Raw genomic sequence first — 517,116 nt, forward strand, 5'->3', positions numbered from 1 at the left:
GAGCTGTCCTACTTTCTCTATCCAATTGCCAGGACTCTGGCATTCCATGATGCAAATTCACTGGAACTACTTAAGGTACTCTTATATAATATCCTTACCAACATCCATTCAGGCTGAATTGCAAAGAAAGAGCTAACCTGCTGCAGTTCCAGAATTATAAACAGGGATAATGACACCTATATTCTAGGGTCCTGGTGACCAGCTGTAATAAGACATGTGAAAGTGTTCTAATGCTTCATAAGTGCTCTTAAATATTTTCATGAAATGCTATAAATAAGGTAGGTGAAAAAGAAGAATGATTAGAATTTTATGATGTTCAATGGGAATTAAAAGGACTTTGGAAAACTGCAGAAGGTAGTCAAAAACGAGAATATAGCTCAAAAAATTAAACATAGGACACTTAAAAGCAACAAGCAACTTAAAAATACTCTATTTATTGGAAATGCAAATGAAACATTTTCATTTACCATACTGCTTATGGTATTTTTAAAGAAAACTGAAAAAGATGTACACAACAAGTCAGAAATAATGTTAAAAACTGAGTTTATTAAGATTAGGTTAATTTTAACCCAAAAGGCTGAGAACCGCTAAGCCAGAGGGTGGTAGGCATGGTAAGGGAGGCGGCTGCTTTCACAGGGTATGCCTGGTGAGTCCCTGCTGACCAGAACAATTCTGTCACCATTCCCTGCCAGATGTTACAGTATCTGAAGTGACATCAAGATAACTAGTCTTCAGGCTAAGGTGAATTATTGCTACAAGAGTTTACCTATTTTAACGGATTTCACATCCAGATTATTTCTTAAGATCACACTGGCACTGAAAGCGGAAAGAATGAGTTCAACAAAGGGAATGGAAGCTCACATTCTTTACATTTTTCCAAAAAGATTTTTCTAGGAATGTCACATATTCCAAGTACCGATTAACAGTGCAAATTGTTTAGGGGGCTTACCCTGTATTTGCAAAACTTACCATGTCTTTTGAGTTCCAAGAACAATAAAAACCATAAATTTATAAACTTTTTATTAAAATATACTTTTTCTTTTCATAAATTATTTACAAGAAAATTTTCTCAATCCTTTGAAACAATAGAGAATGTTACAAAAAAATTTTTAACAAAGAACAATAGCATTTCAAATATATTTCCTGAAATGAACAACTAAATCCTTAGAAAAGATATAGGATACTTAATTACCTCATATTTAACAAAAGATTCTTTATAGAAATGGGTTACAATCTTTACCACTGAGACACCAAATCTGTTCCTAATCAAGAGAGTCAATCAAATAAACTAGCTCCCATTGCCTTCCTCCATTGGAAATCCATCCATTTGACTTAGCATTTCTCTCTATATACAATAGCAGCCTCTGCTGGAGAAAGAAAAGTATGCTTCTGTTACAAAGTTTTAGCTCAAATCTATTCTGAACTATAAGAACTGATTCCTTTCATTTCCTGCATAACCAACAAACGAAATTAAAATGCTTTTCAAGGCCTCAAAGATGTACGGGCCTTATCAAGTATATCCTTCCTGATTTTTGGATAAGTTGGATGTGCTTCAAGAACCTGCAAAAACAAAAACAAAAAAAACAGAACAAAAGCATAAGAACTTCTAATTGATTACTGAGAACTGGAGAGCTATAACACTTACTGGAAATGAGCATTACAGCTGAGATTTCATTGTATTAATATTACAAATATAAACAACATTTCTTAAAGGTGACATCTGAAATGTGACATAACTCATAGTAAACAGTAATCAGATGACAACAATAGAATACAAATACATGTGAGAAATACAACAAATATAATTACTTCCTTAATAATCAGTTGCAAAAAACAAGTATGCATCAATGATTCTGAATATTTAGAAAATTAGCTAGTCATATGATACTTGAAAGAACCCTTACAGAGTTATTTTTCACCAGGAGCACACATCAGATTTACCTGGAGGGATTTTGGAAACATACAAATTTCCAGGTCTACTGAGTCTAATGGGGAGATAGACACTTTTAAAAGAATTCCACAAATGATTCTAATGTATAACATTACATTAATGCAAAACCTTAACCTTAATGTGAAATACTGCCCCACAGAGAGCTTCAGTAATCAATAGCAATCACTGAAGCCAAGTATTCACTATAATGATGCTGATACAGCAATCTGGGATAGGAGACATTACATAATTCTCTTCTTAGGAGCATTTCTTAGAGCTTCTAACAATATTCAATATAATGCCCTATCTGGAACAATGGGGCAATGCCTTATATATCAATGAGACAACGTATATATAAAGAAACTACAAATTCTAGAAGTGCAACTTAAATATTTGTCACTTTCGTAAGGGATCATGTAGTTAGGGATCTTACAGAACTGGAATCAAATGACTTCTAAATAACAGAAATACTTCTTATCTCTAATTTATAAATCTGAATTCTCTACCAACCAGATTTGGACATATTCACAAGAACTTCATTCAGAACAGTGGCCTGGAGAATCAGTAGTTTCATTTCACATGCTTCTCCTCTACCTTCTGTCTTTAACGTGACAGAAACATTTTATTACTGGAACCCCAATTATAAACATGTTTGATTTAAGTAGACTTTGTCATTTTCTAAACTGGAAAGGTGGTAATCTCTTCTAGATGTATTCGATGGAGTCATTTAACCAAAACACAACATCCTCTACCTCTGTTCATGTACATCTTCAGATGAACTAAAAGTAGGACATTCAGCAGCTGAAAATTTTAAAGAAATCTAATCTGCAGTGTTACCTGGTGACACACGTCAATGGCATCCACATATCTTTTTGCTTTTAAGTAATTAAATGCCAGTTTGTATCCTGTTAAGACAAAAAAAAAAACAAAACCCCACAATGATCAGTACTATGTACAGAGCGCACCGCTAGCGCTACTTTTTTGTTGCCTCCTTTGTTTGCTTACTCACTGGAGAAGCCTAAACGAAGGCTGGTGAACACACCAGGAGAGGGAAATGAGGGGCTGATGGAAGGTGGAGCCACATGAAGGTAGAACAGATACAAAGGAAAATGGAGCCAGAAAAAGGACTGCAGTGAATATCCTGGTGGGTGCCATCCTGTGAGAGTAGCTTTTGTAACTTACTAACACTGCCCCATTTATTTCCGATTATAGTACAGACTCATCGCCAGACAGTGAAGGATACACAGCTATCCATTTATACAGCATGGATTTATTTAGCTCTTAATATGTCAGGTACACTGTTCCTGCAGGCAGGGGGTTTACACTCTATTAGGAAATAAAGGAGGTTATTTAAATAATTACATGAGTAAATTACCACTTTCAAAAGTGAGATAAATGGTATGCAAGAAAGGCTGGGGCCAAGCACTTCCAAAAAGAAATGTGGATGGGGAGGGGCGGGTATCAGGCAATGCTTGTAATCTGAAGGATGAGGCTTGAACTGGGCCAAGGCAACGAATGCAGGGACACTTTTAGGCAGCGGGAACTACTCAGATAAAAGGCAGTGGTGGGAGCCACAGGAATCGGAAAGACCCAGAGTACAACATGAGAGGGCAGAGCAGTTAGGAGAGCCAGCCAGAAGAGGGGAGAGCAGTCGTCAGACATCCCATATCAACCATTCGTAACAATTATCACAAGTACTATATTGAAATGTCATGTCTCAAATACTGACATTTAAAATAAGGTTTTAAGAAATTCTTAAAGGATTACTGTTTTTCTGTAAGAACGCCATGAGAGTTAGCCAACAGTAGGAGATAAGAAATGAACAGTGGCATTGTACTCCACAAATGCGAAATGATATATCACTATGTAAAATATGTAATTCATAAATTCAGCACCTCACTCCACCTCTTACAAATATAAATTAGGAAATTTAAATGCTGCTCTTGGGCCCTAATAAAAGTACCAAAGGCCTAATAAAAGTACCAAAGCATTTTTTTTTTAATTTCAAACAAATATTTGAAAAGAATTACCGGCTAATGTAATCATAAGGTAGTAAAATGAAATAAAGAGGAATTATCTAAAATTCTTAATATTTGATATAAATACACATAAACATACATGCCTATAAAACTGTCAAAGATGAAAACAGTAAGTTTCAAAGAGTTAAACTTGGTATCATAATAAAGGAATTGTAAAACTGGCTAAAAATAAAGTTGGTGACATTTAAAAAGGAAAACAATTTAAGATGTTATGTCACTCCAATCATACTTTACACAGAAGCTAGAGCCAAAAAACCTGGATTTTGGTTTTGGTTTCTGGCTTCCTGACTAGCCTGGGGACCTCAGCAAGTCAGGTGAGCTGTCAATTTCAAGTTTCCTTATCGGATCCCCAATCCAAACTGTTACTGCGATTTTAAGATCTAATGAAATACTTGTGAAATGCTTTTAAAAGTTTTAGAGTGTCACACATATATTAGCAATTTAGTCAATACTAAATTGGAAGCACAAAGTTTTAATGTTGGAAGAAAACTGATAGATCATCTTGTCCAAAAAATCTGAGAGAGGAAATAAAGGGCCAGAAATGGTAAAGAAAATGTGTACTGCAGCTACATCACACCTGTCAAGTTTATAAAAATTCAACACTATGTAATCAGGAGACAAAGATAGCAGGGGGGAAAAAAAAAAAAAAAGATAGCAGGGGAGGGGAGAGGTGAGAGGAGCACAAACCCTGTGAACAATCTAATGGGTGTCGCGTGTCCCGAGAATGGACGCAGAGGGGCAAACGTGGAGGTGTTTTCTTCCTGGCTCTCCGTTCCTGGTGCCTCTCACAGGGACAGCAACTCAAGCCTGAATCTTACGGAAAGAACATGATCATGATTTGAAGGGTTTCCTGACAACTGAAAAAGTGAAATGCACTGTTAACTTGGCCAGGAAACTGCAGATGTTAGATGCAATGACCATCTTAAGGAAAAAGCTAAAGAAGACACTGACAGCCTCAGAGAAAACTTACCAATGAGAATTCGGGGAAATTGACACAACCATCTATAAAATACACAGATAGCACAATGGAAGAACTCATGAGCTAGAATCTCTGTATTTGTTGGGAAGTCTTCCAGGAATAGAATATTTAAGTAATTTAACTTCTAAATGTATGTATACCTTCTATGGAATGAAGTGTCAAAATTACATATATTTTAAAGGCATTTAAGGAATTTTCATTTTACAAGCTGACCTGATTCTATAGGATACATGATACTTGAGAAGGAAAACTACTATCAACAAATGGTCCTGTATTAGTTCCTGTGCCCTATACAAGTCTAGTAAAATCACAGACTCCAGAAAATACATGGCGGAAGGAAGTCCTGAGCTAACAGTAGTTAATGTAAACATGACCTAGTCGATTGCAAATTAAATCTGAGTCCACACCATGACGTGGCTGCTAAAAGATGAATGATACCTTAAGGCTGAGTTAACAACTACTGAAATGCCTAATAAAAAAAACAGCTTGATTATATGTATAATTAGATCTTAAATTATAGTTAAGAACTTGTTCATTTCTGGCACAAACAGGTCAGGAGGGGCAGAGACCAGTAGAACAGCCTTTTCCAAACTCATTTGGCCATGAAATCTAATCTCCTCATACTCAACTCTCTCTTTTTACTTTCTTTTTTATAAAGAAATAACTATTAATATCCCACCAAGTATTCCAAAGCACATATTGGGAAGCACTATTTTAGAGGTTCCAGCAACAAGGAGGGTGAAAGATTTGGAAGCAAGTCTCAGGAAGAATGGGCGAGTAACTGAGATAGTTTGAAGAAACGTGTTCAGAGAGACAGGACAGAAAGCTGAATTAGAGTGCCACACGTGTAGGAAGGGAAGGACTCTGTGGGTTGCTGCAGAGAGGAGACCTGGACAGTTTCAATGCAGCATATTTCAGCTCAGTACAAAGAAAGGGAAAATATAGGGATGGACCCCCTCACAATGTGGGGGGAGGCTAGTCACTCAGTATATTCCAGATGCTGTCTATCTGGTAGGGATGTTGGTGACCACATTCCTTGAGTCTATCACTGGAACAAATTGATGTTTCTAGGTGCTCAGGGAAAAAAAAAATGTCCATGGTCATACTATCGTGGGAATATGTCCCGTCTGTGATATCCATCACAATATACATGTGATATACACATATAATATGTGTATAAAGGCACAGAGAAGTCCTGCAGCAAAGAAACCTGTGGACCTTGACTTAATTAAATGTCTTCCTAACTGACCTGACATGGGAACACTTTTCCCCCTACAGCATTACCATTTGGAAATGGCAGAAGGTTAAGGGAGAGAAAGGGGCAGAATTAGATTAGATGCCCTTTAAGGTGACTGAGGACCAGTTTGAATCTCAGGAAATTACACTTAATAACTATTAAGTTAATAATCTATTATGAATAGAAAATTTACTTTTCAGAAGGGCTGATAAGGAAGTTGGCTCTTAATGTTTATTTTATTCTTAAAAAGGGAGTTGAGGGAAATTGGAGGGGGAGAAGAACCATGAGAGACTATGGACTCTGAAAAACAATCTGAGGGTTTTGAAGGGGTGGGGGGTGGGAAGGTAGGTGAGCCTGGTGATAGGTGTTATGGAGGGCACGCATTGCGTGGAGCACTGGGTGTGGTGCATAAACAATGAAATCGGGTACACTGAAAAGAAATTTAAAAAATTAAAAATTAAAAAAAAAAGAAATCAGATGCATTTAAATGAAGATTTACAAATAGAACCCAAGTTTCCAGTGAAAACCTCGTATCTAGTTTGTTAAACTCACCGACTGCTGGATTTGTCTGATTGCCATGTTTCCACGCCATCTCATAGTTTAAGGCTGCATCTGTATAGGCTTGCTCCTTTTCCATAATGTACCCCATGTATTCATAAGCTTTGCAGCAAGACTGAAGGAAAATGGAAGATGTATCAATAGATTAAAACTGATTTTATGGGGTGCTTAAGGACTGTAGAGGCCGATTACATTAATTCATTTAATTGGCACATAAAACAATGTTTTGTTTAAAATTAACATATAATTATTTGTTTCAGGGTACAGGTCTGTGATTCATGAGTCTTACACAATTCACAGCGCTCACCATAGTACATACCCTCCCCAGTGTCCATCACCTTGGTTATGCAATCAAACCATCTATGAGACTTAACACAAGATTCTGATCAAGCCCAACTCCCACTGCCCCGAGTCAGGATTTTTAAGGGAGAGCAAGGGAATGTGTATTTTACACATACTGTTTTTATTATAAATAATTTCAAGTTAAAATTAACAGTGTAATAAACACCAGGAACCTGTATCTTCAACAATTAAATCATGACTAATACTGTTTTAACCTCTATGCCCCCATACTTGTCCTTCTGTATTAGCGAATAAAAAATCCTCAGATATCATAGCATCTCATTCATCAATATTTTAGGATGCTTCTTTAAATATAAGGATTTCCTTTAAACAGAACCACAGTTTATCATACCTAAAATGTAACAACTCCATGATATTACTAAATATCCAGTCATTACTCAAATTTCAAATGGTCTCAATATAGTTTTGTTTTTAGTTTGTTAGGATGATGAACCCAACAAGGCCCACACGTTGTGACTGGCTGAAATGTCTTTCAACTTTATTTGATTTAGAGGTGTCCCTTCCATCTGTCTCTTTCTTTGCAGTTAAATGTGGCAAACAAGAATTTTTATCCTCGAATTTGTCATAGCCCAGGTTCGGTTGCGTGCATCCTCATGGTGCTTATGTGATGTATTCCTATGTCACCGATATCCAGAAGTTGTCATTAGATCTAGAGGTTTAAATTTGATTTCGATCTTTGGGGAGAGAGGTGAAAAGGATTGCACAGGTCAGCACCCTGCCGGGCCACACTGGAGCCTGAGGCAGAAGGAAAAATGCACAACTCTGTATACATGTTTCTGTGATTTCTTTTAATTGCTAATTTTTTCCCCAAACATTTTTACAAATCAAATTGAAAAATGGCAGTATTGACACATTTTGAGTATTTCTATATAACCAAACAAAATTTGTTATTTAATTTTCCTGGCTTTAATGGGAATAAATATGTCAATAATACTTTCATTAGAATCATAACCTGCTGAAAAATACATAAAAACATGGATATGGAGGCATACATTTTCCCTTTTGTTTCAGGCTTCAATACCGCTCAGCACAGCACTGTCAGATGCTATTTAGGTAACGTTTGATATTTTGGTTTAAAAAATATTGCATTATTGGGGCACCTGGGTGGCTCAGTGGGTTAAGCCGCTGCCTTCGGCTCAGGTCATGATCCCAGGGTCCTGGGATCGAGCCCCACATCGGGCTCTCTGCTCAGCGGGAAGCCTGTTTCCTCCTCCTCTCTCTCTCTCTCTGCCTGCTTGTGATCTCTATCTGTCAAATAAATAAATAAAATCTTAAAAAAAAAATATTGCATTATTTACCATAATCTTTTGTTGTAAGCTATAATAATCTACAATAATCTTGATAAAATGATTATTTATCTATAGTGGACTGAATGTTTAAAAAATTCATACATGAAACCTTCAGCTCCAGTGTGATGGTACTAGGAGACGGGATCTTTGTGAGAAAACTAGGTCACGAGGATGGAGCTCTCATGAGAGGGACCGTGTCCTTATAAAAGAGGCCCCATAAAATTAGCAAGACAGGAAACAACGTGTGTTGGAGAGGATGTGGAGAAAGGGGAACCCTCTTACACTGTTGGTGGGAATGCAAGTTGGTGTAGCCACTTTGAAGAACAGCGTGGAGATTCCTTAAGAAATTAAAAATAGAGCTTCCCTATGACCCTGCAATTGCACTACTGGGTATTTACCCCAAAGATACAGATGTAGTGAAAAGAAGGCCCATCTGTACCCCAATGTTCATAGCAGCAATGGCCACGGTCTTCAAACTGTAGAAAGAACTAAGATGCCCTTCAACGGAAGAATGGATAAGGAAGATGTGGTCCATATACACTATGGAGTATTATGCCTCCATCAGAAAGGATGAATACCCAACTTTTGTAGCAACATGGACGGGACTGGAAGAGATTATGCTGAGTGAAATAAGTCAAGCAGAGAGAGTCAATTATCACATGGTTTCACTTATTTGTGGAGCATAAAAAATAACATGGAGGACATAGGGAGATGGAGAGGAGAAGGGAGTTGAGGGAAATTGGAGGGGGAGATGAACCATGAGAGACTATGGACTCTGAAAAACAACCTGAGGGTTTTGAAGGGGTAGGGGGTGGGAGGTTGGGGGAACCAGGTGGTGGGTATTAGGGAGGGCACGTATTGCATGGAGCACTGGGTGTGGTGCATAAACAATGAATTCTGTTACACTGAAAAGAAATTTAAAACAACAACAACAACAACAACAAACATTTGATGAATGCTAACAGATAAAAAAAAAAAAAAGAGGCCCCAGCCAGTTCTCTCACCCTCTCCTTCCACCATGTGAGGATAGAACAAAAAGCTGGTGGTCTGCAACCCGGAAGAGAGCCCTCACCAGAACTGAACCAGGCTGCTCCCTGATCTCAGACCTCCAGCCTTAGAAGTGGGAGAAATCCATTTCTGCTGTTTATAAAGCACCCAGTTTAGAGGACGTTGTTTTAGTAGCACCAGCTGCCAAAGATCATTCCTGACACTTAAAGTGCCCTTTTAAATTCTGGACCCTAAGTGAGGGTTTGAGTTGCGTTCTTCCCCAAGGAGGCATATAATATTAGGATCTTTTTTTTTGGTGTTATAGCCGTACACTAATTTATCAAGGATGGAAAATAGTGATAGTCTATCACTCTCTCTTCATTTATTAGCTGGAAAACATGTCTCCTTTTATGCTGTATTGTTACCCAGTAGTATAGTTTACACAGAAAAGGCAGGGTAAGGGCTTAATGGCTTCCCTTTATTTGTTGGCTTTAGAAATAACAGTTCATCAGCACATTTCAGTGGTGAACAATTAGGTTTTTGATTTTTTTTCTTTTTTGGACCTTTGTAAACTCGTGGATTTAAAGTTATTCTGTGTGTTTCAATCCACCGCGGTTACTATTCTTACTGATAGTTAATGTGTTCCAACTTGGGCTAGTGTGAGTGTCTTCAAGTTGGCTCCTGAGTCCTTGACGTGACTCTAATCATCTCCGATAGCTTCCTTGCCATCTGGTATGACAAGATGGTCTGGTATCATCTTGTACATTTCTATCCCAGATCTGGATGATCTCCATCTTTTAATTATACAATTCAAGGTTTCTAAGCTCTAGTTCCTGAATCTCATGCTTCCAATATTGACATGTCTGATCAGCCAAACTGGCGCCTCTCAAGTAGCCATCGTGTTCAACCGTGCAATATACGCTGTCAGTGTTCTGGCAAACTGAAATTCTGTCTGCACGGAAACCTTAATTCCCACGTAATCTCGCTTAATCCTAGAGTAGGCACATAAGGGTCAGCCGTCTGGCAGCTTACATTTTCCTTTTTTTTAATGGAAGTATAGTTGACCCACAATGTTACATTAGTTTTAGGTGTACAACAGAGTGATTTAACAAGTCTATACCTTGTGTTATGCTCATCACAAATGCAGCTCCCATCTGTCACCATAAAATGCTCTTACAGTATCACATATTCCCAACGCTGTACCTTTCGTCCCCAAGACTTACTCACCCCGTAACTGGAAGTCTGTATCTCCCATTTCTCTTCACCCACTTGCTCATCCTCCTGCTCCTGAGCCCTCTGGCAACCATTAGTTTGTTCTTTGAATTTGTAAGTCTGGCTTTTTTTTTTTTTTTTTTTTTTCATTTGTTTAGATCCCACATGTAAGTGGAATCATATGGTGTCTTTCTCTGTCTGACTTATTTCACTTAGCTTAATAGCCTCTAGGTTCATCCATGTTGTCACAAATGGCAAGGGCTCGTTCTGTTTTATGGCTGAATAATATGTCATTGTATATATATGTGCCATATCTTCTTTACTCATTCATCTATCGATGTACACTTGGGTCACTTTTTTTTTTTTTTCTGAAGATTTATTTATTTGAGAGCATGAGAGACAGGGGTGGGGAGAGAACATGAGTAGGCGAGGGACAGAGGGTCTAGAGGGAGGGCGGAGGGGAGAGAGAGAGAGAGAAAAGCAGACTCCCTGCTAAACATGGAGCCTAACATGGGGCTTGATCTCATGACCCTAAGACCATGACCTGAGCCAAAATCAAGAGGTGCATGGTTAACTGACTCAGTCACCCAGGTGCCCTTCATTTGGGTTGCTTCTATATCTCAGCTATTGTAAATAATGCTGCAATAAACATGGGAATGCATATGTCTTTTTGAATTAGTACTTTCATTTTCTTTGGGTAAATACCCAGTAGTGGAATTATTGGATCACATGGTATTTCTACTTTTAATTTTGGGGGGAATGTCCATACTGTTTTCCATAGTTACTGCTTCAATACACATTCCCACAAACAGTGCATAAGAGTTTCCTTATCTCGGGGCGCCTGGGTGGCTCAGTGGGTTAAGCCTCTGCCTTCAGCTCAGGTCATGATCTCAGGGTCCTGGAATCGAGCCCCACATCGGGCTCTCTGCTCAGTGGGGTGCCTGCTTCCTCCTCTCTCTCTGCCTGCCTCTCTGCCTACCTATGATCTCTCTCTGTCAAATTAAAAAAAAAAATTAAAAAAAAAAGAGTTTCCTTATCTCTACATACTTGCCAACACTTGTTATTTTCGATTCTAGCCATTGTGACAAGTATAAAGTAATATTCATTGTGGTTTTGATTTGCACTTCCCTGATGGTTAGTAATGATGAGCATCATGTCTACTGACTACCTGTAGGTCTTCCTTAGAAAAATGTCTATTGAAGTCCTCTGCTCATTTTTGAATTGGATTATTTGTGGGGTTTTTTGGTGTTGAGTACAATTTCTCTACACCTTTGGTGAGTAACCTCTTATCAAATATATCACTGAAAATATCTTCTTCCACATATAAGTTGCCTTTTTGTTTTGTTGATGGTTTCCTTCTCTGTGCATGAGCTTTTTATTTTGGTGTAATCCCAACAGTTTATTTTCGTTTTGTTTTCCTTGCATGAAGTTTAGATTTTTTAAAACCTATTCATAAGAATCTGTTTTTCAAGGACAATTTAACTTAAAATTAGATGTATCGACTTTAAATTGATAAATGGCTTGATATTTTGTGGTTTTTAAAATCCCTAAGAAAGTAACTTAACAGGATTAGATGATCATAACTCTTTAAAAAACAAAAGATCCGCTTTGTAATTTAATTTCCTGAAAATAAAACAAGATTTACTATGATTAAAATTTTGAAGTAATTGCTATGAATCTGTAAAGATAAATATCCTCAAGTTTCTAAGTTGAGTACAAGTATTTCTCAACAATACTAACATTCTTAACTTAAAAAATGATGCCCTAGGGGCACCTGGGTGGCTCAGTGGGTTAAGCCTCTGCCTTCGGCTCAGGTCATGATCTCGGGGTCCTGGGATCGAGCCCCGCATTGGGCTCTCTGCTTAACAGGGAGCCTGCTTCCTCCTCTCTCTCTCTCTGCCTGCTTCTCTGCCTAGTTGTGATCTCTCTCTGTCAAATAAATAAATAAAATCTTTAAAGAAAAAAAAATGATGCCCTAAGACCTTTTTTTGTGACTAAACACCAAAAAGCACTGTTACTAAAAGGCCTTGGATTTCTACAGACTTGAAGATTTTCAGTTTCATACCTAAAGATAAGGACTTTTTAATAAACAAATTAAATGCCAAAAAGACTTTTACCCACAAAATGTATTATGCATAGTGGATTCTAATAATGTGAAAACAACATGCAGCTGCAGCAAATTCATCTAGAGTATTTCTTAATAGGAGGGACAGACGTCCGCAATTAACGTTCTTCTGCAATTTTCATTAGATCTGGGATGAGCTGGATAATCACAGGCAAATGCTTGACATTCCATAAACACTTTCTGTAAGTGGGGCATACCACAGCTGAAACTTGAAAAGGCATAAATCTCTCTCTATTTTCAAGAGCAAATGGCTCCTTTCTTCTTTTAATGTTTATTTCCTGATTGTGGTAAGAATAAACATTTAATTTCCAAAAAACACACAAGAACTCTTAGAAATGGACCATCATTTGGTCTCCCCTTTAATGACCTATTACATTAAAGGTCAACAGTTATTTTTCACTCTGCAGTCACCTACCCTGTTATGACGCAGGCACCGTTTGAGCAGCTCTTCTGCCATGTCGTATTTTGCTGATTGAATATAAATATCAGCAAGCAGCAGCCAACTCTTCTCAAAGTCCTCAGCATCAATAGGATTCCAGTTCATTTTCGCAATCCGCTTCAGCTGGTTTCTGGCTCGTGGAGTCTGTTTCAAGATCATATAAGCTATTGCCATTCCCAGAAGTGCTGGAATATGATCCTTCTGTAAGAACACAAAACTTCAGACCCCCGATCCACAAACAAAGATGTCCTATGTTTAAAAGGAAACACAGCAAGTAGCAAGGGCTCCGCAATATGAACATTGGCCTGTGGACTCCATATTTGGCTCCACATAGATAACTGTGATATGGTCATACGTTAATACACCACGTAACCTCAAGCTGACCACTGGCCAAGATAATCCAATAAGTACGTAGATGCCATAACCACATGATTCAGACAATTAGGGCGACTTGATCTTTAGTGGGACTGACTAGCTATTTAATGGTTTTATATAGAAACAAAAAACCCCAAAATTCTATTTCAATATAATCCTAACTGAACATTTGTGTTTCAGATTCAGCATTTTGGCTCCTTAGTTCTTTTACTTTAAAACAAGAATGACATTGATATACCTGCTAATGATATTCCTGACCTACATGAACTTCTGTTGACTTATCTATACTGACTTCTTATCAATACTGACTTCTATTGCTCCTTTTCCCTTTCTTCTCGTGTTATTCGAAAGCCTTTTCACCCAGTAAAGTCTGACCAATGAAATGTTATAAACAAGGCATACAATTAATTAATCACTTTGAAATTATATGAAATAAACTCATGCCTTAAAATACTCTTTTAGACTTAGAGTCTGCAGCTTCTTGATAGTGTCTGTAAAACACAATATTCTTTTAGAGAGAGTTCAATGTCAGAAAATGTCACTCTGTGAAACCAACAAACTAATAAGAATTGGTATAAAGTGGAAGCTACTGGTGATCTATCCAGGAAACCAACTTACCTGAGCAATATGTGTATATCCCTGACAAAGCGAGGGTGGCTTTTTACATTTCAGCAGAGGGATTATGATATTTTTATAAAGAGAAGGGTTTCAGGTTAAGATACAAATAAAGGATAAGCAACTATGATATAGAAATTATAATATCGAGACTATAATAAAGGTGCACTGTAAGATAGCAAGTTTGGGTAACCAGTAAGAAACATTGCAAAAGGAGAACAGAGTGATTTGTTCATTGTCCAACACTGACCGTGGCTGGAAGTGAGAAATAGTCCTAGAATTGAGGAGGACAATTCCTTAGAGCTTGAAGAAAATAATTTTTCAGAGCATAAGACTTCTTTGGTTGTAATTCTATGCCTACCAACAAACTTCCAATACGTAATCTGTCCTCCTAATTAAGGAATGGCAAAAAAGTTTGAGTGCCAAATCCAGCCAACTGGTAGTAGGTTTTGGAGACATGAGGGATAGATCATCAATTATTGAGTACTCCTGACCCTTGCCTTCTCTTGTAGAAAGGAAAGAAAGTAGAGACCTGCTCTGAATTTGTTGGCCAGGTCCTAGGACATTCCAAGCCAAGAGGGGTCCTGTAAAAATGTCCAGATCTAGTGACATGCTAAAAATATCCCACACTATACATTTTAAAATAAGCTCTCTGATTTTAAATCACACACATTTGAGCTTGATTAGAATTAATTAGTTCCTCACAGCTTGATCACTAGTGAATGAACTCAAGAATAGTTTCAAAAGTACAAACCTGAGTTCCAAGCCCTGCATTAGACCCACATGTCTTTTTGGTGCAGACATTCTAAGGTATTCAGCTGGCTTTTTTCTGTCTTTCTCAGTCACTCTGAGCTGCAACAACTTTAGACCACTGAGGACAATACAGCCATGTTATACAACGCACCCTTCTGGTTCAAGGTGATAGGATGAAACCAGGTGGAAACACTTTGCACGGATTTAACGAATCTTGTACTGCTTCCTCCCCTGACTTCCTGTCATGTAACTCTGTTCAGTCTGAACACCACATAGTGTCGCGAATATACAGGATGCTTCCCTGCCTCCTTGCCTTTGTTCATATTTCCCCCCTGCTTCCAGAATGTATCTTCTCTGCCTCTGCCTGTGAAAATGCAATTTATCGTGGTTCTTCTTAAATCAAAACTTCTTCACAAAAAGGCCTTCCCCACTCTCCTAATATTAGCACTTGATGAAAATAATTTTCATTATTTTATTTCCTACAGCACTTTTACTCGCAACTCTAGAATAGAATGTAATGATTTGGGTTTGGATGCAGTCCGTATGCTTTGCTTCATCTTCCCTGGACTGTGATAAACTTGATAGAAGAGACTATCTTGGTTTATCTTCACAATTCCCACTGTCCTTAGCATCCACTGGCTGCTTAATGAATATTCATTATATTTAATACATTCAGCTTATGAGTTAAAAGGGGAAAAAATGCAAGATAAAACTCACTATTTCTGAAACTTCATGTCATGCATCAGTCTTTGACTGGTGCGGTCAGTAGACTTGAGGACAGCATATTACTAATCACATATGTACGAATGGTAAAAAATAATGCAGTCTCACCAACACAAAAAAATGGTATTTCTAGGAAACAGCCACAATGTTACTCAGGGCTTTTGGTATTCTCTCAAACTTCGCATTTTAAACTCTCTCTTCTACTTCTGGTCTCAGTTTGTCAGCCACCTGTCATCCCTGTGGCCACCCCCTGAGAGGATTACTTCACGGCAACAGAAAGCCCCGCTCTGGGATGTCGCTGCTGCAGGAGCTACCCTACTGTTTAGTTCCAAGGTGGCTTAGAGTGGTCCTAAAACGCCATCCAGGATACGTGTTCCCAAACAGCAACAAGAGCTGCAGATTCCCCAAAGCTCTCCCGGGTCCTAGGCGGCAGCAGGAACGGGTCCTGCAGGAAGTTTTCGGTAGTTTAATGCTACCACTGTGACCACTGAACCACAAGGAAACACAGCAAAGTTCTGCATTCACTCTGAGAGACACACACTGAATTTTCGGTGGTGTACAACACTGCTGAGTGGAAGAACACGAAATCCAGAGAGTACACTTAGAACTAGCTACCACCCACTGCTGACGGAGTGGGCATCTAGAGTCCTTAATACCAAGCACTTGAAGAAATACAGCATCTTGTGAGGGAAGGAAACACAGAGTGCCCAGAGAGCGAGAAGGTGGATCTGAGTGAGCTGGAAAGAGAAGAAAGCCTTTCTTCTAATCGTTATTATTGTTTTTATTACTATTATTACTGCAGGGGGTTATTTCAGTGTTGCTAAAAAACACCACCATTATTCCCATGCCTGAATTATAAGCTGTCAGTACTGATCCCATGTAGCCTTAGAGCTGGAAACATTTCAAGTTTGCCTAAGTGAAAAGGTGAGCTATCAAGGCACCCAGGTGTTTATTTTCACTTAGTCACTTAAGTGAAACAACACAGAAATTCTCCAGACAATAAGGCCATTCCTTTGAGAATTAATTTATGCTCTTTTGAAGAATTGCCTTTCTCTAGAATTTACCATTCTAATAGAAAAAACATATCAACAACATATCAAAATAGCAACAACATAGTATCTTCTAGAAATGAAGGTACATTATGTGAATTATGCCAAGCTATAGAGGCAATTTTTACTTATAATTCAGTTATTCTTTAAAAAATACACAGCTAACCAAAATATATATTTCTATACTGTCAAGGAAAGAGAATATAAAGCTGAAAAATGAAATCTACTGACCTCAGATGTTGCTATTTCAGTGAAGGTATTCAAGGCTTGCTCAACGTTAGACTTCTGTTTGGTAGCGACCAGGCAATAGTTTTCCATAATGCGAAGCTGGACGTGACCCTGAATGGTCTGAGGTTTTAGTTCTTTTAGGAGTTTTTCTGCTGTTCTCACTGCTAACTGCACAGATTCTTGCTTCTCAGTTGAATTACTGTATACAATTAAAAATAAATCTCTTATGTCTGTTACTCATGAAATAAAATTCCCTGAGATTAGAATGAGCCCTAGGGTACACTAGTTTCTTTTCTGTCACTAATTTGAAGTAATCCTTTTGCAGAATGTCACTCATTCTCTTCTGATACAAAGTGAACCACAGTAACAATGCATTACATTTAAACAAAATGAGTATACCTTTAATAAAGCACTATTAAACATTTATCCACTTTAGACTGAAGGAAAAAACTGGACAGTATCTACACGGATAAGTGCGTTCATTTCTGCTAATACGAAATGAAATTTAGGATAAGTGGAATCATATAATTATCAAGTGGTAGATCTACTCAGAAAATGGAAGGAAAGAAAGGGAGTAAAAAGTGACTGAGCTTGCTGAAGCACCTACTATGGGCCAAGCGCTGTAGTATTTTTAGCTCACTATTCGACTCTCAGAAAAGAAGCTACATATCTGGGGTGCCTGGGTGGCTCAGGCGGTTAGGTTAGGCACCTGCCTTCAGCTCAGGTCTTGATCCCACTGAGGTCCTCCACTCCTCGCACAGCAGGGAGCCTGCTTCTCCCTCTGCCCTTTCCCCACCCTGCTTGTGCCTGTGTTCTCTCAAATAAATAGCATCTTAAAAAAAAAAAAAACTATATACCTATGAAAAGGTTGTAAATTTCAAGAACAACAAAAATTTGAATATGTAATATCAATTATCTTATTTTTTTAAACCAATTAATAAAAAGAAATTATATTCTCAAAGCCCAATCACTAAAGCTATTAGTCTTTTCCTCAGGCTTTAGCCTTTATCTTCTCTAGAACATTTCACATCGTTAGCTAGCTTCTTCAGAGTTCCCCTCCTTTGCCTTCTGTAACATTACACAGTGTTGGGTCTCTTCCTACTACAATGATTGCCCGTTTCTGGCCTCCCTTCCCCTTCCCATCCCCTTAAATGTCAGCATGCCCAAACTTCAGTTCTCAAACTTCTGTCCCTGCATTCTATTTGCAAAGAGGCCACTCACTGGGTTCCAACTACCTACTCTGAGCATCTGTCTCCCAGACCTGTATCTGCAGCTGTGACCTCCCTCTTGTTTTGTATTTTCAACTATTTGCTAGAGATTTCCAGGAAGACAGTCTGCAGTTGCAGAACAGTACATTACCTTAACCTTTCTAACACAAATGTAAACATGCCTTTCAATGGTCTCTATAATCCAAGGCTTCAAATCTGTCATTAAAACCTCTCAGCTGTCTGGTTCTAATTTTTTCTCAGTCCTCTGTTCACCATCCCTCGACTGCTTTGCACTGCTAGGATTTCTATGAATTCTTGTAACACTTAATATCCATTTCACCCATTTCTGTTTTGTCAGAGACTGGTTTCAGATATTGTCTTGCCTCCCAGGTAAATTAGATGCTCCTGAAGGCAGAAACTTCCTTATACACCTCATACATTTACATCTTTACACCCTCCCTAACATGTTTTGCCTGATTCCGGGAACACAACAAACACAGGATGACCGCAGTGACAGCAACTACCCACAGTGCACTACAGGGGCTCCAGGAGGGGCTTTGCGGTCACAGAGAACTCAGTCCACATGTTGCCCCCGCCCTGTACTACTATATTAGACAGGTTAACTCTGAGCTTAGTTCATAACGTTGTTGCAGGGAGAAAATAAGACAATGCATACCAAGTATGAAGCACAGGGTACGGCACAGAACTACCATTTGCTAAGGGGTTACTACTATTGTGAGGACAGCTTTGCTAACATAATCACATTCTATAATTCATCCTGTTCTCAACAGAATAACTAGGGGAGCATCTTTGTAACATGCTTATTCTGATTTCGGAAACCTCCTAAAAGCATGTCCTGCTTGTTTCAGAGAACAGCTGTTCTAGTTACGATTTTTTCATGACCTTTCATTAGCGCTGTCCTAGAATTGAGCCCTCTTTTACAAGGTATCCTTGCCTATCCCGAATAAATGTTTTCAGAAAAGGGATAATTTGTCAAACAATAACTCACCCCAGGTCTCCGTCCAGATTTTCAAATACTTCACCCCCAACAGTTTCATTATCTGGATTCAGACAGATTTCTATCATGTTGTAAAGGGCATTTTGGCCCCAGTCACTGTCTTTCCGAGCTTTATTAAAATGTCGAAGGGCATCATTTGGTTCTCCAGTATACCTTGTTAGGTGTTTAAAAAAAAAATCATTTATTTCAATCATTGAGTCATTTATAATCTCTTTGGGAAATAAATTAATATATTTTAAAATGTAGATCTATCTTAAGACAAAGGAAAGCTTATTCTACTTCATTCACAATGAGAAAAAAAAAAAACTATTACGTAGGATTTATTCACCAATAGATTTACCAAAGATAGAGTCCTTTACAGTACTGAAATCCTGGCTCCAATTTTGCTCTGGAGTTACGTTTTTCAGCCATTAAGAAAAATCTTGGAACATCCTCAAGTTTTCCACATCTTCTCAAGAAATCAATTAAACGAGATAATGTCATATAATTATCTAGAAACAAAGAATATTTCAGATATAGACAGTATTTTATATTTCTTGTTTTGACAGTTATAATCCTACTTCATTAAAGTATAGTTTACTTCAAATGAAGGAGAATTTAAATACAATCAAAAGGAATGCCTTAAGGGTTATAAATCCCTAAAGACACTATATGAGCAATTAGATAAGGGTTTGGTTGGTTTGGACAATGAGAGAAGCTTATCTATAAAATACAAGCCAATCTATAAACATGTACATTTGTTGTAGTTTAATTATCAACTGTTCCTGGGAACAAAACCTAGAAACAGTCTCTGCATTGGTCATCTAAACTCCACCTCTAAAATTCAGGAGGGTTGATGAGATTGCACAGGGTGAGTCTATCTGTGACTTCCTTATTCACTATAGCTAGGAAGAGGATGAGAACAGTACCTTTTCATTATAATGTCTGGGGTGGGCAACTGGAAATTTTACTTCATACTTTCCTTAATATGCATATGTGACTAATGTACTAGATGCTAGCTTACCATAATATAACTGTAATAAATCAGTCCAAGTACCTTAATCCTATTTTAGCTTCTTCTAAAAAAAATAATTAATTTAGTTCTTTGGTGTGTAATTTCCTGGCAGGTTCCTAGAAAGACTTCTCCCAATTCTGTTTAGTTCTTTTGCACAACTGAAATACTAAGTTTTGAGAAAAATGTAATAAATATTTTTAAGATTGTAAAAATAATGCAGACACTTTAGAAAACTTGGGAAAAAGAGAGAAAAAGAAAAGTATAAAGAAGGAAAAAAAAATCACTCACTCCTATTCCCACCAGCTAAAGATTACCATATTTTGGTATATTTCCTCTCATATATTTATGAGTGAAAACCATCCTATCGATATTTAAAAACTTATTTCTTTGTTTACATATGTACAAAGTTGTAGTCACACCTGGGGTTTTAATTTTGGCCTAACATTGGTACAGTAAACATTTCCCAAATGCCAATAAATGGTCTTCAAAAACATACTTAAATGGCTGGATAACAGTCTATTATATTGATGGCTCACATTTTATTTCTCTGTAGTTGTCCTTTGCAGGTAATTTGGGCTCTCAAGTTTCAGTTACCACAGGATTCATGGTAGTAGATTTGCAAAAATCCTCATTATATAAGCTATGCTGATCTTGTTTACAGGGTTAGAATTAAAACACAAAAACAAAAGCTTTTTAAGCAATTTATCTTTGATTTTATGTCCTAAGAGAAAATATCATTATGATCCAAGCAATCCACTTCTGGGTATATAGGCATAAGAACCAAAAGCGGGGAATCAAGCAAATATTTGTGCACCAGTGTTTGTGGCACCATCACTCACAATGGCCAGAAAATTGAAACAACTCCAATGTTCATCATCAGATGAATGGATAAATAAAAATGTGGTGTATATACGCACACAATTGGCCTTAAAAAGGAAGGGAATTCTGACACATGCTACAACATGGATGAACCTTGAAAACATTATAATAAGTGAAATAAGCCAGGCACAAAAGGACAAGTACCATATGGTTCTGTTCTATATAAAGTATGTACAGTAGTCAAATTCACAAAAAAGTAGAATGGTGGCTGCCAGGGGATGGGGAGAGGGGAGCATGGGGAGTTAGTGTTTAATGGGGACTGAATTTTAGTTTGGGTTGATGAAGTTCTGAAGATCAATAATGGTGAAGGTTACAAAATAATCTGAATGTATTTAATGTCCTTGAACTGAACACTTAAAAAATGGCAAAAATGTAAATTTTACATTAAGTATTTTATGTTATGTTATACAATAAAAAATATTAAAAAAAAGAACCTCTGTAGGCTTTATATCTATCTCCTGAATTGTAAGATGTCAAGATAATCCAGGTTATAATGACCCCATCATCATTTGCCTTCCTTGATCTATAATCTTGGATCTCAAGATTTGTTCTTCCTGCCTTTTGGCATCACTAAAAAGCAGAACACGGTAAGACTGTAGCTTCAGAAAAAGAGGATTCAAATATCGGTCCTGTGTTTTAGCTATGCAAATTCAAGCAAATTATTAAAATTCTCTGAGTCAAGAATTACTTATTTTCTTAAAACAGGATTATAATCTTGACCCTCAAAATGTCACTGAAACCAAATAAAATAAAGTCATGAAAGAGCTTTAAAAATACAATGATCATTAGGAATATTTACAACTCCTAAAGTTTTGATAGGAACCAGGGATATCTACCTATAATAAAGTCACAGAATCTAGAAGCTGTATTGGATTAGACAGATACGTTAAAATTTCTGGCTGAAGTTTTTTTTTGTATGCTGCTGTTAATATGTGCAATGCACGACATTGCTAATATTATTTAAAGTCAATCCCCTGGGAGGCCTTGGGGGGCTCTATCACCTTCTAATATTACTGAACTGTATTATAGTTTAAATTATAATTACTACTGATATATTAAATTACATTAACTTGTCTCTTGGTTAACCACAAAATTTGACAGAAGGCAAACTTCTGTACTTAAAGAATCCATTGAAAACTGAAATGTATTACATTCTAAAAAAACGTAGCCCATACTTATTGATGGATAGTGAGAAGATTTCAAAATAATTACAGTGTGATGTGCTGTGGCATGAGTAAGTGCTAAGGAATTACAAGGCATGGAATTCGTCACTTTGCCTAGAGGAGGCAGGAGGTTTCGCACAGAATCAGACTTGTGGGCAGCCTGAAGGCTAAGAGGAGGATCTTGCCAGACAAAGACATTCCAAGAGGCAGATGGTGTGCGCAGAGACAGAGCAGTGGAGCCTGGGGAGTGCTAAGTCCGAGGTTACTAGATATTAAACTGGAGGAAGAGGGCTGAGAAATACAAATGGACCAATAATTTAGGGCCATCTGATTATCAAAATAATGCCATGATTTTAGACTCAACCCTAGAGCACCATCCTAAATTTTTAAGCCAAGGAATAGCTTCTGATTTATAAAAGTGATAGGAGAGTCCTATGAACATGAAGGTATGGGAGCAGCCAGAGCTGAGAGGCTGGAAAGTGAGTGGGAAGAGGGGAGAACGGCCCCAGTGCAAGCCGGGGGCCAGGACGGGGCAGGCTGCGTGTGACGGCAGGCTCTTCAGCACACAGAACTGATGCAACTTGTTCAGCAGTTAGTGTCAGGGGAGGGAAAACCCCGGATGGAGATTTTGAGAGAAGCAGTGTCACCTGTCAAGAGAAGAGTCATTCTTTCTATAAGAAGGATTCTCTACTAGCTAGGTTAAGTCAAACTAGACAGCATATTTCTTTCTTTCTTTCTTTCTTTTTTTTTTTTTTTAAGATTTTATTTATTCATTTGACACAGAGAGACCACAAGTAGGCAGAGAGGCAGGCAGAGACAGGGGGAAGCAGGCTCCCCACTGAGCAGACAGCCCGATGTGGGGCTCGATCCCAGGACTCTGGGATCATGGCCTGAGACAAAGGCAGAGGCTTAACCCACTGAGCCACCCAGGCGCCCCAACAGTACATTTCTAAGGTAAGCTAAAATACAGCATTAACTTAAGGTATAACATGTGCTGCCAAGGATGTCCTATAATTCATGCAAAAAGTATAGATATTTAAGTCTGACAAAACAGACCTGTGAATGGAGTCCTACTGGGAATAAAGCATAGAATACATAAAATATGAGAGACAATAACAATTTTCTCAACATTTTGTGTTTTTAAATGACTAGGTATTTGAGTCATTTATTGATCCATTCAACCAGTAAACATTTCTTTCGCACCATCTACATGTCAGGCAGGGATGTAAGATGAACACAACATGATTCCTGCCAACGTGGGGAGTTTGCAGTCTCATGGAGAAGGCAACTAAATGCATGCATAAAGTTTCCAGAACTGGGGCGATTAACTCAACCCAGTTTGTTGAGTCTTTCTTTTAGTATTAAAAGTCCCACATTGGGGGCACCTGGGTGGCTCAGTGGGTTAAGCCTCTGCCTTTGGCTCAAGTCATGATCCCAGGGTCCTGGGATCGAGCCCTGCATTGGGCTCTCTGCTCGGCAGGGAGCCTGCTTTTCTTCCTCTCTCTGCCTGCCTCTCTGCCTACTTGTGCTCTCTGTCTGTCAAATAAATAAATAAAATCTTAAAAAAAAAAAAAGTCCCACATTGTCCAGGAGATCCTCCAGTCTCGGGCAGATGCCAGTGGATGGTCACCTTACTCAGCATCACGTGAGGCATCTTATGAGAAAGGTGGTGGCAGTAAGATACAGGTTTTTAGCAAAGGGTAAGTAGATTTTGAATTATGTGTTGGGAAAGACAGAGAAGGAGAAGAAGAAAGATGGCAAAGTGTACTATAGGCAAAAGGAAAAAGAAACACACAAAGATTTGGAGGTGTGGATGTATGTCATTTGATAATTGATATTTTTGGAGTACAAGATCCTTATACTAAATTTATAAATATTTATATTGTATTTGTTCATAAACAGTCCAAAGTTGGCAATTGACTAAGCCAATGTGACTATTATCTATTTTTTTTTAATTTTTTTTTCTTTTTTTTTCTTTACAGATTGAGAGAGAGAGAGAGAGATTACAAGTAGGCAGAGCAGCAGCCAGAGAGGGGAGGAAGCAGGCTCCCTGCCAAGCAGAGAGCCCGATACGGGGCTCGATCCCAGAGACCCTGAGATCATGACCTGAGCTGAAGGCAGAGGCTTAACCCACTGAGCCACCCAGGTGCCCCGACTATTATCTATTTTAAAAGAATGCTGATGCTAAGCTACCTGGCTGAAACAAAATTCACATGGCAGATGAGGACTTCTTCAAATCTCCTGTGTGAACACACAAGTGTCATCAATACCTTAAAAATATTTGCAAGGGCAGAGGTGTGTTTTTTAAAGAAATCAGGTTGAATTACTCTCAGAGGGGAGTGCTACAATATGTGAACAGCTTGAGACAGAGTGAAAATAGTACATATAGCTCCTTAAGAGGCGGTTCAGAGAAGCAGGAAAGGACACAACCGAGTCTGAAACCCAGGAGAGAAACGGCACAAGAAAAATAACTTAGGCTTAAGAAAAGCAAGAATCGGGGCGCCTGGGTGGCTCAGCGGGTTAAAGCCTCTGCCTTCGGCTCAGGTCATGATCCCAGGGTCCTGGGATCGAGCCCCGCATCGGGCTCTCTGCTTAGCGCAGAACCTGCTTCCTCCTCTCTCTCTCTCTGCCTGCCTCTCTGCCTACTTGTGATCTCTATCTGTCAAATAAATAAATCTTAAAAAAAAAAAAAGAAAAGCAAGAATCCACTTTGGGCAACCGAGCAGGTAGGATGGGCTTGTATTTTGGACTGCTACAGAGTAGAAGAGGTAATAAGGTGTTGATGTAATTAACACACAGCAGAAGCTGGGACCAACGAGGCCAAGAAACAACCGCATGGCCCAAGGCAATCCAGAGGTAGGAGAACACTTAAAAATATAATAAAAACAATACAAAGAAAAATGTTGTTATTACCACAAAGACAGATAGGACTTTTTTGCTTTCAACTTGACCCTAGCCAGGAGTACTTTATTTGTTAGCAGAAAGTGTTGTTCTCAAATTCAAACTTTTTTAAAAGCATTAGTAACTACAACAGGGAGAGGACATCTGGTTCTTTGAGTTGCCCTACTTGAGGGAGAGCTGCCCGGTTGTCCACGTCACCCAGACCGGGCAGCTCTGACTGCCTACATCACCCTGCCATGAAGGCATCAGGGTTTACAAGTACCGAATGACAGCTCTAGGCCTCCTCTGAGACTTCAAACTCTCCTTGGTAGAAACAGAAGTAACACAGATTACTGTTTCTACTCTCCTTTCCTGTTTCCCCTTTCCTTTGCTCCTTCCACTCTTCTTTCTAGTCAAAATTCACTGGGCCCTGAGCCAGCCAGATACTGTTCTAAAACATGGAAGCACAGCAACGAAGACAACTTCCTGCCACTTGACGTGTATGTTCTAGGATTTGTAATTTTTGTTTTGTTTTATTTTACAAGGGTGAGATACAAAAACAAAACGCAAGATAGAAAGATGGAGAGAGCAGTAAGAGGCATTGCTGATCCAGGATGGCCGTGGAAGGGCACTCTCAGGAAGCGGCATGGCTGGCACCACGTCCTAAAAGAAGGAATTTGTCGCCACCAGGCTGTCTGGGAGAAGCACATCCCAGGAAGGCGGAAGAGCAGGGCACTAACCTGCTTGGACTGTTGCCTACCTAATATCTACCATCCCTTTCCTCCTCACTATCGGAATTCTGATTTTAGCCAATATGGCACTGTGTTCAGCTAAAAGATGACATTTCCTACCATCTTTGGGAGCCATGGAGGTGTTTCTAGAAAGAAGTTTTTTAAAGGAAAAAGAAAAAAAAAAGATGGTTCACAAGGGGAGGTATGCCTTTCAGTCCACCTATGCCCCAGCCTTCCTTCCCATCCGGACCCTGGACACTGAGGCTAGAGGTGCAGTCATCCTGGACTGCGAGGTAATGGAAGTTAGGCTGGTGATGACTGAAGAAAAAGGCAGAGGACTCAGGTGTCCTGATGACACTGTGGACCCTCCATGCCACTCCCTGCATAACCTACTTTTACATTTCTTTTACATAAGCGAGAAATAAAAAGCCATAATTATTTAGGCCACTGGAATTTCGAGGCGGGGAGTTCCTGCTATCTTCAGCTAAAAGCATTTCTCAACTGTCTAGCGGAAAGGAGCAGAAAGCGGGCTGTGCTATGACAATGGAGCCGTCATAATCAACGTGACAGAGGATGATGATGGCTGAGCCCAGGGGCAGCAGCACAAGGGGTAAAAAGTGACGGGGTTCTAGAGAGACCTTGAATGTAGAGCAAACAGGGATGGCTGGCAAGTGGGATGTGGTACAGAGAAAGATGAGCCAGGGGTCACTGTAAGAATTAGGGCCTGACTGGGACGCCTGGGTGGCTCAGTCAGTTAAGCTGCTGCCTTTGGCTCAGGTCATGATCCCAGGGTCCTGGGATCGAGTCCTACATCGGGCTCCTTGCTCAGCAGGGAGCCTGCTTCTCTCTCTGACTGCCTGCCACAATGCCTGCTTGTTCTCTCTCTTTCTGATATAAATAAATAAATAAATAAATAAATAAATAAAATCTTAAAAAAAAAAAAAAAAGAAGAATTAGGGCCTGACTAAGTGGGTAAATGGTGGTGCTATTTACTGAGGTGAGGTATGGAGGAGCAGATTTGAAGGGAAAGATCAACCGTTCACCGACACGCTAAGCCAGAGATCCCCTGGAACAGTGAAGTGGGAAGGTAAATGGACAGTGGGGTGTGTGAGGCAGGATGGGAGATACACATCTGCGAGACACCAGCACACACATGGGCTGTAAAGCCACGGGCTGGATGAAGTCACCCAGCGGGCTGAATGTATAAAAAAAGAGAAAGTTCAAGAGCCAAGGTCTAGAATATTCTGAGATTTACAGGTCATAAAGAGGAAATGGATCAAACAAAGGGGTGGGCAGCGGAAAGAAGAAAACCCAGGGAAGCCTAGCACGCCAGCAGACAAGTGGAGAAAGTCCTTCATGAGGGAGGGGAGAAGCTGTGCTCAGCGTGATGACAGGGCGAGCAGGCGGAGAGCTGAGAAATGAAGGCAGGACCCGGTGGCTGGCCGCCCCTGTAGAAGCAGCTTCCCTGACTGCGGGAGCCGAGCAGAGGGGACATAGCCCAGCTGGAAACGGCTTCGAAACTGCTGCGAGGCAATTTGCTAGAAAGGGAAATGGAAGAATGGAGCAGTCAATGGAAGGAGAGTTAAGAATTAGTTTTTACTTATTAATATATTTAGCAAGGGGCTACCACAGCATGTTTGTGTGTGGACAGGGGAAACGACGGTGGAGCTGGAGAGAGAGAGAAGTCTGGAGGAAAGTGCTCTAGGCGGTGGCGGGTGGCATCCCGGCCCATGGGGAGACACTGGCTGCATGTGGGACAGCAGACGTAGGGAAGATGAAGGCTGGGAGCAGGCACACTTGGTGACAGGTGGATGGAGACATTCTCTTCCAGTTGCTCATATTTTCCTACTCAAACAGGAGGTAACATTTTTAGCTGAGGACAAGGAACGGGCAGAGTGGACTGGAGGTTTAAGGAGGGAAGAGAAAGTGTAAAAAGTAGGTGAGTGAGTGAATCATGACAGAAATACAGCAGGATGGCCAGGCCGCACCTGAGGGCCCATGGAGGCCTGTGGTCATCACTTAAAGCGAGGCCAGTCCACGGTGTAACATTTTCCTCATACCTATTCCAGCTGCTCAAGGGCAAGTGTGGACTAAGCAGACAGCCGGCCTCCACTGAGGCTTCCATAACAGCCAAAAAGAGGAGAAAGAAGTGACCGCATTAGAAAAAACATCATCAATGGATATTTACCTGGTTTGCGTTCTAAAAGCTGCTGTAAATGAAACACTGCTTGTTCATAGTCCTGTTTTCTGAACATGAGATCTGCCATCATCTATAAAGGTAAAAGTTGGTTCTAAAAATATTGCCATATGTTTTAGAAAGCACATCGTTCCTATCAAACAGAGTCAGGGCTATGCAAACACATATGAAACACATGAGGAGGGCGAAGATTAGAAAAAGGAGCCATTTAAAATTCAAGTATACCTTAAGCAAATTAGCACTGATATCAGCCTAACAGAAGATAATTAAGGATGTGAAACAGATCGCTCTGTTCGCAAAACTTTATTTTTAGCAGAAAATATGTTTCAAGTGGTTATTTTAAAAACAGAAATTTGAAGGGAATTGCACACTCTATGTGTTATCATCGAGAAGATGCCTCCTTGGACTAGGCTAAAATGACGGGAAGATTAAAAAAAAAAAACAAAAACCCCAAAACACTCTTAAACCCTCAATATTTCAAAGGAATTTAAAATGAGCAAGATCTACTGAGCTTTTATTGTGTGTTTTAAAAGGGATACTTTTTACCCTTCTTTTCAGTTCTAATTATAACTTTCAATGAACCTCTAGCACCGTCATCTATGCAGCTGTCTGAAAGCTAACGAACACCTCAACCCAGGAAAAACGGGAAAGCAAAGCGAAAACTCCAAAACACACCATCTTAGAATGATATACAGAGCTTTCTTCTGTAACTCCAAAAGTCCCACAGAAGCTTTAAAATGGGTTCAGCGTGTCTGGCAAGTACTTAAAACAGTCTTTAGCTTTATCATAGGAACTCCTTCTGACCAAGTGTCCTCTTTGGCATCGAGAAAAATTAATGAGGCCTGCAAGGACATGTAAAGGCCTGATCCAGGTTTCCATTCTTATTAAGACAAAAAAACTCTGGTCTTTACTGGTAAAATGTACCACTAATGTTAAAAATATCATTTCTTCCAAAAGCCAACACAAGCTGGGTCTCTCTAGTATTAGTTTTATGAGGAAAATTTGAAATCTCCCCATGGAATATAAAACACATCTGCCTTTACGGCACTGAAGTCTCAGGGACTAACCATGGTGGCGGCCTCATTGTCCTGGTCACTCTGGAGTAGGAGAGCACAGTGCCGCAGGCAGGCCTCGGGGTCATCCTGTATCAGGTATAATCGTGCCAGCTCCAACATGATCTACAGAGAAAGCACAACGTCAGTCAGAAACTGGAATAGAATGTGAGTGAGGAAAATGTCTGGACACAGATTACGCCTCAGTTGACCAAAAGTGATGGCAATAAAAATGCCAAGTCTGAGGAGGCAGGAAAACTATGGGCATATTCAGCTCTACTTTCTCATATATACCGGAAACAGGGGAAAACAAGTAGTAACCTACTCGAGTAGAGAGATATAAAGCATTATAAGAAAAACACTGGTCTTAAATCAGAGATTAGATTCTAGTCCAGGCTTCTCCATGGTGGGCCCAAGTCCCTGTTATCGCTCTAAACCTGTTTTCTCATTTGAAAAATAAAAAGCCTGGAGAAGATGCTTTCTTTCTTTTTTTTTTTTTTTAAAGATTTTATTTATTTATTTGACAGAGAGAGATCACAAGTAGGCAGAGAGGCAGGCAGAGAGAGTGAGAGGGAAGCAGGCTCCCTGCCGAGCAGAGAGCCCGATGCGGGACTCGATCCCAGGACCCTGAGATCATGACCTGAGCCGAAGGCAGTGGCCTAAACCACTGAGCCACCCAGGCGCCCGAGAAGATGATTTCTAAGGTATGCTTCAGATTTCACAACTTTCCCTCAGCCACCACTGAACAAGGTACCTGTTCGGTTATGCCTTAAAGGTTACTTTTGCCTTACATCTGAGTTGTATTCATTTAAAAATATTCAATTTAAAACCTTATATTCTAACATATGGCTATCTTTTGTTCCACATCATAAAATAATAAGTCAGTCAGAGAAAGACAAATACCATACGCTTTCACTCATATGTGTGATTTAAGAAACAAAACAAGCAAAGGGGAAAAAAAGAAGAGATAGAGGCAAACCAAGACAGACTCTTAACCACAGAGAACACACTGCTGGTTATCAGAGGGGAGGTTGGCGGGGGGGGGGGGGGGGGGGGCGGTGACACAGGTGATGGGGATGAAGGAGGACACTTGCTGTGATGAGCCCTAGGTGATGTATGGAAGTGTTGACTCACTATATTGTACACCTGTAACTAATATTACCCTGTATGTTAACTGGAATTTAAAGAAAAAGGGAAAAAAGAAGTATTTAGCCATATATAAGTTTTTTAAATTAATCATCTATCAAGATCTGAGAGAATAATAGGATTTTAATTTACACACCAGAGATGTAAAGAAGTTTTCTATATCAACATTATCCTTACATTTATTCTCAGGCTGAGCCACTTGAGGGAGGAGATTCACTCTAGTCACTTTTTTTGCACATCTAGCACCAAACAGCAATTGAAATACAGAGGTATACAACTGCAGTTTGGTAAACTGAACTGAATCACCTAGATTCAGATACTCAAGATTGAGATATTGTTTTAAAGTGATTATTCAAACAGAGCTTACAGATTTATTTTATTTTATTTTATAACAATTTTTCTATAATAATTTTAAAACTCTAACATTATTAATTTAAGGCATTATATAAGGATTTCAAAGAATTTCTACAAACAAATGTTTATTTAGCTTGTGTTTTTATTACATTTCTTTTTTTACAAATAAGCTGGTGAGAATTTTACATTTGGGGCAACAATGTGACAGATGACATCTGGAATAAAAGGTGGTGGCAATTTTATAAAGGTACTGACCTTATTATCTGTTTCACAGTGAACAAGAGCCTCTCTATAAAACTTAATTGCTTTTTCATAGTCTCGCTGAGCAACAGAATGTTTTGCAATCCCCGCACAAATTTCAGCCGCTAAGTGTTTCTGTGCGGGAGCTGCGTCTGGCTGTTCCATCTGAACACGTTTTAGTACCCTAGCTTGTAATTCTCGAGCCTAGAAAAAAATAAGGATAAAAAGGAATTTAAAAAAGAAAGAGAAAATAAATTAAACAATTCCCAATAACCCACATGCAGCATAATTGCACAGATCTATTTAAGCATTATTGGCCCTCACTCTAACAAAGCCTGATCCAAAGAAAATGTCTTAATTGAGGTCTTAAACATGCATTTGTTTGCAAATGAGCCAGCGTGCACATCTCTTTCCAAATGAAGTATAAGAAAATTACTGAATCTTTTCTCACTGTTTTAAGGATTATATACAGAAAGCTCATGAAGGAGGAAATGCAACCATGAAAAAAATATCTGAAAAAGAATCTAGATGTAATAAGTGGAAATGTAAAGTGTTTATTAAATTAATAAACTAGTATCTAAAAATTACTAAATCAAATATTGGCAGGTTTCAGAGAGTAAGTACATCCATATATTGTTGATGGCATATGAATGAGTCCAATCTTCACCCTAGCAAAACATGCTAACTTGATAAAACTAACCAGACTCCTGAACTTTGTTGTTCCACTCTTAGGAAGGTGTATTGGATATTACTTAGAAAAAAAAAAAGGAACCATGTTACCTGTTATAAGGAAAAAACAATCTGTTCTTTCTTGTAAAAAGAAAAAAAAAAACAAACAATAGCAACAAATCAGAAAATCAAAAACAACTCAAATGCCTAATGACAGGGAAATGACTAATCAGTCGGTGAGGTCCAATGCTATACACAGATACCCAGAAAGAAGGCAGGGGTCTCCTTCAAGGTAAGAATGTACTGTAGGCTGCTGAATGGGAAGAGTTATCAGCCTCATCACCTACAGGTGAAACACTGAGACCTTCCTTTTGTAAGTGACAGAGAAATCCTATGTTTTAGGCCTTCACAACAAAATTTAACTTTGAGCTATAGATAAGCATCCACTAATGCATTCATGCATTCATTTAACAAAGAGTAAATGCCCACCATCTGCCACACATTCTGCTACAACAGGGAGCCCTTCTGGGGACTCCTGTCAAAATGTTGGTTGACAACTGGTATTTGATGAAGACGGTCTAAAGCTGAGTATTCTTTAGAACCATGGGTCATAAAATTAATTTAAGGCGTAATAAGCATTCTTTTGGAAATGAAAGAGGAAAGATTAGAAAATAATGGTGTATATAGTAGTAAAGGTTAATACTATTTCCTGAAATTTTTATTTTTGTTATATTAATGTGTGTTTTTTTTAAGTACAGAAGATATGTGTACATTTGTGTATTTCATGGTTTTTTATATATGTAAATACTGGTGTGTATGGTTTTGCACACAGGTACACAAACACACACACACTCATAGACAAAAAACTCTGCAATAACTGGTCTAAATACAGTGATCGTTATCTGTCTTACAGTAACTTTTATACTTGTTGTGCCAGCTTGATTATTAATTCTGCCCTTTTCCCTTTCAAAAGTATTTTGACTTAAATGATAAACTCTATGATCACCCTAGGTCTAAAAGATATACAGTTCATTATCTGGATAGTCTAATTTTTATCTGCATCAACTAAATCTCTAAAAAGTCAGGTAAGATCTCATTAGCTTAATTTCCTAGAGAAACACTTTTATAAGTTAGATTTTGTGATGCTTTGCATTTTTTTCTTTCTTTCTTTTTTTTTTTTAAGGAGTTTATTTATTTGATAGGGAGAGAGAAAGAGAGAGAGCATGCATTGGGGGAGTAGCAGAGGGAGGCTTCCACTGAGCAGGGAGCCCAGACATGGGACTCAATCCCAGGACCCTGAGACCATGACCTGAGCTGAAGGGAGACACTTACCGACTGAGCCACTCAGGTGCCCCTATGCTTTGCATTTTCTTAAAGGTAAATAATTAGGGCAGATTTTTTGAGAAAAAATTGTTTGCATTTATAATTAAAGGCATTTCATAAAATATGCTCAATTATGCTAAGTATATACCATGATCGTTACAAAACATTTTCATACAGAATAAAATTTTCTCAAATAATTGATATCATTCCCTATTTTTTTCCTTAGATTCCAGAAAGAAAAGAACTAAGTTTAATTATCTGTTATGACAACTATGTTAACCTTGCTTGTCAATGCATTTACTTTTCCCTCCGCCTTATTTTGTGAATTCCCTAAAATCCCTGGGTGGAATGAAGTATAAACATCTTACTCCATAGACTTCTTAATTTTTCCTTTCTACCTCAATAGCTTTATTGTATACATTTATATATCTTACTGAAGATCACATTGAAATAAAATATACCAATTAAGTTGGAATATCGGGGCGCCTGGGTGGCTCAGTTGGTTAAGCTTCTGCCTTCAGCTCCGGTCATGATCCCAGGGTCCTGGGATTCCAGGATGCGGGGCTCAGGCTCTCCGGTCAGCAGGAAGCATGCTTCTCCCTCTGCCTACCTACTGTTCTGCCTACTTGTGCGCTCTCCCTCTGTGTAAAATAAATAAAATTTTTAAAAAGCATTTTTATTTTTGTGTGAGAGAGAGAGAGAGAGAGAAAATGAGCGGGGGTGGGGAGGGAGAAGCAGACTCCCCACTGAGCAGGAAGCCTGACACGGGACTCAATCGTAGGACCCCAGGATCATAACCTGAGCCAAAGGCAGACACTTAACCAACTAAGCCACCCCCAAACCTCATAAATAAATCTTAAAAAAAAAAAAAAATCAGAGTATCACATTACTGCTTATATGTTAAATTGTAAGTAACAGAGAAATCCTATGTTTCAGGCTTTCACAATAAAATTTAACTTTGAGCTAGAAATAAGCATCCACTAATGCATTTATACATTCACTTAACAAAGAGTAAATGGACTTATATAGACATAATGGAAAAATCCACACAAATGAATGTTAAGTGAAAGAAGCAAAAATAATCCGTTCATATTATTTAAAACTACATAAAGTTAGAAAGTCATAAAACTGTTAGTGTTTTATGGCACATGGGTTGTTTATATCTGATTTATTTAGATTTTACTTTAATTTAATATGCCAAAAAGTGATTTTTTTCCTGTAGTTAAAAAATTAAAATAATGTATGGTTTCCTTTGAGTCATTCAACTAAAATTTCAAACACCTATCATGACAGACAGATTTTAAGATGACTCCCATGACCCTCACCTCCTGGTCTTCACTCCCTTGTATAATCACCCTGCGTGTGAGGTGTGACCTAGAACTTGCTTGTAACCAACAGGATACGGCAAATATGATAGAACGTCACTCCCATGATTATATCATGTAAGACTGTCTTGTTAGCAGACTCATTCTACAGCTTTTCTCCCTTGCTGGCTTTGAAGAACTGTTAGGCATATCAGCTGGCCTACCAGGCAAGGAGCTGATGAACCTCTAGGGTGTGGAACCTCTAGGATCTGCAATAAGAAGCAAACAAGAAGCTGGAGCCCTAAGTCTTACAACCTCGAGCAAATGAATTCTGCTAATAACCTGTGTAAGCTTGGAAGTATATCCTCCCCTCGACAAGTCTCTAGATGAGAACCCAGCCCTGGTCACACATTGACTATCCTGACACGCTGTAGAGGACCCAGCTAAAACATGTCCAGAGTATGGACCCACAGACTGTGGAAAAAATAAATGTGTGTATTGTTTCCATTGACTAAAATTTGTGGTAATTTGTTACATGGCACAGAAAACTAATGAGGCAAGAACCTAGCATTTGCTAGGTTCACAAAACATGAGCTTATACCTACATTCACTGAAATTTTAATTTTAGCAGAAAGATAGATAATAAAATAATTACAGCCAATTATGAGGAGTTTTATGGCTGGGAAATACCAGTTCCTATGATAGTACACAATATGAGACCTAACCTAGTCTTGGAGGTGAAGTGAGATTTAAAGAATTACTGGTAGTTACACCCACGTGAGTTTGGGAGAAATCAAGGAGATGGAACTGGAGTACAGGCATTCGCAATTATCGGTGAAGGAAAGAACGTAAGGGATACTATTGCTTGACCAAAGAATTAGAGGGAAAAATGGTTAGAAAGACAGAGAAAATTTACATCAGGTAAGTCTGTTAAATAATTTTTTTTATTCTAGAGGGCAGTTTTTTTCTACAGAGCAGTTACTACTACATGTTTATAAGCAATGGAGTAACAAGATCAGGTCTGTCTTTCAGACCAATCACGCTAGTGTTGAGGAGAACTAACTGGAATGAAACAAGATTGGAAGAGGATAGGGATCTGTTAGGAGGCTAATGGAGGGGTGTGGGCAAGAGATAATGCGGGACAGGGCAAAAGGTGACAGAGATGAAAGACATGGAAAAATGTGGAGTTATTTTAGAAATCTGAAGTTTTTAGAAAGTAGAATTAATAAGACTTGGGGCTTCTCTAATGTAGCAGTTCTGCCACTGCCTAAAATGTTTAGTAACCATGCGAAATACTATGATGGAACTTCTAAAATCCTATAATGTGGGCATTGAGCTCAATAAATGGTTCCTGAATAAATAAATCTGTAAGTTGCTTTTGAACTGTAACTCAAGATTTATCTTTTTGGAGATCGGAATGCAGAGAATGTTAACAACTGAGAAGAATTTTATGGCTCTTTAAATTTATTTAAAGAGGATAACCTCCGTGCTGTACCATATAAGCTTAAAATTAATTAAATTTGGTTCATTGAGATAGTCTAACCATGAATACTGTTTATTCTCTTCTTAGTGTTGCTTGATATAGCCACTCATATAACATAAGGACTCACATAAACAGGGCAGCTGGGACTGGACAAGAAGGTAAAATAGGCCAAATTCACTTCTAAAATATTTTAAACATCTAAATTTACTGATATTACACTTTCTTTGTAGCTAATGATAGCTATCCTAGGGTTAGGTATCATTTTCTTACCATGTGATCAGAAAATAGGGATAAAACATACCAACAATTAAGGATAAGATATTAACACTTTAAAGATGACATGTTGCAATGAAATCATAAACTTGGATGGGTATCACAGAAATCTAATGACCCAACCTCAAATCATTCACAACTGGAATAAAAAAAATTGGACATATTGGACAAATTATTGAAATGTTTGTTTTACACACACATACACACATACCACTGTTAGCTAAAGCTCAAAGTCAGTTGTTAAGCATCTGCCTTTGGCTCAGGTCAGGATCCCAGAGTTCTGGGACTGAACCCCGAATAGGGACCCCTGCTCAGCAGGAAGCCTGCTTCTCCCTCTCCCACTCCCCCTGCTTGTGTTCCCTCTCTCACTTCGTATCTCTCTGTCAAATAAATGAATAAAATCCTTAAAAAAAATAAAGCTCAAAGTCAAAACATTTGATAAATTATCTGGAGAATGCAGAACTCTTCTGGGTACATGAAAATTAGGTCAAAAGGTGGTAAGTACTATGGATTTCTAGAAAGCATATAGGATTACTAGTGAAGTACTCTATGTTCTCCTTAAGTTCTGAGAAGATGCAGGATAAATCAATTAACAAACCTGACTTAACTGACACATATTGAAATAAGCACTCAGTAATGACAGAAACACATTATTTTAAATCCACAAGTTACCTATAACAAATCTGATTATAAAATATAGGATAGAGAGCAAGCTTTAACAAATATCAAAGAACTGAATTGTTCAAAGTAGGTCTTTGACCACAGTAGAATTAAATTAGAAATCAATATCCAAAAGATAACAAGGACTCAAATACAGAGAAACTGGTGGTTAGCCAGAAGGGAGGGGGTAGAGAGATGAACAAAATTGTGAAATGGATTAAGAGGTACCCCCCAAAAAAAGATAACAAGAAAATCAGAAGTGCCTGGAAATAACCCATTTGTTAAAGAAGGAATCAAAGTGAAAAGGAGGAATATTATGAACTGAGTAATAATAAATTTGTGGGAGGTAGTCAAAGCAATACTTACAGAAAAATTATCAACTTAATTGAGAAAGAACAGAACTAAGGCTAACTAATCTATTACCCAACATACTTTTTCAATAAGCTAGGCAAAGAGCAGCAAACCAAATCCAAAAAAAGTAGAAGAAACTAATTAATGAGATAAACAGAAAACATTTAATGAAGCCAGAAAAGCAAAAGATGGTTCTTCGAAAATATTAAGATATTAAACTCCTGGCATAATTGATCATTGATAGTAGAAGGAAAATAAAATAAATTCACCAATATCAGGCCATAAAAGATCACATTTTTACAGCACTTGCAGACATTCGAAAACAAGAAGATATAATGAACAAATTTAAAATACAGCCATTCAAACTAATGTAAGAAGCTTAAAAATGATCAGTCTGAATTCTAAAGATGTTGAATCCACTAATCAAAACCTTCCATCAATGAAGCCTCAAGGTCCAAATGGTTTTAACTCTGAACTGTCCCAAATATTAAAGAAACAACAATAATCCTAGAGATCCAAACACCCTCAGGAACATAGATATACAAATTTTGAACATTAAAATTCATAACAAAGTGACATTCAAGAAATACAAGGGTGGTTTAACATTTGAAAATCAATCAATTTAATACAGTACATTAACAGGGAACGAAAAATAGGAGAAGAGTCCATGATAACCTTGGTAGCTGCAGAGTGCTGTAGATAAAATTTAAGTCATTTATTAAAACAAATGTTAACAAGCTAGAAATTGAAAAATCATCAAAAACCATCAGGTGCTTAGGAATGCATCCAAGAAAACATGTATAAAACCTCTCCTTAGAAAATCTCAGAATATTAAGAGAAATTAAGGAAGATAAAAACAAACAAAAGAGAAAAAAATGAGTTCACATCCTGCCTATGACCCTAGTTGTGTGGCTTTACACAAATTATTAAACCAAACTTCCTCAGCTATAAAAGATTTTAAAATATCAACTCGCTCTAATCATTACACTGGTTAGCAAGAACACATTTAAGCAGTACAACCTACTGGCATTCAATCATTATTTCTATTTTGGCTTATTTTCTGTCGCAGTTGAGCCAAAATAAATGGTCTTCCTCTTACATGTGGTATATTGCCTTCTGTTCCCACCTCCCACTGCACAGCCACTCACGAGCAATGGCATTTACCTGTTGTAATGAAGTGATTGCATCACCAGGTCTTTCCATTTTACTATAAACTTTTGCTAGAAGAACATGAGAACGTCCATCTTCCATGAGAGCAGATAGTTCATTTACTATGAGAGAAGATAATGGGGAAAAATATTCATTTTAAATGAATGTTTACATTTTCCACAAGTTTTAAAACTGGTCTTTAGAAAGAATGGTTTTGAACAACTGAATAAAGTTGAAAAACTTTTTTAAGTCAGTTAACTGAAGGATGGCCAAATTAAAAAAAAAAAAAGATTGAAGATTTTCATCTAGCTGGAAGAAAAGTTAAAGAACTGGATAAGAAAAAGGTTTTTCTTAAACATATATTAAGAGATAACAATGTAACCATACACATAAAATTTTCTTTTTTTTTTTTTTTTCCATACACATAAAATTTTCAATGTTCCTTTTTTAAGTCTGTAAACATCTTTACTGAAGTTATTAAAAAATAATATAGACTAGTTGCTATGGGGTCATTGAGAAGATAACTGCTGTTTTAAAATAATAGATACTTGATAGGCAATGAAATGTGGTCTTTAAGAGCACCGACTTTGATGGCAGTCTGTCTGGTTTCAAACTGAGGCCTTCTCGCTTACTAGCTATATAACCTTGAACGAGGTACTTATCCAGTTTGTGGTTCTCTTTCATCTGTACAATACTGGAAGTAATAGTGCCTATCTCATAGGGTTGTAAAATTTAAAAAGTTTTTAAGTTATGAAATAAGTTCGCATATGCAATTAAAGTAGTCTAGTACCTGGTAAGTACTATTTAAATACTTGGTATTATTATTTTGTGATTTAAGAGCAATAAAAGAACCCTAGATAAATAACAAAACTATGTTTCTTCCACTATCAAGTGTATGGTCTGTGCCACATATGTATCAAAGTGGTTTATATATATAGTTTCTTTAAATTTCAGCCTGAGGGGCAGGTTTTGTTATTGGCACCTCACAGGTAAGAGAAACTATGAGATGGCTGTCACAGTGGGTCAGAGGAGCAATGCTGCACACATGAGAAGGGACCATACCCCACTGTGAAGACTTCGGCTTAAGGGAAATGGGAGAATAATGAATAAATGAATAAATAGAATCTTTAAAAAAAAAAAACACACAAAACAAAAAACTATGACGTTATAGAATATTATGATGATGACATTAAAATGAATGTACTAACATCAAACTATATCTGGCACATGCTGTCTGTGAAAAAAATTACAGGAGAGGAAAAACAACCCATTTGAAAAGAAAAATTATGCTTATTATACTTATATATTTACATATATACTAAAACACAAAAATGGCTACCTCTATGGAGGTAGTTTAAGAACAAGGCAAGTAGAATTCACAGGAGAATTTGGGACTTACACATCTTTTAGAATGCTGGATTTAAAAAAAAACCTTAAAAGAGTAAAGATTATAAAAGTGTTTACTTTATGAACAAAAACATCAGATGTAGTTGTAATTTAAAGGAAACTCCCTTTGTATCATTTGGAAAGTCCAGTATCTTTCTATAACACAATTGGTTGTTTGATAAAACTGTTATTATTCAAATATCTTATTTTGGTAGAGTGACATGCTCATAAATGAATAATCAATGTCACACATATAATATTGAGAATACAAATAAACATTTATGTAATATAAAAATAAAGCAGATCAGACATATCAGGTACGGTACACTTTTTTTTTTTTCAAATCAGAAAGACTTTCATACCAGGTTCATGAGCTAGAGCATGTTGAAGAACTTTTTCTGCTTTGTCATACCATTTCAATTTTAATAAAAGCTCAGCCAGGTCATAGCAAAGATAATTTTGTTGTCCACTTTTCAGAGCGGCTTCATAGTAAGTGATTGCCTAAACAAAATGCATTTCAGTTAGGAAAATAAGGCAATGAGAAAGGTATTAAGCATAGATATTTATATATTACAGACTTAAAGCATATAAAAATTAGAAATAACCCAGGAGAAGCTTAGGCATATACCTGCCTATCAGTTATATATGCTATTTTTCTTAGATAGTCAAACATTAGACAAGGCAACTAGCATTTCTTATGAAAAGCAGCTAACGAAAGATGCTTGGTGAAACTGTTTTTACCAGTTTCAGTCCAGAGGCCAGTGAACTTTAGTGAATGCAAATACTCTGCCAGTGGTTGTATGTACGTTCAGTAGTTACCAGGAATAAAACAAGAATATAACAACTAAAGGAAAATCCATTATCCCTACTGGGGTCGCAGGGGGGAAGCATACAGCTTACCAAAACTGGTTCAACAGAAAGGACATCCGTTAGGCTTTGTCATATATTGAAAAAGATGCAACCGCAGCAACTTCATCATAATTGGTGGGTTGCAGGGTTTAGGTGTAAGATGAAGCCAGAATTAACTTTAGGGCCCAAACAGCCTTTGCAAAATGCAGCGACGAAGAGACACTGAGCAAATCTTTAACATAAATTCCAGTTTGTGAATACAAATTTGGAGTTTACAGCCATCAAGATATAAACAGTGCCTGCTAAAGACTTCTCACAGAGCAGGGTTTGAAACAATCCAATACACATATTTCAAACATATAAAGTACCTACCTTCGAATAGTTGTGAGTTTTGACAAGTGCTTTCCCAATTTTGCTTGCCAGTGTTCCATCTTTGGGATTCTGATTTAACGCTTGCTCATAAGCAACGATGGCTTCTTCGGGCTAATGTTAGCAGATACAAAAAAAAAAAAAGCAATGAATAAACAGCTTAGGTGGATCCCCTTAAAGGGCAACATTTCTATAATTAAAGCTCTACACCTGCAGTATTCACTCAGTAAGACAACTAAAGCACATATTTAAGTCTAGAAATCTTAACAACTTCAGAGAGGTGACAGTCACTAATGTTAGGTGTAACTTATCAGTAAACACCATTTTGGCCAGTAGCTCTCTTCATTGTTCCACTAAAAAGGGACTCTTAATTTGCTTCTGGTACCATCTCTGTTGCAAATGACAGTGTTGAATTACTGGATCCCAATATGAAAACAACTTTATTATAATGTTATCTCCTTTTTGTTTTGATGACTGGATAGTCAAATATTAAATAACATTTAAAAATTTGTTTTAGGAGACTATGAAGCTAATCACAAAAGTTTTACCATTTTTTTAAAAATCTGAGTTCAGTAGTATCAGAAACTTTACCTCCTGTATATTCATGTAAGCATCACCAAGGAGAAGAAAAGAACGAGGGCTGGGCATTCTTTCAGCAATTTCTCTAGAAATTAGACCAATTCTATTTAGTATACTGAATACAAATATCTTCTTCTAAATGAACTAAATAAAAGATAAGCTCATTTATTTCAATTAACCAAGAGCTTTCAGAGGACCTTGGACATTTCCAACAGTGTAACGCTGTAAAAGAAAGAACAACCCACCCATACCCACACCCAGGTTGTTTATGCTAGATCAAGTTCCTTTTTTCATTCCTTCTTTCCCTTTTCTGAAGTGCAGGTAGCAGGAGTACTGGTAGACTATAAACATCTCAATTCTCACTATACAGAAATACGTTTTGTTATCTCTAATTCTGAAATGATGTGGGCGTGGAGGCACAAAAATATCATGGGATGCTATTGCAACATATGGTTTCTCATTCATTTGGTCCAAAAGCTATGGTTTTGGGAAGTGTAATTTTATAGATGCTGCTGAAGAATTGAAGTCTACAACTAACGTGTCAGAGCTGCCTGAAACAAAGCCCATGCCTTTGATTACACTATCCCAGAGCATCCAAAACAACATGACCCTGTTTTAAAATGTTTTCCTATCACGAGGTGACAGCGCTGATCTTTTGGAAACGCCATAGAAAATATAATTTAGAACCCCCAGTTCATCCATCTATACGTGGGATGCTGCTCAGTTTCTTTGAGTCACTCAGCGCCTACAAAGAACCTGAGCAGTGTTCCGAGTTTGGATATTTACACACTACAGATGAACCAATGACTGAATTCATCAACATGTTGCTATGTTCTCAACAGATAAACATGCTGATTCTCTCTTACATAAAGTGTGTGCTTGTATGTTTACCTTTCTGTTTGGGGAGAAAGGTAAGAGCAACCCGTGTGTGTGTGTGTATGTCCATGTGTATAGACGGGCATGTAGGTGAATGTGTGTATCCCAGTAACCCCTAAGGGCACCAGCATATAACATAACTTTTAAAGTCCCTGTCCCTTTACCAAGGAGAATTTGTAATCCGCACCTTAGTGTGGTACATACTAAGCCATTACTTTCTATTGCTAGAGCTATTATGCTGAGCATTAAAAATGGCCTGGAATTGTTACATTACACAGCTTTCTTCAGCTATTAGAATGCAAGTAACTGTTGCTTTTGCCCCTGCCAAACAGGAAGACTGAAGATCTAGAAATCACATAATGAAGGAGGACAGCTAAGAATCTAGAGTAAGCCACAGGTTGAAATAATCATAATCACTATGTTTTATGTCTTAGGGAGAATGAATTGCTTGGTTAGTGTGATTGTGGTTGGTAGCTGAACACGTTACGGAAAGGGTCTATACTGTAAAGTACTTAAAAGAAAGAAAAAAAGAAATCTGGGAATTAATTTTAAGAAGTAAGTGTGTCAAAATACAATGGGTTGAGATAATCATTTACCTGTAACAAGTAATATATAACATTTTCTCTTTTCTGTGCTTCAGATAAATATCTGCCATTTTCTCCTTGACCTCTATGAAATAAGGCTGCTCAGCTGTAACATTTCGAAGCATACTTAAAGCCCGCTCCACGTCTCCTTGGGCCAGGGCTAGGTCTGCGTTAGCAATGGTAACACGTAATTCTTCAGAAGTCCCAGAAAATTCATGGATGGCATCTTGTAAAACTTTTGCTGCCTCGTGCTGTAAAGATGAAGTTAAAATAACAGTCTTTCAGAATATTAAACAAATTACATTAGAAATGAAGATTTTCTCCTAATCCAGAATGAACAGTAAATGCTAGCACAGTTAGGATCTTCATGAAATACTGACAGATTTTTGAAAAGTACAAAAATTTAAAACTAAACTCAGAGACCAAATTCAGAATATCTGTTAGCTGAAAAGTGTTTTCTTTTAAAGATTTTTATTTATTCATGAGAGACAGAGAGAGGCAGAGGAAGAGGAAGAAGCAGGCTCCCCAAGGAGCAGAGAGCCCAACGTGGGACTCGATCCCAGGACCCAGGATCACAACCTGAGCCAAAGGCAGACGCTTAACCATCTGAGCCACCCAGGTGCCCTGAAAAGTGTTTTCAAGACTGGGACAATGGCAGTTGCTACATGAGAGCTGCTGCTACGGCTAAAATTTAATAAACATTTACTTTGCATTCAGCATTATATTCACGCATTTAATTCTCACAGAAATCCTCTGATGTAGCTACTATCATTATCCCCACCTTACAGTAAGGAAACTGCAATCTGGAGAGTTAAGAAGTTATCAAATGACAGACTCAGAACCCAAACTCAGGCAGCCTGACCCCAGAGCCTAAACTCTTAGCCATGCTCATTACAGCCTCCTTGATGGGATCCAGTCCACAATCCTCCCTCGGACCAAATGGCTCTTCATTAACTAACAGACTACTTTATTGCCTATGCCAGGACCTAAATTCTGCTATGCCTCAGCTGAATACATTACCCCAATTCCAAATCCGTACCTCAATGAATCTAAAATGTCACTTATTTCAGGATTCATCTCAACTTTAGAGATTATAAGACATTCTGATTTCAGAAATGTTAACAAGTGAAAAAAACAGTGCATTTTAGAATCAACTATCTATGGTAGAATTGGTTCTTCTTAAATATATATTAGGCTAATATATTAGGAAATAGAAATTATTTTGAGATTTGGCAAGTTATCTAGACACAGCCTTCTTAATTTTCACTAAAATATGAAAATAACCAATAAGCAACTGTTGTAATCTGAAAACCAGATATAAATGATGTTAAGTTCCTCATTTTCTACAAGGCTTTGACTCTTCTCTCAAAAGTGCAGACTTGCTTGCTTTCTGTTTATTATTATATGTATTATTTTAAGTATTTGATTTTATGATCATCCTATGAATTTACCAAAGCTGTATTCATAAAATAATTCTTCTGTTTTCTCAACTATTAGAATTTGAGGTTGGTACTTTTATTTGATTCTAGTAGTACCTGTGTGTGCATGGACATGTGTGTGTGCGTGTGTGTGACTCCTTTCAGGAGTCCAAAGAATGATAACCATGTTATGTTATTAACAGTAGCCAATGTCATCGAACATTATATTACTATATTCATTACATTACATTAATATGTTTCATGGTACATAGTAATTTATGTTATTACTCGTATAATTATACATATATTAATATTCTGCCTGGCAGCTAATGAAAGTACAGTGATACCTGAGGTCACCCAGGTGAAAATTATGTTTAACCTCAGGGGCTTGCAAAGGACATGATTTGGTTCAAAGTAATAAAAATATATTTTCCAAATTTGACCAGTTGAGCAAGGAAATAATTTCAGCTGTTTCATTTCCTACTAATATATATACTTGTGTAACCAAGTTTAGAGCTGAACCACTGAATTAAAACTTGACTTACCTGTTCTCCATTTAAACGGTGAACCTCTACCAACTCAAGAAAGATTGATAAACGATGGTTTGCATCGACTTCGGTTTTTTTGTATTTTGATTTTGAGGAAGCTCCAGTTCTCCTCATTCCTGGTAAACTCATTGCCATGTGTAGAGTTTTAATAGCTTCTGCTATTTCTCCCATTTTCTTTTGAGACTGAGCTTTTATCAAATGATATAAAGGGTATTCTCTCACCTGAAAAAAATAGTATTTAGAAATACTTCCTTGGAGTGCTTACACCACCAACACATAATTTACAATCCACCAAACAGTCTACCTGTGATTGTATACATGAGGTCTATTTCTGTCCTTTTATCAACTTTTTGATCATCTACTGTGTTAAATCAGGTTCAGGCAACCTGCTACTACTTAACATCCTCCTGGGTGACAAACAAGGGGATTATGGGCTTTTACCATGATAGAAGAAAAAATACAAAAAAAAAAAAAAAAGCTTGCAGGACTAGCAAATATATTCTAGGAAATTTAGTTTTCAGAAAAGGAATATACCTTATCCGGACTCTAGTATGGATATCAAGTCATTAGATTTCTAGAAACACAGTTTTTTCCCTTTTATTCTGTAATTTTAAGATTAAAAATCTCAGAACACGTCAGTCAAACTTGGTTTTAAACTTTGATACTACTCTGAAACACACAGTTATGAAGTTTCTATCTTTATTTTGGGTACCAAACGTGTATACATACAATATAAGAAAATGACAAGAAGATCAAAGGAGGAGTCAAAGGCAGGAGATGATCCAGAATGAGGTGATGGGGCAGCCACCTAATGTCTAGAAAGGTTCCAATCATCCTTAAGGCTATGCCTGTGAGCCTGAGCTAGGCATCCCATTTTCCGGTGGGCTCTGTGTGAATACTCATGCTTCTGCTCTTCTTTCAGAGATTTTGATTCATTGGGACCGGGTACTGGCACTAGGGTGGTAATGCACCACTAGGCTTGAGAACTACTGACCTAACATGATCCCAGGGTCCTGGGATCGAGCCCCACATGGGGCTCTCTGCTCCGCAGGGAGCCTGCTTCCTCCTCTCTCTCTGCCTGCCTCTCTGCCTAGTTATGATTTCTCTCTGTCAAATAAAGAAAATATTTAAAAAAAAAAAAAAAAAAAAAAGAACTACTGACCTAAGAAGTGAGCACTGTCTTCTGCAAATCCTGAATTCTCCAGTCCACTGAAGGCTCCTCACATAACAGGGTTAAAGACCCTGTGAACCAAAGTAAAAGTCTGAAGAGCTCCTCCATGACTCCAGGTAGTTCAGGAAGCACCTGAACCTATGATTTTCCCTACTGCTTAGGGATATGGGATATAACACAGAATATCTTGGGATAGAAGTCCAGTGTGTCTATATCCTCAAACCACATAAAAATTTTCAAAATGACTAGGTGTTCTTTGATGATGACTCTAAAAACGTATTTAAAACCCACAATCCAGGAAAGAAACAAGCAATAAAATAGAGTTCTTACACATAAAAACATCTGGCATAATGCTCTGTAGTTTACAATTATTTTTATATACATCCATTAATACACTTAATGTCCACTATAACTGTAGGCTGTTATTATATGAGTTTTACAGAGAAGAAAACAGGTTCAGAGAGAGAAAAGTGGGAAAACCAGACACTGACCCCCAGGTCTTCTGTCTCCAAGTCCATATAGGTTTTTAATTACACCACAGCTACCTCCACTTTTTCTCCCACTGCTTGTAAATCCAAACTTTTTTTCCATTAAAAATAAATTAGCAAAACATTACAGGCAAAAAAAATACAATATGTCACCACTTGCTAAAGGTTCAAGGAGGATGGTATGTTTTATCCACCTGAATTTGGAATACTTACCTTAAAATTATAGCTCAGACAAAGTTCAAGTGACTGAGAACACAATTTGAATTTTTCTTGAGACAAATAAACCTGAGCCATCAGGAGATGAGCATCTGCGTAAGAAGGGTTGTGTTCTAGGCAATGCTGCAGGTTATTATAAGCTGCTTCAATGTCACCTAATAAGAGAAACAAAGCATTATAATTCAAATGGTTAAGAGACAGAGATGTGAGAGAGAGGAGGGACACTAGTAGTTTATGGATCATTCCACGCCCACCTGCCCCAGGTAGCCCCTTTCTAGTCTTCATGAAATAATATTCCTGTACGTCAGGCCAGCCATAAGGAGCAAACCAGGGAAAGCTGTGAAAAGATCAGAGTCAAACACCACTGCTACTTCTGCGAGGACTATAAATGTACCTTTATCTATTTTCCTGATCAAAAAACTTTTTACTTAAAATTTCATTACAGTAAGTTTTGCAAAACCCAGACATTTAAATAGCTAGAACTCTGTACTGTCATTTACATTAACAAAGGATATATAGTCTTATAATCATCCTTGACCAGAAATTTTACCACTGTATATAAAATAACAGAAAAAGCATAGGAATATATTCCAGACATTCAGAAATAGGAGACAGTGATTTAATATGCCTTTAAATGCCAAGTGTTAACAGCCAATGTTTTGGACACACATCCTCTGTATATCTGGGAGTCTTAGATGGAAGAAATGATCAAAATTAAAATGACAGGAATGGTGGAATCTGTTAGGCTTGGGCTGGTAGATGGGGTAGAAAGAGGCTCCTCAGAGAAGTAAGAGTATAAACTCCAGGTCCTAGAAGAACCTTCTAGTGATGTAACCCACAGCAATCTGCCTAAACCCATTTCACTGACTGGTGTTAAGTAGGTAGAGGAGCCCAGCTTCCCATTCAACCTCACTAGGAGCACTGGGGAAGAACAGACCCTAAATTACTCTCTGTTCCATCTTATTCCTTAACCTCACCTGATACCTCAACAGACCAAACAAGGCTTACAGTTAGAGCTTCCAGTTTCCAAACGCCCAACCTACCAACGACACAATCTAACTAAATAGAAAAAAATTTTTTAGAGAAGAGGATTAATAAACAAGTAACAGGTTGAGGCTGCATAATAACATACTAAACACAGTAAGAAAATTTGTCAATCAACCATCAAACATAATAAATAATATTGGACTATTTATTGCTGTGATATACTCGGATACTTAAGAACTGAACAGGCAGGGAAGGAAATAGGAAATGGGAAGGTTAAGTATAATAAACTGGTGTGCGAATTACCACTTCCATGTTCTTTAAGTAGGAAAAGTATTAAAGAGATAACCTGGAGGTTACTGCTAAGAGGGGAAAGCACACAGGAAAAGAATCGGGATTTACAAATAAGAGATTGAAGAATATGAAGACTGTACGAATAATTGAGATCAGAATCTTTGTTTCTTTTAAGAGTGATGGGGGGAAAGATGCGTGGTCAGTACTTAGAAGGTCACTAAATATTTAAAAATGAGAAATGGGTAATCAGTGTTGCAGAAAATAGCCATATAAACAAAGAACCCAACAAACCACATTTTTATCTAAGAGCAGCCCAATTTCCCTTAAGTGAAGAATGAAAGACATTTCTGTCCTGCATGTATGTCTTTGTGAGAGTCCCATGTAAAATAGAATTTGGCTGGCCTTTGTCCCAGGTTCCTGGGAGAGAGTCTTAAAATCTTGGAATTTCCTGAGTGAGAGGAGTATCTTCGTTGTTTGAGGTTGGCTTTGATCATTTATGTAAATAAGAAGATGAACAGTAAGCCCTAGATAGCTTATGTTAAGAGTATGACTCAACGGTGATGAGCCATGCCAGAAAGACCACCCACGGAGAGGACTGGGGCTTTGAACTACATATTATCTACCTGAATGGGGGAGCAGGACCCTGGAGACTGAGTTCAATCACATGCCCAATGATTCAGTCCATGCCTATATAATGAAACTCTAATAAAAACTCTAAACTTGGGGTGAGCTGCCCTGGTTGTTAATGCTCTCTATGTACTGTCATATACACACGTGTTGGAATGTCGATGTGTACTGACTCAACAGACTGTGAACAATGGCAGCTTCACATCTGGAACCCTCCCAGGCCTTCACCCTGTGCATCTCTCCCTTCCCATGGTTTGGTTTTAGTATCCTTTTGCTATACTAAAACTCTAATCATGAGTATAGCAATATCCTGAATTCTAGGCGTCATTCTAGTGAATCTGAACCTGAGGAGTCATAGAAACCCCAAATTTGTAGCCAGCTAGTCAGAAGCTCAGGTGGCTTTGGCAAACCCAGAACTTGTGGCTTCTGTCTGTGCCCTTAACCTGGGAAGTCTGGTCCAACTCTGAGTAGCTCTGGGGTTAGAAGTCATTGTACTTGGCAATTTATGAGGACACTGCTATTTGGACATTTGGCAGCACTATTTCAAATGACTTAAGGCTGCTGTTTTTAAAAATGGGGTCATGGGGCGCCTGGGTGGCTCAGTGGTTTAAGCCTCTGCCTTCGGCTCAGGTCATGATCTCAGGGTCCTGGGATCGAGCCCCGCATCAGGCTCTCTGCTCAGTGGGGAGCCTGTTTCTCCCTCTCTCTGCCTGCCTCTCTGCCTACTTGTGACCTCTCTCTCTGTCAAATAAATAAATAAAATATTAAAAAAAATAAAATAAAAATGGGGTCATATGAGACTTTCATTTCTAGAGACTTTGGCAATTAAGAATTACTATTACTATGTTAAGGCTGATTTTTTATCAATTTTCAAAATAATAAATGTCTAAAAAATATAACAGAACTCAAAGTCACAGTTTAACTATTTTGTAGATAATACCATTTGAACTGAGAGCAAAGTAAAAATACCATGTCACTAAACAGAACTTAGCCAGAAGAAGGTATTACAGAGCCACTTTTTATACCTAGAATATTTTAGAGATACAAGCTTTTGAGATCATCTATTTTTTTTTAACAGTTAAAATTGAGGTCCAAAAAATTAGCAAAGTCAATCTTCTCTCTCCATTATATGTAAGAAATAATCGTTTAGGATAATACCTTTAGGTTGGTTTCTAAACCTTATGATTTTATAAATTTAATTTCCTTTGAATGGCACTCATCTAGAAAAGATACATAAATATAAGCCCCAAAGGTTGGTCTACTATGTCTATTATATATATATTAAGTATATATGTATATATTATGACTATATTATGTATATAGTCACATAGCCGTGTGTCCTAAAAAACTAATGTTATATATCTGGGGTTATTTTTTAGCTCTACATAATCACAGGTTATGTATAGCTATTTATCAATTAATCAATACACTTCATAAAGGCCCAAAACCTGGCAAACCTTGCATCTGGCAATACCAATGAGTCAATAACTATGGACCAAAGACTATAAATTTTTACTACTATCTAAGTATCTGACAGACTTTTTTGTTAAGTGGTACAACTGCACTTTCCCAACTATTCACTTGAACAACAAAAGTTTATTGTAATTTTTAAAGAATTAAATAGTGAATATTATGCAATTTTATTTTGGATTAAAATTACTTATTTGTGCACAAGTGAAATGTATCTATGTGACTATTATCCATATAAGTGGCATACTTAGTTTATTACCCCTTGATTTTGTCAACATCAGAATAAAAAAGTTATTTTACATTTTTAAGTATATTCTACCTGATAAATATTTCACTTTTGCTATTAGGAAGACAGCTTGCAGAAGGCCTGGTACAGTTCTTACTATAGTCTCCAGGATTGAGGTACAACGTCTGAGAAGTGGAGAAAGAGGTTGCCCAGGACTTGCAGGCTAAATAAAACAAATTAGCATTTTATAAGTTTACTTTAGTATTTAGTTAAAAGTGAACACACATATTAAACTTCAGTGTAACTAGCAAAACTAAATATTTTTCCAAAATTTCTGTTATTCTGCTTTTGCATATCTTTACCATAACATGACTAATACTAATTTATCTCCCTGGGATCTATGAACAGACCATACAAATAATGGCTTTTATTCAGCAAAATAGCTATGAAATTATTACACAATTAACATATTTGATAACATGAAAGGAGTGTATTTGTTCAAAACCTGTGAAGGAAACATATTCAAAGGAAAGATAACTAAAAGGCAGAATTTCTTGCAGGAATTGAGAGTCGAGGCAATGTGAATTCTAATTCTGGATCTGCCTGGTGATTTATTCAGTTTGGTAACTTGCATTGGCCCCTATAGTACTGTATGATCAGTTTCTGAAAATTCTCTTTTTTTTCCTAGTAGAAATCAGAAGGTAGAACACACTCATGTGTACTGCACCAAATGCCTCATACCTTCACATTTTCTGCTTTTCTGCTGGCATGCTGAAGGTCCTCAAAGGTTTTTTTTTTAGTTTCTTGATTTATTAATATGCAGTGAATATGATAAGAAAAACAGCACTAGAACATTTATTGTTTTAATGGCTGTCTACCCAACCAACTTTTTATCCAATGGTTACCCACTCACAAGCTACAAATGTGATATTAGAATTTAAATGTCAAATGTTCATTCTCTCTGTTTTCCCCTACTAATTCTGCTTCCTTTATTTGAAAAAAATCTTCCCCATGGTCCCCCTATACCCCACAAATATCTATTCTTAGCTAGAGTATGGTCTCTTACTGACAATCACTTCTACCCTGAGATGTTGTTACTGACAAGAAAGTGCCACATCTCCTTGCTACCTTGCAGCACAAAAAAAAAAAGGTGAAAAATTTCAAAAAGAATTTCAAAATATTTTCAAAATATGACCACGGGTGCCTAGAATTAGGCATATTATATTTAAATAAGTAGAAACTTATTTAAATTTCTACAGCACTTATAATCTGTATAATAAAATTTAGCATTCTGTATCATCTTATACAATCCCATAGTAGTTTTGTGTTTTGTTTTGCTTCTTTTACATGGCTAGGGTCTCACGTGTCTTGAAGACTGGAATTTCACACGTTTTCAAACAGTAATGAATACAGAGTAAATTCTTTAAAAATATTTTTTCACTTGAAAACAGTGAAAGTATAGGTGATATAATGAGGTTAAGGTTCTTTGCCATCTGCTAAGAATTATTTATTGAAAAAATTATTTCTTAGAGAACCATCAGCATTTTTACTGTAAACACTTTCAGAGTGAAGCACATATGGACAATCTCCAAGATAACATCCATTTGATTAAAAAAAAACAAAAACCTATATTAAACGGGGCAAAGAACAGAGCTGGAGGACAGACCCCGTGAAAGCAGCACTCTGTGCTAATGAGGAGCCATCACGTTGACAAAGGTTAGACTGCAGGAACACAGCATGTCGTGGTCCAGGGACACTACGAGGTCTGGTATCCTCTGCTGTTACCTCCTCCTCACTGCATCCAAGTCACATTAGTTTCCCGTGTCCCTTCAGGCCACGGCACAACTGTTCCTATGCCTGAGACAATCTATATCGTATTTCCACATGAACATCTGAAGTTTTAACTTTTACCGTCTTAATGAGGCCTAACCAGATCGTCTTATCCAAAATCACCACACCTACCCTAGTCTGTTATTTTCTATTACCTCACTGACTTGACTGTATTATCTGTCTCCTCCTGCTAGTTCTGTATGCTTCAAGAGGGCAAAGGCTGTGGTTTACTCCTTCACAACGACCTCGCCAGCTCCAAACAGAGCCCTGGGTACTGTACAAGCATTTGCTGAGTGAATTCTGAATACTGCTCAAGTACTGGAACTTCCGAATCTAAGCAACTGAAAACAGATCATGACGGGGGACACTGGGAACGATCCTGGGTTTTATTCCAGAAGGAGTAATTTATTTTTCTTTCTTTTCAAGCTTTTATTTAAATTCTAGTTAGTTTACACTCCAATGTGGTTTTAGGTGTAGAATTCAGTGATTCATCACTTACATACAACACCCAGGGCCCATCATAACCAGTGCCCTCCTTAATCCCCATCACCCATTTAGCCACCCTCCACCCGCCTCCCCTCCAGCAACCCTCAGTTTTGTTCTCCATAGTTAAGAAGGGTTAATTTGAAATAGATTAGGAAAGTCTAGAAAAGGATGTGGTGATCAAAACAGCAGCATGGCTTCCCTAAAGAAAGGCCATTATCCTCATTTCCTCAATACAAGGAAGCTATAAATCAGGGAGAATGCTAAGAACTATGCTTTTAGCAATGAAGTATTTGGTACTCTATCTTAAGATATTCCTATACTGAATCATGAGCTGAGTACAGTAATGTCAAGTCATCTACTCACTGTCTGTAATAACAAGAGTGCTGACTAATGGATCTACCTACATAAATTTGGAAAGAACTCTCTGAGAATACAATAAAAGGTTCCATCTTCAGTTCTACTAAAAGGTAGGTAAGGCAGATAATGGAGGACGGTAAAGATCCATATAAAATAGACAACAATCAGGATATAAAACAATATGATAATCTGGAATTATGAGATGAATCTGAGGAGATGAAATTTCCTAGGGATAGAGTCTACACCTAAGTCCTCAGTTACAGTGAATAATAGATCTAAGGATTTTAGGTAACCATTAATTCAACAGGATCAATAATATAATATGATTCACAAAAGAAAGCTCGAGGAACCCCCAGAATTAGGGAGGAAGAGGATCTGCCAAGGCCAAACCCATACGTGGAACAGTGATCTTACCAAGAGCCTACTAACAAAATAAGGCTGTCCTCATGGCCAGGGTTCTAACTACGTTATATAAAAAGCAACTAAAATGGCTAAAAACCTGGAATTGTTTAGGCAGAACATGAAAACTAATTTCTAAAATCCAAAGGTCTGTGTTATGATGAGGAATAATCTTTGCTTTGGCGAAGTAAGTGGACTTGCTCTGTGCCACTCCAGAGAGCAGGCAGACCAGGAAATGGGTGAAATTTTTTTAACACAAAGCTGAGTCTGACAACATAGGAAATACAGTTTAATAGTCCTAGTTCTACAGTAAGAACTGCATTTTTGAATGCACCCAGGAGTTGGATGGGCACTTAACGTGGTTGCTGTGGAGTAGATTCAAGTATCACATGCATGTCTGAATTAAATGACTTCTAATAATACCTCTAAACTGAAGATTTTACAATTTTATCAACTCTAAGTGAATATTTGTAAACCAATACATTTATTACTTGATAGCAGTCACTGGTATAAATATTCTGATTTAAAAACTATTTCGACTAATATAGATACAAATACTACCATTGTAAGATGCTGATTTAATCTAACACGTGAAGGACAATTTATTGGTACATTTTATAAAACATCATGTAAGTGATGTTGAAAATATTTTCATTAAAAATAAGGCTGAGAAAGAATTACTTACCTGCATTGGACAAAAATTCAGATATTCTGTAATAATTTCTAGCAAGAAATCAGGATTTAAGTTCTCAAAATACTGTATGCCAAGTGGTAAATCTTCTAACTGTGAAAAATGAGTGTCCAGAACATCATTTAACAAATTAATAACTTCTTCTTGTCGTTTATTTTTCTTCATAGCAAGGATTGCATGTAAATAGGTTAATTCCTAGAAATTAAGCAGTCGTCATTAAGTATCCTATTCAGTTGTAAAGTCATTTATTTCCACTTAGATTTCAAATGTTTATGAAGTGCTATTTATGTGTATTATTTGTTCAAATTTCAGTATTGGCTTGGACAAACTTTTAGAATCTTATACAAGAATATTTAAAGTCTAATCCTGTGTGGAGGTAAGTTAGTAAATGCAATTATATATTAAAATTAATATGTATTAACCCTAAAGCCACTACTATTACTAAAATTTTAAATCTCGTATTTTATAAACAGTATTTAGGATCTACCATCTAATAAAATAAAAGACTTTACCGCAGATTTTCCAATAGACTGCTGAATTTCCCTAAGGAATTCTAGCTGCTGGTCTGCATCCTGTAACTGCCCTTCAATTAACTGACATCGGATAAATCCTAAAACCAAACACAATAAAACAGTCCAAGTCCGCATCAATTCAGGCATGTACATGTCAAGCTAACACAAACATTAATAAAAGATTTTCCCTCCATAGCAAAGTATTAATAAATTATAAGAAAGTATAAGACATGAAAGCAATACTACTTCAGATTTAAAATAAAAGAAAATAAAATGGGCAGCTCTGTACCCAAATAAAATCAGTTACTGAGAAATTCAGGATTTACAGGAACTACCTCATAAAAATCTGTTCTCTCAAGATATTACTTAAGAAATAAAAACTTCATTTTAAAGATTCCTGTTTTTTTTTTTCTTTTGTGGATAATGGAGGACAGTTTAATTTTAGAAAACCACAACATACATTTTTTTCTTCTTTCACAGCAGGTATTAAAAGGAATTAATGACTTGCATCTATCTGAGGAACATTTAGAAAGAGCGGTCCTACCAATTAGTGCAGGGACGCTAGTTTCATCAAGTGTCATGGCGGTCTTATACCACTTCAGTGCCTCTTTAACTTTTCCTTGTAAAATCATCTGGTATCCAAGTTCTGTAGCAAATTCTGATTGCTGAGGGGTTAAACTAAAAGCTTTTTCTAGTAACGTCTGAATTTTTTGAAGAATGAGTTGACTTCGCCCACACTAAAAAGAAAAAAGAAATTTCAGACTAGAAAGTCAAACACTTCTACTCAGGTGAGAGAATTATTTTTTCCTAAAGATACAAATTATTTGTACTTCATAGAAGTAGAATTTTTTAAAAGTATTTAATAATCAAAGAAAAATAAAACTTCATAGAAATAGAATAAAAAGATACAAAGTATTTGTACTTCACAGAAATAGAATGACAAAAAGTAATAATCAAAGAAAAATATGACTTCTCTATTTACTATCAAGACAGAACAGCAAGAGTTTATATCCAAGCAGAACTTAAAATCCTAATGAGCTATTTTAAACAATGGCTTATTGAAAAGTATACTCTAATGATGTTGCTGTACAAGAATACCTTTTAGAACTTTTTCTACTTTTCGAAGTTTTTTTAACTGTCTCATGATTGTTTAAGGATTTGCTTTCCCCCTAAGTTGAGGTATGCCACCAGGGTGAATATTTTAAAAGATTACTCATTAGAATTTTTGTGAAAAAAGTTTCAAAAATATTTCAAGAAATGGCAACTCTGCTAAAATAAGTATGCAATGTTCTAACATAATAACTTTTAAGAGAAAAATACTAAACTGCTAAAATTTTTGTAAGCTTATTTAAAAACTAATGAGAATAAATTATTTGGCAATAAGGTAAATAAAGAAAGGTAAATATCTTCCTTAACTCAAACTTCTGTTAATAGCACAGATTTTTTCCCTTTAAATTTCACACAATCTGACAATGTTTTTTAAATAAAGAATTCAGTTTCCTCATGTCATTTAATAATTACAATCCTTGATTTTTTTCTTTCAATTTTATATCTAGTATTTCACCTGCTTGTATATATCATTTTCCTTATTTTTTCCCTAGTTTAATTAAGACCTTTTCAACTCTTTCAGTCCTTGTATTGATTTTGAGATTCTGCAGTACTTTTCTATTCCATTCCTGATTATCTTCTTTATACTGGATGTTGTAATGAAAATATTTCTTTACTCTTACATTAATATGGTAAGTGCTGTGAAGTGTGTAAGCCTGACGATTCACAGATCTGTACCCCCTGGGGCAAATAATACATTATATGTTAATAAAAATTAAAAAAAAAATCCCAGCCATTTCCCACAACAAAATTGTCTCTTACCCATGTTAGAACTGTTTTTCAAATATAAATGACCCTTGAATAATGCAGGGGTGAGGGTGCTGTCACCCATGCCCTCCCCTGCCTCTCCCACACCACACAGTTGAAAATCTGCATATAATTTTTGACTTCCCAAACACTTAACTATTAATAGCCTACTACTGACCACGCCTTCCTGATAACCTAAACACAGTCTATTAATGCACATTTTCTATGTTACATATTCTTACAATAAAGTTAGAGAAAAGAAAATAATAAGGAAAATACAATACTGTATTGATTGAATACATCTGCAGTCAGTGGACTCACACAGTTCAAACCTGCATTGTTCAAAGGTAAACTGCAGTTTCAAAAAAACAAAATAAAGAATAACCCTAGTTATAAATCCTATGCTCCGATTAATAAATGACTTCCCACTTCCTTTAGAATTTCCCACTTCCCTATCCTTTCCCACTTCCATGAAGCCTCCATAATATCTTCTTATGGTTAGAAATCATATCTCCTCTGAACTGCCTTTCTTACGAATATATCACATATTTACATATGTATGTTATTTTCATTCTAAGCCATATGCTCTTTGATGCCTCAACTTTTGTGACTTATTTAATATTCCTAGCCACGGATAACAAAGCTCTGCTGCACAGCAAGCTCTCTTACAGTTCTGCTGAAGGCTACTGTGATCTTATAAAAAAGTTGAGCATTCTGGGGTTCCATGGCATCCAATGCATTCTCTAAGTTTTCCAGCTTGGTGGCAGCCTGAAACAAAAGTACCAGGATAATTTTAAAATAAACTAAGAAAAAAAGAATACATGACATATACCCTAATAAAATCTATGTTGTGAAATGTATTAAAGGTTCTTTTAAAAAGCTCAAGAATTATGAAGAACTGAGATTTAAAATGTGTTTTTTAGGGGTCCCTGGCTGACTCAGGCAGCGTGTGACTCTTGATCTTCCGTCATGAGTTTGAGTCCCACATTGGGTATAGAAATTACTTAAATAAATAAATCTTTAAAAAAAATAAAATAAAATAAATCAAGTGTGTTTTTAAAATATCCGTTTTTGAATGGAAACCTCTTGATGGGTAAAGATAACCCATAATATTCAATTAACTATATATGCCCCTCTCCAACAATTAGTTCATGAGATATGGATAATAAAATTGTGAACATTAATATTATATGAGATCAGATTTTTGATTACCTATATAGTCTGGCTTATATTTAAAATACTCTCTGGAATAAGAAAAATTAACATGCTGTAAGTTATTTCAATGCTTGGAAAATTTACTGAAGAGCTGCCCCTAGTAAAATTCCCCTGGTATTTACTGAAGAACTTACTAGTTGCTGTCACATTTAACAATCTAACCAGACTAAACACAATTCAAATCTACTACTATATAATACTATTTTATAATACTATTTGCTTCAGACTGTATTTTGGCATTCCATAACCTAGTACCTAATCAATGTGTTCATTACTACAGAAACATGAATCATATTATAAGGTCCAATGGGATGGCATCCTAAGCCCATTTAAATTATACAAACTCAGTTAAACTCTAAAAAAACCTAAGGACTACATTTTGCATATATATTCTTCCTTACCTATCATCACCAGTTAATTAATCACGCATGGGAATTTTATGTACAAAACCACATATAATATAACTGACTCAAGGAATTTTCAAGGTATTTTAACTATTTGACATTTTTGCTTTATTAGTTGATTTAAGAAGCTTGTCACTGTGTTAAAGTATATTTCTAGAATTCAAGTAAAAATTACCATGGCATACATTCTGAAAGGGCTCTTCAGGCTCTAATGTATGGGCATATGTATATGTATTTTTTACTACAGGAAACTTAAATAGTACAATACAACTTACCTTCTCTGTGTCCCCCTCCCTACACAAATAGTAAAGAGCCAGGATTCTTAGTGCTTCCACATTTTGATTGTCTTGAAGCATTAACCTGCAAAAAAACATTTCACATAATGTTGAAATAGACTTAATGTGCTTTCTTTTATCTGAGGGTCTGAAAAGGCAGTTTGCTGGTCTGACTATTCCACTGTCTAAATAATAATTTTAATTAGTAAAATAATATACCCTTTATGAAAATTATCAACCTCATTATTTAAGCTAAAAAATAATCTCTGAATCTTAATCTATAATATGTTTTGAAAAGATACGAATAGATTGTATCAGTCTCTTTAAATCCTTTGACAATCCTAAATAAAGTATTAATCATATCCAACAGTGTATTAAAAGAATAATGGATGGCTCAGTCGGTTAAGTGTCCAACTCTTGATTTCAGCTTAGGTCATGATCTCAGGGCGGTGAGATGGAGCCCCTCATCGGGCTCTGTGTAGAGTGTGGAGCCTGTCTAAAATTCTCTCTCTCCCTCCCCCAACACCCTCACCCTCTCAAAAAAAAAAAAAAAAGAAAAAAGAAAAAGAAAAAGAAAAATAGAAGAAGAAAAAGAAGAAGAATTCACCCTGACCAGGAAGATTTATTATCACAAGACTTTCAGGAATGAAAGATGGGTTAAACATTTTAAAATCTATTAATGTAATTCACAACATTAAAAAACAGATTCCTATGTGAAGAAAACAAATCAGAAAAAATTATGGAAAAATACCCTATTAGTAAAAGGAACAACTCCCCTTTCCCAAAAAACTTAGTAAAAAACATGCAAAAGCTATATAAATTCCTAAACTTTACTCAAGGACATCTGAAAAAGAAACTGAACAAATGGGGTAACCAACGCACTAGGTTTCTTATCATGAATGGTATGGCATATTGAATTATTAGCCTCAATCTTCCCACCTTCCATTAATACAAGCTTTCTGCCATGAAAGTGAGCAGTTCCTCATATAAATGCTGACATGTACTTTACTGCTTCTTAGCTATGGATTTGGACATTTTCCTTATATTGGTCAATGGAATGTGAAGAGGAGTGGCAGTGTACCACCCCCAAAGTTTCGGAGTCATTAAATATTTCTGCCTGTTCTCACACATCTCTGCTATCTCCAAGAGAAGAGTTTCCTCTGGAAAGCTGCTGCTCTCTGGCTTGAGCCCAGAGAACACCCTTAGAGCTGACCAGAGACCAAACTGCAGTGAGGTGCCACACCCAGATAGCTGGATTTAAAATTGGAAGCAGAACACCAAGCAAGCTTGGTCAAGGTCAGAGGATCCCTACCAAAGCAAGAAATGAGTGCTTATAGTCATATGCCCTGAGATCTGTAGTTGTTTGCTATGGTCCTAACGTTCTAATGACACGTGATAATACACATTTTTGGTTAAAAAATTTTCTCCCAAATAATCTATAGATTTAATGTAATTTAAACCAAAGTCTTGGTAAGGTTTCTTTTTCTTTTTTTTTTTTAACTTGGTAAGTTAATTCTGGCAGTCAACTGCAGAAGAAGAGCCAAGAAAACTATCTAAAAAGAAACATGATGAAGAACTTGACCTAAAAAATATATTTAAAAAGGACCAGTCAGTATACAGGGGGAAAGTCAGCTTTTACTATTAAAAAGATACTCAATCTCACCATAACTGAAGAAATGAAAATAAAAATAAGGTTTTATTCTACCATATTCTACCATTTTTATTCTATCAGATTGTCAAAAACAAAAACAGAAAAATACAACACTGGTAACAGCCAGAATTGGTTAAGGGCGGAGGAGGGGGCATCCAGTAGACTACGGACTGGAGTATAAATTAGTGTAAATTCTTAGGAGAACAATTTGGTGGTGTCTTCCAGAATTTCAAACATGCATATGTGAGGACGAGACTGCAATCTGTCCCCTCAAATCCATTCTCTCTTCACTTGCTTGAGCACACAGCTAGCTTACATTTTCCTGCCACCTTTGCCACTAGAGGTGGCCCTCTGGACACAAGGCAACGTATGCCGCTTCTAGACCTGGGCTATTAAGAAAAGTGGAATGACTCCTCCACCCTCTTTGCCTTTGTACCAGCTGGATACCAATGTCATGAGGTTTTAGGACAAGGCAGAGTTGCAAGACAGAAAGGGATTAGGTCCCTTAATGATGGTGTGGGGGAAGGCGGCCTGATCAGGATTTATACACACTCAAAATAGTTACATATCAGAAGAAAAATTCTATTATGTGTTTAGATCTATTTTTTTTTAGGAGCTTAGCCTACCCTAACAAATATGGTTCCCTTTAACTCAGTAATCCCTCATTTGGGAAACCATCCTCCAGACATATACTTTACATGTATAAACAGGTGTGTGTGTGTGTGTGTGCGTGTGTGTGTGTGTGTGTGTGTGTGTGTGCATACGCCTAAATGTCTACCTATGGGAAAATATAAACTATCTGTATGTTTACTTTATAGATGTTTTCATTGTTAAAAAACAATTATGTGTATCTGTGTGAATGGATATAATAGAACATCCACAAAATACTAAGTTAAAGAAAAATCAAATGTATGGGTATCTGGGTGGCACAGTTGGTTAAGTGTCCAACTCTTGGTTTCAGCTCAGGTAGTGATCTCAGGACTGTAAGATCAAGCCCTGCATTGGGCTCCACGCTCAGCACTGAGTCTGCTTGAGTTTCTCTCTCCCTCTCCCTCTGCCCCTCCCCACCATGTGCGTGTACTCTCTCTCTAAAATAAATCTTTATATTTTTTTAAAAAGATTTTATTCATTTATTTGACAGACAGAGATCACAAGTAGGCAGAGAGGCAGGCAGAGAGAGGGGAAGGGAAGCAGGCTCCCTGCTGAGCAGAGAGCCCGACGTGGGGCTTGATCCCAGGACCCTGGGATCATGACCTGAGCTGAAGGCAGAGGCTTTAACCCACTGAGCCACCCAGACGCCCCTAAAATAGATCTTTAAAAAAAACAAAAATCAAGTTTAAAAACTATATAACAAGTCTATTTTTTACACACATCCTCCAAAATATATTTTTTATATATTATATTGATACTCCTTTTACCTCCTTACTCACACACAGTGCCTAGAAATCTAGAAAAATATAAACATCAAAGAGTTATTAATGTCCAAATTGTGGCCTTCAAATATCATTTCCCACTAAAAGGGTTAGATTGCATTCCACAATGGCTAATACCTGTTTGGGGCAGTAAATACACAAAATGGCCCTAGTATATCTTCCTCTATACCAAATAGCAAGGAAACAATCAAAGACTGCTAGGTTCATATGAAAAGGGACTGAGAACTAACTTGAAGGGGCTACTAAGAGCCAAAGATGAGACAATTTGAGCAAGTATAATAACCAAAATGGTTAGCAACATACAAATTTAATCAACGTCATATAAACAAATCCAAAGTACTAATCAGTCAACTCTGTAGGACGCCAGGGAATTTTTAACTTTTTTTTTTGGTTTTTTGAAACACAGAAATAAAAGGCTCAAGCATTTATCCAATTTTTCTTAAATGAATTATAACACCAGATAACTACCAGTAAGTTAGAATTTTTTTTTTTTTAATAGTACTCCAGCTAAGAAATGAAGAAAGAATGATATAACAACATTAATCCTACAGCACCCATGCACTGAGCACAAATTTCTGCTAAAAAGGTGCCTGGGTGGCTTAGTCAGTTAAGTGTCTAATTCTTGATTTTGGCTCAGGTCATAGTCTCAGGGCTATGAGATCGAGCTCCACACTGCGTGTTGGAGGCTGCTTAGGATTCTCTATCTCTGCCTTCCCTCTACTACTCTTAAAAAGTATATATTCTGCTAAGACCACAAAAAGACAAGTGAAGATTATGTCCCTTTGATGAAAGAACACATCACCACTTACTAGTTATTGCAAAAAAAATAGAAAATAAAAAATTGAACATGAATCTAACCAAGCCTCTATACCCAGTACCAATTTATAGGAAATTCAGAGGACAGCAACAAGTTATACAGTGTATGGCATGCAATAATAAAATTCTTATGGAAAACCTCCAGGATAAAAGACGGGTTCTTTAACTTACACATCAAAAGAGGTGGGAGTAGTGGGAAGCAGGTGGAGGGAGAAAAAAGGAAAATCAGGAGAGGCGGAAGAAGAAAAGGAATCCTCCAATGACTTCACACTTCAGAAGAAAAATCCAAATCCTTAAGATTACCAAGACCTCCCACAACCTGGCTCCCCTGGCTCCACCCTTCTACTCTGACTTCACTGTCCAGTCATTTTATCCCCTTCCACTCCTTAAAAACATCACACAAACTTTTGCCTCAAGGTTTTTGCATTTGTTTTTCCTTCTTTTTGCAAAGTCTTCTTCCATGGCATGGAAGCAAGCATGGCTTGCTCCCTTAGTTCAAATGCCAGCTGCTCACTGCCACCCCATAAAATGGAATCCCTCCCCACACTCCTTATTTCACTTCCCAGCTTTATCTTTTCTCCATAGCACTTATAACTCTCTGACATACTACATAACTTCTTATTTGTTCTGCCTATTACATGGTTCCTCTCATTAGAATATGAGTTTCACAAGGGCAGGGACATTTCCATTGAAGAGTGTCTTAGGACAGCTATTCAGACATTTATGTAAATCAGTAAGTTCAGTTTTTATTTTTTTATTTTATTTTATTTTTTTTAAAGATTTTATTTATTTATTTGACAGACAGAGATCACAAGTAGACAGAGAGGCAGGCAGAGAGAGAGGGGAGGAAGCAGGCTCCCCGCTGAGCAGAGAGCCCGATGCAGGGCTCGATCCCAGGACCCTGAGATCATGACCTGAGCTGAAGGCAGAGGCTTTAACCCACTGAGCCACCTAGGTGCCCCAAGTTCAGTTTTTAAAAACAATGCAAAGTTAAGTTCTTCAATTTTATATTGTTTGAAAAAATCAAATCTAAAATATGATTTAAAAAATACAGATTTTTTTTTTTCTGGAAATTATAACCAGATCCAAAGGTACTTGCATTATCTTTTTTTACTTAACCTCTGTGCTGTTTCAATAGTCTGGTCCCAATCCTGTAAGGCAAGTTGTAGTTTCATTTTCTTTACAAAAGCGGGAAGGAAACTTGGAAAGTTTACTATTATTTGGTTCACAGTGTCCAGAGCACCTGAATAATTCTGGCGCATCTCAAGGCATTGTGCCTAATGGGAGAAAAAAAGTGACATCAAAACTGTGATCATTAATACTGAGGTTCTCACAATAGCTATCCTGGAAGAGGCAGAATACTACTATTTAACACTTTTCTACATTTTTGTTTTCTGACTTTTCTATAAGGAACAGTTATTTAATAATGAGAAATACAAAACAAATTTTTAACAAAAATTTTAAAACATCACAGAACATTAAAACTATTTTATGTAAACGACTTCGTTATAAAACCCTAATTTAAATAACTAGAATAGAAAAATTACCTTTTAGAATAAAATATTTCCAGGACATTTGCAAATAGCATCTAAAATGAGATTTTGTATCTTAAAAAAAAATACTTTCAGGGTAAAGAAGGTAAGACTTTAAAAAATAAGCAAAATAAACTTCAAACAACTCCTTCTAGCTCAACATTTTCAATTCTAGGAAGTATCTTAAGGAAATAATTGAGTAAGGCCACAAAACAATGTAGATTATATTTATGGCAGATTTATAACAGACATAATGGAAAAAAATAAAAATAACCAAAATGTCCATACAGGATTAAATTATAGCTTATCCATTTAATCAAATTTTAGGTGGTTATGTGGATTTGTAGATCTATATTTACTGACATGAAGAAATGTCATTTATAATGTAATAGTTTAACTGGTTATCTCTAATGGTGATATTTATTCTTAATTCAGATATTTCTGAATTGTATTTTTTACAATGTCTATGTATTAATTTTATAGTCAGAAAAAATAAAGCTATAGAGTTAGTGGTTTAAGAAAAGATATGAGGCATATTTATCACATATCAGATTTTTTTAAAAATTTGCTCCGAGATCTATTCAGTCCTGGAATTTAGTCCTGGAATAAATTTAGTCCTGGAATATCTCAGTTCAAAATGAGCATCCAATATACAATATAATCCTAAAATTGGTTTGAGATTATATTTTCATGTATATTCCCATATAATTATACTCCCATATAATTAAAGGAAAGTCTGAGAACCATCCAAAAATGCCACTATGTCAAGATAAATTATTAAAATCTCTGAAAGCTGAGAAAGATTAATGCAGAGAATTTTTTCAAATTACATGTATCTTTAAAATCTGCCTAAATAGCTGGTAAGGTAAAAAAAGAAAAGCATGTTAAAAGACCACACATATATTACTCCCTTAGATCATCACCTCCCATATGATGTCACAAACATATTAAATGAAACTAAATTTGCTATGTATTTGGTTCACATCATTCCAAGTTGGAATCAGGATAATGTAAACATCCTCTGTTGAATTAATTGAAAAATAAATACAAAACTGGGATGGTTTGTATCAGAAAAAGATTTTAAACCAATCTTAAGTATTGGAGGAAAAAGGTAAATCCGTCCTAAACCATATTAACACCTGAAATAGCCCCACCTGAGGAAATTATCAACTAGTTTTCTTTAAGGAATAAGGAGGAGGAAAAATGATCAAGAAAATCTTTTTAAAAACTTGATAAATACTCAATTCCTCTAGCAGTGCCATTAGATAAAACTTGACTCCAACCAGCTGGAATACTAGTTATACCAGAGGCACATATCTGAACAACCTCAAAAGCCACAGAAATTGACAAGAGTGATGAGGGGATATTAACAGCCAAGACACTAATAATCCTCTTTTTTATCCCCCCTCATTACTACTTATCTAACAAGCTGTTTTCCTACCATAAAAATTTAATTTCCTGTTGTTAAATTTAAAAAATTTGAAAAATTTTAAGACATTCTAAAGGCATCAATGGAACTGAAGAAAGGGCCCAAATTATACATTTCTACCCACCAATGATTTCTAATGACTCTGCCAATTAACTGCTCATTCCTCACAATGTAAATCAGGTCATGTTGTTTTTCTTTTCCATTGGCTGCCTATCCATCTGGTTCAAATGAAAAGTCTGATAATTCACAGACCTGTACTCCTGGGGCAAATAATGCATTATATGTTAATAAAAATAATTTTTTTAAAAAAGCCAATGGCTTTATACAATCAGTCCTGCCTCTCCTCACTCACCCCACACCCACCTTCTTTTCCTCTAGCCTCCATTCCTAATGTCCACTTTGCTCATTCCACTTTCATCTCCTGGCCTCCCAGCAATGCCCTGAACATGCCTTAAGGTACTTCAACTTGTTCTCCCCTCTATTTGTGATGGTTTCGCACTGGAGCCCACAGAGCTTCAACTCTCACCTCCTGTGTGGCAGCTTAACTGTCACTTTCTCTGACCACATCATTTAAACCTACAAATTCATAACCCAGCTCTACACCTCCTCCTTTATCTGATTTATTTTTCCATTGCACTTATCACCTTCTAATACACTACACAATTTTCTTACTTATTTTATTGTTTGACTCCAACAATAGAGTATAAGCCCCATAAAAGCAAGTAGTTTTATTTTGCTTCAGGGTATCCCGAGTATCGACAGTGATGCCTTGCACATATTAGGCAAACTATAAAAGTTTAGTGGGTCAGTAATATAGGAACCACCACCAACAATTAAAACCAATCAAGATTCAGGAATTTGGTAAGGAATACATTTCTCTAGTTTGTTGTTCACTGTCCTATACAAATAAAATCCAAGTACCTCCTATATTTGAGAGCTGATAAAAGTAACATGATAATTAGTACATTTTTTGAGCTACTCGGTTTTGTTAGGTTTCAAACAGATTATGAATAAATTTTAAAACATGATGTATTTACCCCAACTCCAACTCACCTTACCCAGCAGAGCAAAAATATCATTTCCATCTTGTAATCCCTCTTCAAAATATCTCAGTGCTTTTTTAGTATAAGGTTCTTTTCCTCTTGTGATATCAAGCCATGCTTTCAAAACCTGTCCCTGTAGAATGAAAAATTCTAATCATACTTCCATTTTATTGGTAGCAAAATAAATGTTGATGAAAGAAGTAACCTAACGTCCTTTTTTTGTGATTAGTAACAAGAAATCACTCTGCCAAAAAATGTTATGAATAATTAAAACAGTGTTCAGCAAAATTGTTTTCAAACAGTTTCCAGCCTAGAGTCTTGGAACTGTTAGGTATTTCAGCCCTTAAGGTTACAACGTATTCAATATCAACATTAACTTGCCAAATATTCCATTAATCCTAAATAATCAATATTCTTACCCGGAATTTTACTACTAAGTTATTAATAATAATTGTTAAACATGTAATTCAATACACAAACAAGAATCTTTTTTTGGACAAACAGACCAAGTAAACCAAGATGGAAGAACAGAAGAGTCTTGCTTGATACATATTAAAAATTAAGATAATGTGGCAACTATCTTAATCCTTGTGACCAGTCCAGTGAGTTTTAAATGAAGGGATAAATGACCTCAGAAATCAGACTGAAGAAGTCATGGATGTTTACTTTCAGAAATACCAGTGGGTCAGGGCACCTGGGTGGATCAGTGGGTTAAGCTGCTGCCTTCAGTTCAGGTCATGATCTCAGGGTCCTGGGATCGAGTCCCACATCAGGCTCTCTGCTCAGCAGGAGCCTGCTTCTCTCTCTCTCTCTCTGCCTGCCTCTCTACTTGTGATCTCTCTGTCAAATAAATAAATAAAATCTAAAAAAAAAAAAAAATGCCAGGGAGTCAGTCGGTTATAAGGTTTATAGGTTTAGAAAGAAGACGGATATAGGTTACTTTACTTTTCAGTGTCCAAAAACATTGTGAAATCTGTTCTTCTATCAAAAAATTTCTAGGTTTACTCATAAATTTATAAATCTTTAAGATTATATTTACCTCCCTGCATTTCACTTGAAAAGACAGATATGAATATTAAAACAATGCTATTTCTCTCTTTTTTTTTTGAAGATTTTATTTATTTGAGAGAGAGAGCATGCGTGTGTGCGCAGAAGCGGGGGTGGGGGCAAAGGGAGACTGAGAGCAGGTTCTTTCCCAAGTAGGGAACCAGATGCAGGGCTGAATCCCAGGACCACAGGATCGTGAACTGACCCAAAGGGAGAGGTTTAACTGATTGAGTATCCGGGTGCCCCTAAAAAAAAGCTGTTTCTACTCACTAGATCAATGTCTCTATTTGAATCATTTCAACTATTATCTCTGTATGGATGATTCCCAGCCTTTTTCTAGTCCAATACCTCTTTTAAACTTTTCTTTTTCTAAAAGCTCATCTACTATCCCCATCTCACTGTTCCACCTGAGATGGAGATACAGCATGTCTGGAACCAAATATATTACCCCCCCCCAAGATTATCTTCTCATCCCAACATTCTCTGTTCATGTTAACTGGTCTCTGAACTATCCAGGTTTAAGACTTCAGAGAGACATCCTTCACATCTGACACCTCAAAATCCTGCCCTGCCATTAATACAGTTGACAGCTCTTGCGGATATTTAATAATTTTCAAAGTCATACCCATGGTACAAATTTTAGTGTAGGCCCTCAAAACCTTCTGCCAGAAAGCATGTACCACCATTTTGGGGGCTGCACTCTAGTACCTCCCCAGGCCAGTTCATCCTATAAACCAACAATAAATCAGTCTTAAGAATTTGCACTCTAATAATACCACTGCCACGATTAAAAATCTCAATGACCTCTCTGTGCCTATCAAATTAGATATAAATGTGTACCTAGCTGTCAAGGTCCTTCGCTTTGTCCCAATCCACCTCCCTAAGCTTTTCTCCCATCCTCTTTATCTATGCACCCAGTGTTTCTGTCAAATGGGAGCTTCTCACTATACCCAGAACCAACAAGTCTCCTTGGTTTTCTTTCTTTTTTTTTTTTTAAGATTTTATTTATTTTATTTGACAGATGGAGATCACAAGTAGGCAGAGAAGCAGGCAGAGAGACAGGAGGAAGCAGGCTCCCCGCTGAGCAGAGAGCCTGATGCGGGGCTCGATCCCAGGACCCTGGGAACATGACCTGAGCCGAAGGCAGAGGCTTTAACCCACTGAGCCACCCAGGCACCCCTCTTTGTTTTTCTTATTTCCACTTATTATTTCCCACCTTGGGAGTATCTGCTTCCCTTTTCTATCACCTTTGTATTTGGAAACTATATCCATCTTTCAGGTTTCAGCTCAAATGCTACAGCCTTCAAGAAATTGTTCCTTGTTCTCCTAACATTTATAGATGTGATCTCCCCTTAAATCCTTAGACTAGTGCCGAGCACAAAGTAAGTGAGCATTAACCGTTAATTATTATTTTATACTTTCATCACATGTCTCTCATACCACTTACAAACGTTCTCATAATATTAGCTGGGTATCTGCTCTATGACACCACTAGACTGAACCATCCATGTAAATAAAGTTTATTCCTGATCTTTGTATTCTTAGAGCATTGTATGTAGAGTTCAAGAGGGGAGTGAGAGGAAAGGACAGAGATAAGGAAAGAAGGGAGGAAAGGAACCAGGGAGAGATCTTCTCATGAATTAATAAACAGAATAAAAACAAACAACCTTAGACAACCAAAATTTTACAAAATAATAAAATATTGAAATAAAGCTGCTATTTATAAAATAAGAATAGAGTAACAAAGAATACTACTGAAAATATAAACTTCTTTTAGTAGTGCAATCATTTCAAAATAAGAAACCCAGCTACCTCTTTACTGCCATTTGACATTTTGATCATTCTGTCAATATATTCTCTCGCCTTGTCATGACGGCCAATGTGCCATAGAAATAAGCCTGCGTGGTACAAAGCTTTCGGCCCAGCTCCTTTACGTTGCTCCTTCACTCTGGCATCTGACTCCAGAATAGCTTCTCTATCTAGGAGGGGAAAAAGGCATTAAATGAAAATTAGATTCTAGATCAAGTATTCAAAATGGGTCAATTAACAGAGCACAGAATGTAGTACTTCTCTCTGTAGCACCACTGTCTAATAGAAATAAAATATAAGCCATATTTGTAATTTGAAATTTCCTAGTAGCCACATCAAAGAAGTTAAAAAGAAACAAATACAACTGATTTCAATAATACATTTAACCTAATAGATCTGAGTTTTCATTCCAACACAAAACTGACATGAAATGGAGACACTTTTGTTCTTATTAAATTTTTAAAATCTGATATATGTCATTAGAAAATATATCTCAATTACAATGCTAAATTTTCTTTAAAAATACTTGATTTGAGGTGTGTGGCTGGCTTAGTCTGTTAAGAATCTGCCTTCAGCTCAGGCTATGATCTCAGGGTCCTAGGATTCAGTTCTATGTCAGGTACTCTGCTCAGAAGGCTGCTTCTCCCTCTGCCTGCCCTCTGCTTCTTGCTCTCTCTCTCTGAAAGAAATTAAAAAAATCTTTAATTAAAAAAATACTTGGTTTGTATATAGATTTCATACAATTTATAGCTGAAAACAGCAGATTCATATATTCACTCTTCCAAACATAACTTTTTTTTTTAAAGATTTTATTTATTTATTTGACAGAGTGAGATCACAAGTAGACAGAGAGGCAGGAAGAGAGGGAGAGAGAGGGAAGCAGGCCCCCCGCTGAGCAGGAAGCCCAATGCAGGACTCCATCCCAGGACCCTGGGATCATGACCTGAGTCGAAGGCAGAGGCTTAACCCACTGAGCCATCCAGGCGCCCCCAAACATAGCTTTTCTAATAACTGAATCAAGCATCAGTTTTGAATTTATATTTAATTAGAATTCAATTTAAAATTCAGTTTCTCCAACTAGACACATTTCAAGTACTCAGCAGCCATGTGTGGTTAATGACCCCTGTGATGTACACTACAGTTCTATAATTTATGTCATTCTCAAGATCTAAAGGCTAAATATTCAAATTTTTAAAATAATAAGACAGAAAAATTAGCAATGATTCTAAAATTATTAGAGGTAAATCCAAGAATAGTACTCAAATTACCCAACTCCCTAATCTAATTCTAGAATATGTAAACATTCCTGGATGTTGTCATAGGCCAGTAAAAGGTAATATAATTACTATTATTTACATGTTTTAATACCGAATGCTTGGCTGCTCCCTTAAAAAGATGGTCTACCTCTAATATTTCTAACCATTAAATTTATCACGTGTGTGCTTAGGACACCAATGTCAATTAGCTCCAAACCCTGAACTGAATCAGAATATGGATCAGCTATTCAATAAGTTATAAGAAATGTCAAAATTGAAACTGTGATTCTATCCAACTACCTTTCTGGAAATGATCATCCAGAAAACATCCTTTTATCTCTGTACCACTGTAAACTTACATGTGGAACCACTTTCTGAGTTCACAAAACTGTTTATGGAAGGCTACAGATTGCTTGGCAACAAGACTCTCGAACATACATGAACCCCTTTGCAAGTTTTCATTAAGTAGTCATGATACAGAACAAGAATTCATCAGGGCAGGGGCAGGATTTGTACTTTCCTGCCAGATGTCCACCAAGTCCCAAGTGGGGCATTTGTTAGCTGTGACACCATCTGCACAAAGCTGACTCTTACCCGATATCAGCTCAAGTTCTTAATGCATAATCAGGGATTATGTCAGCATTTAGGAAGAATGGACATGAACAATCTAGGCCCTTCCTAGGCAATACTGATGGACATCTGGTCCCTCCTGAGTTTATGCCCACTCACAATCATCTACGGTATAAAGTAGAGTCAGTGCTCAGGTGTTTCTAAATAGTATTCCTTCCTCCATCTTTTTAGTGTCTTGGAAATATTTCCAATATTCCTGGGAATATTGGGAATTTCCCAAAAGAACCAACACCCTTGAGAATAACCAATTAAATGAAAACTTGATTCTAAGAGGAAAATATTTTGTGGTTTTTTTTTTTTTTTTTTAGATTTACTGACTTCATCTCTCTATGCCAATTCTCTGCTCCACCTAAACACACTCCTGTTGGATCACAGAGACGCATCCATACAAGAAACTAACCCTGAGCAACTTCCACATATTTGCCCATCGATTTAGCCTGTCTGACAAATATGCCTTATATTCAAATCCTACTTGTCCTTCAAAGACCAGATTATAGCCCTATCTTTCACAAAACCTTCACAGCCTTCTTCTATGGATTAATAGTATATACTGTTTTCAGTTAATTATGGAGTCATTTGTTTTCTCATAATTTTATTTAATAGTAACATTAGCATTTAACCTTTGTGGGTTTTACATTTTCTTTTCTTCACTAGACTATAAACTTGATGTCATGGATCACTTTTTACAATTCTTTGGTATTCTCCAACTACATCTGACATAGTCCCTTGCAGAAAGTAAGCACCTAGTCATTAGATTTGTTTACCTGTTAAACATATTAATGTTTTAAATAACTTTTTGTTAATCTGTGCAAGTGTATGTGAAGGAGGTATGTGATACTTTGCTCAGGAAAAAAAAAATTTTCTAGTATTAAAAAAAATTCTATGACAACTGATTATTGTCTATCTAAAACACGATCTATATTCATAATGCTATTGGCTGTTAGTGAATGTATATAAAAGAATTCAATACTATTTCCTCTTTATTATCTACAATTATGATATTCTGCTTCCACCATTAAGAGCCACAGTTCACACAATTTTAATTGCTGGTTTATGCATAAAGTTCTCTTTATTATATACTTATACTTCCTAACCTACTACTGGATAAGAAGTTACTGAATATCTTCTAAGAGCTAGCAACCCCCCTTGTGGGGCCGCATACAGGTCTCTAAGAAGCTAAAGATACAGTGGAAGAGAGAAATTGCATGTAGTTATAGATTTGCATGTAACAAGCTATAAAGCAGGCTGCTGCAGAGCAATTTCTGTATATACCTCTTTTGGGCTGTCCTTTGCTCAATAATTGCTAACATACATTCAATTTGATATGAATTCAAATGATCCCTATATATTAATGAAACTTCTGCTGTAAGATAAAGGAATATGAAAGGGATATAAGACACATATTTCTTGTGCTTGATAAATCTGTAACCTTGTCAGAAGATTAAAAAAAAAAACTGATAAAATAGTATCTACAGAAAATTATAATACAGTATTATCAGACTAAGTGCAAAGTTAACTGAGGAAAATCAAAATGAATTGAGTAGAAAAACTGTCCTAAGCATTATACTTAAATACTATACCTGGATTAGGACTCATTTTATGTGCATATATCAGTGCAATTAGAGAACAAAGTGATACATCTTGTTTATTTTTAATCGCCTCAAATTCACGAAGAGCTTCTTGAGTTTTACCTGAAAATCAAAATTATAACGTGAAAAATTGTTCATAGTACAAAACATGAATTTAAAATGTATGGAACAGGTTTAATAATTAGAACGTACCTTCCATTAATGTACCATAGGCATGATAAAACCTGAACACCGGGTCATTGCCATACCTCTTAACTCCTTCACTGGCAATAAGTAACACATGATGGAAATATTTCTCTTGACAATAGTAATTAATCAAGGTCTAAAAGGAAATAAGAACTAAATGTTAAAAGAGACTTTGCTGTTCTGAAATGCCATAAGAAACACATATTAATCTAAAATCTTGAATAATCTAAAATTAGATAATGCGATTTTTTTTTTCTTTCCCAAGTTCCTGAAAATACTGTTAAAGGCTAGCACTTAATAGTGAGGAATCCAAGACACAATGAACACAAAATTTTTGAAAAAACTCAACATTTCATAATAATTTCAGTCTTCTTTTTCTAAATTATTTGTTAACAATACTTAAATTAGGCTACTTGCACCTCTTGCCTTGTCCACATTTTCTTAAAGGTTTTAGAAAATGGGAACAGACAAAAAACAGGAATAATAAGAGCCTTCCATTGCCAAACCTTAGGATTCTTTTTTTAAAAATCTTGCTTCTATTTTGTTGTTATAGCATTACATAGTAAGGACAAAGTGAATTCAGAAATTCATTGTCAAATGTTGACTTGTTTTCTGAGTTCCACAACAAATAACTGTAAGAACAAAGAACAGATGATCCAAACTGTTTTTTAATGGAAAATAACTATCTTTAAGCTCTTTTCAAAATTGTATTATTTAGATTTACATGGCAGAAAACTAATACCAGGGGATACTAAGTTCTGATTAATTGCGTCTATACTTAACACCTTTTTCTCAGGATCATAACTCAGCCTTAGTTGCTAACCTAATCAGAGAGGGAAGCCAGATTCACCTCCATTAACCAATGTGGGCCATCCCATCCTCACCTCCTCTGACTCTGCAGCTGGTACAGCAATGGTGAGAAATAAGGATGAAGCACCAAGTGACAGGACTGAAATATGAGTGTCTACACTACTTTTTACGGTCTGTTGTTTCTGGAGTCCACATGCTTCTCTCCAGCAGTTACGCAAACATTCTCTGTAACTTTTACTCAGCCTCCCTCCTTGCAGTTACCACCCTCTGCTTCCTGTGCCCCGCACAGCACACTTCAGTGAAGCGCAGTTTTGCTCCACTGCCCTTCCTTAAGATCGCAGATGACCTCTTCGTTTGCCACAACTGAGGATTTCTGTTCCGCATTTAAGCACCTACAACTCTCCTGAAAGGTATCATAAACAGGACACGGATTTAAAGGGGAAAAGAGCTGTTTTTAAATTTCTGGTTCATCTTATGGCACCTTAGTTTGCTCATTTTTAATTATTTACAGATCATTGTGAGGATTAATTATGACATCATACTGTAAAGATGCAAAAAAAAGTAAGTTCCTCTGAACCCATATGCTGATTAAGTAAAAAACACAGTATTCAGTCAAGACCTCTCATGCAACCTCCAGATTCATCTTTCCATTTGCCCCGCTACCCAAGCCTGAAATCAAGTCATTTCATCCTTCCTTCCAATTTGTCCAATCCCCGTGATTCTAACCAGTCAGTAAGGCTCTTCTGTTTCTCTAGTCTTACTTCCTACTCTCCATACCTTACCACTCCTTGGTTTGTTCAGTCCAACAAACATTTACTGCCTACTAGTGCCAGGCACTGGTCTAGATGCTGTGAATGTGAAGATGAGTAAGATATGGTTCCTGACCCAGAAAAGTTTAAATTCTCCTGAAACTGAGACTAGAATCTAAAGACTAACAAATACAATGCAAGCAAGAAAAGAGTTTCTAAAGTGCTTTAGAGATGTTGAAGAATGAGGTTGGGGTGTGGGAGGATGGAAGAATAAAATTAAGGGAAAGAGCCTCCAGGAGGACTTCAGAAGTGCCTCTTGATTTGTGAACTCCTCACTCTCCCTCCACTCATACACATTCTCCCTATTTCCCTTTTGAGATCCTTGAGGAAGACAGAGGACTTAGCCAGGCAGGGGAACTGCAACAACAGACATAAGAAATCAGCAGTGATACACAAGGATGGGGGCATGGAGAGGACTGAACGTCATTCTATACTGTAGAGCAGGGATTGGCAAACTAGTCTACTACCTCTCCTCGTATGGTCAGCAAACCAAGAATGGTTTGTACATTCTCAAATGGTTGAGGGGGGAAAAAAAAAAGAAAAAATGTCCATGAAAAAAGTTTTATTGGAACAGGGCCGTGCTCATTTGTTTAAGTACGTCTATGGCTGCGTTCAAGCTACAATGGCAGATTAGATGACGGAGACACTATGGCCTGAAAAAACCAAGATATTTGGCTCTTTATAGGAAAAGTTTGCCATTCCCTGTTTTAGAGTCTTAAGACACCGATTAGAGGACGAGGAAGTTAGAGAGAAAGGTAGGGTCTAGCAGGTCCTCATATTAAGGACTTGGATTTGCTCCTCCAATCTAAGTGATGAGGAATCAACATAATTCTATTTAGCATGAAACTGCTTTTATTGAAGAGTTCATTTAGGTGGTAGGGGAAAGGATAAATTAAAGTGATGAAAACAAAATTAAGGAGATGGGGAAAGGGCTTAGAAAATAATGTAGCTCAGGCAAAAAAGCTTCCAGCACTCCCTATCACCGCCAAATTGTCCTTCATCCACTTATCACCACCTAACATTTTACTACCTGTCTGATTCCCCCTACTCAAATGTAAGCTCCAAGACTGGGAGAAGTTTTCTTAGTTTTGATATTGAAGGGCCTATATTATCTTCAGGGCTTAGAATAGTGCCAGCAATATAGCCTGCATTCAAAAAATATCTGTCGATAATTGTTGTTTATTTGTTCAGTTCTGCTCATCACTATCTCCAGCTTCCAGGGGACATACAGTGAGCCCTCCATCAACACGCTGAACGAGTCAATCAGTGAACAAACGGAGAAGTCTATCTTCCTACAAAGAAACTTCTAATTTTCAAGCCTCCTGTCCCTGTTTTTAGATCATCATTTCTTAAGGGGTCCCTCATAAAACATATGCTTCACAGATGAATCACTGACAGATAAAGAAGACCATCACCCCAAAACACTCTTCAATTTTCAAGCCTATGTCTTTGTTTTCATGTAATCTTTACGCGCTCCTTTCTGTCCAACCGGTTTACTGACACTAGCTTGCTTAATTAAGTCCTTAACTATCGCACCGGGAGGCACAGTAAGTGTGACTCGTTGACCAAGCTTTCTGAGCCCACGGGATACAAAGTAAAAGTAACCACACACGGGGTGGGATAAGCCCCCTAACGGCAATTCCTTAGCAGCTTGGCTAGACCTCAAGATTTCAAAGCAGGGCCCACGGAGGGGGCCCAGGGGATGCAGCTACAGGCCCACACGCCACGCTGGGGCAGCTGGCGAATGCGGGCAGCAAAAGCCCGGCAGGGTAACGACGCCCTCGTTAATTCTACCCCTCCCCAGGTCCCACGCCACCCGCAAAGGCGCCTCGAATCCAAGCCCGCGGCCCGCTCACCTTCAGCCCCTGCGAATCCATGGTTCCCACGGGGCTGGGTCGCAGGCCTCCAGGACTAACGCCCGCCGCAGGCCTGCGGAAGCGCCAGGGGCTCAGGGTCCCGCAGCCCAGGCCCAAACCCCGCTAGCGCTCCGGGACGCGGGGGAGGGGCGGGGTGGGGCGGGGCCGCGCTGCCATTGGCTGCCGGCGGCAGGGGGCGGGCTCTCAACGCAGGGATTTGCGGAGAGGAGGTGCTGCGGGGGAGTTGGTGCTGCGTGGACCCCCGGCACGGGCTGTGGGGAGCGGGGCGGGGAGAGGAGGAGCGATCAATGGTGCAGAAGGAGAAGGGGTTTCAGACGAGGGAACGGCCCTAGGAGGACAGCGGGTGGGCGGGTCCGAGGATTTAGAATGAAGGAATAAAGGAAATAGGGGAGGAAGTAGGAAAAAGAACAATGTTTCCCATCGCTGGCTAAAAAGAAAGACACCCTTTTCTTCCCGGTTGTGTAGAGGCCGGTTCCCGCAATGCGGCTGTTTGGAGGTCTGACCAGTGCAGAGAAAAACCTTTAACTTCTACATGTAGTAGTTGTATTATCGCCGCAAGGTGGCGCAGAGAAGGTGCAGTTCTTAACAGAAAGGTGATAAGCTTCTTGAGCTCTTGACAAGGCGTTGTTGCAATCCGGTGTTTTATTGTTTGAATGCGCATTAAGTTAGTCCTTGTTTTCTGCGAGCTCTGATAATGATAGAAGCATTTTTTCCCCCAGGATTTTAAGTTGTCAAATTTAAATGGCTCAGTCGTAGAGCATGTGACTCTTGGTCTCCTGGTCCTGAGTTCTAGACCCACCTTGGGTGTAGAACTTATTTAAGAAAAGAATTAATTCCTATGTGAACTTTTATGTTTGCACCCATTAGGCAACTCTGTCAGCTGCTCGTAGATTTCTTGAGGTCAGAAAATTAAACTGAAATATAATGAAGTTAGAGAATTCCTATTTCTGCTTCATGGTACTTTAAAAATAGTTGTAAAGATTGGAGGTTTAAGTGTTCTTTGTAGATTCCAAATTTCCATCCCATTGTTAATTATTTTAGTTGATATATTTGGAAGTTATTATAATCAAATTTTAATTTTGTTGAGGAGGAGGGGTGCAGTTGGCTCTGTTGGTTGAGCTACCCACTCTTGAGCTTGGGCTCAGGTCATGATCTCAGGGTGGTGAGATGCAGGCCAGCGTCTAGCTGCTACTCAATGCAGAGTCTGCTTCAGATAATCTCTCCCTCTCCCCACCCCCCTTGTGCTCACTCCTGCTGTTTCTCACTTAAATAAATAAATCTAAAAAAAAAAATTTGTTGAGGAGGCAATGAACATTAGTGTTTTTTTCCATGCTAATAGGTTAGGTAATGACAACTTAGAAGGAAAAAGTGGTTACTTTCCCAGACTTCAAGGCTAGGTAATATTTTTCATTGGTTTCCTTTTAAAGAGTGATCCACCCAAAAAGGCACATATTGTTTCATGAGGATTATTTTTTTGTTTTCCATATACATAGTCAAGATAAGGAGTTGTGGTGATGGTCTGATTTTCAAAGCATGTGGCATAATCTGCGCTTGGTATGCAGCAGAAAATACCCAAGCCATGGTGCTCATCAAAGTATATAATCTTGAACTTTTTAGTTTTGGTTCGAAGTGAAAAGTTCATCTGAAAGAAAATACCAACGATGTGGTTAAAGGAACAGGTAGTCCAGCCACCTTTCTGAGAATTTTGAAGTCTAAACTTCGACTGTCAGACCATTGGAAGGCTACATGCTTGGAACACACTTGATCTTAGCCAAAAGGCAGAGAAGCGATTGTGTGCTAGGGTCATATTAATTTAACACATTTACAGAATTTTCTTTATTGAATTTTGTTCTAAGTTTAAATTATTTAACACAAAACACCGTGCCTGGCACTCCATGAGTGTCCATTGGATTAAATCTACTTTGGGAATTTGCTTTGACACCCCGGCAACTTGCTGTTCTCTGCATAAGGTAAGAAGTTTCTTTTGGATCCCAGGCCGGGAAAAAGTATCTTCTCTGAAAAACTAAGGAATGTATTCCTCAGCTCAAACATTATTATTGGCTCACTTTTGTCTACCAACATTTCAGTGTGGCATCTAAGACCCTTCACCTATTGTCTTTTTAAACCTGTTTTACCTCTCCCAGAGTCTTTCTTCCAGGCAAATGGAACAACCATTCTTTCTTCTGGGAATGCCTTCCCCTACTCTTTCTCCACTTGAGAAAATCTACTCTTTCTTCAGAGTTCATCTTAAATCTCATTCTGTAAGAAGGCTTTAGAATCACCATAACTGGATGGATTGCATGGGATGGTAGCGAGAATATGGTCTCTCAGACGTAAGGTGGCGCTCTTATCTGTTCACTTTTGTGATTTAGGAAGAAGTAATTTCCCGAGTCTTAATTTCCTTATTTACCAAAGAAACCTAACACTTGACATACATGGAAAGTTCCTGACATACCCTAGGGATTCTACAACCAGTAATTTCCATTAAACGTATGGTCCCCTGCAAGACCTACAGCCTTGTATATTCTTTGTATTATGGTCTTGGTGTACTGTTTGTTAATTTAATCTTGTCTATTATATGATGAGCACCTTAAGGCCATGCATGCAGTGTAGTGGGTAGGAGCTTAGTTTCTAGAGATGAATCATCTGGGATCATATCCTAATACTATTATTCACTAGTTATACATTTGGAAAAATTACTTAACCTCTCTGTGTTTCAGCTGTAAACTGAGACTAATACCTCAGAAAGCTGTTAAGAAGATTAAATGAATCAATATTTTTTTAAGATTTTATTTATTTATTTGACAGACAGAGATCACAGGTAGGCAGAGAAGCAGCCAAAGAGAGAGGAAGGGAAGCAGGCTCCCTGCTGAGCAGAGAGCCTGATGCGGGGCTGGATCCCAGGACCCTGGGATCATGACCTGAGCCGAAGGCAGAGGCTTTAACCCACTGAGCCACCCAGGCACCCAAATGAGTCAATATTTAATGGACACAGGAGTATTAGGTGTATGGTAAACTTTGAAAAACTTTAACATGTAACTATTTGTACTCCCAACTTCTCCAAATATTGAATATAGTATTGCTTCTGTAAGCATTTGGTAAATCTTATAGGACTGTTGAGGTCCTTCAGTTTGTTTCTGTTTGGCTTTCTTTTCTCCTATTCTTAAACTAAGCTACTTTTATCTATATTATTTCATTATATATTCTAGAAGTTAAAGGAAAACATTTATGGAAAAGAAGTGATTCTGGTGAAGATAAAAGTAAAAGTGGGAGAAAAATAAGACAGAGATATGGAATTTGGAATCTGGTAAGAACTTTAGAGACGACTGTCCAACTCTTTATTTTACAAAGGAGTAAAATGAAATCCAAAGATATGAAATAATCCACCCAAGGTCTCACAGTTTTCTACTTCCAAAGCAGTTATGAATAATGGATAAGATGAAGTGTTTATATTTTCTTCTTAAGGCTATTACTCTAAAGTTTAAACAGGAGATAAAGAGGTTAAAAATGTGTGAAATCCAAATAAACTAGAACACAGTTCATTCTCAGCGGTGACATCATGGAAAAGTTAGAGGTTAACTGAAGTCATGAATTTGAGTTATGGCTCTGACCCTTAATAACTCTGCAACTCTGGGCAAGTTGTTAACCTTTCTTTGCTTTAGTTGATAAATATTTATAATAGATAATTGGAAATAGGATTATAATATCTGATTTGTCACTGTATAGACTAAATGAGGTTATAGTAAGGTCTTTAAAAAATTGAAACTGTATAAAAGTTCATAGCATATTAATGGGAAAACTTCATAGGACAATTACAGGAAAGCTCCTTAACTCGTGAGCTGTTTGACTAAGGGGCAACCACCTTACCTCTCTGAGATTAAGATCTAATATTTCATATGCTGTCTAGTGCTCTTTTCCAAATAACACAGTACAAAAGTACCCTATTTTTGAATCATGTATGAAGCATGGTATCTGCTAACGTAAAAAATGTGATTGCTGGGGCGCCTGGGTGGCTCAGTGGGTTAAAGCCTCTGCCTTTGGCTCAGGTCATGATCCCAGGGTCCTGGGATCAAGCCCCACATCGGACTCTCTGCTCAGCAGGGAGCCTGCTTCCTCCTCTCTCTCCTGCCTGCCTCTCTGACTAGTTGCAATCTCTGTCTATTAAATAAATAAATAAAATCTTTTTAAAAATGTGACTGCCATAACTCATCTATTTAAAATTCTACAATTTCATTCATTTAAGTTAAGGAGAAGGCAGTAATGGTCAGGCACCTGCTTTTCTTTTTTTTTTTTTTTTTTTTTTTCAAAATTTTTAATTGTGGTAAAATTTACATAGCATAAAATTACCATATTACCCATTTTTAAGTGGATAACGTTAAGTACATTCACACCGTTGTGTAACCAATTCCAGAACTTTTTTCATCTTGCAAAACTGAAACTCGCAGGCACCTGCTTTTCACATTGCTTTTGCTTAATAAAGCTATAGAGGAAGTTGAAGAAGTAATCTAACTTCTAGCACTGTACTGTTTAATCATTCATTTCATTAACCAAATATTTAACGAGTGCCTATGACAGAGGACAAAATTCTCATTCCTGCCATCTTTTACTTTAAAGTCTAGTAAAGGTAGACAGATAGTGAATAGGTAGTCACAAAAGGAAATGAATAAATTACAAGTAATGACAGCTTTAAGAGCTGTTGTTTAAGAAGTGCCATTAAATGAGAGACTAAATTGGGTGGTTTCTTCACAACCTTAGGGATTAATGTATTAAGAAGCAAGTGAAATTAACATCACTTGTTACAGTCCACAGACTCCTTCTACTCAATTCTTAAAACTGACTTAATTTTCAACCACTGATATTTTGTTTTTCTTTAAAAATACCCAAGCAGCTCAGATATCTGATGGCTAAGAACTTCCTGATAACAGAAAAATTTGCTTCTTGCTCACCTATGGTAAGTAATGACTATTTCTACTTAAATGCCATGATGGAGACTTACCAGGAGAGTTATTTTTTTCTTGGTTTTCTTGATTATATGTTGACATTTCATTTATGCAAAAGCAGGAGAAAGAAGATATAGAAAAATACTTTTCAGAAGAGCCTGGTATTTTGAAATAGAAATAATGAATTATTTAAATGCTGACAGCCATGATACACAAAACACCTTCACAAGATACCTTTTGTCTTTCTACTCCTTTCAAGAATCTTTATCTGGTTGATAAAATAAGAATGAAGAATAGTGATAATTCCCCCTTCAGCCTAGAATTTACTCACTTTGGTCCAAGTTCACATTGAAAAATCTCACCCAATCAGATTCACACTGTTGTCTCCCTAGATGCTCTATTATTTCTGGAGGTAAGATAACCCGAGGTCTGTTCTACTTTTTATCTTAGGGTTGAGAAAAATCAGGCTTTTGCTTTGTAGATGTCTCTTTTAACTTTGTTTATAGCAGTGGTTCTAACTAGTCACCAACATTCCTTAGAGACAACACATGCTAATGTAAAATGTAGAGTTTGCCAAAATAAGTGAGGGAAGCGTGGCTTCATGCCCAGTACACGTGAGGTCATGACAGATGCTATGCTCTAGTGCGACTGTCTTTGAGAACGTCGGATATAAGTTTTCTCACCGACCTTCCTTTCTCTGCCTTTCCCATAGGTCTCTCTCTTCCCTGTATCCATTTCAGCATTTGTGTTAACAGCTACTGTATGATAACCTCTGCTCCACTGAATTGCCTCTCCCCACTTGCCATTTCAATGTGCTTGCCCTAAATACCTCTTATTCCTCCAACTTTGACTTCTTTATCTACCAGAAATTAGGCCAGAAGCTCATTAGCTTGTCAGCTTACCCTGAGGCACATGGCGTTCCCTCTACCATGAAGGCACTGGAGTCCAGCTCCGCTAGGAAGAGCACCTCTCCCATTCAGAGTGATGCCTGGAAGCAGAGCTCATCTTTCCCTCTGACAGCTGAGGAGATTTTTTTCCCCCCTCACCTCAAAGTTGCCAGGTTTTCTCTTTTCACATCCAACTCCTGGCTTCTCCTTCACAGCCTCCTTGTTGACCCTACCACTTATCTGAATTAGCTGAATTAAAACAACTGGAGCTCACTCCACAGGATCCCTGCTCATAAATCCATTTATAACTGGGCTTTAATTTGTGGCAGTGTGTTTCTCCTCAGCTCTTTACTTTGGGAATTTAAAACATGTGAAAAGTTGAACAATACAATGAACACTCCTACACTCATCCCCAGAGAATTTTTCTGAGATGCTCTTTTGTACTGGTCTCTGGATTTTCCATTCTCTTTGATTTATGTAGATGACTAGGCCATTCATATTTTCTATCAGGGTGGAAGCAAAAGTCTTTATAAATGTGCTGCCCAATGAAGTAGCCACTAGCCACATGAGGCTGTTTAAATTTACATAGTTAACATTGAACACTACATCAAAAACTAATGATGTGCAATACATTGACTAACTGAACATAATAAGAAAAATAAAAATAAAAAATAAAATAAATATATGTGTGGAAGAAAAAGAAACTGATAATGGATGAGCTAAAATCTGTAAGTGAATTATAATATATATTTGAACAGCCTATACAGAAAAGTAGAACCCATTAACAGGGTATTTCTTGGGAGTTGGGGATAGGGATTGAGAGGACAATTGCATTTTCTGCATTATACACATCTAAATGAAATGTATTTTTTTTAAGATTTTATTCATTTATTTATTTGACAGAAAGAGAGATCACCAGTAGGCAGAGAGGCAGACAGAGAGAGGGGGAAGCAGGCTCCCTGCTGAGCAGAGAGCCAGATGCGAGGCTCGATCCCAGGACCCTGAGATCATGACCTGAGCCGAAGGCAGAGGCTTTAACCCACTGAGCCACCCAGGTGCCCCATGAAATGTATTTAAATAAAGTCTTTAAATGTCAGAGAAAAAAATTTAAAAACTAAATTTGCATAGTTAAAATAATTAAATTTTATTATTTTATTCTTTATTAAATCAAATTCTTCAGTTGCTCAGGACACATTTCATATGCTCAGGAGCCAAGTGTGTAGAGGACAGCAGAGAGAGAGGATAATTTCGTCATCTCAGGAAATTCAGTTTTACAGCACGTTAGAAGACTTTGGGATCTTTCATAAAGTAAAAGATCTTTTATAAAGGATCTGGGCTTCTTGGTGGGTAGAAGGGGTCAGAGAAGTGCCACTCAGGGAAGAAAATGAGGATCCCTTTCCAGAAACAGAGACAGAGACAAAAGTGAATAGGATCCTATAATTTCAGGCATCCACCCTCTAATCTGTGGCAGTGCACCCAGAGGGAGAGGAATTTCAGATACATGGTGGCATGGTGTACCCAGGAGAGTTGATTCTATAATACTGACCTCTATAATACTGACCACTTGGGTTTGGACAATAAGGATGCCATCAGAATCTCTCTTGGACTGGAGGGTCAAGAAATCTCTCCCATTTTTCTGAACACCATATGAGCCTCTTGGGTTCTGGTTGAGTCCTGGCTGAGGAGATTGTTAATAATGAGTGGAATTCATTTCCTGGCAATCCAATGGACTCATGCTGAGCTTTGGATTTTATTAGATGTAAAGGAAGAAAAAGAAATAGGAATTTTCTGCATACCCATGAATTTGGGGACTGAATTTCAAGCCTGCTAAAAATAGTGAACATTGTCTTTGGTAATTATTTGAAACATGTACATGTATTTGAATAGCTTGTGGTTTTTGGCCACTGGGGGACATTGTTGCCTCATGCATAAGACAAACAGTGGTTCTCAAGCTTGTGCATACATCATAATTACCTGGAGGACTTGTTCAAACCCAGATTGCCACCTGCGAAGGTTCTAGTTTAATTTGGGGATGGGGGACTCAAAAATATTAATTTCTAACACATTCTCACATGTTTGCTGAGGCTGCTGCTCTGAGGACCATGCTTTGAAACCTACTGTTTTAGTAAAAGTTGTAAAATATGACATTGAAACTACTTATTGAGCAAACTTGTTTCACCATTAGGGTATTATAAAGGACACAGAGAACAATCTAAATGCTATACTAATAACTGGCCTTAGTCTAGCATAGGGATGTTGTGTGGTATTTCAATAGTTAGAGCACTTTAGGAAGTCGTAGTTTCTATACAGTTGAAGGTCATAGTTCAATGGATGGAATGAAGTCTAAAACCAAAAAAACTTCATGGCTTCTGAAACCTAAGTAGCTTAGATCTAGACAAAACTTGATCTCCAAATAATTGATTTAGAAGATGCCTCAAGATGTGTAGCCAAATATAACAGACCCTAAAACCTGATAATTTATTTCCCCACAATAATTCAGACAGTGTTAAGGAGACTAGATTTAGGAGGATAATCTAGGGTGAGGTTCTGTTTCAGAGTTGTGTTGGAGACTGAGACATAAGCTCTCTCATGAAATACAGCCTTCCAAAGCAGAAAGAAAATCATTTTTCATGGGTTCCTAAGAACTGGTGGCCTTTCTATAATGTTGTATCTTTTTCTCCTCCAGATAGTTATTCTAGCAAATTCAATGTGTAGATAGCAGCTATCCCTTCTCTCCAAAAATCCTTTGTATGCTGTCTTAAAAGCCTAGAAAATTAATTTAAAGTTTACTTGATTTACCATGTTAATTATGGTAGTTTATTGTTTTATGCTGCCAGAATTGGTTTTATTCTCAGAAAAATAATGTTTTGAAACTGGAATGCACCTTAAAAATTCATGTCTTTTCAAACTCTACATTTTGTAAATGAGAGTCTAATGTTCAGGAAAGTTAAATGATGAGTTCAAGCTGTTAAAGATTTTTATTAGAAGAACAGTATTTCTGGTATTCTAGAAGAGTGATTGACAAACAATAGCTTAGGAAGTTTGAAAGGTTAAGTAAAGGTTTAGATCTAATGTTACATATAGTAATAAGTTATGAAAAAATGTAAACCAAGTTTTAACAATATTTGTCTTTGGGCTTCCCATTTTCTACTGTGTAAATTTTATAGGCTTAATTTTGTTCTAATAATCATGTTTTGTTATTGTAATGAAAAATGGAGATAATTCCTGTTTCAGAAATAAATGTGGCACTACTTTGCAATATCTTAAAAGAAAAACTATGTTGCTCAATGAGATAGATTATTTTAAGTATAATTGTTCAAAAATAATTAAATTAAATTACATTATTTATTTATCATTCATAGCTTCAGTCCCTATTCAATAGGAACTGAATGGCATCATCTTGGGCTAGTAGCATTTGCCATAACTCCTCATTTTCATTCTCAAGTAGGCATTTTCTTTGAATAATAATGTGATGCTATGTGGCTCCTGTCATCTGAAATATGGCATTGTTAAGCATGCTGCTTTGTGTTGAGTTTACTACAAAAAAAATATTATTTTTATATTTTTGATCCTAAATTCCAAGATATTGTGAGAAAAGTTTTCAGTTGGTAGGTCGTTAATTTATTCAACTTTTTAAAAAGTACAGTGCTGGCACTATTCTATACCATGTGAGATGACGGTGGTTCCTGTCCTTAGAGGTCTTTTGGTTGTAGAACTGTTTGTCCTGGAAGAGATGCTGGGAGATGAAAAATTAAAGAGCATCCTTTGAAGGCCCCTGCTTCAAGGAGAAGCACCTACACCTAACCCAACTGTCTAATGTAAACATGGAAAATGTGAATATCTTTGACCTATTTCAGAAATCTATCCAACAGAAATACTAACGGATGTCACAAAAATACTGGAACAAAGATGTTCATTAGTCTTGTTAGCTACAAAGAAAAATTGAAAAAAATCTAAATGTGCATCAAGAAGTGACCCATTAATTAAATCTATAGAGTGGAAGGCTATGCACCATTTATTTATTTTTTTTCAAGTCTATAGCTTATTTTATTTTTTTGCTTTTTAAAAAATTTATTTTCAGTGTTCCAGAATTCATTGTTTATGCACCGCACCCAGTGCTCCATGCAATACGTGCCCTCCATAATACCCACCACCAGGCTCACCCAACCCCTGACCACCTTCCCCTCCAAAACCTTCAGTTTGTTTCTCAGAGTCCATAGTCTCTCACAGTCCATCTCCCCCTCTGATTTCCCCCAACTCACATCTCCTCTCCATCTCCCCATGCCCTCCGTGTTATTCCTTGTGATCCATAAATAAACGAAACCATATGATAATTTACTCTCTCTGCTTGACTTATTTCACTCAGCATAATCTCCTCCAGTCCCGTCCATGTTGCTACAAAAGTTGGATATTCATCCTTTCTGATGGAGGCATAATACTCCTTAGTATATATGGACCATATCTTCTTTATCCATTCGTCCACTGAAGGGCATCTTGGTTCTTTCCAGAGTTTGGCACTGTGACCATTGCTGCTATGAACATTGGGGTACAGATGGCCCTTCTTTTCACTACATCTGTATCTTTGGGGTAAATACCCAATAGTGCAAATTCAGGGTCATAGGGAAGCCCTATTTTTAATCTCTTAAGGAATCTCCACACTGTTTTCCAAAGTGGCTGCACCAACTTGCATTCCCACCAACAGCGTAAGAGGGATCTCCTTTCTCCACATCCTCTCTAACACATATTGTTTCCTATCTTGTTTATTTTGGCCATTCTAACTGGTGTAAGGTGGTATCTCAGTGTGGTTTTGATTTGAATCTCCCTGATGGCTAATGATGATGAACATCAAGATCAAAATCTTCTGCACAACAAAGGAAACGGTCAACAAAGGGGCAACTCACAGAATGGGAGAAGATATTCACAAATGACAGTACAGACAAAGGGCTGTTATCCAAGATTTTTCTTACTTTTTTATCGTGCATTCTGACACATTGAAGTTGCAGCTTTAATATGGTAAACTTGTCAATCTTTGTTGGTTGCGCTATGCACCATTTAAAAAGAATGATGTAGATTTAATTTTTTTTTTTTTTTTTTTTTTTTTTAGGGCGCCTGGGTGGCTCAGTTGTTAAGCATCTGCCTTCAGCTCAGGTCATGATCCCAGTGCCCTGGGATGGAGTTGCACATCAGGCTTCCCACTCTGCAGGAAGCTTGCTTTTCCCTCTCCCACTCCCCCTGCTTGTGTTCCCTCTCTTGCTGTGTCTCTCTCTGTCAAATAAATAAATAAAATCTTAAAAATTTTTAAAAAGATTTATTTATTTGAGAGAGAGAGTGCATATGTGAGTTGGGGGGAAGGGCAGAGGGAGAGGGAGAAGGAGTCCCAAGTAGACTCCCCACTGAGCTCAAAGCCTGATGTTGGGGTTCCATATCTCACTGCCCTGAGATGAAGATCTGAGCCGAAATCAAGAGTAGGATGTTAAACCGACTAAGCCACCCAGGTACCCCAAGAATGAGGTAGATTGATATGTACCAATCGAAAATATGCCCAGAATATATTAATTAAAAGGACAAATTGCAGAACAATGTGATATGTATACAACATGATATGTGTACAATAATTTGCATACAAAGATGCTCAGAATGTTACTCAAGAAACTGTCCAAAAAAGAGAGTGAAAAAATAAGCTTATATACCTTTCTGTCCTGTTTTAATTCTTTTTCTGAAATAAAGGCATTTGTTTTGTTTTCACAGCCCAATCAAAAACAAACAAAACCACATCACACTTCAATAAAGGTTGCAAAGACCAGTAGGTGCTAGTCCCGATCCCTATCATAATTTTTAATTCTCATGTTTATCATAGGAGGCTATTTGAATAGAAAAAAAGTGTTCCATAGCCCTAAAATATTAGAATGCTCATTGGCCAAAAGTTAGTCTTCCCTGTGTGATCTCTCTTGGTATTGGTAGTCTGTATCAGTAAATGACCACTTGTGGTTTAGATTATCCTGCACCAAAAAACCATGACCCAATTGCCAAATTCTTTACCCCAGTGCTCAGCCATTTTCCCCAGGGGAGAAAGGGGCATCTTTCCTAATTTTCGCAAAGGTCTGTGTGAGCTAATTTTGTGTCCCTGATTTAGAATTTATCATATGTGCTGAAGATTAACTATTATATTCTATTTATTCATCCCAGATTGCTGGGAAGTCTTTGGGCACCACAAAGTATCATGCTGAATCAAACTCTAACTTGAGGGTGATCTGTGGTGACACCAGCAGCTCCTGACCATTAAATATTTTATTGGCTAAGTACTATCACCAACTAATGATGAGTTCCTGAAGTCCCTGAACCATACCAGGCTGCCTACCCCTAAGTGAGTGTTTCACATCCTTGTTGTTAATCATAAGACTCTCCTGGGGAGCTTACTATAGCTTTCTCTGGCCTCATTCTAACAGCATAACTCGACAGATATTTTTGAATCCTTTTCTAGAGATTCTGACATACTTTGAGTTGACGTTTAAAACTGTATTTTAGCTATTGCCCTGATAGGTTTTTAGAATTAGATAAGTTAAAGAAGAAGAAGAAGAAGAAAGGGGGGGGGGGGAGGAGGAGGAGGAGGAGGAAGAAAAAAGAAAACTGCCCTAAGATTGTGGAAAGGTAAGAGAGGTTGTATGCTGGGCTCAGAGACTTGGAGCCACCATACTGAAGTTATCCTTGGATTGTTTTAAACACTTAAGGTGTAATCCAGGGAGAATGCCATGGAAATACCTAGGTTTTGGTATGAGAAAAGAGAGTGTGTTAAAGTTGTAAGACATACCTGGATGGTATACTAGATTTGTGCAATTAACTGCATACTGAATTTTATTTTAGCAAATCATACAACCTCTGCTGTATTTGAATGAAGTCCTTCCTCACTCTCCTTGTTTCTGAAGAAACCTATTTCCAGGTACTTTCACCATTCTCCACAAATCCTATTATCCATTTTCTTATGTGTTTATATGATCACAATCTTGTAGTTACTATCTATAGTTTGCTCTGGCATTGCACCTATTTTAGGTTATCAGTCAGTATAACTCAACAGACTTTGCCCTCAGTTTAGGCAAATGGCTGTACTTACAATTGAGGTTGATCAAAGGCACAATCTGTTTGCCTTTAGAAATTTGTGTTTTCTATGACTGCAGAAGATACTGCTGAACAAGACATTTCTTCACCATCTTTGATGAAAGATGAGCATTAATAATGCAGGTAAGAATCAAGCCAAGTGATGTTGAAGAGGAAACAAGGTCCAGAAGCCCTAATTCCTTTTAGAGGAATAAATTTAAAATGGCAAGCTCAATAGTCCCACCATAGCAAAGAATGGGGTGAGTGTTATATAATCCTAAGTTCTAAGGAGTTAAAAATCAATTTATGAACTTGGAAATATTTATGTATATACATATCTATACCTATGTCTATCTCTTTATCTAAATAAAGATCATTGAATTTGGCTAATTGTAGCCTGGCAGGAATAGGACCCAGATTTGAGAGCATTAAAGCGAGAAAGAAGGTGTTTTGGAAGAATAAGTAGGCACTGGGTGGTATTTGAATCTGTTAGAGCCACAATTTATAATGATATTATAATATGTAAGAGGAAAATATCTTAGAAGTATAAATAACTCTTGAAAATAGAACTATTTTGAGCAAAGCTAAAAATTAATTTGTTCATTTGCTATATACCTACGGAAAACATTCTGTGTGCAAAGCACTACAGAGGATAAAAGGCATTTAAAGCCAGTCTCTGCCTATCAGACATTATCCACTGTGTGTGTTCCTGTGGTAGAAGTGGAGAGGGAGGGTGGTCGGAGGAAGCAACCACATTCCAAACCACTGCATCCTTGCAGTTTAAGTGCCATATGAATGGCATATATGAGGTGATCTTATGTCTCGCTTTGACTGGAAGAGTCAGTGTTTATGCCTGTTGCTTCTGCATAATTGTTAATGGTCTCCTCCTCCTCCTAATAGAACTCTCAAAACTGTTTGGGTTTGGACACATACATCAAAATCCCATGGAAGCTCATAGGAGAGGAAATTCTCTCGCAGTGATAAGCTACAAGGGAGCTATCACTGAAACTCAAAGTGGGGGGTTAGTTTCAGTAGGGAGGAAGTGAGATGAGGAAGGTCTGTAAGGCTAATGGTGTCTCATCAGTGCTTGCCTGTATTCTTCCAGTAGTGTCTTAAATTATGTCTGCTTTGTTTCCTTTTCCTTAAAGTCAAATCTTCTCTAGAATCTTCACTTCTACCTTCACTTACTGCACAAATGTCTTAATGATTCTTCATCACTATGCGTTGGAGCCAAAGCCCTGACATGCACTTAGGGCCCTTTATTATCAGACCCCTGCTTGCCTCTCAGTTGCTGTTAATACTCACTTTTCGGGGCACTGGGTTGTTCAGTCCATTAAGCATCTGCCTTTGGCTCGGGTCATGATCCCATGGTCCTGGAAACCAGCTCTGTCTCGGGGTTCCCTGCTCAGCAGAGGAGTCTGCTTCTCCCTCTCCCTCTGCCCCCTCCCCCCACCCTGGTTGTGCTCTCTCTCACTCACTCTCTCTGCCTCTCAAATAAATAAATAAAACCTTAAAAAAAACTCACTTTTCACTTTATTGTGAATGCTCTGAACGTGCCATGCCGTTTCCCATTTCTATATGTGTCTTAGTGATCACCAGCTGGGCAAACGTGTGAACAGTAATTGCTGTGTGCTTTGAACTATTGATCTAAAAACTTCATTTGTATTAACTCATTTGATCCTCATAAAAATGTTTACCGCTTTACAGATGACAAAATTGAGAGGACAAAGGGTTAAGAAACTGTTCAAGGTTATTCAGCTAGTAAGCAGTAGAGCTGATAATTGAAGCCAGGCAATCTGGCTCCAGAATCTATCCTTTGACCACTACTCTATAATATTTCTGCCCCTCAGGCTGCCCTGCCCCTCTTATTCTTCAAACCCAGGCCAGGATTCACTGTCGTAATTTTTCCTGTATCCTCCCATAGAGTTACTCATCGATCCCTGTGTATACTCCATAATGCATACTTACTTACTTTGCTGAACTAGAAGGATAACCCACATGATAACAGATACTGGGAAAGCAGGTCGACTTCCAGGTAGTTTTGTTGGTGGCTGAGAGGAATAGAATGTGTTCAAATCACTTTGGCCTTATTAAGTAGAAAGTGATAGTTGAACATGCAAGTATAAAAGACCAAAAGAAAGTTGAAATTGCAGCATCAGCTCAGCAAAAAAGCTGAGGGTGTTGTATAAATACAAAAGGAGAGAAAAAGTTAATTAAATGGTAAAGGCAAAGATTCTAAAATATAGGAAGAGACCGAAAATAGTTAATTTTATGGAAGGCAAAGGAAGATGCAGTTCAATAAAGGAAGTGATGATGATTAACATCAAATTCTAATAATCTGTCAAATATGATAACGACCAAATAAAGATCATTGAATTTGGCTAATTGTAGCCTGGCAGGACTAGGACCCAGATTTGAGAGCATTAAAGAGGGAAAGAAGGTGTTTTGGAAGAGTAAGTATCAGCACTGGGTGGTATTTGAATCTGTTAGAGCCACAATTTATATCAAACAGCTTGATGAAGAAAGATAAAACATATATCTTAATGCTTGCCCAAAACATCCACCCCCCCACACACATACATTTTGGCAACTTTAGCACAGGTTAGTGAATTCATTAATATCTTAATGAGCAAATTAAACTTTCTATAATAATATATTTTTTCATGAAAAATTTACACTTAAAATACAAATTCCTGTAAGTAATAAGAAGATACTTATAAATGACATATCTGATAAAGGGTTGGTATCCAAAATATGTAAAGAATTATAAAACTCAACACCCCCAAAATACATAATCCAGTTAAAAATGGACAGAAAACAGGGCACCTGGGTTGCTCAGCTGATTAAGTGACTGCCTTTGGCTCAGGTCATGATCACGGACGGAGCCCTGGGATCAAGCCCCACATCAGGCTCCCTGTGCTCTGTGGGAGCCTGCTTCTCCCTTTCCCTCTGCCTGCTACTCCCTTTGCTAGTGTGTGCTCTCCTCTCTCTCTCTCTCTCTCTCTCTCTCTCTGTCTCTGTCAAATAAATAAATTTTTTTTAAATGGGCAGAAAACATGAGTAGACATTTTCCCAAAGATATCCAGATGGCCAACAGACATGTGAAAAGATGCTCAACATCACTCATCATCAGAGAAAAACAAATGAAAACTACAATGAGGCATCCCCACACACCTGTCAGAATGGCTCAAATTAATTCAACAGGTTTTGACAAGGATGTGGAGAAAGGGGAACCCTCTTATGCTATTGGTAGGAATGAAAACTGGTACAGGCACTCTGGAAGACATGGAAGTTCCTCAAAAAATTAAAGATAAAATTATCCCAGGAATTGCACTACTAGGTATTTACTCAAAGGATACAAAAATATTAATTCAAAGATATACATGCACTTCAATGTTTATAGCAGCATTATTAACAATAGCCAAATTATGGAAAGAGCCCAAATGTCCCTCAACTGATGAATGGATAAAGAAGGTGAGATATATTTGTATAATGGATTATTACTCAGCCATAAAAAAAGAATGAAATCTTGCCATTTGCAACAACATGAATGGAGCTAGAGAGGTTATGCTAAATGAACTAAGTCAGAGAAAGACAAATACCATAAAATTTCACTCTCACATAGACTTTAAGAAACTAAACAAATGGACATGGGGAAAAGGGGATGCAAACCAAGAAACAAACTCTTAACTACGGAGAACAAACTGAGGATTACCAGAGGGGAGGTGGGTGGGTGGGGGATGGGTTAAATAGGTGATGGGAATTAAGGAGGGCACTTGAGATGAGGATCGGGTATTGTATGTTTGTGTTGAATCACTAAATTGTACACCTGAAACTACTATTACAGGTTAACTATCTGGAATTTAAATAAAAACTTGGAGAAAAAACAAAACAAAACTTTTCAGTCTCCATCCCTTATACATAAAGGCTACATTCCTAGAAAACAAGACAAAACAAAATAAACAAAATGCAACAGTTAACAGTTGAATATCTCTGTGGATGTCTTTCCCTTATAAGTAAGCATTAAATAGAGAAGATGTAATTCACGATAACCCGAAACAGAATATGTACATCTTTGCTCCATGTGGGTAATGTTCTTTGTTTCTGTAACTGCCTTTTGTAAGTATTTTCATCTTTTCCTCATAATTTATTGATAAAAGTCAACAAAACACATTGAAAACTCAATGTGCTTATGTCAACAAGATTTTTTTAAAGTAATCTCTACACCCAACCTAGGGTTCAAACTTAACAGCCCTGAGATCAAGAGTCACATGCTCTACCAACTGGGCCAGCCAGGTGCCCCCAACAAGATTTTTCACAGCCAAGTTTTCTCATCAACATGACCGGGACCTGTATTTCATTTAATTTTAGGTAAGAGTGAAGGTGGTGAGTACAGAACCCTGATTTCAGAAGGAACCAATTAAAGGAATGAGATAATGGGACAGTGCATAAAGATGCATCAGATTTGAGCAAAGCTAGTTTTCAAGATTGGAAGAACCAGTTTTGAAAGTGCAAAGCCTGACAGAAAGGATCAATCAAAAAGAGAGAATAAAGATATGAGAGAAGAAATTGCTTGTGGAGCAAAGCATCAGAGTGTGTAAAAATAAATGGGAAGAAATTACCTCCAGACAGGTGAAGGAGGAGAAGAGAGGCAGGGAGAGAGAAGGAAGGGGAAAGGAAGGAAAGCAAAGAAAAGGAGCAAAGAAGGGAATTTAAGGGAAGGAAAGGGAAGGGGAGGGAAGGAAGACCTTTTTCACTGGATAGGAAAGAATTTGAGGATGTTCATGACAGTGTCATCATGGTTCTTGGTGAGTAAGAGGCAGAGCTCTCCGCAAATATGAGGAGGGTTCTGAGGGGACGATAATGCACTCGAGCAACACTTAGGATAGCATTGGCCTGCAGATTATTCAGCTGTGATGGTAAGCATTTCTTGGTGATGCAACTCCTCCAGCAACACTGAATTGCCTGGTGTATTTTCCTCCTCCAGTGCCTTTGCCGCCATGCTGATTGAATCAATGTTCATTGATAACCTCAAAGAATATTCCCATGTGCCAGGAAGAACAGTACTATCTGCTGCACCTGTTTGAAGCAATAATATTTTTTGATTATAAATATTTTAATATATTCATGGTGATTGAGAAACCTTTCTTTTCTTATAATAATATGAAATTCCACGGCACACATGATAGAACGTGCAATTATAGGACATATTTGCTGTCTTTACTACAGTTTCTATAATTCTAAGGTGAACTTTTTGGTATACACATATGAACACAAATTTATGAGGTCAGGTAGTACTTGTCTACCCCAATGGTTCCTAGACTTTTGAATTCATGTAAAATACAAATGAGAGGACCAACACAAAGTCACCAATTTTTAATCTGGACAAGTAAAATATCAAATAACTCACTATTATTTATGCTCACTGTAATTTTCTTTTTTTAAATTTGTGTATTTGAGAGAGAGAGAGAGAGAGAGTGCTTGAGTGTGAGCAAGCAGGGGGAGGGGCGTAGGGAGAGGGAAAGAGAGAATCTCAAGCAGACTCCATGCTTAGTGTAGAGTCTAAGGCAGGGCTTGATCCCATGACCCTGAGATCATGACTTGAGTGGGAATCAAGAGTCAGGTGCTCAAATGACTGAGCCCCTCAGGTTCATAGTTAATTTCTTAAAAAAAAAAAATTAACATAAAAATGATTTTAGTCTTTGAAAATAATAAAAAGGAAATACTTTTACAATGATAATCTTTAAATTAAATATATTAAGCTTTATAAATATTTATGACATTATTCTTAATTTTCTGGCTTAACTCTAGACATATGAAAACCTCGTCATGGGGGTGTTGGTCTGTGGAACTGTGTTTGGGCTATTAATTTATACATATAATGCCTTAGTCCCAGCTCAGATAGCCATTAAGCCACTTTCTTTTATGATACGGATAAAATCACCAGAGTTTAGATCATAAAGCTCCAGTTTAGGTATGTCTAGTTTCAAATACAGATGTCTTAACCACTAGGTAATATATTTCTTCTAAAGTCTTCTTTTTTTGAAAATATAAGGATTATCATAAAGGGCAAGAAATGTATTCAATTAAGTGACTTCAGAAAGACGACTTCCAGGAAAAAAAATTGCAGTTAAAATACAGTGTTCATTGAAATAATTAGAGATAGGATTTCTAATTTTGAGGGTTGAAATCAATTCTAGGACACAAAAAACAAATGATAGAGTGAACATACGTACATACACACTTTAATAACTCAACAGGAACAAAAAACTCCTCCTTTCCCCAAAGATATACCACAGCTATTTCTATATCTATCTATATATTAAATATACACGTACACATATAATTCATTTTCCTTTGAACACATTTTCTTTTGAGAGTGAGCTGCAGACATCATCTTATTCACCATTAAATATTTTAGTGTGCATTTTCCAAGAAGAAGGACATTACTTATAGTTGTGTAATAACTGCATTAGACTTAACAAAATGAGAAAAATCAATTTTCATAATACTAATAATTAAACAACAGTCCATATTCAAACTTAGTTTCCCCAACAATATCTATAATCAATGTTATTCTCCCAGTCTAGTATCCAATACAGAATCACAGATTGTGTTTAGTTCTCATAGCTCTTCAACTTCAGGCAGTTCCTGACTTTTCTTTGTTTTTCATGACCTTAACATTTTGAAGAATTCAATTCAATTATTTTTCAGAATGTCCTCAATTTGATTTTCCTTATTGCTAAACTATTTCTGGATACTACGAAGGGATGTATCTTTTTCAGTGTAGTTGGCCCTGTAATTGATGATATACTTGAAAGCAGGATCTTCTGGGTTTCTCCACTGTAACCTCTTTGTAAAATTTTTGATTAATGAAAAAGAGATACTTTGAGACAATGTAATTTTCTAATTCCCCATCAAACTTTCATTCATGAGTTTTAGTGTTCATTATTCTTGCATGAATCAGTTGTCATTATCACAGTTGCCAAATGGTGATTTTCTAACTCCAGTATTTCTCCTGTACTTGTTAGCTGACTTTCATCTGTAAGAAAGAGATTTTTCTTTTTTCCATTTATTTATATCAGTGTATACTTGTGGATTCTTATTTTATATTAAATAGGTTATAATCTACTGCTATCATTATTTATTTTTATTCTCAAATTTCCCCTGATTTGGACAGTGGGCACCCCCTTTAAGATAGGGTCTTTGTGCCACTGATGTGACACATTATTCCTTGAGCATTATATTACTTTCTGGCATGACAAATATTGTGCAAAATAATACCAAAAGGAATATGGTAATTTATGATTAGGTTTCACCAGTTCCTTTTATATTTGGAAAAATACCAATAAGTGTGGTGTGGATGTGGACTGTAAAAAAAAAAAAAATTTATAGAGATTCCCCTATAATCCTTATTTGTATTGGTTGGAAACAGGAAGTTATTTTCAGCCACTAATAAATCAGAATTAATTGTCATGCTATTATGAAGAGACAAATCAGAAAGTGTAGAAGAATAGGAGAAGCACTGTGCATAAGTGCTCCCCTCCCCATCAAGGCCGTGTCCCCCCTTCTAGCTTCATAATAGAGATTGTACTACCTGATGACAAGTGAAGGCTTCCCTTTCCTTATACATTTAGATAAATTTTTTAGACTGTCAGTCTTACTATTGGGACCACTACGGCAACTTTTCTATGATCTCCAAGAATGGAATTCTTTGCTTGACTTTGTTGTAGTTCCCCCCAATTCCTGTTCCTTTATCTACAGAGCCAGTTAGATTGAGTGTCTAAGCTGACCTAAAGCAAATGGTTGTCGTTGGTCCCATTTTGTAAGTTATGTAATTACCGTGTCATCTGGACAGGAGACAGATGAAACGGTATGTTTTCACGAAGGGGCCATTTGAAAGGATGTTGGCAAGATGGGTGAAAAGCTACAAGGAATAGGGAAGTTCAGCCCAGGTCCAAGGGAACGAGTAGGGGAGTGATGACCAGACTTCCGAGTAGCTTTGGTTGTAGAATGGGATTGTCTGACCCAAAGTATAACTTAATGTTGATGAATGTACCCCTGCCAACTGAGAGCAGCTCAAAAAAGAAGGATCTGAGGAATAAATACCCAAGTTCACTCTCTCCCACTGGTGCTTTCTTTCCTGGTGCTTCCCAGTTGGGAGCCAGAGAGTAATGGAGCCCAAAGAGGCAATACACAAAATCACCCTCCCACTGAGCAGGATGGAGAAGCATGGAGCATGGTTCTAGAGAAGCAAACAAAATACCCACAAGGCAACTTCTAATTTTTTAAGTACAGATTTAAGGGCTTCATTTTGAACCTCAAAGGGCCATCCACCATTGCTCTGGCCCCCATACTATTTTTCCACCTAAAGCCACCAGTTTATGCTCTGGTATCAGTTCCTTCTAGCAGAGCTCACACCCTACTTCCTGTAGCCCCTGGAAGGTCATTCCTCCTAGTCCCATTTCTATGCCAGGTTTTCTTACTATCAGCTCAGGTAGACCCATTTGTGTGTGTACTTCCCTTTCTGCCCCAACTTGTAGAATAAGATAGCTTCATCTTCTCATAAAATTCTTTTAACAAAAAGTAACTGGGCAAACAATAAAATAAAAAATGTAATCTTTATTAGTTTTGCACATTTTTAGTGTCGGTTAGCATCATTTAGGGTAATAGTAGCATTTTCCAGCATGCAGTTCACGAATACAGTTTATTTAAGTAATTTTAAGAAAAAGAGGAGCCTATGGTTTGCTTCTGTAAGAAACACAAAATGTCCTGACATAATTGTCTATTTAAGTTTACTATTCTCTGTTCTTGTGGGAAAAAAATTGCAGAACTCGCATTATATTTAGAGGAATCTAGAGCAGCATGACTCCAAAGAAATGAAAACATAAACAAAAGTTAGAAAGAAAAGGACAAAAATGAAAAATAAGCATTACCTTCAGTTAGCTTGCGCAGGCACTACGAAAAATGTAAATAAAATTTTATACCCTTTCCAATTGCAGAGCATAATTTGGATGTGACTCATGAACCTATTTTGCCCCTAAAAATTGTGAAATAAGCTAGAATTAGCAAATGTAATAAAAAAGCAGAAATCTACAACTACCCAGTCTTGTTTTCTTTTCTTATTTAGCAAATGTCTTCCATGAAAAAGTATTATGGACAGAAAGTAAGAAAAGTGACCGTGATATCAACCCGAAGATAATTTCCTCTTCATATTTATATACATAATGCTGAAAAATAAAATAAAATGACTTTGTACAGTATTTATATTTGCTTATAAAATTCTAAACACATTTTTTAACAGGTTAAGCAGTGTTTGTTGTTGTAGTTTTTTTAAACATGTCTGTACAGTCTGGCTATACACCATATGTTATTCACTTAAAATTTTAAAATAACCAAAAAGCTATTAAAGTGCTGCAAACTATTGCTTAATGACTTAAAGAAATGAGATCTGCTGAACAATTTCCTTGTCTTTACCACTGACATATGGTTTCTCATAAATAAGATTCTGAGCAGTGGGAGAAAGCAGATACAGCAGCATGGTAATAGAAACATGCACTGATAGCATCCTGTCTATCTATAATGGTACAGAATACATTATATTACCTGTGTAAAGCTTGCACTCTACATTTCTTGTGGTACATATTTGATGCAATAAATACTGTGCTTAGGTCATTATTTGTTTGCCCAAACGTGCACCACAGGGTAAAATGACTATTTACATAATAAATAGCATTTCATTAACATATACAGTTGTCAACCTCGCTGAGCTGAAGATGGCTAACCAAAGTGCAGGATTAAGCAGAAATTTATAAAGGGTTCTTTTGGTCATTTCAGTCTTCAAGGGAGAAGCAATGCTCATTTCTCAGTTGTTACTGGTTTTTTTTTTTTTTAAATACAATAAACAGAAACACAACATTTATGACTCCAGACAGTTGAAGGAAGTTTGCACCTGCTAAGATTTAATGGCCTACCCCCCGATAATGATCTACTTGGTCTGGGGGCTGGATTTGACAAAACAAGATCAGCAAAGCACCTCCAGTATCACCCAATTACCCCTCCCAGAAAACATGGGTGGAATTTAAGAACTCATTGTTTTCCTTGTGACTTTTTTTTTCATGCATGGTCTCTAAGTGCAGCATGCCCTCATGCAAACCACGCCTTTGTGCAGATGGGGGGCCGTGTGATTGCGCTAACCCCCAGTGGCATACCTGTTGAAGAGGCCCTTTGTCTATTTCACAACAGAAACCCCATTTACAAAAATAGTCACATATAATAAACAACGTATGGATTAAAAAAAAAGATGAATCCCCTAACAGATTTTGTAAAAATGTGACAAATGTGGCAGTTGAAATGCAAAGAGTGGAGACAATTACTACACTAAAGTGTTTCGTGTTAAACAACCCCCAAATTATAGGTGTGCACCCCTTTGAACTGGTCCCTACAGTCCGAGTCGCCATTTTGTCTCTGTCTTCAGCAGTGTCAGCTGGTAGTGAGAACAGTAACCTCCTGTCGAGGTCGTCTCCCCTTTATACAAAGTCGCAGTTTTCTGACAAGGGGTCACTGTCTTAGTGTAGGCACTGACCTTGAGTAGATTTGTGTAAAAACAGTCAGTTTGGCATTGACCTCCTCAAGGAGTCCTGTTGACAAAAATACATCACGTTCACAGGCTGTAAACAATTTGCCACCCAATTATTCTTATGTGTTTCATTTATTTCCCTTTGGCTTTTTCATCTTTGCCTTCTTGCTCGTGTTTTTCCACGATTGGCTTTGTTACCCGATCATAAGAAGGTGGACAAGCTGCTGTGGACATGGTCAGGTCAGTTTTCTCCGTAATTGAGATTTCATTTATTCTGTCAATTATCATGTCTTCTTTCACAAGAAGATTAGCCCCACCTTTGATTTTATTTTTATTATATGTAAATGAAGCTTGTTTTACAGTTCGCTTTAAAAGGTGGCGCCTGTAAGCACGCTGAATAATAACGGCAGACACCTCCTCTTGTTTTCGTTTTAAAGTCGTAGTTATTGGCTGATAAGAGACCTTTGAAGGGTTGGAAGCCATGAAGCGCTCTTCCATCTGTATTCGGAGAGCATCCATCTCTCCACTCTCTCCCAGAACCCGCTTTGTAAAAGCAAATAAGATGTCAAGACAATGGATTCGGTCACCACTGACCATGGGCAAATCCATGGCAATGAGCTGGAGTTTGTTCGGTTGTGGCAGATTGAGGGGAGGTTCGAGAGCGGCTGCAAACTGAGATAGTTTTTCAAATTCCATGAACTGGGTGGCATCAGGATCAAACTTCTCCCAGACCTCGTAGAACATCTCGAAGTCATCCTCACTCAGGGGCTCTGCACTTTCTTCAGTAGCAACACTGAAGTTCTCCAGGATGACAGCAATGTACATGTTCACAACAACCAGAAATGATATGATGATGTAACTCACAAAAAAGAAAATCCCCACTGAAGGGTTCCCACAGTCTCCTTTAACTGAGCTTCCAGGGTTTACTTTATTAGGATCGCAATCTGGTGGTTTACTGTTGAGAATAGGTGCCAGCAATCCGTCCCAGCCAGCAGAGGTGGTAATTTGGAACAGGCAGATCATGCTGTTGCCAAAGGTCTCAAAGTTGAACATGTCATCAATTCCAACTTCCCTCTTAACATAGGCAAAGTTGGACATTCCAAAGATGGCGTAGATGAACATGACCAGGAAGAGCAGGAGGCCGATGTTAAACAAGGCAGGAAGGGACATCATCAGAGCAAAGAGCAGTGTGCGGATCCCTTTGGCCCCTTTGATCAGACGCAAGATCCGACCAATCCTGGCGAGCCGAATCACTCGGAACAGGGTAGGGGACACAAAGTATTTTTCTATCAGTTCAGCCAGAAACATGCCTGTGGATAAAAAATGAGAATACCAGCCATTGAAGAAGTTATCCATTAAAATAATAATCAGAATTCTGTTAAGTCTCCAACATAAAGAGCTTGAAATTCAGTTACATAATCTTAAATTTGACATACATATAATATATATAAAACTGTCTATAATAATACTATAAATAAACCTTAATTTTGACATTCAGTATTAAACTCAACTTGATGTAGAGTAAATTGTGTCCTTTCTTCCTCACTGCCCCCCCCCCCAACCCCTTTCAAGTGTTAAAGCCCTAACTCTCCAATCCCTGGTATTTGGAGATAGGGTTTTGAGGAGATAATTAGGTTTAGATGAGATCATGAGGGTGGGGCTCTTACGGTAGGACTGGTTCCCTTATGAGAAGAAACACTGGAGAACTTTCTCTCTCTCTCCCTGCCATATGAGGACATAGCAAGAAGGTAGCTATCTACCAGCCAGGAAGAGCGGTCCCAACAGAAACCCACCATGCTGGCAGCTTGATCTTGGACTTCTAGTTCCTAGAACTGTGAGAAAATAACTTTCTGTTGTTTATGCCACACAGTCTGTAGTAATTTGTTATGGCACTCCAAGCTCAGACAATATTCAATAACAATTTTACAATACTTCTTGTCTTTGAGGGATGTCTAAAGACTAGCTTAGACAAAAATCCCAAGACTAAATCTAAAAAAATAAGTTAAAAATTATGAAGTCTGTCTGAACAGCAGTGCCCAAGGATATAAGTACACATTTATATGAATATAATTTACAATTTTTTTCCTGAAATTGCCTATGGAGTCCTTATCCATCTAAAGGTATCTATAATTTTTAGTGCTAATTTCATCTCTCCATGAACTTGGTACTTGCCTAAGATTCCACTATAATATTATGCCTACATATATATATTCTGGTATAAATTTTAGAAGGATCCAAACTGAAGTTCTTACTGGTCTCTGTCTAATGTTGGTCTCTGAGCCTGCTTCTTTTAAGTCTTTTTCTCCAATTGCCCTTTAAATAATGAAATAACGATTCTCATTCTATAAAGGGTAAGTTAGTCTAAGTATGTGTAGGCGTGTGAGAGAGGAAGAGAAAGAGGAAGATAGATTGAAAGAGAGAGAAGAGAGGTGAATACAACCTTAGTACATTTTCCACAACTGATTACACCATAGATTGTTGTGGAAATCAAAGGCTACCTGCAACATATGGGTTAGATATAAGACCAACTTCTTCAGAGGGGGTAATGGCATGAAAATCTACCCAACAGAGGTGCCCCATATTGAATGGTAAAATGTTGACCCAGTCATATTATCTGGTTTAGGGAAGAATGAATACTTCAGGCCCACAGATAGACTTCCTCACTTCCTTTTAATGAGATGAGCTATTGCTCATGTGATGTGCTGTACATTCCAGACTTTGAAGTAATAATAAAAGACATAATAAAATGATGTCCCATACAAACCCACCTCCCCTTGTGCATCATAACTATAGCCCCATTTCAAGGTTATCTAGAAAATCTCTACCTGATACCCTTAAAGAAACTACCGTCTGTATTTGCGAACATTTTGTTCTTATCTTTATTTTCTTTTCACTCTATACCTTTCTTTATCTTGCCACCAGCGTCCACTCCTATCTACATCCTGATGGCTCTATGTCTGTATATCTGAAGTAGTGTCTCTCCTGAGTACAGACTAAATTTCTAGTTCTCTTCTCAACAGAGGTATTTAGATGTTATACAAATTACTCAATGTCGACATGTCACACACATTTTTATCTTAGTTAATAGATCATTCCCTGTTCAAATAAGTGGGAATTTACAATTAGATTCACTATAGTCTAAAATAGTTAGGCTAGGATACAATTCTACATATACAGTAAGAGCCTCATTTTGTAAGAGAAATAAACACACCTGGATGAAACACATAAAAAATTTCAGAGGAGTTATTTCTGAGTGGTGGCATGACCTCTAATTTAAACTTGACTGTTCCAACTTTCTCTTTTCTTAAACTGAACTTAAGAGATTTTAAAATACTTCTTACCTACAATGGAGAGAATAACAACCACAAAATCAAAAATATTCCAGCCTATGGTAAAATAATAATGGCGGAGGGAGATGAGCTTCAGCACACACTCTCCAGTGAACAGCACAATGAACACCAGGTTGATGCGTGACAAAATGTTAGTCACATAATCACTCTGGTCATCTGTTTCTACCATCATGGTGACCATGTTGAGACAGATAAGAATCATGATGCTTATGTCAAAGACTTGTCTGGTTACAAAGTCAAAGACCATTCCTTGAAATTTGTTCTGTAGGGAAACAGAAATGCTTTTAGCAATAGAGGAGTTTACCTGTACAAATTAGCATCTGCATAAGCACTTTCTGCATTGATTAACTTTCTAATATTATACATAGTAACCACTGACCCTGAATTTCATAAAAGATGGCTTGCACATTAATTTTTAAAACTTAGCTATCGAAATTTCTATTTATCAATATGTATTCCATAGAATAACAATCCCTGTCAAAAGAGGATTTCTGATAAGAAATATTGCATACTACACACTTCATTCAGAGGCACAAAATGCAGATTAATATATTAAGACTACACAAAGTTAAGAAACCTGCTTAATTTTGTTTTACCAGAATATCCTATAATCAGTTGGTCCATGAAGCTACTTCAAAACACAGTATCTATTAACATTCCATTTGTCTTATTCTCAAATAATTATTAAGGGGAGCTTGGAATTTCAAGAACACATCTATAGCATATGCATTTAAAGCCTGTGTATGGCAATATTGGTGTTCTTTCACAAAACAGTCCTTGCTGCTTGACACAAAATGCTGAGCCTACACAGGAATAATCAGACCAGAATGACATTCCTTATGCTTTGATGTCAAAAATTAATGTCTCTGTCAATGATCTGTGATTCTGCTCCCCATTTCTGCCACTTTTAGTCCCTGCCGGCCATTGTCTGGCTCATTTTCCAAGGCCACTTGGGAACTCTGAGGATATCTTCTTCTTCTTCTTCTTCTTTTTTTTTTTTGGATTTTACTTATTTATTTGATAGACAGAGATCACAAATAGACAGAGAGGCAGGCAGAGAGAGAGGGGGAAGCAGGCTCTCTGCTGAGCAGAGAGCCCGATGCAGGGTTCGATCCCAGGACCCTGGGATCGTGACCTGAGCTGAAGGCAGAGGCTTTAACCCACTGGGCCACCCAGGCACCCTGCAGATATCTTCTATCTTACATTTTTCCTACACATAGTTGACCCATTTCTCTGCCAGTGTTAAGGCTTACCAGAGAACAATGTGTATTTCTCATCATTTTCAAGAAGACAACTATCGGCTAGCACGCTATGAATGTCACTAGCATTTTGTTCCCTAATATACCCCAGGAATTATTTTAACTCTTTAGATCATCATTACAAAAATCAATACAGTGTGGGATAAGCCTTCTCCATTTCATAGGAGTTGTTTGGTGGTTTTATCCTGGAAACATGAGAATTGTTATGTATCATCATGAATTGTATTTATTGACCCTGACTTCTGAAGACATTAGTAACTTCTAACTTTACAGCCATATATACAAACAATAGATACTAGAATTCTTTTGTTCTCCACTCTCCACTTATTCTTCACTAATAGAGGGAATACCTCCATTAGAGGTATTTCCAAACCTCTAATGGAAAATAAAATGGAAGTAAGATATTTTTTCACGCAACACTTTGTCTGTTTGTTAAGCTAGCAGAAAATTGCATGTATTTTAACCCCATCCAAGGTTTACTCTTCTCTTTAAGATTACTCGGCAAATAATCTTGAGTTATATGACCAACTTTTTTTGTGTATATCACCTACTTATGGGTCTTTGCCATTTAGTTTGGATTCTAGTTGTAAATCCCCTTGAAATAGGGTGCATTTTGTTTCTTCTTTTTTTTGGTGGTCTCTCTCTTATTAAAAATTTTTTTACCATTACCATAAAAGGCATGAATTAATGAAGCTCTAATCTTTTCTGCTGGAAATGTTAGTTGCTATCTCTTCTATGAGAAAACCCATGCAATTTTTTGTTTTTGTTTATTTTTTCCCATATCATTTGATATTTCTTACTCCTGGTCGAGGTATAGGCTTTTGTGGCTTTTTCGATCCTAATTTTTTCATTGCATTATAGTATTTCTTCTGTTCCTCTGTCATAAAGATGTCTTGACCTCCAAAGTATAGAAAAGAAAAATAAAAACTGGTTAAAACTGTGTCCCTTTGCACATAATTTTTCAATGTTAAAACAGGAAAGGGACAGTCAAAAAAGGAAATGGATACAATAATTATGCCTAGAATTTTGAATTTGAAAAGTAAGAAATGGATTTTTTAGGCACTGCGATACTATTTAATTCTCTAATTATCCAATATTGATGTTATTATTTTCATTATTATTTTATGGCAGAAAAAACCCCAGAAACTGAGAGGCCATATACTCAGTGAGTGGTAAAATCTGATTCACTGAAGCATGAAAAAATCAGTTCCTAATGCTATATATACTGCTTTTCATAAGTTAAAGATAGTGATTTTCTTATTTCAGTGTAGCAATGCATTATAGTATGTATATAGCAGGATGGGTTAATGTTACTCAGAAAATGCCATTTTCACTCTGCCAAGAATTGGAACAAATGGATAAAAAGGAAATGGGCTAAGTTGGTAGAAGAGTTGGGGATACATCAGAGATCATTAGCATGACAAGGATGTGATAGGCCAGGAGGCACAGAGGATTGCAATTTGGGCTAATAAGTGAAATAAAAACCTGACATTGACCATAGAATATTAATAAGAATAAAAGGGATGGGGACAGGAATGTTTCATAAGCATCTCATACAACGGAAGAACTCATAAGAAGAAAATATACTGAATAAATAAGATGAAGGAATAGTATGCAAAGGAAGAAATATAGGTGGCAAAAGCACTCAAAAACATGTTTAAACTGACTAGTAATAAAAGACATATTACTTCAAAACAATTTTCATTTATCAAGTATGAAGTATTGCTGCTGGATGCCAGGGAAGCAGCACTGACCTGGGCACATCTGTATGGATATCATTATGAGTATGATTATGAATATGATCAGGCACATTATATGGGAGAAACAAAATACTTTAGAAATTAGGCAAAAAAAAATTCCTCATTTTTTTGCACGAAGATTTTTGACAAGGCCCTATTTAAATCATTGAAGATTAGTATATGTGCTGCCGAAGCAAGCACAAATCATTGAAGATTAGAAACAACATAAATCACCAATTTGTTGGGAAATGGCTAAGTAAATTATGATAATGTATGTACAAAGACTTAACAGAATGGAAATATACTTACGTTAAGTCAAAAAGAGAATTTATGTATATATGCAACACCTTTTTTTTGTAAGTAGGTTCCACACCCAGCATCAGCCCAACACCAAGCCCCATGCTGGGCTTGAACGCATGACCCTGAGATCAAGAACTCAGCTGAAGTTCTTGATCAGATGAATTCAGATGAAGTTCAAGTGTCAGAGGTCTAACCAACAGAGCCACTCAGGTGCCCCAATAATTTATAATTATAGATAAAATAATTTTGGTACTAAGAACATAGATGGAAAAAGTATGAACAGAAAAGCATAAAATGTGAATAGTGATTACCCCCAAGTAATGATATTTCTTTATCTTTCATATTTTCTATAATGTACATATATAATTAAGATGATAAAATGGGCTTTATAAATGATAATGATAAAGAGCTATTCAGTTCAACCTGGAACTTATAGTTTATAATGAAATACCCAGGAGAAGGAGGTAGAAATTATACATGAAGGAAAAGGAACACTTGGAGAAGATTATGTCTTTATATTTATTGGTGAACATTCTAAGGGTTTTGACTAGAAAGTATATTTTTAGGAGGCGAATTACAGGGATGGAACAACAAGTTGACCTTGCAAAAGAGACATGTGCTTGGGTTCTTTTCTAGTTTTTTTTTCCCCTAATTATCCTTTCCCAAAGAGTTGGAAATGTGGCCCCTGGATTTAAAAAAAAAAAAAAAAGAGGAAAGAGGTTTTGTGAAGTTATTTAATACAGGAATATGGAGCACAGTTGTTCTTGACTTTCTATACCCTGAAAGAGGAGGGTAGTGAGTGGCCGAAGGAAAGGATGCAAAATAGCTCTTAACATATATGCTCACTTGGCTTCTGAATCAAAGTACTCATTTAATGGAGAAAACAAATACTTCTTCTACTATCTTAGTGGAAGAGAAAATATTAGAAATACTTATCTTCTTTTTTTGCTGGTTGAAATTATCTATGATGACACCAATAAACAGGTTCAAGGTGAAGAAGGACCCAAAGATGATGAAAATAACAAAGTAAAGATACATGTATAGACTTTCCTCATACTTAGGCTGGAGTTCCACCTACCAAAGGAGAAGAGTTTGTAAAATATCACAATACACTTTATTGGTAGAAGTCACTGGTGCTTTTTCATGAGAATAGAAAAGGAAATGCCTAGTAATACTTAGCAGTAATTTTCTTTTTCGCTCTGAATCAGCTATTCTACAATTAGCCTTTAGAGATGTTTTCATGTAAACAAATAGAGTTATTCTAACACTTTAGAATCTATTTTTATAACTATAACTACAACTAGTATCTTGCATTCGGAGAGTAGAGTGCTAAATTTGGTAAATGTATTAAAGTACTGAATTTCCATAATTTAAAAATCATTGGTGAAAAATTTGATTCCAGAAAATATGTGTAGACTACGCTTAGACACAAACATTTGTGTATGCGTGCGTTTATCTGGCAAACAAGAATTGAGTTACTCACTTAGATGTTCAGTGTCACACCTTTAACATTACAATAGACACTGAAGTTTTTAGATTGAGTAAACATAACTTGACATCCATCTTACAAATACTCAATTGATAATTTAGTCATTGGATTGTACTTACAGTAAGTTATCAGTGAGCTACCCTATATCACATAGTAAAGGGTAAATTAGTCACAATAGATAGTTTCCTAAAAATTCATGTCCTTCTAAAGATAACAGTTAAAACCAACCACACTCACAAAACAAAACTGTAGTAACAAAGAAATAACACAACTCAGGAGAATATCAGGAAAGTACTCAAAATAAAACTAAATCCACTTATGGGAAGTGTACATCAAAAAAGGTAAGTGAGCTCTATCGGGTCAGTTTAAAGATTACAGAGACAGAAGTTATTTTTCATGATAATAGACTAAACAGATTGGATTTCAGAACAGAATGATAAAGAACAATAAAACATACTAAATTTTAGCAGTGTTGAAGAGCAGAGTTGGAATAAGCAGGGATTTCTGTTCTTTCCTTGAAGCCTGCAAGAGGCTATTACAGGAGAAACCAAATAAAATGGGTCTTTCCTTTGGTGATAACAAACTTAAGGGAAATGTTGATCATGAAGTGATAACATCATTGGTAAAGGCTCTACTACATTTATGGATGTTAAAATCATGTAAAAGAATGAATTTGAAAGGGATTATTATAGAAATCTAAGGATGCCTGGACAACATCCCTAACTTCTCACACTGTCTATTTATGGAGAGTAACTACACATTTCAACTACTGATAGCAAACATATATTCTTTTCACATTTGCTCCTCCATACCAAAACTATTCTTGATTATTTAATTAGTAGATAAAAAGAAAGCAAAATAGAAAAATAATCTACAGAAGGATATTTATCAGTTATTAAATATATGAATGCGTTACTTTAACTTTCAAAATTTGTTTTGATTTATTTTAGTAAGATCATTCTGATAAACACCGTTATACTTGAATATTAATTTGAGTCATATTTTTCCCTTTTTAAAAATAGTTATCATAGAATCACCCCATTTGGCTGCTATACTCTGCCGAATTAATTTTAGTACCTAAACATATTATAAGAAGGTAGGATATAAGGAATACTTACATTTCTGGAATCAACTGCTGCATACATTATATCCATCCATCCCTTAAATGTGGCCTAATAAAAAGGACATGCATGCTTTACTTTGGAATAATTCAGACCTGATGTTTAATAAATATGCTTACTCATCTATTTTTTTTTAAAGGAACACTTTTGAAAGACATTTCAAAACAAATTTTGCATGGATTTTGGACCAATACCATATCTTAGTAAGACTTTTCATTTCTAAAACTCATAATAAACAAAATGATTATCTGATCTATCCTCCTGTTTGATAACTAAGTCACAAATACTTTTCAAGTCCTTAGAGTTAATGGAATAATGCAAATTTGAAGTGTTATCAAAATTTGGTGGAATACTTTTAGGAAGCTTCACAAATGCCAACACACTTGACAATATGTGTAGCAGGCAATCAATGACAACTTAGATCTCCAGTCATCCACTGAAGCCCATCTGTCTGGTGATGACAGTGGCTGAAGTTTTAACATTCTTGATCATAACAGTCTGAGGATCATATGGGATTATATAAAGTCATAATTGCAACTATTCTTTTAAGAATTTTGAAGCATAGCATCCAGAAATAGTCTTTTATTCTATTTTTTTTCTCTGTAGTTTCTGATGAAAGTGAGTTAATATGGACAAAAATGGAAAATAATACAGTAGACACTGGGTGTTCCAGATTCAAGAGAGTTCCCACGTCTATTAAAATATTGTAATTTGTTATTTGTCAGAGGACATACATTTTAAACCCTAGAAGTCTGAGAGGATTGTTCTTAGCTAGTGAGCAAGTCTAGCAAAGCTTTCAGCAACTGTATCCCAACACATCTTTGTTTTCATAACACTAACACTCGTGAAGTGCAGGATGTCACGGCAAGAAAGCCAAGGAAGGGTGGGTGTGATGGCAGGGAAGAGAAACTAATGATTCTTAGCTAGAAAATAGAAGCTGTTTGTGTGTCAGAGAGGGAAATGTTGAATGTCAATGACAGAGGTCAATGATAAAACAAGACCATTATACACTAGGTACAGGAACAGAAAAGTGATTCGAGGAACCATTTCAATGAGTTACTCATCAACAGAGGTGATTCTGCATAAAGGCAACTATAAAGTAGTACTTTAGAGTGGTGGAATTTATTTAATGGCTTCCTGCAAGAGCTTTACCCTACATTTTCAGAATTATTTAGCATTTTAAGGAATTGCCTGAAAATTTTTTTCCTTTCTCAATTTTACAGAGAAAGTGATACACTTTAGTGATTTTTACAAGTGTGGTTATTAATTAAGGGTTAGAATAAACTCTCAAGAAAATGTCATCGTGGGCCCACGATAATATTGAAAGAATTCATACTTGCCAGATTTTTTTAAATCCCAATTTTAATTGCATAAACATTCAGAGTAAGTGAGAAACATGGAGAAGAGAAATAGGAATTCCAAAAGAAGATGGGAAGAACTTGTAAAGGCATCATAGTACAGACACCTCTGAAAGAGATGCAAGAGGGTTTTGACCAATGCAGGTTTGTTTGCTTGGCTAGTCTCCTGGCTGAGCAATTGAAAACATAATCCTGGGGAGTAGAAATGGATTTCTGCCCTAAAGCTTTATGGAAACACAAGGAAAGAACTTTTATAGCCTTTTTTTTTTTTTCAAAGCTGAGTTTTCAGTGGCCAAAATAGAGCAAGATCTTTCTGCGTTTTTCAATCTGGATTCTGTTTTTAGCCACTGCTTTGTTGTGATGCATATCATGCCAAAAGCAGCATCAAATGCAAATCCTTAAAGGGCCACCACTTTTGCATTTTTATAAACTGTGAACTATTTTTCTCTTTCATAAATCAGGCTTAGAAGCCCAGTAGGAAAAATCATGAATATTTAGATACTTAGACTCAATAGTTGTACTGAAAGGTCATTTGAAGTGAGACCACAGCTGCTTGTATTTCACTTCTGGGTTCAGGCACTACCCTGTGTTATCTCTATTTCACTATGAGGATCTATCCCTAAAACCTACATATCATTCATTCCCCGATCTTCAATCCAAATCACACAGCTCAGTAGCAGGTAATTGGCACAAGTTAGTTATGATCCAATAGTTGTGTTAATGTGTATGTTTGGGGAGGGTGATCCATCAGCGAAAAAAGCTCTCCAGTTGCAATGGGGAAAATAATAGCATTCTTAACAAATAATCAGTTTGTTCATATGGGAAGAGAGAACAAAATGGGCAGGGAGAAAACAAAACCTTTGGCAAGAAGTCAAATAGCTGGGCACTGTCAACTATGCTGCACTGCACTCACACGGACCCAAGCTGCCACCCGTCTGGGCTCCTACGCTTGTACTCCTAAATCAGAATTAGAAATAACGTATGCTATACACCTCCTTCGTAATAACTACTCTCTGCTTAGTAACTTAGATGTATGTCATTACTTTGTTATTATTCCAAACAATAAACAAATTTCAGAGAAAAGAGTGTTCACTTACAACTTGAAGCAAAGAGAGATACCCAAATCCTACATTATCAAAGTTTACTTTCACATTTTTCCATCGGGCAGTCTCATTTCTTTCTATTAGTTTTAGGCAATCAGAATGATTATTCACTTCGTTGATGTCAAACATGTCACCAGTTGTGGTGTTAATACAGTGGTAGAATTTGCCAGCAAACAAATTTACGCCCATGATGCTGAAAATTAGCCAGAATATAAGACAAACCAGAAGCACATTCATGATGGATGGAATTGCTCCTAAAAGGGCATTCACAACCACCTAATACACAAATGGAAAAAAAGAAAAGTCAGAGTTCTTATTTGTTAAAAAGGAAAAGACATTCCCCTAGTAATCTTGGTATTTCTTTTTTTCTTTTTCTCTTTCTTTCCTTTTTTTTTTTTTTTTTTGGATCAAGACTATTCTAGGACTTAAAAACAAAGCAAAAAAATCTTAAAATGAAATCCATTTGTTCTTATGCAATACATTTAGGGAAACAAATATAGACAATATAACAAAGAAAGAAGAAAAAAAAGTTTAAAGAAAGAGAAGGGGAAGTACCAAAAGGTTAAAGGAAAGGCAAAATCAGAGGAATTTGCTGCCAGATGAAATTATAATATTTGTTGTTTATTAGAAAAAAGAGAAGTAGGAAATCCTAATACAGAAGATTAATTTTTTAAAAGGCAGTATATTAAATAATGAAACTAAAATATTTGGACACAATTTGGTTTGACCAATATACTTCAATAAATTTAAAATTCAGATGTATAAATATAAAAATAGTATTAAATGCCTACTATAGTTTTGTCCTTAATTATTCATGCATTGCTAAGACTAATAATATTTTTTGCATAAAAAGCAAGACAATTTAGCATTATGTATTTCATTAGATCATCACATCGTTTATTTCAAGCTCCAGTCATGTCAGTTGTTTCATTTACTGAGTTTAATTCAATAAACTTATTTTAAATGAAACATAATAGAAATCAGATTCCTAAGAAAGTAAGAAAAGGAGGGATGCCATATATAGATCCCAAATCTGATGTGATTAATATCAAATTCTGTGCTAAATAATTATCTCTTCTTTTTCTATAGGAACATTTTTCCCCCTCTTAATTTTTGGATCCCAGATTAAAGATCTGAGTTTCATATTTGGTAACACTGTAGGAATGGCTGTCCTCCCTCCTCTATGGTACCCATTGGAGCTGCATTTATGAGTAGCTAAGAGAGAAGATAAAAACAGGACCTAAGATGCTCATAAGCACAGAGGATGCCTCAGACTTGAATATAGATAAGTTACTTCTACCTGCGTACTTCTATTATTCTTATCAAACTGATCCAACATATACAATAAGCATCAAAATATGGTCTATCTGCCTTTTGATGCCAGTGTATTTTTAGAGCAAAGTTTTTTGATCGCCTGTCCAAAAAAACAAATACATGAGCCAACTCCTTACGCTTCTGACCTGTATTGCAAGTTTGCAAAAAACGCTAGGCCTTACGGGGTTTCAAAACATTGTGCTAAGTGGGCAAAAGGAAACTGTAAAACCACTGTTGGCAAAGATAAGGAAACGAGCATAAACATATAGGATGGTGGAGTCATCCAGAAAGATCCAGGTCATATAGCCTACGCAGCTTACTGAACTGAAGCATGACATCTTACTTTACCTCATCTGCCTGTGTGCAGTAATACAGTTGATCAAGTAAATCCTTATTTTATATATTTTAAATCTGTGGATACACTTAGATTTCTCTTGGATTCAAAATTTGATAGCTGGAATCAAGTTAGTTCTTTCCCTCACTTTCTGAATATTTAGTTTACCACTCAGATTAAAAAAAAAACAACACCTTATTTTTATTGTGTATACACAGAGTACCCTTTAGAATGCACATTTGTACCTACAACAGCCAGTTTAGAGACTGGGCGGCATACTGGTGTCCTATACTTATTTCCTGAAGTTCTTTACATGTCAACCTGTAGGTTCCACACTTCTTTCTTCAAGCCCTTTCTCAACTCTGGCACTTCTTTCCCATTTTTACCATTCATCCTAGCTCTGGACTCTGATATTTCATACTGGCACTGTTGTCAGAGTCCTCTAACTTTCTCCTTCCTTTCATCTATGTGATATGAATTCATCATCCCTAAGTCTCACTTTAAAATTATTTAGTGGATCCCCACTGATCATCAAATATTTTCCTTACATTGGTATTCAAATCACCCCACCAGTCTACATTTCTAGCTTAAATTTCCCTAGCCACCTACCCTCATGCCAACCCAACTGATACAATTACCAGACAACTGAGATGCCTTTGAAATCCCTTGCCCAGTGTCCCCCTTTCAGGAACATTCTTTCTTCTACAAGGTCTAGTTCACGTGGCACTTCTTTCATGGAGCCTCACTTCGCCCTCCACGTTAGCCTCCAAAATAAAGATGAGCGTTCCTCTTTTGAATTTAAGAATCAGAATTCCATTGCTGGCCAGGACCATAGAGATAATTTAGTATGGTGTTCTCTGTTGGCAATGAGAAAAATGAGGCTAAGATAGATTAAATTCAGAAAGTAGACTAGAAGTAGCATCTAGTGCTTGCTCTTTCCATTCTACCTCACTCATTCTCCTTAGAGTTGCTCCCATTTATCTGGTTCCCATATTGCGCTGCATTAGAGTTAACTGCATTCCTGTAATCTTGACAGACAAGAGGATTTTTCTTTTTTTAACTTAAGATGCAAAAATATATTTGTGAATTCTCCAAGGTCTTGAATGCTTCAAATACGGGAATGTAACAGAGTACTTTGAATTTAAGGGGAAAATGGTTGAATGAATGAGTGAAATAAAGATTAACTAAGCATCTGTTGACGAAAACATAATTTTTAATGTTACTTTGGATATGAGATGAGAATAAAAAGCCCGGCACAACAAAAAAATTGGGGGTTAGCCAATAAGTCTGAGCAGTTTGCTTTGGGGATTAGTTTTGTGTTAAAATGAACTCTCTGTAATTCATAATGCAAGTAAGTACTCTGAAGCAGTGTCTTTCAGGAAATGATTTGCAATGTTGGCATACATTTGGTCTAGAGAAAAGGTTTATTTTTATGAAGATAAAAGAACTAAATGTTGGAAAACATTTGGCATAGTATTGGGAAATTTACTATACAAAGGTCCAACATATTTAAAGTTTCTTAAATGGAGCAACAGAGTTCAGAGAAAGGAATTGTCTCTTCCCAAGAGTCCCAAGCCATTTCTTGGTTTAGCACGGAGGGAGGTGTATTAATTCTTTTCAGGTTCTAGGGAATGGCAGTAATTGGTTCCCATGAGATAAAGGCACTGGGAAGGAATGGCCTGAATAAATTGGAAAGAACAGACTGAGGTTTCAGGATGCAGAAAAGAAGATGTCTAAGGAAGGATCCGTCTTAATAAATGAATACTAGAGTTTGCTTCTTCTCACAAATGTTTTGCAAAACATCATCAGTTGAATTTCTCTATTCTACCACAATCCATTCTTATAAAAACTCTTCCCATATCTGATTCATTATCTGTATTTTATTAAATCAACACAAAATGAAGGATTGACAATTAAGTATGCAAATTAAGGTTAGGAATTTTGATACATATAGAAATGTCTTGTCTGAGCAAATTATCTTTAAACTTCAAATAATACTACTCATGGATTCTAATGCTTCTTTAACCTAAATATAAAAGCTAAATGAATAAAAATCAAAAGCAGGCAAAACAAAATGACACAATTTTAAGTATGAAGAATAATAGTGGAATCTTCTAAAAAATCTAATGATTACATTTGTGTTGTGGAGTTTAAGATAATTATCTTGGAAAGATATGATACAATTATCCAAACAAAATCTCCAATTTCATCTCTCTTAAGAATAAAAACTCTCCTTCTTTTATATTACTTTTAAACTTCAAGTATAAACAAAATATAGATTCATTTTTATTTATGTTTGCATTGTGATATCTTCTAAGATACTAAAAAGTTATTTGGGCTCTAAGAAATGAGCTTATACATTAAATTCTATATGGTAAAATGTTTCTGTTTTATTTCTAGGTAGGTATTCTAGTCTGTAAAATTCAAACATGTGGATCTCTTTATATTAACTTTTCCCCATTTAAAATACAAATCACATGTGCTGACTCAACTCAATATATTTTTGCCTCATTACATTTTGAAAACAACCCTTATAAATTTTCACTTAATAAAAATGAATATGGTCATGTAATCAATACCAGTCTTATGAAAGGTGGAATATTGAACACTAGCATCTGCTCACACGTATTAACAAGGCTGGGAATTGACTGCTGGTATCTGGATGGCCATTTTCAGGCCCTAGACCAGTGTAAAAAATGGCAAGGGGTTTTATGCCTCAAACAGTATCATCAATCATCAAGTTTAAGTTTTCACGCATTCATTCCTAGACCCCCACCCTCACCGATCAGAAAATCTCCCCATAAATGGATAGATTCCATATACATATCACTAAATCATATTCAGTGAAACTCAATAAAAATATCAACAGTTGGTGTTCAAATCCACAGAAGGTAAATTCACAAAGGTATTTTTCTCAAAAGAAAATTTAAGACAATTGAAAATAGGGGATTAGAGTAGAGTGTATTTTCTCTACTGTGGTGCAATAGTACCCTTCCCAATCCCTCCCTCATCCCACTACACAAAGTCACAGTGAAAGGATGAAAGGTAGCAAAAGGGGTAATACAGTACCCATAATAAAGGGCTGAGGGGAGGAACCAGCGCTCCACCCCATCCAAGTTGGAGCAAGATTATCCTATATAAAATAGAAATATATAGTTTGTTATTAGTTAGAAATCTGATATGACAGAACATTTGGTGTTACTTTATGTATATGATGGTCTCTGTCTGCTTCCCTATCAAGACTTGAGTTCTTTTGAAAAGGAAGGTATCTAAGATTTCTTAGATTAGGAAAATTAAAATACAAATTTAAGTACAAATTTTATTTTACTCTAGATATTCACAACATCAATTCACTCAGTTCAATTTTACAAGTTGAAAAATTTGGACTGGAAATTTGAAATACAATAAATGTTTAAAAGCTGTCAGCCAGAAATGTGCATAAAACATGCAAAACATAAAGTGCAACGTGATGATAATTTATTACTTTCTAACTTCTTATCAAGCACTATACAACATGCTTTATTTGGTAATGTTGCATAAAAGCACATGCTTGAAAAACTGACAAGTCAACAAAAATAAAATGAGTGCTTGATTTACACTCTGACACAGCTATTGTGATTTTATGCTTCTAGGGAAAAGAATAAAATGAGAGTTTCTGAATATATTCAAGTATCACTTCCCAATTATAGTCATCATTATTATGTTTATCCTCACCATCATCCATGTTTACATTTTTAGAAAGTAAAAAAAAAAAAAATCCAAACACTAGAAACACAGAAATAGAATCAAGAATCAGGTGATTTTGTCTCTACAATGCCAAACATGTGTTGTAACGATCAGCCATTTTAGGGTTGTGTATATGCTATAACAAGAGGTAAGTAACCATATTCATAAATCCTATAATTTAAAGAAGAGTTCATCTCCTATTAGCATCAATAAGAAGCTTATGTTTTTAACATTCTCAGTTGCAAAAGTTAACCTCTCCTTACATACATAAAAAGCATTATTGATCAATAATTATAGATAAGGTTATTTCATAAAAATCAAAGGTAGACCCACAAGACCAATGTTGTTATGGAAATAAAGTATTAAACATGGGAATATCTGGCCATTTGAATCATAGATTTAGTACATTTTCAAAAGGTTAAATTCAAAATGTTTATAACCGCTTCAAATACTTAGCATTGTTCAGATTTCAGAAGGCATTTAAAAGGTATCACTTTGATTCAGACAATATGTTTTCAAGTAAAATGTATAAAAATAATATTTTTCTCAAGAACTGAAACGGCCAGTCTGAAACAAAGGAAAGTGACATTTTAACTGGAAAATAAACTTAGTTTTTACATACCCTGGAGAGAATTTCCTTTAACATTTTAGAAAAATGTGAAGATCTCTGTGAGAAATAAAATAAGACTGCATTATATTGTGTTTAATTGTTTCTAATGAGGAAAAAACTTTCTATATATGTTAGGGAAAATAAAGACAAGTCTCATGTTCTTAAAAAGTGACATTTACAATAAATCTTATTTTAAAAGAACAGGTAAGGCTATCAACAACCTAGAAGATATAATTGGAAGCCTTCAATACAGCTCAGTTTCCATAAACAACTAAATTTTAGGCAGAAAAAAAGCAATGTTTTTCTATTAGAATCACACCTACTAAGCAGCTTTGTTTTGGCAAGAAAAAATTTGACCTTTTTTAAAAAAAAGAACTCCTTTTTTATGTTATACATCTTATATATCAATGCTTCATGAATTTTAATAAGGCATGGGAAATAATAATAGGTCAATAATGACAACATTTCTAATCTATAATGAATCATAGGGAATGGTAGAACATTTCCTTGAAAGGAATAGTATAACATTTTCTGTAACTCGAGTGAAATTTGAGTTATGCTTAATTTATTAATCATCTATAGTAATGAGTCAAAATCATATTTTCTGTTCATTCTATTATAAATGTTTTATTTATTGTCATGAAAAATTGGGTGGATTTACATATAATCTTCAAGTTAGTATTACTATCTATATAAATTAAAAAGATTAAGGCAGTTATAAATTGAGGCTATATAAACATAACTTTTTTAAAAAGTTCAAAATTCAGTCAATATTTAATAGTTACCTTGAATATTTAAAGAATGCAAACTTTGGCATTATACAGACAAAATTTTGATATTTAAAAACGGTTTTCCTTTACTTTTATACTTAGGCACATGTGTGATTCACATTATTTTTGGTAAAACTCATTAAGTACAATTTAGGTCATCACAAATGAGAAGCATATAACGTAGACTTAACTTCAGTGGATTATTATCATATCATTACACATAGTACTTTAATAGTGCATATGGTTTTTTTTGTTTTTTTGTTTTTTTTTGTAAGGAAACTCCCAAGATGGATTAGGAAATAAAGTCATTTTCATGAGCACAGCAGATAAATGATATTACATCATTTCAAGGGAGGCCCAAGTTCTCTTGCATATCACCCAGAAGTAAATATGCAACAGATAAAATGATAAAGTAGCAATTTTGCAAGGATTTGCCATTCCTTTTGCATGCATGGGTTTTCCTTTTATAGAATTTAATGTAATTAATTTAATTTTTACTATATGTAATACTTCAGGTTCTTTCATTTTCCTTACCCTCATCCCTTCAAATCGTGATAAGGCTCTTAGAGGTCTCAGAGCTCTCAGTGTCCTGAGAGATTTGATGGCACCAAGTTCTGAGTAACCCAAGGCATTTGCTGTTAAACTGACCAATGAAACCTGCATCAATAAATAAGGGAATAAATAAAATCATCAATTTACTATATAATATAATAAATATGAATTTTGCTTATAATTACTCAAAAGATAAATGGTTGCATATTTCCCATAAAGCTTTTAAAATTTTAAGCAAGTATTTTCAGCTTGATGCAAAAAAAGTAGCTTTCGGGATGTTAATTAGAGGTAGTTGAATAAAAAACCTTAAATTAAATGTCATATAATTTATTTACTGTTAAACTAATTAATTAGTAGAGCAATTAGTTAGAAAAACCAAATAAAAATTAATTTTAAAAAGGAAGAAATTCAGAAAAGAAAAGGTTATTGGTCATCCTTCTTTTATTTTATTAAATTGTGGTGAATTTAGGGCTTTGTATGGCTAGTGATAAAATACAAAAGCAAGAAATCTCAATCCTGCACTGTGTGTTCAACTAATTATAATTGATACTCTCAAAAATTAATAACTTGGCACATCGATTTCACAGTTTTTTTGAAGGTGAGTTTTTGTTTGTCTTGCTAACACCTGTGTTTTCTCTAAAGTTTATTCTTATGTAAACAATGTAATTTAATAAATAATTCCATCATGAAACTTCCTTAGATTTTTCTATACTAATTTACAGCTTCTGCTCTGATTACCTGGCTGAAAATGGATAATCAACAAATATTTGCCAAGTAAATAGATCAATGAATTTACTTATCTTGTATGAAATATGAGAGCACTAAGAAATGAAAATATTAGGTGTCTAATTCTCTAAATAAGGAATGTACCAAAACTTCATATCCAGAATTATAATTTCTTTGGTTTGAAAGTGGCTAGTCTTGGACAGTTTCACATACATTGGACACTATTTTGGCAAAATTTTCTATTTTTCAGTATATTGTTACCTTATATTTAAATATACTTTTTATATTACTTGCAATGTGCTATAATTTCTTCTGCATTTTTAGAGATACACTGATCCTTATGAAATACTTAAAATAGAGCAATGAAAAATAAAATATTATTATTGCAAAATGACAAAATCTCTATAGAAAGGAATTTAAGCAATACACCCTATTTCACCATTTTCCCTACAAGCTGCTGTATTGTTTTTCTCCTTCCCATCCTACTCAACCGCCATAGATCCCATCCCCTCAATGCCAAACCAGGACTAAGCTTATTTCTTATTATAACACTACCATTCAGTGAATTAGAATTGATTAAATAGCATTTCCTGCCACCATAGCATACTGTCCAGATTCTCTCTTCTAGAATTAGTATACGAGCCAGACAAACTACTGTGATAAAGACAAAGATACACAGGATACCTACATCCACAATTAAGAAGTCCAGCCAACACCAGGCATTGGTAAAATATGTTTGATAGCCATATGCCACCCATTTTAGAAGCATTTCCAGAATGAAAATGTAAGTGAAAACCTTGTCAGCATATTCCAGCATTGTCTTAATTGTCTTTCGCTGATCAATATATATGTCTTCAAATGCCTATAAAGAAAAGTTATATATTTTAGCTTTCTAAAACTATTATATCTTCTAAGTTATTTTTCTGATCATATATGTATATATATGATCATACATATATACACACACATATACACATATATATTCCCTGATTTTATTTTTTAAAAATTTCCCTGATTTTTATTATATATGTAATATTTATATATAATATATAAACATATTTCTCTCTGTATATATATATATGACATCCCATTGGGCTAGGAGGGGAGAGGAGTAGTAGGTATTGCTGTTTCTTAAATTTTTTAAACTTTTTTCCTCTCAAAGATCTTTTAATGAATCAGTGGAAAGTTATACTCTCCATTTATATTATAGCCAGAAGAAAGAGGTAAAAGCATAGTTTTTATGAATTAATTTGGACTTGTTTAGGAAACAGTTCTTGATGTCATATCCTGATGGTGTTACCCCAGCTTTTCCTTTTATGTCATCTCTTTTGCTTTCTCCTGTTGATTTTTTGCCATAAAAAAGAAATAAAAAATGGAGGTTTATATTTTTCATAAAGCAGAAGTTTTAATCAATCCTCTCATTGCTGAATTTTACTATATAGTTGGCCTCATTTTCCCCTTCTCTCCCCTTCATTTTACTGATAGTTTATATTTCTCAGCAGAGATATGGTATGATAATGATAAGATAGAAATATATTTCATTTAGATTATGATATGTATTCTACTAATACTATGTATGAACTTCTGTTTATACTTTACATCTAAGTCTCACATTCGTTTCAGGGACAAAAGACTATTTCTTGTATAAAGTAACATGCAGAGAAAGTTTATGTCATCAGAGAAATATGGGAAATATAGGCTTATGTTCTAATTATAAATGTACATTAAAGAAACTTAAGGGATTGTATTTCAATTAGATAAGCTCATTTTGTCTGTCACCTATCTGTCTTATAGCTTAAATATATTTGTGTCAGTGTTTCTCTAAAATGTTATCTATGTTATGCTTTATATATTTGTAAGTGATTTTCGTACAAATATAAATTAATTCGATGTAAAAACCATCTTCGTAAAAAGAGAAAGCAATCTTTAAATGAATCACTTAGGCATGCTGCCCAATATTTTTTGTTACCAATATTCATATTCCTTGTTTCCTGAGTAGCATAAGAATCGTAGACACAATTTAAAAGGGACAGAGAAGTGGTCCCTAAGGACTTATTGACTGCCCATAAGGAGTTAATACCATTCAGAAGGAATATTCATCAGAATTCAGAAGTTACATATTCTCCATCACAGGATTTCCATTAACTACACTGAGTTGGCATTCTTACCTTCTTTTTAAAATGTGGGTAATTGAATATTTGTATTCTCTAGTTATAATGAATAAGCTGGAGGGACAAATTTTCTTTCTTTTTTTTTTTTTAAAGATTATTTATTTATTTATTTGACAGAGAGAGATCACAAGTAGGCAGGGAGGCAGGCAGAGAGAGTGAGAGGGAAGCAGGCTTCCTGCCGAGCAGAGAGCCCGATGTGGGACTCGATCCCAGGACCCTGAGATCATGACCTGAGCCGAAGGCAGCGGCTTAAACCACTGAGCCACCCAGGCGCCCGAGGGAGGGACAAATTTTCTAGGTTACATAATAATAAGCAAAACTTAATAAATAATTTATTAGAAACTGTATGTATACATAGTAGAAATAAATACGCAAATGCATAGTTAAAACATTAAGTCTATAATCTGGAAGATAGGATGTGGAGGTAATGAAAAATGTGTTAGAGACAGAAGAGTGAGGGGGTGGATGGGTGGGTGGTAAGTGAATGAATGGATGGATGGATGGAAGGATGGATTTAGAGATGTATATATATTTAAGGATGGATTTATAGATGTGTATATATCTAAGTAGAGATAACGAAGTTTAGCAGAGTTAATAGTTGACAACATGAAAATGAAAATGGATGCCGGATGAGGGTTTTGGGGAAGAAGATGCATTGAATACTAAAACAATGTAATAGAAAGGATTAATAAGTCATCAGTATTAGATTATCGTAAACTTGATATTGTACCACTTTTGCTTAATAGTCACTTACCAGTGCACCACTACTAAGCAGAATCATGAAGACAATGAAGGTCTCAAACCAGTTATGTTCAACTATTCGGAAACACGTTCTTCTCAGGTTCCACCATTGTTTCCCCCTCCCTTCTTCCACACTGATTTGACAACATTTAAATCTTTGTACACAGCCTGCAAGTATAGTGTTCAAACAGGAGTAGATGAAGTAACTTCTGCTGCTTCAGTAATACTCTTTAGCATGTCCCTGATTCATCTCCTCACTATAATTACCATCTCCATCTTGCTAGGATAACTCTCTAAGCCTGGAGGAGTAAGACACGTTCATTAGCTGTATGAGGCTGTGGAAATTATTCAGCCTCCTTAAACAGTTCGCTAGCTAATACTACCTGCTTTTTCTGCCTTGACTCTTCTTGTCCAAAAAAGAACTCTGTAAAGTACAAACAAATGTAAGGTAGCTTTGCCCTTACATGTCATGCTACTGCTCTCTGTTGAAGTCACTCTAGAGGAGTTCAAAATGAGATTACTGATAAAGAGCGAACTTCCCTTTTAAAGAGGTTATGGAATAATGATGTAGATCTCCCCCAACAATGCTGGTTTGTTATTGTTTTGTTTTCTTGTGGTGTTTCTAGAAGAGCTCATATAATTTTCAAAATTAATTTCGTCCATTAAAATGTGATTGCTTGGCTCTGCTTTGATTTGTCATTACCTTCCTTATACTGACTGCTTTTACTCATTCAAACCATTCCGTGATTACCATTGTAAGCACCATGGAGGATACAAATAACATTTTTTTAAGGCAAAAAGAAAAAAGGTACAGCACATGGACCTTGCCACCAAGAACCTTACATTCTTGTTTTCAAAAAATATATATAAACTCAGGAAGCCCACCTCAGGGCAAAACAAAACAAAACAATCCAACCCTCCCCCGCAAAGACCCTCAAAAAACACAAAAGAAAAAAAAGAAAAAGTCAAGTACGCTGGAAGAAAAGGGAAAAGGGAAGGAAGGAAGGAAAGGACAGAGGAAAAAAGACAGTAAAATACATACAACAGTTCAAAACAGAAAGAGGAGAGCTCTCCTAAAATAATATACAAAAAGTTATCAGGTGAATTAAATGGGTATGATTACTAACAGCTGTTGAGAGGAATAATAAGAAATAATAGGCTCTCTTCCACCATGGTCAGATGAAGGTACTTTTGAGAAGGACCTTGAGTGATGTGTGGAATTTATACTGGGAAATAGAGGGGGACAATATTTATCAGACCTGTGAAGAAGAGATCACTAAATAGAGAATATGCAAATATATTCATATCTTCAAAACTCAAATTCCTGAGAAAATCAGACCATGTGAAATGCTAATCATGGGGAAAACAAAGCTCTTAAAACTATTGTCCATATTGTACCAGGCTCAAATGGGTTCTGTTCAGGTATTGGGTATGGGGCTGTGTTTATTTCCTGCTTTGTCCAATAAGCTTTGGAAAATGATGATTTTGCTAAAAAAAAAATACAGTTTATATTTGTCAGTCATTTAACTTTAGTAGTCAGAAAGGTTTTTTTTTAAGATTTTATTTATTTATTTATTTGTCAGAGAGAGAGAGAGAGAGCACAAGCAGGCAGAGTGGCAGGCAGAGGCAGAGAGAGAAGCAGGCTCCCAGCGGAGCAAGGAGCCGGAGGGGAGACTGGATTCCAGGACCCTGAGATCATGACCTGAGTCGAAGGCAGATGCTTAACTGACTGAGCCACACAGACATCCCAGAAAGTTATTTTTTTTTAAGATTTTATTTATTTATTTGACAGACAGAGATCACAAGTAGACAAAGAAGCAGGCAGAGAGAGAGAGGGGGAAGCAGGCTCCCCACTGAGCAGAGAGCCCGATGCGGGGCTTGATCCCAGGACTCTGGAATCATGACCTGAGCTGAAGGCAGAGGCTTTAACTCACTGAGCCACCCAGGCGCCCCGAAAAAGTTATTTTCAAGGCAAATTTTGTGTATGAGAATTGTGATTAATGTTTAAGATGCCACTCCTTGTGAAATCACAATTTTATTTTTAAAAATACAAATTACTAGTTTTGATTATGTTAAAAAGAGTTTTCTCCGTGTTTGTGATCTTTTATACATAATGGACAGAGTTAACCAAAAATAACCACAGATTTTAAAACTGTTAGCATATTGGAGGTCACTGACATATATCTACTAAATGTTCTATTCCATTCCAAGATTAACATAAAGGACATTTTCTTACCTTCAGTGAAACAGGCTTCAGGTTCAAGGGTTTCCTCGGGTTCCACCACAGGCTGTTCTTCTGCAGGCGCACCGATGTCTACAGTGCTGCCTTCCGAGGAGCTACTGCTTTCATTAAGTTTCTGCGCATGAGATAGACATAAAAAGGACATCCCTTTAATTTCAGTAACAAATAGTCTAGAAAAAAAAAGAATTGGTGCTATGAACTGAGAGTTTGGATTCTCCTTGAAGCGAAGAGATTTTAAGTTTGAGCAAAAGAGGGTTGAGTAAGAAAGGGAAATAAGGAAATTGTCTGTGTTCTCTCCTTTTCCATTACTCACAATTTTCGGGTGAAATCAAATTGTTACATTATGAAGTTACAAATGGTCATCCGGAACTGGTACTAAGCCAACCGCTGAATTAGAGAAGCCCCAAGAGGGAGGGGGAGGGGTAAGGAAAGTTAGTGTAATTGTTCTCATTTTGCAGATGAGGGAGCTAAGGGTCAGCCAGGTTAAGTAATTTGTCTAACATCAAATAACCAGTAAATGAGAAAGCCAATATTTGAGAGAATTACTCCTGAGCCCAAAGTCCATGCTCTGTCTTCTGGGCAATCACACTGTTTCTAAAACTATATACTGACTCTCTTACCATTTTTCCATCAATTTAAAACTGAAAATAATCCATTGGAAAAAATGGCAAGTTTAGTCTAACAGGTGAAGAGAATCTAGAATTCGATCTTAAGTGAAAAACAAAAAGCAAAGACACCTGTTCAGACCACAAATTAATTATGGAATTTTGTATAATATAAATATTCAGTATCTTCATGGAAATTGTTCCATCAGCTGTAATAAGCTAGCTCTTTGGTAGCTGTAGACATGAGTTCTATTTAATTTTTGTTTACAGTAATTCTGCCAAACTAATTACATATTTGTTATAAAGCAAATGCCACAATAGTAACTTCTGTGCAAGCAATAGTAAAACCCTTTTTTATATAGTTTTACTTCAAATCACAGGGAAATTTCGGTTGTTTCGTTTCAAGTTTTTATTGAAGTGTTAGTTAACACTAAATTGTAATATTGTTATTAAAGTGTAAAGTGTAATATTGGTTTCAGGAGTGTAAGTCAGTGATTCATCACTTATGTACAGCACCCAGCTCACAGGGAAATTTTTAAAGTAATACTTGGGAAGTCTTTTTTTTTTTTAAGATTTTATTCATTTATTTGACAGACAGAGATCACAAGTAGGCAGAGAGGCAGGCAGAGAGGGAGGAGGAAGCAGGCTCCCTGCTGAACAGAGAGCCCGATGCAGGGCTCGATCCCAGAACCCTGAGATCATGACCCGAGCTGAAGGCAGAGGCCTAACCCACTGAGCCACCCAGGCACCCAATACTTGGGAAGTCTTTAAAAATGTTCGACAAATCCACCTTCTGCTTGTCACAGTTCTTCACATATGGTATCAAATATCAGCCTCCATATCAAACTTAGTATCCATTCCTAAACACCGTTATTAGTCACCTAGATTTCAGATTTCCAATCAGCCACTGTGAGTATTAAGATAAGCCTTTGCCTTCAGCTCAGGTCATGATCCCAGGGTCCTGGGATGGACCCCCACCTCAGGCTCCTTGCCCAGCAGGAAGCCTGCTTCTCCCTCTCCTACTCCCCCTGTTTGTGTTTCCACTCTCGCGCTCTCTGTCAAATAAATAAATAAAATCTTTTAAAAAAAGGTAAAAAAATGTGAACCTAAAATACTATGCAATTAATTTTATCAAATGCCTCCTGATCGCCTCCATAAATATCCTCCTCTGATGTGTCTTGTGTGGATAATGATAAAATAAATTGCTACATTTTTTATATTCATAGAATTACTCCAGGTCTAACTAGTTCAAATTTTCTACAGATGAGAGTGCTATTGCCAATATATCAAACTTTATTCTTAGGAATATTCTTGAACATCAGCTATTCTTCTGTACAACCCAACTTTGTAATATGTTGCCAGTTACTAGGTATGGACAAGTGATCACACACACACCTACAAATTAATTTCCAAATACTTCTCAAGCAATGCAAGTATATTCTACAGTCTGCCTGAACTACTGTAAGGAAGTAAAGGTGTGCCTAATGTTACTCAGACTCAACATGCTCTCAGTCATGACTTTTTTTTTCCCTATCCTAACCTACTCCTTTAACCAAGTTTTCTTTTTTTTTTTTTAAACATTTTGGTGGCTTTTTTTTTTTAAGATTTTGTTTATTTATTTGACAGAGAGAGAGATCACAAGTAGGCAGAGAGGCAGGCAGAGACAGAGAGGGAAGCAGGCTTCCCACTGAGCAGAGAGCCCGATGTGGGACTCAATTCCAGGACCCTGAGACCATGACCTAAGCCAAAGGCAGAGGCCTAACCCACTGAGCCACCCAGGCATCCTTCCTTTAACTAAGTTTGATGCTGGTTGTTTGCAATATCATTCTTTGAGCAAACAGACTCAAACTCTCCTCTGTCCTTACTGTTTTCTAATATTGACAGTAATCTAAAGTCAAATTTGTTAAATTCTACCTTTGAAATAACCCGTCTCTCAGTCTTATCTTCCAAATTCCTATTTGATGAATGAATACCTCTGTTTCATATATTATTGCCTAATGAAGGGTTTTAGTTTTGTTTTGTTTTGTTTTGTTTTTGTCTGCACTTAGCACTCCAACTAAATTTCCCAAATCTATCCTTCCCAGAAGTTGTGTTTTAACCAAGGTGAACTTCTTAATGCTCTCAGGCTGTTGTTCACAGTGGTTATTTTTGCCCATCATTGTGGAAGAATAATAATCACTCTCCTCTAATCCCCCTTCCCCACTTTATCTGCCCCACCCTTTGGGCACATACTGCTTTTTATCTAACCTACCTCTATTCTAATTGACTTACTGCAGGAACAGCGGTTGGCACTTTCTCTGTAAGACACAATAACCCCCCCCCCCAAAAAAAGACACAATGACCCATGCTTTTGGTGTGCTCAAACCACTCAAATGATCAGCTACATTCTATCACACCTGTGCATTTCTGCTTTCACCAAGTGAGTTGTTTGCTTATCAAGAATATGTCATGTTTGGGGCACCTGGGTGACTCAGTGGGTTAAGCCTCTGCCTTCAGCTCAGGTCATGATCCCAGAGTCCTGGAATCGAGCCCCGCATCTGGCTCTCTGCTCAGCAGGGAGTCTGCTTCCCCCCTCCCCACCCCTTCTGCCTGCCTCTCTGCCTACTTGTGATTTCTGTCAAATAAATAAATAAAATCTTTAAAAAAAAAGAAGTCATGTTTTCAAATCAGTGTACCACTTTAAATTAATGTAATTATATAATTCACTTTTACATAAGTTGATAAAATGAATGAAAAGATGGTTTTGTTATATCCATAAAAACTAAATTGAAATCATTGTATAAATTTAATGAAGGCAAATTCCCCACACATATACACACACATGAAAAAAAATCTGTCATAAAATGGGTCATGAATAATTGCTAAAAAAGAGGGGGGGGGAGGAGGACTGGGTATATGCATTTCTGGAAGGATGCCTAATTCAGTTTGCTTTATAAGGTTCTTAAGATTTCTGACCTCTTTGGAGAAAACCTAAACTGGAAATTGTAGTTGATGAGTTACAGGTGTGGCTCATGCCAAAGTGATGGTGCAGAACTGCCAACAAGGAACGCATGCTAGGACAAGAGGCCTCAAATCACATTTTTATGTAAGTATCTATCATTTTTCAAAATGAAGCAGTTTAATGTCTGGCATCTAGAAGGAATTTGTATACCTTCTGGGAGTGGGACATGATTACAAATTAGATTCAAAAATACTATTCCTCTTTGGCTTACATAACTTCCTAAATCAACATTTTGCCGAGAAAGCCTGGTAAGCCATCTCATGGCAGGATAGACCCCGATTCTCATGCGAGTCGGGGAAACTTGCCCCTACATTCAAGCCATAATAATAGCAGATAAAGTGACAAGGGAAGGTTAGCAAGATCCAACTACAGATGGGTGGGTGCAGGCCAGTGAATCTACTCTAGTAAATGACCCTAACCGTGCCACAAGAATAGATGTTTTGTCCTGCTTCTGCCTTAGCAGAGAGGGCGAGCGCTCCCGCCCCATAAGCAGAACTTAGAAGCTAGCCTTCTGGAGCAGGTGCCATGTGACAGACTGTCTGGTCAAATCCCCTTATTTTACAGAGTTGATGCTGCTGTGCTTTTACTCAGAGATCCCAACTGACTTTTATGTGTGACTTTGACTTCTGTCACAGTGTGCCTATCTATAGATGAAGGGCAGTTCGTGTCCTGTCTGTACTGTGGTTTCTCCAATGAAGCACAGTATTGAACTGGGGTAGTCATCTAGTTGTGTTTTTGTTTTTTGTTTGTTTTTAAAGATTTTATTTGAGAGATAATAAGCATGAGAGAGAGAGCACAAAAGCAGGGGGATGGGGCAGAGGGAGAAGCAGACTCCCTGCTGAGCAGGGAGCCCCGTGGAGAACCCAATTCCTGAGCCGAAAGCAGACGCTTAACCAATTGAGCAACCCAGACACCCTTGTCTAGCTTTTTTATATCTAAATCCAGTTTTGCGTTTGTTATTCAGAAATGATTCAAAGGAACACAAAAGGGGGCAGGGGAGAGAGGAGGGGAGAGGACCTTGTTTCTTTACTTCAATTCTCTGCTCTGCTACAGGACACCTGGCCTGAGAAGACAGTACAAGCCCCAGAGACTATTTTATATGTTGCCTTTCCATCCTCCTGGGCAACTGTTCTCGGAAAGGTAAAATCAGAATCATCATGTAAATATAATGTATAGAAAAACCTAGCCAACATATTTGAATTTTAATATTTTAGCTTTCTTAATATTTAAGTATTATCTAAAGCAAAAACCTTAAATTTTGCTCATTCCTGCTTAAAAAAACAAAACAAAACAAAACAAAACATACCCTAACCAGAAAGAAATGTCAGTGCTTTTTCCAGACATTTACACATGAGTAAATACATGAGTATTAGTGTAAGAGAGAAAAGAAAAACAACTAAAATAAAACAGATGCAGAAATGACTGAGCTGAAGTGTGCCTAGGCCATCCATGGGAGGTAAGAAGGGTTTGGATTAATGAGCTAAATAAAGAACGTTAATAAGTTTAAAATTAATGAACTAAATAATAAATGTATTAGAAATCGATTAAAATACAAAAAAAGTTAATAAATAAGGGCACCAAGACCTTTCTAATAAAAACAAGAGAGGACGCAAGCATTTAATTCTTACAAGTTGTATGTGAAAACACTGCATGCTTAGTCATTGCTGTACTTTAAAATTTAAAGAAACTGTTTTTACAGATGAATTGTACTGTTAAATTCTCGATCAAGAATCATGTAAATGTTTAATATTCATCTTGCAATGAAAGGTGAGTATCTGTCATTATTACAGAAGAGAGATTTCCAACCTATGTTCTGTGGAGACTAGACTTCAACCCTGGGAGAAAGATGAAGGCCGACTAGGCAAGTTCTTGTTGTAATGTAATGTAATGTAATGTTCTACAACTCATAGTCTTTTAGGATTTGAAATGGTACAAGAGAGATGTGATATTGAAAATGGTAAGAAAAAAAGAAAAAGAGAAGAAAATGGTAAGGAGGCAGGGCATGGGTGGTTCAGTCCTTAGGTATCTGCCTTCGGTTCAGGTCATGATCCCAGGGTCATGGGATCGAGCCCTGCATCGGGCTCCCTGCTCAGTGGGAAGACTGCTTCTCCCTCTCCTACTCCCCCTGCTTATGTTCCTTCTCTTGCTCTTGCTCTGTCAAATAAATAAATAAAATCTTTAGGAAGAAAAAAAAGAAAATGATAAGAAACCCATGCAGGGACAAACCGGACTCAGGAAGAGATAAGGCAATAAAATCTCAGGGTGGGTATGGCTGGGGGGTGTGCACCGATGAGTCATAGGTGCTGGGTCTATGTCTAGAAAAATCCTTGATGATCTCTGGCCAAGGATGGGAGAAGCAAAAGTAATACCTACTCCCACCTTGGATACAGAGAAGCCACTCACATATAACCAGGCTTTTAACTTAATTTCCCTACTAGCTCTATGTCCAATATTCATTTACTCACTAAACATTTATTAGGAGATATTATATTCTGAGATTTGTGTTAAGTCTCTGTCTCACAGAAACCCTTCATCAGCATAATGCATTATTTATCTGGGCTTTTTTCTTTTCCTTTGCTGCTTTTTTTCCTTTTTTAGTTGGCCAAAGTGGAATGTACAAAGTACTTTATGGTTACTTTAACATAATTTATTAAAATTAAGGTTAATCATTTTAAGGTTCATCTCAATTATGTTTTTCTTCTGTCAATTGTCCCCATCTTTTGCCTATTTTTCTGGTGGAGTGTTTGTGTTCTTATCACATTTGAATTGCACTTTAGAAACAGAAAGTCATTTGAGTTTCCTTAACGTGTAATATTTGCCAAATAAATTAGTTCTCTCCTGCTGGGTATCAAATTGCCACAAACTTAGCAGCTTAAAACAAAACCAGTTTATTATCTCACCGTTTCTGTAGGTCAGAAATCTGGCACTACATAGATTCTGTACTCAGGGTCTCACTGGGATACAGCTAAGGTGCTGGCTGGGACCGCAGTTCTATCTGAGGCTTAGATCCACCAACCTGATGGTTGAGTTCATTTTCTTGCAGTTGTAAAACTGAAGACACTACTGTCCTGCTAGCTCATGGCCTTGAACCATTAGAGACCACCACAGTCGCTTGCCCCATAGGCCCTCGTATGCAGTCTTTCTTCTGAGCTGCCTGAGCATCTCTCTCTCTCTCTGTTACTCTTATGTGACCACTGGGAGAAAACTACTCTGAAATTTTTCCTCTGATTAGGTCAGGCTCACCCAGGATAATCTCCCTTTGGCCATAGACATAACATAATCACAGGATGACATCTCATCATTGCCACAGGCTTCAATTGTGCTCAGGGGTGGGGATTACACAAGAGCGATATCTTTGGTGTCATTTTAGGATCTTGCCAACCATACCAAAGTCTGTGTATTTTATTGGTTTTCTTTTCTAAGAATCACCTGCTATCCTAGTATCAACTGCTACATTGAAAATTCATCAATTTCTCTACTTATATTTCCTTCATTTTTTTTAAATTTCCAATTTCTCAAACTAAGTTTTTTTTGTCATGTTCTTTCATTCTTTTTTTTTTTTAAGGTTTAATTTATTTATTTGAGAGAAAGAGAGAGAGAGAGAGAGACAGCGTGCAATCAGCAGGGTGAGGGGTAGGGGGGAAGCAGATTCCCCTCTGAGGGCAGAGCCCCATGTTTGGTTCATACTAGGGGCTGGACTTGGGGTTCCATTGTAGGACCCTGAGAATATGACCTCAGTCAGAAGCTTAACTGACTGAGCCACCCAGGCACCCCTCATTCCTTCTTGATCATTCTTGTCAATATTAAGACATTCAATGTCTGGTGCTATTTCACAGATTCTGACAGAAAATGTTCTTATTTTCCAAATAACTACTTACATATTTTATTTGCTCCTTAACCCAATATTTGTTTAAGAAGGAGTTTCTTAATTTTCAAATGGTTAGAACTTTTTCTTTCATTTTACTATTGACTTCTAGCTTACTTGTATTGTGATTAGATAATAACCCTATATGATATCTTCTATTATGAATTTGTTGAAGTTTATTTTATTATCCAGTACATTGTTAATTTATATAAATATGTACACAGGCCCTTGAAAATAATAGTTTTCTGCATGTATAAATTTTAAGATAATATGTATATATTCATGACATTCACTTTTATTATTTACATATTCAAATTATCAGTGTCCCTACTTGATTTTTCTTTATTTTGTTTATCAGAGCTATGAGAATGGTATTAAAACATTCACAACCATTTTTATGTATGTTTATCAATATATTCTTATATTTTTCATTGTTGAAATCAAAGATGATGTTTCTGCATTCTTTATTTCATTGGAATAATAACACAATTACTCAAAAAGGAAAAACAAAGACTTTTAGATATGTGGCAAGAACCTATCTCTAATAAAATACTAAAAAAATTAGATAACAGAGAAACTAGAATATTCTTAAACAAGTAATTTAATTGATTTAAAAACTAATAAGGTGGGACACCTAGGTGGCTCAGTTGATTAAGTGTCTGCCTTCCATTCAGGTAATGATCCCAGGGTCCTTGGATCTAGCCCCATGTCTGCTTCTATCTCTCCCCTCCCTCTCCCTCTCCCCAACCTCTCCCCTGCCCCTTCCTTCTCCCCCGGCTCATATGCTCTTTCTTTCACTCACTCTGTCTCTCAAATAAATAAATAAAATCTTTTTAAAAAAAACCAATAAGGCCAATTAATTCTTGCTTTTTTGTTTTTAAATTCAAGTTTAATTTTACTTTGAAATTCGCCACCCAAATAATTTATCATTGGTTCTCACAGTTAGTTTTTGAGAGCAATAGACTATTTTAAAATTGATTTTCATATTTAAGTCATTAATCAAATTAATTTCCAGTGAGTTAGTTCATTTGAAACTATATGTTCACACATGACTCTCAAGCTAAATCCTACACTGACCTATACTATTCATGTATTTTTTGCAGGATGACTTAATAAGTGAGCTGAGATATGACCATATCATATCTAAAGCATTCACTTTGTCTTGTACAGCAGGGCATTCAATAACCACTTAATAACTACAACACTGGTGGTAAGAGTATTTTTCCTCCTCAGTGGATTTATGTAACATTTCTTGCTTTTAAAAAATGTTCTTTACTATAGCAAATGACTTTGACCTTGAGGGTGAAGCAAAACTAAGTACAGCAAATAAAATACTCCACAATATTTTTTAAGAGTAAATGATTAAATGGTTTTTTCTTATTCTCTGACTTGATGTCAAGATGTTTATGCTTTTATTTTAGACTTCATTTTGTAGAGGAAGCTTAATTATAGGGTTTAATAGTTCAAGTTATAATAACTTTATGATAACTTTATTAAAATGTAAATCTGGAATTTAAGGGTCAAAACGATACAGAATATGTGTATGTATGTACACACGCATATGTATCTTTTTATTTTTGAAAAATACTTATTTTTTTAAAATATTATTATTTATTTATTTATTTATTTATTTATTTATTTATTTGACAGAGATCACAAGTAGGCAGAGAGGCAGACAGAGAGAAAGAGAGAGAAGGGAAGCAGGCTCCCAACGGAGCAGAGAGCCCGATGCAGGGCTCCATCCCAGGACCCTGGGACCATGACCTGAGCTGAGGGCAGAGGCTTTAACCCACTGAGCCACCCAGGTGCCCGAAAAATACTTATTTTTAAAGATATATTTATTTGAGAGAGAGAGAGAGCATGGGGGGTAGGTAGAAGGAGAGGGAGAGAGAGAATCTTAAGCAGACTCTGAGCCCAATGCAGGGGTTTCATTTCACGGCCCTGAAATCATGACCTGAGTCAAATCAAGAGTTAGATGTTTATCCGACTAAGCCATCCAGGCACCAATACAGTTATTTTTAATGCTAGGCATGTATTATTTTAAAGGTGGGCATTTTATGTTGTTATATATATTTTAAATCATATATAAATGAGATGCTCTATATCAAAAATATTAGTATTAATATTTTATTGTGTACATTATGTATGAGTAAATATTTCTGGTGTACACCAGCATATTAAAAATTTAAATGACCCCTATTAAAGACTCGCAACAAAGCAACAATATAATATCAAAGAAAAATACACTGTACTGAGATTTAGCATTTTCACAGACTGGCTAGAAAAGTTAAATATTAACTCATTAATTCCCACAACATCCCTAAAACCCAGATCATTTCTTCATCAAGCTGTGGGTTGGAAGGGAAGTCTCCAGTGCATTATTCATATTTACTAAATATTAACTTGTTCTTATTAATTGTGAAATCTAGTGTTAGTCAAACACTTCACCAAGGTAGAAGGGAAAGTGAAGGAATACACCCTGAATTCTGCTTTAAAGTATGTCAGACATGAATTTTGTATTTATCATTAAATATAAAAGAAATAGAACCTCTCATCATGTATTGGACCAACAGAAAATTATCATAATGCAAATAAGTTAGAAACAAAAAAAAAAGTCTGCAAAATTGCATTTAAAATTCCCAAGCTAGGAATCAAAGTTGTAAATCCAATGAGTACTTTCCACTGTTTTTAATTCATTTTGCCAAAATGGGGATAGAGTCTTAGTGTTCTTTTGACATTAATTGTTCATCATAAATGATAACATTTTACAAATATTTAATAAGTATCTACTGACTGGAGGAACTATGTAACTATAATGAAAGGGTTAAAAGTTCTGTTTTGAGTCATACAAGATTGGGTTTGAATCACAATTAGTGGTTTTATGAACTTTTAGCAATTATCTTCACCTCCTTAAGCTTTAGTTTCTAATTTGTAAAATCATCCTTATGTCACACGATTGTTATAAGGATCAAACAAGATAGCATGTGCAAAATGCCACGTGCTTACCTGATAAATGGTAATAAGTTTCATAACAGTATTATATATAGCTTGTAATATGTGTAATTGTTAGTATTTAACCTTATCAACTACCAAAAGTATCAGTCCATGCACAACAACAGGATTAGGACTTGAAAAAGGAAATAGTGAATATAATAGACCTAGTACCTGCCCTCAAAGCATTCACAGTCAGATGGAAGATACAGATGAGTGAACAGTTGTCATGCACTGTCATTGAGTTAGCACAGGGTATCTTGAGAGCAGCACCTAACTCAGTCTAAGAAGGGAAGTTAGAAGAAAGTAACATTTGGCAAGAGAAGGATGAGTTGGTGGGGTATGGGCAGGGGAAGAGGATAGCATAAGAATATTCTACATGGAGAGAACAGGTGTAAGGATCAGAACCTGACAAAGCATGGGGAGTTTTAGGAAACAAAACTTGTACTTGGATGGGGAGAGATGGCGAATACTATGCGAGGCTGGAAAGGTTGATGATGGTCAATTTTTGCAAGGACTCGCAGGCCATGTTAAGTAATATAGACTGTAAGCATGGGGCAACTCCTGAAAGATTAGAAAGAGGGGTGAGCTACAACCAGATTTGCCTTTTAGAAAGACCACTTACTATGTAGGGAGTAGAGCAGTGAGAGGGAACATTTGTGAAGGTTGCAGCAGTTAAATCCAAGAGATAATGGAGGTGTGCCATTGTGTGGAGCTGGTGGAGATGCAGAGGAGACAAAGATGCATCAAGTTGGCAGCACCTGGCAATCAATCAGAGGTAAGGAAGAAGGAGTTTGGGTGACCACTGGTTAGATGGTGGCACTTCTCATCTAGCATCATTACCATCTCATAAAGATCATGGCCCTGACAAACTATAGCTCAGAATAAGGAAACAGTCAAGAGCTGGAAGGGACACACCCAACCAATGTCCAGATGGGACTCCACCATGTGCTCCATGAACATCTGTCAGGCAATTATATGAAAATTCTGAGTGTTTTCTTTTCTTTTCCTTCTTCTCTCCTCCCTGCCCCCTCCCCAGAGAGAAGCTGTATCTAAAAGCATACTGCTTACCTAACGTGACTTAGGAATAGTCTTGCTCAATTTATTCATCTGCATGCTTTCAGAAGGTAGGACTGGTAACATGAAACATGCCACTGTCTTACATGATGCCAATTAACACTGACCCAGCACCTCGTTTGTGCCAGGTACTGTGGAAGTTCCTTGAAGTACAAAGATATGTATCACCACAGTTCTTATTGTCGAGTTGCTCACAAGATTAGCAAGTAGGATAGACAGATAGATACACAACAGAGAAATAGAGTGCAATGCATACCTTTCATTGTATGCAGCCATTAATTCTAGTTGGGGAAAATCCAGAAGGCTTTCCAGAATTAAGAGTTGTTTGCTATAGTGAGCATCAGAGCAACAATACATTTTTGTGGAGTGAATACACGGACAAAGTCTTGAATATTGATTCAAAGGTCATTTTGTTTTTGTTAGATTTTGCAGAGAATGGCAAGGAGAAGAAAGTAATTTCAAACAAGAAATGTTGGAGTCCAAGGACAGAAACTTCACGGAGCAGTGTGACTACAACTGAGCTGAGTCATGGAGAATTAGACTGATGAAATGAGTCTGATCAAGGCTGTCCAATTGCTCATGATATATTTAAGACTGCCTTTTTTCCTCCCATGGAAATGTGTTTCAGAGGGTAATTCTAGTGATACAGATGAAATAATAGAACAGGAAGTGGGAGGTCAAGATTGGGGATGGATTTAGGAGATAAAACCCACAGGATTTGGCAGTAAATTTGACAAGGGCCTTCCTATTAGAGAAGTTGAGAATGAATCCAAGCTTCTCATAAGCTACTTGTGAACTTGTATGGTTGGGAGGAAAGTAGCCTGGATTTTTGGAAGCTGGAGAATGACAGCGCTTAAAGAATTAGGAAATATTGCAGACAATCAAGTGAGATAGGGTCACTGAACTTGGCAAATAAGAGAACATCAATATTTGAAAAAGAGAAAGGTAGGAGAAGAAACCAGAAAGGAGATATTTGAAGGTGACTGAGCAGTGGAAAATGGGAAGACAGTGAGTCTAATCTAATCTATCTTTTAGAGATTGGCAATGAATTCAAGGACAGAAACTCAAGGAAGAGATGAGATCAAAGGAACATTTAAAATATACATGATTTTATTTTATTTTAGGATGGGAGTCTTCTCCTTTTATGTGAGTTTGTGGGAAGGGCTTCTGAAGGAGAAAGTGTAACACAGGGTGGAGGCAATAATTGCTGCATCGGAGACCATGAGGATTTGTGAAGAGACCGTACAGAAAGAACAGTTCGGGGCATACACATCTATCTCCCAGAGGCTTTTAATATCCCTAGATACATTGTGCGAAGTTTTCAGTGGGAAAAATTATGTTATCATGGTGTTCATGAGTTGGGAATATTTGTAAAAATCTACATACATATCCATTTTGACTCTAGATTAACTAGAAACTCCCTATTCTTATTTCTTTATTTAATAGGTATTTACTGAGCACGTACTCTATGCTAGGTTCCATGATGAAGGCGGGCTATACTTTGGTAAATGAAATGGACTAATCCCTCTCAGCTACATTTAAAAACTGAGCATTGTTCACATAAGGCATTCTCCGTAGACCTTTCTGTGCTAGTATACATTTAGTCTACTGAGCAGTATATGATTTGGTTGGGAATTGTGATATGTTCTTTATCCCAAATACAGTAAAGGTAAAAGTATTAAATAAAAGAATATTCATAAAGCAGCAAATAAATATTATTTTCACATAGATGTTATAATTGAGAGGGAAAATGGGAGTCTAGAAGTAAATCTTCACTTATAAACATTTTGTACTCACTGTGGCCTTAAAATGAGTGAGACCTGGTTAGTGTTTCACCTGTTCCCAAAGACTTCATAAGCTAACGAGGCAACTACAGAAGTGCTTCCAAATGATTTGGAAGATTCTTCCAGGTAGCATTAAATTCAGAAGTGTGTCTTCCTAAAACACAGTTTGGAGCAATCGTAGTTCAAGAGGATGAATGCTCTATAATTAGAAGTAGACCTCCATAGGTCAGTGTGGGATGCAGAAGCAGATTGGTCTAACCTTCAGGCCAGCGCTGAAGGAAGAGGACCCTCCAGGACCGAGGGAGAGGACTCAGACACTCGTGGCTATGCCATTAACTTATGCCCAGTGGAAAGGTATTGATAGTTAAGACCAGCTCTATCATGGATACCTATTCTTAGTACTTCAATAAACAATATCATTAATTTTAAAGTAAAACCAAAGAAAACATTTTTTCAGACACTGTTAAGGAGATTTAGTGTAATAATCAAGAACATAGACTGTGTTGTCAACTGCCTGGATTCTTCTAGTCCAGGATCAGTCCTTACTATTTGTGCAAGTGGCAAGCTACTTAAATGCTGCATTAAATGACCTTATCCAAAAGATTGGAATAATCTCTCTGCTGGTATGAAGATTGAGTAAGAAAATGCATCTAAAACCCTACGAACAGTGTTTTCCTATGGTAAACACTCAACAAATGATATGTTATTAGCATGACCTGAATTACAAAGATCCAAATAACATTTTTACTCACTCTAGGGCTCACTCATTGCAAAAATAAGTATGCTTTTCCCCTAACTAGTTTAGTAATATATTATTTTATTCCAAACAGGTGTAAGTTTAATCACTCAATTTATTAAAAATATTGGTGCAGACAGAATTATAGCAGCAATTGTGCTGTTATCACCTTATGTTTTCGAGCACTTTGAACTTCCAAATAGCTTTTGAGTCCTTGTAATGTTCCTACAAGCGCCAGAGGACAGTTTACCTCCTTTTACAAATTAGGAAATGGAATCATATAGAGTTAGTGACTTGTCCGCTAGAGTTAAGGCCACCAGACTTTTAGGCTAGTTCTCCAAAGAAATCAACCAAAACTCAAAAAGTTATTGAGCACATATTTGTGCCCAACACTGCAGTTGTCCTCAGAAGACTAAAATTATATAAAATACAATCTATAACCAAAGAAACTTATTTTCTAATTGGGGAGATATGATTTTATATTGCTAGTTTTTCCCAGTTTTTAAAGCTCTTCAAAATCTGTCTAAGCCACCATTCCTTATTATTAATTTTTCAGTGGAAACCCTTCTTTCTTTCTTTTTTTTTAAAGATTTTATTTATTTATTTGACAGAGTGAGAGAGATCACAAGTAGGCAGAGAGGCAGGCAGAGAGAGGGGGAAGCAGGCTCCCTGCCAAGCAGAGAGCCTGACGTGAGGCTAGATCCCAGGACCCTGAGATCATGACCTGAGCCGAAGGCAGAGGCTTAACCCACTGAGCCACCAGGCGCCCCAGAAACCCTTATTTCTAACTGATCTATTGTTCTTACTACTGTATGAGTCAAGAAACTTTATGAGGTTTTAAAAACAATTCCTTAGGTTATTTGAATATACTTTGTGGGTTGAAGTCTGCGGAGACTTACATAAGTGTTGACTGTGACCCACGCAATGCCTTTCCTGAATTTGGGGACAGACATGGGACAAGTATAGAAAGATAGCCCGAGGATTTGTCCTGGAATGGGGGACAGTGGTGCATAAGTGTGCACCTCATGGGGGAGGCAAAACAATTACAGGTCTCCCTTTTATATGTCTCTTCATTTGCAATCTGTTCTTTGTTTTCTGGAAACTGAGGCAGTCTGCTCCTTGTATTCTCCTATAGCTTCATCTCCTGTGACTTTATATCCCAGAAACACATCCTATTTATAAACACCTCCTGTTGGGTCATGTCTCTAGGTTTCCGTATATTTATTCTTTCTGACTGGAATGCTCTTTAGAAAAAATTTCCTAACTTCTTCAAGGAGTTTACCATATCAAGAATTTAATGAGACAGTTTAAAAATGAAATAGAAAATACAAAATCTGTCACTTTTCCAGATAAACCTGTAAAGCAATTCATTACAAAGGGCAGAAGGCAGACAACACAAAAGGACTAACAGTGGAATATGTTACTAGTAATTCTTACAAGAAAACACTGGCCAACAGAGTGTTGGGAATGCTATTAGTAATAATAATAATAATGACGCTTTATTAAATATTTATAATTTTTCAGCTTCTATGATAACTCCTTCACATTTATTTATATATTTTATTTTATACTCCATTTTATACTCATTTTATACTCCACAGGAAGTATGAAGTAGGTGATTTTATCCTCATTTTTGAGATCAGACTTGAGGACTGGATAGTCAGGTAAGGCCACATGGTATGTGACTAAAATGGAATCATATAACACAGTGTCTGGCTCCAGAGAATAATCTATTATGAATAACATTATAATTATGGGTTTACATGTCTAAAAACAAATGCTAAGATAATGGACAAGAAACAATGACCATTTATAACTTTAACCCAAGGCACTGATATAATTTCAGTAATGATCCATTATAGATAAGGCTCATTATTGAAATCCAGGCATGGAAACATTAACAAATTCAAATGGAACAGGTTAGCAGAACCCATGGCAGGTAACACTGTGAGTCAATAAGGTATGTCCCAACATGGAAATTCATATTTAAAAGTTGAAAATTATCTTTCTAAAATCTGTATATATATACAGTTGGCCCTTGAACAATGTGGCGGGGTGGAAGGTACCGACCCCCTGTGCATATAACTGCATATAACTTTTGGCTCCCCCAACTCAACTACTAATAGCCTACTGTTGATGAGAAACTTTACTGATAACGAAAACAGTTGATTAATACATATATATTTTGTATATATATATATTTTTTTCCATTTTATTTATTTTTTCAGCGTAACAGTATTCATTCTTTTTGCACAACACCCAGTGCTCCATGCAAAACGTGCCCTCCCCATTACCCACCACCTATTCCCCCAACCTCCCACCCCTGACCCTTCAAAACCCTCAGGTTGTTTTTCAGAGTCCATAGTCTCTTATGGTTCACCTCCCCTTCCAAAATTTATTTTTTTATTTTTTTTATTTATTTTTTATTTTTTATTTTTTTTATTTATTTTTTTTAATAAACATATAATGTATTTTTATCCCCAGGGGTACAGGTCTGTGAATCGCCAGGTTTACACACTTCACAGCACTCACGATAGCACTTACCCTCCCCAATGTCCATAGCCCCCTCCCCCTCTCCCAATCCCACCTCCCCCCAGCAACCCCCAGTTTGTTTTGTGAGATTAAGAGTCATTTATGGTTTGTCTCCCTCCCAATCCCATCTTGTTTCATTTTATATTGTATTCTTACAATAAAGTTAGAGAAAAGGAAATGTTATTAAGAAAGTAATAAGGAGGAGAAAATACATTTATAGTACTGTATTGTATTTATAAAAAAAATCAGTGTATAAATGGTCCCATATAGTTCAAACCCACGTAGCTGGAGGGTCAATCATATATATGTGTGTGTGTATACATTGTATATATGTATTTGCATACACATATAATTACGATACATGTGATGATAATTACCATACATGTAATTACATGCCATCATGTATGTAAAACTATGGCTCATTTGCATCCTCCATTATTTAGTACAATCTCTGGCACATGGTAACTGCTGAATAAATGAAGGTAGGCAAAAGAATAAAGGCTAAAATGGGAAGAACCAAAATGATGAGATTCCTTTAATACCCTATAAGCTGCATTCCTAATTTAGAATTAAGAATCTTCATCTTTTGAGGCATCTGTCATCAGTTTAATTCCACTAAAAGAAGAGCATCATACAAAGTGTGCCTTGCTTTGAAGAGAATGCATATAAGACTAAAAAAGCAATGAGGAGAAATAACTTTATATGGGTTTATTTCTGACCAAGAAGGAAGAAATAAATGGTGAGCTAAAGTGCCAGAAAATTTGTGACAATATGGTGATTTATAAAAGAATATTTACAGAGAGTCAACTCAAAAAATGAATGAAAGAAACTGAAATGTAATGGGGATGAATAGAAGTTTCAGTATTGAATATAAAAATTCAACTGGTTGAGATACAACTGCATTTCAATAGCTATTCTTGTGGAAAAAGATGAAGGATAGTTACTTTCCTAGAAACCCAACATAGGAGCACTTGAATGGCTCAGTAGTTAAGCAACTGCCTTCAGCTCAGATCATGATCCCAGGGTCCTAGGATTGAGCCCCCTGTCTGGCTCCCTGCTCAGCGGAGAACCTGCTTTTCTGTCACCCTTTGCCTCTGCCTTTGCCTGTGCCTCTGCCTGCTACTCTGCCTATTTGTGCTCTCTCTCTGTCTCTCTGTCAGATAAAAAAATAAAATCTAGGAAAAAAAAAAAGAAAGAAAGAGACCCAACATAAATTGACAAGGTAAATGTCTAATAAAGAAAAAAAGAGAGAGAGTAACAGGCTGAGACGACATCAGGTAGCATGGGATCAGCTAGATAGTTCATCAAACCATTCCGAACACCTACAAATCCAACAGGAGATCGAAGAGAAGAAGAGCAGCAATTCTAGAAACAGAATATCAACCACTTTCTGAAAGGTAGGATCTGCGAAGAAGTGAACACAAAGCAACGGGGAAGATAGACCGCAGGGGGAGGGTCCAGCTTCCGGCAAGTGGCAGAACAACGGAGCACAAAATCAGAACTTTTAAAATTTTGCTTCACTGAGGGATATTGCTCCAGAGGCTAAGCCGGGATGAAGCCCACACGGGGTCACAGAAGGAGCGGGGGTATCTGAGTGTCGCAAAGATCATAGGTATTAGAGTAGAGAAGCCAGCTACAGAGACAGAGCCGAGGAGTGAGCTCTCAATTTGGGGTTACCTTATCATGATCTGGGGCACAGGCCACTGCTCTGTGAGCAGGGTCCCCACAAGATCTGGGGAGACCCCCCTGGAAGAGCTCAGGGATCTGTGGGGTTCAGAGACTCCAGGCGGAGCTGTGTGCCAGAGACAGAGAAGCTTGGTCACAGGCTGGCTGAGCTCAGAGTGTGGTGGGAGACCAGGGAGACCAGAGTGATTGAGTGCTCTTCTCCAGGGGCGCACTGAGGAGTGGGGCCCTGAGCTCTTTGCTCCTCTGGGCTGGAGATTGGGAGGCCGCCATTTTTATTCCTGTCCTCCGGAACTCTACGGAAAGCATTCAGGGGACAAAAGCTCCCAAAGCGAACACGAGCGGACTAATTAGCCTGGCTCCTGGTAAGGGCAGTGCAATTCTCTTGGGCAAAGACACTTGAGAATCACTGCAAAGACACTTGAGAATCACTACAACAAGCCCCTCCCCCAGATGATCAACAAGAAATCCAGCCAAGACCAAGTTCACCTGCCAAGGAGAACGGCAGAATTCCAGAGAAGGAGAAAGCAAAGCATGGCATTCATGGCTTTCTCCCCATGATACTTTAGTCTTGCAAAGTTAACTAATTTTTTAATTGTATTTTTTTCTTCTGCTAATATTTTTTAGCTTTTACTCTTTTAATGTTTTTTTAACTAGTTTATCTTAACAATACCTTTCATAAAAAATTTTTTTTGAATTTTCATTATTATAGTCATATTTTATCCTTCATTGTATCTAATTTTATTTTTTGTATACACATAGGGTTTTTTCTTCTAAAAAAATCTGGGGCACAAATTCTTCTAATAGATCAAAATACACCCTAAATCTAGCTCAGGGTTTTGTTCTAGTCTCCAGCCTGAGCAAATTCTCTCCACTTTCTTTTTCTTTATTCTCCCAACCAACTTAATTTATCAACTCTTTTTTTAGAAATTTAAATAAATAGATAAATAAAAATTTTTCATCTTTTTTTTTAAAGATTTTATTTATTTATTTGACAGAGAGAAATCACAAGCAGGCAGAGAGAGAGGAAGGGAAGCAGGCTCCCTGCTGAGCAGAGAACCTGATGTGGGGCTCGACCCCAGGACCCTGAGATCATGACCCTAGCCGAAGGCAGAGGCTTAAACTACTGAGCCACCCAGGCGCCCCCAAAATATTTCATCTTTATACTTATATTCCATCCCTTCATTGTATCTACCTTATATATGTTTTTCATTCTTTAAAATTTGGAGAGGCAGGATGTGAGGGCGATCTGGCTGCGACACCTGTCACCCCATTGATTGCCAGGGTTGATTCGGCTTATCTGGCTGGCCAGGCGGGTGTCCCCTTCCTCCCTCACCGCTCCATGTTCATCCCTCCCGAAGCTGCGTACTTGGTCGAAGAGGACGACCTTCCCTGATAGAGGAGAGGACCGTTCTTCGGTCAAGGGTATACGAGTAGCTGCGCTCCCCTGCTAGAACCTCCAAACAAGCTCTCAAGGTCCATTTGTAGGAGAACATAGGGTAGGCAAGCTTCCAAGACTCCAGACACATCCAAATGAGGCGCTGCACGTGGCAGTCTGCCTTTCTTTAAAAAAAAAAAAAAAATTGGGGGAGGTAGTTTCTTCTAAGAGACCAAAATACACCCAAAATTAAGTGGGTGACCCTGTTCTAATCACCAGTCTTATATATATATATATATATATATATATATATATATATATATGTGTGTGTATATATATATATATGTATATATATATATAAAATATTTCTTCTTTATTTGTTTTCTTTATTTTTTTTTTTCTGAACTTCTTTTTACCACCTTTCTTCCCCCACTATTTGGGGTCTTTTCTGATTTGGTTAAAGCACATTTTCCTGGGGTCTTTATCACCTTTTTAGTATTTTATTCACTCCTTCATATATTCTTATCTGGATAAAATGACAAGGCAGAAAAACTCACCACAAAAAAAAAAAAAAAAAGAACAAGAGGAAGTACTGAAGGCTAAAGACCTAATCAATACGGACATTGGTAATATGTCAGATCTAGAGTTCAGAATGACAATTCTCAAGATGCTAGCTGGGCTTGAAAAAGGCATGGAAGATATTAGAGGAACCCTGTCTGGAGAAATAAAAGCCCTTTCTGGAGAAATAAAAGAACTAGTTGAAGTATAAAACCAAGTTGAAATATAAAAAGCTATTAATGAGGTGCAATAAAAAATGGAGGCTCTTACTGTTAGGATAAATGAGGCAGAAAAGAGAATTAGTGATATAGAAGACCAAATGACAGAGAATAAAGAAGGGGAACAAAAGAGAGACAAACAACTACTGGACCACGAAGGGAGAATTCAAGAGATAAGTGATACCATAAGACGAAACAACATTAGAATAATTGGGATTCCAGAAGAAGAAGGAAGAGAGAGGAGGGCAGAAGTTATATTGGAGAGAATTATTGTAGAGAATTTCCCTAATATGGCAAAGGGAACAAGCATCAAAATCCAGGAGGTGCAGAGAATCCCCCTCAAAATCAGTAAGAATAGGTCCAAACCCCATCATCTAATAGTAAAATTTACAAGTCTTAGTGACAAAGAGAAAATCCTGAAAGCAGCCCGGGAAAAGAAGTCTGTAACATACAATGGTAAAAAATATTAGATTGGCAGCAGACTTATCCACAGAGACCTGGCAGGCCAGAAAGAACTGGCATGATATATTAAGAGCACTAAATGAGAAAAACATACAGCCAAGAATACTATATCCAGCTAGGCTATCATTGAAAATAGAAGGAGAGATAAAAAGCTTCCAGGACAAACAAAAACTAAAGGAATTTGTAAACACCAAACCAGCTCTACAGGAAATATTGAAAGGGGTCCTCCAAGCAAAGAGAGAGCCTAAAAGTAGTAGACCAGAAAGAAACACAGGCAATATACAGTAATAGTCACCTTACAGGCAATTCAATGGCATTAAATTCATATCTCTCAATAGTTACCCTGAATGTTAATGGGCTAAATGCCCCAATCAAAAGACACAGGGTATCAGACACAAAACCCATCAATATGCTATCTACAAGAAATTCATTTTAGACCCAAAGACACCTCCAGATTTAAAGTGAGGGGGTAGAAAACAATTTACCATGCTAATGGACATCAAAAGAAAGCTGGGGTGGCAATTCTTATATCAGATCAGTTAGAATTTAAGCCAAAGACTATAATAAGAGATGAGGAAGGACACTATATCATATTCAAAGGGTCTGTCCAACAAAAAGATCTAAAAATTTTAAATATCTATGCCCCCAACATCGGAGCAGCCAACTATATAAACCAATTAATAACAGAATCAAAGAAACACATCAACAATAATACAATAATAGTAGGGGACTTTAACACTCCCCTCACTATAATGGACAGATCATCCAAGCAAAAGATCAACAAGGAAATAAAGGCCTTAAATGACACACTGGACCAGATGGACATCACAGATATGTTCAGAACATTCCATCCCAAAGCAACAGAATACACATTCTTCTCTAGTGCACATGGAACATTCTCCAGAATAGATCACATCCTGGGCCATAATTCAGGTCTCAACCAGTATCAAAATATTAGGATCATTCCCTGCATATTTTCAGCCTACAATGCTCTGAAGCTAGAGCTCAATCACAAGAGGAAATTTGGAAAGAACCCAAATACATTGAGACTAAAGAGCATCCTTCTAAAGAATGAATGGGTCAACCAGGAAATTAAAGAAGAATTGAAAAATTCATGGAAACAAATGATAATGAAAACACAACAGTTCAAAATCTGTGGAACACAGCAAAGGCAGTCCTGAGAGGAAAATATATAGTGATACAAGCCTTTCTGAAGAAACCAGAAAGGTCTCAAATACACAACCTAACCCTACACCTAAAGGAGCTGGAGAAAGAACAACAAAGAAAACCTAAACCCAGCAGGAGAAGAGAAATAATAAAGATCAGAGCAGAAATCAATGAAATAGAAACAAACAAACAAAAAAACCCAATAGAACAAATCAACAAAACTAGGAGGTGGTTCTTTGAAAGAATTAGTAAGATTGATAAACCCCTGACCAGACTTATCAAAAAGAAAAGAGAAAGGACCCAAATAAATAAAATCATGAATGAGAGAGAAGAGATCACAACAAACACCAGAGAAATACAAACTATATAAGAAAATATTATGAGCAACACTACGTCAGCAAATTTGACAATCTGGAAGAAATGGATGCATTGCTAGAGACATAGAAACTACCACAACTGAACCAGGAAGAAATAGAAAACCTGAACAGGCCAATAACCAGTAAGGAAATTGAAACAGTCATCAAAAATCTCCAAACAAACAAAACCCCAGGGCCAGATGGCTTCCCAGGGAAATTCTACCAAACATTTAAAGAAGAACTAATTCCTATTCTACTGAAACTGTTCCAAAAAATAGAAATGGAAGGAAAACTTCCAAACTCATTTTATGAGGCCAGCATCACCTTGATCCCAAAGCCAGACAAGGATCCCGTCAACAAAGAGAATTACAGACCAATATCCTTGATGAACACAGATGCGAAATTCTCACCAAAATACTAGCCAATAGGATCCAACAGTACATTAAAAGGATTATTCACCATGACCAAGTGGGATTTACTCCAGGGTTGCAAGTTTGGTTCAACATCTGCAAATCAATCAATGTGATACAACACATTAATAAAAGAATGAACAAGAACCATATGATACTCTCAATAGATGCCAAAAAAGCATTTCACAAAGTACAGCATCCCTTCCTGATCAAAACTCTTCAGAGTGTAGGGATAGAGGGCACATACCTCAATATCATCAAAGCCATCTATGAAAAACCCACCACAAATATCATTCTCAATGGAGAAAAACTGAAAGCTTTTCCTCTAAGGGCAGGAACACGGCAAGGATGTCCATTATCACCACTGCTATTCAACATAGTACTAGAAGTCCTAGCCTCAGCAATAAGACAACAAAAAGAAAAAGGCATATAAATCAGCAAAGAAGTCAAACTATCACTCTTTGCAGATGATATGATACTATATATGAAGAACCCAAAAGACTCCACTCCAAAACTGCTAGAACTTGTACAGGAATTCAGTAAAGTGTCAGGATATAAAAACAATTCACAGAAATCAGTTGCATTTCTATACACCAATAACAAGACAGAAGAAAGAGAAATTAAGGAGTCAATCCCATTTACAATTGCACCCCAAACCATAAGATACCAAGGAATAAACCTAACCAAAGAGGCAAAGAATCTATACTCAGAAAACTACAAAGTACTCATGAAAGAAATTGAGGAAGACACAAAGAAATGGAAAAATGTTCCATGCTCATGGATTGGAAGAACAAATATTGTGAAAATGTCTATGCTACCTAAAGCAACCTACACATTTAATGCAATCCCTATCAAAATCCCATCCATTTTTCTCAAAGAAATGGAACAAATAATCCTAAAATTTATATGGAACGAGAAAAGACCTCGAATAGCCAGAGGAATATTAAAAAAGAAAGCCAAAGTTGGTGGCATCACAATTCCAGACTTCAAGCTCTATTACAAAGCTGTCATCATCAAGACAGCATGGTACTGACACAAAAACAGACACATAGATCAGTGGAACAGAATAGAGAGCCCAGAAATAGACCCTCAACTCTATGGTCAACTAATCTTCGACAAAGCAGGTAGAATGTCCAATGGAAAAAAGACAGCCTCTTCAACAAATGGTGTTGGGAAAATTGGACAGCCACATGCAGAAAAATGAAACTGGACCATTTCCTTATACCACACACGAAAATAGACTCAAAATGGATGAAGTACCTCAATGTGAGAAAGGAATCCATCAAAATCCTTGAGGAAAACACAGGCAGCAACCTCTTTGACCTCATCCACAGCAACTTCTTTCTAGGAACGTTGCCAAAGGCAAGGGAAGCAAGTGCAAAAATAAACTATTGGGACTTCATCAAGATCAAAAGCTTTTGCACAGCAAAGGAAACAGTTAATAAAACCAAAAGACAACTGACAGAATGGGAGAAGATATTTGCAAATGGCGTATCAGATAAAGGGCTAGTATCCAAAATCTATAAAGAGCTTAGCAAACTCAACACCCAAAGAACAAAGAATCCAATCAAGAAATGGGCAGAGAGGGGCGCCTGGGTGGCTCAGTGGGTTAAAGCCTCTGCCTTCCGCTCAGGTCATGATCCCAGGGTCCTGGGATCGAGCCCCGCATCGGGCTCTTTGCTTCACAGGGAGCCTGCCTGCTTCCTCCTCTCTCTCTGCCTGCCTCTGCCTAGCTGTGATTTCTCTCTGTCAAATAAATAAAACATTAAAAAAAAAAAAAAAGAAATGGGCAGAGGACATGAACAGACATCCAGATGGCCAACAGACACATGAAAAAGTGCTCCACATCACTTGCCATCAGGGAAATACAAGTCAAAACCACAGTGAGATACCACCTCACACCAGTCAGAATGGCTACAATTAACAAGTCAGGAAATGACAGATGCTGGCGAGGATGTGGAGAAAGCAGAACTCTCCTACACTGTTGGTGGGAATGCAAGCTAGTGCAACCACTCTGGAAAACAGCATGGAGGGTCCTCAAAAAGTTGAAAATAGAGCCACCCTATGACCCAGCAATTGCACTACTGGGTATTTACCCTAAGGATACAAACGTAGTGATCTGAAGGGGCATGTGCACCCAAATGTTCATAGCAGCAATGTCCACAATAGCCAAACTATGGAAAGAACCCAGATGTCCATCAACAGATGAATGGGATAAAGAAGATATGGTATATATACACAATGGAATACTATGCAGCCATCAAAAGAAACGAAATCTTACCATTTACAATGACATGGATGGAACTAGAGGGTATTATGCTTAGCGAAATAAGTCAGTCAGAGAAAGAAAACTATCATATGATCTCCCTGATATGAGGAAGTGGAGATGTAACGTGGGGGGGTTGGGGAGTAGGAAAGGAATAAAGGAAACAAGATGGGATCAGGAGGGAGACAAAACATAAGACTCTTAATCTCACAAAACAAACAGGGTTGCCGGGAGGAGGGGGGTATGGAGAGGGTGGTGGGGTTATGGACATTGGGGAGGGTATGTGCTATGGTGAGTGTTGTGAAGTGTAAACCTGGTGATTCACAGACCTGTACCCCTGGGGCTAATAATATATGTTTATAAAAAAAATAAAAAAGATTATTAAAAGAAAAAAGAAAAACAACAAGATCTAACACAGTATTAGGTTGAATTAGGAGAATAATGGAGTTTGGATCATGGGAAATAAAACTATATTTTCAAATGTGCTCTCATCAGAGCAAGTATGATAATGAGAATCCTTTAAAATGGTTCTATTAAACAGAGCTAAATGGGATGGAAAAGTCTAATCTGAGTGCCTACTTTGTAGCAAACATACTCAAGTGTGTCACAATGTAAAAGGAGAGACATGCATGCATTATCAGTAGTTAGAACAAAATGTCACCATACTTTGTGAGATGTATGAACCTAGAGCATGAGTTGTTTATTACCTATGCTCTGCCTTCTGTCTCTGGGAACCAAGAAAGAAGCCATCCATTCTGCCTGGGGTGCAGAAGTTTTCATGATCACTAGTTCCAAAGAGCTGAAACATTGTTTCTCACATTTAAGAACTCTGCACTTCAGGCAATTCCCTGCCCCCCAGGGACGCAGTGCTTGCACTCTAATTAGAAAAGCAGAAACTCTGAGTTTGGCACAGGCAGCCCCAGCTTCATTCATCAGTATTCCCTACATCACAACACGAGATCTGGTATTATCTATTCTGTTTAATTACAATGAAAGAAAATACTGGTATAATAAATGGGTTTATCAAATCCTACTAGGTCATGACTCATTATTTAAGAAATATTGCCTCACATTGTCTCTAAAGTTTCTACCGCCCCCAATATTTAAACTTTCCATTAATGCAATGATAGTCCAAGATATAAAATGACACAGAGTATGAAGAAATAGGACTCCCTCCAGTGGTTCAGTGGATAGTTACTTTTTAATAAAAGATCAGTTTTTTTTTCTGTTAGCCCTGAAAAACAGTATAAATCATGTAAAATTTTTATAGACAAAGTATTTTTTATAGATGGTCTTTGTCATAAAAGTTTCTTTTTTTTAAGGTTTCTTTTTTTAATTCAACAGAGCATGTGGTAGCTATTAGTCTTCATCAAATAGTAAATGTAAATCTGAAGATTCAAGACAAAAAAAAATTGGACTAGAAAAATACTGCCAAATTTATTTTAACAGTACTTTGAAACCAATTTTATAAAAATAAGAATCATTTTTAAAAAATCATCTGCCATTGGTTCTTTTGTAAAACCCAAATCTTAAACAACATTTGAACTAAGGTAATACTCAAATTAAAATCCTAAAAAAATTATAGAATGTTTTACAGAAATGATCTATAATTTTTTCCCCTGAATCCATTATCTGTGGCCATGTGAAATGAGATGAGGATCTGCCTACCATTATATCTCTGCACTCTTTCTCTCCCTGACTCATTACACAAATCTGATTTACCCAAAGGCAACAAGATACATATATATATTTATATGCAAGTAATAATACATGTATATACATATAAATTTCTTCCTACCCACATTATAAAATCTTACCTCTTTGCTTTCTTCCAGATCTGATTCACTACTGAAGTCTTCTGTGTTTAAATTTTCAAAGTCAGACTCTCCTACAGCAATTGGTACAGTCACAGTGAGACTGGGATTGTTTATGAATGACATGTAATCACTTTCATCAATAATGTATTTTTCAACACTGCTGCCAGTTCCTATTCCACTTGTGGTTCCATTCACGTCTTTAAGATAGTCAAGATCTTTTCCAATTTCTGTTGTATGATTGGACATACAACTGTCTTTCTTATTATTTAGATCATCAAGTGGTTTAATTTCATCTAAAATCTTCTGTTTTCTAACAAAGGATTGTTGAATAAATTCATATATTTTTCTCTTCACGTAAGCTACTCCCTTGTGCATCCTGTCCACAGCTATTTGGAGATTGTTCATTTCATTATCATCATCCGTGGCTGCAAGATTGTCTGCACTAAATGAGCTCAGAAGCAAGGCCAGAAAGAGGTTCAGGACCTTAAAAATAGGACAGACATGATTATAATCTTACCCCAATGTAAAGAAGAGCAGATTGAGATCACTCACTCCTTGAAGTGTAGAGGAAACTCTAAGTTCTAACAGCTAGGTAAGAAAGAAACACCAGAGCACAGTGATTAGAAGTCAGGCAATCTGAATTTGTGATCTGGCTCAGTAGCTACTACACTCTACAACCTTGGGAAAAGACATGATTTCTGTTGGTCTCAGATTCTCCCACTTATAGAATGAAGGAGTCGAATGAGTTCATCTAAGGTTTCGCTATGTTTAAAATTGTATGATTATAAGAAAACATATTGAAATATGTACCGTATAAAAGTTCTAACCTTAAAAATCATTGATGTTTGCAGTTATGCATTAAATATATTTATAGTTTCTCTTTTGATAAACGGAGATGTTGCGTGAGATAATAATTAAAACAAATCATTATGATCCAGAACAAGAATCAGTATCTTAACATAGGCATTAACACTTATTTTCTTAACCTATTATATTTCTTATACTCCACTATTGATTAATTAGGAGAACTGTTTATAAATAATCTCTAATATTTCCATAAGACTGACACTTAATATACGTATCTTTTGGAACGTATTAAATTTTTCTATACTGTAAATAGTACTTCATGTTTTAAACTTAAGGAAGAGAAGAATTGGACAGTTACTCCATTTGGGTAATCTCAGGCATCATTAGTCCACCCTTATTTGACTGAGAACCACTAGAGAATTGATTAACATAAGTTGGCTAACACACCTGCCATATGACCTAGAGTGATTGAATGCTATATGCCATGAAGAGGCAAGGAAATGGAAAAATCACTATGAACACTTAAAAGACACCACCCTTTAGTCCTATACTGGCAAGTAAGATTAAGCTTTCTTTAAAAATTTTTTCAGATTTCTCCCTCCCTTTTCTCTGAATTTGTAACATATTCCCAGCATATCCTTCTAGGCCTGTCTTTAATACTCTATTAAAATGCATTACTAAATGTGATGAAATGACTGACAAGGTTGATTTGAATATAAAAACAGTAGGGTCACTACTATATTGCTGTGTGAGACCCTATGCATATGTAAGGCTAGACACTTCACAAATTATTAATCATAGTTTTTGTTTTGGACAAAATGGCCACCATTCTGTTACACTCTTAATCTATTTCTGAAATACATATCTTAAATGGGTACACACCACCAAGTTTCCAATCACCATGACCATCATGAAGACAGTAAGACACATGGCTTGACCAGCGACTTCCATACAGTCCCACATGGTTTCTATCCACTCTCCACACAGCACACGGAACACAATCAGGAAGGAGTGGAAGAAGTCATTCATGTGCCAGCGTGGGAGCTCACAGCTGGTGGAGATCTTGCAGACACAATCTTTGTAGCTTTTACCGAAGAGCTGCATGCCGACCACCGCAAAAATGAAGACGATGATGGCCAACACCAAGGTGAGGTTACCCAGAGCCCCCACTGAATTGCCGATGATCTTTATTAGCATATTCAATGTTGGCCAAGATTTTGCCAACTTGAAAACTCGGAGCTGGAAAATAAAAAAAATTAATATATATTATTATGATCTTTTCATATATGATCATGATTAATATTGAATCTCTTACAACATCTGTCCTGCCCTTGAACCCACTCAGGCTCATGGCTAATTTTTGGACCCCCTAGGAAGAATCTCATTCTTCCATATTTTAACCAGGTAGATTGGTTTCCCTGAGAGTGAATTTTTTTGAGATTACTTGGGGTCCAACTGTCCTTCATTTGTTTTGTGAACAATAATCTCTGTTGATTGTGATTCAGATGCTAATGTTAGTGTCAGGCCTGGCATGCCTTCGAACCACATTCACAAAACAAATGAAGGACAGTTGGACCCCAAGTAATCTCAAAAAATTACTTGTTACTTGTTTGTAAATAGCATGCAAAGTGACATCATATAGAGCCCCTGCTATAGGAAGAGACAAGTGTTTATTATTCATTAATACTCCTTTGGACCACTGACATAGCTAGATGCCTTCATTTAAAAATTTGGAGATTTCTCATACCTATAGTTATTTCCCTGATTTGTGAAGACATGTATGTAAATCAGTGGGCATGGTAAATAACCCTACATATTTTTCTCCTCTGATTTAGGGAAGGAGAATATTTTCCAGAGGTCCAATAAGGAATTTTCTGCATGCCCACCTTGCCTCTGATCACCATTTACCATACAAAGGGCTGTTTATATTTTCAAATTACTATTAAAATGTGATATATTTTCATTAAAAATATTTTCTTCAATCCAGAAATATTAACTGTAGTCATCTCTAGAAACAATAGTTAGTAACAATGGCAACTGATTATATATTAAACTTCACCTATTTTTTTAAATAAAGTTTTTTTCTAAATAAGTGAAGATAATTTTTTTTTTTTCATTCAGGGATAGTTTTGATGATGCAAATGTTACACAAAAGTTTAAAATGTAATAGTTGTGTAGTAAAACCTATGAGAGTAGCATATAAGAGCCCTGCTTGTTGGACAGGTTTTGTTTCTGTTGCTGGGGTTTTGTTTTTTTGGGGTTTTTTTTTTTTTTTTTTTGGTTTTTTTACCAGTCGGAATGAACGGAGAACTGATAATCCTTCCACATTGGCGAGGCCCAGTTCTACCAGGCTAAGCGTCACAATAAAACCATCAAAGATATTCCAGCCTTCTTGGAAATAATAGTAAGGATCCATGGCAATAATTTTCAGAAACATTTCTGCTGTAAAGATCCCAGTGAAAACCTAAGATCAAAACAAAATTACTTTAATTCCATCAGATAGTGATAAAGTAGAATGACTTAGCATTTGATCACAGAACAAAATGTTCGTGCTAATTTCCCCACAATGATTCTGTTACTAGATACATTTCTGTAGTAAATTATAGTTTATAAAAGAGCTCCCATTTACTTTATTTCATTTTATTGCCACAGAAGTTTATAGAGTCACTAGTGCAGGTAATACAAACATTACTTTACCAGTGACTCGCCTGGTATCATACAACTAGAAAATGGCAAAACTAGGAGTTGAGCCCCAATCTGTTTTTTTTGTTTGTTTGTTTGTTTGTTTGTTTGTTTTTTGAGCCCCAATCTGTTTTTAACTTCCATCACATCAAACTGCCTGTCCCTCCAGACTTCATGCAGCACAGGTACTCACAACGTCTTGTCCCTGAACATTTTATTTATCTATAAGCGAATCCCATCTTCCTCAAATCTGATCATTATTATACACATGTATCTATTACTATAATATGTGTGTTACTATTATCAATTTGTTAAGCATGTGAAAAAGTCAATTTACTTCCATGGTATAAATATCGAAGCTTTAAAACCGTAAATACTACAATGCAGGATGCTTTACATGTCTTGCTTTTTACCATCAAAAATCTTAAACCTCAAAACAAATACTATGAAAAATCCATACATTCCTTTAAAGTCCTCTTTCTTTCAGCAAATAAAAGCTAGTATTCCTAAATTGAGTCAACTGACAAACACTTTAATAATTCATGTTGTTTAAGCACAGAAGAGGAGGATTTAGGTGACAGCCTTTACCAAAAATGGCCTCACTAATCAAATAAAACACAAAATGTACTGCAGGTTTTCAATATTTGATGGTTTTGATATAGAAGAGATGGATAAAACAACACATATCCAACTTAGATCTTGGAAGTGGAAAAGCTGAACACGTTTTTGAATTGTTATATTTTTGCTTATAATGATGATGATTAAGCAAAATAAAAAGATCTTACCCCCTCCCCTTTTTAAGCCTTCATCAGCTAGGGAAACTGCGCTAATATCATTTCAAAAAGCGTGTCCTTAAATTGCTTTTGCATCTTGAAAAAATTATAAATATCAATATTGACTTTTCCAGTAGTATTCTAGGACTATGCCTATTGCTGTCTTTCTCAGTTTTTGCTTTGACATTAAGGGCCATTGTGGTGGGCAAAAAAGTAGGGTGTAGCCAGCTAGATATAATTCTTGTCTTTTGGGAACCAGGTGGTAGAAAGAGTGCTTTAAGCTATTATTAAATGGAAACAGTTTCTCAAACAGAAAATTCAAAGATTGAACACATTTACCTTCCAATACGCTTACCAAGTTTCCTACTGTAAGCACATTATTGAAATGTTCTGTCATTGGATAGTGTTCCATGGCCATGAAAAGGGTATTTAAGACAATGCAGATGGTGATGGCCAGATCAACAAATGGGTCCATCACAACCAGGTTGACAATATGTTTCACTTTTAACCAATATGGTGAACAGTCCCAGATTAAGAATATGTTGGAAAATTTATACCAACAGGGTGGGCATTTCTGTCTGGATTCTTCAAGTTCTAAATTTAAAAAAAAAAAAAAACCACCAAAAGATATATTTTCATACACACATATATTTATTTCAGATGCACTAGACTAATTTTTCAGTAATCAACACATTTTTATTTGTTAAAGAGTCAATCTCTTTTGTACTTAAAAAAAAAACTATAGAATTTATTCTTTAGACACCTGAAGATATTTTGTCAACATACACATAGAGCAGAGATAGCACAGAATAGTATTTTTCTCATATGCATTGACAATATGGCTCAGCACGTGGCCTGAAGTGAATGGTCTTTTAAAGTTTTAAAGTTTCAATAGGAACACGGGATGCAGAAACGTAGATACTGTGTGTAATCTTATGTTAATATCTGTCTAAACTGTCAACCTAAAGCAACAAGAGATAGGGGAGGAATGAATATGAGTCAAGAATCATCTTTAAATTTGTTTTCTTGGGGCACCTGGGTGGCTTAGTCTATTAAGGATCTGCCTTCAGCTCAGGTCATGATCCCAGGGTCCCGGGATGGAGCCCCACATCAGACTCCCTGCTCAGCAGGAAGCCTGCTTCTCCCTCTCCCACTCCCCCTGCTTGTGTTCCCTCTCTTGCCATCTCTCACTCTCTCTGTCAAACAAATAAATAAAATCTTTAAAAATTTTTTGTTTTCTTCTGTGAAATGACCCACTTCTTCCCTCCAATCTTCAGAGTATTTAGAATGATGCTGAAGTCCTAAACTAAATGGAACAGAAGAGAGGGTCACTATGACTAATGAGATTAGCAGCCCTAACAGAAATGCTTTATTCTGCATTTCCAAGGAATTGTCACGCACAGGAAAACAATCTTTAGATTTCCAATATCATTGTGCATAAGTAATCTTTTTAAAGCTCCTAGACTATATGAGTAGGTATAACAAATACTAACTCTTAAATAAGATCTATTATATTCTCTTTAGAATGTCCTGTTTTCAATTTACAAACAGAGATATTTGTTTCAAGTGAGACAATATAAGCTTGATTGAAAATAATTGAATGGAAATGGAAGGTGTAACAAACCTTCTACTGTATTTGTTAAAATGCTGGCTATACTCATTGCTCGTTGCCTTTGGGAAGGATCTTCTAGAAAATCCATAGAAACATGGAAAGAACTTGACCTTCTCTTCCTCATCTCAGTCTCAGTGGTCGTTCCCTATAAAGAAAATGCTAATGTATTAAATGATTAACTTGTGCAATACGCTAAGCAAAGAACCAAATGTGACATAGCGAATTTCATGAAACACATGCATCGTGCACTTTCGTATTTAGTTGGTGATGGCAGAGATTGCTGACTTATTGTATCATTAACCTGGAATATCCAAACTGTCAACCATTTAGTTATATAGCAAAAACTGAGTTTTTTAACCTTCTAATTACATAATTTTACGAGACGTGATGTCATTTCAGTACAGTTAATAAGTCTCTTGAGAGACATATTGAACAGTTCGCCTCATTTCTGAACTGATCATATACAACGAACAACCTGAAAAGTCATATACGTGGTCAGGCATTTTATTTTGAGAAGGTAGGCATTTATTTTTCAAGAAATACAAATGATTACAACACAGGTAGCCACCATCTCATTTTCTGTACACAAGACATAGATGGTCATTGACAACACAAACTGTATGTGAGAAACACACATGCTGCATGGACAACAGTTTCATCCAGGGTACCAAAGCAATAAGTCATCTAATTCTGACTTCGTCATGCCTCATCATGCTGATATATTTCCAAGTGAGTTACCCGTCTAATAAGAGGCAGCCTGTGTTCAGAAACTCCTCATCCTCATATACATTCACAAACACGTAACACATGTTTGTACAGACAATTTTTTTCTGTCTGTGTTAATGATCTATTTATGTCTCATCACTTAGGTTCATTTTAAGAAGACTTATATCAGCATTTTTTTTTAGAAAGACATATGTGAATACTGGAAATTTTAAGATAACAATGAAGCTATCTATGGAGGCACAGTGTTCTTGAAAATCTTCTAAAATAAGGCAGAGCTATAGTGAAGAATCTGTTGGAAAGATTTATTATACACCCTTTATACTTGAACAGAGGAATCATTCATTTACTTTTATATCAAAGCTTTAGAGGATGTCTTGCTACCTAAGCTCAGCATGGGTATATAGCAAATCCTCCAAGCGGAGGCAGCAATTTATTATTATGTCTAATTTATTCTTAGCATGTTTAATAAGTAAATGCATTTGGTGTTATGCAAGGGAGTGCTGAGGCCTTAAGTTTTAGTTGGTTAGTCTATTAAAGGTATTACAAGATGCAGGTGCATTCACAGCTTGACCAACCAGGAATCATTCTCAAAGGGTTCCATTCTGTAGAAACACTGGCTGGTGCAGCAATAATGGGCCAGCCATGCCTGAACTATTTAAAACTTCCTTACATTGTCATCAGTAGCTGGCTTATCTATTATCACCTCTGGCAGAAGCTGTCCAACAGGCGATGTAGGAACTGAAGGTCCACCAACCAAGGAAACCACACCATTGCAATCCACAGTGCTGTGCATCTTCCCATTTGCTGGAAACATTGCCAGCATCCGGGAAGACCTACTGGTCTGACTCAGGTTACTGTTGCGCCTTTCTCCATGTCGTCGGGGCACAAACAAGGAGTCTCTCCGGCTCTCATTATCCTCAAAGGTGCTGTGCTCATCATCAGCAAAGTCATTCTCCGATCCCACATCTTTAGCTCGCCCTCTAAAGCTGAAAAGGCTTGTTCTGCTATTTCGCCTTGGAGAAAATAGGGAGCCACGGATGCTCAACAAAGACTAAAAGTTTGAAACCAAAAAAAGTATAATCATATTAATATAGCCATTTGAAATGTGCTTTTAATTTTGCAAGATTAAGTTGAAGGCGATTTCAGTATTCATAAGAGAATGTGATCCATTCCTTTTGATTAACATTCTTGTTTTATGTGCTCAGATTAAATTGGTTTTATAAGAGAAGAATTCTTGTCCTTGAGATTATGAATGGGAAGATAGATCACAACTTAAAGTTACCAAAAAAAAAAACAAAAAAACAAAAAAAACCCCAAAACCTGAAATCACCATTTTTCACATTCAAAAGGAAATATCCTTAGCACATACTAGGAACACCATCAACATTCAATAAACATTGGCAGCATGACCTTCACAAGGACACATTTGTTCTTACTGCTCTTTCTTTTCAAGGAATTTCAACACGTTTCACAAATGGTTTCAGGTCATCTTCCTAAAATCAGTTTACTTTCATTATTATCACTGTTTCATCTGTAAGGCACAGACTTCTAAAATTCAGAGTAATGTGTTTTTTGGTAATGTACATCACACCTGATATTTTCAGAAGCACACATGCTGGTTTATAAAGAAGTTAGGCAACAAAACAAAACAAAACAAAAAAACACCACATAAAATAACCAAAAGAAGTTATCAATCAGCCAGCCCCTTATGCACATTTTTTGTTTGGTTTGTTATTATTTTCATTAAGGAGGCTGAGGAGCAGCAAGTATAAATGTCATTAGTTTCAAAAGGTATCAGCAGGTAGTTTCAGGATGAGAATCCAGGTCTTCTGAATTTCAACCCAGTGTGACCCCAACTACAGAAAGCCACAGGCTTACATATATGTTGAGTAAAATTTTCTCATAGCTATGTGAAGAAAGTATAGGTTTAAATACAATAGACATAGCAGTCAATTCAGTTGATGACCATTCATAAATCTGATTTAATTCTCCCCCTCTCTTCAGTGTTCTGATTTCCATCCATGCATCCTTTAACTCTGCGGTGCCATACCTGGTGTGGGGAGGAGTACCTCTTTTCATACGTCAATCGGTTCCCTTCTATGGAGAAGCGAAACCCTTTTCTCCTGATGCTGTCTTCAGATTCAGATTTATGGAACTCATCCTCATCCTTCTCTTCCCCACCAGACTGCTCTTTCTGTTTTCTTTTCTTTCTCCGATTTCTTCTTTCCTTAGCACTCTTGGAGCTCAACTTGGAGGCTTCAGATGAGCTGTCAGAGAGCCCCCCAGTGGCACTAGGTTCTCTGGAATGTTCTGAGGCAGTGACAGCTGCTGCCTGCTACATTAAGGAGAACTGGTTTTAGTATGGCGTTGGAGACTTTATCTTTTTAAGCTCAAGTATTTTTAGCACATTAAAAAAAATACATTTAGCTGACTCAAGCTGATGGTCCATAGAAGAAGCTCTGCAAGTACAAATGGGATTTTCCCCTCTTTCTATCTAATGAAGACTTTCAGGGTTAATGCAGTTTTATCTGTACTAACGTTTATTGTGCTTATATTACACCCCAAAGACCACATATTCAAAAGGATCAATAAAGCATCAATAAGAACATAAACTTATATTATTTTGGGGGATTTGATTTACTCTAGAAATTGGTATTTAATTAACACTATCTTCTTTTCTCTGAAAAAGAAACTGTAGCATGGAAGAAAAGCTAAATGACTTAATTGAGGTCGTATCTCAAGGTAGGAGGAATGCGATAAAAAGGTGAGGTCCTCTTCCTAGGTATTGAAACTAGGCTGCCAAAATATTATCAGTCAGATTTATGGAAGATGATCAAATCCCTTCCTTGCCCCTTCATAATCCAGAAGACTGGAGAAAGGGCGGTCAACAGTTTCTACTAAGCAAGACAAGACATTCCTTTCTCTGAATACCATCCCCAGCTTCTTTAGCTCAGCACTGGTTCTTGCTGGACACATGGGCATGGAATGAGAACAGTTTTTTGATCATAGCTTGTACTGGTACTCAGTTGGCACTTTTGGATTATTAGCATTGTTCTCAGAGTACCCTCAATACAGGGACTCTTGCCAATAAATTAATACTCCCCAAACAACTTTATTCTAAAGTAAAGACTCTTGAGTTTGTATACTGAGCAGAAAGCATGAGGGAAGATGAAAGTGATAGGACAGGCATTTTATTGTACGATGAGTACCAACACCTCTCTGTAAGAACAAACAATCCATAGGTCACTTGTTCTCCATAAAATTGGTGACTTCTATATGCCTGTTGAATACTGCTTTGTTACAGAACATTATAATACTTCATCACTTCCTTATTTACTATATATGAAGGGCAAGTAAAAAATCATATTAAAGGCCAATACATTTTTGGTTAAAGAAAAGGATAGACTATCTTTTAAGAGCCAGATGAACAACTTTTTATATGATAACCAATACTTTTTTCCCAAGAAAAGATGGCTTCTTACAATTTTCTCCTAATGCCAGTATACCCATTCTGTAAGTTTTTCACTTGAGAAGATTTAAAATCACATTCCCCCTTTAGTTATAAAAATCTTAAAACATTAAAAAGACATGAGAGCATTCCACTGTGGTCAATATTGCAGACATGTTAGAAAAATTAAACTAAATGATCTACAGATGATCAATATATAGAAATAATTACTAATCTTTCATACTACCAGCTTCTCTTAAGTAGAGTCAAACAATTATCCGTCTCTCACTTTCTCTCAGGTATTTTTGTAACAACTGAAACAATAAAAAAGAATTGTACCATGAGACAGGACAAATTTGATTTGGTGAATTTACCTGAGCTGCCTCCTGTTGCTTTTTAAGCTGTTCGAGCATCTGCTGAAATTCAGCCTCTTTCTGTTCTGCCTCTTCTAAGGTGGCCTGATTCTGCTCCTCATAGGCCATGGCCACCACAGCCAGGATCAAATTTATCAGATAGAATGAGCCCAAGAAAATGACCAGCACAAAAAAAATCATGTATGTTTTTCCAGCAGCACGTAATGTCTGAAAATAAGATCATTAAAATTATTTTTTTAATATCATTTCATAAACTACTGGCTTCAGCTTTCAATTTACTTGTGGGTCATGTAGGACTCCAACATAAATAATAATTATGATGGTCACACCCCCTTCTACCTCTTTGTTTCTTTATCCTCTTCCTCTTCCTTTTTTCCTAACTCATGAGTTCACATTTTGATCTCTAGGAGGGAATTCTTGGACTCACCAAGAATAAAATGGAATCAAATAAAATACAATGAAGATTCCACCAAAGATCTGAGCCTGTGATAAAAGTTAAGGAGGACATCAAAGTTATCTTTCTATGTCTGCTTATTAATTTTCATCTCCTGCCACTTGAGGGCACAGATGGGGCAGAGGGGAAGATATAACTTGTAATTGAGAAGACCTGTGAATGGAGAGGGTGGAAAATAGGTTTTGGGCCAAAAGGAAATGAGAAAGAATTGCTAGCCTTGTCATCACCATGCTTACTGTGTGTTATAATCAATAGGATAAAGGAATTCAAATCTCCTAATTTCAATTTCTGTTCCTTTTACTATATAATACTGTGATTTGGATTTCACAACGAAGATGATTTTCTTATATGCTTCGACATAAATGCGGTATATCTCTTCAGATTCTCACCAGTTGGTACAGATTTTCCCAGAAGTCCTGAGTCATCAGTCGAAACAGAGACAAAAAAGCCCAACTGAAAGTATCGAAGCTTGTATAGCCATAATTAGGATTTCTACCAGCTTTCACACACACATATCCTTCTGGACATTGACTATAAAAGGGACAAAAGACAGTATTACAAGAAGTTCTGCTAACTTTTTATTTTCATACCATGCTATACGTATAACACTGTCTACCCAGGAAAATTGGCTACTTTAAGGGATAGAAGTTATCTCAAGGGATAGAAGCATGATAAGTAAGTAACATATTTCCCAGCTTTTGACATAACATAGTTTTACTAGCCTCTTGATGTCGTCATTAAAAAAATGCCTAGCATTTTTAATAATATTTTACAAAACTATTTTCTGTTGATAATTAGCATTTGAGCACACTCTAGTTCATTTTCCCTACTATGAAGCCTCTAGGGTTGCCTTTTAGCTCACATATAGTACTCTAAGGGACACAGCATTAAAGGTAAAAGTATTATTCCTTGTTTTATGAAACATAAAAGCTTGCTTAATCTTTGAATAATCCCTTACCTTAGAAGTAATATTAATTATAGCAAATAAGTATTAATAAAGTATACACATACACAAGCACATACAAATTATTGGCTTACCCTGCATCAGAGCTATTTCCACATAGTAGTGCATCCAAAACACCCTCCAGAAAATAATGATATCCTGGTCAGAAAAAAGAAAGTCAAATGATGAGCATTTGCATTACATTGCAAAATGAAAGCAAGAACAGGCTTAACTTTTAGGATTCATAGAGTAATTTAAAATACGTTATGTAATTCATTCAAAGACTCAGATTTTGCCACTTCTCCCTGTAAATACTAGATATTGTACTATAAGGATTGGATACTTAATAATAGAAAGCATTTGTTCTTTGTGAATGTAAAATTTGTGATAATCACAGGTGCTAGCAGAAAAATTTAAAAGGTATCGGTGTTTTTCCCACCACCCTTGTGAAAAAAGAAAAATTTCATTCTGTAAAAATAGATAAGCATGACAGATTCCTTTGTTTTTCAAAAAGTCCACACATTCGAAAATAAAGGGATTGTATCTTTTCTTTCTTCTGTATATTTAAACACTATTTATAAATATTTAACAGTCAATTTTAATTTACATTGTATCAATTTCCAGAATATATCAGAGACAGCTTATAGCAAAAGGTGCATAAATCTGCTAAAAAAATGTAACAAAAAGTGTTAAATAGTAAAGCTAAAATAATTATTAGGGTGACTATTATCTCAAAGCTTTCTTCCTCTGACAAATTCCTTAGATTGTTTTAACATCAGGTTGAAGTATCACTTCTTTTGTAAATTGTTCTTTGATATTCTCCACTTCCTACCCACTAAAGAATGGCAAAATTAAGAACTCTTCTCACCGTGTTACCGGTAATATGTAGCTACTTCCATTACTATTATACTTATTGTCCTATATTGTAATTATTTCTTTACAAATATTGTTACTCCTTGAAAGAAAATCTGATCATTAGTTATTTCCATATTACTATTGCTAGGGCCCAGCAGCCTTTCAATAAAGTTGATTGAATAAATAAGTGAAATGATGACAAAAAGAGAAATGTATCAAATTAAATCATCACTTTAAAAATTTGAGTAAAATTGACAATGTTGCTTTAGTTGCAGGTGTACAACATAGTGATTCCACAAGTTTCTACATTATGCTATGTTCACAAGTGTAGCTACTTTCTGTCCTGACACATTGCTATTACAGTATCATTGACAATTTTCCTAATGCTATGCCTTTTATTCCTGTGACTTATTCACTCTGTAACTGGAAGCCTGTGTCTCCCACTCCCCTTCACCCATTCTGGCCAACCTTTCACTCCTATCCCTCTAGCAACCGTCAGTTTATTCTCTGTATTTATAGGTCTGAGTCTGTTTTTGATTTTCTTATTCATTTGTTATCGTATTTTTTTAGATTTCACCTATGAGTGAAAGCAGATGGTATTTGTCTTCCTCTGTCTGTCTGACTTATTTCAGTGCCTAATGAAATAAAACCCTCTAATTCCACTACTGAGTATTTACTCAAAGAAAATGAAAACACTAATTTGAAAAAATATATGCACCCCTATGTTTATTGCAGCATTATTTGCAGTAGCCAAGATATGGAAGCAACCTAAATGTCCATCAACAGAAGAATGGATAAGGAAGATGTGGTGTACACACACACACACACACACACACACACACACACACACACACACACAATATTTTAAAGCTATAAAAAAGGATGAGATCATGACATTTAAATAATCAAGTGTTTTGTTTCGTTTTAAGATTTAATTTTTCTATTTGTCAGGTGAGGGAGAGAGACAGAAAGAGCACACAAACAGAGAGCAGCAGGCAGGAGAAGAGGAGAAGCAGGTTCCCTGCTGAGCAAGAAGCCCAATGCAGGACTCTATCCCAAGACTCTGGGATCATGATCTGAACCAAAGGCAGATGCTTAACAGACTGAGCCACCCAAGCATCCCTATAATCAAGTTTCAAGAAGAAAAATTTTGGATTTTATAAAAAGAAATATTTTCTAGATGTTAAATTTTCAGAGAAACTTATTCTATGCATAGTTCTATAGAGGATACAAAAACACGCAGTGGGAAATACTTCCATTGCTTATGTCTTTACTTCTTCTAACACAGACAAGTAAATTTGGAGAGTATTTCTTAACTTTCAATTAAAATGAAATGCAGTGAAAGGGATATGATACACTCTGGATGAGTTTTTGACATCAGGTATTTATAAATGAAGTTTTAGCCATTAATGTCAATGATCTAGAAGCTTTATCTGAAGAAAAGACAACTTTCAGTTATAAAGTTTATCTTTAATTTTAACAAATTTGATTTTCTATTACTTTAAAGGACAAGCCATTTTATTTATATTTGCATTCAACGTAAAATCATCTTTTCAACAGATGGAGCCTTGTTAGGCAAAAAGATAAGTATAAGTTTATAGAGCTGAAAACGCCTCAGATATTTAGGATTTCTTTTACTTTGACTATAAGAGAAAAGGAGTCCAGCACATTTTCACTAGAGAGAATAAACCCTAACTGACATCCTCATAGTTGGTTCCTTGATTTCAGATGAAGAGAAAAAAAAAAAAACAGATTTCAGGGAGCTGGTGACAGAAGTAGACTCATTGGCATATATGAAGTGAATCAGGGACAAGTATTTTTCTTACCCTAGAGATCTGTAACTATTTGCAAATTATTTGTTGGCATATCACTAATGTCATGAAAGAGTTAATCTGTATCCTCCAAGGTATTTTCCAGATCTCCGACTATAAAAAGACACTAAGTAGGTTTTTTATTATGCTATCATGACTTTAAGAATTATCCAACTACAAGTAATTTTTCATGACTAATCTTACTTGTTTTACGAAGCAGTCACTAAGGCTTTTTCTTTGTTTTTTTTTTCTAAGTATTACTCATCACCTTAAAATAATAAAGATATAAGCCCATCTAAAGACTAAGTTTTATATATTTAATACTTTTCTTTTAAAAAGACATTCCCTCTCCCCATGAATTATGTTCTGTGCCTGCTTTTGAAACATTGCCACTGGCAAATACAAAAAGTAAATAAAAGAGAAAATTGTACTTACTTTCTTTGCAGCTGAATTTTTCAGCCTCCCATATAATGATACCATAGAAAATGGCATTTAGGAGTCAAAATTAGAACAGTTATCAATAAAATAATTAAGTGTATATGCAAACCATTGGTGTGATGACTAAGAGATCACAATTTATTATGCAATCATTTTCAGAAAATTTTCTATGCCTTGGTGGAAGGCAAATCAACAGTGAAAAAATAAATTTACATAACAAAAATTCTTACTTGTATCTTGAATATATGACTTCCAGTCAAACTCAAAGCGAGTTTCATTGACAAGTGTGCCATTGTAATTCATAGTTACATTCCTCTCTACGCTGTGTTCCTCCAGGGAAGCATTGGTGGGAGGCCATTGTACACATTTGTTCCGCAGGTTACCCATGAACAGCTGCAGCCCAATCAGGGCAAACACGCTCAGACAGAACACAGTCAGGATCATGACATCGGAGAGCTTCTTCACCGACTGGATCAGAGCCCCCACAATGGTCTTCAGGCCTTAAAGAAAGAAGGCTATGACTATGAAGACTTAGAAGGTCGGAAAGAAACAAAACTTCACTTGATTTTCTTGAAAACATATATTTCATGCATCAGTTTGAAAATAATTATAATGCTAGTGGAAAAGCAACACTTCATGGTAGGCTAAAGTGCTAAGGAGATAAACTCTGGAAACATAATGATCCAAACATTGAAATGAAGGTCATATCCCATTATGTTGAGAGAAAATAATGGGAGATTCATGGTCTTCATGAAGCCTATATTAAGAAAAGGCTCTTGTATTTCTCCTTTTGCTAATGAAACTCACCCCATACATTCATTAGGGTCAGTTATCAGTTTTATAGCAAATTACCTGAACACATATTCTTAAATGCCTATTTATAAAGAGGAAAAGTTTTGCTATAATTCTGGAGGTGGTGTATGTGGTGAAAGTGTATGACTACACCTTCAGATAATAAATCCTTTATGCAGATTCATGTTACTCTTTATTATCTTATTTCCTTTATTTTAAAGCAATATTAGGATTTATATTGTATATACATCATCATCAATACCTACAATGAACAACAAATTACAAATTGGTACATTCAGTAGAGACCAAATCCTTGGTACAACTGACATGGAGAAAAAGAAAACAAAACATGACATCTCTAAGTACAAATCACACACAGACTATGTATTTCAGTATCTCATAAAAAACACTATTAAAATCCTAGGATAAAAAACACTATTAAAATCCTAGGCTGACCAAAAGTAGAAAAACATAAAAAACTTAAGTCCAAAAAAATAAGAATTATTTCCTGTAAAGCACTTGATTTTGATTATGATTTTGATTACTTTATTATGATTCTTTATTTTCTGTAATACTGCCAAGCAAAGAAACTCTCACTGAGAAAACTTGATGGGTCAGTCCCAATTTTTAACTTAGCTCTCACCTGGAATGACTGAAATTGTTTTCAGTGCTCGGAGAACTCTGAATGTTCTCAACGCTGAGACATTGCCCAGGTCCACAAACTCTGTCACGTATCTGTAATAGGGAGTTCACACACAACACAATAACAGGATACAAAGAAAGAGTTGTAGGCACAAGGAGCCTTGTGCTTCATACCAATCACTCCTTACCTGGAATTACAGAAATAGTTTTCAAAGCTCTCAAGACTCTGAGAGTCTGAAGAGCTAAAAAATTGCCTAGGCTTACAAATTCTGTTATATACCTGTAGAATTAAATCAGAGTTATTCAAGATTTAAGCAGGGTTTATATTATTTTCTTGGGCCTTTTATGAAGACCTTCTTGGTGACTCAAAATGATAATTTTGTTTTCTTAACCTATGTAATTTAAGGCTGTTGGTAGATGTAAACTTCATAAAGTATATAATCCTGTTGCTATTTTGGCAAGCAATATAACCAACATCATGTGTAACTAAGGAGAATTGAGTAAACAGAAATAATTCTTGGCTATAGTTTCAGGGTTTCAATTTAAAAAAAAAAAAAAAGGCATGAAAACATCCAAGAGAAATTTAGGCAGGAAATGGCAGATTGCCTTACTATCTGTACATGAAAAGGTTTTTCTAGTGCAACTCCTAAGTGAAAGTTAGGCAAGGTAAGAACAAGATTTTTTGAGGGCTTTATGGTGCCCCTGGAATTACTGCTACCTGAGTCTCAAAAAACCATTGTCTCAACATGCTTTCTTTGGAACTGTAGCCAGAAGGAATGGTGAAGAATGGGCTTATCCTAACTAGTTCTGGAAATAAGATGAGACAGGCAGCATTTGAAGCTCTGGGAATGTCAGCCCTGCTTCTCTTCCGATCTACCCCATTAGGCCTACAAGAAGTCAAGAAGAAGCCAAGCTCCTGAAGAAATGGTGAGGACAGGTGGACACTGATCACCTTCCTCCACCCTAATTTTACCTATTCCTCAATGGCCTTTGATTAGTCCTCGGAGTCTCTCCTTCCTTGGGCAAGTTTACCACTAGAAAAAAAAGGAGACGGATGGACAAAGTGTGCATATTACTGAGTGTATCTGGATGGGAGATGAAGATAAGGTTTAGGTTGAGGGTAAAGACAACATGAAAATCATAAAGGGAAAGAAAAGAAGAAGAAAGAAATGGGATCAGGTGAGGAATAGGAAGAGATGGAGAACGTGTCTGCTCATAAGTCTTGAAAACCAATTTGTTGGTGAAATAAAAATTTATTTGGATACATATATATATTGGATACATAATATATTAAATACCTTATTGGATACATAATACATTAAATATCTTATTTTTTCCTATTAGTTTTATCTGTCAAAATGTTTTGATGCTCATAGATGCTTATATTCCATTATTCTACCACACTAATAAAAGAAGGCAGAGAGAGGGGCATCTGGGTGGTTCCGTCGGCAAAGCATCCGACTCTTGATTTCAGCTCAGGTCACGATCCCAGGGTTGTGAGATGAAGCCCCACATTAGGCTCTGTGCTCAGCATGGAGTCTACTTGTTCCTCCCCCTCCCTCTGCTTGCAGGCGCGCTCTCTCTCTCTCTCTCAAATAAATAAATAAATAAATAAATAAGTAAATAAAATCTTTTTTAAAAAAAAGAAGACAGAGAGAATCCATAATATAAGTAAGGTCAATAAAGATTTGTGCAGCCAGGAGTTGTTTGTAGCTATAATTTTTAGAAGCACTTTCACAGATGTATTATGAATACACCTGTGCTTTCATGTTCTGTGCATGTGGAAGGGGTTTTGTGTGTGTTGAACAAGTGGCATGTATGAGGTTTGCTGACATGTCTGTTCCACGTGGAAACTGTAACTTCAACTCCCTGCAGAGGTTGAATGCCAAAGAGAAATGCCACTTTGACTTCTGTTGTGCTAAATAAGATCAGGAGCTTAAATGTATAAAATCACACCAAGGTATTTTTCAGTTAAAGCAAGCTTAGTCTTTAGAAACAGAAGCACTCATAGAAAGCCAAACCGCATTCTATCTTATAGTTTCAAAAAAGGCACTTACGCAAATGTAATGACAGTGAAATCGAGCCAGTTCCATGGGTCCCGAAGAAAAGTAAAGTCTTCTAAACAGAAGCCCCTTGCAATAATTTTTATAAGTGATTCAAAAGTATATATTCCTGTGAAGGTGTACCTGGGGGCAAGTATCCAAAAAGAATTGATAAAGCAATGATTTTCTCTTATAGTATATCAATTTCTTACCACTCTGTCATTGGAATAGAGGATTATTAAAAAAGGAATCTAAGCAAGTTGATGTCATTTTCATTGAAATAAAACATACCCCTAAATTTAAATTCACTCCCTAAGATATTAAGAGTTGGTTTTAAAGTGTCCAAAAGGTAGAGTAAGAAATACATGCTGTATAAAGTCTATGTAACTATTGTCTGAAATGTCTTAGCATTGACATAAATGATTAGAACCTCCTGAAAATTACCAGTACATTCACAGGATGGAGTGGTCAACAAATAATATTGCAGAAGCATAAAATGATTTTCCTTTAGAAAGTAAAAAGCTAATTTCAGTCATGTTTTATGAATGAGAGAGCAGTGACAAGTTAGCAAGTCTTGTGTTTTTCTCTTTCTACAAGATAAGACAACTAACTTGGAAAAAGGATTTTGTTAACATCAAAATAGGATAATTCTAGGATCATAAGTGTAAAAATTTAATTTAGAATAAAATGTTGGGGTAACTCAGAAATTTAGATGTTTCCAAAGTTTTGACCTTCTACTTGGTAGTTCGAGAATCAAGTCACAGAAACCAGGAGGCCTGAAGATTGATGAATCTCACATGTTAACTTCAATACTTCAGTATTCTTTGTATGTAAATTTTAGTATTTCCTGTAGGATCTCTGTTTCTTTCAGATTGGCTCCAACTTGGGAGTGTCCAGGAAGGGAAGGGGCTCTTGGGCATACCCTCGTGATGGTTGTTTTCAGGGTCAGCAGCTGCCAAGCAAGAGTGGTTAGAACAAGGGCAGGGCGCGGGCCCTGCAGGACGTAACACAAACCCAGCCTCTCTGCCCTCAGAGGAATCCCAGATCAGAGTTCTCAGTGCAGTTAGTAATGCTTCTAGTTTCCAAAAACACTGCCATTACTTTCACTTCAGTTAGTTTAGCCCTCAGTTTATAGAATTTTCAAGTTGTAAAATCCCAAATTGGGGGATTTTTTTTCAATGAATTTTTTTGATGACAATGCTCGAAACTGACAGAGGCCTGACATAAAGTAGATGTGCCTGATGGCAATGAAAACTTGAAGAGGCTCAACATTGTCTTCTTATGGCGTATGTAACAGCCCCTGTTGAATTCTGAACTCACTGACTTCATCTGGAATTTAATGGGAATCCAGATCTACCATATTGGTTCATTTCCACAATGGCTTTCAAAACATTTACTTTGGCTGCTGTAGATACTAAAGGAAAAATGGTGAGTGTCCCAGGATGATGGGATTCTGATAATCATCAAATATAGGTGAAGGATAGGTATTAGATTTAACACCAGCAGCCCTGAGGGCCAATGTCATTTGTCTTCCTGCTTTGTACTTGTGCTCAGAAATGGCTGTATAAGAGTTTTATATATATATATATATATGTATATATATATATATGTATAAGATATATATATAATACATATATATACTATATATACATATATATGTATAAAATACTTTCAGTTTTGTTTGGAGGGTACACAGTTTTGTTTGGAGGCATAGTTTCAAAATCTTAAATATACAGATACCATATACATATACAGAGACAGATATACATGTCCATATGTCTCTATATAGTTATAGCTACACACACACACACACATGCTCACATAGTAGGTGGTTTAAATATAAGTTGAACTTACTCTACATTCTTTGTCCAGTCAGGAGGGTTACTCATCGTCATAAACACACAGTTTGTCAAAATAGTGCACATAATGAGCATGCTGAATAATGTAGGTAATTGTTAAGGAACACACAAAAGAAAATCCAAATCCATGTATTGTATTATATAAAACATTGAAAGCTCAAACTGTAGTTTGGCTAAGATGCAGTGACTCATACATTGCGGGCAATTATCTAATTTCTTTAAATTTTGGTTTTGTCATCTGTAAAATGTGGGCAATAATATCACCCTCACAGAGCAGTTGTATAGATGAAGTGAGATAATGTATGAGAAAGCTTTATGTAAGTATCAAATGTTGCTTTTGATACTATTATTGAATCAGTATGTTAACCTCCCAGAGAACTTTGGTGGGGAAACTGTGCAATCTGGAGCGGCACAGATTCTGAGCAGAGAAAAATGATCTGAACTAATTTGAATCTGAACTAATTCAGGTGACTAAAATAGTAAATTGTGAAGGAAAGCACACACATGCAATATCTAATTTCTTAAATACATGTTATAGAATAAGTTCGATACACTAAAAAATAAGTAGTCTAAGGACAGCACAGTGCCGAGTGTGGGGGTGCTCTATTTTGATGGCGTTTGTTCAAGTGCAGCCATATTGAATATGAGTCAAAGTGAAAATTCCAGAAGGCCAGGACTTAAAGTGATATGAATGTAATTAAAATTCCACATAAAAGTGATCTTGGGCAAGTCACTCAGCCACTCTTGCCACAGAATCTTAAGTCTCCACTGACTTTCCTACAATGTAGCTAATCAAGTATAGACCTCATCAGTTTGAGGCAAAGATTACATGAGTTTAAAATGTGCAAGGTAGTTGGCCCAGGCCTAAATGTTCCTAGATACGATCCAAGTGTTAGCTCAAATAAATCACTAAACAAAACAGAATTACGGAGCTGAAAGGGACCTTGAAAAACACCTAGTTTAATCACTATATTTCAGAAATCAGAGAAATAAGACCTAAGCTCTAGAGAAATTAGATAACTTGGCTGAGCAGTAGAACACAAGTTTCCTGCCTTCATATCCAATATTCTTTCCACTACAGTTTACTGCCAAAACAAAAATTTTCCATTAAGTGAAAAAGGAAGTGTTCATCAAATGACCACATGATGGCACTAGGAGTACAAACTAGGATAAGGTAACCTCCACAAATGTAAAAACCTTGAACATGGAATTTTTATGTTTTGAAACTTTTACTATTAATAACATTATATTTATATCACTAAGGAATCTCTTGCTATCAGGTTAAAAATAGAATGGCCTTTTCAGATTTAGAAACTTAAAAAAAAAAAATCAGGTAGTATGTGTTTATGAAAATTACAACAGTAGTTTTATATTTACTATCACCAAAGCCATCAAATGGCTTTGGTGATAATAAATAAGTAAAATATTTATTTTATATAATAATAAAATAAAATTATTTATTTTATATAATAATAAAATAAAATAATAATAATAAATAAAAATATTTATTTTAGAAATAAAGTTTTTTTGCCAGTGAATATGAATAGATGAATTTAGTTGGAGTCTGTTTTTAACACCAAGGGAAATCGCAAAGTCAAATCCCTAAAGACCATTTGGAAATATAATCTCAGCTTCTTTCATTAACTTCCAGAGTCTCTACTAAGCAATCAGTTTTCCATGACAGTCATAATTCAATGATTTAAATTTGAAATTCAGCCAATATTCCAGTATTTCCTCATGGATTTCATTAGGAAAGTTCAAGAATTAACTAAGTATTGGTCAAAGTCCCCTGACATTCTACCATAGAAAATAAACTTAAAGGTTTATTCAAAGATACACTAAGGTGCTTTACATAATAGATGTGTCTAAATTTGGCTCTGGAAATAGATTTTTTTGTTATATCATTATTCACTGCAAATTCTAGATAATCACAAACTTTGTACAAAGGTGATAAGGATAAATATGGCCACCTTACACTAGATTTGTAAGACTCAATACGTGCAAGTATTTTTAAGAAGATATCTGTAGGAAATGTTACAGACTGATGTAGAATATATATTTGAAATGTATATATATGTGATATTAAAGACATTGTGCGTTTCAGTGTCACCCATATGACTAACAAACTGCAAGAATAAGGCTTATACGACAAAAGAAGATACAAAATGAGTGATAAAAGCCACAGAATATGTACATTTCCCAAGCCAATTTTATATTTAGCTACAAAGCACTTACAGATTTTACACACAAATAGTTAATATTGATCACTGGAAAAGGATATGAATGTACCAAAATCTTAATAGCTATTTTCCTAAGAGGATTGAAGGGAGTTAAAATGTACAGGGCAGAGGTGGCACTGAACCGGAAGATGGCCTTCCCTTTATTCAGTACTATAAAAGTCTGGAAGATAGGAACACAACATAGAAGTATAAAAGTGTAGACCATTTAAACTCTGTTGCCTGCTTCTGTTATTTGTCATCATGACTTATTCCAGTGCTGCGACTTCCAAAGCGCACCATGCAGACAAGCTACCCCTGGAGCTCTTAACTAGAGAGGAGAGCCAGTGGTCACTTACCTTTTACCTGATACTTACCCGCAATTGTATGATACATAAGGAATTTGGCCAAGAGAATTAATTAATTAATTAATTAATCTTAAATAGCTGAGTTAAATGAGAGTCTTAAATGGGTGCATATTTCATTTCATGTCATTCTAAGACCCTTAAGACATTCCTTTTTATAGTGGTTTCAGCTTTCCCAATTCAAACATCTTGGAAATGAATCCTGGAGAACGCAAAATCATTCACTAGAACTAATACTTTTTTTGAAATTATTTTTTAGCTTCTTATTCTTTAAAATAAATATCATCACTCCATGGGTAATAGGAAATAAAAACAGCCACCAACGGGCCTGCTCTGGCATTAGATGGACACAATCCAATAACTGATTTTTGGAAGCCAAGCTCCCCGGAGAGTATCTGTTGACCAGGAGTGCTAAATTCTGTATTGGGATTTCTGAGTTAGCTGACACATTGAATTCTAATCCCAAGTGACTGCTCATCTCATGTAGTGCTTTTTTAGCACAGAGGAAAAGCTAAAAGCCCCTAAAGAACCTAGGATCCATGAATGTGGATGGAATCACATTCCAAAAATCAGATATATTCAAGAGCAATTGGCAGTGTGCAGAGAAAAAAATTAAGTAGCAAGATACAACAATATATATAACATATAATGAAGGATTCTGACTGTGTTTCTTAAGGCATTTACTAATAATCATGTAACATAAAATTTACCATCTTAACCGATTCTGAATGAATAGTTTGGCATTGATTTTTTAAAAGAATGTACTGGATGGCTTCTTATAGTACCTTAGTATCTTTTAAATTTAATTAGTTCAATAAAAATTTCATTATCACAACTCCTCAGGATAATATTTACCGCACGAAGTCCCTTCAATACCAAAGGAAAAGTCCAAAATTGGTGGTAGAGGAGAAAGGCTGAGAAATAGCATCGAGCTTGAAATAGGGTTTTCTTTACAGCCCATGGCTGCAGAAAATTCATGAAATCATTCTAACGTGTGAATAATTATGTGCCTCAGAACAAATTTTGAAACATAGCATTTTGACTGAATCAGAAATGAGATTCTATGTATGAGCTATCACTTTAAGGATATATTTGTATGAGTATAACTCTCCATACATTAGATGGTGGTCAGGTTTGTCAGTGACCACTTCCTATACAGTTATCAAACTCAAGTAGCATTTATTGAGCTCCTATATGATGAGCTGTTACACGAGCACGACAAACACCTGGAAAGTATCATGGAAATAGTTTAGATCCGAATATTAATTTAACCAAACTTCAGTGCAAAAGATGGAAATGAACTGTTTAGCACAATATTTGCAAAGCTCTGTGCTACAGTTTACAAGGGAAACAAAGAGAGATAAGATCCCAAGAAATTTTTACACTAGTAAATGTTCAACTATGTCGGCCAATGGAAGAAAATAAGCAAAGGTTTACCTAGATCAGAGCCATCCAATAGAAATATGTGAATTACAAATCTGAGCCATTTGGGATTGTAAATTTTCCAAAAAAGGAAAGAAGCAAGTGAAATTAATTTTAGGAATGTTTTCTTTGACCTCCTATATCCATTATATTATCATTTCATGATATCAGTATTAAAAATTATTGAAGCATTTTACATCTTTTTTTCATACCAATTCTACATCTTTCAAGTCTGGATTCACCACATGGAAAGTACCGTAGCCACACTTGGCTAATGTCTATTGCATTTGGCAACACAAACCTAGACATATCCATGCATAGCACTGCTATTTCAGCAAGGTAAAAAGCATTTCTGATTTGAAAGGCAAACCAAGAAAAACTGGCAAACACCCCTGCTACCCAATAGTCTGACAATCTGGAGAGCAACGGGAGGAAAACAGAAGTAGGACTCAGTTGAACTTCTCTAGTTATTGAGAGTGCAGACTCTGGAGTCAGATGCCTGGCTCAAACGGGACGCCTCAGCCTTCCAGCACTGCAATCCTGGACAAGTTACTTCATTTTCCTGTAGGTCATTTGTCTCTTTGAAAAATGGGAATACATATTCTTAGCTTATAAATTTGCCATGATTGCAGTTCAGTAAAGATTCTGATGCCTAATGTGTATTTTTAGTAAATCACTCAGGTGATTCTTCACTAGCAGGGCTGTGAACCCATATCTGTTAATGGGCAATATTTAAAGTTGCCCAGATTGCCAATAATTGTGTTGTAATATGCATTAAAATCCTTCCCCTTGACCTAGCTGCATAGTTAATAAGGAAACAATTATGTTAGAATAGTTTGGTAGAAATTGCTATTTATGAATCTGGGCTTGTTACTCTTGAGTAATTTTGTCTCTGAGTTTTTATAAAATGATTTGTTTATAATTTTTTTCTAAGGTGGATGTTGAATTTAACAAGCCATAATTTTCCAGTCTCTTTTTCTAAAGGTGTCCACTATCGTAACTTTTCTTTTGATCTAGGGGCCACATTCCTTACAGTAAATAGTTTCAGTTTAAGGTTGATTTTGTATTTAGCTAAACATTATCAAAAAATTACCAAAATAACAGGACTGCCTCTAAATTTACTCCATTTTCCTCTTCTTAAAGTAAACGCCCTGGCAAAAGTAACAGAGAAAGGTTAGCGATGATCATGAACAACAGAAAATATAGAATATACTCTTGGTTGATTAAATTTGTGCTTTAGCCTCAAAATTTTAAACGATTTTCAACTTGTACATACACTAGGCCCCAAAAATATATATGGAAATCAGTTGTTTGAAACTTTGAATATATTTTCCGGCAGAAAGAATATATATATATACACATACATATACACATATATATACATATTTACATACCACTCAAAAGCCTCTGTTACTCTTAATGGAAAGGAACTCTGTATTAATGGTGCTATGAAACCTTATCACTGTATAAAAGAACACGGAACTCTGCAAATGGCAGAAGAATTCCAAGTTGGGCTGTCAGGTGTACGTTTCTTACCCCCACATGCCAATGAGGGAAATTCCCTGGCTTTATCTTCCGCCAGAAGAGAAATCAACCTTTTCCTGGTTCTCAGCTGCTGGTTTGAGAAGAGATTTAGAAGGGAGGGGTTGAATGAGAGCCACCACGTGGCAAGAGGATAGATGTTTTAGAAGTTTGGGATGTAAAGAACTTCACAGAAAGTCAAGAGATCCCATGAGTGTCTATCTCTGGGAACGTTCCTCATCTGGGCTAACTCCATGGCATCTAATATTTTTTCCTCCAACCGTGGGCATTCTAAAGGGTCTTACGTACATCCCTGCCTATTTTGTGATAACCTGTGGATTCCAGCCAAGATTTCCCTCCTTTTCTGGCTCAGTGGGGGGATGGAAACTGTCTCACAGGTTCACCACCTGATGACTGAAGGGAGCGTGCAACATTTAAACATTTTTTTCTCTCCTGGTCTTATTCTATTTTTCCCCGTTAGGCTGGGGATAAGCAGCTGAAAGAACAACCAGTGGCATGTGCCCGCCTGTGGAGTGCCCACACTTTAGTAGCTGGCCTTCACCCAATTCCACATGTATTCTTTAAGCCAGGGATCACAAACCAAAAGGCCCCAGAGACTAGGTTGTGGGAGGTCCCTATCAATTTTTGGTATGCAAACCAGTGATGCCAGATCTGATATTATAAGAGAAATCCTAAATATGCCAATCATATGTGCATGCATGTATGCGTGAGTGTGTGTATGTAATCTCTTGATTTATAGGTCTTGGAAACTAATTCAAAATAAATAATATTGCATGAGTCAAACCAAACATATCTGTCAGCCCGATACCTCACAAGTAGCTGTGTTTTGTTTTTTGTTTAGTTTTGTTTTGTCTTTTTAAATCTCTGTTTAAGCTCCTGCAAAAGAGAAGAATTTGAACCCAGGGAAGAGTCTGAAGTTGCTTGTCCCTGGGCTTTAGCGGTATGTAATGGTGGGGGTGGGGCCAGCGCAGGAGACAACCCCACAGGAGGTGCCCAGCTGGGCTCTTAACCTCTGCCTCCACCTGGGAGAAGAGAGACTGTAACCACAGGTGCAAATACAATCTAGGGGTCAAATATTTCCCAGCCTGTATCTTCAGCCTATACCGTGGGTATGGTTTATTATTATATGCTCAATTTTTCATTGACTAAAAGGACTCGTTTGAGGCCCAGTTCTACTGCAGACTTGCTGTGTCAGAACTTTGAGCTGATTGTTCCCTGTTGTTTCTACATCTGAATCGAAAAGATGGGAATGCCCTTGATGAATTCTAAAGTGCTATAAAAACACGAGAATTAAAAGGTGAAAAGTGTGTGTTCGTCTGTTCTCAAATACAGAATACTAACATACTAACACTTGCATATTTGAAAGCAGGACCAATTTTCACAGTGGAAATTTATTGCTCTATCTTTCCTCCCAAATTTCATATTGAGAAAATAATGCCATCTGATACTTGCACACCTCTAAAATAGATTCAGATCCCAGCCATTGTTCTGTCTTCGTTGTCAAAAAATCTAGACCAAGCTTCCATAAAGTCTTCCAACTTGATCATTAAACATATAAAGTGGACCATGTCACTACTCGAACCTAAGTCCTACTGAGAATTCATTTTGCCCTTAAAAAACTGCTTAATAATGCACTTCAAAGGACCTTCTTCTAGCCTTGACTCCAACCACATCTTATTCTCTTCCTACTTATTACAGCCCAGCGATATTGTGTGTCCATTTGTAGGTTCCCTTTCCCTAGAAGACTTCTCTCTCCTCTCCTTACTACCCTTCAGATCCCAAATTAAATGTATTTCTGTACAGAGGCACATCATTTAAATGACCCAAATCTGTCCTCTTTGAGAAAAAAAAAAAAGGGGGTTTATCACCCTATTAGAATCTGGTAGGAAATGTAATTATCTAATTATTTTAGAAGTTGATATCAACCTACAGAGTCTTAAAGATTTTAGTTTTCACAAAGACAAGCCATGCCCCTGACTGAGAGAAATAGGGAAGCAACAAGTCATGTCTGGGAAATAATACCAATCTAGGAGATGAAGGGTACAGCCTGCACAGTGGTGTGAGCAGGGGTGGGGGGCAGCAGTAGGCTTATATATATTCTATTACTGACTTTTCTTTTCCACCAGTAGTATCAGTGCAAAGACTGCACACCTGAAGTGGCATGGCAATGGGCCACAGAAGCTGACAGTTCTCTTTTAAACCTAGTGTCTGTGACTTCATTGTGACCTTGGGCAAATTACTTCAACTCAGTTTCATTATTTTAAAATAAAGACAAGAGTTATCTTGGAAGGACAGGAGGATTGAAGTAGAACTGTAAATACCCTGATAGGTAGTGTGTTGAGGACAGAGTTCTAATTTTTGCCTGCCTGGCACAGCTTCTTCAGCAGCCTCTGGCTCTTCGTTTTGGCGAACACCCCTCTCCACTGTCTGCCCACGCGGCTGGGGTGGCGCTGACCCACCCCCTGGCCACACAGGTCAGCATGTGGCATTGATCTGCTCAATGAGCCCATCGCATACTCCAGCCTACAGGAACTGGTTCAGAGGAGGTCATGGGAACTAACTAGAACCAGTTCCAGGACTTCTGCTAGAGCTTTTGAAGAAAAAGTGAGCTTTTTCTTGAGGTGGGTAGGCTGTAGGATGCTAGCCAGGTGCTACCGGTGGAGATTTCTGCCATCTTGTGGGAAGAACAAGCCTGTGAATGCAGCCAGGAGAAAATAGAGCCCCAAATGGGAAAGGACTGTGTCTTGCTGTTGTTCTTCTAGCTGCTAGATCCTTTGATATTACAATGAGATTTGCCCCACACATACATTCATTAATTAATTAGTGAGTTAGCTTGTTTGTTTTCACAACTAGTTTCTGTTGGATTTTTGTCACTCTCAATGGAAGGGTTGTCTCCTAATATAGCAGGTGCTTGATAAATTCGAACCATTATTTTACTCCCGTCATCCTCATCTGGGATTGTTTCTGAGGCAGAGGTGGGGAGGTGACAAAGAAGATAGAGGCATAAGGAAGAAATGATGGATGAAGAGGAGAAAGATTTGCAAGTCAACTATAGTGCCTTGGGTGGAAGGGAGAGCCTGGGGGGTTGCTAGTTCTAGAGGAGCTAATGATATGCCAAAAACAAAAAAGTTATAAATTGGGGACTGCTCATAAGACAATTTATGGAATCATAAGTTTTTACTTACCATCTACATTTCTGATTTTCTATTAAATTACTTTGGCAAGAAAAACTCCCTAATCCCAATTAAAAACAAAACAAACAACTCTCTCTACCCAATATAACAATTTAAAATTCCTGTAGTAATAACAGACCAGGTATGAATTTGAAATCATGAATTCATAAAAGACTCTTCATGTTGCTCCAATAAAGAGGCAATGCACATCCTTTTTAGAAGAGCAGATAAGAAGGGAGAATAAATTGTTCATAAATGCCCATGAGACAATCAAGGAAAGAAGACATTTTTAACTGGATAAATTTCTATATTCCATAATTAACAAACATCCATTTTCACTACATATCTAAAATACCTCATTCTATTTCCAGGACACTGTCACAAAGGATATTTTCTTCCATGGTACTAATGAGTCATCTGTAATTTTAAGAAGAACATGAGAAGAAAGAAGTTTTCTGTAATGAAGAGTAGGTGAAGAATTTGAATGTATAGCTAAATGGTACAAAATTAACCCAAGCTATGAAAAAAAAATGTGGGAAAAAAAATTAGGAAAGAAAAGGTGTGTTCACAAGCTATATGCGCCTTACCACATAGCTGAAGTAAATAAACAAATAAAAGGTACCGAACCTGGAATCCTGTTTTGAAGAGTATGGGACCACAGCTAACATGGTATGGAAAACTCTGGGACTGTGTTCTGAGAGCACTGTTATTTCATTTTTTCACTCTTAGGTGGACTGCTGAAGGCTTAAAACCTCTGAGGGTCTGGAAACGTTTCCATGCGTGAGGAATGTTCATGAGATGATTGCTATCTCTTCCGTTGTTACTACAACGGAATCAGTGACCATGGATTAACTTACTTTAACCATTTTAGTAAAACTCTTGAATATTATATAAGTTGCACATTTTAAACTAGGGCAAAGAAGATAAAAATATGTGGGCATATGCCATCTGAAAATACACCATCGGCAATGACACTTCCATAAGCTCAATGACATTGTCTTTTCAGAAGATCATAAAGGGCTTTAGTGTTTATGTTGTTTCTGTTTCTTACATACAAATTTCTTATATGAATACCACTGTACTTTAAAATATAACATAAAGAATTGATTCTGCAACCATTTTTGTAGTAGGCTTGCTTTGTTTATTCCAAATATTAGTAAGAAACAAACTAGAGACTTTGCATATAGGTATAAATGGCTCATTAATTATTGTACTTGAGTTAAAACTTGGGGAAGTAAATAAATGGCCTACTCATATTTTTATATTCCAACTCACTCAGGCAATAAAATCCACATCCCCATTATCAGGAATAGTGGGAAATTTCATCCCAAGAAGCATTTTCTCCAGTGACATTTTCATCCACTGTTTTAATGAAGATCACCCTGCTGATCTCAGATACACAAGTCAGAAAATAAAACTGGTTATCAAATATCAAAAGAAATATTCATTATTTTTAAGAGGCTATTAATTTTCTACGCATTACAACTTTAATCAGAGCAAACTAATTTAGAATTTAAGGCTACTCCTCAATACTGAAGTAGTCCAATTATGGAAAGAAAATTTAAGACTAGAAACCAGTGTAACAGCAACTAGAAAGTCTTAATGTGAAAATAAATGCAAAAGAAGGAGATTTTAAAGACATTGCTTAGTTGTGTGTCCTAAGGATGTAATGTTGGTTTCTAACGATTTCAGTGCTTTAGAGTTTCATTTATATTGTTGTTGAATGGCTTACATTTGAAGACTTGCTTGATGTCAGCCCAGTGGTAAGGCACTGGACATGTCTTACCTTGGGGAGAACTCCTTCCTGACAACAACATTTCTCTTATCAGGTCGTCCTGCTTGCACAATGTGATTTGTTCCAAAATGCCAAAATGTTTTTTCCTTCCTCACACAATGTGCATTTGAAGATAAGGACAGATGATGTTAGAGGCAACTTTGAACATGAACCTAACAAAGTTTATAAGGGTTTCTTCAGCAAAAGAATCTGGCTGACTAGTCATTCCTTCAAAACTGGTCTTTCATCCTGAGTTTGAAGACCTTTCTTTTAAATATTTGAAAGGGTTTGCATAATTTTCTTTTCCATCTGCCTTTGTATCCTTTGTTCTATATCATTTGTTACAAACCAATCAAGGGGTGTTTTATTTGGGGACACAACCTCAAGACAATAATTATTACCAGTCTGAAAACTCTTTAATTTGAAGGAAAGATTGACTGGATAATCTGGTTTCCTCATAAGGAATTGCTGTCCTTGTCAACATGTATTAGTTTGGTCTTTCTTGAAGTATTCATTTACTATTTTACAAATCAGGACATGGTGTATGAGTTGCGATGCTAGATTTCAGCCCTGTTGGAGGAAGGGGTAGATGCTGGGTAGCTTTAATAATTTTTAGTAATTACTATTAGAAAGTGGGGGCATAGATGTTGGGGGGTAGCCAAAGCCTGGCTGAGGACGGACACCCCTCACCCATGATAACAGCACCTCTAAATAGGCTAAAAAAATAAAGAAACAAACCGTATGGTGTGAATGAATGTCTAGAAACATATCAGAGTCATTCCTTCAAGAATGAAGCAATTTCAAATAAGTTAAAATGTTTGTATAATTGAATTATCTGCATTGTTGTTGCCTTATACAAATAAACCCCTCATTTGCTTAATTTGGGTTTTAGCTTTTGCCATTGCATTAAATTAATTTTCAAAGGACTGAAAATGATAAAGAGCAACTTAAAATTTAAGTAGTAGTTATGAAATGGATAAACTCTTACCTGCTAAGATTTAAGAATATTATGTTAAAAGTGAGGTTAAATAAAAGATAATGAAATCTATAGAAAACGATTCCTTATCTCTTTACTGTATAACAGGCAAACCAGTTTTTACAAAGGGAAAGTACGTCCTGAAATTGGTTATATCCTGAAAAATTTAAAAAAAAATTCTGAACATAGTGAGATTTTTACCTTGGAAACTACAGTACTCAGTAAGAAGCGATTTGTAAAACTGTCTCTAATCCACATATTAAAATTGCCAAACTTAAACATTTAATAAGGAATAACTTGATACAGAACTATGCCAGCAACCAAGAGAGTTCCTAAAGTTCTGGGGGTATTTTAAGGCTCATGTCCAACTAAAAAGTTTCGTTTGCTATGTTACAATCTTTTTTGCCTCCCCCTTTCTCCAAGAGTTCACAAAGGTGAAAAAGATAATAAAATGTTGCAAATTAACTAGTCATAAATTTAATCCAAAATCAACACGATAATTTTTTTCAATTCTATGTTTTTCTATGCTTTCCTTCTTGGTTTGGTGAAATCGTGGTTGTGATGAAAGACTGGGTGCTTAATACAAGCTATTCATTGCAAGCGTGTATACAGAAAATGCAAGGATTTAAATATCACAAGTTCTTTAGAATACTATATTTCCTTTAATTCTTGCCAGTATCAATATACTTTCACCAAAAAATTGAATAATTTTTGAAATGAAAATATTTCAAGCAATATTTATGTATTAAAAATATTGAGAAAAATGGCTGAATAGCTTTCATTATTTAAATTTTGATTTAACACTTTTTGATACAGCCATTCAGTTGTTTGTTTCATAGTTCAGTTGACTGATACACTGAGTTTTAAAGGCTCTTACTGCTAAACAGGATACTCCCCAAAGATACATGGATCCAAATGGGAAAAGTACATTATTATTTGCTCTGAATAATTTTTAAAACTGTAGTTTGTATAGGAATGTTCTTGCCGACTTAGGAAAAAGTTTCTGTAGGAAATTGACTTATTACACATAATGTGATATAGAAATTGAAACCCTTGTGGCACCAAATTTTGTTCCATGAGAAACCAATACTAATATTTTTGAAATATTTATCACTTTTGATAATTTCAGATTTTTAAGTGTGGAAAACACATACAATTATATAGCAAATACAATCTCTGGGGAGAACTTTTTAATTTGTTCAATTAGCTGCCTGCCTACATCATACATTTATTTTTAGGTATGTGTTGTGGTGCATTTGGGACAGCTCCATCTGTTATGATATAATCAATTTATTTCTCGTGGATGCATATGCATAGAGCACACACAAATGTGTTTTATTTCTGAAACAGAAGGACTTTCTGCTAACTTGGCACGTATTGGTGCTGTCATAGTCCAAGGTATGCAGTAGGCAATTAGCTGTAAAATATACCTGATTTAAAAAAAAAAACCACTCACTTTTTTATTGATATAGTACGGGTCCAGGTCCTCCAGCGGCTCTGACACCATCTCCGGAGGGATGTCTCCATAAATAAAAGGAAGGTTCTTTCCAGCTTCCAAGTCACTATTTGGCTTTGGGCCATTTTCATCATCATCTTTCTTGTCTGGTTTGGGATTCTTAGCCTTTTCTTCTGCAATGCGTCTTTCAATAGCAGCAAGAGATTCTCTGGTGAAGAAGTTGAAGCTGTCAGGTCCTGGTGGTACAAGCACTGTTTGCTCCATCTTGTCATCCTGCACATTTTAATTACCATTTACTCTGCATATGAAAGTCCTAAAAAAAAAAAAAAAGGATGCAGATATTCTAAGGAAATTAAAAGAAGATTTTAATGTCTATAAACTGTGGTCATGAAATATGAACCAGAGGATTGGATTTTTGTTTCTAATTAAAATGAAACGGAATTGCTAAATATAAATTGTTTTGTAGTAAGATCATTTAACACCAGATCTACTCTTCTAATCAATTTTTAAGTGTGCAACACAGTATTGTTAGCTACGGGCACAAGGCTGTACGCAGCTCTCTAGTACTTAGTCACCTTGCATAACTGGAACTTTATACCCATCGCATATCAATCCTCCATCCCCCCCCTCCCCGCATGACCACCATTCTACTTTCTGCTTCATTGGCTTTGGCTTAACAGATCTGTTTCCTAACTCGGGTTTTGTTAAGTGTCCCATGTTTATTAATACTTGTGCTTTGCTGATATAGGAACTGTGCCATAACTTAAGAAAGTGATTCAACTATAGCCTTAATTAAAGTACATTAGGCTAAATACCATCATGTCGCTAATGGGCTGTTCACTCTGTGAGCCACCCAGATGAGGCTATATCCCCACAGAGGCAATGGAGAGCTTATCAACAGGAAGAAGTGGAAAGGCGCTGTCTCCGAGAGGATATAAAATCCAACCCTTCAGCCCTGACAGGTGGCTCCTGGCCAAACCGATCAAACTGTTTGCCTCAGCCAGCCTTAATAACCCACCAGAGAGTCACTACTGATGGAGTCCGAGACCTGAGTCTTGATCTAACCTGAGATGGAGACACCGGGAACTGTGACCTGCCCACATCATTAGCCATGCCAGGGTTGGCTTTCTTGAATGCACACGGAAAGAGACAGTTCCGTGTCAGACAAATGCCCTTTATGTGACTAGGAATGAGAAAAAGACCAAGCTGGGAAGACATTCCTGGATTGGGCCTTAGGTGAGAGAAGACAGCAGAATTCTCCTATTTCAGGAAAAAGTGATGGGGAAGAAGCCAGGGTGCGATAGGGTCAACAAGGACAGAAGTGGTTTGCTTCACTAAAGCAATAATGTTATTCGTGCTGATGCTCTAGTCCCAAGGTGCTCCACGTATCATGAGGACCTGAGGAAACACTCAACTCCATACAGCAGAGTCAGATCTGATCTGATGCCAGGAGCCAAATCCCAAATGTATTCTTTCAAGGTATATTTAATATGAGCTCAAATTTCAGAGATACTACGGAGCCAAAACTTCCCAGGCCTAAGCTCCTGCTTGGCCAAGAGTTTTATATGGAAACTCTGTTAACTCATTAAGGTCAACAAGCTATGATGCCATTAATTGCAGCTTTGGTGGATAGAAACTGAGATAATAACACTGCAGCCATGACTGTTTAGTGAGGAGTTATAGAGGGCCCTCAAATTTCACTGGAGGATGTTCCCACTGCTGCGAGGTTTATGACCATGTTTTCCAGCTAATGACCAGAAACAAGCGGAACATTCAAAACTGAATTTGCACCCTCCATCTACAAAGTGAGCTAACCAAACTTGCAGACCTTCTTACAGTCTACCTGTAATTGGCTCAGGGCCTGGAAAAATAGAAAAATTAAATCAGTAAATCTAAATGAATGGAAAAGGAATATTTTTTATGACTTTATTTATTTGACAGAGAGAGAGATCACAAGTAGGCAGAGAGGCAGGCAGAGAGAGAGGAGGAAGCAGGCTCCCTGCTGAGCAGAGAGCCCCATGTGGGGCTCTTATCCCAGGACCCAGAGATCATTACCTGAACCGAAGGCAAAGGCTTAACCCACTGAGCCACCCAGGCATGCTAGAAAAGGGATATTGTTACCTTAAAAACTCTACCTCTTCCAGATATTCACAAATGACATATCAGATATAAGACTAGTATCCAAAATCTAAAAAGAACTTATCAAACTCAACACCCAAGGAACAAATAACCCAATCAAGAAATAGGCAGAAGACATGAACAGACATTTATACAAAAAAGACATCCAGATGGCCAACAGACTCATGAAAAAGTACTCAGCATCACTCAGCATCAGGGAAATACAAATCAAAACCACAGTGAGATACCACCTCACACCAGTCAGAATGGCTAAAATTAAAAAGTCAGGAAACAACAGATGTTGGCAAGGATGCAGAGAAAGGGGAACCCTCCTACACTGTTGGTAGAAATGCAAGCTGGTGCAGCCACTCTGGAAAACAGTATGGAGGTTCCTCAAAAAGTTGAAAATAGAGCTATTCTATGACCCAGCAATTGCACTACGGGTATTTACCCTAAAGATACAAATGTAGTGCTCTAAAGGGACACCTGCACCTGAATGTTTATAGCAGCAATGTCCACAAGAGCCAAACTATGGAAAGAGCCTAGATGTCCATCAACAGATGAATGGATAAAGAAAATGTGGTATATATACACAGTGGAATACTATGCAGCTATCAAAAGAATCGAAATCTTGCCATTTGCAACAATGTGGATGGAGCTAGAGGGCATTAGGCTGAGCAAAATAAGTCAATCAGAGAAAGACAATTATCATATGATCTCTCTGATATGAGGAATTTGGGAAGCAGGGCAGGGGGTTTGGGGGGTAGGGAAGAAAAAAATGAAAAAAAGATGGGATTAGGAGGGAGACAAACCATAAGAGACACTTAATCTCACGAAACAAACTGAGGGTTGCTGGGGGTGGGGGATAGGGATAGGGTGGCTGGGTTATGGACATTGGGGAAGGTATGTGCTATGGTGAGTGCTATGAAATGTTTAAGCCTGATGATTCATAGACCTGTACCCCTGGGGCAAATAATAAATACATCATGTGTTAATAAAAAATTAAAAATTAAAAATTAAATCTAAAAAAAACCCACAACTCTACCTCTCCCATAAGGCATCAGGAAAACACTGGCACTATTTATTTGGAAATAAAAGATTAGGGATAACAAGTATGGTGCATTTTCTCATAAGGGAATTATTATGACACAGATGTTTTCCTTTTTAACTCATTTGTTTTTTGACAGAAAATATGTGTAAATGACATAAAGTCAAATCATTTAAAAGAAAATACAGCATAAACTCTTCCTACCGCCTGTTCGCCAATGCTTAATTCGACTCCCAGAGGTAACCACTGTTATCTATCTCCATGTATTTTTCCAGGTATGTAATAGGTAAACACTAGTCACATGACTGTAGGCATATTCACACATTTTCTATTAAAAAGCATACAGATAGTGTCTTAGTACACAAACTCTTCTGAACCTTTCACTTTTCACTTAATAATATAGATTAGAGTTCATTCCTTATTAATTTTTACAGATTCAACTCTCTTTTTATCGGCCACATGGTTTTCCATTGTTTCTATGTACTATAATAGATTGATTCAATTGCCCAGTTATGAGTATTCAGGTTGTTTCCAATCCTTTGCTATTCTAAATAAAGCTGCAACTAATATATTTCATACACGTATTTTCACATATCTATGGACCTATTTATGGTATTAGTTTCTAAAACTGCACTTGGCTGTGTAAAAGGTGAGTCTTTAATGTCGGTATTGCAAAATCACTTGCTCTGAACTATCGGTTCTCCTAACAGCAATATAATGTTGTGCCTGTTCATTTACATCTTCACCATGTAATGTGTTATATACTGTATTTTCAATATTTCCAATCTGAATGGGACAAAAATGGGATCATATTATAGTTTTGATTGGCATTTATCTTACTCTGCGGAAAGCGGAACTTTTTTTCCATATGGTAAGAGCTGTTTTTAAATTTTCTTTTCTGTGACTTCCTATTTAAATAATAGTCCCTATTTTCATTTCTTTCTTTTTAAATCTATATCAACTTTTTAGATATGGCATCAACAATTTAATTTTGGGCCTTTTCAAAAGGTATATATTTTCTGAGTTGGCGGTGTTTCTGTGCTACAGGTAAAGACATGTGAATGTTAACATGATGGTCTAACTGTAATTCTTCTTTGGCTTCTAGATTTTGTGTCATGCCGAGGGAAGCATCCATGTTCTGGGGGAGTGGAGGGATATATGATAGATCAAGTCCTCTTCTTCCATTTTTAGTAATTTTGTGCTTTAATGTTATAAATTTAAATCTTTTTCTGTTTGGAATTTGTTTTCTAGATGAAATAAGATAGATTCTTTTTTTCCCTTAGTTATCCCAACCAACATTAATTACTGCATACACTAACTTTTTCTTTACCAATACACGATGCTACTTTCATGGTATGTTAAAAATATATATATTCATTTGTAGGAACACCAAAGTCAGCAACAAACTTCACAAAGTAATCCTAGATGTATTTTCAGTAAAATCAAGGAAAAAACCCAACACTATTACTTAACAATTTGCTGAAAGTACAAGCCAATCCAATTAGAAGTGAGAAATAATTGCGTTTAGGACAGAGGAAGTAAAGTTGTATTTATTTGCATATTGTGTAAACACCTGAAAAACTCCTACAAATAGTAAGAGAATTAAGTGTCTGGCTTCAAAAGCATAAAAAACTCAATAGATTTTCTTTACAGGAATAATATGTATTTAAAAACACAATAGAAGAAACTAAAACCTTTCCCACTAAGATTAGAAACAAGACAACTTAAATGCATAATACTAGGTGGAAGGGTCAATCAGAAAAAAGCTACATACTGTATGATTCCAATTATATGAAATTTTGGAAAAGGCAAAATTATGGACACAGCAAAAAGAGCAGTGGTTGCCAGGGGTTAGTGGGGAAAGAACAATGAATATGTGAAGTACAGAGGATTTTTAGGACAGTGAAACTTTTCTGTATGATATTCTAATGGTAGATACAAGTCACTATACATTTGTCCAAACCCATAGACAAGAGTGAATTGTAATCTAAACTATGTACTTGGGGTGATAACAATGTGTCAAGGTAGATTCATCAATTGTAACAAAAGAACCACTCTGCTTTACAATATTGACATGGACAGTGCTTATATGGGGACTGGGCATATACGGGAACTTTGTACTTCTTGCTCAATTTTTATGTGAATCTAAAATATAGTCTATTTATTTATTTATTAAACATTTTTTTAAAGATTTTATTTATTTAACAGAGAGACAGATCACAAGTAGACAGAGAGGCAGGCAGAGAGAGAAAGAGAAGCAGGCTCCCTGCTGAGCAGAAAGCCCGATGTGGGACTCGATCCCAGATCCTGGGATCATGACCTGAGCGGAAAGCAGAGGCTCTAACCCATTGAGCCACCAGGCACCCCTAAAAAATAGTCTATTTAAAAGGAGAAAACACAATTAATGAATATTTTATAAATACAATGTAGAAATTTTTTTAAAATTTTTGAATAACTTAAAACAAAGTATTATGGAAAGACACATACTTTTCTTGGAAAGAAATACAATATAATAAAGATACAAAATTTTCCTGAATTAATTGATAAATTACATATACCCTTCACAAAAATAACAAGAAAATTTTAGAATTGTACAAGCTTGGAAAAATAAAAATAATCATAAAATTCTTAAAATCAACTCAAATTTGCTTTTCAAATTCCTCTTTATTGTAAGAGCTGTGTAAGAGGAAGTATTTACAATTTCCAAATGACAGATTTCTAATTTATTTATGTTAAGTGTTATTGTATTAAAATCCAATAATGCACTTTGTACTATTTCGGTTCTTTGGAATTTACTTAAATTTCTTTTTTGTCCTAATAGAGATTTTTTTTAAATGATCTTCCAAGAACACAGAAAAGATTTTCTTTGTTTTAAAGCTATAGAGTTCAGAATATCTCAGTTAAATTTACCTTGTTTAGATCCTCTACATCTGTACATATTTTTGTTCTACTTGATCTTTTATGAGTTGAAAGAGGAAATTTAAAGTCTGTTTTTAATGTGTTTCTATTTATTCTTGTAGTCCCTGCAATTTTTGTTCTATGAATTTTAATGCTATGATATTTGGTGTGATCTTCGGAGTGAACTGAACCCTTTACTACCATAAGCAGGCCTCATCTTTAACATCTTCCCTTCTGAAGACAATTTTGACTGATATCATCTTATGACTCCTACTTTCTTCTTGTTTGCATTTGTATGGTACGTTTTTGACCATCCCATTTGGTTTCGTTCTTTCCATTTCACTGTTTTTGCAACTTCCTTAATATGTATATTTTGGATTTCATATATAGCTATACTTTAAATATATATGCTCATTGTGGCCAATAACTGCCCTTCAAAGGGAATGCTATATTGGAGATCATTGCCCATGAAGTTGTGTAAATGGAAAAGCAAGTTACTTAAAAGCCTCTCTATTTTCCAGAAATAGTTCATTTGAGAAAAGCCCTCTAGGCAAATCTTCCTGCTTACGGGCTGTGAGTTCCAGCTGCAGAAGTAAACAACCAGGAAGACAGAAGAAAAGCATTTTATGTTTACAAATATGATCACTTCAACTGTATTATACATAATTATAAATTCGTTCAGACAATGGAATTATTACATATGAGCAACTTCATGAGGATTATAATGACATCCCACTGAGATTAATGAAAGGGTTTTTGTAACTCTAAGTAGACCTTATATTCAAATACCTATTTAAAAATAAATCTTATAGTGGGCACCTGAGTGGCTCAGTTGGTTGAGCGACTGCCTTCAGCTCAGGTCATGATCCTGGAGTCCTGGGATCGAGTCCCACATCGGGCTCCTGGCTCCATGGGGAGTCTGCCTCTCCCTCTGACCTTCTCCTCGCTCATGCTCTCTCTCGCTGTCTCTCTCTCTCAAATAAATAAATATTCTAAAAAAAATAAATCTTATATTAATTATATAAATAAAAAATTTTTAATTATAACCTATCCCATAAGTTTATTTATGGAATATCTAGAAACTATCAGATATAATTTAATATTAATATTTTGTCAGTAACACTATAGAAAAAATTCTAAATTATATTTGGAATTTGTACATACTTTGCTAAAAAGTATAAAAATAAATCACGAGTTTTTCATTTACATTTGAAAGGAAACTTCACTCTTTAGTGCAAAAACGATTAACTGAATAAATGGTCCTAATTTTGTGAAATTCTACTTCATTCCATGTGGAAAAGGAGAACCTCACAAAATTTGTGGTTTTGGCTCACACCTTTCTCTTTACAAGAGAAAGCATTTATAGATGTCTTTGGGTTGACAGAGGAGCCCTTGCTAACTTTCAAAAAGTTAACTTTCAAAAGAGGTAAGATGACATGTTCACTTTCTTAGTGAAAAGACTTCACAGACACAGTTGTATTTTCAAGAGGAATAGGGATATTCATTTAGACAAAATAAAGAAAGAAAACCAAAAAAGAAAGAAAGAAAGAACGAACGAACCATAATTAGGAACACAAAAATAACGGGAAGTATATGTTAACAGACAGCAAATCTGAAAGAATAAAAAAAATGTTGGGAACAAGTAGTATAATGGACAATAGGAAAATGGAAGGGGTGCCTGGGTGGCTCACTAAGTTGAGCTTCTACCTTTGGCTCAGGTCATGATCCCAGGGTCCTGGGTTCAAACCCCACATTGGGCTCCCTGCTCAGCAGGAAGCCTGCTTCTCCCTCTCCTTTTGCTCCTGTTCCCCCTTGCCCTGACTCTTCTTCTCTTTCATGCTTTCTCAAATATATAAATAAAATCTTTAAAGAAAAGAAAAATGGAAGAAGAAAGACTATTTAGGAGGCCAAGCAAAACAAAAGTAGAAAACAATTAGATAAGAAGTCCTAAAGAAAATAAGGGGAAAAAATCCAAAAGAGAATAAATGGAAGCCAGAGGCTGTAGAAAAAAGGTGGTTAAAAAAAAAATAGGATTTGAGACTGAAAAGAAATAGCCCAATATTAATTAATATGGGTGAAAGATAAAAGGGGAAAATTTGTCAGAATATAGACATGATAAATAAAAGAAATGATGCATTCTGATGATATCAAACATTAAAAAAGGAGGAAACTAAAGCAGTACCTTTAGAATTACATTTTAGTAATACCACACATTCTTAGGGGGGCTTTGTAAGATCAGAAAGTTAGTAATGATAATACTCTGTAGCACTTCTAAGACTTTCAAAATTCCTTATCTATATTATTATAATAAACATTCTAGTACTGGACGAAGTCTTTGCTTCTGGACATTTTGATTATGTAATGCAGCCAAAAGATTTTTATACTAAGGCGGCCTGGACTGGTGAACAAAATGGTTTTGATCACCCTTGTGAAAGAGCTTCATTTATTTTTTTTTAAGATTTTATTTATTTATTTGACAGAGAGATCACAAGTAGCCAGAGAGGCAGGCAGAGAGAGATGGGGAAGCAGGCTCCCTGCTTAGCAGAGAGTCCAATGTGGGGCTTGATCCCAGGACCCTGAGATCATGACCTGAGCCAAAGGCAGAGGCTTAACTCACTGAGACACCCAGGTGCCCAAAAGAGCTTCATTTAAAGTAATCTTAACTCATGAGTTCTCATAGTTCAGACACCTTCGGGCACCTGAATTTTCCCACCCAAATGGAAAGGTCTACAATAGCTCAGAATGAAGTATTTCCTTTTCATGGCAGGATTTCACACAGAAAGTCTTAAACATGAAGGCAATCTTATAAATGCTTTGTATGTGAAGAAGTTTGGCCTTTTATAAGTTAATGACTATGTAACTTCTTTTTGGGAAGCACTTCTATCTGTGACAACTTGGGTCTGGGTGTGCGGGTCTGGTTAACTCTGGAGTTTGGTTTGCAGGCTTTTTTGGGCTTTCACACAAAGCTACATCCTCCAAACAAACTTCTATGAGATATGAAGGTGATATTTTGTTATGTATCTATCTTAGTTCTCTGTTTAATTTTTCTCTTGGTTCAGTATGTGGGTGAGAAAGACAGATGCTATTTAACGTTCCCAAGAGACTACTAATACCCACAACTTTGCATTCTAATGTCATCGTGGGTTTAGGCAAAGAATAGCATAACTGTTAACTTCTGATGAGATATTTTTGCTTCCACTGTGTCCTTAAATTCCATGTTGTTTCTAAACCGGAAGAGTAATCCTCCATCTCCACTGGCTGACCCTCCTGCCACCAACCTGATGAGACAATCCTTGTCTTCTCCTTCAAGCTTCTACCATTATGAGTTATTAAGTTATTACTACGATTTTATGCTTTATCTGGCCCTGGAAAAAATTTACAGGGAAAAAAAATCAATTGACCAATTGACGAGTGAACGAAACATACAGCTTTAAGTTTTCTCAGATTGTAGCTTTAAAGGTTTTCTTTATAGACAGGAGAATATATGTAATCCTTACTGTAATAGTATTTTGATGCTGATGAGGAACAGGTCAGTGGAGTCTACCAGAAGGCTTTCAGGCTGAGATGACTTACTTTGCCTCAACCTCTGAACTTCTGAAATGTTAAGTAAGGTATTTTAAGAGACTCAGACAAAGAAAAGTCATTATAAAATCAAGAAATGGCAAACATTTAAAGAAGAATTAAGGATTGTCTAATTTATCCCTCTCACTTAACAGGAAACAAACTGAATCAAAGCAAAATGCACATTCTTCTTTTAGGATTTTTGTGCTTCCAAAATCCAAAATAAGTATGTGATATGTCCACACAGCTTAATAATGGCAGAACTGGAATCAGAATTTTTATTTCCTGATTCCCAAATCACTGCCTGTCCATATCTAGCAGCTACACAATAATTTTCAAGCACTTACATGATCTTAAACCTAGTAAAGTGCACGTAAATACAATATAAGTAGCCACATTAAACTAATATTCACTCGAATCATATTCTTTAGAGACACATAAAACACTCAAATTATATTCCTTAAAGACACCTGAAACAAATCTAGTAAATAAAGTGTTTTGCGGAAATGGAGACTATCTTAGAAAATCTGACATCAAAAGGAAAAGGTAATTGTAATATTTAAATTTAGAAACTGTATCATGCAGACTTAAAGCCTGATGAACTGTATTTCCACAGTCAATTTATACTTTACATCAATAACCTTTGTTTTTCATTTCATTTTTTTTTTAAGTTTAAATTTTAGTTAGTTAACATGTGTGCAATATTAGTTTCAGGAGTAGAACTCAATGATTCATCACTTGCATTCAAAACCCAGTGCTCATTACAAGTGCCCTCCTCAATCCCCATGCCCCATCTAGCCATTCTCCACTCTTAAATAACTTTTTCATCTTTTGCTAAACCTGGTTATTTCTAGTGATCTACTGAGCAGATCACTTTCTAGAATTCATCTGCCCCACTTCAATTTCCCCAAAGATTTCCTAACACCAAAGTTACAATTAAACACTTAATGTATCTTGATACCCTCATACTACATAATCTGAGGTGGGGAAAGAAAATTCCTATATCTGCAATTCTGTCTTTAAAGTGGTTTGATTTTCATGCTGAGAAGAAACCAAACAGACTCCTGCCAAAATGACTGTCAGCTCCTGTATAGTCCCATTACTATTCTGGGCATATAAACCATCTGGGCATGGCAATTCATGAAGTGTTTCAGTTGGCTTTGTGGTGTATCTCCCACCCATTTTACAAAAGAATGTTGCTGCCAATAATAATAAAAATAACTAGGTAAAATGTTATTCTTACAGTTGTGATCTCACATAACTCTTTTTTTTCACACCCAAGAAAGAAAGTGCTTTTTACATAGAATTTCACAAGCCTAGGAAATATTGTTTTACAAATTTCTTTTCTAGAAATAATTTGGTTTGGTATGTATGTTAAAAAGTCTCTACTTCATCTGGTTTTTAATAATATCCATTTTAAGTATAATAATTGAGATTAAACAACATATTTTATCCATGTGTCTAAAACACATTCTTTAAAATTTTTATACTCCATCTCTAAATTTTAATGCTGTATGTCGATTCCATTTAAAATAAGGTCATGTATCTAACATATATTGACATCTACATTGTGTATCTTAAGAGTGTTTTTCAGGGAATTTGAATAATAAACCACAAGCTCCAAAATACACTCAATCCACTAGAGTCTTAGTCAATCCAATATCAATAAACTACTCTGTTCAAATCGATATCATTTATTACTCTGTTGAATAGATGGTCTATATTTACTTCAGATGCTAATGCAAACTTAACACAAAGAGTGGAATAAAAAATGCTACACGTTGAACCAAAAAAAAACACTCTATTCTAGGGATGTTTACAATCAAGAAATATACAATGCATTACTTTTTAATTAATAAAATTGTGCAATTTCTAGGCATTCTTGCCTCAATGTATAATGATGGAATTACATGTTTAGAAAAACAAAATAGGACCTAATGTCCCAATCCTATCAGTTGGAGTTAACTTTGAATATATCTTGGTTTGGCAATATGTTTGAAGCAGTATTTAGTGAATTGAAGAAAAAATACACTGAATCATTCAAAATCTGTTTCCATACTGCACTTGACAATATACATACAGTTGAAGCCCAAACACTTGTATTCTTGCTCCACAGAGAACTTTCCTACGTAAACTTAGCTCTAATAGATATCATCCTACCTTCAGTCCGATTTTCCTTTGCCCTATGGTAAATTTTATTAGGCAAACAGTTCACTGGGTCCATTCCTATGGCTAACTGTTATTTCCATACAATGCCTTTAACTATACCTTTAATTTGTTCCCTGAATCCCAGAAACCACTCAACTGCTACTCAGTACAGCACATATCTTGTACTTAGTGTGTTTCTGAGTAAAAAGATGCATCAATGGGTGCCTGGGTGGCTCAGTCATTAAATGTCTGCCTTCGGCTTAGGTAATGATCCCAGGGTCCGGGGATCAAGCCCAGCATCAGGCTCCTTGCTCAGTGGGAAGTCTGCTTCTCCCTCTCCCACTCCCCCTGCTTCTGTTCCCTCTCTCACTGTCTCTCTCTCTGTCAAATAAATAAATAAATAAATAAATAAATAAATAAATAAAATATTTAAAAAAAAAATGCACCGACAGAAGGAAGTGCTGGCACATTTGTGTCCTAAACTTGCACCGAGAGCCTTAGCCTTTAGAAAACTTGTTATGTGGTGGCACCATTTACTGAAATATAAATTTGTATGCACTCTGCTTGTATAGATATTTTTATCATTTCAAGCAGATTGAATGGTAAGGTCTTTATCACCTCATGAATTGTAGTAGAGCAGTGAACAGAAGCTGCATGAAGTCCATGCTTTCCTTCCTCTGGGTCAACTCTGACACATGCATTGCAGACATGAGTTTCGAAGACCCAGAGCAGGGAGATGGGGGAGAGAAATGCTGCTGTGAACCCTCAGAGTGTCTAGATGGGGAAGGGGGTGGCAGAGCCTTAGGCAGGTGATAACATCTCAGAGGGGACAGCTGGCAGAGGAGATCCCTGACAGGGAGAATCTTAGTCTTGCCCCAAACTCCTCTTTATGTTGAGCATTGCAGATGGCAGCAGGTGTAATGGAACCAAAAGGCTGAAACGCATGCCCCATGAAACTGAATTGAGGTAGATGAGAATCACTGCTTCCCTTGATGGGAGGATACATCTCCACTTACTGCCTTGTGACTTGCAGCCCCTGTGGGTAGGTGATGTTCCTGGAATGTACTTCCTTGACCCATTGTCTCTTTGACTAGGTGACTTGCTTGGTCAATGTGAGCAGAGAAGACAAACAGTCTTCAAACACACAGAAATTCACTAGGCTGTGTTGTGGTTCCACCCAGTCTTTTTCTTTTCCCTCATTCCTGAGAATGGCATGTCTCAAACAGAGGCTGCTCCCTCTGCCTGGGTCCTGGAACAGGAAGACAGGTGGACAGAGCTGTCAGAGCCAGCCAGTAAACACTAACAAGTTTGTACATCACTGAAACTTCCGGGTTGATTTAACACAGCAAAGCTAACTAATCTGTCAGCAAAAGCCACTAATCAATGACCAGATTGCTAAACCGATTTAACAAAAGATACAGAAACATCTCTCTCAAATACAACTTCTGAATGAGACTCAGACCTGCCAGAAGTTTAGTCATGAAGAACATAGTATCATTAGGATGGGGTTTTTTCCCCTTGAAAGACAACCATAGAAAATAGGATGGTGGCTAGCCCTTGTTATAAATCTTGTGAAATTCAGGATCTCTTCTTGATCATCCTACTCAGGATAACTGAAGGATATTCGCTGACACAACTTTACTTAGTTTGTATCAAAATTACAGCAAGAACCTTAATTATAAACAAATTGTTTCAATTAAAATCTCTTCATGGCGCCTGGGTGGCTCAGTGGGTTAAGCCGCTGCCTTCGGCTCAGGTCATGATCTCAGGGTCCTTGGATCGAGTCCCGCATCGGGCTCTCTGCTCAGCAGGGAGCCTGCTTCCCTCTCTCTCTCTCTGCCTGCCTCTCTATCTACTTGTGATCTCTTTCTGTCAAATAAATAAATAAAATATATATATATTAAAAAAATCTCTTCATAAAGAAGTCTTCTATGTTTGAAAGTAATTGCTCTAATTTTGGTGGGTGTGTGGTCCAGCCACATAGGTTTGGGAGGGTAGAGAGAAAGAGTAGAAGTCTCTTTGGACTGTGTTTGTGGTTGGACACTTGGAGATATTGAGTGTGTGACGCAAACACGGAGAGCCTCCCACGTCTGTGTGGTGGGCACTGAGGAAGGCACAGCCTAAGTCCAGGTTACACGGGGCAGGTTTTCAACAGAGTGGATTACAGAGGGAGCAGAAGCACAGTGGTCAGGCCTGTTCATCTTCTTGCCTTCCCTTTCTCCTTGCTCGTTTTCTTCTCTTCCAGCTCTCCTTGATCCTCCATTTCTGCCCTTTTCCCCAGCCACTCATCTCACTTCTGTAGCTCATCTTCCTCACACTCCCCACCCTTCCCCTCTGTCTCTAGAAATGTCAGGAGTCCATTCAATATTTTTCCAAAACCACTGTTTAAAAGTAATTTAATATAAACCTCACAAAGATAGAGAAAGAATGAAAGCCATTATTCTTGCTGCTTTCTCTCAGGCAATGCCAATCATTTGCACCTGTGGTGCTGGTAAAGGTGGGAGTTAGGCAGCTGTATGTAAGGAGAGCCAGCGAAAGTGCTAGAGTCAGCATTTGTCCTTTGCTATGGGAAATAATGGGAGAGAAAAAATCAGCCTTAGTCGGTGCAATTCCCACTGAGGGAAAAAGAAGTCAGCACTAGCACTAACATTTCAACACAAGATGTGGAGGGGAAAATTGTCACGTTCCCTTTTTGCCAATATCTACTTTAATCACCATTTCAGGGAAATAACGCAGTATTTTCAATCAATACATAAACCCTTTCAGGTCTCATGGCACACATGATTAGACTTTGGTAGGATCTTTACTGAATGTCTAGGCATTAGCATCCTTAAAAACTCATAGGGTTTTTTTTTCCTTATTTTTATTTTTTTATGGGTTTCCCCCTGTTAAGTGTGCTGCCCAAACAACTCGGAGTGTGAAGTGAGATGCTGTAGCCACGTATTTAAATGGTGTCAGGCAGAAAATGTCCTGGAGTGTGGAAATCTGCTCAGGGGTTCTTCTTTAGCATAAACTCAACTTGAAGTTACTCTCCCATTCAAGGGAATTCATACGAAGCCCCCTCATCACACAGTGAAACTGCCCAGGGCACAGCCGATGTGTGGGGAAATATGGCCAGAACCAGAGGCAGCTGGGTAGACCAAGGACAGAGCTACCTGGCAAAGAATGAGAGAAAGACATGGTGGGTGACATGCGGAGAGGAGAGTGTCGCACACAAATTAACCACCCTGAGTTATGAGGACGGGATACTGGACACTTTCAGTTTTCAAAGCAGCCTGAAGACAAAGGTAATCTCCTTGAATTATAAGAAATTGAGACCAGAAGTTATCAGAGTTGATAAAGATTGTATATATAAAACTGTATATATATAAAATATATAAAATCTGAACAATGATAGGCAAAGTATAAAATTACTGCAATTATTGCTATGAACTCTTGTTCAAAAGAGAACCATATGGGTACAGGGTAAGATAAAAGAACTTACAGAAAATAGATCTTGCAAGATGAAGGATAATGTCCTGATTCAGAAACGCACCATATTGAATTTTCTGTATATGTCATGTATCATCTATCCCATAAAATTTGCTTATTATATGCAATACTTAGGTTAGCAGCTTTTAGTCTGTACTGTGGCTTCAGTCATTCTCACTATATTCCTTTTGTGGAATACTGGTCGGGGTTAAAGTGACCCTTTAGGTATTGTTATAGTTTTATATAGATTGAGTGCCCATCAGCAGATGATGATCCCCTAGAGGGGTGTCCAAATGTCCAGCACATCTGTCACAGCAGAGCCCTAGCCAGGTCTATTCCTGTCTGGTTTGTGACACGTGGTATGTGCAATCAATTTTGTTCATCCCTGAAATATTTACTGAATGCATACCATGCACAAAGTCCTGGGCAGGGCTGGGAAGGATATAAGTTTGCCAAAGGGAAAAGAACAATATTGGAAATATTGGAATGTAAGCAAATTCCTTTTATAAGCTGCCTTATGAAATAGACTTTAGGCTACTTGGAAAATCAGGCATTTCTGATCTTAGTGGATTCAATTTTTTTTTTAGTCCCAGAGAGGAAGGAAATGGACACAGAACACTGAAGCATGAAAAACTGGCCATCTTTCCTAACCCCACGAGTCAATACCCATGTGTGGGTATGTGCATGTGTGTGCAGCGAACTGCAATGCTGGGCTGAATTCTGATCAGTAAACCATGTTTTCATAATTGGGCAACCATTGTGTCATCTGTATTCACTGTCTCACACAAAATTATCAGGCCAGAGTGATCTTCCTCTAATCTACATGCACGTTTTCATGCTCGTATCATTTAAAAATACTTCTGGTACGTCAAACTGAATGTTAATAAACACGTAAGACAAGAAAACGTAAAGTTCAGTGCAAGTCCCACATTCTTTCCACTTAACCATTTTTTTTCCATTTTATTTATTTTTTCAGCGTAACAGTATTCATTCTTTTTGCACAACACCCAGTGCTCCATGCAAAACGTGCCCTCCCCATTACCCACCACCTGTTCCCCCAACCTCCCAGCCCTGACCCTTCAAAACCCTTAACCATTTTTGAGGTTGCCACTGCCTTTTGTCAGATGTCAGTGATGAAAAACTGGAAAGAGAGAGTTAAAACACAAATTCTTAAAAAAAAAAAGGAGAAAACAGGCATGCTTTGGGATCCATATCTGTTCTTCCATCTCAAAATGTTTTCTAACGTTCTGTAAGTACTGAGAAAAATTTCCTTTTTGTTATCTTCAATAGCAGGTGGCAGCTGAAGTCATTTAAATATATACTTTGTTAAATAAAACCTTATAAATAATTTAAATACGATTATTACATTCCACTAACACATTCAAATTGCCTTTCCTTCTGCTTAAATTCAAATTGCTTTTCCTTCTGCTTAAATTCCCAAATATTTCTCAACTGTTACTCCACTCCTGCCTCCAGTAAATTCCCAAAGCTCCTGGGCAGGCAGGGCATTACCGTCATTAAAAATGTTACAGAGTTGGCCTAGAAAAGTGCTAGATTTGTAGCAACAGCTGCTGTTGTTTTCAGGGTAGAGTGCTGGATGGAGGAAAGTAATGGTGTTCAAAGTCCAGCTCCTAACCTGACTGGAGGTAGGGAGAGCCAAGGCCAGCTGAAGCCACGGAGGATACCTGTAACCATCAAGATAATTTAAAGAAATTTCAATAGTGTTGCCAGAAAAAATACATGACACCCAGTTAAATTTGAACCTCAGATAAACAACAGATTCACTTTTTTTTTTTTTTTTTTTAGTATGAGCATATCTCATACAATATTTCAGGCATACCTATTCAAAAAATAATTTATTGTTTATTTGAAATTCACACTTCCTGTATTTTTGTTTACTAAATCCTAAATCTGAAAAAAGGCTTCCCTGCTAAAAATTCTTTTCACATTGCCTAAAATTCAACTAGTTAACACTTTCTGCTCAGTTAACATGCATTCCCTTTTAAAAGACAAAGATCTTTGCTAAGGATGAAATGTTCATGTATCTTCATGAATTTAAAGAGACTGCATATTTCTCAACGTCTAAATCATTTCTCCGTAGCAAAGTGAGTCAAGACAGAGGCCCGGGATTCTTTTTTGGTGGGAAGAGGTATCGTGTGGGCTTGGGCAGAAACTGTTAACTTCAGTGGAGGGATACTTACGGTTGAACTAATTTTAGTGGGGATTTTCTGATAAAATCATCACATGCCAGGGAGAAAGGATAGAATGGGGGCAGAAAATAAGGTAGCCCCAGAAAGAACTCACTCCTAGAACTGTTCTTGAATACAGTCCTTAACTACTGAGGGGAATCAGTACTGGGCTCTACTTTTTGCAAGTGGAAAATGGTTAAATGTTAAAACAGCAGCAAGAAGATTTTCATCAATGGTGGAGAGATGGTGATAAAAATAAAGCAGCAAGACAGAACAAGTTTATTAATTTCATTATGGCCTCACTATGTGTGTAAATCATGGTGGTTAAATGAATAATATTGGTTTTTATTTTTAACAAAAATGTCAGATAGAAGGCTCTGGAAAGCAAACTCATGGCAGAGATAACATGTCCTTCCTCCTGCACTAGATAGTCAGGTTTCTTCTCTTATAAACAGTATGAACTATCCTCAAAGATTTGGGTAATGCATCCTTCCACATCAGTGACTTGTCCCCTTTGCTGATTTTATAGCTTTCCTCTTGACTCAGCAGGTCGGATGCGTAAAAACTCAAGAATGAAAGAAAAAGAAGGCAATTCAGATCACTAAGGAAGCAACTGCTGAACATGAATAACCATAATAACAAGGAGAAAAATGCTCTTAAACATTTGTGTGAGTCACAAACCTCTAAGAGATAAAGCAATTATACCCTGCCTACAGTCTGAGAGGTTATACAGTGCATTCCAAGCAAAAGGGAAGGGATGAATAAGAATCTGGCAACATTTAGCTCTCCTTGAACCGTCAGGCCCTAACACCTTCCCCAGTCACCACAGTCCTGGCTTATGTTGCCTTTACCACTCACTGGGCACAAGACAGATATTCTTGTAAAATGTAACTAATATGTTATATATATACATTAGTTACAAACCCCCTTTCATCTCTGGTAACACCCAGAAGAATAACATAACAGGCCCTCCAAAACCTTTGGTTAATGAATAATTGTTACATAAAATCCATATTTTAAGGCAAAATCCCCTAAAAGTATTCTAAATTCCAAAATCTAATGTTTTATATTATATTATGAGTTGGCCTCTGGACGATATTGTCTGTTTCATGTAACACTCTACCCAGAAAAGAATAATAGCGGTCATCACAAATCTAATATTTTATGTATTAGATTATATTTATTCATATTGCTATTTGTTACTCCTAACTAAATAATCTATGCTAAAATTTCATTTTCCTGAGATTTCTGTTTTAAAATAACCCAATTTACCAAGATAATTCAAGCTACAATTACATTCTCTTTCAGTTACAAGCATTTTATTGTACCGTAATCTGCATGAAACATGTCAGGACGTATGAACTAACCTGGATTGTATTTTTATTTTTGCCCTTTCTTGAACAATGACTTTTATGGGAAAGAGAGCTAAACAGCTGATTGCCTGATGGGGAAAGTTATACAATGCACAGCTTTGCAGCAGCGTACTAATGCAGTATAGAAATGCTGTGGAGAAGCTGGAAATCAAATCATTTCTTTCTGGAGCAGCACTGCTTGCAGTCATCTGAGATGAAAGAGATTTTTTTTCTTTTTTCTCCTTTTTTCTTTAGAAAAGTCACATAATGAATCTAACTTAATTCCTTTAAACACTGGCTACAAGGAAAGGTATTTACCTCAGGAAATTGTTGAACAAGGTTTAGAAACTAGAGACATAGCACTTTTAAATGTTTGTTGATTTTTTTTTATCTAGTAACCAAAGCAGAGGGTCCTTACAAGAGGGACTTAGATGCTACTGATTTGAACAGAGAAAATACTGATAAATTTATTGAATGCTTTGTTTAGTCTGAGGCTCATTTTGAGGGTAGAAACAGAGTTATGAAAACATAGGGATTAAGTAGCCTTGGTAGAGGACATTCACTGAGCTGTAGGGAAGAGACAGACTGGCCTGTTCCATTGGCAGGCATGACTCAGCACTTTAGGCATTTTCATAAGCTGATAAATTTTGCTGGCTGCACAGGCAAGTCAGGACCCCTCTCCCTATTGGCTGAAAAGACAACTTCAGCATTGAGGAAAAAGGTAAATCACGCAAATAATCAACAAGAACAAAATCAACTGAATCTCTTGGGTCCTACGTTCTTCTCCTACTCCCCTAAAAATATAAGCATATTCATTCAGAGACATTAGAGAACCAAATATGTGCCATACTGTGTTCAGTAAGTGTTTCTTTGAATGAATGAATACATGAATTAACTTGTAATCAATCAGTGGCTTACTCCAGGCCATCAGCTCAGTGCACAGATCATAAGAAGTGTGATGCCATTCTTCTCCATCTCATGCTAACATGCATGTTATCATTAAACTAAGAGACCCCAACAGATAGCCACAGTGAAAATTTTCAGAGTCTTGTGCAAATAAAACTTAATGTAACATAACATTTTAAGCAAAAATATGTGAAGGATTAAAATAATATGGCACATTGCTATTTGTTCTAATAGACATTGAACTTTGAGGACACAAACCATTGCATTTACAAAAGTCATCTGGGGAGCTTGTAGAAAACATACAGTCCAAGACTCCACCCTAGAATTTGTTTCAAGGGTCTGAAGTTGGGCCCAGCCTCTGTATTTAACCTAGTTGTCTGGGTGATTAGGATGTAGAGCTTGGACTTGATCAATGGGCAAGTATTGAGAAACACTGGTATAGAAAAACAGACGAGGTCAGGCATCATTTACAAACATCAAAAGCAAGCTTTTGGTACCTGAGCAATTGAGTTAATTCATGCAAGTGTTGATTTGTGAATTAGAGATGAATCCATGGTACAGTTAATTTAAATGTTGGAGAGGGTCACTTCCGACCTGGAGATTTATCTTCTCAAGCATGAAAGTTTCATGCTCAGATCACTGGATTTACAATAAGAATATATTTTTGGTTCAAATTTTGTTTCTAATCCTTAGTAGAATTGTTACATTAAAATAGTTTCTTGACCTCCTTTAGCTTCAATTCCATCATCTCTAAAATGTGAGTACTTCTTATAACACACTCTAGGTGCTTACCAGCCCTCACCCTTTTTTGGAAACTGTGTCCCAAGTGTAACCTGTGCTGAAAGATAAACCTAGACAAACCTTTTTGTAACACCTGACTGTCCTAACCCTTTCCCATGGCCATAGCCTGGGAGGTTAAATGAGGACACTGATCCCAGGGAAGCCACTGCATAGGCTGAACTGAGCCAACAGGATTCTCTTTCTGGAGAATGTTTAAATTGGACGAAGACTGACTGAGTGAGTCAGAATGCTACGGGAACCGGAACTGAGTGATCTAGAGTTGAGGCTGGGAACCGATGTCTGGCCATGAGTGAGCAGGGAATACCAGCCAATACGGCAAAAAAGAGTTCAACAGAAACAAGAAGTGAAGTGTGCCCCCCAAAACTAGGCTGTTTCGATTTGGTTCCTGACTTCCCAATTCCAGTTCAGGCTCTTCATTGGCTTAGCTATGCTCTGGTCTATGGCGTTTTCAATAAATAATCCATTTGACTTACGTTAGCTTAAATGTGGTTTTAATCCTTGAAAACAAACGTTCCCTGACATGTATACAGTTTGCATAGAAAAGGTTCTTAACATTCTATTTTAACTGCCTGCTTTACAGAAGACACGGAAGTATGGTAAAGTGTAGTGTCGCAGATAATGGAGTGACCAGCCTCAGTCAGAGTGTGCAGAAGCTTGAGAACTCTGGATCTAACTGTTTCGCAGTTCAGTGTCCTTGTTTTAAAACCAGAAATTCAAGCAGCTGATATTTTATTAGAAACATTTATTGTCTCCACTGATTATGTCTCTGAGCAATGGAGCCATCCAATTTTATTTATAAAAATGGACTAAAAGAATCCTTCCCGGCCAAAATCTTCCTCAAAAGGCCTTTAGCATAATCTCAAGCATTTGGACAAGCACCTAGATGGGATGTCAGAGCTCTATGTTGTAAAAGATGGATAAAAATTATGACCAGAAAAAAAAAAGGCAGCCATTATTATTACACCTTAAACATTAAAGAAAAAGACACTTGGAGAATGACTGATTTGGAGAGTTGTATAAGATAGATCTGTCACAAGGGGCTACTTGCAAATGGATTCCCTGAACCACTTAATAAGGTGAGTGTTTGAAAGTGTCCTTTTAAATGATCAACTCAGATCTTGTAGAACATCTACCAGAAAGAACAAGTTTTAGTGCAGCTGACACTAAGTTTGTGCCCAGAATATTAAATTGAGCCAAATTTATTTTCCACATAAAGTCACAGTTTTATACATCATTATATAATCTTTTGGCAGAAATAAGGAATAACATTCAGAATGTGGCACTTCAAAATTCAAAAGATCTTAGCATAAAAATACCTAGTGTTTTAGATGTTTCAAAGTAGGGCCAAATGCAGAAAATAAGTTGGATAAGATAAAAATACCAGAAATTTCTATTCAGTTGGCATAGGCACACAGTCACTAAGCATATATAGTAGAATGGAATTCAACAAAAAATGATCACTAAATACCAATCACCCAATCAATCAATCACTGAAGAAACTATTAAATCACATAGCTATTCTGTTACATGCTAGAGGACATAAGGCTATAAGAGATTTGCATGGTGCTCCCCTTTAATTATTAACTCTCCTGTGCAGACAACAAGGACTAGCGCTGTAACCCACCATGTCCCTCACCCTAGCCCTTTCTTTAGCTGTTAGAAGCACAAGGTAAACTCAAGATCAAGCAAAAATCACTATTACTTTTCAGTTTTCAACAACATTTACTTTACCACTTTGTTTTAGCACTTTGGTCTTTATTATTCTGATTTATATTCTTTTTTTTTAAGATTTTATTTATTTATTTGACAGACAGATCACAAGTAGGCAGAGGGGGAAGCAGGCTCCCTGCTGAGCAGAGAGCCCGATGTGGGGCTCGATCCCAGGGCCCTGAGATCACGACCTGAGCAGAAGGCAGAGGCTTTAACCCACGGAGCCACCCAGGTGCCCCATATTCTGATTTATATTCTATTTGATTTTGTAAGTCAGATGAAATCATTTTCAGAAATAGAACATAAAACAAACAAAACTCTCCCTTGCTATAATTTATGCCCATTTCCAGTGATTTGTCTTTCTACAGAGAGAAAAAAATTCAGTCATGTACTCTCCTTATGGCAAACTTGCACACGCCTGCAGGCAGCTATCGTTTCTCCCTTCAGTTTTCTCTCTGCTAAACTGAACAAATTTCACTCCAGTAGCATGGGTACTATATGACTACTTGTGTTGTTCATTTGCTCCTTTCCAATTTCTGCCCAAGTTCACTGATCTGCTTAGACACTGTAGTGGAAGAATGGTAATAAGAATAGCATAAAGATAATGTCTGACTTTTGCATACATTTACCTTAGTACAAATTTCTTTTTTTTTTTTTTAAGATTATATTTATTTATTTGACGGAGGTCACAAGTAGGCAGAGATGCAGGCAGAGAGGAAGAGACAGGGGGAAGCAGGCTCACTGCTGAGCAGAGGGCCCAACTCAGTTCTCGATCCCAGGATCCTGGAATCATGACCTGAGCGGAAGGCCGAGGCTTTCACCCATGGAGCCACCCAGGCGTCTGTTAGTACAAATTTTTCTGTGTGGAGTTTTTTTAAGTAATAGGATATCTCTATTAAGCCTATGTCTGTATAAATCGATTTAATATTTCCTTAAAAAGGATTGAAACAATAAAATTCATCCTTTTAAAATTGATCTTTACATATGAAAATATCCTATGATCCGCCTATTGCTCTTAATCAGAAATAACAAATATAATTAATTTCTTTCAAACACAAGGGCCTGGTTGATTCCACCAGGATGTGATGAATTAGTTCTCCCACCATCTTGTTGTTTGTAGAGTTCTTTTTCTTGACTCAAAATATATTACACTGTGGTTAAACTTAACACTAGAGTTTTTCTTGCCTTTATGAACCAGTTTCTAAAATTTTCAAGGTTATTCTAGTTCCTAAATCCCTCAGAGCTATTAATATTATTTATTCCATATCACCTAAATTTTTATTTTCAATTTCAACATCAAGATCAGTGAAAAGTTATCAAACAGTAATAGTTTTGGGATTGGTTTCAATAGGGTATACTTAATATATTTCTCTGGGATGTTACAGAATCAGTGTTAATCATCTTGAATAACTTGAAATTACCCAAACAGCAATGTGCTATAGACCAATAACTGTAGGAAATCAGGTTTAGAGTCATTTTAAAGATTCTAAGAATTTGTAATGCCAACCCCAGCTTTGGATTTATGTTGAATACATACTTTACACATGTTCATACACTCTTTATATATTATATATGTGTTACCATGAACTAAAATATAAATTCCTTTTTAACAGTCAATGTTCATTGCTACCATTAAGACATTGAAAGTTCAACTTCTTGCTTGTGGTAGTCCTTCATAATTCTGATATAAAAGCTGGGGATTAATAATGAAACATACATTTTTATAAGTAGAACATTCTACCCTTTAGTTAACAATATGAATGTGTGATTTGTAAGGCTTTTACTCATTAAAGTTACATGAAAGATAAATCTTATTTTATTTTCTTCACTTGTAATTATAAAAGCCAGTAAGTAAATTTATATGGTTGATTTATTCTTCCATATAAATTTACTTACTGGCTTTTATAATTACAAGTGAAGAAAATAAAATAAGAAAGTGCTATCGTGAGTGCTGTGAAGTGTGTAAACCTGGCGATTCACAGACCTGTACCCCTGGGGATAAAAATACATTATATGTTTATTAAAAAAAAAAAAATTTGGAAGGGGAGGCGAACCATAAGAGACTATGGACTCTGAAAAACAACCTGAGGGTTTTGAAGGGTCGGGGGGGGAGGTTGGGGGAACAGGTGGTGGGTAATGGGGAGGGCACGTTTTGCATGGAGCACTGGGTGTTGTGCAAAAAGAATGAATACTGTTACACTGAAAAAATAAATAAAATGGGGGAAAAAAAAGTGAAAAAAAGAAGAAAAAAATTTATATGGTTGAATATTAAAACTATTTGCTAGACAAACATCTTCTCTATTTCTACATTTTAGGATACTAACATTTTAAAAGCTTTATGATGGCACATTCCATAAAATAACAACAGAAAAGAATCATATTAATAATCAAAATGAGAATGACCACATGCCGAAACACCAATCTGACTGGCCAATCCTTAATTTGGCATAGGTTTTCAAACTATGAAACTATTATGTCTGAGACTTAAAACAATGACATAAATAAGAAATATTTAAATTTTTAAAAGTACAACAAATGACAAAATAATCTTATTGTATTTATCTGAATCAATGCATTTAAAAAAGAAATAACCTCACTTTAAAACTGAAGGCATATCTTGGGCATATCTTTGTTAATTTAAACCAGAGTTTGAACATTTTGATATTATAGTTATCTCTAAAAGTATGTAAAGCACTTATTCATAACACAAAACATATATGCCAACATTCAGAAGACATTGAATTAAAGAAATAATTTTGTTTGCCAGATATATGCTGAATTATTTAGATCAGGTAATAACTATTATATCTCATTGTCATTCAGATATAGAGAAAATATCATTTATCAAATAAAACTTCAGTAAATTTGATCTTGTCTATTTTATGTACAATGAGAGTCTTTTGTATCTTAAAGCATGGTTTAATCTGTTTAAGAATAAATCATTTTTGGATTGCCTAAGTGGCTCTAAGCTTGATTTCAAATTTGGGATATATGTATGAAAGACATGGCTTCTGTCCAGGAGGCGCACACAGTCTATTAGGAGAGACACATTTATTACACTGTGTACGTGGAACAGGAAGTTATCTTAGAGACACAGAGGGAGCACAGAAGAGGCCATGATCAATTCTTGAAAGATGGGGGAGGAATAGAAACATTGCTAAGAGAAGCTTCCTAAGTAGGTGATAGCTGACATGAGTATTATAAAATGAAAGGAAATTCTCCACAAAGACAAAGGAAAAGGGCTGAGCACATATAGAACCTATAAAACTCATATGGTTTTTTGATTACTTAGAAAAAAAGTATAGTGGAATGCTAATAGTTTAAACATATCAACACGGTGCCCAGCACTGTGCTATGTACTTGATGAACGCAATCTTTAGATTTTACTATACAATTTGTATGGCAAATATGTATTTTTGTCACTATTTTACAGATGAGAAAACAAAAGTCAGAAGAAATAAACCCTAATCAAAGTCATAGAGCATTCGGCGAGAGCTGGGATACGAATACTGATTCACCTGACTGCAGCTCCATGTTCTCCCACTATATCAGATTTGCTGGAAATATCTCTCTGTTCATGGCAGGGTGCCTGGTACTCTGCTTATAAATATCTGCTGCGTGAAAGAAATGAGTGAATGATTTGATATCAAACTCAATTTAGTCAGTTAATTTTATCAGTGGTATTTATGGATAGTAGAGAAAAGAATTGAGAAGAAAGCAGAGACACACGTTTGTTATAACTTTCTTATGAAAAGGATGAAACTAGATATTAATCAAAAAGGAGTGTTTTCATTCTTAAGACTCAACTGCTAATGTGTACAGAAATAATCCCCATTTTTCAGAAGAGGAAACTGGGGCAAAGAGTAAGAAAGAGACAACGATCACCATCGTCTAATGTTACAGCATACTCTACAATGGGAAGAACCAGAGTCCGTTGGATTACCAACAGGGTTGTCCTTCATCATCTTATGAATGTATGGAAGTTTGGGAGTGCTAGAGATACAAAACATGATTGCAGTAGTTTAAAAAGTAAATGGGTGGGGCACCTGGGTGGCTCAGTGGGTTAAAGCCTCTGCCTTCGGTTCAGGTCATGATCTCAGTGTCCTGGGATCGAGCCCTGCATCGGGCTCTCTGCTCAGCGGGGAGCCTGCTTCCTCCTCTCTCTCTGCCTGCCTCTCTGACTACTTGTGATTTCTCTCTGTCAAATAAATAAAATATTTAAAAAAAAAAAGTAAATGGGCAATGAGAAATGGAGACACTGAAGAAGTCTTCTTTCAAGAAGTTTGACTGAACAGAAGGACAAGATGTTACTGTAGGAGAAGGAGCATTTTGATAAGACGGAAAAAATCTTATATCCTGGAGAAAGGGAATGAAGCAGAGGACCAAGATGTGTGAGAAATGGGTGTGGAGAAAACAAGAAATTGGGAGGCTGATATAGAAGAAACTGTTCAAAGTGCAAATACTTACTTGAGTGAGCAGAGATAACATTTCACTCTTAATTTTTCCTCATTCTAAAAGGTGGCATAGAACTTGATCAGATATGAGAGTTCCACAAAAGAAAGGGCTGGATAAGATCACCCCTAAGGTTCCATTTGGCACCCATATCTTTATAACATTTTCTATTTCTTCCCTTAGAATAATCCTTATTAGAACTAAACGAAGGTGCATTGTTTTGTACAGGATCTTCAAGTGATACATCTCAGTCAACAACCCTTAATGGAAAAGTTTCCTCATTGTGGAAGTGAATTGGCCACTTGTCCTGCCAGCCTGCTGTTTAGAAGAAAGCGCAAGGCTGCTGGTGAGAAAGGAAACAATTAATATCTGGTCCCGAGAAAGTACTTCCTTGGGGAATAAAAATAACAGAAAATACTTCATCTGTGGGAGAGCACTTCTAAAAGGAAATGAGATGATTTCTCAGTTTATTTCTGATATGTTTCAAAGAACCTCAGCTAAGTCCTAGGGGGAATGTCCCAGACCTTATATCTTATTTTTTAGGAATTTTGCTATAGAGGAAAGAATGTGAACTTTTCTTCATTTAATATTTTGTACACATTTGCCTGGTGTACCGTGCTCCAATCCAGAGGGTATTCTTGGTAAATATTTTCACTTTTAAAAGATCCCAGAGTCAATAAACTTGTAGCCCTGCTGTTAACTGTTTTCAGTTGTTTCAAAAACCTTTGAGGTAAAATTGCCATTTGTGAGTCAAAAAATCAATCATAAAATTTTTAAACCCACTTTATCCAGGGTCTCCCCCTTTTGTCAGAGAATTAAAATGAGGGGCTGAATTTAGTTGTTAACATGACTAACACCAGGCCTAAATGTAACTGAAAACTCTGGCAACGGAAGTGAAATCAAAGTTACAATTAACAAATGATTTTGTGGACTACAGACTTCATACCTATTAAAACTTTTGAATACATACTTAAACTTTATTGAAACTCTTTACATTAAAATAATTCATACTTATGACCATATGGAAATGGTTTAAATTCACTCCATTTGGCTTACTTTGGTTGAAAGAAACCTATGACATGTTATATTGATAACTCAATATGAATTTAAGCATTATAATTGGAAATAGGATTAATGAGACTTTATTTGGTCAACAAATGCCCAATTTTTATTTTTGAATGGGAGTGCTAGACCATATTTAGCATTCCCTAGTTAAAAAGCCATTTTCCATGAAGCCAAGTGAGAAGATGATGTGTTAACACCTGTCCAACTTTTTTTTTTTTTTTCAGGAATAGTGACATGAAATTTAAGCCTTTACCACTACAAACTATGGAATTTAAAAATCAGTAATTTTAACTGAGCAAAAGAACTTGTAACAACAGAATGGGATCCAGTCAGGAGGCAGGAACCACATACTAAACACAGAAAGTTGAATATGAAAAGTTATTAAGTTATGACAGGAGAATCACTATAAAGATTTAAGAAAAACCAAAGAGTGTCCTAGGGCTGAGGTAGAGCACCCAAAGGAAGTTAAACTTGGGAAGGTTCTGTGGTTGAAGCCCTGTTTCTCTAGGACTTTGTAGTTTGCTGGTGTGCCCAGGCCAGAGTGGGTCACAGTTATAGGGCAAACAGAAACAACCCTCCAGGATTGGTGAATGCAACTTCAGGAGGAATGGTACACCCCTATGGGCAGTCCAGGAGCCTGTGGTATCTGTGTTGGGAAGGCTGGGAAGTCACCAATGGGCTGCCTCAATTGGGTATGTGGTTGGGAAGAATAGCACCAGGTGCCCCCCACCCCAACACACACACATCTTTAGTGGATCATGCAACAGAAGCAAGCAAAATCAAAATGTAACATTTAGAACCAGGAATAGAAGGCCCCTCCTCTTACAATGTCCCTTCAATGTCCTCTACTGACAAAGTTTTAATATCAGTGACAAAACTTACTGTAAAGGACAAATGCTTAAAGAGCCCAGCTTACAATGGCTGACTAGGTACCGAAGGGTAAACCTGAAGCTGAGGGTCAGTAAATTGGTAACTGGCATGTCTTGTACAATGAAGATTATTATTCATAATTATTTTTGTCACAGGCTATACTTATTTCTTATTAGCTACCTATTTTCATTTATTTTTAATCAATCAAATACTTACTGCCTACTCTTTGTTGATCCCCTTAATGACTTTAATAGGCCAGTACGGAGGCAAATTTGTTGTTATACAGACTGCTAACTTCTTCATTCACTGGCAGTTCTCCAAAACGAATAGCAAGTCATCTAGTAGTTCCTATAAGCATTTGTCTGCAACTCTTGTATGACTTGCTGACTTCTACCTCCCCTTATCTCTACTCATGAATATGTCTCATTTTCTGTTTTAGAGTAACATCCATCTTTGCATTCATCGCTATACTATATGAAGTTCTTCCCTCGTGAATGGTACACAATCAGTAGCTGCTGAATTAGTCAATAAAATAATTGGAATAATAATACCATCTCCCAAGAGTGAGAGGTGCAAAAGGCACAATAGTTTAAAATTCAACAGCTATAATAACGAACAAAGGCTAAAATACAGAACATTTTTATAGTAAAGGACATAAATATGTTTCTCCACCTAATTTTCTTTTTTTCCTAAAGTCAAGAATTATTACTCCTCACAGAATGTCTATTAATTATCTTTGGTATTATGTTGGGCATTATGACAAAGAAAAATCTTTGTTCTAAATTTAAGCTGGAATTTTGAATCCTATTGTGATCCATCAAGGCACAGTACTCAACTCACATGAAGAGAGTAGTACATGTAAATATGAACATTGATTTCCTTAAGATCTGTAGTACTGAAGCTTAAAGATGGTATAAAATATGTTCAGAGTTTCAAAGATGTAATGAATTCCATCTTTCTAAAAACAATTTTTACATGCCCAGCTTCTGTTTTTTATTTAGAATCTAAATACTTAAGAGTAAGTATCTTGGCAACCTTATACATAGTCTTTAACACTAGTCTTATACAAAGTCGGTTCTCAATATGTATATGTGGAGTGAATGGATAGTAAATGAAAAAATGAGTGAGGGAAAAATCATTTCTTGCTCTGACCAGCTTCCTGACCATTCTAGTCCAGGGTCCATTAACTATGAGTATGATTATAATGCTAAATCAATGTTATTGGTCAACATATCCTCTCATTTGTCTGTCAGATTGTACAATCAGCATATATGCTAATCATAAATATAATATGGAACAACAGACTGTAGGAATAATTAAATGTGAAGCTCAATGATGGAACATATGAAGTCATGAGAATTATATTTTTGGATTAGTACTGATGGCATGAAAAAATATTTAAGATATAACACCTGATACTAAATTGAAATACTCTAGGAATCCTATAATGCAAAGAAGAATAAAAACTATTTAGAGGAAAACATTAAAACATTAAAAACAATACCCTATTGTTATTTTGGGAAAAAATCATGTAAAAGCTAATAAGATTATAAATATTATTTTCTTCATTATGGTTTTCTAAGTAGTCCAAGTTTTCTATAATAACTATCAATTTTACAACTGTAAAAAATAATACTTGGATAAGTTTTTAGAAGTTGGACTCCAGTAAGAAAACAACATATGCCTCAAAATGACAAAAAAGGAAATAATCAAATATTGAATTGACTCATAATGCTAAAGGTATTAAGAAAAAAAATAAGAATGACATTGAAAAGCAGTGTTAATCATAAAATATATGGGCTCTATAATAGGAGTTTAGAATTTGCATAAGAAATAAAATTATGAAAATTGCTATATTATTCTTAAATGTAGCTTGACAAAAGTGGTCATTTTTATAGAAGTGGTACTAAAGTATGGAACTGTCAGGTGTTAGCCATTTCTCAAAGATTGTCTTTGGTTTTCATTCTCATTGAACAAACATCTGTTGAGTACCTTTTCTAAACGGAAGTAGGCAGTGCTGATAATACTTAGACATAGCGGACTCTAGTTTGGCCAGTGTTGCAAAGAAGATAGGGGACCCCTCCCCTGCAAAGAGGGGCTGAGAAATAAGCACACTCCAGTACAACTGGTGCTGTGATAGAAGCAGATGCCAGCAGGGCCGCCATGGCACAGCGGGGAAATGAGTCCTCCGGAGAATGGAGACGCGGTGGTGGCTTTCCAGGCAGAGAAGGAAGCAGCAGCAAAGACTTGGAGACAGAAACAGCTTCTGCTATTCACAGAAATGCAATTAGTTTGGCAAGACTAATGGCAGGGTAAATACGCTGTGGGTAAGGGAGAAACCTAGACAGCGCACAGAAGCCAGTCATCCTTACGAAATTTGGTGTTTACCTGAGAGTATCACTTACAGTATCAAAAAGGGGATTTGATGCGCTTGTTAGAAAGGTCACTGCTGGGTGTGTGGAGGGCTGACTCCAAGTAGGGAAGATGAAGACCAACAGATCATTCTTACATTGGTTCAGCTGAAGGATGATGAAAGTCCAGTGTTAGAACATTGGCGGACCTGGGTGGCTCAGTCGGCCTAAGCGACTGATTCCTGGTTTTAGCTCAGATCATGATCTCACGCCCCTGAGATCCAGTCCCATGTTAGCTCTTGCTCAGTGGAAGTCTGCTTGAGATTGTCTCTCTCCCTCTCCCCCCTCACTAGCACAAGATCTCTCTCCCTAAAAAATAAAATAAAATAAAATAAGCTAATTAATTAAAAAGTGTTAGAACATTTATCTTTTATGATCTCTGATTTACTTTGCAAAACTTTTTGTTCACTTTTACTAGAACTTACTGAACTAAAAGGATGATGTGCGTAGCTAATGGAAAACCTTGTATAATGTGACAAATATTTTCTCTATCAGCATAACCTCCAGGGACTAGTTAACCTGCATTATAATAATCTCAATGAGTACATGTCTACAGTGTAACAGATATAAATGTATCATTGAATCTGATAAATTATCAAATTCATCCTTGTCATATAAAATTTTGGTCTCAGGACCCCCTTATATTGTTAATATTATTAACAACCCCCCAAAATTTTTATTTGTGTGGGTTGAGTTTATTGATATTTATGATATTAGAAATTAAAATAGAGAAATTATGAAAATATTAATTTATAAATAAGCATTAACAAACCAATCACATGTTAAAAATAATATTTTAAGTGAAAATAATCAGTTCTAAAAGAAAAAAATCTGAGAGTGGTGTTATTTTATAAATTTGTAAATCTCTTTAATGTCTGGCTTAATGTCCAGATTCTTAAATAAGCTTGTGCATTCAATCTATTATAATTTACATTTGGATGAAGAAAATCTGGCCTCACATAGATGTGTAGTTTGAAATTTTTAATAGCCTTTTCACTTAAATCTGAACAGTCTTCTTTGGTAATCTACAGAAACTATACAACTGGAATCTGAAACCATTATCAATGAACTTGTACTCTGCTACACTAAAATCTATTGGACTATCTTACACTTTGAATGGATCCATTAACCATGTATGATTTTGCATCATTATCCATTGTTCACTTGTAAATGTATCCGTTTACTGACTTGTGCAGGTCTTTGAGATGCTGAAACATTTCATTATCCATCTGCTAACATCACTACTAATCACATCAGAAAATCCTTCAAGTTTTGAGAAGCTGCTGAGTTCAGATAGAAGTTTTCAAAAATTCTAATTTTCTCTTCAAAGTTCCAATGCTGTCATTGGTAACAAATACTCTCTGTTATTTTTCTTGAAATGACAGCCTCGCTTCGTTTTCAAAAAATTATCTGCCAAATACCCAAGTCTGAATGAGCAGAATTTGTGTGTCAGTCACCCTTTCAAGTAAAGACGATCTTCCATGGAAAAGCAGCCTCTTTGTTTGTGCTCAAACAATTGCAGTGATTTCTTTTGAGTCAACCACCATCATACTTTGGAAGGTGGCGCATATTCTTTACATGTATTTCCAACTTCAGCACACAGAATATTATAACTGGCTTTTAGTTTAATGAATTTATTTATTTAACTAGTTTTACGGGGCGCCTATGGCAGTGAAGAATGCAATGATGTTGGTGGGGGTATGGGCTATGGTGAGTTCTGTGAAGTGTGTAAACCTGGCAATTCACAGACCTGCACCCCTGGGGCTAATAATACATTTTATTTTTATAAAAAATAAAAAAATTTTAAAAAAAGAATGCAATGATGTCAAGTACAGTTTGGTGCTGCTGTCTTGAGAAGTTTAAGGCTAGGAGTTTTCATTGTTCTAGTACCATAAGGGCAAGCGCCAACATAGTGAAAGAAGGAAAAATTCTTTTGTGTGATTATGAAAGTAGTTGCAACCTGAGCGACTCCCTAAACACTTTCAAGGGAATTCAGAGGCGTCTGTGGACCACGTTTTGAAAATAATTGCTGAAATCATGTTAATAATTTTTCTATTTTTGTGTATTATATTTTGTATGCATTGAAGACTATGAACATATTGAGAATATGATTGTGGAAACATTCTTAGATAACCACGGAGAGTTAAGGAGTGTTAGAAATGAAAGGCAAAACGGGGGCCCCTGGATGGCCTCGTCGGTTACATGTCCAACTCTTGATCTCAGCAAAATGCCTAAAAATTAAAAGAAAAAAGAAAGAGGGAGAGGAAAGGAGAATAAGATAAGGTTTGGTCCCAGAGGAGGGCAAGCTGGGATTCCATTCTTCGTTATTCCGTAGGGAGGTTTATGGAGCCAACCTTGTGTTTTCTTTTTTCTTTGCTTACTGATGTCTAAGTCCTTAATTATGTTCTAACTTCCTTTTTTGCAATGTCTTCAAAAGTCAGTCCTGTCTTCATTCCTACAGGTTGATTTATAAACCTCTAAATGCCTTGAATATTGGTGTACGATCTTCCAGACTCCTCAAATCACTGGAAACTTGAAACGCCAAGGCCCACTGAAATGATGGCATCCTAGACCTGAAACCAGTCCGTTGCCTCTTTGGTTTTGTACCAACACACTGACACACATAGCCCAAAATACCACTGGCCTTTTTAAATGGCGTATCACATTCCAGGATAATAGGAAAACTGCTGCCTGGTAACATTTGTCAAGTCTCAAAGTAACTCTTTCCAGGATTTTCAAATCCACTGAATTTCTCAGACTGCAGTATTTCATGTGACAGAATTCTCTTAGTTTTTTCTCCTTTATGAATATATGATCAGAAATCCTGAATTCTGGTTTCTTTTCCATATTCAATACTTTCCTTGATTTTAAAATTACTAGTACTTGCTTAGAAAATAATCTCGATAGGGGCGCCTGGGTGGCTCAGTGGGTTAAAGCCTCTGCCTTCAGCTCAGGTCATGATCTCGGGGTCCTGGGATTGAGCCCCACATCTGGCTCTCCGCTCAGCAGGGAGCCTGCTTCTCTTCCCCTCTCTGCCTGCCTCTCTGCCTACTTGTGATCTCTGTCTCTGTCAAATAAATAAATAAAATCTTAAAAGAAAATTAAAAAAAGAAAGAAAGAAAGAATCTAGATATTGTCATCTAAGGCGCCATTACTCATCTACTCCTCTTCACACGGAGCTGTCTTACTACCCTCTCCACACGAGTAATTCCACATCTCCAAATGCAATGTATACTAATGATGACCCTCGTTGCTCCGTCCTGTCTTCTGGCTCAATAGTATACATTGTTAATGTATTCTTATTATTCTATTTGATAATCTTACAAACTGATTTTGCCAATTTGATGAGTTTTATTGGAAGTAGTTTAAAATTTTATGTGCAGGGCACCTGGATGACTCGGTTAAGTGCCTGCCTTCAACTCAGGTCATGATCCCAGGGTCCACGTCAGACCCCCTGCTTAGTGGGGAGTCTGCTTCTCCCTATCCCTCTTCCCCTCCTAACCAGTCATTCACTCTCTCTCTCTCTCTCTCTCTCAAATAAATCAATAGAATCTTTAAAAAAATTATGTACAAATTGCAAAAATATTTACAGGTTGTTTGGGGGTTTTTTGTTTTTTTTTTTTGGTTTTTTTGGTCTGCTTTTGATGCTCTCAATCTGAGGTCAATTTTTACTAAAATAATCCATTGCAAATGATAGGTGTGTCACAAATATAACTTTCCTAAAATGTTGTTGAATTCTAAAGGGAGAAGTTAGATTACCAAATTACAGTTTTTTAAAAAACACTTCTTTGACATTTAAGGCTAACTTTATATTAAACCCCTTCCCAAAGCTCATCTATTGTTAAAAGACTTGCAGAATACTAATTTTATCTTAGAGAGCTCGTGGGCTGATAAAATATTCAAACATTCAACTGTTTGTTGAATAACTTTATGTTGAGTTTTAATATTTTGATTCAGATCCAATAAGGATCTTTATACACAATAGATTTACCCAAATGCATTTGAAAAATAATGTATGCTAACATTCTTTTAAATTTTATTATATTTAAGTAATCTCTGTACCCAGTCTGGGGCTCACACTCATAACCCCAAGATCAAGAGTCTCACGCTCCACTGACTGTTCCAGCCAGGCTCTCCTGTATGCTAACTTTTATTAGGGGTGCTAAAGCAACACATGTTTATTTTGGAGAACTTATGCAAAAAATACTTTGGCATATAAAATAAATTATTAACTGATAATTTTGCTTGTATAGAGTAGGGATCATTTTATCATCTTTATTCTTCTATTCCTTCTTATCTTATGTAATGAGCAGATATTACTTTTGTTATAAGAAAAATAAGATGTAATATTCTATTTTTTAAAATTTGTAAAGAAGAAAATAAAAATCATAATCTCATAAACTAGAAATAACTATTATGTTCTTTCTGTTTTTTCTTTTCCTAAGTAAAAACACTATTGCTTCTTCTTTTTCAGTATTGAGATCATACTAGATATATATATTTATCTGTATGGCATTTTTTTTTTTTTTTTTTTATTGGAGCAAAATTTTATTCAATTTGTCTCAATATTCATAAGGCTAATATGCATAAATGTAGCAAAGATACATGTAATTAATTTATAACTTATTTCACAAAAGTCTGTTTCAGGCTCATAAAAAGACTGTTTGCATTTTCTTTTCTGTAGCACTCAAATATAATAACCGCTAAATGGCACTAGACATGCCTTCCTAAATTAATTGGCTTTAAAAATCATGCTATTAAATTATGAATAAAAAACCCTAAACTTCCAGCGAGGAAGCTCAGATGTTTTGGGATACAGAATATGGACAAAATTAACACACAACATGAAAAGACTCAGATGCAATATGAACATAGAAACAAAGAGAAGGACATTGTTTTTTTTTTAAATCTGTTTCTTTCTCTCTGTTTTTTTTTTTTTTTTTTTTTTTTTTTTTTAACATTTAAATCATATATAATGACCAGTATATTAGGGGGCACTGCTAGATCAAAGATTAGAGATTTTGGGTTGTAAGTCCGATTCAACTGTTACTGAGTGGGAGACTTGCAAGTCCTTTAAGCTGTCTTACAATTTTTTATTCTCTATGAATTCTGAGTTTGGATTACAAACAAACAAACCACCCCAAGAGAAGATGTCACTGAAAGCCATGAGGATCAAGTCTGGCATCTGTCCCAGTTGTTCTCCTCACTGGGATGCTTGTGATGTTGGTTTTTTTTTTTTTTTTTTTTTTTTCCCCCTTTTATTAATTTTTTCAGCGTAACAGTATTCATTCTTTTTGCACAACACCCAGTGCTCCATGCAAAACGTGCCCTCCCCATCACCCACCACCTGTTCCCCCAACCTCCCACCCCTGACCCTTCAAAACCCTCAGGTTGTTTTTCAGAGTCCATAGTCTCTTATGGTTCGCCTCCCCTCCCCAATGTCCATAGCCCGCTCCCCCTCTCCCAATCCCACCTCCCCCCAGCAACCCCCAGTTTGTTTTGTGAGATTAAGAGTCATTTATGGTTTGTCTCCCTCCCAATCCCATCTTGTTTCATTTATTCTTCTCCTATCCCCCTCCCCCCCCATGTTGCTTCTCCATGTCCTCATATCAGGGAGATCATATGATAGTTGTCTTTCTCCGATTGACTTATTTCACTAAGCATGATACGCTCTAGTTCCATCCACGTCGTCGCAAATGGCAAGATTTCATTTCTTTTGATGGCTGCATAGTATTCCATTGTGTATATATACCACATCTTCTTGATCCATTCATCTGTTGATGGACATCTAGGTTCTTTCCATAGTCTGGCTATTGTAGACATTGCTGCTATAAACATTCGGGTACACGTGCCCCTTCGGATCACTATGTTTGTATCTTTAGGGTAAATACCCAGTAGTGCAATTGCTGGGTCATAGGGTAGTTCTATTTTCAACATTTTGAGGAACCTCCATGCTGTTTTCCAGAGTGGTTGGACCAGCTTGCATTCCCACCAACAGTGGAGGAGGGTTCCCCTTTCTCCACATCCTCTCCAGCATCTGTCATTTCCTGACTTGTTAATTTTAGCCATTCTGACTGGTGTGAGGTGATATCTCATTGTGGTTTTGATTTGTATTTCCCTGATGCCGAGTGACGTGGAGCACTTTTTCATGTGTCTGTTGGCCATCTGGATGTCTTCTTTGCAGAAATGTCTGTTCATGTCCTCTGCCCATTTCTTGATTGGATTGTTTGTTCTTTGGATGTTGAGTTTGCTAAGTTCCTTATAGATTTTGGATACTAGCCCTTTATCTGATATGTCGTTTGCAAATATCTTCTCCCATTCTGTCAGCTGTCTTTTGGTTTTGTTAACTGTTTCCTTTGCTGTGCAAAAGCTTTTGATCTTGATGAAATCCCAATAGTTCATTTTTGCCCTTGCTTCCCTTGCCTTTGCCGAGAAATTAAGGAGTCAATCCCATTCACAATTGTACCCAAAACTATAAGATACCTAGGAATAAACCTAACCAAAGAGACTAAGAATCTATACACAGAAAATTATAAAGTACTCATGAAAGAAATTGAGGAAGACACAAAAAAATGGAAAAATGTTCCATGCTCCTGGATTGGAAGAATAAATATTGTGAAAATGTCTATGCTACCTAAAGCAATCTACACATTTAATGCAATCCCTATCAAAATACCATCCATTTTTTTCAAAGAAATGGAACAAATAATCCTCAAATTTATATGGAACCAGAAAAGACCTCGAATATCCAAAGGAATATTGAAGAACAAAGCCAAAGTTGGTGGCATCACAATTCCGGACTTCAAGCTCTATTACAAAGCTGTCATCATCAAGACAGCATGGTACTGGCACAAAAACAGACACATAGACCAGTGGAACAGAATAGAGAGCCCAGAAATCGACCCTCAACTCTATGGTCAACTAATCTTCGACAAAGCAGGAAAGAATGTCCAATGGAAAAAAGACAGCCTCTTCAATAAATGGTGCTGGGAAAATTGGACAGCCACATGCAGAAAAATGAAATTGGACCACTTCCTTACACCACACACGAAAATAGACTCCAAATGGATGAAGGACCTCAATGTGAGAAAGGAATCCATCAAAATCCTTGAGGAGAACGCAGGCAGCAACCTCTTCGACCTCAGCCGCAGCAACATCTTCCTAGGAACTGTATGGCATTTTTTATGTTCCCATTATACCTTGGACAATTGTGCAGAGAAGTAAACATTCCTGAAACATTATGTTTAATGGCTCTCAGTATTTGTAAGGACCATGGTTTATTTAACCATTTTCCTAACATTGTAGACTGTTTTCAGTTTTGTTTGGGTGGAATTACTATTCCTAAACAGGGAATAGTTTGGTAGGACTGTCAGTGAAAGAGCACAGTTCACCTTTAACAAAGGGGACCAGATTTATAATACAAACTTCACCAACCAATGCTCACTTCCTAGAATTTTAATTTTTAATCCAAGTGACAAAAGAAAGAAAGAAAGAAAGGAAGGAAGGAAGGAAGGAAGGAAGGAAGGAAGGAAAAAGAAAGAAAGAAAAGCAGGGGGGGAAGCCTAAGGTAGTCAAATGAATTCATCCTAGGAGATAATAGCACCTTGCAGAAACCACCAGAAAGTCCCAAGTAAGGGCTAACTAACCATCATAGCCTTCCTTACTCTTGTCATTTCCAGTCTAGATTTCAACTACTCATCTTCATGAACTGTACTTTCTGAGATAATACTTTTATATTTACATTAATCTCAGTCTCAGTTGTTTATTGAAGCACTTTGAAATTAATTATTTATAAAATCTTCATGGATTCCTAATTTTTATACCCTTTTATGTCATTTTCTCATTGAAACAAGTAAGAGCCTGAGCTAAGTAAGCTTCTCATAGATTGTGAATATAAACATGACATTATGGTACACAAGTATAATCAATGTCACCACTCTTTTGCTTCTGTCCACTTTATTATTCATCACGCTCCTTTAAATAGAAACCTAATTAATTGCCTTTATTGGACTATTAACACATATACAGACAACTCATTAACCGGTGGGAGAAACTTATGAATAATGAAAACTCGCCATTAGTAAAACAACAATAATTTTATCAACAACAAAAAGAGTCTTACCAGTTTCTATCTTCTTTGCTCATTATTTTAGCAGTCATTTGTATACCAAAGACAACTGCTATGGGCTGAATTGTTTCCCCCTCAAAATTCATATGTCAAAGCCCTAACCCCTAGAACCTCAGAATGTGGCTGTATTCGGACAGTTTACGACTTAAAGAGGTGATTAAGTTAAGATAAGGTTGACTGGTGTCCTTATAAGAAGAGGAAATCTGGACACAAAAAGAGATGCTCGGAAAGCATACACACAAAGAAAAAACCATCTGGGGGCATGGAGAAGGCTGCCATTGGCGAGTCAATAAGAGAGGACTCAGAAAAAAAAAAACAAACCTAAGGAACACCTTGATCTTGCCTTCCCAGCCTCCAGAACTGTGAGAAACAAATTTCTGTTGTTCAGTCTGTGGTATTTTGTTATGGCAGCCCTAGCAAACGGATACAACAAGCAACCCTATTTGAATGGTACTCCTCTATTTCAAGTCCAACAGTTTCCCCCAATGGTTTCACAAACATGAAACAAAAGCAGACAAGAAACATACATTATAAAGAACATGGATAGTGTTTGCATAAGTTTGGGAGGAAATGTGCAATACAGTAAGGATATTTCTTAGAAATTACTAGTAATCTTTCTGCAAAAACATTACCTTGTTATTCATTACCTTGTTAAATTTCCAGTAGAGTCACAAATGAATATGTTTTCAGTTTGAGAAAAATTTTGACATGAAGTTAGCTTTATAAAGTGTTTAACAATTATAGGTATGTGGACCAATTTTCCTATACTTAAAGTTATATGGATTCTAAAAAAGGAAATTCTCACTGCTCTTTTCTTAAGGAACAAAGGCAACCATAGCACCAGTATGTGTCATAACTCCTGGTAAGAACATAGATGCACGTAACATACAGCCCGGCCAGCAGGAGTAACGTGATGATTCAGTAGGGAAACAAGAGTCTTCCCAACAATCTGAGACCAAACACTTGGTTCTTGGACCTGTTTTGAAAGCTTGAACTGAACTACAGTTGTATTAGTTGCATTATTAACTTAGCTTCATGTTCTGTTTTGTTCCCTAATTGTGTTTTGTGCACCTCTTAACCTCATATATGATCAGTCATTAACTTTGCCTTTTTATCCCTATTTTCTATTTACCCATTGACTGCGGAAACCTAATGGGTACTGGAGGGTGGTATTTGCCTTGAAATTATCTGATGTACCTGGTCAGACCAGGTCCCAGCACCTCACTGTCTGGAAGAACGCTTACCCACAAATTGTTTCAAGCCCTCCCCTGCCTCAAGGTATCAAGAGATGATTCACACTCCTCACATGTATTCATCTTCTTCCCAAACATATAAAAGCTGTCCCTGGGCTCAACAGGGCAAGGCAACTTTGGGAATGACCTGCCTTCTCATTGATTTGCCCTTTTGATAATAAAGCTTTCATTGCTTCAAAAACCGTATCTTGGACATTGGTCTACTGGGTACCAGGTGCATGGACAAGTTTAAGTTTGGTAAGGAACTCGTGCTGGGTCAACTGAATATCAACATGCAAAAGAAGGAAGTTGGATCCCTGCTTCACATTATTTGCAAAGATTGACTCAAAAATGAATCACAGACATAAACGTAAAAGCTAAAACTATAAATAGAATAGAAAAAAAGGAGTAAATTGTCATGACCTTGGCTTACGTGATGGTTTCATATATATGGCATCAAAAGCACAAATTACAAAAGAAAAAAATTAAAGCCAAGAACTATAGATGCTTTCCTCACAATTCAAGTTAAGGTTGTGGGCAGGGCACTAAGGGAGGAAGAGGCCCCAAGAGAAGGAGAGGATTTTTGCCACTCCCAGGGTGAAAAGCAAGGTTCATTCTAAGAAGAGAATTTCACACTTGCTAGAGAGAAATTACAATGTTTGTAGGTAACTGAGAGGGAGTGGGAGCAAACAGCTAGGAGATATAAAAAGATAAACCATTAGAATGTGAATTCTGAAGGAATAAAAATATAACGAAACATTTAATATAGACAAAAATGAAAGCTGATGTTTATATTTTCCCATATTATTTTGAGATCCTGTTAATTCATTTGCAAAAAAAAAGATTTGTTCAAACACTTCAGAACGCCTACCGTGTCCTAAGGAATCTGGGGGATGGCAGACTGGTTTTCGTCCTAACCATCAGCCCACACGTCCCAGATTTAGCCATTTCAGGGGAAAGTGCGGAAGTGTAAGCAAGATGGACTGGTTGCCTGGGGCATTGTTGGGTTTTTCGGGTTTTTTGTTTGTTTTGTTTTTTATTTTAACTGATTATTTGCAGCCATCTAGCCAAAAATCTCAATCAGATTTTTTTTTCATCAAATAGTGCCTTTTAAACCTTTTTGAGCCAATTTCACAGCATTCTAGGAAACAGCATTTTCCACAGGACTTTATAAACTGTTAAAACTTTTTGATGTGTAAAAATAAGTGGTTTAGGTTTCTTTTGTTGTTGTTGTTGTTGTTGTTAACCAGTAATTTGGCACCATTAAATATTCAACTTAAATTTATAAATGCCAGGGCTCCCCAGATCTGGCTGGTCACCTGTGTGGCCCCAGGTCCTTCCATTTCTTCTCCTCTCAGGATTGCTAACAAGGTGCGTGCCAGCCCTCACACCTGTGAGACACTGTGCCCTTCGGAACCTTCGTGTTTTCCCTCTTCTCTCCGTGCTGATTGCTCTCCTCTCACCTCACTCAGTTTCCTCTTTTGCTTTCTCTCTGCATGCCCCCTTCGACCTCAATATTGCCTTTCCCTACTTAATTTTTCTGCAAAGAACATATATGCTCTGCTATTTCATGACACACTGGTAAGTCTACTAACTCTGTCACTAGTCTGAAAGCACCACGTGGGCAGGGATTTTGTCTAATTCACCACGTTCCTGTGCCTAGTAGAGGGACTGTCCTATCCTGTAGGAGGACACATTTTTTTTTCCCCAATGAATGAATATAGTACATTTAGGAAATCATTCTAAATCAAACTCTATGAAATTTCAGATGAATTGACATGGGGAACAAAGGCAAAAGAATCTTTATAACTTACTGCCCATTGGCAGGTTGCTGGGACAGGCAGAGTGATCTTCCTCCAGGAACTCAACTGCCGATGTCCATTCTTCGCTAAGCACAAAAGGCAGTTTAACATTAACCCATCTCCAAGATCTTGTGAGTCTCCTTTAACATATAAGAATTCCTTTGGAAACTTCATCTCTACCTGCTTCTCCAAGATACATGTTAGCAATCATCCTCCCGGCATATGACCCACCAATATACATTTGAAGAGTCTCGTGACTGAGGTTTTACTAGACAGCAGTAAATGACCTCTTCCCCAACAACAGCTAGCCCCTCAAAGTCCTGGAAACCTCGCTTCCAACTTCCTTAGAGACTTAAGATATCCCACATGCCCTTACAACTTGAAAGTATATAATGGGCCACTCCTCATGACCCCAGTGCAGCTCTTTCTGCCCAAGGGTCCTATCTACTTGCTTTAATAAAACCACCTTTTGCACCAAAGATGCCCCAAGAATTCTTTCTTGACCATTGGCTCTGAACTCCAACGTTTCCACATCAGATTTATAGCCGCCATATACAGACTGCACTACCTGAGTCCTGATATCTGGGTTAGATCCTAGTTCTACCCTCACGGGAGTGATTAGGGGTGGTTGGAAGCACAGACTTTGCAGCCAGCCTGTCCGGGGTTGCTTGGGCTCTGCCACTTAATTGTCTAACTGAGGGAAAGTTAACTTCATTAGGCCTTGGTTTCATTATCCATAAACTATTGATTAATAATAGTACCTATCTCATTGATTAAGTGGCAAAATATCTGTAAAGTTCTGCTCAGAATAGTGGCTGGCATGGAGTAAATGCTATGCATATTTGCTAAATAAAATAGTTAATAAATAAATAAATTTATTTGCTAAATAAAATAGTTAATAAGGAATCTAGGAACAGGGACCAAAGAAAAGTTGGAAAAGCACAGTTTGGAGACATCTGGTTTAATTTTTTTTTTTCCTGACCACAGTTGCTCAGAAAATAAATCCCTTCTCCACACCTGCCCTGCACCAGTATTATCTAAACAGAGATGTGAAACATGCTTAATTGACGAATCAGAATTTCAAGGGATAGTGATTACTTCACAAATCACAGCCCATTGACCAAAAGAAGAAGACCACAAAAGCATCAATAGCTCATTCTCAGTCCCTCTCCACCTTCCTGTGTAATCCCTTTCTCCTCCCCTCCCCCTTCCGAGGTAGCCCTTTACCTGGCAGGAAGTATGGGTTTGGCCTATAATACCTTGTATACACAACCCCCACCCCCAACCCAGCTAAATTTTGAAGGGGTGCTTTTAGGTGTCAAACCAGTGTAAACCCAGGAGGGCTGCCCAGTTTGTGAAGTCCTAGGGGTAATTCCAAACAAGCCCCAGATTTTTCCCGTCCTTTTCTGCAACACAGAGAAGGTGTACTTATGTTTTCTCTCTCAGAATCTCTGGGTTCCCTGACAGTGCCCTCTATACAAGAAATTCGAATATTTCTTACTGGAGATTCTGGAGTTTTCATTCCCTATGTTGGTGGCAATAAAGTTCACTTACGTGTCTCTAGTCTGTCCCTTTGTCCCGGGTATTTCTAGTTGCTAATGGAGAATCCTGGCTGAGATCCCCAGTGCCTTCTTGGATACTGTATAATTAATTAGGCCTCCAACGTGCCTTCCTTTCCCCTGCCATGGATGGAGAAACCCTTTCCACCATGCCTTAAAGGGAAATTGCCCTAATAAATGTCTCCAGATACCAAATTTCCCAGCAAGATGGGGCCATGTAAACAGAGACTATTAGTATTGGCGGCAAATCCAATGTATTAATTACTTTTACTGGTAGGAGCATTCCAGATTTGTTGGCTACCAAAAAAATATATATATATATTTGAAAAAACCAAACCAACAAGGTGAAGAGGGAAGAAGAAAAAAAAAAAAAGCCATACAAAGGAGTTGTAGTGAGTTTAATGAAAACTAATTGCATTGCTGGGTTCATGCGAAGTAACCAGCCACTGGGCTCTGTTCTAGTGGTTCATAATGTTACCTCACCCTCTCCACGAAACTGTTTTCCCGTAAATCTCTGTGGCCATCCATTCCTGTCTACACATTATGTTCCTAAAATAGACACCATCTAAAAATCTCTTCAAGGAGCTTTGAGCAGGAAGGCCTAAATGGCAGCAGTCCTCCTAGAAGAGGGAAGCAATGGTCTCACAGCAATTACAAGAGCAACAGCCACAAAGGAGAGGTTTAAAGGAGTTTTTCACAACAATCACTCTTCTTCCAGAACGCCCAGCCAAGGGGAGAGAGAAGTGTCAGGCTCCAGCGAATGTGCCCAAACCCCAGGTTGCATCACCCTGGAGGGCCAGGTCTCGCAGCTAATAGGAAAGGTAAGCTACCCACTGCTCTGCACGGGAGAAACCCAAGCCGGAATCACCAGCCTCAGCATGGAATTTTCCTATTTCTGTTCGGCCTCGTCCTCTTGGGATGCTTTAAAGTGCTTTACGGAGAAATCTGTCTTGTTACTACACTAGCACATCAGGAACCCCACATGAACCTGTCAATCCATAGGAAGAGAAGGCACATTTTCTAGGTGTGAGAGCAACAGCGTCAGCAATTCGCAAGTTTGCTATTGTATCTCTGAAAATATTTAGTCCCATGCACAGATGGACAGAGCATGCCCCTGCGTTGGCTTCCATCGGTTCTCGAGACATGCAAAAGGGCACCTACCACCACTCTATTTGGATCGACTGGGTAAAGAGGAGTGACGCTTCTCAGTGAGTAAGTGGAGAGAACAAAAAGAAATAGGAGAAGTAAACGTGGGGGGTGGTCTTGAAACACATACCTCAAACAGGTAGGAAAGCGGGGAATCCATGATAACAAAGATGTGTTTGAAAAGCCTGCCGTCCACCCGGAGACCTTTCTCGTGCACTTTGGAAAAGCCAGCCGGTTCACCCCGGGAACCGAGTCGCCTCTGCAGTCTCACTGCTCATTGTGACCTCTGTCTAATTAAAAGTAACTCGGTGTGTCCTGCCTGGCATTCCATGGAAGAAGGGACTCTCTTCCACTTCCCTCAAGCTCCTTTTGTGGCGCCGTTCGATCCGACTTAGGGGGAATGCATCATTGTTCCCTTCTGGTCCAAGGCAGGAGGCATTTCTCCTCCAAAGCCCAGCCTCTGCGTGAGGAGGCTGAACACCCCTGCAGTGCTGAGCTCCAGCACTGCCCGGCTGCCTCCTTCCTTCCTGGGGGGTTAACACTGACATCTAATTTTTGCTCCATCCTTAGGAACAATATGACCTCTATTCACAGCTAGCTAGTCCAGCTCTAAAACACAGGAGACAGAGGGGGCTTCAAAAGGAGACCTTGAACAGGATGAAGGCAAGCAAAGGCAAGAAGAACTGGCCAGGTTCCAAGCTATTTCAGGCCAAAGAATCCCGTCTTATACCAAGATGCTGACTGCAAAACAAACCTGATTTCAGTTCGTGGAAGGTGGAGAGAGGAGGGGGAGGGGAAGGGGAGGAGAAGGGGAGGAGAAGAGAGGGAGGAGGGGGACCGTGGGTCCGAATTCACATACGAAAATGGACTTCCTGCTCAGTCCTAACTGTATGTCCGAGGTCTCTTTTTCCATAGGAATAACTGAAATGAATATGACTAAGATCACAACGAAACAACCGGATGACTTACCTGATAAAAAGGAAAATTACCCATCTGCAAGGAGGAGCAGCATCTCCAAAGACCAGATGATAACAACGTGCCTTCAAATTGTTCAGATTCCGTTTGCAAAGGGTGACCAAGTATTTACAAGGGCTGCAGTCTCACTGAGGCAGGACACACATACACGAATACACACACGCACACATACACACATGCACCACTGATCTCTGCAGTATCCTCTCGGCTTCATCCTCGCCTCACTCTATGGTACCTAATACAAATCAGCAAATAGCTTGTTAAAAAAAAAAAAAAAAAAAGTGGAGGTAGCACCTTACATTACATCGCCATCTAGTGGTCAAATACTAAATATTTTCTCACCAGTCAGATTTATGTGTTTTCAACCTCTTTTGTTTCCTTCTTTCCCTTCTTTCCTCTGGCGCTCTCACTCTTGGTTCCTCTTGTTTCTCCTTTATTTCCAGATGACTTCAAGATGAGAGAGTTTAAAAGTAAATATACCTATCTTCAAGTATAGCAAATATTTTGTGTTGCTTTTGCATTTTTCTTTGTCACTTTATTCTCACTATGAGTTGTTGCTATCTTTATAAATTATATAATTTGTGAAAAAGCGCTGTCTTCTTATTCCACCAGGAGAGATCTGGGGGGCCCTTTATTGCTTGTCAATGGCTTTCCTTTGAGGATCTTCTTGAAATGTTTCTCATTTGGGAGGTTATGTTTAGTTGAAGGTTCTGCATTATAATGAACAGCTAGCTCAGTGTGAGAAGATGTTAAGTTTTACTTCAACACCCATGAGCACGTGCCTTTGAGCTAGCTACTGAGCTTGTCACAAAAACTTACATTTTGTCATCTTCATCTATATTTAGATGTTAACCAAGATTATCTTCCACTCTAAATTACTAGTTTTAGGGGTGCCTGGGTGGCTCAGTGGGTTAAGCTGCTGCCTTTGGCTCAGGTCATGATCTCAGGGTCCTGGGATCAAGCCTCATGATCTCAGGGTCCTGGGATTAAGCCCCACATCGGGCTCTTTGCTCAGTGGGGAGCCTGTTTCTCTCTCTCTCTCTCTCTGCCTGCCTCGCTGCCTACTTGTGATCTTTCTCTGTCAAATAATTTTTTTTAATGCTAGTTTTATTATACTTAATCATAATGTTTCCTCATCTTGTGGAGTTGACCTAAAGCTTAATTACAATAACATGTTTTGGTAAGCAAATATATATTTTTTGAATTGAATGAAGTAAGGCCTATTGATAAAAATATAAAACCCATCCATCAGGTGTTCCCAAAACAATGAAACATCCATGCGAAACTATTTGTAACTCTGGGAACTGAGAATAGAACTTTCTCCATTGTGTACTGTACTTTAAAACTGAAGCAGTCTTTAGCATCCGGTCATGTGTAAACTCACAATGAACTATGTGTAGATTAGTAATTTGCAGTAAATATTTCTTCCTGGTTGCTTTCCCCCTAACCCAGTTACTGCTGACAACTCTCATGGGGTATTTTTACCATTTATTAAATGATATCACCTTCAATACTTCATCTATCTATTCCTTACCAAAGAACAGTATAATGGTTACTATCAATATTATTATAACTATTCCTTGTGCAGCTGAAAACTCTGAGGCTCTCTGAACCTTATCAATAAGGCTTCAGGCCAACATAGCTTGCAAAGCAGTAAAACTAAGGCTCTTGGTTCTGAAGTCTATTGATCTTTGCAACATACTGAAAAGTCCCCATTTCCTCCCCATTCTAGAATCATAAGGATATTTTGTTTCTCTGTTCACAAAACATTTACTGAACCCTTTTAAATAAATTACTCATGGGCCCATCTTCTCATCTATAAAAGAAGGAAATCGAGTAATCATTTCCTGTTCATCTCAGCAATTCTGTATTTTCACCAAAGCCAATCAAGGTAGCATGAACATTTTAATTGAAGTTATTCTGTGTCTGGGAAATGGTGTTGTTCAGCCTCTGGTAGAGTCAGGGCAATGTTGAAAGGAGCTGGAGGGACCGGTGACCAATATTTAGTAAGTAATTACTAAGCTATGGGAGCTGAAGAAGATGTAGGAAGTACGTGAACTAACAGGCGGTATTCTTTTTTTTAAACGTTAGGCTAACATATTTCATAGGAACAGTACTTATAGCTTAAATGTATAGGCATAAAAATAAGAACACCGTTGGCCACATGCTTTCATGCCTTCTCACTGCTTATTATAAAGGTCAAGTTTTTGAGTGACTGCTCACAACAATTCTCTCAACATCTCTCTCTCTCTGGTCAGCAGTGGTGAACATGTGCTCCTGGCTCCCAAGGACCTGAGCAGGGAAGGGTGTCTGTCCACCTGACCTACTCAAACAGCACTGCTCCATGTGATTCTGGAGGCTGTGGGGGCCAAGCTTCACTGGAAACGGACACCCCCAAACAGGTGGGCCAAGGCACTGAGAGCAAGAAATCACACAGGAGTATAAGAAGCAGTGACAAATGACAGAGCCAGAAAACTTGCAATGACTTCTGCTTCCCGTTCCAGGCCTTCCCTGGAAGATACTTCATGGACTTGGGCTTCCATGATAAACACAAATAAACTCCATTTTCACTTAGCTGAACTTGGCTTCTGCTAGTCTGTGGAGTCCTAGCCAGTTCCCTCATTGCAGGAATCCAAATGCCCTAGTCCTTGAAAGCTATCAAATACTGCTCATATTCTGGGCATCTGACACTTCATTTATTCACCTCCTCACACTCCTGATATATATATATGCCAGGCACTTCTCCAGTAACTGAAGTTACATCAGTGAACAAACCAGATCAAAATCCCTCCGTTGGTGGAGTTGACTCCAACCTTTTAAGCAGATGGAAAGGCACACTATTTTCAATGCACACACCACCCTTTGCCTCTGTATTTTTGTCCATAATCTTCACTTCCCTTGACAGATCTTCCCTGACTGCCCCCGCTCCCATCCATACATGGAAAATTCTACCCATGTTTTAGGTCACCTATTCTTTCTTCTCGAATATCTTTCTTGTTTCCTCAGTAGTTAGAATCTTGTTTTTTTGTGTTAATTAAAGTTCCACTTCACATTTTATCTTGTGGAATATGGTTGTTTGTTAAACTGAAGGAATTGAACATGAGAATAAGTGGCTACTCTGATACAGACTGGAAAAGAAAGGGCAACATCCTGCCCATGGTACAAAGAGGATTCTTAAGGACTAGTCTGTCATTCAGTGCACAAGACATTCCATTCATCAGAACTGAAGCAGTTTAACACCACTGGTAACTTTAAATATTCCTTATATAAGACTTGGCTTCAAGGCAAAATATGAGTTAGTTAGTTAATTAGTTAGTTTGTGTAAGCAGGCTCCATGCCCAGTGCGGGCTCAAACTCATGACCCTGAGATCAAGATCTGAGCTGAGATCAGGAGCAGCACACTTAACCAACTGAGCCACCCAGGCACCCCAAAATATGAGAGCTTTATTAAATTAGTGTGATATACACTTCAAGTCAGATACTCATGAAAGTAGGCAAAAGATAAAGTAAAAATGAAGCTCTGTCTGTGCTAAATCTTAACATGATTGCACTGTCTCTTTTGACCTTGTGCCGAGAGCTTTCTGTAGACTTCTTATTCACCTCCCAGATTCTAAGCTCCCCATGGCACCAGCTCTGCATTTTATATACCTTTATGCAGAAAGCTAATTTATTGAGATATAATTTTCTCTTTCTCACTGTTAGCTTTCCAGTTTCAGAGAATGAAAAGGTCATTTCCCCCCTTTACTTCCCACCCTTAATGTTAGCCATTCCAGGAGATCCTCTGCCAGCTTGTCTCAGAGGGAGGAAGTTCTGGCCATTTCCTATGTGACAATACTTCCACCTGCGAATACACAGCTTTGCTCACCTGCTAAGAGACTTAGGCTGTGCCCTTCCTATGAGAAAGTTTCTAACAAAGGAAAGAGAATGAAAGCATAAGATGTCCTTTAGTCTTTGCCTTGTTCTCTCTGTCATGAGAACTGGATCATGACTTTGGTTCAGCTCTGCTGGGGGCTAACAGCAGCAGTTCACTGCTCAATGCACCAAAGAAAAAGGGATGCTGTAATGGGACCTCATGGCTGTCAGTATATTTTGGGTATTAAAGAGGAAGAGAGGTCACTCAGATGGAAAAAAGCTGCACTGGGTCTTGCTGTCCATCAGTTCCAAGACAGGAGAACTTCCTGCTGTAATTAGGACTTTGAGAGTGCAAGGGGAGAGCTCAGCATCAGAAGGCCTAAGAACTGGTGTGATTAATATCGGAATGTTATTTAGCATTTTCTTGCATAGAAAATAAAGAGAATTTTTTGCCAAAACGTTATGCTTCATGCCCATCTCTGGTTCTGGACCTTTAAGTCAGCTGCCTTGTAAAACGAGTTAATTAACTCTTAATTAATTTGGGGTTCGGCAGGGAGAAGAAGCTCATCCTTGGTCTTTGAGACAAAACTTCCTAAAGTAATGGTCAAATCATTGTATTCTGAATTGTGGATTCCTTTGCTCAGAATTATAAATGACATTTGAGTTTTAAAGGAGAAAATGTGAATAGATCCTTCTGTAATTTGTTTGGGGATCTAGGCTCACTGTGTGACATGAAGTCGGGCCCTCCCTGAAAGAAAGGGGTCGGGATACTGATGTCTGGAGTTGAAATAGGGCAGGGGTCTGACTGTGGCATGGTGTCCCAGAAGATATAATAATGATGCCACACAGGCCTGAGGAATGGGGATTCCAATACCTGCTGCATAAGCCAGAGTCAGAATTTGAACCCAGACTTTATGATGCTACATCCACAGGACCACTGTATCATTACCTGGCTTCAAATCCTGGCTTTACCCCATGTGACTGGAAAACGGAACTCAGCTAGAGAACAGTTTATTGTAAAACTGTGATTCCACAGTAAACATAATTTACCACTTCAGGACTTCGTTTTCAGATATGGATTCCCCAGTACTGTGTGTGTGTGTGTGTGTGTGTGCATATACACACTATATATATATATATATATACACATACACACACACACACATACATGTACACACACACATACATGTACACACACACATATATATATGTACACACTACTGGAGAATCTATATCCTTATATGTGTACACAGTTATATAATATATATATTACACAATGATGTACACACGTAAATATAAGCATATCACACATATATATACACATGTATATATATAATATATAGATAATATTCTGCAAACATTTACTAAAAATTCCTTGCTCTCACCCAAGCACTTATTAATACAGCGCCTTAAGCAGCCACTATTTTAGAAATAGAAAACACTTCCTAGCAGAAAATAATAAACTCTTTACTTTTCAGGTTAATTTTTCCTTCTGAAAGTGAGCCAGAAAGGGGTATAGAATTTACCCGTGATTACATAAATAAATGCAGAAAATGCCATCTAGATCCATCTCTTAGGGACCATAGCCAACCAGTTTTTTATAAAGTTTAAAGTTACAATTTCTTGCTAGCATAAAATTGGCCTATTGGTTTTAGACTGTCTCACAGGTACTAGAAGATAAACATTTGAAACCATGGTTAAGTCCATATACCCCATGAAAGAAAGAGAGAGAGAGAGAAAGAAAGAGATATAGAAAAAGAGAGAGAGAGAGAGAGAATGAACTAAATTAGGATATCAAAATATTTGAGCCCACCCCGCACTGGAATTTACTGAATCAGAGCTGTAACAAGTTTGTGATTTTTTTCACTCACAGATTGCCATTCTTAAAATCACCTACAATACATTGAGCCTAAATAATTGGAATTATTTTTCTTACTGAATCTATTCTAAAATGTTTCTCAAGTAGCTAGAATCTATGTTTGTAGGCACACAGAAAAATATTTAAAATTTTATAAAAAGTTTCCAGGAAGTCACTAAAATTACTTGCAATTCTTTCTTTCTGGTAGAAAAGGAAAATGAATGGTTTTTGTTTTGTTTTGTGCTTACCACAATGCTGTGTTTTAAAGTGCGAAAGAGATGAAGGAAGGTTGTGGGATCACGAGGGAGGTCCTCAGATGATGCCCAGTCTCCCAAGCCTTCCTGCCATTCTACCCAAAGCAATGAAAGCCAGAACTTAATTAGAAATCCACAGATGACCATTTTCAGGGATGCAGTTGCTTCCTGTTGGAAGAGTCACCGCAATTTTCTTTAAATTACATAGACAGCTGTTGGAGTTGGAGAAGCAAACAGTGGTATTTCTAAACCAAATAAATGGGTTTTACACGAAGATGATCTTTTGAAAGGGATTTAAATAGATGAATGTAAAGCATCTGATCAGGTCAGCAATTTGATATTGGTTTACAAGGATATTAAATTAAAGAATTACTTTTTGTCACTTCATAGAATATTATTCATTCTAAATATTATGAAAACATTCAAGCAATGTTTAAAAAAATTACTTCCGTGCTCTATGAGTTTTCAGCTTTAAATCCTTTATTATTTGGGGCCCTGGCTTATTTTTTGGTCTTCTCTCTTCAACTAAAGTATAAGAGTGCATTATCAATATTTACTGAAGATGACAGCAATGTCATTTTTCATAATAGCAAACTCTTTGCCTTTCCCCCAAATAAGCCAGAAGCCATCACACTTTTAATACTTGGTTTTCTTCCTTTCCTCTCTGGTCACATCACCCTCCCCCATGCAACCTTCTGCCCTGCCTCCATCCCCTAATCTCTTTGAGAGCAAGAACTAGGTCTTATTTCTTATTTTATTCCCAAACACACCCCAGTGTCTCTAATGAAATGAAGGTATTTGCCAAAGGTGAACAGATGACATCAGCTGAGTACCGATGAATCAAAATTCCAGAATGAAATTCCACTAAGATTTACAGACAGGATAAAATAACTTTTAAAATCTCATGAAACAGAACCTCAGTTGATGTAAATCTTTACCACAGCTTCACAGATATGCTTTTGATAATCCTTGAGGAATTGTGGCATTGAAACATTCTCAGAGATCATCTAGACAGAGGTTCTTATTTTGGATAGAAGGAATGATGTCAAGAGAAGTGATGTGACTTGTCCAAGGTCACATAGCTAGTTTTATACCACAAAAGTCCATTCAAATTTTTTTCACTGTCTAACTATGAAGGAAATTAATATTGAGTGGGTGCCTCAGCACATAAGAAGCAAAATGGAAGTGAGTGGAGTATTTCTAGATAACGCCACAATTGATTTTCACTCATGTTTTGACAGAGAGATGGATGTGATGGTGTGTGTGATTGCAGTTACTGTTTACGAAGGTGATGGACTAACCAACATTGGTTTTAGCAAAGGGTAAAGAAAGTGACCGTCCTTCAGTCTCGCTCCTCATGCTGATCTTAAATATTAACCACAAATGTTCAAGTTCAAGGGCATGAGCACCAGGTACTCAGAGTAACATTGACAGCTTTTAGGAATACAGATCCAAAAAGAGGCCCAGGAAATATCCAGTAAGCGAATGATCTTGAAGTTCTATAATGTCTTTGAAAAGCTAAAATGTAATCTAAAAATATATTTTCTATTTCTTCAGTCTAACTAGCCATATTTACATGGCTGTTAACTTTCTTATATTGAAAAAATATTTAATATTTCACATGCCTGAGCTTTATGCCTCTTTATTTAAATACATAAAAGGTTCATAAAGTTTGACTCCTTAAACAAGATCAAAGTACATCACAATATTTAAAGCAAGAATCATAAATATTTATGTTTAGATCTACTGCCGCAGTAGGATAAAGAAAGAAAAAAAATAGCAATATAAATAAAGGAAAGACATGAGCAACATAAAATAACTGAGTTACTGTGTTGGGTTCTATTCTGTGCTTACATGTGCTCATTCCCTTCTGGTAGATCAATTACACACTATTCTTGGGTTTTGCCTGATCTATTTCATAGAGCAATTTCCCCGCTTCCCAAAGAAGAGTCAGCTACAGCTAGTGCTAAGAAAAATATGGTCGATTGCTTATTGGGACCACAATACCTGTTTGCTATCTAAATATACTTTTAAATCAAACATTATCATTTCTCTATTGAAGAGGTTTAATTAGGTTTTATTTCATGAAGAGGACTTTCTTTACACTAAAAGAAATAGCTGATATTTATGAAGACAACTCTTTATTTACAAAATAAAACTGAACTTTGCCATAACTTAACATAATCAAACATGTAGTTCCTGTTTCCCTAAAGGATTTTAACCAACATCTTTTTCCTTTCATGTTCAAAGACCAAGAGCCATTGTCTTTACCAAGAAAGGCTATCCATAATGCCTGTGTATATCAGTAGAACTATGATGCTGCTGTATTTTTCTGGGAGATTAACATCTTTCCCACATCCCTAAGCTGTCTCAACCTTCAGAAATCCATTCACAAACTCACCCAAATCATGTATGATTACATACCTTCTCTCCCCGTGGAAAAGTAAGAATTCCAAATAATGGGCTAAGGTCAGTCCAAGGCCCACTTCAGAGCTGCAAACTCTTCAGAAGAGACTAATAAGCAACTAGGGGACAAGGTACATGGAGCCAGATGATCGCCACATTTAGCCTAGTCCGCCTAAATTTCCTTTGAAATTTTGCAGCTTGCGAACTGAGTTGCTAGTTATAGGATGGCCCCTATTCACCCGGGCTTGCTGAGCCATGGGTTGTCTGAGCCACACCTGGATCACTTGGGGCTCAGCTGTGGACAGGCACTGGGCAGCGGCACCCCCCATGCTACCACAGTCTCCCGTACCTGCTCGTCTATAGTCAGATAAGAGACAGACTTTTCTTCTTGCTAGGGGTTGCTGCAATGAAAGAACCACTTTGCCTCAGGATTTTCCATGACCCTTGAAAAATAGGGAAGTGCAGAGGCTGATACACTTGTTTTCATGTTCTATGCAGTCTCTTTGAAAGTCTTCCACATTCTGGTTGTTATCATTACATCGAAGTAACCTGTTCTACCTCTCTGTGAGGAACAGCAGGTTGAAGAGGCAGGAAAGGGCTCCTTCTGGGTCTCTACCTCTTTAACATATATAGGATGTGATATTTACACTGCTCCCCCACCCCCTTACTCTTTCCGCAACTAAGCAGATACAGAATGTGAATCTTCTGGTAAATTCAGCAGTGGTGACACTCAGAGCTCATTTGCCCTACTTCACATGGTAGTTGCTGCCCCAGAGGACAGCAGTCCCTTTATCCACATCTTCATCAACCAGTCTCCTCTCTAGGGCATCACAAGACAGTTACCTTTCCATGAAACATCTATTGCTTTAAAATTCTGTAGCTCTGATTTAGTCGAGGTCCTGGCAGGAAATAGATATTACACCCAGAAGCCATTCTGTGAAAATAATTTAATGGAGAAACATTCTACCATGTAGTTTAGATGGTTGACAAAGCACTCAGGAACTAGTGATGGAGAGAATCTGTGCCACCCCTGGCTCTTAATGGATAAGAGAAGGAAACTGTGGCACCAGATGCTACCGAGACCAGAAGTTTTGGAAGACCCCAGCAGGAAGTTTACCAGGGACAAATTCTGCCACTTAGGCTAGAAGGTGGGGTGTGGTGGGAAAGATTCTCTGGTTCCTACTCCTGACTGCCTTGGACTCAACCCAAAAGAACCTAGAAGACAAGGGCTTCCAGATTGTGTCTAACTATGGAGAGCAGCTGTTAGGGCTGGAGGTCTGTTCCCTGACCCACCCATTGTGTCTCTGCTCCCTTCCTGGGCTTGGCACTCTGCATTTCCTGCTGGGGCAGCCCCTCTTCTGCTGGAGTAGCTCTCGCTAATGGCTGTCCTCGACATGCACACCTTCAGAGCTCCCCACTGCTGCATGTCCCAGCCGCATCATCCCATTTTGTCTCCCCCGAACCTACTCTGTGTAGAGTCCCTTCATTCCCACTGTCCTGATTTAAACTTCCCTTCCTTTGAAAGCATCTGGCAAGCTTTGCGCAGTGGCAGTATCGTAGCCAATGAGGTTTATCCGAGGCGCGATTATTGCTAATTGAAAGCATCTGGCAGATGATTTCGAAGTTCTATCCGATGTGAAGGGCTGGTGGGAAAGGAGGGGAGAACTGTGTATCTCATAGTAGGTGTCTCTGGTATGTGGTAGGTATGCAGAAACATATTGTTATTCAAACATGACCATTTTCAAATCTAGTCTAATCATGATTTAAGAGGAATAATAATTAAATATGCTAGGACTTTCAAACTTCACAACAGTGTAACAAAGTAGATATCATTATCATTGTCGTGATTTTATAGATGAGGGAACTGAGACTCAGAACAGTTGAGTAACTTGGCTAAAGTCACACATAGGAGGATCTCCAGGTAAGGGGCTGATTAAATGTGGTTTCGAAACCAACACTCAATCTTCCAAGTACCCAATCATAGCCCAAGTTCATATTGTCTTGTTTCATATAAAACTCTCGGCAATATCACATTATTAAAATCAAGATGGTAAGTCTCTGGGACCCAATCCAAAAGCAAACAAAGGGGAGAGGACATACCCGCTCCTCACAGAGCTGGGTTACATCACACATGCTCACACAGACTGTGAGAGAGGAAAGGTATTTCTACATGCAGCCAGCCCAAGAGAGTGTTTAGGTGTACGGTAGATCTGCAGACTGGATTTCTGTCAAACGTGTTAGGGGGGTGTCATGCGACAAGGTGGGAGGGTGGCAGATGGCAACTCTTCCTTCTTTGTGTTTTGAATTCTTCAATCTGCCACAGAATGTGAAATAGTGGAGCTATGTTTGGAACTATTCTCACCGAGTCATCAAATAAACTAAGTACACGAGGAGTGGCGTGGAGATGCTTGCTTCAATCTGGCAATGCTTGAGTTTCTAGAAGTCAACATTTGTTGAACATGGAGAGCCTCAGAGAGCAGAACGGCTGATCTTGAGCATCTGACAATAAGCCTGCTCTGGCCAAGCCTCAGGTTACAAAACCTCGTACTCCTTTTCTCAGTTCATTTTCTGAAAACAAGTGCTTTCTGGCTCTGCTTTATATTTGGGAAGACACAAACCACACCATATTTGGGAAGACACAAACACCGGATACTCTTAGTTTTGAAACCCTGCTTCTCAAAATGTGGCAGTGGGCTTGCTGCATGAGCATCTCTTGGGAGCTTGTGGAAATGCAGAATCTGGGGCTTTGCTCCTCTTTGCTAAAGCAGAATCTGCATTTTAACCAGACTCCCAGGTGATTTCCGTACACATTAAAGTTTGAGGATCACTATTGTAGAAGGAAGGGTTGGCAATGATTGTCACAGAGGTTCAGCTCCTAAGCCTGACCTCTTCCCTCTGTACCCACACCGTGTGAATCAGCCACTGCTCCTCCCACTGTACCCTAAGGATGCCCACTCTCTTTTGGACGGCACACTTTCAGGCCTACTGGAGACAGGTACCTCTCCCTTCTTCTACCAAGAAAATTCCTAACCGACTCTTCAAGTAACATTTTGCATGTCACTTGACCTGTTTGATTTTAAAAATCAAAATTAACTTTCCTGTTTCTCTTCCTCCAGGGCCATTCCGGAGAAGCAATCATGTTAATAATTTCTTTTGAATTTGTTTGAAATTACTTGGGTTTATCCAATCATCTGAAATATATGTTTTGTATATTTTTTTCCAGAAATGACATCATACTATCTATTGATGTATACCTTGTTGGATTTACATATTTTATTTCAAATTTTCCCTGTTATTATGTAACATATGTTACATACATTATACATAGTGTATCTCAACTTTTCCCCCTTGTTATTATGTAACATGTGTTATAAGGTAAAGAGTATTTTGGTATGCACATAGATGGATACACTAAAAATCTAGTTAATCAGTCTTCAAATGATAAGTACTTAGGTTATTTCCAGTTTTTTAGCTTCATTTGTTTTGTTTTGCTGTTACTTCAAACAACGCTGGTGTCAATACCACTTTCCAAACATTTTCCCCACTTGCACAAGTTTTTCTGTGGAAAAACTCATCTCAGGAAATGGCTCAGTTGAGTGGAAGGGCATGGGCCTTTTAACTTTGGTAGACATTGCTAGGCTTCTCTCCAAAGTCATGGCATCTTTTTACATTCCAGCAACAACTTAAGAGACCCGTTTCCCACACCTTTGCCATCATCAGGAATTATCAAGCTTTTTTCTTTGTTAACTGGAAAGTGATATCCAGGCCAAGTCTTGACTTTGCCTGGGAGTTTCCCATAGGAGTCAATTAGGAGAAGCACAGAGATGTGAAGGAAAAAGAGAAGGTATGTTTTAAGAAGAGGAGATAATGTGTACAGACAAATGCAAGACTGGGTCTGTGGAAATGGCTAGAGTCTGGAGGGGTGGGCAGATGCCAGACCACACAGGTCCCGGCACACCTGCTACAGAAGGAAAGACGGAACCCTGTTCACGAGGAGACCAGGAAAGGATAATGTCGAGAAGCCAAAACCAAATATTCTCCTTTTGTTTCCACCAGTTTAAGGGAACCATCTATTTGCTCTAAGGCTACTGACAATATTATTAGTGTCCTCATAATTGGCTTATTTGCTCCTAAAGCCACTTCAGACAAGGTGGATGGATGTGTGTGTGGCGGGGGGGGGGGGGGGGGGGAAGGGGCTGGCTCATTGCCAGGAGGACACATTTAACGAATCTAAAGACCAAAACATTTCTTTCAGATGTCCTGACTATGCTGACTGATACACAGTTTTCTCTGATGTTTTCACTAGAAACTGTACGTTTGAAACCAAAACACTCTTACTGTTACTGTCATGTTCCTTTCTCCCAAATTAGATCATCACAATGTTATCTTTAGGAAATTTCATATAGAAGATTGATACCTGTTCTATTTTTCTTTGCCTCTCAAAATGAGAGAATCCCAACAGAACACTGATAACTCTTTTAAACATCCTGTTTCACTGTTTCACTTCTTGGACATAAAAAATAAAATAATGTCACTTTATCAGAGAACTATAATTTCATTTAGAAAAACCAAAAAGGATTAATTTTTCACAAATCAGCTTATTTAACAAATTCCAGATTATGAGACCTATGAGACTAATGATGGATTTTAGGATAAATGATTAAAACAGCAACATTAAATGTCACTTATTTTTCCTTAGTTATCAATGGATACATGAAACAGGTCTAGTAAATCTAATCATCTTGGAATTGGTTGGAACATAGCTGACCACATTCCAGGGTAAATCCATTTACACAGAATATTGGAATTAGAAAAATACTTGAGGCATTACTTAATTTAGGCTCTCAGTAGTCAAAGATGTTTCCCTAACTTGGTAGAAATGTGTTTGTCTTTATCTTTAGGCCCAAATTGTTTTTCAAGATAAATTAAATCAGCATAATTCTAAAGTTTTTTCTAGCGATACATACTCTTCCTCTTAATAGTTGTTCCTTCTACTCTGAAAAAAAAAAATTCTACATTTCCTAGGCTTTTCAAATCTCTCAAAGGATTATTTACTTCGATAATATAATCTTTTAAGAACAGGGGCTGACAGGGACAACTGGATGGCTCCGTCGTTAGTCATGATCCCAGGGTCCTGGGATCAAGCTCCCTGCTCAGCGGGAAGCCTGCTTCTCCCTCTTCCTCCCTCCCTCCTTCTTCCCTTCTTCCCTCTTCTCCCGCTACTTGTGTTGCCTTCTCTCTGTGTCTCTCTGTCACATAAATAAATAAAATCTTTAAAATAATAATAATAGTAATAATAAAGAACAGCAGCTGACCAAAAAAAAAAAAAAAAAAAGAATAAAAATGCCGGACACATGGTTGGCTAGTTATCTTAGGATGCTGCATTTTTAAAAGTATCTTCAGGGGCAGCATAAGCGTAGGTAACTGTCCATTCACGGCTAGCCTCATCCTGTCTCTTCACCAGATCTTGACTCATCAGCACTTTGAACATTAGTCATTGAATCCAGCGGCTTTGAGTCCCAGAGCCTGCACTAATACCAAAGTCTAGTTGCTCAAAAGAGATGGAGAGGACGCCTTGAGACAGCCTGGTATATTTGGAAGCAGATGATGCCAAATATAATTATAAACAATTATATTCTGAACGCTTTTAATATGTGAAAGAGACTACTTGATATACATTATCTCTACTAAATTCTGGACAGGAGACAGGATGATTCTCACTTGAGAGCTGAAGAAACAGATTTTCAGAGAGGTTTCATAAATTGCCTGTCATCACAAAGCTAACCAGTCGTAGAGAAAGGGTTGGAATGACAACTCGCACCCCTAAGAGTCCTGAGTTAGGATGTAGGTTGAGCACTTCTCGGCTATCAACAGAAGACCGTAATATTGAGCTGAGTCGCAGCTTCAAAAAAAAAAAAAAAATTGGGAGTTCCTGGGTGGCTCAGTGGATTAAGCCGCTGCCTTCGGCTCAGGTCATGATCTCAGGGTCCTGGGATCGAGCCCCACATCGGGCTCTCTGCTCCACAGGGAGCCTGCTTCCTCCTCTCTCTCTGCCTGCCTCTCTGCCTACTTGTGATCTCTCTCTCTGTCAAATAAATAAAATAAAAATCTTTAAAAAAAATTGGAATTTACATATACTATCAAGTCATTTGGAATTTACTGTATTTAATATGTGTTTAAATTATCTTCTATTATTGAATACTTTTTTTCTGAATATTCTAAAATGGAATATGTATGGTGCATGACAGGTGGTGTCTACACTTACGGTGGGAAGCATTTAGTAATGAGCAGAATTGTCAAATCAATATGCTACACCCCTGAAACTAGTATAATATGGTATGCCAACTTTACTTCACCAGTAACAAAATGGAACAGAAGATCTTTCGAGTTTTGACTCCTAGGTATTTACTGTAAGCTCAAAGAGAATTGGAAGTGACTGTGTGACTCTAGTGTTGGGAAACCAGTATTTTAACATAAGACTTTATACTTGATGTTGGAAATAACTTGACTTTGTAAGTCTGAGAAAGCCTCTGTATCAAACCAAAAGATTTTTTCTTAAGATACATAAAGAAAATTGCATGAATGATTGAGTTGCAAAGAGCTCCAGGTGTATGGCAGCCTTAAATGAACCTACCCCTCTGCCTTTGGGAATTTGATTTTTTAATTTCGATTTTCAACTCTGGATCTCATTTGTAAGTTGCTACTTAATGGACTGGGGTGAATAATGTTATGAAAAGCACAAAATATAAAGGAACTAGGTAACAATGATAATTATTCAACAACCATTCAACAAATATTTACTGAGGCTCAGTATATGCTCAGTGTGGAGCCGCGGTACTGGGTGCAGCAGTGAGAAGAGATGGCCTCAGGGCAGATGGCCTGGTCAGTGCAGAAGCTCAGCTAAAACCCAAGTTTGGGTTAGATTGAATTCAGTGGCACCTCTTAAGAGGGGGAACAATCCCATCCTCTTGGGGATTTTGAGAGCATTAAGTGACATAATACACATTACTGCAGCATAAATGCTGTGTTGAAATCATTCTGTAAGTACTTAGTAATACATATAAAGAACAACTCACTAAACCTATTATATACAAATAAGTCAGGGCAAATGTATGAATCCTAGCAAATACAGCAAAGAACTGGTAGCACGCATCCACCCTTATACTCCCTGAGTGACTTAGAGCAGAGAAAGACTCTTGAAATAAATCTTTATCAAAAAAACACTTTGAGGGGCGCCTGGGTGGCTCAGTGGGTTAAAGCCTCTGCCTTCGACTCAGGTCATGATCCCAGGGTCCTGGGATCGAGCCCCACATCGGGTTCTCTGCTCAGCAGAGAGCCTGCTTCCTCCTCTCTCTCTCTGCCTAGTTGAAATCTCTGTCTGTCAAATAAATAAATAAAATCTTAAAAAAAAAACAACACTTTGAAATTATAATACTCACCAATGTGTTCAAACTACATACACTATTGAGTCTTGCCTTATGGAATAGTGGGAAGAGAAGTAGATTTGGCACCTGAAGATCTTCAGTTTCATTTTCTTATCTGTAAAATGATAATAGGAATGGGACCTATCTATAGGGTTGCTGTGGCTCTCAGAAAGGATCATGTCCATAAAATAACTTGGAAATACAGATATAATCATTCAAATATAAGCCATTGTTTTGATTAATCAAGATATAGCTGTCTGACACATTTTTTGTATCCATGTTTTAGATTAAGTGCCTTAATTCACGAATATCTTAGGATACAATTTGAGTTTGTAGTACATTGTCCTAAAAAGAATTTCTAACACTTGGGAAAAAATATGCGTGTGTGCATGAAGAGAAGATGGTTCTAAACTGGAGACCCTTGATCTTCTAAGCTCTTTGTCAGATCTGGGCATTTACATCTGGATATAAAAGCCATGGAAAACTGGTCTGCTGTATACACTAGCGGGGGAATTTGGAGCTCCCAGAACACTCTGCAAGAACAGGGTGAGGAGCAGAGATAGGAGAGAGAGGAAGAATGAAGGGAAGAACTCAAATCCTTAGTGAAATCTATCAACCCCAAAGATGATTGGTATAGAAAATTCTCTGGTGGAAACTTGTGACAGATAGAATCTAGGTCACTTTTTAAGAGTGATGAGGTAGGATACACGGAACCAGGACTCCAGGACACAGAGGATGTTACAAGATTTTAAGTCCCTGAAAGGCTGAAGAGGGGTTTTGGACTTTCACAGACTGTGGAACTGGTATTTGAACAAATTACACCTAGACTTTCAAGGGGGCAAAGAGGCCTCAGCTTATTCGCGGCTTATACAAAAGAGACATGTATCTATTTATTTTATTAAGTTTGAAACCGCCTGCTTCCAAAAGAAGAAACAATACATTTGTTGTACTATTTTGTATACTATAACTTTACAAAGGGAAGTTAACCTAGGCCAGCAAATCTCAGATTCGAAGATGTGGGGAAGGGACGGGGTGGGAATGAGGAGGTGGGAGGGGCAAGCTTGCCCTCAGGGGAGATGTGTTCATGTCTAGAAATATTTGGGGTTGTCACAATTGAGGGTTGCTAGTGGCACCTTGAAGGTAGAGGCCAAGGATGTTGCTCATTGTATGATGTACAGAACAGACCCCATGATGGAGACTATCTGACCACCAACGTGAATTGTGCTGAGCTGAGAAACCCTGACATAGGCCAACCTATCATTTCACAAATGAGAAACTGAACATCAGAGAAGGTCAGTGACAAGGGCCAAGTCACACAGTGAGCGAGAAGTCCTTGCCTCCTCAAGAGCTAGAAGGCATAGGTCTTTCACCGTTTCCCACCACACCACGTGACTTCTAAAAGGTAAAAATGGAACTGCTGGAACACAAAGCTTCTTATGGACAATTTAGGCTGAAGATGTACTAAACACTAACATAAATCCTTAAAACATAGTACTGCTTACATGGAGAAATCTGGGCCACCAGATAGAATAATAGAGAATTCAGTTATGTAACATACATTTGACTGTGTGTAGTGAAAACTATTTTCATGATATTTAACCCGAGTTCTACCCAGGCTAGTGGTTCTCAGACTTTAGCATGCTTCATGGCCACCTGCTGGGCTTGTTAAAAGACAAGTTGCCCCTCTCAGCCCCTGAGAATCTGCATTCCTAACAAGCTTCCAGGTGCTGCTCCTGGTACTCAGGAGACCACGCTTTGAGAACCACTGGCCTAGCATTTGGTAGCTACTTCAATCAATGTTGGCTCAATATCATAAGCATTTAATAATATAATCTCACCAAAAAATGTAATCTCCCTTTGGAGTAGATTAATTACTAATGCTACTTCACACTGAGAAGAAAATCATCCAGAGACAGCAGAACCAAAACTAACTGTAGCCTCATTTAACTCATATCTTTTACTCTAGAAATGAACTAGTGAATATAACCATTTAAGTTCCATTAACAGAGAAAAGAATTCCTATTAAAAACAGATTTTGAAACAAAAATCATTTATAGACATTTGAGCACTGACAGTGTTATCGTACAGCTATATGAACTAAAGATTGTAAGTATGACTAAGTATGTATGCATTGTTTTTCACATTCTGTGTGTGAGGATTATTCTGGATGCCAAACTGAGTAAAGCCTGGTCTGATTGGGGCTCTTATGCCAAGCTAGGTTTATGGGGAAAATGCCTATTGACATTAGTAATATAAAAATCAGGCCCTGAGGGACCATAACTGTCTCTTCAAGTTATTTGGGAAAACACGTACATGTTTAATCAATTAAATATAACATAAAATGATAAACAATATATTCCCAACATAAATAATCAATGTATTACTGTTAATAGTTATTAACAGAGTGAAAGGTACCCAGAAGGAAATTTATTTTGGCAACATTCATTTGCATTCCTTTAATTTAATAAAAAATAATGTAAGAAATTGCAGATTCTTAAAAATTACCTATTTGCTTAGTGAGTGAATGTGCTATCGTTAATTGCCCCGTGCCAGTCCTCATTTATGGACACTGAATATTCAGCCTCAAATTTACCTCTTTAACATCACGAGACACTTTACACAGCCTTTATTTTCCTAACTCATGACATCCTGTCTGAAGCACTGAACTTCTCCTGCCAAGGGCACCCAGGAAGCCGAACCCTCTCAAATGTGCTGCTCCTGTCTTGAACTTTTTAAATACCCACCCATCTTTTAAATTAGGTGCCATCTGTTGTATCAGGATCTCTGGTTAAGTCTTATTAAAATTCCTTGCCAGTATCACACCGCTGCTGCAGTCTTAACGCTGCTACTTCTCCAGGCTTTTCTGCAGTGTTCCATAAGAGCCTGCTATCCTAACTAATTCCCGGACCAGGACACGGGGTGAGAGTCTAAAACAGAATCAGTGCTATGCTGTTTCTAATTTTATTCACAGAGTGAATAACTGTTCACGTCCAATCTGGGATCATGCCTCCACGTCCCCTGAACACAGCCCAGTCTGAACCAGAGCAGTTAGCCCAGCATGTGCAGGGCTAGCTAGTATCAAATGGCGCTTTTACTGAAGGATTCACCTTGGAACGAAGTAGGCAGGATTTATTATCTGTTGAAGTCACATCACTGCCAGGTTATGACGCCGTCATTCTCATATTGTCACAAACAATCACCGCAGAAGACAAACGTGGGAAAACATCGAGCTTATGTACAAGGAAAGCAAATTTGCAATCAGACAAGGGCAACGGAACAGCCAAGAACTGCAGTAAATCTCTGAGAGCTAATAGTGCTTTCCAGCAACACCTCCCAGCAAATGGATTGTATTCAGAGTTTAAACAGCCACAGCAACATTCATTCCTCGATGGCTAGAGAAGGTGCTTGACAAGCAAATCCTAATTTATGATTCATTTACTCCCCGAGTGTCTTAAAACTAGGACTGCTACCAGACTTCCTATGCTTATTCAAGCATGCTGACAAAACTGGACTCCCTTAGTAATTTCTCTCGGCACCTCTCAGCATGGCTGACGGGCATCTGCCAAGACTAGAGCATACAAACCACTGAATCATGCAAAAATATTTACCCCCAAAAGATGTAGTAAAAGCTCAGCTTCCTCCAGCCTCCATAGTCCCTGAAGTGTTAATCTGAAGGAAGAGTTCCATGAGTTTTCACAGGCCAGCAGTGTGTCTCCTACACTTGACCTAGACAGCCTTACATAACGAAGCGTCGGGGCTGGGGAGCTCGCTGAATGTCATCACCAGCAAGAGGAAGAAGTATTGGCGGCAGCAGGCAGGCGGGCAGGCTGGGAGTTTGCATGGGAATCATGAAATCTTGTCTTTCTCTTTTGAAATGTTTCGGAAGGAGAGTTAAGAATAGCTTGGAAACTGGTCTTGTTGTTTTTGTGGGAAGAATGACCAGAAGCATAAAAGCTAAATTTTGCAGCAAGTGCAAGGCACCGCTCTCGGTGCTTGCAGTAAAGCTAACAGAATGAATGGCTGTCTGTAAAGTACTGAGCCATGACACCTAAGATGAAAGGAATGGTAAAGCAGAGTAATGACTCAAAGGCTGCCACCGAGAGCTTTTGTCTACCTTTAACTCATTGTGGTGAGTAGAGGGGAATATGTGTCTGTGTAATAGAAATAATAGTTGGAGGTGTGAGCTGGTTTGCAGGATAACTGTAAGAGTGATAAAGAGTGTTTATGTTCCTTCAACATCTTTTCGCAAGCAAGACAATGGCATTTGAAATCTTATCAAATTCAGAAGGGGGTGGGTTAAACTGGTTGTGCTTAATGAATTTCAGTTCAGGTATGTTCATGAAAGACATAAGCAAATCAGGTTACCTCTCTACGGTGGTGGGCAGATAACTGTCAGGTGTGTTCATTAATTACTGCCATTGTTGATACTAAAACGATAGGAAGTTCAGCATTCAGATTTTGTATACAATGAATCTTTCTTTAGAGTTTGAAAGCAGTTTCTCAGAATGGGGCAAGAAGATCACTGTGCTTTTAGATAAGCTTTGTTATACTCACTCCTAGATATCTGGAGGATACTTTTAAAGAGCAAATTAAAAACAGCATATTCTCCATCTAATTTTCATTCAATTATCTCGTGTGTGCAATGCAAGTTGTGTTCTTAAAAGCTAGAAATCATAAAACCAGCCCTATATTCTGATCCTGAGTACAATGATATGACTTTATTAATATAAAATGATATTATATTGTTTAATTATATATACAATTGTGGTTTGATACAGGATGTGGGCTAAGATGTATAATTCCTGAGGCAACAGAAATAGAGAAGCCATGCATGATTTAAAAATAATATTAATGTGCTGCTCTTAGCTGGGAAACTTATCTACTAATGCATCACACTGAGAATAGAGCAGGGAAATAAGAGAATTTTAGGACTATGGAGCAACACGATGATCTAATTCCACTACATCATTTAACCCCTATGGAAACTGAGGTCAAAAGAAGTTAAATGATGTGTTTAAGGTGACTCCGAAGAAGAGGTGAATGGAAGGTGGCTTTTCTGATCCTCACTGGTGTTTCGCGTACCATCCTGCAGTAAATAGTTGTCCTCTAGTACTGGTGTAAAGGCCTGATGTTCAATGATTTTTTTTTTTTTTAATCATAGAAATGACAGAAAACAAGAGTAGAGGAGCACAAAATATCTGCTGTTAGGAACAGTCTGAATTTAGAAAATCAATTTCAGCAGTAGATGGAATGAAAAATTTTACTCAAGCACTTCTCACAATCATAATGAACGTATTGGCACAACATCTAATTAAAATTTTCAAATTACGAAACGGTGTTCTGAACCTGTGGCAACAGACACTACGCTGGTAGGTTAGATCTTTTTATTTTGTTAATGTTGACTGTGGAGCTAGGCTTGTCCCTGTCTTGGAGAGCTAATGTACATGAAACAAACAACCCACAGAAAGCGAAGAACTGGAAAACAGTATTTTAAGAAAGATTTGGTCTTATTACTTTCAAGTAAACTGAGCTCTTTGTCATGTACTTTTTGATCCTTGCCTCCCTGCCCCCCCACTGTGCTTACTGGAAACCTCAGTAAATGTTTACTGCATAAATAAATGGAGGGATGAAACGCATTCAAGATGATCCATAAATGAGAGTTGCATATGCTCTTCCTTGGTAGTCTTCCTTAGAGTCATTTTAAAGAGCACAGAAAAAGACTTATGAATATATCAGCTTGATAACTGCCAAAGTAAATGAGTGCTTCTGAGATACTTGTTTGGAAACTGTTCTTATTTTGAAAAAAACCCCAGCATTCTCCTTGCAGTCTAGTTGGATTAACTTGGTATAGGTTTGGCAGCTCCTAAGAAATAATTCAATTTTCACTAAATTAACTGAATAGAGGTTTTGTTTTTCTCAGGTGACATTAAGTGATATTAAAGTAGGACTTCACAGTCCTGGCAAGATCCACAGTCTCCAGGCGTCTCAGCTAATTTTTCCTTCCTTTTAGCCATCTTTAGCATGTGGCTCTCATCCTCTGATCTGTTGCCTTGTGGTGTCAAAATGGCTTCCTCTCCTCCAGCATCCTGAGTAAATTCCAGGCAGGAAGGTAGGAAGTGCAAAGGGCAAAACACAAGTTCCAGGAAAATCAGCTTTCTCCAAGAGCTTTCCTGATTACACACACATTGAGACTTATGTCTAATGGGTCATAACTGTGGGAAATGCCACTCTTCCTAGTGAGGAGTCTAGAATAATTGTCTTTTTAGCTGAGCTTATTGCATTTCCCAATAGATCTGGGTTCTTTTTTTAAGGCAAATGGGGTTGCTTCCCCAGTATCCATTCTCCCTTAGCATATACTTTTGGTAGTTCTGGTAAAATCCTAAAGCATTTGGCATGATCATTTAGTATGAGTTGATTTATCTTCCAAAAGAAGGAAAAAGCTTCTCATTTTATATCCAGATCTTCTATGGAAAAAATTATCCTCCTTTTGCAATGGAACATTACTTGGGTAGCAATGGATTTATAATTACACTGTTGTCAAATAGATGCAAAGAGAAAGCTGCAAACAAACTTTCCAGAATGAGAAAAGAAAATAATTCCATATGCCATTTACCCCATACCCACCCCCAAAATAAGGTTGTCTGAAGTAGTTTCTTTCTGAAAAGATTCTGACTATAGAAGAATGAATGGACACTGAATTATAGCTCTAATCTTTGAAATTTCTGCAATTGCTAAGTAAAATGGTGTCTCACTAATTTAAAAGAGAGGCTTTTGCTTTGTTTTTTTAGTTTCACCTATTGTCTTGTTGGAATTAGCTAGATGAAAAGCATGTGGCTCTTCCTGCTGGGCCATGGAAGGTCTATGTGACATATTCCAATTAGGTCACAAGAATGTCTCTCTAAACAACAGCTGTTCTTTATATTGGGGCAAGGAATAATACGGACATCTTTAAAAGGACCTGGAACAGGATAGTTCCCCAGATCAAAAGTTTCACTTGAAACATGTAGAAAATTCCTGGCCAGACTGGGTTAGAAACTCTCTGATTTTAGGAGGAAAAATGATGGCATTTTTAGTTTCTATCAAACTCAACTTTTATATGGAAGATAGTTGACTTTGAACCCAAGTCACAATCACCGTGAAATAACCCATTTGGGGAAAAAATGGAATATTATGCTAGCCTCTACTATACTGCAAAGCCACATAGAACATGGTGCTCATTTCAGTCTCTTAACAGGAGTAAATAGAGGAAATTCTTTGCAGAAAAGAAGACTATATCCAGCCAGCTGAAGACAGCCAATTAAAGAATATTTAGTAGCCAGAGGGTATGAGTTTTACAAGTCACAATCTCAAGGGAGAACAAACTGGAAATTTCTCTTTCCCTATAAATTAATTTAATTTCTATTCTAATGTCCCATTTTTGCCTAATGGCAGAAAATTTAATTATTTCTAGGTCAGCTCAATTGCTTTAGTACTTTTTCAGTTATCTCGAGTTTAGCTCAGTAAAATGTAAGATTTTTGTCTTTGTCCTTCATATTGATTAGAATGACACTAGCTTCAGCAACAAATATACCCAAAAGTATTGGTGGCTTAACAAAATTAGAGGCATTTCTTACTCATGAAAAATTCTATGTGGTTGTTCCTGGTTGGCAGGCGGCCTTCCATGTTTTCATGTATGGATCTTGGATCCTTCTCTCTTGTGGCTCCTCTAGCTTCTAGGTACTCAGAGTCAGTCAACAGAGGGAAAAAGACTTCATGAAGAATTATATGTATCTCTTTAGCCCAGAAATGACACACGCAGCTGGCTTGTATTTAAATGGTGAGGAATAGTCATGTGATCCCCTTACACACAATGGATGGCTGAGAAATGTTTTCTCTAGCTGGGCAGCCACTTCTCAAAAAGGAGCATGTTATTGGGGTCACCAAGCTATCTCTGCCTACCTTTCATCTTGGCAGTTAATCACTTAAAAAATATATTAATTATATATTCTGCCAATTATAGTTGATTGGCAGAAATTGTCAAGAAATGATTTCTTGACATCAGAGAACTGAGGATTTAACCTGAAGAAAAAGGGATAGCGCTTCTTGTGTTAGTGATTGATTATATTTTGCCCCTGAAAATGGGATCACATCCTTTTTCTTCTATCCACAGAGATCAGAGAAACTGTAGTATAGATTTCCAAATCTTTCCATTGTAATACCTGGAGTTCAGGTCTAGGATTTTTACATTCTAAGTAAAATACCCCAAATTACAGCAGTCCCACATGCTTTGAGAAACAGGGCTGGTCCACATGAACCTTGAAAGGTTGGTTTCTGAACCAGAAGGATCTGATCCTAGCATCCAGCGAATGCTTGGCTATCACTTGGGTATTTCAGGAAGGATGCAAGAAGGCGCAGGGAAGAAGGGGTCGAGCTTATATTGAAAATCCAGAATGTTCAGAAATTCTCAGCAGACGTCCTCCTGGGTCTCGTTGGCCAGAATTGTTCTACATCCACTTACAGGAACAAGAGAGAAGGCTGGGAAAGATAGTCTTCAAGTTGGACTAATAAATGTTTCCAACAAAATTGGGGTTCTCTTAAGGAGGAAGAAGGGGGGAAAGAATAACAATGTCTGGCTCAACATTAATAGGTCAATTAATCTGCCGAGGTAATTATAAGCTTGCTTTCATTTCCCAGAGGGCTTAGTATCAGTGGTGTGTGTGTATGAGAGAGAGGGAGAAAGAGCAAAAGAGAGAGAGAGACTAGATTTATTGGCGCTGTGGCGATGAGCATGAACCCCTAGGCAATCCAGAGACTACTTTCATTTAAATGGTTCTGTAACTTGGTAGCTAATGAACCAGGATGTCTGTAGACTTATACTTTTGCCTTTCCATATTTTTTCAGTCTTGGATTCTCTTCTGAACTTGCTAGGACATATTCAAAGTAGGTGTTCTATTTAAACTGGGAAGAAGCACCCTTTTTAAAAAAAAAAAAAAAAGCTTCTGTTCTCCTTCCCAGCTGCCTCTCTTCATTAAACACACACACACTCCAAAGTTTCAAAGGAGAATCATCGAGGTCAAAGTAGGTACGTGGATGGGAGGATGGGAAAAGATGGTGCCTGGGAAGAAGAAAGAACCAGGTGTTCAACATTTGCCCTTTTTGGTGTTTTCCTCTTTTCCAAGTTGCTTTCCCAAGTGGGATCTAAGAATATGCAAGCCTTGGTGCATTATCCAATGCATTAAATTATCTCTAAGTTAACCCTAAAGGGATGGCACAACTGCACTGTCTTTTCCTTATCAGGCCCCCCACATGCTATTTCTTGTCAATCTCCACATAGTTAGGCATACTCAGGAATTCCCTTTTAGATCTATGAACAATTCTCAGACTAATTCAAAAGAAACAATTTACTTCCTCACCCACTTATTTTGGCCAGTGTTCCAATCTCATTGAATTGCTTGCAGATATGAGAAAGCTTTATGCTATCTCATACCTCTATGAATTTGCTTAGACTGGTTTCTCCATTGGAGTCACTCATCTCTGCTCACCCCTACAACCCTGGCTTTGTCATCCCACCTGTAGTCCTTTCCTGGCATCAGTGAAACATAGTAGCTTTAAGGACCCGTTTTTTAAAATAGCAGGTCCTTATCCCTTCACCCACCCAAGCAGAAAATATTACTGCTTGTTGGGATGTGACCATGACTTAGAAAGATCTAGTGTGCTTATATTATATGTTGTTAAACATATTTGCTTTCATACTACCTTCCTCAAATAACTGGCTATTTAAAAACCAGGACTGTGTTTTATTAATCTTTGAATTTCTAGTACCTAAAGTGGAGCCTGCTTGCTCAGTATGCATTCAATAACAATTCCTTGTGATTCCTTGTGATTAAAAAATTGCGATTATAAATAACGATGAAGATGAACTCATATGCTTGAAGAAAGCCAAGCATAAACATGGATTTATGAAATAGAAAACACTAGGAATAATAACATATCCTATAAAATGATGTTTTGTTTGTTAAGAGATCACCAAATTTTCCTTGAAAATGTCAATTAATAGTTGTCTTTACATTTGGTTTTTCCACCCAAAAAAATCTATTTCTTAAAATAAGCAATATCTATACTTCAAAAATCTAATTGTAGGCAATGGCTTGACTTTTTTGTTAATGATAATCTGGTTATTGTAACAGTTCTACTTTGTTCTCTACAAATTTTATTAAATCCATATGTAGGAGATAAAAATACTTCCTTTTTTGAGAAGTTAGACTCGGTCATCTATTTCAAAAAATTATAGATATATTATCTATTATTAACAGAGTATAAATTAAATATTTTTGCCATGCATGCTTTAGTCATCCAAAACTCTCACAGTTGATTTATCATTTTATTCTTACAATACACTTGTGATAGGTGTTAGATTTCACCAGCTCATCCTACCTCTCCTTTTATTGAAAAACGATGGACAAAGGATCCCATGACCTTTCCAAAATCTCACGGTTAATTTGCTGACCCTTTTCTTCTAATTAATTAATATTCCTTTGGACTTCACATGTTTTTAGGGTGGGCCTCTGTGCCGCTCGACGTGCTGGGTCAAGTTCACAGTTGTCTCAGCAGATCAAGCCGTCAACAACCACCCCGTGTGCACCACCCTTTATTGCTTCTGCAATGTCCTCAGAGTTTCAGTCAGAATTCCAAATTAAGCTATTGTATTTGGAACCCAGCTTTAGAAACCCTGTCTTCAAATAGCAAGTCTTGGCTCCCTCACACATTGTGATGTGAAAATCTGAGTACAGGGAGTTCTAAAGGAGCAGAGCTCCCTTTGCTGAAGGCCAGCGTTTCCCTGGAGGTATGGAATTAAGATGTAGATGCTGAACCGGATACCCAGACCCATTTGTTCCTTTTGCCTCATCTCTTTCTCACTCTTCCACTTTCTAATTGGAGATGGGCTTGAAAAAAATCATGGTTTGCCTGACAGCCTAGTTGTCTCTAGGGGTAGGCTACATCACGGGGCTTCCTGACCAGGGTCACAAAAGTGAACCATCAAATATCAAAATGAACAATGAGCATCCCCATTTTGTTTTTGCAGGGATCGCTGGATTATAAAAAATTTAACGTGTATTCCATTTAGCAAAACCTCTAAACATGTTCTTCATAGTGACATTAGAAATGCTGACTCATCCTCTTCCTGCCCTTTTATGTCTGAAGAAGTTGATGAGAATGTTGGACTCCTAACAGACAAACATGAATTATAATTTACATTTGTATGAATGGGCTTACTCCTTTACAAAGCACATTCATGCTTTTCATCCCCTAGAGACCTAGATCCTTACTGGATCCAGATCGGCATGGAGGTCTGCATGGCAGCCGCAGACCTGACCCATCTCTCGGCTGAGATGAGCCCAGGATGTATCCTGAGACCTGGAGCTCTACGTCCAGTGCTCTGCAGGGCACGTCACACTGCAGGAATCTACTAGTCAACTGGAGGGCCACATGGATGTGAGGTGTAAAGTGTTGGGGAGGAATGTCCAGTCCTGACCCCAACCTTGCCACAGGGAATCTCTGCTACCATTTGGACCTCCATGTGGTCTTCTGGAAGAGAGGCTCAGGATTTCAGAGAGGGCTCAGACATGTGAGATCCAGTGATGAATAAATCTTCAGAAATGCCAAACTCTGTTATTATTCCGAGTAACAATTAGTCCCAGATGATTTTTATTTTGGGGAAGAAGATCTCAGAAGTGATTAGTTAACTAGCTGCACAGCTGCAAATGTCTTTGGATTTGAAAACATTGCCCTTTTTGCAGAGAACAGGCAACAAGGATCCAAATGCAAGCAAATTTTGCATATACAAAAAACTACTCCGTCAGCAAGCTTAATTAGGTAGAAAAAGTTTGTCTCTAATTCCATTATAAAGGCAGATTATACATCAACCAATCATAGGATTTGGAGGCTGGAAGAAACCCCAACTTTGCTATTTCCCCAAATGGCTAGCTTGGCAAATACTTAAGGCAGATGAAATTTGTTTCTGATTAGTGCTCTACAAGAAAAAAAATTATTTCTATTCTAACACACAATAATTCTTTACTAATATGAAACAATTTTTTAAATGTAGTATGATAATAGTTTGATATTTAATCTTTGAGCCCTAATGAATTATTAGTCTTTAATAAACAATAACATTTAATATATGTTAATGAGTATTAAAAACACTCTATTTCTTAACATATGTTTACTTTACAAAACAGAGCAGAGGAAATGTTACCTATAAGAAATGCCATTTCTTATTCATATTCTCTCTGTAATCCTAGTTCCCTAGCATCCAGCACAAATTTTGTAGGGGCAAATTGGGAATAATAACGCCTCTCTCATAGGATTGTTGTAAATTTCAGTAGGAAAATAATTGTTAGTCACTGAGTTGTGTTGAGTGGTCGATAAAATCCACTTCTATTTGTTGTTTCCCTCACATAAATGTGGGAATTTTGATCCCTGGTCACCCAGAAGGAGACTACTTTTAGCCAAGTAACCCTTCAGATTAAACTAAATTGGAAATCTTTTCTTTGAGCTTCTTTTTTTTTTTTTAATTTATTTATTCTCACTTCTCTGTAACAGCAAAGGTGGGAAGCCTGGAAAGATCCCTCCATGGAGAAACCTTGCTTTCAGCATGTGTGCTAACCAATGATCCACGGATGATTGAATTTTTAGAGTATCCTGCTTCTGAAGTCCTTAGACATTTGTTGTATTCATTTGTTGTATTCTAGCTATTAGCAAGAATATTTATTGACTCCCTATGCATACCTATCTTCTAGGAAATACAACTGAATCCTTCCAGAATGTTTATAGTCTGGAGAATATATGATGATATTATACTGTATGAACAGTATTGAGTGCTGGAAATACAAAGCATTTTGGAATTTGAAGGAGAACAACATCACCCCCTCCTTTGGGGGTATGAGATATCTTCCTGGAGAAAGTGGGATTTGGATAGAGAAGTGGAGGGGGCAGATTTCAAAGAGAAGAACATGGAGAAGGTGGAGTGGTTAATCTTTCTTGTAAGAAAAAAGGAAAGGGAGGAATATTCCAGAAAAAAAGGACTAGGCCAGTTTATTTAGAGCCTGAGGGTTTGTGCATTATCATGATTAATCACAGGAACAGTTGCCAAGCTTTCATTATAAAAATATTCTCCAGGAGAATTCATCAAGTTCCATTGCCTATTAATTTCTGTTGATGCATTTTATTTAGCATCTTCAATGACAGAGGACACTTTTAAAAAAATGAAAGGAAAGCAGTAAGACGAAGCTCGTTAGATAAATGATTTACATGTGATATTTTAAAACTCAGCAATGTCATTGCCCAAGCAAATTACGAGTCTTTAGTTTTAGTATGTTTACAGTGTCCTTAAAATTTCTAAGTTTTTTCACTTAACATTTTTACTTAGTACATATCAGCTGATAGTGTTTTATCATCTTAAATTTATTATTTATCAAGGAATTATGAAACAAAGCAATGTAGTGCTGTGGTACATGTTTTGATTTGGAACTTGAAAAAATTTGGTTTAGGGGCACTTGGGTGGCTCAGTCGGTTAAGCATCCAACTCTTGATTTCAGCTCAGGCCATGATCTCAGGGTTATAAGAGTGAACATCAAGTTAGGTTCTGTGATGGGTGTGGAGTCTCCTTAAGATTCTCTCCCTCTGCCCTCTGCCCCTCTCCCCTTCTCCTCATCTCAAAAAAAAAAAAAAATTGATTTACAGTCTTACTTTTATCATTAAAATTCTCTTGTATGACCTTGAATATGTTTCCCATCTGTGTAATCATGTAAATAAAAGACTAAACTTAAATGCCTTTTAATCCCTTCAAATTTTAAAATTGTGTAATATAAATATATAGATACATATTTTCAATACAATACTCTTTTCTTTTTATCTTTTTTAAAAACCACATTCATGAAAATGGGATCTGCATAGTTTAAATGTTTTTTTCTTAGATAACAAGAGAATTTTTCAAGAGCCACACAGCAGCTTTTACCCCAGCTAAATCTTACTGTCAAAACCAACATCCTGGAGAGCCTGGGTGGCTCAGTTGGTTAAGCATCTGCCTTCAGCTCAGGTCATGATCCCAGGGTCCTGGATCGAGTCCCTCATCAAACTCCCTGCTCAATGGGGAGCCTGCTTTTCCCTTCCCTCTGCTGCTCCCCCTGCTTGTGCTCTTTCTCTTTCTCTCTCTCTCTGACAAATAAATAAATAAAATAAATTAAACCCCAACATCCTAAAGAAATGTAATGATATACAGGATGATTTTAAAAGCAGGTCTTCTTTCTGTTCCTTGTTGGGTGAGGCTTGCAACAAATTCTGAAACGTGTAACTCAACATTCATTTCAGAACTACACTAGGCTTTGCAGTTCCAAAGTGTATCTACCCATACACTTGACCTGAATGGCCTCTTCTGAAAGATAAGAATATACTTAATTCTCACCTCTGGAACTGGTGTGGGATGCCACCCTTATGAACACTGTGCTATTTTCTATCTTGAGGACATATCCACAGGAAGCCAACAGCTGATGAGTGGTTTCTCCACTTGTGAGTAGAGCTAAAAAGTCCCCCTGGCAATTGTCTCTCTGAATGTTCCAGCAAGAATACTGAGCGCCTGCTCTCTGAGACTACGTGTGTTTGAGAGGACACTTGTTGATACCAACTAGCACAGCTCATTGATTGAACTTTGCTGATGCATTTCTATCAACAGAAGCCATGCAGGGTTTCTCAAAACCCCTACAAGAAAGCCCATGACAGACTTCTGCATCGTTGTAGTTTCCCACGGCCCTGAGAAAACCTTTCCAGACATTTTCATAAGCCTGAGTCCTATATGGGCATGTAATTCTAGCTACGCATAAATAAATAACATCAGTGCTAATAGTACATACACTCTGTGTTGTGAGGTAATTTTTTCCTAAATGCCTATTGCTATACATTTTTAATTCCCTTCAGAATAAATAGAAGCTTTTCTTTACAAAGTGGTTAATGAAAGATAAAGCCCTTTTTTTCTGTTTTTCTATTTAATGAAACCAAATATACACATCTTCTTTAAGGTTTGAGAACATAGGAGACCCTATTTCTATTCCCCCAAAGCAGATTTGAATTCCCTAGCTTTGTTTTTTCATATTTAAAAATGGTAAATTACATCAACCAAAATAAAACTATGATTATAAAAACTATAATTCACCATACAGCTTTATTACATAATTTGAAGTTCATCATGGCATAGTGTAAAAATCATAGTAAAATACAGTTAGGCAGATCTGGATTGAGACTCTGGCCAAATTAGTTAATAGTATGGTGACTTCTGGAAGTTGCCTAAATTTTCTGAGCCTTTGTTCTCATCTATCAAATGGAGATGATAATCTGAAACCACAGGGTCGTAAAATAAGATAATAAAATAATGTGTGTGGCATATAAAAGGTATTTAAAAACAGTACTCTTTTTCTCCCCTCTCCTCCTTAGTCATGTTGAAAGCATAGAGCAAGTATTTAATGAAGGCCTCACTGAAAAAGAAAAATCAAGAACTCATGATTTTATTTCAGGCTTTCTGTTTTCCTCACTTACACACTTTCCTGAGTTATCTTTATCTTTGTGTTGGCCACAGTTACCACCTTTTTGCTTGCTGATGGCCTCCATATCTCCATATCTGACCCAAATCACGTTCCTGTGTTCCAGGAACATGTTACATGCTTTTTAGGACATGCCTCTATTAAATTCACTTTAAAGACCACATTTCCCAAATTGAGTTTAACATCTTCCTCTTACCATTAAAAAATACAACAGCAACCAAACAATTGGATTTTTTTGCTTTGTTTCCTATCATGAGTGCCACTGAGGCACCCCATTAGTATTATTTTTAAAAAATAACTCTTGCAGAAACATCTGACTTGAAATTTTGTTAGAACTTACAGTTATACTACTTTTTCCCTCCCACCATCTACTCTCTGTCTGCTGTTCCCAACAATGGGAAATGAAGGACCCAAACTGATCAAATCCTGTTAGGGTAGTTTTACTAGGTGACCCAAGAAATAAAATAACCCCACAATGGTGTTCTGAGTAGTTGAATTCCTAGCCTTACACTATAAAATGGAAAAGAAGGGAAAAAGCTGATATAAATGTCAATAATCCTTCACACTGAATGTCTCAGGTTGGTTCCCTGGAAGTAGGACAGGCTCTTGCACATCGTAACAATCAGACTTTGAGGATTCAGGTGCTCCCTTGGGGAAGAGGGTGAGACTTCCTAAGCATTCTCAGTTAAGAAAGTCATTTCTGTTGACCTAGAGCCATTCTTCAGGAAAGGAAAAGGCTAAGTCCTGTTTGACGTCAACACCGACAACAACTAGGGTATCTGCATGCTGTCCTGGTAAAGGGATTTTACCAACGTCTATTATGCTCTTCCCCCACCTCTGTGTCTGTATCTTGAGATAACTATAGTCTGCACATGCTGCTTGCTTCCTTTTCTTGACCTCAAACTTTTCATTTGGGACAGAGTACCAGAATTCTCTACATTGTGAGAAGTTACCACTAATTATCTTAGAATTTACAAGTGGTCTATGTACTTTTGACACACTGTACTGTTGATCTCTTATATCTAAATTTAAAATTGAAAATAATAATTCTAGTCTAGAATTTTATAACTTCTGATTTACTATTATTAGATCTCTCATTGAGATAGGAGAACAGAATATTGAAATCTTATAGATTCTTATGAAGCATGTTAGAAATAAGTTATTTCCTCAAGTTTCTACACTATCCTTGTATTTCAGATATTTGGGGACGGGGATGCCTGGGTGGCTCAGTCGGTTAAGCATCTGCCATCAGCTCAGGTCATGATTCTAGGGTCCTGGGATTGAGTCCCTCATCAAACTCCCTGCTCAATGGGGAGCCTGCTTCTCCCTCTGCCTGCTGCTTCCCCCTGCTTGTGCTCTCTCTCTCTCTCTGACAAATAAGTAAAAATAAAATCTTTTAAAAAGATAAATAAAAATAATAAATAATACATACATACATACATACTTGGGGACATTGCTGGCGTCAGTGGGAAATTTGCACATAATTATACGTTTATTCCCAGTGAAATACAAGATGATCTGGTACTGAAATTAAAGAGGGCTTTAGAGAGAACCTGAGGAAAGGCGTACTATAGGTCCACCTCCCATGTAAGAGCTTGACATAAGGTGTATACTTGTTCACAAAAAGACATCAACCTTCCAGTCCACATATTTGATAGCGAAGGGGTGAGAAATTGCTCTTATTCAACCTTCCAGAATATTCACATTTTAGACCCTTGTCAGAAACTGGAACACCAAACTCTGCTTTTAGATTCTTATAAAAAATTAGAGATGTAGATTCATTGAGGATATTTTGATGGCACACAGCACAGTCTTCTCAGAAGTTTTTCTAGACCTCATTATTGCATAAGCATAGAGCTTCATCCTGGGACCATACTGTATTTTTTGTTTGTTTGTTTTTTTAAATCAAGTACAGAAACTAGAAGCCACAATGGTCAAATTCTAGAGAGGTCCACTGCAGGTTTCATTTGATTATGATCCCATTGTTTTCACAGAGGCAGAACTTTACGACACTGAGGTTGAAACCACTGCAGCGTCTGTTAATAGTTGGACTAAACACTTGCAGTTTAAAACCAAAGATCATCTAAATATGTATCTTTTGGGCAGAAGAGAAAAAAATTCAGTGAAAATTGGCTTCAAACTCAAGTTTAGAAAGATTTTAAGCAAAATTATGTAAGTCAAACTAAAAATGCATGCAAATCACTACCTAAGTTCTGACTATGAAACTTAGCACATTCGTTGCTAAATCAGAAAGCAGTTGGACAATTCTTTGCTCTCTGGGGAGTGTGAAAACCTCCAGGCCCATGGCCAAGAGACTGAATGCCTGGTTAACTTCAGGCTGCCTGGATACTCACTGCTGTTATTGAAAGCCTAGCACAGGACTCCGATCTAGCTCTGGCAGGTGAGATCCAGGGAAAAGGGGAGATCATGGGCCCAGTTTGTCTATCTGCAGGGGCCTCTCTACCATTGCTAAGACAAGAGTGCATCCTTGGCTCTGGGAAGAAAAGAAAATCATTTTAAGAATTGCTTATCGTGGTGCTTGGGTGACTCAGTGGATTAAGCCTCTGCCTTTGGCCCAGGTCATGATCTCAGGGTCTTGGGATCGAGCCCTGCATCGGGCTCCCAGCTCAGTGGGGAGTCTGCTTCTCCCTCTCCCTCTGCCATTCCCCCTGCCTGTGCTCTCCTTCTCTCACAAATAAATAAAAAATAAAAATCTTAAAAAAAAAAAAGAATTGCTTATCAAGGGAGAAAAGTTAAACTTCTTACAGATTTTTAAGAATATGTGTGTGTGCATATCCATATATATACACACATATATACATATATATTTAGGTGTTTATTTACAGTCTAGTTAACATACACGGTAACATTAGTTTCAGGTGTACAGTATCATGACTCAACAATTCCATACATCCTCCAGTGCTCATCATGACAAGTTCTCTCCTTACTCCCACCACCTGCCGGCCACAGCACCCCGGGTCCCTCCCCTCTGGTAACCAGCAGTTTGTTCTCTCACCTTAAGAGTCTGTTTCTTGGTCTGCCTCACTTTTTCTCTTTTTCCCTTTGCTCATTTGTTTTGTTCCATAAATTCCACATTTAAAGCAATTTTGTGCTTAGGAATTAAGCACTTAGCTTTTGCATAAAATATCCAAGTTGACTTAAAGAGGACACAAGAGATCTTTAGATTTTTATCCTGACAAAGCCAAAAGTAAATTGGTTTCAGGGCTACATTGCAGGACTCTGATATTTGCCTCATACCCTCTTGGCTTCACAGGCCGCGAAACCTCTGGTATTTTAGATCTCCTTTGTACAGGCTAGCTCTGCTTGTTTGGGGGAAGACAGCTACAGCTGACACAGGGTGGTCACTAAACACTGGGGCCATTGTAAGGAGTCTCTCTCTGTGTTCCCCACATCTGAAGCATAGCGTTGTGGGATGGGCAGGGTATTAAATCTCCATGGGATGAACACTGACCAGGGGCAGACAAGAGAGAGGAAAGAGGCCACAAATAGATGGTGTGTCTTTTCCTTCCTCCTAGAGACAGTCCCAAAGCATGATTTTGTGACAGGGCCTGTCAGAGACTTCCCACATGGCTAAGTGACCAGGCGTGTCTCTTGGTGAAGGAGGCCAGCTCCCAACGCACCACCTGAACTGACTTCCACCTTATCTCCCTCGGTTTGCTCCTCTGTGATGGCCTCAGGGTGTTTGCTAGTCAGCCTTGGCTGGGACTAGAACAGAATCCCTTAACTACTTCTTGATGAAATGATCATGAAACCCTGTAAATATCAACCATGTAACATTTCCCAACTCCAGCTTAATACTTATTTTCAGGCTTTATTGTCATCAAGAAAACAGTAGCTAAATGCAAGAGAAAAATGAGGAAGGCTTAAATGAGAAATAGTAAGAGTAGTTTTCTTTGGTAAGTTTGGTATCGATGTCTAGTTTTCTTTCTTTCTTTCTTTCTTTCTTTCTTTCTTCCTTCTGCTGCATATTTTTATTTTCAAATTTTTTCCTAAAGTGCAGTATTTATGCATTTAAAAGACTACTATATATATACATAAAATAATGTTCTATTTTATCTTAAGATGTCATAGCTATTGTGTATTTTTCTCTAACCTACTTTGAAGTATTATTCTATGAAGTATTTTGTTTCCCTTACTATATCTCAAGTATCAAAATGGAATTGAGTAGGTGCTCAAAAAATGTTTGAATGAATAAGTGAATGTATTGAAGTAAGCTTATGAAATAGGAATTTCACTCATTTCCAAAAGATTATTTTGCCTCTCCACATCTCTACCATCGGACAACTGCCCTCCTCCATTTTTACCACCTGATTCAAGTCCCCATCGTCTCTTGCCTAAACTATTGCAAAAGCTTCCTAATTATAATTCCTGCTGGTTTTCTTGTCCTCACCCTATTTAGTCCAGGAAGCATCCAGAGCACCTTCAAAAAGTGTATATCAAAATATACCATTCCACTGCTTAATGCATCTAGAAGTAAACCCAAAGCCCTTATAAAGCCACGCAAAGCCCTCCATGATGTGGCCCCAGCCTGTCACTGGCCTTGTTTTCTCACTATCCCTCTCCAAGAATTTGCACTCATTCCCCCCTTAGCTGATTTGCCCAGACTATTCCCTTTGTCAGGAATGCTCTGACTCTGGATCATTAACTGACTTACTTTCTAGTCATGTCAGCCACCTCCTCAGTGAGGTGTTTCCCTAGTGAACCAATCCAGGGTTACCACTCTGCTGCGCCCCTCCCCAGAGTCATTGCGTCTCACAGAACCCGACTTCCTTTCGTTCTAGATCTTACCACTCACAGAAATTAGCCGTTCATTTATTTGTTTAGCTTCTTTATTTTTTCCTCATGCCCCTCCCTCACTCAGCACACACACATGCTAGAATGTAGGCTCCAAGTGGCCTTACTCACACTTGTTCCAGCACCTGGTTCACAGCAGGCACAGAGGATTTCTCTCCACTGTTAATTTGGGCATGAATTTTCTATACACAGCTTTTAAAGTTTCACGTCAGAAATGTTATTGTGAAACCGCAAGCAGCTTTAACTTGAGTCCAGTGAAGGAAAAATAAACAAATGAAATATTTCTTTGATGGCAGTGCCCCCACGAAGATCTAAATGATATCCAGCTACTTATTTTGAAAAATTTGATAAGGGGATAAGAAGATCCTTAGGAACAACTACCTGTTCGAGTACCTGTTCACTATTTAAAACTCTCATACGTTTATTCTTTTTTAACAAGATTAACATTATAACATTTAACAATGTTATAATCTTTCTACAATGTTAAAATACATTCGTGTCTCCACGTTTTTGTGGTTGATGTTTTCCTAGGTCTAATAGTGTAACTCTTCAAGTTGAGGCGATCTTAGTTTTGCTTTTCTTGCAGGAAAATACTGGAGTTATGTCCCTGCAGAATTTAAGACTGAGATTACCCAGAGCAATTTCTTCTAGTTAATTGCTCCACTGCGACCGGGGAGAACTTTCTTTCCCATTGCTGTTATCAGACACTTGACATCATCAGATAGTGAACAAGAAGTACTGACAACTGAGGCCTTGGCCTAATCTTGCCATCTTCGCCTGAAACAGACTCTAACTACGGGCTGGTGGCTGACAGCGAGACTGCAGCCACTGAAAAGGCCTCCCAGCAGTTAAGAACTCAGATCAGCAAGCACCCTTAAGGGCTCTGGAAGCAACACCAAGATTTCAGTTTCTTTTACACTTGTTTTCTTACCCTGCAATACACACATTTTTATGTACTCCCCAAAGTAATAAGAAACAGAAGTCTGTGTGTGTGTGTGTGTGTGTGTGTGTGTGTGTGTGTGTGTGTGTGTTTCACTGCCCTGGGGTAATGGCATAAGAACATTTTTCTTAAAAGAAAGGACTTTATCATAAAAGACATCCCCACAGAAATTCTTTATAACATGCCTCCTGTACTTTCCTGGGGGAGGAAGCGCTCTATGGAAGGTCAGTAAAATTGCTGTTTCCACAATGGTTTAATGCCTGCAGATAGAATTAAAAACACTTTCATGTGCCCATTATCCAATATCATCACCTCCCGGCCATGTTTAAATTGGATCTGAGGGCTTCAGTGTCTACCTACAACAATATCCATGCGAACGGTGATGGGGGGGAGGCATGTTAAGTGTTTCGCCAATGTTTTTTTCTGGAGTCTGGGATGCTGTATTTGTAGAGGGGAACACATTACATGATTTGGGATATTATCTGTGGGCAATGAACAAAATATTTAAATGTAGTTGTTGCCACAAAGTTGTAACATTCAGACGTCTTGAAAGCTCTGTATTTTTACTTCTCTTTTAGTTGTACACTGACTATGACAAGCTTCATGTTGCAGTAGACAGCATCTCTTAAACTTTCTTTTATTCCATGACTAGTTGGTAGAAAGGAAAGAGCCGATGTGAAACTCTCTCTGTAGCTAATCCTTGGAGCGCCATAAAAATGAGAACTTCCTTGTCTTACCCTGTAGCCCCTTTGACCCAGTAATTTCACACATATTAAAATAATAAATAAAATAATTTCACACATATTAAATCATTTTCCAGCAAGAGAGTAACAGGTAAAAATATCATTTTTAGAAACTGAGCTCTGAATCTTCAGTGATGGATTCAAAATTACCCATCAGTCTACAGAGTGAGCTTTGTACTTCCTCTTCTTTGAAACAATATGAGCAGTTAAAAGTGACACAAACATGAGAAACACATACTGTCAGTAAATTATTTAAGTTATTATACTATATACACTGTTTACTGTCTTGATTTTTTAAGATATTTTATTTATTCATTTGAGAGAGACAGACAGGGAGAGCACAAGCAGGGGAGAGGCAGAGGGAGAGGGAAAAGCAGACTCCCCACTGAGCAGGCAGCTGGATGAGGGGTTTGATCCCCAGTCCCAGGACCCCGGGATCATGACCTGAGCTCAAGGCAGATTCTTAACTATTGGAGCCACCCAGGTGCCCCTAAAATATTCTTTTTTAAGACTATGTATTGTTGGGGCTCCTGAGTGGCTCAGTTGGTTGGGTGACTGCCTTCAGCTCAGGTCATGATCCCAGAGTCCCAGGATCGAGTCCCACATCGGGTTCCCAGCTGCTTGGGAAGTCTGCTTCTCCCTCTGACCTTCTCCCCTCTCATGCTCTCTCACTCTCTCTCTCAAATAAATAAATAAACTCTTTTAAAAAATAAATAAAATAAAACTACGTACTGTCAACTTGTAGTTTATTCTCAGGCTTAAGGTATTATTCTTTTTCCAAAGTAAAATTAGTTAGTAAATGTTTTGTAGATTTATAAGTGTATCCAGATACTGAATAAAAAAGAAGCGTTTCTAAGACCTTTGTGTTCACTTGGAGATGCCTGATGAGTTACGGGGTGGCTACTACCTACTGCCTACGTTCTTGCATATAATTCTGTACAATCTAGATGCTGTTCGGTCACTAAGGATCCACGTTAGGTACAGCCTTGCTATATTTGGTTTAATCGATCCCTCTTGCCCTTTACTGTGAAGCACTGAACTGTCCCACACAAAGCCCCCACCCGGTGTGAACTGGGTAGAACCATGAGCAACATGGCCCAATAGGAATACCCAAGCAGACAGTGGATCTGTCTGGATCCTGAGAGCATCTTCGTCCGGCGACCTGCCTGCTCTCTGCATTTAAGATTGACTTGACTGTGCTTCCTGCCCCAAAGCTCCTTCTCATGCTATGGGGCCAAGTCTGCCTCACGGTTAAAGCCTCAGTATGGTATTCCAGTTTAAGCAGCCCCTTGCCCTATACTCATTATGCCTGCTGCATGCCTCAACGGATTATAGAATTTGTGCACTGTAATGAACTTTGATCCTCGAGATCTCACCATTATATTCATTGAACTATACTGCACACTAGTTTTTCCAGTTACTTTTCATCTGGAAGCCTGCTTTCCATTATTCTTCTTTTGGTACGAATGCCTGGATTTACTTTGGGCAAATTACCTCTCCTCATTTTTGTGCAGTTAACATATTTTACTTTCTGCTAGTCAAGAGGAACAGCAAACAGCTCAGGCTGGGCCAGCTGGATTTTCTCTCTCCCCACTCTTAGAGCTTTGAGCACACAAGGGAACACAAGGATGAAGAAAGTGCTCAGAACCTGTTTATTTTGGGGGTGGCACTCTGATAGGACCACTACTTTGGATCTTCAGGACCTGCATCTTATCTGTTTTTGAGGCCTCCTCTTCAACATTCTCATGAATTTTGAACTACAAACCATCCTCGTAATATATTGTTTTCTCCTTAAGTCAGCCAGAGTTGATTTTTTTTTTTTTGCTTGTCACCAAATACATTGCTTTCTTGAGTGTCAGTCTGAACTATATCTATATTCCCTATGGATTTAATCAACATAATTATTTTTGAATGTGCACTTTGGGGTAAGCTTCAACAGTTTTAGAAATGGCTTCAGTTGAGAGACCTGATACCAGCTTGCATTTCAGGCCCAGTTAAAACAAGATTATTGAGTTAATACACCATTTTCCTAGTTGCACATTAAGTATTTGTTTGGATGCCTAGAAAGAGTATATTTCTATGTCAGATGAAGACAGAGATGTAAAATAATAAGAGATCCATATTTCCATACAAAAGGAAGTTTCATTCATAGTCTAATAAGATTATATTAACCTATTTGTAAACCCATTATATTTAACCACAGAAAGTTAAACAAAAATGCTTGTCTTAAGTAAAAAACAAAAACAAAGACAAAACAAAACCAAAAAAACCCCACCATAAAAAAGGCATCACAAGGCAATCATGCGGTTCATTGCCATATGAGGGATAGGGTTAACAGGGACAGCATCAGAGGAAGGTGAAATACGGAGTGTTGGAGTGATCTAAGGGAGTTTCTAAGAGGCTTGCTGGAGGTTGGATGAACAGGGCCAAGAAGGATGGGAGAGAGGACAACTGTAGAGGATACATTACAATAACATTCTCAAATTGGCCTCTGGCACGTGGACACCTCACTCCTCCTACATCCTCCAGTTCAACTATCACATTAACTTCCTTCTTCTGTGCTCAGATTGTCTGACATGGCAACTCATCGGATCCAATCTCAGAGTTCCTGAGCCTCCCACTTTACTTGCAGGTTGCAAATTGCCTTCTTCCTCCTGGTAATGCCCTTCTTTCCAGTTGGCTCCTCTGCTGATAGGAATCTGCCCTTTTGAGCAGCACCTCCTGGGTACATGCCAAGCTTCTCTCCTTTAAAGTCCCCAAAGGCTTTGCTCATATAACTGGGAGGGCTTGGATAGACTGAGGGAAAGAGACTCCAGAGTGATAGAGTACAGACAAGACAGCATGAGGCCAAGGGCAGGTGCAGAAATGTGTATGAGATATTCAGGGGAGCAGCAATGACTAACTGGATGATTCAATGGGGGAAGAGTGAAGGGTTAAAATTGCTAGAGCAGGGTGGAGCTGATGAGTGATCGGAATAGATTTGCTACTACAGGTGACAGCACATGATTGATTATAAGCGGCACCATCTATATGAACATCGACTGGATTTTAGAAAGATTAATTTGGGAAGGTTATGATCAATAGATTGAAATCAGAAGGCTCCTGCAGCAGCCTAGATGTGGAGAGATGAAGTTATTGGCCAGATGGTGACACCATCCTTCACATACGTGGAAATAAGTGACTGATGAGAGTGGCATATTAATGTTCCTAAGACCCAGGATGGTTTTTATTATGCTGGGCTTATGCAGAATAAATTACCAATGATTATTCTGTAGATTTCAGAGCAAGCCAAGATAATAAGGAAAAAAAATTCTTACCATTTTACCCAGATTGGTTGTCAAAAATGGCCTGATTCTTTAAAATTCCTCTACTTGAGATGTACAGACATAGAATAATCCATACTGTTATCCAGCATAGGAAACCCCAGCCTCTGTCCTCCTACAAAGATGAATAATTAGGCAGCTGCCCATGAACAGAAACAGCTCCAGGGAAGCTCAGGAGTCCCCATAAGAAACTTCAGCAACACAGTGAACAGAAAAACCTGAGAAGAGAATGCAACTGAAGGGTAGAAAGAACAGCTTCATTTGCCTGCCTCATCCCAACCCCTAAGCTGGCACTGATCAGAGCTAAGAGGGAACTCCCCAGAGAGAGTTTCTCTTCCAAGGAAAGGGAGAGTGAGGTGAGTGACTGGCTTCCCTAGCCTTTTGCGGCAACAAATTAAAGGATCTGATTCAGTTTCACTGAAGACCAGCAAAGCCGAGACTTATTGAAATGGTGAGAAATACAGAGCAAAGGTTACCAATTACAGCTACATAGTGAGATCAAGTTCGGCTCCCATGACATGCCTTGCAGAAGACCCTTGTAGCTTTCACCACTGAAGAAACCAATGGATGACACAGCTGCCATGGGGCCCCTGCAGATTTCACCAGTTTCTGCCCCTTAGTATTAGCATCCAGAGATGCCAATTACCAGAGTCTTTTCCTGTTCCCTCCTTCCTGCCCCTGTTAGAGCTCAGGATCCTCACCAGCATCCATTCCAGGCCTCTGTGGCTATGAGAGGGTATCTTGCCTACATTCTCATGGCTGAGCCCCACCACTCTGGTTGCACTCAGGGCTAGACTCTCCAGCAGTGCCCCTGTACACTGCTGGTCTGGTGGCCGTTTATGGGTTTCCACTGCTGTTTGTGACCATAATAAGACGCTGTAGCCATCGACGTACTCACTGACAGGCAAGGCCCACATAGATACACTTGTGCACAGATTCAGCCCTATCTCCTATCACTGGCCTCCACCAATGGACTTACTGTAGCTAGCCAATGCAGCCATGCACCTACATGCCCCCAGCCCAACTTCTGAGACCAGCCTCCACTGAAATGCATGTATGTGTGGTAGCCCCTACATCACAGGAGTGCATCCTCACAGCCAGGGCCCCCACAGCTGCAAGGAAGCCCATACTTGACCCTGGCCTTTGCAGCTGACCCTGGTCTCTACCACCATGAGTATGTCTGCCATTTACCCTACTAACCAGGCATTTGCAGCTGATTCCTATTGCTGAGAATGCACACCCCTTTGCTCCAGTCACCATCACTGCCTGCCATAGTCCCTAGCTGTTGAAACTACAGATGCTCCTGAGGACCCCATCAACCCTTGCAGCCACTGTGGATGCCCCACAATGCTCACCATGGGAATAAAATGTACGGCATAGGAAATACAGTCAGTGGTACTATAATAGCATGATATGGTGACAGATGACACTTGTGGTGAGCATAGCATAACATATAGAGTTGTTAAATCACTGTGTCATATACCTGAAATGAAGTGTGTTAACTATACTCAAATTAAAAAAGTAAAAATCAAAAAATAAAATAAACTCCCAACAAAAAAGCTTAGAATCCCTGGTAGCTTCTACCAAATCCTTAAGGAAGACTTAATTCACACCAATTCTTCTCAAACTTTTAAAAAATATTGAAGAGGCAGAAATACTCCCAAACTCATTGAACAAGGCCAACATACCCTTAATACCAAGGCCAGGTAAGGATACTATAAGAATAGAAAACTACAGGTCAATTACCCAGATAAATATATTTGCAAATTCTCAGCAAAATACTAGCAAATTCAGGTCAGCAGAACATTAAAGGATCATTCACCATGATCAAGTCAGACATCCCTACAATGCAAGGACCGTTCAACATACACAAACTAATACATGTGAATACATCACATTAACAGAATAAAAGGTAAAAATCAAATAATCATCTCAGTAGATACAGAAAAAGCATTTGACAAAATTCAACATCTTTTCATGATAAAAACTCAACAAACTGGGTATAGGAGGGACATCCCACAACAGAATAAAGGCCATATGGGACAAATACATAGGTATCATCATACTTAATCATGAAAGGTTTAAATCTTTTCCTCTAATCTCAGGAATGAGACACGCATGTCCATTTTTCATCACTCTTATTCAACACAGTAGAAGAAGTCCTAGCTAGAGTAATTAGGAAAAAAAAGAAAGAGAGAAATCTAAATCAGAAAGGAAGAAGTAAACTTGTTCTGTTTGCTAATGACATGATTTTGTACATAGAAAATTCTAAAGATTCCACCGAAAATCTGTTAGAACTAATAAAAAGTTCAGTAGTTACAGGACACAAAATCAACTAACAAAAATCAGCTTTATTTCTACACCTTAGCAATAAACTATTTGAAAAAAAGAAATGAGGAAAACAACCTCGTTTACAATAGCATCAAAAATGATAAAATATTTAGGAGTAAATTTAACCAAGGAAGTTAAATATCTATACACCAAAAACTATAAGACATTGATAAAAGATTAAAGACACAAATAAATGGAACTATATCCCATGTTTAAGGATTGAAAGAGTTAATATTGTTAAAATGTCCTTACTTCCCAGAGCCTTTTATAGATTCAATAAAATCCCTATAAAAATTTCAATGGCACTTTTCACAACAGTAGAAAAAGCAATCCTAAAATTCCTATAGAACCATAAAGGACAAAGCTGGAGGCCTCACTATATTACAAAACTATTATCATCAGAACAACATGGTAGTCATATAAAAATAGACACATAGACTGATGAAACAGAATCAAGAGCCCAGGATGCATATATGGTCAACCAAATGCATATATGGTCAACCAATACTTGACAATGAATTTAAGAATACTCCAAGGGAGAACAAACCATAAGTGACTCTTAATTGCACAAAACAAACTGGGGGCTGCTGGGGGGAGGTGGGGTTGGGAGAGGGGGAGGGGGGTTATGGACATTGGGGAGGGTATGTGCTATGGAGAGTGCTGTGAAGTGTGTAAACCTGGCGATTCACAGACCTGTACCCCTGGGGATAAAAATACATTATATGTTTATAAAAAAAAAAAAAAAATATAGCTGTATATATATATTAAAAAAAGAATACTCCAAGGGAGGATAGTCTCCTCAATAAATGATACTGAGAAATTTGATATTCCCACACAATTGAACAAAATTGGACCTCTATCTTACATCACTCACATAATGCAAAATAAGGACTTCAACATAACAAAGCATTAAAAAATATTTAAAAGCCCATAAAACTCCTAAAAGAGAACATAGGTGGTAAGCTCCTTGACATAGACCTTGGCAATGTTTTTTTTTTTGTTTGTTTGGTTGGTTTTTTGCATATGACATCAAAAGCACAAGCAACAGAAGTGTAAATCAGCAAGAAGCAGTACATCAAACTAAAAAAGTTTCTGTGCAGCAAAAGAAACAATCAACAAAATTCAAAGACAACCTATGGAATGGGAGAGAATATATAAGGAATACATATTTCAATAGCGAAAATCAACATTCAGATTTAAAAAATGGGCTTGCACAGACATTTTTCCAAAGAAGAAATATAATAGCCAAACAAGTACATGAAAAAGTACTTGACATCACTAATCATCAAGGAAACACAAATCAAACCACAAGATAGCACCTCACATCTATTAAAATGGCTATTACCAAAAAAAGAAAAAGTAGCAAATTCTGACAAGGATATGGAGGCAAGGGAATCCTCATACACTGTTGGTGGGATACTGATGCAGCCACTATGGAAAAGAACATGGAGATTCCTCAAAAAGTTAAAAACAGAACTACCATATGTTCCAGCAATCCCACTTCTGCGTATATATCCACAGGAAATGAAGTCACTGTCCCTAAGATATCTGCACTCCTATGTTCACTGCAGTATTATTCACGATAGCCAAGGCATGGAAATAGTCTAAGGGCCCATCAGTGGATGAATGGATAAAGAAAATGTGGCGTGTGTGTGTGTGTATACATACATACATACATACATACATACATACATACATACATAATACACACAGTGGAATATTATTCAACCATGTAAGAAGGAAATCCTGCCATTTTTAACAACATGAATGGATCTTTAGACTTAAGGGTATTATGTTAAGTAAAATAAGTCAGACAGAGAAAGATAGATACTATGTGATCTCACTTAAATTTGAAATCTGAAAACAGAGAATTTATAGAAACAGATTGGAATGGTGGTGGCTGTGGGGTAGGGGTAATTGGGAGATGTTGGTCAGATAGCACAAACCTTCAGTTAAAAGATGAAGTTCTGGGAATCCAATGCACAGGATAATGACTATAGTTAACGGTACTGTATTCTATAGTTAAAAGTTGCTTTGAGAGTAGAGTTTTAGTGTTCTCACCATAACAACAAAATGGTAATATTATGTGAGATGGAGGGTGTGTTTACTAACCTTATATGGTAAACACTTCACAATATATACACGTATCAAATCATCACATTGGACACCTACATTTATACATTTTTATATGCAAAGGAAAAATCAGTTTTCTAATATTACAGTAACTCATATTCCAAAGTTTAGTTGCTAAAAGTTTTTTCTAGACAGGAATATTTTCTCCAGTTGTACTATAGTTTTAAGCATTTTACTATTAGCCTTGGCCTCTGTAGAGGGCAGTATGCTATCACTTTTTAATGATTAAGAACACATAATCTAAGAATCTTCAAGAATGTGATCTGAATCAGGTAGAATGCTCCTTATCTAATCACTTTGTAGTTCTGATTAAAGTTATTCAAGATTTGTTGACTGAGGCAAGGCAGGCACATAAGACTCTTAAGTGAAAGTTATATCTTATTCCTGATACTGCTATATTCAAAAGACAGTGCTATATCACTTTCTATGTATCATTTCAATTGCTCCCAAGCAAGGGACACTTGGCAAGCAGGCCTTGCCTAATAGGGTAAGTCTGTGTTTGCTCCTCCCTGTACTGGTGTCACTGTCCTCTACTTCCCACTCACTGGCACAGATACAGATTGGGCCAGGACAAGCGCTTTGCTGAACTTCATCATTTAAAGGTTTTTGTTATTTCTAAAATTCAACATCCAAAGACCAAATAATTGAGTCACAAAATAGGCAGAAGGCATGAACAGACAATATTCCAAAGAAAACTTACAGATCACTAACAGACACAGGAAAACATGTTCAACATCACTCAGCATCAGGGAAATACAAAACAGAACTACAATGAGACATCACCTCACGCTTGTCAAAATGGCTAAAATTAACAAGACAGGAAACAACAGGTGTTGGCGAGGATGCGGAGAAAGGGGAACTCTCTTGCACTGTTGGTGGGAATGCACGCTGACGCTGCCGGCCTGGAAATCAGTATGGAGCTTCCTCAAAAATTACAATAGAACTACCCTGCCATCCAGCAATTGCACTACTAGGCATTTACCCAAAGGATACAAAAATACTAATTCAAAGGGAATTAAGGAGGTATTGGGTATTGGTATTGGGTTCTGGGTACTAAGGAGGACACTTGTAATGAGCACTGAGTGTTGTATGTAAGCCATCTAAATTCTACACCTTAAACTAATAGTACACTGTATGTTAACTAATTGGAATTTAAATAAAAACTTGAAACTACCAAAAAAATTTTTTTAATTTAAAAAATTAAATAAATTAGAAAACATCTCTTCTTCCTAATGATAAAAGTAATTCATACTTAGTTTTTTAAAAAAAATCAGACAAAAGATGAAATTCTTAAAAGCATGAGAAATTAAGAAACACGCAAAAACCACCATCTAGAGACATTAGTGAATGATATATATGATTCTACATATTTTTTTACGAGTTTGTATACATATGAACTAACACGACTTTTAGGGAGTTGAAAAATGGTTAAAATACGTAGAAGTATTTTCAAACATATTCCCTCTGATTGGGAAATATTTTCAAATTCATATATCTATATACTCCCATTCTATTTGTGATTATAGGAATAATACATGAACTGACATGTGAGATTGTTTATGATGGAACTTTGAATCTTACAAAGGCCTGCCCCCAGGAGCAGAGGAGGAGTAACATGTGAAAGCAAGACTGACTGATGATTTTTATGTTTGCTACCACTTAGAAGAAACACACAAAATTCAGTTGTATATACCCCTGTTCACTGTACTCAAGTAAATTAATAGGAGAGCCTTTATATGTAGCCCCCGGTAGTGGGGACTTTTACCAGCCTCAGTGATGAGACAGAGAGGCATGAAGAAAGAGACAGAGACAGAGACAGAGACACAGAAAGACCAAGAGAGAAAATAAGAGAAAGCTTTGTAAGATGAACCAAATATAGCACTGAGCTGACAGCTGACAATTTTAAGAAATAAATGCCCTTAGGTTACTGTATAATATTATGACCCTATCCAGACCACATGAAAACACAAAAATCAATTTTAGCTACATTAAAAAAAAATGACTGGAAAGAAATGTATCAAAACGTAATAATTGTGTTATCTCAAAGGAATAGGACTTTATTTTTTTTTCCCCTCCTTTGGCTTTCTGTGTTTTTCAAATTTTTACAAAGAACACATATTACGTTTGCAATCTGAGGAATTAATATTAGATTTTAAGGAAATAATAAGTGTGTAGGTTTCAGTAGTGTATTTTGTTCTCTCAAATACATCAGGCAATGCAGACCCCTTTAAAGGACCAGTGTGACCTGTCTGGCCTGATGAGACGTGTGTGAGAAGCCTACCGGGGCTGGCCAGATGACAGAGGACTGGTCTGTGATAAGTAACTGGTAATTGGGCACCGAGATTTGGTTCAAGGTTCCTTTCACTTTCTTTAGTTTTTTGTTTGTTTGTTTGTTTTAAGATTTTATTTATTTATTTGACAGAGATCACAATTAGGCATAGAGGCAGGCAGAGAGAAAGGAGGAAGCAGGCTCTCCGCCGAGCAGAGAGCCCTATGTGGGACTCGATCCCAGGACCCTGGGATCATGACCTGAGCCCAAGGCAGAGGCTTGGGGCCACCCAGGTGCCCCTCACTTTCTTTAGTTTATACCGAACCGGCAAAAAGAGGTGCGAAGATTAAAAACCAGACACACCAATGAGTGGTGGAGGCAGCTCGCCAGAGACCTCCTTCCTTTCTGAGGAACACCCAAGTGAGCCATCTCTAAGCACAACGAGCAAGCTGTAAGGACATGGGAATCCAGAGCTGAAGGCTGGTTGCCTTTGGAGGCCAAGTCACAATTTAAGACTTACCTACTACCATTTAGGGTGTGCCTTGCTGTCCACAAATGCATATTCTAGATCCATTTCTTACCATCAAATCCTGCAAGAGGCCTTTTTCAGTGAGATCTATGTGACTTATACTTGTCTACTGAGGTGTCCCCGACCTAGTTTCCCTCCCTGCTCTAGCTGGCTTGTTCCATGCCTTACTGTTACCCCTTTAGTTCTGTTAAGCCTGCAGGCCATCTAAGTGGGATCAGGATAACAGGCCTCTCTTTTAAGTGCAGATCTCAGGACTGTGTGTGCACCCAGTAAAGAGGAAGGTAAGCTTAACAACTTGCAGTGAGGAGAACTGAGCCACATGGAATTTATGAGAACTGTGCTAATCAGCAGCACACTCCCCTCCATCCCAGAGCTCCTTTCTGCCAGACAGCTTAGAATGAACTTGAATTGTGAATATTCTTACTGCAAACGAGGGCCTTGAAGGATGACTAAGAAAAGAAATGGATAAAAAAGAAACTGGATGAATGTTAATTAAGGAATAAATTAGGTTAATAGGTCACTCAGAATCCGGTGTAATCATGCCTTACCATTAGCTATTACACTGTTGTCACTAATAGTAAAGACTAGAAGTTTTGTCTGCTTTGTTCATGATTCTCCCCCACCCCAGTACCTACAACAGTACCTAACACAGGAAGCAGTCAGTTCACATCTATTGGATAACTATTGAATTTATCCCACAAGACAATCATTGGTTATCATTTCTTTTCTTTGTACATTTCATATTAGAGAATGGAAGACTTTGTTAGTAAGTTAGCAAAAATACTGTGTCCCCTGGAGATTCAAAACTGGCTCAATGATCATCTTGATATAGGAGCATTTGATATCCTATTCCTTCATTATTCTTTAGCTTCTTGACTATACTTTTGAGGTATTTTTTTATCCCTTCATTTTAATAAAACTATTTAAAATATACCAACAATTAAATATTGGAAGAGACTGTTTTTTGTTATATTTATAACATGAAACAGTAGCAGACTTTTATACTTCTTATAGAGAAGTTGCAGAGAAAGAAGTTTGATATTTCTTCCTAGAGTTAGTTAGCTAACTGCTTGCACTGGCTTTACCCCAAGAGACATATTGGTGGACTCAGTATGTCTTAGTATGAATAATATCCTTTATTGTGGCCCAGAAAATTCTAACAAAAATAAGTTACAATTTCCTTAAATAAATAAAGAGTAAAAACACAACTTCTATTTAAGAACGTCACTGTACCCCTATTCCAAGAAAAGATTTTTTTCTCCTTAATAAAAAACAAAATAACAGCTACAATGACAATGAGGCTCAAACTGGATTTCCAAAATATTAACCTAGCTGTATATATTAATATTCAATTCTATTGAACCAGTAAGTTATATTTGCTTAGGCTCAGAAAGACACTGGAATACAGTTTGAAATGGTCTCCTATTTTACAAACTAAAGAATATGGGTAAATTTTGTTACATTTCCCTAAGGAATATTAAATAGACTGAGGACAGGGACAGTAAAACATTTCCATGAGATTTCTGCCCAAAGTAGTTTCATAGTCTTTTTTTTTTCTTTTTTCCTTTTAACTTTATTTATTTATGTATTTATTTTTGCATTCAAGGACACATCTTTCCTAGTCATTTAAAATCAACTTCACTTTTCAGTTGGTCTTCAAAATTCCTTCCAAGCTAAGTCCAAAAGCCCCCAAAGATCTCATAGACTTATTGGATCTAGATCTACTATTGGTTGTCTTCCTCTCTGTTGGAAATTTCATCTCTAGGAGCCAAACCTTGTTCATGGGTCAGTGCTGCTGTGCCATAATTTTTCATTGTGATTTTAGCATAATTTTCATGAAAATTTCTTCCAAATTAAAATGAAAAGTTGGGCACAGAGCATAAGATATGAAGTTCACATCAAGTGTCAGGAGTAGGGCCAGGACTCTGTGTTTCCAGGGGAAGAAGTACCAAAACAGAAGGGGAGGAGCACTGATTAAGGAAATAAGGAGGGCATGGGTTGCATGGAATCGGTGTTATACATGAACAATGAATTGTGGAACACTACATCAAAAATTAATGATGTGCTGTATGGTGGCTAACATAACATGATAAAAAAATAAATAAGGAAACCAGAGAGAATGAGACAAATAGAGCGCCATCTGTGTTTACAGGCTATACTGGAGAACTTGTGAGCAATTTGAATAAGAAAGAATAAGTACAACTCTTTGAAAAATGCTGGTGGAATTTTTATCGGAATGGCATTGAAGGCATAGACTGTTCCAGGCAGTATAGACATTTTAACAATGTTTATTTTTTTCAATCATGAGCATGGAATGCTCCTCCATCTTTTTGCGTCTTCTTCAATTTCTTTCATGAGTGTTCTGTAGTTCCTCAAGTACAGATCCTTTACTTCTTTGGTTGGGTTTATTCCCAGGTATTTTACAGTTCTTGGTGCTATAGTAAATGAAATCAATTCTCTAATTTTTCTTTCTATATTTTCATTGTTAGTGTATAAGAAAGCAACTGATTTCTGTGCATTGATTTTGTATCCTGCCACATGACTGAACTGCTGTATGAGTTCTAGTAGTTTGCAGGTGGGGTCTTTTGTGTTTTCCATATAAAGTGTCATGTCATCTGCGATGAGAGAGAGTTTGACTTCTTCTCTGCCAATTTGAATACATTTTATTTCTTTTTGTTGTCTGATTGCTGTTGCTAGGACTTCTAGTACTATGTTGAACAACAGTGGCGAGAGTGGACATCCTTGTCATATTCCTGATCTCAAAGGGAAGGCTGCCAGCTTTTCCCCATTGAGGATGATATTTGCTGTGGGTTTTTCATAGAAAGATTTTATGAAGTTGAAGAATGTTCCCTCTATCCCTATACCTTAAAGAGTTTTAATCAGGAATGGATGCTGTATCTTGTCAAATGCTTTTTTCTGCATCAATTGAGAGGACCATGTAGTTCTTCTCTCTTCTCTTATTGATTTGTTCTGTCACATTGATTGATTTGCGAATGTTGCGCCACTCTTACATCCCTGGATAAATCCCATCTGGTCATGGCAGATAATCTTTTTAATGTACTGTTGGATCCCATTCCAAAGAGCTGAACAAACAATCCTAAAATTTGTATGAAACTAGAAGAGACCCCGAATTGCTAAGGAAATGATGAAAAAGAGAAACAAAACTGGGGCATCACGTTGCCTGATGTCAAGCTTTACTACAAAGTTCTGATCACCAAGACAGCATGGTACTGGCACAAAAACAGACACATAGACCAGTGGAACAGAGTAGACAATCCAGATATGGACCCTCAACTCCATAGTCAAATAATCTTTGACAAAGCAGGAAAAAATACACAGCGGAAAAAAGAAAGCCTCTTCAATAAATGGTGCTGGGAAAATTGGACTGCTATGTATAGAAGAATGAAAGCTGACCATTCTCTTATGCCATACACAAAGATAAACTCGAAATGGATAAAAGACCTCAACGTGAGACAGGAATCTATCAAAATCCTAGAGGAGGACATAGGCAGTAACCTCTTCAACATTGGCCACAGCAACTTCTTTCAAGATATGTCTCCACAGGCAAAGGAAACAAAAGTGAAAATGAACTTTTGGGACTTCATCAAGATCAAAAGCTTCTGCACAGCAAAGGAAACAGCCAACAAAACAAAGAGGCAGCCCACGGGATGGGAGAAGATATTCGCAAATGACACTACAGACAAAAGGCTGATATCCAAAATCTATAAAGAACTTCTCAAACTCAACACTCACAAAACAGATAATCTTGTCAAAAAATGGGCAGAAGACATGAACAGACACTTCTCCAAAGAAGACATACAAATGACTAACAGACATATGAAAAAATGTTCATCATCATGGCCATCAGGGAGATCCAAATCAAAACCACATTGAGATACCACCTTATACCAGTTAGAATGGCCAAAATTAACAAGACAGTAAACGATAAGTATTGGTGAGGATGTGGAGAAAGGGAAACCCTCTTATGCTGTTGGTGGGAATGCAAGTTGGTGCAGCCACTTTGGAAAAACAGTGAGGAGATTCCTTAAGAAATTAAAAATAATGCTACCCTATAACCCTGCAATTGCACTACTGGGTATCTACCCCAAAGATACTGATGTAATGAAAAGAAAGGCCATCTGTACCCCAGTGTTCATAGCAGCAATGGCCACAGTCACCAAACTATGGAAAGAATCAAAATGCCCTTCAACAGATGAATGAATAAAGAAGATATGGTCCGGGCGCCTGGGTGGCTCAGTGGGTTAAGCCTCTGCCTTCAGCTCAGGTCATGATCTCAGGGTCCTGGGATCGAGTCCCGCATCCGGCTCTCTGCTCGGCAGGGAGCCTGCTTCCTCCTCTCTTTCTCTCTGCCTGCCTCTCTGCCTACTTGTGATCTCTCTCTGTCAAATAAATAAATAAAAATCTTAAAAAAAAAAAAAAGAAGATATGGTCCATATGCACAATGGACGGACTCCATCAGAAAGGATGAATACCACTTTTGTATCAACATGGATGGGACTGGAGGAGATTATGCTGAGTAAAATAAGTCAAGCAGAGAGAATCAATTATCATATGATTTCACTTACTTGTGGAGCATAAGGAATAACACCCAGGACATTGGGAGACAGAGAGGAGAAGTGAGTTGGGGGAAATCAGAGGGGAAGACAAACCATGAGAGACTATGGACTCTGAGAAACAAAACAGTTTTGGAGGGGAGGGTGGGTGGAGGTTGGGTGAGCCTGATGGTGGGTATTAAGGAAGGCACATATTGCATGGAGCACTGGGTGTGGTGCATAAACAATGAATTTTGAAACACTGAAAAGAAATAAAATAAAGTGAAAAAAATAATAACTGGATAAATAAATTAGTGAGTTTAAAAAGTAAAAAAAAAGTAAGTACAATTCACAAGGAAGAAATTCATGAAGTTTATGAAACTTTTTTGAATAAAAAGTCACCTTATTTTTTCCTGACTCATACCTAAACTAGTTTAACTATTTAAACTAAAAATAGTTTAACTATTTAACTACTTAACTATAACTAACTAGTATAACCAGAGACTGAAACCTAACTTATATTTCGGAGACTGGAAACTCTTTATTTCATTGACCAGAAGATGGAGCCATTATATAAAGAATTTTAAAACTTGCAGGCCAAAATGGAACCACAATTTTGCTCTCTTTCTGTATTATTTTCAACATTTTATAGAATCTGAGTAGTCTCGGTGTCATTTTGTTTTTAACAATGGAAAGGAGATAGCATGTCTTAACCTCACATATGCAGAGAAACAGTGTATTTTTAGGTGGTTGGCACCTACTTAAAGAAGTACATACAGGGATGATTCATAGCTTCTATCCTCAATCGCTATACAAATATATACTACAGAATTGTCAGCACATTGGTTACCTTAGATCAAGACAGATTTCAACAAGCAGGTAGCATTTGAGCTGCTATTCTCGCATTCTCATTTGGGAATCTCATACAGCAGATAATCTGGGAAAATACATTTAAACTAGGAGCTGCACTGGCATTTTTTTTTTTAATCCATAAGCCACCTATAAGCACCACTGTCATTATACCCATTCATAATAATTCTTCTCTATAACATTTTAAACTTTTCTAAGCATTTTCCAAAAAATTTTTAAAGATTTTATTTATTTGACAGAGTATGGGAGGGGCAGAGGGAGAAGGAGAAGCAGGCTCCTCCCTGAGCAGGGAGCTCTGTGATTGAGCAAGGCTGGATCCCAGAACTTCAGGATCTGGACCTGAGCCAAAGCCAGAGGCTTAACTGACTGAGCCACCCAGGCACCCCTCTAAAATTTTAATCTACTGCTCATTCTTAACCAGAACAGAAGACAAAACCAAGAAGTTAAATGTCATAGTCAACTAAGAAAGTCACCCAGCAAATTGCAGAGACTGAGACCCAAAGGTGAGCTTTCCAACTCACAGCTTCTGCCCAGTCTACTTCTGTGTCTTTCAACTGGCATTCAAACTTCTACCGTTCAACACACACTTCAAACAAATTAGGAAATTGAGGGAATGAGTACCTTTTTGATGAGTCAGTTTTAGGAGAGACACTGAGAGCTCTGTGTAAAAAATATAGTGAGGGAGGCAAATCATAAGAGACTCTTAATCACAGGAAATAAACTGAGGTTTGCTGGAAGGGAGGGGTATAGAGGGATGGAGTAACTGGGTGATGGACATTAAGGAGGGCACGTGATGTGAAGAGCACTGGGTGTTATAGAAGACTGATGAATCACTGACCTCTACCGCTGAAACTAGTAATACATTCCATGTTAATTAATTGAATTTAAATAAAAAATTGTAAAAAAAATGTAATAATATAGCACCTATGTATTAAAATCCAGGACAACTTCTACTGGGTTTTGAAGCTTAGCTGCACATTGAATCACCTGGGGACTTTCTAAAATCTCAGTCTTAAGGTGGGATCCAGGCATTGGTTTTCAAGTCCACGGGTGATTCTGACATACAGTAAAGTTTGAAACCAGTGATCTTGAGCACTGGTTTTCCAGCTGTAATGTATATACAAATTATTTGGCATCTGGAGCATCCCTACCTCAAGTGTGGTCACTGGACCAAAAGCCTAGGGGTCATCTGGGAAGTTGTTAGAAACGCAGATTTGGAGCCCGACCCTGGTCTGCTGGATCGGAAACAGGCAGGGCAGCCCAGCCTCTGCAGTGATTCTGAGAACCACAGGTCTATTTTGGGACCAATCTCCTCTTTATTCTTCGCAGGTGGTGATTCCATCTTCAGAAGGGATGAACCCTATTCACTGCCTCACTGACAGTTTTGTCCTGGAAACTGACCCATTTTTGGTTTTTCCACCAGATTTGCTAAACAAGTAGACACATTCTGTTTGATACTGACTCACTTTTTCTTTCAATGCCTGCTCCTCTTGACATCCAGACTGTTGATGTTTAGAGGGACTGGGTCAAAAAAGAAAAAGCTAGCAAAGAACATAAGAGGAGAGAAAGGGTTCCAAGATTTTGGTGGTGCACTGAACTCGGATTAATCTTTCAGGATTCTCAATCCATCTGATTTAATCTCTACATATAACAACCACATATAACATCAAGCAATAAAATTGGTATCATCTGCAAGACATCCAGGATATTCAGAAAATAGCCATGATCCTAAGAAGCAGCTGGATGTTAAAGCCACGTCTATGGTTTGTTGCTGGCTTTTGTTTGTTTTTGTGTGTGTGGTTTTTTTGGCTACCAGTCCCTGAAACAAATGAAAGATGTGGTCCTTGGAGTCAGCCAGATCTGGATTTGAACTCTGGTTTCAGCCCGTTCATGATGGGCCTCCTTGGGCAAATTATCTAAGCTTATTTCCTCATCTTGGATATAAGACTAACAAATCAGTTTTATGGGCGGCTCTAAGATAGAAGAGACAGAATAAAAAATGTTCCATGCTCTTCTTGGCATGTGGACAACATAAACAGTGTACTGGAGTGAACTTGGAATAGCTGGAGAGGGCCAGGGGTGCCCATCTCCCAAGTCCGGTATCAGTGACTTCAGTTTGTGTGCTTGAAATTGGTTGTGGTGGGAGCCTTTACACCATGGGAATCGGCAAAAGGTACATAGAAGGAAGAGCTTTTTTCTCCAGGAGAGCAAGTTAGTTAGTAAACATTTACCAGTACACCACCAATAGGTCTTCCTTTTGTGTTTGTTTCTTTCCTAATGGGCTGATTTTGGAGGTAATTTGCTTTTCTCTTATGAAACAAACAAAAAGAGCTAAACATAGCCCAAACAGGTGAGATGAATGGAAAGATTCCAGAAAACCCTTCCCTGCCACCCCTCTCCCAACATACATTTCCAAGATTTCCCTGTTAAATTCACATACCGTGGAAAAGGTAACACAAAACTACAGGCGGACACTGACCTTTCTGTGATATTGGTCCATCAGAGCTTTTCCTCTTCAAGCCGAACTGACGGAGTTCTGGACTCTGAAATAATCTATTTAACTAATACTGAGCATCTGTTGGATGTCAGGCCTTCTAGGGATAGAGATAGCTAAAATGAATAAGGTCTCCACCTCCTGAACTTATATTTATCAGTCGAGAGGAGACCAGTAGACAAATAGATAAAATCATAATTAGATAATAGTAAATAATGAGATGAAAATAAAACAGTTCAGCATGATAGAGAATGACTCAGACAGTGGGGTTGCTCTGAGTGGGCTGATTAGGGAACGCCTGTGCCAGGAGGAGACATTAGAGCTAGGATTGGAGGAGACACAGCTGTGTTCTGAACCAGAGGAGCATTCCAGGCGCAGGAGGGCAAGAGGAAAGGCCCTGGGGTGAGAGGAGACTTAGTGGACCAAAGAACAGAAAGAAAGGCAGTGGAACTACAACTTGTGAGTTTTAGAAAAGGGTGTGGTGGCTCAGTGGGTTAAAGCCTCTGCCTTCGGCTCAGGTCATGATCTCAAGGTCCTGGGATCGAGCCCCGCATCCGGCTCTCTGCTCGGTGGGGAGCCTGCTTCCTCCTCTCTCTCTGCCTGCCTCTCTGCCTGCTTGTGATCTCTCTCTGTTAAAAAAAAAAAAAAAAAAAAAAGGGTGTGTGATGTGGGGCAGTTAACAGGCCAGATCAGGTAAGGCCTCTTAGAGGGCGAAGAGGCCTGCCCTCCCTGCTAAGGAATCACAAGAGAAATCCAGAAGCCGGAAAGAAGAGCTCGATGACAATTCAAGTTTTAAGGGAGCACTTAGCTCTGTGGAGAACAGACTAGGGAATCCAGCGTGCTAGTTCAGGTGTAGCCCAAAGACAGCGGTTAGGGCGAGGCTGAAGACGGTAGAGACGAAGAGATACAGTGAGACGTGAGATACAGTGTACAGGTTAAGTCGAGAGTGCTTGCTGATAGATTGGACATCTTCTCGCCTGAGAAGGCTGTAAAGAGAAAGGACTTGTCCGGGAAATGCAAACGGAAGAAAAGCCTTCCGACTTGTTGGGCGGTGTGAAGGGCGCTGGACATACCGCATTCTCGATTTCAAGCCATTCCTCCCGAGACAGATGATTCGGGCGGTCCCGTCACATCCGGGTACTCAGACAGCTTCGTGCCTTCCACGAAGCGTGGTTTCAGGGCCGCAGGAAAATGAGGCTGCAATTAGATCCCCAAATAATTACCCTCGTGAAAAGAATTAAAACATTATCTACATTTACAAACTTAAGGGGCGCCTGGGTGGAGCGGTGGGTGAAGCATCAGCTCTCCGTTTCAGCTCAGGTCGTGACCTCAGGGTCCTGAGCTGGAGCCCCCACCTGGGTCCCTGCTCTGTGCTCCTGCACCTGCTCCGCACTCAGTAGGGAGGCGGCTTGAGATTCTCTCTGCCTCTCCTGCTGCTCCTGTGCTCTTTCTCTCAAATAAATAAGTGAATTAAAATGTCAAGTTTAGGGGCGCCTGGGTGGCTCAGAGGGTTAAGCCTCTGCCTTCGGCTCAGGTCATGATCCTAGCGTCCTGGGATCGGAGTCCGGCATCGGGCTCTCTGCTCAGCGGAGAGTCTGCTTCCCTTCCTTTCTCTCTGCCTGCCTCTCTGCTTACTTGTGATCTCTATCTGTCAAATAAATAAATAAAATCTTTTAAAAAAATAAATAAAATGTCAAATTTACAAACTCAATTCTCAATCTGAATGAGTTTCCTTGAATAAATTATTACTTTTAAAATTTCCTTACCCCCTCCCCCCTTTTACAGCTATTTCTAGGTTTGCTCTGGGAGGCTTCAAAAATGGGTGGAAAATTATTTTGGAAACCCAAGTTTACTGAGAATGACCTTAGGTTTTATACTTGTCAGACAAAGTTCCAGGAGCTTCCTAGACCGGAAACCATTTTGCATCCATTTAGAGCTCAGCAATTAGATGATTAGATATCCTGAAATAAAATCCTGATATAAAATGTCTGTTGGGTGAAAGTTCATAAATATCTCTTTGAATGCAAGGCAAGGCCTGCAAGAAATTAAAGGACGTTCCCAAGGACCAAAAACAAAGAAACAGCAGGAAACAGCAGTGAGATGACAACTGCATCCAAGCCACCTGGAGATAGTGGCCCATCACAGTAAAGCCATCTCCTTGTTGCTTCTTATGTTACTGAGGTATAATAAATATACATACAGTACAGTGAAAAAGTTATATGGATCGAATGTACATATTTGTCCTTCTATGTAAACACCACCTGGGGCAAGACATGAAACATTGCTGGGACCCCAGAAATCTTCCTTATGCCTCCCTCAGTCAATAACACGCACCACCAACCCCACCCCCCGCCACCGCCAAGTCTCCGCTCCTCAGACTTCTTTTGTCGGAAATAGGATTTGCCTATGATTAAAATTCACAAATTAATTCGTACAATATGTAATCTTTGGTGTCTAACTTCTTTAGTTGGTGAATTTTCCCCTGGTCTTGCATGCATCAGTAAGTCATCCTTTCTCTCTGTGCATAGCATTTTTATTGTATATCCACATCACAATATTTATCCTTTCTAATTTTGATGGATTTTTGCACTGCTTCCTGTTTGTTTCAGGCTATTATGAACATAGCTCTCTGAACAATCATATAAATGTCTTTGGGTGGTTATTAATGCTCATTTCTGTGTATATATGTAACTAGTATAAGATTTTTCGTCATAGAATATGTATAGCATTGATAGATACTGACAACATTTTTTAAATAACTGTACAAATTTATGTTCTTGCTGGAAAGGTTTAAGAATTTCTTTTCTCCATATATTTGACAATATTGCTATTGTCAGTCTTTCTTAAAATAGAGCCATTCTGTTGGTGGTTTAGTGATATTTCATTGCTGTTTTAATTTTCATGTCTCTAGTGAATAGTTTAAAAAAAGAATAAGGCTGGTATTCCAGCATATTGATCAGGTAGCATTTCTGCTTGCCACTTTGTTATTACCTATATGCCATGGCTTTTTTCCTCTCTCTCTCTCCCTTACTGTTTTCTTTTGTGTTAAATACATTTTTTCTAGTGTTCTATTTTAATTCTCTTGTCGTTTCTTTTATTCTATTTTTTGTGGTTGCCCTGATGATTACAATTACTATCTTAACCTATAACAATCTAGCTTGGGTTAATACCAGTGTAATTTCAATAGGATACAAAACATTTGCTCCTAAATATCTCCTTTCCTTCCCCATTCTTTGTGCTATTAAATTATACAAATCGCATCCTAACAACTCCTAAGCCATCAACACAGACTTAAAATTATTGCTTTATGCAGTTATCGTTTGCATCCTGTAGGAGAAAAAGAGGGATTATAAATAAAAAATACATTCATCCTGTCTTTTATACTTCATGATTTGGTGACAGTTCTTTGTGCTCTTTTTTCCTATAAGTTTGAGTTACTGATCAGTGACCTGTCATTTCAACTTAAGCACTCACTGTCTTTAGAATTTCTTGACATGCTCCCAACATATTCTTTCATCTGTTCATTCTTTAATCATTCATTCTTTCATGTTCATCTGAAAATGTCTTAATCTCTCCACTTTTGAAGGTTAGTTTTTCTGGGTAAAGAATTCCTAGTTCAGTGTTTCTTGAAGAATCTTGAATATGTCATCTCCCTGCCTCTGCCCTCCATGGTTTCTAATGAGACATCACCAGCTAATCTTAGGGTCAGATTCCTCTCTCCCCCTGAGTTTATCCTTGGTGGTGGCAGGCACTGCTGTTGCTCGTCTGGTGAGTGGCTTGCCTGGGCTATATCAGTCAAGTCTGTGCCCTTACCTGTGGACCCTGAAGTCTCTTCTCAATTAACTTGGTGCTCAGCTAATGATTTCTTTAGATGCGTTATGACATTACATCTCCCAGTCTTTGCCGAGGGCCTCAGTTTTCATGTTGAGACATGCCTTTAAGACTCAAGCAGGCAGTTTACAACTCTACCTTAGCAGTCATTTCCTGCTTCTACAGAGCAACAAGGTCGGCCAGAGGTGAGAACTGGTCATAAGTGCTGGGCCCTGGCTTGTGCATGGCCCTGTGCGGCAGGCGGCTTGTAGAGTTTTTACAAAGTCCATTATAGGCGTGTCATTCTCTGGTCATTCCTTTTAAATTTTTTGGTGATCTTGGTTACCACAAAAATTATCACTGTCCCAGGCAGGGGCAATGGTAGATAATGACAAACAATCCCAGGGAAAAGGCTGTTTGCATTCAGTAAACTTTAAGGCAGGCAAAATAAAGACAGCTTTGTAGGTTTATTTTGCAGGCAATTGCCAGACAATTTTCTGTTAACAGGGCTTTGGGCGTGCTCCAAACCTGTTCTGTCCCCCCACCCCCACTGGCTTTTAGGCTTCAGGTTTTCACTGAGATTCTGAGACAACTGGTTTTTTTTAAACAACTATAAAGCTTGCTGTACTTATGAAGATTCAGCCATTTTTGAATAAAATCTCCTTTGGTTAATTTCCAGAGTTCTGAAAAAGTTGGTTTCGACAATTTTGCCAGTCCTCTTCTTTTATGGAGAAGTAGACTTTGAGAAGGCCCTACTTTGACATTTCCACTGATGTCCTGAAATCCCAATTCAAAAATGGACAGAAAATGCAAACATACACATCACAAGATAGGATATTCGGTTTGATTCCTTAAGTTTTGATTTTTTTTTTTTAATACCTACCATGCCTTGTGCTGGAAAGGCGAATTTCATGAAAGGTGTGTAATGGTCATAGGCTTAACGTATTTCTCATTGCCTCATGTACTGTGGCTTTTATAATTCCAACCAAAATCACCGTCCCCAACAATTGACATCTTAGTGTTTAGTTGTGTGACAACTCAGAAGTTTGTAATGCTGATCACTTTCTCTTTCTTCATATTCTGTCACTTTCCTTAAAACTCTGTTTCATGGGTGCCTGGGTGGCTCAGTCATTAAGCGTCTGCCTTCAGCTCAGGTCATGGTCACAGGGTCCTGGGATCAAGCCCTGCATTGGGCTCCCTGCTCAGCGGGAAGCCTGCTTCTCCCTCTCCCACTCCCCCTGCTTGTGTTCCCCCTCTCGCTGTCTCCCTCTCCCTGTCAAATAAATAAAATCTTAAAACAACAACAACAACTACTCTGTTTCGAACTTCTACTTGTGTCTACTCTTCCTGGTTGGCTTGGCATGCCTTGGACTTGTCCACCCCTCGGAAGCAGTGACTTCGGGATATGTGTCTCTCACCCTGGTTGACCTTCATTTAACTTCATATTTTTATGTTCCTCATTATTCAGAGCTTGTATTCAGTTGCCTTCAGAACTCTTACTTTGTTTCATAGTACCTCAAACTCCAACACATTCAAAACTGTTGTTCTGATTTTGATACTCAGCTCCAGGCTGCCCTGAGTAGATGAGGCTCGAATCTAACATGGACACATGTTGCAATATGGAAAAATAGTGTAGTGCTATGATCAAGAATCATTGATTCTTCCATGACCCAGTAGATGCCCAATATCATTTTATCAAATTTATGACTGAATGCTAGATGGAGAGGTACTTCAGAAAATGCTTAATAAATTGCTGCCCTTTAAATTTCCTACCACGTACTTATGCACTTCAGGATGACTGAGTGCCAGTCTCTTGTAGATGAACCTGAGGCTCAGAAAATACAGCACAATGTTCAAGTTCACAGCCCCACTGTTAGTAAGTGACAAATTTAAACTCATGATCTGATTGCCGCTGTATATATATTTGTATATTTGCTTTCTTAAAAATAATCCTTAAAGGCACAAGATGGTATTGCACTGGGAATAACAGAGGTTAGATTTCTTTGAGTGATGTCAATGCCATGTCTCATTTGCTTTATTGATCTTACAAAGAGCAAGAGATTAGTGTTGTTGATTTTAGCTCCCAAGCTGACAGAAGCAGGGGAGAAAACAAGAGTCCTCCTACTCTGGGAAGGAATAACTGGGCAGGAAGAAATGACAAGATGGAAAAAATGCCAAAGGCTGCCATTTTAAGTTGACAGCTTTGGGCCATTCCAACAGCTTTGTTTTTCTGTACCAGCATCGGCTTCTTAAGAGCAAGTCATCCATGCCCCTTCTAGCTCCAGGCATAAGAGTTAAGTGAAGTTTTAACTTCATTTCAAAGAAATGAAAATACACTAAAAGAAATTTAAAATACGCTTGTCTAAAACCATTCACTTTTTTAAAAAAATATTTTATTTATTTGATAGAGAGAGATATCACAAGTAGGCAGAGAGGCAGGCAGAGAAAGAGGGGAAGAAGCAGGCTCCCTGCTGAGCAGAGAGCCCAATGTGGGGCTCGATCCCGGACCCTGAGATCATGACCTGAGCCGAAGGCAGAGGCTTTAACCTACTGAGCCACCCAGGCGCCCCAAAAACCATTCACTTCTTGACTGCAGTCATTCTTCAGACTTCTGGTCTAGGCTGTAGCCTGTGTCACAAAGCTAAAGGAGATTGCATCTCTGGTTCTCCCTGGCTCCCTCCCAGATCCCTTCCTGCCCATAACTTGGCCCTAAGTGGTATTCTGGCTGAGGTTCGTAGGAGGCAGACCCATTTGTCTCTAAAATAAATGGACAATATGTGGCTCTTTAGAGATAAACATAACTTCTTTTAGTTGCAAGTGCCATGGCCAAATTAGGTGACTAAACCAGTCATCAATCTTTGCTCTGAATTTAGGGTCTAAATGAGATGGTTAGGGTAAGATGAGTATATAAAAGGAGACAAATAAGGCAGGAAAATGAAGCATGAATGAATGCTTTTCCCACTTCTGTTTCTTCCTAATCTTTTCTTATTAGAGCTGATTCAATTGAGGGCATCAACTAAAACCAATATATCAAAATGCACTGAGTTTTTCAGGGAGATTACAACAGAATTCTGTCTTTACTATTTAAAGGGAGTTGGAATGAGAGTTTGATATTTAGAAGTTTGGTAATTGTGAACTTCACTGATTTTTTTTTTTAAGATTTTATTTACTTATTTGACAGAGAGAGAGAGAGAGCGCACAAGCAGGGGGAGGGGCTGGCAGAGGGAGAAGCAGGCTCCAGTCTGAGCAAGGATCTCATCAAGATGTGGCTCTTGATCCCAGGACCCTGGGATCCTGAGCTGAGCCAAAGGCAGACGTTAACTGACTGAGCCACCCAGGTGCCCCTTCACTGATTATTTTTTTAGAAAAAAATATTTTTGTGTCTATATATTCTCTGTTACTCTTCCCTTCTAGAAGTGGTTTCATGCCCTTCCTTCGAGCATGTGCTTGACTTTTATCTCATGAATAGAATGTGGTGAAAATGATGGATTCTGACTTCGGAGGGTAGGTCACAAAAAGCAGTGGGGGAAGCCAGACACTCAAGCAACCCTACGGAAAGATCCAGGTGGAGGAAGTGAGTCCTCCTTAAACAGCCAGTGAGGATCTGAAGCGAGGATCTGAAGCCTGCGAATGGCCAAGTGAGGGAGACATCTTGGAAACAGGTCTTTCAGGCTTCCTCAAGCTTCTAGATGAGTGCAGGCCCAGGTGACAACTTCACTCTCCAGCCAAACTACTCCCAAAGTCCTGGACCACAGAAACCGTGTGATAATAGATACTTGTTGTTTTAAGTTGCTAAAAATATATGTCTTTTTCGTATGGAGTTCTGATACTTATTTTTCATCTATAACACTTTATTACAAAATTAGTTCTTAATTTTCAATGTTTAGAAGAACACAAAGGACAATGATAATATCCTAGCTTCAAACAGAAGCACACATTTTTACTTCAACTATAATTGTAGTCTTTGTCCCATTAAATCTTTAGCATGAATGCCTGAGCAAAATGACTACTTTGAATATTTTTAAAATAATCACTCATTTTTGGGAGTGAGAAAGGAAATAGCTATTAGGAATCAAAAGCTAGCTCCTGAGTGATTTTCTCTGGTAAAACAGCTTGTAAATCTTTGGAATGAATGACCAAAGTTACAAAATTTTACAGTAAAAGAAAATACATAACTTCAAGTCACTATTTTTATCTTTTGACCAAAAATTATGAAGCTTTGAGAGTGAAGTATCCTGATATTAAGTATCATAAAATAAAATAGTATATAACATAGATTATAGAACATACAATAAAAATAATCAAATATATGTAACATTCATGGTGAATAATGCATGATAAAATCAATCTAATATTACTTTCTGATATTTTTAGTCATGTAGGGCACATCATTTTTGTCTCCTCCTCAAATAAAAGCTTCATGAGGGAAGGGATTTGTCTGTCTGCAGATTGAAGGGGGGATAACAGATTGAGGGTGTTCAGTAAATATTAAATAATGAATAACATACTCATATATGATGTTTCCTTCGCTTTGAACACTAAACTTTGCTATGTTTGACTTTCTAGAGTTTAACCAAGAATCAGAAAAGTTTTGAACTCATGGATTTATTGCCTTAGGCTGAGAAGGAAGTGAAAGTGTCACAGCTCTAAAACACTGCAGAAAGGGGGCGCCTGGGTGGCTCAGTGGGTTAAAGCCTCTGCCTTCAGCTCAGGTCATGATCCCAGGGTCCTGGGATCGAGCCCCGCACTGGGCTCTCTGCTCCCTGCTTCCTCCTCTCTCTCTCTGCCTGCCTCTCTGCCTAGTTGTGATTTCTCTCTGTCAAATAAATAAAATATAAAAACAAAACAAAACAAACAAACAAAAAAAACCACTGCAGAAAGACCCAAAGTAGAAAGGATCTGTGAGACCTGTTGGGAAGGTTGGAAAACTCTGCTTACCCGTACTCTCAATTTATCAGTGGTCTTTCTCAGACCTTGTCTGTGAACTGCTTATTTTCCCCACCTCAATACATTAAAAAAAAAAAAAATATTTTCCCCACCTCAATACATTAAAAAAAAAAAAAATGTTTTCTTTGGTAGTGCTCATTTCAACTTTGCTAGGGGCCTAATGTCATTAAAATCAACTCTATTTAAAATTCCCAGTGATTATGAAATCTCAGTGTGTTCTGACTGCATTGAAATATTCCCACTGGAGCCATCTGCTTGTTTGTATAGTCCGCAGCCTTTGCCTTTTCAGACTGACTTCTTTCACTCAGTAATATGACTGGTCTTTGCTTTTCATTATTCTGACTGGCTCATAAAGACATTCTAAGCTGTTGTTAGTAAAAGTTAACTAAATGGAGGATGTTTTGTCCTTTATGAAATAAAACCTGAAATAGAATATACCAGCAAATATCACATCCGGAAGGAGAATAATTTTTGCTCAGTTCAGCTAGGTTTTAAAATTGTTCACAAGACCTAAATATTTCCTATATACTTCTCGCCATTGTTTTATCTACTCCTTTGTTGCATTTCAGTTGTTTTTGAAAAATATTTTAAGTGAGATTCAAGCTAAAAACCCATGATTAAACATTAAACATCCCTCCCTGAATCTCTTAAAATTGGCTTTTTTCTTAGATCAATCGTTAATGTACCTATCTAATTACACTACTCGGAATAATAGGGAGTAGAGTGTAGCATGTTCACTCTACTGCTTGTTTAGAGCTATCAATTATTCATGTTTCTCTTCCTGTGTCCATCAGATGCTGTTGCAGCAAAGGTCTGGCCACTATGCAATCCTCCCCTCCCTGGAGAGTGATTACCACGTACCCTGCAGCCCATTTTGCTTGGGTTATGGCATAGTGTTATCTACGGCAAGGCAGAAGTTCATTCTTTTGTTGTAGGGACTTCGTGTGATTGCCAATCAGTTATGTTAAGATGCACGATGATGTCGCGCAGGGACAATAATTTTATTTTGCAGTGATTATCACAACTTCAGGTACAGAGGTCCCTAGGAAGAATTTATATCTTTTTACATGTCATTGTAATAGCACACAAGGTTGAAATAATGGCTGAACACAGCAGCAATTATTCTTGGTGTATCTTATTTAAAAATCAAAAGCAGGACCGGATGCTTACAGCTAAGACAAAATAGAGGCTTAGATTTTTTTTTCTTGCAATAAGCCAAAACTTTGCAAATATGTATGTTTCCTCGTTTTAGCATTGTTTGAATGCACAGATCTCAAAAATAGCTCAATTTTGAAATACTTTTGGATATATGTCACATCACTAAATGTTTTTTATGCACCAGTAAGATGTATAAGACTTTTCCAGGTACCATATTTATACAAAGTCATGTAAAATAGAGGAAATATTGTCATCATTTAATATTTATGAAGAATGCATTGTGCTCCTATGAGCAACGGTGTAGCCTGGACTCTTACATGTTTAGTGGCAAATTGGTTGCCACACTAACTGCTATTACTAATGTACACTATTAATTTTCTATTGGTCAGACATTGCTCTGATTGTGTCATGTGGATTTTCTCACTCTATTCTAGGACTATAAATAGTGAAGTAGTACAGTTACCCTTATTTTATAGATGCGAACGCTGAGTCACACATGGGTTAAATAATATATTCAGGAAACTCAGAGAGTCATAGCTTAACTGGGATCCAAACCCTTGGCCATGATGTGTGTTAAACCCTCTCTCAATGACACAATATGCTATTCTATGAAAAAGATAAATACTGTCACTGTGTGGCTAAATGTTTTCCTATTTTCACTTCTTGTCTCAATTTTTGCCTTCTGCACAAACTCTGTTGCGGATGTCAATGAATTGTATTAGAACTCCATATTCTTTGTTCCCATATTTCTTATCCTGGAAGACTTCCTATGGAGGACATTGAAACTGTCTTTCCATTCAAAGAAAAAAAGCTACTAGTAGCTTCAACTTATTTAGGTCTGTACTGAACTTACTTCCTTAAAGGTTATTCACACAGAAACAAAATACATGCAAACATGACTTCATTTTGTTGATGATTTTTATTTTTACATTCTATTACAATGTGTACATCTCCAGTATAACTACAATATAATTTATGACAAACTCAAACATTCTGAGCATTCACAGATGTAAGAAAATTGTACAGAGTTCTATGTAAACAGCATTATTATATGCATGGCTATTCATTAATTTTTATGAAGCAATTCTTGATTCTTTTCCTCAGGAATATTACATCATAACCACAGATACTTAAAAAACTGTGTAATCTCTATACATAGGTCCTAAACCCAGGCCAATTACTTGGCCATTCTAGTTTAGCTGGCCTTCCTTTCATTACTTCCAGTAACATTTCTCCAAAATTGCTATTTAAAACTGCTTTATTTACATGTGCATTTTATCTTAAATCTTTTTAATAAAGCTATCAAAAATCTATAAAATCATGCTGAACATTTTGGGTTGAGGTTTTCAACAATCAGCATTTAGAAACAGTCCACAAGTCACTTAATGTCTTTTGCAAACTATGTAACAGTCAAAAAAGCAAAATGAGATTCTCCCACTTTTCTCCAAATTGCATGTATGCATTTATGTGTGTCCAGATCTTTGCTTCCATTTGTGTTTGCTTCCATTTTATTCTAACTTAAAATTTACACTGTAACTGCCATTCTAGATCATTAGGTGAAATGAATCTAAGGATTATATAACTTAAATATTAGCATGACAGTGCCTTCTGGAGGCATCTCATTATCAGTTCCAAGCAGTAACCTACATGAAAAGCAAAGTCTAATTTTACTTCAAGCTCACACAGTACTAAATAAGCTCTCAATTCCATATATTGTTTTTAATTGATAAAAAGTCACAACTAGACATTCCTGGGAAAACATATATATACAAAACCTAACTATGTTATATTAAAAAAAAGTATTGTTCAGCATGAAATTGGTTCGGCATGAAATAGAAGAAAAGAGCAAATTTGTAAAATTTTTTTTTGAAATAGTAAGAAGAAACTGTTGAGGAGCCAGTTGCCAGTATTTTTTATTTTACATAAAAAGAAGGTAATGTAAAAATGTTACTAGTAAATCAGACATAAACCTGTCCACCATATGTCTTTTCATAATACATAAATATGCAAAATGCAGTTATATTTATATGGGTTTAAAATAATGAGGATAGACTGAATTTAAATCTAAGGTGATATTAATTTCTTAATTTAATGTATTAAAAATATTACAAAAGTAATATATTTTGAATGGTTCCCTAATTGTCAAAACCTATTTTCAACAGGCTTAGCAGGTATGCAATGCAATGCTCTACATAGCCTAGGAAAACACTGCATGGTGTCTTTCTTATTAAATAAAAAAGAGGCTCAAATAACCCAAGATGAATAATTGAGTGTAGGTGCAAAGAATTTTTGGCCCTAGATTTAATTTCATATGTATCTTAGGACAAATGTCTAGAAGTGATCATCTCCTTCACAGATGTTGTAAAATATGTCACAATTTAAAAACTTTGCAGATACAAAGTTCTGTGGATATGTCTCTGTTTTTGTCTGTTGATCTCATATCTGTGTTTCTTAGTCCATCCCTCTTTCTGCCTGTCATTCTCTACCCATACTCTTCATTTCTGTAGGTATTTTAAAATCTCCTTTATTTTTAATTAGCCAGAATAACAAAAACTACATATTTATTATAGAAATATAATTTATGTTCTTTTTTAATTTAGAAAAGCAAATGAATAATATATATACTTGCTTCGAAAACTCCTACAAAATCTTCTAAATAAAATTACTCTCTACTTATGTAACTCAATTTTGCCTATGCATAAGTAACTTGATAGAAGAAAGAGCTCATATTCCTGAAATAATCTCATGAAAAAATGCATCATGGCCATTTCTTTTCAAGCCATCATCAACGAGGACATTTTAAAACTAGATTTATAATCCTTGGTAGGCGGACAGCAGCTAAAAGAAAATGAGTGTGTGCTTGGTAAACTATCAGCTCAGGGTACCTTATTGATTGATATCAACTATGCCTCAGAGTTTTAGAATTTTAAGGAGAAAGTGACGTTGTCTTTATTTTTATAGATGAAAGAGAAAGGTCCGAAAGGATTAATAGCACAATGAGGACAGTACATTGGAGACAAGAAAGCAAGGTGGCAAGAATCCTGGTTGGATGATCTCACTCATATTAAACACGGGTCTCTGCTGAAAGGCTGACATGTATCGCAACTTGAGAGTTTGCCACACACATCGAGGATGGCAAGCAGGCGAGGCAGTCCAGGCTTTGCTCAAGCCATTAGCTGCTCAAACATGAACCACAGTATCAAACAGATAGCTGCACGTCAGGAAGCACTTCACTGAAGGAAATATTCACTTTGCTTTGTGCTAAAGAATGATTAGACAATACTGCCCGAGAAAGCAGAAATTTGTGACCAAACAGATGAAGAGTTGAGTCATTATTGGTGTTTAAGGGGCAGCACAGTAATGTGTTAGACTGTATAAATAAAAGTGAATAAAGCTTTCTTCCGTTCCTTCTCTTCTTAAGCATCTTCAGTATTTTTTCTTCTTTTGAGGAATGTGATATGTACTTAAAATAATTTTTCACGTTGTATGGTAATCGTATGAACCAAGAAGTATATTTTAAAAGGCAGGCTATAAAGCACAATACTCTAAAAGGTAAGCTTATCCTGGTTGGTCTATGAGTCAAGATGAATGAAAAATATTTGTTGAAATGAAGAGCCTACATATGTTTTTAATCCCATGGCATTGTATAGGCACATAAAAATTGGTTCTGATGCAGTACGCAATAAATGTAAGCACCTCAAAAATAGACAATGACCTCTGTACATGGAAAAGAGTCTTGCTCCCTAATAACAGATGTGTTATTTGTTACTAATGGCCATTCCTTCTATCAGGACATTTCATTTGCAAAGCCAAGGTAAAACACTCTTACAGATATCCAAATGATAGATGCGTGTGTGTTTGTATTTGCATGGGAAACGGGAAGGTTTACAATCCTGTGAAGAGATGACAAGGTAGAGGTGAACATTTTCCACATGGTCTTCTGATTTATTAAAAGCAAATAAAATTAAACCAGCTTTGTTTGCTGTAATCGAGAATCCCTGCAGAGTACTCTCACAATTCTTACATAATCATTTACGAATGCAAATGTAGCCATCTGCTAATCCTGTTCACCTATTTTAGGGAATCAGAGCTAGTCAACCGCACTGACTCTGAGAATATTTCAATAAAAAGTTTTGGCATAGACTTCCTTAAAACAGTTTTATTAACACAAATATACCACCTTCAGAGGCTGTAAGCAATATTCAAAAACGAAGCTCTACTTTTTGCTTTCCTTGCCGTCTTTCCCTTTGTCTTCCTTTTCTGCTTTGTCTGTTTCATATTTCTCTTTGTCTGGCTTTGTTACACTGTCGTATGAAGGTGGAGAGACAGTGGATGGGGTTGCATCTGTTTTTTCTGGACTTGAGTTCTCATTAGTGTTGTCAAACACCATATCTTCTTTACTGGGCAAACCATCATCTCGGTCTCCATCTTTTATGTATATACTTGATATATTTTTGACATTTTGCCGTAAGCGGTAACGTCTGTAAGCACGCTGAATGACAGTAGCAGACACATCCTCTTGTTTTCGTTTTAGTGTAGTTGTTATGGGTTCATAGGACACTTTAGAAGGATTTGCTGACATGAACCTTTCCTCCATCTGTGAACGTAGAGAGTCCATCTCTCCGCTTTCACCCAAAACACGCTTTGTAAAGGCAAATAAAATGTCGAGGCAATGGATCCGGTCCCCACTGACCATGGGCAGGTCCATGGCGATGAGCTGGACTTTGTTTGGTTTGGCTATGAGAAGAGGAGGATCCAGGGCAGCTGCAAAATCGGAGAGCTTGCTATACTCTATAAACTGGGTGGCATCAGGATCAAACTTCTCCCAGACCTCATAGAACATCTCGAAGTCATCCTCACTCAGGGGTTCAGTACTTTCCTCAGTAGCAACACTGAAGTTCTCTAGGATGACAGCGATGTACATGTTCACCACAACCAGAAATGATATGATGATGTAACTCACAAAATAAAATATCCCAACAGATGGGTTCCCGCAGTCTCCTTCAACTGAACTTCCGGGATGAACTTTCTTTGGATCACAGTCAGGGGGTGCACTGTTGAGAATAGGTGCCAGCAGTCCATCCCAGCCAGCGGAGGTGGTAATTTGGAACAGGCAGATCATACTGTTGCCAAAGGTCTCAAAGTTGAACATGTCATTGATTCCAGCTTCCTTTTTAACATAGGCAAAGTTGGACATTCCAAAGATGGCATAGATGAACATGACCAGGAAAAGCAAGAGGCCGATGTTAAACAAGGCAGGAAGGGACATCATCAGAGCAAAGAGCAGCGTGCGGATCCCTTTGGCCCCTTTGATGAGACGCAAGATTCGACCAATCCTGGCAAGCCGGATCACTCGGAACAGGGTAGGGGACACAAAGTATTTTTCTATGAGCTCAGCCAGAAACATACCTGGTGAGGAGGGAGGGGATGGTACAGAAAAATCATGACTTTTAAGTAATGTTATCTGCCATCTTCTCTCTCACGATTTCAGGACTATCATTTTATATTGAAAGCAGTTTCATAACAATCAACAGACTGAGCAATCCCAAGGGAAAATGATTGATATTACCACTGTGACATTTTCTCTCCCTTTACTAAGTTGCGGACATTGTTTTTTTTTTCCCCCTCCATAATCATTTTTGATTATAGGGGTGATACCTACTCATGCAGAAAATTCAAGCAATACAGTAAAATGCTTAAAGGGAAATCTAAATCACCTGAAATACCATCAGTTATAATAACTGTTACTACTTTGTTATCACTTTAGACATTTTTCTGTGCAAGACCAGGCACACATTGCCCCATGAATGTAATTATGTTACTGGGCATTTTTTTATGGCCTATTTGAGTCACTTCATCATGTCATGGAAACATTTCCAGTCAAATGGCAATGAAGTAATTATAGTTCAAATAACCGCATACTGAAGAATTTTATGTTGTTTTCAATATTTTGGGCTGAGAAAAATATTCAGGTAGGTATATTTTTTTCTAGTTACCTAAGCATCATTTGATAATATATTAATAAAAGATCAGTGTATTTAAAGTTTTCTTATATATCACCAAACCTGTCTCGAGAAAGTCTGTGCAGTTCTTCATAGTAACGTATGAAAATGCTCACGTGGTTCCACATACTCAGCCAGTATTGTGGTTCTTTATAATTTTTTTTTAAAGATTTTATTTATTTGACAGACAGAATCACAAGTAGGCAGAGAGGCAGGCACAGAGAGAGGGGGAGGCAGGCTCCCTGCCGAGCAGAGAGCCCGATGCCGGGCTTGATCCCAGGACTCGGGGATCATGACCTGAGCCAAAGGCAGAGGCTTTAACCCACTGAGCCACCCAGGTGCCCCGGTTCTTTATAATTTTTACCAGAAAATCTTTATGATGTTTCAAAACATCTCTTTATAATTTTTTTTTTGTTGGAAAAAAAATCCACATTTTTTCTTGTTAATTGGGCATTTTGTGTGTTTGTTGGCTATTTTCAACTTTCTCTTTTCGGCCATGTCAAGTTCTTTGCCCATTTTTCTAATGAGAGATTTACTCTTTTCTTACTGATTTCGGAGGACTATTTCTCCACTGAAAGTGCTTATCCTTTGTTGGTCTTATATGTTACATACAACTTTTCCCTGTGTTTTGTCTTTCAATCTTTTTGCTTGGGGATAGGTTGTGGTGAGATTTTCCCTTAGAATATTTTGATTTTTATATAATCTTGTTATTTTTTTCTTCATAGACTCAAATTTGTGTCATAAATAGGAAAGACTGTTCAGGTTCATTGCCCTAAATATATTTCTTCTTGAATCCTTTTTTTTTAACACTTTAATTTTTGATTCATGTGATCTTCCTACTGAGTAAATTAGTAATTATCTATATAGTGAAGTTAAATCTTGAATTATCTATGTGAATCTACTGAGCTTTTTAAGACACTGTTTTACTTCATCAATGTAATCAATTTTAATTCATCAATGTTCAATCACTGTTTACTTCACCAATGTTAGTGGTCTAAGTATCCAGCAATATAAGTAACCCCTCATTACTTTAATTTTTCTTCCAGATAAATTTTAGAATCATTCAGACTTATATTGCCAATATATTATTTCCACCAGGCAAAAGACTTATTGACATTCTCACTGGGATAACACTGCATTTACAAATTAATTTACTTCAAAAAGCGTCATGATTATCGGGATAGCCTTCTTAACCAAGTATAATAAAAGCCTTTCAATTATTTAAGGCTTCTTTTATGACTGTTAGCTTTCCTCAAAGAAGTCTTATGCATTTATTAAAGTCGTTGCTGGATATTTTACTTTATTTTCATTGTAAATGCAAGTGAGATTTTTCTTTAGGTATAGTTTCTAAAATTTTTGTCCACATATAAAACATTCATGAATATCAATACATGTGATTTAAAGTTTGTACTTTCTGAATTCTAATTGAATCTATTTTTTTGGTTGATTCTCTTTCATTTTTAAAGAATGCCATAATATGATCTGAAGATGAAGATCATTTGCTCCATGTACCCCTCTGTTTTCATATCTAATTGCATCAGCCAACAACACTGTTAAAAATAGAGGTCATAGAGGAACACTCTTTTTTTCATCCCAACTTGATGGAAATGTTTCCACTATTTTGCTTATTACTCTGAGATTCCTACCTAAATTTTATTTATTTTTTAAAGATTTTATTTATTTATTTGACAGAGAGGGAAGCAGTGAGAACAGGAACACAAGCAGGGGGACTGGGAGAGGGAGAAGCAGGCTTCCCGCCAAGCAGGAAGCCCAATGTGGGGTTCAATCCCAGGACCCTGGGATCATGACCCGAGCCAAAGGCGACGCTTAATGACTGGGTCTCCCAGGTACCCTCCTACTTAAATTTTAATTTGTTTTCTGATAACTTAATATTTTCTTGATACTCTTTTTTCAAAAATTGATTTTGAATGTCTCTTTTAAGTGACGTGGTACTCAATATTGACACGTTAGGTTATGTGACCTTTAACCTTTCTGGGCCTGCCTGTTTCATCATCTGTAAGTTGAATGTGTATTAAACACTCTCCACAATCTCTTCCTGTCTAAAATTTGCAATTCTAAAAATAAATGCAACCCTAAAATATTGGGCAAAGCATGTGCAGATATTGAGAAAACAAGAGGACAGAAGAACAGCTATGGTAATGAAAGGGGAAGAATTATAAAATCATGTACTGTGATTCATGGCCATGACTTGGGTTGGTTGAGAAATGATTCTATTTTATAGACTTGTCAAGTAATGAGGCCATAAGAAATGAAAATGCCATTTCTTGAGACCTTACCTTCATTTCGAATTCAGAAGGAATTTTCACAAGAGTCAGAGATATTCTGGTTATTAATGATCATTACTCAAGGGGCATCATGTTCTCATGATGATTTCAGATTCTACTTCCTACCTACATATAGGTCTTTCTACTACTTACCTATATAGATACAATTGCTGCTTCTATGAAGGGTAATCTTGGAAATCAACTATCAAGGAGTATTACAGGCTTCTAACAAACAGAAGTGTTTTAGCTTTGAGACCTGGAGTATGAACCCAGTAATCCTGACACAGAGGTCTTTGTTTTATTTAGTTTTGTCTTTAAGGTTCCTTCATTCTTTCATTTTACGTATGTACTCAAAAGTAAATTTATATTCAAGAATTCAGAAGCTTCTTTGAGCAAATGTGAAGTTTAGTTTAATTCAAAATGCTCTTACCTACAATGGAGAGAATCACAACCACAAAGTCAAAAATGTTCCATCCTACAGTGAAGTAGTAGTGTCTGAGGGAGATCAGTTTCAGCACACATTCTCCAGTGAAAAGGATAATAAAAACCACATTTATCCAATATAAAACATCAGTCATGTATTTACTTTGTCCCTCTTTTTCTACCATCATGGTCACCATGTTGAGGCAGATAAGAACCATGATGGTGATATCAAAAGCTTGGTTTGTTACTAGGTCAAATATACATCCTTGGAATTTATTCTGTAAAGAAACAAGAATAATATGTAATGTAGAGTAGGTTTTGCAATGATTATACATTAATCATTACATTAGTAAAAAGTATTTTAGAAAGGTATGTCTTCAAAAGTTGCATAAATTATACTTGGTCACAGGTTCTTAATTTTTAGAAGAAACATTATTAGTGAGTTATATCTAACTCAAAGCACATGAAAACTTGTTGTTGTTGTTGTTGATTTCTGGTACATATCAGACCCGCCAGATTTCAGTTGGTCGTGTATACTAACATTTGCTTTTAAACGCACCCACACTAGTGTATTATACATGAATTGCCACGGTCACAGGTAATTTTTTACTAAGAAAACCTCAACTCCTCCACCTGGAGTTTCCAATAAAATAACAGGTCTCTAAATTTCTACTTTGTCATATTATTTTAGCTAATGTGTTATATGATCTTGCACTATAATGACTGTCATGGTATGACCTATAATTTCCTATCTCTTTCATGTACAGAATATATGTTTCCACACATATCCATACTTATAGATCACTCCTCCTTTTAATCTCACTGCTAGTATTATGCTTTCCAGGAAACACAAGTTTTTTCAAAATACTTTTAATAATTGCATAGGAAAGTTTTAAGGTATTTTACCAAGATCAAGTAAAGCGAGCAAAAAATTAAATAACAGGGCTTCAAATCCATAGATTATAATGCAGTAGATCTGGTTGAGACCCGGCAATGTGTCCATTTAAAAAATGCCAGGTGACCCTCGTATAGCCAGCTGGGCATTAACTGGCTTAGTCTTCAGCCATGACTCTCTGGTAAGGTATGTCATGTTGAATATAAATTGAAATGCATATAATGTGTTTAAACTCCCCCCTCATGATGTTAGAGGTATGCAAACTATCATTTTACTGCCAAGACTCAATATTTCCATCTGAGCCTGTTCTGGTCTTTAACCACACAGTAGAAAAAAAAGTTTAGATTCATGATCAGTCCAACTGCTTCTCTTGCTGTTTGTCACAATCAAAAATAAGCAAGTTAGTTTACCCTACTGTAGCAATCACTACACCATAAAATCCTCAGTTTTTAAAAACTTTTTTGAATATTTTATTCATTTATTTGACAGAGAGAGAGATCACATGTAGGCAGAGGAAGGCAGAGAGAGAGAGGGGAAGCAGGCTTCTCGCCGAGCAGAGAGCCCAATGCGGAGCTTGATCCCAGGACCCTGAGAACATGACCCGAGCTGAAGGCAGAGGCTTAACCCACTGAGCCACCCAGGCGCCCCCAAATTGTCATTTAGATAAATACATTTCAATCAAAAGTAAATTTTATTTGTATCTTCTACAAGCCATTGTACTCATAGTAAGCTGTGTAGCTAATAGAGAAGTAAAACCATACATAATTACTTTTCATTTTTACAGAAAAATTAAAAACAAGAATATTAAGATCTATGATAATGTTCAAGATACAGATATTTAGTTTTATAAGGACTTTTGTTCAAATATTCATATTCATGTTTAAGAACAAATTATACATTAATGCTGAATTAAAAATAATTTGAAAATTTATATGCCAAAGATATATATGTATACATATACAGTTGATCCTTGAACAACACAGGTTTGAACTGCATGGGTCCACTAAAACATGAATTTTTTAAAGATAAATACAGCATAGTACTAGAAATGTATTTCCTCTTCTTTATGATTCTCTTAACAATGTACATATGTATATAATATATAAACTATGTGTTCATCAACTGTTCAGTTTATCAGTAAGATTTCTGGTCAACAGTAGGCTATTAGTAGTTAAGATTTGGGGAAATCAAGAGTTAAGACATAGATTTTTCAACTGTGTGGAGTGCTGCTGCCCCTACCCCCTGTGTTGTTTAAGGACAACTCGTTTTGTTTTATTTTGCTTACCCCTGGCCGAGGTATTGGCTTTTGTGGTTTCTTAGAGCCCAGCTTTTTCATTGCATTATAGTATTTCTTCTGTTCTTCTGTCATAAAGATGTCTTGACCTCCAAGGTAAAGAAATAAAAAATAAACCTAGTTAAAACCGTAATCATTATCTAGCTCCTTTCTCAGATCATTAAGACAGGTTAAAAATATGAAGATAGAAATAAAATGCATTTTATTATGTGCCACATAGCTATAAATATGTCTTAAATAATTATTTATATATAGGCCCGTGATTCTCCATAAATAGAGTGATGTGTATATATAAGATACATATATTGCCCTATAATAATTATTGCCTCAATTTTCTTTTGGTGAGGTAATCTGTATTATTTTAAACTATGTGCTGATATTTCATTTTATCTGTTACTAGTTTCATCAGGCATTTTATTGCTAGATAACCGAAATATTAGGAAGGGTTATAAGAAATAAGAATACTGAATACCTTTTTGGATGATTTGGCTAACATTTGGGACTCTAATGAAAAATAGGGGCCAAAACAATAGCAAAAGTAGTTTTATATTTATTTGTATTCATTTACAAATGCCATGTTCCTTTAGCACAGAAAAAGAATAAACAGTAGTACCCTCTTATCCATGGTATCCCTTTCCATGGTTTCTGTTAACCACGGTCAACTGTGGTCTGGAAGCAGGTGACCCTCCTTCCTGCATACCATCAGAAGGTTGATAGTAGCCCAAGCTACATCATGAGGCCAATGTTATTCACCTTATGTCATCTCATCAGGTAGGCATGTTATCATCTCACACCATCACAGGAAGGGTAGGTACAGCACAATAAGATATTTTGAAGGAGGCCATATTCACATAACTTGTATTATAGTATATGGTTCTGTTTTATTATTAGTTATTTTTATTAATCTTTGTGCCTAATTTATTTTTTTTTAAAGATTTTATTTATTTATTTGACAGAGATCACAAGTAGGCGGAGAGGGAGGCAGAGAGAGGGGGAAGCAGGCTCCCCACTGAGCAGAGAGCCCAATGCAGGGCTCAATCCCAGGACCCTGGGATCATGACCTGAGCTGAAGGCAGAGGCTTTAACCCACTGAGCCACCCAGGTGCCCCTGACTGTGCCTAATTTATAAATTAAACTTTACCACAGGTATGTATGTAGGACCAGAAACATGTTTGTTTGTTTGTTTGTTTAAGGTTTGGTACTATCTGTGGTTTCAGGCACCCACTGGGGGTGTTGGAACATCCCCTGTAGATAAGAGGTGGGGGAGACTACAAGGAACATGTACTACATATATCTGTGTGTGTGTTTCAAGAAACTGGTTAGCTGATTTTTTCATTCCAGTAAAGGAATTTCAACATCAACATTATGGGTGTCAACAGTATACACAATAGCATTCTAGGTGTTGAGGAAATTACCAAAGATCTAGGATCCTTGACTGGAAGGACTTCTTAATTAAATAGACAACCCTAAGTTTCAACAGTAAAAATAACTAACATCTAAATGAAGTTTTTTGATCTTTTCAACACTGTAAGAGTCTAAATCTCACAAAGGATACCTAGAAACTTTACCTGTTCTTTTAGGGTAAGCTAATTTTCTTAAAATTATCTGTAGTTTTTACATATTCACATATTTTCCCCATTGATCTGTAATATCAACTTTTTAGTTATGGGATCAATTCGAATAATCCATGTAATTAGGAATTTATTTGGGGGAATTCATAGTTCTCAAATCCTTACTTAGCTTGTAGGGTCCTGGAGTTAAAAATGATCTGGTTATGGTTTCCCTTCAGTTTTCTTGGATTAGGCAATATTCAGTTTTCTATTATATTGCATTTTTTAATAAAAAATTTATAAAATGATAAATGGTAACCAGACTCCCCTTTCTTTCTTAATGTGTTTTAATTTACCTTCATTCTAGTTGATATATAGTCTTTCATATTTATCTTACATACTGATGCTAAGCATCAGGGAGAGCCTTCAGGCCAGTGTTAAGAGAGGTACTCATGGGTGAAGGCTGAGTACTATAGCATGTCAAGAACTTACCAGAAGAAGCTAGGAAAACACTGGGAAGAGACCTATGAAATCGAGGTAAAAATCAAAGCAGCAAATTTTAACTTCTCTTAATGATACCCTGGTTGCCAAAATAATAAAAGGTGGGATGAAACTAGGAGGAGATAACAAGAAGCTCCAAGAGAGAGGCTTGTGTTGTTTGGATTAGTTTTACTGTAGATTGAGAGCCCTTATACAAAATGCATCCCTTTAAAAGCTAGATGAAAGATGCTCTATAAATCACGCTGGTCTTTTTCAATATTACACACTATGTCAAGGCCGTGTTAAGAATTTAGTTCTGGTGTCAGATCATCTTTCTTCAAATCCTGTCTCTGTTGTCCTTGGGCAAGTTTCTTAATGTCTTTGAGGATAAGTCATGTTATTATTACAAGAATAGTTACACCTTGATGGTTTGTTGGGAGGATCAACTGAGATAACACATTCAAAACACTCAGCAGGATGCCAGATACACAAGCCCTCAATAACTGTTAGTTGCTGTTACTGCCATTGTTATTAATCTTCTTAACAAGGTTATAGTTACTGAAAAGGGTTGCTTTACTTAGAATTTACCCCAATGTACCCAGGTCTATACTAGATCTTTGTGTAAATATACTACATACTTATCCCTTTTATAACTTGATCTATTAGTAATTTGTGCTCTAATTTTCTGAACTATGTTTTCTGATGAATTAAATAAACCCTAAATCACATGAACTTATTAAATGAAGACATTACTTGTAAAAGTGATGGTTCTTTGGAAAAACTATAAAGTGGGGTTGGTTATCAGAAGAAGCATGGGTAGTTGGTAAAGTCATGAGCTGAAACCAAAGTCCCGAAGTCAAAAAACCCTTAAGCAGCAAGAATACACTAGGAAAAGAACATGGGTGTTCTTTTCCTAGACAGACCTTTGGCTTGTGACCTCCAGTGGACCTATTACGTGATTTTAAACAAGCTACTTATCACTGCTGGGCCAGTGTATACACTTTTGCATAAAGATGTCACTTTCAGGGGCGCCTGGGTGGCTCAGTGGGTTAAGCCTCTGCCTTCGGCTCAGGTCATGATCTCAGGGTCCTGGGATGGAGCCCTGCATCGGGCTCTCTGCTTGGCGGGGAGCCTGCTTCCCCGCCCCCCCCCCCCGCCTGCCTTTCTGCCCACTTCTGATCTCTCTCTGTCAAATAAATAAATAAAATCTTTAAAAAATTTTTAAAAAAAGATGCCTCTTTCATAAGCCTGTGATATGGATTAGATGAAATCATATATAATATACAAAGTATCTAGCAGAAAGACCCTTGTGCAGTAGTTTAATTAAGTCTTGGTCCTGTCTCTTAGTAGGGTGGAAAGAAACCAGAAGCCATTCAGAAAAGGTCAGAAAATAAAAGATATGCTTAAATTGAAAATGAAATACTGGAAGGAAGGTAGGGTATAGTGGTAGCTGTCAGTGCTTCCAAATTAGTAACTTTTGTCTGAGGGTAATGGTAATAGTGTGTCAACCCACCCTATCTTCCTCCAGTGGCAATTCTTGTTGCAGGAATAACATTTAAAGCAAGGAGTTTAAAGGAATTAAAGTTGTGGCCGTATGGTTCATGGTCACATTGCTTTATCTACATTACATGTCTAACTTATCCTATGCAGAGAATACTGAGGAATCATATTTACAGGCTTATATCTCATATATACACATCTGTAATGTAATGACTAAAATTGAAAAAATAATTAAATTGAAAATTAGAGTATACTTTTTAAAATTATTTTCGAGATTAACTATGAGTTTTTAAAGATTCTCTTTTGAAAGGCATGAATGTATGATAATGTTAGCTAAGTGTAACTCTAAGATATTAAATGTAAGAATGGAAGATGGAATTTTAAAATATCTTCGAAAAAAAAAACAACCCTGCATTTGAAAATGTAAGCATAAGTTACGTTTAACATTTATTAAATTTTTCTTCCAATTGTGAATATCAATCATGTACAATGATGACATTTCAGACATTTCACTGCATCTACCTCCATCTTTTCTGAGACGCTAAGTCAATATCTAAAATCACTCTTTGAATTCTACCCCTTATCTTTGAAAGATATCTTTATAGCCAACAGTACATCAATCAACTTTGACAGGAAAACTAAGACTTCTTAGATGCTTTATCTCTTACAAATTACAGACCGTACTGTAGCTTCTACCCCCTATAATCTCTTCATTGAATATATGCCATATTCTCCATTGCTGATGACTAATTTGAAGACACAAGTGTGGTTGAGGTAGTGGCCAACCTAGTCTTTGGTCTCTCTCCAATCATTCTATACATCATTACTGGATTAATTTTTTCTTTCTATTCACCTTTATTTTTTATAATTTTTTTTATTATTATGTTCAATTAGCCAGCATATAGTACATCATTAGTTTTTGATGTAGTGTTAAGTGATTCATTAGTTGCATAAAACACCATTTTTTAAATCATAACCTAGTTTTCAGGGTCCCTGGAAGACAAGACTCCAGTTGGATCTGTGATAAAGCTACTTCCTCACTATCAGATGACATCCAAGTAACACAACCTCTCTGATGATTGGGCGGGGGCCGGCCGGGAGGATACAATGGCTTTTAGATTTGTTGTGAAACCTGATTAGGATTACGTGTGTGGAGTACTCTACACAGAATCAGACACATCATCAAATCTTAACAAATGCCAATGTCCTGATTATATGTGTTCCCTTACTCAAAATACCTCAATGACACATCAGCTCCTGAAAAAGATCTAATACGGCTTTTCAGATCTGCTCTCAAGCAAGTTCTCATCTTTTACTACTTCTCTTCTAAAAACGCCATTGTTACTAGTGGGCAGAAGCGTAGGGAGACTGGTCAAACAGGGCACGGGGATTAAGGAGGGTACTTGTGATGAGCAGTGGGTGTTGGATAGAAGTGTTGGATCATACTAATATTACACTGTATTTAACTAATTGGAATTTAAAGAAAAAGTTTTAAACAACAACAAACTCCATCTCAAAACTCCACTCAAACTGATGAAAGGCTATTCGTCCTGGACTGTCTCTTTCGTAAGGCCTATGCACATGCTCACTCATTCCTCTACCCTCCCTGTGGATTATTCACCCTTCTGCCTCTCAGTTGCTACAGACCTTCTTATTCCTCTTCCAAGGCTTACAATTGTCACATGTCATAGGAAGTCACGACTTCCTATAGCTGTTTTTTCTATTTGTATCTATTTTTTCCTCTGACCACACACTTATTTTTCTTGTTGTCACTGCTTTGTTAACCTCTCTTATTACACTTATCATTATTTCATATTGTAGTATTGGGGCACATAGCACAGTAGAGGACCTAAAAAATATACGCGGAATATGGGATCAACTGCTGACTCTATCAAAACTATCATTTACTTACTGGATGCATGATCTTCAGTAAATCACTTAACCTCTCTGTGGCTGCCCACATTTATAAGACAAAGTCTATAATACTAATAATAATAATACATTTTATGGTGGATGTTTTAGGTTGAATTGTGTTGGATATCAAATGGATATCAAATTAAATATTTTAAGTCTCAATGCTAGTACCTCAGAATTACCTTATTTGCAAATACAGTCATTGTAGATGTAATAAAATTAAGGTGAGGTCATACTACAGTAGGGCGGCCCCTTAATCCAATATGACCAGTGTCCTTATAAGAAAAGGAAAGAGACATAGAGAGGGAGCACACCAAGTGACCATGGAGGCAGAGACTGAAGATATACTCCGTAAGCCAAGTAACACTTGAGCTACAGGATGCTGCAAGATCCAAGGAAGGATCCTCCCCTAGAGGCTCTGAAGAGAGCACGGCCCTGCCAAAACTTTCATTTGGGACTTGTAGCCTCCATAACTGAGAGAGAGTAAATTTCTGTTGTTGGAAGCCACCAGTTTGTGGTAGTTGGTTACAGGAGTCCTACGAAATTAATACAGCTGATGTGAAGGGTAATTAAACAGAAATCTCAGGAGAGTATCTCACTTGCAACACTTAACAAATCCTAATTTCCATTACATGTGTCATTTTTTCTGCTGTATTATAAACTCTCTGAGTTCAGGAACTGAACTGTTATTGTTCATCAAGGGCCAGCCCACTACATAGACCACGGAACAGTGGCTCAGAGAATGAATGAAATGTGTTTTGAATAAATCAATAATTAGTGCACTAATTTTAAATTATTTATTATTAGTCCTTTATAGGGAACACTGAAAAAAAAACTGAGTACTTGTCATATTGCATAAAAATAGTCATAACTTAGGAGATAATTATTTTCTATGCAGATATGAATGAGATTGAACCTATTTGTACTGTATTCTGGCCAATTATTGGAAAATTAAATGAAGTTCTAATGAAGCTAATTAGTAATGGATATCAAATTAAATTTCATATTATGTTTTTAAGAAAATAAACGTTCATATTTTCAGTGCATTATAAAAACCTTAAAATACTTATCTTTTTTTTCTGTTGGTTGAAATTATCTATTATGACGCCAATGAATAAGTTCAAAGTGAAGAATGACCCGAAGATGATAAAGATGACAAAATAAATATACATGTAGAGGTTGTATTCATATATGGGCTGCTCATCTACCTATAAAATTAACAAAAGTTAGCAGTATGTTGACAATAACATTAATCATTTTCTTTTTCACATGGTTTGATGAGTTAATCCAAATAGTTCTATCCTAGATGAACTTGGCTTTTCAGAAGCCAAAGCATTTTAAGGATCAGCACAAACTTTCTTAAAAATTTATTCAACATTAAGTAAATATTTATTACATGCTTACTATGTACACGAATATAATCTTCAAATGACTACAAAGGGCTTAATCATATGTAGTACTTGTTCTCAGATTGGTAGGACATAGTAACTAAGTGACCTAATGTATGTTTCTAATCTCCAGAAAAAAAGTTATAAAAGAGGTGATAACCGTATTTATAGAAATTTTGCTGTTTTTTTTATTTGATGATAGAAATGTCTTCAACAGATTTAACTTTCTTAGCATGGAACTCATTTCACATAAACTCATCCACAGCATTTTAAATATAAAAACAATAAAAACTGTGAATACAATTTTTAAAACCCATGAATAACATTTGTTATTGAATTTTTATTTTGATAAACATATTTATTGAGGACTTATTATTCCCAGGCTGTATAAGGTCCTCTACTTACATTTTTTTTTTTTTTTTTTGGAACCTCAGAACAATGCCATGAAGCGGACATTGAGTTTTTTTGTTTTTTCAGCCCATAAACAGTCTGAGAGAGGAAAAGCGATTTGTTCAAAGTCAGTTGCAGAGCTTGTACGATATGAGAGAGCCAAATTTTGAGCAAGCTCTGTCACCAAACGCTGCACGCATAACTGCTAGTCTTTTATTAGGTGGAAGTTCTTCATTTTGTGTGTACATACCAAGGGATCCTTGGAACTACTATTTGAAAATGGCCCAACTAAACTAAGGCACTTTAAAAATTGTAAGTTTAGTGTAATATTGACTAATACTTACATTAACATTATCAACAGCTGCATACATAATATCCATCCATCCCTTAAATGTTGCCTATAACAATAAAATCTGAATGTGAGGTTCACACTCTACAATAGCCATACATGAGTTTAATCCACTTATTGTTACATTTAGTGACACCAGATCACTGAGCTTTACTATATTTCACAATATCAATTTAATATAAACAAGGTAGGAAACATTATTTTTTTTTTGTCCATTTCTTAAGGATCCTCTGTGATAGTAGGATGTTACTCTCATTCCCATGTAGTATAAAACTGGCAGTCCAAAAACTATTTATTTTTGGAGGAACATTCATATGGCATAAATGGTGAGGAGCCACATGACACTGAAACTCATTTATGAATTAATGACTCTCAAATGCAACAGAATCTTTGCTTCTTAACTCATGTTTTATAGGCACATGTTCTAAGAAAGACCAAGTCTTTCTTTTAAAGTCACAAAGTACCTTATCTTTAATTTCTAGGTATAGATGATTTAAAGAATGACTTCTATCCCTCACCTAGTGTCTACTAAAATATCAAGCATTTGTGACAGGGCTCACTTACAACTTGAAGTAGAGAGAGGTAACCAAGTCCAACATTATCAAAGTTCACCTTCAAGTTCTTCCATCGTACATTTTGACTAACATTCATCAGCGCATAACAGTCGGAACGATTCTGAACGAGGTTTGTTGGAAAGCGTGACCCATCTGTGGTATTAACACACTCATAGAACTTCCCAGCAAACAAATTTACTCCCATGATGCTAAATATTAGCCAGAATATAAGACATACTAGTAGTACATTCATGATGGAAGGAATTGCACCTATGAGGGCATTCACGACCACCTAGTAGTCAAAAGAAAGAAAAGGATGATTAGGAGTAGGAAAGATGTTAAATGGTCGACATTAACGAAACACAGTGCAGAATTAAAGAAATCAGAAAAGCCACCTATACATGTTTAAGACATCAAATCACCAACCAACATGTATTAATTGAATGTCTATGCTCAGTAGTATGCCAAGCAAGAGAGAATGAGACAGGAGCCCTGTGAACAAGTTTACTAAAATACATGATAAACACACATTGAAGCTATAGCCACAATGCAAAACAGAGTAACTAAAATTATATCACAGCTCAAATAAATGAAAAAATAAAAATAATAAACCAAAAACCTGATATATGTAAGGTGAAGTCGTAAATCTGCATACTCTAGGGGGAAAAAAAAGAAATTTCTAAGTATGAATGATAACAAATAAAATGTACATTTAAATGTACATTTAAAGGTTCACGGTCCTGGAATGATCAGTGTTAAAATTCTCCCATATACAGAAATGATTGGTATACATAAGCTGGAGTTGAAGTTAGGAGTTTTTTATTATATGAACGCTTTCTATTTAGTTGGTTCTGCTAATTGTGTGATATGTGAATTCAATTAAGACCTTGGGACCTCTTGTTTCTTCATCAGCTAAATAAGAGCCACCTTTTCAAATTTATTATTCTAAGTCTAAATATACTGTATATATAAGTCCTTGGCTAAATATAGACAATGCTTGCCTCAGTTAAAATATAAATGAAGTAGTTTATCTTTAATAGTTCCTTTATTTCTGCTTGTTGCATTTCCATTGTTACTAACGACCAGAGCCTCTTGCCACTCTAATTTTGCCGCATGCAGACTATCGTAACATTTATCACTCTCCAGATTTTCCCAATTCCTCCACCTTTCCAAACCTACCTGTCTTTTCATACTTCAGCTCTAGCCTGAATGAGTCCAAATGTGTTAAAGTCTAATTTGTTAAATAAGAGCATTGTGTTCCCTCTCTTTTCCAAATGGTGAAACACTGAGCATCTCTGACTACTTCTGAGATTGTCTAGAGCAGGAGTTGGCAAACACTTTCTTAAATATTTTTTAGGCTTGCGGGGTTATATGGTTTCTGTTGCAATTATTCAGTTCTTTTGAATTCTTTTTTTTTTTTTTTAAGATTTTATTTGTTTATTTGACAGAGAGAGAGATCACAAGCAGGCGAAGGGGCAGGCAGAGAGAGAGGGGGAAGCAGGCTCCCCGTGGAGGAGAGAGCCCCATGTGGGGCTCGATCCCAGGACCCTGAGATCATGACCTGAGCCAAAGGCAGAGGCTTTAACCCACTGAGCCACCCAGGTGCCCCTTCAATTCTTATTCTTTTTTTTTTTTTTTAAGATTATTTATTTATTTATTTGTCAGAGAAAGAGAGATAGAGAGACAGAACACACAAGCAGGCAGAGTGGCAAGCAGAGGTGGAGAGAGAAGCAGGCTCCCTACTGAGGAAGGAGCCTGATGCGGAACTCGATCTCAGGACCCTGGGATCATGACCTGAGCCGAAGGCAGCAGCTCAACCAACTGAGCCACCCAGGCATCCCTCAATTCTTATTCTTATAATAAATTATAAACAAATGGATGTGGTTGAAAAGTAGTAAAACTTCCTTTAGAAAACAGAAAATAGGCCTGAGGGCTTTAGTTTGTTGACTTCTGGCCTAGAACAATAGTTATTACTCTGTGGTGTGTGGTCCTGTTGAGGTTCCATGAGAGCATGAAATTGCATGAAAAACATTACAGGCCTATTTTTTAATGAAGAGATGATTTATATTTTTATGAGATTCTGATAGTGTACACGACACTAAAAGGGTTAGGAAGAACAGGAGTAGAGAATAAAGTTCAAAGTGGCCAACTCTTGTTCAAGCCTGTGCTTTCATCCTACTTCCTACTTCCTACTTCCCTCCCCACTGAGCTTATCACCTAGGCACACTGATCTTCTAGTCATTGCTCAAATATGCCTTGCACACTCAATCCTGTGCTTTTCCCCCCAGGTAGCGTCTCTGCCTGGAATGTCAACACGCCTGGGATTTGGGCCCACTCTTTCAGTCATGGCTCCAACGTCAACTCCTTGTGAGGCCTACCTAGACTTCCCCAGGCAGCCATTCGAGCCTCTATGTTTCTGTAGTGCTACCTGCTTCCTACTTCAGAGCTGACGTCCTAGAATAAATAAATACTATTGGCCACTTTGTTCCCCTGTCTGTCTCTCCACGATTTTTGTCCCAATTCCATGTTGGGGGACTGGGTCTCTTCACCACGGTACTCTTTTTATAGCATAATAACTGACATATAGTTGGTGTTTGAAATGTTTGCTGAAAGAATGTGAGCAACGGTGGGTCTGTGAGGGGGATAGGTCCATATTGGTCGGGTAAGAAGCCATTTGAGAAAGTCAGTAAGCTTAAGAGCCTCAAGACTCAAAGGAAACTAACTATAAAAAGCCTCAAATTTTACTTATTCTTCAGAATCATCCTGCAGCGTGAAGGAACATATCTTTTTGCGTGGTTAATAAATACTAAAGAGACATATCTGGTCCTCCAGATATATTAAACCATTTTCCTGCATCCAGGTCAGCTCTATTATAGATAAAGAACAAAGAGCACAGAGGATAAAATAATGGGCTGGCTTAATTGCTGAGGGAAGTAGTTTTGTAGGGGAAAGTAAATTCTTCATTCATGAAAATGCAGTATACCTATACTGAGTCCAGAAATCAGTTTTAAGTTCTAGATAAATAACATCCTACCAGTGCTCAAAAAATGAAGTTAATGCCAATGGATTCCAGTACCACCTTTCTGCATAATAACATAAATTGTAATTTTTCAATTCTTGTATGATAAAAAGGGTTAACTAATGAATTTTTTTTGTATAATCATGATCTCTCATAGCCATTGTACACTGGATGCCTTAAGCTGTAGACAGTCACAGTTTAGCAGAGATAACACTGAAGATCTGCTAGACTAAAAGATACCCAACAGTCACCTGAGGTTTCAGATTACCAAGCCCCATCCCAGAGTTTATGAATCAGTGTGTCTGGAGTGGGACCTGGGTATTTGGATTTCTAGTAAGTTCTCAGATGATGCTGATGGGTGGTCTGAGGATGGCGCTTAGAGAAGCAGTGAATTAGACTAACCTACATGTAAGTTATTCAGGGACTACCGGCAAAGAGGAAGTCAGATAAATAAGTAAAAAACAATATAACAAGGATTTTGTATGTCTGAACATAGAGGGAGGTTGCCCACTTAAGCCCGACGATGAAGGGACAAAGCAAATTTAAACTGAGTCTTATTGGCCAGGTAGGTATCTGTCTGCTCTGATGATGAGTCAGGGCTGGGACAGGGCTGGGAGAAGCATTCCCAGCCCAGAGAACAACAGGAGCAGGAGAAAGCAAGTGGGAAGCTGGTAAAAAGGAAACTGAGGAGAGCAGCAATAAATGAGGATATGGACTAATTAGAGAGGACAAGGTTACTGTTCTCCATGTATTTTATGAAGTTGCTGGTTTAATGCAGCTCTTAAAGCTAAGTTGCTACTAGTCATTATTTGTCTCACCTTGTTTGTCTCTACAAAATGATCTCTTTTTAGGCACCATTCAGCCTAGTACAAATCATGTAAATTCTCAGGGCTTTAGTTTTGTCAAGTGTGATTTTGGGGGTAATTCTACTTTCGGTGAAACGTTTATTTTAAGGATGAATTTTAAGGTGGTGGCTGATGTCACTTCACTTCCCTGTTTGTTGTTATGATTCCTACCTACGGTAGCTCTTAAAAAAAATTTTTTTTTAAAGATTTTATTTATTTATTTGGCAGAGAGAGAGAGAGAGAGTACAAGCAGGGGGAGCAGCAGGCAGAGGAAGGAAAAGACTCCCTGCTAAGCAGGGAGCTCGCTGTGGGGACTCAATCCTAGGACCCTGGGATCATGACCTGAGCTGAAGGCAGATGCTTAACTGACAGAGCCACCCAGGCACCCTATAAAATATGAGCATCGGATACAGGCAAGTCCTTGATAACCTGTATACGGGAGATGTTATCAGAATGAGTGTCCCCTTCATATTCCTAACACAGAGCAGATTTTCATTTAAAACAGGATTAGTCACTTATTTGGATTCTTGCCTAACGATATTATGTGAAGGAGACTTTACTGTATTTGACTGACTCTTTGTTAAACTATATGCACTGAATACTATGTATATGCATATGTATACACACACATATATAAGCAGTCCATCTATAGGTATATGTGTAGATATATGTACTTATAAATATAAAGTCCATAATTTCCACATACTTATTTTTTTATATTTTATACTCCATTAGAAAATAAGGATATTAGAAAGTTTAGCATTTTCTTACCCTCATTCCTTCAAATCTAGATAAAGCTCTTAGAGGTCTTAAAGCTCTAAGTGTCCGAAGGGATTTGATGGGGCCAAGGTCTGAGTAGCCAAGAGTGCTTGCAACTAAAGTAACCAAAGAAACCTACAAAAAAATAAAATTTTTGTTAGTTATTTCAGTGTAATAGTAAAGCCCAAAGAGGAGAAGTCAATTTCAAAGATCACTAAGAGCAGATCAACAAGAATAATATTCTATATATTGAGCTGTCTAGTCATTGCCTAAAAATAGATAAGATGAATGAATGCTTTTGTAAGGAAATAGCTTTAAAGGAAGGCTAATGAAAATAAAAAGAAATAGAAAGAAAGTAGGCTATTTCTTATATCTGAATAAAAATCACACAAGCTTTTCACAATTTCTGTCATCAATGATTATGTACTTGCTTATTAATTCTGAACTTATGCTGGATATATTTAATCAGAGATGCTGTTCATTTAATTTGAGCAACTTATGTTACCCATATATGCTGTACATTTAATTAGAGCAACTATAAAAATTTCAGTTATAATAAAACCTAGGGCATAACAAAGTGTGTGATTCTGAAGTTAAGTCATAAGACTGTGGCTCTGACTCAATCAGATGATCTAAGTCCTAGTATAAACCTTATTCAAAAGCATTTTGAAGACTCATGATTTTGAGATGGAGCTATTTCCCCACAAGATTTTTCTGCCTTGCAGTTTCTCAAAACTGGCACCAAAGATTTACCTAGTAATAGTGGGAGAAATGTCAATTGTATTGAAGAGAGCACAAGAGTATGTGATCTCATTGGCTTTACAATAAACACAGGCATGCAGAACTTCATCATCTTAGACCTGCCACAATGACCATAACCAGTACCCAACAGAAATTTGTGTTCTTATCACAAACTATCTTTGAAGAAAGAACATGGACAGAAATAAAATCAATACACATTCTGGTAAGAGAGTAACGAGCTCCTCAATGACCTTACCTCTTGATCTGTAAACACTTTCAGTTTCTGAGTAAGTTCCATTTAAAATATTCATTTGTTTTTACACTGTGTACCAGGAAGCAATGTCTAAAAACAATGGCTGATATATAGCTCTTCATTATGAATTAAGTACTGACTAAAAGATTAAAATTTTCCAGGGAGGATTAGTAATACCTGAGAATCAACCTCCTTATATTTAACTATTGACAGAGTAGAAAAATTCATTGCTCACAAGTTCACTGCTCCTGCTATCAGAGACAAGGAAACTGATTATGAATCAAGGTGTGTTGAAGTGTTTTGTTCTCATCCAGTTGCTTCCAAATGTCTTAATATAACATTGTATCTTTTTAAGTCTTTATGCTACATATCCAACAGAACTAATCCTCCCTCGTATCATTCTGAAATTCACCCAAGTCATTAAGGTCCATTATTTTCCAGTTAAGTACACTTAAGAAAATATGCTCTTTAATTAGAATAGCAAGTATTCTTTTTAATCAGGAAAAAAAAAGTTTTTAAATGTCTATTATAATGGGAATAACCCTTACCGAAATGGCAGACCTAATTTCCAAGCCACTGTTAGGTGTCATGATATTGAATATAATAGATACATATTATTGAGAAAACTAGAGATTACTCTGTAAATGAGAAGATATACACACATCTATTTATCTATGCATACATATGTATATACACAGTATATGCCAATACTGATGACTAAGGCTCAGGCAAACAAATTTCAGTTCAAGAAGCCTATGGAAATCCAACAAGTCCACCCTGTGAATATCAAATTAGATCAGTGGTTCTGAAACCTCAGTATGCATCAGAATTATCTGGAAGGCATATAACAACAGTGTTCTGGGTCCCAACACCTGAGATTCTAGTTGAGTAGATCTTGGGTAGGTCCTGAGAACTAATAAGTTCCCACCAATTTGTTGGTTCAGGGATTGTACTTTCAGAACAATGCTAGATAACTGGTTCAATTCTTGAGAAATAAAATCTTGGGTCCTCCTCCAAATCTGCATCACTAAATTTGCATCTCTACCAGCAAGAACGTTGTGTCCAGCTTTGCTCTCCATGTTACATTATAAAAATATTACATATGGAATATATATTATATATAATATGCATTTGTGTTTGCATGTACATTTACTTACTTTTTCTCAAAATATTAAATAACAGTTCAAATTGAAGCTATATATCTGAGTTCTGTATATTCCATACTCTTAAATATTAAGGTTCACCAGTTCAGATTTTCAAATACAAGACAAAATAATTTCTGCTATGAAATGGACTTATCTCTTTCTTAACCTAAAATAAATTCAATTGTATGTATAAACTTTACTTTTGCAGACTGAGTGATGAAAATAACTATGTTTGTGATAATATTATTAAAGGTTTTTTAATATCTTAAATATTTTATAACTTTTAAAAGACCCAATCGTATTAAATGGTTAAGAGAAAAGAAAAGAAATAACCTACATTCCTTCTATCATTTCTTCTTATTCTGGTTAGCCTTTCTTTAAATCTATTATGGTACAAAAGCATCTATCTTACTGTTTATTTTTCTAGCCAGTAACTAGGTAACATATATATAAAAGTAAATTAAAGAACAATCAATATGGAATCACTAATATAAGGTCTCAAAAATTACAGATCTCACAGAGAAGGCCTAAGAGAACATAAGAGGTGTAATGTATAGCTATACTAAAAAAAATTGTTTTTTGTACATCACTGATAGAGAAAACAAGAGTGTTATTGCTTATAATATTTTATATATTGAGCTGTTAAAAAAGAGTTCACTGAGCTTGCTTTTTCTTTTTTCTTTTTTTTTTCTTTATGGTGTTATATCAGTCACCATACAGTACATCATTAGTTTTTGGATAACAGTTGAGAAACTGAACTTCTGAATAGATATGATGAGTTTTGGTTTAATTTTGTAGTCAGATTTGGCTATTTATAGTCATGCTTACTTGTAATTTTGATTTCTCTGAATGATGCCATATTTATCTTTTCTGTAAAGTTTGATGATGCAAACTCTTGGTTAAACAAGTGTTAGAGCACTTGTTAGCACTATAAACATTCACATATTGCCCTCTAATTCCACATCAGATGGAAGACAAATCTCTAAGAATTGTAATACAACTCCCTAGCCACAAAGACTAGATTTTATAAAATCTAGAATTAGTAGAAGAAGGAAAAAAAATAAATCATCCTAAGAAAAATTAGATGGGGAAGTTGAGGCCATGAATTAATTTAAGATAGCAATTTAAAATAATATAAAATATAATAATATAATTATTATATGTGATATATTATTAAATTATACCATTAAGATATAAAATAAATTTGAATATGCTAAATAAGAATAAATTGAAAAACTGAGTGTTGTACCATTTCTATTTGAGATGCCTTAATCTCACAGTTGTTTTAGGATTCCTTTCTTATTTCAATAAGATTCCTAAAAAATATTTTGCTCTGTTAAAAATAACACATAAGCTAAAGAATTCTTATATATTTTCCATCACCCAAATATTGAATGGTTCTCTGAATTTATTACTTGAAATTGCCAATGCCTATTTTTCTGCTTCCCTGCCACTCTAGAAATAAAGGGTAAGTTGGATGTTTCAGGTGGGGACAAGAGTTCCAACTCATTTTGGTTTTCTCTCTCCTTGTGACAGAGGTAAATATATTGAAATTCCCCCCCTGTTATTGAAATTCCCCACTGTTATCCCCCCCCAACTCCTTAACCCAGAGTTGTTAAGCTTTAGCACAACCATTTTACATAACTCTCAGCTAACATATCAGGCAATTTGATATATCCCTTGTCCTCTTTTATTTTCTAATTTTATATTGTTAAAAAAATCAATGTTTTATCTTTTTAAATTGTGCCTCTGCCCATTTCCATTCCCACTGTCACCACCTAGTTTTTCATTGAATATCAGTAAAATGATATTCAAATCGTGTATATATACACGTACATAAAACCACATTTTCTCTGATTGCAGAAAACTTATGCACAAGTAAGTTATAAAGGTTAGAATGGGGGGCGCCTGGGTGGCTCAGTGGGTTAATAAAGCCTCTGTCTTCGGCTCAGGTCATGATCCCAGGGTCCTGGGATTGAGCCCCGCGTCGGGCTCTCTGCTCTGCAGGGAGCCTGCTTCCTCCTCTCTCTCTGCCTGCCTCTCTGCCTAGTTGTGATTTCTATCTGTCAAATAAATAAAATATATTAAAAAAAAATAAAGGTTAGAATGGTACAAGAAAGAATTCATATTCACTGCAGAATTTCTCTTTTAATACTCCTTATAGAAATAGTTCTACTGGTTATATTAATATTTCAAAAATACCCATAAAGCTATAGTCTGAAAGTACAAAAATCTAAACAAGATTAAAATATGATAACAAACAACATTAGTGAAGGTTCTCAGAATACTTATTTGTAAGATAAATCCAACCTACATCAACAATTAAGAAATCCAGCCAACACCAGGCATTGGTGAAATACGTTTTATAACCATAAGCTACCCATTTTAGAAGCATTTCCAGAATGAAGACATAAGTGAATATCTTGTCAGCATACTCCAGGATAATCTTAATGGTCTTTTTCTTTTCAATATATATATCTTCAAAAGCCTGTGAAAATAGGATTCAAATTTCAATTCACGTCCAACTTAAAGTTTATGATTCATAACAAAAGCATGAAATGAAATTCTGATGGAGAATTCTATGCTGAAGGATAAATACTATTATGTACTAGCTGACTTTCTTCTGGTTTACAGCTACTAGGTAACACTTACTAGTATGTACCACTGGTCACCACAGGTTAAAGGGTGCAAAGAATAAAATTATCTATAGTCCTCTAAAAGAACCATGATCTCTGATAATTGCAGCAATTTCTACTTCATCTGACTCCCATTTATCTCTCTCCAAATTGGATGAATCCTGATAATGTAGGACATGATTCCCAGATCAGCCGGTTACATAGACCTTTCTCACCCTGTACTCTCCTTCACACCCACTAGTAGGATTTGGAAACCTCCTTCAGTTCTTATATGCTTATGCATTCCCAGTGCCTAGAGCTGCGTCAAAACCACAGCAGGAGGTAAGGGAGTTTGCTGAATGAATGAGTAGTAAGTCTTGATGCTGAGTACTCTTGATGCCTGGGTACACCTTGTTCTGACTAGTCCCAGAGCTGGAAACAAGACTCAGCCTGCAGGGCTCCTGGCTAACTTCCAGGACTACTTCCATGGATATGGGAGCAAAGAGGCAAGGACATCATTATGTGATCTCTATCCAATGTGGGGTGTAGGTTTTACTGTTACTCATTTCAGCTACCACTCATTTGTTTCTACACAGTGTGTCCTCTCCTTTTTGAGGATCCAGAAATCAGTGGAAAGATATGGTTGGTTTTGATTTTAGAGCTCAGTTAAGTTATGGGTCTGTCATATAATAGCGTTTGGACATGAAACAACTTTTACACTCCCCACCCAACTTCTTCATTGGCAAAATAAGCAAAATTATCATTATTTCACAGGATTGTTTAAAGATTAAGTGAAAAAACTATACAAAGATCTTGAAACATAATAAATATGTACTAACTTGGTTGTTACCTTTTGTTTGTTTTATAGGCAAGTATTTAAAAAATCTAGCTTAGTTAGCAAACTATGAGTAAAAACAGCCATTTCTTAAAATACCTTTCCCTTTTCTTCATCATATGATTCATTTGAATTTCAATTTTCTTTAAAGATTTTATTCATTTATCTATTTGAGAGAAAGAGAGAGCACCAGAGAGCACACAGGTACCTGAGCAGAGGGAGGACCCCAGGGAGAGGGAAAGAGAGAATTTCAAGCTGACTCCAGGCCAAGTGTGGAGCCCAACATGGGGCTTGAACTCATGACCCTGAGATCACGACCTGAGCCAAAATCAAGAGTCTCACACTGAATCGACGGAGCCACACAGACCCTCTAGAATTTTAGTTTTGAGAGTGCCTTTTGCCAAAAAATGTCATCTTCCTTTTTAGACAGTTTGAATAAGGGATTACTCTAAACTTTTCATTAATTTTTTTTCTCTCTTTTCTAAGTCTCAGTCACATGTGTGACTCAGCATGGAATAAACTTCTAGTAGCGATTAGGAATACAAGATAATGTAGACGTTGTTGAGATTCCTACTTGCATTTCACCAGACAAGAGGAGCACATTTTTCTTACTCATCTCTGATTTAGGAGAGGCCAGCCCTGCAGCCTCTGAGCATCCTTTCATGTCCTTGTTCAGTACGCCAAGAAGGCAAGGTCCTGACTTGCTCTTTACTCAGGGCTGCTTTTGCAACAGGCAACCCTGGGGGATGAGACAGTCTCTGTCTGGGACAAAAAAACAAAGTTGCTTACTGCTTTCTTTAAAAGGATAGGGTTTCCTAGGGCATCTGGGTGGCCAACTCTTGATTTTGGCTCAGGTTATGATCTCAGGGTTGTGAGACAGAGCCCCACATTGGGCTCCAAGCTGGGCGTGGAGCCTGCTTAAGATTCCCTCTCTCCCTCCCCGCCCCTCCCTTCCTTAAAAAAAAAAAAAAAAAAAGACTCCCTAATTGAGTGCTCTTCAGCTGTGATGCTACTCCATTGTGTGCGTGCCATTAATTTATCCCCTTACCAGGCCCTCGTGAGACTTGGGGACAAGATGAACCAACACAAACATGTTGAAGTTCATATGGGTTTCAATGTCATGAGTAATAAAATCCTCTGTCTCTTGACTTGAATATATGATGCCATATATTCTAGTGGCATCCATGAAATAGCAAAAGGTTAACTTCTTATAAAAATCCAACCCCAGATCCATGAAGACTATCTGTGAGACAATTTACAAAGTGCTTGAGTACTCTGTTTCTAGTATAATGGAATTTCCAGTGGTATCTCTAGCTGAAACTGGGCTTATAATGGTTCATCTCTGTTTGTGTGCGCAGGAGAGAAAAATAAGAAAAGGCTCAGGGAGTTTGTAACTCTCCCAGGTCCCTTTCAGCTCTCATAGAAAGTGCGTGGTATATATACAAGAATGAGAAATATGTTCCATTATCACGCTAAAGTTAGTTTGTTTTGTAAGATGCTTCATAAACTGGCACTGCCCATCTTTGTCACAGTACCTATGGCCACCACTCTCCTCCCTGTGTTTGCTCTTCCTCTAACGTCACTTTCTACAACTTGGAAACTTTTAATTTCCTGAATGCCTCATGATGTTTTCTGCTTCCTTGTCTCCATACACTTGTTCTTCAGCCCACCCCATCTGGCTGGAAAATTCTAGTCATCCTTCTAGATCTTGCAAAACGTCAACTACTTTTCTGAAATTCCAAGCGGACAATCATTCATCTCTTGCTAAAGAGTTTTTTTTATCAAGCATATTCTTCACTTACAAACACATCCCAGCTCTGTAATCACCTGTGCCTTTCTCCCCAGTGGTCTCTGAACTCCTTGAGAAAAGTATCTGGATCTTATCCACCTTTGCATTCAAGGAAGCATGTCCTACATGCCTGGCATGTAGTAGTGCTTACCAAATATTTACTGAACTAAACTAAAATTTTGTCCTAGCCCTAATCATAGGAATTCATTTTTAGGTAAAACAACTTTCATATTTTTATCCTCCAACTCGTTTATTAAAAATACTGACCAAAGGGGTGCCTGCATGGCTCAGTGGGTTAAAACCTCTGCCTTCAGCTCAGGTCATGATCCCAGGGTCCTGGGATTGAGCCCCGCAACGGGCTCTCTGCTCCGCAGGGAGCCTGCTTCCTCCTCTCTCTGCCTGCCTCTCCGCCTACTTGTGATCTCTGTCTGTCAAATAAATAAATAAAATCTTTAAGGGGGAGCGGGCTATGGACATTGGGGAGGGGAGGCGAACCATAAGAGACTATGGACTCTGAAAAACAACCTGAGGGTTTTGAAGGGTCAGGGGTGGGAGGTTGGGGGAACAGGTGGTGGGTGATGGGGAGGGCATGTTTTGCATGGAGCACTGGGTGTTGTGCAAAAAGAATGAATACTGTTACGCTGAAAAAAATTAATAAAAAGGAAAAAAAAAATACTGACTCGAGTGATTGCTTTGGCTGTCATATAACTTACCAGAGCTCCACTGCTGAGCAGGATCATGAGAACAATAAAGCTTTCAAACCAACTGTGTTCAACTATTCTGTAGCAGGTTTTCCTGATGTTCCACCAGATTTTTCCTTTCCCTGACTCTATGTCAACTTGGCAGCATGGGAACCTCCGCACACAACCTGACAAGAGAGACAGGCATGAAAAATATTGATATTTGGAATAAACAGAATGCTTATGCAAAGCTTTCTCTGTGATGGCCCTCAACTGAATAATTTCTAACACACGGCAGTTTTGAGTAGATTCAACTTGAATAGATTCAACTAAAAATAACTTGTCAGTTATTTCTAACTTAAAATGTATTCTGTACTTCCTTGATTTCTCATCATTCTCCTCCTAAGTGTTTAAACTACTTATTTTTTTTTCATTATTGCAGTCCTAATACTGTGCTGTTACATGACGAACAAGGAATGAATGAATATTAAACTAAAATCTGAGGACAAAATGCTTTTCAAGATGTTCTTTGCTGATAAATTAATTTTCCTTGATGTGGAGTTCATCTACAATTTTCAGATACTTCCACTCTATAAAAAAAAAGGCTCTTCAGAAAGCTTCAGTCCTAGATAATCTTAAGAAAATTGGTATGTTTCTAAAATTATGTTCAGAAGAAAACAATTTTAATTAGAAGATGCAGGGAAAACTGTTTCAAGTACTTTATGTTAAAAACAACTCTGCCTTTGGAACTCTAGGCATAGAACATGCTGCTATGATAAGCTGAGGAACATTTTATTTACAATGTTTTAGGTTTATTCATTCATTTCTCCATTAAACATTTATTGAGTATCTTTTATATACTTAGTTATGTATACAGTTTCCTCTCCTTGGGGGATTTATTTTTGGTTTTGGTTAGGCAGATAGGGATAGAAATAAATGCGTGTAACTGGAGAAGCCAACTAAAATCATAAATATGAAGGGGCTATTTTGGTAGCATGGAAAAAGTCTACCTCAGCTGGCTCGTTTGCTGAGGAGAGACTGGAAGAGGCTTTGTGGAAGAGACAGAGCCTGAACTGAGGCAAAGTACTAGCCAAAAAGAGTAGAAGTGGAAATATAAGCCAAGAAGGAGCAAAATGTATTGTACATAGGAATTATGAGCAGTTCAGAATTGTGACGAAAGCAAAGTGTACACAGTAGACATGGGTGAGAAATGAGGTTAGGGAAATGGGTCAGATTATGTAAAGCATTTTCCCCCACATGAAGGAGTTTGGTCTATATCCTATAGATGTTGAGGAGTAAGTGAAGTGTTGTTAGCAGAGCGTGATACAAGCAGATACAACTTAAACTGATGTCTCCAACAGCTGAATGGAGGATAAATTGGAAGAAAAAAAAAAGAATGTGAAAGTATAGGAAGATTCTGAGCCAGAAGACCATTTGAGATTCTGGTTCAGTAGTCTTAATAAGAGAGACAGGTCGTGGCAACTCTAGTTAGGAACTAGAACAATAATAGATTGAAGACATGTCTGGCAGGTAAAATCAGCAGGATTTAGTGACTTGTTGGAGATGAGATATAAGAGAAAAGGAGGATCCCAGAACAGCTGGATAAATGTCAAGAATGACATGAGCAGGTGCAGGAGCTACTTGGCAGGCAAGGAATTTGGGATGCTGGTTGGGACTTCCAAATACAAATATCCTGTAGCTATTTGGAGGTCTGAATCTGACGCTCAGGAGGAAAGACTGGGCTAGAAAATGAGAGTTTTTGAGGTCACACACGCACAAAAACCGTATTTTAGGACCAACCAAGAAAAGGCTCATAGACAAGGGCCAAGTCTGGAGCATTCCAAAACAGTAATATTAAGGAACAGAATGCAATGGCATGCTGAAGCCAGCTCATTTAGGTTCTTAATAATGACTCATCATTCAACTGTCAGGCATTTTGGCAACAAATTGCTACACTTGTTAAATGAACCGATTATCAAAAGTTAAATTATATGAACTTAAAATTACAACTTACTTTTAAAAAGACAATAAATCCTAAAAACATATCCCATTCCAATCATTTAACTATTATCTATGCTGTTGAGTACATTTCTGTCTTCTATCTGGGTCATGGAAAATATGTTATACTGTTAGACTATTGGCATCTCTTCCCGACTCCACATTTGGAGAAAACCTATTAGTAGTCTGAAATAACCCACAGTGAGGATCTTTATACCACAAAAGTCATCAAATGTTATACACCAGGGCTTGCTGATTTTCTAGAATATACTTAACAAGTAATGCAGGAAATGTTAATAAAATATGTAAAATAGTAATTGTCATATTTGTAGTCATGACACTGGAAATAGCACAAAAATTGAGGAAATATTCTTTCATTATTCAAATTCTAGCATCTGAGATTTGCAAACCTCATTGATGAATGAGTGCAATTTTGACATATAGTTTCTTTGTCTCACTTTCACTTTACTGATCAACATAAATGAAATTACCAACCAACCTTCAGGTAAAAACTATACTTGTCATCAACTGCAATCACTGATTATCTATCATTGCAAAATTTTGGTAAAATTTAACAAAAGAATTCTGTGAGAATCAATGAACTATATGAAATGTGCAATAAGGAATATTGCCTATATTATTATTGTAAATCATGCACCAGAGATCCCGTATATCAGTAAAATATATAGTCAACTATAAAAGTACATATGCATACTGTCTCTTTTTTTGGAGAACCGGTTGTTAAACAGCCACCTGTACTCCACCAGGACAGGTGGAATAAGAAAAAAATTTTTTTAATTAATTAATTAACTAATTAATTATAAACATATAATGTATTTTTATCCCCAGGGGTACAGGTCTGTGAATCACCAGGTTTACACACTTCACAGCACTCACCATAGCACATACCCTCCCCAATGTCCATAACCCCACTCCCCCTCTCCCAAACCCCCTCCCCCCAGCAACCCTCAGTTTGTTTGTGAGATTAAGAGTCACTTATGGTTTGTCTCCCTCCCAATCCCATGGAATAAGAAAATTTTGAAGGAGAAAGAGACAGAGTAGAAATGGGAGAGATGTATAAGGGGCTGCAGTAAAAAAAAAGTCAGAGAGTAGAAAGTTTCATAAAGGGCAGATGAATAGAACCACAACCAAGAAAGACCCAGAAACATAATGACTAAAATTTCAAAAGACAAATTTCAAAAACTAAAGATGATTTAAAAAAAAATACCATAATTGGTTTGAAGAAGAGGAAGAACTGAAAAAAAGAGGAACTATAATTAATTGTTCTATTAAAAATTTTTCTTTCAGAACCCCTGTGTACTATTTGTGGGGATATAAAACTGGTGCAGCCTCTGTAGAAAAAAGTATGGAGGTTCCTCAAAAAGTTAAAAATACCATATGATCCAGTAATTCCACTACTGGGTACTTACCCAAAGAAAATGAAAACACTAATTTAAAAAGATACATGCACCCCTATGTCTATTGCAGCATTATTTACAATAGCCAAGTCCATTGATAGACAAGTGGGTAAAGATACGGTATATATGTATATCTTGGGTTCTTACCCTTCCATAAAAAGGAATGAGATCTTGCCATTTGTGATAATATGGATAGATCTACAGGGTAGTCTGCTAAATGAAATAGAGAAAAACAAATACCATATGATTTTACTTACATGTATGATATAAAAAACAAAACAAACAGATAAGTAAACATATAAAAAGCAGAAAGAGACCCATAAATACAGAGAATAAACTGATGGTGGCCGATGGTGGCAAAGGAGGGAATGGGCAAAACAGGTGAAGGGAAGTGGGGGGGTACAGGCTTCCACTTATGAATTAGTCACAAAGCATCGGAAATATAGTCAATGATATTATACACAAGAGCACTGTATGGTGACAGGTGGTAGCTATACTTGTGGTGAGCATAGTATAACATATAGACTAGTTGTATCACTACGTTATACACCTGAAACATTTTGTGCCAATTACATTTTCATATTAAAAAAAAAATCACTGAAAAAAAGTTTTTCCTTCAAATTAGAGGGAAGATAAAAAGAGGGGGAGAGCATTTTTTAGGCACTTGTTTCAGAGGTTTACAAGACAGGCATTTTGAAAAATAATTTCCTGTTTTGTTTAATTAAAAAATATTGAGCCTATCAAGTAATAACTTCAGAGAATCATAAAGTATGTGCCCTGAATCAGAACCAGAATTCTTTTGAACTATACTGTTCAGGCAGTGTCTTATTATGGTTTCTTTCATGATCCAACTAATATGAAATTAGTTCATTGATCCAGGTAATAGGAGGTTCATCTGGCACTTTAATTTCCAGCACTATAGGAATGTAGCAAGCTGTGTTCCCCACTCCCCCCCAAACCCCACCAAAGTCTCTGGTGTTTTTGCTATTGTGTCTTTTATATATATTCCTGTCCTTTCTCTCTGGAAGCTTTTAAGCTCCCAGAAGACTAAAACTGCATGAGTTATGCCCTTCCTTTCTGTTCATGATACTTACCATAGTCCTTACATACACAGTTTAATGAGTCATGTATAGTTGATTCAAAAAAACATAATCCCCCCCGAGAGAGTTCTAAATTAATCCAAGTATTAGTAATGATCTGGAAGTTCAGATCTCTGAACTTTCTGCAACTTCGAGAATTTACAGAAAGATTGAATGGGGGAAAAAGAAAACAGGGTGCATAAAAAAATGTACATATGCTTTCATTTAACCCACATTAAATTATAGTTAACATGACTTAAGATCCGAATGAATTTACCTTCACTGTTTAAAACAATTAGTTTACATCTCAAATGTATTTAATAAAGTTAGAATATTTTATAAAATCATGTGGGAAAATAGTAAAAAGGTAGACCCAAAAGTGGGCTCCCAGATCATCTCTTCCTGGGTGAAAGAAAACACCAGAAGGAGTGAAAAAATTTAAGAAGGACTTAGTTTTTTACATTAACTTAATGCTTGAGACTTTAGAATTTATCTCAATATAAAAACAAATACCTTGCACAGAACTGAATCTATCTGCCTCAAGTAAAATTACCAGAGGAGAAAGTTTCCCTTTAGAATTTTACTATCCAAGATTTGTGTCAGTCTTAAAACTGAAGAGAAATATTATTCATAGGATTGAGGTAAGAAAAGGGACCACACATTCTAATTAGAAAAGTACACTTTTTATCTGAGATGAAGGTTGATAAGTTTTGCCCTCGGGATTTATCACACCTCAGAGTTTCTCACTCTTACTCTGCGGCAGAAGTGTTCGACTGCCTTTCTGGTTTTTATGCAAAGGCATATCCTAAGAGATTTCCAACCCAGCTGGTTAGCAATGTTATCACATCTTCTTTTTTAAAGGGACTATTAATTAAATGTAAACATAACAGAGAACCTCTCAAACATTTTAATGGGTCCCCATGGGTAAAGGCTATTTCTTTTGGGTGGTTTCATTAATTTGTTCTCGTGATGCATTTCATAAAGTCTATACTGGGTTTCATCATGTTAAACCAGTGCTCCCCACCCCCATGCCACAAAAAAACTAATATCTCTAAATCTTCTAAAATCAGTGTTTTGTCCACATTTTCTTTAAAAAAAGACAAAAGTAGGAACAAGTTGAGTTGTTGTGTTCTTAAAGTTAGAATTACTTATTAGTTACTTTATAGGAAGCTGAATTCAGAACATTTGGGGGGGAAGTTGAGTTGGTTCCTTCTACCAAATTAATAGAAAATATATTATTTTATGGGAAAGAGGGTTTCCTACTCATAGCTTAATCCTGATTTTATAATTTGCTAACTGTATAATCCAAAAGGAATATAATGTAAAACCAAACAGAATCAGAGTTCTGTCATGTCAGGTTGCCACGACATGCCAAAGTAAGGCTAGTGAAGGACAGTAGTAGGTCTAGAGACAGACCCTGGCATCTTGAATTATAAAACTAATGCAACAGAACTAAGGAAAGCCTGGCATAAGAGGGAGGAGAAAAAGATGAAGAGGAATATGATGAAAATTAGTAGTGACAGTTATGAAATTGAAAAGGATTAATGGATGTGAGACAATGAACAATATCATTTTGGCGTTCATCTTCAGTGAAAACCCAATCCTCTGATGTAACTCTCATACTTCTTGTGATTTTTCTGCTGTCTTCCAGGTAACAAAAATCTCTGGAGGCCAAAGGCTGCTCTCAACTGCCATTGGTTTTAGCTCAGCTCTTGCAGACCTATCACAAACTGGTGAGAGTCATTTCCAATGTAAGTGAATGAGTTCTCAATTTCCCATCCTAACAAGCCCAAGTGTTTTGAAGTCTTTCTGTGGAAGACCTCTCCCAGTTTCTCAGGCCCCAAACTTGGAGTCGTCGTTGACTCTTCTTTCCCATTTTCACATTGGACCTGACATCCAATCCATCAGCAAATTCCTTTAACTTTAACTTCAAAATGTATTCAAAACCTCTTATTTTCATGTGGATTACTGCAGGAACATCCAAGAAGTCTCCCAGCATCTGTCAACCCATTTACTCTCAAGATGGCATTTTGAGACTTTTAAATGAGGTCTTTGTAATGTCCTTAAAAGCTCCTATGTTCTGGCCTCTACTACATCTCTGACCTCAACTTCTACCACTCTTACCATCTCTCAATCTCTATACTCACCCCTTAACTTTCCTCAAATATCGTGCATATCTCCACCCAGGGGTATGTGCCTTCATTACTTTGCCTAAAATACTCTCCCTTCCTACATTTGCATGGTCCACTTCAATTTTTTTAAAGGTCTCTGATCAAACGCTACCGTTTTGGAGAGGCCTTGACCACTCTACTTACATGATAGGAGCATCCTACCCTTTAACCACTATATTATTCTTTTCTTTTCACTTTTCCATAGCATGTATCACTTATCTGACCTACCGAATATTTATGTATGTATTTGGGCAAGAGACAGTGTTTTTTTCATTGCTCTCTCTCCGGTGCTCTAGCCTGGACTTGAAATACAGAAGGTGTTTAATGATTAGTTGCTGATTGGATGAAAGAATGATTAAGTGATAAAGGGTGAGAGGCTCCCCAAATTGGCTGTCCTGTTTGATTTATCAGGGTGAGCCTCTTAGCCTAGCAGTTCCCCTGAGTATAGAGTTTCCAGTGGTGCACAGCTGCTCAAAGTGATAGGACTCACGGATGTGTGTTTCCTCATAAATGTTCTTGTCTTTTTTCCTCCAAATTATGTATTTGTTTATCTAAGTTCTTATTAAGGTAGAACATATATTTAGTATAGTATACTAATTATAAATATATAGATTGATACACTCATCTCATAGGTAGGTCATGATATAACATTTTAAACACCTGGAAAGCACCCCCCATGTCCTTTCCCAATCTGTACCCTCTAGAAGTAGCTACTGGCTTCACTTCTACCTTTGTAAGTTTATTTTGCCCTTTCTTCTTCCACATCCCCTGCTTGACTGAGGTATAACTGAGAATTAAAAACTGTAAATATTTTAGGTATACAAATTGATAATTTGATATTACGTATCCATTGTAAAATAATCACCACAATCAAGCTAATTAACATAGCCCATCTTCTCACACAGTTACCAATTTCCTCCCTGTGTGTGTGGTGAGAATATTTGAGATCTACCCTCTTAGAGGTTCTCAAGTATACAATAGAGGATTGTTAAGTATAGTCACATTGGTGCACGCTAGCTCTCCAGAATGTATTTGCGCCTTGTGTAACTGAAACTTTGGCTCTCAGTAAATTTTCAGCAGTCAAGGCCAAAGACATCTGAAAATATGTTTCTATACTCTCTCCTATACACTAGACTCAATTTAGAAATTATGCATAACCTCAAAGGAATCACATAAATATTATCATTAGTGCTTTGTAGGATTAAAATAAACTTTTTTATGTAGTTTAATCTCATAAGATAGCATCTGCAGATTACAATACCTTAGCATTAATTCTTTCTGCAGGTTTAAGTTTTTCCTAAAGCCCTTTTCTAATTTGAGGCCATAATCTGATTGATAAACCCAACTTCTTTCTAGTTATCCTAGAATTTTAAGTCAGAGTCATTCATAAAATGGATAGAGGACATCTTGGTAGCATCTGCACAAATTTAATGGTGTTAATCAATTTAGTGAGAAATAGGCAACACTTGATGAAATTCTTAAACGTCTTTAATATGAACACTTCTAAAAGAAACTATGCATTTTGCTCATGGTATTAATTTCAGCAAACTTTCACAATTTTTTCATGATTTTCACAAATCTCACAAAATTTCTATCAATTGGGTATCATACTTGTTTGCTTCTCACATAAAATGGAATTTAGCTTTGTATCCAAAGAAAATTCATGCACCCAATGTAGTTTGGAGATATCTTTCTTTATTTGACAGGCATTTTGTTTACCACATGAGTGCTAGAGGAGGCTGGTTGAGAAAAATTATAGAGGATGAATGCAAGGTAATGATATCTACAAAGACCGATGCTGAGAGTAACAGATAGTAGTAAGTCATTAGCATCAACACTATTCTATCATAGCTTCTCCATGGAATTGTTAACAAAATATTTTTTAAAGTAAAAAAAGGAAAAGAAGAATGTTAAGAACTGTGGTGATTAATCTGTGTTATCTCATTCAATCTCCTGGATATCCCTATGATTCAGATGTTGTTGTTATATCTGTTTTACAGATCAGGCATCAAAGATACAAGATTTTAAAGTGTGCTCAGGGTCTCACAGAGTTAGCAGCAAACCAATTAGAACTCACGTTTATCAGGCTTCAAAGCTTGTGGTCTCTGTTATCATATTATACTGCAACTCTAGTATAGGTTTGTGTTTTTACTTGAATGACACCATATTCAATTAGAAAATACTGTACACTTCCATAGGTCAAGTTCAAAGTTACTACTTTGAATAAAATCCCTGAAACATTCCAGAAGTAGTAAATTCAGTAAGTCAGGAAGTGAAAAGGAATCAAAGGAGGTACTGTTAGAAAAGAATAGACTGAAGTGCAAAGGCTTTTAATTGCTATGTTAAGGACTTGGGGTTTTATCCTATAGACAAGGGTTCTCAGCTTCTAGTGTGCATCACAATCCCTGGGAGGGTGCAGGCCCTGCCCCAGAGTTTCTGATCAATTTGCAGTTTCTGTAATCAGTGTGGGGCTAGAAAAGAAGAGGTGAGGGCTGACCCCAAGTCTTTAGCTTGAGAGACAGGATAGATCATGATGTTACTAATGAGACAAAGATCAGAAGAAGCTATGGACTTTATAGGGGAGAACTCACTAAATTTTTTTAAAACTTATTATACTTGACATATTTAAAGGCAACCAGTGGAAATGACCAATGGGGAATTATAGTCATATCTGGAATTCAAGTGTGAGGTCGGGGGTAAAGATAACTATTTAAGAGTCAAATAACATAGAAATAGATGTCCGAGCTATAGACATGGATATAAGATAAAACCCCAAATACCAATAAATGGATGGCTAACCAACGTCTTGATTTTTCTCTTACCATCAGTAAAACAGGCCTCTGGCTCATCTGAATTTACAGGTTCAGCCTCCGCTTCTTCTCCTTCTCCTGGCAGAGGGTTATCAACTGTACTGCACTCAGAGGAACTTGACCGGTTCAGTCTCTAAAAAGAAATTCACCACCCCACCAGACAGTTCATTTAGGGGTCATTCAAATCTTATATTCAAGCCATATTTAATAAGCAAAGTCATGCAAAGTGTTGTGAAAAAAGATTAACAGTATGATGGCCATAAAAACGTATAAACACATATTGAGGTCAGGTAACCTTACAATACATCTATGCTTGATCTTTCTATCTACACATCCTGTGAAAAATAAATTTTATTATATTTAGTATGCTGACAAATATTTGGACAGAATTAGCACAAGGAAATTTTTGTAAACTATAATACTTGCAAAGTATTGGCCACATTTTTATTGTTTTATGTTTAATATAAATTTGTATACACCAATAATTATTATATTCAGACAACCAAGACCCTAGTAGAAATAGGACAAGTGCCGAACTGCCAATGCATGATAACTGAAAGATCATATCTGAAAGCTGGCAGAAAAGCTTGTTCATATTTAGAATTTTTAAAAAAGAAAGAAATTAGTGTAAGATGAAATCCAAACATATTTTTTCTATTATCTCTTGGATTTAAGACTATGTACCAGGATGATATAGATAGAAGGCTTTTGATCAAGACCAAAGAAAGTCAAATATTATATTGGAATCAGAATGCCAAAGACAATAGTAATTATTTCATCCAACACCACCCATTTTAGTATAAAATTTCAGGATACAGTTGAAAAGATCATAAAGTATTATCTATACTGTCAAAAGACAGTGGCTACCAAAGTGAGCACCACATGCAAACTCTGAAACAAATATTCAATGAAATTAAACATGGCAGACTCACACATGACAGGAATGAATTCATTGTCATTATGATCATACAATTGATCATAACACAAGTTTTTCCCGCCCAGAAATTTATGATCAAACATGATGTTTACAAACATACACACACACAGAAATTTTTTAGAAAAAATACATACAGCAACTGTAGCAAAACTCTGTCAATTTTTCCTAATATTGCTTTATAAGGGGTAGAGCATCACATCAATGGAAGAGTTCATTTTCATTCTCATTTGCTAAACGACATGTGAATATTGAAACTAGTAGTTATTACAGCACATGCTTCCCTTATTAAGATTACAGCTTTACTATTTTTTTAGAATAGCTCCACAAATACAAGTGTTAAAAGTAAGGAAATACTCATTTCCATTAAATTGATATCTTAACCTATTAATCTGCATTAATATCATAGGCCTAATCTGAAATTAATTTTTAGAGATTTACTGGGAAGCTTAAAGTGTTCGTTATTAGTACCACATTCTCAGTGCTATTATTATGACCCATTATTCAACATTAGTAAAAAAGACATCGATACATTATTGTACATAAGGAACGATGTAAGTAAAGTTCTTTATAAAGACAGTAAAGAATTATGAATACTCTAATACTTATAATCAACTGCCACTGGGGCAATACTCCCACCAGGTCAAAGAGTTTAATAATAGTATCAGTTATGAACAGTATCATTGTGAAATTTCATTTAAAAAGCAGACTTCTATTGAATGAATTCATCTAAAATGACTTTAAAATAAATAATTAAATTAAATTTAAAAAAAAAAGACTACATCGCTTTAGGTTAAATACTGTAATCTGACCTTGCAGTACAATAAAACTTTCTTATCTAAAAAAATAAATAAATAAAAAACAGAAAAATAAAGGAAATAGAAATCAATTATAAGTCTGAATATATTTAAGGTTTTAAAATACACATCACTCCAAGAAACAATGGGGAAATGTATAATTACTAATGCAGCCTACTGTGCCAATTATCACAAAAACTAATTTTGAGTATGATATCTAAAAAACGACAATTATTTGATGCCCTCAATTCTTGACTTCTCAGCTGAATGTGGACTATCACCAGGGAATTGAAAGAAAAGGTACTATGATTCTGTGGTGATGACACCAAGTCCTTCAAATGTGCAAAATGGATTATTGCCCTGGGTTTTGAGGCAGAGCAGTGGGAGAAACAGCTGACAGAAAGAATGCAAAGCACTTTCCTGCTAGCAGCCAAAATACTGACAACTAGCAAATAGTTCTCATGGTTTTCCCTAAGGTGGCCACACTTTTTAAATAAAATGATTCTAATCTGCAAAATGCCTACTTGGGCCAAATTAATGAAAACGTCTTCAACCTCAGTATTTGGTTTTCTCACTGATCATTAACAAAGACATGCCAAGTTAATTTATAAGCAAATAAAATTAAGATGATTTTACAACGTGTCTTTTGTCATTCTGAAACCTTTTATTTTCATAGCTTTTATGGCAATTTTTTGTCAATTAAATTCAAAGTTTGGCTCAAATTTTATTTCATAAATAACACTTATTCAAGATTATTCCTCATCAGAACAGAGATTACCAAAATATTTTATATGAACGATAGTTTGTATCATAACCAAATTGCTACGGCCTTTTAGAAATTCAAGTTTAAAATGTTTTTAGGAATTCCATGTTTTCCTGAGAATGAATGAAGTAGTCACAAAGTAGTTATTTTTGTACTGTATATATTAAACATTTATGCATTTATGTGCATGCCATAGTGATGTAGACAGTTTAATTCTAATCTTGTCAGCCTTTAAATTTAATATTTACTAAAGTGGAAGTTTTTTTAACAAGGACCAAAAGGATGCATTTAAGTAGAAAGGCTAACATCTATAATAAAAACTTTCTCTTAAAGGGAAATGCATTTTATTCTCATATCAGGTGCTGCTCTATTTAACTATTCAATTTTCTTATTTTCTTGTTTAGTACACAGAGAAGATCATGTCAATCATTAGAATAATTTTACATAATTATATGATTATTTTCATATCTATAAACTCAGTCATTTGTAATTTAATTTTCTTTCTTGTAATTTTGGAAACTGAAGAATTATTATTTATTATTATTACACTAAAACCAGTAAAATAAATATTTTAGTATAAAAAATTTCCCTTTCAATATTATAAATATGCTATTTTATAATTTTTGCATGGATTTTATTTTTAATAAAAAGTGAAATATACCTTTTGTCTCTTACTTTTTTGCATGGCAGCAAAGACAATTTTTTTTACCTTTGACAGCCTACATAAACAGGCTATAAGCACAATATCATAGATGTAAACTCATTAGCATTAAGAATAGGAATATGCTATACACAGCATTCCTACTTTTTTATTGAATAATGTGGTATTGCCTGTAGGTACTATTTAAAACTTTGTCTTTCTTTGCTTTAGGTAAACTCTATATACTTGATTAAAAATTTTAAATGTATAAATAATATATGGTTTAAAAAGTCCTTTCCACTCACTCCCTAATTCTATCACCTTGAAGCACCTAGTATATACACAGTGTGCATGTGTGTGTATATACACACACACACTCAAACACACATATTTATCTTTCCATATTCTTCACTGTGAATCCATAAAACACTGAAGTAATTTGGAACATTTCTAATCTTGCTTATAAACAACAGCTGTCTAAGAAGCCCCTTTCAACGACTGAAAATATCAGATTAAGATGGTGGAGTAGTAGGACTTAATGTTTGCCTTGTCCCTTGAACACAGCTAGATAAATTATCAAATTATTCTGAACACCCAGGAAATTGCTATGAGGACTGAGAGAAAAACTGCACAACTAAGATGAGACCACAACATGGAAGGTGGGAGGTGTGGAGATGTGATTTGGGGAAGAGAAGGATCACAGGTGCTCCAGAGGGGAGGGAGTCATGATCACAGAGAGTGGACAGAAAAAAAGATAGAGGGAGAGAGACAGAGAGAGCAGCGCAAAGGCGACCATACAAGAAAAATGCTTCCCCAAATTCAGTGACTGGGAAAACAAGAAGGGTTGTTTATTGTAAGTTTTTTTGGCCAGTGGAGCTCAAAAACCAGAGTTTTAGAAGTCTGCATTGTGGTCAGTGTGGAGTCTGGTGGGCACAGCAGTGCTCCTGTGGTGAAGGACGACAGGAGCCTGGGAGCACAGGGTGTGATGTGAGGCTCCCCTGCGATGCAGTAGAAGAGACAGTTTCCCCTGCTTAGTGTGTATCTGGGAAAGGTGGCATTACCTCTCAGGGGAAAAAAGAGCCAGTGGGTGTCACTGTGCTCCCATTCCTTAGCATAGGGGCAGAGACGCCTGCTGAGAGTAGCTAACCTGGAGGCTGGCTTTTTGCTTTGCTTTACTCTAAATTCCAGTCTCCTGTGTGTCACTGCAACCGCCCCTCTGAGACAAACTGGCACCAGCCTCAGTACGGCAAGACCCTAGGCCAGAGGCCCAGTGCAGATCTGTGCAGACCAGGGCAGGTCCCTAAAGTTTGGAATTTTGAAACTTAGTCAACATAAAACACAGATGCACTGCATTGCTGGGAGGAAAGGCAGCATGGATACAGACAGGGTGAAGCACAGGGAACTGAGGGAAGTCTAGGACACAGGAGGGAAGATTGTTCACTCTTCCGTGAGGGCTTCATGGACAGGGGTGGGCATGAACTCCCCTCTGCATGATGAGGGAGACGTTGGTACTGTTTTTCACCCCTGCCCATCAGCATGCACTGACTTCAGTGAGCATAACAGCACTGACAGTGTAGGCCCGAACCACTTACATCAACCTCTGCTTCCCTCTGTTCTGCAGGTGCTTCTTTACTAGGGTTAAGTGTGTCTGAGAACCAGAGCAGCAGGTCCCTCTTCCAGATGACCAGCACAAACCCCTGCATGCACCAAGTCTAATGACCACAGAGTGCTGCAAAGCTTTGGATCTAGTGGAAAGAGAATCTGGCCTCTTTTTTAATCCCTTTTTTTTTCTTTTTCAAGATTTTATTTATTGAACAGAGATTACAAGTAGGCAGAGTGGCAGATGGGGGGTGGGGAAGCATGCTCTCTGCTGAGCAGAGAGCTAGATGTGGGGCTCGATCCCAGGACCTTGAGATCATGACCTGAGCCAAAGACAGAGGCTTAACCCACTGAGCCACCCAGGTGCCCTGGATCTGGCCTCTTTTAACAAGCAGAACAAAGCACGGCAACTTAAAACTCACCACACACTGGACAAGATCCAAACACTCCCCACTCAAGGCAGGAAGTAACTCTGCAAAAGTCTGACCTGAGGCAAAGACAGCCAGAACACAGGAGGGTGCACACAGCATACAACAAATACCTCCTAAAGTGCCAGGCCCTGGACAGTATATAATCTCTTTTTCATAAAGCCATTACTCTCAGGAACAGGACACACTAACACACAGAAGACAGAGACCTAGACAAATGCCAAGATAAATGAATTCATCCCAAAAGAAAGAACAAGAAAAGCCCATAGCCATGGACCTAATCAAAACAGATATAAGTAATATGCCTGAAACATATTTTAAAGCAACAATCATAATGGTACTACATGGGCTTCAGAAAAGCATAGAAGACATCAGGGAGTCCCTTACTGCTGAGATAAAAGACATAAAACTAGCCAGGCTGGAAAAAAAAAAAAAAAATGCTACAACTGAGATGCAAACCAACTGGAAGTAATGAGGACAAGGATGGAAGAACCAGAGGAACAAATAAATGATACAGAAAATAAAATTACTGAAAGTCATGCAGCTGAAAATAAGAGGGAAAGAGAAATATTGGATCATGAATGTAGACTTACAGAACTCAGTAACTCCAGAAAGTATCACATCATAGGAGTCCCAGAAGAAGAAGATGGGGGAAAAGGGAGAAGATTTATTTGAGCAAATTATAGCGGAAAACTCCCCTCATCTGGGGAAGGAAACAGACATCAAATGTAGAAGGCACAAGAATTCCCATCAAAATCAATAAAAACAGGCCAAAACCATGATATACCACAGTAAAATTTACAAAATACAGATAAGGAAAAAAATTCTAAAAGCAGCAATGGAAATGAAATCCCTAACTTATAAGGGAAGACAAATAAGGTTAGCAGCAGACCTAACCACAGAAACTTGACAGGCCAGCAGAGGTAGCATGATAGATTCAATGTGCTGAATGGGAAAAATATGCAGCCAAGAATACTCTATCCAGCAAGGCTATCATTCAGAATAGAAGGAGAGATAAAAGTTTCACAGACAAACAAAAACTAAAGGAGTTTGTTATCATTAAACCAGCCCTACAAGAAGTATTAAAGGGGACTCTTTGCGTGGGAAAGAAAGACCAAAATGACAAAGACTAGAAAGGAATAGAGAAAAATCTCAAGAAACAACAACTTAACAGATAATACAATGGAACTAAATTCACATATACCTATAATCACTCTGAATGTAAGTGGATGAAATGCTTGAATCAAAAGTCATAGGGTATCAGAATGGATTAAAAATTAAAAAAGGAAAGAAAAGAAAACAAGACCCATCTATATGTTGCCCACAAGAGGCTCATTTTAGACCTAAAGACACCTGCAGATTGAAAGTGAATGGATGGAGAACCATTTATCATGCTAATAAATGTCAAAAGAATGCCAAGTAGCTATACACATATCAAACTAGACTTTGAACCAAAGACTGTAACAAGAGATGAAGAAGGGAACTATATCATAATAAAGGGGTCTATTCCAATAAGAGGATCTAACAATTATATTTATGCCCCAACTTGGGAGCACCCAAATATATAAAACAAGAACAAGCACATAGAAACTCATTGATAGCAATACAATAATAGTAGGGGACTTTAATACCCCACTCACAGCACTGGATAGATCATCTAAGCAGAAATCAGCCAGACTTTGAATGACACACTGGATAGGTGGACTTAAGAGATATATTCAGAACATTTTATCCTAAAGCAGCAGAATACACATTCTTTTTGAGTGCATATGGAATATTCTCCAGAACAGATCACATACTGTGTCACATATCAGGCCTCAAGATCATACCATGCATACTTTCAGACCATAATGCTATGAAACTTGAAGTCAACCACAACAAAAAATTTGGAAAGACCACAAATACATGTAGGTTAAAGAACATCCTACTTAAGACTGAATGGATCAACCAGGAAATTAAAAAAGAAATTTAAAAATACGTGGGAGCAAATGAAAATGACAACATGATGATCCAAAATCTTTGGGATGCAGCCAAAGCAGTCATAAGAGGAAAGTATATAGCAATACAGACCTAATTCGAGAAGGAAGAAAAGTCTCATATGCACAATCTAACTTTACCCTAAAAGAACTAGGAAAGGAACAGCAAATGAAGCCTAAAGCCTGCAGAAGGGAAATAATAAAGATTAGAGCAGAAATAAATGAAATAGGGCCACCTGGGTGGCTCAGTGGGTTCGGCCTCTGCCTTTGGCTCAGGTCATGATCTCAGGATCCTGGGATCAAGCCCCACATCAGGCTCTCTGCTCAGCAGGGAGTCTGCTTCCCCTCTCTCTCTGCCTGCTGCTCTGCCTACTTGTGATCTCTCTCTCTCTGTGTCAAATAAATAAATAAAATCTTTTAAAAAAGAGAAAGAAATGGAATAGAAACAAACACAAAAAACATTGATAAGAGATCAATGAAACTAGGAGCTGGTTCTTTGAAAGAATTAATAAAATTGACGAACCCCTAGCCAGACACATCAAAAAAAAAAAAAAAAAAAAAAAGGAGAAATGACCCAAATAAATAAAATCACAAATGAAAGTGGAGAGATTACAATCAATCACAGAAATACAATTATAAGCGAATATTATGAAAAACTGTATGTCAACGAATTGGGCAATCTGGAAGAAATGGATGCATTTCTAGAAACATAAACTATGAAAACTGAAACAGGAAGAAATAGAAAATTTGAACAGTCTGATAACCAGCAAAGAAATGGAATCAATAATCAAAAATCTCCTAACAAACAAAAGTCCAGGGTCAGATGGCTTCCCAGGGGAATCCTACCAAATATGTAAAAAGGAGTTAATACCTATTCTTCTCAAACTATTCCAAAAAGTAGAAATGGAATGAAAACTTCCAAACTCATTCTATGAGGTCAGCATTACTTTGATTCCAAAACCAGACAAGACCCCACTAAAAAGGAGAATTACAAGCCAGTATCCCTCATGAACATGGATGCAGAAATTCTCAACAAGATACTAGCAAATCAAATACAAACTTACATTAAAAGAATCATTCACACAATCAGGCAGGATTTATTCTTGGGCTGCAAGAATGGTTCAAGATTTGCAAATCAATCAACATGATACACCACATTACTAAAAGAGAAGATAAGAACCATATAATATTCTCAATAGCAGTAGAAAAAGCATTTGACAAAGTACAGCATACATTCTTGATAAAAACCCTTAACAGAGTAGGGATAGTGGGAACATACCTTAATATCATAAAGGCCATATATGAAAAACCCAAGGTAATATCATCCTTAATGGAGAAAAACCAAGCTGTGGTCAAGAAGAAGACAGGGATGTCCATTCTCACTATTGTTATTTAACATAGTCCTGGAAGTCTTAGCTCTAGCAATCAGACAACAAGAAGATATAATAGGCTTCCAAATTGGCAAGGTATATTCACTTAAAATTTCACTATTTTATGTAGAAAACCCAAAAGATTTTACCAAAAAGTTGCTAGAACTGATATACAAATTCAGTGAAGTTACAGGATACAAAATCAATGTACAGAAAGCTGTTACTTTTCTCTACACCAATAATGGAGCAGCAAAAAGAGAAATTAAGGAGTCGGTGTCATTTACAACTGCACCAAAACCATTCGCTATCTCAGAACAAAACTAACCAAAGAGGTAAAAGATCTATACTCTGAAAACTATAGAACACTGATGAAAGAAACTGAAGATGACACAACCAAATGGAAAACATTCCATGCTCATGAATTGGAAGAAAAAACATTAAAATGTCTACACTAACCTAAGCAATCTACACATTTAATGCAATCCCCATCAAAATACCACCAGCATTTTTCACAGAGCAAACAATCCTAAAATTTGTATGGAACCATAAAAGATCCCCAATACCCACAGACATCTTGAAAAACACAAAGCTGGAGGCATCAGAATTCCGGACTTCAAGATGTATTATCAAGCCATAGTGATCAAGTGATCAAGTGATCAAGACAGGATGGTACCGGCACAAAAGCAGACACATAGATCAATGGAACAGAAGAGAAATCCTGAAGTGCAACCACAACTATATAGTCAATTAATCTTTGACAAAGCAGGAAATAATATCCAAAAGAAAAAAGTCTCTTCAAATGGTGTTGGAAAAACTGGACAGCTACATGCAGAAGAATGGAACTGGACCACTTTCTTATACCATACACAAAAATAAATTCAAAATGGATGAAACACCTAAATGTGAGACAGGAAACCATCAAATTGCTGAGAAGAACATTCTTCGAATTTAGTCATAGCAATTCTTACTAGACACTTCTCTGGGGACAAGGGAAACAAAAGCAAAAATGAACTATTAGGGCTTCATCAAGATAAAAAGCTTCTGGCAGCGAAGAAACAATCAATAAAACTAAAAGGCAGCCTACGGAATGGGAAGAGATATTTGCAAATGACATCTGATAAAGGGGTAGTATCCAAAAAGTTCTATAAAGAACTCATCAAACTTGACACCCAAAACCAAATAATCCAGTTAAGAAATAGGCAGAAGACATGAATAGATGTTTTTCCAAAGAAGGCATTTAGATGGCTAACAGACACATGGAAAGAAGCTCAACGTCACTCATCGTCAGGACAATACAAATCAAAACTACAATGAGATATCACCTCAACCTGTCAGAACGTTTAAAATTAACAACAGAGAACACAGCTGATGCTGGCATGCATGTGGTGAAGGGGGAACCCTCTTATTCTGTAGGTGGGAATGCAAACTAGTGCAGCCACCCTGGAAAACAGTATGGAGGTTCCTCAGAAACTTAAAAACCGAACTACCCTATGATCCAGATATTGTACTACTAGGTATTTACCCAAAGGGTATAAAAATATTGATTCAAAGGGACCCACACTTTATAGCAGCATTATCAATAATAGCCAAATTGTGCAAAGAGCCCAAATAACCACTGACTGATGAATGGATAAAGAAGATGTGGTATAGGGGCACCTGGGTGGCTCAGTGGGCTAAAGCCTCTGCCTTCGGCTCAGGTCATGATCCCAGGGTCCTGGGATCGAACCCCACATCAGGCTCTCTGTTCCGCAGGAAGCCTGCTTCCTCCTCTCTCTCTGCCTGCCTCTCTGTCTAGTTGTGATTTTTCTCTGTCAAACAAATAAAATATTAAAAAAAAAAAGATGTGGTATATGTAAAATGGAATATTACTCAGTCACAAAAAGAATGAAATCTTGCCATTTGCAATGACATGGTTGGAGCTAGTATATTATGCTAAGCAAAATAAGTCAAAGAATGACAAGTACCATATGATTTCACTCATATGCCAAATTAAAGAAATGAAACAGATGAACATAGCAATAAAATTTAAAAAAAAAGGAAGGAGAGGGAGGTAAACCATAATGAGCACTGGCTTTTATATGTAAGTGATGAATCACTAAATTCAACTGCTGGAACTAATATTACACTATGTGTTAACTAACTACAATTTAAATAAGAACATGTAACATTAAAAAATATGATCAAATGAAACTTTTTTTAAATTCTTCATGGTTCTTCTTTTGATTGCCTGGAATGTGTGTTTTCTACAACAATGACTATGAGTACAGACTGTCAAATATAGGTGTCATATGAGAAACTGTCTTAAGCTGGTAGTTTACAAATTTATTACTGACATATCCCGAAATAGGCATCTACATCATAAGGCTAGTTCACGATAGTATGGATGGTAGTTAATGCTAGTTGGTCATTTCTTATTTCAAGAAGTATGAAGTATATTTGTCTAATAATTTGATAATCTGGCATTTAAAAGCCAAAAAACATCAAGTCTATAGCAGCATTGTAGAAAACACCTTATTCAAAGAGTATGGTTGGTGTTGAAAACATTCCAAAGATGTTACCTTTAAAGTATATACTATAATACTGCTTGCTACATACAACAAAACATATTCTTTGAGGAGCAGAGCCTAGAATCATTATTTCACCTGAGCATCAAAATAAAGAAACACAGAGGACAGCAAGAAGTTGGGAGAAGCAAATCAAAGGGAAGGAATGATCATATACGGACAGAGAAATTACCGGCAACATTACTGGTAAACTAAGCTCTACTGTATGTCATTAGGCTTAAGAATTTCTTTTATTCATTTCAAATCAATATCACCTGTCTTTTATTTTTACATTCTAATTTTACAACTGATATTCATAAGGAGGGCTCTGAATAATTAAAGGAGTAAAATGGTGAAGTTCAGAATAAAGGATTAAAGGACTTTTAAAGAATTCCACAAAGAACTACCATGCTTTGTGTAAGAGGCCAATATTTTCCAACTTACCATTCTGTTAAGAGATAACTTCAACTTTAAATATTCTTTTCTGATCTGGAACCAAAATATGTTTTCTTCTTCCTTGCAATTGTTATGGTCCTTTCTGTCTTTTGGAGAAATGTTAATATTATCTTCCTACAGCTTTTTTTTTCTTTTTAATTGGAGATTACCTATAACATTGCCACTTGTGTTTTTCATCTTAAGAGTACTGACATTTAGTTTCTTTACGTGATTCAGCATTCCAGGCCCTTCAAGTCCCTCCAGTCCTTCTCTGATCTCTCTGAAATTTTGGTTTCTCTCAAGATTATTTTTAAATGGTAATGCTACTTAAAAACTACTGAAGATATCCTGGAGAAGTCATTAATATTTTCCTTGCCTTTTCATTTTACTTCCATTTAAATTATGAGAAAACTTCAGTGTAATTAACAGTTACAGTAAACTCTTGACTCACATTATAATTATGGGCAACTAAAGCCCTGTACTTTTTCAGAGAAAAGGCAAGAAGAAGGAAGTTTCCCTTTCCTAGTGTTCTTTATGACTGCAAGGGAAACAGTGTGGGCTTTTAGAGAACAGGTGCTTGTTCAGCAGGAAATCAACTGAACACTTCCATCGCAGGGTCAATGTGGGATAGAGCATTAGATGATGGAGAAATAATGAGGTCAAATCTTGGGCACCACCATGGAAATTCAAAATAAAGCAAATTATTTCACTGAGAGTTCTCAGTTTTCCCAGGGCAATTCCTGTCCAATAACATGACAATTTATATGCCTAAAAGGTTAAGATCTTGCATATGAAAGCAAACAAACAGATTTTGGCCACATAAGAAGCTTGAACTGGTTACAGAGTTTTTCCACCAGATCCTATACTGTCCTCTTGGACCTCCAAAAGTCAAGTGGCACTCACCAATAAGGCATTGTTGTGTGATCAACCGGCAGTTGAAGGGCTCTGTACACTAACACAGAACGATCTGCAGAAAATAGATATTTAAGTAGCTGAGATACAGTGGGTCGAATCAGAAAGAATATCTTACAGAGGACAATAGAGGAAGGGAGGGAAAACTGAATGGGAAGATATCAGAGAGGGAGACAAAACATAAAGACTCTTGATTCCGGGAAACAAACTGAGGGTTGTGGATAGGGAGGTGGTTGGCAGAATGGGGTAACAGGATGATGGGCATTAAGGAGGGCACGTGATGTGATGACCACTGGGTGTTATTCGCAACTAATGAATCATTGAACATTATATCAAATGCTAATGATGTAATATATGTTAGCTAATTGAATTCAAATTAAAAAAAAGAGTATCTTAAAAACTTAGAAACAAAGATTTAAACAGTTCTACTACTGAGGTCTGCTAGAAAATTGCAACAAACCTCATATTCTCCAACAGTTTGGTAAAAAAAAAAAAATAGTAATCATAATTCAGGAATTAAACACACACACATATTTTTGGAAACTGTTTTCTCAAAAATTGTGCATTTTAGCTATACATATATACATACAATTGTGTATGTATGCATCTTTATTTAGATTCTAGGGAGAAGAAATTTACTCCATTCTGAAATAAAATTTTTTTTATAAGAGAATATTGTCTCTGAATCACCACTCATCTGAAATAAAGAAATATGTCTTTTACTTAGGAGTACCTTTAAAATTAACTTCAAGGAAACTAGAACAATATTAGTTTGTTTGTTTTTTTAATTGGAAAATGTTCACATTATTATCCCTAGAGTGTACCATTTTCAAGATAAAGTTTTGCTTTCAATGTTGCACAATGGAAAACAACAATACAGACATCCCAACAATGACAAAAGCAATTCAAAATATGAAATAAACTATAAGAAAAAAGGGAAGATTCTTATTAACATGGATTTTTTTCCTTACAGGAAGTTATTCATTAGAGTTCATCCATTCAGCAAGCTATACTAAAATTAAGACAAAATGTATCTGAGTGGCGTATTTTCTTTTACACTTGTTAGAAATACTGGGTATGGCAATCCATATTGATTTGCTTCCAATTTTATTAAAAGTGTTTTATGTCTTATTGAAAGGTTTAGTGTTCGTTTCATAATATATTCCATTTAAACCTCTTACCTTCTTGATGCTATGCTATATGCCTTCTTATGAGATTTAACCAAAATAAGAAACATTCTCATCAGTGCATAATATTGCTTTTGGAATCAAATTAAGCATTTCAAGCACTTATAACTCATTCATTCATAGGCTGAGCCTATAAATTTTAATTGATGCATTTTATATATGATCAAATAAAATCAAATGTTAGTTACTGAATTGATTAAAGAAATAAAGCCCTAGTTATCACTGTGTTCAAAATCATTTCAAAACATAGACTATGGACTCTGAAAGACAATCTGAGGGTTTTGAAGGGGCGGGGGTGGGAGGTTGGGGGAACCAGGTGGTGGGTAATAGGGAGGGCACGTATTGCATGGAGCACTGGGTGTTGTGCAAAAACAATGAATACTGTTACGCTGAAAAAATAAATTAATTAATTAAAAAAAAAAACATATTCAAAGTTTAGCCTAGAAACCAGGTACTTTGGCTCTGTGTACTCAGAACCCTGCTAATTTGTATGAGTCTGAATTTCTATAAATACAGATCTAGTAGTAGAATGTTCCTTTTATGTTCTGAGATTTTATGTTTATGTCTGAAATATTTTCCCACAAAAATGGTTTCTTAACAGAGTTTTAATTTACAAAATTTAAATGTGACAGTTTATTTTTTCCAACTTTACTGAGATTGACATATAACCTTGTGTAAATTTAAGGTACACCATGTGATGATTTGGTTCGATACAGGTATATATTGTGTGTGTATGTACATAAATATATCTACCACATCCTTCCCACATATAATTACCATTTGCTGTTGTTGTTGTTGTTGTTACAATGAAAACATTAAATTTCTACTCTCACAGCAATAAATCTGACAATTTAATGTGACATACATTAGATTGGATTAGATTAGGAAAGGCAGTTGCTAGAGGTTTTCAAATTAAATGTTGCTTCAATGGCTTCTGTTACATGCTGTATCTTACTTTTATAATCCATCCAATAAAAATCTATAGATCATGCATTGAAATCACCTAAGGACATGAGAGATATATATCAAGGAGGTCATCAAGAGAATCACAAAAATGATGGAATTGCGACCCGTGACATGCTATGATGCCAATTCATCTACAGAACAATTGTATATGTTTCTACTTTCTTGCAGTGGAGCAGGCAGAAACATTTTGTAGCTGAACAGCATGCATGACACTGAAAAAAATATCATATACGTATAATTTTTTTTTTTTTTAGATAACCTGTATAAAAGTGGTCACATATGTCTTTGTCTGGTTAAAAGCACAGAGCTGCATCCTTGATTGATCCAGTTTGGTTTTACCCCTATGAGAAGTAAGAAGGTTAGGTACTGAAGTTTAGAAATGCAGAACAATGAAATAGATTAGTCAACTGATTTAAAATGTTTAAAGTCACATACCTGAAAGTAAAAATGAGTTATACTTTAGAAAATACATGCTAGATGCTCAATGCAAAGCAGTATCTTTGAAACACAGTAGTAAGACTGAAAATTATTCAACACAGATTTTAAAACAATCAACTCAACAGTTATATAATTCTATTATTTAGGGGATGAATTTAGCTACTATAGTGTGATAAGGCAATGTTTTGCATTCTGTTTGCTCTTTGTAACAATCACCTAAAAATAAGTGATTCTCAGTTCTAGAGTTGGTGAGAGTAGGAGTATGTAGTTTTTAAAAAGCATATTCTAAAATTAGAATTTCATGATTTAGTTTAATTATCACTTTTAATTTTGACATTTAAAACAGCATTGAAGTAAACTGTTTCCAAATTTATCAAAATAAAAAGAATAAGAAACAATGATTCAAATGTCAGATCAAAATTTCATTATTTTCAGACACATAAAGAAATCCAGTAAAGATGATTTTTCAAATATTTTGAAACCAATCTGCAAAAAAGAAATGGTTTAGTAAAATTCTATGGGAGTCTTCTGTTTTGTTTTGTGTTTTTAAGGATCTGCATAAAAATAGGATCAAACACCAGCTTAATTGTATAATTAATGTATCTTATAATTATAATTATAAAATCCTGTAATTGTAACTAATGCCTAAATCTTGCTAAACCAAATGCAATTCTGGAAGAGATTATTTTATTTTCTTAAATGCAATGATAAGAAGAAATCAAAACTGCTTTCTTGGTGAACATAATAACTACCTGTTTCAGGGAAAAACTTCATAAAAAAATCTAAAGGGAGACCAAGTAACAACATAATTAAAACCACCACATACTAAAAAGACGTAACATATTTAACCTTGATGACTACAAATATTTAAACAATTTTTTATTAAATCAATAAAAGGAGTATATTTCATAACAAGTAAACATGTTTAATTTTCTCCAAAGATAATGGCTTTTAAAATTGAAAAGACTGAATACTGAACAGATGAATGGGTAGATGGACTAATGAATCGGTGAGTCAGGTAAGCAACATGAATGTCTGTTCCTCTGCCTAGGATTCCCTTCTCCATTACATCCCCTCAATGAAATGATCACCATCCTTCAGGGTCTGGCTCAAGCCTCACCTCCTCCCACATGCCCTCAGGCTGACAGAGTCTTACTCAATGCATCCTCAATGGGCTGGTTTATTATTTGGTCATGGAACGTGCTTTGCTCTAGTTACTTTATTGAGGTAGACTATAACTTAATAAATCAGCATTAAAGAGAATCAGAAGCCAAATATGAACCAGCATATGTACAACACCACTATACCAGAAATTTTGATCCTTAATTGCAACATTACAGTGCAAAACAGAAAATAATTATATTCCTACTAATGTCTGGCCTTTCTATGGTATGTAATATGGTGGTTAAAACTTGGGGTTCAAACTTTAAAGATTTTATTTGTTTATTTATTTGACAGAGAGAGAGACAGATCACAGGTAGGCAGTGAGGCAGGCAGAGAGAGAGGAGGAAGCAGGCTCTCAGAGGAGCAGAGAGCCAGATGTGGGGCTCGATCCCAGGACCCTGGGATCATGACCTGAGCCGAAGGCAGAGGCTTTAACCCACTGAGCCACCCAGGCGCCCCGGGGTTCAAACTTTAAAGAGACCCCCGGAAACATCAGTGACTAATCAGCATTATTTCTTAATTTTTCAGTGTTTTAGTTATCTGTAAATATAGATGAATAATATCCATTCTCCTAGTTGTCATAGGAAAGTTATACAATGTAAATGAAAATAGCAAATAGGTACAATTTCCCCTTGGTTTCTCTGGTGCGTTCTTCTTTTGGGTCCACATCTCAAGTGTTGAGTTGCTCACTTGTCCTCTTACTTTCGTGGTCCTTGTAGTGTAGTGGGTGCTATGGTGAGCTGCGCCCATCCTCTGCTTCAGGCAAGCCTCTCATCCCTCCAGCTACTGGGAGTGTTGGGGGCTGAAGGCTCATAACTGAGTCCCTGCATGGGAATTATCATGCAGAAGAGAGCTGCTTCATCCAACAGTTACATCTCCTCCCCTGGGAGGGTGGAGAGGGAACCTGCATCTAATGACTCATTGGTGGGAGGGTAAAAGGCCTGACTCCTTTGCTTCAATTAGGACTACTCTATAGGGTCACCCTAGTACCTATTGGAGATGCCCATAGGATCAGCAGAGGCATTTGCTGAAAACACATAACATTTCATTTCTCCCTGTGCCCAGTCATCTTGCTTCCCTCATTTCTTACAGGTGTTAGGTGTTGCTCCTGAGAATACTCCCCAGTAAATCTCTTACACACCTATTTCTCTCTCAGAGCTGGTTTCCCACAGAACCTGACCTCCGGCTGACTCTCTGTATATCCTATGGTTAACATAACTGAACACATAAAATTCCAACCTGTCTACAACTCTGACTTGTCCTCTTTCCTTGGAACCTAAGTTTCCAAACACATACTGTTTGGCATCACTTGGCTATCTGGCAAGTAGCTCACAATTAAGATGTCCCCAAATTAAACTCTGAATATACTCTACCTCCTAAATTTTCTCCTCCTCCTACATATTTTTTAATAGCATTGATACCTATCCAGTCTTCTAAGATAAAACCTAATGTTATGAGTCAATCTGTATCTCCCAAAAGGGTTCTTCACCTCTGTCAGAAAGTTCTTTCACCTACTCTGAAGAAAGAATTTATCTTTTCACTATAAAACCTCCTTCAAATGCCATTTCCTCTGTGAAGTATTCCAATTTATTTTTAAGATTAGTTATACTCTCCTCTATTCTGTGTGAATGTTTTGTCCTAAAACCAAACCCTGTTTTAATTCTCTTTTGTATGTTTAATTATAATTTCTGGTTTCTCTACGTGTTTCTCCTCAAAGGTAGGAAACTTGCTTTACTCCTTATCACTTAAAACCGTGCCAAACACAAAGACCTATAGCCTACCTTTACTGAAGAAATGAATGCATTAATGATGTGTCTTCCTAATGTCTAGCAGGAGTATGGTAACAAGAAGAAGCTCAGTAAATGTGAGTTCAACAAATGAATAGCAATGGTTCACAAAAAATGTTCTCTAATGTATTCCTTTGCAATTTCCCCCCCAATGATCAAAGTTAATGAGGGGCTTATTTGGAATTTGGCTCCTTATGGAATATGAAGTTTTGTATAAATGTGTTTGCAGTGTTTTAAATGATGTTCTCTTGATGGAGAGTAGTTTGATTATGTAAAATTTGAATATTTCAATGACCTCTTTTCTCTGAGGACCTCAGCTAGTTCCATCACAACTTTGATACAATGTTTTAAAACACCAAAGAACAACTAGGTAAAGCTAAGTATCTGCCTTTGGCTTGAGGAGGAATGAATGGGGCATCTCTCTAGGAGGAAATGTTTACAAAGAATGTTTCCTCTCTGCTGAGTACACAATAGGAGCAAATTCACTTAAGCAGCCTTGATAAGTAGATACATTTGTCAAAAGAACAGTAAAAAAGTACTTGGGGATTAGATTCACAGTGAAGAAAGGAGCTTCTCTGAAAGCCCTAAGAGTCTGTACTACTTTAAAATCACATGAGGTTGTTTTTGTTTTTAAATATTAGGAGAAATAAATTTGGATTAATGTTTTCCTCTGAAATTTGCATACACTTCCAAAGTCCATTTTACAATTCTATAAGCTGCTTCTTTTCTTCATCTTTAGAGCAGAGAAGGAAGCAGTCTGTAGCAATAGAAAACAAAGAGAATGACTCTGATCTAAGAAAGACCTCTCCATTAAAAAAAATTAGCTATTAATTTAGTTTTTTAGAGCTTTAAATTTTGACACTTGGCACAATTAAAAAAACACTACACTTAAAAATTTAGTTAAGTCATATGCCAATCACATTAAATCATTGCAGGTGGGTGAATTTTTTTTTTTCCCTCAGCAACTCTTAGTGCCTGGAGCATAGCAGAGCTCAATACATATTTATTGAATGAATGGGTTCATTTCATGCTTCATTTGAGGCTCATAATCAGGAAGCACTTCACTGCTAATGGCAAAAATCTGTGCAGTGTGCTGCTAATGTTTGCCACATGCTTAGAGGACCGCAGTGCGCCTCAGGAGGAGGCTGACTTTGAGAGGGGCCATTAGTTCAGTGTCTGCATTCTGAGAAATAAGGACAAGTCCTATTTTCATGGGTCCATGGAAGATAACAATATGTCTTACTCAATTCTGAGACAAACTCCAACTTGAGAGAAATGCTGATGTCTATTGCCAATTATTTCCTTAGAACTATTTAAGATATTTTACTGAACACTTTATTTAAATTCATCTCTTTGGTCATCTTCTGGTAAGGTGTTTTATTACAAAATATTTTTACTTCATTCTGGAGTGTGTATCAGGACAAGGGTACTTGTCAATATGAGATCTGATATTAGAAGATGAAAAAGTCTCTGTCAAATATAATGGGAAAACGGGATGCTAGGCCATAAAAGAGAAGTTTTTTGTTTTGTTTTGTTTTATTGTGGGGGGGCATCAAAGGTTAAAGGTGTTGTTTCCTTCTGTTCAAAATGCAGATTCAACAGGCAAAGGGGGAAATATCTTTAGTCCCTGAATAAAGAAAATGACATCTCAGAAACCTGGGTCAAAACATGCTAGGGATGGGGTGCCTGGGTGGCTCAGTGGGTTAAAGCCTCTGCCTTCAGCTCAGGTCATGATCCCAGGGTCCTGGGATCGAGCCTCACATGGGGCTCTCTGCTCTGCAGGGAGCCTGCTTCCTCCTCTCTCTCTGCCTGCCTCTCTGCGTAGTTGTGATTTCTCTCTGTCAAATAAATAAAATATTAAAAAAAAAAAAACATGCTAGGGATGAATTTAGGTTCATTTCCCATGAGAACTCAATCTATCACAGTGGCCAATGGGAGCACCACTGATAAGGATTCTAAAGTTGCTTCCAGACGTAGGCAGAAAGAGTTCAAAGGATACAGCCCAGATCTGGTGTTTGGAACAAGTTTCCCTTGTATTTCACACACTAAAATTGTGAACCACTGATCTACATCATACTACTTCTCTTGACTTTAACTTTACACTGTATATGTGGTCACTCAATCCCATACCCATAATAACTGTTAATAACTGTTAATCAGGCACTTACTTTCCAAAAGACATATCTAATTATTTACCCACCTCATTTACTCTTCATTATAATTCTCTTTTGCTTATACAGAAACTAAAAAACAACATCAGAAAAGAACGTAGATTGCTAAAGACCATAGAGTTAGTAAATACCAAAGCTATAATTAAAGGCAAATATTCTATTTCCAGAGGCTTCTATTCTTAAACATATCCCAAGGAAGTGCTTAAGACTTAAATAACCCAAATGTATTGAATCAGGCATTACTTTGTATTGGGTAATCGAGATTTGTCCGTTGGGCAAATTTCATCAAGAACATGGCAATTACTCTTTCAAAGATACCTTAGGCATGAAAAATTAGAAAGTTGGAAAGGAGGGAATAAGTAGTTAAAAAATTTGGGAGGTCAAGTGGGAGCTGAAGATTAGGGGGCTAGAGGAGGGAGGTTAGCATGAAGGATAGTAGAAGCACTTTCGGTAAAGAAAATCTGCATTTTTTTTTTTTTTTTTAGTAGTTCAAATGGAAAAACAAAACCAAAACCAAGTCATAATGAGAAACATTTAAATCTCAAGCAGCTGGACAAAAGACTTTAACACAGGGTTTCACAGCTGAAGATACTATTACCTTTAAGGTACCCAATGAATTTCCTATAGATCTTATACTTTTGTTATTTCTCAAGTCCAGAATAGCAAAGTGGGTTTGAATATACTCACACTGTGAGATATGTCATAGGAAATTTTTTTATGATGAAGGGCAAACATTCCAAGTCCACAATTTTAAATCCATACTTTTAGCTGATAATGACGATGAGTTCAATAATAAACACAATAGCTGGCATTGTTTTAGGCTTACCAACTCAAATATGGTGCTAAATGACTTAAAGCAATTAGCTTACATATTCTTTATTACAAGCTATGAGGTAGCCCCAAGCTCCTGTGTATTATACCATATAAACCACAGATATGAAATAGAAAAAGTATACATTTTTTCTCATGTAGCTATAACTATAAATATAAAAATGACAATCAAGAATATTAGAATATTACTACCAAATGATCCTTAGATAACACAGTTTAAGGGCACTAAATTTCATGCTTTTTAGGAAGGGTTTATGGGATGGATGAAAGAGTAACTTTATGGATGGTTATAGCAACATTATCAACAATAGCCAAATTATGGAAAGAGCCCAAATATCCATTGACTGATGAATGGATAAGAAGGATGTGGTATACATACAATGCGATATTACTCAGCCAACAAAAGAATGAAATCTTGCCATTTGCAACCACACGGATGGAGCTAGAGTGTATTATGCTAAGTGAAATAAGTCAGTGAATGAATGATAAATACCAGATGATTTCACTCATATGTGGAATTTAAGAAACAAAACAGATGAACAAAGGGAAAGGAGGAAAAAAGAAAGAGAAAGAAGGAAGCAAACCATAAGAGACTTTTAACTATAGAGAACAAAGTAAGGGTTGATGGAGAAAGGTGGGGAGGGGATGGGCTAAATGGATGACGGGGATTAAGGAGGGCACTATCCCTGAAACCAATTTTGCCATATATGTTAACTAACTACAATGTAAACAAAAACTTGAATTCAAAACCAAAAAAATAGTCTATTTCAGTAATGAAACAGTTTATAAACTAAATCACTAATTATAAAAAAACACAGCTGGCCACTATGACATCACAAACCTCCTCTGGGTGCTACAAGGTAGGTAAATTTTTCAGAAGCATGCCTCATTAACCCAAGAGGGATGTGTGTTTTATCCCTGAAATGGACAAAGACAGGGCAAAGAAGAGAGAAATAGGACTGATCTATGAATCACAAGACTGGGGCTCTTGTCATGGCTTTGCCTTTGAACTAGGTTTATAACTGTGGATACAGTCACTTCCTCTTATTGAGCTTTTTAGAAAACGAGGTGCTAAATGGGCAGATCTATGAGATTCCCTTCAAAATGTCATAATTAACAGAGCAAGAGTAAATCTTTTGTCTGCCACAGAGGACCTCCATTTAAGGTCAGCCACCTTTGGGCAAAGGAAAAATGACCAGGTAAGAAATGATTCTTTCAAATATTAAGATTTAAAGAAGTGCTTGGGAAACTCTGCCAGCTAACAACTGTCCTAACACCTGGAATCCCAAACGTATTCAGAAAGTCTACCAAGCAATTGTAGTTTTTCAGCTGTGATCTTCATGAGCAGAGAAATGAGTAATAGAACTAGTTTCCCTTTCCACATGTGACTGGACTCAGATCACTTCCTGAAAAGTGGTGTGTGAAATCTGATTTTCTACCTTCAAGCTGAAACAAGCAGTACCTCTTCTGTGTAAAGGTTTTATAATAAAAAATAAAAAAAGAAATTAAAATGTCAGTCCTTACTTTGTCATCTTGGAAAGAATTTCTTTGGCTACTTAGAAATACACGGTCTTAATTTATATAATAATGTATTCACTCAGTAAGTATTGAGCACTTACTATGCATGCAGCACTGGTCATATGGCTAGGAGGCAAACACATACACAGACACACACACACAGACACACACACACACACACACACACACACACACACACACACACGTATGTATCTTTATGCCAAAATGCACTGGAAATTCATGGAGGGCAGGTCTTAGTATAGGGATAAGCAGATAGAAGGCATGTGATAAATGCCTCTCAAATACTTCCAAAGGTGACTGAAAGAAAGGAGTACTATTTTTAAGGGATATCTTCAAACTTTGAAGAGATACCATAAAAATGCTTTGTCTTAAAACTCACGCTTATTCTATTCCATATTAATAAAAACACAGTTCAATTAATAAAAACAGTAAAAAACTGCTACTTTGAATATATACACAACCAGATGTGAGAAAGAGGATATAAATTTTTTGATAAAAGATTCCTGTTCTCAATGAGTTTAGAGCAACCTGTGATACATACAATAATTTCTCCAAAAAAAGTAATAGAATATAAAGTTAAACAATAAATCCAGGAAAAGTCATAAAATCGGGCAGGATTCAAACTGAGGAAAGCTCCTATCTCTTTATAGAGGAATTAAGAAGAATGCAATAGCTACCATTTTTGAGCACTCCGAGTAGTGTTCTAAGCATTTTGCCCATGTTAACTCATGTAACCTTATTACCCAACCCTGTAATGTAAGGCCAAATAATTTTACACATGAGGAATGTCTTAAAGGATGTATATAGGATTTTGACTGGGGAAGGAAATCCCAAGCAGAGTGATGCACAATGTGAGTGTTTGTGGTCCAGAAGGAAACCAGGCAAGCACTGGATGACACAGCTGGTCAGCTGGATGGGGCCATGGTGTGAAGAGTTTATCTACAGTCTGTAATTCTGGAGACTTGGGGGACCAAACATACTTCAAAGGAGTGATGTGATCAGGATTGAACCTGGGTAAAATTAATCCAACTAGTGATCTGGAGTAGATGGAAAATGGAGGCAGAGACACCGGTTGAGACACTATTTGGTATGGTTTAGGCAAGAAGTAGTGAGTGCAAAGGCAAACAAAGGTGATGAGAAGGAGCAGTGGATTCAACAGACAGGAAACTGTATATGATTTTACAACTGATAGCAAAAGTGGATGAGGGAAGGGAAGACTTAAAGTACCTGGTGCTTTCAAATCTAGCTAAGTATGATTGCATCAATTATTAAAAACCAGTAAGTAAAACCTCACCAGATGAATCTTCAGCAAGCTGCTGTATAAACTCACAAACACAAGAAACTACCCAACAGTCTGCAACATTAGAAAGAACTTATCACAGCAAAAATTTAAAATTTCATTTCATTTCACACTAATTAATAATAGGAAACAATGTGTATGAAAAATCTTACCCCTTTGCTGTATTCACTCTCTGAATCACTGCTAAGTTCCTCGGTATTCATATTTTCCAAATCAGATTCCCCGGGTGCAATGGGCACTGTCACAGTCAGGCTGGGATTATGAATAAATGATTGACAATCACTTTCTTCCATCAAATATTTGTCCACGCTGCTTCCAAAACCACTGATCTGGTCTTTTTCTTTGTGGAAATTGTGATCTTTGTTCATTTCAGCAAGTGTGCGGTTAGATATATAGTTTTCCTTCTTACTATTTTGATCTTCTGCTCTTCTTGTGTCTTTGGAAACCTTTGGTTTTTTGGAAAATGCTTTGAGAATAAATTCACGTAAGGTTTGTTTCACATAATTTATTCCCTTTGTAATTCTGGCCACTGCAATCTGGAGGTTGTTTGCATCAGTATCTTCTTCAATTGCTGTAAGATTGTCTGAGCTAAATGAGCTCAATAATAAAGCCAGAAATAGATTGAGGACCTACATCAGGATGCGGATGGGATATGGAGAAATAGGGAGACAGGAAATAAAAGAGAAAATAAGCACATTGAAATACAGGCCAAAATCCAAACCAGCATTAAAGATCCCTGCACTTCTTCACACAGAGAGAACATGTGATAGGGGAGAGGCTAGACTCCTCTACTGTCTTGTCCATCGTATCCTGAATCCCGGGAACTCTGGGAAGCAGAGGTCAGCCATTCCCATGAAGGACTTAGCATGGGGACAAAGAGAATGCTCTCTTCCCATTATTGTTATGTCATTCTTAAGTTCATCTCTGGCCAAATTCCCTTTTATGGGAATAAAAAGTCTACCTAATGTTTACCTGTAGTTAATATTTGTCACCTATGAAAAAAAGTAGAACAAGAAAATTGTGAGGAGTGTCTCTTGTGCTGAAGTAACCTATGCCAAGCTCTGTGTTTGCTTTTCCCAGAAGATACATGTCAGTTTTTTGCAACAAATGGAACATACAATACTTGCAAAGCTCCTGTACTAAAATATTTTGTCCAAGAATTGTGCCAGCTTGCAACTTAATGAGGCTTTTAAAGCATAGAAAGGGACCTGCCCACTGAACCCAATTCAAATGAGATAATGGCATTATGAGTGATTGGCCTCATGCCAATCATTTGGCCCTAGAAGAAATAATAAAAGAACGCAGGACAACAAAAATCGTGTTTGTGTGCAAAACCATTTCTGTTTTTCCTCCCTGAGGGAGGGGTCCAGGCAGACTCAACATTGTAAAAAAAAAAAAAAAAAACAAAACAAAACCAAAACAAAAACCAAAACCTCACAGAGAGTTGAAAGTATTTAAATTTTATTTAAATTATGTGTAAATATTATTTTAGATAGGAAACAAAAAGGTAATTGAAATACCCTTTCATATAGGTCTCTTCAAGGGCAAAACCATCTACCTCATAAAAATAATCAAAATTAGGCCAAACTGAAAAGAAGGGACTCATGCCTGAATTTGGGTCCCACCTAAAACAAATCTGCAGAGCTCTAAGTAGAAGAACACAGGTTAAAAATGTCTATGTTAATATGTTTAAGAGAAGAGTCTGAGGGGGAGCAAGAAGAGGAAGTCACAGAAAACAACTGTGATAAATTCTGAAGAAATTCTGAAAGAGTTTACTTTCATTTTGGTCTTTACGGCCAATGAGAAAATATATTTCATTATGAGATACATGTTTATTTGTGTGTATGTTTTAATAGGAATGTTGATGAGAAGCCAAGGGCTCATTCTATAGCTTTAGTCTCCCTAATCAATGCAAGTGTTAATAGCCTTCCTTTTTTTTCTTTTCAAATTTGTAATTAACTTTATTTTTTCCACATTTATTGAGATATAGTTGTTATATAACATTGTGTAAGGTTAAAATGTACAACATGTTGACTTGACATATTTATACACTGCAAAATGACTACCACCAGAGTGTTAAGGAAACCTCCATTGTGTCAAAGAATTATCATTTTTTTGCAGTGAGAATATTTAAGATCTATTCTCTTAGCAACTTTCAAGTATATAATTCAGTATTATTAACTGTAATCACAATGCTGTAAATTAGATTCCTAGAAGTTATTTACCTTATAGCTGGAATTTTGAATTTTGACCACCATGTCCTATTTCCCCCACCTCGCAGGCCCTAGCAATCACCACTGTAGTGTCTGTTTCTATGAGTTTGGCTTTTATAAGATTTCACATGTTTCAATAATGTGTTCCTGTCTGTTATATCTTCATGAAGGATAATAACAACGACTTCTATTCCATCAAAAATCGTAACAGGACTCTACTATTCTATCAAAACTACTCATATCACAATGAAAATGAAGTCCATTCTATATTACACATCCATTATCAGCTTAAGTGGAGAAAGAAATATTAATAAAATATATATCTGATTCAACACCATTCTGATTAATGTTCTTTCTTATTGTTTTTAACTAATTTTAACTAGTTGGTAGTAAAATGAACTAAGGAATAAGTGAGAAAAAAAGAGAGATCTGCTTAGCATATAACTCTAATACACAGAGGACTGTATCAGAAACATAATCTATTGTTTTTCTTTTTAGATTCTAATTCTGTATCATTGGTAATTCCTTAACCAAGAGTTGGTTATCTATTTTGTGAATTACACTTCTCTTATCTTTCATTATCACTAGTAAATAACGAATAAATATGATCATGAGTAGTTATTACCAGTTCCATATGGATTAAACATGCACTAAGATATCCCATCTATTTTTAACTAAAATTCATATTGCTTTTCAAAGTAAGCCATTACTCTCACACCTGTGGTTCACGCTTAAATATTATTTTACATATCATTCAAAGACCCACTTCAAAATTCTTCTCTGACTCACTGTTCAGAACTTCTCTCTTTTCTTCCAATGTATCAGGAGCATTTATTTTTCCCTCACTGCCAACACCTACCACTTCTTTATCTGATAATTTCGTGTCAATAGATTGTAATTACCTTGAAGACAAGGACTAATTCATAGGTATATATTTTTAATCACCCTGCACTACCCAAATATAGTTCCTTTCACAGCGTAAGTAATAAAAATATTGAATGAATAATTCGAGAGTGCCCAAGGAATCCTCCTCACTCCATCCATGCCTGAGTGAATACTAAAGATTTAAATCAGTTGTGACTACTGGCTTTGATACAGTAAGTTTTGACATCTTAAATCTTATAAAGGCTACATTTCAATATTTTTATGTCAAAATTTTGTAAGAAGTATACAAACAAATCACACTATAGGAGCTTATGAATACAAATGTTAAGTTCAGAAGAAGAACCAGATGGAGCATATGCATTTTATTTCATGTTGGAAGGGATTTATAAGCCTGTATAAAACTAGTATATTTATTACTACAACTAGCGGAGGATCAATAATTACAGAATTCTAACTCATGGTGTCTATATGTTGTGCAGTAATGGTCTGTAATTTGGATTGCATAATTTACTCTGTATATGTCTAGCCATTTAATGGCACAAAACAGTACCATTTCATATGTGATTTGATGAATGTAGGTTTCTGTCATAGATTCTGAATTACTTTTGAAATGGGGGCTTCAAGGACAAGAAAAAATTAGCAACTTATTTTCAAGCCAGTGGAAAGTCAAAGCATTAACCATACAGTTGTTACTATACCCTACATCCTGGAATCCCTAATGAGGAGTCTGATGCCAGGTGGCAAACTAAACCAAGTCAATATGGCGGCTTTGAAAACTGAAGCGAGTGAGTCATGGAAGAGCATCGATCCCAATTTTCTCATTTGTAAGCTTGAAAGTTTTTACCAATGGGCAGGTAAAAGAAGAAGAAACAGAGAAGGAGTATAAGCCAAGCAAACACAAGTGGAGAAGAAGATCATTTGTGAAAGAAAATCTTTAGAGCAGTGGTGGGCAAATCTTTTTTGGTAAAGGGTGAGATAAAAAATATTTTGACCTTTGTGGGATATAGAATCTCTATGCAACTACTCAACTCTGCCATAGCAGAGTAAAACAGACATAGAAAATTATATAAATGAATTAGCATGTCCATGTTCTCACAAAATTTTGCTTACAGTTCCTGAAATTTACATTTCATATAATTTCCATGTGTCATGAAATATTATCTTTCCTTTTGTTTTTTAACCATTGGAAAAAAATATAAAAACAAACATTCCAAGCTTGCAAGGCCATACAAAAACAGGCAGTATGCTAGATTTGGCACATGAGCCATAGTTTCCTGATCCTTGGTATGGTTGCTAGTTTTATTATATATGACTATAGTGTAATGGGATCAGTCCTTTCAGTTGCTTTGTTCCATTATAACTTCATTTTTTATTGTTAACTTAATCATATTCTATTTACTAGTATAACTTGATATTCAAATGGACTTTTAAGAGACAGGAAAACCACAGATTAATTCATATGACATCATTATCAAAATGAGAGAATAAAGTAGAAAACTTTCCATTAAAATAAATGTTGTGAAGGGCACCTGAGTGGCTCTGTTAGTTGTCTGACTCTTGGTTTTGGTTCTGGTCATGATCTCATGGGTTGTGAGATGGAGCCCTGCATCAGACTCTGTGCTCAGCAGAATCTGCTTGAAGATTCTCTCGCTCTGCCCTTCCCTCTACATATGCACACTCCCTCTCTCAAATAACTAAATAAATCTTTGAAAAAATAAAATCAGTAAAATAATACAATCATTGTGAAAAATATAAATAAAGGTTATCTGTCAGGGAAATTGAAATAATACTTTCCCATATTAAAATGACCAATATTCTATTACCATTAATAGTTTTATGTGTAATTAACCCTAAAATTATAAAATAACTGGTCTTATCATCATATAACAACTTTCTCTGCAGAATTTTCTATGTGCGAACCTCTGATTACGTACCACTAGGTTTCCAATGACCATGACCATCATGTACACAATAAGGCACATGGCTTGACCAGCAACCTCCATACAGTCCCACATGGTTTCTATCCACTCTCCACACAGCACGCGGAACACAATCAGGAAGGAGTGGAAGAAGTCATTCATGTGCCAGCGTGGGAGTGTACAGTCTTCATTGATCTTGCAGACACATTCTTTGTAGTTCTTACCAAAGAGCTGCATGCCAACCACGGCAAAAATAAAGACGATGATGGCCAACACCAAGGTGAGGTTACCCAGAGCCCCCACTGAGTTGCCGATGATCTTTATCAGCATATTCAGTGTTGGCCAAGACTTTGCCAGTTTGAAAACTCGAAGCTGAAAGGAAACACAAAGGCTAATGTTAATTATTACGAAAAATGTTCAATGTTTCTAATGTTGAGTTTTGTTCCAAATTTTAAATTCTAAATTATTATCATTATTACCTAGCTAAAATTGATTATTTCTACTTTTTCCCTATCAGCTATTTTCAATTTTCCTCTTATTTTGTTATACTTGCCACAATATAGTTACCACACGTATTTTTGAAGGAAGTTCAGGATTACTATAATGATTTATGGTTTCAGATATTATTTGCTTAGAATTGATAATTTATCCTTAATTCTATTTCCTAGTACTTTAAATTTTAAAATTTGAATATATTCTGATAGTTTTATCTACTTTTTCATGCTGACATAGGCTAGAGGCCAACATGTTAGAGAAAGATGCTCTAAGTCTTTACATTTTTATATTTTTTACATCAGACAACCACCATTTTGGGGACAATAATTTGATCTTTAGTTATCAAACCTACAAAGTAATGAACATATTATATGAATTGAAATTCTGTAAACCATAAGCTTCTTACTGTGAAATAAATTATGGCCGACTGACAAAGAAATATTTTCTTTTACCCACTTACATCAGACTTGTATATACAACTGAATATGTCTTTGAGACCCTAAAATTAATTCAATTATGACTGACCATTTCTTCAAGATGTTAAGATAAAAAGTCATGTGATTTTTGAACTCTTTAAGAACTTTCGTGATGGAATGAAATTGATCATCCTAGATACTAATCCTTAATCTTGTCTTTTGATTCAAATCTCCAAAAGACTTAAATAGTAATGCAAAGCCTTAGAAACACCCCTTTATATATGGTAAGTTGGTCTATATTTACCAGTCTGAATGATCGCAGAACTGACAGTCCTTCCACATCTGCTAGGAAAAGCTCCACTAAACTTAATGTCACAATAAGGCTGTCAAAAATGTTCCATCCTATTTGGAAATACTCATATGGATCCATGGCAATTAGTTTTAAAACCATTTCAGCTGCAAAGATCCCAGTGAAGACCTAAAGGAGAAATACAATGTTTTTGTTTGTTTTTTTTCTGGTATTACTAGAAGTATAGAATCAAAGTAGTGATGATTATGACTATTTGTTTAGCATCACTGTGCTTCAGGCAATGCACGAGATCTTCTGTAATTGTATGTTATTATCTCATTTAATCCCATAAACCTGGTGACACTATTTCTAGCTATAATATAAGCACTACAGGTTTAAAAAGCTCTAAATTTCCTGTCCACTCTCTTCATCTTTAGGCAGCATTTTAGAAGAGCATATTAAAATTCCACATAAATAGGGGCACCTGGGTGGCAGAACTGGTTAAGTGTACAACTCTTGGTTTTGGCTTAGGTGGTCATCTCATGGTTGTGAGATCAAGCTCCGAGTCGGGATCTGTGCTCAGTGTGGAGTCTGCTTGAGATTCTCCTTCTCCCTTTGCCCCTCCCATTCATGTTCCCTCTCTTTCAAATAAATAAACCTTTTTTAAAAAGTCACATAAATAGAACCATGATAATTAACACAGTCACTTTTTGCCCAAAAAAAAAAAAAAAAAGTGGGTCAATAGTTATTCTGGAAGAAAATGAAAAGGAAATATAGATTGATACTGAAATTTTGATCTAGTCTTTTTGTCTGGTCTGACTACTCTTAGTGTAATAGAGAATATGTTGACTCACTCTTTCAAGATTTTTCAGTAGAAGAGGAGAAAGTAGTTAACTGACACAGTGGGAGGTAAAGCAAGACTTCCAAAGCTTTGACACAAAAGTGCATCACAAAACATCATTAATTCATGACATTGTTATTAAAGGACTGACTTAAAAAGACAAGAGTGAAGGACTTGTTTATGAATCATTCAGGTTTGATTTATCTCAGAGAAGCTGACCAAAGAAGGCTCAAAGGGAAATGAAGTCTGTAAGTGCTGAGTCAATTTAAAAATAATGCAGCATCCTCTTCAATAAATGGTGCTGGGAAAATTGGACAGCCACATGCAGAAAAATGAAATTGGACCACTTCCTTACACCACACACGAAAATAGACTCCAAATGGATGAAGGACCTCAATGTGAGAAAGGAATCCATCAAAATCCTTGAGGAGAACGCAGGCAGCAACCTCTTCGACCTCAGCCGCAGCAACATCTTCCTAGGAACAACGGCAAAGGCAAGGGAAGCAAGGGCGAAAATGAACTATTGGGATTTCATCAAGATCAAAAGCTTTTGCACAGCAAAGGAAACAGTTAACAAAACCAAAAGACAGCTGACAGAATGGGAGAAGATATTTGCAAACGACATATCAGATAAAGGGCTAGTATCCAAAATCTATAAGGAACTTAGCAAACTCAACACCCAAAGAACAAACAATCCAATCAAGAAATGGGCAGAGGACATGAACAGACATTTCTGCAAAGAAGACATCCAGATGGCCAACAGACACATGAAAAAGTGCTCCACGTCACTCGGCATCAGGGAAATACAAATCAAAACCACAATGAGATATCACCTCACACCAGTCAGAATGGCTAAAATTAACAAGTCAGGAAATGACAGATGCTGGAGAGGATGTGGAGAAAGGGGAACCCTCCTCCACTGTTGGTGGGAATGCAAGCTGGTGCAACCACTCTGGAAAACAGCATGGAGGTTCCTCAAAATGTTGAAAATAGAACTACCCTATGACCCAGCAATTGCACTACTGGGTATTTACCCTAAAGATACAAACATAGTGATCGGAAGGGGCACGTGTACCCGAATGTTTATAGCAGCAATGTCTACAATAGCCAGACTATGGAAAGAACCTAGATGTCCATCAACAGATGAATGGATCAAGAAGATGTGGTATATATACACAATGGAATACTATGCAGCCATCAAAAGAAATGAAATCTTGCCATTTGCGACGACGTGGATGGAACTAGAGCGTATCATGCTTAGTGAAATAAGTCAATCGGAGAAAGACAACTATCATATGATCTCCCTGATATGAGGACATGGAGAAGCAACATGGGGGGGGGTAGGGGGATAGGAGAAGAATAAATGAAACAAGATGGGATTGGGAGGGAGACAAACCATAAATGACTCTTAATCTCACAAAACAAACTGGGGGTTGCTGGGGGGAGGTGGGATTGGGAGAGGGGGAGTGGGCTATGGACATTGGGGAGGGGAGGCGAACCATAAGAGACTATGGACTCTGAAAAACAACCTGAGGGTTTTGAAGGGTCAGGGGTGGGAGGTTGGGGGAACAGGTGGTGGGTGATGGGGAGGGCACGTTTTGCATGGAGCACTGGGTGTTGTGCAAAAAGAATGAATACTGTTACGCTGAAAAAAAAATAAATAAAAAGGGAAAAAAAAAAAAAGATTTAAAAAAAAAAAAAAAAAATGCAGCATCAAGAAGACAAGCAGGGAGTACCCACACTTAGGGTTGTGGCAAGAGATAAGAAACACGATAATTCTTTTGAGCTTCACAGTGATGCAGTCAGCTCAACAAGAAGGTACTAATCTTCATGATCTGTTCTTCCACCAACAATTAGGAACTAGATAGTCCTGTCTTTTTTCTTTTTTTTTTTAAACATGGTTTTTTTTTTTGTTTTTTGTTTTTTGTTTTTTATTTGACAGACAGAGATCACAAGTAGGCAGAGAGGCAGGCAGAGAGAGAGGGAGAAACAGGCTCCCCACTGAGCAGAGAGCCCGATGTGGGGCTCGATCCCAGGACCCTGAGATCATGACCTAAGCCGAAGGCAGAGGCTTAAACCACTGAGCCACCCAGGCGCCCCTCTTTTTTTTTTTTTTTAAAGATTTTATTTTATTTATATGACAGAGAGAGAAATCACAAGTAGGCAGAGAGGTAGGCAGAGAGAGAGGAGGAAGCAGGCTCCCTGCGGAGCAGAGAGCCCGACGCGGGGCTCGATCCCAGGACCCCGAGATCATGACCCGAGCCGAAGGCAGAGGCTTAATCCACTGAGCCACCCAGGCGTCCCCTGTCTTTTTTCTTAATTTAAATTTTTTTAGTAGCATTATAGTATAATATTGCTTTCTAGAGTAGCATTCAGATTACATACAACATCAGTGCTCATCACAACAAGTGCCCTCTTTAATACCCATCCCCCTTCTAGTCCTGTCTTTTTCAAAGAGAAACAGAAGGAAAGAAGAACTCTACCTCAGAGGGCACGTGCAGTACATACATCTTAACTGAAAATACATGGGAGATAAGACTGACTCAGAAACAAACTCTTTGACTTCGAAGATCAATTGTTTTGGGTTCGAGGCAAAACTAAAATTATCTTATACAAACATTCACAAAGATATCCAGAGTTATTCACAACTTATGAAGGGTCAGAAACTAGGACCCTTTGGCCATGGCTAGGACCCTTTGGCCATGAAATAGAACTTCAGCTTGCTTCACACGGATTCTCAGAAACTAACACTTGCCATTTGCCCTAAGGCATTAATTAGGCCAAAATGTGACCAGCGGGGACTGCACATTTAAGAGATCACTCTGGCACCTATTTTCCTAGTAGGATCCTCTATCTTCTTGAAGCCTACAGATCCCTTCTTGAGTGTCCTTGTGTCTTCTGTGTCCATTCCTCCTGTTTTGGTATCTTGGTGCCCTTATTCTTAAATGTTTTTTTATTTTGTTTTAATTTATTTGACAGATCAAGAGAGAGGACAGGTAGGCAGAGTGGCAAGCATAGGGAGAGGAAGTAGCAGGCTCTCCACTGAGCAGGAAGCCTGATGTGGGGCTTGATCCCAGGACCTTGGGATCATGACCTGAGCTGAAGGCAGATGCTTCATCGACTGAGCCACCCAGGCACCCCTTGGTATCCTTATTCTTAAGGCTTCTTTCGGCGTCTTCTTCCATTTCTTTCTGGAGTGTTCTGTAGTTCCTTGAGTACAGATCCTTTACTTCTTTAGTTACGTTTAGTCCCAAGTATCTTCCACTTCTTGGTGCTATAGTAAATGGAATCGATTCTCTAATTTCCCTTTCTGTATTTTCATTGTTAGTGTGCAAGAAAGCAACTGATTTCTGTACATTGATTTTGTATCCTGCCACATTACTGAATTGCTGTATGTGTTCTAGTAGTGTGGGGGTGGGGTCTTTTGGGCTTTCCATATAAAGAGTCATGTCATCTGCGAAGAGAGAGAGTTTGACTTCTTCCTTGACAATCTGATTGTTGTTGCTAGGACTTCTAATACTATGTTGAACAAGAGTGGTGAGAGTGGACATCCTTGTCGTATTCCTGATCTCAAAGGGAAGGCTGTCAGCTTTTCCCCATTGAGGATGGATATTCGCTGTGGGTTTTTCATAGATAGATTTTATGAAGTTGAGGAATGTTCCTTCTATCCTTATACTTTGAAGTGTTTCTGCTAATTGATTTAAAGCATGATGATGACAATAATAACAGTAACAATAGGTTTGCTAATGCCTTATGACATGCCAGACTAATAAGTAGAAAATATTTAATCCTCTCAACAATATGATAAATGAAGTGTTATATTTATATTATAAATAATGCATTATTTTTATTATATTACAAACAAGGTATTATGATTATTTTATACATGAGAAAATTAAAGATTATTGAGATTAATATATTTGCTAAAGGTCATACAACCGATAAGAGGCAGAATCAGAATTCAAATCCAGGACTTTGAGACTTCAAAGGCCCAGACACTTCATTTGTATGTCAAAACAAACCATCCGGGCGCCTGGGTGGCTCAGTGGGTTAAGCCGCTGCCTTCGGCTCAGGTCATGATCTCAGGGTCCTGGGATCGAGTTCCGCATCGGGCTCTCTGCTCAGCAGCGAGCCTGCTTCCCTCTCTCTCTCTCTGCCTGCCTCTCTGCCTACTTGTGATCTCTCTCTGTCAAATAAATAAATAAAATCTTTAAAAAAAAAAAAAAACAACAAACAAACCATCCATAATTTTTTTGAAAATATGTGGAGAATGTACTCATAAGGCAGCCGCCATGTAGTTATAAAATGAGTAAGAAAGTATCAAACTTGCAGAGTGTTGCTTCAAAGAGACATGCCAGCTGAAAACAAAACAAAACAAAACAACACACTACCAACTCCCAAGACAGTGGCCCTGTTGGAAATAGTATTGTTATAGACCTCTATACTTCTGCAAAGTTTTTTAAAATAGCATCACCAGGGGGTGCCTGGGTGGCTCAGTGGGTGAAATAAAAAGCCTCTGCCTTCAACTCAGGTCATGATCCCAGGGTCCTGGGATCGAGCCCCGCATCGGGCTCTCTGCTCAGCGGGGAGCCTGCTTCCTTTCCTCTCTCTCTGCCTGCCTCTCTGCCTACTTGTGATCTCTGTCTGTCAAATAAATAAATAAAATCTTTTAAAAAGTAGCATCACCAGAAACTTGAGTCTGTACAATGATTCATATTGTGAATTCTGGATACGGATAACTATAGAGCTACATGTCCATCTGCCTGAAAAAGAAGAAGTGACAATAATGACAACCACAGAGAAGAACTATGGGTACATAACATGCACTGAGAAACTCACCAAATTTCCCACAGCGAGTACATCTTTGAATTCTTCAGTCATTGGGTGATGCTCCATAGCCATAAACATTGTATTTAAAACTATGCAAATGGTAATAGCAAGATCTACAAAAGGATCCATTACAATAAAATAGACAAGCTTTTTGAATTTTATCCAGTAGGGAGAACAATTCCAGATCAAGAATGTGTGTGCAAATCGGTACCACCAGGGTGGACATTTTTGTCTGGACTCTTCAAGTTCTGGGGGAAAAAAAACAACAGAGAATATGAAGCCAATCATTTATTTATTTTATTCCTAACTATGTACAGTACAAATCAGCAGTATATGTGAACACTGAAACAAGTTTTCTGTTTAGATTTTGCAAATTTGACAGTACTTCTTCTATATAAGCATGGCACATTACATAAAAATCTTATATCACAATGTTCATTTACTAGCGCAAGCATAAGTTAGGGGGAAGGCAGTGAAATTAATGACTCAAAGCAGACCTGGGCAACTCCCAGAGAAACATTCACTTAACATGTGATGGGAAACAGGAGAACCTACATTTTTCTTCATGGAGAAATACATATTTTCCACCAATATATATCCTTTCATAGTGAAAGCAATCTCAGAACCAAGAGACTAGAAATAGTTTATGGAGTGACGCATTCAATAGATATGTCATACCATGAGCCCTTTTATCTCTCACCATTAAGTTTAGGACGTAGGTGGAAGCTTTGTCTGAGGCCAACATGGTATGTGTGGGTATGAGCTGGCTACCAGTGGATAAGGTGGGACCTGGGGCATATTGTAGGGGGAAAGTGGGAGCCAGTACATTTTTTTTTTTTTAAAGATTTTATTTATTTATTTGACAGAGAGAAGATCACAACTAGGCAGAGAGGCAGGCAGAGAGAGAGGAGGAAGCAGGCTCCCTGCGGAGCAGAGAGCCCGATGCGGGGCTCGATCCCAGGATCCCGAGATCATGACCTGAGTGGAAGGCAGCGGCTTAATCCACTGAGCCACCCAGGCGCCCCGGGAGCCAGTACATTTTAAGAGTTGCCACCCTTAATTCTCTTCTCAATGTATCTCAGGGTCTAACCACTATTATTCCCATTGTGTTCTCTAAATTGCTTTCTCTAGTACTTTTTCATCATATTCTGAACAGATGTTACATCACATTTTATAATTTTACTTAACAAGCTCAGGGAAAGCAATTATAGACATCTAGAAGTATGTATTATTTTTTACATATTAGAGAGAGATAAATTCAGAGAGACTATTTTAAGTTTCTAAGACTATATAGTGAGAACCACCCAGCCTCAGGTTAACCTTGATTTCATTAATTACCATTAAGTTATTTATCTTTGAGAGGTCCTATCGCCTAATGTCTCTAATCACAAAACACTTTATGAATTTTTTTGAGCACATAAAGGCCATTCCATTAGTATCCATTGGTTATCTTTACTATTGTTTATAACAAATTTTTATTCTTTGAATTCTTTCTAAGAACTTCATATACCTATTTAAGGCTGACCAGGATTTATCTAAATTCTGTTTAAAAATCTGTATGGGTGGGCGCCTGGGTGGCTCAGTGGTTTGGACCGCTGCCTTCGGCTCGGGTCATGATCTCAGGGTCCTGGGATTGAGTCCCGCGTCCGGCTCTCTGCTCTGAAGGGAGCCTGCTTCCCTCTCGCTCTCTCTGCCTGCCTCTCTGCCTACTTGTGATCTCTCTCTGTCAGATAAATAAATAAGAATCTTTAAAAAATAAATAAATAAAAAATAATAATAAAAATCTGTATGGGTAAGAGGGTATTATTACGTACCTTCTACAGTGTTTGTTAATATGCTTACTCTACTCATTGCTCTTTGTCTCAGATTGGGATCATTCAACATATCTTCAGAAAGAAGATAAGAACTGGAACGTCTTTTCTTGTGTGTTTGATTGGTTGTACCCTGAAAGAAAAAAGATGATGAATTAAAGTTTTAAGAATAGAACTCTAATAAATTATAGGCATAGAATAAAATCTTGCTTAGGTAGCTGTGGTGATTAAATTAAGGTAGAGACTAGCTTGCTGGGTTGGAATCATAGCTCTAGTACTTACAGAGCATGTTATCATTGGAGAGTTACTTAACTCCTGTCTCAGTTCCATCACTGATAGAATGGAGATAATCATACTACTTGTCTCATATTCTTGCTTTGAGGATTAAAAGAATTAATGCTTAGGAAAATAAAAAATAAAACAAGTCGCTTTTATTGTTACAATCACTTTCATCATCTATCTTTCTGAGTCTTGAATTTATTTAGATCGTTTTACCATGTAAGAATCTTACATGAAAACAGCTAGACTTGTGTTGCAGTGGTGTGTGTTCAAGGGGCAGAACCTCGGTATTCTCTGATAAATTTCTGTAAGTATTCTTTGCTGAGGTAACAGCATTAACGGCAGTGATGCTAAGGGTTGCCTCATGAATTGCTCTGAGTGTATGATGATAAATGACTCCATTTGAAAAGGACAATGGAGACTGATGGGAACTGTAGCAAAATGGAGAATGTAAGCACCACCTAAAAGAGGTGACCACTATTCCGCTCTAAAGGATTGTTGCCATGCAGGACTATGAGCTCAGTCTTACCACGTACACTCATTTTTATGTGAAACTGTCTTGTTTTTAAACCTTGGCAAGTATTTCAAAGTTAAAACACTACACTGTTCAGTGCAGGCCAATAATACACACACACACACACACCACTCACACACATATACACACAAACAAGTATACAACTCTGTATGTATCACATACATGTCTGCTTAGGTATGCTCTGTGTGGTCTGTGTGTATGTAGAAAAATACACACACACCACCCTACAACCATATAAATATAGTTCTATAGTTTTAAAGTTGTATAGTTGTTTAGATACAGTTATATATGTATGTATATCAAAACATGGACACACAGGCATAAATACAGGCACGTGTGTCTGTCTGTATGTATGTATGCACAGACATACATGCACACATATCTGTAGGTGGCTATTAGCTCCAATCTCTAATTTACTGACTTTCCAGAAAAGGCAATTTTTCTCCAAGTCAAACAGGAATAACAAATTCTTTTTCACGTTCACATGCGTTAGTTGTCAAGGTCATATTATTTGTCATGCAATTTTTTCATCTAAACTGTACGTTTTGCCACACTATTATGTTCATTGCATTTCTGTTGAATCCTAGAGTATCTACTAACTCCTCTAGTTTTGTAGTTTGTTTCATGATTTATGGTAATACTGATTTTTCTTATGGTAAAAGTAAAGTCTTCAATAAAAATATTTTATTAAAAGATATGAAACAAGACCCAAATTTGATATAAGTTATGTATTGCACAGGGAATACATAGTTGAAAAGAAAAACACAGCAAAGATATGATTCCATAGAAATTTAACATGCTCTCTTGATAACGAAAAATATCTTGGCAGAAAGGTCCAAGCTGTATCATGCAAGCACAGAGGTCACACGTTACCTAAAAGCACATGCATTCATTCTAAGTGAAATGTTTGTGGCCATGACTTTGATGGAACTTTATTCTCACCAAAAATACCGTATTGTCTGAAAATATGAATGTATGAATAAGTAGCGTGAGTTCAAAGGTTATTAGGTTAGTCAAAACCCCTGCTGATATTTAGTCATGCAATATAACTCGGTGAGTGATCTAAAGAGGTAACCTAGGAACTCCAGAAACTGGAAGTTCTTTCAAGCCTAATCGGACTTTTTTCCCTAACCACTCAATTACTCCTAAACTCTTGAAATTGTTGCTTTGGACCAGCTGTTTTGTTTTTGCTATTATGTGTATGTGTTTGTATTAATGTATGGAGTTTGGATATTACATTCTTATTTATAGACTTCAGACAAAAGAGGATTTTTTTTTTTAACAAAAACAGTAATTTTCGTTTATGTGTGGGGGAAAAAGCATAACTATTTTAAATTATTTCCAAGTTAAGAAGCCTACCACACACTACAGAAAGAGCAAAAGTGTGGTAGGTTAAGAGCACAAGCTGCTCTAGTTCTTCTGGCCTTGGTTTCCCCCTTTAGAAAACAAGGATGATAATAGATCACCTTGTAGGGCCATTGTAAATACTATAGACAGGCTTGCTGTTGTTATTACTATTTTTAAAACTCAAGATTCCTTGCACAAGGAATAAACAGTATCTCGAAAAGGATAGCAGGAGGTGGCAATTAATCCAAACTTCCTTACAGGAAGGGGACCTATTACCAACTAATCAGATCAGCATTAGCCATGCATTTCCTGTGCTGATATAGATGTATATATCTCTTATACATTGCTTTCTAAAGGGATGGCTTATAATAGTCAAATAGAATTTCAACAGATAAATTCCTTTTTGTTCAAAAATGGAGTTTTAAATATCTTTGCATTAGACATCTACAGCATATGGGATGAGGATTACATGAATGAGTTAAAAAGGTGGATTTCTACAGTAGAAGTGTTGCAAAATGCAGAGCCATTCACAGGACCAGAGAAGGCCCCTCTAGCAGAGACTGACTGATGCAAGAATAAGGGCCGAGCCATGCCTGAGCTATTTAAAACGTCCTTACGCTGTCATCAGAAGTTGCCTTATCTATTATCACCTCTGGCAGAAGCTGTCCATTGGGGAGCATCAGGGCTGAGGGTCCATCCACCAGGGAGACCACACCGTTGCAGTCCACGGCACTGTGCATCTTCCCCTTCACTGGCAGCACTGGGGGGGACCTACTGGCTTGGCTGATGTTGCTGCCGCGCCGCTCCCGAGCTCTGTGGGGCACAAACAGTGAGCCCCGCCTGCTTTCGCTGTCTCCGAAAATGCTATGCTCATCATCGGCAAATTCAGTCTCGGATCCCATATCTTTCCCTCGACCTTTGAAACTGAAAAGGCTTGTTCGACTGCTGCGCCTTCCAGAAAACAAGGAGCCTCGAATGCTGAGCGGCGACTGCAGAAAAGAGAAAAGGTGATGTTTATGTGCTGAAGGTCCTAAGAAGAGCTGCCACCGAAATCACTGGGCTCAGGCCTGCTGGCGCTGTTCAGGTTTAAAAGGAACGTATTTAAAAATGAAGGAATTGGGCAGCAAGACAAATTTTTCCAAATCAGGGATGAAAAGATGGGGTGAATCCATCCTTTCAGGACCAGGTAAATTATTTATTGCCACACAGGTGTCTCCTACCCTGGTCTACAGTGACCTCTCCATTGTTTCTATCCCATTCAACTTGCTACGAAGAACATATTACTTATAAAAAGTATTTGGCATTTTTCTCTGCCTTCAGCTCAGGTCATGGTCCCAGGGTCCTGGGATCGAGCCCCGCATCGGGCTCTCTGCTTGGCAGGGAGCCTGCTTCCTCCTCTCTCTCTGCCTGCCTCTCTGCCTAGTTGTGATTTCTCTCTGTCAAAGAAATAAAAAATTAAAAAAAAAAGTATTTGGCATTTTTTTAAGGATTTTTTTCATTTATTTGAGAGAATGAGTGAGAAAGAGAGAGCACAAAAGGGGAGAGGGTCAGAGAGAGAAGCAGACTCCCCACTGAACAGGAAGCCCAATGTGGGACTCGATCCCATGACCCTGAGATCATGACCTGAGCTGAAGGCAGATGCCCAACCGACTGAGCCACCCAGGTGCCCCAGCATTTGGTATTAATATCTGTTGTTTAGCTTTTCACACATCAGTCCCTAAGTTCTATAACTAATTGAAACTTTCTCAAGGCCAAAGACCACTCTGTATGCTTCCTTGCCTTCCACTTCTTGCATCTCCACTGTACATACTGGAAGCTCAGTCAAGGTATGTTGAGAAAGACCATTTAGCGTCAGTGAGTTTACAAAGTCATAAAACCCTAGAACTTGAGAAAGAGAGTGCCTGACACCAAAGAGGGGGAAAGTTGTATCTGTTTGACTTATGGATGGGATAAACTGTGTCCATAAACCAAACTGGATCTCTGGAAGTGCCTAATTCAATACACGTTAGTGCTTCCTATGTAAACGACAAAGTGGCAGGCACTCTGAATAACGGAAAGTGAGTATAACAAAGTCTCTGCCTTAAAACTGGCCTGGATTGCTCCTGTCCTATTTCCTTTTATTGACATCACATGTATTCAAGTTCAGCCTCCCCAGCTAAATTATGAAATCTTCGAAGGGAGGGACTTTATCTTTTATTTTAGTGTCTAGCTGGCAGCGTCTTACATACTTAAGTAGTCGAAATTTTAAATGTAGACATCAATGAGGATAGTAACTCTGAGTGGGGCACGAAAGAGCAGACTGGAGAAGTGGAGAGGGCAGAGGCAAATGTGTGAGATGAGTAGCATCTAAGCTAATGAATGAAGAATGGATGCTACTACAGCAGGAGGACAGCAAAGAAGAAAATCAGCCCACTTAGAGAACACCCCATGTGCTAAGTAATAAAGGTACTGGGCATGTAGGTAAGAGTGAACGATCATGGTGGACTGAGGGTATGTATAGGCAGAGAAAGGGGGGAAATGAGGTGGAAGCCAGTCCACAACATGGAGAAAATGTGGGTCTTGTCCTGTAGAGAATGGTTATTCAATACAGTTGGGTTTAGGGGGTTTTGTCTTGCTTCTTAAAGTTGAGTCAAGGAACAGCTTTGTTTTAGAAAAATGATTGGGGAAGGTTGTGTGATAGAACACTGGGAAATGTTTAGGAGAATAAAAGAAGCAATTGTTCTTCTTGGAGTTTCATAGGCAGGGAAACCTGAGATATGGAGGTTTCCATGGAAAAAAAGGAAAAAAGGGAAGAGAAGTTTTACATAAGCAGAAATAAAGACTGTGCTACTAGATGTTAGTAGCTGAAGTAGTTGGGAGTGGAAGCCATCAAAGTGTCTCCAAACTTTTCCAGCGTGGGTGACTTCACCACTGTAAGTAATGGTGGTAAAGAAAAGTAGAGAAACTAATCTAAGATTAGTTTTTAACCAATGAGGCATTATGAAATACAGACTAGATAAAAATGTAAAATATATAGTGTAAATAAATAATTTTTTCATTTCTACAACAGTTCTCATGAATACTTTGTTTCAAAAATTTGTTTATCAGAGAAGATCTTAGGACAATGCTGAAACTATAAGCTCCTTCAAAAATGGTCAGACTTCAATGGAAGACTATGGACATCTACATTCTTTCCATAAATGTCCAACGATCAATACGTTTTTCCTAAAAACATACCGATGCAATCACTCACTCTCTTTTCCCGAGATCCTGTACTTCAAAATAAAACATTTTGCTCTGTAATCCTACCCCTGGTGAGATGCATTTGATAGGTGCAAGTGTACCTGATTTGGGGTAGTCAGTCTCTTTTCACGTGCTCGTCTATGACCTTCAACACCAAGGTGGAAACTTTGTCTCCTGATGCTCTCCTCTGATTCCGATTTGGACAACTTCTCATTGTCTCCCTTTTCTTCCCCACTGGAAAGCTTCTTTTGATTCCTTTTCTTTCTTCTGTTTCTTCTTTCTTTAGCACTTTTAGAGCTCAGTTTGGATGTTTCGGAGGAACTCTCAGAGAAGCCCATCATTCTGCTTCTCCCAATACTTGTGTACTCAGCTGCTGCAATTGCAATTGCCTGTTGGACCAAGAAGCCACACGTACAGTAAGTCACTTCCAAAGTCTGGGGAACCCTATGATGGGGCACCTCTCTGCCATGAATGTTATTACACTATGCATATAATCATGTTCCTTGTACAGGAAGTGATGCCATTTTCTTAGCACTATGACCAGATCGCTTACCGAGGATCTATTTATTGCTTCTCTTGCATAGCAATAAAGTCCCATTTTCCTTTGGAATGAAGCTATTACACACTATTGCTATATTTATAGTAAAACAATTTAAAGTAGTATATATGCCCTGAATCAAATAAATATATGTTAATAAAGGAAATTTTAAAAATAAGATAAAATATTATATATGAAGGTTTTACTAGGTAATTTTGGAACATAAAACTCACATAAGCCATACAATAAGGAAATGCGTACATTTTGTTCAGGTAGTTAACTCAGTACTATCAATAGAGTCAGGCACTCAGTTTAATACAGATTGAATTGTTTGAAAATGAAAATGAATAATTATAAATTCAACTCAAGAAAATGAGAGACTTCTAAGGGTTTCCTAGAAAATTCCTGCGACTATCTAATGTTAACTCTATTAAAAAGATTAAGTTTTTATTATTAAACAATCCTTGTAAAAATTTGGATAAGGACATTGTGAATAAAAAATAAAAATCACTCATAGCCTTGCATCCTGGAAATAATTGGTGTTAATATTTCTTCCAACCTTTATATATAATATTTAAATTATATCCTTATTATACTCGTTTGTATCCTACTACTTAATACATTATTATATTAATACTTTTCACTGTTATAATAGTCTTAAAACACACAATTTTAGGACTGAATAATACTCTGAGATACAAAAATATCATAATTCTATTAACCATTTTTTAATTTTTAAAAATTTAAATGTTTTCTGATTTTTAATATTATCAAATAGTGCACTGAACATCTTTCTGCATTACACATTACAACCTTCCCCCTAATAAGTTACATACTTTGAAGATATTTAACTAGGTTGAACCACCAAATAAATTTTAAACTCTTGCAGAATATTTAAGTTTGTGTTCTCTTAGTATAAACCTTTGCAAACTTTTCCACTGAAGTGCTCCTCTGGAGAGGGGAATAAGGAAGGATCCTCAAGAATTTGTGCCTTAGCCTAAAGTGGCCACAACCATAAGTACAGAGTTCCTTAACATCTCGTGTTTTTTATCTTAAAAGTTCCTGTCACATTAACAAAAATCGATGCACATTTTGGTTTCTACCCCATACAGTATCTGCTAACATAAACATTTAAATAATTTTTCCTGAACTTTTGTATGCAATTGTTACTCTGGTGAAACACACCATATCTGTTTTGGGACTTGGCATGATGCTATACATACTGAGGCATCATGGACAGCAGGTTTAGGAGGAATGGCCTAGAACATTCTCTGTGCTGGAGTGAGCTGATTAGGCAGAAAGGTACAATGGGGCACAGGCCAATTCTAACTCAATCCAGAATTGGTTTCTTTGACCACCACAGAACGAAAATTCTGTTTATATTTAAAAATCCAGTGAGGAAATCTCCCTAGGGAATGCCACAGAGCCTCTGTTATTCCCCTTTGGACTTGGACTTCTAGAAAGAATTTTAAAGAAATAATAATACCTCAGCTTCTTCTTGCTCTTTTTTAAGACGATCTAACATCTGTTGAAATTCTAACTCCTTTTGCTTCGCTTCTTCGATGTTTGCCTGGTTCTGTTCTTCATAGGCCATGGCAACCACAGCAAGAATCAAGTTTATTAGATAAAAGGAGCCCAGAAAAATCACCACAACAAAGAAGATCATGTAGGTTTTCCCAGCAGCACGCAGTGTCTAGGGAAAAATGGAAAACATTATTTTAGGAACACAAAGATCTTTGGTAAATTATTTCAACTTGAATGGCATATTAGGCATGGAGAAGGTGGGGCAGTTTGGTATAATCTCATGTTATGAAAAATGTGGAGGAATAGAATTATATCTCTAAGGGAAAAAATCAGTATTAAAATACACACTTTTTTAGTACAAAGGATGTAGCAACCTGCTAAACTTAGATTAAAATTAGGTATGATTCTTTACTATTTTTTTTAATATTTTATTTATTTATTTGACAGAGAGAGAGATCACAAGTAGGCAGAGAGGCAGGCAGAGAGAGAGGGAGAAACAGGCTCCCCACTGAGCAGAGAGCCCGATGTGGGGCTCGATCCCAGGACCCTGAGATCATGACCTGAGCCGAAGGCAGAGGCTTAAACCACTGAGCCACCCAGGTGCCCCAGATTCTTTACTATTTTTAAGACTAATAATCCTGGGGTGCCTGGGTTGCTCAGTGGATTAAGCCTTTGCCTTTGGCTCAGGTCATGATCACCAGGTTCTGGGATCGAGCCCCAAATCGGGCTCTCTACTCAGCAGGGAGCTTGCTTCTCCCTTTCTCTCTGCCTACTTGTGATTTCTCTCTCTGTCAAGTAAATAAATAAAATCTTAAAAAAAAAAAAAGACTAATAATCCTAACTTTTTTGTTTATCCACAGTCTGAAAATTACTAAAAAACTAACTGCTCTACTCATTGTCAAATTAGAGGACTAAATGATATCTGTATTCTCTTTTACTGATCAAATTCTACCTCTACCAGGAATATTAATGATGATGTATTATGTTCACACCAAGTAGACAGCTTTACTGAATGATCTTATCTGCTCATCTACTCTTATATTTACTTTTCATTAACATGTATTAAAATTTTTTGAATGCAGTATATGGCCCCCCAAAATTCAAATGTTATAAAAAGCTGTTACATGGAAAATATCTCCTCTCTGATGCTTCTTCATTTCCCTTTTCTATCAGTTACTGTTGTTATGATTTCTTCTCTTTGGTAAGTTTTTAGTAGTGGGACTGTTAGGTTAATGGGTATATTCATTTTCATTTTCATAGGAGCTCCATATTGCACTCTGCAGTGGTTCCCAGCAATGTGTGAGAAAGTCTGCCTCCCCACAGCTCAGTCAGATAGCATCTCTCTTTTGATCTCCACCATTCTAAGCGGTAAGAAATTAGGTCATTCTAGCTTTGATTGGCATGTCTTTCATTTTGAGTAAAACTGAGCATCTTTTTATATACTCAAAGTTGTCTGTATTCCTTTTTTCCTCTGAAGTATATTCTTGTAGAATTTCTATACTCATTTATAATATTATCAGAAATGAAGTGAACAAAGAACAGGCCAAAAGAAGAACCTGGCAATTCTGAGAAGAGTGATTCATTTTTATTTATAATAGAGAACAACCATTTTCACCTCCTCCTTCTTGGGATTGGGTGCTAAGAATAAGAATAAGTGAAGAGATGCAGCCCATAGGCCCAAAAGAATCACATCCAAGCTGGAGGAGACGGCCACATGAACTAACAATTACAGGATAAGTGATGGATAAACTGGGGGATATTCAAAGGGCATGGAGGTCTAGAGAAAGGAGCAATTGAATTGGGACAGGAACATTTATTTATTTATTCGGGGGAACAGGAACATTTAGAGAAGTGAATAGAGTCTTCAATTCTTGCATTGGTTTTTAGGGTTACCATAACAAACTACCACAGACTGGGGGGTTGACACCACAGAAATGTTATTTGTTCAGGCCTAGAAGATGGAGTATCAGCGTGTTGGTGGGACGGATTTCTCCTGAGGTTTCTCTCCTAGTCTGGCAGATGGCTGGCTTCTGAGACCTGAAGCAGTCTTTCCTCTGGGTGTGGGCACATTTCTGTGTCTCTCCGGTCCTAATCTCCTCTTCTTATAAGGACATATCAGAATGGATTAGGACCCACCCAAATGCCTCATTTCAATTTAGTTATCTCTTCTCCAAAAGAAGTCATTCTACGGCACACAGAGTTAGGACTTTATCATATGAATGGGAGGCGATGCAATGTAATTCAAAGCAACTGTACCTGGGAATTCAAAAACTAAAGCATGATGAATCTAGGAGAGCCTGGTTTTGGGGCATCCAAGCAGGCCAGCATGTGCAGAAACCAGCATGGACAGGAGAGCTATAAGAGCCCATCACAGTGTATTTCCTGTTATTTACCTAGGGCTGCAGGGGGTGCTATATTCTGAAAGGGGGAAAGGGCACTAGAGATCAAATAAGCCAAGAAAGGATAAGACAATAATTTATGATTTTAAGAATTACCCAGTCTAACAGTGCTGGAAGTAAAACACATCTAATTTTAGTGATAAGATAATATGGTTTTGTCCTTTCTGATTTGAATAAAACATCTCACATAAAGTCCAGCAAGGAACATTCACCAGTTTTTTATGCCATTCAAAAATGCAATGAATATTATGCTCCACAAATAAGTGAAACCACATGATACTTGACTCTCTCTGCTTGACTTATTTCGCTCAGCATAATTTCTTCCAGTCCCGTCCATGTTGCTACAAAAGTTGGGTATTCATCCTTTCTGATGGAGGCATAATACTCCATTGTGTATATGGACCACATCTTCCTTATCCATTCATCCGTTGAAGGGCATCTTGGTTCTTTCCACAGTTTGGCGACCGTGGCCATTGCTGCAATAAACATTGGGGTACAGATGGCCCTTTTTTTCACTACATCTGTATCTTTGGGGTAAATACCCAGCAGTGCAATTGCAGGGTCATAGGGAAGCTCTATTCTTAATTTCTTGAGGAATCTCCACACTGTTCTCCAAAGTGGCTGCACCAACTTGCATTCCCACCAACAGTGTAAGAGGGTTCCCCTTTCTCCACATCCTCTCCAACACATGTTGTTTCCTGTCTTGCCAATTTTGGCCATTCTAACTGGTGTCAGGTGGTATCTCAATGTGGTTTGTTGTTTTTTTTTTAAGATTTTATTTATTTATTCGACAGAGAGAGATCACAAGTAGGCAGAGAGGCAGGCAGAGAGAGAGAGAGGAGGAAGCAGGCTCCCCGCCAAGGAGAGAGCCCGATGTGGGACTCTGGGATCATGACCTGAGCCGAAGGCAGAGGCTTTAACCCTCTGAGCCACCCAGGCGCCCCTCTCAATGTGGTTTTAATTTGAATCTTCCTGATGGCTAGTGATGATGAACATTTATTCATGTGTCTGATAGCCATTTGTATGTCTTCATTGGAGAAGTGTCTGTTCATATCTTCTGCTGCCCATTTTTTGATATGATTATCTGTTTTGTGTGTGTTGAGTTTGAGAAGTTCTTTATAGATCCTGGATATCAACCTTTTGTCTGTACTGTCATTTGCAAATATCTTCTCTCATTCTGTGAGTTGCCTCTTTGTTTTGTTGACTGTATCCTTTGCTGTGCAGAAGCTTTTGATCTTGATGAAGTCCCAAAATCATATGGTTTCACTTATTTATGGAGCATAACAAATAACATGGAGGATATGGGGAGATGGAGAGGAGAAGGGAGTTGAGGGAAATTGGAAGGGGAGGTGAACCATGAGAGACTATGGACTCTGAAAAACAAACTGAGGGTTTTGAAGGGGCGGGGGGGGGGGGCAGGGGGAGGTTGGCGGAGCCAGGTGGTGGGTAATAGGGAGGGCACGTATTGCATGGAGCACTGGGTGTGGTGCAAAAACAATGAATTCTGTTACGCTGAAAAGAAAAAAAATTTTTTTTTAATTAAAAAAAAAATGCAATGAATGTTTCTCTTGTCACTCACCTGTTGGTAAAGGTTTTCCCAGTAATCCTGGGTCATTAGCCTAAACAAGGCCAAGAAGGCCCAACTGAAAGTGTCAAAGCTCGTGTAGCCATAATCAGGGTTTCTGCCAGCTTTCACACACCTGTACCCTTCTGGACACTGACTACATATGAAAAAGAACATCGCAAGTTAGAAGTTTCCAGGATGCAAGTTAAAGAGTACTACAGAACAGTTAGATATTCCAGGTTCCTCTTCTAGGGGGACAGTATTGAATAACAATTAAGAACACATTATTTGGAAGCAGGAAGAACTGGGTTTGAATCCTATCCCTATGATTTACTAGTTAGTGACTTCGTCGAATTACTGAACTTCTCCAAGGCGCAGTTTGCTCTTTCTGTGAGAAGAGGTAACACCCACCTCAAAAAGTGAAGATTGTTGTTAAGTTTTTAAAAGGTGATATATGCACATTTCCCAGCCTAGTTCCTGTTTTACAAAGCACTTAATAAATGGTATCTGCTATTAGCACCATCATTAAAAATTGGAAAGTTCCCACCAGATGCCAAATAATAGTTCTTCCACCATAAATATCGATAAATAGGCCTCCACCAAAACTGGGGAACCCAAATTATTCCTGGAGTTAATTAGAATAAAAAATAGCCTAAATAATGAAATTGTGTAAATTCATAAAGATTTGTAGCTTTATGATATTTTTCTAAAATTGGTGGACTGGTATCCACGATGCCACTGAAGAGTGTTCTGAGCTGTGTCTAGGAGCAGCAACCTTATTTGTTTAATGTTCCCTGTATACACAGAGCCTGGTGAAGAAATACCTGGTCAGAGGGAGACTAAGAACAAAGGCTCTGCCTTCAGAAATGAAGTTGGTGTATAGGGGAAACCGTGAGATGGGTATTTCGCATAGGTAAGAGATTCTTTACCCAAGTTCATGAGTTCCTTTTAGAGTGACCGAAGTGTCACTGCATTCAGTCATCTATGAGTCATTCTTGATTGGAAAAAGGGTAGAATTTGGGAACAGGATGTTGGTTTTGTCACTCTTCTTTCCAGAAAGAAGAAAGACTTGAAACTATCCAGCCAACTTTTGGTGGGGTTTTCCAGAAGTGACTTTTCTACTCCCTTAAGATTTATATGACTTGTATGTTTCACTTCAAGCACTACCTCCAAGTTTTGGTTTCAGAAGTGTACATTAACCATAAATGTCTTAAAGTGTGGGCTCACTGTGGGACAGAATAATACCACGAAATATATGAAAACAATATAAAATCAAACGTTCCAATTTTTAAAAACTGATTGGATATGCTTTCCCTTTTTGGTAGCCTTTTGACTAAAAACAAATATTACTTACCCCGAATCTGTGCTCAAACCACAAAGGAGAGCATCTTTAGATCCCTCCAAGTAATAAAAATACTCTGTTTAGGAAGAAATTCAACAATAGAACATTAGAGAGTGACCCAGAAAATAGGTTAATTAGTAGAGAAGTATTCACATACATTTGGGCCCAGTCTCAGGCAATGTGCATTCATTTATTTATTATGTCCTCATATATTCTCCCTCAAATACTTATTGATAACCTCTTATGGGCCAGGCAGTGAATATAATAATAAGAGCATGATAACAAGATCATTAATTTTATGGATCTTTATGTGTAGGTATGGGTGGAAATTGGGGATGGAGGACAAATTAATTAATTAATTAATTAACAAGGTATTTTCAAATAATGATAAATGTCCTAAAGAAAATAAGCCAATGTCATCAGGGAAATATAAATCAAAATCACAATGAGATACGCTCTCACACCAGTTAGAATAGCTAAAATTAACAAGTCAGGAAATGACAGATGCTGGCAAGGATGTGGAGAAAGGGGAACCCTCCTACACTGTTGGTGAGAATGCAAGCTGGTGCAGCGACTCTGGAAAACAGCATGGAGTTTCCTCAAAAAGTTGAACATAGAGCTACCCTATGACCCAGCAATCGCACTACTGGGTATTTACCCTAAAGATACAAATGTAGTGATCCAAAGGGGCATGTGCACCCGAATGTTTATAGCAGCAAGGTCCACAATAGCCAAACTATGGAAAGAACCTAGATGTCCATCAACAGATGAATGGATAAAGAAGATGTGATATATATATATATGTATATATATGTATATATATGTACATTTCTTTTGATGGCTGCATAGTATATATACATATATATATATATATATATATACTATGCAGCCATCAAAAGAAATGATGTATATATACGTATATATATGTACATTTCTTAGCCATCAAAAGAAATGTACATATATATATATATATATATATATATATATATATATACTATGCAGCCATCAAAAGAAATGAAATCCAATCAGAAAAAGACAATTATCATATGATCTCCCTGATATGAGGAATTTGAGGCAATGTGGGGGGTTTAGGGGGTAGGGAAGGAAAAAATGAAATAAGATGGGAGTGGGAGGGAGACATACCATAAGAGAGTCTTAATCTCACACAACAAACTGAGGGTTGCTGGGGGGAGAGGGGTAGGGAGAGGGTGGTTGGGTTATGGACATTGGGGAGGGTATATGCTATGGTGAGTGCTGTGAAGTGTGTAGACCTGGCGATTCACAGACCTGTACCCCTGGGGCTAATAATACATTATACGTTAATAAAAAATAAAAAAATTTATTAAAAAAAATACAACATTAAAAAAAAACAAGAAAAGCCAATGTGATAAAATGTGGCCAGGGAAGGCCTTTCTCCAGATATGACATTTGAACTAAGGCCTACATGTACAAAGAAGCCAGCCATCCAAAGACCCCGGTGCAGAGATATTTTGGCAGAGTCAAGAGCAGGAGCAAAGGTCCTGAGGCAAAAGTGAAGTTGGTATATGGAAGAACCAGCAAGATTGTCAGACTGGCTACAGTGTAGTGAGTGGAGAGAACTATGGTGGCCGGGGTAAGCATGGGTCAGATGATGTAAGCTTTTGTATGTTATGAAAGGAAGTTTGGGGTTTAAGCATGGTTACAGTGATAGAAGTGGAGATAGAAATGGGCGATAATCACCATTTTTAAATGTCCCACTGGTTGTTTTGTGGACTGTGGACTATAAGAGAACAAGTATGAAAGCAGGGACATGACTTAAGTGACTACAGTGAGAGGTGACATGACTAAAACTCAGAATAGCTGTGCACATGGAGAGAAGGGGATGAAAACAGCCTAGACAGGACTTGCTGCTGTTGTCTGCGTGGGGGAGGAAGGACACCAGAATTATGATCACCAAGTAGATAGTTTTCAAAGCCATGGGGCTTGAGGGAACCCAAAGTGAAAGTGTAGCTCAGAAAGGGAAGGGGAGAAACAAGAAGGAAGGGAGCCCCCAATGGATGCCCAAAGTATTCTAGAAGAGGTGGAAACAGCGAGGCGGTATTGTAAGTGGACACACCCTGTCTCCCGAAATTCTCTCGTTCAGTGAGCCATTAGTATTTACACATGACTTATGAAGTTCCAGATATTGAGGATAAGGCAGTGAACTAAATGCACATTTTCTCATCATGGTACCCTCTGTGCCCATTTTCAGGCATAAGAGAACTCATAATCTCTTCCTCCTATCAAGGCTTACTCTTAAGACAGGGAGCTGATCCAAACCATACACAGTAAATGTATAAAGAAATATACATATATTTCTTATATATAATATAAGGGCCCATATTCATGTTGGGCTCAAATCAAAGAAACAAAGATATAATTATTAGAAGACCTCTGGAGTGATAGCGGAAGAAAGACTTTGAAGTCAGATAGACTTGGATTTAAATGTTGCTTCTACCCCTTCCTGTGTAGGTGAATGATCTTACCACTTTAATGGTTAGCCACCGCAACTGCAAAATGTGCATAGAGTGCCTGCTTTGTGGAGATGTTGAAGAGCATAAATAGGATGTTGCATGTAAAGCAATCCAGTGATCCACACATTCTACACAGCTGCTCAGAGAGCAGCAGCTAGCTTTATTAAACTATTAAACTATTCCAGGTAAGAGTAACTGACTGATTTTCACCTCATTTATACAGAAGACGCAAATCTTAGAACTCACAAATAAAACAATAAAGCCTCTCTTAGTTTGAGGTGAAAATTGAGGTGAGAATGTTACACGAACAATTTTTTGGAAAAACTGTGCCTGAGGTAGGTCGGGCATGACAGAATGAGGATGGAGGAGGTTAAGACACAATTTTTTGTACATAAGCTTCCACAATATTTTTGTTGTGGAAGGATTAGTTTAGAATTATCCTTTAAAGTGCCTCTGGCTTATGGTTACCAACCACTAAGGAGCTGCTTTATAAGAAAGGGCTCTAGAGCTACCTACGACCCAGCAATCGCACTACTGGGTATTTACCCTAAAGATACAAATGTAGAGATCCAAAAGGGCACGTGCACCTGAATGTTTATAGCAGCAATGTCCACAATAGCCAAACTATGGAAAGAACCTAGATGTCCATCCAAAGATGAATGGATAAAGAAGATGTGGTATATATATACACGATGGAATACTATGCAGACATCAAAAGAAATGAAATCTTGCCATTTGCGACGACGTGGGTGGAACTAGAGGGTATTATGCTGAGCGAAATAAGTCAATCAGAGAAAGACAATTATCATATCAGATATGAGGAATTTGAGAGGCAGGGTGGGAGGTTGTGGGGAGGAGCGAAGGAAAAAATGAAACAAGGTGGGATCGGAAGGGCGACAAACCATAAGAGACTCTTAATATCACAAAACTAACTGAGGGTTGCTGCGGGGAGGGAGGAGTAGGGATAGGGTGGCTGGGTTATGGATATTGGGGAGGGTAGGTGCCATGGTGAGTGCTGTGAAATGTGTAAGCCTGATTATTCACCGACCTATACCCCTGGGGCAAATAATACATTATATGTTAATAAAAAAAAAAAGAAGAAGAAGAAGGAAAGAAAGGGTTCTAGAGCTGCCTGTACTAGCACATGGCAGGGCAAAGAGACTCAAGTCAGTATGAGACTGAAGAAAGGTAAAGCAAGGGCAATAGCTCACTCTGCTCTTATAGAACACTTTAAAATAATCCATAAACAAGCAGACATTACATTATGGGAATAATTAGCCTCAGGAGTATTAAGGTTAACATGGAAAGGGAAAACATAATGCAATGAGAAATAAAAACTTATGCCCACAGTAAAACTTACTCATGAATGCCCATCATAGGATTATTCACAATATCCCCAAAGTGCAAACAACTCAGATGTTCATCAATTAATGAATAACCAAAATATAGTATGTACACACAATGGAAAATTATTTAGCAGTTAAAAAGAAATTAATTACTGCTGCACGGATGAACTTTGAAAACACGCTAAGTGAAAGAAGCCAGACACAAAGACCACATATTGTAGGATTCATTTATAAAACATGTTCAGAATAGGTAAATCCATAGAGACAGAAAGTAAATTAGTGGTTGTTGGGGGTTAGGGGGTGGAGGGAATGGAGAGCAATTGCCAATGAGTACAGGATTTCTTTTGAGGGAGATGAAATTATTCTAAAATTTTGATTATTGCATAAAGTGACTATATTGGAATATACTATAAAACACTGAATTGTATACTTTAAAAGGGAGGAATTCATAGTATGTGAATTATCTCAATAAAGCTGTTAAATAGACATATTTCAGTATAATAACAAAGGGTGTGGATAGTAATAGATAAGCTTCAACCTCACAGTAGAAGACATATGGGGACAAAAGGAAATAGAAAATTGGAAAATCCGTGCAACAAAAGTCTGAAACTGACATTCAATCGAGTGCAGATTCTGAGGAAATTTCTTTTTAATTTCAAGGCCGTGGTACAGAAAAGTAAGACGTAACTGGTGACCTAGACATCCTATGAGTAGTTTTATCCAGCCTGGCTCAGAAAGACAGCTGAGTTTTAGCACATAGTTTTAGCAACTATGTGTATGACTTGGGCTTTTGGAGTGAAGGGCTTATTCCTCAACCAGGAGGCAATAATAAGTCAACTCTGAGAACACTAGTGCAGGGGATCAGGCAGAGGCAGAATGCCTGCAAGTGACACACTGCATTCTGGGGGACTGCGTTCTTCAGAGTCCCCACAAGAAAAGCACTGTAGATAAAGACAGGAAAAGCCCTGGGAGTAGTGCAACCAATACTGTGCTTTTTCCAGGAACTTTTCTTAATCAATGTCAAACACCCAGAAAATAGGAATAAGAGACTATTTTTCTTTATCCCAACAGAACTACACCATATTAAAGTATAATAGCTACGGAAATTTAGCTACTGACTGTGCACATGAATCTTTCCTTCACCTGTAGTAGCAACGAGGAATTTTGATGAGCATCAAAGTAGACAGTGCTTGGCTTCAATGGAAATCTATAAATTGTATGTTTTTTTTTTTAAAGATTTTATTTATTTATTTGACAGAAAGATCATAAGTAGGCAGAGAGGCAGGCGGGGGAGGGTGGGAGCAGGCTCCCTGCTGAGCAGAGAGCCCGATGTGGGGCTCAATCCCAGGACCCTGAGATCATGACCTGAGCCAAAGGCAGAGGCTTAACCCACTGAAACACCCAGCTGCCCTTAAATTGTATGTTTTTGAAACACAAGGTTAGAGAGTGGGCTCATTGATTTGATAATACCTCTAAAAAAACACCTCCAAAACAGGCTTTGCTGTAGGTACTAGAAAAGACCTTCAGAACATATTCATGATTTTTCTGTAGGCAGCCTTTACCATTGTAATTCTTTGAGCTCTTCAAGAATTCCAATTCATTTACTTCACCAGTTCCTCATAATCTATCAACCAACTCTTGGGTTCACTTCTTTCCTTGTCTAGTTTATAATCCAATAGACACTCATTTTCATCATCCTTTTGCAATTTCCACAACTTCCAAGTATTTCCCCTCAGTCTATCATATTACCCTGGCCCAACCTTAACCCTACATGTAATCAAACTAAAAGAACTGGTAATGACCCTAGTAAAAAAAAAAAAAAAAGTTAAGGTTAAGTAAGTATTGTAAACTGATTTTTAATTGTAAATGTCAACAATTACCCATAAGATATATTACTTTTACAGTATATAAATTAAGGAATAAAATTCTTTGTAAATTGAAAATAAAATTTAAGATTATATTGCTATAAATCAGAAACTGGAAAAATAAGTAAAAATAAAATGGAAGGGAAAATATGCTAAATTCCTCATCATCAAACACTGGCAATAAAGAAATTATACATTAAATACTTTACTGGAAAACCTTCAGTTTTCTCATTTTAGGCTTCTATATTTTTTTCTGTTTTCTTTATTTACAGCCTTTTACTATATTAGCTAGGTTTTATCTGCTTCTATCTTCCCCAGTGAGTGGGAAAGTACACATTTAGTAAAGTAAGAAAATGATGTATACTCTTCGTAATCCAAGGAGAATCCTGACCTTTACTCCTTGATCTTATTCTGTCAAAGACATATCCACTTGGAAGATTTCTCCCACTCTGGATCTAAGTATCTATTAAGGTTTATGGATTCATGTGGGCAACAGCACAGAGACACTGCAGGTGTTAGAAGGAAAGCACAATCTTGTTTGATCTCATTCTCACCCAAATTCATCAACAGCTCTGCCAAGAGAAACTGCATTAGGGGAGATCTGTTCAGAAAACATGCAGTTCAGGCCTTCTGTAAGATATTCTAAAACATCCTTGTGAATTAAGCAGACTTCGAGACTGTGTATACAGATCAACTCATCTGTTTCCTACTAACTAGTTTTGATGATTTAAACTTTGATATAATGCCACTGTCTAGATTGAGGGAAGCCCTTAGAAAGAGCTTAGAAACTCATCATTGATTATAGGGATAGTGCTGAGAAAACCATTCTGCTTTATACAAATCTTCAGAAATACTATCAAGCAGACATTTTAATATATGATAATTACTATGACTGTTATAGTAGGATCTATACAACTATATATGTTACAGATATTAAGTATAATGCAAATGTAAAAATACAATTATATTATCATGTAATAAATAAATTACCCTATAAACCTAAGTACGAATTTTACAATAAAACTACAGTATCTAAAACACACAATATGTCTTATGATAAAATGTAATCATTCATATTAAGTCACAGCCAAATTTATGTCTCTAGAGCAAATTTATTCATTTTTATCTTACAGAAATTGGGAATTATGGAACTATATCATGTGTCTAATACCAGAACTGCTAGAAACCTTAGAACCAGGGAGATTTATGAAAATATAACAGGATCCAAGTGCATACAATGGCAACTTTCTATATATTTGAACAATTTTGAAATAATTAAAAGGAAAGCAACATTTCATTGCTAAAAGCGAACAATCTTATTTCAACCTATTAACAACTTCAGGGACATTCTTACTTTTATAGTCTTCTTCTTCAAGGGTATCTATGATGCTTTCTAATGTTTCATTATTTTCCAGCGGGTCCCGCAGACACTTATGCTTCAGGTTGCCCATGAACAGCTGCAGCCCAATCAGGGCAAACACGCTCAGACAGAACACAGTCAGGATCATGACATCGGAGAGCTTCTTCACCGACTGGATCAGAGCCCCCACAATGGTCTTCAGGCCTGAACACAGGGGCCAAAAAAAAGTGTTCCTAATGAAATAAAGCCTCTGAGAAATAAAAACAAAACACAAGCTTTCCTAGAAATGCATGCATTATATCAAATCAATGACCTTAAATAACCTCGTTTGAAAAAAGCCTACTATCTCAAAAGGGTAGATTTGCTGTTTCATATATATTTCGTTTCTATATATTACAGCAAAGGATAAAAATTGTTAACTATTTCCAAAGAGTAACCAAATTGTCAAAATGAATAATTTGGTTGCTCACACCGTATTCGCTTGTAAAAATAATTTTTAAAAGTGCTAATTTGCAAATGCTTGCCAAACAAACCATCTCTCTGTAAAGACATTAAAACAAAGAGGCTGAATTGCAGAGCAGAGTGACAATTAATTTTCAGTTAAGAAATGGTTTGTTGTGGAAAGCTAAAAAAGAGTACGACATGCAACACCCCCATGCTGATATATATAATATATATATATTTTTTTTTTTATCTTTTTTCCTAACTGTATGAAAAGCAATAAAAACAAATTGAAATTTTCATTCCCGGCTAAACAAAATGGAAAATCATCTGCTACACAGGAGGGAAAATTTCAAGTTGAGATGTGAGCCAAATGGCCATCTTCATCCTCTAAGACCCATGCAGTTGATTAAACTCAAAGGCTGACTTTTAATGATTGTGAAAAACATAAAAAATCAAATTTAATTAAAATTGCATAAGAGAAAGTCGTTCTTGTCTTTCCTCCAAATGATCAAAGTCAGCCCCGGTGTTTAACCCCACTCTCACCTGGAATGACTGAAATTGTTTTCAGTGCTCGGAGAACTCTGAATGTTCTCAGCGCTGAGACATTGCCCAGGTCCACAAACTCTGTCACATATCTGTAATAGGGAGTTCACACACAACACAGTGACAACACACACACAAACAAACGAAGAACAACTCCCAAATAGTTGGAGTTAGGAGTGGCCTAAGGCTTCACACCAATCATTCCTTACCTGGAATTACAGAAATAGTTTTCAAAGCTCTCAACACTCTGAAAGTTCGAAGAGCTGAAACATTGCCTAGGTTTACAAATTCTGTTAAATACCTGTAGAATTAAATCAGAGTTATTCAGAATTTAGATAGAGTCTATGATACTTACCTGTGCCTTTACTCAAGGTGTTGCCTATATTCGGAAAATTCTTATTTAAATGGATAGTTATGCAAGTCTTTTTTTTTCCCCATCACAACTAATTCAATTTGATTAGATTTGATTTGACCCCTTTTATGTGAGCAAAATACAAATATAATATTAAAATGGTTTTCATACACTTAAACACCTAAATAAACAATCAAATGCTTCAATTATTAGACCTCAACATTATGGTAAAATAGATACTTAATATCCTATAAAATGTCAGCAGCAAACCTTGAAAACCATATGTTAATTGAAAGAAGCCAGACACAAAAGGCCACATACTGTATGATTCCATTCATATATGGAATGTGCAGACCGAAAACCTTGATGAATGGTTTCCAAGGATTAGGGGGAGAAGGGAACAGAAGTGACTTCTTTTGGGGATGATGGAAATACTCTGGAATTAGAGATTAGTGATGGTTGAACAGCTTTGTGAACATTCTTTAAAAAATCCACTGAATTTTGTACTTTAAAAGGGTTAATTTTATGGTATATAAATTATCTCAATTAAAATAATGAGATCCCTGAGAAGAGGCAGCTTTCTTTGACATAATGTTGTCTTATCAGCCAGTGGCAGGTACAGCTGCAGCGGTCACGTGACCATGAAAGAAGCGAGTCTGATGGACAAGGAGGTGGGGGTGGAAGTGAGGGAATGGGAAACTAGAAATCTCAAGACCCTTCTGTATTGTCAAAATTCCTCCAATGAACATGCATCACCTTTAAAATTCAAGATGCTAGAGGGAAAAAATACTGTATCTAGGTTTGAGATTAAAAAAAAAAACACAAGGGAGTATTTCTGGCAAATATATTTGGGAAAAGAACATCACTATGAATTAATTTAATTTATACTTTAATGTAATATTTTTCCCTTAAAAATAAGCTGTGGCTGCAGATGTCCTAGACAAGTCATTCACTGATGTTAGGATTAGTATGCAGTGATATCCCTTATAAAAAGATTTGTTTCTATATTTTAATGTACTTACTAGCTCTTGAATAGAACAGGTTATAATTAAAGGCCTGAGCTTTTTCTGTGATTCTTACAGGTTTTACTAGCTTTTAAATAAGACACGGAAAAAGTGTGAACCTTACTTGCACTGCATAGATTATCCATCCAAGTGCTGAGCACAGAGATGATCAATCTTAATGATGTCATACATTTTTGAATGGGAAATGCTTTCTCAAAAATTAATATTTGTCTACCAATGACTAGCTTTCACAGAGTCTCCTTTAAATGCAAACGTTACATGCAGGAGAAGTCACACCCCAAGGCGTATTCTTACTGGAACACTGTGCTGTCTATGATTCTCATGAGTTTCCCATTTCAAAAAACTAAATGTACTTACGCAAAAACAATGACGACAAAATCGAGCCAGTTCCATGGGTCACGAAGGAAAGTGAATTCTCCGACACAGAAGCCCCTTGCAAGGATTTTGACAAGTGACTCAAAAGTATATATTCCAGTAAAAGTGTACCTAGATACAAGAATTCAATTAGATATTAAATATGAGGCGAATACAGCACCATGTAAATCTTCAGTTTTTCTGATCAACCAAAGAAAGGCATCTATTGGAATGTGGCTATTGGCTTATAGATCCACTCTATTAGAATAAACTACAGGAAAGGTATTTTTCCAGAAAATCTTAAAATGTCCGTATTAGAAACTCTTATAGAAAGTAGAGATATTCAAAATGACTAAGAACATAGATATTAAATCTGCCTGGAAAAGTCCTACATTACTTCTATGAGAAAGACACATGTCTAAGAACAAGGCAGGACACCTGAAAGATTCATTCTTCTAGAAAAGACTGTAACATCTGATTATTATATTCTACTGGTAGCAGGTTAATACCACAGAGGAAGAAAAAAATAACTGAAAGAAAAGCAACCACAGATACACACCACAAGTTTTAGAGCTGCAGTAACTTTGTGGCAGGAAAGGAGAGGAATAAAATAACACAGAGACCATATTAAAATGATTTATACCCACTTACTCTACATTCTTGGTCCAATCTGGAGGGTTACTCATGGTCATAAATATGCAGTTCGTCAGAATAGTGCACATGATAAGCATGCTAAATAAGGTAGCTTAGAATCAAGGAATATGATAAAAGAACACAGTGGGAGCTTTGAATACTTGATAATGACACTTGTTAAAATGATAACTTTTTCATATAGAAAATAATTTTTGTTTAAGATTTTATTTATTTATTTGACAGAGGCACAGCAAGAGAGGGAACACAAGCATGGGGAGGGGGAGAAGGAGAAGCAGGTTTCCCATGGAGTGGGAGCCCAATGCGGAGCTAGATTCCAGAATCCTGGGATCATGACCTGAATTGAAGGCAGACACTTAACAACTGAGCCACCCAGGCGCCCCTAGAAAATTACTGTATATGAGTTTATAACTTTTTTAAAAATCTCTTTGAACAAGGGAGTAATAAAGAAATTTATCCTAAAATGGTAAAATTGCCATTCTCCCAATTTTCTGAGACTTACACCAAATTGTATTGAAATTGGTAAACTAAGACTGGAGTATTTTCAGGTACAAAAGGACTAAAATCCCTATTTGAATAAATAACAAAAACTACATTTTTTTTAAACTTTTATTTATTTATTTGAGGGACAGAGAGAGAGAGAGAGAAAGCAGGAGCGGGGGTGGGGGGGGTGGGTAGAGGGAGAAGCAGGCTCCGAGCTGAGCAGAGACACAGATGTGGGGCTCGATCCCAGGACTCCTGTATCATGACCTGAGAGGAGGCTGATGCTTAACCGACTGAGCCACCCGGCACCCAGAATAAACTACATTTTAAAGAACCCATGCCAGTAATCATTTTAAAAAGGATATGAGTGTACTAAAATCTTAATAGATATTCTTCTTAGAGAACTGAAAGGAGACAGCATGTACAAAGCCGGGGTGGCATTGAAACGGAAGATTGCTTTCCCTTTGTTCAATACTATGAAAGTCTGTGGGAGAAAAAGAAGACGTCATGAAATTGAGAATCCAAAATTTCATCCTAGCACATTTATATCAGCAGTTTACCGCATCTGCATGTGGTAGGGTCCTATTAAAGAAACACTGCCATTGGACTCAACCAATGTGATACCACTGCCATTAATTAGTGCAGCTGTTTAAGTCATGTTGGCCAATGAACTCCATCCATTTCTTCTTAGTAAATAAAGAAGTGAGCCATTTGTGAGCACGGATTGCCTAGAGCTCCCAAAATATACTGTCTTCTCTTTTTCATATCCCTTTAACACCCAAAGCAGTGACAGTAAGTTGTGGCCACTGGAATTAGTTTAGAATACAATTTCCTTCTTTCATTTCACTGCACTGTAAGCAAACTAAATAGGAACTAGCTATCTCTGATTTTTGCCACAACAGCTTGAGAAATTTAATACTTGTTGGCTATTATCATGATTAAGAGCAAATGTTCCAAATTATGAGTCCTTTCAAAAACATATTTTCATAAATTCAAGGAATATTAGCATTAGAAGAATCCTATTACCCAGTTCAATTTTCCTATTCTAGCTATAATTCTGATAACAGCTAAAATAAAAGAGCACAAATTAAAGGACTTCCTTGCTTCCTTGTAATTTTTAAAAGTAATACAAATGAACCAAATATTCTTGAAATGTGTTACTTAACCATGATGCAATATATGACATTCTCCCTGGCTTTAGTACTCTGTTAAAAATTTAAAAACCCAAGCAAATAAACAGCAACAACAAGAAGACATTAACAGTCTAAGAAATTTGCTGGGGAATCAGGGAGACCAAGTTCAAATCTTTGTCTTATTTTTCTGTAGTTGGTAGGGAAATGACCTGTGCTATTGAGAAGATGGTGACTTGCTCTTTTGCTGTTGTTTAATATGAATTTTATATAAGTTTATGAATGAGCTTCTGGAAATAAATATTTTTCACCAAATTGGGGACCTAAGTTTGAATATGTTGCTTTTTAATTATATGTGGCAGTGTTCTCAAGAAAACAAATCAGAATCTACTATTTTCAGGTGTCCTTTTATAGTCTTGGTCACTTTCCCTATACCGGTTATGACTAAACATAATTTAACATAAAGTTCATTTTACAATTAAAATCAGTTTTATTATTTTTTAAATTTCACTTAAAATTTTTTATTTTATTTACTTGAAGGAAAGAATGTATGTGAGAGAGAGCACAAGCAGGGGGAGCTGCAGAGGGAGAAAGTGGGGGACTCCACTCAGGGCTCCATGTAGGGCTTGATCCCAAGTCCCTGAAATCATGACCTGAGCCAAAGGCAGATGCTTAACCAACTGAGCCACCAAGGCACCCCTTAAAATTAGTTTTAAAATTAGTATCTAGTCTTAGAAACCACTGTTTTCTTTAATTGATACATTGTCCTTTTAAAAACTCACTCATCCATTATATTCCGCAATTGTGTTGCGAAGAACTATGGCTCATGAGATGATAAAATGCATCTGAACATAAATGAGACATGGGTTTTGCATTCAGGAAACTTCCTAGAAAGGTGATGCATACACAATAACTCAAATATAAAGCAAGACGTAACAAGTATAATGCAGAGAAATACAAATGGAAAAGTGTGACAGTATGGAGAAGACAGGGTTCACACTTGCATCAGAATCATTAGACAGACTTCCTGAACCAGAAATCAGCTGAGCGAATGTGAAAAATCACAGCATTGCTGCCTAGACTTGACCAGACACAATTACCTTGCATTTGAAATTTTTACAAAAAAAGAATTCATCTGTTATTTTTAATTTTAAATTCCCAATGTTTATTTAAATCAAAAACTTCTCTAGGACTCTCTAGGTTTACACACACCCGGGAGTTAATTAAAGGAAGGAAAAATAAGTAAGCCTTATGAAATTTGAGGGGTCAATCTAGGTCCCTTTAGTAAATTCTAAAATCCTCCTATGAAATATGTAGATATCAAAGTCTGAATAAATTATTTTAATTTTGTTCATGTATTTAAGAATTTGTTGAACATAAAATTAGAAAATTGTGGTGCCTGAAGAGCATATGCTTTGGTTTGGACAGACGTGATTCCAAATATCAGAACCACCAATTAGCAGCCTGAGAGCCAGCACTTAGTGCCTGGAAAGCCTTCTAAGTTTCTGGCACATTGAAACTTCTTAGTCAATGTTGGGAGCAACTGCTGAAATTATGGGAAACATATAAAACACAGAAGATATGAAGATAACAATACACTGTACCTGTCTTATTCATACCCATGGCAGAGGGTATTGGTAATTTATTCTTTCTTAAAGACACAAACTCACTTACCATAAAAGCACTACATAATATTATTACATTATTTGAAAGGAACTGGGGACACAGTGAAGAGTTGGGAGTCCGATCCTGAATGTTATCTGTTAAATTAGTCTGTCACATAGCTAACATTACTCCATTAGTTAATAAGTCTATAATCTTCCATTCAAATGCAAACATTTTCTCCTTCCCTCCCAAGTCACTTCAAGCCAGTATTATTGTACATCTCTACTCCCTGGTTATCCTGGAAAGATTCCTTTTCTCCTTTCAGGGTGGCTGGTTAAAGAACCCCCAAAGCCCCTTTGGAAATAGGAAATGTAGTAGGTGTCCATGCTGAGACAGGAATTTTTGACGATGAAGCAATAAGTAAAATGAGGAAGTACTTTTTATTTTCCTTGTCTCATTATTTACTCTTCATTGTTTCATTTGTTTTTGTAAAGTTGCTAGCATAGTGGTCGCTATATGGCAGAAACTAAATTATGCTAAGAGATGCTGCCCAACAGAATATCCCAGTAGAGGAACCAACTTGAATTTTTTAAAAATCTACAACTTCTAGAGTGTAACATTCTGCACATTTCTTAATTTCCCCAAGCCCTCTCTCATCTAAAAATAGAGTAGTACTTCCCTTCTCATATTATGATAAATAGGTGTGCTAACTTATATACAAAGTCCAGTGCCGGATGCAGAGATCCTCAATACGTATCAGCATTCTTCCTTTCCATGTCACAATACTGATTAATCAATCAGTGCTGTGTACTATCTCAAGGCCTTCACAGGTATTCCACTTTTTGTTGTGTTGCCAGTCTGTTGAGATGCTGGTTTTAACGTGAAGCAAAATATCAGGTATTGCTGTTCACAGCAATGGCCACTGAGGCAGACGTGTTTCAACTGTCAAAATATACCTTCATCATATTTTATATTTCTCAAGATATTTACAATCTGATTTGCTAGATGTCTAATCAAGAAATAGTCCTTTTTATTATATTTTTTTAAATCAAAATGATTTGATTAAGATATGATGTGATAAAAATGATTTATTTTTATTTTATCATTTTATTATTATTTTTTATTATTTTTTAAATATTTTATTTATTTATTTGAGAGACAGAGAGAGAGAGGAAGAGGGCATGAATGGGGAGGAAGGGCAGAGGGAGAGGGAGAAGCAGACCCCCTGCTGAGCAGGGAGCTGGATCCAGGGCTTGATCCCAGGACCTTGAGATCAAGACCTGAGCCAAAAGCAGATGCTTAACCGAATGAGCCACCCAAGTGGCCCAGAATATGTTCTTAAATGGACATTATTCTGCCTTTCTTGACCTTTTTAAGTCTATAGGCACTATATTAGCAAAGCAGTGTTGGAGAAAGTTATGGAACTTTATGCTCCATAAAGGATCTAATCCTTTACAGGCTCCTCTTAGTCAACTTCAACTTCAATCCGGTTATGTCTGCTACTGTGTCAGAAATGCTGTACTTCTCATTTTCTCAAGAGAATAAACTTTACAGGAGTTGTTTTCAACTCTCTCCCATTTCCTTCATGTAATAAACACCTTTCCAGCTCTGCTACTCTGAATATTTGACTTCCAGAGGACAATGTCCACTCCTCTGCCATGGAAAATATTGACGCCAGTTAACATGGATTTCCTGATGCTCCTGCCTTTACTTCATTACTGCATTACTTCAACCTCTCAGGACTCTTAAGATCCAACCTCTGTTTGCCCCTCAAGTCTCTCCACTTTTCTAATGGAAATACGAACTGACAGGTAGCTTGTATCTTCTCTGTTAACATCTGCAACCAGCTACATTCTTCCAACCCTCTGCATTTTTCTCTGGAGAATAATTTTTCTTTACTTTCTTCTTCTTCTTCTTCTTCTTCTTCTTCTTCTTCTTCTTCTTTTTAAAATTAAGACATAATGTATTATTTGCCCCAGGGGTAGAGGTCTGTGAATCGCCAGGTTTACACACTTCACAGTGCTCACCATAGCACATACCCTCCCTCAATGTCTATAACCCAGCCACCCTATCCCTCTCCCCATCCCCCAGAATTTTTCTTTACTTTCAAGGGGCTACTTATACCCTATGTTAAAAAGGTTTTCACTTTATTTGGTGTCTCAAGTGACCATCTTTCTGGTGGAAGAAATTTCACATTTCTCAGCATGAATGTACTGCTACCCACTTCCGTTTTTATTTGCTCTCCACCACCATCTTGCTTTGATTTCCATCCCCTAACACAAACTGCTTGCAAGAAGTTACCTGCTCCTTCTCTTTGTTCCTTCCAATAACCCCTCTTTATTCTCACCTTCCTGAATAATTTTATGAGATACTTCCTCCCCTTCTGTTTTGAACAATGGAAAATCTTCTGATATGTCCTACCTCTCTGACCATCTCAGACTTCTCTTTTCAATACCCTAAATGAAGCAGATGTCTAAACCCCATTACTAGTTGAATGGTCTTCTATATTCCTATGGATTCAGCTGTCACCTGCATGCAAACACATTCTGGACAGATAGCAGGTTTTACCTTTCTAATTGACAGTAATTCGCTCCTATAGGTATATATCTATGTCATGTCCCAAAAAGAACATTCTATTGAATATTCTGAAAGATTAAGAATATCAAAATAATATGCCAATGACAGAACCAATTTTGATGAAAAACTAAAAGTACATGTTCTGAATATTCTACATACGCATTTAACTGAATATTTTTGTCATGATGTGGTTTTTCACTAACTTCCACTTAATTTAAGATATCTCTCTGAGCAGAAGCAGCCAACAGCGCAGGCGCTATGGCAGGCAAAATACACTCACTTTTTTGTCTGCATAGTAGGGGTCCAGGTCCTCCAGGGGCTCTGACACCATGCCTGGGGGGATGTCTCCGTAGATGAAGGGCAGCTGTTTGCCCGCTTCCAAGTCACTGCTTGGCCTCGGGCCTTCTTCCTCATCATCCTTCTTTTCTTCTTTGGGTTCCTTTGTTTTTCCTTCAGCAATACGTTGTTCAATGAGGGCAAGGGACTGTTTTGTAAAGTAGACAAAACTCTGAGGTCCTGGGGGAGGCAACGTTGCCATCTTTTCATCCTGTATATTTTATTTCCCCGTCAGCTCCTTACATAAGAGGCCTAAGCGAGAAAAAAAGAAAGAAAGAAAGAAATGGAGTGTTAAATGTTTGCCAGCCAGAAATGGCACATTAAAAATAATAATAAACAGATTTTGGGGTGCCTGGGTGGTTCAGTCAGTAAAGCGTGGGACTCTTCATTTCAGCTCAGGTCATGGTCTCAGGGTCATGAGATGCACTTGTCTCTGGCTCCTGGGTCGGCAGGAGAGTCTGTTTGAGATTCTCTCTCTCCTCCTCTCTTTTCCCTCTCTGCCCCCACCCCCCCACACCAGTCCTGTGGTCCTATGCATGGGTGCTCTCTCTCTCTCTCTCAAATAAATAAATAAATCTTAAAATGTATTTTTGGTTTCAACTACAAGAAGTAATGTGCTCACAAAATTATTATGCTGAATTAGCATTTATTGACTACTACACATAAGATTTATTTCCCACACTCTCTACCATCTTTATTTAAAAATTTAAACTTAACACTTCCCAGCTTCTAAAGTGAAAACTTAATGAAAAAAAAATTGATTCCTTTTATTTTTCATCGATATTCGCTTTTTAGTGCACTTCAATGAACCTTTCTCATGTAAAATTCTTTGCGACAGTGCTTCTGATAGCTCCACTCTCCAGGTTCTGTGGCCTTTCTGACCACCTAATCCTCTTCTGTCTTAATCTCAAAACATGCTCACAAATCTCTGCTTCTCCCTCTTGGGGAAACTCATTTCTGTGAAATGAGGTGATGGAAAGACTGGTTTATTCTATTTTGCATATTTACATTTTCTTACAATTACACATCCCTTCAGAAATCAGAAAAAAATATATTCTCACTTTGAATTCAAAACAATTTGGCAAAATATTTACGAAGAACAAAGAAAAGAAATTTGGAACATATATATGATAGAAAAAAAATCAATAAGATATGCTTTCAAACTATGACTTCCCTACATAACTTCTATGTGTATCCAAAACCTATAGGAAAAAAAAACACAAAATAAAAAAAGTCAAGTTCCATATATTATTATTTTGGAATGTTGTAAATAAAAAAGCATAAAAATAATAGTTCTCATTTTAAAAATAAACTCAGTTTCAATGAGCAGGGAATCAGGGTAACTTCATAACTTCTCCATTAAAAAATAAAAATGAGTCTTTTTTTTTCTTTCTTTTTACATTAAAATTGGCTCAGAGTCAGGACACACCAACATCTAATACGTCAACCCACTGTGAAAGGCTTGAAAAGCTGTATAGTAAGTAGTATCACCGACCACAGCGGGAGAGTGAACTAAGAGAAGCCATGGTCTGCTCTTTTATTTTCCAATGCTGAACATAAAAATTAAGCAAATCACAGTAGTGACAACACAGATGACATATATTCAGAAAAAGAGGTAGGAGAAGCTAAAACTACTCTTTTCCAGGTTTCCCCTGTTTCCCTATCAAACAAAATAAACTTCAATTACGTCTAGAACAAAGGGGATGCCTTTTACCCTTAGTTATTCAGCCACAGTTTAAGAACATTCCTTACCAGAAATCTATGTATTTTAAAAAGACCTTAGTAGCCTTCTAGAAACTACCACCTCCGTCTGAGAAATAAGACAGTGAGTGCAGTTTCCCCCTGGGTTTAGGATACTGCTCAACACTTCTGGAAACCATACAGGGGAGCAGAAGATGACTTCCCTCAAAGATTTTCAGTATACACACACCTGGTCTTTTGGAGAAAAGATGGCAGAAGAAACGGTGTTTTTGTACACCCTACATTTCCACGGGAGGTGTCACCTCTTTCAGGAATTATATGACAAACTGGGGTAAGCAGATGTCATGGACTCTGACGTCCAACCCCCAATTCCACTATCTCTAGATTCCCTTTTCTTTCTTTGTTTTCCCCTCACTCCCTATTCATGCACACCCTCAACAACCGCGTTCTGATTCACTGAAGTATATACAAACAGCAGGCCTGGTGAGTGATTCGTGTCACTGGTACAATGGTGGGGAGGTACTTTCCAGGTTAGGCTAAAGTGAAGGAAGACACTAAGCATCTGCTCACAACCCTGGTCTTGGAAAGTACGCTGAAGAGACTCAGATCAGATTCCATCATCATCCTCTAGGTTGGAGGGTATAGGGGAAGTCACTCCCTCCTATCTGGATGATGGGAATAAATAATGTGCACAAACTTTTCGAGGAGAATTCTACAATATCTACCAAAACTCTTAAGTATGTTAATTCATTTTTAATGCCAAATAACCTCCCTTCTAGGATTTATCCAAAAGCAATAATCTCAGATGTCTTCAAACATTTATGAAAGTATTCACTGCAATGTTTTCATAATATTGAAAAACTATAATTCAACCTAAAAGCCTAATCAGGTTTCATTAAATAAAAAATGAACATATAATGAAAAACTGAGTGGCATTTAAAGAATGCTTTTAAAGACTACGTAATGAATTATAAAAACCTTATAATGGATATCTAATGTGTGTGTCACACACACACATTCCTGTATATTCATCTCAATTTTTTAAATGTACAGAAAATCTGAAATTAAATGTACAGTATCTTTAATGAAGGTTATTCACAGCTGAGCGATCAGGGGTTATTTTTATTACTTTCTTTGTACTTTTCTTTATTTTTTTTTAAAATATTTTATTTATTTATTTGACAGGGAGAGATCATAAGTAGGCAGAGAGGCGGGCAGAGAGAGAGAGAGGGAAGCAGGCTCCCTGCTGAGCAGAGAGCCCGATGCGGGACTCGATCCCAGGACCCCGAGATCATGACCTGAGCCAAAGGCAGCGGCTTAACCCACTGAGCCACCCAGGCGCCCCTGTACTTTTCTTTATTTTTCAAATTTTTATAATAAAGATGTCATGCACTTTTGTCCAAAAAAGTACCTTGAAAAGTGCATTTAAGTTTATTTGACTTGAATCTAATAAATGTAATAAAATTAATCAATATTTGTTCTTTTATGTTTAATTTAAAACTTTGAAAAATATTGTCATATTTCCACTTATTAATAATACTATGATTGCACTTTCTTTTGAGTATTGCACATAAAGATATTTTAGTGTTCTCATGACTATTTTGCCCAGCTACCATTAACCTCAAATTAGATGATACTTACACAACTACTGAAAACAAAAAGTGAAGGCAATATCCTTGTATCTAGGATTTCTCACAGTTAAAATAGATATAAAGTTATTTATTATGAATTCCCTTCTTATCTATTCTCCACGCATGTATGCAGTACTATCTATTTACCTATCTACCTATCTATCATCTATTTTTCCTCATACATTTTTCCAGTCAAGGCACTTTCAACTTCTAATTTATGACTTCTAATTATCTTATCCCATGTGTTTTTTTATCATCCCCTGGTTCCCAAATTCCCATTGCAATGAAAATAATGATGGACAGTAAAGTTTCACAATGTCACTGAAAACCAGAGAAGACACTAAAGAGTTTTCATAAATCTGAGAGAGAAAGGGCAGATAGGGTTATCCTAGTGAGGAGATTAGCAGGCGCCACAGCCCACTCACTCATCTGAGAAAGTAAGAACATAGAAAAAAACATTTCTGTCCAGCAGAGAAGTAAGCTAGTTGGCCCATGGATGAAGATCAGAAAACAAGTTGACTAAAGATTATCTACCCAACAATGTTGCAGGTCACATTTCCACATTCTTCCCCTATATCCAAGTGTGAAGCAGTGGGATTTATCCCCAGGCTAAACCAAAACATTAATCTCTGAATTAATCGATGTAAGACCCCTGGGGTGTTTATTTCCATTTTTACTAGAAGCAGGGAAGATCAAGGGAAAGAAGGCCTTTTTTTTTTTTTTAAATATACTACCTTTTTCTCAGGTGTTTTGAATTTTTTTTTCTATTTCCATTTTAATCACACTAGTTTTTCACTGAATAATTCCTCAAATTATTTTGGAAAGTAAGTGGGTATAAATTATAAAGCAGGCTATCAAAACCTACTATCTGTGAATGCTGGCCCATGCGATATGAAATAATATGCCACCAAGGAGTTCTGTGGCTAAATTTCAAAAACACTAGAGTAGAAAACAAACTTAGAGAAATTTCTCTGCCACTAGACTACTAGAGACTATACATTTAAGAGTCTGACAGAGTTGATATATGGCAGACCCTGAATCCGAGAGATCACAGAACTCATGCTGTTGTTGTTTTATTCTGACAATGTTAGAAATGATAAATTATGAAATATTTCAAACACACAGAAGACTATAGAAAATAATAGATTTAACAAACTTTATCAGTTTCCTGTATTTGCTTTGGACCTTTAACTTTTTGGTTTTTTGTTGTTTTTTTTTTAAGATTTTATTTATTTATTTGACAGAGAGAGACCACAAGTAGGCAGAGAGGCAGGCAGAGAGAGAGGAGGAAGCAGACTCCCTGCTGAGCAGAGGGCCCAATGCGGGGATCCATCCCAGGACCCTGGGGCCATGAACTGAGCTGAAGGCAGAGGCTTTAACCCACTGAGCCACCCAGGTGCCCCAACTTTTTGGTTTTTGAGGAAATAAAAATATTCAGTTATAGTTGAAGCCCCCATCACCATCTCAGGTCAATTATCTCACTTCCTCACTCATTTCCTAAGGATAACCTCAAACTGGTACAGAACCCTTTGTATTTCACACGTTAATTTCTCCTCCATTCTTCAGAAGACAGTTGGGAAACACTGTTTAAATGACAAAATGGAACAACTGTTTGATACTAAAATGGTAACACTGAATCTATTTAATTTTACTAATTACTCTTATACCAGTGGTTTTGCTAGATTCTCTTACTACCCCCTGGTATTTTGGTAGATTACTTAGGATTTTCTTTCCAATTTCAATACTAAAATTATATAATTTCATGTATATATGTGTATTTATGTATGCATGTGCTGCCGAAGCGAGCACATTATTTAGGATTTTCTATGATGGTGGACTTGCCTTGCATTTTCCTTACCCATATCCTAAAATAGACAACCAGACACATACACATCACCCACACACAAAAACTTGCAGGCATTCCTCTCCCTCTGGGGAGGATTTGTTTGGGAAACAGACATATATACAGGCAGATGCAACCCTAAACAATAGCAACATGGTCTTTAATTCATAAATATTGATAGATAATTAAAGATGAATTAGTAATCAAGGACTACCAAACATAAAACTGAAGGGCTGAGATGACCAGACCAAACTACTAACTCTACAAGAAAGAAAAGATTTAGCAAACATAGGGGAATATTAAGAAGTTAAGGGGCGCCTGGGTGGCTCAGTGGATTCAACTCTGCCTTCAACTCAGGTCATGATCCCAGGGTCCTGGGATAGAGCCCTGCATCGGGCTCTCTGCACAATGGGAGCCTGCTTCTCTTCCTCTCTCTCCGTCAGCCTCTCTGCCTACTTGAGATTTCTGTCTGAAAATAAATAAAAATATTTTTTAAAAAAGTTAAAATTAGTATTCTCAGAGAAATTTGAGAAGATAATCTCTTACTAAAAAGAATAGGCTATCAGAAGAAAAAGGATGATAAAATAAAAAATAAAAATTCTTGGTAACCACAGGCATCAAAATAAAAATTTCAATAGAATATTTGTTGAAAAGAAATAGAAGTCAGAATTTTAGTTACCTTTCAAAAAAAGTACTTTACTACAAGTGAGAATTCTCAGATGCGTGAGAGTTGGTATGTGTGACGGTCACACAAATATATGTAAATGAAAAAAATTCATAGCATTCTGTACTTTAGATTTGTGCCAATACAGTAGAGCAAAGGAGCAAAGAAAAACTCAAAACAAAATTCAGGAGATGTGGAATACTTTAGGGCGTCCCAGCATCAGTCTCAAAAGAGGAGGCAGGAAATGGAAGAGAGAAAATAATACAAAAAAGTAATGTAAGAAACTTAATCGACAGTCATCAGGCTGAAAAGTATGAAAGAGGTTCAGTTAAAAAGATGATTCTACTGAAAATTTAGAACTCCAATAATAGAGACACGGTTTTGAAAAAATCTATATATTAGACCCATAATCTATGTAATAGAGTAAACTGGAGACAACTTGAAATGTTTTTTGTTAATATCTCTCTTTCAAAGGCCTAATGTATCATACTGCAAACTCCCATAGGGTAAGAAATGTCTTCTACTTTCTCTCTTAAATGAATGTGGAACATTTTTTTTAGGCGCCTCCTATGGCTGGCTTGCTGAATGTGCGATTGCCAATAATATTAAATATCACTGACTCTGACACCAATTCTTCCACAATTAGGTTTAGAAATTGGCACTACATCATTCTAATATCAAGAACCCATAGTATGGAATTAACAAGTATTATTCCCTACTATTTTCTTAAAGACTATGTTTTAAAAGCTTATGTTAGGTAATAGAAGGCAGCTAAGTGTCACTTGTCCCTATTGCTACAAAAATGCATACGTCAAAATAAAGATATATTCCATGATGGTTCTCAACCACAGTGTATAAAAGAACCATCCATGCAACTAAAAATAAATAAATAAATAAATAATACAGCTGCCAGGGCTTACCCAAGTAATTCTGAAACAAACTTTTAGGGGAGGGCCTAAGCCTGACTACTTTTAAAAAGCATAAATTATTGATGTGAACCTCCTTTGAAGAACCATTTTAAAGCAACAAATGCACTCAAGTGAAAACATCTGATGAATACATACAACTTAGTGACCAGATTTTATTACTAAATAAAAGAAAACTAAAGGTGTACAAAACTTTTTTCAATTTTGTTTTATTTTGAAGAGTAGGAATGTAAAATATCAAAGTTTAAAATCTCCTTTTAAACTTGAAAGGATGAACATTCCACCCAAGAAAATCACAACACACACATATATGTGTGTGTATATATATATTACATTGCGTATATATGTATATATATATATATATGCACACACACAATGTAATATTACTCAGCCATCAAAAAGAATAAAATCTTGCTATTTGTAAGGATGACATGGGCAGAGCTAGAGGGTATCATGTTAAAAAAAAATAAGTTAGTCAGAGAAAGACAAATACCATATGATTTCACTCATATGCGGAATTTAAGAAACAACGCAGATGAACATAGGGAAAGGGAAGGAAAAATAATCTAAGATAAAAAGAGAGAGGGAAGCAAACCATAAGAGACTCAGCTACAGAAAACTGAGGGTTGCAGGAGGGGAGGTGGGTGAGGTGATGGGGTAACTGGGTGATGGGCATTAAGGTGGGCATGTGATGTAATGAGCACTGGGTGTTATATAAGACTGAGGAGTCACTAAATTTTGCCCCTGAAAATAATAGTACACGATATGTTAACTAAGTTGAATTTAAATAAAAAAATTTTTTTAAAAGAAAAGCACCACGTATTTTGAACTCAGAATCTGTTATACTCAGTTAAAGAAAGAAAAGTTGAAATGAAGAGACACAGGGAAGAATGAGAAATGACATGAACGATGGAAGGAAGATGATAAACCAAATAAGGAAAGAGAGCCTAATAGGAAAGAAAGGGATGTGAGATTAACAAAAACACCCTCAATCCCTAAAATCCAAGACAATGAAAAAGCAAATTCTTCAACATGTTAATTTTTACCCAACAAATTTCTCAAATTTCTCAGATTTACTCAAAACTCTCAACATTTTAAGTCTCACTCATGTTGTTCACATTACTTCGACCCTATTAGGCCTGGAAACCCCATTTTTGTATCCTTTATTTAAACTCTCCACTTTCATTTGAGGCATGTAGCGCTCCTCGTTGGAATGCCCCCTGTACTCACTCATCCTTCCAACTGGTCAGCTCTTATGTGACCTCAGATAATCTGTGAACAATAAGCAAGGAGAAGGAGGACATCTTCCTGCTATAAAATCGCCAGTAGCTACATCTAGTTTTTCAAGTATTTATTTTAAAAAGCCAATCTTCCATGGTGACTATAGTCAATAATACTGTATGAAATATTTGAAAGTTGCTAAGAGAATAAATTTTCAAAGTCCTCATCAGAAGAAAAAACTGAAGAAAATTTGTAACTCTGTATAATGTCAGATGGTAACTACTTATTGCAGTGATCATTTTGCAATAAATATCAATTCATTACGTTATATACCTAGAAGTTACATAATATTACATGCCAAATATACTTCAATTTTGGAACAGAATAAATGACAACATTACAAAAAAAGAGAGAAAGATATTAAAAGAAACATGTTTATTTTATTCATTTAAGAACTAAAGATATGTATTACTTTATGAATACTATTTAGGAGTATATACATTTTAAAAAAAGAGTTTTTAGTTTAGTTTCTGCAAGACATTGGAAATGTGGCTCAATTTCCAAAATGTAAAATAGATAAAATCCTTTAGGAATAGTTAACATATACCATGAAGTACACTAGTAATCAATACAGAAAAACCCAAACTGGTTCCAGTAGCTCACAGATAAGTAATCATCTTGACCTTGAACATCACAATTCCTGTTCTACCTTTTATAGCTATTGTCTAGTTTTTGACTATTTTGACTAGTATTTGACTACTGACAACCTTTTATAGCTATTTTCCTAGTTTGAAAAATGGCGTTAATAATCACTGCCTCAGGGCGCCTGGGTGGCTCAGGTTAAGCCTCTGCCTTTGGCTCAGGTCATGATCTCAGGGTCCTGGGATTGAGCCCTGCATCAGGCTCTCTGCTCAGCAGGGAGCCTGCTTCCTCCAACCCCCTGCCTGCCTCTCTGCCTACTTGTGACCCCTCTCTCTGTCAAATAAATAAATAAAATCTTTAAAAAAATAATCATTGCCTCAAAGAATAGTTAGTACTGGGATGCTTAAGTACTGTGTAAAGTACTTAGTAGAGAGTTTTCCACATTTCATGAAAAAAAAATGGTGTTGTTAATAATATTAACTTGTTTCATTTGAATTCCTTACTTTGGACAATGTTTTTCATGCATCTGTAATTAAGACATATTAATTCACTAATCTTGAGGATACTTCAATTTATAGGAATTATTAGCCTTCAAACATGAAACATATTTCACACATAGGTATAATAGAAGCAGAGTTTTGGTTTAGGGTAGTGATTCAAGTGCAAGTTCTGGAGTTAGAAAGCCTAGAGTTTGAATCCTTGGGTTTGCCATTTACTAGTCATGCACGTGACCTTGGCTATCCAAGTTACATATCCACTCTAAGCCTAAAATCATTGAAACATTTATAATAGAAGTTACTTTGTAAAACATAATATTAGACACTGCAAGTAGCCCTAGAATAAATATTGATGGCTCAAAGTTTTAGATTGCTGCTGAGTTTCCTTTATTTAATGAAACTCCCATTAATTTGTCTTTGTTGCCCTGAACTAAAGAAAACTTGGAAAATATATTTTTTAATTAGACAAAGTTATGTGGCTCAAGAGATTTATCAGTAAGATTTTTTTCTTTCTTCTTTTAAAATTGAATTGGTATTTCTGAACAAGCTCAGAAAGAAATGAATTCTGTCACTTGGTTCACCATCTGAGAAACATTAAATATCATTAATGGATTCTGTAAACAATTTTGAATACAAGAATGATCCCTTCCTTCAAGCAAGAAATATCACAGGTAGTCTCTCTAGAGTTTTAGGGACTCTGGGTGTCTGCTATGATTCAGAATAGACTATTATTCTGTCTTCTTGGAGTCAAATATCAGGAGCAGTCTCCAGGAAGCAGCTTTGAGGGAATCCTTTAGTTTCGGGTCCTATGAAGCCTTTCACGTAGGGATAACCCCTGAGAGTGAGACTGGGGTGGGTTCCCCTACATACTTGGAAATCAAATTGGAAACCTCCCAGAAATCACCTAGTGAACCCCAAAACCAATTCTTCCCTAAAGGACTAAAAGGAAAAAATGTGGGCTGTGTGCATTATCTTGTGCTGGCAAAGGTCCCAGTGGCCTCTATTACCTTCTTGGCCCCATGGCAGTTACCTAATACTGGAACAGTAAATTGCAGTTCCCAATTGATTTAGTAATGTCAGAGTGTCAACTCTATTGTGGTTCAGATAGAATATGAAGGTATTATGTCCATATAATTTTGTAATAGGAATTATGCTTTGGTAATTATTATTATTAGCATGCTTTGTCTTAATATGAATTCTACATTTAAAGAATTGAATTAATTATTCTCTTAAAAATATTTCCCATGGGGGCACCTGGATGGCTTAATCAGTTAAGCATCTGTCTTCAGCTCAGGTCATGACCTCAAGACTGCTTGGAGGGCAGTCAGCTTCTCCTTCTCCCTCTGCCCCTCTCCTGACTCATGCTTCCTCTCTCTTTCTCTCTCAAATAAATAAGTAAAAATCTTAAAAATCATAAAATAAATAAAAATATTTCCCAGAAAATTCTTTTGGCAGTAAGTTTTACTTGATAACTTTCAACATTTCTTGTAGAAAGCAAATAATATTTGAATGTCTTGCTTAACTGTGACTAGGAGGATTAAGATAGGATATTTCCATATGTCAAGGAGGAGAATAATCACAAATTCATGATTCTATAATAATCTCAGACTCTGTTTTATATTCTGTCACTGAGTCTCTTACCTATAGATAACTTAAATTCTATGTATATAAAATTAAAATTGGTCCAAAAAACCATTTTGAAGATCTTCCAAAATCTGAATCAAATTAGGTCAGATCTAATGTAAAAATAAGTAAAATAGAATGTATGTTGACTGTTGTCAAATGAAAAACTGCTTTGAAAAGATCACTTCCCTGGAAACTGACAGTGATATTTTCCCACAGGTAAAATATTGGCTGGAGTACCATTAATTTTTAAAGTATTCTCAAGGCACCCTAGAATCTATACATGAGTATTTTCAAAAGCACTGTAAAATGAATCATAGCTAATATCAGTAGTGATAACTCATGTTGATAATATTTTCCTTTTTTTTAAAGCTCTTATTTATTTACTGAGAGAGAGAGTGCACTGTGCACGTGTGTGTGTATGCACGTGTTCATGCAAGGGAGAGGGAGGAGGCGGAGGGGCTGAGGGACAGTGAGAGAAAAAAATCTGAAGCAGGCTCTGGGCTGTTATGCTCAATGAGTGTGGATCTCATGACCCTGAGATCATGACCAGAGCTGAAATCAAGAGTGGGATGCTTAACCGACTCAGCCACCCAGGTGCCCCAATAAAATGATACCATGAGAACAGTACTTTCTCTGTATAGTCTTTCTCCCTCAAACTCATAGTTTTGATCTAATAATGAAAAAAAAATCAGAAAAATCCCAATTCAGGGTCATTCTATAAAATACCTTGACCAATGTTCCTTCAAATTGTCAAGGTCATCAAAAACAAGGGAGGTCTGAGAAACTACCCCAGCCTAATGATGACTAAGGAGAGAGTGATGATTAAATGTAATGTGCTATCCTGGATGTAACACCTTGGAGGAGAAAAAAAAGAAAATGGGGGAAAAATTGAAGAAATCCGAATCAAGAAAGGACATTAGTTAACAACAATGTATCATGATGGTTTCATTACTTGCGACAAATGTACCATACTAATGTAAAGTGTTAATAACAGGGGAACTGGGGAGGGACTCCATGAGAACTTTCCATACTGCCTTGCACCATTTTTCCATAAATCTATTTTAAGATAAAAAGCGTACATAAAAAAAGAAATTATAGGGGGGAGGAGTCAAGATGGCGGAGAAGTAGCAGCCTGAGACTACATCAGGTAGCAGGAGATCAGCTCGATAGCTTATCTAAACATTGCAAACACCTACAAATCCAACGGGAGAGCGAAGAGAAGAAGAACAGCAACTCTAGAAACAGAAACTCAACCACTTTCTGAAAGGTAGGACTGGCGGAGAAGTGAATCTAAAACGACGGGAAGATAGACCACGGGGGGAGGGGCCGGCTCCCGGCAAGCAGCGGAGCAACGGAGCACAAAATCAGGACTTTTAAAAGTCTGTTCCACTGAGGGACATTGCTCCAGGGGCTAAACCAGGGTGAAGCCCACGCGGGGTCAGCGTGGCCCCAGGCCCTACAGGGTCACAGAAGGATCGGGGGTGTCAGAGTGTCGGAGAGCTCGCAGGTATTAGAACGGAGAAGCCGGCTGCAGAGACAGAACCGAGGACTGAACTCTCAGCTCGGGGTTACCTTGAACCGGTCACGGGCTGGGTGAGCTCGGAGCGCGGCTAGAGGCTGGGGATACGGGAGTGATTGGGTGCTGTCCTCTGGGGGCGCACTGAGGAGTGGGGACCCAGGCTCTCGGCTCCTCCGGGCCGGAGACTAGGAGGCCGCCATTTTCATTCCCGTCCTCCGGAACTCTACGGAAAGCGTTCAGGGAACAGAAGCTCCCAAAAGCGAATCCGAGCCGATTACTTAGTCCGGCCGCCGGTAAGGGCGGTGCAATCCCGCCTCGGGCAAAGACACTTGAGAGTCACTACAACAGGCCCCTCCCCCAGAAGATCAACAAAATATCCAGCCAGGACGAAGTTCATCTATCAAGGAGAAAGCAGGTTCATTCCTAAGACAGCAGAGCAATTCCAGAGGAGGAGAAAGCAAAGCACGGAACTCATGGCTTTCTCCCCATGATTCTTTAGTCTTGCGGCTACTTCATTTTTTTTTTTCTTTTTTCAATTTTTTTTTCTTTTTTCTTTTTTCTTCTTCTGCTAAATTTTTTTAAAACTTTTACCCTTTTCTTTTTTAACGTTTTTTGACTAGTTCATCTAAATATATATATTTTTTCTTTCTTTTTTATATTTTATTATTTGTTTTATTTTTTAAATTTTTTTTTCCTTTTTTTTTTTCTTTTTATTTCAGAACCTGTTTTTATCCCCTTTCTCCCCCCCACAATTAGGGGTCTCTTCTGATTTGGTTACAGCACATTTTTCTGGGGTCTTTGCCACCGTTTTAGTAGTTTATTTGCTCCTTCATATCCTCTTATCTGGACAAAATGACAAGGCGGAAAAAATCACCACAAACAAAAGAACAAGAGACAGTACCGAAGGCTAGGGACCTAATCAACACAGACATTGGTAATATGTCAGATCAAGAGTTCAGAATGACGATTCTGAACATTCTAGCCGGGCTCGAAAAAGGCATGGAAGATATTAGAGAAACCCTCTCTGGAGATATTAAAGCCCTTTCTGGAGAAATTAAAGAACTAAAATCTAACCAAGTTGAAATCAAAAAAGCTATTAATGAGGTGCAATCAAAAATGGAGGCTCTCACTGCTAGGATAAATGAGGCAGAAGAAAGAATTAGTGATCTAGAAGACCAAATGACAGAGAATAAGGAAGCCGAGCAAAAGAGGGACAAGCAGCTACTGGACCATGAGGGGAGAGTTCGAGAGATAAGTGACACCATAAGACAAAACAACATTACAATAATTGGGATTCCAGAAGAAGAAGAAACAGAGAGGGGAGCAGAAGGTATATTGGAGAGAATCATTGGAGAGAATTTCCCTAATATGGCAAAGGGAACAAGCATCAAAATCCAGGAGATGCAGAGAACCCCCCTCAAAGTCAACAAGAATAGGTCCACACCCCGTCACCTAATAGTAAAATTTACAAGTCTTAGTGACAAAGAGAAAATCCTGAAAGCAGCCCGAGAAAAGAAGTCTGTAACATACAATGGTAAAAATATTAGATTGGCGGCAGACTTATCCACAGAGACCTGGTAGGCCAGAAAGAGCTGGCATGATATATTCAGAGCACTAAACGAGAAAAACATGCAGCCAAGAATACTCTATCCAGCTAGGCTATCATTGAAAATAGAAGGAGAGATCAAAAGCTTCCAGGACAAACAAAAACTGAAAGAATTTGCAAACACCAAACCAGCTCTACAGGAAATATTGAAAGGGGTCCTCTAAGCAAAGAGAGAGCCTAAAAGTAGTAGATCAGAAAGGTACAGAGACAATATACAGTAACAGTCACCTTACAGGCTAATAATGGCACTAAATTCATATCTCTCAATAGTTACCCTGAATGTTAATGGGCTAAATGCCCCAATCAAAAGACACAGGGTATCAGAATGGATAAAAAAACAAAACCCATCAGTATGTTGCCTACAAGAAACTCATTTTAGACGCGAAGACACCTCCAGATTTAAAGTGAGGGGGTGGAAAACAATTTACCATGCTAATGGGCATCAGAAGAAAACTGGGGTGGCAATCCTTATATCAGATCAATTAGATTTCAAGTCAAAGACTATAATAAGAGATGAGGAAGGACACTATATCCTACTCAAAGGGTCTGTCCAACAAGAAGATCTAACAATTTTAAATATCTATGCCCCTAACGTGGGAGCAGCCAACTATATCAACCAATTAATAACAAAATCAAAGAAACACATCAATAATAATACAATAATAGTAGGGGACTTTAACACTCCCCTCACTGAAATGGACAGATCATCCAAGCAAAAGATCAACAAGGAAATAAAGGCCTTAAATGACACACTGGACCAGATGGACATCACAGATATATTCAGAACATTCATCCCAAAGCAACAGAATACACATTCTTCTCTAGTGCACATGGAACCTTCTCCAGAATAGATCACATCCTGGGTCACAAATCAGGTCTCAACCGGTATCAAAAGATTAGGATTATTCCCTGCATATTTTCAGACCACAATGCTCTGAAGCTAGAACTCAATCACAAGAGGAAAGCTGGAAAGAACCCAAATACATGGAGACTAAACAGCATCCTTCTAAAGAATGAATGGGTTAACCAGGAAATTAAAGAAGAATTGAAAAAATTCATGGAAACAAATGATAATGAAAACACAACAGTTCAAAATCTGTGGGACACAGCAAAGGCAGTCCTGAGAGGAAAATATATAGCGGTGCAAGCCTTTCTCAAGAAACAAGAAAGGTCTCAAGTACACAACCTAACCCTACACGTAAAGGAGCTGGAGAAAGAACAAGAAAGAAACCCTAAACCCAGCAGGAGAAGAGAAATCATAAAGATCAGAGCAGAAATCAATGAAATAGAAACCAAAAAAACAATAGAAAAAATCAATGAAACTAGGAGCTGGTTCTTTGAAAGAATCAATAAGATTGATAAACCCCTGGCCAGACTCATCAAAAAGAAAAGAGAAAGGACCCAAATAAATAAAATCATGAATGAAAGAGGAGAGATCACAACTAACACCAAAGAAATACAGACAATTATAAGAACATACTATGAGCAACTCTACGCCAACAAATTGGACAATCTGGAAGAAATGGATGCATTCCTAGAGACATATAAACTACCACAACTGAACCAGGAAGAAATAGAAAACCTGAACAGGCCCATAACCAGTAAGGAGATTGAAACAGTCATCAAAAATCTCCAAACAAACAAAAGCCCAGGGCCAGACAGCTTCCCAGGGGAATTCTACCAACATTTAAAGAAGAACTCATTCCTATTCTCCTGAAACTGTTCCAAAAAATAGAAATGGAAGGAAAACTTCCAAACTCATTTTATGAGGCCAGCATCACCTTGATCCCAAAACCAGACAAGGATCCCACCAAGAAAGAGAACTACAGACCAATATCCTTGATGAACACAGACGCAAAAATTCTCGCCAAAATACTAGCCAATAGGATTCAACAGTACATTAAAAGGATTATTCACCACGATCAAGTGGGATTTATTCCAGGGCTGCAGGGTTGGTTCAACATCCGCAAATCAATCAATGTGATAGAACACATTAATAAAAGAAAGAACAAGAACCATATGATACTCTCAATAGATGCTGAAAAAGCATTTGACAAAGTACAGCATCCCTTCCTGATCAAAACTCTTCAAAGTGTGGGGACAGAGGGCACATACCTCAATATTATCAAAGCCATTTATGAAAAACCCACCGCAAATATCATTCTCAATGTAGAAAAACTGAAAGCTTTTCCGTTAAGGTCAGGAAAACGGCAGGGATGTCCATTATCACCACTGCTATTCAACATAGTACTAGAAGTCCTAGCCTCAGCAATCAGACAACAAAAAGAAATTAAAGGCATCCAAATTGGTAAAGAAGAAGTCAAACTATCACTCTTTGCAGATGATATGATACTATATGTGGAAAACCCAAAAGACTCCACTCCAAAACTGCTAGAACTTGTCCAGGAATTCAGTAAAGTGTCAGGATATAAAATCAATGCACAGAAATCAGTTGCATTACTGTACACCAACAACAAGACTGAAGAAAGAGAAATTAAGGAGTCAATCCCATTTACAATTGTACCCAAAACTATAAGATACCTAGGAATAAACCTAACCAAAGAGACTAAGAATCTATACACAGAAAATTATAAAGTACTCATGAAAGAAATTGAGGAAGACACAAAAAAATGGAAAAATGTTCCATGCTCCTGGATTGGAAGAATAAATATTGTGAAAATGTCCATGCTACCTAAAGCAATCTACACATTTAATGCAATCCCTATCAAAATACCATCCATTTTTTTCAAAGAAATGGAACAAATAATCCTCAAATTTATATGGAACCAGAAAAGACCTCGAATAGCCAAAGGAATATTGAAAAAGAAAGCCAAAGTTGGTGGCATCACAATTCCGGACTTCAAGCTCTATTACAAAGCTGTCATCATCAAGACAGCATGGTACTGGCACAAAAACAGACACATAGATCAGTGGAACAGAATAGAGAGCCCAGAAATCGACCCTCAACTCTATGGTCAACTAATCTTTGACAAAGCAGGAAAGAATGTCCAATGGAAAAAAGACAGCCTCTTCAATAAATGGTGCTGGGAAAATTGGACAGCCACATGCAGAAAAATGAAATTGGACCACTTCCTTACACCACACATGAAAATAGACTCCAAATAGATGAAGGACCTCAATGTGAGAAAGGAATCCATCAAAATCCTTGAGGAGAATGCAGGCAGCAACCTCTTCGACCTCAGCGGTAGCAACATCTTCCTAGGAACAACGGCAAAGGCAAGGGAAGCAAGGGCAAAAATGAACTATTGGGATTTCATCAAGATCAAAAGCTTTTGCACAGCAAAGGAAACAGTTAACAAAACCAAAAGACAACTGACAGAATGGGAGAAGATATTTGCAAACGACATATCAGATAAAGGGCTAGTATCCAAAATCTATAAGGAACGTAGCAAACTCAACACCCAAAGAACAAACAATCCAATCAAGAAATGGGCAGAGGACATGAACAGACATTTCTGCAAAGAAGACATCCAGATGGCCAACAGACACATGAAAAAGTGCTCCACGTCACTCGGCATCAGGGAAATACAAATCAAAACCACAATGAGATATCACCTCACACCAGTCAGAATGGCTAAAATTAACAAGTCAGGAAATGACAGATGCTGGAGAGGATGTGGAGAAAGGGGAACCCTCCTCCACTGTTGGTGGGAATGCAAGCTGGTGCAACCACTCTGGAAAACAGCATGGAGGTTCCTCAAAATGTTGAAAATAGAACTACCCTATGACCCAGCAATTGCACTACTGGGTATTTACCCTAAAGATACAAACGTAGTGATCCGAAGGGGCACGTGTACCCGAATGTTTATAGCAGCAATGTCTACAATAGCCAAACTATGGAAAGAACCTAGATGTCCATCAACAGATGAATGGATAAAGAAGATGTGGTATATATACATAATGGAATGCTATGCAGCCATCAAAAGAAATGAAATCATGCCATTTGCGACGACGTGGATGGAACTAGAGCGTATCATGCTTAGTGAAATAAGTCAATCGGAGAAAGACAACTATCATATGATCTCCCTGATATGAGGACATGGAGAAGCAACATGGGGGGGTAGGGGGATAGGAGAAGAATAAATGAAACAAGATGGGATTGGGAGGGAGACAAACCATAAAGGACTCTTAGTCTCACAAAACAAACTGGGGGTTGCTGGGGGGAGGTGGGATTGGGAGAGGGGGAGGGAGCTATGGACATTGGGGAGGGTAAGTGCTATCGTGAGTGCTGTGAAGTGTGTAAACCTGGCGATTCACAGACCTGTACCCCTGGGGATAAAAATACATTATATGCTTATTAAAAAAAAAATTTGGAAGGGGAGGCGAACCATAAGAGACTATGGACTCTGAAAAACAACCTGAGGGTTTTGAAGGGTCAGGGGTGGGAGGTTGGGGGAACAGGTGGTGGGTAATGGGGAGGGCACGTTTTGCATGGAGCACTGGGTGTTGTGCAAAAAGAATGAATACTATTACGCTGAAAAAATAAAATGGGAAAAAAAAAAGAAATTATAGATGTAGGATTACACTAATATTAGGTAAAGTTAACAGTGTTCCAGCAAATTTGAATTGATTAAATAAATATATTGCCATTATCTATAATGTACCTAAGTGATAATAGCCTAATTAAAATGGGTTATAATATATAAAAATAATATTTTATATCATATCAAATAACATCAGTTTGATCGATAAGAGATCCATTAGAAATGCTAATAAACTTTTTAAAGTTATTATGCTTGGGAAGATAATTTTCTATAAATGTACTCTCTTGGGTAAAAAATGAGCTTACAACCTATAAACATAGAAATAGACTGGAGTCACAATGTCTGAGTCCTAATTACACTTGAGAGTCATTATGACTAAGTAGGCCAAAAAATAGATCTGCGAGGGGCTCTGTGTGCATTCCCTTTTAGAAAAATGGTAACTTAACTTACTTGGTAGTGTTAAGCACACTATTTTTTAAGTTGTTAAATTAAGATTTTATCATATATTGATCTCAACGATTCTGTTAAAATACAAAGGCTCTTTCAATTTCTGTGTTACTGTAGGAACTGTGGGGTAACAGTGAGATGAAAGAAATCCATTGGACTCAGAAATTCTCCTTTTACTGATACATGAACAATTGATAATATGACCCAAACAAAGCAACAGACACCTCCACTCTGGCTGTCAGGGGCACACGTATCCATTTCTTATAACCACAAAGGCCACTTTGGCTACCATGGTGGTTTAAAAACTCCTTCTATTTGTTCAGTGACATCCCCTTCATGCTGTTCCCATTCTGAAAATCTAAAATCCCAGGATGAAAAAGAAAGACATCGTCAGGAAAGATGGAAGAGGCAATGTTTACTTCCAGTATAAACTGTTACGCTCAATGCTCTCTTCCATGAGAACTGAAAAACTTCCAGATGCGTCTTCCCAGCCTCAGTGCAGGAGAGGAATATCAGGATCGTACAAATCCTCTATGTCAACAACAAGGAAGAGAACGCTGACACATCTGAAGACAACCAGAAGTGCCCTTGAGTCATCCAGTGTCTCTGCTATTTACAGAAGAAAATGAAGTCTGCTAGAAGACTAAATCTGAAGCATATAGGGAAAAGATAATAATTAAGCCAGGTTTGCGTCCACTCCTATCTGCTCCCTGAATTGTAATTAAAAAAAAAAAATCTCTCAATAGTTTTTCATTTTACTGATATGTGAATACTCGACAGCATCACCGGAGGAAAGCAGAGACGATACCCCTTGGCTGTAAGGAATACAGTTGACAGTCTGGTTCTATCCTTGGCAGGATGACCCTAGCATTTCTGTTGCAAACCAAGATTTTTTTTTCTTTTTCAAGAATAAATGCTACATTACATCACACACCAAGGCAATAGGCATAAACTGGGACTGTTCTGGGCAAGCCTAGATATACACTCATCTTATTTTGAGAGGTCCTAGGAGAACCTACCCAGTAGGACCTAAGATCCTAGCTTTGCTTTGTATACTTCTTTTTATGGGAACATAGATAACTAATTGTCTTGATCATTATTCTTTTTTTTTTCTAATTTTTTTTTATTTGTTTATTTACAGCATAACAGTGTTCATTGTTTTGGCATCACACCCAGTGCTCCATGCAGTACGTGCCCTCCCTATTACCCACCACCTGGTTCCTCAACTTCCCACCCCCCCCCCACCCCCCGCCCCTTCAAAACCCTCTGGTTGTTTTTCAGAGTCCATAGTCTCTCATGGTTCATCTCCCCTTCCAGTTTCCCTCAACTCCCTCTCCTCTCCATGTCCCCATGTCCTCCATGTTATTTGTTATGCTCCACAAATAAGTGAGACCATATGATACTTGACTCTCTCTGCTTGACTTATTTCGCTCAGCATAATTTCTTCCAGTCCCGTCCATGTTGCTACAAAAGTTGGGTATTCATCCTTTCTGATGGAGGCATAATACTCCATCGTGTATATGGACCACATCTTCCTTATCCATTCATCCGCTGAAGGGCATCTTGGTTCTTTCCACAGTTTGGCGACCGTAGCCATTGCTGCCATAAACATTGGGGTACAGATGGCCCTTCTTTTCACTACATCTGTATCTTTGGGGTAAATACCCAGCAGTGCAATTGCAGGGTCATAGGGAAGCTCTATTCTTAATTTCTTCAGGAATCTCCACACTGTTCTCCAAAGTGGCTGCACTAACTTGCATTCCCACCAACAGTGTAAGAGGGTTCCCCTTTCTCCACATCCTCTCCAACACACGTTGTTTCCTGTCTTGCTAATTTTGGCCATTCTAATTGGTGTAAGGTGGTATCTCAATGTGATTTTAATTTGAATCTCCCTGATGGCTAGTGATGATGAACATTTTTTCATGTGTCTGATAGCCATTTGTATGTCTTCGTTGGAGAAGTGTCTGTTCATATCTTCTGCCCATTTTTTGATATGATTATCTGTTTTGTGTGTGTTGAGTTTGAGGAGTTCTTTATAGATCCTGAATATCAAGCTTTTGTCTGTACTGTCATTTGCAAATATCTTCTCCCATTCCATGGGTTGCCTTTTTGTTTTGTTGACTGTTTCCTTTGCTGTGCAGAAGCTTTTGATCTTGATGAAGTCCCAAAAGTTCATTTTCGCTTTTGTTTCCTTGGCCTTTGCAGACATAACTTGAAAGAAGTTGCTGTGGCTGATATCGAAGAGGTTACTGCCTATGTTCTCCTCTAGGATTCTGATAGATTTCTGTCTCACATTGAGGTCTTTTATCCATTTCGAGTTTATCTTTGTGTACGGTGTAAGAGAATGGTCGAGTTTCATTCTTCTACATATCGCTGTCCAGTTTTCCCAGCACCATTTATTGAAGAGACTGTCTTTTTTCCATTGAATATTTTTTCCTGTTTTGTCGAAGATTATTTCACCATAGAGTTGAGGGTCCATATCTGGGCTCTCCACTCTGTTCCACTGGTCTATGTGTCTGTTTTTATGCCAGTACCATGCTGTCTTGGTGTTGATCATTATTCTTTACCAAGGTATGCCACAGTAACTTCTGCTTTTCTGAAAGCCAGATTTTATGGCTCACAGAAGTACTAAAATAAACATAAGCAGAACTTAAAACTTAAATTCTTAGGATTGGGGCACCTGGGTGGCGCAGTCGGTTAAGCATCTGACTCTTGATTTCAGCTCAGGTCATGATCTCAGGGTCCTGGGATCAAGCCCCATGGTGAACTCTGCACTCACTGGACAGTTTGCTGGAGATTCTCTCTCTCTCTCTCCCTCTGCACCCCACCATATGCACATGTGTGCGCTCTTTCTCTCTCTCTCTCTCTCAGATAAATAAATAAATCTTTAAAAAAATTCTTAGAACTTAATCATAGTGACATCACTACTGTTTGGAAATCCTATGCCTTGATTAAATGGCATCCTAGTGAGCTGCAGAACCTGGGACCTCAAATAACTGAAGATTCCTAACTTCAGGCTGAAGGCTGGAAGCACCATGAGTCATATCCAAATACTGTTTGGCATTGCATTTAATCCACAATAAAAGAGCTGTGAAACTCTTTGACTGATTTTTTTAAATCTGCTCTCTCGAAATTTGTCTTACTTTGGTCAAAACGAATACACAATTTTCTAGCTGTGATTTTGGTAAACCCTCCAACACTTCGTGAATATCAGTTTACCATTTGAGAAAACTGTATAAATTTTCAAACTGCTGACTGTTCTACCTCTAATGTTTTACCTTACCTTCTGCCCAGTCTAGGTGCGGTAAGACCAATGATTATAATACATTATTCTCCCTTCGGCTCAGGTCATGATCTCAGGGTCTTGGGATCAAGTCCCGCATTGGGCTCTTTGCTCGGCGGTGAGCCTGCTTCCCTCTCTCTCTCTCTGCCTGCCTCTCTGTTTACTTGTGATCTCTCTCTGTCAAATAAATAAATTAAAAAAAAAAAGAATAATACATTATTCTCAGGGATTTAAGTGATGGTCATTTTAGTTACTCTGTTACCTGAAATTTAAAAACGAACCAAAATTTTTACATTTAAGTAGGTAGTAAGAAGACTTGAATTAAGATCCCTTATGAATCTCCATACAATCCTTTATTTCCTCAATATAGTATCTCCATTTGCTAGAGCTTCTTACAATGTCATCAGAAATAAACAGGAAGGGGCACCTGGGTGGCTCAGCAGGTTAAAGCCTCTGCCTTCGGCTCAGGTCATGATCCCAGGGTCCTGGGATCGAGCCCCACATCAGGCTCTCTGCTCAGCAGGTAGCCTGCTTCCTCCTCTCTCTGCCTGCCTTTCTGCCTACTTGTGATCTCTGTCTGTCAAATAAATAAATAAAATCTTTAAAAAAGAAAAAAAGAAATAAACAGGAAAATATAATACAACCCTATCAATGAAGTGCCTATCTTCACAATGGATGTATCCTGTCCATTTCACTGGAAAGCTAGTTTCAACCAGGGTAACTATCCCCAAGCTCCCAGATCCTGCTAATCCATAGCTCCTCCTCGCAGAATTCAAGGAGCTTTCCTTGACAAGGTGGGCCGGCTGCATTTATCTGTGTCACCATAAAATTACAGCCCATAAATACATAGCTTTACTTAACTATTAGAATTAGATGTTTCTGGGAACTTCTAAAATTATAAGATCTTAGAGAGCAGAGCGTCCTTAGCTTGTAATTGTGCTTGGGAAAAAAGGAGACCTGCCACTTGATTTTTCTGACAGAATGATAATATATTCTCATGATAAATATTACATATATTATTCTGATGATATTCCGACAATCCAGAATACTAAAGAGAGTAAATCTCTCTTCTAGAGTAAGGGAGCTCTATGTTTTCATCCCAGCGCTGCTCGCATGGTTTGTTTAGTTTGGAGCATTCATTGGACTATATGTTTAGGATACATGTATTTTTTTTTCCTTTCATTTTATTTATTTTTTCAGTGTAACAGTATTCATTCTTTTTGCACAACACCCAGTGCTCCATGCAAAACGTGCCCTCCCCATTACCCACCACCTGTTCCCCCAACCTCCCACCCCTGACCCTTCAAAACCCTCAGGTTGCCCCAACCTCCCACCCCTGACCCTTCAAAACCCTCAGGTTGTTTTTCAGAGTCCATAGTCTCTTATGGTTCGCCTCCCCTCCCCAATGTCCATAGCCCGCTCCCCCTCTCCCAATCCCACCTCCCCCCAGCAACCCCCAGTTTGTTTTGTGAGATTAAGAGTCCTTTATGGTTTGTCTCCCTCCCAATCCCATCTTGTTTCATTTACTCTTCTCCTATCCCCCTACCCCCCCATGTTGCTTCTTCATGTCATATGATCTCCCTGATATGAGGACATGGAGATACATGTATTTTTATGTATTTTACTTCATGAAAAGTTTAAAAAGATGAATGTGAAATTTAAAAAAATTTGCAAAAAAGGCAAACTGAGAGAATTCATCATTGCACTAAATATAGAATAAAGAAACTTTTTAGGCAGAAGGAAAAGATCTTAAGAGCAGAAGGGAAGCACAGAAAAAAATGAACATCAGAATGGGTGTGTTTGTGTATATAAAAAGTTTACTTGACAAAAGAGAACCAGGACTACATGAAGCATTAATGATATCGTATGGATTTTAAGACTATATAGAATAAAATGCATAAATGAATTCCAGCTTGTATATTTTCTTAAATACATCAGTTTGTATACAGAAACAAGATTTCCTTTAATTTTATTTGATTTTTAATTATTTCAGTCTACTACAATTGAGTGGTTTTTTTAAGAAGTAATTATTCTCAGATTTTTTTTTTAAGAGTAGGTGGAATTTTTATCTTTATGCAGAAAATACTATCCATGAAGACCCTTAGAGTATACTGTTATGAAATACTACCTTTTTTCAAAGTAGTCTTATTTTGAAAGACCCTTCACTAACTGAAAATTAGGGAATACATTTTAAATGACCAGCCATCAGCTGAATCATCTGTAATATTATTATATGTATTAAATTCATTTTTAAATGCCATCATAATAACTGCTAGCAGAATTAATGGAATATGCTTGGAAACTTTTCTTTATTAAGCTACAAAAGACTAAATCAAGAAGACCTAAATATTGTCACTCTCTAATTGTTCTAATTACTAAATCAAAATGAAGATAATCCTAATTTTAAGATCATCGCTCAGTAGGATGTACAAATAATGATTGCTACATGTGTGAAATCATGTGATGCTAACATTCCTTTAATATTCCACTTTATTAACTCTTCAAAAGATACTTGAAAAATGATTACTAAGTGCCAGACACAATACCAGGTGCTGGGGACACAAACTAGGCAGCCTTTGTTCTTATCCTCTGGGACTCCTAGTCCATTGGGAAATATGGGCAAGTAAACAATTGCAATCCACCATCATACAAAAGTAATGAGAATATAAAGGAAAGGCACCAGACTTGGGCTTCGGGAGGAAGACTTAGGTCAGAAAGGGAAGATGAGTAGAAGTCAGCTGGTCTGTACTATGACTCACATCCTTGATAAATCCTCTCCCTTGACGCTCTTCATTCACAAGATTATTTAGTAAGTGCTTGCTGTGGTCCAGAAGCTGTCTTTGTCATTTTCTAGGTTCACCCCCACCTTCTTGTCTCCACCGCTCTCAGCTTTTCTAAACAATAAAAAATTATCTTTGACATTGTACTTCCATGGAATTTAAAATGTATAACTTGATAAACTTTTTAGACTCTATCCTACATTTACCTAAACTAGTCTAATCTAAAAGTTAAAAAGTTTGCAGAAGCTTGTAAAGAGTAAATCATGATTTAGTTACATTGTAGATAATATCAACCAAATTTCCTGCATTTTTTTTTTTTAAACGTCAGGTTTGGAGTTAAACTCCCCAGATCATAGCCAATTATCATCATTGGCCATACAAGTCCTATCTCTATTATTATTTTCTCCTTTATCTGCCCCATATCCCATTCCCTGCCACTCAAGCTCTTTCCCATTCTCATCCTTAGGCAACCATTCTAACATGTTTACTGTGTCTCTTTGTATTGTTTTCTTAAAAACTGAATATTAACTTGGATGCTATATCTTAAATTTACATAAATTTCATGGTGTATGACTCATTTTGTTTATTTTTTAATGACTAAGCACTATGGTTTTAAAGATCCATCCAGTCTACTATAAATAATTCGAGTTTGTATTTCTAACTACAGCATAATGTTGCAATGTACATTATCAGACATGTTACTTATTTGCTCTTAGAACACCTGGGTGCTATACACAAAGATAAACTCGAAATGGATAAAAGACCTCAATGTGAGGCAGGAATCTATCAAAAGCCCGAGGAGAACATAAGCAGTACCCTCTTTGACCTCGGCCACAGCAACTTCTTTCAAAATATTTCTCCAAAGGCAAAGGAAACAAAAGTGAAAATGAACTTTTGGGACTTCATCAAGATCAAAAGTTTCTACACAGCAAAGGAAACAGAAGCAACCCATGGAATGGGAGAAGATATTCGCAAATGACAGTACAAAGGGCTGATGTCTAAGATCTATAAAGAACTCCTCAAACTCAACACACACAAAACAGATTATCACATCAAAAAATGGGCAGAAGACATGAACAGATACTTCTCCAAAGAAGACATACAAATGACTAACAGACACATGAAAAAATGTTCATCATCATTAGCCATCAGGGAGATTCAAGTCAAAACCACATTGAGATACCACCTTAGACCAGTCAGAATGGCCAAAATCAACAAGACAGTAAACAACAAATATTGGAGAGAATGTGGAGAAAGGGGAACCCTCTTACGCTGTTGGTGGCAATGCAAGTTGGTGCAGCCACTTCAGAAAACAGTGTGGAGATTCCTTAAGAAATTAAAAATAGAGCTTCCCTATGACCCTGCAATTGCACTACTGGATATTTACCCCCAAGATACAGATGTAGTCAAAAGAAGGGCCATCTGTACCCCAATGTTCATAGCAGCAATGGACACAGTGGCCAAACTGTGGAAAGAACTAAGATGCCCTTCAATGGACAAATGGATAAAGAAGATATGGTCCAGGGGCGCCTGGGTGGCTCAGTGGGTTAAAGCCTCTGCTTTTGGCTCAGGTCATTATCTCAGGGCCCTGGGAGTGAGCCCCGCATCGGGCTTTCTGCTCAGCGGGGAGCCTGCTTCCTCCTCTCTCTCTCTCTATCTCTGCCTACTTGTGATCTCTGTCTGTCAAATAAATAAATAAAAATCTTAAAAAAAAAAAGAAGATATGGTCCATATATACAATGGAGTATTATGCCTCCATCAGAAAGGATGAATTCCACTTTTGTATCAACATGGATGGGGCTGGAGGAGATTATGCTGAGTGAAATAAACCAAGCAGAGAAAGTCAATTATCATATGGCCTCACTTACTTGTGGAGCATAAAGAATAACACGGAGGATTTGGGAGATGGAGAGGAGAAGTGAACTGGGGGAAATTAGAGGGGGAGACAAACCATGAGAGACTGTGGACTCTGAGAAACAAACTGAGGGTTTTGGAGGGGAGGAGAGTAGGGGTTGGGTGAGCCTGGTGGTGGGTATTAAGGAGAGCACGTATTGCATGCAGCACTGGGTGTGGTGCAGAAACAATGAATGCTGGAACACTGAAAAGAAATAAAATAAAATAAAATAAAATAGAACACCTGGGTACTATCTAGGCCCCTTACCCCTCCTGCAACCCAGAGACAGATCCAGGTTTTATGGGCCTGCAGCTTACACCATTTTTTACCAGGGGAGATTGAGAATAAAATGCATATTACAAATAAAAATTAGGTACAAAAATGAATATTAAAAGTGAGTTCAGAAATTAAATGGACTAAAAAAAAAATAAGAAAAAAAAAGAAATTAAATGGATTTCCATTTTTTAAAAAAACTAACCAATATCAAAAACACCACAAGTTCCAAAATTTAATTAACTCCCCAGCACACTTAATCCTGTTTTCCATTATGGCTTCATTCTCTCTGACCATCTCTTCATAGGGCAATGGTTTTGTAATAGAGGGATAGAGGCAATCTTATCTTTTCTTTGGCAAAACTAGTTGAAATACAGGCATGTGTGTGTATTTATTATTGATAGTTGAGCAAATTTCTTTGAGCTCTACAACTCATTATTGGTAATAGCGTATCAATTTTTAAAATTACTGTCACATTTGGTAAAGCCTCCAGTTAAGTTCCTTTCATATATGAGCTATAAGGTAACAAAGCATTTCAAAAGTCCCTGTTCAATGGATAATCTTAAATACTCTGACTTGACAATACTTCAACCACTGTCATCAATGTTCTCTAAATAGCAATGCATAATGAGTTTTATGTTATCTCATACATTGGGTATTTCATGGCAAACGAGCATAAAATTTAATCTTTCTTTTTCTCAACGTATCTATATGCTTTACTCTTCTTTCACTAAATTACCAAACAATCCAAGAATCTACTTAATACTTCTATAAGAAATACCCCTCTTTCTCTTAGTGAAAAACACTGTTTCTCACTTTTGCTTCTGATATAACAAAACATTTTGTTACTTTCATTACTCAATGTTAATATAATTTGTTGATTTCCTTGCTTCCTATAATTTTTTATATTCTACTAATCTCATATCTGAATTTTCTCTCAGTATTTTAATACAAAAAGCTAAAGATGACAAAGTGTTTTTCATTTATGAAACATGCATAAATATTTTATATGTTCAGTAATTTGCAATTTTAAACTTAAAATACTCTTATACACTTTCCAAATTGTAGTTAAACTGTCATTTTTGAGCTTTCTCATGTTCAGGGTTAGAGTCTTGTACCTCGTTTGTATTTGCTTTTTCTCAACAAAATCTTTAAAGGTATATTTTATAATTTCATTATACCTAATATGTGTAGCTTGGAAAGATTTATAATAGGCAGAATACATAGAAAATTCCAAGTTTGACATTTGTGTTTAAAATATTCCATCGGGGCACCTGGGTGGCTCAGAGGGTTAAAGCCTCTGCCTTCGGCTCAGGTCATGATCCCAGAGTCCTGGGATCGAGCCCCGCATCAGGTTCTCTGCTCTGCGGGGAGCCTGTTTCCTCCTCTCTCTCTGCCTGCCTCTCTGCCTACTTGTGATCTCTGTCTGTCAAATAAATAAATAAAATCTTTTAAAAAATAAAATAAAATATGCCATCTACGAAATGCAACAAGAAAAAAAACGCAACTGTTGAAGAATACCGAAGTAATCAAAGTTTCAAGTACTGGAAAGACAGTTTTTCTTCTCCAGCAAGACTAAAGGAAGACCTGTACAGGCACCTGTTCTATGTACTTAGTGTTTTTCTAAGAATGTGCCTGGTAAATGTACATGGAAGTGTCTGCGAACCACATAATTGCGTCCCATTGAGGCCCCATTAATAATATCTCCAACTAACTCCACTTTGCTGCAAACCAGATATGCCCATGGCTACCCTAACACTACTTGATAAGAGGGAAATTATGGTAATAGTTAAGATACCTTACTTTTGTAAATCTTACCAAAATAGATAACCACATGAATACATTGCTAAGTCTCCTCCTTCCTCAGTAAACTCACTTGTCACTAGCACAAAATAACACTATCATGAGCAACTTTGTATGTGTCCCTTTATGGAGCTGTGTAAGAATTATTGGGCAATTGATACCTGGGAGATAACTGCTGGATCCTAGGGTACATATATATTTAAATGAAGCAAGCAGTGCCATGTTCTTCTCCAGGTGAGTCTACTTTTCTATTCTTCCACCAGAGTACTGAAGGTTCTGTACCTCCATAGCCTCACCAATACCTGGCATTATTCACTTGTACATATGTAATACTGTCTTCCCAAGGAGGATCTGTCTAAAAAATTTTCCACCTTTAACCAGACTAAGAGGTGAAAACCCACCTACTTTTATTGAGTTAGCATTGCTCTGGTCTACCATGATGTCAATCACTCTTTGTATGCCTATTCGCTCTCTGAGTTTCTTCTCATGTAAATTCTTTGTTCTTAATCCTTTTTCCAATTTTTCTGTTGTGACTTTCATCCTTTATTGATTGATTAGTAGGTGCTCCTTGGGTATATTAGATTTTAATATCTGAGTTTCAGAATTTCAAATACCTTCTATTCTGTCATTAACTTCTCAGTAGTATCTTTTCTTTATTGAACAGGTATGTTTAATTTGCCTTATTGTAATGCTCTGAAAGTATTGCTTAATGTAGCCTTCTTCACCTCTCCTCCCACAAAATATTTCTTAGTACATGTTGAGACAGGTCCTCTCTTATTCTCTTTACTCAAGGTCAACTTACCTATAAAGGATCATTCATTCTTCCATTTTATCTATTTCTACAAAAAGCAAACTGAAACTTATAGAATAATTTATGGAGGATTTATGTATTTATAATATTGTCTTTCCATCCAAAATCATAGAATGACTCTATAATGGGGTAGACACATTAATTCCTATTATTAGATAGATCCCATTAATTCCGAGATACATTAACCTATACACTTTATAGCTTTATGTTGCTATTATAAATGATGTCCTATTTTTTAAAACATATACATTTTAGTTGGTAATTGTTATTTTTTTTAAAAGGTTTTATTTATTTATTTGACAGAGAGAGAGAGAGAGAGAGATCACAAGTAGAGAGGCAGGCAGAGAGAGAGGGGGATGCAGGCTCCCTGCTGAGCAGAGAACCCAATGTGGGGCTCGATCCCAGGACCCTGAGATCATGACCTGAGCCGAAGGCAGCGGCTTAACCCACTGAGCCACCCAGGTGCCCCTAGTTGGTAATTGTTATTGATGTGACTTTGTATCTGGCAATCTTTAATTTTCCTGTGAATTTTATTTTCTGAATAGATGATCATATCTTCTAGAAATAAAATATATGATCTTTTATTTAAAAAATTTTTTTTCTGACTTGTTAATTTTAGCCATTCTGACTGGTGTGAGGTGATATCTCATTGTGGTTTTGATTTGTATTTCCCTGATGCCGAGTGACGTGGAGCACTTTTTCATGTGTCTGTTGGCCATCTGGATGTCTTCTTTGCAGAAATGTCTGTTCATGTCCTCTGCCCATTTCTTGATTGGATTGTTTGTTCTTTGGGTGTTGAGTTTGCTAAGTTCCTTATAGATTTTGGATACTAGCCCTTTATCTGATATGTCGTTTGCAAATTGGGAGAGGGGGAGGGGGCTATGGACATTGGGGAGGGGAGGCGAACCATAAGAGACTATGGACTCTGAAAAACAACCTGAGGGTTTTGAAGGGTCAGGGGTGGGAGGTTGGGGGAACAGGTGGTGGGTGATGGGGAGGGCATGTTTTGCATGGAGCACTGGGTGTTGTGCAAAAAGAATGAATACTGTTACGCTGAAAAAAATAAATAAAAAAAATAAAAATAAAAATTAAAAAAAAAAAAAAAAAAAAATTTTTTTTCTCCTTTCTTTTCCTTTTCTTGGAGCACCAATAAAGAGTATGAGTAACTGCTTTGTGTCAGATACTGGGTAAGATCTGGGAATTCAATGACAAAAAAGACAAAATGATATGTCCTCAATTTTAACTGCTTCTTTTTAATATAATCTACTTTTTAGTGCATTACCTTTCGCATTCATCTTATATCCTCATAATACACTATTTTACCATTAACTCATGAAATCAGAGAATAGGTATAGTTTGGGTCTAAATCACTTGGGAACTCTGTAAACTATAGAATCACAACTTCACAAGTTAGAAAAGCAGCACAAATTACCCATTACCTCGGTGGGGAGGGGCTATCCGCTATCACTAGATGGCACTTATATTTAAATATAAGATGACACTATTTGAAAATTATACTACTTGAAGTAAAAATGCTTTCTTTTGCTTCAAGCATCTATAGTATATCGATTCTAAATATTCCGTCATTCAATATCTAATAGTATAAACATAACCAATATTAATTTGCTTCATTTTTTAACTCAAAACAAATCATAGATGTATGTACACATATGTGTATATGTACATATGACTACACACACACACACACACACACACACACACACACAATTTTTCCTATCCAACATTCAATTTTCCTTCTTATCTGGGATGAATGAAGATTTTGCACTGTGAGCTGTGATGGGACTGAAGCCCTGTCTCTAACTATGGAAATCTAAGGGGAACTATCTTTCCTTTCCATTTCCACTAGTGGGATAAGGCCACATTTCCCAAGTGGATCCAGACAGATTCACTGGCCCTTTACTTTGACCCTGGAATGTGTGAAGCCAAAATGAAAGAAGGGCTGGTTGGAATTCCTTTGAGCTGGAGCCTTTGTGCAGCTATGGTAGAATTTAGTTGTGGCAGAATGGTCCAGCAATCCTTTCCACATGAATCTGCCAAACAGCGTCCAGTCCTCCCTTTGGTCTGCTCATTTTCTCATTCAGCTCACCCAGCTTCTCAAGGTCTTCCGATAACTCTGAAGACTCTGTACCTTCCAATAAGTATCTCTTTGGCATGAGACAGCCAATATTTGTTCTTCTCACTTTCAGCCAATATTATTGTTTAATATGGGGAAATTACTTTTGACTCACTGTGTAGAAACTAGGTTATGACAAAAACAAGATAATTTTAGACAGGGCAGTTTTGCTAAGTGATTGAAGTATTCCTTCTGAATTATCTGAAAAAATAATCATATGAGCTCAGAAGTAGCAATCGGAAGGAAAAACAATGCAGTCTATAAATGTAGAATCCATTTCATATGTCTGCTTAGTTTACAAAAGATATGATTATTTTGCTTATAATCACTATTTAAAGTGTTTCTGCAAAATCAGTAATCCAAAACTTCTATTATTCAATCTTTTACACTCACTTTAATATACTGCTCTTTTATCTCTTCCACTATTATTCTCAGTGTTTGAAAATGGAATCATGGACATGTAGATTCAACAAACTCAAGAACATTCTTTCACCTGACAAGACCATAATTCTTCAATGAGCAGTACAAGAGTTGTCAACTGGCTAGAATAAAACAAAAATTCTGATATTTTAAAATCTTCAAAATCAAATTTTCTTTTTAAATTATATTTTTAATTCATTTCATTAAAAATATTTATAGTTTCTCACCCTTTGGAAAGTTGGGGACATACAGGAATTTTATTATGAGAAAGAGAAATGCCAATAATCATATAATTAAAATAATGACCATAAGAATGCTACATTATTTGATCTTGTCCTAAACTTCAGGTTCCGAAAAGGGCAATTCTTCCCTACCTCTCTTCCCTCAGGTTGGCTTCCTAGACTTAGCAAATAAAAACAAAAATCACAACATTCAGTTAATTTATTTTTAGTTGCCTGTGTACACTTTGGGATAAATAAAAAATATGTATCTAATGTACTTATTCCAAAAATGTATTCATTGTTTATCTGAAATAAGTTATTAGTATATAAGCTGTATATATCTTTTCCTAATATTTCCTTAATGATTTGGCTTTCATGAACAGCCCCTTGTTTTGCAGAATTTGCTTATAAAATTTCTTGCAATTAAAGTTTATGTTCTATTCACCTTGTAACATATCTTCCATAGTAATCACATCAACTTATTTCATTCTTTGAACATACATTAATGAGGGAAAATGTTCAACATTAGCTTTATGAGCTGGGACACTGAACACATATATTTTTTTTAATTCTTTTTTTTTTTATTTTCAGCGTAACAGTATTCATTGTTTTTGCACCACACCCAGTGCTCCATGCAGTATGTACCCTCCCAATTACCCCCCACCTGGTTCCTCAACCTCCCACCCCCCTGCCCCTTCAAAACCCTCTGGTTGTTTTTCAGAGTCCATAGTCTCTCATGGTTCATCTCCCCTTCCACTTTCCCTCAACTCCATCTTCCCTTCTCCTCTCCATCTCCCCATGTCCTCCATGTTCTTTATTATGCTCCACAAATAAGTGAGACCATATGATACTTGACTCTCTCTACTTGACTTATTTCACTCAGCATAATCTCTTCCAGTCCCGTCCATGTTGCTACAAAAGTTGGGTATTCATCCTTTCTGATGGAGGCATAATACTCCATCGTGTATATGGACCACATCTTCCTTATTCATTCGTCCGTTGAAGGGCATCTTGGTTCTTTCCACAGTTTGGTGACCGTGGTCATTGCTGTAATAAACATTGGGGTACAGATGGCTCCTCTTTTCACTACATCTGTATCTTTGGGGTAAATACCCAGCAGTACAATTGTCGGGTCATAGGGAAGCTCTACTTTTAATTTCTTGAGGAATCTCCACACTGTTCTCCAAAGTGGCTGCACCAACTTGCATTCCCACCAATGACACTGAACACATATTGACATAAAGTCAACAACTCTAAAACATATGAGTTTTTTAAAGCACATAAGTACTATCTTTCATGACATAACTTGCTTTTGTATTCTTGAAGATCAAGTTGTATCTCTCAGACTGAGACTTTTTAAAAAGTTGTTCACTGACAGAACATTGCTATAAACTTTTATTCTCTTCTTGACTACACATGATGATTCTACTTACTCCGATTATTTAGCAACATCCATATACAAGAATCAAACTCTTCAAGGGATGAAATCCATTTCAAAATATAGTCATGACAATTGCCATTAAATTATTCTCATCAAGATGGATTTTTCCCCCTACTTTTTCCTAGGTAGTATTACCTCTTTTAAAAACAGCCTTGGCATTTAAAAGAAAATATTTTCACTAATTTTCTCTTATAAGTTCTTTTAAGCAATGGAATACTCAATAAATTCTCTTCTTTCAAGCTGCATAATCTTATTACTAAAGAGTTCATGAAAACTATGAATAAGAAATACATAGGCTCCATTCAATGGATTTTTTTTTAAGATTTTATTTATTTATTTGACAGACAGAGATCACAAGGAGGCAGAGAGGCAGAGAGAGAGAGGAGGAAACAGGCTCTCTGCTGAGCAGAGAGCCCGATGCGGGGTTCGATCTCAGGACCCTGGGATCATGACCTGAGCCAAAAGCAGAGGCTTTAACCCACTGAGCCACCCAGGCGCCCCTCCATTCAATGGATTTTTTAAAATATTTTATTTATTTATTTGAGAGGGAGAGAGTGAGAGGGAGAGTATGAGAGGGGAGAAGGTCAGAGAGAAGCAGATTCCCCATGGAGCTGGGAGCCTGACGCAGGACTCAGTCCCAGAACTCCAGGATCATGACCTGACCCAAAGGCAGTTGCTCAACCAACTGAGACACCGAAGCCTCCCATTCAATGGATTTTTAAAAAATATATTTATTTGATAGAGAGAAAGAGGAAGCACAAGCAGGGTGGGGAGGGGCAGAGACAGAGGGAGAACCAGATTCCTTCGTGAGTGGGGAGCCAGGTGCAGGCCTTGATCCCAGGACTTCGGGATAATGACCAGAGTGAAAGGTAGACAACCAACTGAGCCACCCAGGGGTTGGCTTTCCTAGTAGCCCCTCATCACTCTTTTCAATTACAATCATTCCACTATCATAGGCTTTTTTTTTTTAATGTCTTTATACCAGCAGAGTTGCAAAAGATAATTTTATTTTTATTTTTATTTTTTATTATTTCTTTTCAGCGTAACAGTATTCATTGTTTTTGCACCACACCCAGTGCTCCATGCAATACATGCCCTCCTTAATACCCACCACCTGGCTCCCCCAACCTCCCACCCCACCCCACCCCACCCCTTCAAAACCCTCAGGTTGTTTTTCAGAGTCCATAGTCTCTCATGGTTCACCTCCCCTTCCAATTTCCCTCAACTCCCTTCTTCTCTCCATCTCCCCATATCCTCCATGTTATTTGTTATGCTCCACAAATAAGTGAAACCATAGGATTGTGGGACTTCATCAAGATCAAAAGCTTCTGCACAGCAAAGGAAACAGTCAACAAAACAAAGAGGCAACTCACAGAATGGGAGAAGATATTTGCAAATGACAGTACAGACAAAAGGTTGATATCCAGGATCTATAAAGAACTTTTCAAACTCAACACACAAAAAACAGATAATCATATCAAAAAATGGGCAGAAGATATGAACAGACACTTCTCCAATGAAGACATACAAATGGCTATCAGACACATGAATAAATGTTCATCATCACTAGCCATTAGGGAGATTCAAATTAAAACCACATTGAGATACCACCTTACACCAATTAGAATGGCCAAAATTAGCAAGACAGGAAACAACGTGTGTTGGAGAGGATGTGGAGAAAGGGGAACCCTCTAACACTGTTGGTGGAAATGCAAGTTGGTGCAGCCTCTTTAGAGAACAGTGTGGAGATTCCTCAAGAAATTAAAAGTAGAGCTTCCCTATGACCCTGCAATTGCACTGCTGGGTATTTACCCCAAAGATACAGATGTAGTGAAAAGAAGGGCCATCTGTACCCCAATGTTTATAGAGCAATGGCCAAGGTCGCCAAACTGTGGAGAGAACCAAGAACCATGCCCTTCAACGGACGAATGGATAAGCAAGATGTGGTCCATATACACGATGGAGTATTATGCCTCCATCAGAAAGGATGAATACCCAACTTTTGTAGCAACATGGACGGGACTGGAAGAGATTATGCTGAGTGAAATAACTCAAGCAGAAAGAGTCAAGTATCATATGGTTTCACTTATTTGTGGAGCATAATAAAGAACATGGAGGACATGGGGAGATGGAGAGGAGAAGGGAGTTGAGGGAAATTGGAGGGGGAGATGAACCATGAGAGACTATCATTGGCTTTTTGGTCCAAGCTTTGGTACTCATATCAGAGTACTCTCTGTAAGGAATACCTGAACTGAGCTGTAGACCTTGTACATTGACACTAATTCATTTGAGAAATATTGTCCAATTGTTTCCATGATTTTATAAGGAAACATGGTCTTGAAAAAGTAAAGTGGAGAGAAAGGGGATTGGAAAAGAAGGTAGATGCAATGACTAGGAATTGATTAAAGCTTTAAGATGAACAAATCTCTATTTTCTAAAACTCCCCTTTCCCACAGTGCAGAGGGTGGATTTACAGCAGAGAAATTAGCTAGCACATGAATGAAACAGATATGACTGGGGGTATGGTATATGTAGGGTAGAGGTATGGTCATATTTGAGAGATCATGGAAAGAAAGAATTGACAGTTGATTGTAAGACTCCAGGAGTGAAATGAGAAGCAAGGATTATTTTCAGCTATCTGAGTGGATCAAGGAAATGCTCCCATAATTCCATATGGCAGAAAAATGACGAGGATGAGACTTGAACAAGAAAGAAAAATGATGGGTAATTACTTAGTCATGCTGTTCTAGAACTCAATACATGAGCCTGGCTTGGAAATAGTAACTTTGGAATCACCAGAATATAAAGAACTATGCGACATTGACCAGGAGGATTCCCACTCTCCAAAGGTTAATAGTCTTAAGAAAGACTTGTATACAAAAAACCATAATACGAGGCATAATATAATTATTTGAATAGAAGTATTTGAAATGTATTTTGGGAACACAGGGAAATTGAAGTAAGATTAAACTAGTAAAATAATAAAGACAAGTCAGAATTCTACAGAAGAATATGGTTGAATGCAGATTTGTAAAGGTTAGACTGTACAAGCCAGGTACCTTCGTTTTAACCCTACCTCCAACACTTAGAGGCTATGTTTCTTTGGTCAACTTAAGTGGGCGTCTCAGTTTACTCATCTGTAAGAAGAGTATGAAAAGGATGTTGGACAATTAAATGAGTTAATGAATACGGACTTTTTTATAACTGTACCTGAAACAGTAAGATCACAGTAAATGCTTATGATTACTGTTGTTATTGTCATTATTAACCAGGCAGAGGGAACAAAACGAATCAAGGCATCGATGCACGCATCAGAACACACAGAGCAAATTAAAGCAATGATGAGAGGCCTATGGAGTACTTGATAGTACTCTACCAAGGTATGAATGGGCACTAGCTAGCAGAGTAGTAGTGACAGGCATTCCCTTCTATGGGAGACTTTTCAGCAGTTTTCACAGTAATCAATATAGCACTGCCCATCCATACAAGTACTAGGAGCTGAGGTTCATCGTGAACAATGTGGGAGTTATACCACTTAAAGGCTGCATGTTTCACCAATTAGTTGTAACAATTCTGCCCCTCAGGAAGGAGGGGCCCAAGGTAAAACAATCTCATCAGACATTTAGAGTTCTACCAGCTCAAATGGGCCCTACCAATCAGGGATCATTTTTCATCTTTTGTTCAGTTTTCCTTATATTTAACTGATACTAGAGTGTACTATTTATTACAGACTGTCTAATGTACACACATACAACAGCACTATACTTAACAGCACTTGTCTCCTCCTCTCTAAGCAACTTTCATTTATTTTTTAAACCTTTATTTTGAACAAGTGATTCATAATGCCCCTGTGTACCTTTAGCCCTTTTTCATTTCCCTATTTCGCATCTCAGAACACTGTATCTACTCCTCCCTCCCACAGCCAATGTGTTTACTTTAGAATCTGTTCTTTTTAGTGGAAGCACTCATCACACTTTGAATTTTTGCTTAACGTCTATCTTCTTGGCCATGTGGTCAAGTCTGTATGGGCAATGACCAAGTTTATTTTGTCTCCCGTATGTAGCATAGTGCCTGGAACATAAATCTTGATATACATTAATACTATTAAACAAATGAAATAGAATGGTTACGTTATATAGTATTGTGTGTATGATATTCTAGATACATCAAGTGTTACATAGGTTGTCATGAGCCAGTGTGGAAATACTACATATTCCCTCCAGGAAAATGTATTCTGAATTCCTAATGAAAGCCTTATAAATGAACATCTTATAAGTAAACTTCTACAATGCAACGCAATAGCATATTTCTGACAAGACTTTTCCTTCCTATGAATAAAACTTTAAATAGAAAAAGTATCCTTCTGTAAACTTTTTTATTTGATCTGATTAACAGATTCTTTAAATATTAATATTCTAATATTCTTCCTAATCTTAAAAAATCAAACTGAAATACACAGCATCACTTAGTTATTAAAGACCATCAGAATGTACCCAAAAAAGTACTATTAAGAACCTTAAAAATACCTATATTTATGTCCTGGCTCTTACGCTGATCACCTATGAGACCAAAGCAGATCACCCAGCTTACCCTAGTACAGGCTACCTTATTTGGAAAGTGTAAAAGTTAAATGACGATCTTTAATTTCCTCTCTGGTCAAAAAAGTATATTTAAATAGCTATGACTTTTCTGAATTTGAAATACTCAAGAATTTGTTCAGCACATTTTGAATAAAAAGCATAGTGTGAATAGATTATTATTTATTGAATCCTTCAATTTGATATTGATATTTGATAATTTGATGTTTGATAATGAGACTGCCTTTTGAAACAATAAAAAATAAACAAAAAACTAAACTTAGTCTATTTTGTGGAGCAAAAGAGGAAATATGTGTGTTCTAATATTCATTCTTGCCCTCCTCTGAGAATCCTGAGTAATCTTCCCAGTGGAAAAACTCCATTACCCAGTTATCTTAACACGTAGGGGTGAGATGAGAACTACAAAAGACATAGGAGAAGTGTTGTATGACGCTTCCTCGAAGATGCCCGAAAAAGGAGAATTTGGGTCTTTCCTCCTCTCTGTTGCCTTGGATTTGAATATTGGCACTCCAACACTCAATCATCGTGGACTGCAACATGACCAGACTGGAAGTCAGGAGAAACAGAACAGAAAGCCAGAAGGATCTGGGTACTCATTGACTTTATACACACACTACCAGTTCTGGAAGTCTACCTCGGGTTTCTGTTAAGTGAAAGGATAAAACCTGGGAGTTTAAGTTACTGTGTTCAGTTCTCTAATATTAGCAGCTACCTCCAATTCCAAATACAACTAAAACAACATTCAATAGCTACCATATTAAGTGATACTAATTTGATTTATATTCAATTAAACTGATTAACTCAGAATATATAGTTATACTTAGTAGCATCACATACAACAGTAAACATATTTTATATGCTTCTGTTCTTTTACATATATCAAACTTTAATTTTTCACAATTATTCTTAACTTTAAAAAACTGTCTTGATCAGTGCTTAATACGTTACCACACAGGTTGGTTCTCTCAAAAAGCACAGATTTGATGAATTTCAGACGGCTAGAAAAATAATTCCATAACTGTACAACTTTAACACCATAATTAATATGATTTTTCCAAAGAGCAACTGTGTCTTCAGTACCATTTAAGAGAAGGTCAAGGCACAGCAAAATATTAGTTTTACTTATAAGAGAATTCCATGGAAGAGAGATACAAACACAGACGTATTATTTTAATAAGACTCCAATTACAGTGTATAAAGACCTTGGTCCAAATTATTTGTGTATAAATGACTATGCAGCAATTCTTCCTAACTGATGTTTTCCAAGACCAAAAGTACTAAAATCTATTTGATAGCCTAGAAATAAAAAGAAAACTTGAATACTTTAAGACTACATTAATTACTATCCAGTGAAGCTCAACAATTATTAATCATCTTGATTTAATATGCAAATCTCAGATGGCAATTTTCAGACTCATCCTTCTGAAAGAACAGGGTCAGCAAAGCCAACATTAAAATTTAACCATCAATCAACTTGAGGATGCAGCAAATATTTAAAGACACACCTGACTCTAACAGGGCAAAATAATATTTAGTTCCTTAAACATATCTCTACTTTTCCATGAAAAACCCTATTTCATATATATTTTATATTATATATATCCCATTTTGTGTTGGCTTTATTGGGGGTTTACTGTTTTGGGGCATGACATTTTTAAGGTTGAGACAATTAAAATTCTGTACTGGGGACAGATGATACTTGTTAAGTTTTCATCTGTAAACTGCTCCTTATGAACAAAGTGCAATGCTGGTTAAAATTCTATAGAAGTTCTTTTCACAATTTTTGACCAACTTCCACAGTGCAAACTATATTTTACTTAAATCTGAGACAAAGTTTCACAAAAAAATATTTATTCTTACTACAAGTAATACTCATGTTCTCTTTTCTAGTCTACCACCATTAATGTGGGTGCATTAAATCTGCAGGCTATAATTCATGAAAATCCCATTTAAAAATACTACTCTAGAGTGACCAGAGTTTAGAGATAGTCTAAATCAGGCCTTTCAATTTGAAAGTAAGGAAATTGAAGCATCATCTAGAGGTTACTTTGTTGAAGATGACAGAGCTGTGTATGGTAAAGCCAGGCTAGGACTGAGGTCTGTTTATCCCCAGTCTGTGCTAAAACAGAGAACGCTGGTGTGGAGTATCTGTGTTTTAAAAGTTCAGAAGCAAGACTATATGGCTTAGAATATATTCAATGGCAAATGAACCATTGAAGTTTTTTATTTTATTTTTTTTATTTGGGGGGTGCATTTTAAGTTTTTATTTTAATTCTGGTTGTGAACAGACAGGGTATATTAGTTTCAGGTATATAATACAGTGATTCAACAATTCCTGAATCATTGAAGTGTTTAATTGATGATTCATTCGGCTTTTTTCAGCAGGCTTCAGTTTAGAAATTCAATCAGTAAGTAGTTTATTTAGTAAACTGCCCTTATAATTAAATAACACAATCCCCAGAAACTTAATTGAAGAATGCCTACCCATCAGTAACACCTGGAAACCACATTTTTGTCAGTTTATTTATGTCACATTTCTGACATGCTTCTCTTTGAAAATCAAATTTAAAATGACAAGCAGGTTGCTCTTAACTTCCTTAAAGGCATGAACAAGTAACTGCTAACTCTCTGATATTGAATGTATCACAGAAAAGGCTCATTTTGTAGGTAGTAATCTTCTATTAATAACAACGTAAGTTGAGAATTTCTGAATTTGTAGTTTAGAGCTTATGGTAACTAAAATTAAACATGTGGGGTGCCTGGGTAGCCCAGTGGGTTAAAGCCTCTGCCTTCGGCTCAGGTCATGATCCCAGGGTCCTGGGATCGAGCCCCGCATAGGGCTCTCTGCTCAGCAGAAAGCCTGCTTCCCTCTCTCTGCCTGCCTCTCTGCTTATCTCTGTCTGTCAAATAAATAAATAAAAAAAAATCTTAAAAAAAAAATGCAAAAACAGGGGCGCCTGGGTGGCTCAGTGGATTAAAGCCTCTGCTTTCGGTTCAGGTCATGATCCCAGAGTCCTGGGATCGAGCCCCGCATGCTTCCTCCTCTCTCTGCTGGCCTCTCTGCCTACTTGTGATCTCTGTCTGTCAAATAAATAAATAAACAAATAAATAAATAAATAAATAAATAAATAAAATCTTTTAAAAAAAAAAAAGGAAAAGAAACTGGTTAGTTTTATTCTAGGGCATCACAGCTAAGAAGAGAGAAAAGGAAGGCAAGAAGAAAAGAAGGCAGGAGGGAAGGAATGGGACAAAGAGAAAGAAAGAAAGAGAAAAAGAAAAGAAAGGAGAAAGAGAGGAAGGGAGGAAGGGAGGCAGGGAGGGGAGGAGAGGGGAAGGGAGGGAAAGGAAAGGAAAAGAATGGAAGGGAAGGGAAAGCAAAGCAAAGCAAAGGAAAGCAAAGCAAATGGGGAAGGAAGAAAGGAAATAAGGAAGGGAGGGAGGGAAGCAAAGAGAGGGAGGGAAGGAAGGAAGGAAGGAGAGGAGGAAAGGGAGGGAGGAAAGGAAAAGGGGAAAGAAGGAGGAAAAGAAGGAAGGAAAGGGAAGGAAAGGAAAGAGGGAAGGAAGGAAGGAAGGAAGGCCAAGGAAAGGAAGGAAGGGAGGAAGGGAGGAAAGGAAGGGAGGGAGGGAGTGAGAAAAGGGAGAAAGAAAAGGAAGGAAGGAAGGAAGGAAGGAAGGAAGGAAGGAAAGTGAGAAAGGAAAAGAAAGCAATGGGATAATCTGTCTCCTTAATGAAAATGAGTGAAAACAAAACCCCCAGATAATACAAACTGGGAAGAATATAATTTTAGAAATTTTACAATTTATATTGTAATTTGACTACATTTGACAAGGGGTTTCTTCCAAGCTATGCAATTGTCACATTGATGCAGATCATTTAAAAGCAAACTACATGTGCATTTTCACCAAACATTGTTTCTACATCAACTCTACTACTACCTCTACCTCAGTACGTTCTCTCAGTTCTTCTGACTCTTGGTTCTCTAATTTATATTTTATCGGGTTACTAATGCTTTAGATTCAGGCCTCTAATCACATCATGAAGTTTATTTCTTGATGCACCAATATGTACCAAGAATGTGGGATCATGTACTTCCTCTATATTTTATTCTTATATCTATAATTCTTTATATTTTTCACAGATAATAATATGCCAACATATTTTCTAAAAAAGTAATTTCTTTGGGGAATTTTCTTAATTGATAGTAACTTTTTGGTAAAAACAAAATAAAACAAAGCAAACAAACAAACAAAAAACCCTGAAAATATGTTTCACATTCATGACTAACAGACATATGTATATAAAGGTATGTTTAATTACAATAGCTTTTAAGTCTCCACAGCACTTTCACATATAGCAAAGCTTTGATACATAAACTGTAAATATTCTTTTTCTTTTTTCTTTTTTTAAATATAAATGGTTATTTCAAGGTTTATAGAGTTTAGTATTTGCCAAGTCTAAGGAAATACTGGAACTATGACCAGAAGTCAAGTTTTGAGCTTTGAGTTCAGTGCCTTCCACCACTTCATCTGGGCCAATTTGATAGTAGGTAATGACGAATCAGCAACAATAAGCCCAAGATTAATTCTTAAAATTAAAAAAAAAGGGGGGGAGGGGGGAGCACCAGTCTAGCTAATATGCCTAAACACATACATGAGTCTCTTTATTTAAAAACTGTCATGGGGCACCTGGGTGATTCAGTGGGTTAAGCTTCTGCCTTTGGCTCAGGTCATGATCCCAGGGTCCTGGAATGGAGCCCCGCATCGGGCCCTCTGCTCAGCGGGGAGCCTGCTTCCCCACCCCTTCTGCCTGCCTCTCTGCCTACTTGTGATCTCTGTCTGTCAAATAAATAAATAAAATCTTTAAAAAAATAAAATTAAATTAAAAACGTCATAAAGAGACACTGACAGTTCATGGCAATGAACTAGGTTTATCTGTGAATAAATTCTTAGTTCACAGTTGCTGTGGGAAAAAGGAAGGATCCATTACAAAGTCTGAAAGATTTCCTATAATTAGTAGCTATTACATTACATTTTGTTTATGACATAATACAGAGGGAAGGAAAAATGGGAGAGGAATTGCTGGTTCATTTCTTCATTATTTTCCTAATTGCTTTTTTTTACTAACAGCTTACGTTTCAAGGAAGCCAAGCTATAATCATTTCATCAATAACATTAACCTGTCATTTCATTCAAGAATCATGAGGCAAATTTTGGTCTTAACTTTAAGAACACTAGGAGATCCTCATCTCTCTTATATTGTCTTGTAAGAATGCTTACAGAACAGTGTGGTCAATACAGAGGAAATGTCTCAGACTTATGTCTGTGTGTGTGGCATAAATATCTATCAAAGGAATAATTAGTTGGGTAATGACTATATATATTTTCTAAAAATCTTTCATGAAGATACTATTTTTGACATTTGAGAAATTACAATGTCTTTCAAATAGAAAAAAGAAAAGCAAATAAACATACATAAACTCATACATGTAGAATAGATAATATTACCTCAAGATAATATAGAATTATTGGATTATTTCAAGTTTGTGCGGGAAACACAAGTGATTTAGATCAGTGGCAGAACGAATCTATTCAATAAATACCATATAGAGATGTTTATGTTGGGGCACTTTCTGATATAATAAGTTAATAATGACCCCTATGACATATCAACAGTCAATGTAGTCTTCCTGCCTTTCCTTAAGACAATGACAATTATAGGATAATGTTTTCAATATAAGAGAATGTCCCAGACTCATTTCTACTAGCAAAAGAATACTAATAACCACCACCACAATAATAATAAATTGAGCATCTTCCAATCCATTCTTTAAATTTTAAAGAATCTACATGTCAACAGTAGAACATTATATACATTTATATATATATGTATATACATATACATGTATATACACATATATACATGTATATATATATACATACATTTAAAATTTAAACACATTCATTTAAAAAAAAAAAAAAAAAACACTCTTCCAGCATCCTTCTTACACGTACATATTCCCCCTGGAGACCACAGATTATGCCTTTACATGTCCAAATCCCAACCTATCTGACAGGTTCAGCTTAGTTCTCACATCCACCACCCAAACTTCCCGAGTACTCTGACAAAGTGTCTTCATCTATTCTTACCTTCATATTACAAAAACACATTTTTCACATAGCATACATCTGGTTTTAAAACTCGCATTCTTTCAATATCAAGATTAACTGTAACATCTTCTGTTTAACATCTTTCTAGATGTTGTAAAATTAACTGTATAGTTTAGTGCAGGTGAAAGTTCTTAGTCAAATGAAATAATTATAAGACTGATTTCCTTTCTGTGGTGAAAAAAAAAGCATTCAAAATGTTTGTCATAGCCTGGCTCATTTTATAGGAGAAAAATCACATATTTGGGATAACCCATTTAGAATTCTAACTGATGTTTTATTTTGAAAAGAAAACAAGAAGACTTTATGTGTGTAAAAACTAAGCTTTTACAAAATATTATATATGTCAAAAATTTTTTAGAGAACTGGGAATGTTGGTCTTTCAAAAGTGGAGTCTCAATTGATGCAAAATACTTGCCAAATACCTTTGCTGGGAAAGAAAAATAAATAAATAAAATCTTGCTTTTATTTTTTTTCCTAGAATTATTCTATACATTTCAAAATCAGGCAAGAGGGAGCCTTTGGTTTGAAGAATACAGCATAATATTAGGAACCATGAGTCAGACAAGCCTGGGTTGAAATTCCAGTTCTAACATAGTCCAGTTGTATGCAATAGACAAATGCCTTTACATTTCTTTTTTATTATTATTTTTATTACAATATAATGTATTATTTGCCCCAGGGGTACAGGTCTGTGAATCATCAGGCTTACATATTTCACAGCACTCACCATAGCACATACCCTCCCCAATGTCCATAATCCAACCACCCTATCCCTACTCCTCCACCTCCCAGCAACCTGCCTTTACATTTCTAAGCCTCAGATTCCTCATCTAAGAAGTGGAGATGACAATAGAGTCCATCCTCATGTTACTGTGTGTATTACAATAGGTAATGCTTATAACACCACCCACTTTAGATAAATACTTTATAACATAAAGTGCCCAGAGGGGTGCTAAACACAAGAAGCACTCAATAAATACGAAATCTCAAAATGCTAAGGGTCAACTCTATGCTTGTGTGAGAGAACAGGCTAGGGTCACAGGGGATTGTCTGAGCATAGGTCTCTCAATGGAGAAATACTAAGCATTCCTAAAAGAATTTGATTCATTGCGTCAGCTTCAGTAGCATCATATTCCAATCAAGCAAACTAAACTGGCCTGGATAGCTGCTTAATTGAAAAATTATTAACCATATTACATCACTTAGCATAAATGAAGTATCATTAAAACCTTATTTTGATGTATTTTTAATTTCATAAAGCTTTTTAGTATCTACTATTTCATTTGAACTTGACAACATTTCACTGCTGAAAAAGATACCATTAATCATCACCTAGGAGTTAATATAAATGTGAAACACGAGAAACCACAAAGTAAAGCCTTTCAGTGAGAAGGTACCTTATGAAACTAAGGATTTGTAATTTTTACATTAGCTTTGAAAAGGGTCTTCCTAGTCAACCTTCAGGAGAATCGTTCAACCTTGCAAGAATACTGGGCTTACAAACCATAAGAGACTCTCCTAATCTCACAAACTGAGGGTTGTGGGGGGCGGGGGGGAGGGGTATGTGTGGCTAGGTAGGAGAGGGTGGTTGGGTTATGCACATTGGGGAAGGTATGTGCTAATTTGAGTGCTGTGAAATGTGTAAGCCTGATGATTCACAGACCTGTACCCCTGGGGCTAATAATACATTATATATTAATAACAAAATTTTTAAAAAAAGAATACTGGTCTTGGCCAACAGAAACTAGAGAATAAATTTTAAGAAGATGTATCTGAGCTGTATAAACCATCATCATACTAGCAATTTACCACTATGTGTTAGGTCTTCTGCAAAAGATAAAACACAATTTTCTGTTGCTATGATTTTTTTTCTCCACTGCACTTAACATCTGATTTATTTCAACATTCCTTTTAGTGATCCCTTTCACGTGTGTTTTATCAAAACCCACCTAAAATTCTTTGTGCAGACAGGAAAAAAAATAATCAAGCTAACAAACCCAGAGATGGAAATTTCCATCATTGATGTCATAGATGTGACTTTAGATGAGAAAATCCAAAATATGTGGGAGGAGAAGGTCACTAAACATAAAATTCTCTGCCTCTGATGTGAAACAGGAGTGCAAACCAGAAAGCAGTTGAGTCATGTCCTTTGTTATCTTGGCAAGCAGATTTTTCTCGAGGCACCAAACGGAGCTTTGACCATGTTTCCGACCTCATAAAACTGATAAATTAGATCTGGGCTGGTTGTATGGCAAATACACCCCCAGTTATTCCAGGAGTTAAAATATCACAGCTGTCATGGAAAACGGGAACCCAGTGGCCTAAATAGGGCCTTTGCTATCATCTGTATGGGAGAATATCAAGCAAATAATACATATCTTGATTTAATGGTACCCAATGTTCTTTCATAGAATTTCTATTCTTAGGCCATTCTTTAGGATATTCTGTGACAAAACTGGTACTGACTTGTGGTGTACATGGGCTAGAAAATCAGCCAGTGATAGGGAAGCTCACAAAAAGTTATAGAGGCCATCAGGAAAGAACAGAATTTCTGAGAGTATGTGGAGCTGTGCTATGGAAGAAAATGAATATATCTATATCTGTATCTATCTATATAAAAGAGAGGGAGGGAGAGAGCAGTTACTCTGTCTTCGGTGCTGTGTTAGAAATGTAATCTCTTCAGCAACACTGAGAATGTTTTTAAACTCTTTTCAATTAATGGAGAATTAGAGATTTCAGTCGATACCACTAGAAAGGGACAGAAGCAGGCTTTAAATTCAGTTCTGCCAGGGGCACCTTGGTGGCTCAGTGGGTTAAGCCTCTGCCTTTGGCTCAGTCATGATGTCAGGGTCCTGGGATCGAGAGCCCCGCACCAGGCTCTCTGCTCAGCGGGAAGCCTGCTTCCCCTCCCCACCCCCCTGCCTGCCTCTCAGCCTACTTGTGATCTCTGACTGTCAAATAAATAAATAAAATCTTTAAAAATATATAAAAAATAAAAATAAATAAATTCAGTTCTGCCTCTGTTGAATGTGTTCACCACGTCGAGGTCAGCAGGCTCTTGACAAAGTGTGGAAAAAATAGGGAAAGGGAGGATTACAAAGATGTAAGTTACAACTAAACACAATAGAAATAGGTATTTCAGATCCAGTAGAGGAATTTTAAAAAAAGGTTTCTGTTGCAGATGAAGGTATTTGACACTTTCCTTCTTTCGGATCTCCCCGTGTTCTACGTTGCCATGATATCCTTGGTTGTGTAGTTCCCAACTATCATCACCTCCCAAAATAAAACTACAGTGCCTCACCTCTATCCTTCTATTTTCACCACAAAAGGGCATCTTTTTACAATAGAAGTTATAAGCTACCAGGGGGTTAAAAAAAAAGACTGCTTAAACATAGGCATTGTAAATGACACTCTGCTATACTTTCACTGAGAAGGAACTAGACACCTCGCATTCTCCCTGGATCTCAGGAATATTCTGCACTTAAAATGACCACGATGGAACATGCAATAAAGTTCTATGCCATTAGATCTGCGAACTGGGATTTACAGGCAGCAGAGCTCTTGTCCTCCGCCTTGAAACCACTGAGATGGAAGAGAATTCTGTCCTGAAATATGAATAAGGAGTGCCTCATCCTCCTGCTCCTCTGATCCTCTTGCTTAACCTTTGCTGCTGTGGGAGGTAATTTGTCTCGCTACTTGTAAACAAACAAGGAAAGATGGTTCAGTGACGCCCTGACACTTGCCCCCTCTTTGCTGCCTTAGTCCTCTCACAAAGGCTTGGACAGGGGATATAAAAATGGAAGAGATCATCATGGAAATCTTCTCATGATTAGCTCCAACCTTAATTCCAAAGCTTAATACCAAAGACCATGAACCTTTTGCCATGAAGCTTTTCTCTTTTCTTCCCCCCAAGTGACTCTACCATGACTTGGCATTTCTCAAAGATCATTTCAGTCTTGCCTCAGGAAAACTGAACACAAACTGAACTCACCTTTCATTCATTTCAAAAAAGTAAGAGAAATTACTAAGATGCTTAATGTTTTTAAAACAATTCAATACGATATAACAGAAAACACATCAGGCATTTTAATGTATACAATACCTGGGCTATGTCTACGACACAGAGACAGGCCTCTAGGGGCATTTCTCCTAATGAATGAGAGGTGCTCTGCCCAACTGTTTGTGAAAAGATAGGGTTCAGCTGCTACCTTGACAACAAAACCGGCACATTCGTGACCTGAGGGACTTCAGAGATACCTGCTATTGTTTGACACCAAAAGGAACTGGAAACTTACTAAACATAGAGCAGGTGCACAGAAACCTATCATTGTTCTCTCTCTACAGCAGGGGTTCAGGTGGGAATCGAGTTTATTGTAAAGGGTAGATAATATATAAAAGTACATAATAAAGTACATGACTTCTAACAGTAGGTGGAAAAGCCAGGAGAGGAAAGACCCAGAAAGATCACAAAAATGTAGAAAAACAGACATCTGTATGATAGTTCTGAGACACTCATTCAGAACATTTGAGCCTCAGGCTGGACAGAACTTAGTTTGCTTCAAAAGCTGGCTATTTCAAATAAAAATAGAACGGGAAACTGCAACCAGGACTGACTCACCCGTGTATCTGCCACATTTCCCACATGAATTTGATGATACCTGACGGGTCTGCTTTTAAAATGTTTTTATGTACGATGGTGACCCTGATTTAATAAGAATGGCATTTAGAGAACACAAGAAGTATCAGCACTATGAGTTTGTCTGAAATATTTAGGCATTGTGCCGCCACTCTCTGTCTTTCCATCTCCCTCACCCCTGCCCCCTCCCCCTTCCTTCTCTTCTCCAGGATCTAATATTTTTAGAGCATTCTTCTGTTTCCACTTACATTTATAATTCCAAAATCAAAACGTAAAATATTTTCATCAAGTCAAACAACTATTTAAGAATACAGAGGAAAATAATTTCACAACATTGTCCAAGGTCCAGGAGGTTCATGAATCATTGCTCTTAGAAAGCCTTTCACTCAGGGGACTTTTTTTTTAGGCAAGCAGTCACCCTGGGAGATTAGTGTTCCTAGTGGGTGATGTACCTCATGTACCAGTCGTGTTTATTTTTCCCGGCTTAGTAAAGTGATATATAAGTGGACCCCCGAATGAGGTGAGAAGCCTTCCGCTCAATGCTATTTAGAATGCCTCTCAACTAAATGTTTCCTAATTAACTAATTAATGCTCAAAACACACCTGCAGTACTGTTAGTACTATTCCATCATTCTTTCTAAATTATAAACACATTAAGCCTTTATGTGGAGTAATCAATAAATGACAACACTGAAAATAAATCCAGGAATCCATGTCTAAAGTACCTGGAAATGACCGGTCGTAGACTGTCCTCCCCTAACCCCATTCTTAATATGCCTATGAAATTCATGCCCCAGAATGTAAGAGGTCTAGTGCATTCTGATCTTGAGTTTTTATAACGGGGTCAGACATAATAAGGAGACAGAAAAGGATAAACATTTAAGAAAATCATAGGATAGGTGATAAAATTCATGGCACCCAGCTGAATTTGAATTTCAGATTAACCCAGGACCTATACAAAGAAACTGGCAACTTTTCTGGAGCACGTTCCAGAAGGATAGAGCCTTTTTTCTACAAGATGGTGGCGGACTCAAATGAGATGCATGCTGAGGGACAACAAGGGAGAGATACTGCCCATTTCCCAGCTGAAAGTCTGCAACTCTCAGACAGGATACCAGGCAGCAATCAAATCACAAGCCAGCAAAAACAAGCTGACATACCACCTCTGTTCATGTGCAATTGTTCGTTGATTATTATATAGATGGTTTTCTACAAACTAAGAATGAAAAGGCTTTACACTGTACAGATATTTTTAAAAAACCTATTTTTCAGCCTAGGCACGTCATTCAGGTTCAGCACACATATCTAACTTTTCATATACTCTTACTTTACCCTGCTCATTTAAATACTACTAATCAGTAGCCAGGGCTAGAAATGGTTACATTTACTACCTGGGGACCCAGAACAGTTTTAACGTCTAATTAACAAGTCTAAAGTTTTCAACAACAAGTTCTAAATCATCCCTAACTCATTTGCTTTTACATCCCACAGCTTTTCTTTCTTTCTTTCCTTCTTTCTTTCTTTCTTTCTCTCTTATCTGCATTATCACAATAGTCTCCTAATTTCCAGGTTTACAGTTTCTTTTCCTCCTGTCTATAGGCTACATATTCATCAGAGTGGCAAACAGAAACTGATCACATCGCTTCTCTAAGTCATCAATGAGTCTCCCAGGGTTTATGAGACAAGAGTCTTTCCTAAATGGTCCCAGCCTCATTGGGGCAATTCAACCCCACCCACCTATCCAAGACTGTGGCTTCTTCAAGAGCCTAAGGATCACTTCCCTAAGTCTGAAAGTAGGTACTCTCATCATGATTTGATGTCTTATTCATCCTTCTACTCTCATATTTAGCCTAATGGGGCACATAGTAGGTAGTCAATAAATACTGATTCATGGCTATACACTCTTTTCTCTTTTCCTTACTTTAGGAAGAACGGAACAGAAAACATGAGGAAAGGCTCAAAACTGAAAAGAAAAAAAAAGTCACAAAGTTATGTAATGTGTTTTCTACTTCCCTTTTGCATTTATTACTTTATATGCAATTAATTTTATTTATTTCAATTTCTATATTGAACCAGATGTTGTACTTACTGACTGAGCACTTTCTCCTCATCTTATAATTTAGGAATATTAAACATTCTCAGTGGCCAGAGGAAACTAAAATATTGTCAAATCTGCAAATTAGAATATCTCCACTACATTTTAAATTAGGGCACAACTTTACCAAATACTCTAAGTAGATATTGGTAGTAATGTTCTAAAGGCACCTAGGGAAACTATATCTATAAAAATGTTTCAAATTAACATGCTAGGTCTGATATATTTTCAGTTGAAAACCTTTCTACTCTTGGTTCATAGACTTGACTCTTAACTTGCAGTGCTATAGCTTCACCATCTCTAGGCACCAAAAACATTTATAGAATGAGTAGTTTTGATTAGGACATCTCTGTAAAATTCCTTTCAGTATGAAAATTGTATTCCATTTTTCCTGCATGTGTAATTTATGTTAATTTGAGTATGTTACATAATCACAGAGATTACCAAACAGGCTAGTAAGGATGCTCCTCAGGCACTCCATATTCGTTCTTGTCTGGCCTTTGACTGTGACACCTCCCTTTGTGCGTAATAGCCCCACCACTTGGTCTCATGAAATCAGACATCTCTATGTGTTTGCCTCAGCAGCAGAAAACCCAGTAAAATCAGAGCTGCCTGCCTTCATCTCTGCTGACTTTGAAGGTTTAGAAACTTCAGAAAATAAGGAGAAATTTTGATTTGGGTGATAGTAGAAGTGTGCTCAGGAATTTACTAATGAAAATATTTAAAGGACAATTATTTTTGATCAATTCTTTAACTGTGCTTCCTATTATCTTGGACACATTAAATTAATCTCCCAGGGACTCAGTGTAAAATAAGGAGGTAAACCACAATTTCTGAAGACTCCTTCAATCTAGTCATCTAGGATTCCATGATTCTAAACACATTCTCTGTCAGTCATTTTGAGGTTGCTTGCTGACGGTCACCAAGTAAAAAGTGAAGGGTTATTCATAGCTTAAAAAGAACAATATGAATGCATGCATTACCCCCAGTGGGTTTGTAGCAAGTATATTAATATATGAGGGGCATTATATTATTAATCAAATACAGTTATAACAAAACATGAGAAATGGGAATTTCTAGAACTTTAAATATAATCAAGGTTAATGCTACTCAACGTGACATTTCTTTATGACTAAATTGTCTTTAAACATTATTTTAACAAAAAAAAACAAAGTTTACGGCTAAGGGAAATTTTCATGAACACACACACACAAATACACTTTTTCTAATTACATATTTAAGACATATATATTTAAGTGAAAAACATAACTTGGGAACACAGAATGTTAAAAAAATAACCTGAAACATAAAGAACAGTAATATAAAACAAAAACAGTATAGAGGGATGAGCAAATTAGAAATATTTCCTTTGTAATGTGTTAGCAACCACACAAGTACTTCATAGTTTCCAGAAGATCATGAACTGCATAAATCTCATCTTGAAAAAATGTCTTCCTGCGACTGAACTGAGGGATTTAGAGATGATACATGTCAAAGGTAAAGTTGTGTTCCTTTTTCAAGCAAGGGAGATGGGTCACATGATGCTGTTCTACTGCAATATCTTCATGGCTCCCTTGCCAAAGGACTGATGTATATTTAATCACTTTATCTAATGGATGTGATTTCTCAAGTCACAGTTACCCATTAGGAAAGCTCTTGCTCTGGTTCAGCTCAGCAATCTGATTACATTTCCTGACTTTGTGGTTTCAGAGAGGCAGAGGTAGTGGAGAATTCCCTGGCTGACCCATCTGTCTTTGCTATGGACAAATGAATACAGCATGATGGTCCAAGTCATTATGGTTGGGGGTTGGGTAGAAAAATCATGTAGATTCACAGTGTCCAAACCTTTTGAGCCAGGTGCCCATATGGTTAATTTTAATCAAAAAGAACAGACCTAGGATTTTTCTTTTTAAATGCCTTATCCTTCTTGATTGAAATGGGAACAAATCCCATTTGAGAGTTTTAAATAATTACTATGAAACACATCATCAATGTATCTGATGCTATCTAAGAGTATGTTTTATGAAAAGTAACACAGTAACACTTGAGAAGCCTTTTTCAAAAATTTCAGTATAGTATGATATGGTGTTTTGTTTTGTTTTGTTTTACTGTTTTAAGACATCGTAAAACAAATCTGAGGGCTAAGCAATGTTAGAAATTCTCTTTTCCACTGTCCACCTTCTTCAGGCAATTCTTTTTTTTTTTTTTTTTTTTTTAAAGATTTTATTTATTTATTTGACAGAGAGAGAGATCACAAGCAGGCAGAGAGGCAGGCAGAGAGAGAGGAGGAAGCAGGCTCCCCACGGAGCAGAGAGCCCGATGCGGGGCTCGATCCCAGGACCCTGAGATCATGACCTGAGCCGAAGGCAGCGGCTTAATCCACTGAGCCACCCAGGCGCCCCTCTTCAGGCAATTCTTAAGGAGCGCATACAATGTAATGAGCACTGGGTATTATATGCAAATGATGAATCACTAAATTCTACCCCTGAAACTAACAATACAGTATATGTTAACTAAAACAAAGAATTTTAAAAAAAGAGAAAGCAATGTTGAAACTATACTTGGCTTGGCTAAAAAATAAAACTTATACATGTAAGAAGGAAAAAAAAATGCTAACTCAGAAGACTGGTAAGTTTTCCTATCATAATTTAATGGAGTATCATTTTTACACAGCCCTACTTAAGATAGCTTAAAAGAAAATGTAAAACAGATAAATCCATACCAATTTAATGATGTTCTTTTAAAGACTGCCCTACTCAACAAATATTTACATGGTTGGTAAATGCATTATTTTATTGAGATAAATAGAGCATATAAAATATGATCTAAACAAGAAGTAAAGTTCAAAAAGTGAAATACCACAGCAAATTAATGATAGTGATAAATTAAAAACATGAACCTAACTTTAAGAGCAGAGTACAGCACAACTGAAACTAAGAAACCAAATAACTGCATTAGCAAGGGCCTTATTTCCCATTGTGAAATATAGCAGTATTCAGGAAAGCAATCTTCAATGATAAAATATTAACCATTAACTAAAATACACATATCATGTCTATTTTTAAATCATCTTCATTAGAATTTTAACAAATTCTTTAAAAATACTGATTCGAATTTGTGAAGTTTTCACCTTGGCTATAACACCATAAAGTATTCTCCAAATCCTGACTAAGGTACCATTGCTCTACAATTGTTAGTAGCTATTGAGACTTTCATGTTAATTAAACTTGAAAAATGGGAAGAAATCCCAAGCAGAACCTATTTTAGGAATCCCTGTGTTCCACCTGAAAGGGTTCTCCAGGGTCCCGTGCTGCTGCATTCTGTTGCCCCCATCAGTTGGAAACTGGGTGTCATTTCTGTGCCACATTAGGAGTTTTCTTTTTTAAAGATTTTTTTTTTTTTTTTTTTTTGACAGAGAGAGAGATCACAAGTAGGCAGAGAGGCAGGCGGCGGGGGGGGGGGGGGGGGGGGGCGGGCTCCCGGCTGAGCAGAGAGCCCAATTCAATCCTCAATTCAGGGCTGGATCCCAGGACCCTGAGACCATGACCTGAGCCGAAGGCAGAGGCTTAACCCACTGAGCCACACAGGCGCCTCAAGAGTTTTCAATTTAGGAGCATTAGGAGTTTTTAGAACAACAAATTGTTTTCCCTATACCAAGATTTAAAACTTTTAATGACGTATCTTCCCATTTTATCTGTTTTTCTTACTGAAGCACCACAAGATTTCTTGTGGAGGAAAAAAAAAACCCAGCTGTGCTGTCGAAACTGCTTAAAAACACTTGGTTGGGTAGTATTGAGGAAGTTTGGTTCAATTATAGAATGTTCATTCAGTGCATGGGAGATTCTATGTTTACAATGGGAAATTTGATGATTTTCCTCTGCTTTAAAAAAAAAAAAATCCTCTAGCTCTCCACTGCCTACAGGATAACCTGCCCTGTGTGTGGTCTGGCTCAGAAAGCTTTTCCTAACCTGGGGCTGACAGCCTCTTTCCTTTCACTCTTTACTGTCTACACTCCAGTACATCACTTTCATTCATCTCCCCGAAGGGCAGCCAGATTATTTTATGATCCCTTCTCATGATGTTCCCTCTCTCCAGTTTCAACTATCCTGATCACCTGATTACTTCCCTTTGAATATTCAGTTCTACATCTCTTCTCTGAAGACATTTGACTTCATCTCCTCTCTCCCTCCATCAAATATAAATTAGCTCTTCATCAGCTTCTCCTCTCACCCTGCCTCCTTTGGGTACCCAACTGCCCCAGTAAGCAAAGGTTTTGTCTTGTTCGTTCTTTCTTTCTTTCTATCATAGTTGCAGTAATGCTTCATTTCTTTCATTAGTCTCCATGCCTGTCTTCTTCAAATAGACTCTAAGCTCCCTAAATAGGAAACTTATCCTAGGCATCTTTTAATTATATTTATTTTTTAAGTGTTTATGAATCTTTATGAGGACTTTATTTTTATTTAAATTCTAGTTAGTTAACATATAGTGTAATTTTAGTTTCAGAAGTAGAATTACACAGAAGACTCAGTGTTCAACACAATAAGTAGCGTCCTTTATCCCCATCACCCATCTAGCCCATCCCCCACCAACCTCCCTCCATCACCCCTAGTTTGTTCTCTATCATCAAGAGTCTTTTATGGATTGTTTCCCTCTCTCTTTTTCCCCTCCTCCCATTGATTCATCTGTTTTGTTTCTTAAATTACACATATGAATGAAATCATATGGTATTTTATTTCTTTGACATATTTCCCTTAGCATAATACACTTAATACACTCTAGCTCCCTTCACGTCCTTGCAAATGGTTAAGATTTTCACTGGTTTTGATGGCTGAGTAATATTACACCATAGCCTCTTTATCCATTCATCAGTTCATGGACATTTCACCTCTTTCCATAGTTTGGCTATTGTTGAGAATGCTGCTATAAACATCGGAGTGCATGTTCCCCTTTGAATCAGTATTTTTGTATCCTTTGGGTATATTACTTAGTAGAGCAATTGCTGGATCATAGGGTAGTCCTATTTGTAACTTTTTGAGGAACCTCCATATGGTTTTCTAGAGTGACTGCACCAGTTGGTACTTAGGCATCTTTTATTACTAATACATATCACGATATTTAGACATCATAGAAACCTGTTAAACGCTTGATGAATGACAACTTCTCTTAACCCAAATTCTCAAAGAAGTGTAAGCATCTTGTCTTTAAGATAACACAAGATGTGTAAGCAAACTTCAATTATTACTTAACTAAATTACTTAATATTTTTTAATATTTGAAAACATCTTCAAATACTTAAAATAACATAACTATCAACTTTATATCAGAAACATTCTTTAAAAATTCATGGCATCTCAATTTTTCTTCTTCTCATTTGAAAAATTAAAACATATCAGAAACAAAAGAATTCCTAACCTTATGTGTAGCTTAACATGTATAAGAAATATACAAGTTTTGCAATAATAGTCTGTTCCTCATTTTAATGACACTAACATAAAAACTACTGACTATGTCTTTGGGTTTAATCAAAGGAGCATTCTTTCAACCATCAACAATAAAGTTATAAGTTCGATCAGATGGATGAGAAGGGAGATCAATATGGTGGACACACCTAATTAAACTTTAAAATTCTATAATTTTGAAGTACACTAGTCTTGGCAAAAGTTAAAAAGCCATTAGAAGTGTTTTTCCCAGTGCTTAAGCCTCCCAAAACTGCAAATACTTTATTTGAAGTGTATGTTTGATTAGGGACAAATCACCAAACATCTGGATCTCTAACAAAGTAATAACTTAATTGTTTTAGAAATTCAGGCACAGATATAATAGGAGATTGTTGGTTAATTCTTTTTTTTTAAAAGATTTTATTTATTTATTTGTCAGAGAGAGAGAGAGCACAAGCAGGGGGAGCGGCAAAGGGAGAGGGAGAAGTGGGCTTCCCACTCACTGAGCAGGGAGCACAACGTAGGACGCCAGCCATCCCAGGATCCTGGGATCATGACCTGAGTGGAAGGTGGATGTTTAACTGACTGAGCCACCCAGACGCCCATTGTTGATTAGTTCTAACTTAAATTTTGCCATTAAATAATGTAGTTTATTTAAAATTTGTAGGTCAAGTTATGTAGAAAAGATTTTATTATCATTAACTCCAAGACACAATCCTCTCCAGAAAGTTGTGCATATAATTAATTTGGGGCTATTAATACAGTTAAATATAAATATAGCAAATTTTCATTGTCAGAAAATACTGAAAAACATAGACACTAAAATAAAATTAACCTGTTTGGAGAAAGTTACTCCTGTTATTTTGAGGTATTTGTCTTTTTATGTACATACATTTGGCCAAAATGCTTTCCAGAAATGCTCTAAGAATCTATGTTCTCTCTAGCAATATTTAAGCATATTTTTTCCATACCTAAACAATATTAAGTATAGCATTTTAAAAATGCTTCCCAATTTGATAGAGAAAATATATATTTTTTTAAATTTACATTCCATGGAACATTTCTGTTTCTCCTTTGATAAATCTATTTTCTTGGTCCTTTTGTACTGGTGTATCCATTATTTTCTTCTTTTGATAAAGGGTCTCTATGCTAAGAATACTGATCCCTTTTCACAAAAGTCTCTATTTTTTGCCAGTTTGTCATTTTCAAATTTTTGTCTTTGGTAAACCTGGTTTTTAAAAATATATAATTACTACTGGGGCGCCTGGGTGGCTCAGTCGTTAAGCGTCTGCCTTCAGCTCAGGTCATGATCCAAGGGTTCTGGGATCAAGCTCTGCATCGAGCCCACATCGAGCCCCACATCGAGCCCCACATCGGGCTCCCTGCTTGGCAGAAAGCCTGCATCTGCCTTTCCCACTCCCCCTGCTTATGTTCCCTCTCTCTGTCAAATAAATGAATGGAATCTTGAAAAAAAAAATATATATATATACATATATATAATTACTACTTAAAAGAACTATAAAGTTACTTCACAATTAAAATAGTCTCACTTTTGTACATCTATATTTTTTCATAGTGTAAAAGCAGAGTTTTTATTTTCAAGATCTATTTCTGGGAAGCATAGGACTAGGAATAAGATTGTCACACAATCCCTGGGGTCTTATCTGAGGCTGAGAGAGGTTACTAGTTTTACCTCAAATGGAACCATCTAAACTTTTCCTCTTCTCTTTCTCAGTATTTGAGTAAAACACCTCCTCATATCTCCTGTACTCTATTTTTCTGAATTTGTGATTTTGAATAGCGAAATGTCTTTAATTCATACGACACTGAAGAAGGCGAATAATAATATTATATATTTTTATCACTCATTATAGTTTGCAAAACACTTTTACATACATCATTCACTCATTCAAATTCACTCCAGACATATTCTTGAGGACCTATCATTTGACTACAGTCCTAAGCTTCAGAGCAGAAATACCTCCAAGAACAGAACACTTTTAAGTTGAATAGTTGGGCCAAAATGGCCAGTTTATGACTCTCATTTTTTTCCCTAAATAGCATTCTTACATTTATTGTTGAAGAATAAATATAGACACAAAACTCAGAAATATGTATAAAAAAAAGTAATTCTCCCTCTCTCTCTTGTTTCCCAGCTACCTAGATCCCTACCCTGGGGGGAACTGCTGGTACCATTCCCTTGTGTATACATCTATGTGTTTTTATAAACACATAGACACCTATTAATTTTTCTTTCCACATAAATAATACCCAGTATATACATTGCTTTACATTTTGCATTTATCACTTAAAAATATAACCTGGAAATATTTCTGTATTAGTATGTATAGACCCACCCCCTCTTTTTACAAAAGTTTCATAAATTCCTATTTGCATAGATATGCCAAAATTATTTAGCCATTCCTCCTTGCAGAACGTTTAGGTTGTGTCCCAAAGCCACATGAGAAGATTATCTTCTCATACATAGCCTCACAATATGAAATTATATTTGTGAGATAAATACCCGATAGTAAAATCTCTGGGTCATCATTGTATCTGCATTTTTAATTTGGAGAAGATCATATTGCCAAGTTAATTTTCATAGAGGTTCTATCAATTTATGCTCCCCATAAAAAATATGTCAGGGATTGTCTGCACACACCCTCAACATGGTGTTTTGTAAAAAATTTTTTCACCTTTGCTATTTTAAGAAGTGGGAAATGATAACTTCCTATTGTTTCAGTTCACATTTTTTCTTATGAGGAAAGTTGGGGATCTTTGTATATCCTTAAAATGTGCTTCTGTGAATAACAGCTTCTGCTATTACTCTGTTCTTATTAACTGAGGAACTCTGAATGTAATAATAAAATTAGCACTCTTCTCTAGTATAAGACGCAAATATTTTTATCACTTTGCCGCTTTTTGTTTTTTTTAGTTTATGGTAGATTTCACCCTTTGAAGCATTTACTATTTTATGAAATTGAATTCAATTATGCTTTCTCTAAATGACTATTGTTTATACATTACCTTGGGAAAAAAATTCTACTTTAAGATTTTGAAAAAAATTATACATGTTTTCTTCTAATTTTTAAAAAAGATTTTATTTATTTCTTTTAGAGAGGGAAAGCAGAGGGAGGGACAGAAGGAGACTGAGAGGATCTCAAGCAGACTCCCCACTGAGCATGGAGCCCGATGCAGGGCTTGATCTCATGATGCTGAGATCATGACCTGAGCAGAAATCCAGAGTCAGACACTAAACTAACTAAGCCACCTAGGTGCCCCATCTACATGTTTTCTTCAAGTAAGGCTTCTTTTCCTTTGTGATTTATATTTTATATTTTAAATATTTGATTCATCTAATAGGTATCTTGGGTTAAGCTATGAAGTAATGATCTGAATTTATCTTTATCTCAACCAGGCAGGTACATGGGACTCCTTAGGACAATCTAGCTGAAGCTGACGTCATAGCAGACGGAAACTGCATGAACAAGGCCAGCCAGAACCATGTGATGCGCACAGGAGATATCCCAGACTGGTTCTAACCAAAGGGTTATCCACAGAATAATGAACATCCAGTTGCCATCATGATCCTCATTAACTAACAGTTCCTCCCACCTATTTGGATGCCATTTATAATTCTCATATGCAATTATGTCTATTTCTGGACATTAAAGTTTCTATATATTTTATCAATATTACAGCATTTTAATTATTCTAGTTTTATAAGATAATTTAATGTTTAATCGGGTTAACCTTATCAGGAATTGCTCTTTCTTGTGTATATTGTCCTATATAACTAGACTAGATAACTAGATAACAAGCCTAGATAACTAGACTTGTGTTATCTAATTTCAAAAATCCTACTTTTATTTTCATTGGGATACAGTAGTTTATAAGTTAACTTAAAAAGAATTGCCATCTTTCTATGCTGTAACTCCTTTTCTTAATACCTTCTCTTTAGATCATAAATACAAAGTATACCAACATAATAAGAAAAATGGGCTGAGCTGGCTACTCACTTTAGAGTCTCTAATGTTAAGTACATCATCTCTAAATTAAATACAATAATTAATGAATAAGTAACCAATCATTTAATTCCTGACTGCTGAATGCTTATCATTGCATTCTTCATGTTTAGCACCATGGTAATCATATTAATAAGTTCTTTAAATAACTATTACTTCTTAGAGATGAATAATTTAGGGGATGACAATGACTTGTCTAACCACCTCAAAAAAAGTAGTTCAGTATTTCATGTCCTAAAATCACTCAAAGAGTTTTTCTGAAATTTTATAGTATTTTAAAAATTGATATGATTAAAAAAAAACAATTTAAGGTGTGTAGGTGATTTTATAGTATGGGTTGCAGATGGATATTTAGGGATTTATTTCAAGACTCTTAGATGAAGAAAATTATTAAAACACTGTGATCTGGGTCTTTCACAACACACTATAATGATTATTTATATTATACCTTAAGACAGAACTCATCTCTATTCATAGGTTTACAAAATATAGTTTTCCTCAGGTTTATAAGAAATTAGTGTTTATAACTCAAGACATGTATTACTGTGGGGGAATGATGCTTTTTGTCAATGATTGCTGGAATATCCGAAATTGTTAACAGGAAAATTCATGTTGTTCCATCCACACATGATGGATGAAGAAAGAAAGGAAAATGTTTCTTAACCCATATTAAATTTTCTCTATTATTCAGAATTAACCCTTTCCTGAGAGCCCAGATCATCACTGACTTAACCTCTGAGGTCACTAAAATATGGCTGCAGAAGAGGTTGTAGAAGTAAGTGTTTACAAAGTGTTACATAGAAAGTGCATTTCTACTCCCTGATTATGCATGGATCCACCTCACCCAAAATATCAACATGGTTTAGGAGAAAGGGCGTAACAGCTTTGGTGCCAAGCAGATTTAGGTTTGAATCCCATGATCATAACACCCAAGGAGCTCTGTGACATTATGCAAATTCTTCATAAATGAAGCAGAGAAAATATCCAACTTACAAGACTATTAGGAAGAACACACACAGTTTCTATAGCTACCGCAGTACCTAGGCTAAATAAGTATTAGCAATATTACCATCCCTCCCCATATATACCATAATTTTTAAAATGATAAACCATGAATTAGTGGATAAAGTAAAACCTCATTAAAATCTTAAGGGGTATTTCATTTTCCTAACCTGTTTGTAGCTTTAATCTAAAATCTAGATCTGCAGTAAAATAAGAAGACAGCATAATAGAGTTGTTAATTTTGTGGCTGCAGAGTGAGAGAGCCCTGGGTTCACACCTCAACTCTTTTACTTAATTAACTTGTGTCTGTAGGTAAGTTAATTAACCTTTGTAATAAATCTTGGTATCCGCATCATAAATTAACAGGGCTGAATATGATTATCCTATAAGGATATCCCTATCCTATGGGAAAAAATAAGACACTGCATTTTAATCATTACGCACATTTCCTGGTACACTGTGTGTAATATATTCTAACCATTATTACTAGTGATTTTTATCAACTTTCTTACAAATTGATATTGCTTATCTAAATGTTCTTAAGAATGGAGAACAAAGGGGCGCCTAAGTGGCTCAGTGGGTTAAAGCTTCTGCCTTCTGCTCAGGTCACGATCCCAGAGTCCTGGGATCAAGCCCCACATCTGGCTCTCTGCTCAGCAGGGAGCCTGCTTTCCTCCTCTCTCTCTGCCTGCCTCTCTGCCTACTCGTGATCTCTGTCAAATAAATAAATAAAAATCTTAAAAAAAAAAAAAAAAAGAAAGAATGGAGAACAAATTTGCTGACTTCATAATAGAAAAAGTTTCGTATTACATATACAGGACCTTTTCTTCTTGAAGATGTTTATTTCGACTTCAGATATTTTAAACAAAAGAAAACCATGATTATTGCAAAACCAGAGCTACACTGCTTTCTACCAACAGATGGCACTATGTATCACACCCTGCTACCAACACAAGGCTCCTAAGTCCATGGAGTGCAAGCAGAATGTGTGTATTGTTCTTAAGTGGTGATGAAATTATTAAATCTATCAGACTTGTTAAACGCAAACACACTGGGAGTGTGTGATACCTGAAACAAAAGTACAAATAATAAAATAGTTGAAAATGTAAGAAAATAAGGAATATGGCGAATTCATAAAAGATTAATCATCTGACAGTAAAATATGATTCTTTAGGACTGAGCAGCATCACGTGATGGTTAAAAGTGCTGAGCCTATATCAGACACATGAAAAAATGTTCATCATCACTAGCCATCAGGGAGATTCAAATTAAAACCACATTGAGATATCACCTTACACCAGTTAGAATGGCCAAAATTAGCAAGACAGAAAACAATGTATGTTGGAGAGGATGTGGAGAAAGGGGAACCCTCTTACACTGTTGGTGAGAATGCAAGTTGGTGCAGCCTCTTTAGAGAACAGTGTGGAGATTCCTCAAGAAATTAAAAACAGAGCTTCCCTATGACCCTGCAATTGCACTACTGGGTATTTACCCCAAAGATACAGATGTAGTGAAAAGAAGAGCCATCTGTACCCCAATGTTTATAGAGCAATGGCTACGGTCGCCAAACTGTGGAAAGAACCAAGATGCCCTTCAACGGACGAATGGATAAGGAAGATGTGGTCCATATACACGATGGAGTATTATGCCTCCATCAGAAAGGATGAATACCCAACTTTTGTAGCAACATGGACGGGACTGGAAGAGATTATGCTGAGTGAAATAAGTCAAGCAGAGAGAGTCAAGTATCATATGGTTTCACTTATTTCTGGAGCATAACAAAGAACATGGAGGACATGGGGAGATGGAGAGGAGAAGGGAGTTGAGGGAAAGTGGAAGGGGAGATGAACCATGAGAGACTATGGACTCTGAAAAACAACCTGAGGGTTTTGAAGAGGTGGGGGGGTGGGAAGTTGGGGGAACCAGGTGGTGGATAATAGGAAGGGCACGTATTGCATGGAGCACTAGGTGTGGTGCAAAAACAATGAATACTGTTATGCTGAAAATAAATAAATTTAAAAAAAAAAGTGCTGAGCCTAGGTCATATCCAGCAAGATACAAAGAAACAATATTTTAAGAAACAAAAAGAAAAGGGAGGTCTGGGTGGCTTAGTGGGTTAAAGCCTCTGCCTTCCGCTCAGGTCACAATCCCAGGGTCCTGGGATCAAGCCCCACATCTGGCTCTCTGCTCAGCAGGAGCCTGCTTTCCCTCTCTCTCTGCCTGCCTCTCTGCCTACTTGTGATCTCTGTCTGTCAAATAGATAAAACCTTTAAAAAAGAAAAAGAAAAAGAAAAAAACCCATTCTAGCATGGGTCAGAGGATTTTCTTCATCAGAAATTTAATTGACAAAGCAAAAGAAAGCTAGGTATACATTTAAGAAGGTAAAACCCAAGCATAGTGACAGCTGTTGATGAAATATTCCTGACCCAGGAATGCTTCAACAGCAAAAGGCCCTTTAATTCAGTATCAGAAATTGTAGTTGTAAGTTGTAAGTATGCCAAGGGATTCTCTGGAATATCTGTGGACATCATCAAGAAAAGTTGTCATTTACTTATAAGGTGTTTGGTGGAGACATTCCTTTAGAGTATATATATCAGCAGGGAGAAGGTACTATGGGATAAGTAACATAAACTGAAAAACAAGTCTTTTGCAAACGAATATGTTCACCAAGAGAGGAGCTTCCATGTTTCATACTTCTCTACTCCTCCTTGAAATCAGAGGCTGAGATTATGGTGAGGCATTCGGTAGCCGTGAACTTAATCTTGGAATATGATGAAATACATGTAATAATGTTCAAAATGTATTCTCTTTTGAGGTTGTTGTTATTGTTTGAAAGACAGAAGATGAGGGCATGGCTATTTTTTTAATGGGGTTAATTAAATGTATGATAGCATTTCTTACTTTTTACCATTTTGAGACACAATTTTCAGAATTCTGTAATGATATAAATAGAAGAGTGGATCAAATTCCAGATTAGACAGCAGCCACAGAGTGACAAGTAAATTGGAAGAAAATAATTCCTATCCTTCCTCAAATTTATATTCCAATATATATGTGACCAGAAGACTTGGATTCTGAGATGAGTATTAAGGTAGAAAGAGTCTAAAACAATTCAAAGCAAAGGTACTTAATTTTTACTTATAGGCTTTACTCCTTTTATTATTCTAATTAGTGCACTGAACTGTTTATAAGCAAAAAGATGTTCATATATCATATTTTCATGACAATGTAAACCATACTTCAGTGACCTTGAGTTGCCATAAATAGTCACCATTTTTCATTTGCTGGTAGCTACCCAAGGGGAAAAGTTTATGCCTATGGGATTTAACCTCCACAAGGACTAACAAATGGAACAAAAAATATTTGTGGTTCAAACTCTAACCTTCAAACTTCAGTTCTCAGTAGCAAACTCTCCAAAAACACTTCAAGCAAAGTTGATTGAAAAATTAGTATCTTCATAAGAATTAAGGAATAGAGGAAAGATTTTTAAACTCGTTTTATTTAAACAAATCTAAGATTCTAAAAAGTCACTTTTTCCTTAATGTCATTGATTTACTAAATACTTAAGAAAAAAGACAGTCTTTCTTTTTCATTCATTTGCCCATTTGTTTATTCACCCAAGTATTACGTAGTACTCTGTGTAAAACATTGTGCTAGGGTTGGAGGAGATTTAACTGCAGCAAAACAGAATTCTTGCTCTACTTAATCAAACCATCTAATACTGAGGATTGTAATATAAACAGTCCTTGAATTTATTAACTAGTTAGCAAGAATCAGAATTCCTAGACTATACAGGAAGGGATCAAACCCAAATAGTTTTCAATACTAGGACTGGTCAAAAGAATGAATAAACCCAATCAGCAGAAGAATATGGTATTCTTTCTATATCAGGAATCTCCCTAAATTGCTAGCATATTCTTCCAATAATTCAAGGACTTTAATCCTAGCATACAAGATTAAAAAAGGGGGGGGGGCTACTGAAAGGTAAGGTAAATATTCACGGTAAGGAATATTTACCTTACTCTGAGTAAGTAAGGAATGAGTAAGGAATATTTGAGTTAAAAAAAAAAAAAAAAAAAAAACAGACCCCTAGGAGTGGTGCCTGGATAGCACAGTGGGTTAAGTCTCCAACTTTTGGTTTCAGCTCAGGTCATGACCTAGGTCTTGATCTCTGGGTTATGAGATGGAGCCGCATGTGGGCTCCATGATCAGTACAGTCTGCTTGGGACTGTCTCTATCCCGCCCCTCTGTGTGCGTGCACTCTCCAGTGCGTGCTCTCTTTGTCTCGAAGATAAATAAGTAAATCTTAAAAGAAAAGAAAAAAACAGATCTCTGCAAAAGAAAGGTGAAGGGAAGTTAGAGACTCTTAGACTCTGTAATGTCTATGGGAATTGGGGGGAAAAAATGGATCCAATGGATCACAGTCCTAAATGTAAGAGCTAAATCTATAAAACTAAAGAAAGCATACGAGACGATCTTTGAAACGCTGGATTTGGCAATGTTTTCTTGGATATGGCACCAGAAGTACAAGTAACAAAAGAACCAAAACAGATACACTGGACATCATCAAAATTGAAAACTTGTGTGTCAAAGGATACTGTCAGAGAGTGAAAAGGCAATTTAGAGAATGGATAAAATATTTGCAAATCATATATCTGAAAAGAAATTAATATCCACAATATATAAGAGATTCCCAAAACTTAAAAACAAAAACAAATAACTGTTAAAAAATGGGCAAAGATCTTCAACAGACATTTCTTCAAGGAAGATGTACAAGTGGACAATATGCACAATGCAAAGATACTCAACCTCACTAATCATTACAGAAAAGTAAATTAAAACCACAATGAGATACCATTTGACACCCAGGAGGACTGTCGCTATTTAAAAAAAAGAAAAAAATAAATGTTAGCAAGAGTGTGGAGAAATTGAAACCCTTATCCATTGCTGGTGGGAATGTAAAATAGTGCAGCTGATGTGGAAAATGGCATGGCAGTTCTACAAAAAATTAAACAGAATTATCATATGATCCAGCAATTCCCTTGTGGGTATATTATATATATACCCAAGAAATTTAAAGCAGGGATGCAATCAGATATTTGTCTACCACCGTTCACAACGATATCATTATTCATAATAACCAAAGTATAAAAGCATCTCAAACATCCCTCTGCTGATCAATGGATGAACAAAATGCGATCTATACATACAATGAAATACCAGGCAGCCTTCCAAAAAAGGAAGGAAATTCTGACATAGGATACAACATCTATGAACCTTAAAAATATTATGCTTGGTGAAATAAGCCAGACATAAAAGAGCAATTATTATATGATTCCACTTACATGAGGTACCTAGAATAATCAAATTCGTGGGTAAAGAGAGTAGAATGGTGGTTACTAGGGACAGGAATGGGGGAGCAAGTTAACGTGTTATAGTTTAACAGGTACAGAGTTTCAGTGTGGAGCGATGAAAAAGTTCTGGAGATGGACAGTGGTGATGGTTGAAAAACAATGTGGATGTACTTAATGCCCCTGAATTACATACTTAGTAATGGCTAAGGGGGCAAATTTTATGTTATAAATACTGTACCACAATTTTTTTTTTATTTCACAAGAATTTGCTGAAAACTATAAGGAAGAGAGAATCAGTAGAATACCAAAGTCATAGCAGTTAGCAGGGGGTCAAGCTTGACAGGATGAAGGAAGATATTCCCAAAATATCTATTTTGCTAGGCAATACTCCTTTCTATCTAGGCAGTAGAACTATTTCATAAGAAATTGTACAGCAGAAACAAAAAAAATCAATCAAAATATGTAAAATATTACTATAGTCTCACCATGTTTTAGTTTCCTGAATTTAAACATTTAAAGATACATTTGTAACCTCTGCCATGTTAGCTCTTTTGTCCTCAAATGGTAATCAGGGCTTCTAAGAATCTAATTTATTGCAGATGGGAAGACTATAAGACATTTACATATAAATCACAAAGAAAAGGCAAGAAGATTAATTTTATATGGAAATTAGGAGTTTCCAGAAATATTTGTTTGCATTGTGTGGTACCTAAATTCAGAACAGGATCCCCAAGAAAGAAAAAAAAAAAAAAAGGCACAATTCACCTCCCCCAAAGTTTGTCCCATGCTGGTCACTGAAGCATTTGTTCATTATACAGACCTCTAGGCAGATTAAGCAATCTTTCCCCAATTAAGAAAAGTCCCACACCTTCTACTACTTTCTACCTCGCTCTCCATACTTCAACCACACTGACTTCCTTGCTTTTCCATAAACACATCAAACACGCCTTCAGGCTGCTGCAATTTGTTGCTCCTTGTGCCTGGCATGATTTTCCTGTTGTTGCCCCAGCTCCCTCATTTCCCTACCTCCCTCAGATCTCTGCTCAATTATCACCTCTGAAAGGTTTTTCTAACGACCCTTCTTAAATAATGCCTCCTTCCCTCAATTCTCTCTGTCGTGCTGTATGTTTCTCCACAGCGTACAGAGTGGGTTCTGTTTATTTACTCACTATCTGTCTCAAAACTAGCATGAAACCTCCATGTTCTGTTCACCATTACACCCTGCGGTAGTGCCTGAGTAGCTATTCCGTAAATACCTGCTAAAGGACGCATTGCTGTTCAACTGCGGAAACATAAATGCTGAGAACAGTGATGCCGAGTATGAAGAGTGGACCTGGAGCCACTCAGCCTCCCTTTACCGCTACCCTTGGGATCTCTGCCAGCCTCTTCCTCCCCACAAACCTCAATGGCACTGATACCAGTCTGGATGCCAACTCCTGACCTACACATTTTGGAGGCCAACCAGATAGAGCTTAATGATTGATCACCAGCTCCAGACAAATCAGTTGGAAATTTTAGTTTTAACTTTTTTTTTTCCTTTTACTGTTGGACTGCAGCCCACTTCTTAAGCAAATCCTCCAAACTTTCATTTTTAGGAGAGGATCAGGGTGTCAGTCTTTGTAGGACATCAAATTGAGTACATGTTAAAACATTTTGGCTCTTTCATGCAAAGAAAGCTAAATACTGTCATCTAGAATTGATGAATCCAAACTGTGCCCAAAAAATAAGCAGGAGCGCTATTCCTTTCCCGAGTAAGAAAGAAATATGTCTCTTTCATCATGACCTAGTAATCATAAAAAGCTGGATCTGAGAAGTCTAAATTACTAACTCATCTTATCTCTCCCACATACTTAGAAAGTAAGTTTCAGTGAAAAGGAGCTACTTGTAATGAGTTAAACATATATTTGCATAATAAATATGATTCATTTCATCAGCAAATCTGTATCAAGAATGACTGAATATGAGGTGCCATGCAAGGATGCCAGTATGAACAAGATATGGTCTCTCACCCTTCAAACTTTAACAGTCTAGTGGACAAGCTACCGACCAACAGCCATTAGAAGTCAGATATATCATAGAACTCAAGACTTCAATTGTCATGTTTATACACCCCACTCAAAGTACAGTATCTAAGTAGACACTAAATATTTAAAGAAGATCATTTGCATTAGAAAATTACATATAATACAAAATAAATTAATTTTCCAAACATGTTTTAAAACCCTTAAGAGTAGACACCTTGAATCATTAATGTTAAACACTTTAATTGACAAATCATTGTCTCTGTGACAATAAGTACTATGATTTAGATTACATCTGAGTATATCAATTTAGGATACTAAAAATATTTGTATTCCTCTAATTAAAAATGTCTGTATTCTCAATTTCTAGGACATAAGATGTCCTAGATGAACACTTTAGATGAACATTATCTTCTTCTTTCCTAACCCTGCATAAAGTCACTTCGCTTTCTCTACTTGTCCATCCCCTAACACCCAGGATCTCATACATGGCTTCATTCCCTCTTTCTTCATTTCATCAGTCATGAGGCTGAATGAACTTTGCCTAGACATTTCACACTCCTATCCCTTTTAAAGGCACTAGTCCTTTTTTTTCAAACTCTTGTCTATGTTGGGAAGGTTCCTTTGATTTCCTCAAAATAAAACAAGCAAAACATTCTAATCATGGCCAAGTCAGAGCAACACAATAACATCCCTAGACCAGGAAAGCAAAGTCACTCAACCTTTAAAACGACCTGAAAAATACTTTAAATGCTTTCGTACATTTCATAATATCATAATGTTTTCAAACTTCCACTTAAATCTCAACTCTGGTTTACCAAAAATACACTACCCAAGAATCAATATTCAAGATGAACATTTAAACAATCTTCAGTCTGTCTTATTCTCTAGTGTTGTAATTACATAGTTTGCTTTCATTACAAATGGAGATTATTTCAGCTCCTTTATGGATGGAAAAGGCTTCAATCCTTGGTAATGTAAGTACTAGGTATATTGGGGTGGGATATGTAGAACAGCATTCATAGGATAAACACAGTTTTGTTGCCTCTAAAAAGAGTGTGCACATTCCTTGGGTTAGTGATCACTCAAGTCTTTGGGAAGGTTAACTAACTTCTAAGTCTTAGTGTTTTCAACTCCAAAAGGTGGTTGTAAAGATTTAAAAGAAGCATTTGAAGATCCCTTAATGAACTACTTGGCAAAAAGGAGAGCTCCATATTTGAGGCTGTTAAATTAATACTAGGAATCTTAACAATATGTGAATGGTGCTGCTACCCATATTTTTCTTTATGACAGTGTACCACCTGTTCATATATTCATTTTCTGTCTTCATAATGTTGCCACGACCTACCTCTTACAATGCATAGTCTACTGGCTTTGTAACTGAGGAAGAATTGTGGATTGCTAAAGAAAATAATAAATAAAACCAACTCAATTATTACCTTTGGTCTGAGGATTTCCTTTACAAGATTCTGGTTTTGTTAACGATCACCAATGAAATAAAGTGGCCATATTGGCAAATATTTCCTTCAGGCTCAAACATCTTATTTGTTAATTTAAAAATTCAGAGTTACATTCCCGACGATTAAAGTACTAGAGTAAGTTTGATTTCGCACATAAGTAAGAAACTGCATGATATGCTCTTTAAAAAAATTCCTATCAAAGTAGATAGTTTTAAGATGCATTATTAGGATATCCAGCAGGTCACCTCCACTGAACTGCTCTCTACTAATGAAAAATTCTGATGGATCAGATCAGGTTTTAAAACAGAAAGACAACATAACTGGATAGTTAACAAATTCTCGAGTTTGAGACACCTCTTTCATGTTTTCCTACTTATAAGTTTTTAGAATCTTCAAACAATTTGTAATAGCTTATTACTGACAACTTTACCAATAGAGATTTCAAAATGGAATGATCCTATTAGAGATGTAAAACTAGAACTGTCTTTAAAAATAGGATTAAAAATAAATGTAACAAAACTGCACTTTAAATGCTATACTATTTGTATTCAAAACAGAATACATTTGATTATAAGATACTGTTACCAAATATGTACCACATTGATACATCGCCTTATCATATGTAAGACACTGAAATGGCTTTTTTGTATAGAAACCTAATTTGTATGGAACCCCTTAGAAGCAGACACTTCCAATCCTACAAATAATGAAGTTGCATTTGAGAAAAAGTATTTGGCTAAGACCGCATATAGAGCAAGAAAAGTATCTAGAAAAACACATTTTAACTACACTAACAGGAATATAAATTTATTCCTCTATATTTTTAACCCTTTATAAAAACATTTTATAAATATTCTAAAATATAGTAAGGGGACGATATGGATTTTTAAGGATGCCTCGCATAACAATTCTATAAATATTCATTCCCGAAAGTCTATCAGATGATCTCATGAGACTGTAAGAACCTTGTTCCCACTTGACCCTTGACTTGGACTTGGACTTGGACTTGACTTGGACTATTTTTCTTCTCCCCATATGAATTACCATGAGCCAAGTTTGTCCCAGGTAACAAGAATATGTGTTATTTTAAGGGGGAAAAATCATCATTTAAACTTTGTTGTATTTTATTCCACAAAAGGACCATCTATAAATATTAGTCCCATGATATCCATCTGCATGGAATACTAATTTTATATCGTTATCCAGAGAAAGCAAAGGAAGGCATAATTTACCGATAAAATATTCTATGTACCTTATGCAAAATGTACATATAGTTAATAAGCTATCCTTACCCTAAACCCTGAATGGTCGCTTGTCCATTGGACTTGATAGAATAATCACTTAGTTAAATCAATAAATAAGAGGATATTTCTATATCATATAACATTTTTCTCATTTTCCCCCTTTTTATTTTTCTGTATGGATTTTTATATCTATCATTTACCTTTTCTTTGAATTTCTAATTATAGGCTCTCAGGAAGATGAAAATAATTACTTAGATTTTAAGATACACAGTTTATGAGCAACTAGTACAGTTGACAGATATTACATCTAGTAAAATCACCCCTATTTTTTGAAAATAATCAGGTGACACAGGATGTCTAGTTTGGCATGTAACACAAAAAAAATTTCATTAAAATTCTCTACAGAAATGTTTTGTGATTATTTTTTAATGCATCTGTCTAATCCTATTATCCTTCTTCAGGAGCTCCATTTTCCAATTATTTGTATTAATGGTTTGACCAAAGAGTGGAGCAAAATTTGTATTACTTGCATATATATCAAATGTTCAGAAGATAATATGTAGAGAAGAGAAAAAGGGATAGAAAAAGAGGCATACACTGCAGAGCAGAGATAGTAGGTCAATGACATTGTAAATGTACTTACTCCCTCTAAATTTCAAAGTGAACAATCGGGTGCAATTAATTTTATTGTGTTTTGCTAAATGATTCAGAAAGCTTTGTAAAAAATCCAAGGAGACATTTTAAAGAAATTTATAATCGGTAATAGCAGTCTCTCAAACACTTGACACAACAAAAGGAAATCATAAAATGAATAGCAAGAAATTAAAATTAAAGAAATTGTATATTTTAATAATAATATTTGGCATTTTGGCTCCCTGTTATATTACTTTAAAAATCCAAAGGTAACCAATTTCCTGTATAAAAGAAGCAATAACAGTATGTTTTCCCTTAAAATACAGTTGTTATTATAAAGACAAAAGAAGAAAGAACTGTCCTTGGTGTGGCTAAAAAGATACCAAATAATTCAACTGTATATATAATGTCAACTCAAATTTGTCTGTGGTAGATTATGTTTATTGGCACTGTTCAAGGCATTCCCACCTCTTGTCCCTCTTTATCATGGTCTGGCATTTTTCCTCACTACCCAGAAGAGTTTTGTTCCTCCAAAGTTTATTCCACCTTTGGCTGCCAAGAGCTGATGGCTTTCCCTGTTGCCTAAAGCCATTTCCTTGCAGCTGTACATAGGGGGCGGGGAAGAGCCAGTTAAACCTTCAATGAAGAAATTTTGTTTTGCAGGATGGCAAGATACCAAAACTGTCCTCTCACATTCTACAAAAGTAGTCTACCCACATTCTGTGAGTGCTCTTCCATAAATCCTCAAATGAAAATTACTTTCATACAATCTTATAATATCCATTTTACTATGACATTGCCATCTCAAGTGGTATTCTAGCTTACATAGCTCTGAAGAAGAAAGCTATAATACCTCTATGTAAGAATAATTAGCTAATTTGTGACATGTAAAACAGGGGGCCATCTTCAATTAGTACACAAGGGCAGTCCCACTCATTATAACCACAATGTGCCACCTACACTGCTACACTGTAAAATGTAGCAAATTTAACAAAAGCCCTGGTGACAAGTCATGAAATAGTTTAGTCCTTCCAGAAGAAATATGATTACAAATTCTTTACAAGAAAAAAAGCCGGTCACTTACTAGATAAAAAATATCAAAGTTCTTTGCCTAACTGAAAGCTAGATTTTCAACCACATATTAATACCAAAACTGTTTAGTATCTTTAAATACAGAGTCAAAAAAAAAAAAAAATGGGTGGACTTATTGCCATACAAAGTGTGTATACTTGTATAAATTCTAGTATAAGTTGATACTATCACTAAGCAGCATGAATTTTGAAGCCTCCTTTCCTTCACACACTACAATAGTGATAGGTCTTCATGGATTAGCCCACAGTCTCTCTCTGAACATTCCTGAGTGGACACTTTGGATTTGTGAGATAATTTGCCCCTTGAACCTGGCGTAAACACCAACTTGGATCGTGCTGACACTGGGTCTATGGCCTTAGCCTCATTTGAACATACTTCCAACGACTGAGCTCATTCAAGTATCCATATTTATTACAAAACAATATTTTAAACTTAGTGATTACTGAAAGACCCTCAAAACTAATTAAACCTAATAAGAATAAAACCTAATAAGGTCATCATTGCATGTTAAAAGTCACTCATACAAAAGTCATTATTCGCCTATGCACTCTAACTTTCCTTCCAAATATATTTTAATCCAGTTGTGGTTACTGCTTTCCTAAGAATATGCTATAATCTACTTAACTTTGAACACATTATTGCCTACACTGCTGAAAGATGGGGATACATCCCCAGATATTTTACTTCCTCAAAATCACAGTACAGAGTTGTAAATGTACCAGATGCTCAACAAATAAAAAAGAAATTGAATCATAAAATGCAGAAATTGACTGGGTTGATGTGCTTTATGGTGAAAGAAGTCAGATCTTTGTACTTTATTATTTACCTAAATAGTTAGGAAACCCCTCCCTCCACTACTTCATGCCAGGGTCTGTTCTGAACACTGGGCCAACAATAAAGACTTGGTCTCTGTTCCTTTAGAGCTTTCAGTATTGAAATCCAAAAAATATCTGCATGCTATAATAAGCACCAGGAAACAAACAAGTACCAAGAAGGAGACTAACAGGTGACAACCGACTTTTGACAGGTGATCAAGAATGATCACCTGAGGAAGAGACTTTTGAGCTGAGATTTAAAGTTTGAGAAGGAGCTAGCCGTTCAAAGAGTGAAAGGAACAGTCCACACACTGGGAGCAGCATTAAAAGGGCCTTAGGGGGTGACATTATTCCATGTGTTACAGGTACTAAAAGACCAGTGTGACTGGAGCCTATAAATGAGAGGGATGGGTTCAGTGGGGTTACAAAGAAGGGCCAGATCAGAGAGAGCTGTATCCTAACAGAAGGAATTTGTTGTTGATTGATTTCTATGTTTCTGCATTTATTCCTTTTTTTCTATGCTGTTAGCTAATGAATGCTTTTAAGGAGAGTCATGATGGTATTGCTGTGTATGGAGAATGAATCACAGGGGAGGAAACTATGGAAGTAGAGAGACTAACCGGAAGCCTATAGCAGAAATCCAGGTAAATTATGATGGTGGTTTTAACTAATTTACTGGCATAGTAGACATAGAGAACAAGGCAAAAGAGATATATCTGAAAAGTATAAATGGATAGAGATATATTTGGAAGAGAAAACTGATAGATCTAAATCTGGACTAGCTATGGATGAAATGCTGTCTTGAGGAAGAGAGAGAGCAATAACATTTGGATGGTGAAGCCATTTATTCGGATGTTAAAGACTGGAGGGAAAGATCTAAGACAGTTTTAGAGAAGATCATAATCATACCATTATGAGATTTAGAATGATTCATTTACATTAATAAACTTGAAGCTCCTCAGCAAAGTCATGCCTCAGATTAGCAAAATACCAAATAAATCCTTCCAGCATATCACATTCTTTCATGTATCTACTAGGAATAGAAATTAGATAAATGTTAATTTCTACCATTAATGTAAAATGCAGTGTTTATTTTTTTTTTTTCTTTCCACAAAGAAAGTGGTTTGGTCATACTGAATACAGTGAATAAGACCTCACTGGTTCCACCCCTGAATTTCTTACTTTTTCTTTTCAGCCAAAACTCACCTCAGCAACAGGTAGCAAAAACACAGAAGCACTACCACTGGAGGGTTCCCATGATTATTTCCTAGCCCTGGGGGACACAATGAGGCATAAGGATGTTCTTGGCCAAGAGCCAGACCTGACTCATCTTTCTTCTGTAGACTCATCAAGGTACCCATTTCGCCCTGCCTTAAACCATAGGAATCATGGCGTACTGTATAATGAACCTCTGTAAAAATACATCATTGTGTCCCAGGATTGCACAATGGTTCACTTCCAAAAGGGAACCACCAATAGACAGGTAATTTAAACATAAACAAAATGCAAAAACTTCTCTTAAGCAAAACTATTACCAGTTGACTAAATCAAAGGCACACTCCCCATTATACCAAATGTCATATTTTGTCTAGCATTCTGTGAACAAGCACTAACAAGAACTAACAATCATGATAACTTCATACATAAAAATCAGGTAAGACTAACTTTGAATAATCAATAAAAATTTTTAAATCCTATTTACCACAGCTTCTAAGAAAGTGATTTCTAGTTTAATTATTTTTAAAAATGGAAAAAGAATTTGAAGATTTTTCCCCAAAAATGGACTATTTAACCATTGCATTGGTTTACAGATTATATATAGTTGGGTTTTATTGTGTTAAAGCAAAAATCATGAAAATGTATTTTAAATTCTCAAAAGAAGGAAAGAAAGAAAAACAATGTCTTCCTCCTGACCACCAGAAGGAGGAAAAAAAAAATAGAAGAGAATAATTGTATTTCTGAAAAGAAATGAACCTCCCAAAATTGACACACAGAAACTGAAAATCCACCATTCTTTGAAAAGCCTATGTTGATTTGATCTTTATCTTTGATCTTTGTCTTATTGAAATTATTAAAGTTAGCTTTTTAGTCCCCCCACCAAGCTTCTCAGATAAAAAATTGTCCTTAGCTTCAGAGAAAATAAACATTACTAGGAAGGCTGCAACTATAATTTAAAAGGAAACACTAAAATAATGAGTAAAATGTTTGTTACAATCACAAAAGTTGGCATTAAAGTTTTTTTAGTTTGGTAATCTTGTTTTGATCTTTTGTCTTTAATACAAGTAACGAAAATAGCGATTTTTCCCCGGAAAGTAAATGACAGTTTTTGTTGAGACCGATAAAAAGCGAAAATGACTCTAAATCTTTTCTGAATTTCACTATAAAATGCTTATTCGTTTCAGGGGGGAGGAAAAAAAAAACACAACAAAACAAAACTGTGCTGAGAAAAGGGGCTGAGCAGTCTCGTCCAATACTGTGTTTGTGAGCCGAGAAGGGGTTCGCGCTGCTGGGCTGTCCCTACAGGTAGGATCCGCTGTGCGGGTTCTGCACGCTCACCTTTGCAGATGGGAAATACAACACAGGCTTTTTTCTCGCAGAGAATACGACCTACCCCTGGAACTGAAACGCATCCAACAATTTTGCTAGCATAGACAGAAAGAACGGACGCAAACCATCACGTATAACTGCCTCTCCTCTCCACATTTTCGGGACCTGATAGCAAATGCGCACAAAATCCGCAAAGGACTGGCCTTGCACTGCATAAATAGGTGCCTTTCCAGCTCCTCTTTCTGCAATGGCTTGGACCTCTCCTTCCGCTTCTCTCCTCTCTACTCCGCAGGTGGCATAACACCGAGTGGCCAAAGCCGAGAGACGGGAAAATGGATACAGGTGGGTGTGGCTGCTGAGGGGAGCCCCGGCGAGAGTCTGAGGGCTTCCCGGTCCGCCGCACTAGAGGAGCCACGGAAAAGGCACTTACTTGCAACCTTGACCGCGGGTGATGCCCATCCAGCCCACCCGCACGACCTGGCCTGCGAGGCGGGCGCGGGCTTCAGGAACGCTTCCCCGCTCCTGGTCTCTCCCCGCGGCGTCCTCTCTGCGGTTCCTTCTCCCTCTCTCTTTTGGCTCCTGTTGCTCCGCGGCGCCTGCAACCACCGGCACCTAGGCTAGCCCTGCCCCAGCCGGGAAGAGGGTGGGATTCGAAACCAGACACCCGCCGCCAGAGCGCCGGCGACCGCCAGCCCCGACACTGAGCCCCTCCTTCCGGGGCGCGCCCAGGCCAGCGACAGCCCCGCCCCCAGCCCCGGAGCACCAGCGCAGCCGAGTCCCCCGCGTCTCCTCCCTCCCCGCCCTTTCCCCAGCCAGCGCCTCCCGCAGCTCGCGGCGGGCGGGACCCGCTGGGAGCGCCCCGGCGGCCACGCTGCGGCTCCTCGGCTGCGCACTGGGAGATGGCAGGGGAGGGGTTCGCGACCTCCCACCCACCGCTACCCCATCGGGCGGGGCGCGCGGGTGTGTGTGGGGTGGGGAGTGTGTCCGTCCAACAGCCCCAAGAGCCCTTCCCTTACCCCACCCCCGCCCCCCTCACCCCTTTCTCCTTTCCTGCTCAGCGCAATCCGCTAACGTTTCCGAGAAGTCACTGAGTGTGGTTTGGGGGGAAGCCGGAGGAGAACTCCAGGCCGAGGAGGTGAGGACCAATGGCTAACGCCTGACCCGTGTCTCCTGTGCCCCGGGCTCCGAGGACTCGGGACCGGGAATCGGTTCCTTCTCAGAGGCTTTGCCCATGGAGACTGGAGAGGGGCCGCGCAAGACCTATCTCTAGGCTGCGATTTTTCTTTTCTCTTTTTGCAACAGATCGATCGGGATGCCGAATCTTCTAAGGCGAAAACAAAGCGTTTCCTTTCGAAGGTGGAGTGAGGAGTCAGAGGTTGTTGTGGTGGAAAGGGAGACGTGGGGTAGAGGTTGCTTTCCCAGACCTGGACCCGCTCATCTGGATACATCATCAGTCATACAAGTTCCGAGTTTAGAGCTGGTTAGGAACGACTGTGAAAATGAATTTTTTTTTAAGATTTTTGTTTATTTGACAGAGAGAGAAACAGCAGGAGAGGGAACACAGGCAGGAGGAGTAGGAGAGGGAGAAGCAGGCTTCCCACTGAGCAGGGAGCCCGATGTGGGGCTCGATCCCAGAATCATCGGATCATGACCTGAGCCGAAGGCAGCCCTGAGCCACCCAGGCCCCCCGAAAATGAATCTTTGTAAAAATTTTTGTGTGGGTTGTGTGTGTGTATGTATGTTTTCTATAGCAGCCTGCTGGGAGGAAAAGTAATGGAAACAGGATTGAGTTATTTTTCTCAAAGAGAAACAGGATATTTCCACCAGAAAGAAAGATAAAAGAGTTATGTTGGGGTAGGGCGGATTTCTGGATTCAGTCCTTAAAAGAGGGCAAATCACATCGTATGGTGTACAATATAGTATAAACGTAAGGCGGTGGGCGTTTGCATCTATAGCTTATTTGGTGCCACACCTTCTACTGTGGAAATGATACTCAGTGGTAAATACACAGGATTTTTTAAGGATTTACCTATCCCTGCTGCTTAACTGAGTTTCTGAGGTTTGCCCTGGGGCGTTTACCTTACATTTACATTTGTGACTTGCAAGATGTGCCAGTGCAGGGAGGGAGATTTCTCTTCCACAGGCTCTCCACTGAAGGGTGAACTTGGTCTCTTGGAGATAATTCTCATTGCCATATCACAGCCAAATCGTCTTCTCTTCCTTGATTGGTTGCAGACTTAGAAAGAGGAGTTCAACTGTACTAGGAGTGATGGCTTTTTTTTTTTTTTTTTTTACAATTAGACTTAATCAATGCTGCTTTCTTCTTCTTTTTTCTTTTCTTTTTTTGGCCATATTCAAGTCCCTTCTCAACTAAATTGTACAATGCATAGTCACAGAAAAGTAAAATGAGTTCAATCAACCCTCTGTCTTAAAGCTCTCTGACATCTGATCTGGTATCTCTCAGGGAATAATCCATCCGATGTTCAAAATAATTCAAAACCACAGTATTTCAAGTCATGTCATTTTTTTTCCTTAAGAGGATAAATTAGAACACACTTTAACTGAGTGAGACTACTGAAAGAATGATTAATGCCTCCAAAATGATGAAGTTTATTAATTTAACTAACACGGATTTTATCAACAAATTCCAAAATACTCAAAGCTTTAGAGAAACAAATCAAAGTACAATATTATGTATATTTGTTATTCCTAGAGAGGTCGCAGATAAAATGAAGATGAAATGAAGATAAAAATAAATGTAAGATGAATTGATAAATAACGGTACCATATGGAAAGAATTACTATAAAATGTTAGAGTCAGGGACGCCTGGGTGGCTCAGTGGGTTAAGCCGCTGCCTTCGGCTCGGGTCATGATCCCAGGGTCCTGGGATCGAGTCCCGCATGGTCTCCTTGCTCGGCAGGGAGCCTGCTTCTCTCTCCACCTCTGCCTGCCTGTGTGCTCTCTCTCTCTCCTTCTCTCTGACAAATAAATAAAATAAAATAAAAAATTAAAAAAAAAAAATGTTAGAGTCACCTTCAGTGGTTGTCATATAGCATTACCCAGAAGATATCACTTGGGATAGTGATGGAATATTGGACTGGGTGATCTACTGGCTTAATGAAGTGTAGCAGGTTTTAATAGTGAACAAAAAAGTGCTTTGCATCAGTGTGGTAGGAAAGAGATTTGGTGTCCTTCTCCCTCTGCCACTAAGAACATAATGACTACCATACACCATGTTTTGTCAATGAGTATATATACAGTTGATCTTTGACCAACATAGGCTTGAACTGCATGTGTGTCTTAACGTACATTTTTTTTCAATATATGTATGTTGGGAAATACTTTTGAGATTTGCAACAATTTGAAAAAACTCCCAGATGAGCCACATAGCCTAACAATATTGAATGTTAATATTTGCAGTTCTGTATTATGACTATAACTGCAATACTGTATGTCATAAAAATTTTATAATGATTCATTCATTAGCAGATAGACTAGGCTACCATGAAGCTATCACACTGCTGCTGCTTTGTTATCAACGTGAGAATCGTTATCCCTATAAATAAAAATGAATTTCTTTTTCACATTATCTTTTCTGTTTTTGATGTCCAGTGTTAGTAATACAGATTCTACTTTAAGAGTTCAGTCACAAGTAGATATTACACTCGATATACCTACATTCTTATTATGGGTCATCTAAAACAAAACTTCCTCATTCTGTCTGAAGGATCCCTGGAGGGATTTGCCTATCTATGAGCTCATTGGCAAAGCATGGTGTATATTGTTCATTATCTTCCCAATTCTCTTTTACCTTTCAACCATTTAGCCCATATCTATTTTATGTGTCATTTTTAATCTCCCAAACACTTTGTAATCTGTTGCTTTTAGTCTATGTTGTTTGTATTTTTATTGCCTTTTTTGGCAGCTCTGAGATTTTTGTCTCTGTTTAAACCCACGAAAGAGCTATCTGAAACTCTCATAAAGTATTACACTAAACATATCTGAGAGTTCGTCAAACATTAAGTGATGGTGTCGCCTCTGTTGTTGAGAAGGTTAAAGGGGAGGCCTGAATTATGGGAGACAGAAAAGATATCTGGTTGAAACAGCCAACCACCGATAAATTCCTAAGGCTATTCACAAATGATGCTCTATAATTTGGGCACAAAAAAGTATTATGTGCTGAAATTAACCAATAGTATCTTCCAAAACCAGAATAGGAATAAGTATTTATTTTACTTTGTGATACCATGGAAATCCACCCTTCTATCTTGTCCATAATTTGCCTCTCCAATTGTTAAAAGTTCTATAAAATTTCTGGAGAAGAAAGAAATAGACAGTAATATGAAGACAGTAAATTAAACAGCATAGTACCAGAAGAGTTTATTTTTTTTATTTTATTTTTTTCTCATTAAATAGGATTATAATTCTATATTTATCTTCTAGTATCTGCTACTTGGCAATATTCTAACTTGAGTAAAAACAATTATGCTGTTGTGAAAATGAAGGACTAAAGCTACACTTTTTTGTGTATACATAGCTAAAAAAGCAGGTTTCAAAGTAGGATTAAAAAGAAAGAACTACAATTAAAACAGTGCAATACACAAGGAAGATTATCAGTCATAGGTTGGGATAATAAAAAGATGGACAAAACAATAGCCAAACTATGGAAAGAGCCCAGGTGTCCATCAATAGATGAGTTCAGTCACAAGTAGATATTACACTCGATATACCTACATTCTTATTATGGGTCATCTAAAACAAAACTTCCTCCATCCAATGACATGGATGGAACTAGAGGGTATTATGCTAAGTGAAATAAGTCAGAGAAAGAGAATTATCATATGGTCTCTCTGATATGAGGAATGTGAAAGGCAGGATGGGGGTGGGGGGAAGGGAAGGGAAAATGAAACAAGATGGGACTGGGGAGGGAAGCAAACCATAAGAGACTCTTAATCTCAGGAAACAAACTAAGGGTGGCAGGAGGGCCGTGCACAGGAGGGCTAGGGTGGCTGGGTGATGGACATTGAGGAGTGTATTGCTATGGTGAGTGCTGTGAATTGTGAACTCTGTAAGACTGACGATTCACAGACCTGTACTCCCGAAACAAATAATACATTATATGTTAATAAATTAAAAAAAGGAAGATGGACAAATTATGCAGAATGAAACAATGAAAGAAAAGTGGTTTCCTAAACGTCTCAGCATTGGAGTATTTGCTCTTCTAAATTGAGATGGTGTGAGTTTTTGTGCCAGTAAACTCATGTGAAGAAAAATAAACGTGTTTTTTCTTGCACGTAGTAGATGCTCTGTAATATACTGATGGGTCAGTTATTCATGAAGATTTCCCACCAAGTCAAACAGCCCACCAAAGTCCTTTACCAGAACAGTGTTTTTGTTAATCAGATGCTTTCTATAGAATGCCTTTTCATCAAAACTGCTGTTCTCAAAGTTCTCTTCCTGCAGAAGCCTTGAACTAAACTAGGTTACCCAATATATGAAACATCTGTGTGTAGACACTGAGCAGCATGATACGGGAGACTGATCACTGAGAGAATGGACATAAGCAAGGTGAGTCCTGTGCCGGTCCCAATTTACATGAAATTAGTTTCCGGACTGCAACACAAGAAGGGGGAAATACAAAAAGAGCCCTACAAGCTCCCTGAATTGAGAAGATGGAAACTGGAGTTTGAGAGGCTGAAGCAACTAGAATTTGTAGCACAGAGGACCATAGAGAAGAATTCTATGCAGAGATCCGCAGAGGAGTGCCCTCAAGTTTTTGGTGGATACTGACATGTGGTGGTGTGAGAACCAAAGCCAGGGAATAGCACTAATACCCAAGACCAGGGAAAGGACTAATGGAAAACTCTAGGTCACAGAATCCTAGACCTCACATAGGCTAGAAATAATTTGTGTTTCCCCAGCCAAGGTGGAAAAACTTCATCACAGATGAGATACTGTAGAGTCCTTAGAAGGGCATTGTCTTAGTAATGGGGCTGTATTTATTTTAGATTCAAGTTGTTTTGGATTTAAAAGCAGACTTAAAAGGACCCAACTGGGGGCGCCTGGGTGGCTCAGTGGGTTAAAGCCTCTGCCTTCGGCTCAGGTCATGATCCCAGGGTCCTGGGATCGAGCCCCACATTGGGCTCTCTGCTTGGCGGGGAGCCTGCTTCCCCCTCTCTCTCTGCCTGCCTCTCTGTCTACTTGTGATTTCTCTCTGTCAAATAAATAAATAAAATCTTAAAATAAAAAGAATGAGAAATTTTCTTCCATTAAAGTTATATGAAACAGATTCTGAAGATAGTTCCAAGAGAGAAATTTAAAAATATGTCACCAATAGTGCTAGTGAAATCAAGACATAACTTCCCAAGCTGCTATTTTAAATGGGATAACAGCTATTTAAATGTATTAATTTCACTATATTTACTGAATTGAAACTTCCATTATGTGACATGAAATGTAGTTTGGAAATACAGGCATCCTTTTTGTTGTGATTTTGACTGCTGTCAAAAGTAGAATGTTGACTAATTTGACTATATGGTTTAGGTTGTGGTAGTAACTGAGTTTTGTCAGGAGTAGATATTAAAGAAAGGATGGGGATGGAACATTTGAGAAAGAAGAAACTGTTCAAAACAAACAAACAAAAGACACAGCTCTAAAATGGAGTCACCTATGCTAAGTCTTGCAAACCAAGACTTAATACCTAACTTAATTGCAGTTTCAACCTCTCCCAGAAATATAATCTTAAACTAGTCGATCTGGAATTTCCTGGTCTGCGCTAGTGAGTAATCCATCTGATAGACCCAAAGAAATATAAAATAATCATCTCTTTCTTTGTCCTGCTCCCTTTGGCTATAGAGGTCTCCCATTTTGTTTAGCTCCTTTCTGTTTGCTAGATGGGCTGCTGTCTGATTCATGAATTGTTGGGTAAGGCCAATTTGATCTTTAAATGTACTCGGTTGAATTTTGTTTTGTTTTAACAAAACAATGAGATAAATATTCTCAGTCTGTGAATCAAAAATTTAGAGAGCTAAAAGAGTGGGAAGACTTGGGAAGGTCTGCAAGATTTCAGTGTTCAAAGGGTCTGGCCTGTATTTGTAAGGCCTTATTTGCCACTTATAAGATCCCCACACTCTAAGTACTAAATTTATTTTTTTTTAAAATTCCCAAACTGAAACATTTTATCATGTAATGGATTTTTTTAATCAGTTAAGGTTTATCATTGAAATCCCAGATTTTCAAATGATCTGATTACCACTATTGTGGGAGCTTTTTGACATTTAATTTTTTTTTAAACCTTGTGTTTATGACACTTCAATAAAGACTCAAATTTTTGTAGCTTTGAGGGAAGGCGCCTCCATTCGCCAAAAATTAAAAAGAAAAAGAAATCAGATTTCTTAGAATTTATTTTAGAGTGATGAATAAGGTATGATAAATTATAAATTTGAGGTCTTTTATAGCAACATCTAAATATGTTAACTATTCCAAGCAAATATTGGTGTTCTTAGAATCATTATTTGAACTGTAGTAAAGACAGGTTGAGTGGTAAATGAGATGTTTCTTTTTAAACAGTCAGTGTATTTTTACAAAAATTTCAGAAAAATAATTAGTTTTAACTCTTAAAATTATTTTGGTCCTTGCCAGTGAAATTAATGATAACACTTATTGAAGTTTTAATATGTGCCAGAGATTATTTTTTAAAACGTTATGTGTTTAACCCAAATAATCCATACAACAATATTTTGAGGTAGGTGTTATTACCATCCCCTTTTTTTGCAGGTGAAAAAACTAACATGTGAGAGATTAAACAACTTGCCTAAGGCCACAGAGCTAATATGTGGCAGATGTAAGGTGTCAGCCTAAGTTACCAGGCTCTGGAGCCCATCTGCTTAAGCAATGAGCTGTATTACCCCCATAGCAAGTGGCTAGTCTATATCTCTCAACATACACATTTGGAAAATACTGGCCAGACTACATCACAATTATGAATTAAAAATTAAATTTGGTAAATGTAGATGAACAATATAAACATAAGGTAAGTAGGGGCTTCTGGGTGGCTCAGTGGGGTTAAGTCTCTGCCTTCAGCTCAAGTCATGATATCAGAGTCCTGGGATCTCTGCCTGCCTCTCTGCCTACTTGTGATCTCTGTCTGTCAAATAAAAACATAGGGTAAGTAAACCTCTCAGTAGTTCATTAGCAATTAAACCTGCTGACTGAAAGCAAGCATGTAGAGAAGTTAAACCCTTCATAGTATAGTAGAAAGAGGATAGAAGTCATTTCCTAATTTACCAATTGCTACTGTGTCTTTCCATGGGTATGTCTCCTAATCTCTGTGTGTTTTAGTTTTCTCCTGCACAAATGAGAAAGTTTGTACTAAATAACTTTTAATAATAATAACTTTTAAGGTCCTTTCTTCTCTAACGTTTTAGATTTCTTTTATATGAGTATGTGCAAAATTGAAAATTCTTTTACTGAAACATATAACCTCCAGAAAAATTATTATTTGTGAGCAACATATATTCGAATTTTTTCTATGACTCCCACTTCTGGAAGGTGTTGCCAAAACAGCTAATTAATGTATTTTGATACAAATTAAGAGAAGGAATAAAATGAGATTTAATTGAATAGGAGCCATAGGCTCAAATATGAAGTTATCTTTATAGTACTGGATTATGACTTTCCTTCAGGGGTACCGCAATACAAATGCTATCACACTACATCCAGTGAATATTTATTTGCATACATAAAGTTCAAAATTGCTTCCTCCTCCCACATTCATTTTTGACAAATGCTACATCTACTGCCACCTGGTGTTCATAATGTCAATTATTTTTGAAAGTCATTTGAAAACCTTTTACGTTACTATTTTCTTTCTTTCTTTCACTCTTTCTTTCTCCCTCTCTCCCTCCTTCCCTCCCTCTCCCCCGCTTCCTTCCTGACTTCCTTCTTTTCAGATTTACAACAAGATGGAGAGGGAAATACAGAGATTTCTCATATATAGCCAACCCCCACACATGTATAATGTCCCCCATTATCAGAATCACTCACTAGAAATGGTGTGTGTGTGTGTATATATATATATATATATATATATATATATAAAGATTTTATTTATTTGACAGGCAGAGATCACAAGTAGGCAGAGAGGCAGGCAGAGAGAGAGGAGGAAGCAGGCTCCCCTCTGAGCAGAGAGCCCGACTACTACGCGGGGCTTGATCCCAGGACCCTGAGATCATGACCTGAGCCAAAGGAAGAGGCTTTAACCCTCTGAGCCACCCAGGCACCCCTATTTTTTTTTTTAACCCAGGAGTGAACCTACATTGTTACATTACCATCACCCGAAATCCATAGTTTACCTTAGAGTTCACTCTTGGTGTTGTACATTCTATGAGTTTAGACAAATGTATAAAACTTATGTCTACTATTATCTATTTGGCTTCACTGATACCACACCATCTTGATTACTGTAGCTGTATAGTAAATTTTGAAGTCAGGTAAGGTCAGTCCTCCAACTTTGTTCTCCTTCAGTATTGTGTTGGATAGGGTGCTTGAGTGGCTCAGTTGGTTAAGCGACCGCCTTCATCTCAGGCCATGATCCCAGAGTCCAGGGATCGAGTTCCACATGGGGTTCCCAGCTCCATGGGGAGTCTGCTTCTCCCTCTGACCCTCTCCCCTCTCATGTTCTCTCTCACTGTCTCAAATAAATAAATTTTTAAAAATATTTTTTAAAAATATCGTGTTGGATACCCTGGGCCTTTGGCCTTTCCACATAAACTTTAGAATCAGTTTGTAAATATCCATGGAATAATTAGATACAATTTTGATGGGATTGCAAAGAATCTATAGATCAAGTTGGAAAGAACTGACGTTTTGACAACATTGAGTCTTCCTATCCATGAACAGAGTGTATCTCTCCATTGATTTAGTTCTTTGATTTTATTTATCTGTTTTGTGCGATTTTTATTCATCTGTTCATGTGTTTTATGAGTTTTCCTCATATGGATCTTGTTATAATTTTCTTTACATGAGAAGCAAAGGAAAAAGTATGTATTGTTGATGTTCAGTTTTAAGACCTATCTCTAGATGAGCAAATGGGAACCACTTCTGAGTATTTGTAAGAGTGATATGCAAAGAAGTCATTTCAGCTAGTAAATATGACAGGTTTAATTTAGGTTTATTTTCTTTTTCTGAAATGCATATTTTTTTAATGCTGACATATATATTTAATAGTTCGCAATTGTTTTATGCAAACGTCTCTTTCTCAACTTGCGATTTTGTCACAAATATTCACTTAACTTATTTTTAAGTGGACTATACCTGATACAGAAAAGCCTTCCTCAAATCATATAACCTTGTGTTACAGTCTCTTGATTTACAACAAAGCAAAACAAAAAGATCTCAGAAATATATAAAAATTTGAAAAAAAAGAAGGACAGTATAAATGGGTATAGAAGTTAGGATATTTAATTTTTTTGAAAATTTAAATGTAATTAACATTTTATAATGCATAATTTATTTTAGTAAATATCAAATAAAATTTTTTAAATTTATGAACAAGATATTTTTACTTCTTCCATTACAATAAAATTGGTTGGAGGAAATTCAAGATATAGTGGTTAGAAGTAACAGGTAGGATCACTGGCTAGACAGGAAATCAAGGGGAGAAAAAGGGAAATGGCTATAGAATAAAAGCACTGTTTAAATGGGATTGAGTGAAGAAGGTAGGTAATAGTATCCATGGGGCACAGGTGCTCTTTAGAAGAGATGTACATATAGCTCTTCAGGAAGGCCCTTTAATTCCAGGGCCTTGTTTGTGTTCTAAGGCCTGAACTCATCTTAAAAGTAGACTACTCCCGGGGCGTCTAGGTGGCTCAGTGGATTAAGCCGCTGCCTTCGGCTCAGGTCATGATCTCAGGGTCCTGGGATCAAGCCCCGCATCGGGCTCTCTGCTCGGCAGGGAGCCTGCTTCTCTCTCTGCCTACCTCTCTACTTGTGATCTCTCTGTCAAATGAATAAATAAAATCTTTAAAAAAAAAAAAAAGTAGATTACTCCTGAGTGTGGCAAGGCTTTAAATAATCCCTCATAGAGTTCTAAACAGATATCAAACTTGAATATTGCCTCTAATTTCTCCTCTAGATTTTCCTACTTTTGTTGGTCTACACTCTTGAAGGAGAGGAGAAAAAAAAAAGTAATGGCAAGAAAAGGAGCCATGGGGAGGCATCTGATGATAATAAGCTTTATCCTTTATAGTGAAATGCAAAAACATTAACAACTAGGGGCACCTGGGTGGCTAGTTGTTTAAGCATCTGACTCTGGCTCAGGTCATGATCTCAGGTCCTGGGATCAAGCCCATGGGTTGAGCCCTGCATCAAGTCCTTTGTTGGGCCTTGCTCTGTGGGAACTCTGTTTCTCCCTCTCCCTATGTCCCTGCCCCTGTTTGTGCTCTCTCTCTATCTCTCTGTCTCAAATAAATATCTCTCTTTCTCTCAAATAAATAAATAAAATTTTAAAACAAAATAAAAGACATTAATAACCAAAATATTATTTCATCACTTTGTATCTTTGCTTTGGGGTTGGCTTTGAATGGCTTTTTCCACAAATGAGCAAAGAAATCCTAGTATATGTTGACCAAGAAAAAGATCAATGGCAAATGTTGGAGGTTTGGTGGTCTCTAGAAAAGTAGACACTTTTTGTTGTATCTAAGCAAAGGAGAAAGGAAAGAAGAATAGAGCAAATGTTCTCCTTTTTTACTGAGATTTCTTTACTTCTTTCTTCTTTTTTTTTTCTTTCCTTCCTTCTTTTTTTCTTCCTTCCCTCTTTCTTATTTCTTCCTTATTTATCTCTTTTGGGGGGGCGGGATTTACACCAAAGTCTCTCAGAGTTATTTCTTTCCATCACTATTCCCACTATCTGAGCTTGAATGGCATGAACTTTTTATCTGAGTTATAGAAACAGTCTCCACACCTGCTCTGTCACCCTTCAGCACTACCAACTTGAATCAATTCTCCATACTCCCTTTTCAGATGATGGTCAAAGGCCCGGATGTATGCATCGCTATTTCTAGCAGCAAGGCTCTGCTCTTGCACCTTCCCTTGGTGGAGCTTTCTGCCCCAACACCTGTGCTTATCTAAGATCCTGCAGATCTTAGATATCACATTCACTAAACCCTGATTGATGAACAAGTATGGGTGAAATTCTACTTCTCCATGCTTCCATTATCTCCTGAACTTCCCCTTCTCAAATCATTTGCCACAGTGTATGGTAATTTTTTGTGTGGGTGTCAGCAAAAGTGGCTCCCCAAAAAGTGATGCTTGAGCTGGGTTAGGCTGTTGTTTATGACTTAGGAGGGTGGGGTGGTTGAAGGAAGAACACATTCCAGGCAGAGGAAATCTCATGTGCAAAGATAGAAGCCTTTGCACTCTGCAGGTAACTTCAGTTTCTGTATAGATGAAGTTCATGTCTTGAATACGCTCTGCTACATTGTCTGGCATTAATCTGGTGGAACAGATTATGAATAGAATAGAATAATTACATTATTCTAAATGTGTTGAAAATACGAATTATCACCATCGTATTTGATTTTGGGAAGCATGACTCTTTTTTAAAAATAGGTATTTCTTCGACAACACTGGGAAGGATGATTTGAAAAATAATGAAGGGGAGAAAAAAATAAACACCTAAAGAAACTAATGAAGTAAAAATGGAATGGTGTGGTCAGAACCAAGAGTTTTATTTTGTTTTAAGTAGAATTGGGAGGAAGTAGGTATTTATTGGATCCAGGTAGGAGAGTAGATAGGAGTATTTAGGATAAATCAAAAGGTTTTGACATGGATAACGATGATCTTATTAACAATGTTATCTCTCAAAAAATAATATTGTAAGAAAAATAGATATAATGATGGACGATGATGTTGTTTATATACTGCGTTTGAGATCCTGTGGCACATCCAAGTGGAAGAGTTTAGGAAGAGAGTTTGATGTGAAGACATCAACATAGTGTTGTCATTAAAAAATTCCAAATAGATATTTAAAACCCATATTGTATATATATATATATATATACATTAAAGATTTTTATTTATTTATTTGACAGACAGAGATCACAAGCAGGCAGAGAGGCAGACAGAGAGAGAGAGGAGGAAGCAGGCTCCCTGCTAAGCAAAGAGCCCGATGCAGGGCTCAATCCCAAGACCCTGGGATCATAATCTGAGCCGAAGGCAGAGGCTTTAACCCACTGAGCCACCCAGGCACCCCTAAAACCCATATTAAATATTTTTAAATTATATTTTAACACTGAAGGAATACACACGACATAATCTAAGAATAACATAGTACCTTTAACAGGAAAAAAAAAAAAAAACAACAACCCTGTATCAAGCTTTACACATATATATACAGCTAATTTTATATATATTGCTAGTTTTCTAAATTAGAAAGTTACAATTTAATATTACTTGCCAGTTGTATTGCATGTAATTATTTTCTTGACTTATGCTTGTCATTTTAGGGATCCATATTTGGTAGCACAAGAGAGAAGAGAACAAAGATTTTGGGGTCTCACAGTAACTTGCAGCAGACAGTGTGGTGTGTTACCCATCCCCCTTCAGAAACAATGGCTTCATTCCTAAGTCAGAGGGAGTTTTCTGATTCCTCTATCTCAGAAGAAAGTCTGTATTGCATAAGAGTATGGAGGAAATTGCAGTCAATTGCTCTATATTATGCTGTTCTGGGGAAACATAAGAATCTGAAGCAATATTTCTGACTTGGCCTTGGAAGCTGAAGAATAAAAAGATTCGAGGGGGCGCCTAGGTGGCTCAGTGGGTTAAAGCCTCTGCCTTCAGATCGGGTCATGATCCCAGGGTCCTGGGATCGAGCCCCACCTCGGGCTCTCTGCTCAGGGGGGAGCCTGCTTCCTCCTCTTTCTCTCTGCCTGCCTCTTTGCCTACTTGTCATCTCTGTCTGTCAAATAACTAAATAAAATCTTTAAAAAAGAAAAAAGGTTACAGGTCTGGAAATGAATGGGCTAATTGTTAGAGCTGTGAGGGCTATGGAGACTGCAGAGCCCTCTGAGCCAGGGAGATGGCTGCCTGCATAGAAGCTGTCGGCTGGGTGCACTGAGCTGGGACATGGAGAAATCTAAGTTGAGGACAGCTGAAAACTCTTCATGGACTTGTACCAACCATGGCCAGTGCTGACAGCCTCTTGTCTGGAGATAGACTCTGCAGTAGGATAGAAACACAGAGTTCACCCCAAATCAAATGATGCACAAAAGATCTGGACTTAATAAGTACAGATAGCTTGAAAGCCAGATGCTTGTCAGAGAATTTATTACACTCTTTGCTTCAATACCATTGTTGAAAGAAAGCAGATATTGTCTGAAGATTCAACCATGCGGATGTATTTCTGATTATGGACACCCCCAAAAATATATATCAGAGCCACGCCATCAGTGAACTGTAAACTGGTACCCAGTTGCTGCAAATCGTTTTCCTGACCTCTTAGGCCATCAACCTGCATTAAGGGATATTATCATAAGCATCAGCCTCATGGGACCTGAAGGAAGAGGATGGCGACAGAAGGCTGAAATGATGGCCACTGGCTAATTGTAGCTTTTAATGATCAACCCTACAGGTTTTTGGAAGTCTTCCATATTATACATATTTGGAAAATGATCTGTATCTCCAGGCTGGGTTGGCAAGGAGCTTGTTGTTCCCATGAATTAAAAACATAATGACTGCATTTTGACTGATTTATTTATTTCCTTTAACATTCTTCTAACAATCAGTTTGCTTTCTATCATTTTCCCTAGTGATTTAACTTTGTGATATCACTAGTAATGAGCTGTAGGATAATGGAATCTTGTTTTTTTCCTACATTTAAGTTCAAAATTCCTTTATATAAACAAAGCTAAACAAATATGTTTGTGTCAGTATTAAAGAATATCTTTCCATTTTTAAAAAGAAGATGGAATAACCCTATAAAAGGATGAAGCTTATGTGGTGTCTAAAAGCCTGGGCTTTTGAGCCCAGTGAAGCTTGTTAATGTGTTGAACATTCTAGATTCTAGTTCTCTCAACTTGAGAACAGTCACACCTGCCTTATATGAGTCTGTGAGATTACATAAGACCATATCTGTAAAAATACCTTAACACTGGGTTTGACCCAAAGAATGTATGGTTAAGCTCAATGATAAACACACAGATAGAGTGAGAGGTAGCGAAGGTTTTTGAGTGTTCATGACATCCCAGACATGGGCACACAATCACATTAAATTCTCATTACAAACCAGGGGTTAGGCATATTTACTACTCCTATTGAACAGGTAAGGATACTGGAACTTATCTTAATAAATAACTTTATACACAAACAATAAATGATGCTATACTATCTCTTCTGAATGGAAACAAAAATCAACAACTGAAGAAAGGGGGAAGAGAAGGAGAGAGGGAACAAACGAGGGTGAAAGACATAGAAAGACAGGGATAGACAGAGGAAAGGGTAGTTTCCTTCAGATTGTTAGAACAAGAAATACTTCTTTTCATTTCAGGGGTCTTTGAACATATAGTTTCCTCTGATTATAAGGCCATCCCCATTCTCTGTCAAACTCTTTTCATCAGTTATATCTCAGTCTGAAGCCAATCTTCAACTCCCAAGACTGGGTCACATTCTCCCCACCTTATGCTTTGAACTTTCCTTTCATCATGCTTGACACTTGTCTAATTATGTTTCATTCTAGGATGCTAAAGCAAAGTTCCATATAAAGTGGAATAAATCTACTTTGTTTATTACTATATCTTCATGCTAAAGGATACCTGATAAAGAGAAATAGCTCAATTACTAAATGAATGAATGAAGGAAGAAGGAAAAGGAGGAGATGGAGGTGGAGGAGGAGGAGGAGAAGGAGAAGAAGAAGAAGGAGAACACAAGTGAGTTTTGGGGCAAATGGTGGTGATATATTCCATCAAATAGCATGTGCACATATGGAAGTGAGAAATAAAATAGAACATTAAGAATTAAAATCTGTTGGATGACTTTTATATGTGAGGCAGAGAGTGAATGAGAATGAAATTGAAGAGATAAGCAAAAATAAGTCATTTCATTCATAAGTGAATGAAAATGAAATTGAAGAGATAAGCAAAAATAAATCTAAGCAAAGCAGCTTAGACTTGATTCTGTCAGTGATTGGGTAATTAGTTAGCTGTCAGTTTACAAACACTTTGATTCATGAGCTTCTTTCTTCACAGGGTGATAAATAATTCACAATCTAGGGGCATGTGGGTGGCTCATTCGGTTAAGGATCTGACTCTTGGTTTCAGCTCAGGATGTGATCTTGGGGTCCTGAGATCAAGCCCCAAGTCGGGCTCCATGCTCAACGTGGGTCTACTTGAGATTCTCTCTTCCTATCTCTCTGCCCCTCCCCCCTCTCTCTTTGTCTCTCAAATAAATAAATACATACATTCATACACACATAGAATCTTAAAAAAAAAGAATTCACAGGCTAAATCAAACAAACATAGAGGAACCTATGACATGGATACTTGCCTACTTAAATTTATTCCTCATTTCTTTTTATCTTTTCTTCCCTTATTTTCTTTTAGCTTCGTTTCCTTCTTTTCTTATTTTCAAAACCAAACCATAGCTTATTTCCTTAAATGATACGGCCGTTGCCTGTCTCCTCCCCTTCATCTCGTGTACTCTCCCATTCACTCACCATATTCAAGCTCATGAGTCTTCTTTCAGACCTTAGAATCCACTGTCTGTTCTGAGCTATGTTCTTTTCCTAGGGCTGCCATAGCAAAGTACTGCAAACTGGCCAACTTACAACAACGGAAATGTATTCTCTCACAATTCAGGAGGCCAGAAGTCTAAAATCAAGGTACTGAGCAGAGTTGCTTCCTCTGGAGTCTCTTGAGGGAGATGTTGCTCCATGTCTTTCTCTTGGCTTCTGGTGGTTGCTGACAACCAGCTGGTGTTCCTTAGCCTCTAAATATGTCTCCAAGTCTGCCTTCATGTGGCATTCTTCCTATGTGTGTGTCTGTGTCTGTGTCTCTGTGTGTGTTCAAATTTCTTTCTTCTTATAAATGCACCTCCTCGTGCTCGCTTCGGCAGCACATATAATAAATGCACCTCCTCTTATAAACCATTTCTAATCCATCATGTCCTCATCTCAACTTGATTGTATCTACAAAGACCCTATTTCTAATAAAACCCTATTTGACATTACAGATACCAGAATTTGAACATGTTTTTTTTGCAGGGAACAATCCAACCCACAACACCAGCCTAGAGTCTTCCTTAGTCCTTCAGATCGTAGCATGGCTGTCTCCTGGTACTCCCTCAAATACCAGCCCAAATGTCACCTTCCCAAGTCAAAAGTGATTCCACACACTTCATGCCTCACGTCTTCAATTTCTCAGTCAGTGTTGATTATACCATCCAGACTGATTTTCTTCATGCAGTTTTCACTATCTGATTATCCTGGACAAATACATATTTTTTGTCTGTCTTTCCGTAGAAAGTAATCTCTGTGAAGAGCAGGGACCCCATCTCTCCTGATTACTACGATAGCCCTGGCACCTAGAAGAGTGTCTGGAATAGAGTAAGCTCTCAAAATCTTGCTTAATGAAACTTATTCTATACTCTGTCGGTTATTAATGGCCATCATAACAATGCATAACACACAGCCAAAATGCTTATTGGCATACAAAAATCAGTATTCATTGCCACAGTCAGGAGTATACTGGGGGTTGGATAGGTGGCTCTGCTTTTTGAATTATTCACGTGTCTGCTTACTCACATATCTGGAGGTTGGCTGAAAGTTACTAATCTAGACTGATGTGGACTGGCCTCAGCTGCAGCACTTGGGGCAGCTCAGTTCTAAGGGACAGATCTGTCATCATCCAGTACCTAGCTATCTAGACATATTTTCACAAAGAAGACGGCAAGTGAAAACGTGCAAATCTCCTGCAGCTTAGGCTCAGACCTAGTATGGAGAACATTTGCCACATTCTAATGGTCAAAGCAAGTCACATGGCCAAGTTCAGATACAAAGGTGGAGAAAGGAACTTATCTCACTTAATAGTGAGATAAACTATAATATCACAAAGCAAAGGACATGGATAGAGGGAAGAGCAAAGAATTGGGACCATAAATACAATCTACCGCAAGAGTACTTTGAATGTCATCTTCACTTCATTCTAGAACAAGATGGGATACAAATAAGTATCTATACAAATAGACTTTCTTTTTCTGTTTTAAAAAAACAAATAGATTGATACTTCCCATGATTTTACTCAGAAGTACTAAAGTATAATAGAGTCTGATTACATATACTTGATTCTTACCTCTACCATATACTATCCTAAGTCATCTATAAAATGGGGACAATGACAATACCCATCCAATGGATTTTTTTTGTAAGGAGGTAATACAAATAAAATGCTAAAAAGAATTCTTGATTTATAGTAAGCATTCAGTAAACAATAACCACAATTATTAGCTGTTCATTACCATTGAGGGCAGGAGTAGAATACATAAAGTGACTTTTACGAAGGCTTCATTACTTTCAGGACTGAAGTGTTCAGTGTGGATTTATTTAAAACACTTTTTTCTTAAAATCTGCATGTAACTAATTTTGTTTATAAAAGGTTCCCCCAAGAGTTTGTTGCCACTGGCATATCTATCATTTATACTATAGACTAAACAAAAGAGATCCATAATCAGAATTAAGAGGAAAACTAATGGGGCATCTGATTGGCACAGTCAGTTAAGCTGCTGACTTTTTGTTTCAGCTCAGGCTGTGATCTCAGGGTTGTGAGATTGAAACCCGGGTAGGGCTCCACGGTCAGAACAGTGTCTGCTTGAAATTCTCTTCCTCTCTCCTTGCCCCTCCTGCTTGTGCTCTCTCTCTCTTTGAAATAAATAAATATTTGTTTTTAAAAAAGAGTAAGACTAGTATTGTTCTAATAAAGTGAGGTAGCCTATGATTTATTAAAATTATATCTAAATTATTAATCTATAATAATCCTCTGATTTGTACTATTTCATGAAATCACTAATTCTACTAGAGTCCAACTTGGGACCCATCTTGTAATTCAAAAGCACGAGTTCAAAGGCACTCCTTCATTTGGATATATTTGATGGCTCAGCCAAAGAATATTGACTACTTCTGAAGAGAATGAGTTCCTGAAATTACAATGTAAGTCTGTTGGATGTGTGAGAAGTCACTAGTCAGAACATTGTATTCCAATTCCTTGGCTGAAGTTGCTCTTTTCCATTATGGGATTGTGTTACATAAATGGATAGAAAGGAAGGAAGGAGGGAGGGAGAAATGGGGAGAGCAGGAGGAACTGAGGAAAGCTAAAAGGAAAGAAGACAGTAGGGAAGGAAGGAGGGAAGGAAAGAAGGAGGGAAGGAAGAAAGGAAGGCTGGAAGGGAGGAAACTGTGCTATTTTTTTATATCTGGAAATGTAATAGTCCTGTTTATTTATTTATTGTTTATTATTCATAATTATCTTTGCTATGTTTGGACAATTCCTCGTCCATGTGAATTTCAGGATCCTCAAACTTGTCTGCTGCAACAATAGCAACAATATTAAAAAGAACATTGTTTGAAATTAATTTCAGGAGAATTTATATCTTTTTGATTTTGAGGCTTTTCATCAGCACACCTATCCATTCATTCCTTTTTTAATTTTCTTGTTATTTATTTATTTATTTTTTTACTTTAAATTCCCATTGTACCTTTTTTAAATTTTTTTCAGTGTTCCAAGATTCATTGTTTATGCACCACACCCAGTGCTCCGTGCAGTATGTCCTTTTAAATTTTTTATTTATTTTTTAAAAGATTTTTAATTTATTTATTTGACAGAGAGAGACACAGTGAGAGAGGGAACACAAGCACGGGGAGTAGGAGAGGGAGAAGCAGGCTTCTCGCTGAGCAGGGAGCTGGATGTAGAGCTCGATCTCAGGACCTGGGATCATGACCTGGGCCGAAGGTAGCCACTTAACCACTGAGCCACCCAGGTGCCTCCATTTATTCCCTTAAAAAAAAAAAAAACAAAAACAGTGTAATGGCTCTCTGAAATTTCTCCAAAATGATCTTGTCCATTTTCAAAATTGACTATTTTAATTTTGTAAATATTCCTGTGCTCCTGGAAAAATTGTATATTCTTTATTTATGGGGTACAGTTTAAACCAACCACAATAGTGTTCTTCATATATCCTAACTCTTACTAATTGTCTTTGCGTAATGTTTCTCAAAGAAATATATAAAAATATTTCCATGATATATTAAAATATTATTTCTATGAATATATAGCTTCTCATTACAATTCTCTTGCTCTTTGCACCACTTACTTTAATGCCACCTTATTAGGTTATGTTTTTTCTATTAATCATCAGGTAGTGTCCTTCTTCACCTCTTTTTTTTTTTTTTAAAGAATTTATTTACTTACTTATTTGAGAGAGAGTGTGTGTGTGAGCAGGCAGAGGGGCAGAGGGGCAGAGAGGCAGAGGGAATCTCAAGCAGACTCCCCACTGAATATGGAGCCTAACACAGATCTCATGACGCTGAGATTGTGACCTGAGCTGAAACTAAAAACGGAAGTCTAACCAACTGAGTGACTTAGTCCCCCCATCTTCCCCTCTTTTAATGCTTTTTATTATATATTTTATATTGTGTGATGTTAATATTGCTTCACCCATTTTTATTTTTTTCTAAGATTTTATTTATTTATTTGACACAGAGAGAGAGCACAAGTAGGTAGAATGGCAGGCAGAGGGAGAGTGATAAGCAGGCTCTCCACCAAGCAGGGAGCCCTATGGGGGGCTTGATCCCAGGACCCTGGGTTCATGACCCGAGGCAAGGGCAGCTGCTTAACGAGCTAAGCCACCCAGGCGCCTCAGTTTCCTTGATTATTAATATATTAGTTTAATATGGTATATTTGTTACAACTAAAATGAACTAATATTAATAGATAAATACTAACTAAATCCATAGTTTATTCAGATTTCCTTAATTTTTACCTAATGTTCTGTTTCTGTTCCAAAATCCCAGATAGGGTAGCACACAACATTTCCTTGTCTTGTCTCCTTAGGCTCCTCTTGACTCTGAAAGTTTTTCTGGATTTCCTTGTTTTGAATGACCTTGAACATTTTAAAGAGTACTAATCAGAGATTCAGCAGTATGCTACTCTTTTGGAATTTGTCTGATCTCTTCCCCATGATTAGAATGTGGTTATAGAATTTTTGGAGGAAAATCACCGAGATAAAGTACCTTTTTGTCACATCATATCACGGTCATATACCATCAACATGATTAATGACTGTTGACCTTGACCATTATCTGACTGAGGTAGTGCTTGTCATTTTCTCCACTGCGAAGTTATCCTTTCTCCCCCTTTCCATGGAAAACTATTCTAATGTGTATCTATTTTATTTACTGTGATTGCTTTTGTATTTGAATTTATTCCTGGCATATTTTTTTCCTTGTGTATTTTACTCTTGATTTTCTTCTTTTTATTCTCTTCTTGTCTCCTATATTGATATATTTTGTTTCCTTTAATTTCTTATGATAGTTATTCTTTTTTTTTAACATTTTATTTATTTATTTGAGAGAGAGACAGTGAGAGAGAACATGAGAGGTGAGAAGGTCAGAGGGAGAAGCAGACTTCTGATGGAGCTGGGAGCCCAATGCAGGACTCAATCAGGGACTCCAGGACCATGACCTGAGCTGAAGACAGTTGCATAACCAACTGAGCCACCCAGGCGTCCTATGATAGTTATTCTTAAATGTTGATAGCATTTTCTTATCCATGTATACATATTCCTAAGAAAATATTTTATTCATTATCTCTAACTTCTTGCCAGAAAAATAGGCTACCTGGAGATTACCATAATTAATGCCTTAAAGTCTCTTTTTCCAGATTTTTCTTTGCATACACATGGGTCTATATAATTTAGCATAACAAATTACGTATTTTTCAAATCAAATTTATTGATATATAGTTTATATCCAATTCTCTGTCTTATATGTACCATTCAATGAGTTTTGCCAAGTGTGTAGTTAGTTGTGTGACCATAACTACAAGATATTGAACTGAATATTTCCATCACCCAAAAGCTTGTCTTTGGTCCCTTCACCCCATACTCAGACCCAGGCAACCACTGATGTGCTTTCTATCACTGTAGTTTTTGCCTTTTCTACAATTAGTTTTAAATGGAATCATAGAATATGTAATATTTTCTATCTTCTTTTTTTCATTTAGCACAATCATTTTGAGATTCATTTACAATGTGGTTATCAGTAGTTCATTTCTCTTTTTTTTCTGAATAATATTACTTGTATGGATATATCACAGTTTATCCATTCACCAATCAATTTACATTTATGTTGTTCTAGTTTAAGATTATTATGAAGATACCCGCTATGAACACCCAATAAATATTTTATATGGACATTTGTATTCATTTCTCTTTGATACATACCCAGGAGTGGTTTTTCTGGGTAATAAGTCTGTGCTTTAAGAAGTAGTCAAACTATTTCCCAAAGTGCTTGCATCATTTTGCATTCTCACCTGTAATATATGACAGAGCACCAGCACCTGCCATTGTCATTTTAAAATTTTATCCATTCTAGTGGGTACACACTGGTGTCTCATTGTGGTTTTTATTTGCATTTTCCTATGTCTAACTATGTTGGGCTTATTTGTTACTTGTATCTTCTATGTGCCACTTACCTCTTCCTCTTGTGAAGATGTATATCCAAGTTTTTTGCCATCTTTAATCCAGTTATTTATTTTCTTTATATTGATATGTAAGAGTTCTTTATACATTATGAATAAAATTTCCTTGTCAGGTGTATGTATTAAAATATTTTTCCCAGACTATAATGGACTTATATTTTCTTTGCAGTGTTTTCAATGAGCAAATGGTTTTAAATTTTATGCAGCCCTCATAATACATTTTTTTTCTGTAATAGTCTTGTATTTTTACACTTGCTTAAGAACTCTTTCATTTACTGAATATTAGAATGGTTATGTCATAGCTTTTCCCATAGAATTCTAACAGTTTTAGCCCTTCTGTGTAGATCTAAGATTATTTCAAGGTAATTTTTGTTTAAATGGTAGGAAGTATAGCCAATAATTAATTAATTAATCTTTATTTGAATGTGCTATCCTGTTGCTCTAGTACAGGTGTTGAAAACATTTTCTTTCTCCATTTTGTTACCCTGGTAACTTTGTTGAAAATCAATCATTGGTTAGTTGTAGATTAATTTCTGGACTTTATGCTGTTCCAAAGATGTGTTTATACTATTCTTACCTTAATACTATAGTATCTTGATATAGTAGTTTTTCAAATCAGGTGATGTAGCTCATCAAATTTTGTATTCTTTTTCAAAGTTGTTTTACTTTTTCTATGATCGTTGCATTTCCATATAAATTTGATAATTGACTTGATGATTTTTACTGTGATGTTGATTGGGATTGTGTTGACTCTACAGATTGAGGAAAAATTGACATCTTAATATTAAATTTTCCAATGCATTAACAGATTATTTTTTCCATTCTCAGAAATGTTTTACAATATTCAGAGTACAGATTTTGCTCATAGTTTGTTAAATTTATTCTTAAATACTTTACATTTTTATAATTTTGTATATAGTACTAGTTATTGACTATTTAACATCAATATCTCAGTAATTAATTTATATTATAAACATTCTTTAATTTTATTTAATGACTTTTTATCTTTCTAAATTCTGAGTAATAGTTTTTACAATTTTTATTTTAAAAAGTCTGTGGGATTTTTTTTTTTTTAAGATTTTTTTATTTATTTGACAGATAGAGATTACAAGTAGGCAGAGAGGCAGGCAGAGAGAGAGAGAGGAGGAAGCAGGCTCCCAGCCAAGCAGAGAGCCCGATGCGGGGCTCGATCCCAGGACCCTGGGATCATGACCTGAGCTGAAGGCAGAGGCTTTAACCCGCTGAGCCACCCAGGCGACCCAGTCTGTGGGATTTTCTATGTACACAGTGTTTTTGTCTGCAAATAAAAAGTTAACCTCGTCTTTCCCTTTTGATTTCTTCTTTGACCTACCGGTTATTTAGGTATGACTTTCAATTTTTCAAAAAACTTAGAGGATTTTCCATATACCTTTCATTTATTGGCTTTCAAGGTTAATATTGCTCAGGTCAGAGAACATAATTTTACAATTTCAGTCCTTTCAAATTTGTTGAGATGTGTTTTTGTCTCATCTTATTGTGTCTGAGCCCATAATTCATTTGTACTTAAAAAGAATGTGTATTGTGTTATTGTTGGCAGAGTTCTAAAATGTCAATAAAGTGGGGCACCTCGGTGGCTCAGTGGGTTAAAGCCTCTGCCTTCGGTTCAGGTCATGATCTCAGGGTCCTGGGATCGAGCCCCGCATCGGGCTCTCTGCTCAGCAGGGAGCCTGCCTCCCCCTCTCTCTGTGCCTGCCTCTCTGCCTACGTGTGATCTCTGTCTGTCAAATAAACAAATACAATCTTTAAAAAAATGTCAGTAAATCAGGTTGGTTGTTCACACCTTCTACATGATTTCTGATTCTCTCTACTTGTTCTATCAATTACTGAAAGAAAAGTATAAGAATCTGAGTATACTGTGGATTACTTATTTTTTCTTTTGGTTTCAATACTTTTGTTTTACATATTTTGAAATTCTGCTATTGTATGCATACACATTTAGGACTGATATTTCTTTTTGACAATTTGACTTCTTTATTACTAGAAAACATACTTTATCTCTGATAACATCTCTCTTAAACTTTTTTATTTTAATACAGGCAGCCCAACATTCTTTGGGTCAGGGTTTGTTTGGTATATTTTATCTCATCTTTGTCTTTGATCAATTTGTGTCTTCCCATTTAAAGAAGGTTTGGTATTTTTATTCTTTTTTTTTTCATTTAATTTTTTTTTAGTGTTCCAAGATTCATTGTTTATCCACCACATCCACTGACCCATTCAATAAACCCTATTTGACATCTTTGTCATTTAATTAGAGGGTTAAGACTATTTATAATTTACATAATTACTGATATAGTTGAACTGAAATTTATCATCTTGCTATCTTTTATTTGTTTTCTATTTGTCTTATCTGTTCTTTTTTTTGTTTGTTTTTTAAGTTTTCTTCCTCTTTAAGTATTATTTTTGTACTTTTAAAAGATTTATATATTTATTTTAGAGCAAGAGAGTGTGCAAGTAGGGGGGCGGGGAGCAGAGAGAGAGGGAAACAGACTCCTTGCTGAGTATGGACCTTGAGACACGGGTTGTTGAGACACCGGCTGGATCACAGGACCCCAAGACCATGACCTGAGCTGAAACTAAGAATCAGATGTTCAACTGACTGAGCCACCCAGGTGCCCCTATTTTACTATTTTTTAAGATGCCATTATCTCCCCTATATTAGCTTATTAGCCTTCTCTTTGTGAGATATATATATATATATACACACACACACACACACACACACACACACACACACACAGATATGTGAATATATATACATATATAATATGCATTTATGTGTTTATATTTGTGAGAGATATATAAATATTTTTAATTACAATATAGTTAAATACAATATTATATTAATTCCAGGTGTATCATGTAGTGATTCAACATTTATATCCATTACAAAATGCTCACCATGATAAATGTGGTTACCCTCTGTCACCATACAGAATTACTACAATATTTTTTTTTTAAAGATTTTATTTATTTATTTGACAGAGAGAGATCACAAGTAGGCAGAGAGGCAGGCAGAGAGAGTGAGAGGGAAGCAGGCTCCCTTCAGAGCGGAGAGCCGGACGTGGGACTCTATCCCAGGACCTTGAGATCATGACCTGAGCCGAAGGCAGCGGCTTAAACCACTGAGCCACCCAGGCGCCCCCAGAATTACTACAATATTGTTAACTGATTCCCTATGCTACACTTCACATACCTGTGACTTAATTTATTTTATAACTAGAAGTTTGTATCTCTTGATCCCCGTCACCTACTTTGCTCATTCATCCATCCCTCTCCCTTCTGGCTACCACCAGTTTGTTCTCTGTATTTAGGAGTCTCTTTCTGTTTTGTTTTGCTTTGCTTGTTTGCTTGTTTTTTTAGCTTCAACATATAAGTGAAATCATATGTTATTTGTCTATGTCTGTTTATTTTACTCAGCATAATACCTCTAGGTCTACCCATTGTTTATGGCCAAGTAATATTCCACTGTATATCTTGTTGGTGGGACTGTAAATTAGTGTAGCCATGTTGGAAAACAGTATGGAAGTTCCTCAAAAAATTAAAAATACAACTACCCTATGGTCCGGTAATTGTACTTCATAGTATTTTCCTGAAGAAAACAAATAGATGAACAAAAACTAATTTGAAAAGATACTTGCATCCTTATATTTATTGCAGCATTATTTACAATAGCCAAAATATAGAGGAAACCTACATGTCCAATGATACATGTTTTATATTTTTAATGGTTATTCTATAATTTAGAATGTGTTTCTTTAACTTATCAGTCTAACATCAAATATTACACCACTTCACAAGCACTGCACAGAACTTTATTTCATATACTTCCATTTATTCAATCTTTCCCTTCATGTTATAGTCTTACGAATTTTTCATATAATGTATAAACACATTAAAAACAATATACATTGCTATTATCTTTGTGTTATATAGTCAGTTTTTAAAAAGATATTTAAATTAGAAAATAGGTATTTTATATTTATCCACGTTTACAATCTCTAGCGTTCTTTATTCCATGGTTTAAATCCACATTTCAATTTGATGCCATTTAACTTTTACTCAAAGAACTTCCTTTGACATTTCTTTTTTCTTATTAAAAGATTTTATTTATTAATTTGACAGAGAGAGAGAGATCACAAGTAGGCAAATAGGCAGGCAGAGAAAGAAGGGGAAGCAGGCTCCCTGCTGAGCAGAAAGCCTGATATGGGGCTCAATTCCATGACCCTGAGATCACGACCCTGAGATCATGACCTGAGCCGAACTCAGAGGCTTTACCCACTGAACCTTCCAGGCGCCCCTGACCTTTCTTATATAGTGCAGCACTACTGTGATACATTTTCTTCTTTTTTGCTTTTCTTAAAAAGTACTTATCTTGGAGCACCTGGGTGGCTTAATGGGTGAAAGCCTCTGCCTTCGGCTCGGGTCATGATCCCAGGGTCCTGGGATTGAGCCCCACATCGGGCTCTCTCTCTGCTAGGTGGGGAGCCTGCTTCCTTTCCTTTCTCTCTGCCTGCCTCTCTGCCTACTTGTGATTTCTGTCTGTCAAATAAATAAATAAAATCTTTTTTTTAAAAAAAGTATATATCTTAATTTTGGAAAGATTACACATACATAAAATTGGCAGACATTGACCCATAGGTCACTGAGGCTCTGGTTTTTGTTTGTGTTTTTTCTTTTTCTCTCTCTGATGAATTTGGATAGTTTTTATTCCTACATATTCAAGTTCACAGATCTGTTCTGCAGTTTTGTTTTGTTTTAAATTTTTTTAAGATTTTATTTATTTGACAGAGAGAGAGATCACAAATAGGCGGAAAGTCAGGCAGAGGGGGGGCAGGAAGCAGGCTCCCTGCTGAGCAGAGAGCCCGATGCGGGGCTCGATCCCAGGACCCCGGGACCATGACCTGAGCTGAAGGCAGAGGCTTAACCCACTGAGCCACCCCGGCACCCCTGTTCTGCAGTTTCTAATCTGCAGTTAAACTCATCCAGTTTTTTCTTCATTTCCAATTATTTTATTTTAATCTCTAGCATTTTACCTCCATTTGAATTCCTTTTGTATTTTCAATTTTTCTCTTTATTAACTCATGTGTTCCTTTACATTTTCGCCCACAGTTATACTGTTTAGAATAACTATTTAATATTATAGTCTTCTTATTTCATAATTCCATTTCATATTTTCAAAATTTCATAATTTCATATAGGCTATTTCTCATTTCTGCTTAAGAGTCAAATTTTCCTGCCTCTCTCCTTGTCTGACAGTTTTTTTTAAATTATTTATTTATTTGACAGAGAGATCACAAGTAGGCAGAGAGGCAGGCAGAGAGAGAGGAGGAAGCAGGCTCCCTGCTGAGCGGAGAGCCTGATGCGGGGCTCGATCCCAGGACGCTGGGATCATGACCTGAGCCGAAGGCAGAGGCTTCAACCCACTGAGCCACCCAGGCGCCCCTTGTCTGACAGTGTTGATTGGACGTTGAAAATTGTGAATTTTACATTAGTGAGTGCGGCATTTTATTCTATTCCTTAAAATATGGCACACATTCAAATCACTTTCAAATTAGCTTAGAAATTTGAGGCTTGATATTGAATTGTATTTAAATCAGGTCTGAAGCAGGCTTTAATATAGGGCAGGGATCCCGGAGCTCAGTTGTCTCAGGACCCCTTCTGTCAGATTTCATCCTGTGTTGCCTATTGCTCGCTGTCTAAAAATGTTTCTTTCACACATTTTGTCGAGTCTTCTTGTGCTTTACAGTGAGATGACAATTCCCACAGCAGTTAATCTTTCATAAATGGAAGCATAAGATCCTGACTTTAAATAACCTTAAGTAAATCCCTCTTTCCCCGTGTTTGCACCTCACACTAATAACAGCGTGAAATGCCATTTTTTTTCTCTTCCACATTAACATATTTAATTTTCATGTGTTAAACCAACAGAGATAAGCAAGAATAATTAAGATAGGGAGAACATAGCCATAAAAGAGTGATAATGTAAATAAAGCTTCCTATAGACGATCAGCAACATAGAATCTCCAGAGGACCTAAATAAATGACTGCTTTATAATCTCAGAAAGAAGTTACTCAGATCTAGTTAATATTTTAAAGGACTTATGAATAACAGCGTGCTTGCTTCGGCAGCACATATACTAAAATTGGAACGAACAACATCATAGCCACTGAGCTAAAACAATATAAAATGAAACAAGACATACAGAAATCATTACAATGCTGTCTTACAAACGCCCATCAATGCTTACTATCATAATAATTCATCATCCAGTTAGGAGAGTGTGCCACATTTCCAATCTTCTTGTTAAAGAAGATTTGTGTAAGTCAAGAGGCTTATGTCTGTCATATATAACTTGGCCGTGGAGGCCATCTACCTGCTCCCCACCCATAAGAGCAGCAATGAACTTCAGCCTATTGTGTTGATAGTTCTGGTGGAGGAATGCCCCCCAAACTGCTCTACTGTAGGTTTAACACCTAGTCTGTGATTGGGGATGGGGAAAAGGCCACCATTTTTTTTCATCTAAAATAACTAAAAGGTGACGTGATTATATTGGAGATTAATGGTGGCTGTTCCAGGAAGGTGCTTGGAGTCTGCTGACATTTCTTGTCGCTGGTGGTAAGAAAATGGAGAGTGGATTCATACTTATAAGCTGTTCCTTTGGTAGCACATCAACACCTGACACTGCCTCACAAGCACTTAACCTAATTATAGGGCGGCCTCATGGTAAGCTGCTTCTGCCTCTTACCTACTCTGCAGTGGAAGAATGGCCTGAATTTTCATACTTGCGGCTTTAAAATATTTTATATTTCTCTTTAGCATTATGATTCTGGTTATTGTTACAATTTACGTGGGTTTTCAGTAGAAAATAAATGCAAGCCAATGCAAGCTAATGCACATGCAATCGATGCCTTGCAAAGCTTTTAATCAGTTTCTTCCTGTACAGATCAATTGCTACTGGAGGTATCCAATTACTTTCCTCAGAGTGTGTTTGGGAATAGCATTAAGTGAAGAGATCTTGATACGGTCACCTGTTTATAACTGTGCTTTATTCATGAGACCTTTCCTGTGGGTCTCAAACGCTATAGCAGCAGAGATCCCCGGCAAACCATGGCTGGTTTGGCTTGGGTTATGCTGCAGTAGAGAATCTTGGTGTCCAACGGAAGAATGCGGTGTCTTCTGCAAAAAGCAATGTGAGGACATAGCAATATATTTAATAATTTAAGGTCCAAGAGAAAAGCAGACATTTAGAGATAACTTTTAGTAACTTTCTGTGCTATGAAAGAAAATAAAACAACACGTCTATTTCATCAAACTGGTTACACTATTTCCGAGACTTGCTTGACCTAAATGCACCCAGGCATCACCTTGATCTAAAGAAGTTTCAGCTGGTTGAGAGAACAGATACTTTCCTTCACCAGAACTAATAAGCATGATTGATGGAGCAATTAAACAGAAATATGTGTTTAGCTAACAAAGATAGCTCTTTCACAAGCTGAAAAAGCATGACACACCCAATCACCAAAAAGGCACTCCTAAAAAAAAAAGGCACTCCTACCTCACTGTGCACTATTTTATGAATTTATAATAGTTTCCTTCCAATTCAGTTGTTGTTGAAGATTTGGGAGAAATTCGTACTGAGCAAAAGTGAAAGTCAATGCAGAGTTGGAAACTACTGCCCATAATAGCCATACAGCTAACAGAGTCGATTATAATGGGATCTCATGTTAGATGGCTCTTTTCTTTGACTGCACCACTGTCTAACAATTTTTCTAGGCCTAAATGCAAGAGAATCTGATCTTGCTATAATGACATGGATTTTTTTTTTTTTTAGATTTGGACCTTTGCCTAGAAATGTAAGGAAGCAGCTTGGGACATCACTTCAGTATGATGAACAGGTTCTTCTTTTTTTTTTTTTTTAGTTAAAGGAAACAAAATGTGATCTAACTGCTACTACTTTATGATTATCTGAGCCAGGCGCTTTTATCTTGTTATTTACCATTCATTGATTATTGGCCTTACTTGTTTCGTTACTGTTGACCCATCTCTTCACCCAGGTTCCAGTCGGTGGAAAGAATTAAAAAAGAATAGAATTCAGTTACGTGGTCAGCCTTCACTGGAAAAAGAGGTTGTAAAATGTAGTATTTATTCCAGAAGGCTGTGTTTAGCTAATAATTAAGAATACTATTACCATAGAAGAAGGGGAGAATAAATTTGGAAGGACTAACAGTCATTTTTTACATACTTAGAGTCCTCTTTAGTTTTTTTTTTTAAAGATTTTATTTATTCATTTGACAGACAGAGATCACAAGTAGGCAGAGAAAGGCAGAGAGAGAGGAAGGGAAGCAGGCTCCCCGCTGAGCAGAGAGCCCGATGTGGGGCTCGATCCCAGGACCCTGGGACCATGACCCGAGCCGAAGGCAGAGGCTTTAACCCACTGAGCCACCCAGGCGCCCCCATACTTAGAGTCCTCTTAACAGTGACTTAAGAAATCTTTATCTCATCTAATGCTTACAGTTAGAATAAATTTATTGAAAAATTTTCATTGCCATGCCTTGAGCTGTCTGCAGTTTGGGGAGGTCGCTATCTCTGTTTCTGCTGGAAAGACTGGAAGCTTTGAGAACAGTAAGACTCAGTATGGATTTCCAAGTGCTCAGGCTGGGTTGTGGCAGCAAAAAGTTGATTTTCTAGACAGGTGATTCAAACAATTGAGACTTGAAGCAAGAGAGGAAGAACTGGGCTGAAACCAGTGAAAGTGTTGTTTGTACATATCATGGGCAGACTGCTAGTGTGTGGTCAAAGGCCAGACCAAGTCCCATGATCACATCACATTAACACCTGTGGTACCTTTACCTACTAATAATTTGGGTTGTAGCATATACTACTTTTAATTATTTTATGTCTATTTTTAATGGTCTGTTGGGCTAGATTATAATTTATAGAGGCCAGAGAGCCTGTATTTTATTTGTTTTTGTATTGAAGCACAGAATCTTGTAACTTGGCTTTTGGCAATAGATAAGACAGGTTATGATATTGTTACGGAAGGCAGACTGGATCCTAGCCAAAAAACAAACAAAAAAACAAACCAAGAGGCACTTGTAGGCCTTGGAGGATTGGAGATTTATTTCAAGCTAGCGGGCCCAGAAGAGAGTAATCTCTCAACGTCTGGGACCGGAACACAAACAAAGGGGCTATTTTATACATTTTTACTTCTGTACCTGTGCCACTCTTGTGGCTGTGGCCGGTAGGGCTAGGGAAAAGCCTGGAATGGCCCTAGGGCAGGGACTGGGGTTCCCCTGCTGGGTTGGTCAGCCACCTCAGAACACAGATTTTCCTTATCAGTATAAGAATTTTAACACAAAAAGATTTTGCATATTTTAAGATATTTGATATTAATTCAAAATTTTTTACCCTATATTTTACCCTTTTCCTGAAACTAATAAAAACTATATTAATAATACTTGAACATAAACAAATAATGATAAAACACAAGTATTGTAGCATGTAATAACATTTCTTTCATTCTTTCTTTCTTTCTATTCTTTCCTTCCTTCTTTCTTTCTCCCTCCCTCCCACCCTCTCTCCCTTCCTTCTCGCTCTCTCTTTTCTCTTTTTGTTTTGGCTTAATGAAGAGAAATGAGATGCAAATTTTCTCTGGCCAAAATTATTATAGGAGATAGAATTTGAGTTCTTTTAAAGTCTCAAAAACCACAAAAGGCCAAAATTTAGTTGGTATATGGATCACGGATAAGCTCTTATTACGGAAAAAGTCATAGTACAAGGAAACAATTTGTGGAGAGTTCAGCAAATGGCTTATAAAAGGTGTGGGTAAGGTGTAAGGAGAAATCAAGGAATTCTGCTTCTAGGCATGAAGAGGATGGTGCAGACAGCATAGTTACCAGAAATCTCTAAAGAATAGATATTAACTTTAAGAAAGGGTCCTTCACAGAAGGTGTGGTCACAGGCAAAGAACAGAAATGAAACACAGTAATCGAAGAGGGAGAAAGCACTTTTTTTCCCGGTGCTTTCTATTGGTGAAACACAACCAGAAGCCAGAGGGTAAGAGAACCCACTGAAGCAGATGTTTTAAGTGAGTCTCTAAGAGCAGAGCAAGGAGAAGAAAGGAGAGTGGTTTTGGTGCAACACAGGGTAGATATCCAGGACTGCTGATACATCAATTTTTTAAAATATTTATTTATTTATTTATTTATTTGAGTGGACGAGGTGCAGAGGGGGAGAGAGAGAGAGAATCTTAGGAAGGTTCCATGCCTAGTGTGAGCTCCATCTCATGAACCCTAATATGACCTGAGCCGAAATGAGGAATCAGATGCTTAATGGACTGAGCCACCCACATAACTCCGAGGACCACATTTTGAGAACCACTGTTCTATGTTAGGATTTATCCATGCAAAAAAAATTGATCATAATTTTTGATGGCTTAATTAATTTTTTTAAAGTATTTCTTTTTTTAAAAAATTTTTATTTATTTTTTATTTTTTTATAAACATATAATGTATTTTTATCCCCAGGGGTACAGGTCTGTAAATCTCCAGGTTTACATACTTCACAGCACTCACCATAGCACATACCCTCCCCAATGTCCATAACCCCACTCCACCTCTCCCAATCCCTCCTCCCCCCAGCAACCCTCAGTTTGTTTTGTGAGATTAAGAGTCACTTATGGTTTGTCTCCCTAACAATTCCATCTTGTTTCATTTATTCTTCTCCTACCCCCCTAAGCCCCCATGTTGCATCTCCACGTCCTCATATCAGGGAGATCATATGATAGTTGTCTTTCTCCGATTGACTTATTTCACTAAGTGTGAACTACCCTCTAGTTCCATCCATGTCATTGCAAATGGCAAGATTTCATTTCTTTTGATGGCTGCATAGTATTCCATTGTGTATATATACCACCTCTTCTTTATCCATTCATCTGTTGATGGACATCTAGGTTCTTTCCATAGTTTGGATATTGTAGACATTGCTGCTATAAACATTTGGGTGCACTTGCCCCTTCAGATCACTACGTTTGTATCTTTAGGGTAAATACGCAGTAGTGCAATTGCTGGGTCATAGGGTAGTTCTATTTTCAACATTTTGAGGAACCTCCATGCTGTTTTTGGCGATGTTCCTAAGAAGAAGTTGCTGCGGCTGAGGTCGAAGAGGTTGCTGCCTCTGTTCTCCTCAAGGATTTTGATGGATTCCTTTCTCAGATTGAGAGGTCCTTCATCCATTTGGAGTCTATTTTCATGTGTGGTGTAAGGAAGTGGTCCAATTTCATTTTTCTGCATGTGGCTGTCCAATTTTCCCAGCACCATTTATTGAAGAGGCTGTCTTTTTTCCATTGGACATTCTTTCCTGCTTTGTCAAAGATTAGTTGACCATAGAGTTGAGGGTCTAGTTCTGGACTCTCTATTCTGTTCCATTGATCTATGTGTCTGTTTTTGTGTCAGTACCATACTGTCTTGATGATGACAGCTTTATAATAGAGCTTGAAGTCCGGAATTGTGATGCCACCCACCTTGGGTTTCTTTTTCAATATTCCTTTGGCTATTCGAGGTCTTTTCTGGTTCCATACAAATTTTTGGGTTATTTGTTCCATTTTTTTGAAAAAAATGGATGGTATTTTAATAGGGATTGCATTAAATGTGTAGATTGCTTTAGGTAGCATAGACATTTTCACAATATTTATTCTTCCAATCCAGGAGCATGGAACATTTTTCCATTTCTTTGTGTCTTCCTCAATATCTTTCATGAGTACTTTATAGTTTTCTGCGTATAGATTCTTAGTCTCTTTGGTTAGGTTTATTCCTAGGTATCTTATAGATTTGTGTGGAATTGTAAATGGGATTGACTCCTTAATTTCTCTTTTTTCTCTCTTGTTGTTGGTGTAGAGAAATGCAACTGATTTCTGTGCATTGGTTTTATATCCTGATACTTTACTGAATTCCTGTACAAGTTCTAGCAGTTTTGGAGTGGAGTCTTTTGGGTTTTCCACATATAGTATCATATCGTCTGTGAAGAGTGAAAGTTTGACTTCTTCTTTGCAGATTTGGATGCCTTTAATTTCCTTTTGTTGTCTGATTGCTGAGGCTAGGACTTCTAGTACTATGTTGAATAGCAGTGGTGATAATGGACATCCCTGCCGTGTTCCTGACCTTAGCGGAAAAGCTTTCAGTTTTTCTCCATTGATATTCGTGGTGGGTTTTTCATAGATGGCTTTGATAATATTGAGGTATGTGCCCTCTATCCCTACACTTTGAAGAGTTTTGATCAGGAAGGGATGCTGTACTTTGTCAAATGCTTTTTCAGCCTCTATTGAGAGTATCATATGGTTCTTGTTCTTTCTTTTATTAATGTGTTGTATCACATTGGTTGATTTGTGGATGTCAAACCAACCTTGCAGCCCTGGAATAAATCCCACTTGTTCGTGGTGAATCATCCTTTTAATGTACTGTTGAATCCTATTGGCTAGTATTTTGGTGAGAATTTTTGCATCTGTGTTCATCAAGGATATTGGTCTGTAGTTCTCTTTTTTGGTGGGATCCTTGTCTGGCTTTGGGATCAAGGTGATGCTGGCCTCATAAAATGAGTTTGGAAGTTTTCCTTCCATTTCTATTTTTTGGAACAGTTTCAGGAGAATAGGAATTAGTTCTTCTTTAAATGTTTGGTAGAATTCCCCTGGGAAGCCGTCTGGCCCTGGGCTTTTGCTTGTTTGGAGATTTTTGAT

General features: G+C 37.1%; 3 protein-coding genes, 1 long non-coding RNA gene and 1 pseudogene across 9 annotated transcripts; 2 read left to right on the forward strand and 3 right to left on the reverse strand.

The window, feature by feature from the left end:
• Window positions 1-485: 485 nt before the first annotated feature.
• On the reverse strand, window positions 486-76,096 carry TTC21B (tetratricopeptide repeat domain 21B). The gene is made up of 29 exons (XM_046019862.1): window positions 75,980-76,096; window positions 72,511-72,640; window positions 72,310-72,420; window positions 68,847-69,013; window positions 65,998-66,120; window positions 63,103-63,260; window positions 58,084-58,168; window positions 56,859-56,957; window positions 54,880-55,072; window positions 54,336-54,433; window positions 53,818-54,018; window positions 50,154-50,283; window positions 46,457-46,614; window positions 44,582-44,806; window positions 42,631-42,869; window positions 41,171-41,243; window positions 40,583-40,693; window positions 39,724-39,862; window positions 37,991-38,097; window positions 30,779-30,967; window positions 29,039-29,149; window positions 27,963-28,044; window positions 19,468-19,618; window positions 19,119-19,280; window positions 16,905-17,100; window positions 13,135-13,359; window positions 6,738-6,858; window positions 2,768-2,835; window positions 486-1,560 (listed from the first exon to the last, which is right to left on the reverse strand). Exons 1-29 carry the CDS (start codon window positions 75,998-76,000, stop codon window positions 1,483-1,485), a joined length of 3,951 nt encoding a protein of 1,316 aa, XP_045875818.1. The 5' UTR covers window positions 76,001-76,096; the 3' UTR covers window positions 486-1,482.
• Window positions 76,097-97,521: 21,425 nt separating this feature from the next.
• On the reverse strand, window positions 97,522-249,871 carry LOC123950557 (sodium channel protein type 1 subunit alpha). Of its 6 annotated transcripts, none has more exons than XM_046018496.1 (27): window positions 249,736-249,871; window positions 184,492-184,804; window positions 173,849-173,967; window positions 171,563-171,652; window positions 169,724-169,852; window positions 167,668-167,759; window positions 166,463-166,732; window positions 163,224-163,287; window positions 162,575-162,716; window positions 161,732-161,938; window positions 159,960-160,244; window positions 158,664-158,960; window positions 157,196-157,328; window positions 155,927-156,165; window positions 154,407-154,580; window positions 152,999-153,355; window positions 151,310-151,792; window positions 124,398-124,518; window positions 122,175-122,329; window positions 119,938-120,111; window positions 118,506-118,628; window positions 111,212-111,493; window positions 108,754-108,807; window positions 107,083-107,220; window positions 104,908-105,012; window positions 102,840-103,110; window positions 97,522-100,808 (listed from the first exon to the last, which is right to left on the reverse strand). In XM_046018496.1, the coding sequence occupies exons 2-27, from the start codon at window positions 184,753-184,755 to the stop codon at window positions 99,631-99,633; spliced, it is 5,946 nt and encodes a 1,981-aa protein (XP_045874452.1). In that variant the 5' UTR covers window positions 184,756-184,804; window positions 249,736-249,871; the 3' UTR covers window positions 97,522-99,630. The 6 variants fall into 6 exon arrangements, with proteins under 6 accessions (XP_045874452.1, XP_045874447.1, XP_045874451.1 ...); XM_046018491.1 differs by having other exon boundaries at window positions 158,580-158,960; XM_046018495.1 differs by having other exon boundaries at window positions 158,613-158,960; window positions 249,736-249,870.
• On the forward strand, window positions 240,238-240,438 carry LOC123951203 (annotated as a pseudogene).
• On the forward strand, window positions 249,869-384,081 carry LOC123950559. The gene is made up of 4 exons (XR_006820251.1): window positions 249,869-250,256; window positions 334,466-334,565; window positions 380,944-381,073; window positions 383,980-384,081. It is a non-coding gene; the product is annotated as an uncharacterized LOC123950559 (long non-coding RNA).
• Window positions 297,544-482,267, reverse strand: SCN9A (sodium voltage-gated channel alpha subunit 9). The gene is made up of 27 exons (XM_046018497.1): window positions 482,034-482,267; window positions 404,532-404,839; window positions 399,305-399,423; window positions 398,457-398,546; window positions 397,809-397,937; window positions 396,284-396,375; window positions 395,082-395,291; window positions 388,037-388,100; window positions 386,698-386,839; window positions 382,682-382,888; window positions 380,759-381,046; window positions 378,053-378,424; window positions 375,278-375,407; window positions 373,473-373,711; window positions 367,808-367,981; window positions 366,608-366,964; window positions 361,728-362,204; window positions 337,808-337,928; window positions 328,353-328,507; window positions 324,715-324,888; window positions 320,274-320,396; window positions 315,649-315,930; window positions 315,080-315,133; window positions 314,028-314,165; window positions 307,505-307,609; window positions 305,332-305,602; window positions 297,544-302,023 (listed from the first exon to the last, which is right to left on the reverse strand). The coding sequence occupies exons 2-27, from the start codon at window positions 404,787-404,789 to the stop codon at window positions 300,831-300,833; spliced, it is 5,964 nt and encodes a 1,987-aa protein (XP_045874453.1). The 5' UTR covers window positions 404,790-404,839; window positions 482,034-482,267; the 3' UTR covers window positions 297,544-300,830.
• Between the last annotated feature and the right edge of the window lie 34,849 nt (window positions 482,268-517,116).

The sequence above is a fragment of the Meles meles genome, chromosome 9 (genome assembly GCF_922984935.1).
Source record: "Meles meles chromosome 9, mMelMel3.1 paternal haplotype, whole genome shotgun sequence".
Taxonomy (NCBI): Eukaryota; Metazoa; Chordata; class Mammalia; order Carnivora; family Mustelidae; genus Meles; species Meles meles.

Bases quoted from the DNA above. Each gene is read 5' to 3' on its own strand.
- SCN9A (XM_046018497.1), bottom strand. From the start codon at position 404,789: ATGGCAACGTTGCCTCCCCCAGGACCTCAGAGTTTTGTCTACTTTACA. The intron at 381,047-382,681 runs GTATTATTATTT...TTGGTCCAACAG, and splicing joins AAGAGCAAGAAGAAGCTGAG to GCAATTGCAATTGCAGCAGC. The intron at 367,982-373,472 runs GTGAGTTTCTCA...TTTCTCCTTTAG, and splicing joins TACTCGCTGTGGGAAATTTG to GTCTTCACTGGGATCTTTGC.
- LOC123950557 (XM_046018491.1), bottom strand. From the start codon at position 184,755: ATGGAGCAAACAGTGCTTGTACCACCAGGACCTGACAGCTTCAACTTC. The intron at 158,961-159,959 runs GTATGGCACCGC...TCAAACTTTTAG, and splicing joins GGTACTCCTCCCCACACCAG to TCTTTGTTGAGCATCCGTGG. The intron at 100,809-102,839 runs GTAAGAAGTATT...TTTTATCCACAG, and splicing joins TGTTATTCTCTCCATTGTAG to GCATGTTTCTGGCTGAACTG.
- TTC21B (XM_046019862.1), bottom strand. From the start codon at position 76,000: ATGGATTCGCAGGGGCTGAAG. The intron at 58,169-63,102 runs GTTAAGTAAAAA...GTTTTTTTGCAG, and splicing joins ACTATTGAAACAGCACAGAG to GTTAATGCTTCAAGACAATC. The intron at 55,073-56,858 runs GTAAGAGAGCTT...TTTTCTTTTTAG, and splicing joins CAGTAGCCTTCAGCAGAACT to TGTGGGCGAAGTCAACTCAT.